This window comes from Lutra lutra, chromosome 10 (genome assembly GCF_902655055.1).
Source record: "Lutra lutra chromosome 10, mLutLut1.2, whole genome shotgun sequence".
NCBI lineage: Eukaryota > Metazoa > Chordata > Mammalia > Carnivora > Mustelidae > Lutra > Lutra lutra.
The window spans coordinates 79,519,135-80,095,850 of NC_062287.1; the positions used below are offsets into that span (position 1 = coordinate 79,519,135).

A 576,716-nucleotide genomic window follows, 5' to 3' on the forward strand; every position below is an offset into this window, starting at 1 on the left:
CCCAAAGAATGTAGCAAGAGGAAATTTTAAACACAAAAGTAGAAACAGGTATAAAACAGATAAATAAAAGAAAAAAGTCAACAGAGTTTATTATTGGCAATTTTAAGAGATCAATAGAATTGATAATGCTCTGAACAGAAGTAATCAAAGGAAAGAAGCTATAAACTAGCAGCAACAAGAATGAGAAGTGAACTTAGCTTTGGATCCTCCATACCTTAAAAAAGATATTTATAGGATTTAAAAAAAATATTTATTTATTTATTTGAGAGAGAGAGAGGACATGTGAGCAGTGGGGTAGAGGGCAAGGAGGTGAGGGGTGGGAGAGAAAAATCTCAAGCAGACTCCCCACTGAGTGCAGAACCTGGCACAGAGCCCAGCTCAAACTCACCAGTCTTGAGATCTTCACCTGAGCTGAAACCAAAAGCTGGAAGCTCAATCAACTGAGCCACCCAGGCACCCTGAAGATATTATAAATAGCATTAAACAAAAGAATTTTAAAGTAGTAGATAGAAAGGGGAAATACCTAGAAAAAGACAACATTCCACAACGGACTTGTGGGGGTAGAGGGGAAACAAAAAAACAAAGACCTAGTTCTTTATCTATTAAAGAGATTAAATCAAGAATTCAGAATTTTTTTTTTTAAGATTTTGTTTGTTTATTTTGAGAGAGAGAGAGGGAGAGAGTGAGCATGAACAGGGGGGAGCAGCAGAGGGAGAGGGAGAAACAGATTCCCTGCCAAACAGGGAGCCTGATGTGAGATTTGATCCCAGGACCCTGAGATCATGACCCAAGCCGAAGGCAAATGCTCAACCGACTGAGCCACCCAGGCACCCCAAGAGTTCAGAATTTTTAGATAAAATGTATAAAACCAGGTGGTTTCCCAGCTAATTATATCAAAAATTTAAGAAAGAAATATTACCAATCTTAAAAAGAGAAAAAAAAAATTCTTCCAGTGAATAAGAAACATAATAGTTTCTAACTATTTTATATGAGGAGAGTACCATTTTCAATACGTCTTTTTTAAAAAATATTTATTTATTTGAAAGAGAGTGAGCAAGAGTGGGGGTGTTGCTAGGAAGGGGCAGAGGAAGAAGGGAGAGAATCTCAAGTAGACTCCCTGCTGAATACAGAGCCCCACATGGGCTCAATCCCACAACTTTGAGATCGTGACCCAAGCTGAAATCAAGAGTTGACACTTAACTGATTGAACTACCCAGGCACTGCTCATTTTCAATACATCTTAGCAGTATTATATGAAAGAAAATTATGTGCTGATTTACCTCATAGATGCAGTATTACCATCTGAATCTAGTAGCACTTAAGAAGACTCATTACATCAAGGCCAAGTTGAAGTTAATAAAGGAATAAAAATTAATTTTAAATCTGACAACCAATTTACAACATTAAAAGAAAGACAGGGTATTAATCAGCTCAATAGAAATTGAAAAAGCATTTGATAAAAGTCAGCTCACATTTATTATTTATAAAAACAATAAATCTGGGGCACCTGGGTGGCTCAGCCAGTCTGCCTTTGGCCCAGGTCATGATCCTGGGGTCCTGGGATGGAGCCCCGTGTTAGGTTCCCTACTCAACAGGGGAGTCTGCTCTTCCTTCTCCCTCTGTCCCTCTCCCTTGCTTGTGCTTGTTCTCACTCTTTCTCTCTCTCTCAAATAAATAAAGATAATCTAAAAAAAACAAAAAAAGCAAAAAAAGATAAATCCTTACCAAATTATGAATAAAAAGGAATGTCCTTAATCTAATAAAAAGCGTATCTACAAAAAATGTAAAACAAACTATATATTTAGTGAAATACTGAAAAATTTCTGCTAAGATTAGGAATGAAATGAAAATATTCACTGTTATCATTTCAATCAACATTGTACTAGATTTACTAGCCAGCATAGAAAGGAGAGAAATAGGAAAACATAATTACTAGAAAGTTTCCATGATGATATCACTGCATCATCCCTTGATCTAAACTGATCTAAAAGTCATACCATTTTTTTTTAAAGATTTTATTTATTTATTTGACAGAGAGAGATCACAAGTAGACAGAAAGGCAGGCAGAGAGAGAGAGAGAGAGGGAAGCAGGCTCCCTGCTGAGCAGAGAGCCCGATGCGGGACTCGATCCCAGGACCCTGAGATCATGACCTGAGCCGAAGGCAGCGGCTTAACCCACTGAGCCACCCAGGTGCCCCAGTCATACCATTTTAAACAACCTCTTGTATATGTCCTTAACTATTAAACACTTTGGAGGAATTTTACCCTTTTTAAAAAAATATGAAACAATTGGGGTGCCTGGGTGGCTCAGTTGGTTAAGGTCCTGATCCTGAAGTCCGGATGGAGCCCCAAGTCGAGCTCCCCACTCAGAAGGGAGTCTGCTTCTCCCTCTGCCCCTCCCCCACTCATGTACACACTATCCCTCTCTCTCAAATGAATAAATAAAATAAAAATATATATATATATGACACAATTTCTCATAACATTTCCAGCTGGAATCCATAATGTAATTTGGAATGTCTCAGGGTTAGGAGAAAGAGGAGAAAAATGGAAATAAAGAAATTCTGAGTCTTAATATGGTCATTAACCCATTTTAATTGATATTTTACTAATTTGTTGCCATTTTTATCTGTTTACCATCATTTGTGCTATTTCCTTTTAGTTAATTAATTTGCCTTATGATTTCTTCCTTAATTTCATCTATTTTTCTTCTTTGATTTTATTTATTTTCTTCCTTAACTTTAAATTCTGTTGAAATAATCTGGATTTTTAAATCATAAAATTCTCTTATTATTTGACTTGTTTCAGAACATAATTTTCAACAATTGTTTAGTCATAAATGCTTTTTTTAAGATTTTATTTATTTATTTGAAATAGAACAAGAATGAGAGACAGAGCACAAGCAGGGGGAGCAGCAGGCAGAGGGAGAAGTGGACTCCCTGCCGAGCGGGGAGCAGGATGCAGGGAACCCGGTGCAGGGAACCCAGTGTGGGGCTCGATCCCAGGACTCTGGGATCATGACCTGCGCCAAAGGCAGATGCTTAACCAACTGAGCCACTCAGGTGACCCCAAAAATGCATTTCTAACTAGATTATTTTTGCTCACCATTTATATATATATATATATATATATATATATATATATATATATGATTTTTTTTCCTGTTTTGACTTCCTTATTCTGATTCTTTTGTTTTTTCCCCCTTTGGCTGGAGTATTTCCTCAAATAATTGTTTTCAGATGTAACACTCATGTTACACAATTTCAGTCTTTCTTGTTTATAATAATTTATTATTGCTTTGCTTTTGAATTACGGAGATATCACTTTTAATCATATTGCTCTAAACTTTGCTTTGTATTCTGTCATTTGATGTTGAAGCTAAGAAGTCCTCCTTTCAAATTTGCACCACATTCTTTCCTTTACTGCCAAGTTCATCTTGAAATTTGTTTGAGATAGTCTTTGGAATTCAGATCATGTCAAGATATGTGTGGTGTTAAGATATGTACCTTCTTTTAGTATTGGTGCATTTGCTTGGCATTAATGTGATCCTTTGAATTTGAAGTATCAGGAGTTTCTTCCATACAGAAGCATATTTGTTTTGTTTTCTTGTATTTTTATCATAAATTCCATTTTTCTTCGAGTTTCTGTTTGTACATATTAAATTTTCTATCCTCTATTATAATTTCCAACTTTTATATTTTTGCTCTATATTCAAAATAATTCTTTGTGTTGATTTTTAGTCAATTATTGTTCTTTTTACCAATGATTTACCTGTGGGGCACCAGGGTGGCTCAGTTGTTAAGTATCTGCCTTCGGACCAATGATTTACTTATTATCCAGTACTTCTGCTAAGTTGACTTTTTTGAAGTGTGCTTCTTACTTACTTTCAACAACTTTTTCTTTTACTCTGCTCCCTTCCCCTAGCAGCTAATTTTTCTATTGTATATATAGAATATTTTCTCAAATCTCACGAAAGTAGGGGGTAAAATTTTCTTCTCTTTTATCGTATTTAGTATGATATGGGGAAGTTCGTTGGATCTGATGGCTCAGTTCAGTTCTTTAAATTGTTTCTCTTCAAATATCTTTTCTTTTCTTTCAAAAGATCATAACTCCACAGTTTAAGCAAAGCAGAATGACTCCTGGGTTGGCAGGCAATGACCTACATTATATTCAGTGCATGATTTGTGCCAGTTGCTGTGCCTGGAGACTCTATAATTGGTATTTTATTGAAATAGACAGACTCCTGTGACATACTCACTGACCTGTCTTCTGCTTTCACCACTGTTGAATGGAACTTGGTGCAACTGTTAATGGGAATTAAAGAAGGAAATTTGGGGAAGGCTAAGTATATACTAAAATTTCTCTAAGAAGACTGGCTTGACTTTCACTTTCCTGGGGCAATCTGCAGTTAGCTGGGGAATGCTTCTTTCTCTGGCCCTGAAAGCCAGTTAAGGAAATGATTGTGAACTGACCTCTTGCTTCCTTAGTATACAGCTGGAATCAAATAGTGCTTAGAACAAAGGAACATATCTTGTATTTGCTTCAATCTCTGGTGCTCCTACAGGGGGAGGGACAGGGTCTCATCTAGTCTTGTATTCAGGTTGTCCTGAGTTACACCTGGGCAACTTCCTCTTTGCCTTCATGGAATTGCTCATTACTCAATCAGTTCAGCCCTCACCTCCACCATATATTCCAGAATTTCCTCAAATTTTCTTATAGTTTACTCTTTTGCTCTTGGTAGATTTTTAAAAATTTCTTCAGTTAGTTCAATAGTATTCTACAGTAATTTTTTCAGTTAGTTCAATGGTTAGATCAGTGGAAGGCATAGTGGATAAATTTGTGGCTTCAAAGAGTCATTCTGAAACCTTTTCTAAGAAACATATATTGTCCGGCATTCCTAACAATTGTTCCTTTTAGCAACTTGTAAATATTTGGATAACTATGTAAAAAGCAAGCCTTACTCTCTTTTAAGAATGTATTTTTATGATGAAGTTAAAATTATAATTACAGTTAAGTTTAACCATTTTCCCAAAATAAGATCAAGTTAGTTTGGCCAGTTAAGAGAACCCAGGACAGATTATACCAAAATTAAGCATACCTGAGAACAAAAAAGGTTTGTAAATACAGCCTGTATTTTGAAATTAATGAAGGACTAGAGATCTGAATTTACTGTAATCGCTAGCAAGTGAGTGGTTACTATAGTAACAGAGATAAACTGATCCAGGTTGAGAGAAAAATATTTGCAGCTGGACCAATCAAAAGAGTGGTGGTTTTTGTGTGGCATTTCCTGCCATCTCCTGTTTATACTCTAAAAAATTGGTGGGGGGAAAGGACATGTTCTGGGTATTAGGAAGATGATATGAGTTAAAGGTTTACATGGATATTTTCTAAGATTTATAGCAAACTGTTCTAAATAAAATTGTTAGCCAAGATGTCATGGAAACCCCTTTACTAAAACCTTGATGTCTATAATAAAATTAAGGTAATACTTCTATCTCACACAATGTTATACGTGAGTTATATCTTAATAAAACTAGGGAGAGGGAATAAAGTACTTACAGACTTAAAAGGAAAAAAAAATACTTGAAGTCTACACAGGCTGGATGGAAGTTAAAAGGGTTTTTTTTTTTTTAAGATTTTATTTATTTATTTGACAGACAGAGATCACAAGTAGGCAGAGAGGCAGGAAGAGAGAAAGAGAAGAGGAAGCAGGCTCCCCGCTGCCCAGAGAGCCCAATGTGGGGCTCGATCCCAGGACCCTGGGATCATGACCCGAGTCGAAGGCAGAGGCTTTAACCCACTGAGCCACCCAGGTGCCCCGGAAGTTAAAAGGTTTTGACTAAAAACTCAGGAACTGAGAACTGCTGAGCTGATACTTGAGTATCCACATTAACTGAAGGTTCTTTACCACCAACATTTCTGGAGACCTCAGGAGATGTTCGTACCTAGGTTACTAGTGGAAAAGGACAATGAAGTGAGTTTCTTGACAGAGTTTGCTTATCTCCATTACGCAAAGCAGTAAAATCTTATTTTTTATATATTGGAGAATAGTAATTCCCAGTTTATGGATATATGAGCCATATCAAATTACTGTATGGGATTTATAAATCTGCCTGCATACTTACAGTTATCTTAGAGCAAATGAATAACATTTCTTACACATATATGAGCATATTTTTAAAGGTATATAAATGTAATTGATAACATATTTAAATGCTCATGAATTTCAAGTAGTTTTATATGATTATGTCAGATATTGATACTCAGAATATAATAGTATGAATACAGATGGTTGGATAACTCTGTGTGTGTGTGTGTGTGTGTGTGTGTGTGTGTGTCTGTGTGTCTGTGTGTGTATGCGTATTCTCTTTTGGTTCCAAGATGTCTTCATGCTCAAAAACTAAGGCCCCACCACTTAAGACAATGAGACTATGCTGTGACATCAGAGATCATCCCCTCAGGGATGGGTCTTACTGAAAATTATTTATGTTGTGATTTAACTGCACCTCTCAGACCAAATCGCATTTCCATGTAACCATACCCTTTAAATCGTTGCTTGAAAGAAGGAACACTTAAGGATTTGCTCAAATTTATGGGCAGTAAAGGGGGTAGAAATTACCTAGTAGTTAAACATCCATGAGCAACTCAAATTAAACCATTGAGACTGTCTCTCAGAAAGTATACCCCACCAAACACCATGACAGATATTTCAATTGAGAATTGTGAAGCCCATCTTTTGTGATTCTAGAAACTACTTTTTTTCTTTAAATTGTATATACACATTTTTTACCCTTTATTCATTTCCTTGTATTTGCTTTTCTTTTCCTACCAACCGTCTTTTCAACTCATTTTCTCAGTACTGACCAACGTGCATCTTTTCCAGAAGCTTTAACACAGAGGCTAAGAATCCATAGGTAGTAGGGAAGCAAGTAGAATCTGTATTACTATGAAAGCATTTTGTCAGGTATTCTGAATATGTACTGATACTTTTATATTTATTTTAAGCAATGATAGTATTTTGCTGAATTATTATTTATAATTTTAATTCTGCTTTTACCTTCTTATATAAGTAAAGTATCATGTAATTAACAGTGAAACTTGGCCATATTTGCCATATTAGTCAGATTTTTTCATGCCGGTTCCAGAATGGTAGTAGACTAGGCTTGAATAGCATTTTGTTTGTTGTCCATGCTGTTGTAATGACAGTCATTCCTGAGCCATGAGCAATAGTTTATAAAAGCATGCAGAGCAGAGAGATAATTTTCTTTCCTTGTTTGTTCAGTTATAATAACTAATGATGAGTAAGACATGCCACTTTTTGTCCAGAATACTTTTTATATTTTAACAACAACAAATTTACAAACCTCTTATATATATTTTACTTTCTCAAAGAATGCTGGACAAAGAAGTCATATTGCTTCAAATACGCCAGTCTTCATGTGTAGCACATCTATTGCCATAACTTGTACTATGGTTATAACTAAAATCTCAGTCAGTCACAGCTCTCTTTCCCACTGAGTCCAGATTTGGCCCACATCTTTTCCATTGAACCTGTCTTAACATTCATCTGTCTAAGTTAACACCTAATACAGGGTCAATAAACACTCACTTGAATGAATAAATAAATTCATTAATATATAATGGATTTTAAAAGACCGTCAAAGAACTAATCTGAACTTCATCTAGTTTGACTGTCTAAACTGAAGGATGGCTTTTGCTAAATTATTTTTTTTATGAATATTTTCTTGTTCAATGGGTACTTCCTTGTGATCATTATGGATTCATGCACTCAAGAACAGAAGATGAGTAAGAATGAGATCCTAAATTAATTTTTCTTTGTTTTTTAGAAGAGAGAGAGAGAGAATGTGTGTGTGTGTGGTGGTGGGGGAAGGAGCAGAGGGGAGAGAGAGAGAGAATCTTAAGCAGGCTCCATGCCCAGTATGAAGTCTAGCATAGGGCTTGATCTCACAATCCAGAGATCCTGACATGAACAGAAATCAAGATTCAAATGCTTAACCAAGTCAGCCACCTAGGTGCCCTTAAATTAAAATTTCTAAGTTGATCAACATAACCTTCTGCCCAGATACTCAGAGGGATCACATCCTTTACCTCTTAACTAGTACAACAGTATCCATTTCCTCAATTGCTGTCTTTTTAGCATTTGCTCCTCCACTGATCACCTGCTCATATTATGAAATCAATCTTTTGTGTTTCTTAAGCTGTATTTTATTTGACCACCATTTTTTAAATATAGCTTTTCTTCTAAACTTCATTGAGATAACGTTTGTAAGTTTAAGATATATAATGTGATCATTTGATATATGCAGATATTTCATAATGATTACCACAACAAGGTCCATTAATACATGCTGCACCTCACAGTTTGCTTGTTGTCCTTGTTGTTGGTTTTGGTGATGAGAACATTGAAGATGTACTCTCTTAGCACTCTCAAGTATGTAATACAGTATTGTTATCTATAGTCACCATGCCATACATTACATTTCTAGGTCTCAGCCATCTTATAACTGAAAGGTTATACCCTTTGACCAGCATCTCCCATTACTTCCAATCCCAGCTCCCGGCAACCGCCAATCTACTATGTTTCCACAAGAATGGCTTTTCTAGATTCCACATATAAGTGAGATCATGCAGCATTTGCTTTTCTTTGGCTTATCTCACTTAGCATTGCAACCTCAAGTTTACTCCATTTTTTCACTAATGGAAAGATTTCTTTCTTTTTTTTTTTTTTTAAGATTGTGTTTATTTATTTGAGAGAGAGAGACACAGAGGGAGGGGGAGAAGCAGACTCTCTGCTGAAGCAGGGAGCCCGATGAGGGGCTCGATCCCAGGACTCTGGGATCATAATCTGAGCAGAAGGCAGCCACTTAACTGACTGAGCCACCCAAGTGCCCCCGATTTCCTTTTTTTTTTTTAAAGATTTTATTTATTTATTTGACAGAGATCACAAGTAGGCAGAGAGGCAGGCAGAGAGAGAGGGGGAAGCAGGCTCCCTGCTGAGCAGAGAGCCCAATGCGGGCCTCGATCCCAGGACCCCGAGATCATGACCCGAGCTGAAGGCAGAGGCTTAACCCACTGAGCCACCCAGGCGCCCCCGATTTCCTTTTTTATGGCTGAAAATATCCCATTGTATATCACATTTTATCATTCATCTGTCAGCAGACACTTAAATAATCCATGCCTTGAGTACTGTAAATAATGTTGCAGTGAACAAAGGGTGCAGATATCTTTTTGAGACAGTGATTTTATTTCCTTTGGATGTGTACCCAGAAATAAGAATGCTGGATCATATAGTAGGTTTTTTTATTGTTTTTTTTGTTTGTTTGTTTTTGTTATAATTCTTTAAAGACCTCCATAGTGTTTTCGACAGTGGCTATACTAATTTACACTCCCATCACCATTGCATAAGTGTGCCCTTTTCTCCACGTCTTTGATTTCCTGTCTTTTTGATGATAGCTATTCTAACAGGTATGAGGTGATACTTCATTTTGGCTTTGATTTGTGTATCCCTGATAATTAGTGATGTTGAGGTCCTTTTCATGTACTTACTGGGCATTTCTATGTCATCTTTGGAAGATGAAAATTTGTTTGCCCATTTTTAAAAATTGAATTACTATTATTATTACTATTACAGCTACTTCTACTACTACTGAATTATATGAGTCCCTTATATTTTTTGGATATTTAAATATCAGATAAATAATTTGAAAATATTTTATTCCATTCTGTAGGTTGCTTGCCTTTTCATTTTGTTGATTGTTTCTTCGTTGTGCAGATTTGTTGCTTAATTTACCTTTTAGTCTCCATAATCATCATCTTTGAATAAGCATGAGGACTATAGTCTTACAACCCTGACCCTGGAAATATCATTTAGGCTTAATTTCCTTCCATATTAAAACATTCCTTGATGAGCTGCCCAGTGGAAAAAAGTTTCATTCTCTTACAGTCCTTAGCCCCACCCAGCTGATCTTTTGTATACAGAAATGTGAATGAGAACTTCCAATACCAAGTTACTAAAAGCATCTCTGCAGCCTTGCCTATGCCTTCACTTAGCCCATTTTACTTTTCACTGCAGCCTCTCTGAGATGGGGTTAGTGCTGCTGTCATTTTAAGGCAGCAAGATATCGTCAAGAAAAACAACTCTAAAATCCATCCATCCTGTTGAAGTCAATTGCCTAGAAAAGGCATGAATACAGAAAATTTAGAGAGTCAGCTCTGCATGTTTTATCTCTTTTGGATTTCCAAGTGAGAATAATCACCGGAAAGCCTGAAGTTACCACTGATTATAATACAGAGATTTTTTTCTTTCTGTCTCCTGTGATTTTTAAAACTTCAGTAGTGTGAACTTTGACTTACATAGCTCTTTAAGAATTTTGCAATGTCAACTGTGAAGTTTGAGCTGGATTATCTTTCTCCTGAAGGCTTCAGACATGAGCATGCTTCCAACCCAGAATTTACTCAAACCTGTTTGACCGAACTCTCTGATGATTCTAGTCAATTGGAACTTCAGCACTCCAATTCTGTCCCCACTGGTAAGCTAAACTTTAGATTGATATTTTTGTGTATCTTACATCTGTATTTTCTTTAATGTCAGATATGTAACAAATAAATCTTGATGTCACCTACTTTGTGGTGGTAAAACTGATGTCAATTTTAGTTTCGTCAGTTGTTTTTCCTCAAAATATATAAATAAGTTTCTACAAAAAAAAAAAAAACAGAACATTCCTCCAATAGAGTGAAATGCCAGAAAACAAATTTAAGGGACACAGAAAAATATTAATAGTGAAGTAGATTTTGTTTTTCTGAACTCACTCAAGTCTATCAAGTCTTAGTTTTGTTTGGGATGATTGATAAAATCAGGGATTATATCCATAAACTGCAGAAAAAGTCCTGCCGTCTTTCATTCATCTCTTCTATTTCAGTTTCCTTTTATATAATTATATGAAGGATAATGTGTTTTCTTTACCTTCTCATTAAGAACAAGAAAATATTCCTTTTTCTTATGTTATTTTATGACCTATTTAAATTCTATATGAGCTGACAATACTGACAGACTTCAATGTGAAAATAGTATTTTTTAATATCTGTGGGTGGTACTTACTTATCCAGCATCCAACAATTTTTTTTTTAGCATTGCAGTTTTGAGGAAACAATGCTATATATTAATAGTCTGCATACATTAAGAAATTCTGTGGGTTTGGATTATAGTGAACAGCTATGAGATGTCAATAATGAATTAGTTGTGCTTTGTAGAAAAAATGTATAATAAATAAATATTTTAAATAAATACTGTTCTAAAGGAAAATGCCTTTATGAATTAGTTGTTTATCTTTCTTCATAAAAAAGACAGTACAATGAGAAAAGGAAAAGTTAAGCAAAGTCTTTATAGCTCTGGATGTTACATACAGGTCATTAATCTTTGTCCAATGAAAAAGAACTTGTAGAAATAACAAATTCTAGTTTGCAACCAGAGGAGTCTTCTAAGAAAACTTGACATATTTATTTATTTTGAGATGTTTGAAAAGAAGTTTTATGTGACTTCCAACCAATTGTTGATTTGTTGTCCGTACACTCTTGTATGATATGACTTGTTTTGTAATATGGGAAGTTCTATAATCAGGAGATATGACAACTTTTTAAAATTTTCTTTCATCCATACCATTATTTCTCTTTCTTAAATTGAAAGCCTTACTGGATATTGAACATACAGTTTCATAAATGGAAAAATCAAGGGTTTTTGTTTGTTTGTTTGTTGTTGTTTTACAAATGAACAGTACAGTACAGTAGACTTTTTTTTTTTTTTAAAGATTTTATTTATTTATTTGTCATAGAGAGAGAAGCGAGAGTGAGCACAGGCAGACAGAGTGGCAGGCAGAGGCAGAGGGAGAAGCAGGCTCGCTGCCAAGCAAGGAGCCTGATGTGGGACTCGATCCCAGGACGCTGGGATCATGACCTGAGCCGAAGGCAGCTGCTTAACCAACTGAGCCACCCAGGCGTCCCCAGTACAGTAGACTTAGACAGGAAAAAGACACATTACTTATTTTATATGTACCAGTTTAGTCATGGTTTAAATACCCATGTTCTTTTCACCATGTTTTTGTCTTCTAGTTGTCTCTGTTCCAGGTACCACATCTAGTCCAATAAATTCAACTGTTGTCTTTATAAAACTGACATTACACATCTATAACTTAAGTTTGAACTCTTCCCCAGTGCCTGGAAGACACTTCCACTTCAATATCCTTGGTGGTGCCTCAAATTCAACACAAATAAGCTAAACTCCCTAAAAATGCCTCCTCCTTCTTACATTCTTATTTTTGTCAATATCCCCTAAGTCACAGACATTCCTTAACATTTGTTGCAATATAAAGTACATGTTTATTTCTAGGCATATTAGTTTAATATAGGTCTTCTTTACTACTTTGTCCATCACTATGGGCCAGTACTAAACAGGGTGCCGGGCAATAAAAGGTTCTTTATATCTTGACTCATTGATTGCCTGGCTGAGAGACTGAAAGATTGGCCTTCTTCATTTCCCTAGTTCATGCACCTGTGTAGTCTTCTATCTCATCTCAACTTCAGGTTTTCCAAAACAAGCTCCTTGCCTATTGATAGCCACACAGTAACTCCTAAGCACATGTCTGACTTATTCCCACCTTTGTTTACAATCTCTGTTAAGTGTACGTGACCTTGTTATAAACCTGGTGCTCTAGGATCTAAATCTTTTTCCCCCCAGAACTTTGCCAGTTTCATGTAACCTACCTGTATCCTACAAGAATGATTTACACTTTCCAATTACTATTTGTGTTATTTTTTCAAAATAATTTCTAATAAATATTTCTCCTTCTTCTGTTTCTTAAGGTCTGACTGAGAAAAAAGATATATCATCTTCTTCCTAAATGCCTGTGGTTGACTTTTTATATAAAGGAATATTTCCTATGTCTAACTTCTACAAAAAGTTTGTCCTATATATGAAAGCATTCATATTCTGGATTTTGTTGTTACAAATACATATGTCCATGGCTTCTCTTCTATTAGATTATTTTTCTTGAAGGTAACTGCCTTTTCACAATTGTTTTTGCCTATAAATCATGCACATGTCATAAATATGATTGAGTGACTAAATTTTAAGTGTAGTTTATCTTTTAATTCATTTCCTGTCATAGGGAATACTTGTTCAAGTCAGGTTATACATGCATTTTACCTGCCAAAATACTATGTGGAAATTACCACATATTTTTTTTGATGATACCATCATACAGGATATTACCAATGTGGAATTTGTTCTTCATTTAAAAATTTTATGGTGCATTGAGCATCTTAAAATCTACTTTGTATGCTAGATCTTTTCACCCTATATTCAAGAGAGTCAAGTTGTATTCACTTAAAATATAAAAATTGAAAAAATTATATATATATATGTATATATATATATATTCATTGAATATTTATGACTGAGAGTTAGTGCTTGGGGTGTCTATATGAAAATGAAAATGAGGTATTAGTAGAAACATCTCAGTTGTGTGGCACTATGTTTTTAACATACATATGCACATATCCCTAGCATGGGAAAATAAAATATAACAGGTGAATGTTAGTCCATAGAGAGTTGAGCAGATATGTCTAAAAAGAAATATGTCCCATTGTCAGCTAAAACAGTATTTATGACTTTTACTTACATAATAACTTGGAGATAATTCATACCTACAGAATCTGACTAGTTCTCATAAGACCTCTATGAGGTAGAATTCATTTATCTTGAACTTTATTAAATAAGAGAATTCAAAGGCCAGAAAAGGTAATGTAATTGGACCTACAACACACATATACATATCTAATGTGTGCCTATGTCAGTGGGGAGTGTGGTGGCAAAGACAGAGATAAGTTGAGTAGCTCTTAATCTGTTTTCTGCCTCTAAGTGTTCTTTTTTTTTTTTCCTCAACATTGCATGGAAATTATGATTAAAAACAGTCCCTTTGGATAAAAATGCTTCTTTATGTTTCAGAAGTGTATTTCATCAGTAATCAGTAATGAGAATATAAATATCATTCCCAGATTCTAGAATGTGCTTTAAATGACTCTTAAGATTATGGACATCTCTCATCATGATCATCATTTTCACCATTGTGATATTAATGATAAGCACATATATATCATTTCCTATATATCAAGCAGTGCTGTGAATGTTCTATATATGTACACATGCAGAGATGTACATACATATGTGTACATATGTTTATATGTACACATATGTAAATATATATATATTTATTTATCCTTGTGAAACAAGTAATAATAACTTCCATCACAACACAGTCTAACATATATTCAAGAATGTAGTGATTCAACTTTTAAAAATTTGTTAATTTCATTTAATCTAGAATTTTGTATATTCTTTAAACCCTAGAACCCTTTTACACAGAACATTTCCTAACATCCTCCAAGACCTGCTTTGGAGATTTGGTGTTAAAGAAATGAATTACGTAATGTTAGTGAAGTAACTGAAGAACTCTAATAAAAAGTCAAGATAAGGTCCTGCTCAGTCACCAACAAGCAGTGTCACTTGGGGCAAAGTTTTAACATCCCTCCTGGGTGATTTTTCTAATCTCTAAAATGTCTAGAGTAGATTAGTTGATTTTAAAGGCCACCAACAGCTATAATAAAGCTTAATGAAAATAATTAGATGTAGAGCATTTCCAATGCACATCATTAAGCTAGATAAAGACCAGAATATAAAGAAGGGTAAAGACAAAGCCTCCGTTTACATATAACTTATAACAATAATAATGAAAGTCAGCTTATGCAAAGAATTTGATAATTTATGGAGTTCTTTTAAATTTGATTTATACAATCATTCTGTAGATGAAATCGTTTTATTACTCCCATTTTGATAAATGAAGAAACTGCATATTAGTGATATTTTACAGTGAAATTTTAGTAAGTGATAAACCAACGTGGACTCAGATTTTCTCCAATTCCAAGTATTATTGCTACTACACTAAGTACAAGTGTGAATACCAGCCTTACTAGTTGCCCTGCTACTGTGACAATAGGGAAGATGACAAAAACAGCATTTACTGTTTTACTGACAATACCATATACTTGAATCCTAGTCTCATTTTACTCTCCTAATGTTTTGAAGCATGAAGAAGTAAAACATTAATGTAATTGTGCATCGAATTTCAAATATAGAGTTATAGATCACTAATTTACACACCAATTTGCTATTTTCAATTCAGAATGGTTGAATTGAAATCTTTATAAGATAAGATATTTACAATAACTTAATAACCTAAGTAAGACTATTTGGTGTATAGAAATGTTAATAAGCTGATTTTAAATACTATGTTAATTTTGAATGTGTCCTATATATTGGGTGAATCATTTTCAAGGTGGCTTAATAGTATGAATCATCATTTCCTATCTATATTAGGAAATATATTGAACTTAAATAGTTCCTAGTAAGCCAACCCTAACTTTTGAGTAGTTATCATTAAATACTAGACGTTGACCTATGGCTGCTGTATTTAAAAATTGCCTTTATTTCCATAAATGACTTGTTTACTTCTCTAAATACTTATTTTTAAAGAAAATCTCAAATCTTAGCAATGTGCTGGTGTATTATAGATTGATAACAATATTTTGAGCCAAATAAGAAACCTTTTTATTGTCTTTTATTTTTAGCTGAAGTTTAACTTGAAATGATTTACCCAGAGTCAACACAGTTACTTGTAACCAAAAATGAAGATAAGAAGTTGGGTCTCATGATGTTTTGTCCATTGCATTTTGCACTAAAATAAGTATCTTTCCTCAGAGATTTCTTGGTATCATGTCTCGCTGATACCAGATGAAAATAAATCTACTCTGCTGAAGTACAGCTTAAGTCATAAGACAATTAACTGTTTCCTAAGAATAGCAGAATTTAAGGTCTTATAGGATCTCAAACAAATACCATATTTTTAAAAATGTGTTATACTATCCACTAGTAGCCAGAGGAATAAATAGAAACATTTATAAACATTACCTATCCCCATTAAACCACATGATCACAACACATACACACATTTAGTATGTAATTAGTATGTATGTAGTAAGTCTCTGAGAATTTGACTATATTCATCTTCCTGGATAGGTCTTGGAACCTAGAAATGACTGACCACTCTGCAGCCATTACAGCTGTGCTAAGGTCAGCATAAAAAAAGAAAATCTTCATCATCCTGGGTGATTTGGGACTTTATGAAGTGGGCTTTGCACTGGTTATTTCTTTGTCTCAGGAAGTGAAGAGCATGATTTCTAAGGACATGCAAGGAGACCCAAAAAATAGATGCTGTTCTGTGACTTTGGAATGGAGGGTGAGCATTCAGCTAGCTGCAGCCCAGAAGACCATCTCTGACCAAAAAGTAAAGGGCCACTGAGTGGCCTTTTTCGCTTAGTTAGAAGGAATTAGAGGTCCTAACTTCTTAAGATGCTTCGAATGATGACCCATTGCCACATCACTAATGAGTTTATAATTCTGCCACCATCAGCTATTTGTATCTGTTAGTCGTCTACTCTGTGCCTAGCTCTCTGCCACTTTCTAAGAAATGTCAAGTATCTGGATGGTCCAGCGCCTGCTCTAACTCACTCTCTAAATCTAGTTATGGGAAAAAAAAAAAAAAAAGTGTATGTGATTGAAATAGGTAACTCTTTCTTCCTGTCAGTCTCATTCAGGGCAGGAATCAGCTGGAAAAATAGTGCTTTAGCAGGGTGGTTTCCAAACCCCAAATATAGTCCACGGAGCATTTGCATTAGAATCACCAGAATACTTGCGATTCATGGGGATTCTAGGGTCCCATCCCAGATAATTTATATGTAAACTCTGTGGATACAATCAAGGAATCTAGATTTTAGAAATACCTCATTATGTTCATACACACTAAAGTTTAAAAATCAGTGCTTTGGTTAAGTGTCATTATAGGAGGACCAGCAAGAGCTTCTACAGTGATCCCGATATTATGGCACTTGTTTCAGATAATTTCTGATCATAGTAATCTACAGCCAACTAAGCTTTTTTGTCAACGAGCTTTTATGCTAAGGTTGTTAATCCATTGACATACTTGACAGAGTGTTTTCCTTTTTCTTATATTTGCATATTACCCTCAGATAAATTCAGATCAAACACTTTCAAAGAGCCCTCCCTCTCATTCTTTATATAAAACATCTAATTTTCCTGTATTGGAAGCCCAGAGTATCCATTTCTGTGACATTGATATCAATGTCAAATGTTTATTTTCTGCATTTAATCTTGCATTTAAATGTTTTACTGTTAAATTTTGGATATAGCTTTCAGCTTTCAGTGCAATTTTATCAAATAGAGCATAAACTCCCACGGGATAAGAGATATCTTGTACTTCTCTTCAGTTCCCTTAAGGAGAGACCACCAGAGAGCTCTATGAACTGAGGAGCTGAATTGCTTATTTCTAATATGACTTTACAAAGATGGGCCAATTGATAGAAACCTTCACTTCCTTTGTGGAATTTTTAATATAACTCTGATCTCTTAATGGCTCTGCCTAGGGGCCTTCAACTCATCCTGTCTTAAGAAGAACAATCTAAGTTCATATAATATGCATACTTTGGCTGCCATGGTAAAATGAAAAGTTAATGCTAATGTGATGTTGTAAAATGAAATAACCCCAACAACCATCTTTTCTTTAAATGCCTGCTGAAGATATTCTACTAGGAATTGGGCACATCTATTATAATTCAAAATGATAAATTAAAAAATGGCCTTTCTGATAACATACAGGGTATGCTAATGGAAGTATTGATAAGTGGCCATTGCATACTATGTAATACCTAGTGGAGTTGACTAAACTGGATGGAGATAGAGATTGATACAAATACATAGATTTATCTCCTCAAGGGTATCCTGGTAACATGTCTTCCTGATAGCAGATGAACAAATGTTACTCTGTTTTTTTTTTGTTTTTTTGTTTTTTTTTAATAAGCCTCAGTACCTTAGCTTATACAGCACTTTGTACAGAAAATCTAGGATTGTGGTGAAATGTTAATGATGAGATTCTCAGGTTGGCATGGTGAATTACAGCCACAACCTTTATTCATAAAGCTCTTTCTGGGAAGCAGTTTACAAAGAGTTCTCTGTAAAATAATGGGTGAGTTATCTTAGGGTATGCTACTGATAATTTATAACCGGTTATCGAAAAGGTACTTAATTTGCAAGTATTATTCTCTTCAAAAGTACAATAGATTCTAGAATCTAGAAATCACTGTAACAGCTTGATAAGATTTTAAGCTAAGTTTTCAGGGGTAAAAAAGTCATAAAACATGCTGGTTATCAGCATGAAAAGAGAAATAGCGGCTGCTGACTCCAGAGTCATGTTGCTTCTGCTGAGACTGCAAAGCTTTCCCTTCTGCTCTGACCCCAGAGTACACTGAAAATCACTGAGTAAACAGGAAGAAGACACAACAATACCCCTCTAGCTCAACCCTGTCCAGTGATTGGTTTCTTCCTGAGTCACAGCTGAACTTCTGCTCTGGAGTGGAAAGAGCTTCACGGGAGAGACACTGGCCAAGGATAGTTGGTGGGTGGGCCCAGCCAGAGAAAGCCACTCCAAACCTGTTTCCTTAGTTGAAAACAGGGGACTTAGAGAGTACATTCTCTGAACCTCTTTCAGAGATTCTCTGATTTAATTTTATAGGCATTTACTTAAAAAAAGGGTGGGGGGCTCTATCGGGAGGGTCCAGCAAATCCTGCAAGTCACCATAATTTCTGATTGCTTTACTGCTTAAAGTAAATTTGCACACTGGGAAAACTCATCAATGCCTTCTGATACCCCAGCTTCCTATGGCTGTGTATGGTCTCATCCATCACTTTGGGGCTTTTTCAAAGCTCATTGTGCTACATGACATGGGGATACTTTTCATGTCCTCAAGAATGTTGGAAAAACCATTGCTTGGTCCCTTGAGTCAGCTGTGGTAGATCCTATTATTCAGAGTGGTGTTTTGTTTATTTTTAGATGACCAATGAACTACCTACATTTCCCATGTTTGTATCTTATTTTCACATTCTTAAGTTTCAGCTTTCATTTGGCTTATCCGTTGCTTTTTCCTGGTCTAAAATTTGAGTTCTCAAAAGCTACATATACTTGTTTGTGTTCTGTGAAAATTCTATATAGAAAATTCCTGCTCCGAGTTATGAGTAGAAAAATATATAAACTACAAATATAATCTTAGATTTAATGTTCCTACATTCTACTTTTTATAAGTTAATCCAAAAGACTGTGGCATTTATTTTTACAGTTTTTTGAGCTGCACATTTTAACTGAACACTGAACTGACTGATTGCTATAGGAGGAGTTGTCTACATAAGAATATACCCTATAAAATAATCCAGTGTCTTCATGTAAATTAAAATTGTTATTCTGTATAAACAACCACAGAGAGGCAATTGCTTAGACCCTAGTCAAGCTAGAATTCAGAGGTTGCTCTGATATGATTTAGTTGTGTGATTTCTGTCAATCAGAAAATTCAGTGAATATCTGTATGTTTCTATTTCCTGATATATAGTAAGGGTATGCAAATCTCTACCTCACAGAGTAGTTAAGAGTATTAAATGAAACAACAACAATGATAAAACATTCAGCAAAATAACTAGTAAATGTCTAGGAAATGCTGTTATTCTAAGTACATAATATAGGATAGCTATATTACAATAGTATTCCAGAATGTGATGATTGACCATGTTCTGGTGATTATAGTCCATATGAGGCAAATTGCAGAATCTATGTAAGGCAGACTGAGTTGCTAAGATTCAAGTACAGTTGTCCACAGGAACACATGACTATGCAGAGAATAAAGGTCACAAACTTCAGGAGCATTTGTTTTATTTGCTAAATTATCCCATTAATGCTTAATATTAAAATAAAGGTGGGTTTGGTAGGATGTAGAATAACTACCTAAATTAATTTTTGTAATAAAATACCAGACTGCAGAGAAAACTGTTCTCCTAGAGATGTGTGTGAGCACTCACTTTTCTCTAACAGGAGAGACATTTCTAGGGGAAAATTTGTGAGGCACTGGAAAGAAAACAGGTGTTGGTTACATGAGAACCCTGGTGTCAGTTGGCTGCTTGGTCAGTGATGTCCCATGATGCCGGAGAGTGCTCAGTGCATTTGGTGAGGCCAGTAGTCTGTCCTGGATCCAGTGAGGCTCTGCTAGTTTTAGCACTGACATCCTGAATCAGTGTTCTCTTCTCAGGGTGTCATTGGTTTTCGAAAGCAGCTGGGAATTTTACTTTACTTCATTGAGAGTTGGGAAAGGGAAACTTTTTTGTGTGTGCTCGAAATTAAACTTCTGTATTTTGTTCCCACTCCAGATAAAAGTAGGCAGAGGTAAAGTCTTCCCTGTGTTCATCTTTAAAAGATTATCTAGCCTTTAGAGGTGAGATGCCTTATCTGAACATTGAATAGTGCACTGAGCAAGGAGGCAGAGATATTAGAGACAATCATGTATTATCTAGATTAACTTGAGTAACCTCATAGATGGGAAAAGATAGATTCACAGGCTTCTCTTATATGAGAATGTGAGAGTGGGGTCAAAAAAGCATGATGAGTAGCTTGCCTAATATTACACAGATGATTTGATATAGAGGTCAGTCTGTAATTTTCTCCATCCCGTATTGTCAGGCCCTCATGTGTCTTCTAACTCCCCCAGGTCATCATGATAAAGGATGGCTGGACTTTGCCATATAGAACACCTCTGGCTATGACTCACATATAGATTTTAGAGCTTGTGAAGGTTACTTAATATTTCTCTGCCTATTCTTAGTGGGATACCCGCTTTATAGAATTGAACATGGGATTGAGAAAATATTTGAAAAAAAAATGGCTTGTGGAGGGACAGGGTTTAGAATATATATTTAATGGATATGAGATGTCTCCTCTTTTCCTGCTTCCAGCATTCTGCCTACTATATTACTCACTTGTGTCTTCTCAACTCAAAAATTGTTGGGCCATTCATATGAGTTGCTCTGAGGACTGGAGGTAATAAATCTAAAGTCAAAGTGTTCTACAAATACACATATCACTGTGACTTTTCTAATTAATTCTTGCAGCCACATGATTTTTAAATCAAACTTTCTTGAAAGTGATTTATGATTAATTTCAAAAAAATAAAGATCTGGGGGTATTGGTCTAAACATCTCTTATAATGTAAGAACTCTGATCTCATCATTCATCAGCTTATTTTTCATTACCACTAAAAAAATTATCATTCCCCTCTATCTGTCCTGCTGATATTTTCTTCAGAATTCTTATCTGATGCCACAGTAGTTAAGTACAATTCAGTGTCTCATAGTTCTTCTTTGCCACTGAATATTTGGCTCTCACCAGTCAGATTTCAGAATTTAGGCTCCATTTCCAAGGCCACAGTGGAGAAAAGTCTCAAAACAAAAGCATGTAAAGAAGTGAGTTCTGTAGCAGATACAAGAACACGGATTTTAGAAATGACCTGATACATTTAAATGCTATATATTTCGTAATTTCTGGCAAAAACATAATAATCACAGAGAGTTTGGTCATTTTTTGTGTTGTTTTGCCTTGGAAGCCAAATGAAACTGTTCTCAGCAATTTGTCTTATAACCTTATCATAGTCACCCTTTAAGTGATGAACTGTTAAAAAATAAAGTTCCATTAGCTCCAACATATGCAGATACTTTTAAATTTGAATTAAAAGGGGCATTTTATGACAGGCAAATGGTGAAGAGAATAAGTGGGATTAATGGAAGTTCAAATGTATACATTATTTATTACCTGTGGGTCAACAATATAACATAAGACCTGCAAAAATGTAAGATATTGTACAGGTTAGGAATTAGGGGCAACTGGGTGTCTCAGTCAGTTAAGTGTCCAACTCTTGATTTTGGCCTAGGTCATGATCTTAGGGTCTTGAGATCAAACCCCACATCAGGCTCTGGGCTCAGCAGTTAGTCTGCTTGAGACTCTCTCTCCCTTTCCTCTTCCCCACATTCTTTCTATCACTCTCTTTCTCTCAAATAAATAAATCTTTAGGAAAAAAAAAAGTTAGGAATTACTTAAAAAAAGACTAAAACATGGAGTCTGCTCCTAGTGTTAGAGAGGACATTCATTCATTACATTAATATTTACTGAGTAACCATATATACAATGTACCATATACACATACATACAAAATAGTTTTGTAGTATATATACAACCTATTTTGGCACACACCATCAATATATTTACTGTGTGAGCACAGCTGATATCAACTCTGTTCTCCCTAATATCCCAGCACTCAGTGGCATCCCTCGTCCCATTCTCATCTGTGAGTGCCCTGTAGTAAGTAGGGTCATTCTTTCAGTCTTAGGTTTGTGTTCTCATCTCATCCTGAATGTCGTCAGTGTTAGAATCTTTAGTGATAGATGCTTGCAAAGAAGGAATAGGCAGCCATGGACAAAAGGAGAGTCTGCATGGAGAATTTTGCAATATATTCTCTATGTAAATATGTCCATGTCAAGTTTAATTTTAGTCTTTAGTTTTCTGAAAGTTAAGCTAGGGAAGAGTCTTCTCCATGGCTATAAGCCGTGTTTCAATGTTTCTGTGTCAGAGTATCTGTTTATTTGTGTTAGCCTTCCCTACTGTTTCTTTCTAATGTACATCCTCATGGGTCTTGACTTGGTCACCATTTTAATCCTCACCCACACGAGACTCCTCATCCCCCACAAATATCACATTATGTTCTGCATCCTCTGTCCCCATGTCATCTCACTCAACCCACCTGGTAGAGCATCTGTGCCTTTTGCGTACCTCCAGCCTTTGTAAAAGAGAATACCCTCATCAAATTATGGGAACCATCACAAATGACTGGTTAATGAGCAATGTTCTTCTAGTATAAGTGGCAAGTATTAGAGAACAATAAGGGATTTAGGATGGTTCTGGAAAGTCAAATTAGAATTTTAATATTGTACCTCAGTCACATGATGAATTAATTAAATCTTGCTAAGCTCTAACACAGGATATTATACTGTTTCTTAGTGTAAGAGTGTTCTGCCTTGCAGTAAACTTTGGAATTTAACTCTTATAGCACACAGAAGTTGCTTGTAAATTGGAACTGATCACTCAGGGGAAAAAAGAGGCAACTATTCATTGTAGCACATGCCAAAGGAAAAATCAATGATAAAGGGTATATGTTTTGAACTTCCAGAAGAAATAGATTAATGTAGCTCAACAAGAATAGAAAAGGAAAGAAATTTTAAGCAAGGACAGACTGTTTGAAAGAAAGGAGGAAGGCATTCCTAGAAAATGAATTGACATAGATTGACCACAGTATACGGTGTCATAAAGTATTTATTTGTGTGTCTGTGCATTCATGTGTTTCTTTATTTTTTGCCACAATTACATCCATACTTCTAGCATGAATACTATGGATTTTTCTTAGAGAATCAACCCCTTTTCTACTCTTTATAGTAGGTCATATCGTTTGTGCCCCTACTATAAGATGTGCCTGAGGCTAGGCTTCCTTCCAATTATTTTGGTTATTTGACTAATGAATTCCTTATGGGATAGTGTTCATTTTTTTTTTAAAGATTTTATTTATTTATTTGACAGAGAGAGATCACAAGTAGGCAGAGAGGCAGGCAGAGAGAGAGGAGGAAGCAGGCTCCCCGCTGAGCAGAGAGCCCGATGTGGGGCTCGATCCCAGGACCCTGAGATCATGATCTGAGCCGAAGGCAGCGGCCTAACCCACTGAGCCACCCAGGCGCCCCAGGGATAGTGTTCATTTGATTTGACTCTTGTATCTATTACAGTAGGAATAGTTCTCATTTCTAGTTTTTGGTAAGGGAGTGACAAGAAAAGTCCTGCTTGGCGAGAGTGAAAGATGCATGTTGCACGATTGGGGAGGGTAAATTAAGTATAGGTAGAATAGTAGGCCTCAATGCTAAATGAATAGCATTGACCTACAGTTGGTAGACACCTTGCTAATTCTAGGAGACCCGTTTTAGCTTTCCCTACTTTTTAAAGTCAAGGCCTTGGTAATATTAGGCTGGGGCCACAGCCAAACCATCATTAAGGAAGTCTGAAAACTGTGGCCTTAACCTCTGCTCTCAAGGTTCCTGGCTCTATACTCTTTTGCAGCTAAAATAGATAAAAACTAAGCCTCATATAGAAGTTTAATGTGTCCCCAAGGCAACATTGAGATTTTCTCTTCCTCCCATTAAGAGAAATTTTTATTTAATTTGTAGGAGGAGGAGGAAGTGGCTAATCTTAGGCTGTTTACAGAAACTCCTCCAGGGGTCTCAGAGTGGCTTAGCCTGTCTGGTTTGTTCTATTTCAGGGTGGAATCCATGTGGGTCCTTCATGTTCCTGTTTTTCATTTCATGCAGGGATCAGACTTAGGCATAAATTTGTACTTGCATAACCACTGAGAGATGTCATGTTTAACCATCTAGTTAGAAAGTGGGCTAAAGATTCTTCTTCTCTGAAAAGCTGTGGCTACAGTAGTTATTGATTTTTTAAAATGATTTTATTTATTTATTTAACAGACAGAGATCACAAGCAGGCAGAGAGGCAGGCAGAAAGAGAGAGAGGGAAGCAGGCTTCCTGCTGAGCAGAGAGCCTGATGATGCAGGGCTTGATCCCAGGACCCCAAGATCATGACCTGAGCCAAAGGCAGAGACTTAGCCCACTGAACCACCCAGGTGCCTCAGAAGTTGTTGACATTTAATGACTTCCTGTGTTTCTATATATTCAGATTACCATAGGGGTTAAAAGTCGATGGATTTTATCTTCCTTAGATGAAGAAACTGATTTTTTTTTTTTTTTTTTTTTTTTTTGATAAATGGTTTTAGGACTAAATATATAAGGCCTGTCTTGGCAGTTATGGTGTATAACAGTTGCAATAGGGCCCATTTTCCCCTTGTTTATGGGAACTGTTAACAAAGTTTCTTCTAAGAAGCCTTACTTTGTCACATTCTAATCATGATGTTAATGGATAAAACCATACTCTCTGAGAGTGCTTGACTTATGACCATAGAGTATCCTACGGATTTAGAAGGGAGACTAAGCCTGTCCAATTATAGTGGAATTTAAGACCTTAGTTAGAAATGCTCAGCTTGGGGAAAGGGTATGAGGCTGATACTGAGCCCTGAGGCAAACATAAGGCGAAAACCTGGTGTCAGCGACTATCTGTGGAGACTAATGATAGAGAAAACCCAGAAGAAGCAGAGCCAAGAGAATGGCATTACTATAAAGTTTGAGTATGAATCAGGTTCTAACTGAAGCTAATCTGAACCTGGAGCTCAGTCAAATTAAGTCCATTATGTTTTCCTAAGCCAGTTTATATCAGGATTTATGTAGCTATTTTAGTCTGGTGCTATAGGAAATATTTTCTCCCTCTGCCTCTTCCCTTTGAAACCTCTTTCTTTTTCCTTAAAATTTCTCTCAAGTATACTTCAAGTATTTCTTCCTCTTTTAAGCTTTTTTTTTTTTTGACACAGCTTGGAAGTTTGTTATTCTGTTACAATCTTTATCATGTAACACAGTGATATGTTTGCTTATCTGTATCTCTCATGGTGAAAATTACTATAATTCATCTCACATTTATTCTATGTTACATTGTGTTAAGCTTTGGGGATATGGGGCTGAACAAGACAAACATTGTGTGTGCACTGTGTAAGGGCTTTTCTTATATACAACAGACACTTGCAAAATACTGAATTAGTATGCAATTCAGAACATTCATTTCTGAATCTTTTTTGACTAACATCACTCCACGAAGATCTTAAATCTTTACTGAATATCCACCATTGCCTTTATTTCTTAACATTTTGAGAGCTGATGCTTCAGTTTCAAAAGCCATATATCTCAGATCTTCAAAGAGTTCCCAAATCAAAACTGCAGAAATATTTACCAAACCCAGATAAAATTCCCTGTGAATCATAATGTCCTTAAAAGTTATATTTATAACACCATGTAGACACAGTCCATGCTTGCCATCCTTTTAATTTTCACTATCATTTTTTGTCTATGTTGTAAAAAAATTTTACAGTGACTAGAGAACTAATTGAAATGGTTTAAAAAAATACTTTTTCTTATTTCCATACACAGCAGACTATAGATTGAGTTAAAGTGATAGATCAACACTGAATTTGACAATTCACTCTTAAGAGCATCTAAAACTATTCTGCCCAGGCCAAGAACCAAGGAGGCATTATATATATATATATATATATGCCTTATTTTTTAATGTAACCTACTATCTTCAGTTGGACTTTTATCCTGCCTTATGCCAGGGTCCATTTTTTTTTCAGAAGAAATGTTTGCATATGTGACTTTTCAAGAGTTGTCATTTACTTAAATGGTGAATGAAGAAAAGATGAGGAGAGAAAAATATCATGCGTTTGTGCTGGCTTTGATCTATACCTAAATGACTCATACTATTCAACTTTGCAAGTTAATAAATCACAAGTGGAATTATATTGTGTATTTTCAGTGTGGTCAAGAATATAGGATCCATGAATATTAAGTTCATAAATACCATTATGGTGGAAGAGTAATATACCCATTCAGTGAAATTCTTAAGTTACTTGAAGGGATAAAGATTTGTATATTCAAACTATGTAAGTAAAATATCAGTAAATATTTATAGTACATATTTTAGTAAAATACTTCATAAATAATTTAGTGAAAAATAAGTAAAATATTACTTTTTATTCTGTGTTTCTCACATATAGAAGTTATATTTTTATTACTGTCCCTCAGAGCTTTGCAGGTCTCAACATACAGCTTATCAAATGAAAGCTTGATCACTCATAAAACCCTATTGGAGTTGTACTAGTAATTTTAGGCAAAACAGTCTCATTTATGCTCATAATCTGTTGCTACCATTGCATTCATTTATAAAAAAGCCATTTAAAAGTTTGGGCTGCAGCTGATGTTGGAACGGAATGAAACAAAATGATCCCCCGGAGATTGGGTTCAAGATACTAGCTTCCTTAGCCTTAACCTACCTACTCATATAATTGGTTGGATCTAAGATAAGACAATCAGCAATTAAAATTTCATAGAAGTATCTTATCCAAAATTTATAACTGTCCTCAAATAATCTCCTAAATTCTACTTGTTTTCAGAATGCCATTTTTTTTTAATTTTAAAAAGTACTCTTTAGAATCTTATATATGGATCTTAACCAATGCTACATACACTGTTTACTGGAAAGACAGCCACTTAAACTGTCTGTTAAAATGCAACACGATTAGTGTTATAGTAAACTTATGAATACTGTGTTAGAGAAACACAGTTATGGGAGTGATGAGTTCTGACAGAAGTAGGAAGAAAGCTACAGAGAAAGTACCTTAATGGAGGAGACACTTGCACAAACTACTCATGAGTATGATTTTTCCATAAATTTGAAGTTTGAGGAGAAGAGGTGGTACAGGTAAAGGAACACCATGGGCAACCACAGAAAGACATGAGAAAGCAACTTAACAGTTGAGAGAGCAAAATCAGTCTTTAAAGCCATCCCCCAATCCACCAGAAATACTAAATAATAATTCCTCTGAATTTTTAGAATGTTTTATATATTTGGTAGAAAAAGTATTTTTTGATTTGTTTTGTTTATGAGTTCCTTAAGACAACCCCCTTCATCAAACTCTGTGTTCTTAAATGCAGGGGCCGGTTTTAATTTATCCAGCAAAACACACAGCCCTTGGTAGCCATTCAACATACTTGTCAACTGAATAGTGATGTAGCTGGAGTGTGGGTTGTGTGAGACAGAGATTGGAAGATAAGGAGGTTAAGTTGGGCCAATTTGCAATGGGATTTGAATGTCAAAACAAGCAGTTTAGCCTTTATTCTTTCAGGGAAGATAAGCCACCAGATGTGTTTAAGCAGGTTAGTGACCTGATCAGAGCTGTGCTGTTGATATTGCCAAAAAAAGGAGAGAAGATATTTTCTCTAGTCTCAGAATGAAGGCTAATTTTCTTGCTCCGATTTTTTAGTATATGTGCTGCTGAAGCGAGCACCAATTGTCTTGATAAAAATATTTTAACTTGGTCACATGCAACTCTTAGCTTTTTTTGTTTCAGTTTTTTTTTTGTTTTGTTTTGTTTTGAATAATTAGGAGGTTCCTGACAGAATAGACACTGATTTATGAGTAAGAAGTCATTATCTGAACAATGGGTATTTTGGTTAGCTTCAACTGGAACAGATACTCCCAGAGGAAGGCTCCTTATTCTAGAAACTTCCTCTGAAAACCTGAAGAATTTAGTGGGATGACTACCACGTAGTTTTGAATATGCTATTTTTAAGTATAAGAGCCAATCATTCCCATAGGCATTAAATTGTACAGTCATATTTTCAAGTAAAACGGCAGTTATATTAAAGCTACCAGTCTATGTGGAAGAAGCCATTGCCTAAGACCCACACTGAAGTTTAAGCTTTGTATTTGTCCTCTGCTAGTAATTTTTAGTCCTTCACATGTTAAAGGAAAATCCAGAAACCTTTTAAGAAAAATGGAGTTACATCATTTTATATAGATAGGGCAAAGAAAGCAAGAGATGTTGATAACCAGTAACAGTATATTGTTGTAGTTTCCAAACTACAATTCAAGTTTTATGGTTTAGTTTTCTATTGAATGTATCATAGAAACTTAATTTTAAGCTATTTCTGATTGAGATGAAAAAAATTACCAAACATAATGTGTACATTGTAAATTTGATTTAATTAGTAATTTGCAACTATTTAAATATATGTTTATATGGTTATAATACTCTTTTAATTTCTAAATTACTGATTTGAACTTTTAGTTTGTATTACTTGAATCTTCCACAGATGGAGACAAATGTCATCTTTCCCTGATTTCCTTACATGATACAAGATTCAATCCATTCTAAATGAAAATAGTATATTATAAATACTACATAGTTAGAATTCTTCTTAAAAAACTAAAAAATCTGGTAAGTCTGTTTCTTCCCCTGCCCTCGCTTGTTCACTCTCTCTCTCTTTCTTTCTCAAATTAACAAATAAAACCTCTTTAAAAAAGGAAAAAAATAAAGCTTATTTTTAAAGATTTTATTTATTTATTTGACAGACCGATCACAAGTAGGCAGAGAAGCAGGCAGAGAGAGAGAGAGGAGGAAGCAGGCTCCCTGCTGAACAGAGAGCCCCATGCGGGGCTCGATCCCAGGACCTTGAGATCATGACCTGAGCTGAAAGCAGAGGCTTTAACCCACTGAGCCACCCAGGTGCCCCAAAAGCTTATTTTTAAAAATATAAATCACTTGCAATAAATCAGATTTTTAAATACATAGATAATATTCTAAGGTATTAGGTTGTTTGTTTTTCCCCTATAACCTTTTGAAGTTGGAAAGAAAAAGCTCAGCAGTGCTTCTCCTGTATCTGTAGGCTGATTGCTTCATTAAGTGTTAAGGTGAGGGTTTAAATCCACATACCTCTCTTTACCAAGCATCTTGCGTGAACCAGTGCCTTCGACTTCTCTGTTCCTTCAAAGTTTCTTCATCTTTAATAATAATAACAACAATAATAATTCATTAAGACTTTACTCAGTGCCAGCCACTGTTCTACATGCTTTTTCTAATTTGCTTTATTTAGTCCTCATAATGGCTCAGGGAGGAAGTTACTGTGATTACAGAGAAAAACAACTGAGGCACAGAGATGTTAGATGGCTTGCCCAAGACCACATAGTTTGTAAGTGGTATAGCGGGGTGGGATAGAGACAATTAATTTGGTGGTAATACCTATACTAGATTACAACAAGCTCTGTCAAATGTGGGACTAGTAGAAGTGACCTTAGGGCACTTTATTTTTATTAATAAATTCGATAATAGGTTGACATTGAAATCTCTATGAGCCAATAATATCAAAAGGTCTCCAAATGGATGCATGGTTAAAGATATATAATACCAAACCTTTTACACTTTATTTGCTGAGCATTGAGGATGGAAGCTCCCCATAGAGAGCCACAACTCCATAGATCATTTAGTTGTAGAGAATTTAGTGATTGTGAAATATTAAAATGTCAAAACTAAAAATATTTCCATAAGTTATAAAAATATTATTAACCTTCCTTGAAGGGGAAAAAGTGGTCTAAGGTATTCAAAACACCTTTTTAAAGACTATTTTGATTAACATTTTAAAAGTTATGTATAAGGGGTGCCTGGGTGGCTCAGTGGGTTAAGGCCGCTGCCTTCAGCTCAGGTCATGGTCCCAGGGTCCTGGGATCGAGCCCCACATCGGGCTCTCTGCTCACCAGGGAGCCTGCTTCCTCCTCTCTCTCTGCCTGCCTCTCTGCCTACTTGTGATCTCTGTCTGTAAAATGAATAAATAAAATCTTTAAAAAAAAAGTTATGTATAAATATTTATTGAGCTTTGTGCATGCACACACACACACACACACACACACACACATACACACATACATATTAAAAAAAAAAGCAGTTAGCGTGTTTTTGCCTTGGATCTGAATGAGGCAGCAGCCTTGGGTAGAGCTGTCTTGAGATAACATGGTCAAAACAAGAAGGACATCAAGGCTGTCTTTTGTCTTATATTTTCAGTTTTCTGATTCATTGTTTGTTTCATTTTATAGCTATCTAAAGAATATAAAAGGGGAGTGCCTTGCTGGCTAAATTGGTAGAGCATGTGGCCCTTGATCCTGGGTTGAGTTTGAGCACCACATTAGGTGTAGACATGACTTAAAAATAAAATCTTGGGAAAAAAAAAAAAAAGGAAAGAATATGTGAGATCCTGAAGTTGTATTCTAATCCTTTGCTTCAATGTAATGGGAATAACTTTGCTCTCACAAGTTTGATATGATCATTAAGTGACCTGATATGAAAATGCAAACTGTAAAAACAATAACTGCATAATAAATCATGAACTGATTTGGTTGGTAGGAGTAATTATACTACTAATAGTAGCAGAAATTTAATGAGAGTCAACACCAGATGCATTTTACTTTGTACAAAGACTTTTGGTGTTGCTTTATCACAACTGGAGAGCAAATTCTATTTTAGTACACAAATGGATTCTTCTCATATTTCATAGAGGAATTATTATATTCTTGACAAGGTCATGAGCTGACCTTAAAGGTCAAGTGTGATATGTCCATGATGCAGAAGACAGAAAAACCATGTTTACAGTGGGTCTTAGGATGAGTGAATTGGACTAAAAATATTCTTTCGAAGTCTAAGGCAAAAAGCTTTATCAACTAGACTAGCCAGTTAACGAGTTTCCCATACCAAGGGCACCTAAAATCCAGCTGACCTTTCTCATTAGTGGTTTTCAAACATTTCTGTATTTGTCCAGATAGAGAACCAATCTCCAGGTCCTGAGATGTTCCTTAAAGGAATGTTTGGTGTTCATACCTCACAGCCACTGAACTCTCAATGATAGCAACACACTATTCTAATAGGATCTTAACTCTGGGGCCACCTTCCTAGGAATAGTTTTCTCTGTTGGAGCAGGGAAAGCAGAAATACGGCTCTGCTGACCAAACCAATGCACATGTGATCAGGAATTATCTAGAAACAAACACTAAAATAAGCATGTATGGCAGAAGCAAAATGTAAGTGGTGTACACAAAGGTTAAGTATATACTCTTTTCTGTTGAGATTGGGAAGAAAGCAATTCTGCATTTTCTGAAGAGATCATTGATTTCTGGAAAGTATTAAGCTTTTAGATTACAGTTACAACTTGAGCTCTCTTTTCCAACACCTAATGTATGAAGAATCATACAAAATTCAAGATTATAAGAATCTCTGTAAGACTATGTATCATAGTTAAAGCAGTACCTTTTTGTGGAGGTAGATTTATTTTCTATGGTATTCGGCAACTGAGAATTGAGGACCCTGTTTGTTAAGCAGCCATCTACCTACTCTCTCATTTGATATGGGCTGATCAAGTCCTACAAACGTTGTAGTGTGAATAATATTAACTTATTCTATGTGAATATGATGACAGCTAATAATTAAATAAATTTAATAAATGAATTCATAAACCATTGCCTCAGCCAATAAATTATAGCTTCCTCCTGACTAGAAAGAGTGAATTTATTGATGTTGGTTTTTTATATTCCTAATCTCTGTTAAATCTCCCTGTGGACAAACATGGTGGTCTGATACACTTCTAGTCTTCTATCATTCCTCCTTGACAGTTTCTCTCTTGGGAAAAAAATATATATCTGCTACATACTCCTGTGATATAATATAAACAAGAATAAAATTTTATCTTAATTCAAATTAAATCTCTCAAATATATGTAGTTGCACAAACTTCCCCAAGTCAATATTTGATGTCATTTCTCCTAGACTCACATCTATCTCCATCCAACCATTTCCTAATACTTCTGAGGTTATCAGAAATATACAGTAAGCACTTTTATATTAATCAACATTAATTTAGTGGTTATTATATGATATATACAATTCCACTTTCTCTTATGCAGCCAAGTTTTTTTGTTTGTTTGTTTGTTTTATTTTTTGATAGAGAGAGAGCACATGAGAGCAGAGGGGTGGGGCAGAGGGAGAGAGAATCCCAATTAGGCTCCATACCCAAGGCAGAGCCTGACGCAGGGCTGGGTCTCGCAGCTCTGACATCAGGACCTGAGCTGAAATCGAGTCAGGTGCTTAAGTGACATCACCCAGATGCCCCTATGCAATCAAGTTTGTTTTTTTTTTTAAGATTTTATCCATCCACCCGACAGACAGAGATCACAAGTAGGCAGAGAGTCAGGCAGAGAGATAGGGGAAAGCAGATTTCCCACTGAGCAGAGAGCTGGATGCGGGATTCAACCCCAGGACCCTGAGATCACGACCCGAGTCAAAGACAGAGGCTCAACCCACTCAGCCACCCAGGCGCCTCTGCAACCAAGCTTTTAAGCTATAATGATTTAAGCAAATTTTCTATAGTTTCAATTAGGAACACTGTTTATAAAAATGCGGTCATTTGAGCAAAATTTTGCATTTTTATTCAAAATATTTCTTACTTCCTCAAATTCTGGATATAATTTGTAAGTTCAGCTTAGCTCTGTGGTTTGAAGAAATATGGGGGAAAATGTGAGAAGAGTTGGATTTTGAATAAAAGTTAATCTTAATAAAAATGAGAAAAGTGGACACAGGCAAATGAGGCACTGGGGAAAGGTATCAGCAAATGCGTATCTTTCTTAGACCTAATCAAGCCTATTTTCATTTAATAAAAGTTTTCCTATAAGATAGGAAGTGGATCCCTGCAGTATCTCAAATCCTAGATTGCTGATTCAGGTTGGATAACTTTATAGAACTATGCTGCTGAATCTCCTTTATGCCTGTTCAATTAGAGCATATTACTCACTTGGTGGTAACTATCCTTTCCTAGATGAGTATGTGGTCATTGAGAACCTGGCTTACAATCTGCAGGAATTGTAAGGAAAAAGACTAATTCTGAGATTGCAAGAGCTAAAAACAGTATCAGCCTGGAAGTTTCGGGTGTGTGGAACACACATTTAAGATTGTGGAACACAGTCTTAAGAGTACTCTTTTAATAATACAGCTAATCTCAAGGTGAACTTTAGAAAAATTCAAGTTTTTTTCTTTTTTATAAACTAAACTAAATAGTATAATTTGATTGATGTACAAGTTAATAAAGAGGTGAAAATGTTTGTATACCTGAAATGTGTAAAAAAAAAAAAAAGTCTATTTCAAAGAATCAGTCCTTATTCATTTAAATTTGCATCTATCTTTCCCTTCAAAGTATGTTACATTTCAATATTCCTTGATTTGATTTCTGTTTGAACTACTGCAAGTTTAATTAGATTTTTTGAATCCAGATTACAATTTAGTTTATTTTTATATGGCTTTTTAAAGGAAACTAATTTTAGGTATTCGTTCTGAACATTTTTAATTTCTAAAGCTTTTTATAATAAAAGAGTTTTGAAAGAGTAATTTTCATGTATATGACCTTCAATGCTATACCAGCACACCAATTTCCAAACAAGTATTTGTCCCATGAAATAAAAATTTCTGTATACCATGGCAGTCTCCTAAATTGGCAAAATAAAGCCAAGTTACAAACACCACTTATGTCTAAACCATATAAATATGTCTGTGTATTTATGAACATAACAAAACTGCATTTTTTTCTGTTTTATATTTGGGGTTAAGGGTTTAAGTGACGGTAGTTGTAAGATAGTCTGGCACGTTTCAGCTTTAATGAATTTACAACTGTCACAGTCCATTATCTACTTCCCAATGGAGAACTGTTCATTCAAGAGTTAGGCTTGGATTTTGGCAAAAGTATTCCATATTATAACAATATCTCGACATAGATTCTATCACTATTAACTGACAGCATTTGGATACGTGCAGCTCAGTCCAGAGCCATAATCTCAGAAGTAGTTTGATTTTTCTTTATATTCCATTTTCTACTCAATATCTTCTTGTCCTTCCCTGTCTCAACATAACATTTTAAAATAAAGTGTCCAGAATAGATTTACATTATACATCCCATGCTCATGGATTAAAAGAACAAATATTGTTAAAATGTCTATACTGCCCAAAGCAATCTACATATTTAATGCAATGTCTATCAAAATACCACCAGCATTTTTCACAGAGCTAGAACAAACAATCTTAAAATTTATATGGACCACAAATAGCCAAAATAATCTTGAAAAAGCAAAGCAAAGCTGGAGGCATCACAATTCTGGGCTTCAAATTCTGTTACAAAGCTGTAGTCATCAAGACAGTACAGTACTGGCACAAAAACAGACACATAGATCAGTGGAACAGAACAGAAAACCCAAAATTGAACCCACAGCTATATGGCCTGCTAATATTCAACAAAGCAGAAAATATGTCCAATGGAAAAAAGACAGTCTCTAACAAATGGTGTTGGGTAAACTGGACAGCAACATGCTAAAGAATGAAACTAGACCACTTTCTTACACCATGCACAGAAATAAATTCAAAATGGATGGAATACTTAAATGTAAGACAGGAATCCATCAAAATCCTAGAGGCAAACACAGGCAGTAATCACTTTAACATCAGCCATAGCAGCTTCTAACTAGATATGTCTCCTGAGACAAGAGAAATAAAAGCAGAAATAAACCACTTGGACTTCATCAAGATAAAAAGCTTCTGCACAGTGAATCCACAAAACTAAAAGGAACCTTCAGAATTGGAGAAGATATTTGCAAATGACATATGCAAAATAAGTAAAGAATTTATCAAACTCACCCCCCCCCAAATTATCCAGTTAAGAGATGGGCAGAAGACATGAATAGACATTTTTCCGAAGAAGACATAGGGTAACCGACACATGAAAGGATGTTCAACATCACTAGTCTTCAGTAAATACAAATCAAAAACTACAATGGGGTATCACATTACACCAGTCAGAATGGTTAAAATTAATAACACAAGAAACAACAGATGTCGGCAAGGATGTGGAGAAAGGGGAACCCTCTTACGTTGTTGGTAGGAATGCAAACTGATGTAGCCATTCTGGAAGACAGTATGGAGTTTCCTCAAAAGGTTAAAAATAGAACAACCCTATGATTCAGCAATTGCACTACTAGATATTTACCCAACGGATGCAAAAATATTGATTCAAAGGGATACATGCATCCCAATGTTGAGAGCAGCATTATCAACAATAGCCAAATGATGGAAAGAGCCCAAATGTTCATAAACTGATGAATGGATAAAGAAGATGGGGAATGGAGATATATATATGTATGTGTATATATACACATATATAGAGATATGTATATATATATCTATATAGAGATATATATGTATGTATGTATATCTATATATACATATATAGATATATATATAATGGGATATATAATGGATATTACTCAGCCATCAAAAAAGAAAGAAATCTTGCCATTTGCAACCATAGGTTGTAGCTAGAGAGTGTAATGCTAAGTAAAATAAGTCAGTCAGAGAAAGAAAAATACCATATGATGCCACTCATATGTGGAATTTAAGAAACAAAACAGTTGAACATAATGGGGGAAAAAAGAGAGGCAAACTAGGAAACAGACTCTCAACTACAGAAAAAAACAAACAAACAACTGATTACTGGAGGGAAAGTGGGCAATGGGATGGGTTAAATGGGTGATGAGTATTAAGGACGACACTTGTGATGAACACTGGCTGTCATGTATAAGTGATGAATCACTAAATTCTACACCTGAAGTGAATATTACACTGTATGTTAACTGGAACTTATTTACTTAATTAAGATTTTATTTATTTATTTGACAGAGATCACAAGTAGGCAGAGAGGCAGGCAGAGAGAGAGGGGGAAGCAGGCTCCCTGCTGAGCAGAGAGCCTAATGTGGAGCTCCATCCCAGGACCCTGAGACCATGACCTGAGCTGAAAGGTAGAGGCTTAACCCACTGAGCCATCCAGTGCCCCAAGTTAACTGGAATTTAAATAAAAACTTGAAAAACAAAAAAACAAAAACACCTTAAAAAAAAGGAAAAAGTATGGTATATTCACAAAATGAATGCAGTATCAAAATAAAAATTAATAAAGTATAAAAAAAGAACCAGTTTGGTTTAGAGAAAAGTTCAGGAAATAATACAGAGAATTCCCTATATACACCACACCTGGTTTTCCCTATTATTAACATCTTGCATTAGTATGGCACATTTGTACAAGGAAGAAACCAGTATTCATTTATTATTATAAACTGAATTCCATACCTTATTCAGATTTCCTTAGTTTTTTACCTGTAGTCCTTTTGTTGTTTCAGTGTCTTATTCATATAATACCACCTACTTTTATGTGTCATGATTCTTTAGGCTCCTCTTGATGGCAACAGTTTTGCAAATTTTCCTTCCTCCAACTTTGAGTACTGGTCAGGTATTGTTGAAAGTCCCTCAGCATGTATTTGTCTTATTCTTATCTCATATTTAGACTGGGATCATGTGTTTGGGGCAAGTAGACCACAGAGGTAAAAAGTCATTTTATCACATCATTTCACAGGTTCATACTTTCCACATGACTTATGACTGTCCTAATTGTCATAATTGAGCTGGCTGGAGTAGTGTTTATCAGGTTCCTCCATTATAAAGTTATTTTTTTTCTCTTTACCATAGTGTACTCTTCAGAAGGAACTCACTGCATACAGCCCACACTTAAGGAGTAGGGACTTATGTTCTACCTCCTTGAGGGAGTAGCATCTGGATAAATTATTTGGAATTCTTCTACATAGGATACTTAATGTTTTCTCCCATTTGTTTAGATTTTCATTTATTTTTATCAATATGGACACATGGATACCCATTTTATACTTTGGGTTTTAACATAATATTACTTTGTTGCTCAAATGTTCCAGCTTTGGCCATTTGGGGTTGTTTTCGTGGTTTCCTTGTTGCTTTGATATCTCACTATCATGCTGACTTATTTTTTTTTTCCATTATGAAACACTCCTTACTTTTGGACAATACAAGATTTTCCAGGATCATCTTGTGTATTTCTTCCCCAGTCCTACAGGAAGCCATTTCTCTAAAAATTCTGGTTTTTTGTGTGTTTGTTTGATTTTTATTCAAGAAAGGTATTCAAAACCAAGATCAGGGCATTAGGTATGGTTATTGGTATTGTGATATCATTGCCTTTGGGCTCTCTCTGCTGAAAAAAACAATGAAATATATGTGTGCATAATGACCTGTATATAAACATATATCTATACATATTTCTATGGGCAACTACCTCTATCTATATTGAACGGAACATGAGTTCAAACTGATGTATGTGACTCCAGTCCATTACCACATGATCATTATTGTCTCCTCTCTTGTTTATAACACCCTACTCCCAACAATGAGAAACTTGACTCCCACCATCTACCTTTTATATTTCAATCGCGGTGTACAGTGTGCACACTGTTACCAGAATTGCTAATCCTCATCAGAAATGACTTTATCAAGTAGAATACAACCTTTATATATAATCACTTGTCTTTATTATTGCCAGATTCCATCCTTATACATAATCTCTTGTTTTTAGTCTTACAGATTCCATCCCTTTCTAAACTTACTTGGTTCACCAATATTTTCTCCCACTCCCTGTAGCTAAATGGTTTCCTACATTTATAATACATCGATATGGCTTTGTCACCTTCTGCCTTCTTTCCTTAAATACCCTGACTACCTAAAGTATTTTTTAATTTGTTTATATTAGGGTTTGCCCTTTGTGTCACAGAAGTCCTAAAAGTTTAAAGAAATGTATAGTGTTATGTATCATGTGTCATGTATCATGGCAGTATCATAATAGTTTCACTGTCTTAAATATCACCATGCTGTACTCATGAACCTCCTCCCTCCCCAACACATGGCAACCACTGATCATTTTTACCATCTCTCTAATTTTTCCACGTAGAGAAATGTCATGTAATATGGAATCATCCTTGCAGCCTTTTCAGACTGGCTTCTTTGATCCACCAACATGCATTAAAGTTTTATCCACATCTTTTTGTGGCTTGATGGCTTATATCATTTTATTGCTGAATGATATGTGGACCACAATGCGTTTAGCCACTCACTCACTGAAGGCCTTCTTGAATGTTTCTAGTCTGGGGTGATTTTGAATAAAGCTACTAAAACTTTGACCTGCAAGTTTCGTATAGACATAAGTTTCCAATCAGTTTGGTAAGTACCTAAGAAAGAGCGTGACTGTTAAATTATACAGTAAGGTTGTGCTTAGCTTTGAATTCAGGGGCCAGACTATCTTCCGAACTGGCTATGTCAGTCTGCATGCATTCCCATCAGTAGAGACTGAGAGAGCTCCTGCTGTTCTGCATACTGGTCAACAATTCTTACTGTTACTTTTTTTTTTTTGGCTACATTAAAGTGTATGGTGGTATTTAATTGCTGTTATTTTATTTACAACTCTCTAATGACCAGATGTTTAACATTGTTCCTATGCCACCTGGACATCTTTGATGAAGTGTCTGTTAGATTTTTTGCTCGGTTTTTAATTGTGGTGGTAGTTTCCCTATTGTACGGTTCTCAAGGATTATTCTAGATTGCATATACAAGTCCGTCTTCAGATACTGGTTTTGCAAATATTTTCTCCCAATCTGTGGCTTTTCTTTTCCTTAACAGTGTCTTTTTCAGGGTAAGAGTCTAATTTTAATTTAATAACATCCAACTTATCAATTCTTTTTTCTTCTTCTGTGTATGGCACTTTTGGTATATCTAAAAACCCTTATTAAAATAATTAAAATTAAAAATCCCTTTCTAGACCCATGATCATATACATATCTTTCTATATTATATACTAGAAGGTTTATAGTTTTTTTGTATTTTACATTTAGTCAATAGTCCATTTAGAGTTAAATGGATTTTTTGGGAACAACATCAAACTCTGTCTAGGTTACAGAGAGGGAGTGAAAACTTTGGAGCGGTGCTTGAATGTAGGAAAGGGAATTTAAAATCAATCAACCTCTCTTTCTTTCTCTCAATCTATCTCTGCCTGAACTTCTACAAGTATGAATGTCTATGTATGTTCCTAACAGACTGAGTTAAAAATGGCCTCTGCCATGTGGTGTGCTTTCAGATGGGCATGCGGGAAACACAAGTAAAGATTAGGGAGTCATAGTGAGAGATCATAGACTCTAGACTCATACATCCTGATTAGAATCCCAGATCTATCTCTTACCAGCTAATTGGCTCTGGGCAAGTTTTATGTGGCCTTTTGTATATGGGTTTCTCTATCTGTGTGAGAATAATAGTAATTAATACTTATTCATAGAGATGAGGTAAGATTAAATTAGTTAGTATTTGTTAATTGCTCAGAACAAAACCCAGAACATATTACATACAATAAAAAGTATTTTTAAAGTGTTTAAGAAGTAAATGCAAAAAATATATATATTTTTAAAGATTTTATTCATTCTTTTGAAAGAGAGAGAGAGGGAACACAAACATGGGCAGCTGCAGAGGGAGAGGGAGAAACAGACTCCCCACTGAGCAGGGAGTCTGATGTGGGGCTCAATCCTAGGACCCTGGGATCATGACCTGAGCCAAAGGCAGATGCTCAACCAGCTGAACCATGCAGGTGTCCCGTATATGCAAATTTAGATTCAAATTACCTCTAGATATTTGTTACTGTTGAGATATTTTTTTAAATTTTTTATTTTAATTCTTAAAAATTAACAGAAATTGTGTGTGTGTGTGTGTGTGTGTGTGTGTGTGTGTGTGTGTTGTGTATATTCTTTCTGAATGACTGGAGTTAGGTGGGGGGATGTCTGTGTTCATGTCTGGATCAGAATGTTAAGTGGACAGTGTCATCTCCATTGTGACCAGTGTGATAATTATAGTTATTGAACTGTGGGCAGGAGAATCTGGGTACAGCCATAAAACCATAGTTCTATGCTTCAAATACTCCCGCTATAAGGGAACTTCTTCAATAACTTTAATATTTCTGAAATTTAATTTATTCATTATTTTCAGTAAGTGAAGTAGGCATAATAATATATTGCAACCAGGTCTGAGTGCTGACCCTGGGAAGAAGAATGACCAGAGACATGGCATTGTAGCTGTGCCTAGTGGTTTAATAATAAGATGACCTTCTCCTAGAGCCATCTTAAACCCTTGCCGATTGCTTTGCCCTCTACATTCTATTTTAAATGTGCAATCTTTTGAATTTTTCCCTTCTATATTTTCCCATGCTAGTTCCTACTTTTATTTGACCAACAACATTTCAACTTAATTCGTTACACTCACTGTCCCAGGGCTCTGGTCTGCTTCCTTACTTCTTTCCTAGATATTATCATTATCCAGTCAAACCTCTGACCCTTTGTCCCAAGCAATGCTTCAAATCAGTGTTCAGCTTACTGCAAATTCGTATTTGTTGAACAGCTTTACTGATTTGAACTCCCTGAAAGGGCAATATTAATAATCTGAATTTTTATATAAATTAATGTGCAAAGCTCTTAAAGAGTAGTAGAGCTCTAGACTATTAAAAACTTTTCATTTTTATTTTCTGAAGATTTTATTTATTTATTTATTTATGTGAGAGAGGGAAAGAGACCACAGCATTAGCGGGGGAGGCAGACTCCCTCCTGGGCAGAGAACTGGACAAAGGGCTCCATCTCAGGACCCTGAGATCATGACCTGAGCTGAAGTCAGATGCTTCTTAAGCGACTGAGCCACCCAAGTGCCCCTAAAATAGATAACTTTTTAAAGAAAAAGGTATGTAAACTTATAACCTCAGAACACAGCACCGACATATTTTTATATGTGAAAGAAAAGGTGGAGAGCTGGTGTCCTGCTAAGTGATGGTTTCAGTCATAATTCCAAGTTGTCACATTAAATTTAAACCCTTGTGCTCAATCTGCTAGATCAAGGTTCCTCAACCTTGGCCAGAAAATTCTTTGAGGTAAGTAGTTGCCTTGCTCATTGTAGACTATGTAATAGCATCTCTGGCCTTGACACACTAAATGTTAGTAGAACCTTCCACCAGCTGTGACAGACAAATCTCTAGGCTTTGCCAGATATCCCATGTGCACAAAATTGCCCCCAGTTGAGAACTAAAGCACTACACATTTAAAACATTCTTTTCCAGAAGATCTTTAAACCCATGGGAAAAAGATATGGTGAGATGGAGAACTTTAAAGTAAATATGAGTTAGAAATTTGGGCAGAACTTCAAAGAATTATATTAAAGTTTTCATGTTATCTGAGCCTGCTTAATCATTCCATTTTGTACTTGGTGTTTGTTTTATTTGAGTAGAAATCTTCAGTAAATAGCAGTGCAAGAGGGATCATATCTTGTTTTTATTATGGTAAAATAAATAAAACTCTTTTCCTTGGGATCTCTTAGTTTTTGTTTTTTTTTTCATGAATCCTTTGTTCAAGATACAATATTGCTAAATATTAAACCAGAAATAAACAAAAGATAATACCTGATTCAAAGCAACTAGCGAGATATTTGGAGCTCAAGAGGAAAACTGCAGTGCTAACATCCATATCTGATTGCTTATACTAAAGCCACTGCTGTTCTTTTGGGTTGTGTTTTTATTGTAAGTATGAAAAAGCATGGCCTCTTTGTAGTAAAATTTAAAACACCCATTTATTAAATGCTTACTACTGAAGTCAGGCCAAGTAAGGATTCTTTACTTAGAAAGACCTCCTAACTCTGCATAATATTTTGCATGTTGTTGGCACTGAACTACAATAGAATGATGCAATTTTATTCAAGAATGAGTAAGTGGGAGGAAAAAAGTCTCAGAGAAAATTCAAATGAGAATTATTTCTGGTTTGAGAATAAGCAATGGTCCAGGATTTGTGGAGCCTGAAGCCTATGTAATTAAAGGGCCCCTTTCAAGAAATAATAATACAAATTTATATATAAAATAGAAAGGGAACATTTAGAGTGAGAAAGTAAATTACTACAATTACACTTTTTCCAATGCTGACAAATTGTACAAAAGCACAAACTTACAAAAAAAATAACATGTTATTTTTATTAACTAACTGCCTGACACCCTCTACCATGTTTTTTTCCCATATAATTTTTGGCTTCATTCTTTTTGATAGCTTCTTCATATGACATTGAGTTTATAGTAACTTTTCCTATAGCAAGAACCAAAAACTATGTATTATTTCCAACATCGTGCTTGGTTGAACTGCCTTATTTTCACATAAAATTTATTTTTAGCTACACAATATTTTTGGTACTGCCATGTAAGCTTTTCGGACTAATACCAAACTTGGAAATACCTTGGAAATACCTCTCTCAAGTTTCTTATTTATGATCTGTAAGATTTAGAACAATTTCTCAGATATGTTTCTGGCTTGGTACGTTCCAAGTATTGTTATTTCTTCCCCAAGCACAAGTTCCAGAGTGAGGCAACATAAGATAGCTCCATTTCCCTATCACAACCACTGTCTTCACACCTTTGTGCCACGGTGCTGGGTGTGTTCACACCAGATGGTAGGAATATGCCTAGAAGCCATCTTTACACTGGGACTGCCAGCCATAGCTTAATTCTAAATACCTGTGGCTGATAAGCCCATACTTATAGCTCAACGATGAAAGATAATGGCATTCCCACTTCAGCTTCCCCTTATGAGGTCACAGAAATATTCATGATCACCTGAAGACCCCATCTGATAAAAATGAAATATGACATAGAAAACTCAGGGTTCACAGAGACAATCATTCTCACACATTATGACTTCTGCAAATGTTACCAAAAGATGATCACAGGAAAATATTAAATGGGAGGCACCCTGAATTTTGGATTTCACTAACTTCATTATCTGCCTGGGGTACATCTTCAATAGAAGAGATGCACCATTTTATTTATCATTCCACACAAGCCATGTCATTGTTTAGTCTACTTCTTTGCATCTTGATTTTGCTTGGAATTGTTTGTAGCATGTAACAGAAGCATAAACATTATCACGAGTGTTTAAGAGATGGTCTGGGCATTGTGTTTGTTCCTGGATTTCATTTTTTTTTTTAACCTGATAAAGCATGAGAATGTCAGGGTTAGGATTATTAGCTATGGGTTTGGCAGTCATGGATTTAAATCCCAGCTGTACATTGACTGTGTGACCTTAGAAATGTCTCACTTCTTATAATCTATACCCTCATCTTCTACTTGAAGAAAAATGCCTCCTGACATAATTTCATAAGACTCTAGATATAAAGCACTTTATATAGTATCTGGAACAAAGTAGTGTTCCATAAGTAGGGGCTGAAGAACACTTATATTGTCAGTATTGTGGGGTCTCTTTGTGGATCATATATAATCCTAGCCTTGGACTTTGAAGACCATTCAGAAGTACTTTCCCCAATATTGGAAGCCAGTATTTATTTAGCTTTCCTACTAACTCAACCTTTACTTCTGCACTTTCTGGATTTCCTAATTCTGTGCCTTCATCCCAGCACACAGAAGATTAATTCACATTAATACCACGCACATTCTGGAGCCAATCCCATTTATAAGCAAAATCCTGAGCCATCTGCCTGAGCCATTCAAAGGTTTTATTCATCAGTAGTTTCCAACTGACTCTTTAAACTTTTGTTTTTATTGTTTACTCCTGGGCTGACATTTACTTCTTAGGCTTGAAAACTGATTTGACTTCACCACTCTGATCTTCAAAACTTTTTCTAAAATAACATAGATTATAATGTGGCATCAATGCTCTGGCTCTTTCTTATTCCCACTCCTGGTCATCTCATTTCATTAGGTCCCAACCTGTGTGGTCATTCTTGGCCATGTCCTCACGCCCACTGGAACCTGCTACATTGGGTTGATATCTTCCGTGGAAATTTCAAGTGACTCCTAGATCTCTAAACTTGTATCTATTCTTTCAGAGGCAACACCATGTGCTCTCATATTTATCATATTATTATATTATATTATATTATATGTAATATAATATATGTAATATATTATTATGTTATATGTAAACCACCATCAACCCAGTAAGCTTGGCAAAGTCACATGAGGTCAGGTTTCTTGAAATATTGACAATAACATCAACCCAGGGTTCTTTTGTCCTTCTCCTAGTAAAGGAAAAACTGTCCTAAAGTTCAGTTAAACAAATTCATGGTTAATGTAGTCTCAAATCATTCTCAGTCCAGAGACACACTTATTTTCATTCATTCATTCATTTATCAATTTATTTATTCACCCATAAAATACTTTTAAAGCCCTGCTGTATATACCAGCCACTCTGAAAATCTATGGAAAAGAGAATGAAGAACCTTCACCAATGTTTATGGCCATGGCATGCAATCAAAAGTCAAACTCTGTCAATTCTACTTTGGAGTGATCTTGTATACTGGCCATTTCTCTCTATTGTCATTGAAATCACTCTGTTTTTCACAGGTCAGAACAATTTCACCCCCAATTGATTATTAAGCCTTCAAGTGGTCTGTTTCCATTTCTTTTCCTGTTTAAGTCATTCCACACAGGGAGCCAAAATGTTCTTTTTAAAAAACAAATCTGATTTTGTCCTTCCCTTGTCACAGCCCTTTCAAAAATTTTCCATTGTCCTTACCATGGAAATTAGAATCTTGAATCTGTTTCTCTGCTTGCTTCTCTGGCCTTATTTCTTGCTGTTTTTCCCCATTTATGTTCTGCATTGTATACCTACTGGACTGGCATTTGGTTTGGTCCTTTTGATTGCCTTTTGCCCTTTTCCATTTTACATACTTTTACATACATACTCGTGAGAGGCCTGGGAGACTTGTCCCACCTCTTCTGTGTCACCATTTTAGTTAGGCACACAGCCATTACTCCATTTACTTGTAAGAGTCACTTTATCAGGGTAGCCTCATTAATTAGGCCACATCCACAAATTGCACTAGCATTTCCTGTGTTTCTAATGTAGTAAAATAATGTCTGGATTATTGGTCTTTCCCATTGGACTGGACTGTAAGTTTCCTAAGGATACAGTCTGTTGCTTGATCACAAATGGACCCCTGGTACCTTAGACTGCATGCAGTGGACACTTTGAAATGCTTGTTGAGTGATAGTGGCAAATGAATGAATAGTACTACTCTCTAAACCCCATAGTCCATGAAGTGATCAGAGAAGTAAAAAAATCAATGAGAATCAGGTGTGATTAAGAACTCAGGACGGACATATACAGAACAGCATGGAAACACAGTACAGGGGTAATTGAACCATCCAGTGGAGAGGTTGGGAAAGATTTTAAAAAAGGTGATGTCTGAGTGGAGACTTGAACATGAGTAGGGATAAGCCTGCAGAGAAGAGGGCTAGGTAGTCTCAATGGAAGGCACAATATATGACAAATAAGGCAAGAGGCACAGAGGAAAACAGTAGGTTTTAGGCACAAAAAATAATGCTCCGTCCTCAGGTGGCTCAGTCAGTTGAGTGCATGACTCCATCTCAGCTCAGGTCTCACAGTTGGGAGTTCAAGCCCCACATTGAATAATAATAATAATAACAATAACAACAATAATAATAATGCTCTACATTTAGGGCTTGAGGTGCACATGGGACAACAGCAGTTAATGAAGCAAGAGAAGTGGACAAGGACCAGATCTCCAGGGACCCTGACTTTGTAATACCAAGTTAATTGTAAATTAATAGGATTCATCAGTTGGTTTTTAACAGAGGAGTGGCAAATCCAGTTTCTTAGGTGCTGTAACCACTTCTTATTTCTTTACTCAAATGCACCAAGGAGGAGCAGTTTTTTCTGGGTTCACCCTAATAAGTACCAGCCTCTTCCAGTTTTTTCATAAAAGGATGCAAAAAATGTTACCCTGCTACACTTTTCTTCTTTGATATCAAACTTCTTGACCAGGTGAAATTTTTTTTAAGTTGCATAGTCAGAGCTTCCAGATTTTATTTCAATAAAGGCAAGATAAATAACATCACTTAGTTTAGTTTAAAAATATATTTTGCCGAACTTAAATATTGATTTATAAAAATTTACGCTAAACTCTGGGAAAAATCATGACAATTTATATTACTGAAAAGTTTGCTATTGCCTCAGCATCGACTGTATTTCATTTTATGGCTCCAATGATTCTCATCAGACACCTGCCTCTATTCAGAAACACGTTCCTTTGAGTAACTGCTTTATAATGCGAAAGCCACGACTGGCTCGTCAGTGCACTACTGCCATCTGCTGGTCACAATTAACAACACGTTTCCATCTTGCTGACTCTTCAGGAAATGATTGATAAATAGTGTGAAATTAAATCCGTTTGTAGAAAACAGAGGTGAAACGATCAATGATTCATCTCTGTAGTCACTGTTAAGAAGTTCCTTCTCGTTGTGTCTTAAAACAAGCTCTCAACATTCATTTATTCATCCTGAGCTATAGGATGAAGACAGATTCTTTATTTGCGTGATTCCACTTGTTTTCTTCTGGCAAACATTGGTCTTCAATCTTGCCACTCTTTCTGAGACCATATACTCCTTCCCAGCAAAGTAGTCCAAACCGCCAGCTCCAGCTGTGTGTGACCAGTGAGTTGACAATGTTTTTGCTATTGGCACATACAATAATGAGCTCTTTTAGCAGAATTTTTATTTCTTCACCTACTGCTTAGACAAATAAAGTTGTGGTCAGCTTTGTTGGTTTAGTCAGACCTAAGAAAAAAAGGAAAACTGGACAAGAGTTTAAAATTGTAAGCCTACCTATAAAATGCCATAGTTTATCTGACTTCAACACAGGTAAGAACTTCCCTGAGGGACACGTAAGTTGACATTCTTGTAATAACACCCTCATCTGTTGAACTCCTAGATGTTTAAACTTGACTATAAGTTTGAGATGTTGTGGCTCATATCTTGACTTAGCAGAGAGGACCAAATATTTTTAAGTTTATGCTTCTGTACAGTTTTAAACTAATTTAGTTCATCGTGGTGAGATGTCAAATGTAATACTCAGTCCTTATGGTCTCTGTGACCTACATACTTTTCAAATTCCTGATCTCTTCACTAGCCAGCTAGTACATTCCCTCCTACCAGTGTGCATCTCAGTTTACCTCTGGTGAAAGCTTTAAAATCAGGCTGCCACATGCTGCTAGAGTGGCTTCGAATATAAGGATATAGTCCTCACTGCCACAGGGTAGCAAGTAGTCTAACACTAAAACCTGATATTATTTTCTGCTTTCTCATCCCATTCCTGGCATCAATTGTCACAAGTTAGGTCTTATAGGAGAGAATCCCTGAGACTGAGATAGGTGTAAGATATTTATTAAGTCTTTTTTAAAGAATGGCTTTGGGATCAATACTCAGGGCACGTAGGTGGAGGAAATAGGATTGAAGAGAGGGAGAATGGTTGGACCTTTACACCCATCCTTCTATTCGTCAGTGGATGCAGACCAAGGGAGGAAGGGCATGCTTTTGGATGAAACAGTTGTTCTCTGAAACTAAAACAATCCTAAAAGGACTAAAAGCGGAAGGGAGATATGGTGGTGAATCTTGTGGCAAAGCAGTAAGTATGTTTTCAAATCGGTTGAGTCTGTGTGTCCAGAAATTGAATTAATAACTTCAAGATTTTGATCAAGAAAAAATAATCAAGAATGGCATCCTATGGCAAAAACTGCCATTTCCAGGCCAAAGCCATGTGGGCTCTCAGATTGTTTGTACTGTGCCACAGCCTACAGCAATCTTTTAAGGCTCTTATATATAAAGAGGCCTTTCTTTATTGCATAGATACAAGCTCCACCTTATTAGCATTAGGTAGAAATCTCTCTGAGGTTCCTGACCTGTTGTTCCAACTGTCATTAACTTCCCTCAGCCTAGAATTCTCAGTGTTGGGGAGATTCAAAAATATAGTGCCTTTGTATGTTTGTAAAACATAATTTACAAGGTAATTATCCAATATGATAATTATTGCCAAAAGCGTATAAAGCTTTGAGTCATAAGCATGATGTGATGCCTAGATCTGCCAGTTACTTTTTCTGTGACCTTGAACAAGCCATTTGGCTTTAAGCCCTTTACTTCAGTATTCCCTATTTTGTTAACTCAGTGTATTAATACCTCCTTCATCCCTCTGTGAATATAAAATCAGAAAATGGGTGTGAAGGGGCTTTGCCAAAGGTGAGGTGTGACATAAAGGCCATGAGTAGCTTCTTAGCTCTGGACCTGCAACCCACCTCTTATCTTGGTGTGTATGTCCTAAGTTGCTTTTCCTTCTTAGAGTGCGCTGGTGTGTGTGTGTGTATTTAAAATGCTAACCTATCCCGTCCTTTTGTTGTTGTTCTTACTTATTCTATCTTAAAATTCCCTATCATCTACATCTTAATGATGGATGACCCTCGTCTCTTCTCAAAACTGACACAGAACCTCTCCTCTTCACCTTTCCTTATGCTAAGTGCTAACCTGAGGACCATTGCTTCTTCATGGGCATATTTTCAGTGTCCACAGCATATGTTTTTATCGTTATTTTAAGCTCAAAACCCTCTACATCTATAAGAGGTTACAAAAGGGGTTAATTTTTTAAAATTCTGTGTATATAGATACAAATATGTATGTGTGTATATATATATGTATATATGTACATATATATGTTTGTGTATATACATGTACATATATACATGTTGTGTGTACATATATGTATGTATATACACACCATTTTGTATACACACACAACTACCTGATATTCAAGTTGTTATGTCAGTATCACATACATCTGAAATATCAGTATACAAATAAAACAATAATTAGAACATGAATAAAAGAAGAACAATTACCAGAAATTTTTAAATTATTTTTTACAATTTTACTTAGCTATAGTAAAACATTGCTGCTTTCTGATCCTTTATTCTTAGCCTCATTCTATTTCAGAATCAGAGCTTTCTTGCTTTCTCCTGGGACCCATGCCATGCAGAGGAAGGTAGGCCATCCTGAGATGAAAATAGACTGGCACAGACAGGGTAGTTGGCTAAAAGACTTCAGCCTCCTGGAAATATGACTCTTTTTAGACAAATATATTTTAAGTGAGTAGAATCATAGAAATGGATAGTTCAACAAAATAGGTTAATTTACTTGTAACCCATTCTCCTTGAGCACAGAGCAGAGGAGGAAATGGACATAAGATAGTCAAGTTTTAACAGTCAGAAGCAGTAGGGAGATAAGCAGGAATAAGAGGACTGGAGGGTAGAGGGTTTCAATGGAGAATACTTGTCAATGAAGACAAGTCAGCATCTCTACAAACAGGCTATAAAATACCTTGACTAGAAAAGGAATAAGTAAAGAACTGATGGATCTAAAGACAGTTTCTATCCCAAATCTAGATGGAGATTCTTTTGATTGCCTACCTCATTGCTTTGTTTCATTTTGAAATAAGGTGATTCTTTAATGTCGTCCTTAGTAAAGATCTATCTTTTCACAAGAATGTTCCTGGTTCTTCTCCAGAGTTTTCTGTTTTTGTTATTGTTTTTCAGTTTTCTTTTTGTATTTCTCAGAGTAGACGACTCTCGTGGACAAGATCATGCGGGGTTAAATCGGTGACTTATCCTAAGGATTTATAGCCTTTGATCAGGGCTTTGGGTTTGGGTCAGGTCCCTCTGGAGGATGTTTCTAGTCTGCTAAGACTGTTCAAGTTTTGTGAGAATCATACTTAAAAGAAGAAAACACAGACAAGCTACCCGGGACCGACCATCACCCTGCATTTGTTATTTACAAGTGTTTTGATAAGAGATTCAGCAGAAGACTCCATAGCCAAGGATCTCTGAGGTGACTTGTCCAACTTTGTTCCTGACTTACTGAACAATAGTAGTGAACTGATCATCTTCAGTTAGTGGCATCAGTGCCCCAAAATAGAAGAGCAATAAGCTATACTTGTCAGCACAAGGGTAAGAAAGTGTTATGAATCAGAATTAAGCCTTTGGGACTTCTTCTCATAACCCATATATCTTTATATATGGGTTATATCTTGAATTCTCTATGCCTCAATTTACTCCTGAATAAAATGAGATTGGTAAGCCCTTTATCATAAACTTATTTTTAACATGGATTGGGGCTATAAATGTAAGCTACTTGGCATAGTTCTTGCCAGATTAGTAGTCAATAAATATTATGTATTATCATTATTGTTATATGATTGTAACTTATTTGGAGTTGAACAGTTCTTAAAGTATTATTCTGCATCTTCTAAGGTGCATGAATTCAGGTTACTTGTAAATCTTTGAGTTGATTTTTATTTAAGGCAGAAACTTGTATGATGTCTGATGCAGAAACTCATATGTAGTGAAACACTTTACACATATTTGCTCCTTTCCATTTGAAGATGGATTTGTCAAGTAAACCTGCTTTGAAGAGGGAACAACTCCCCCACCCCTGGCCTGCCTCATAACAATTAGTCCTTCTGATATATGTGCCTCAAGGGTCCCCTGGGTGGCTCAGTCGGTTAAGTGTCTGACTTTGGCTCAGGTAATGATCCCAGGGCAGGGGTGAGGGTGCGGGGGAGTCCCTGCTCCATGGGGAGCCTGCTTCTTCTCTTTCTCTCTGTTCCCCCTTGCCCCTTCTCTTTCACTCTCTCCTGTCTCTCTCTCTCAAATGAATAAATTAACTCTTTAAAAAAATAAATGTGTGTATATGCATATATGAGATATATATGTGTGTATATCATGTATATATGTGTATATGCATATATTATATATGTATATATATTCCATTTTATGCCCCCCACCACTTTGTTGATTCTTTTTTTAAAAGATTTTATTTATTTATCTGAGAGAGAGAGCATGAGGCAGTGTATGTGAGAGAGAGAGAGAGTACAAGAAGCGGGAGGAGGGAGAGGGAGAAGCAGACTCCTGCCAGGCAGGAAGCCGGATGTGGGGCTCTATTCCAGGACCTTGGGATCATGACCTCAGCTAAAGGCAGAGGCTTAACCAAGTGAGCCATCCACAGGCCCTGTTGATTCTTTTTACTCATTTCCTTATTTGTTTCTAAATGTGAAGCATTACCATGGTTCTGAAGCCAGAGATAAAGGCAATGGTGTACCAAGGGGAATATCACTTCCCTCCATCCCTTCTATCCTTTTCACCCTGACTCCTTGCACCTTCTGAAGACAGCCATTTTCAATATAATGTAGTTTATCCTTCCTGTGTTTCTTTTTGCACAGCAAGCAAGTACATATATATATTCTTATTTCCTCTTCTTTGTAAACACAGGTAAAATGCTATAGATTATATTTCATGTAAACAGAGTATTTGTTTGTAGAGCTCTCATTCTGTTTTTACAGCTACAAACTATTCTGTCTTGAAATGCATCATAGTTTTTAAATTATTTTTCTATTTATAAGCACTCAGGCTGCTTTCAATATTTTGTATTTATAAAAATGATTCAGTAAACAAACTTGTATATATGTATTTTCATATATTTACAGATAAAATTCCCAGAGGAGAAATTGCTAGATCAAAATGCAAATACATATGTAGTTTTGTTGATTGTTGCTAAATTCCCTTCAAAAAGGATTGTTCCAATTTGCATTCTTGTCAACAAGTACTTTAAGCAATCTTTTAATTACCAATAAGTATTAGGTTCATTTACTCTATAATTCTTATTGAGTCAAAAATAGAGATATATACAGTTTCAAGTCTTTTTAATTAGGGAAAAATATATATTTTTGTTCTAAACTCATCATTCATAAATTATAATTATCAAAGATTCTTTATCTTATTCTGACCCCCATCACAATTCCATGCATTGAATGATTAAGATTTTGAAGTCTAGCAAAACTGGGTGTGAATTCCAGAGTTTTCATTTATGTGATATTAGCAGTTTGTCATTTCTAAAAATCTGGGTTTTTCATTCTATGTAATTGGTTCTAATTATATTTCCTATTATGTATATTATTATGATTAAAGAGAATTACCTCTGAAATCTTTACATACAGCATCTGGAATAGGGTGAGCTTCAAATTATATTTTTTTCTTTCCCTAAAACACTTTGGGGAATTGAGATTTGATTAAATTTTGATTTTTAGAAATTTTGCTTGCTTTCTTTTTGTCAATGAGTTTCATATTTTATTTTTATATCTTTTGTCAAAATTTGTTTCCTATTGCAGCACATTTTAGATAATTTTACTTCAAGATTTTGGAAATAAAGCAAAACTGACAAAATCATAATACATAAGTCTTAAAAAATTAGTTTTTTAAAGGATTCTAAAATATATGAAGACATTTTTCTTTTTCTAAAAAGCATGAGTCATAGATGAAGAACAAACAAAATTGTGTTTGTTTCTGTTTTTTTTTTTAATGAGGGTAAAGAGCTTTATTCTGTATATCTTTTAGTGTAGATAAAAGGTTCTATAACAGACATTTATTCTCTTTGTAAACTGAAAATAATTAATAACACAAAAGCTACATATGCCCAAATACATGTATCAAAGTTTAGATGCCAGTTTTTTTTCATTCTAACAGGTTCTGTAATTTATATCTTGGTACATTTCATGTCAGTCTTTAATCTTTACTTAACCATTCTGCTCTGCTTAAATGAAAGTGTTTATGAATGTCATAAGTTAGAGTGAAATTTAAGAGCTGCACTGATTCTAAAATAAGAAGTCTTTCTCTTGTATGAATATGGTAGACAAAAACTGGACTATTTATAGGAAGTGTTAGATAAACTGTGTAGTAATATATTTTTTTAAAGATTTTATTTATTTATTTGACAGACAGAGATCACAAGTAGGCAGAGAGGCAGGCAGAGAGAGAGAGAAGCAGGCTCCCCACTGAGCAGAGAGCCCGACGCAGGGCTCAATCCCAGGACCCTTGGATCATGACCTGAGCCAAAGGCAGAGGCTTTAACCCACTGAGCCACCCAGGCACCCTGAAACTGTGTAGAAATATTTTTAAAACCAAAGTTTAGAAGTTTAAACAGTTTAGTGAATCTCTTTATGACAATATGAATCTCCATCCCTACTACTATCCTTTGTGTGTTGTAGTTAACATTGTGTATGTGTGTGCATGTGTGTGCGTGCATGCTTGTGTATAACACAGGATGTGTATCATATTAAACTTAATTAGTTTGTCCACTTAACTTGTTAGCTTGTGGGAATCACAAAAAGGAAACTTGCACATGTTTTTATTTTGACAGCACAAATTCTATAGGAGCAATTTCTATCAGAATCTCTTACATGTAAATCTAAAAACTGGTTAACTTGTATTTATTTAGTGTGATGTACATTTTTTTCCAATATGTTCGAAACTTCATATTGAATTTAGTGCTTTTAATTTAGCATCATAGATTAGAACTGAAAAGACATAGGAAGTAATCTGGTGTAATATTAATAGTCTCTAAAATTTGCATCCTCAAAATATTTTAAGTTTCAATCATTAAAAACAATTACATATCAATTTATTTACTTATTGCCTATTCATTCAATACTTACTGAGTGCCAGGAGATGTTCAAGGCTTCATATAATTGAACAAAACAGTCAGTGATTCTGCACTGATGTTGATTATATTCTAGAGCAGGAGAAAATCCATAAACTATATGAATATGAAAATTATAAGTATTTTAGAAGGTGATAGATATTGTAAATATAATTTGTAAAATATAATGTAGAACAGAGGAATGCAGGTTGAGGGTCTTTATGTTATTACAAATTATTGCAAACTTCACTTGTTGCCTAGAAATTTATTATGTTTTGGTACTATTTATCTATTACTCTCTTTTTAGACAGTCATTTCAAATATTATCCAAGATTTGGAAAAATCTAAATCCAAAGTTCTACTAACTAGAGATAACTTTTCTAAGCATTTCATGGAATTTTGTGAATTTTTGTACAGAATTTTTTCAATATTTATATTAATTATAATTTGGATTAAAAGTCATTTATGGGCTTGCATTCAGGTTTTTGAATATTAAATATTTTACTTAATAAATGAAAATTGTATTATATATTCATAAGGGCCTCAAGACATTATTAAACTATTTACATGATAATACATTGCTACTTTAATCAGAAAAATAATACCCCAAACACATTGTTATGCATGTGGTGACAGTAAGTGGGTGACCTCCCATTTATGCTAATTAGAGCTCTGTCTTATTGGAGCAAGAAGCAAGGTTAATTTGTAACTCCATTTATATTCAACCCCCTGAAAATGAGTAATGACTTGTGGCTGAGAGTTTTCTACTGCTTGTTGCAAAAGTATAGCAGTCTCTTGTCTTCACAGCTCTCTTCAGTTTTGAAGAGAGCTTCCCCTCTGCCTGGAGCCCTCATTCTGTAGATCAGCAACCTGGTGCCCCTTATCACAACTGAGGTTTCCACTCAAATGTCATCCCATCAAAGAGACTTCCTCCCATGCTGTTAAAAGAGCCTTTCCCTTTGGTCACATTCTCTCATGTTGTCTCTCATGTTTTCTTCAGTACTAAAGTTGATTTGTTTCCTTGTTTATTGTCACCTTGCCCTCCTACCTTAGTTCCCTAAGTGCCCAGCACCTGTCTGACTTGATCTCCACGATTACCTTGGTCTCAGCTGAGTGTCTAGCACATACCAAATGCTCAAGAAATACGTGTTGAGTGAAGAATGAAAAATGATGAGTTTTCATGTTAAAATATTCAAGGCAACTAAGTTTTCTCCTTAGTTTAGCATTTTCATTGTTGTTCTTTTCATGACTAGATGAAGTGTGAAATTAAATGATATTTTATGAAGAAAAAATGCATTTATAACAGAGTAATATATTATAGGGTAGTGTAATATGGCACATTTAGTATAGTGGTTAAGATCATGGGCTGCGGAGCCAGGTTACCAAGCTAATTCTGGCTTAGTTACTTACTTGAACAAATTACTTAATGCCTCTTTTGCCTTTTCATTTGTAAAATCAATGTAATAATAGTGTCTACCTAATACAGTTATTGCGAAGACTGAGTTTATCTCCCTGCAGTGTTTATCATAGCTCATAGTACATTGTAAACATTTGATAATATTGGCTATTATTATTATCCAGTGACTATACTTCTCATTCTTGTGATGATCCCTCTGCATAAAATAAGAAAGCACAGGTGTGATCCCCACATATCCAGTAAAATTGTGCATAAAAATTCAGGTTTGAGTACTATTCACATTTTTAATCATGCCAATACTTCCCCTGATAGTAAAACCATTTTCAGGGACCCATTTTTCTGTGCTGTTATAGAAAAATAAAACACTGGGCTATTTCAAAGATGCCAAGTATATATAAGTGCTGAAAACTACTTGCCAGAAATTACATAAAGTGCCAACATAGCACCTTGTCCCCATGTTCCTCTGCCTTGTGAGAATATTTATTCAAATTCGTCCCCAGAAACATGAAATGTTGGAGTTAAACTTTGCTACAATGCATTCTTTAAATATACTTTCCTTTCTTTATTTCTAATACTTGGGTAAATAGTGTGTTACATTTCTTCTAAACTCAATGTGTGACGACAACTCAATAATTGGCTTGACCCACACTTAAGCTACTGCCACACTGTGAAAAGAGACATCTTATTACACTCGAATATCCTGTGTGAGATTCCTCAGGCTTCAAATATGACCATTAAGTCATGTCTTAAATGCAAAGACCAGATTCAACACCATAATGAGAACTGGAAGACACAGAAAAAAATACTGCAAATCATTGGTGTGTTCTCCCAGAACTGAGATAGCCCAATATTTAACATGGGCAACAGTGATTTTGGCAAGTAATATTCCAATTTATTTTTGTTTTTATTTTATTTTATTTTATATTTTTTAATCATGTAAGACTTCTTAATTTTATTGTTTTTTTTCTAAGTGTTTATTTAAATTCCAGTTAGCTAATACACAGTGTAATATTGGTTTCAAAAGTAAAATTTTGTGATTCATCACTTACATACAATACCCAATGCTCATTGCAAGTGTCCTCCTTAATACCCATCACTCATTTAACCCATCCCCCACCCACCTTCCCTCTGACAACCCTGTGTGTTCTCTATCATTAAGTCTGTTCTATGGTTAGCCTCTCTTTTTTTTACCCTATGTTCATATGTTATGTTTCTTAAATTCCACATATGAGTGAAATCTTATGGTATTTGTTTTTCCCTGACTGATTTATTTCACTTAGCATAACACACTCTAGCTCCATCCATGTGTTGCAGTCTTAGAGGAGAACGAACACAAGCGGTAACTTACCTCTTTGACACTGGCCACAGCAACACTTTACTAAATATGTCTCCTGAGGCAAGGAAAACAAAGGCAAAAATAAACTATTGGGACTTCATCAAGATAAAAAAACTTCTCCCCAGTGAAGGAAACAATCAACAAATCTAAAAGAAAACATTTGGAATGGGAGAAGATATTTACAAATGACATATCTGATAAGGGATTAGTATCTAAAATCTATAAAGAACTTATCAGACTCAACACCCAAAATACAAATAATCCAGTCTCAAAATGGGCCGAAGACATGATTAGATATTTTTCCAAAGAAGACATCGAAATGGCTAACAAACACATGAAATGATGCTCACCATCAGTGATCATCAGGGAAATACCAAGTAAAAGCGCAGTGAGATATCACCTCAACCCTGTCAGAATAGCTAAAATCAATAACACAAGAAACAGTAGGTGTTGTCGAGGATGAGGAGAAAGGGGAACCCTCTTACACTGTTGATAGGCAAACTGGTACAGCCACTCTGGAAAACAGTATGGAGACCTCAAAAGATCAAGTTTGTTTGTTTTTTTTTTGTTTTTTTTTTTTTTTAATTTTCACATATATGTATAAATAAAATTGCTTGCATGAGATAGCTTGTATTACAGTTTGTGCTTCATCCTAATAGTAGACATTTTGAAATATGAGTGTTGACAGTTCTGGATTTAGACAGAAAAATAATCCAAAGTGCCATCCGTCCTAAAAAAGGCTCCTTGCCTCAAAATATAGCCCTTGATTTAGTTTGTGGTCTTAAACTTCTCCATAGGATTCTCACCTTCTTACTCTAATACTCCTAACATACCTACCCAACAAATACATAGCATACTAACTCTACACATTAATAATAAACATCTAGTGTTTTTCTCATTTATGCCCACATATATTTCTGCCTTTAAAGAAATTAGTCTTTAGTAAGGAACATGTAGACCAATAACTTTAGTTCATACAGTAAACACCAGTATATTAGCAAGTAATGTCTAGTATTTCCAAAGCATTTGCTATGCTACAGAAACTAATATAGTACTTTATAAAGCTTACTTAAGTTAATAATTCCTATAATTATGTCAGGTAGTACCAATGATCTCAATTTTATAGATAAGAGAGTTGAGGCACAGGGGGTATGAATCACTTAACTGAGGTTGAATTCAGAAAGCAAGTGGTGGAGCTGGGATTCTAATCCAGGTAGGATCTTCCCTTCAGGGCCCAAACTTTTAATTACTCTGCTAAAATCAAGGTTTGACTATAATTTTACTAGGACAAAGATAAGTAAAATGTAATTAAGCTTTGAGGTGAGATGCAGAATAGAGAGCTTTCAAGGAAAATGAGGGAAGATATGACATATGGAATGAGTTTTGAAGGATACATAATTTTCAAGCAGATGATCAAAGGATAGATGTTTCAGGAAAGGAGCAAAAGCAAAGAAAGAGGGATTGATGATAATTGGAACTGTTGTAAACATCTCTTTGCTTCCTGAATAATGTTCAAATTACTTAAGCTAGGTTTGAAAGGCTAATTTGATCTTCCCTCAACCTAAATATCTAGTCCTGTTTTTTTTTTTATTTTTGTTTTTTGCTATTTACTTTACATTTTGTAATGTGTTGTTTCTTCTTCCATTTTCATGCTTTCCTACCTCTATTTCTCTATCAGTGTTATTCCATCCATATGAATCTACTCTGTATGTCTCCACCTGTTCATCTTTTACTTAACCTTCAAGGCCTCGTTTAGAAATGGCTTTCCCTTCATAAAACATTTCCCTCCATGGCAGAATTTTCCATTTCTCTTCCTATCCTGGTCCTTAGCACTTACTTTCTCTGTTCTTCTCCATGTGGCTCATTACTTCACACACACAGCTTACCTCTTAATGTATTTATGTGTCATTTCCTTCACCCATTAATAATTATCCTAGCTAGGTAGCTATCATCTATCTGTACAAATAATCTACTAAAAAATTTTAAAGGAAAGTTGCAAAATAACAGTTAAGATCTTGGACTTTATAGTCTAAGACAACTAGATGGGATTACTAGCTCTGGGTTTACAGACCACCTATAAAGTTGGCAAAACAATCTGAAGTTCTATTTCCTCATCCTAGAAGTGGACCTACAATACGTCCCTCAGAGCATAGTTGTAAAGATTAAATCTAATGGTAAATGTAAAGTGCTTAGCTCAATATGAGCACTAATGAAGTGATAGCTATGGCTGTTACTATTGTTTCAATACACAAAATATTCCCAGGAGCAAACATTTAAGAATCACAGATGAATAATACAGCAGCATTTCTCAGTTTTTTTTGTGTTTATTCTTATTGTATATAATCATCACCCCAGGCGCTTGTTAAGATGCAGACTCCGTATAGTTTTACTCCCAGATACTCTGATGTTTGAAGTTTTGGTTTGCGGCAAGAATCTCCATTTTTAAGAAGCAAAACCTGAGTGACTGTACTGCAGATGATCTGGAGACTCCTTTGAAAACATGCTAAAGCAGAGACATGGCCAATGAAAATTCTTAGCTAGAAAAACAATATGTGTATTAGCCAGATGTGCCAGCCTTGATGTCATCAATCTCTTATCAATCTCTTTACCATTTTCCTTTCTCTCTCATTTTAGAAGAGGGAAAAAAAAAAAAAACAAATCTCTTTTCTTTATGCACGATCCTTCCAGATTATGCATTCTGGGCAAAAATAGAGGCTTTGGTGCTTACATGTAAGAAATCTCACATATCATATTTCTTTGATTCATAAAGAACAAAGGAAAGCTGTAATAAATCAAAAAAGGAGAAGATTCTATATAATAGCAATGATTTAAAGATAAAACCTGTTGCTTATATAAAAGATTCATTTTTGTTTGATTAACTAAGGTTGACTTTTTCCTGAAAATGCAATTCAGAGTTCTCCATTGTGATTTTAACTATTCTCAGAAACAGAACATTTTGTAATGAATAGCCATCAGAATATTTCCTGGGTATAGGAGAGCACCAATCAGTGAATCTCAAATCAAGATCTCATGAGGAAATGAATTTATTTTGATTCTTTCTGCTTCTTTAGGGTTTTGGGATTTTAATACTTAGCATCATTCCAGAGAATCTGACTTAAAAAAAAAATTTAAAGAGGCCCAAATATATGCAATTTTTAAAAGTCTCTCACTTGATTGTGGTCATCTAGATTTGAAACAGCCATCATCTCAATGTGTGGCTTCTAGCTTCAAATCCACCAGAAGTGCTTGCTAAAAACATAAATACCTGATTCTTATCCTGGCCTATTGAATCAGAAATCTTTGAGGGTGGCTTCAGCATCTACAATGTTAACAAAGTTTTCTGACAATTTTATGCACATTAGACAATGAGAACCCCTACCAACTAAAATGATCCAGTTTCCTCCTCCAGTACGTGGAAAAGAAAAGAATACCAGGAACCCAGGGGCTAAGAGGCCTGAGAACCATTCCAGAAGACATTCTGTTATTCTTTTTATTTTATTTCACTTTTAAAAATTGTAGACCTCAAAAAATGTTCAGTAAATAGCACAATGAACGCGCGCGTGCGCACACACACACACACACACACACACACACATAATCACCAGGCTGCACTGATAATTAACATCATCTACTATATTTTCTTTTTATTTATTTTGTGGAAAATTAAAGTTCAAGTTTCACTAACCATATCAATTCTAGATATTTGAGCTCATATTCCTTATAGACAACATCACTTTTCTATGTGACTTACATACAAATGTTACCCTCAAGAAATTTAACATTATTATCTAATACTTCATATTCATTTTACCCCATTGTTCCAATAATATCTTTCACAGCTTCTTTAAAAAAAAAAATCATACACACCACCAAGGGTCATACATTGCACATAGTTTTAAGGTTTATTTACAAACCCCAAAGCCAGAAGAAGGAAGGAAAAAATAAAAGATTAAAGAAGAAATAAATGAAATAGAGAAGATCAATGAAAGTCCTAGAAATGTAGTCTTCCAAAATCGTATCAAGATGAAAGAAAATTTGAGCAGAACAATTACTAGTAACAAAATTGGAATCAGTAATCAAACAAAACAAAACAAAACAAAAAAACAGAAGAAAACCTCTCAACAAAAGTTCAGGAACAGATGGCTTCATCTGTTCCTGAATTATACTAATCATTTAGAAGAAAAGTTAATGCTTACTCTTCTTAAAATATTCCAAATAAATAGAAGAGGAAGGAAAATGACCAGATTCATTCTACAAAATCAGCATTCCCTATACCTAAACCAGACAAAGACTGCCAAAGCAAACAAACAAAAAGCTATAAGCCAGTATCTCCAATGAATAAATACCCTAAAAAAAATTAGCAAACCAAATTCAACAATACGTTAAAAAAATCATTCACCATGATCTACTAGTATTTATTCCAGGGATACAAGGGTGGTTCAATATTTGCAAATCAATATGATATATCACATTGACAAGATAAACACCATATGATCATTCAATAGAATTTTTAAAAGTATTTGACAAAATACAACATCTTTTTCTAGTTAAAAACTCTTAATAAATGGGCGCCTGGGTGGCTCAGTGGGTTAAGGCCCCTGCCTTCGGCTCAGGTCATGATCCCAGGGTCCTGGGATTGAGCCCTGCATCGGGCTCTCTGCTAAGCAGGGAGCCTGCTTCCCCACCTCTCTCTCTGCCTGCCTCTGTGCCCATTTGTGATCTCTGTCTGTCAAATAAATAAAATCTTAAAAAAAAAAACTCTTAATAAAGTGGGTTTAGAGAGAACATACCTCGACATAATAAAGACCGTATATGAAAAACTTACATCATACAACATCATAGTCAATGATGAAAATTGAGAGTGTTTCAAATCAGAACAAGACAAGGATGTCCACTCTTGCCACTTTTATTCACCATAGTAATGGAAGCCCATGCTACAGCAATCAGACAAGATTTAAAGACATCCAAGTTGGTAAAGAAGTAAAACTGTACTATTTGTAGGTGACATACTATATATAGAAAACTCTAAAGACTCCACCAAAACACCATTAGAACTGATAAATGAATTCAATAAGTCACAAAATGCAAAATTAACATACAGAAATAGGTTGTATTTCTACTGATAATAAAGTAGCAGAAAGCAAAAGTAAAATAACAGTGGGATGCCTGGCTGGTTCAGTCAGCAGAGCATGGGACTCTTGATCTTGGGGTTATGAGTTCGAGCCCCATGTTGGGGGTAGAGTTTACTTAAGAAAAATTTATTTGATTAAATTTAAGAAAAAATGAAGAAAACAATCCTGTTGACAATTGCACAAAAATAATAAAATAGCTAGAAATAAACTTAACCAAGGAGGTGAAAGACCTGAACTCTAAAAACTATAAAACCCTAATGAAAGAAATTGAAGATGACACAAATGGAAAGCTACTTCATGCTCTTGGACTGGAAAAACAAATATTGTAAAAATGTCCATACTACTCCAAGCAATCTACAGATTCAGTGTCATCCCTATCAAAATACTAATAATGTTTTTCACAGAGCTAGAACAAATAATACTAAAATTTGTGTAGAACCTCAAAAGACCCAACACAGCCAAAGCACTCTTGAGAAAGAAGACCAAACCTAGTGGTATCACAATCCTAGATTTCAAGATATACTTCAAAGCTGTAGCGATCAAAACAGTATAGTACTGGCACAAAAACTAGACACATGGATCAATAGTGTTCTTTAAAATAGAAGATTCTCCTGCTGCACATGATTATAGGTAATTTGTCTTGCAGAAAAGTCCTCAAATGGAATTTATTCTATTATTGCCTCTTAATTAGAAAAAGTTAAATATGATTTTCAGAAAGATTTTATTTATTTATTTATTTGACATACAGATCACAAGTAGGCAGGCAGGCAGAGAGAGAGGGGGAAGCAGGCTCCCCGCTGAGCAGAGAGCCTGATTCGGGGCTCAATCCCAGGACCCTGAGATCATGACCTGAGCTAAAGGCAGAGGCTTTAACCCACTGAGCCACCCAGGTGCCCCTAAATATGATTTTCAAAAAAAGCTATAAAGTGTCCTTATTAGGGCATTATATCAGGAGGCATATGCCATACATTGGTCCCACTTTTCATGAATAAATTATAATAATCATTTGAAGGTGGTGTTCATATGATTTCTTCATTGTGAAAGTACCTTTCCCCCTTTGTTAATAAGTAATTAATAAGTAATCTGTGGGATGATTTGTGAAGTTTGTACGAATATTCTCTTCCACAGAAATGCTTTACTCAATAATTTAGCATCTTTTGGTGACTCTTTCCTTAATCAATTATTACAATACTGATTGCAAAAGACTTTTTAATTTTATCATCCTTGTTTCTTTAATGGCATTCTTGTATAAAGTAGACCTTTTTCCTCTCCCTCTTAACACTGCATTTTGTTATTATCACCTAAGACTCATGGATTTTTTCTTTTATTAAAATATGTATACACATATACACTTTAATATACATACTGATAATAATAATGCAACTCAGTGAATGTTCACAAACTGAACACACTGCTGTAATTAGCATCCAGGTTAAGAATAGAGCATTATAGCACATTGTAGCTCCCTACAACAGTTATATGTCAAGGATAACCACTATTCTGAAATCTAGCAACATTTACTAGTTTTTCCTGTGTTTATATTTGAGATAAATAGAATTATATAATATGTAGTGTTGTGTTTTTGTTTTTTATGTCTGACTACTTGGATCACCATAATTTTTTTAAAGTTTCACCCATATTGTTATACAGAATAATAGATAATTCATCTCCTTACTTTCTAGCATGGCATCATGTAAATATATCATAATTTATATATCCAATCCATTATGAATAGACATTTGGGTAGTTTGAAGACCAACATAAAAATAGTCTCATGAACATTCTAGCATATATGTCTTTTGGTGAACTCATACATAACTTTTTGTTGTTCTTGTTCTTGTTCTTTTAAAATTCAATGGGATATAATCCATTGCTGTCATAATTCCATTTGATGCTCAAATTTCCCAAATTTCACCAGTTGCTTCAAGCAGGCTTCTGGGTCCTTTAACAAGTCTGATTAATTTGTCTTTTACTGTCTGACACATAAGATAGTTTAGGCTTGCCTTAAATTTTCCCAGATGTAGACCTAGACTTAGCCATTTTTCCTGAGAGCCCAGGTAATGAGTAATGCTATTTAGAAATGAAGATCTAAGCACTAGATGTGTTGCTTTTGGGAGTCAGTGTTTTTAGGCCTTTTTATTGGACAGTGCTAGGAAAATATATTTTAATATAAATAATGAAATTGCACTGATATTTACAATATCAACCCAATGCCAGATTTTCTTCATTTTTGCCTAGTCTACATATCTCTTGTCTCTAAGTGAAATCTTTGGTACACAAAACTATTTTTGTATTTACTCAATACTACATAGTACACCAAAACTACTTTAAGAACTACAAAACTACTGTACCAAAAAAAAAAAAAAAAACAACTATTATACCAACAACAAGCCAACCATTAATATTCAAGATTTCTTCACTTCTTTGTTGTTCTTTCTTATATTCCACTAACATTGTACAATTCGGGTATTTGGATCAATTATTTATTTCTCCCCCCAACTATATTATGCTTATGCTATCAATTTGATAAGCATTTAATATTAATCATACCTGATTACGTTCAATTTAATGATTTTATGTCCATTTTGTGATTTTCTTTTATCCTTGCTGATCAAATCTTATGCTTTGCATATAGAAAGTATTAACATGATTAAAAATTCAAAATATATTTAGCCAAGTCACATTTCCTCCCTTTGCTATTCTTTTTACCCTATTCCCACCCTGTAGGCATCTACTTTGATTAAATTTTGGAGTATTGTTACTGTGTTTTTATTTTTGCAAAAGTAAGATTATATATATATATATTTTTTCTTCTACATTATTTTATAAAATTTATATGCTCTTGGGCATATTGCTTTTTCTAACTAATAATAATATATCCTGGAAAATCACTCCATATCACTTCATGGATACTATTCTCTTTCTTTTTATAGCTGTTTAGTACTGTGATAATGCATCATAATTTATCAAGTGATTTCTTTACATATGAGAAAAAGGCAAAAGGCAAAAGGATGTTCCCAATGTTTTGTTTTTATAAATAATGGCAAATGAATACTTGTATGTGTTTGGTTGTGTATGTGGTATTTTGGAAGATGACTTTTCATGTTGATTCCTAGCAGTATGGTAGGTCAACCAGTATATGCTATGGAAAGTTTAGTTTGCTTTTTGTTTATTTGTTTGTTAATTTATTTATTTATTAAGAGAAGGAGAGAGGGGAGGTGGGGCAGAGAGGCTACATGCCCAGTGTGGAGCCCCATCTGAGATCATGACCTGAGCCAAAATCAAGAATCTGATGCTTAACCAACTGAGCCATGCAGGTGCCTTGTTGTTGTTTTAGTCTTACTACCAATTTCCACTCCAGTGGGTGGTAACGTGTTGTATTTCTATCAGCAGAGTAAAGAAAGCCTGTTAATTCACAGACTTACAAACAGAATGCGCCAAATGTTTAAAAATTTTCACCAATCTGATAAATGAAAATGGTATCTGAGTGTAGTTTTAGTATTCATTTTTATTTTTAACAAGTGAAAACTGAATGTTTTGTCATGTTTTAGGGCCAGCTTGTGTATTTCTGAAATTGTCCATGTCATTTGCCCGTTTTTCTTTTGAATTTTTCATATTTATTTCCCTGATTTTAACAGTTCTCAACATACTGCCCATTTTTTATGACATAAATTGAAAACATTTTCTCTGAGTTTTTTTCATTACTTTGGTTTTACTTTGATTTTACTTGATATTATTTTCTTTATGTAGCCCAATTTACTAATAATTTCTTCCAATATATCAGAGTATTCGACTCAGCTAAAAAAGTCTTTCTTCAGACTGAGGTAAAAAGGTCAGTGATATTGATATCTAGTATTGCTCTATTTTCTTACTTTTAAATCTTTGATTTAATTGAGGTTTATTTTTACGTGTAGTAGGAGGTAGGGATGTAGTGCTAGCTTCTCTCCACCCCCAGTGGTGAACCAGTTGTTCATCTGTGTGTTTTAATATTTCATTTTTCATTTCATTTTTTGCATGATTTGCATGCCACTTTTATCAGACACTAAATTTTTATATGCACATTCTCTATTTCTACATTTTCTTTAATTTTACTGAGTTGTGAATTCATGTACCGGTGCCAAAAGGGGAATACACTTGTGAGTTATTCAGTGGCAGAATCATAAGCACTTTTGATTTTGTTCATCACTGAAACCAAGAGACAGGCCATTGGGAGTTGAAGGGAATGTCATTTGCAGAAACTATTGTTTCAACTCAGTTAATGCTAGAGCTTTATTTGATTACCATCTTTGTGTTCTTTATTTGTTTTGAAGAGATGAGAGTATTATTGAAAATCCAGATGTTTTATTTAGTTTAGAACTCGTCACTTTTAAGAGGAAGGATTTAAAAGTTACATCTTATGCTCTTCTCTTTCAAGTTAGCCTTCTTTTTTAAATGAAGTTATTATATATGGACTTTGATATTGGCTTTGATTTTTATTTACTTAAATGAATGATAGCAAAATATAGAAACTGAATGAAAATTCTGTAAATGGTACTTATTATAGCAAAAGAGAAAGGCTTTTAGAAAGTCTTTTCAATTTCTTAAAATCAATTAGTGGAGCTAAACTGGATTATGTATGCATATATTAGTCACTCAGACATTATCCTCTGTTGAAATTGAAATAACTTTTTTAAATTATGAGGTTTTTATTTCTTTGTGACATTCTTTATTCCATGGAATGCACCATTCTTTTATATTGCCTTTAGATTTCTGTATTTTTTTCTATATTAGAACTACCACTTAAACAAAGATATAGTATTAACCATAACTTATATTTGTCTAGTGCTTCAAAATATTCTGTAATGGAGACCAATTATCTCATTTTGTCACTGGGACATATGGATACTGGCTGCCACATTTGAGCTGGACCTACTTAATCCAGATATCATTCAATACACTATATACCTGCAGGGTTTTGTTTACAGAGGACTTTGTCAAGACTACAAAGGATTACTTAAAAAAAAAAAAACACTGAATTTATTTTATAGAAGGATAATTGAACACATTTTACTATGTAATTAATATAGGAGATAATACATATATATTTGTCATTGATAAGGATATAGTGATAGTATGATATTCTTTAACATTTTTTAATTTTTGAAAAAGTTTTAAAGATTTTATTAATTTACTTGAGAGAGAGAGAGAGAGAGTACAAGCATGGAGGAGGGGAAATGGGAGAAGGAGAAGTAGACTCCCTGCTGAGCAGGGAGCCTGATGTGGGGCTTGATTCCAAGACCCCAAGATCACACCCTGAGCCAAAGAGATGCTTAACTGACTGAGCCACCCAGGCACCCCCTGATATTAATTCTTAATTGCCGTGCAACGGAAGGACCAAAGGCCTTTGCCAACATTAACATGGGGAATAAACTGTGTGTTCTAGTTTTTGTCACTTCTTGAGCTATGCAGTTCTATGCCTATTCTGGTGGCTCTTGTTGATTGTGCTAAACTAATTCATGCCTTTTTTTTTTTTAAAAGGGCTAATTAGAAAGGAAATAATATTTTGAGCACTGCAATATCTTTACGCTTATTTTTATATCACATCTAATACAGTGAGTATAAGCTGTTTTTGTTGATGAATTTTTACACATTTATATTAAATAATCCTTGTTAACTAAATCTTATAACAATAATTTCCCTCTAATATAGACTGAACTCTGCTTCAGGACAAACTCCCAAATCTTAGTTGCTTAACACAGATGATGTGCCTTTTTTCCCCTGATGCAAAGTCCCCTGTGCTTTTCTTCCTAACAGTGTTTCAGAGTCCTAGATTTATGCATCTGAGGACTTTGTTCTCTCAACATATGACCTCCACTCTCACAGCAAGAGAAAGGAGAAGGAATATGGAGAATAAACATTTGTTGTTCCTTCTGACTGGAAGTGGCCATGTCACTGTCCCTTGTTCTTACACCCCACTGGTCAGAACTATTCACTTGGCCCCAACCTAACTACAATCTAACTATGAGGGAAATGTTGGGAAATGTTGGCTAGCAAATAAAGTATTTGCTGAGTCACTCTCTCTCTGTCACTTGCTTTTGGAAAATCCTTGCTCATAAACCTAGGGAAAGCTTCCTTTTCTGTTTATATGTGTTTGAGGTTTTCTTCCTCCTGCAGTTCTGAGCACGTCATGTTTTCTGCCTGGCTGCCTCTATGTTCCACCCATGTGTGTTGGTGAATATATGGAGAAATAGAGAAAGTGTAGAATCTGCTCTCTCTGGAGGACAAATGGCTTGATTGCATTCAGAGTTAAGAGACCCATGATGGGTGTAGATCTTGATGCCACAACGCTCTCTGTGTGACATGTGTAAGCCACTGCCAGGTCAGAAGACTTCATGTATTCCTGTTTAATCTTTTCATGTCCAGTATACAGACTATAGTTAAGTGGTTAAACTTCCAAGAGATACTATTTTCCAGTTTTTGTACCACCTCAAGCTTAATAGGCTGTCAGCAAGCTAACTTTATGCAAAAATTTCTGCTGGATTTATCAATGCTGTCCTTCATTACTGAAGCAGTTTACCACCTGAAAGATAGGGTTGAGACACAGAATTATAATCAGGAGAACTAAATTATCTTTGTTTTAAAATTCTGTCACTAGCTAGTTGTTTTCCTCTCTGGGGATTTCACTTAACTTCTCGGGACATTAGTTTCTTAATCTGTTAAATGAAGGTGAATCCCTTTCCAAATTTTAAATACACACATGTGCACACAGACTCATCCTGCTTTGTTTTGACTTCATAATAAAATCTGTCTTAGGACCCCTAAATGAGAAAATAAAAATTTTCTCACTGACAAGGAAATACAGGAAGAGAACAGGTCTATTCTTTTTTTTTAAATTTTTTTATTTATTGGACAGACAGAGATCACAAGTAGGCAGAGAGGCAGGCAGAGAAACAGGAGGAAGCAGGCTCGGAGCAGAGAGCCCAATGCGGGGCTCGATCCCAGGACCCCGGGATCATGACCTGAGCCGTAGGCAGAGACTTTAACCCACTGAGCCACCCAGGTACCCTGAGAACAGGTCTATTCTTATACTCTGGATCAAAATCTGAGGTACAGCTATCCAATTCTAGATCTTCAATTTAGATATGCCCCATGTATCCAATTCTAGAAAAGTCTTTGAAATCTACTAAATCAGATGTTTTCAGGAATTTTCCAGCTTCCAGTATCTCTGAATTTATAATCCAAAAGGAAGAATGAGGTTGGTTCTGTTTTTTTCTCTATAGATCTAAGTTAATAATTCATTGCAACTAAGGAAACATTTGAATTGAGTTTCTCATCAATGAGGCAGTTTTTCCCTGCATTTACCTAACATTTAAAATAAAAGGTAGCAAAGAATCATATTTTAAGTCAGTGAGATACTTCCATATAATTCAATGCATAAAATGTTTACAAGTGTTTTTTTGGGTCATGCTTTTTTTCCCTAGAGAAACAGACGTGTCCTAAACTTCTATATCAAAGATATAAAGACACAATTAGAAGTATTCTCTTATGCAAAATACAAGGTGTTTTGTTTTCATAAAACTAAATTTTTTAGCCTGATTCAGAAAAAACTCAGAAAATCACATTATTTAATAAAAATTTTAAGTGATATTTCTTAGTGAGAAATTCAGTCTGATTCTGGGGTAAAAAATACACTAAAAGGATTCTGGGGTAAAAAATACACTATCATGAGAAGTTTTTCTGGAAAATACTCACATCCTAGAAAGACCATGGATTACTAGATCCTTATAAGAAATCTCTTTTACTCTCTAGATAGTTTACCTCTGGTTTCTGAACTAAAAGTTCAGAGTGTCTTGTTCAGTAAGGCCAATGAGGAGCCTGAGGACAAACATGGAATTGTGTTTTCTGGTTTTCTGACATTTAAATTATTTACACAGTTTTGAAACTCTTCCATGGGACACTACTTCCATCACCTCCTTTAGAAAAGAGAGCCACTCCAGTGAATGACATGGCCCACTGGGTGTTACACAGATATTTGAACACTTCTCACACATAAACCGCTACTTACATGTGTCTGACAGATATGCATATGCATTTATACACATTCCATGATGATTTTTATCATTCACCCAGTGAGCCACATTCCATTAAAGATAAAACTTCTTTTGATCTTTTCATGCTATTTCTGAGGTGTGAACAAAATTCATATCTAAGGTAGAATGCTAGGATGCTAGTGCCCTGCTAATGATTTAAATAACCCACCTGAAAGACTCTCATATGTCACTGATCCTAAAAGAAACACTTGAGCAATATGCAAATGAGAGCATCCCTTGTTAAAATTTAGTTCATTGAAAACCAGTTCCACACAGGCCAGTGAGACTTGGGTGTCAGCCATCCTGTCTGACATGGAAATACAGGAAGGACCCGTGCAATGCTTGACCAAAGTATACATATATATTTATTATACACACACACACACACACACACACACACATACACACATATGTATTATAATATGCATATTATATATATTATATATATCTTTGCGGGTATACTTTTGTATATATAGTATATATTATATAAAAAATAAGAGAAAACAAGAAACTTACTGGACACATTTTTGGCAATTTGCAATGAAAGAATGCTTTACTTTCAACTAACCTTGAAAAATCAATTAGTCAAAATTTTCTTTGTAGATGAAGAAACTGACTGTAAGAGGTAATGACAGTCTTATACAATACCCCACAGCCAATCATTAGTAAAGATGGGATATGAGGCCAGATAATCCAATTGCTAATCCACTATGCCACCGCCACTTTTTGTTTGTCAACTTTAGGCAAATCATGTGGTTAGACATGAGTCTGTGCCACTCCCTGACTTACCTGTGTTTCATGGACAAGGCTCTGACACAAATGACTCATTTGTTTGTTCCATCTGTTCTTACTGGATGTTGAGTAGATCATATAGGAACCAGGATGATAGTTTGGGAAAATACAAGAAAGTATGTTCAACGTTAACATGAAATGCTAACCAGGACACCTGCATGCTACAAGTTCATTCTATAAGGATTACCAACACCCAGACTGTGCTTCATATTATGGATTCAGCCTTTGGAAATAAGTTTAACGTGCTAGGCTTTCAAACTTCACAAGGCTGGAGTGCTTTCTTTCAAGGCTATTGACTTATGAGCCCTTCTAGCATTTCCTGGAAAGGTATTATTAAGTTTTATCTTGCACTAAAAGTAAAGGTTGTAGCTTCCCCAATTCAGTGATTTGTTTGGATCAGAGAGCCTAAATATTTTAAGATCTATTATATTGCTGCACTCCCTGTCTAACTAGAATGACTTTAAATGGAGAAAATACAAATGAATGTACAGAAGGATAAAAACAAGGCGGGAGAAATAAACTATGTGGGCTGGACAACCTGTCTTTAAAATAACCTATCTTTAACATTTATCACAAATGAAATTACAGTCTCTTAAGTTTTTCAAATTATTACCAAGATTGCCGTTATTTTAAGAGGTTATTTCTTAGCACATGTAGAGAAAATATGCATTTTCTGAACATTCATTTATTTCTGAGGCTTGGGATTAGTTTTATTGGTGGCTGACAACACTCAAAATTCTATTTACTATTATTATGTTATGCTATTTTGAATGTCTCTCTAACCTTTAAATAACAACTTGAAACTAGATTTGTTTTTTGAATGATTTTTTATAAGGAATACATATCAAGTAAATATTAAGAAGACTTAATAAAAAATCATCAGGATAAATAGCAAGTTTTCTATATCCAATTGAATAAGATGAGGTGAAAAATTACATACAGCTCAGCAGGTGTTACTAAATATTTCAGTGTAAGATGTTGTTATTTTCTAGTCATCCCTGCATAGCCCTCTCAAAGTGTTTTGTCTCATTTAGTTTTCAATACAACCATTTGAGGTTGGCTTCAGTATTCCAGTTTTAAAGATGAAGAAACAAGTTCATCAAAGTTAAAAAGTTACCCAAATTTAGTGATAGATTCAGAATTCAAATTCAAGCCCAGAGGAAAGCCCACACTGTATTCAATGCTTGGATCTATTTCTCTGTAATGATGTGTTTAGCCATGTTGTTTGTTAACCTCCATGAGGTTAATGATATGACAGGTAGGTTAGAGTTTGACATTTCTTCCAAATATCTTAAAGAGATTAATTAGAAAAACTGCTGAACTGTTCATGGGGGACAATTAGAGTAAGGACTTTTTAATCTTATCCTCAGGCAACAAAGGCATTTTGTCCTTTGAATTTTATTTTATATCCCTCTGTCTGACATTATTACCTGGTTAAGTCTATTCCAGAGACAGTGGGTGTGTTACATGCAGGATAGGTTAATGGATTTAGAGAGACTTAAATTCCCATGCCACCATTTTTGGTAGTGGTATTTGATAAGCTACTGTAACTCAGATTTTTTTTGGAGGGGGAGAATCATTGTGAGGATTAAATGTGCACTGTTAATGGAATTTTGCAGGCAACTGTTAATCATGGCCTACTCATTGCTCTATATTAGATATATTATTTATTTATGTTCCTTTAAGTTTCCCATACATTTTCAGACTATCATCTTTAGTTCATTTTGAATCTTATTAGCAGGAATTAGAATGAGACCACACATTTGAGAGGAGGTCAAAGATATAAAAGATAAGAGAGGATTTTGGTGTCTTATGTACATCAAACATTAACATACTATACAAAAATATCTCCTGCAAAAATCAGTCTCCGACCTGATGTTGAACACTTTTATCCTTCAGTACATAAATCTGCTTCTGTATCTTTCTTTTCGAGATTTTTTTTAAAAATTCAGTTGCAGTTTCAAGCACCATCTGAATGTTATGAATATGATGATAAATTATGTTATAAATGGTTTGATCTTTCTAATTTCGTGATTAGACCAGCCATGTTTAGCTGATGGAGTAACACTTCCTCGGTGGCATTGCTAGGAAATGAGCAGTCGGAGGGGTCTCCTAACTGCCACAAACTAAGAAGGTGTTTTTTTTTGTTTTTTTTTTTACTTAGATTTGCTCATGAACCAGAAACCTTAGGAGTTTCAAATCCAGTTCCATTCATGGTGGTAAACCTCAAAATATTAACCAAGTAACCTGCAAGTTGAAGTTATGTTAGTAGTAAAGACTACCACCTTGATGGATAGGTGAGTCAGAAGTAGGACTTTTTTTTTTAAGATTCTCTTTTCTTATTTGAGAGAGTGAGCAGAAGCAGGGGGATGGCAGGGGGAGAGGGAGAAGCAGCCTCCCCACTGAATGGGGAGCCCAGTGTGGGACTTGATCTCAGGACCCTGAGATCATGACCTGAGCCGAAGGCAGACACTTAACCAACAGAGCTACCCAGGTGCCCCAGAGGTAGGATATTTACAGGGCTTTGTGGTCCAAACTCAATTGGTTTAAGTTTGTTTGTTGTTGTTTTGTTTTGTTTTGTTTTGTTTTGTTTTGTTTTAAAGGAGGGTACAGATTGGGAATGGGAAAATATCAGTTGAGGATTGATATAAGTTGTGGATTGGTGGACACAGCAAAACAAGGGCTATGAAGTAAGTTGTGATCAATGAAATGTTGATAATCAAACTATTTGCCCAAGTGAGCAAACTAGTGACTCAGATAAATTGTTGATAGGAAATTCTTAGAGCCAACAGTGAAGGTATTTATTAGTTTGCAATTTGTGTTACCCAGGCTAAGGTTTACTGGTACAAAAACTAAGTCATGATGACGTAGATCCTCTACAGTTGTTTCTAAGTTATAAGAACAAAATTGCTCTCAGTTCTCAACAAAGTCACATCAGATGCTAGAGGAGAGCCCAGCACTCTCAGAACCCTGTTCAGTACCTCAGAGACTTGACTAGAGAAGACCAGTCACTGATGATAGAGTTCAGTAATCTGACACTAGGCTTCTGGAATGATCTTTATGTGAGTGGATGGTAAATTATAAGAGAAGATTTAGAAAGGTACCTAATGGAGGGAGAAGTGATTGAGACTATCACAGAGTAAGGTAAATAGAGGAAAAATCCATTACACCTGAGACAAATGAGTAGGCACCATTCTCTGCACTCTGTAAATTAATAGGGAAAAAACACTATCCTCTTTGAATCCAAGTTACTAGATAATTTTTAAGTAAATGTTTTACTGTTTTAAAATAATACCATATAAAACTGTATCATATAGTGACACTTAGTCTCAAAAACGTCTGGATGGATTTTGGACTAAACCTGAAATTTCCTATTCTTAGTTGTGAATGGATCATTAAAACACCATGGTTTACAAGAGATCCATTCAGGTGCCTTATAATTGCCTTTCTTTAGCTTTTAGAATTCTTCTAAGAGTATAAAGATGATAAATTATAAAAAGTTAAAATTATAAAAACAGTTATAAAGATTATATCTTAGCTTACATTTGTGATCTTATTCGTCTTCCAGACATATCACAGAATGGTGAAGAAAAACTTCAAATTTTTGCTCATTTTAGATGCAGCCTTTGATTTCACCACTTACTATGTGTACAAGTTTGATCAGGTTACCTTACTCTAATAAGCCTTCTTACTTATCACACTATATACTTATTACTTCTGTGAATCTCTTTATAAAATGAAGATGATAAAAACATCTGTAGTTGTTGAAAGAGTCAAAGGAGATAACGTATATTGATTACACCACTGTTCCTTAGGCACTTAGGCTTTTCTTTACTTTTTCCTCTTCCTTTTCTCAGCTACCACAGTTTTGCAGGGTACAGCTAAAATAGGTGTGAATTTTCTGTTTTCATCTCGTGCCAGCTAAATAAGTGATCTCAACTGGGGAGACACTTTTTTTACCCCCTGTGGACATTTAAAAATGTCTACAGTTATGTTTGGTTGTTACAACAGGAGAGGTTGATGCTACCGGTGTCCAGTAGGTAGAGGGCAGAGATACTGCAAAACAACCACCACACACAGGACAGCTTCCTCCAACAAAGAATCATCCACTCAAAATGTCAACAGTACAAATCAAAAATGTCTGATTAGATGCACATTTTATTTAAAACAGGTTTGGAATTGAGAGAATCATCAAAATCAAGATCATAACTAATACCAATAGTATATATTGGCAACCTTATGCTTAGTGTATATGTATAATTATATATGTGTGTATACATATATGTGTATGTATGTATATATATTGCATATATATTTTTACTGTCATTATTTCATTTTGGTTTACATTATTTAATGGAAGCTGGTTTCTTTATGCCCATTTTTATAGGAGATTTGGCAATATAATATAACCTGACCCAAGTACACACAATTTATAATGGATGGAGACCTAAATTTAACCCAGGAGTTTCTATCTCCAAAAGATATGCTTTAACTTTCTAAACGATGCCATGTTCCTGTAATTAAATTCTAGCCTTGCCATGTAGTGATTTGAGTCTTTTGACTAAGAATTTACTTTTCTTAAGTTACAGTTTCTATTCTGTTTAAAAAAAAAAAGAACAAATTTACATTTACATCCATGCTATGGAATCAATGTGAGCACCGAAGTTAGGAAATCAATGAAAGTACTTTAAAATCCCAAAATACCATAAAATGCAAGCTGCTATGCCTCCTGATTAACAGATCCATCTCATCACTGAGAATACTTGGGAATTTCAGCTTTATGTAACTGAAACAATATTCTATCAGTAGTAGCTCCTATAGAAAGAGAGATGAATGAAAATAAAAATTCTGTCCCATTGCAACCTAACTCCTGTTTGGATAAGGGACATTTCTGACAAATCTACAAAGAGTAGAGGGACCAAGAAATACCTATAAAACTCCAGTTTCCGAGTCTAATCTGTTTTATTTACTGGTTGGATTAAGCACGATTGAACTAAAATAGTTGATATTAGAGAAAAAGTTGGATTACCTGTTCACACAGCCTTTTTATAAAAATTTTCCATGAAAAATAAAGCCAAGAAATATCAACAAATACTAAGACTATGAGGGAGACAAACGTGACATGTGTTTTTAGTCATTTCTGTGAAGATTTAAGACTATGTTAATATCACAATGTATTCAAATAGAATTTCCTTATTAATGATACATTTTACGGAGTAAAAATAGATTTATCCTGGTTTTTACAAAAGTATATGATATATTAAGTAAAGTTTTATGAGTTTTTTTTTTTTTAATTCTTTTGACTAATGTCTTAATGGTATAATAGTCTTTGACTGCCTTGTGTGGATCAGGACAGTTAGCTTTCAAAGAGATGTTACACCTAACATTCTTGTTGATAAAAAATGTAACACAATGGTATTCACTAGACATTTGCTAAGCAGTTACATCAGTCAACCATCCAGCACATATTTATGAAATACCAACTCTGTGCTGATCACTGTGTAGCCATGTGCAAGGATACTTGGAAATTAAAAACTTCACTTTCTGAAAATGAGATTGAAATAACTGATTTAATAGCCTTTTAGATTTCTTCCAGGAAGCTCAGAAGCTCAAAGCTGGAAGGCTCTGTAGGTCTTTACAGTCCTCATATTTGAGTTACCTACTTAGTCATAATTGCTTCTTTTCTCTTTAACTCTTTTCATAGTATTTATTCTTTGTTGGATTCATGTGTGTGTGTGTGTGTTTTAAGATTTTATTTATTTATTTGACAGACAGAGATCACAAGTAAGCAGAGAAGCAGGCAGAGAGAGGAGGAAGCAGGTTCCCCGCTGAGCAGAGAGCCTGATGTGGGGCTCGATCCTGGGATCATGACCTGAGCCAAAGACAGAGGCTTTAACCCACTGAGCCACCCAGGTGCCCCGGATTCATGTGTTTTACTTATACTCCATACTCATCCTCATTTCTGATCTCCATTACTGTCAATTCTGAATCTGAATAGTAGTATTAAGATTAAACACTGGATTCAAATTAAACCTATAACCATCAACCTGTAACCAGTGTACATGTATAAAATCAATGTCCAAAGGAAGATCAACAAAAACTTCAAAATCCTCCTTCTAAGATGGCTCAAATTCTTTATAGAATGAGAAATGGTGTTAATAAATTAAATATAAACATACAAAGACATTCTTACAGTGAATACCAACTATGGACATTATAGCTCTCTTGCCAGCATCCATCTCTTTGCTCGTCCACAGTGAGATCTAAATGCAGCTTGAGTTGCACTCACTTTAAAGTGAACTTTGAGGGGCACCTGGGTGGCTCAGTTGGTTAAGCTTCCAACTCTTGATTTCACCTCAGGTCACCATCTCTGGTTGTGAGATCCAGCTCCAGTTTGGGCTCTGCACTCAGTGGGGAGTCTTCTTGTCCCTTTTCCTTCCCCTGCTTGTGCTTGCCCTCACATGCTCTCACTCTCTCTCTCTCTCTCTCTCTCTCTCTCTCTCAAATAAATAAATAAAATCTTTAAAAAAAAAAGTGAACCTTGATTAAGCAAAAATTGGATCTTGATTTTCTATTCTTGTCACAATAAAGACCCAAGTAATGCAGGTCAATATGTGGTTTTCCTCTGTCCACAGGACTTGGTTCTGGGATAGTACAATCTATGCAAAGTTCAAGAATTTTCTATGGCCTTTGGGGGATAAGCATACTCTCCTCTCTCATTGAACACAGAGATAGATTCTTAGTTGTGTGTGTTTGTCTCTTTCATATGTGTGCATATAAATATACACAGTCAGAAAGGGAGATGAATGGAGAGAGCAATAGATTCTACTCAATAATGTTTAGTCATTAATGAAAGAGTACCAGAATCGAAATATTTTCTATTATACCTCTGCAGTTTACAAACCACAAAACATAAGGATAATTGTTATTCTATTTTACAAATGAAGACATTGAGACCCCAAAGAGATTTGGGGATTAACCTTTGCCACAAGTAGATCACTTGCGTAATGCCCACCAGAAGGTAGTATATGAGAACAGACAACAAGTGAACAGAAACTCCAGAAAGAGAGACCCAGCGTACAACACTTCTGGGAGGAGTATGAGATTATCAGGAAATGGAATGACAGTTTAGATGGGAAACAATAAAAACAACCAGAAACCAGAGGGAGAGAAGAGATCCCAGAGCTGAACCAAGATCTACCTGATTCCAGAGTCCCTTCCTTTAATGACTCAGGCATTGCCTTCCCTAACGCCAAGATAAATATTCTCAGTTCCAAGGAAGTATGGATCAGACGCTACCCAAAATTAATCCACAGGCCCATTATGGGCCATTTTTATTTCATGGCTTCAGATCACTGTCATGTACATAATGCACACATTTCCCTTGGTGATTTTTACTTTTATTAAGTCTTTAGCCTCTTCGTAGAGCCTCCCTGTAGTGTGTAGATTTATGATGTTAGGAAGTCTCTCTGAAGTGGCTCAGGAGGAAATAACTAAGGCACAGAAACAGAAGAAGAGGATGTGCCTTTCCAGAAAATTAGCTCTAAATAGAATAATATGTGTCAACACAATAGCTAATTCTAGACAGCATTTATCAATACCTCTCTAAGATTCTCTCCGTGCTAAAAGAGAACATTCCATAGACAACAAACATGAACAAAATAAGAAAATTTAACTTTGTGGCTATCCTAAGGGGCCTGAAATACCCTTTAAAGAACATGTCAAACAAACTATCAGTTTTATTTTTTTATCACTTTGGAACGGCTTTTTACATTTTCCTTGCTTTTCCTTGAAAGAAAAAAAAAATACTTTTTTAAGATTTTATTTGAGTGGAACGCAGAGGGAGAGGGAGAATCAGGCTCCCTGCGGAGCAGAGAGCAGTACATGGGGCTGGAACCTTCCCAAGGCCCCCAGACCTGGGATCATGACCTGAGCTAAAGGCAGAGCTTAACTGACTGAGCTAGCTAGGTGCCTCAGAAAAAAAACGTTTTTAAATGACTTCGTTGCAGATCTGCATACCTATCTGTTGCGCAAGTGTCTAAAGAACAACCTTGATTCCTTTGCCATTGTGTTTTGTTTTCTCTGTCAGGATGTGCTTAGTTTATGTACCTTACAGTTGTAAAATCAACCACACCCTGAAAGACTTTCTGACCATGATAAGAAGCATACTGGGAGAGACTCCAAAATGCTTTGTCTTGGTTTCAAAATCAGCATCTTACCCCTTTGACCAGCACCCCACTTCCTTTCCTGTTCTTGCTCCTTTGATTTATGTAGATTTCCTTCTGATTGTTTTTCTCTCCCACCTTGCACTGCCCACCAGTGGCGGGAGCTTCCTCTGTTGACTTGACTTACGGTTGACCACACTTGACCCTAAGCAGCTCAATTTCATTCCACAACCGATAGCTGTCAGGGCACTGTCAAGACAAAATGTCCCCTTTTAGAGGGCCTGAAGCTTTACTTCATCAGAAACTCAATAGAAACCTTGGTGTATTTAAGGAAGAAGAGTGGATTTATTTCTGGAAAAATTAAGAATGATGCTTTAGCTCCATAAAAGGAGCTGAGAGTGTTTTATCAAGTAAATTTTACGTATAGCTGTATTCTGAAATGTTTAAATTAGGACTCAATAGTGTTTATAGATTTTGGAATTACGTATGCAGTATGCACTTTCTTTCAAGGCTGACCACAAGCATGGGCTGTAAAGGAATGGTCAGTATGAGCTCTTTGAGATTATGTAGCTTTGAACCAGATGTTCATGTCTCAGGACCAGCATCATTGTCCATAATGGCAGGCGCTACAAATCTTTAGAGTGCTCTGGTAAGCAGGTAAGTATTCATGGCTTGCCTGAAATATAAGAATAGAGGAAATTTAGCCCATAAGAACCTTGATGGCATGGCCCACACCGACCTTCATAACATCACCTAAAACTACAAGGATATTTTTCTTTATTAATTCCAAACTTCTTACAAATGTGTGAAAATGCTATGTTTCCTCCCACTGCCATTTTTGCATGTATGCTTTGCTTTGATTGAAGCACTTTCCCACTCTTTCAACAACCTTCTTTAGCCAGTTAAATCTCATTATAAAAAATCAAGTTGTACATTTGACTTCTATTCCTAGCGAGCTGTTCTGCTGAGGCCCAATGATCCATGTGCTTATCTTTATCAGCCTTTAGAAATGTGCATTAAAATTAATGCTGTATATTCAGCTTCTATTAAGCTGAGCACTATGGGGCCACAGGGGTTGATATGTTATTATATTTGCTTTTCTAGAATGACATGGTACTTGAACTATAATAGGCGCTTAATGATTGTCTACTTCATAAGTAAGTGATGGGATGAATGAGGTTTGTGAACTCATCTTTATTTATCATATCTGCAATGTGATTCTCTTCTGTCTTGTTGCCCATGTTCCTCATTCAACACTAAGCTTTCTCTCTGCCAGTCCTTCCTAACCCCCAACTTCCCCCATTATTCCCTTGTCATCTCCCATCCCTGCATTTACTCCCCAATATCCAAAATGTAAATTTGTACACTTAAAAATTATCTGAAATTTAACCTTTTAAAATACTGTTGTATTTGCAGTTACATTCAAATCCATCCTCATTCTGTTCTGAGTCAGATTAAACAAACTGTCTGGCTCTCAGTCTTCCGTAGGCACTGGCCTCACACCAGAGAGCACAAGGGAAGAAATTAGGGCATTTACCCCATCTTTCTCTGCGTGGGCTGCAACCTTTTTTCAGCTCCAGTTCCCACCTACCAAACCTGTCATACTTCCGGGTTCTACCAGGATATCCCATGCCTTGAGTGCTAGTAATCCTGTCTCTTCCTGTTGTCACTCCACTCCAAGAGTCCTGGCTCCTTCCTAATGTCATTTATTTCTGGGTAACTTCACAATCTCTTTCTTGTTTTGCCTCTTTGGTTTCCCGTAGCCTGATTATTTAATTCAGGGACTTAAATTCCTGTATTGTTATTATTTGCAGTACTTAAAATAGTTTCTGTTTTCCTGTTTGGATCTTGACTGATCAATTGGCAGAGAGTGGCTGATTTTTTTCTTGGGAAAAAAAAAATGTGTGTGTGTGTGTGTGTGTGTGTGTGTGTGCGTGTGTGTGTGTGTACACACACACACCAATGATATACTTCAGTGATTATTGGAAGCTCTGTAGAAACTGAAAAAAATAGCAAATGCAAATGAATGTAACAAATGGCCCCGTGATTATCATTTGATATGGACAATGGCTGATACTGCTTCTTATTTGGTCAAAGACCTAAATTCAGCCAGAACAAAGTATTACTTCATGAATTTCAGGCTTATTGCACTAAAACTGAATGAATCACATTTAGTCCTATGTAAAATTAATCACCTTCATTAAAAAGATTGAAATTAAAAGTTCTTGGTTCTTTCTTTGAAATGTTGGATAATATATTTCTTTCAGTTACATAGTGAGGAGGTCATGTGAGCTGAAGTGGTAAAAATGTATTTCCTGGAAGATTCTGCAAGTAACTCAAAGAAAAAAAAATGCAGTCCATTAAATCTTGTAATATTTCTAGAAATACAGCTAGAACATTTGGCTCTTACTTAACTAGCCCAATTTACCCAGTAATTATAATTAAATGAATCAAATTACTATGAAGCTTTATCAACTATCCTTGCATGGCAAAGTTAGCAATAATACTCTCAAACCATGGGCCTAGTTAAAAATTTGGTACCCTATGATCTTTGAAAGAAGTCCAGGAAAACACACAAATATTACAGCAAAGATAATAATACCAAGACCCAGAAGAAGTTAAGGCACCAAATGCTCTAGTTCTGTTTACACAGTACAAAATGAAAAGATCTTGGATACTTTTTATGTGGGAATCTTTACCTTTATACCAGTAGAAGAGGGATATTTGTACTATTGTTCATTATATTAGTCTACTGGGGCTACCATCACAAAGTTAACACAGACTGGGTGGCTTAAATAACAGAAACTTATTTTCTCACAATTCTGGAGGTTAATGTGTCAGCATGGTTGGTTTCTTCTGAGTATTTCTCTCATTGGGGTGTGAATGGCTGACTTCACATGATCTTCCCTCTGTTCCTGGGCCTGAATTTCTCTCCTCATAAGGACAATAGTCATGTAGGATTAGAGCCCACACTATCTCATTTTAGCATAATTACCTCTTTAAAGGGCTTATCCCCTCTGAAATACTGAAGCTAAGGAGTTCAACATATGAATTTCAAAGGACACACATTTCAGCCTGAAAAACATACAGTGATTGAATTTATGTTTTAGAGATAATACATATTGGACTTGGTGGGTTTGGTTTAAGGAGGAAATAAAGCAGAAAAGGGGATAGGAGACACTCTTAAAAAGAAGAAGAAGAAGAAGAAGAAGAAGAGGAGGAGGAGGAGGAGGAGGAGGAGGAGGAGGGGGGGGGAGGAGGAGGAGGAGGAGGAGGAGGAGGAGGAGGAGGAGGAAGAAAGAAAGAAGAAAAAATGAAAAAGAATTGCTTCTCACTATGCTACACTCAAACATGTAACAATGTGACATCCTTTCCCCATTTGTATACGTTGTCTGTCTTTGGTAATAATTTCTCCATTTCTTACATGGCTATTACCTAGACATCCTTCAAGAATTAGCTTTTGCACCATTCCCTATAGGACACTTGATCCCTCCCACTTTTATTGATTGAATTCAGTGGTCTTCCTTTGTGACACTTCAGCATTTAGCACCAGGATGTTTATCAGCACCGGTAGGATCATTATCTTGTATGGTAATTATATACTCCTATTCCTTCCAATAAACTAAGAGCTTCTTGAGGAACAAAGACTAGCTCTTTCATCTCAGTGCTTTCCTTAGCACTTAGTAGGTTCTACTTAAACATAATTTCTTGATCCAGTAGATCAGCATCCTCTCTGTGGCAGACATAAAGGATATAATGATGAGAAAAATCAGATGTGTTTCCTGCTCTACAGAAGAAGTTTAATGAAAAAAATCTGATGAGTAATGCATGCTGCTTACACCCCCACCATTAGCATCACCACTGTCCATCATCACTCCAAAAATATCCTTTATACTTTCTCTTCTAGACAAGTAGACTAGTCTTCTAGACAAGTGGAATTTTTTGAGGAACATTATAGTCTCTGGGCAGGAATTTTCTTCCATTTTGGGTAGTCCTTTCTTTTTTTTTTTTTTTTTTTTTTTTTTTAAAGATTTTATTTGTTTATTTGACAGAGAGAGATCACAAGTAGACAGAGAGGCAGGCAGAGAGAGAGAGAGAGAGAGGGAAGCAGGCTCCCCGCTGAGCAGAGAGCCCGATGTGGGACTCGATCCCAGGACCCCGAGATCATGACCCGAGCTGAAGGCAGTGGCTTAACCCACCGAGCCACCCAGGCACCCTGGGTAGTCCTTTCTTGAACAAGTAGTAGTACCACAAGACTTGAATTGTGTAGTGAGTCAAATACTATAAAATGCAGAGTCATTTCTCAAAGCTTGGGTAGGAAGCAAAAGTTCATATAGGGTAATTTTTATCCTGAGTAAGATTCCTGAAGAGTTATAAATCAGAAAACTTAGAGGTGAATGGTTAGAATTCAAAGGACAGCAAGGATGAATGGAATAAATGTCGAAGTAATCTTTAATTCCCGCTGAGTAGCCTACTTCACAAGCTATACAATGGAAGGGGAAAACCGTCAGTGTCAGCCCATCTTTGCTAAAAGCCTTCTGGGGAATAAGGGAGGTATTTTGAAGAAGACATTCTCTGCCTCTCTTCTCTAGGATGAAATTCATGATTCAATACAATTTTATAACTAGATGTTTACAGTGGGATTCATCAAATCCCTTTATGAATTGTCTAGGAGGAATTTTTTTTAGTCTCCTTTTGTAAAGTTGCTGAACTTTATAAATGAAGTACTTTCAAACTTGCTCATACCCAGAACTCAGTTACTCTGAAATGACTCACTTCTTTTATTTATCACTTCCTCTTTCCCTATGGTTCAGGTTTTAAAGGTTTATTAATTAGAATTTATTCATTAACTAATTTTAACACATTTAGGCACCCATCACATGCCGGATAATGAATGTAACTCCTGCTCTTATAAAGCCTAAATCCAAGCAACTAATAGTTAATTCAAATAACAAATGTAAATATTTCTAAGTACAGAGAATTCAGGGGAAAGTACTTTTAAAAGACTTTCATGTATGAAGTCCAAGTTTAGCATGTATCAGAACAACCTTCTCACTTACTTAACAAATTGTTTAATGGTTCAAAATAAATTTACCTGGGATTCTCCTAAGACTCTACAAAGCCACCAAAACTTTCTTTCAGACCATGTATGAATAGTTGAGATGATGCCCTAAAATCCCAAATGCATAACATTACCTAATATATTATGCTAGAAATTCATCACTAGTAATTTATATTACATGGCAAGTATTTCATTCTAAAGAGAATCCATATTCAGATATACTTTTGTTTTTATATGAATATTAAGGAAACCTATCTTAAAATACTCTATGTCTGGTTTCTCAGTGCTCTTTATTTCATTCTTGGTTCAGCAGGTAAATTTTCAGAAATTCTTTTGTTCATGTTTTTGTAAATGACTTTAAAAACATTACCATCAGCAAAGAGAGTATAAAACATTGACTGGGTACAATTGCATTCATTTCCATAATGTTTTTCTCTTCTTCTGAAAGTAAAGACAAGGACTCTCTTTTCAAATTCAGCAGTAGATAGGTTTGCTGAATTGTGCAGATAGACACCAGTTAAATTTGCAGATTTTCTTGCCCTTCTTTATGGTCTCCAAAATAATCTTATTGGTCTGCTTCACACTCTTTCCTTCTGCTGGGTCTACTGAGCAAAAATTCTGACTTTAAAAGTTTCTGCTTATTCTAATTCAACTACACAATTTTGTAACTTTCTTTTGCCTCACTTTGTTCTTTCTCTTTGTTTTCTTGACATATAAACCTTGAATAGTATACTAAGGTGAAAAACTGGTAAAGAAACTATTTGGAACTCTAAAAAAAAAAATAATAGGTGAATACCTAAGAGCAAAACTAAGCAACACAGCACTAACAGCATAAAAAGGAAAGCAAAGGAGAGACCTAGATTCTATGGTAAATATACTGGTCTGGAAAAGAATATGAGAAAATCAACATTTACAGAATATTTACTGTGTGCAGCATATTGCCCTAAGCACCACCAAATGTAAAAGTATAAATAAATAAGGAGTTGATAATTTCAAATATTAGGTTCAAAATCATAGAACAATGGGAAAATCATAGAGCTAAGACAACCAAGTAGACTGATCCCAAAGAAAGTGTAAGTTTGTTCGTTTGTTTGATTTTGACTTCTGTTCTAATAGTTTTGATAGTATCAATGTTCAGACTCTGGTAATTTCAAAGTCTGCAAAGTGGAGGTGACATTATTTCCCGTGTGATTGTTATCAAGAGTATATGAAATAAAGTACCAAAACCTGCAAGAATGGAGCCAAGCGTATAACCCAAATAATCACTCACACAGTTCTTCCCTCAGAGACCACTGTCTTAACAGGTTCTTCTTAAGCAAAGGCAGAAAAGCTACAGATGAGGATGGCAAAGGCCCCTTTTACCTATAAAATTATTTCTCCTGGAGTGTTAAACCAAAGGGGTCAGCCTTGACATATTTACATCAAACTGGTCTATTGGCTTTTAAAAATATTATCTAGGTTAAGAGGAGATTGCTAGAACTAATAATCTGAGGATCATGTTGGCTGTCTCTGTTGACTGCCAAAGAAGTGACACATCTCCTAGTTCTAGATCAGTACAACCGCCAACACTGAGCTGCTTTAAGTTGAGCAGATTCCTTTCCTAAATGCTTTCACTGACAACATGATTCTCTATGTAGTCCTAGTCACCACAGTAGAATGGACCTGGAAGGGAGTAAGTATCAGTCACTGAGAAAATGTGATGTGGATACAACTGAAATGAAAAAGACTGGTCAAAACATCTCAAAAGAAAAATTACTTCACATGCATAAATCGGACGTTTCCCTAACTCATGAACAGTAAGTAGTTTGGACACTAACCATAAACCTCTGTATGATCTTTCACGCCCAACCATAGGTGATTACAAAGGCTGTACCTGGCAAGGCCTCATTGAGGGAAACTGTCATTTGTGCCAGGGATTTGGCGCACGTCCAATACATTGCAGTCGTGGAAGAGTTTCAGAAAACACTCAGCCTCCCCCCATCCCCTAAGGTGGCCAAGCTCTTACATGTAATCTGTATCCCTAAAACACACTCCACTGGCCGTTGGTGGCCTCCTTTTTTTTCCTTTAATTTGAGAGAGAGTGGGGTTGGGGAAGAGGCAGAAGGAGGAGAGAATGAGAATTGTAAGCAGGCTCCATGCACAGTGCAGAGCCTAATGGGGGCTCAGTCTCAGGACCCTGAGATCATGACCTGGGCCGAAATCAGGAGTCTGATGCTTAACTAACAAAGCCACCCAGATGCTCCTGTCAGGGACTTTTGTCAGAGATCTTCCTCAGGCACTTCTGCCAAGGTCGCATTACTGGGGAGCAGCCGAGGGACATTTTGGACACTTTTCATCCACTCTGGCCTAGTACTCAGTAGCTGTCCACTCCTCACCCTTTCCCCTCCTCCCTGTCTCTAGGGGCTCTCTCCACAGTGCATCAACACTCACATCTGTGCTGATCCAGCTGACCCTAGACCAGCACTCTTCCATGGGAAAAAATGAAACAGTGGGGAGCCAGTGCTTTCTCCAGCTCAGCGTATACTATTGCAGTAAGTGATTGAAGCCTTGACTATTACTTTCATTTTGGCGGGTTGACTTAATTGGCTACTCCAGCGCCTGACAGTTCAGCTCTCTTCAGCTCATCTCTAGCTCCTGGCAGTCATTACTCATTTCCATACTGCATGGGAGCATGAAGTATTGTCCAGAAAATTCACAGAATCTGGAGTCAGACAAGACTGGATTCAAATTTATACTCTGCTACTTTTTAGTGTTTGACAGTTGTTATAGGCTGAGTTGTGTCCCTCGCCCCCTGCCCAATTCATATGTTGAAGTCCTAACCCCCAGTACTTCAGAATGTGCCCATATTAGGGGATATAGACTTTAAAGTGGTATATAAGTTAAAATAAGGTCATTAGACTGGACCCTAATCCAATATGAATATTGTCCTAATAAGAAGAGGAAATTAGGACACACACACAGAAGACCATGTGACAACACAGGGAGAAAATGACCATCTACAAGGCAAGGAGAGAAATGCTCAGAAGAAACCAACCCTGTCACATCTTATCTTGACCTTGAAGCCTCCAGAACTGTGAGAAAATACATTTCTGTTGCATAAGCCACCCGGTCTGTGGTATTCTATTATGGCTGCTCCAGAAATTTAATATAACAGTGATCATGCTACTTTTCTTGGAAATTTTCTCTTATGTAGATTGGGACTAAATTAATAATTGATTCATGACACCATTTAAAAATATAAGAAAATCAAGTAAAGAGTATTATAAATATTCAAGATATATCAGCTTTTATTTTCCTTTGTTTTTAGCTTGAAATATATGGCCTTCATTTCTTCCATGATTAGCCTCTCTATTTTAAGACCTCTCACCCAACGTTCTGCATATACTGGAAGATTCATTTTGATCAGATCACTTACCTATGTCAAATGAATTAACAATTCCTAAAAGTCCTCAGGACATATTTAAACTTATTGGTATGGTCTAAAAACAATCTGTTAAAATGGCCCCATTTTATTTTTCCCATCATATCATCCATTAGCCAGCCCCAGTTTCCCATTTCAGATAGACTCTCTTTTCCCAGAATCTGTGATATCTTAGCATTTTGTCTTTGCACATGCTATTCTGTGTTTGAAATCTTCCCTCTTTTTTTTTTTTTCCTATTCTCAAGCCTTCTTATTTAGAGCTTAATTGAGAAGCATGTTTTTAGCTTCTTCACTCCTCGCAGTCTCAAGCAGGCACGGAATAGGATTTAGGAAATGAGGTTATTTAGAGATCCTAAACTCACTCATTAAGCAATTATTGGGAATTCTCTATTTGATAAAAATTGAGCTAGATTTTGATATAGGAAATGAGAAAAATATAGACCTGTCTGTCCTCCAGGAATTCATAATCTGGCAGATTAGAAGCAACCACACTCCACACTGCTAAATATCTTGTGCGATATCTGAAAAGGATGCTTTGTACTGAGAGAGGGATATATGTAAATAGAAGAAGGGCAGAGCTGACTTTTAGGAGGAGAGAACATTTGAGCTGAATTATGAAAAGTCTGGAAACATAAGCTAGAAGGAAAAAGAGAAGAGATTCTGGAAAAGACAGACATGTTCAGGGAACTTCTAGTAATCGCCACAACTGGAGTGTGTAAAGAGAACAATAGGAGACAGGAGGGAGAAAGGGACAAGAGAAAACCCTGGACGTGTGAGAGACATGTTTGGAAACATAGAAGCCACCTAAGCCAGCCTGAGGCCAACATGTGGCTTTACCCCTACTTCCTCTCTGGTCAGACACAAAAACATGTTATGCACCTGCTTGCAAATGGCTGAGAATTTCAGATAGTCTTGATATAAGGCATATTATTTTCATGTCTAAAAACCCTCTACTGGGGGAAAAAAATCACAACCAAAAGGATATTCATAAAGATTGAAGAATTTCAATTACTCTTGAGAAACTGTGAGTTGGTGAATATTATCCAGGACAAATAACTGCAGTGCTTTAGTATTCTTCCCCCTCCCCCATGCTCTCTCTACTGATTTTTTTATCCTTCATTGTTTGTCATCCTTTCCTTGATTTCTTGTATAATTAATAATTTAAAGGTATGGCATTAGCATTTGAAGAAAGAAATGTAGAAGATCTTTATGAATGCTATAAACTAAAAGATAAGTTTTAAATTCCATTTTTTTATGCTGCTATCTTTTTATTTTATTTTATTTTATTTTTTATAAACATATATTTTTATCCCCAGGGGTACAGGTCTGTGAATCGCCAGGTTTACACACTTCACAGCACTCACCATAGCACATACCCTCCCCAATGTCCATAACCCCACCCCACCTCTCCCAACCCCCCTCCCCCCATCAACCCTCAGTTTGTTTTGTGAGATTAAGAGTCACTTATGGTTTGTCTCCCTCCCAATCCCATCTTGTTACATTTATTCTTCTCCTACCCCCTTAACCCCCCATGTTGCATCTCCTCTCCCTCATATCAGGGAGATCATATGATAGTTGTCTTTCTCCGATTGACTTATTTCGCTAAGCATAATACCCTCTAGTTCCATCCATGTCGTAGCAAATGGCAAGATTTCATTTCTTTTGATGGCTGCATAGTATTCCATTGTGTATATATACCACATCTTCTTTATCCATTCGTCTGTTGATGGACATCTAGGTTCTTTCCATAGTTTGGCTATTGTAGACATTGCTGCCGTAAACATTCGGGTGCACGTGCCCCTTCGGATCACTACGTTTGTATCTTTAGGGTAAATACCCAGTAGTGCAATTGCTGGGTCATAGGGTAGTTCTATTTTCAACATTTTGAGGAACCTCCATGCTGTTTTCCAGAGTGGTTGCACCAGCTTGCACTCCCACCAACAGTGTAGGAGGGTTCCCCTTTCTCCGCATCCTCGCCAGCATCTGTCATTTCCTGACTTGTTAATTTTAGCCATTCTGACTGGTGTGAGGTGATATCTCATTGTGGTTTTGATTTGTATTTCCCTAATGTCGAGTGATATGGAACACTTTTTCATGTGTCTGTTGGCCATCTGGATGTCTTCTTTGAGATTTTGCTATACTTTTGTTTATATTTGTATATATTTGCTCTCCTTCTAAAAATATTTAGGGCAATTATTTTTTTCACCCCAAAACAGTAATTTTTATGTATGACAATTTCTGGATGAACATGTATGTTTTCAAAACTCTGGATAAATTAAGAAAGGGTGAACGACAATATTAAGTACTAAGCCTATACTGTGTTTTGAGTATTTATAACTTTTTTTCACTAAGTCTCATGAAACCCTTAATGGCAGGGATTAACTACATTTTATGAATGAAGAAACTGACCATTAAAGATATTAAGTATTTGACCCTTACTTCATTGTTTTATGTTACAAAACTTGAGTGTTACCTCAAGCATTTCTATTGACAAATTTCATGCTGTTTCCCTTAAACTTAGGCTAATTGAAGAATGATGGTTGGAGAGCCAAGGATGAAAACTTTATAATGGACTAGCTTCTACCTGAATGAATTACATCTACATTCATAAAATCCTTTCCAAGTTTTAATTAAATAGCATTTTTGTGAAACCGATAGTTTTCATTGCTTGGACTTACTCAGACTCATTTGGTTTCAAGTTTGTCTTTTTTGTTTTGCTTTTATTTTTGTTTTTGAAATGGCTCTGGACTGAATCCAGAAGGGTGTAGGACACTGAGGAGGGGAAGAAAAATCATATTCTATGTAGATTCTACCAATTCATGATGATGAGCTTCATAAATAACCACTGATAATATTATTTTCAGATTCACCATGTTACAAATGGCAAAACAAAGGCACAAAATGTTAATTAGTAAATGTAGGTAAATAGTAATTGGCAAATGTATTTATGGGAATAAAATCCAAGTGATATAGGTATTGACTCTTCTTTAAATGTTTGGTAGAATTCATCTGTGAAACCATCTTGTCCTGGGCTTTTCTTTGTGGGGAGTTTGTTTGTTATTACTCAGTTTTATTGCTGGTAACTGGACTGTTCACATTTTTTATTTCTTCTTGATTCAGTTTTCGCAGGTTATATGTTTCTAGGAAATATCCATTTATTCTTGGTTGTCCAATTGGTTGGCATATAATTTTTCATAATATCACTTATAATCATTTGTATTTCTGTGGTGTTTGTCATTATTTCTCCCCTTTCATTTCTGATTTCGCTTATTTGAGTCCTCTCTCTCCCTCTCTCTCTCTCTCTTTTTTTTTTTTTTCCTTTTTTAATGAGTCTGGCTTTAGCTGGAAAAACTCAACTTTCTTGATCTTTGCAAAGAACCAGCTCCTTTTTTCATTAATGTGTTCTGTGTGTTTGGGGTTTTTAATTACTTTGTACCTTGGTATGGACCTCCTTCGGTTGAGTTTGTGGCGGAATCTCTGTGCCTCCTGAGTCTGGATTTCTGTTTCCTTCCTCAAATTTAGGAAGTTTTCAGCTATTATTTCTTCAAATATTTCTTCCCCCTTTTCTCTGTCTTCTCCTTTTGGGATCCCTAGAATATGAATGCTATTATGCTTGATGGTGTCACTGAGTTCCCTAATTCTATTTTCATTTTTATTATAATTTTTTTCTCTCTCCTGTTCAGTTTTTTTTTTAAGATTTTATTTATTTATTCGACAGACAGAGATCACAAGTAGGCAGAGGGCAGGCAGAGAGAGAGAAAGGGAAGCAGGCTCCCTGCTGAGCAGAGAGCCAGATGTGGGGCTTGATCCCAGGACCCTGGGATCATGACCTAAGCCAAAAGCAGGGGCTTTAATCCACTGAGCCCCCAGGTGCCCCTCCTGTTCAGTTTGATTGCATTCCATTACCCTGTCCTCCGGGTTGCTGATCCATTTTTCTGCTTCCTCTAGTCTACTGTTTATTCCATCTAGTGTATTTTTAATTTCAGTTGAGTTCTTCCTTTTTAATTTGTTTAGTATTTTCTATTTCTGTGTTAAAGGTCTCACTGAAGTCCTCCACTCTTTTCTCTAGTCCAATAAGTATCTTTATGACCAGTACTTTAAATTCTCTATCAGGCATGCTACCTGTCTCCATGTCATTTAGCTTGCTTGCTGTGATATTTGACCTGTCATTTCATTTGGGACATATTCCTCTGGCTTCACATATTGTCAAATTCTTTGTTTCTGTGTCTTTGTGTTTAGAAAGTTAGCTAGGTCTCCTGCTCTTGAAAGTATTTGCTTCATGAAGCAGAGGTCCTATGGTGACCTGTAGTGCAATCACCAGTCCTATGGTTACTGGTGATTCAAGGTGTCCTTTGTGCGCTGCGTGTCCCCTACTGTTATGGCTGAGCCACTTTCGTCTTTAGTTCCATCATTTGCAATGTCTCTCTTTGCCTGTTGTGGACAGAGTTTGGTCCCTGTGTTCTTGGTGGGCCAGTCTAGGGCCACCTTGGGCTTGAATTGAGTCAGACCAGGCATTTGCTAGAGATGCAATAGCACAGAAGTGGATGGTGCTTTCCGTGGGTTGTCCCTTAAGAAGCTTTTGTTGGTGGGTAGGATCTGCAGTTAGAGCAGATGCCTGCCCCCAGCCCACTGCTGGGACTTCACTTAGAATGGTAAGGGGCACCTGGGTGGCTCAGTTGGTTGAGCATCTGACTTTTGGTTTCAGTTCAGGTCATAATCTCAGGGTCCTGAGATCAAACCCTACATTAGGCTCCCCACTCAGCCTAATGAGTCTGGAGTCAGCCCTGGAGTCTACCTGGGATTCTTTTCCCCTTCTTCTCCCTCCCCCTCTCTTGTGCTCCCCTTGCTTGTGCTTTCTCTCTCTCTCTAAAAATAAATAAATAAAACTTTAAAAAATCTCTCTCTAAACAGAAATAAATAAAATCTTTTAAAAATGGTGTATGTAAGTATCTTCCTTCTCCCCAGGGCAGGAGTTGTTTCGGAATTGTGCTGACATGTGTCGGGGTGACTTACACAATGCCAAGCTTGTCACACTGCTTTGGACAGGCTCTGGCAAAGGGCATATTGCAGGGTACAGATTGGCTGGAAAGTGCAGGGGCTGGGCACATGGTGTTAGCAAGCTTTGTGTGGGTCCATTCTGAGAGGGGACCTAGGGCCACTTTAGAAAACTCCTGCCTCAGGGTTGAAGGGTTGGGCCCACAGGAGAAAAGCTCCTGCCAAGGCAGGCCTGGTGAAAGGAATGGATGTGCAGAAGTACGTAGGGGTGGGGCACACACTGGAGGGTAAGGGGGAAGTGTTGGTGCTGGGCCAGTTCCTGCAGATGTGTGCATGTATCTAGGCTGGAGGGGTGACAGAGGGAAATGGCCCCCTCCAGCTCCTCTGTTCTTGAGGAAGTCTCCCAATGATCTCTGCTCCTCCAGCACAAGCTCTGAGATTAGTAAACAAATCTCCCACCGTTAGGCCTCTGGCATTTTTTGAAATGCCTGCTTCAATGCTGTAACTCCGCACAACTGTTCATTGTGCTGTCTCTTTAAGGGTGGGGACTTGGTTTCCTCTTACTTTAAAACCCAGCCAGCTGATTTTTTTTTAAGATTTTATTTATTTATTTGACAGAAAGAAAGAAATCACAAGCAGGCAGAGAGGCAGGCAGAGAGAGAGGGGCAAGCAGGCTCCCTGCTGAGCAGAGAGCCCAATGAGGGGCTGGATCCCAGGACCCTGAAATCATGACCTGAGCCAAAGGCAGAGGCTTAACCCACTGAGCCACCCAGGTGCTCCAGCCAGCTGATTTTTAACATTCCAGGTATTATGCCCCATTGATCAAAGAATTGTAAAATTATGCCCCTCTAGTTTTCAAAGCCAAATGTTCTGAGAATTCATCTTCCCCACGCAGGTTCCCCAAGCCTGGAGTGACTGGATGAGGGTTTTTTTTTCTCTCTCCTTTCTGCACCCGTAGAGCCCCTGTGTCCTTTATCTTCTGTATCACCATCCTACCCTTTCAGAAGTGGCCTTGTCTCTACATTTAGCTGTGGAAAGTGCTCTGACAGTCTTTGGGTCATTTTCTGGGTTATTTATACTGATGTGGTATTATCTAGTTATGTCCTTGGGAGGAGGTGAGCTTAGAGTCCTTCTACTCTCCATCTTCCCTGGAAATCCTACTTTTATTCTTGCTGTACGTTATCTTGGTATAAAAATGTTAGTGACATAAGGCTGTGCACTCAGCATGGAGTCTGCTTGTCCCTCTCCCTCCCCAAGTTGTGTTCTTTCTCTCTCTCAAATAAATAAACAAATAAATAAAATATTTTAAAAAAATTAGTGGCAGGGCATCTGGGTGGTTCTGTCAGTTAAGTGTCCAACTCTTGATTTCAGCTCAGATCATAATCTCAAGGTCCTGGGATCAAGCTCCAGTTTGGTGGGTAGTCCGCTTAGGATTCTCTCTCCCTCTCCCACTCACCCAACCTGTGTGCATGCGCTCTCTCTTTCTTTCTAAAAACAAAAGTTAGTGAACAATTTTTTCATACTTCCTTCTATATTTATATTTTTCTGGAAAAGTCTAAGTTTATTTCAAAGTTTGTGAGTATGATTTTTTTTTTTTTTTTTTTTTTTTGGTCCACTCATAAGAATCTTTCTCCTTAAAATACAGCAACTTAATCTGTATGCCTCATGGTTCATCATTTCATATAAGTTTTTTTGGGACACCATTTCCTTTTAAAACTACATAGTTCAGGTTTTGTTTTCTCCAGTTTCCATCTCCACCAAAACAAATTTCCTTTCTCATAAAACTTTTCCATTTTTGTCTATACTTTTTCTAGTTTCTGTCAAGAATGCCGTTCTAGATCATTGGGATGATTTATCTTTTAGTTGTATACTTTTCTCTGTGATCATTTTTCTATTTTATTTGCTCATTCTCTGTGGCATTCCTGTGTTGTTCTTCCTTTTAAGGTAGCTCTTTCTTTGTTGTTTAATTATATTTTCCTGGATTTCTTGGTCATCACTGAATTTATAGCACACAATACAATGTTTGTGGGGTTTTTATAAATATTTGTTGAATAGATTATGAATAAAGAAAAAACAAAAAAAACTTTTTTATTTCTTTATACTCTTCTATTAATGATAAGTGGTTATGGAAGACAAGTTCATTTTCACTGCTTTTATGTTTTCAGTTTGTCAACCAAGCAGAAATGGCAAGGCTATTTTTGCCTCGTAATATATTTACTGATAATATAGTATTCACATGTTTCTAAATGCCATAATGTAGGGTAGCTAAAATCATAGGCTTTGTTGAAAGATCAGTCTCACAGTTTCAGGTCACAGTCTGCCAGGTAATAATCAGAAGAGTGTGGTAACAAGACCATGTTGTTTTGTCTCTCCCATAACTCCAGCACCTATCATGGGGTCTTTCACATACTTAGTTCTCAGGAAATATTTTCGGAATATCTGATTGATGAATAAATTTATAAAATTATGCATGCAGTTTTTTCAGTTGCTCAGAAACATTATAATTAACAAATTTATGTGTCATAAATTACCATAAATGTCTATCAAAACTACAAACAAGACTATGGCTTTAAATAATATGTGACACCAAGTATAACTGTTCATTGATTTGAAACAAACAAACAAAAAGTGACCCACTGATTTTGTTTGTTGAGTAACAAAAGAAAAGAACGGCATGATCTCTTTCAAGTGGGTGAATATCAGATGTGTGTTAGGGCTTTACATGGAAATGGAGAAATTGAAGATACCCCAGAGTTGACCCAAATCTAGCTAATGATATGCAAGTACCCTAAGAGATCATAAAGAATTAATTGCTTATGTAATATAAGTCTATAAGGCGGGGAAAAAAAATGATTAAAGTAGTGTCAGGACAGCAAATCATCCTTCTGAAACTGCTTTCTCTCTCTCTCTCTCTCTCTTTTTTTAAATAAATGATCAGACATAGAAAGGACATCAAATTCTATATTTCTAGCACAGAAATGCATGGTTTAAATCAGTTCCTACTATTAGTACTTGACGTAAGGAGAGGCTGTTTAACCCGGCAAGAATGACTTGTGTTATTTTGTAAAAGAAAAACCACTGTGAGGAAAATGCAGGCATAGAGAGAATTATATGATTTTCATATATAAAACAATTCTATGTCATCTGTATTTATTAAACCTATTCCAAAAGAAATGTGTGCATGAAGATTTATGTCAAAGTATGTTCTGTCCATCGTTATTTGTATTATTGAAAAATCAGCATAAATGTCCACAAATAAATTATGATGCATTCATCTGACAAATATGAAATCATTGAAAAGTATTAGAAGTAGCAGATAGTATTACTATTAAACATGTATATTATAATTTATATATTGTTAAAAATATTTGTTCACCCTCCTCACAAATCCTAGACCCACTGATGCCACGCTTAATCAAAGGACTTAAGTAGGGCACGGAAATGTAAGAGAGGCCTCCCACTTTTGACAAAAACAGCGTTCTCTGTTTTTTCTTACTTCTGCTATGATACAGGCAGTGTCCCAGGGAGTGGCTGTGCCAGCAGTCCAGTCACACAGTGGAGGACTGATGAATTCATGGAACAGACATCTACCACTCTTCCCTGCATCATGTGCTTCCTTTTTATTGTTGTTGGAAAGCACTGGGGTTTCAGAGTCATTCGTCGTTACCACAGCATTAGTTTGTTGGACCTGACACTGAGCGGGTATTATGAATGTTTTATATTCCCAAACTCTAACACACAACAAACTGAGCCATGGTTAGGAAGGAGGGACATAGGGACAGAGGGAGGAGGAAAAATTTTTACTTCATACAAATATTTATTAATTTATTATTTGTAAAAATACTAGGATAGATAGATTTCACCAATATATACTTATCTCCAAACTCATCAGATTATTTATATTAATTATGAATACCTTTTTATGATATCAAAAGAGGAATACATATATTTCAAAATTTAAAAATAAAAAAAGGCTAGCTGAACACACATAATTTATCCTTACCCCTGTAAATATGAAATCACAGATTTCAGAGGGAGTTATTCTAAGTCATTTGATTTTTAAGGGTTATTTTTTTTTAATTTTTAAAGATTTTATTTATTTATTTGGTAGAGAGAGACACAGCGAGAAAGGGAATACAAGCAGAGTGGGAGAGGAAGAAACAGGCTTCCTGCTGAGAAGGGAGCCCCATGCAGGGCTCTATCCCAGGACCCTGGGATCATAAACTGAGCAGAAGGTAGACACATAATGACTGAGCCACCCAGGCTTCCCAAGGGTTAATTTTTAGTGTGTTGCTTTATTCACATTTTTTGTGGGGCTGATGAAGATTATATATTTTAAAAAATGAAAATCTGGATATGCTCTCCAAGCTGACATATTTACATGAGTGCTTCTGAAATGCAATACAATTTACCAAAAAAATGTTTTCTCTATTTAACAGGAATGGTCAGATCGACTAAAAAGAAGAGAAAATAAGACATATTTCAACTTTATGCTACAATATTTCTTGACTAGGCTCTGACTAGACTGAAATAGGATCCTTTAGAGAAGCCTAAAAGAAGCCACACTATTTTTTTTTCAGGATTTTTATTCATTTTATTTTTGGTAGAGATGAAATGTTTGACCTTCTTCTGACTTTAAATGCCAAGACCCATCATTTACAAAGTCCTACAAACAAATCTGTAAACCAAAGAAATCCAATAAAAATACATTTAAAATGGATTTATTTCAAGGGAAAACCATTAGGAACTCTTCCTTACTTCCACTCTCAGGACAGAGGCAGGAGTTAATGTTTTTTCTCTAAAGTCATATTGTAGGTCAGAGGTCAGAGATTGGGTAAAGGTTCTAGAATGGCAGATTGCAATTCGATATGGGGGAGGGGGCTTTCTGACATCTAATCCAAAACCTGAGGATTAAGAAATAATGAGGAAATTCATACGTGGAAACTAATAAACCTTTAAACACTTCCTTCATCCTCTCCTTCTTAGCTTCGTAACTTCAGAATGAAATAAATCTTGCTTTCTAAGTGCATGACTGTGGATCAGTCAGTTAACCTCTCTGAAACTGTGTTCTCTGTGAGTTGTAAATGGGAGCAAAAATAACGTCTTCAGTGGTTTGGGGAAGAGTGAAGTACAATAACGTACACCCAGTGCTTAGCATTGTTTGTGACCAAAGAGAGGTGATCTGCACAAGGAAGGTGTTGCCTGCTTTATTAAAAATGTGTGTGTGTTTGTGAGAGAACAGATCACCCTCACCTAGCTGCATTTAAGAGCCTGACTCAACAAAAGTGCCTCACACAGGTATCCCAAATTATGCCACATTTCTTTGTCCTCAAATATTGCAAATGAAAAGAATTGTCTGAGGCTTTTGCCAACCCTGCAGACACTTGGACGCACCTTAGAAATTCTGATTAGGAAGATTGGGGATGGAACCTGGGAATGAAAATTTTAGCAACTTTCCCCCAAGTGAGTCTGAGAAAGGTGGCCTAGGAAAAAACTCTAGCTTCTTTTTTATAAGTGAATTTGATATTTGCATAATTTTTAGCTCTTTACAAAAATAACCCAAGGTTTTAATCAGAAATGAGGCTGCGTACAGACTGCTTTAGCGTGGTCATGCTTATATTCAAATAAGGATCAGCTTCTGAATGAATAAGATCCCATGAGGTAGCTATCCCTTCAGGGGTCGTATTTTAGTAACAGACTAACGAACCATTATTTTCAGTTAGAACAGCACTTTCCACTCTGTTCTACTTGTTAGGGATACATCAGGTTAGAACACATTTTCAGTAGCCAATTTAATTTGTTTGAAGAATGGCCCATCTCTCTCCTGTAAAGGTAAAATTGGTTAACCTGGCTTTCCACCCCTTTCCTCCTTCTAGAGGTCATCTCCATCAAAATGACACTCTTCGCCTTTCTGGATTTCATTACCGTTGGGCTTTGATGGGTATAATTGGTCACCATGGCTTCAGTCTGACTAAACTGATATTTCATACCTGTCACTTGATAGACCTATCCTTTTGCAGCGATGGGTTCTTCCTAACCTCTGCTGAGGTCACCTTTGTTGGTCAATTTTGCTCTGAATTAAAGCAGCTCTGTGCTAGTCAGTCACAGCACGAAGTAAGTATGCCCTCTAGTGGCCACAGGGCATATTGCACTGCAGAGATTTTGTTTCTGCCTTTACTCATGGGGTGGGGGGCTTCAGGAGAGCAACTTAAGACAGAAATCAATTCATCCGAACAAAGAATAGATATCTTTCCACTTCACCAAATAATAATGTTCTTAGTGTGAGGATTTTTCTTATAGTATTATTTTGGATGAGCTGACATGAATAGCCTTTTAATGAAAAATAAGCTGTTAGGGAAATGCCTTAAGAATGTATTAGGGGCACCTGGGTGGCTCAGTGGGTTAAGCCTGTGCCTTCGGCTCAGGTCATGGTTTCAGGGTCCTGGGATCGAGCCCCGCTTCAGGCTCTCTGCTCAACAGGGAGCCTGCTCCCCCCTATCTGACTGCCTCTCTGCCTACTTGTGATCTCCCTCTCTATCAAATAAATAAAATCTTTTAAAAAATGTGTTTATTAAATGGCTATTTCCCATCATATGAGGGGAGGAACAAGCAATTCACAAGGAGACAGAACTGCCCATACTATGTCTAAGCTTTAGCATAAATATCTATCATAAAATATCTTATTATTGTTGATATTAAGGAATAAATTTTGATTCCCAGGATGTCTAAATTCTCATCATCTCCCCATTGTTAAAAACCCTTCATTGGATCCTTATTGCCAATAAGTGAAAACATAGACTCCTTAGAACAACATAAATAAGGCTTTCACTATTTGGGTCAAAACAATCTTTTTAATCTTTTTTGCTATTCCTTCATTTCAAATCAGAGATTCTAGCCAAATCAAACTACGTGTATATAGACAAATTATATCCATTCATACTTCTATCCTTTTACCCATGTTGTTCCTTCTACTTGAAATGCCTTTCTTCCCTTCTTCCTTCTATCCTCCAGAGACTTGTCTAAAGTTTGACTTAAATAGCATCTTTATAAAAGTTTCCTGATTTTTCCTTTTCCCCATTTGTGCCTTAAACATTCTACCACATCATCACTGAATGTAGTGGACTGAGTTTTTGAGGATCTCCTTAAAGCCTGGAAGTGTGCCTGTGATCTAAAACATAACTCAGGTAAAACACTCTTATAAATAAAAAATCAATTTAACATATAAATAAACTCCATTGTGTTTCTAATTAGAAACTGGTCTATATACTCTGAACTTAATTCTACCTATGGCTTTCCTTCTAAGACATTGTTGGTGGTGTCTTTTTGTCAGGCGTCCATTCCCCATTATTTTAGTTAGGACTCCCAGTCCCATCACTGTAGTAACAACTCTTAGACTCTCGTTCTGTGCTTCCTTCCATGCACTCCTCTGACCTTCCAGTGATGTGACTTCATCCAGTTCTGCTTCCGTTCATGAGCACATGGTTTAGATCTGACTAATAAAAGCAACACATTCTTCTGGCCTTGGTGATTGACTCAAAGATGGAAAACACTGAGATCTTTGTTAATTGTCCTGGAAAAGAAACTCGTACCTTCCCACTAACTGTGAAATGTCTACACTATCTTCCTACCATACGAAGCCAACATTATGATAATAGAGTGCAGAGACAGAAATTGGGGTGTTGGTGATATGGTTAAGAATATAAATTTTCATGACTCAGTAAAGTGTATTTTGGAAGGTGATCCACTTAAGATTGAGTTTTCTCTCTTTATGGAGCCTAAAGAGTCCTAGCTGATCATATATATTTTACTATTTATTCTTACTCAGACCTACTTAGTCTTACTTAACTGGACTCAAGCAGCAAGAAAGCAAGCATCCATTAGTAAATAGTTCTTAATGTTTAGCATAAAAATACCATTGTTGGTTTGGACCTCTGGGAAACTAACTCTTACATACTGGGCTTTGCACCTGTGTTTCAGAATCCCCAGTGCTTTAAACTCCAGTGACCCTAGGTAGTAATTTTCTGGTTATTCTGCACTTTATTATCTACTTTTTCCCTGTACCATTCCTCACTTCTCTGTTAATGTTCTGTGCACCTACCAAGCAAACTACTTGCATTTGAAATTTTGTCTCGGAGTCTTCTTCTTGGGGAACCCAAACTAAGACTAAGCCTCTCTGTCTCTCCCTTCCTCTCTCAGGATATGAATGGCAGATTTCAATTTAATATGGGTAGGGAGCTGCTATTGGCTCATTTGGCTCATTTCCACAATTCTGTAAAAGGGAATTATAACAATGTTGTCCAGTTTTCTTGTTGCTTTTATGAAGGAGGGATTTTTGAGGGGGAAAGGGGGGGGTCCTTACTCCATCCCTAACTTATAGAACTGTATATTCCAACCCTTATAGAACTGTATATATAGTATACTATCAAAATCTGGAAACTTACATTGGTTTACATACTATCTTATGTGTAAAGTTGTGTAACCACTATGGAAACCAAGATAGAGAACTTTTATATCATCACAGAGGCTTCTCTTGTGCTCCCTCTTTATGTTTACATCCACCCCAAACCCGGATCTTCCACCATTTTTAAACCCTGTTAACCATTATTCTGTTCTGGAACTACCTGTTGGAAGAGGTATCCATTCCCCAGGAATAGTGTTTCTCTGCTTCACTCAGTTATTGGCAGGGAGCAGCCAACAGACCTCTTCACAAGCACAATAATAGATTTTAGGGTGTGGCAACTGGGCAGCTAGTCACCATGCTCCCTGGAGGCAGAATGGCTCCTTTTCCTGGCTGCCAAAATCAGTCAGAACATTGGTCATTGTTTTATCCCTAGCACTTGTACATAGTAGTAATAATACTTCACTATGTATCAAATATTGAATACTCTTCATACAGGAACTCACTTAAATCTTATTGTAATCCTGTGAGATAATAAAATTATAGTTTCTATTTTACAGACGAAGAAATGAAGATATAAAAGGCCAAGTAACTTGTCCAAACTCATATAGCCTTATAAATAACAAAGATAATGGCTTCAGAATTTATATGGTATATATAATGCTGTAGTAGGTATTCCATTAGTTTCTGTTAAAGAAATGAATGATTGAGTAGGAAATACTTATTTTCTCCCCCACATTCATCTTCCAGATAGCACTTCTAATCCATCCAAACTCCTGGTGAGAATAGGAAAATTAAGAGATTGAAATGATCAATAAGAGAGGCCTTTCTCCTAAATTGTCATTAGCTGAAGACCATCCAACGTCCATCTCAGATGACTTGAAAGAGATATTTTTCTGCACTTACCTTTAAAAGACTATGGAAAACTTTAGTTTCAGAAACTGAAATTTGGCAAATATGTTCCAGTCTGGAGTAATTATGTATGGAAGTCTCTTATTCCTCTCAGGGAAGCAAATAAGAGCCAGCAAAAATGTTTATAAGGGATTTCATCAAAATGTGTTGTCAGGAGAGCATCAAACATTTTAGTTTATCAAAAGACTGTGCAGAATTATAAAGCCCAAGAACTTGGTTCTGTGCTGGTAGGTTCCTGAAAATACTATTTGAAAGGACATAGCCCTGCCCCGTGTCCCTCTGTGACCCCTGTTACAACTAAAGCCAGGTAGGCTTTACAGTCAGGGGAAGGTCTTCCTTAAGATCATCCTCTCTTTTGGAAGATATGTGACCCAGCACAGGTTATGTGCATCACAAAACACAATGGTAGGACCACCCAGATGAGCCATAATTCGTATCCTCTATGGCAAAAAGAAAACATGAAAGCCCTTTCTCTTCACCTTACACGTGTCTGTTCTCTTTCAGAATTCCTATTAGCAGCAGGGAACTGTGAAACAGGGTTTGGGCTAATATTATTCTGGCTGTCAATGGAACTCTTCCCCTTCCCCCACCCAATTTGACTTTGCTATGATATGATCAGCCCAAACAAAAATTTCTGAAACTCCTTGTGCTCAGTTGAAAATATAGTTGACAATGCTGGTCGTGTGATCATGGAATGAGATCCAGGAGTCAGTCTGAATTGGGCTTTTCCTTAGCAAACAGGTTCCTGGTTTTTTGCTCTCTTTTCTTTAGTAGATTCTCTGATTACGAGGATCTTTTTGTTGATTGTTAGGAACCTCAGGGACAAATTTGTTGCCAACTTCTAATAAAATTAGAGGACTCTGTAGCCCACATTCTGCATATTAATTTCACTTTGAAAAAAAGATTTTATTTATTTATTTGAGAGAGAGAGAAAGAGTCAATAAGCTGGGGAGTGGGGCAGAGAGAGAGGCAGACTCCCCACTGAGCAGGAAGCCCCAACCCTGGGCTCTCTCCCAGAACTCTGGGATCAGGAGCTGAGCCGAAGGCAGATGCCTAACCAACTGACCCGCTCAGGCACTTTTGAATTCATCTTTTCCCAATAATACTTGGCTCTTATTCTATTTCTTCTCCACTTTTAAAATCTTATCATGTGTATTCATTGATTTCTTTAAAAAAGACTTTTTTTTTAAAGATTTTATTTATTTGACAGAGAAAGACACAGCCAGAGAGGGAACACAAGCTGTGGGAGAGGGAGAGAGAGAAATAGACTTCCCACTGAGCAGGGAGCCCGATGTGGGGCTCAATCCCAGGACCCTGGGATCATGGCCTGAGCCGAAGGCAGACGCTTAACCGACTAAACCACCCAGGTGCCCCATAAAAAAGACTACTCTTTTTAAATTAAGAAGTTTAATATGTTATTCCTAGCGTTATGTAGGTAGGTCACTTTGTGGCATTAAAAAAGAAGTTAATTAACATGATTAGATAAAATTGAAAACAGAAGAATATATCTCCAATCTATCCAGTTAAAAATAATACTTACGTGTCACTTCAACCAGGCATCAGGGGAAAATCTGGATTTCATGAAGCCCTGTGGTCTTTAATTTGGGGAGACTTTTCAAAAAGAATACAAAGTTACAAATATAGAACTATAAAGTAAATGAGAAAATAAATCAAAAGCAGATTATAACTTTTTAAAAGGTCACAAAACGTACAAACATCACAAAAACCAGAAAATAACATATATCCTAAGTAACTGCCTGTCACAGCTCTGTAATTACTTTTCGTATATTTTGACTACACACTTTTTGAATATTTTTTTTTAAAGATTTTATTTATTTATTTGACAGAGAGAGATCACAAGTAGATGGAGAGGCAGGCGGAGAGAGAGAGGAGGAAGCAGGCTCCCTGCTGAGCAGAGAGCCCGATGCAGGCCTCGATCCCAGGACCCTGAGATCATGACCTGAGCCGAAGGCAGCGGCTTAACCCACGCCTGAGCCACCCAGGCGCCCTACTTTTTGAATATTTTAATGCATTTTTATAACATTTCTATAACATTTGTAACTTTCTAAAATTTTATAACATTTTCTAGAAAAAAATTTGAAAGACAATCATTGCTTTCTCCATGAAGTTGACCAAATATTTTTAATCGTTTTTTAAAAAATTTGTTTCACAACTTGTTATTAATATTGTAGTGCAAATCTTTAGGATTTTTATCAACTATGTGATGTTCTCTTTCAAATTCCCTTCATATATGAGCAGTGTGATGTCACTGCATTTCACATTTTCTTGTGTAGAAAATGATGTTACTCATGCACTAGTCTGTTGGTATAATTTTATCTTTAAGAAATAAAATACATACTTATGACAATGTAAACATAAATCTGGGGTCCCTTTCTTGGTCTTAAAACTTCTAAGGAGGGGCCCCTGAGTAGCTCAGTTGGTTAGGCGTCCAACTCTTGATTTTGGATCAGGTCCTGGTTCCAGGGGTGTCATGGTTCCAAGGAGGTGAGATCAAGCTTCACAATAGGCTACGTACTGGGTGTGAAGACTGCTTAAGGTTCTCCCTTCCCACTGTGCTTGCTCTCTTGCTCTTTCTCTTGCTCTCTAATAGGAAAAAAAAAATTAATTTAATTTTTAAAAGTTCCAAAGAAAATGAGGGATTTGGGCACTTAAGATTTGTTAGCTTTACTATAAATCTGTCCTGTAAGCAAGTATAGAAGAACCATGTCTTTAGTCAACTACTTAAAACATTTAATAATTAGTTCAATCTAAAAAAAAAAAAAAAGCAGCTCACAATTGTTCCTAGAAATGAAAACTAATAGAGCCCAATGACGCCTTGGAAAGAGAAAGGAATTGGGATTTAGTGAAGGCCTAATTAGTCCAACCTATGCTGAGTAATTCTATAAAAATTGAATTCATCTACAAAACTATTCAATAAATACTTAAAAGCACCAATTCTTGAGCATACTAGGAATCTAATTGGCAACAGGAGAAGACTTGGTATCTTAAATTTTAATGGGGAAGACAGATAATGAACAATTAAACAAATAACTATGGATTGTCACGAGTGTTCTTCCAAAGGAAACAGAGTGCCATGAGAAAGACAGTTGGAAGATGGGAGACCACATTTAGACACAGAAAATTTCCAAAGCAGTATTTAGTCTGAGACCTGCAAGATGGGATGGAACCAGACACAAGAAAAATGAGAAAAATGCTGTCAGGAGGTGGGATCAGTTTGTGCAAAGACCCTGAGACTGAGAATGCCATGGCCAATTTGGGGCAGTGTAGAGAAAAGCTCGGTGCTGCGTTAGTGGGTGGGTGGCCGTTGTGATGTGATGTGGGTGGCTCAGGTCCCAGTTCACTGCGGTCTTGGAGGCCAGGGTACGGAGGGTTCCAAGTGCAGTGGTGAACAATGTGGGGCTGGCTCTCAGGTCCACAAGACACAATTTCTGTTCAGCCTACCGTGTCCATCATGGAGCATATGATGGGAGGGAAGCGGGGAGGGCACTCAGGAAGCTGTTCCAGCAGTAGAGGCCAGAGGGAATGGTGTTTTGTACTAGGAATAGATTGCAGATGGAGGGGGATGACATAAATCAGTGGTAATTGCCGGATGACTATAATGAGGCAAAATACAAGAGAAAGAGGATTCAAATTTGATTCCCTGGGGTCACATAATTTTACGGATGTGGAGAAAGAATGAGGAGAAACAGATCTCATTTAAGCCTTAAAACAACTCTGTGAGGTAACTGTTTTCATACTCACTATATGTATATGAAAATGGATGGTAAGAGAGCTTTAACTTCCCTCCTAGCCTTCAATTCAGAAGTAGAAGAATATAAATCAGTTTCTTCCCAGATTTATTGCCTTAAGAGATGCACATTTTGAATGCTGGTCTTCCTTCCTCCCACTAAGTTTTTGGATTTGGGGCCTAGTCGGTCTGTAAATAAGGTTTGTATTCAAGAGACTATGTATTCAAGCCTGTGAATTCAGAACTACTCTGTTAGAATCGGTTTGTCTTCAGAATTTCCACTAGAGGGAGCTAGCACAATGTGTTTTGTTTTTCTCGTGGCTGTACATTGTTCTTGATAATCGTGGTAAACTTAGTACCTCTTGGTCACCCACAGACTTAATAAAGTCACTTTAAACTTAATAAAGTTCATTTTGTTATCTTTTAGAAATCCATATGCATATTTTGCATAAGATCCTAAAGTTTTCATCAAAAGCTGTTTGGAAGGAGAAAATGTAGGAGATTAAGGAAAATGTAGGAAATGGGGAAAAAAGAAACTCTTATTTACATTATCTGCAACAAAACATCTGATTTAAACTGGTGGTGGAGGAGGGGCACCTGGGTGACTTACTCAGTTAAGCACCTGACTCCGTTTTGGTTCAGGCCATGGTTTCAGGGTCCTGGGATTGAGCACAGTTTTGGGCTTCCTGTTCAGTTTAGCAGGGAGTCAGCTTGAAATTCTCTCCCTCAGCCCCTCCCCCTGCTCACAACGGACTCTCACTCTCTCAGATAAATAAATAAATAAATAAATAAATCTTTAAAAATATAAACTTGGTAAAGAAAATTCTAAAAATATTTTAGTTAAAAAAAGATATGTAAAGTTATATAGAATTTAATAGAGACCATCATTCTTACCTTCACATGTACAAAATTATATGGGTTCTTTTTTAGTCACTGTGCTATCTTTATTTTTAATTTTAGGTGAATATATAATACATATTTATGAATAATTAAAGTTTACTTCTAGCATGGTCCCCAAAACTGTTTTTCCTGTAATGTCATGCCTTACCGAATATAAAATCTTTGTGCTATAGGGAATTTTTGGAGCGCTTGGATCAACCTTTCCAATTAAATGAATAACACAAAATAAGCACAAACATAATAATAATAATAATGGTAACCATTTGGGTGTCAGTTTCATCAGATCGAAAGGGTTGATTTCAGATACAGGGCAAGACAGGACAACCCTGGTGTGTCCCTTCCCTTTGTCATGGGCTCAGTTATGAAATGTTGTATGAGGCCTTTGGCAGCAGCATAGCGGTCGTGCATGGAATGATATGAATGATAAAGGCCTCCTTCAGAATGGACACTCTAAGGTGCTTGTAGATGAGTGCCTGTCCAATGAAGCATGTATTTCTAATTTGGGATTGCCTTCCTCTCAGGGATCTGACACATAAGGTGTTGTGAGTTCTGAGAGGCTTGGATTTCACGTATTGCCTCCAGATACCAGATACAGTGGCAAATACCACCTTTTGAATCCATACTGCTGCATCCTAACAGATGGCCATTAGCTTAGCCTGGCGGGGAGTCAACCTTTTGTTGTCTTTCTGAAAATAAGCAAATCAGCTCTCTACATCCTGAAATTACCATGGAAGGAATAGCCCAGGGAGCTCTGAATCCAGCAAGTGACAATAAAATCTGGGGAATCAACCTTTCTTAACCATGAAAGATGTGCATTTGATGTATCTTAACATTTTTGTATTCAGAACACATGAAAGAAATTATATTTAAAATAAAGGCCTGGGACATCTCAAGATTTAGCTTGGTGCTTCTGAACTCTGGCTCTACACTGAAATCATTTGGGAAAATAATTTCTTAATAAGCTCAGATGTCGGGCCACAGTTCATACCAATTAAATGAGAATTGCTAGGCTTGAAATCCAGACATAAGTCATTTTATAAGTTTTCCAAGTACATCCAATACTGGAAATCACTGGTGTTTCCCAAACCTTTATGTTCAAGGTATCACCTTGGGATTTTGTTAAGATATAGAATGTGATTCAGTGTCTCTGTGTAAAGCCTGAAATTCCCAGAAGATAGTGATATTGTTGTGAACACACCATTCTGCAGAGTAAGGATACCAAACAGTGTAGGCGGGCTTCCCTGACCTTGATAAACAGCTCCTAAGATGCCAGAACTCTTTCTGTTCATTTGGTGATATTTATTGTTGCTTGATCATCTAGAAGCTCTTGGATTGTTGACATACTCTCAGCTTATCCTCCAAGAGTCTTTAGCTTTCTTCCAGAATCTGCTAAGTCTTTCAGCTTAGATTATTTTCCTCTGGGGAAACCTGAACAAAGAGACATGTAGATTTTTAGCAGAAAGGAGTTTATAACAAATGAACTGTACATAAATGAGTGAAAACACAATGCATTTGCTTTTATATTACCCCCCTGATTACTGTGTCATTAACATAGTAGGTAAAATCAGGTCTGTGGGTATTTGAGATGCTTTCCCACCAATTCAAAAATAGAGGCCCAGAGAAGTTAAGCAACTTATCCAAAGTCACAAAGTTAATAATTGGCGAAATCGGGATTTAAACCCAGGCAGTAGATGTTTCTAAGCTTTTGCTCCCAACCACTATTTTATACAGCTTTGCAATAAACCCAGTAGTTAGGAACCAGTTAATAGATGAGCAAATTAGAACCCTGAAAATATAAGTGACTTACTCAAATGTCAAAAAGGGATCAATAGTCAGGCATGGGTTGAGACTCAGATTTATTGTCTTTCAATCATAAGGAAGAAGTCCAAGTTGTTCTCTACTTGGCTACTGAAACCAAGGGAGAAGTTTGTCAAATAGAATATGCTAGTTTCTGAAGAGTCATGTGAACCCTCTGTGGATTCAATTTCCCTTCCATTTTCTTCTCCATATGTATTTTGGGCTGTTCACACCACAGACTGATACTTTCATAAAATTAATCAGATGATTGTGGAAAGCGGAGAGTAGCCCTCTTTCTTGCTGAGAATACTTACGTCTTGGGCCAGGAGGCTAAAAGCCCAGGAGGGAAAGGGGATGAAGGCAGAGGAGGCCCAAGAGAGGGGCACTGGCTATACTCTACCTGTCATAGGGCAGGGGAAACCTTCCTGAGGGGAAACCATCAGCCTGCCTTTTTCCTAATTTGCTTTTAAGATAAAGAAGTGGAGTTTACTTCACAGCTATTCACTACTGCTGACATTTGGAGTGGTTGTTCAGAAAGGCACAAATGGACCTTATGTCAGCAGGCAGGAAAGTAAAATTTTTCACTGTTTTTTAACATTAATTTAACATTAATTAAAAAAAATGTTCTAAGAAAGGGCCTACAGGAGAAAACATAAATTTAGACTCTTAAATTGTCATCTTTTCGTGAGTGGATTCAAAATGATCCCTAATTTGCTTGCTTGCTTTCTTTAATTTTTCTAACAGATCCAGAAGTGCCTGTCATTCTAGCTTGGATAATAATGAGCACAAACTAGAGTGGATGGATGAGTAGACTTTCCCTGGTCTCTGTCTTCCTTCTAAATTTCAGATCAGTTTCACTGGCCATTGTGTGCCTAGAGCAATAAGGAAAGAAAACATGTAAAGCAGACCAGTGTTGCCCTCTTTAATCTGTAGCATGTCTGGAAAGCATCAGGGTAGGAGGAGAGGAGAATGCAGTCTTTCCAACTGGATACACTAAATTAGTCAACATGGGTGTTTCTAAACTGAAGACTGTTTAATTAAATGGTGCAATGTATCTACTTATGCAATATATATTTCCCCACAAATTACCTCCTGGGAAGCCATATCAAGTGGATTATAAGTTAACACAATCTGTTTTTTTTTTTCTGATAGATTTCAATACAGTCAAAGTTTAATAAAATGTTCCTAGGAAATAGATTCTAAATCAGGAGAATATATTGCCCTATTTCACATTACAATCATTCAGCGACTGTGGAGTCTCCAGTATCTATCAGGCAATATGTCAAGACTTAAGAATATGGTGGCAAACTAGATGATTCAGGTCTCTTTTTTATAGACACTGCATTTCAATAAGGAAGAAATAAACAATAAGTAAGTAAACATGTAAACAATTCTAGATAATAATGAAGGCTACAGAAAGCAAAACAGGCTAAAGGCTTAGATCATATTAACTAGGAAGAGGAAATTTGATCTAGTGGTCAGGGAAGTCCTCTCCGTAAGGGGCGGTAGTTGAGAAGACAACTGCATCATGAGAAAAAGCAAATCAGTGAGGAACTGGAGAAGACTATTCCAGGTAAAAGAGACAACCACAACCCAGTGACCCTGGGATATGTATGAGTTTACAACATTCCAGAGATATCAAAAATGGCATATGGGGGAGGGGTGTGCCCAGATGGCTCAGTCAGTTAAGCATCCCACTCTTGATTCTGGCTCAGGTCATGATCTTAGAGTTGTGAGATTGAGGCCCACATTGGACGCCATGCTCATTGTGGAGTCTGCTTGAGATTCTCTCTCTCCCTTTGCCCCTCCCCCCACTCACATGCTTGCTCTCTCTCTCTCTCTCAAATAAATATATACATTTTTAAAAAGGAGGGCACATGGATAGAGCACAGTAACTAAGAAAGAGAGATCAGAGCAGTAAGTGTGAGTCATTGTTGTCAGTCTTTATAATCCATCATAAGCAGTTTTATTCTAATTGCAGTGAGAAGTTAGTGGAGAATTTAAGCAGTGTTATCTGATTTAACTCTTTATTTTATAGCTTCTGTGCAGGGAATAAATGGTAAGGTAAAAGCAGAAAGAATAGTTAAAAGTCTTTTGTGTTAGTCTAGATGAAACATGATTCTGTTTGGAACTAGAAGAGCAAAGGAGGAGATGAAAGATGGGCAGAATCAAGATATATTTTGGAGGCAGAGCTAACAGAACTCATTGGATTGGGTATGGAGACTGCACCCATTATCTGTTTCTGTACAAAAACTACCCTAGAGTGAAACCAGCAGGTTTTGTGGGTCGGGAATTTAGGAAAGGCTTTAGATGGACAATTTGTGTCTGATCCATGTGGCCCCAGTTAAGATGACTGATGCTGGAAGGTCCAGAATGACTTTTGTACCTCTTTCTTTGTACAAAATGCCTCATCCTTTTGAGCCTCTCTGCATGGTTCATGCTTCTCACAGTGTGGTGGCTCCATGGAAATCTCTTCTTTTCATTTTTTTTAAATTTTTTAAGATTTCATTTATTTTTTTGAGGGGAGGATGAGAGAGAGAGAGCAAGAGAGAGCAAGAGAGCATGGAGGGGGTGGTAAGAGGGAGAAGCAGACTCCCTGCCAAGCAGGCAGCCCAATGTGGGACTCGATCCCAGGATTCCAGGATCATGACCTGAGCCAAAGACAGTCGCTCAGCCAACTGAGCCACCCAGATACCCAGAAATCACACTGTTTACATGAGAGTTGGCTTCCATGAATGACTATTACCAGATGAAGGAAGTGTCTGTATCTGCCAGTCTCTCACTGCTTAGGCCAATAGATTATTACATCTGTACTTCATCAAATTAGTCACAGAGAAATCAAGAGAACAAAATGTGTATTTACATTTCTCAATGGGAAAAGGGCCAAAGAATTTGTAGCCTTTTTTTTTAAATGCTACAAGCATGGGTGATAGAGAAGAATTTACCAAGTCTTGTAGATCACTGATTGTATCATTAATAGTTATAGAAAGTTACTTAAGTATGAGCTGTTCTCAGGGGAGAAATTACCTCATTACATCAAACAATAAATTCTGTACAGATTAAGTCTCTGATATATTAGATAATGGAAAGGAAGTAATATCCTAGGCACATACTGGAAATACCATTGACAAAATTTGGAGGACAAAAAAGAAAGAGTCACTGATTTATGGAAGACTGTATTGACTGAGCTGTAGAGATGACATTAGGTATAAGGAATCAGTAGGAGCTGGTTTAAATGCCTAATCCAGGACTTTCACTTTGGACATAATGTATCAATGTGTCAACAGATTAAGTGATTACTAGTCAAGTTTAGAATGAGTAGCCCTGATGTTTCGTGAGTCTCTGATGAGTAGTTATCAGACTCTGGACAAAGAATTAAATACAATTATTGCAATTCTTTTGTGAGGTGATTCCAGGAAGTGAGGATAGGGAAATAGAAAAGTAAGACAGGAAACAGAAAAATCAAATGAAGTAATAAAGTCACTGTTGTGGGTTTCTGTAGCTTAGTCCTGCTCTGAATCCCAGGTGATTTAGGAATGACATAGCACACGTGCCTCACCCACCCCAAGGTCACCCAAAGAGAGAAGAACCTGGGGTATTTACCTACTAAAAACCCATTAATCATTAGTTGAAAGATGTTCCCAAGGATGCTAATTCCCTAGAGCCCCTAGCTTGCCTTTCACACCAACGGAATAGGCACAGATGGTGAGAGAAACCCTCCAAGCAGAGAGACACAGATGCCGGCAGCAAAACTCAGAGAGACATGCACTAAAATAGCAAAGGCTGGGCACTGCTACAGCAGTCTTGAGAGGTTATATGTTCTAGGAATGTCAAAAGCAACTATTAGAACATTATTTGCAAACATGTCTAATACTCAAGTGAAATTGTTTGCTTCTAAACTATGAAAAAGGCACATTTTTGTGTTAAGGCATTAACATCAACTCTTGCTGGCTTGCTGGCTTGGTGATAGTCACTGAAAATAGAACAAGGAAACAACGCACCATGGAGCAGCACAGAATCCAGAGGAGCAATTAATTGCATATGGTTACAGAAAAAGGTCTGTGCTTCTATCATATGCTTTCCACTAGATTTATAACCCTGTGCATTTTGCATGCATTTATGCATATAAATGATACATATTTATGATACTCAAGTTACTGCTAAAGTATTTGTACCTGATGGTTTCCATCTGTATCAGAAATGCCTTCTCCCTCTTCCTCTTCACTGGAAAACCCTCCTAAAGACACAGATTTTTCTCATTCAGCTGGGCTATGTTCTGCTTATTAAAACTGTGTTGTGATAATTTTCCATACTCTTATTAAGTGACTATATTTTGCCTTCTGTCAAATGTATGTATAACCTTTGTTACAGATCAACTGCTTTCTCCCAAAACAAGTTTATTATTTAAATGATTTATCTAGGTCTTTCACTTGTGCTATGAAGTAAAGTGCTAAAAGAAATACAAATTGAAAAAAGATAAGTATATGCTTCGCCTGCAGAATAACAAACATTAGTCATTATTCAGATTTTTTTTAAAGATTTTATTTATGTATTTATTTGACAGAGATCACAAGTAGGCAGAGAGGCAGGCAGAGAGAGAGGGGGAAGCAGGATCCCTGCTGAGCAGAGAGCCCAGGACCCTGGGATCATGACCTGAGCCGAAGGCAGAGGCTTTAACCCATTGAACCACCCAGGTGCCCCCATTATTCAGATTTTTGAACAATAGACTCAGGGATAGAAAATTGGATAAGATGATCAAGAAAAATATAGTGAGATAAAATTTTAGTTGTCAAAGTACTTCTTACAGAAAAATATTCAGTTGATGCATTAATATTGGCCAATATATTTGAGTGGTTAGTGTTTGATATAAAAAACAAAATACCGAATTTTCTTTTTTTTAAGATTTTTGCTTATTTATTTGACAGAGAGAGAGAAAGAGAGAGCACAAGTTGGGGGGAGCAGCAGAGGGAGAGGGAGAAGCAGTCTCCCCACTGAGCAGGGAGCCAGATAGGGGACTCAATCCCACGAGCCCAGAATCATGACCTGAGCCAAAGGCAGATGTGTAATTGACTGAGCCACCCAGGCACCACCCCTACAAAATCTAATTTTCTTAAGAATGTACTTTTTCCCATTAAAGTGATCATTAAATATATAGTTAAATTTTGATGTGATCTTCAAAATTTGAAATTTTGGGTCTTTTTTACATACACATCTACACAAATCAAAAATTACCAAGTAACATTTCTGAGTTTGAAGTATAAGGCATATGATCATTGATACTCTAAAGATCCAAAGCGTTTTACTGACATAAAACATGAGGTAGAGTCATGGATCCTTGGTCTCGAGAATAAGAAATAAGCTATGAAAAATTACTAAACATGGAGTCACATTCCAGTCCTCACTTGACAACTCTAATGAATTTTGCCTTTCTTCAGGGCGAAATATAATATGTCCTATAATAAATCATGCTAATTACAGCTTGAGAATAAACTGATGACCTGCTAGTTCAAGTTGCTTCCCAAACATCCAAATTAGGTTTAGGTTCTACGGTTTGACATTTTGTAACAAGAGTTTGGGAAGCAAGTGTGGAGTGGATCTTCTATCCCGATCTACATTTAAGTCGTATCACGTGCCAAGTTTTATACACAGAGCTGGCCAAAGGTAGAAGGACAGAAGATGAGAAGAGGAGGAAATCTATCTTCCCTGGACTCTCAGTTCGGTCTCTGTCTCACTCCTTCCATTTTGTATCTCTTTTTTTTCTCAACATAAACATAGTATGTGCTCATTGTACAAAATTTTCTAAATGCAAAAATATATCATGAAAAAGCAATCAAAATTAACCATAAGTCAGACACCTCCAGAATCACCATTAATATTTTAGGGTATATCCTCACATTGCTGTGTTTTTTTTTTTTTCACAATTACATGATTTGTGCTCCTAATTATTGCTTTTATTGGATTAATTCCAAAAGATCCTTTCTCAGGAAAACAACTGAAAGATATAAATAAGGAGTGATATTTCAGTGGTAGATTTTGGCTATTGACAAGAAGGTGGCTGCCTCCTTCACCAAAGCAAAGATCTAGTCATATTTATATAAATAGTACATTAAAGCTTCATACCATGAATCCATCCTACTCTCCATTTTATTTTACTCTCTTTATGAGTAATTTGATGACAAATTTTTTCATCATGAATGTATACCCATTTTTTTATTTGTTGACTATTGCATGGGAGTTATGACTCAGGAACTTTAAGTTTAGTTGAAAGAACAAATTTTCAATTAATGTAGTTTAGAATTCATTTACCTTGGTTCTTGATGATAGACAAATTTAATCAGTTAATGACTTACATGTGTTTCTGACATACCCAGAAAGCTAAGGTATAGCTATGAAATGCCAGCAGTGACTCATGATTATCTTCAAAGCTAACTCCAATATTTTTTTCATCTTAGAATCCAAGGCCCTACCCAATATGGTTCCAATTTCCATTTTTAAATTTGTCTGTAGGATTTTTTTTCATGATATAATATATGATATTTCTGAAAGAACACAGATTATAATTAACTTTGATTTCAAATTCTCACCATAATATATTTTCTCTGTCATCTTGTCATTTATTTATTTTTGTTAAAACTCTAATATACCTACTTCACTGAGATATTGTAAAGATGAAATAAAATGAGGTACACTGTGTGAAATACACAGCATGGTGACTAGCACAGAGGAACACACTCAAGAATGTTATTTCCAGGGACACCTGGGTGGCTCAGTTGGTTAAGCAGCTGCCTTCGGCTCAGGTCATGATCCCAGCGTCCTGGGATCGAGTCCCACATCGGGGTACTTGCTTGGCGGGGAGCCTGCTTCTCCCTCTGCCTCTGCCTGCCATTCTGTTTGCCTGTGCTCGCTCGCTCTCCTCTCTCTCTGACAAATAAATAAAAAAATCTTAAAAAAAAAAAAAAGAATGTTATTTCCATTCCCTTTCCTTTGATGAGACTTATATGCCAGCCAAATGAAATTTTATGTTGGCTTCCACGCCTTCCTACCCACCTCCTTCCCCAAAGAATTTGCTCATATAGTCTTCTTTACTTTGGGGGATACCTCGATTATTTTTACAATTGAGAACTTTTTATCTTGGATATATGAGTCAAAACATCTTCTTCACAAAGTATTTGCTCAACCTACCCCTCTAAAAAGTAATGTTCTCTGAAATTTCATCAAAATGCTTTATCTATACTTCTCTTTAGGTCCTTATTACTTCTTTCCATTATAATGATGTTTATACATAGACAAGCAGCAAGTTACTTAAAAGCATGAATTTTAGAGTATAAAGCATTTTTTTTCTTATTCTATCACTAACCTGTTATGTGTTTGTGAAGTATTAAACCTGACTGTACCTCAGTCATCTCTTTTTTTTTTTTTTGATAGTGGTAATTATCATACCCATTTTTAAGGTTAGTATGAGTATAGTGCCTGACAGAAAGGATCTACATAATGATGAGGATGATTATGAGCTTTGAGAGGGCAAGTCCAATTTTATGCAACATGGGAACCTTCAAAGAAGCTGGCACTTAATCATAGCTAATTAAATGAGGAAATGAATAATACGTGTTTTCAAACATAGTCTTGGGAAACAGGTAGCCTGATGCTGTATTCTGTTGCCATAGGTTCCACCATGTTCTGACACTTGCAACACCTTGGGTTATCCCATTGCTTGTCTCTTAGTGTCTTTGACATGTCTTCCTTTGCCAAGATGTCAGGAATTGTTACACAGTTTCTGTAGCTGTTTGAAGGAATAATTACCACAGTGTTCTGTACCATGTATGTATGTTACCTTGAAAACTGAATATCCATTGCACTAAGATGTAATACCCTAGAGCATGCTCTCATTCAGTCACATAAGTAAACATATCTATTGACATTTTTGTTCTTGGTACTTTCTAGTTCTTACTTGCTTCATGACTAGCACGCAGAAACGTAAAGGGTAGATAGATCTTAAATGCTATCTATCTAAGGGAAGTCCCTGGGCAAATACTAAGAAAAAGAGAAAAATGTACACTCTGCACTATTGTGAAGTGTGAGAAAGAAAAGAGAGGAATGCACCAGACAAGGTGTGTTATACTAGGATTCAAACTGTCTTCTTCTCTGGCAGGAACCTGAGTAGGAGGTTAATGTAAATATCTATTAAGTTTGGAGAGTCTGAGAATGTTTGTGCTCTTGGTGCACAAACATAAGAATTGACTGAGGATTCTAGGGACCTCTAGGAAAATCTATGCTTTGATTGTGTGCTGACATATACAATATAGGGATGAAAAGGAGGTGGACAGATAGATAGACCTCCGGAAGTAGTTGGAGAATCCTGTGGTTTGTGAATGGTATGCAGTGTATTTAGAACTTTCTGCATCCCCTTATTGAAGTGACATGGCGATTCTGGAAGTTATACTAAACTGCAAATGCCTAAGAAGCCACAGCACGCCTGATTTTAAAACTCAAGAATGTAAATGTGCTTCCTCCTATTCATTCATTACAAGGAAATAATACTTATTTTATGTGCAAAAAAATGTTTGGAAATCAAAGCATCTTTATATATTGTCTTTGCCTTGATGCTACTCAGTGCTTCTCAAAGTTTGTTGTGCTAAAGAATCATTGTGTAGGTAACGATATAATATGTAGACATCAAAACTATATATAAATACATAGAGATATTTTTAAGATCATTTTGGTCCAGCTATGACTTATTTTACAGTGATCAGAGGAAATGTGTCCATCGACATTTTGTTGATAAGCAATGTAAAGCAGTAGCTTGAAATCATTAGGAGTCCCCCGCCCTTTTGGAAAACCGATGAAAATTATGGGTCAACTCCCAGAAACAAATGCATATATACTCATACACAAAAGTCCTAAATATAATTTAAATGATTAAGAAAATCCCCAAAACCTGATCATGGACTTTAAGTTAAAATAAGTCCTGCTCTAAAATTTATTGTGGGGCTTACCATGGTTTACCTTGGAAGTATGAGCTATGTTTTATTTATTAAATTCCACAACCTTTGGCACCAACATTTGTGAGAAAGAAAAAAATAAGACTTATCTCAAAGAGTAAGAATAAAGTCAATCATATTTACAGCCCTTATATCATCACACAACATTTCTTACTCATGTCAATAAACAAACTTATCCCCAGTAACCCATATTATGAAATGGGGCTTTGGGTTCCAGGAATGAGTTGCTTTTGAATTACTGCATGACTTTTCACCAGATATTCAGTTTAAAATGTTTCTTAAATATTGCAATGACTATAAATTTGGTAGCATATATCTTCCTTTATATAAGGATGACAAAGCAAGTGAAGGTTTGTTCCAAATTTTATCAAAATGGGTCTTCACCAGAGAGGAATTTATTCCATCAAATGTTACACAGTAGATTATTTACCCTTTATCTTAAACAATAAATGCATTTGCAACCAGTTTTTAAATAAATGCCTCCTGTGGTTCAAGTTCATTGGTTAGGGCAGAAATGAGAAATAGTTGGATAAGGCAGAAACTATTAGCTACCCATGCAAGAGCATCCTCTCTTTCGTACTTGCTCTCAAAACGTTTCTTTAGAGATAGGATGAGGCAAAGAGCTCAGGGAAAGTGGGGCTCTGTCCCAGAACCCTGGACATGAATTCATGATAAAACCTACCCTTTAAATAGAAAAATAAAAGTGACTGATGATACTGCTCTGAAACTCATTCTGTCATTCTATCATTGAAATGTCTTTTTTTATTTTTATTTTTTCCCCTACTTCCTGACTCAGTTGTTGTTCCCAGTAAATGGATCCAGGTTTTACATTGCTAGAAAACTGATATCGGTGGCTCTGTAGTTTCTGGTTTTGTTTTTATTTTTTGTTTGTTTGTTTGTTTGTTTGTTTTTCTGGGAGGAGGTGGTTGTTTTGGTAAAACCAGCTTCAGTGTAGAGCAGGTCCAAGGATTCCATTTATTTTTGTTGTTGTTGTTTCTGTTGTTCTTGTTTCTCACTCTTTTACTTCATCATAAAAGAAATCCAGGGTTGGGGGTTAGAGGTTGTGTTATGGAAATATATTCAGATAGAATTTAAAGATTCTTAAATAACCTACTCAAGTAAGAGAGCTGGCATTTTTCACATTATTCACCTAAATATCCTTTTTTTTTTTTTTTCTACCTAAATGTTCTTGCTACCATATGTTGCCAACATTTGTAATTGCATTCCAACAGGAGAGTCTCTGTGTGGTTGTTGGAGGAGGCCCTAGGAAGATGGCGTATTTTGGAGAGTTGGAGGGAGGAGTAGAAATTGAGTAGAAATTGAGAGTTACTTGGGTGGCTCAGTCATTTCAGCAGCTGACTCTTGATTCCAGCTAAGGTCATGTCTCAGTGTCATGGGATTGAGCTTCATGTAGCAGCCCACGTGGGGCGTAAAACCTGCTTGAGATTCTTTCACATCCTCTTTCTTGGCTCCCTGCCCACTGCCGCCCCCCCCCCCCAAGAAAAAGAAGAAAGAAATTGAAAGACTAGGAGTGGAAATTGGGCTCTGTGGAAATAAAATGTTTTTAAAGGGCTGATATCTACTGTTTTAGAAAATATGGTTTATAACATTTTGCGGGTCATCTTGGGGGTCAGAAGCGAACTCATGCTGAAAGTATGGTCATTACTCTGATCACAGTTTCCACAAGGAATATATAAAACTTGTGGAGAGCCATGGAGCTCTTCTGCTCCAAACCATCTACATTGTCAGGATTCATCTGCAACAGCTACTGTGTCAGTGCTTTATATAACATGGCCACACTGAATCCTCAAGAAAGCACTATTCTCATTGTTAATATTGTTGTTATTTTAACGACCATCATTTCTTTCCAAGTGGGGAAACAGAAGGCGCGGTGGTGTAAGCAGCTGTCCCAGGGTCACACAACAAAACTGACAGAACTGAAATCTACTTAATTCTCTATTTTCACCACCTACACAATGCCTTTGCCCCTTCCTGAAAAAGAATGACTATGACTTACTGTTTGATTTCTTTTTTTATTTTTATTTTTATTTATTTGACACAGAGAGAGAAATCACAAGTAGGCAGAGAGGCAGGCAGAGAGAGAGGAGGAAGCAGACTCCCCGCTGAGCAGAGAGCCCGACGTGGGGCTCCATCCCAGGACCCTGAGATCATGACCCGAGCCAAAGGCAGAGGCTTAACCCACTGAGCCACCCAGGCGCCCCACTTACAGTTTGATTTCTAATTCTCCTTTGAAACTTTTAAAAACTGAAAAATAACTCATGCCTTGTTTTTGCATATCTTTAAGAGACAGAAATATGTCTGAGGCAAGGGGTATAGATCTCACCAACTGATAGCCTGCCACTTCTGACATCTCTCCAACACATTTTTTATAACCCCCTTGTGATAAAGCCTTTGTTTTTCCTTTAGCAATAATAAAACTCATTTAAGCCAAGAAATTACGGGAGAATAGTAAGACCAGTCAAAGGCTTTAAAGGTATTTTATCACACATAAAGGCATACAGCAAAAAAGAAAAAAAAGTTACCGGTAGTTCTTTAAAAAGTCATTTAAAAGATATGTAATTCTATAAAGGTATAGATGTGAAATAGATCATCAACTCCTATTTCCATTAGATATCAGATCCAGTTGAAATTTTCAAAGCTACCTTTACCAAATCTCTGGGGTTTGTTCTTGCAGGTGTTAATTGTTTGGAAATGAGTCTGAGAAAATGGTGCCCAGTGGATACTTTGAGCCAAGCTTTTCCCTTTTCCCACCTTTAAGTTCCTTCTACCCTCAGTGTTCTTGGGATTGTTTCTCCTTCTCTCAGTCTACAGAGCTGACTTTCTCTAGATGATTCTCTTTTTATTTATTAGCTTAGAAATTCTCTTGTGATAAGCACTCCAATGTTAAATGATAAAAACAGCTACTTAAATGTGCTTCCGATGCTGTGTCTTGTCTAAATATGTGTGTGTGTTTAGTGAAGAAAAGAAAATAAATCGGTTTCATATCCTCTGTAATAAAGTAATGGTAGATAGCAAGGTTTTTATTTTTTGTTTTTTGGTTTTTGTTTTTTTCTTGTGTTGGTAACCGGTCTTCTGTGCACTGATTTATATGTAAAAATGTTCTTGGTACCTAGGGAAAATAAGCTCTTATTACACGAATGAGTTTATTAGAACTCTCCTGCCTTAGGCAAGTAAGCAGTTTCTTTATGAGTCCCTGAATGTAAACATCTCTAAAATAAGAAATGAGAAAATGTCTCTGTGCGATGCCAGGGCTGGTTCTGGCCCAGGATTAATTGACCCTTGCTTTTAATGCTTTGGGGAGTGACTGATATTAAGCAACACATTTAAATCATTGAAATTCAAATCATGTTTGTTTTTGTTTTTGTTGTTGTTGTTTCTGTTTGTTTTTGGCTAGTCTGAAAGGGAGAGAAAATTGTAATATGCTCTCTGGGTAGAGTCCTACCAGTACTCACACAGATTGCATTCCTCTGTAAGCCTGAGATTAATGTGTCATGAGACGGGAAATATTTACCGGGGTTAGGAGGTAAGAGAAGAAAAAGGATCAGTCATTCTTAATGGTTTCTGTGTTCAGTGACAGGACATCATCCCGTAAATAAAAAGTTGTAGATGCAGCAAGCCTGGCTGGCTCAGGCAGAAGAACATGGGACTCTTCATCTTGGGATTATGAGTTTGAGCCCCACAAAGAATTACTAAATAAATAAATAAAGAGATTGGGTGAAGAGATTACTAAATAAATAAATAAACAAGCAAAATTATAAAAAGTCATAGATGCTTCTATTATATTTCATTGCAGTACATAATTACCACTGATGAAAAATAGCAAAGGCACTGATTTGCAAGCCCTCCAATTTCTGAAACCAGTAGGGCCTTCATGATTAAAACAGGCTTTCATAATTTACATATGAGCAAAGCAGCCAGATTTTACTACAAGAAATATTATTAGCTTACAAGTCATTTAAATGTGGGTTTGCACTGAGTAACGGGACCTGGAAGCTGAAATGCTTTTAAAGATCAAGAATTCCTGTTATTCATGAATCCTCTCTAGGGCTACCACAGTTAAAACTGTTCAAATATGGTTGGGTATCTCTAGAGGCAGGGAACTACAACCAAGGAGGCTCAGTCCATATTGGATAGCTCTTACAATCATGTTGGTCCAAATATTTACAAGTTACACTTACAAAGTTAATTTAGGATATCATTTCCTATCATTTAAAGATAGCAGTCACTGGCTGCTTGTGCCCTCTCTTCTTCTGGCCAAATATCCCCAGTTGCCTTGACTATTCCCTATGTGTGTATATGTGAATTCCTTTGTCATATTCAGTATTTTTAATGATTTCAGTATTCCCTTTTGATACCTGTAGATACCCCTGACTATCTCCTTGTTGGCTTACCTTGTTGACATCTATGAGGTTCGTTTTAAATTTTGCTTTAAAAAGGGATGTTTTTTGGTAGTAAGTACTTCTGTCAATATCAGAAATAACCAGTGAGTGTCACTGTTCTAACACACACCAATACTTGTGAGTTTTGTTGTTCTATAATGATCAACAACACCCTTGCAGAAGCCATAAAAACTTGTAATTATGCAGAACACAGGCAGTGGGCTGGATGAATCAAGGGTCCTCTTGTTCCACCCACATCAGCTACTATAGAAATTTTGGACAGACTTACTGGTGCCTTTTTTTCCTTCGCTAGTCTACTTCAGTTTTGCAAGAAGAAAATATATTTTGCTTTCCATCCAAAATAAAAGACTGGCCATTTTTTTTTTCCCCCAAAATGCTCTTCCTACCACTCAACTTCATAGTCTGTAAATAAATTTCTGCTGACTTCTGATAAATATCATTATTTCTGATTTGATTTCAATTATTTATTTAATGGATAATTGATATAAAGGGAAGACAGTAATTCTGAGTATCCATTTGTACCAGGTTTCCTTTTAAGCAGTCCGCATGTATTATTTCTTTTAACTCCACAACAATGCAATGAAGTCCTTATTCATGCTATTGTATAGATCAGGGAAAATAGTCTGAGATATGTTAAATAACTTGACTCATGGTGACACAGGGATACATCTGACATTAGAAGCCAAGATTGTCTAATCATTCTTTCCACGACACCCTCCTCCCCTCAGACTATACATGCAAAAATGGGATGCTTAGAAACTAGTATATGAATCGTTACAAACATGTTGGGATTTTGATGGACTCTGTTGGTAACCCCTTTCTCCCACTGCCTGAATTCCGAACCAGTGGAGAAATAGAGCTCTGCAGACTGACAGATGGATATCAAAAGGTCAGCTCTATAATTGATGAAAGCTAGGAAAATGGGACTTTGATGTGTGGCCAAATGAGCTTCTGAATTCCCTCTCCTTATGAATCTGAGGCCTACCCATCAAGTAAGTGACTCAGCTGGGAAATCTGATCCCCCATAGTGTCAGACCCCTTATTATTAGCAGAAAAAAAGGGAACAGATTGAAATGGAGAAGAAAGAAGAAAATTTTTCCAAATTTGCAAACCACATAATCCTGATAAGCTAATTTTTCCCCCCCAAAAGAAGAAAGGCCAGGAATGCAGTCTACTACACTGACGTCCCCACTGAAGTCTACAAATCCCTCCACACGGGACTATTTTTCTTAATATGCCATCTTATAATACAGGCTATTAACAAAAACAGAGAACAAATGAAAAGGAGAATTTGGCTCCTTCCTGACATTAATCTAGGAGTTTTTTCTTTAAACAGCTGACATTTATTATTGACAATGATATAAAAATCCTTTAAAGACTATCAGTATTTTATTACCCAAAGAGAAGTAATATGTTTATAAAACATTTATAGAATTAGGTACGCAAATAAATTAGGAAGGGAAGTAAATGAACACAGTACTAACAGAGGGGGGAATAAAAGAAGCATTAGTACTGGAAAAAATGTGAAATGAAAGCAGCATTTTAAAGAGTACAGGGTACTGAGAGATGTGGCACAAACTCATAATCAAATTATATATGCCCTATAGTTTTCTTACAAGGATAATGAGGTGTTTATCCTGTAAGCATTTGTGCAGTGATGAACTCCTAATTTTTTGAGTTCTTAAAGATGCATTTAAGGAAGGATGTGGAGAAGCTGAAATAGATGTGTTTTTATATCTGCAATGGCAAGCAAGGTTATTTCATACCTTTTTGGGCTTGTTGTCAAATAATCGTAAGGACTTGGGGTTTTACTCTTAGTGAAATGCGAGTTTACCAAATGAAGGGCTTTAGGCAGGAAAGTCATACTAGCTGGATTTCATTTTAAATTCTTCTGCCTCATGTCTCCTCACTGTCAGCCTCAAACCTACCTTCACACTGGTCAGTAGAGAGGCCACTTAAGACACTCACAGCAGGGGAGAGTGTGAGAAGCTATGGACAGGTTCTGGATAAACTTTGAAAGTGGATTGAAGTGGGCTTATTAAAGACAGATATTAAGATTTTGGCCTCTAATGTTTTCCCCATCAGATGAGATGGGAAGACTATATGGTTGAGTTAGGTCTGGGAACAAATATTGCAAGGTTCACTTAAGAATGTTGAGTTTGGACATGATTCTTTCAGACCAAGTAGAAATGTAAAGAAGACAGATGTGGGGTGCCTGTGTGGCCCAGTGGGTTGGGCCTCTGCCTTCAGCTCTGGTCATGATCTCAGGGTCCTGGGATTGATCCCCACATCGGCATCTCTGCTCAGGGGGGAGCCTGCTTCCCCCTCTCTCTCTGCCTGCCTCTCTGCCTACTTGTGATCCCTCTCTGTCAAATAAATAAATAAAATCTTTTAAAAAAATAAAAATAAAAAATAAAAATAATTTAAAAAAGAAGACAGATGTGATGTAAATGCCTGGAGTTATGGAGAGATATCTGGATGAGAGATATGCATTTAGGAGGTATGAGTGTATTGATAATATTTAAAACTATGAAATGGGTGAGATCACCAGGGGTAAGGAATAAAGACAAAGAAGAGAAGATGACGAAGAAGAAGAAAAAATAAAGAAGATAAGGGCCCAAAGATTGAGTCACAGACCTTTCCAAAGTTAAAAGTTCAGGACATGAGAGGGAGACATAACAGAGATTAAGAAGGGGCATCTAGTAAGGTTGAATAATCAATCTCTACCGCCCTGGAAACCAAGTGAAAATAGCATATCTAGGAGAAGAGCACAAGCAATTATGTCAAATGTCCCTAATGTAGCAAGTAAGATGAAAACTAAGAATCCACTGTTGATGCTGGCAGTAAAGAGAACATGGATAATTTTAATACAAGACTTTGTGGAGGTATGAAACAAAACAAACAAAACCACAAAATTATGGAAGATTTAAGAAGAGGAATTAGAAATGTTACTATTGACTATACTTTTGTGGAATTTTGGAGCAAAAGGGAACAAAAAATTGAGGAGAAAAAACATCAGGAGAACTGGATCCAAAAGAGGTTGTTTGCTTTTTTTTTTTTTTTCTTTCTTCTTTCCAATTTTTTAGTAGTTAATGCTTGCATGGTGATGGGAGGCTGGACTTGATTCTATAAGGAGAGATGGGAGAATTATCAGGCTGTAGTAGGTGGAAGGAATGGAAATTGTTGTCTAAGCAGAGGAGATGGGCTTAGCTGGGAGTGCAGTTAGTTTAGTAGAGTATCAGACAGGAAGTCAGAATATATGGGTTTGGGATGCCAGTATGTGGGTGGGAGCTGTGGAAGTTTTCTGCAGATTGCTTCAATCTCAGAGAAATAGGAAGCAAAAGTATCAGCTGAGAGTGAAGAATGGGGAGGAGGTGGGTGTTAAAAGACAGAATTTGAAGTGAGGGAATAAAATATAAAGTAGTCTTCTGGGTGAGTAGAAAAATAAGATGACCAGGGAAATACACTGACTGCTGTCAACATTAAGGACTCACTTGAGGTTATTGTTATGAATTTGAGGGAGATAAGTCTACATGTTGGCATGCTTTTTCCCTTTAATTGTGGTTGAACTGTCTAGGTGTACACATGCAATTGATATGATATGTACACACACCCATCTCATATCTAAAAGTAAATTGTTTTGTATATTTCCTATTCTATTCAAAAGTGTCCTTTTAAACAATATCCATGGTCATGTCATAGCTTGTCTGAGATAGTATTTTTTAAAAATAATACAAATGCTTGATAATGTGTCTCTAAGATAGTTGCTCATATTTTTCTTCCTTTTGGCTTTTTCCCTCTTAACATTGAACCTGATTTTAAAAGCAAACAAAAAGTACCACATCCCAACTAACATAACTGAGTATGTAAGCATTGAAAATTATTTTAGAGATCAATCTCATTCCCCTCATTACAGATTAGGAAAACTAAAGCCCAGGGGACAGAGAATGGTACACAGGATTCTATATAATTCTACTCATGTGATTTTCTTTTTCTTTTTCTTTTTCTTTTCTTCTTCTTCTTCTTTTTTTCTTTTTAGAGCCATAGCACAGATCCAGCTTTGCCTTATGTTATGATATGTCCAGGGGGTATTACTTGTTCAGATTTTGGCAGTCACACAGGAGCAAGCTGCTGGAGCTTTCATTATAGATATTCTTCTGCAGAACAGGTGTGTAGAAAAAGGTCTGTCCTATTTCCCAGCAGATGCTCAACCTGTCTTCTCCCATATATGCACCATCTCAGTTGAAGCAGAAGTAACCTATGCCTGCGTAATATCACTCACACTGTTAAGAAAATGGCACTATTGTTGCCTGGTTACCTCTCCATTTTCTTAATTGCTTCTTCATAATGTGAGTTTCATAAGCTATAGCAACTCATGGAAAATTCAGAATTACAGAGAATTGCCACTGTCACTAGCTTTCCAATTTCCATCTGGAATTAAAAATCTAGATCTCTTATCCTATCTCTGCCATAGGCTTATAACCTTGGTGAAGTAACTGAACTTTCTGGGACACTTGTTTCCTAACCTATTAAATGAGTAAAATGGACTTGATCAGTGGTTGAGATATTTTTTTAGGTGGCTGCACCTGGGCTGTATGAAAAATGAAAGTGAAGTAAAATTTTTATTTAAACCAGAGCTACAGTGGCTCAGTTGTCTACTCTCTGAACATCCTCCTGCTTTCCTAGGTTTCCTTGAGAAGCTACACAGAGCCCAAATGCTCCAAGGATCATGATCCTAAAACTGCTGGATGACAGGATCTAATAATCTCTTTTGGCTCTGTCATTGTATCAGCCCGTGATGCCACATTAGAGAGGTGTGTGTGTGTGTGCGTGTGCGTGCATGACAGAGAAATATGAAGGATTTAGGCCAAAGATGTTTATGCATGCAGAGTTGCACAGAGCCTTAAACCCTTAATACCACAGACCGTAGACTGTTTTATTTTTTCCCCAGTGATGTAGTCTCAAAGGAAACGAAGTGAGACTGAGACAGACCTTTGCCTTTTCATCTCATTTTTAAGCCCTATGATAGAAATAAACCTGCATTTGTTAGAAGAATTTGTATGGTTAAAGGTGGTGGAGAATGATTAATATCAAAAATTTCCAAGTGGAGAAGAGACTGGTGATTCAGCCCTGCTAAGCTCGGTACTGGGCAGAGGCTATGGAAACACCTGCCAAGATTCAGCCAAAACGCCAGTCATCATGTGGTATCGTCTCATAATTCCTTATACATAACTGAAGGTCACTGCATCCTTTAGAGAAGTGAGAGAAAGGCCCCTTCATACAGAAGTGGCTAATGCGTAAGATTCACTAAATGAGAGAAGTCAGAATACCTCTGATAATTCTAGTGAATACGCTAAGGTCTTTAAATACTACTTTCAACATCCTTTTATATTTATCTCACTACAGAAGTAATGTAGATAATGAATTCCAACTGCTGGAATGTATTTAAAGTTCAGAGGGGAATAACAAGTCTAAAATATTATTTGGAGATTAACATTTTTAATACTCTAAAATATTTACTTTCAGCTTTTATGTAGCTGTGTGTGTGTGTGTGTATAAATGATATATAACACCATAAGAAAAATTGTTACCATCAGCAATATATAAAAGTGCTTTGTGATCAAACTCTCACAAATATTAACTGTTATGCATTTTAGTTTTGATAGTACAATGCCATATTCTTGATTTCTTTGATTCTTTGATTACTTCTGAGGATTAATATCCTTTAGTATTTACATAATTTTTAATTTTTTTTTATATTTTAAGTTTGCTTTTAGAATAGAGCAAGCTTTCCATTTAGGATTTTTTAAATGACTTAAATTTATCACTTTTAATTTTTTTTAAATTTCATTTTAATTACTTTATTTAATTTATTTTAATTATTTAATTTAATTTAATTATATTGTATTGTATCTTAAGTAGGCTTCACCCCAAATGTGGGGCTTGAACTCAGGACCCTGAGTTTAAGAGTTGCATGCTCCACTGACTGAGCTAGCCAGGTGCCCCGAGCTATTAAATTATTTTTAAATAGTATGCTTAAGTACATGCAGCAATAGCCAATGTAGAGCAATGTCTATATAATGCTTTATTGTGAAGAATTCATATGTAATATAAAAGTCACCAAAGAGTAATAATAACGAAGTGTTAACTTTTTACTCATTAAATTCATGTTAAGCTATTCTATTATTTGAAATTAATTTTCTCAAATTCAGACTACTACAAAATTTTTATAATAATGAAATGTAGGTTCCCCCATTACTTCCCAAAGCCACTTGCCACAGGTAACTACTATTACATCTTAATGTATACAATACTCTATGAGCTTGCTAATTTCTATAGTACAGGTAAGTACATATTATAAAGGTGGGTTACACCTAGGGAGGTCATAGTATAATAGGTTTTGAAACATCATTTTTCACTGAAGAATAATATCTTTCCATATCAGCAAATGTAGATCCACCTCATTCTTTGTTATTTTTAAGATTTTATTTTTTTAAAGATTTTATTTATTTATTTATTTGACAGAGAGAGAGAGAGAGAGATCACAAGTAGGCAGAAAGGCAGGCAGAGAGAGAGAGGGAGAAGCAGGCTCCCCGCTGAGCAGAGAGCCCGATGTGGGGCTCCATCCCAGGACCCTGGGACCATGACCTGAGCCGAAGTTTTTAACTTACTGCCAAACTGCCCCCCTAACTGGGACTTGCCATGTTAAAGTCCTATCAACAGTATGTGGCAGCACCCATTTCTCTACAGTTGCCAACCCTGGCTCTTCTAATACTTTTAGAAATATTGGCAATCTGATGGCATTTTGTTTTAATTTGTATTCCTTTACTGTTCTTAAGTTTTCACGCTCTTCAAGAATAATCTCCTTATATATGTTAAGGAATGTTTGCAATTTAAATTGTGTCTTGATTTCGTCTTTCATTAGATTGTTAATATTTGATTTTTAAGTACTTTTATAATTAATTTCTAATTTTATTGAATGGAAGTCAGAGGATGTGCTCAGAAATACACTTATTGGCCCCATAAAACATAAATCTTATGGCTGTCTCTTCCTAGAAGCCTGGTGATGCACCTTGTGTTATCAATTTTGCGTCAGTCTGATGATTGAATTCAGTGCTTTACCTAGATCATGTTACATTTCCCATGCCTACATCCATATCTAGATAACAACTATGTGAAAAGTCAGGTTGCAGAAGATTTGATAAGAACATATTATCACCCCAGTTCAATAATTTAGAAACTACCTTTTTATAAGACAATAGGGACTTCAGATCATCCACTATCATCCCCTCATTTTACAGAGACAGAAATTAAAAGTGAACGTCCCAAAATTACCCACTTAGTCGGTCATGACTCACTTCATTCTGAACTAATGAACAAATGAGCATTATTTCTCTGAAAAGAAAAAAATAATTCACATTAACAACTTTGATCCTAATCAAGAAAACTAATTGTAGGTTAAGTTGGCTCAGCATTTATAATGTATAATTCATTCTGATTTAGAGATCAGTATTCATTGAATCAGTGAATGGTTTGAAAGCAACACTGATGAGTCTCAACTTTTGCATTTCAACAACTTCTCACACTGGCTTCCCTCCCTTTTTAAGATTATATGTAGCTCCTCTGATGACGTTGGTATCCAGATTTGTCACTGTATTTAGGCTATTTAACCAGATTAGTGTAGGCTTTTCCACTGAGTCAGGCTACAGACTGAATTTTTGCCTTAGTCACAAATCTTTAAAATAGAGGGGTTTCACAGCAATAAAAAGCTTGATTTCTAATATTTACAAGTAGTCTGAACATACTTAAAAACCAAAATTTTAATGAAATATTTTAATATGTTTTGTGTTTCTGAGGATGAATTAGTCTAATGTGGTTTTTCTTCTTTCAACATTCTTCACTGAACTTTCTATAATTTTTCACAAAAGACTGGAACCGTTTGGCCAGATACTGACACAGAAACTAGTCTTTTGAAGTTGATAGACATAGACATAGTGGACACACTTTCCAAGTATCTTTGAAATGAAGAGTTCTTCCAAGATCAACACTATAATATCTTCAGCTCTTTGTTTTGTTTTGTTTTGTTTTGTTTTTTCCAGATACTCCCTCATTGGTTTCCTTTCCTCTGAAACCAGCTGTGATCATTGGTCAGGGGTCTGTCTTGGCCCCCTGTGCCGTTTTCTTTCTATCTTTCTTTCCCAAGAGTTTATTCCTTATATAGGTTCAGCCTATATGAGATGCATAGCATCTCAATCTATGTTTCCTTTTCCTATCTCTCCCTCAGGCTTGGGAACTGACGTACTGAATTATCCCAGAGTCAACCCAAAGTTAGTATGTCTGAAACTAGGCCTACCCTATCTAGTACCTACCTGACCCTGCTCCCTTTTCATCAATGGAAAACATATATCAAGTCTCTGGAACTTAAAATATTAACTTGAACTATTATTTTATTTCTGTCTCTCCTTTTTATCCAATTCTCCAGCCAATTATGATTTCCTGATGTTTCTTTTGCAATGTTTACTCATGTATTTGAATTTCTACTGCTACAATATTGATTGGAGTTTCAGCCCTTTAAGAATTCCCAGATGATCTTTGGGGATCTACACATAATCTTCTACACACAATTGCCAGATATATCTTCCTAAACTTACTTTCAATAATAGGGCTTCTCTTCACTATCCTTCAGATGCAGTTAATGATTTAGTGAAAAAGACAAGATGTTTCCGTTTTGTTAACTATCGCATGATTGAGTTGGATTACATATTTCTTGGCTTCCTTATGTCATTCTTTGCATTTGTTGTCTGAGTTCCACAAACAGGTCTCTAAGAAAGCCTTTGCTATTCTAGTTTCATACTTTGACTCATTATTTCTCACACTTGAATTAACTTTGTAATCTTGGTCTATCCAAATTCTTTAACTTTAAAAATTCAGCTTAAATCCTAAAGGTTTAACTGAAGATATTTAGTTTAACATTATTGTAGCCTTCTGGAAAAAAAAAAAAATCTAGTCTTTGTCTCTCCAAAATCATTTTATCTGGCCCATATTGAACTCAAGTTGGAAGAGGTGAGTCCAGTCTCAAAATAGAGGTAAAACCACCTCCCTGTCACCCACCGTCTGATCCTGCCATTGCTGCTACTGCCGGGAGGAGGGAGCCATGATCCAAAGAAACCAGAGCACTTGAGAAAACTGTTTACTGGTGGTTTGAGCTTTGAAACTACAAATGATAGTTTAAGAGAATATTTTGAAAAATGGGGTTCACTTACAGATAGTGTGGTGATGAGAGACATTCCAAGGCTTTTGGTTTTGTGACTTACTCTTGTGTTGAAGAGGTTGGTGCAGCAAATGTGTGCCTGACCACACAATGTTGGTGGGTATGTAGTAGAACCAAAGAGAGGTGTTTCTAGAGAGGATTCTGTAAAGACTGGTGCCCATCTAATAGCACCAGTGAAGAAATTTCTTGTTGGTGAAGAAATTTCTTGTGAAGAAATTTCTTGTTGGTGGTATTAAAGACACAGAAGAATATAATTTGAGAGACTACTTTGAAAAGTATGGCAAGGTTGAAACCATAGAAATTAGGGAAGACAGGCAGAGTGAAAAAAAGAGAGGATTTGCTTTTGTAACTTTTGATGATCATGATAGAGTTGATAAAATTGTTATTCAGAAATACCACACTATTAATGGGCATAATTGTGAAGTAAAAAAGGCCCTTTCTAAACAAGAAATGCAGTCTCCTGGATCACAAAGAGGTCATGGAAGTGGATCTGGCAACTTCATGGGTCAGGGAGGAAACTTTGGAAGTGGTGGTAACTTTGGCCATGGTGGAAACTTTGGTGGAAGAGGAGGCTATGGTGGTGGAGGATGTAGCAACAGAGGTAGTTAGGGAGGAGGTGATAGAGGATATAATGGATTTGGAGGTAATGTGGCAACAATGGTGGTGGTCCTGCTTATAGCAATAGAGGAGATTATGGTGGTGGTGGACCACGATATGGAGACACGGAGGCAGATATGGTGGTGATGGTGGTGGTAGAGGATATGATGATCACAATGAAGGAGGAAATTTTGGATCTAACCGTGATGGTCGTGGTGGGACTATGATTGTGGAAATTATAGTGGACAACAACAATCAAATTATGGAACCATAAAGGGGGGCAGTTTTGGTGGAAAAAGCTCGGTCAATTCCTATAGTGGTGGTTATGGATCTGGTGGGGAAGTGGTGGATATGGTAGCAGAAGGTTCTAAAAAATTTTCAGGGGAAAGGGGCTAAGTTCTTAGCAGAAGAGAGAGTATGGAGTTAACAGGAAAGCAGCAGGTTACTTTGAGACAGTTGTCCCAAATGCATTAGAAGAACTATAAAAATCTGCCACAGAAGGAACAACAATCCATAGTCAGAAAAGTTACTGCAGCTTCAACAGGAAACACTTCTTGTTCAGGACTGTCATAGCCACAGTTTGCAGAAAGTGCAGATGTTAATTAATGCAATGTAGTGTCAATCAGATGTACATTCCAGAGGTCTTCTATTTGTTGTAGCTTTTTCTTCTTCTTTTTCTTTTCATTATGTCAGATATATTGCCCTGTGAATTGTGGTAGTGGTGCCAGGAATAAAAAAAAATTAAGGAATTTTTAACTTAAAAACAAAAACAAAATTATTTTATCTGTTTTATCATTTTTTAAAGAAAGTTAATTTATTTTTGACAGACAGAGATCACAAGTAGGCAGAGCAGCAGGCAGAGAGAGAGGGGAAGCAGGCTCCCCGCTGAGCAGAGAGCCCGATGTGGGGCTCGATCCCAGGACCCTGAGATCATGACCTGAGCCCAAGGCAGAGACTTAACCCACTGAGCCACCCAGGCACCCCTGTTTTACCATACTAATAGCACATTTATCATATTCATAGCACAACTGGAAAAACCTAAATAGCCTTCTGCATAAGTGCTAGGTAAGAAACCTGGGCATAAGACTCAGCTCTGTGATTTCCAAACATATCTTGGAATATCTCCTCCAAGCCCACATACCAAGCCCATAATACCATACACGAGGTCTCAGTTGGCTCATCTGTGAAATAGGTAGGGTTAGAGTAAATAGTTCTCAAGTCCCTTTCAGTTTATGATCCATAAACTGATATTTAAAGGCATTTTGTACAACATAGTGTCAAATATACTTTACTATTATAAAACAAACTCTATCATTATAAAATAGCCTCTATTACATGTTTATCTGGTGATCATTAAATTTCTCAAGCCCATGACCTTATAAGAATATTCAAACTTCATAATCAAAATAATTTTCTGTTACTATATGAAACCAATTTTATTTAGTTGACATGCTACTAAAGTGTGGGGTTACCTACTAAACAGGTTCTGATACCAGTTCTAGTGTGAGGGGGAATCCCCATACCAAGAAGCAACTCTTGGGATACCATATGAGAGTTTTAAAATTCAACTCAATTGTAACTCTATCTACCTGGAGAGATCCTTGGATTCCACAGGTTATAGGCTCAGTCCAGCCCCATCCCACTCCACCTACCAGTCATAAGTCCAGGTTATCACCTATGATTCTGTGATTCTGATGGGACTAGCTGCAAATTTGACCTTCCAGCAAACCTTGAACCTCAAGCACTAGTAGCAAGTTTAGGTTGTTACCTGTACTTCTTACCAACCGCCTATTAATCACAGATTCCCATAATCCCTTCCTTCCTTGGGTTCACCAGTTGATTAAAAAAAAAAAGACAAACCTCATTTTAGAATCATTTAAAGACCTTTACCAGATTTGCAAAGAATCTGATTATTTGTACATTTATTTATTTATTTATTTATTTATTTATTTATTTATTTATTTTTGGTGGTGGTGACAGGAGGTGGGGGCCCAGTTCAACAGTTGACTGAAATGCCTCTTTTTTTTTTTTTTGTAATTTTAAGAGTTTATTTATTTATTTTGGAGAAAGAGAGCAGGCATGAGTGGGAGAGAGGAGGCAGAGGGAGATGGAGAGGTAGACTTCTCACTGAGCGGGGAGCCTGATGCAGGGCTCAATCCTGGGACCCTGGGATCATGACCTGAGCAGAAGGCAGATGCTTAACAGAGTGCCCAGGTGCCCTGAAATGTGTCTCTTTTTTTATCAAATTTTTCCTCTCTTTTCCATCATGCCTCTTCTTTTTCTTTTTCTTTCTCTCACTTTCAAATCCCTTATGAAACTGTGTTCTTGTTTTTTTATAGCAACTAACAATTTTGTTCTATTCTCTGAGCTCAAGGGTATGAAGTTTGGAATTTGAAATTTCTGATATTAAGTTATCCCTTACATGATCATTTCATTTATTTTGTGTGTGTAGAAAAGCTATTGATTTTCATAGTGTATTACGTTTCCATCCATTATGTAAATCTCTTTCATTAGCTATGTTGTACTTCAATATACTGTCTTGGAATTTTTAGTAATGATAAAATCTACAAATTAAATAAAAAATCTACAAAATAAAATAATGACTGCTTCTTTTAAAAAAAAGAATAAAAAACTTCTATTTTTAAAAAAAAAAAGTTATCTCAGGAATAGACAGGTGGAAGAGGTGCATAGGACAAGGGATGTGAAAAGGAGAACAAAGCTTCCATGTTCTCTCAGGTGGGCCACTCTCACCAAATCTCCAAGTATTCCCCAACCCTGAAGTGCTCTGAACTCCATCTTTTTGGGATTTTATGGCGGCTTCGTTACATAGGCATGATTGATGAAATCACTGGCCGTTAGTGGTTGAATTCTGTCTGTAGCCTCTCTCCTCCCCAGAGGTCAGGGGGTAGGGCTGGAAGTTCCAATTCTAATCACCTGGTTGGCTGTCCTGGCTAGGAGCCCCTCCTCCTTATGTGCCTTCCAAAAGTCGTCTCATTAACATAACAAAAGATATTTCTATGCTCTCATCACTTAGGAAACTCCAAGGGTTTTAGAAGCTCTGTACCAGAAACAGGACAAAGACCAAATATAGATTCTTTATTATAAATTATATCACTCCTACATATTAATTGAATAAGCTTAGGCAATTTTTATTGAAAAAAAAAAAAGCTTACTAATTACAAGGGCCTGTGCCAAACACTAGTTAATTGGGAATGGGGTGAGGGATAGAAATGAATTCAAATGAATTCTACCTCCAAGGAATCAATTGTCTAATGAGGGAGGCATACAGATAAAGATGAAGGAATTACTACAATTAATTAAGAACTTAACATCACAAATGCTACTGTACATACACAAACTTGAATGTTTACAACAATATTCCAAGGTAGTTATTATTAATTCCTATTTCTGAGTATATACTATCCACTATATTCAATAGGTATCTTTTGAGGCTTAGAAGCATTTCTGGAGAAAATTATTTAAAGGGAGACTATTTCTAAATGGACATGTCACTTAGAAGAGAGCAGTGCCTGTCAAAGTACCATTGGAGCTGAGTCTTCTTTCAAAAGCAGAGCAGACTTCCCATTGATCTTGTGGGTAGAGAAGGCATTTTAGGCACAGAGAAAAGGTTGACCAAAATTCCAGAGGCAAAGAAGTAGAGGTTATGGTCAGGGAATTCTGGTGATTTAGTCTGGTTGCACAGAAAAGCAGGGAGTGAACAAAGAGAAAGATACGGCTTTTGAGTTTGGGAGGGCACAATATTAGAAGAGGGCATTACTCACCCAGGGAAAAAGTAATTGGAAAATCTAGCCATTCTAAGCTTTTTCAACATTGACAGCTAAATCAGCTTGCATAACAGTACATAGACCTACCCACCTGCTTAGTTTCTAATGCAATTTACTAAAAAGTTGTATCTTCCTACACACTTCTTTATAACTAATTTGACCTACCAGATAGCAGTTTTACAGCAGAAATAGTCAACATGAAAAGCTCTTTTTTCATGATAATTTCCTATTCTCTTTCTGGTCTACTGAGTTTCTAAGCAAAATTTTTCTTGTTCTTTTGTTCTCTCTTACAGGCTTACAAGAGTTGTGCTCATCTCATTGTGGGCTGGAGAAGAGTGTGTGGGATGCCAAAGGCAAACATAAAGGTGAGTTTTAAGGGTAGATTTTCAGGTGCTCCCGCCAACTTCGCTCTTCAGTATAAAGGAGTAGCAACTGCAGAGTCTTTGTCGGGAGTGAAAATTTAACACTAATTCGTATTATCACATTCATGTTATTAATTATTCATGTGACACTTTAACTTATCATGCAGTTTGCAAAGCACATTCATATCTGTAATTTACTTAGTTTTATCCCAAACTTCTAGTGAAATTACATTTACTTGTAAATGTCTTATGCAAGATTTAACATACAAAAACCTTTGTACCACTTGTTCTTAAGAAATGAATTTAAGAGTCATGTGCCTGGGTGGCTCAGTCAGTGAAGTGTCAGTCTCTTGGTTTCAGCTCAGGTCATGATCTCGTGGGTCTTGAGATCAAGCCCCAAGTCCTGCCCTGCTCTGCACTCAGCAGGGGCCCTGCTTGAAGATTCTCTCCATCTGTTCCCCCCCCACCTCTCTCTTTCTCTCCCAAAAATAAATAAATAAATCTTTGAAAAAAAGTTCACATTATAAATTAGTAGCTTGGCAAGTATTAATAAATTAATCAGCTCAAGGCCACTGCCAAGCCATTTGATATACACTTACTTATAACTTTTTTTTTTTTTAAAGATTTTATTTATTTATTTGTCAGAGAGAGAGAGGGAGAGAGAGCAAGCACAGGCAGACAGAATGGCAAGCAGAGGCAGAGGGAGAAGCAGGCTCCCTGATGAGCAAGGAGCCCGATGCGGGACTCGATCCCAGGACACTGGGATCATGACCTGAGCCGAAGGCAGCCGCTTAACCAACTGAGCCACCCAGGCGTCCCTACTTATAACTTTTGAAGTAAGATATTTAATGTGGATTATATAGAATCTATATTGTATATAATTTATATATATAGGCAATACCTGACTTATGATGGTTTAACTTACAACTGTTCTGCTTCACAATTGTGCAAAAGTGATAAACATTCAAGAGAAACTGTACTTTGAATTTTGATCCTTTCTTGGCTAGTGATATGTATAACATATGCTTATGATTCTGGGCAGTAGCAGCCACAGCTTCCAGCCACACAGTCATGAGGGCAAAGAACCGATATACTTAGAATGATCCTGCACCTATATCATCATTCTGTTTTTCACTTTCAGTAGAGTATTCAGAGTATAAATTATGTGAGATCACCAAAGCTTTATTATAAAATAGGCTTTGTGTTAAATGACTTTGCCCAACTGTAAGTGCTCTGAACACATTTACAAGAAGCTAGGCTAAGCTATGAAGTTTGGTAGGTTAGGTGTACTACATGCATTGTTGACTGATGATATTTTCAAATTAGAAAGTGTTTATTGGGATATAACATCATCATAATTTGAGGAAGACCTGTATGAACATCTATCAACATAAAACAGCAAACTGCCCCAAAACCTTAAAAAGTTAAAAGTTAGCAATAAACTGACACATAATAGATGAAAGAAGATAAATGCAAACCATACTTAGCAATCAACTTCTTCTTGAGATCCAGCCATAAAGAGAAAGAACAAGGTTATTAGTTTAACTAATAATTAGTTTTAAACATTAATAATTTTAATCTAAAAATTAGTTAACTGTATTAGTAATACAGTTAACTAAATTGTTATGGTTAGAGAATAGATCACTCAGAAAGTATATCGTTCAAACATGAAAACAGAGAGGCAAACATTGGCAATGCTTATTAGAGAACTTTTAATGGAAGAATTTACTCTGGCTCAAGATATCCCCCTGCACCATATGTCGATGGGTACATTGAGCTCTCACACTCACTGCTACTAACCTTTCAAACTGTATAACTCACTTACTTTGCCTTGATTCTAGGCTTGACAGAAATCTTTGCATTAGAATCCAATTTCCAGTGGGTGTATTTTGGGAAATGTATATGCTGAATATATGCCATAACTGTCAGTACCCAAAGCAGTATTATTTTCATGGCTTAAGAATAATTTTATTAGTATTGTATTGGTATCATTTATTCCAGGCTTATTGAGATATTGACATATAATTTATGTAATTATGTAATTTATGTATTAAGGTATAATGATTTAAGACATGTGTACACTGTGAAATGATTACCACAATCAGATTAGTTAACACCTCCAGCCCTTTATATAATTACTTCTTTTTGTGTGTTGTGATAATTTTTAAGGTCTACTCTCTTAACTTTCCAAAAAATAATACAGTGTTGTTAAGTATAGGCACCATGCTACACATTAGGTCCCCAGGAACCTCCATATTATTTCATAGTGGCTATGCTCATTTACATTCCCACCAACAGTTCACAAGGGTTCCTTTTCCTCTACAACCTTGCCAACATTTATTAGTTCTTGTCTTTTTGATAATAGCCTTTCTAACAGGTATGAGGTGATATCTCATTGTGGTTTCAACTTGCATGTCCCTAATAATTAGTGATGTTGAACATGCACTCAGCCATTTGTATGTCATCTTTAGAAAATGTCTATTCAGGGGTGCTTGGGTGGCTCAGTGGGTTAAGCCTCTGCCTTCGGCTCAGGTCATGATCTCAGAGTCCAGGGATCGAGCCCGTATCGGGCTATCTGCTCAGTGGGGAACCTGCTTCCTCCTCTCTCTCTGCCTGCCTCTCTGCTTACTTGTGATCTCTGTCTGTCAAATAAATAAATAAAATCTTAAAAAAAAAAAAAGAAAATGTCTATTCAAGTCCTTTATCTGGTTTTTAATCATAAATTTTTTTGCTATTGAGTTTGTAGGAATTCCTTATATATTTTGAATATTAACTCCTTACAGATTGTTTGGAAACATTTTCTTCCATTCTGTAGGTTTCCTTTCTTTTGCTGATTGTTTCTTGGCTCTTGAGAAGCTTTTTAGTTTAATTTAGTCCTCCTTGTTTATTTTTACTATTGTTGCTGGCACTCTTTGTGACTTTTTTTGTCATATCCAAAAAATTGTCATCAAGACCAAAGTCAAGGAACATTTTCCCTGTTTTCTTCTAGTAGTTTTATGCTTGTGAGTCTTCCATTTACATCTTTAATTCACTTTAAACTAATTAAAGTGGATTAAATTAATCCACTTTGAGTTAATTTTTGTGAGTGGTATAAGGAAGGGGTCTAATTTCCCTAATCTATATGTGGTTATCCAGTTTTCCCAGTGCTGTATTGCTATTATTAATATATCCTGAGAACTTGGTTGCCATGACTCCACCTTTGAAAAATGTTCTGCTTCCTTCTGTCAAAGTCAGATTTCTGAGATTATAACTAAAAATCAATCTGTTACCTTAAGATTCCTCTCAGCAATCAGTAGGCCAGCTTTTTTCTAGTATAAAGTTTGCTATTCTTTCTGTAGTACTTAACATCATTCACTATTTTGCCTCTAAACAGCTTTCTTGTACTAAGTAATATGGACAGGAAATTATCAGAAGTTTTTGCACACTTAGAAGATGGTGGAATGGAAACTAGCAAGGATAAATGATGAGTCAATGAAGAATCACATGGCTAAAAACAGGCTTTGGGATAAAATTAAGTGACAATTAGAATATTAGCAGGAACTGATATTTATCAAGTTTTTCCATGTGTCAAGGACTGTGTTAGACACTATGTGAGTTGACTCTTCCCAGCAACACTATGAGGCCAGGGTTACTATCAAATACAGGTTAAGTGAATGAGGATCAGACATGGGAAGTAACTTGTCTGTGGTCTGGCCACTTCTTCCCTAACAGGGGCCTGAACTAGGACTTGAACCAAATCTGTCTCCTAAAAAGAACTCTGGACCATTTACAGACATTGGTGCAATCCTAAAAATTAGGGCACACAAAATCTCCAACTGTGGAAATCAGAACTAGAAGTGGTGTTAGAAAAGGAATATTGTTAGTCTGTCTTCAGACCTGTATAAGAAATAGTATTTTTAATTGATAAGTCACCAAAATCCTATGTGTAGATAAATAAATGACTAACGAGGAGAAGGACAATTTACTAGGCAACTCTAAGTGGATTTTTAAAAAGAATTCTACAATTCCAAGTTCTTATTTTTATCACAAGTGAGTAATTTATCATATTTAGATTCACCTGCAATATTAAATGGTATGTTCTTTCTTCCTAGAATATGCAAATTTTATAGTTTCCATTTTTTTAAGATTTTATTTACTTGAGAGACAGAGCACACAAGATGGGGGAGGGGCAGAGGGAGAAGGAGAAGATGATTCTCTATTAAGCAGGGAACCCAGGACCCTGAGACCATGGTCTGAGCTGAAGGCAGATGCTTAACCAACTAAGCCACCCAGGCCCCCTAAGAGTTCCCATTTCTAATCAAGAAATGGACATCCTGGGGCTAACCTGTTTCCTTGTTAGCAAAGCCTAGGCTTCCAAGGTCTACTGGCTCCAGAACCAGGTGACCACAAACCAGGCCTGTCAGAGAAGACCGCTTGCCTCTTTCTGAAGCCCCATGGAAACAATCCTCTGTACATTGTATCCATTTTTACATATTCCTTAGTGTCAAGTCAGGGTATTAACTAATTTGTTTTTTCTTGGGAGTGAGAGCCATGTTTTGTTGCATTAAGCTTGTTTTGTTTCAAACTACATTATTATGTTATGAATGGCATATAAAAAGCTGCACTTAATGTATATAATTTGATGAATTTGGAGATATGTATACACCTGTGAAGCCATCACCACAATCAATGCCATAAACTCATTCACCACCTACTATTTTTTTTTTTTTTTTTTTTTTTTTGCTTTCATGGCCAGTGGAATGGTTGTGACCACTGACTGGAGGGAGGGGAAAACGAAAAGGTGTTGGTCAAAAGGGTACAAAACTTCAGTTGCAAGTTGACTGAGTTCTGGAGATAGAGTTATGGTATAGTTAACAGCACAGTATTATGTACTTAAAATTTTGTTAACAAGGTAGATTTTATGTTGCATTTGTTTGAATCAAGAGACTTTGTTGCAATTCTGTTGTTCCAGTTACTCTGGACAAACTCCTTAGAGCCTCCTCAACAGTTCTTACTTTGTGTATAGATTAGTTAACTCACCTGTGACTCTGTCTTCAAAATCTATGCATAATGCAACTGCTTCTTACTGCCTTCACTGTTACTACTCTGTCTAAAAGACTGTCAGCTTACCCCTCCCCAGAAAATTGAAATACCTTCTAACTAGTGTCCACTACAGTCTTTCCTCCCTCCTCCCACCCCTCACCTATTCTCTTCTTGACAGGGCAGCTATAATTATTTTACAAGTTAAATCAGATAATACCACAGCTCTGCTCAAGAACCTCCAAGGCTTTTATCTCATACAGACCTTACTTAAAATGCATTGCCACTCCCACTTACCACCCCTCATTTCAGCTCCTACTGATGATCTCACAGGGCACAAGGCCTCCCTGTGGTCCCTCCCACCTCTAGGTGCTTGTACTGTTGTGGCTTCATGGCTTACTGCCATCCCCCCTTCAGGACTTTGTGCAAACGTCACTTCTTCAGTGGGATGCTGAGTGGGCCTTCACTGGCCATCAAACTTAAAATTACATGCCTCTGTCCCACCCCAGAGCTCTTATTTTTCTTCACAGGACATATCTGACATGCTATCTTTTGTTATTTTCAGAGTGTACATACATGGGAGAAAAAATTTTGCTTTGTTTTTCTGTTTTGAGCACTACCCTCAGTGCCTAGAACAGTGCCTGATTAAATGGTAGATTCTCAAAAATATTGTTGATAAAATTAACTACACAATAATCTGTCCTTAAAAAGTGGTACTAATAGAAGTTTGTGTAGTACTCTATTACTTTCTCTGATGTGAATTGTAGCATTAATCTGAGATCCTTAGGTAGCAGTTCCTGCTTTTGTTATATGTGTTCTGAAGAAGCCATTAGCCAAGTCCATGACTACAGTGTATGTGTTTGCGTGTGTGTGTATATATATACATATATATGCATGATTCCCTAGTATGAAGCAGAGCACTAATTGCCTCCCACACTAAAGGTTGATACTCTTCCTCTCTTAAAGCCAGGTGAGTAACTGTGGGGAGATTCACATGATTCTTTTGGGATAAAGGTCCAGATGTTCCCCTTAATGTATTAAAAAAGCTTCCCTCTGCACACAACTCTTATTCTCCTGGACATGGTAGATGATGAAATTTCAAAGGAATATAGTTTACTTTCATTTTCTTAGGAAATTCTGTCTCAAATTAATTTGAAATTATTGATGGAGAATGTAATCTTCATTGTTACAAACCAGAAATTGTTGCTCCTTTTTACCATTTTATTCCTAAATAACATCCTGGGAAAGCCCAATCTTAGCACCTACCCTTTCTATTCTGCAAATAAAAAAAGAAAGCTAGCAGATCTTTAAAATATATATATATATATACGTATATATATACGTATATATATATATACGTATATATATATATATATATGTAAATGTATATGTAAAGGCAGTGGAATGACCTTCCTTTAATAGGTCATGTGCTCATTCATTCATCCATCACAACATTGTGGTGGATCTCCTTTGCAACAGATACTGGTGAGAAAGTACATGAAGAAAATGAAAAAGAACATTAAGTTCAGAATTAGAAGAACCAGATCAGACTGGGGCATATAATAGCAGTGTGACCTTGGCAAGTAGTCATATTTTTTTTAAAGATTTTATTTATTTATTTGACAGACAGAGATTACAAGTAGGCAGAAAGGCAGGCAAAGAGAGAGGAGAAAGCAGGCTCCCCTTGGAGCAGAGAGCCCGATGTGGGGCTCGATCCCAGGACCCTGAGATCATGACCTGAGCCGAAGGCAGAGGCTTTAACCCACTGAGCCACCCAGGCACCCCAGTAGTCATATTTTAATAAAGAAAATGAAGTTGATAATACACATTTCACAAACTTAGATTTTTGTGTGAGTACTGAAAGAATTATTGAGTAGTAAAATCATTTGTAAAATGTGATAGAAATATAAGCTTTCTCATTATTGTTATAATAAAAAGGTATGTTTTTACATAAAATAAAATACCATGTTATTTCATAATATAATAAAAAGGAACTATATAATAAAGAGATTTAGAGAAAGAGAACATGACTGCAAGGGATCTCTTCTTCTTTTTTTTTTTTTTAAGATTTTGTTTATTTGACAGAGAGATCACAAGTAGGCAGAGAGGCAGGCAGAGAGAGAGGGGGGAAGCAGGCACCCTACTGAGCAGAGAGCCCAAATGAGGGGTCAATCCCTGGACCCTGAGACCAAGACCTGAGCTGAAGGCAGAGGCTTAACCCACTGAGCCACCCAGGCGGCTCCAAGGGATCTCTTCTGAACATAAATAATTCAACAGGAGAAGGATATATAAATGCTAATAATAAAAAGCAACATTTGCCTGTCCATAAAGAGATAGAAAAACAATTTGTGGGTCCTCAGTCAAAAGTTTAATTTCAACACAGCAAATTCTGAAAGGGCTAATCAACAGAGGAGTATTTGAGTGATGCCTTGAAATGGAAGTAGCTCTCTAGCAGGTCATTTGTCCCCTCTTAGAAGATGGCTTCAGAGATGGTTATTGCACCAACAGAGCATGGCAGTCAACCACATGACCCTTAGAGTCACTATTACTTTTTTTGTTTTTCAAGTCTTGGTTATGCATTTCCCTAACTGCAGGATTTTGAGTATATTCCTTAATTCCCCTGTTCCTCAATTTCCTCATTTATAAATTTGAGATAATAGTACTGACCTCAAGAGGCTACTATGAGGAATAAGATAAGTGCTTGGCATATTAAGCTGCCATTCAATGTTAGTTGTTGTTATTCTACTTATTATCTATTATTCTACTTATTGTTCTTATTATTCTACTATATTGTTATTCTACTTATTATCTATTATTCTATTCTACTTATTATCTACTATTATTGTAAGTGAGGCAGCATACAAAATTCCTTTTGCCAAAAATGGTTGCCAAAAATGGATTTTCAGGAATACCATCTAGCAAAATGAGGTGACCCCTTAGTATGATATGTGAGAATGGTAAGTTGGCGATCTTTCCCTCTTTCTTTTTGTTTTTTTTTTCTACTTCTCTATGTTAGTGTCTCCACCTTCCAATGGCCTTGCTGCAATCCCACCTCAAAGATTTTGGCTCTTCCTTGCTTTAGGATTCTAGGATTCAGGAATCAGGGAATACAAGAAAGAAGTTAGATAAGTGATAAACCGATTCAAGTCCTATAGGTAATAATTTAATGAGTTTTTTCCTCCATTTTTAACAAAAGGTGTTCAATGAATATAATAAGAAGCAAAAAAATAAACACTTGGTTTGGGTATTCTAATAACCTCCCAAACCAAAACTCATGCTTTATAAATACAGACCCATCATCATTGTCATCACCGTCAAGCTATTTAACACTGTAAAGCTATTTATAAGTCATACCCCCTTATTACTGGTTTAAATCCCAATAATTTTACAAGTTAAATAAGTATTACTTTTCTATTTTATATGTAATCTTTGTACCCCTTTTATAAATTCTAGGCAGGTTTATAAGTATGTTATTAAAAAAAGAAAGAAAGAAAAGGAAAAAAAAAAAACAGCTGTGATGATCATTCCTGCCTGTGGTATAAGCAGTCCATCTAGTTATCAGTCTGTAAAAAAACTGTATTTTACATTATTTCTAATTACAGTATAGTCAGTCCATAAAAATGGCTAGAGTCCACTCTTTTTTAGTCCTTATTCTTTTCCCTCCCAAAACCTGAGTTTTTCTAGCTCTTTGTGTTTCTTTTTTGCTCCCAGAACCACTCTGAAAGAATTGGTTGCAAGTTGCTGGAACAAGGTTCACCTGAAGCTCAGAATGTCTAAAAATCATTTAGGGTCTCAGTAGGACAAGTGGATGAGTTAGGCAGGCAGTCCACAATATCCCAAAGGGAATGGTAAATTGAACTTAAACTTCAACTTCAGGAAAAATGTGATGAGATAGAGAGTTAGAGAGGAGACACTGACTTTTCAGTCCCACTTGACCTTTGACAAGTGATAACCAAGGTTCAGTCTTAATAGATGTCCTCAATTTTTCCAAGTTACAAATCCAAATATTTATATAAATCTCTCAATTCAGAATGTTGACAGTGCCTTCAAATCCTTAAAAAAAAAAAAAAATGTCCTTCATCAAGTGACTGATGAGTTACACCAATATTCTGTCTCTCTATTCTGTTTTACTATGGACCTATCATCTCCACTAGGGGCAGGGTGAGAATAGAAAGGGTGAAAAAAGAATAAAACTATCTCCTGCTACTAACAAATGAGGGACCTATGGCTCAAGCATTTATTCTAGATGAGGTTACTGTAGGTTCTGGTTTGCCAGAGACAGTCCTTATTTTTAACTGTTACCCTATCCAATGTAATCATTAATAATGACTCCTTTCATACACATAAGTATGCCAGTTGGGGTGGCATTAGTACTGGTTACAAGTGTCATAGCTATAGACAGACCAAAATCACATGAATGCAGGGACACAAGTCAATCATTGCTAAGTGCTATCTGAGATAAAAACCATTATAGTGTCCAGATTCAAAGCCAGATTAGCTGACCCTAAACTCGGAACTCTTTCCACAATCCAAGCTGTTTTCAAGTTTTATGTTAAATGTCAGAGACCATAGATACCAGAACTAAAGCTAAAAGAAACAAAATACACTCAGATACATTATTTAGGAAGTAACAGAGCACAGATTGTATCTGAGATCTTCTGAGGTCAAGACTGGATACTTTTCTAACCATCTCCCTGTTTGGAAACCAAATACCAAGCATTATGCTAAACATAACAGTCATTACACTAATGGTACAATTTGGTGATGCATCTGTTAATAGAAATAGAAACCTGAGAATAGGATTAATCATTAGGGACATGACTAACTGGCACAAAAGAATCAGAAAAATTCATGATCCTATATAATTAGGTGCTAAATTATTTAGCAAGGATGAACAAGTTCAGAAGAGACTTCATGTGGGTTGGTATATTCAAGGAAGAGGTGGCACAATAACTCGGCCTGGGAGAACTTGATGAACAGCAGATAACAGCAGATGGAGAGTGTTCCCCAAAGAGGAAACAAAGAGAAGTATTTTGGGCTGTTTTTGTGAAGCAGATCAAGGAATATATTCTGACCCAGAGTTTGTCTCCTAGGAAGTCCAGAGAAATCTGGTGGATTAAATTAGGTTGGGCCAGATTATGAGAATGTCCTTAATGTTTAATTTTGTTTTACCCATACATATACATAACTTTATGCATTCATGTGGATATTCATGTATAAATGCATACATGTGGATATTCACATGCTTTTGAATATATAGTTGTTTTTCTTTTTCCCTTTTTAGGCTTCCTTCTCTCCCTCTCTTCTTCCATCCAGTTGTATTAACCTACCTACCCATGTTAACAGCCCAGTACATAGATTTCTGTATATTTTCTTCCTGTCCAACTAATCAGATAGATGCCTTAGTAGGATAAACCATAATTTACTATATTGCTGGGTATGAGCTTTGTTCTACTATTTTGCTACCAAGACCAATGATGCAACAAGCATGTGGATCATTATTTACAGGCCATTATTTATGGCTGCTTTGTTTGAATGGAATAGACTTCTAAGAGATGGATTATTGGTTAAAATAAGCTGTAATGCTTCACGATTCCAAAGCAATGTATGAAAGAATGCTTTTCCCAACATCCTCTATAAAAATAGATATCATGGCTCCTTTCCATTTTTGCTAATGTGAAGAGCCTAAAAATATACCTTGTTATTTTAACTTATCGTTCCCTGACTACCAGAGAAAATTTTTTTCATTTTATTTATGATTTTTTTAGATTATAATCTTACAATGTGGTCTGTAAATACTCTGCATTATTTTTTTTCCCGTTTTGCTTTACTCTTCCTTCTTTTTGTTCTTTTTATCAATCAGGGTTCAATGAGCAAAGCAGAATGAGATATACTGTAAGTGTTATAGAATTGGGATTTATTATAGGAATGGGAACTTACCCAGTTGTGGGAGTTTTTCGAGAATAGTCCAAAAAGGAATGTTGGGGAATCAGAGAAAAGCCACTAACCAGCTTTCCTGAAGCACTTGGGTGTGGCAAAGAAATCAGAGTTTGTCAGGGAGTCTGGAATGGGACCATCATGGAGCACTGGTGGAGCCCCCTGTGGAAAGACTATGGCCTCTGCACCTGGCAGAAATGGCATGGCATTTCCATAGAGGAAAAAAAAAGCTGGACCTGGTACTGGGGAAAAAAGGGGCTAGCTAGACTCTGTCTATACCTGTGTCATTCTCTCATTGCTTGAAAGCACAGTGACCTTCAGAGTGCACTGGCTACTGCTTTCCTGTAGGTTTACTATCCTTGTACAAATGTCTTTTTGATCAGCTTTAACCTGGAACTATATTGGGAAAGCAATTCTGGAGAACATGGCTGTAGTTTAATGAAGTTGACACAAAAGGAACGTAACAAAGCACATGATTGATTTTTGTGAATGTCTGCAAAGTACAAAGATAATGTATAATGATCTTATAAACTTCTGTTAAATGAAGTTCATTGATTGCAGTAAGTCCATCTAGATCTTTATTTGTTATTTGGTCCATTATACTGTTTAAATTTTTTGAGAAGTATATATTGTCTTCCATTACAATTGTAGTTTTGTTGATTTGATTGTTTGTTTTGCTTTTGTATTAAAGGCTGTACAGTTTGGTGCATAAAATATATGACTTAATCTTATTTATAAATTATACCTTTATCTTTAGGCAATGTACCTCTTTAACATTTTAGTCCTTCTAATGTGAAATTCCATCATGACTGATATCAATATGGCTAGACTTGCTTGCTTTTTTTTTTTTTTAATTTTATTTTTTATAAACATATATTTTTATCCCCAGGGGTACAGGTCTGCGAATCACCAGGTTTACACACTTCACAGCACTCACCATAGCACATACCCTCCCCAATATCCATAACCCCACCCCCCCTTCCAACCCCCCTCCCCCCATCAACCCTCAGTTTGTTTCGTGAGATTAAGAGTCACTTATGGTTTGTCTCCCTCCCAATCCCATCTTGTTTCATTTACTCTTCTCCTACCCCCTTAACCCCCCATGTTGCATCTCCTCTCCCTCATATCAGGGAGATCATATGATAGTTGTCTTTCTCCGATTGACTTATTTCGCTAAGCATGATACCCTCTAGTTCCATCCACGTTGTCGCAAATGGCAAGATTTCATTTCTTTTGATGGCTGCATAGTATTCCATTGTGCTTGCTTTCTTTTTTCATTTACCTAGAATCACTATGACCACCCTTTATTACTTTGCATTAAATATTTATTTCTCATGGAGTACATATCTTGATTTTAATCCAGTTTAAGTCACTGTCTTTTGTGGGGAAAAAGGAGTGCTCAAATATGGGATATTGGCCAATAACTTGATTTTTTTCATTCCATTTTGCTTTGAACCTATAATTTATGTTGATTGTTGAATCCACATTTTCCTTTTCTTTATTTTTCCTGGTTTGATCAAGATGTAATATATTTCATTCGTTTTCTCCTTGGACAATTCATCATTCTTTCCCTATTCATTAAATATAACTTATTCCCCCTTGTTCTCATAATTAAATGAGTTAAACCAAATTATTTTTTCTATTAACATGCATGCTTCTCCTTTGCCTTTTGTTGATCCCTTCCCCAGTAAAAGAAGATCTTAATACTATTTTCATCTTCCACTTTTCTTTTCTAATTCTCCCCTCCTTAGACTTCCGTAACATTCTTACTTCTCCCACTCCCAGCTACCTGGATTTATTGAAATTAATAATTTGGATTTTTTGGTGTTTTCTTTTCGGTAGCTTTTTATAGTTCTTATATTAAGTATCTCTGGAGAGTGTATTATTGTCCATTTGAATTTAATTAAGTAAATCAAGATCTGATACTATTATATTTTACTCATCTTTTATCTTGAGGTCTTTTTTCTAAGGTAATTTTTTTTTATGTAGAACCCGTAAGTGTTTAATCAGATTATGTAAGTTATATATTCCTCAAATTATTGCAAATCTTCAAATTTCTTCCAAGACTTGAGAATAATTATATCTTGTGTAGAGGTATGTGATTCTGGGATGAAGTGATTTATATCATCATCCTGAAGAAGCTATTCTAGCTTCCAGCATTGTATATTAAAGAGTGTGATCAGTCTCTTTTTGGTTTTCCTTAGTCAATATTTTACTGATTCCTAGGTGACAAAACCTAACTTGAAGATTGGAAAATATAGTCACTAGAGTTAATGTCCAAACTTTCCTGCAAGGGACTGTAAGAAAATTAATGTTTTTATTGTATAAAATATGACGCTATAGGTTTTTTTTTAATATTTAACCACAGTTTTATAATAAAACACCACAAACATGGAATACTTAGAGCTTCAAACATTTAGAGGTTATATAACCATTTGCTGTCTATTCTTAAAGAAATTACAAAGATGCACTCTTCTTCTAGTATAAAGCTTGCAAAGACTAAAAATATATATCCTGGCTGAATTTGGCAAATAGATTCCAGTATATATTTCTTAAATGTACTGAAAATATATGTAGCTTTTTCTTATTAATTATAGGAATTATAGAAATTATAGGAAGGGAAGAAGACAAACTTTATTTGATATAAAGTATGATTTACTGTATATTCTTCAAGGTAACATTATGTGATCCTCTACTCAGTGATGCTAACATAAATTACTTAGATTAACTTTAATGAATATAAAGTCTATAAATGGCACATTGATTATTGATTTGTTTTCAAGTTGCCAGTATTTGTTTTTTAAGTAAATTCAGTGGTGTCACATTAAATAATTACTTCAATAATATTTCCATCCTATAGCTTTTATTTTGGCAAACAGTCTATTCATCATATTAGTGTTTAATTTCTGACCCCACTCAAGTTCATATTGCCACAGAGTTTATATTTGTAGATTTTCTGTACCATTTCCACTATTTTCCTTCAGAGAGGAAAGAGGACTAATCCTGGCCAAATCAGCCAAAAGGATTGTATTTCTGAAGTCAGAGCAGAAATTCTCTTCCAATTGACAAGAATCCTAGAAGAGATTCTTCTAGGGCAGAAGAGAAGTTAGGAAGCATCTAATCCATCAGCCTTCTTACAGATAGGAGACCTTGAACCAAGAAGGCAAGGTGATTTGCACACTGCTGGAGAGCATGCTACTTTATACACCAGTCTATAAGCTCTAGACTCCCAAAGTAGTGCCATCTCTTTCACATTTCTCTGCCAGGTTAAAAAGAGGACCTCCATGGCCAAGTGCTGATTTTCCTTTTCAATTTTATATCTGTGCTACTATTGGATTAAAATGGCATAACAACATTTTCTACCCAGATTATTTTTAAATACCTTTTTATCATTTTTTATTTCTTTACACTTATTCTTCTAATGTAAGTAATATGTATTTGGTGGTTAAAGTGACTGTTTGACTTACCGTCCAAAACAGGATACATTTTAAAGTCTGAGATATTAATAATTACACTGAAACAAAAAGCAACCCAGAATATAATGTCACTCTAGGAATAAATGGAAAATAAGGTTAAAATATCAGTAAGCAAAATGAAAGAAAAAATTACTTCACTCGTATTTTCTTTATGTAGAATTTGATATGTTTTAATTTTATTACCATAGATCCATCTATGCATATATATTTTTTTTTGCAAAAATGGATCTCATACTGAAATATTCCTTTGTAATTTGTTATTAATAAGCAACATATCAGGAAATAAATTTTTCATGCACATTTTCTTTTTAAAGGATTTCCCTTTTTTAAAAGATTTTATTTATTTATTTGTCAGTGAGAGAGAGAGAGAGAGAGAGAGAGTACGAGCAGGGTGAGCAGCAGACAGAGTGGGAAGCAGGCTCCCTTCTGAGCAAGGAGCCGATGTGAGACTCAATCCCAGGACCCTGGAATCATGACCTGAGCCGAAGGCAGACACTTAACTGACAGACCCACCCAGGTATCTCTAAAGGATTTCCTAATATTACATTTTTAATGTCTTTGGAAGAATGTCAAGCCAGTAGACACATTCTTTACTCCCCCTGGACTGGTTATATTCAAACAGAGAGCACAGTGTATTCACAACCAGTCAGTCCAGCTTCCCAGGGACCACACACTTATTTTCTCTGAAAAGAAAATAGGTAATTGCAGAAGCTACTTTATTTCCACTCCAACTGGCAAATAACCCCAACAACTGACACAGCACAGACCTATACCAGTCGATAGAAGCATCAAGCTATCAGAGTAGATGCTAGCCATAGACAACATTCACGCCTAGAACTCTAGGAGAGTGTTTATGGAAAAGTTGGCTCAAGAGCATGGAAGTTCACCAAATGTGGTAGAGTAGTCAATATGACCAGAGTATCAGTTTAAGAGCTTATGAAGATGAACAGATGTAGAAAATAAAGCAACAATTATTACAGTCCTAGATTTTCAAAACAGCAGGACGAATCTTTATGAAATTATCTACCTAGAATAAGTAAAATCACAGAACAATATAAAACCACAGTCTTGCATGTAAATTTTGAAAGGTAATTAATACACTGGACTTATCTTTGAATGTCTTATTATTAGACTTTTTTGACAAACAGAAGAAATGTTTGTGCTAACTTTCAAGGGGTGTATATCTAATGCATAATACAAACATGATAAAAAAATGCCATGAAATGATGTTAGTCATATTCCATAGGAATTATAGGAGATTAAATTCACATCTAATTGGCTTCGTAGTGGGTGGATGTGGAAAGAGGAAGTCTTCATTTTAGAATTGGCATTGCTCTGGGGCCTTAAAGAATGAGTAGGGGTTGGGAAAACATGACTAGGACAGGAATTTTAGAAGGAGCATCCCAAGTGCAGAAAACAGCAGCAGCAAAAGCAGAGAGGCTTATGAGGAAGAAAACCATTGTAGGACCAAAACTGAGTATAGAGAGTCTTAGAAACAAGATTAGAAAGTGCTGAGAGCAGATCATGGAGCTTCTTGAATGATAGAACCATAAACATGGACTCCATTCTATAGACAACTTGAAATAATGGTAAAGTTTTCAGGAGAGACGTAAAATATAAAATGTTTATTCTGTCATTACCTCCTTTATTCTACACATCTGCCTTCTCTTAATGCTGTCTTCTTAAACTGTTTTGTGTCCCTGTCTCTTCAGAATACTGTGTAACAAGACCACCTCAGACTAGATTCAGATTAGGTAGAAGCTGATTTTCCTCCAGTGCTTTCTCTTACTCACTTATATCCATTAGGAACGTCACTTCTGAATGCTTCTCTGAGCGTCTAGCCTGGCTGTCAGCAGGACTAACCTGTTGTTACGCTGTCATGTGTGCCCAGGAACCCAAGGCTTTGGGGAAGCAATTGTTAAATTGCATTCCACCCTTCCATTTATCACAGCACTCGGTTTTTTCAAGAGCTCGTTTATACCTTTAATAAACCATGGATATGGTTTATTAGACTAATGGACTAGAACCATGGACTAGAACCAAGAAAGTAGTTAATAGATTAAATATAAATATATATAAAATATATAAGTGGTTTAATATCATTTCTCTTGGTTTTGCATAAGGAAACAACTGCTCAGGTCACTAAAGCAGCATTTTTCTTGAAGTCATCTTAGAATTTTAAATTAATTGCTTTCTTTATTTATTCACTAGTAAGTATTCATTGAGCTTGTGTGACTGGACCTATACTGGTCTCTGAAGAAACAGAAACACTCTATCTGTTCTCAAGGAGATCAGAGTCTCCCTATAAGAATGTCTCTGGGAGAGCTCTCTCTCTCCCCTTCTCCCTTCCTTACTCTTTGCAAATAAACCCATTACCGGTGTGACTTGGCTATTTCATTTTGCCCATTAATACTTTAAATAACTGGATTCTAGAAAGGGAATGACCGCAAAGAGAGTATCTTTATTTCAGTTTCCATTGAGGCAAAGAGAAGCAGAATCGGCAATCCCAGTTTCAATTAAGTCATTTATTCAAGATGCAAAGAGGTAACAGAACTCTCTCAGTTCCTGTGATAGAGCACAAAATGGGGAACCTCACAATTGGCTGAGCTGAATGGTCATATTTCGGAGTTCAAAGGAATAGAAAACTGCTTGATGTAAAAGCAGAGTTTCTTACCTCTCTGGGAGGTAAAAGTTAGCATGGGGCCTGATAGATTAATTACCTAAGAAGGACAGGAGACAGGTGGTGAGCTGTGGGAGAGCAAATGCAGCAGAGACCTGAGCAAGGAAACAGAACAAAGAAAACGAGGGTCCAAGACTGAAAAAAAAAAAAATTAGATTTGTAGAATGATAGATACTGAAGGAGTTTAAAAATATATGTATGTAATCAATATAAATTCAGTGTAGAACATGTCAAAAAAAATATGGAGGTCTAAAAAAAATCAGCCTTAATCCTTACTTGCAAAATTAGTTATTTTGGACATTTTGGTATGTTTCTTTCAAGTCTTTTTTTTTTTTAAATATATTGCAAAACATAGTTAAGATCATTATGTATGATAATCATGTTCCCTCACTGAACATTATATAAAATATTTTCTCATCTTTAAAATTTGAAGAAAGAAATTTGAAACCAAAAATAGTAAAAAAAAAAAAATCAGTTTAGCCTTCTCTAATGAGGCTATTAAATATTTATTCCTAAACTTACTACAATGGAAATGTTAGATTCAAAATATTTCTTATCCGATCATAGGAAGATTTATTTTTTGGGAAGGTCTTTGTTCAAACCCCTCCATCTCCACTTTCAGAATACATACAAATACACATACAGCTTTTCCTTCTCTTTGCATTGCCTTTCCTGTAAAGCAGATGGTGCTTGAAATTGCCTAGGCCCTTCACAAAAGCTGTTCCTCTAGCAACCTTCCTTAAAAGACGATTTTAAAACAAGCAAAGATATTCTTTGAATTCCCTGCTAGCCAATATGTCAGTCCAGCCTAAAATATTACTAATTAAAAGTAATCAACTTTATGAGAATATACTTTAATCATAGTTGCATTACAGAGGCTAGGGTGCCATGGTGTTAGATATACAAAATCGCTTTTTAAAAATAATTTCTAATTAGGTTCAAACTCTTAACTCATTCCTAACCCTATGCCTGAACATCCTTACCTCCTGCTGAGTTGTGGTTGGAGAAAATAAGACATCAGCACAAAGAAGAGGTTCTAGGAAATTGAAGATGTCTTTATGCCTGGAAGTGTAGAGTAAAACCATGAGCCTTTAATTCTTTCAACTGTTCCTCCTGATCATAAATTGAATTAAAGCTCATATTTCAAAAATATTTCTGAATCTAATACTGATTTAAAAGGGTTTGTAAAAGAAGATCAGATCCTCAGGAGTTATAATTATAATAGTATGTGATATTTATTGAGCTTTGCTTTGCTGCCATGAACTAGTCTTTAATTATATGATCCAATGTAATCATGAGGTTGGGTGCTATTAGAATCCAATGAGTTGGACTGTATCAGAATGACCTATAAGTTGAACTATATTTTAACTGAAGATGAAAAAAACATAACCAAGACACCCTCAGATATTCATTTATTGCTTATAAGCCCTCTTCTGTAAAATAGCTGTAAAATGAGGCTCTGTGGAGATCGTCTCTGAGGTTTTTTCTGGATCTTCAGTTGGAGATAAACTCACACTGAGTTAATTTTTCATAACCAAGTATTTCTTCAATGTTTGCATTCTGAGCTTTTACTGAATGTTCAATATCTTCCTTCTGGAAAATCCATTATCCTTCATTAAAGAAGGGGTCTTCAGTTGGAGATAAACTCACACTGAGTTAATTTTTCATTACCAAGTATTTCTTCAATGTTTGCATCCTGGGCTTTTACTGAATGTTCAACATCTTCCTTCTGGAAAAACCATTATCCTTCATTAAAGAAGGCTGCACATTCTATGCTATATGCCTTTCCCTGAGAGTGGAATCAAATTTCTCTCTTCTCAGTGCCTAGCCACAGAAAACTCAAGAAAAATCTAGTCAGAACCACCAGGCTGACTGACCAACCTCTGAAATATCATGAGAGATATTAATAAATTGTAGTTTAAATCTTTTAGTTTCAGAGCAATCATGCAGTCATATTTAACTGGAATGTTTTCATGTTCAAAGCTGTGTTCCTTTACTGCCCTTGTGTTATACACTACAGGTGAAATCAAAGCATGATGGTAACTCAACGTTTTTGGGGTTTTGAAAACCTTGACATCATTCCATCTTTCTCTTTTCCATCTCCCTTTAATTGAATTCTTCAACTGACTGAGTTAGTCTCACAGACCTTCAAAAATCAGGGAAGCATAGTTGCTTGCTGTGTTTGTGCGGTAATGCTACATCTTCCAGGAGGAGCTACAAGGTTTGAATCCGGCATCAGGAAGAAGAAGGTAAGAGGAGGAGAGAGGCCACTAAGGAAGGTGCCGAACTGGCTCCTGTCCCTATTTTGGGGCCACTGTGGTTTGGTCCTCCCCAAATTACTTCACCCCTTTGGGTGTCGGATATCTTCCTCTATCAACATAAAATGTTGGTTTTTATGGTCTTGAGAATTCTTTGTTGTCCCAGGCCTCAGTTTCTTTTAGTATATTAAAATAATATTCTATCTACTTTATAAGGCTTTTGTGAGGATTACATTTAGGATGGTAGATAGTGTCTTCTCAACACCTGTTACTTAGTAGGTAAATAAATGGTCCAGTGTCACTATCGTATGATTCGAGGCCTCAATAGCTCAAATACAAGAGGATAACTCGCATGTAATGTGCTAGACATTTAACATAACTTATCTAATAAAACCATTCTAGTGGCTAAGTGAAAGTTATCCATATTTCTATGCTCGAGTTTGAGAGGGAAAGACAGAAACGTCTCTCCATCTGCTGCTTCATTTCTCTCAGAGGCGAGATCAGCTTTGCCCTTCTGTAAGTGCCAGTATTTACAGACCAACTTTTAGGAAATCAAAACTGTGCCTCAATATAATAACCAGACTCAAAACTTGAAAAAGAGGTAATTACTTAGTGGCTCCAGAGATTTGCTCGGATTTATTTATAGTCGCTAAGAAAAAGTCCTCCCCTCCCTTGCCAGGCAAACCCAACGCAACACCCACCCACACTGCGGCACTGGACGCTCTGGGGATGCGAGGTTAATTCCTCGAGTAGCCGCTAAGGGGAGCTGGACGCTGGACCGCCCTCCGGCGTTGCCATAACAACGGTGGGCGCGCAGCCTTCGGAGCAAAGTGCCGGCTAAAGCAGGTGTTGGATTGCAGCGCGCTCGCGGAGGCTCAGGGATTGTGTGGTTCCCGGGAGCCTCTTAGAGAGTCTGGCTCCTATTCCTCCGCCTCCTCTCGGACAGCTTCCGAACCCAGCGGGGACGCGCAGAGTGAAAATGGTCCACCACTCAGGCTCGATTCAGTCCTTTAAACAGCAAAAAGGTCAGTTGGAATCTTGGTCCCCCCTCCCTAAGGGCGTCACGTCCCCCGCTGCATGCCCTTGCAGTTGTGTAGGAGCATCCTTTCCAGGCTAATGCGACGCAGAGGTGGAGAACTCTGTGAAGTTTAAAAAAAAAAAAAAATGCTTCTTTACTCTGCATCCAAGATGAGTCTGATTTCTGAGCCTCCGCACGGTCCCAGGGAGAAGCGGAATTCGTCATTTCAGGGACTTGATTTAATGTACTCTCTCCTAAGACTGTTTCATTGCATTGCAGTAAACCAGCTGAGTAAGGGTTGTTTTACCAGCCCAGTAGTGCTCTGAGTTGAGGACAGAAATATTGGATCATGTTTGCCCCAGTCTGTCATTCAAATCGCTAAGAAGCTTCACATGAATAAATCTCTTTATTTGAGATGCTTTTACACAGTCCTAGATAAATGAATTTTTGGACAGTTCCAGAAGTTGGCCTGTTGAAAGGGTTCTGAAACTTTCTTGGAAAACTTAATTTTGCCCAAATCCTATGTTTGATTCTGGGTTTCAGGCTTTTGTTATTGTTGGTAGGTTCCTCTTCTGGGGGCTTTGTTTATCTCTCTTAGCTTCTCCTTCATGTTTCTCCCTGGATGCAGTGGTATGAGTACCTATGCTCATAATCAAATCAAGAAATATCCCTAGTTATCTTCATTCTTTGGTCCTTATTCCCTATTTTGTTGAAAAGTATTTTTCTAGAGCATGTTTATGTTTAGGCATATTTCCAATTTTTTGCAGTTGGTCCAAAAACATGTATTAAATAACATAATTACCATTTTATTGAATTAATAATGGTGATGGCAATTATGCCAAGTTGACCACAGGTACCTAAGATACGTGAATTCTAGAATGGTAACTTGGCTCATTCATAGTGAAGTGAATATTTACTTATGTTATTATCTATACTCTTATCTGTCCATCTATCTATCTACAGTCAACAATTGTTTCTGTATAGATCATTGACTATTTTAAAGAAAAATTTGGATGGACATACCAGGGATAATCTAATAGGGATTCCTGCATTAGGCAGAATATGGGACTGATTGAGCTTCAAATTCCATAATTTTGTACTCTGTTACAGTCCAAATTCTCTAGGTTCTTTTAAAAAAAATATGTTGAAATTGGGAGTGGGATGAAATACTGTCTGGTTAGACAAAAATTTCACATAGTGTGCCATTCCAAGTCAAATCTAAGTGTTCCAAACAGAATTAAATTGTTTCAAGAAGTCATGTTCTCTTTAATCATTACTTTAAACACATGTACACTTTAAGAATGAAGACAAAGATGGTAGGAACTTTACCTTAGCTTCATACAATTAATATTCTCTGATGCATGGCTATAGGTGACTCATTCTTGGAACCTGGAACCTTGAAATGGTCCCCACACAACTTATTATTATGTATGGATACATATTTTGCTTTTAGAAGCTAACAACTGCCAATTTAAGGACCACCTGTGATTGCTCAAAGTGAGTCATAAAAATTTGTACAAATCTTTGTTCTTCATACTGTCCAAAAACATTTGGTTTCCTTTATGATGCATTATGAGCATTATTTTCAAGTCTTTTACTTTTTGGCACAAAAAACAACTTTAGCAGAAGGATAAATGTGGAGAGGAGGAGGGATAGGAAAGGAAGCACCAATAAGGTGGTTCTGGTTAATTGCTTCTTAACCATGAATGGGCATTCCAAAAAGATGTAACAAACTGAGGATTAGCTACTTTAATCTTTCAAAGAAGAAGCAAAATAAGATTTTAGATGCTTTCTGATCCAGGAAGCCTGAGACAGAAAGCTTTTAGGGGTGCTTTTCAGCATAACATTAACCTGAAAACTTAACATTAAAATGGAGAATATGCTGGAACTCTATGGGGTTCTAATTACCAAGCTTGCCTTTGTAACTAGCTTAAAAACCTTGAGCAAAGTGTTTAATTTCTTTGGACTCTACTTCTTTGAAAAGAGTCGACTCCTGACCCCTCCAGCCTTTTTGACTTCTCTTTCTCTGTTCCTTGGGGAAGGGCAGGTGGCAATGTGAAGGTGGCCCTTGCTTTCAGTTCACAGGAAATATTTTAGGCATACCTGGGTGGCTCAGTAGCTTAAACACCTGCCTTTGGCTCTGGTCATGATCCCAAGAGTTCTGGGATGGAGCCCCGTTTCTTCTTCCTCAGTCTGGGCTCCCTGTTCAGCAGGGAGTCTGCTTCTCCCTCTGACCCTCCCCCCATCTTCTCCACCTCACCACATTCTCTCAAATAAATAAATAAAATCTAAGAAAGGAAGGAAGGAAGGAAAGAAGGAAGGAGGGAAGGAAGGAAGGAAGGAAGGAAGGAAGGAAGGAAGGAAGGAAGGATGGATGGATGGATTTAGCTGAGTAAACCAGTTTCTGGGGATGACTTTTTGTTTTAATCAAGTGAAATTAAGGTTTGTTTTTTATTTTGATTTCAACTCTATAATACCTAGAAAGAGCATGGAGTATTCAGAAAACACCATTAGTGTAAGACTTTAAAAATGCTCACTATCACTTGAAAAATAGACACACTCTCTATTTAAACTCTCAGCAAGCAGGGCGCCTGGGTGGCTCAGATGGTTGAGTATCTTCCTTCCGCTCAGGTCATGATCCCAGGCTCCTGGAATCAAATCCCACATCGGTCTCCCTGCTTAGTGGGGAGCCTGCTTCTCCCTCTGCCTCTCCTTGTGCTCTCTCTGTCTCTCTCTCTCTGACAAATAAGTAAATAAAATCTTTAAAAAAATAAGTAAAATAAACTCTCAGCAAGCCAGGAGAACTATGTAGTAATGTATGTAGTATGTAGAACTATATAGTAATCTAATCAAACCCTGATCCAAATTCCCTCACTGATAGTAATATCTATCTAATCGAGTAACCAGTGTTTTTCAATAAATCTAAGAGATGCCAGAATTGTTTTCTGTAAAATGAAATACTATCTGAAAATCCAGATTTCTCCATTAATTTAATCTGCAATCTTCATTTTCAGCTTTGCATTTTAATTCTACATATACTACTTACAAGTTTTTTTTCTTTAAGATCTCTAAACTTCAGTTACTACCTCTGTGAAATGAAGATAATATCTACATTGCAAACCCCTAATGTGTTCAGCAGTTTGGCGCACAGATTGGGGCCCATAAGTATAGTGAATAATTAATAATAATAATAAAAAAGTAATAATGGCTATTCTTCTTCCCAGGCCCATCTGCTTTTTTTCTTGACTACTTAGGAGTAAAAACAACAACAACACCCTCAACAGTTCCCTTAGAAGTTGTTTACCTTTATTTTACTTTGTCTCACTTTTGTTATTTTGGGGTATTTTTAAGGAAAATGAGACTTCAGATCATCTAATAATTCCTTGCAATAGTCTTGATTTACAGTCACAAACTACGCAACTCCCATGCCCATTTCTCAGGAAAGCCTCTCAAAAATTCCCATAGAGTAAGTTTGGATGTTCATTTCATAATTTCAAAATTTCACTGCAAATAAATTGTACTTATTCACTCTCCACTCAACCCATATTTACTAAGCTCTTGCCATATGTCAGATATGGTTCTTAGGAATGGCATTGTCAAGAATGCTTTCATTCATGAACCTATTACTGCAAAAGTCTTCTTCAGAAAACTTTGTTTAGTAGGAAGTCTGAGAGGTTTGCTAAACACAACCTTTATGTAAATATAGGAAACTCTGTATTCTTCTAGGAAGATGTTGACATATTGTTTATTGACAATGCCAGTTAAGTTTTGTTTTCTGAAGAGACCTACATATATTTTTAATTTTTTATATTCTAATAATTTTTTATTCTACTTTGATTAAATTTACATTGTTTTATTAAGAGGCTTAATAAATAGGAAGTAAAATGGGAGAACGGGGGAGGGGGGCAGAGTATTCCACAGTTTATTTCTGAAGTCTCAAGATTACACTGGAGTGTATCATGTTTACAGAGAACTGGGACTGTGTTTTTGCCTTTGCCTCCGCACATATTGGAGGAACACATTAGCTGGCAAGTCAGCAGTGATATCTGGTGAAAGTCCAACTGTGCTTCCCAGCCTGGCTTGCTCTGTTCACTTGATTGAGGATGGATTCATGTGTCAAGCAAAAGTGAGCAAGAAAAGGACAATGTGAGCTCTGGCTTGTGGTGGCTGTTATTTACCAATACAGCCAGCAAGACTTTGAGGGAAACCATAGGTCACCTCAAACACAGCCTGTCCTAAAAGGCTTGGGCTTAATGGGATTAGCTGAAGCTGTTAAGTGATTCATCATTATTCTAAGGGACATTTGGTTAAACATGAAAAGAGTGTTTTTAATAATTCCATGGAATCAAACACTTCCTACTCAAAAAGTAGCTTAATCATAATAATAATCTTTGCATGTACTTGGGAATCTGCAAACCACAAAGCACTTGTATTCTCTCTCTCTCTTTTTCTTTTCTCAAAATAGACTACTTGCAATGGCAGGTGCCCACCTGGGAAGCCTCTCAGCAACCATCCTGCTTTGTGTTCAGTTCCTAGTTCCCAACACCCTGAAGGGACATTGTTGAGGGGAATACCTAGTTTCAGAATCTCTGATATCCACTGTTTAAGTCTCGTTTTCCTCTCACTCATATCTTTAGGATCTAGGACTTTCCTATGCTCTGCCCCTGGTAAAATGAGAAAAAAAAAATCTGGAGCCATTTATACATTGACAGAAATGCATTCACACATGTGTACTGACTATCCCTGGTATTTTGCCAGTTGATTCTTTTATTTATGAAAAGAGAAGGCATCACCTCTTTTAAAAAAAAAATTCCTGCCACATAGGAGAAAAAAATTCGGGGGGAGATATTTTGGGATCAGAAACTGTATTTCTCTCAGGCTGGTGCTGACTATCAGCCTGATCACAAAGGATTAGGCACTGAATCTAATGGAGAATTCCTCTGGTCTTTCTACTCTGTCTCTTAATTTTCACCCTTCTCTTTCTTTACCTCCTCTGTAGATTTCCTACATATTTACAACTCTAGTTCCCCAGTGTTAATCTCCCAGTGGGGGAGAGCCCAACTACGAAGGGAATGTAGAGAAATTTCTATCCAAATAGGAAACTCATGTGTCTGGGACCATTTCTTTTCTTTCTTTCTTTCTTTTTTAATTAACATATAATGTTAATTAAATTCACAGGTCTGTGAATCACCAGTCTTACACAATTCACAGCACTCACCATAGCGCATACCCTCCCCAATGTCCATCACCCACCCACCCTATCCTTCCCCCAACCCCAAAAACTCTCATTTTGTTTCCTGAGATTAAGAGTCTCTTACAGTTTGTTTTCCTCCCCGGTCCCATCTTGTTTCATTTTTCCCTTCCTTCCCCCCACGAACCTCCCGCCCTGCCTCTCAAATTCCTCATATCAGAGAGATCATATGATAATTGTCTTTCTTTGATGGACTTACTTCACTCAGCATAATACCCTCTAGTTCCATCTAGGTCCTTGCAAATGGCAAGATGATGTGGTCTATATATTTACAAGGGAATACTATGCAGCCATCTGGGACCATTTCTTTAAAAATGCTGTGTACATCCAATGGCTCAGAAAAATTACTGTGTCACTTCAAAGTAAGAATATTGAGGTTTAAAATGATGACTTTGAATTAGTAAAAACAGTATAAAATATGTGATAAATAGATATCCTCTTAGGAGTGAAGAGAAGTGATAACATTTAAAAGAAATTCCATCCAAAATAATTATTAGATAAAAATATGAGTGTTTCAAAGCTATCTAGAAGTTCAGTTACCCAAAACATCACATTTCTCAAGGATTCTAAGGAGCTAAAGTCTTCATTTGAATCAAGGATTTAACATTCTATTCTGCCCATGGATGTTACTGAAAAAAAAAAAAAAAAATATATATATATATATATTGGGAGTTGATAATTATATAAATCAACTTCTCAAAAGAACCCAAACCTTTAAAAAAAAAAAAGCCTGACCTCTTTCTGTTTATTTTTTCAGTATTTTATAATTATGCAGATGTTTAGAAAATATTAAGGTAAAGTGTGTAGATTAATGTTAAGTAGGTGTACCTTGATGAAAAGAACATGGACTTGAATTCCGTGGGATTGAATTCTGTCACTATATCTGTAACTTGGGAATTTGCCTTTTCTGAGCCATAGGTTCTTTATCCAGATCCGTGGGTGGTCATCCCCACCTCTCAGGATTGTAGAGGAGGATAATGAAAACACCACCACTATACCAGCAGCAGCAACAGCAAATACAGTGTAGATACTACTCACCCCAAAGCTTAAAAGTACACTTCATATTTGATGCTCACTAAACCTTTAGTAGTTAGATGTATCATTTTTCCTATTTTTAAGGTAAGGGAATTGAGGTGTAGCTCTTTGAGGTGAAGCTCATTAGGTCTTAATGAGTGACAGAACTGAGGGGTGAACACAGCCCTCCCTGACTCCGAGGTCTACCTTCTAATTGTTCTGCATTCCATAAGGAAGTAAGGAAGCCTAATTGCTCCAAGTTCTCTGGAGGACGGAACAAAACTAAACAAAGCAAAACAACTGAGGCAACTAAAAGGCTGCTCACTCCCATTTGAACTATCAGAGTTCCAGGCAGATTTCAGTGATTTCTGAGCTACATCATGGATAGCTCACTGTCCATTATGTGGTTTCAGTAAAATGAGAACTTTAGATGGGATAATGTCTATGATACCTTCTGACTCTGTAGTTCATCAGAAGTTATAGAAATGTGAAATCATATTCCAGCAGGTAGTGCTCTGGTACAACAAACCTACCTGTCCCTTCACGTCACTACCTTAACTGTTAAACTAACTGCATTGCAAAGCAGCATTTACTTTAAATTCTGATTTGTTCCAACCCAGCAGGCACATGAGAAATCAGAACCAAATGCAGGATCCAGGGTCCCAAAACACGAGTCCCTCTATTCACATCCTCACTGGCACTGAGACCAAGTTGGCATTGGAGGAGAGGACTTCCCCATGCATAAAACTGGGTGGACATGAAAACTGTTTTTTTAAATGCACTGTATTAGTCTTAGGTGCACTTTTTAGCATTACATTTCTAGAAAGTTAATAGGCTGACCAAAAGACATCTGTCAACTCCTAAAATTGTGTGTGTGTATATATTTATAAAAATGTATTTATGTAAAAGCATATATTTATATCTATATAATATGGATATAAATATATATATTAAACATTTTATTTATTTACTTGAGAGAGACAGTGATAGCAACAGAAATAGTGAGAAAGAGCACAAGTGGGGAGAAGGGAGAAGCAGGATCCCCTCTCAGCAGAGAGCTCAATTGGTTAACCCCAATTGAGTAGGGCTCAATCCCAGGACTCAGGAATCATGACCTGAGCCAATGGCAGATGATTAACCAACTGAGCCACCCAGCACTCCCTAAAATTGTACCTATCTTATATTTGGCTTTCGAGCACATTTAACAGCAATTTAGTCAGGGGGCAAGGGGTCAGGCTTTGCAGATACATGTACAAGGTCCAGTTTAAACTGTGTTTCCATCACTCAGTGGTATCTTGAGCAATTTGTTTCATCTACCTTAGCTCAGGTTTTCCAATTAGAAGATCCAAATTTTCAAGATCTGAAGAATCACCTGGAGTTCTTGTTAAATGCAATTCTTCAGTCCCTCCAGATTTATAATCTCTTCTCCCTCCGTGGGAGGAGACTAGGAATCTGTGTCTTTAGCAAGCATGCATCCATCCTACAGGGTTCGAACAACTGAGCCCATTTGAAAAACTTTTATAAAATAGTAACCGTGTAAGCACTGAATGAGATAATGAATTAAAGTGTGTGGGCTACAGCAGGTTATGAATAGGTATTCTCTATTAGTAGTAGAGGTAAACTTTGTAGATCCTAGACTTAGATGAATACAAGCATTTAGTCCTAAGAAAATATAACTTTTGTGTGTCTCTAGATTAACTACAATCCCCAATCCTTCCTTTTTAAGGTATGAGGAAACTTCTAAATGAGAGTTACTGCCTTGTCTCATTTACTGGACACTTCAGCAAATGAGTTATATGACTTGTAGAGAAGAGCTCTCAGACTTTGCCTTCAGTTCTTCTATATTGACCCTTATAAATACCTCAAATGCTGTCAGTTCCTTATATTTGCTGTAGGTATTTTAGGTCCTATTTTTTTACTGTATAACTTTTTGAAAAATAAGGGGGCTTTAACACATACCCTCCCATAATGAAATAATTCAGAGCAGGGCCTTAAAAGTAAAATACATTGTAAAACTTTATAGTTCTTCTTGATTTACATATAGGGAAGATGTGCATTAGGTTTGTGGTGATTTATTTATTTTTTAAATAATTCATTGCCATAATTTAAAGTCATGGTGAAAACACTATGTGAAATAAGAAGCATAATATGAAATCACATAATTGTGTTCAAATCTTAAGACTGTTCACATAGTGACCATGGGCAAGCTAATTTCAATGTGTTTTAATTTCCTTACTTATGAACTCTGAATAACAAATACTATTATTAAATGTGTGTTCTTTTCCAGACACTGTTTAAAGTATATTGCTTATAGTATCCCACTTAATCTTCATAAAGAGACATATCTGTTACTTTATTTCACAGTTGAGGAAACTGAAGTATAGAAAAGCTAGTGTTCAAGGTCATACAAGTAGGAGTGGCAGAACTAAGGTAGCTATCCAGAGGTGGAAATGTCATGAGAATTAGCAATTCGGTACGGTTAATTCCTTCTACAGTGATTGCTTATATAGTAGGCTCAATACTTGGTGACTAATGTTTTTGTAAAACACTAGTAGCTCCCTATCCTAACTTCAAATCAGTGAGATTAATGGTTGCCCATTACTCAGCACAGGGTTTTTCTCTTTGCCTACATAATCTCTACTGTCCACTTGGTTATATCAACATTTCCCAAAGCATTTTTCAAATAATTCTCCCAAAGTTTAGCTGATTGCAAAAATTCAACTTCTTTTCCCTTTTCGGTAAAGTGACTCTAATTCCCTAACATTAGCTCAACTTGGACTTATTCAAAAGATGTTTAGCCGTGAACCGGTGGATCTTAGCAGACACAGTGGTGTACTTGCAGAGAGTGGTGCATTTATACTGTACTTGCCTAGAATTACCTTGACTACTGACTGAACATAGTAACATAAGATGGCCTCAGACTTATAATGAGAGAGATAAATGGTCAAGAACTTGAGTGGAGATGTCAAGCAGCTTGGATTCAAATGATGCTTCTTGAGGCCCCTGGGTAGCTCAGTTGAGCTTCTGGCTCTTGATTTGGGCTCAGGTTGTGATCTCAGTGTCCTGAGATCGGCCCCACATGGGGTTCCACACCTAGTGGGGAGTCTTCTTGAGGATTTCTCTCCCTCTGTCTCTACCCCTCCTCCTGCCCATGTGCTCTCTTTCTTTCTCAAAAATAAATAATTAAATGTTTAAAAAAATTATGCTTCTTAGGATTTATAATGTATGATTTTTGCCAACATTTTTATTTCTCTAAATTTCCCATTTTTTTCTATGTAAATTGGAACTGGTAGGGATGTTTAGAGGATAACTTGCTATAGTGTGTATTTAAAAAAAAAAGGCATATACCAATCTGACTCTATTTTTTTGCTACTTTTTTTTTTAATTTTATTTTTTATAAACATATATTTTTATCCCCAGGGGTACAGGTCTGTGAATCGCCAGGTTTACACACTTCACAGCACTCACCATAGCACATACCCTCCCCAATGTCCATAACCCCACCCCCCCTCTCCCAACCCGCCTCCCCCCATCAACCCTCAGTTTGTTTTGTGAGATTAAGAGTCACTTATGGTTTGTCTCCCTCCCAATCCCATCTTGTTACATTTATTCTTCTCCTACCCCCTTAACCCCCCATGTTGCATCTCCTCTCCCTCATATCAGGGAGATCATATGATAGTTGTCTTTCTCCGATTGACTTATTTCGCTAAGCATGATACCCTCTAGTTCCATCCACGTTGTCGCAAATGGCAAGATTTCATTTCTTTTGATGGCTGCATAGTATTGCATTGTGTATATATACCACATCTTCTTTATCCATTAGTCTGTTGATGGACATCTAGGTTCTTTCCATAGTTTGGCTATTGTAGACATTGCTGCTATAAACATTCGGGTGCACGTGCCCCTTCGGATCACTACGTTTGTATCTTTAGGGTAAACACCCAGCAGTGCAATTGCTGGGTCATAGGGTAGTTCTATTTTCAACATTTTGAGGAACCTCCATGCTGTTTTCCAGAGTGGTTGCACCAGCTTGCATTCCCACCAACAGTGTAGGAGGGTTCCCCTTTCTCCGCATCCTCGCCAGCATCTGTCATTTCCTGACTTGTTCATTTTAGCCATTCTGACTGGTGTGAGGTGATATCTCATTGTGGTTTTGATTTGTATTTCCCTGATGCCGAGTGATGTTGAGCACTTTTTCATGTGTCTGTTGGCCATCTGGATGTCTTCTTTGCAGAAATGTCTGTTCATGTCCTCTGTCCATTTCTTGATTGGATTATTTGTTCTTTGGGTGTTGAGTTTGCTAAGTTCTTTATAGATTTTGGACACTAGCCCTTTATCTGATATGTCATTTGCAAATATCTTCTCCCATTCTGTCAGTTGTTTTGTTCACTGTTTCCTTTGCTGTGCAAAAGCTTTTGATCTTGATAAAATCCCAATAGTTCATTTTTGCCCTTGCTTCCCTTGCCTTTGGCAATGTTCCTAGGAAGATGTTGCTGCGGCTGAGGTCGAAGAGGTTGCTGCCTGTGTTCTCTTCAAGGATTTTGATGGATTCCTTTCTCACATTGAGATCCTTCATCCATTTTGAGTCTATTTTCATGTGTGGTGTAAGGAAATGATCTGATTTCATTTTTCTGCATGTGGCTGTCCAATTGTCCCAACACCATTTATTGAAGAGGCTCTCTTTTTTCCATTGGACATTCTTTCCTGCTTTGTCGAAGATGAGTTGACCATAGAGTTGAGGGTCTATTTCTGGGCTCTCTATTCTGTTCCATTGATCTATGTGTCTGTTTTTGTGCCAGTACCATGCTGTCTTGATGATGACAGCTTTGTAATAGAGCTTGAAGTCCGGAATTGTGATGCCACCAACTTTGGCTTTCTTTTTCAATATTCCTTTGGCTATTCGAGGTCTTTCCTGGTTCCATATAAATTTTAGGATTATTTGTTCCATTTCTTTGAAAAAAATGGATGGTACTTGGATAGGAATTGCATTAAATGTGTAGATAGCTTTAGGTAGCATAGACATTTTCACAATATTTATTCTTCCAATCCAGGAGCATGGAACATTTTTCCATTTCTTTGTGTCTTCCTCAATTTCTTTCATGAGTACTTTATAGTTTTCTGAGTATAGATTCTTAGTCTCTTTGGTTAGGTTTATTCCTAGGTATCTTATAGTTTTGGGTGCAATTGTAAATGGGATGGACTCCTTAATTGTTCTTTCTTCTGTCTTGTTGTTGGTGTAGAGAAATGCAACTGATTTCTGTGCATTGGTTTTATATCCTGACACTTTACTGAATTCCTGTACAAGTTCTAGCAGTTTTGGAGTGGAGTCTTTTGGGTTTTCCACATATAGTATCATATCATCTGCGAAGAGTGATAGTTTGACTTCTTCTTTGCCGATTGGGATGCCTTTAATTTCCTTTTGTTGTCTGATTGCTGAGGCTAGGACTTCTAGTACTATGTTGAATAGTAGTGGTGATAACGGACATCCCTGCCGTGTTCCTGACCTTAGCGGAAAAACTTTCAGTTTTTCTCCATTGAGAATGATATTTGCGGTGGGTTTTTTATAGATGGCTTTGATAATATTGAGGTATGTGCCGTCTATCCCTACACTTTGAAGAGTTTTGATCAGGAAGGGATGCTGTACTTTGTCAAATGCTTTTTCAGCATCTATTGGGAGTATCATATGGTTCTTGTTCTTTCTTTTATTAATGTGTTGTATCACATTGATTGATTTGTGGATGTTGAACCAACCTTGCAGCCCTGGAATAAATCCCACTTGGTCGTGGTGAATAATCCTTTTAATGTACTGTTGAATCCTATTGGCTAGTATTTTGGCGAGAATTTTTGCATCTGTGTTCATCAAGGATATTGGTCTGTAGTTCTCTTTTTTGATGGGATCCTTGTCTGGTTTTGGGATCAAGGTGATGCTGGCCTCATAAAATGAGTTTGGAAGTTTCCTTCTATTTCTATTTTTTGGAACAGTTTCAGGAGAATAGGAATTAGTTCTTCTTTAAATGTTTGGTAGAATTCCCCCGGGAAGCCATCTGGCCCTGGGCTTTTGTTTGTTTGGAGATTTTTGATGACTGTTTCAATCTCCTTACTGGTTATGGGTCTGTTCAGGCTTTCCATTTCTTCTTGGTTCAGTTGTGGTAGTTTATATGTCTCTAGGAATGCATCCATTTCTTCCAGATTGTCAAATTTGTTGGCATAGAGTTGCTCATAGTACGTTCTTATAATTGTCTGTATTTCTTTGGTGTTCGTTGTGATCTCTCCTCTTTCATTCATGATTTTATTTATTTGGGTCCTTTCTCTTTTCTTTTTGATAAGTCTGGCCAGGGGTTTATCAATCTTATTAATTCTTTCAAAGAACTAGCTCCTAGTTTCGTTGATTTGTTCTATTGTTTTTTTGGTTTCTATTTCATTGATTTCTGCTCTGATCTTTATGATTTCTCTTCTCCTGCTGGGTTTAGGGTTTCTTTCTTGTTCTTTCTCCAGCTCCTTTAGGTGTAGGGTTAGGTTGTGTATCTGAGACCTTTCTTGTTTCTTGAGGAAGGCTTGTATCGCTATATATTTTCTCAGGACTGCCTTTGTTGTGTCCCACAGATTCTGAACCGTTGTGTTTTCATTATCATTTGTTTCCATAAATTTTTTCAATTCTTCTTTAATTTCCTGGTTGACAGATTCATTCTTTAGAAGGATGCTGTTTAGTCTCCATGTATTTGGGTTCTTTCCAAATTTCCTCTTGTGATTGAGTTCTAGCTTCAGAGCATTGTGGTCTGAAAATATGCAGGGAATGATCCCAATCTTTTCATACCGGTTGAGACTTGATTTAGGACCAAGAATGTGATCTATTCTAGAGAATGTTCCATGTGCACTAGAGAAGAATGTGTATTCTGTTGCTTTGGGATGAAATGTTCTGAATATATCTGTGATGTCCATCTGGTCCAGTGTGTCATTTAAGGCCTTGATTTCCTTGTTGATCTTTGTCTTGGATGATCTGTCCATTTCAGTGAGGGGAGTGTTAAAATCCCCTACTATTATTGTATTATTGTCGATGTGTTTCTTTGATTTTGTTATTAATTGGTTTATATAGTTGGCTGCTCCCACATTAGGGGCATAGATATTTAAAATTGTTAGATCTTCTTGTTGGACAGTTCCTTTGAGTATGATATAGTGTCCTTCCTCATCTCTTATTATAGTCTTTGGCTTAAAATCTAATTGATCTGATAGAAGGATTGCCACTCCTGCTTTCTTCTGATGTCCATTAGCATGGTAAATTCTTTTCCACCCCCTCACTTTAAACCTGGAGGTGTCTTCGGGTTTAAGATGAGTTTCTTGTAGGCAACATATAGATGGGTTTTGTTTTTTTATCCATTCTGATACCCTGTGTCTTTTGATTGGGGCATTTAGCCCATTAATATTCAGGGTAACTATTGAGAGATATGAATTTAGTGCCATTGTATTGCCTGTAGGGTGACTGTTATTGTATATTGTCTCTGTTTCTTTCTGATCTACTACTTTGAGGGTCTCTCTTTGTTTAGAGGACCCCTTTCAATATTTCCTGTAGAGCTGGTTTGGTATTTGCAAATTCTTTCAGTTTTTGTTTGTCCTGGAAGCTTTTAATCTCTCCTTCTATTTTCAATGATAGCCTAGCTGGATATAGTATTCTTGGCTGCATGTTTTTCTCATTTAGTACTCTGAATATATCATGCCAGCTCTTTCTGGCCTGCCAGGTCTCTGTGGATAAGTCTGCTGCCAATCTAATATTTTTACCATTGTATGTTACAGACTTCTTTTCCCGGGCTGCTTTCAGGATCTTTTCTTTGTCACTAAGACTTGTCAATTTTACTATTAGGTGACGGGGTGTGGACCTATTCTTATTGATTTTGAGGGGGGTTCTCTGAACCTCCTGGATTTTGATGCTTGTTCCCTTTGCCATATTGGGGAAATTCTCTCCAATAATTCTCTCCAATATACCTTCTGCTCCCCTCTCTGTTTCCTCTTCTTCTGGAATCCCAATTATTCTAATGTTGTTTCGTCTTATGGTGTCACTTATCTCTCGAATTCTCCCCTCGTGGTCCAGTAGCTGTTTGTCCCTCTTTTGCTCAGCTTCTTTATTCTCTGTCATTTGGTCTTCTATATCGCTAATTCTTTCTTCTGCCTCATTTATCCTAGCAGTGAGAGCCTCCATTTTTGATTGCACCTCATTAATAGCTTTTTTGAATTCAACTTGGTTAGATTTTAGTTCTTTTATTTCTCCAGAAAGGGCTTTTATATCTCCCGAGAGGGTTGCTTTAATATCTTCCATGCCTTTTTCAAGCCCGGCTAGAACCTTGAGAATCATTCTGAACTCTATATCTGACATATTACCAATGTCTGTATTGATTAGGTCCCTAGCCTTTGGTACTGCTTCTTGTTCTTTTTTTTGTGGTGAATTTTTCCGCCTTGTCATTTTGTCCAGATAAGAGTATATGAAGGAGCGAGTAAAATACTAAAAGGGTGGCAGGAATATATGCTTTAGCCAAATCAGAAGAGATCCCAAATCGTGAGGGGGGAGAAAGGGGATAAAAAGGGGTTCAGAAAGAAAAAAAAAAAAGGGACTATTAAAAAAAGAAAGCCAATAAAAAATATAAAAAGGAAAAAAAATATATATATATATATTAGATAAACTATTTAAAAAACGTTAAAAAAGAAAACGGTAAAAGTTCAAAAAATTTAGCAGAAGAAGAGAAAAAAATTGAAGAAGAAAAAAAAATTAAATTAACTGCAAGGCTAAAGAATCATGGGGAGAAAGCCATGAGTTCCATGCTTTGCTTTCTTCTCCTCTGGAATTCCGCCGCTCTCCTTGGTATTGAAACTGCACTCCTTGGTAGGTGAACTTGGTCCTGGCTGGGTTTCTTGTTGATCTTCTGGGGGAGGGGCCTGTTGTAGTGATTCTCAAGCGTCTTTGCCCCAGGCGGAGTTGCACTGCCCTTACCCAGGCCGGGCTGAGTAATCCGCTCAGGTTTGCTGGGTTTGCTTTCGGGAGCTTTTGTTCCCTGAGCACTTTCCGTAGAGTTCTGGAAGACGGGAATGAAGATGGCGGCCTTCCGGTCTCCGGCCCGGAGGAGCCGAGAGCCCGGGGCCCCACTCCTCAGTGCGCCCCCAGAGAACAGCGCCCAATGACTCCCATCACCCTGGCCTCTGGCCGCGCTCCGAGCTGACCGAGCCTGCGACCGGTTCAAGGCAACCCTGAGTTTGGAGCTTACTCCTCGGCTCTGTCTCTGTAGCCGGCTTCCCCGCTCTAATACCAGTAAGCTCTGCAACACTCAGACACCCCCGATGTTCTGTGACCCTGTGGGACCTGAGGCCGCACTGTCCCCGCCTGGGCTTCACCCCAGTTAAGCCTCTGGAGCGATGTCCCTCAGCGGAACAGACTTTTAAAAGTCCTGATTTTGCTCCATTGCTCCGCCGCTCGCCGGGAGCCGGCCCCTCCCCCCGCGGTCTATCTTCCAGTCGCTTTGGATTCACTTCTCCGCCAGTCCTACCTTTCAGATAGTGGTTGATTTTCTGTTTCTAGAATTGCTGTTCTTCTTCTCTTCAATCTCCCGTTGGATTTGTAGGTGTTTGCAATCTTTAGATAAGCTATTTAGCTGATCTCCCGCTACCTGAAGTAGTCTCAGCCTGCTACTTCTCCGCCATCTTGACTCCTCCCCTGTTTTGTTTTGTTTTTAAAGCTGACAAATCTCCAGTGACCTCTTAGTCTGCCACTCACAGAGAGGCAAAGTCAACCCATAGCAGTGCTGATCACAATCCCGCTGGCACCAGACTTCACTTCCACCATGGTTACAGCTCCTTTCAGAAAGTGGTTGATTTTCTGTTTCTAGAGTTGCTGTTCTTCTTCTCTTCGATCTCCCGTTGGATTTGTAGGTGTTTGCAATCTTTAGATAATCTATCTAGCTGATCTCCCGCTACCTGAATAGTCTCAGCCTGCTATTTCTCCGCCATCTTGACTCCTCCCTCTATTTTTTTGCTACTTTTTCTGATCTTAAGAAGTTCTAAGACATTCCAGTATAATTTATGTTTGTAGAATAAATGTTCCTACTAAACATAGGTCAGGAAAAGTCAAGTTTAACACTTTTTCTTTATAGTCCAGTACTTAGACTTACTTCTTTTTAATCATGTTAAATCTACAAATTTCAACATAAGGTATAAATTTAAAAAATAGAATTATCAAAAAATGATTCACATGACTTTTAGTCTCTGAATTTATATTTACTTCTGATATAGCATTAACAACTTTTGATTGTTTATGATATTTTGCTCACCAAATGATATTCATGAAATGAAAGTATAGAGTGATAATTACAAAGAATTTTATATAGAAAGGGTTCAAATTACATCTTTCTCTTCACCATATTTTATATATTATAAAATATATCATGGCCTGCTATAATAAAAGAGAAATAGCTTTCAGATGTCAGTCACTGACCATAGACAAGAAAATTGGGGGTAAAGCAGTAAATTCAAATTTCCTTACTGAGGAAAACACTGTCTTTTAAAATACTATCTTTGGTATAATGCCTCCTTTGGAGCATTCATATTTTGAATAATGCTTTTCTATTTCTCACACATTGCTCCAAGACAAGTGAGTTGGTGGTATGTACCACGCTGAACAGCTTGCAGTTAGTCATAACTCTTACCAGATGTGAAGAAATCACCCACTCACAGGCACTTATACCCAGCTAGAAAAGAGTACTCTAGAATTTAAGTCACAAATAAGCAGTTACTTTAGTCCATAGTCCATATAAAATCATGTTTTGCAAAACTTAATTTGTTCTCCCTAAAAACACTGTATAACTGAATAATGAAGTATGCCTGAGAAAATTCTATCTAAATATAATGTTTAAGACCTAATTCTTATAATTTTCTTTATATAATCGGAGTCCTGCAGGGTGCTTGAGTACTGTATGGTCTTTAGGAATGGCATGATTTGATATCAAAAAGTAAAAAAAAAAGGATGGGGAGATTCTGAACTTTTCTCTGCTTCAGACTGAATCTTGAAGAACAACCCTTTGTTTTTTAGCCAACTGGAATTGTGACAATCAAGGCTTCTTTGAAATTATCTAATATTCATTTCTTCAGCCTAATTAAAAATCCTTGATATGAAAGATATTCAATAGATATAAAGCTTAATATATTTGAATTTTATTTCTTCCAAGAATATTTTGTCAGATTTAAATCTTATTTAACTGCTCAGTAAATGAAAAGATGTTATCATGTGTTCATTGAAGGCTTTTAAAGATAGCGGTCTTGAAACACAGAGGGCTTGTAATTGAGCTTACTGAAGATGGCTCATCACTGTGTACTTGATATTCATTAACCCATCTAATTCTCAGAAATCCATCAAAGAAGGTACTACCCACTCCATTTTATAGTAAGGAAATTGAGGCATAGCATGACAGATAGTTTATGTAGTAACATAAGCTGAGCATTTGGTAATGTAAGACAGGTGCTTAACAGAGCTAGAACAAGAGCTAGAACAGAGCAATGTGGGTGCATATCTTTTTCTCTATAGAGGTTTTTACCAAGGTGGCTGAAAGGAGCTGATAATAGTTCAGAGCCCACTGTGTGTCCATCAGTGTGCTAGCCATTGTATATGTGTTCTATCACATAAATCTTATGTTAACACTTTGAGACAAAAGTCTATTTCGCAGATAAGGAAACAGACTGAGAAGTTAAGGAAGTTGCACATGACCACATAGCTAATATGTGGCAAACATGAGATTAACTCCTATGGACTTGCTAGTGTACCATGAGATACACTAGGTGTAGGGAGAGTAGCTTCTTTCTATCATGAGTTACACTGAAGAAATTGGATTAGGAAAAAATAGCACATTGATGAATAGTTACTGTAAACATGTCAGGATATGATCTTTGTACACAGTGCAAAGGGGAAGGATTTTGGTCCTTTGTGAAATTCAGTCAGTTATAAGATACAGCAGAGATATCAACAAAGAGTCTTTCAAAAGTTCTGTTACAGCTTATACCTCACTTTTTATAGGATGGTGACAATCTATGAAGATTTTCTTACCATCTCAGCAAGACTCCCTTCCATTCTCATGCTTCTCTGAACCACCTTCTCCAGCAATACCCATTCCCTTTAGTGAATCGTCTATCCTACCCTCTCAAATCTGGATTTTAACATTCGTTGCTATCTCACTTGGATGTGAATATTGAGTTCTAAGTTTGTTTGTACTGGAACGAGACATGATGGGGGACCAGGAATCATGATGCAGCATATCCTAGGCCCCACAATTATGTGTTTTGGGCAAAAACTTAACAGAAGACCTCCTGTGTTTCAGGCACTATGCTAACCATTGAAAATACAACATTCAGTGAAATTTGACATCTGCTGAGGTATCTCTGCTAGGGTTTATGTTCTTTTCCATTGATACCTCTGTTGAAACACTGTAAGTATCTCAGCCATTTTTATTGAAGAAGTAACTGGCTGTCATCAGTTTGGACACCTGCTTTAATCATAAAAGTACTCCTGTGGTCAAGGAATCACTTAAAATTTTGAAAGGAAGCAAAGAGCTTTAAGAACAGTTACAGTCAGCCTTGTCCTTGGGATAATTCAATGCTGATCCAGCATCGAAATCCAAATATGCTGCCTATATTAATGTTTTGGAAATGTTTTCAGTAAAATTTCCCAGCTTCTAATTTTTATAAGGAGGTAGTATAAGGTGGTAGTTCCATACAGAAACTTCAGATTCTTGCACTGTCAATGCATGCATGCAGTATTGATACTGTAGAACAGAGAAGGCAAATATCTGTATTCTAAATTATCATTCCCCCTCTTTTGTGCAAGTCAAAGCCTGACTTCAGAATGCTTCCTTACATGGCACTCCCAGGACAGAGTTCATGTGGAAATGAAATCTTTTTGTCAGACTTGTTATACAATCTGGAATTCATCTCTACCTATACCCATGGTGAGAACAAGTCAGTATCACTTCTTTTACACTCTGCTGCTGGAATTTGTTCTGTTCTTATCAATCTCTTGGGGTACATTTTTCTTCTTTTCTTTTAAAAAAGATATTTATTTATTTATTTATTTATTTATTTATTTGAGAGAGGGAAAGAATGCACAGGAGCAGAAGTTTCTTTTTTTTTTAATTTTATTTATTTATTTGACAGATCACAAGTAGGCAGAGAAGCAGGCAGAGAGAGAGGAAGGGAAGCAGGCTCCCCGCTGAGCAGAGAGCCCAATGCGGGGCTCGATCCCAGGACCCTGAGATCATGACCTAAGCTGAAGGCAGAGGCTTTAACCCACTGAGCCAGCCAGGAGCCTCAGAAGGCTCTTTTTGATAGTACTTATAAGAGAAAAGATGTACAGACAGTGGGGAAAAAGAAGAATCAGGGTAAAGCAAAAAAAAAAAATTGGGAGTTCATTTTATGATGGAGTTATGCAATAATTCAGGTACTGCTTGCACAGTATCTTGGAAGTCCAAATATCATTTGGTTTATTTAAAAACTAATAAATTGTACAATACCCTGTGCAATACCATGTGTTCCACAGGACCAAGAAATTGATCCTGAGCCAGAAGACTCTGATTATGATCTATCTATAGTCCTCTCTGACCCTGATCACTGAGTATTGTTTGCAGAGATGAATAAAAATGTATAGATGTTCTCCTAGTTCAGTAATATCCCTCAAAAAATACCACTCATTTAATATTTAATCCCATCTCTTCTTCCCATCGTAACGTTAGACTTAGCTTGCAACGTATTTCACTCTTTTCTTTTCTCCTGTTCCTATCCCATTCCTGATTCTGAGACAAATAGTAATCCCAAATCACCACTTAAATACATCCTGCCTTACTTTATGCAGTATGATAGGATAGAAACAAATAATTAAGCATGACTTATAGTAATCATAATATACTGATCTTTGTCAAATAGAAAGTCATTTTCTTAGGTGTACAATTAATATGGGTTCAATGCATTAATCCTCCAAAACCATGAAAGGCATGGGACATTCCTATAAGAATCTCTGAAATATCTCTAATGCCACATTCTTAGAGGCCTAGCTTGAGAATCTAAAATGGTTTATTTTATAAATATTGATCAAACTCTTACTATGTTCTATATTCTGAGGTTTACAATCTATAAACTGAGTTAAATTTAAGGATTGCAGAGATGGCCAAATTCATACCTATTTGTAAGAATGTCACAGTAATGGGAATAATGGACATTAAACTTTTTAAATATATATTTTTATTTTGGGGGAGGCAGAAAGAGAGGGAGAGAATCATCAAACAGATTCCCTGCTGAGCACAAAGCCTGATGCAGGGCTCGACCTCACGACCTGAGATCATGACCTGGGCCGAAATCAAGAGTCGGATGCTTAACTAACTGAGCCACCCAGGTGCCCAGACATTAAACTTTTGACCTAACTTTTATTCATCCTATATTTATGGTTAACTCCTCTGAGTTCCTGAAGACCAGGTTTTGAATGGCTCTGGAATTAAACAAAATCACTCATTCATTCATATTTTAATTGATTTACTCATTCAGTGATTTTACTAGACACTGTGGAAGATACAAGGGATTTAGAGAAAAAAAAAAATCAGAAGAGGCCTTAACTCTCCAAGATCTGGCATCCTAACAAAGAGAGAGCTGGACAAGCAGCTCACAACAGAGTTTGAGAATGCTGATGACAGGCAACCAAAGGACATGGAAATAGGAAAAGGAAGTCTATCCTAAGATGAGGATACAGGGTTTTCAGGAGAAACATGTGGTTGCTCTTATGAAATCAATGGTTTTCTTCTTTCACTTCATTTTAAAACTCCTTACCAAGGAGGGCCTGTGATTGTTAAGCACAGAGAAACGTTTATGAGACCCTTTGAAAGGAAATCATGGGCTTGTTATTAGTAGATTCTTATGTTAAGAGATACTGTTTAGCTGATTAAGTCAGACATATTATTATTTTTTGATGTAGTGTTCCAAAATTCATTGTTTACATATAACACCCAGTGCTCCATATAATACATGCCCTCTTTAATACCCACCACCAGGCTCAACCATTCCCCCACCCACCTCCCCTCTAAAATCCTCAGTTTGTTTCTCGGAGTTCATAGTCTCTCATGGTTCACCTCCCCCTCCAATTTCCCTCCCTCTTCACTTTTCCTTTCCTTCTTCTAATGTTCTTCATGTTATTTCTTATGCTCCACAAGTAAGTGAATTTAGTAAGTGAAAAAGTAAGTGAAAGATAATTTACTTTATCTGCTTGACTTATTTTAACTCAGCATAATCTCCTCCAGTCCTATCCATTTTGATGCAAAAGTTGGGTATTCATCCTTTCTGATGGCTGAGTAATATTCCATTGTATATATGGACCACATCTTCTTTATCCATTCATCTGTTGAAGGGCATCTTGGCTCTTTCCACAGTTTGGAGACCGTGGCCATTGTTGCCATAAACATTGGGGGTACAGATGGCCCTTCTTTTCACTACATCTGTATCTCTGGGGTAAATACCCAGTAGTGCAATTGCAGGGTCATAGGGTAGCTCTATTTTTAATTTTTTGAGGAATCTCCTCACTGTTTTCCAAAGTGGCTGCACCAACTTGCATTCCCACCAACAGTGTAAGAGGGTTCCCCTTTCTCCACATCCTCTTCAACATTTGTTGTTTCTTGCCTTGTGAATTTTTGCTATTCTGACTGGTATAAGGTGGTATCTCAATATGGTTTTGATTTGAATTTCCCTGATGGCTAATGATGATGAACATTTTTTCATGTGTCTGCTAGCCATTTGTATGTCTTCATTGGAGGAGTGCCTGTTCATGTCTTCTGCCCATTTTTTGTTTTGTTTTTTGGATGCTGAGTTTGAGAAGTTTTTTTATAGATCTTGGCTATCAGCCCTTTGTCTGTAGTGTCATTTGTGAATATCTTCTCCCATTCAGTGGGTTGCCTCTTTGTTTTGTTGACTGTTTCCTTGCTGTGCAGAAGCTTTTTATCTTGATGAAGTCCCAAAAGTTCATTTTCACTTTTGTTTCCCTTGCCTTTGGAGACGTGTCTTGAAAGAGATTGCTGTGGCCGATGTCGAAAGGTTACTGCCTATGTTCTGTTCTAGGATTTTTATGGATTCCTGTCTCACATTGAGGTTTTTCATCCATTTTGAGTTTATCTTTGTGTATGGTGTAAGAGAATGGTTGAGTTTCATTTTCTGTACATAGCTGTCCAGTTTTCCCAGCACCATTTATTAAAGAAGTCAGACATATTATTATACTCACTCCCTGCTCAGGGAATTTATTTTGATTCATTACATGCACTTAATTCTAAATCTGTGCATCATTTTAGTACAAGTTACAAAATTACCTTAATATAGCTTAGAGTTTGATCCTTGAAGGCAATCTTAAAACTACATTTATTTTTTTAAACATTTTTTTAAGATTTTATTTATTTATTTGTCAGAGAAAGAGAGCACAGGCAGGCAAAGTGACAGGCAGAAGCAGAGAGAGAAGCAGGCTCCCCACTGAGCAAGGAGCCTGATGCGGGACTCTATCCCAGGAGCCTGGGATCATGACCTGAGCCGAAGGCAGCGGCCCAACCAACTGAGCCACCCAGGCATCCCTTAAAACTCCATTTAATATTAGGGGTGCCTGGCTGACTCAGTTGGTAGAACATGTGACCCTTGATCTCGGGGCTGATCTTGAGTCCCATGGTGGGGATAAGGATTACTTAAAAATAAAATATTTTTTTAAAAACTACACTTAAAATTTTAAATTGAGGTTTAGATATTCCTTCTGTGACCTACTTAAAAATAGTAATATATTAGTTCTAATAATGTCTTACACTTATAAGACTGCTGATAGTATGGAACTCAAATATGTGATAGAAGGATCATGTAATGCACACACCTTACGTACATGGAATTATTGCTATTTTTAACGAGCATTTCCTTGTTTGTCCTAATAACTGGTACTATTCAGTAGGAACCCTTCCTTACTGATATAAGCCATGTGAGGAATGAGAATTTTTTAAAGAAACTAATAAGCCAGTGAAGAAAAAAATCTTCCTTAGTGTTTGGAGGAGCCCTGATAGTAGCAGAAACCAATAGTTGAGAACAATGACTTCCTTTCCTACTGGAGATGAGATATTCTTCCAACAATGCCCGCTTTACCTTAGAATGTCATTAAATGTGAAAGAAAGAGAGGGAAGAGTGGAGGAGAATAGAAACAAGGGAAAGGGTAGAGGGGAGAAAAAAAACAACAAGCAGATGGACCTGAGTGGAGAAACCCCCCAAAGCAACCCAAAATGTTGAGGCCAGTTCACTGCTCATACCAAGGACCCAATTTTCGAACTCTTAGAAGGACTGTGGGTGAGAGTAAAAGCCATGTCCATTCTCCTTTGGGAGGTGTGTGAGTGAGGCTGATCAGCAGGGGATGACCCATCAACATTGGGGGGGTGGGTCCTGCACAAGTGCAGACTGTCACCTGCTGATCTAGGACCTGTTACCAGCTCCAACTGCTCACCAGGTCTGAGCAGGCTGCTTAGCAGGAAGTGGATCTGTGCAGTTTATTTGCACATGGCCTAAATTAAAAATTGTTTTCTAACATTCAAATAACATGATCATTGTAGAAAATTTGGAAAAACATTATTACCTTAAAAAATTGTGCCTGTTAAAATATTCTACACATTTTAAGATAATTAGATTCTGATTTTCTAGTTTATCACTAGATAGGCTTATTTACCATTTTTCTAGATTATCATTACTTAGGTTTAACTTTATGTGTAGGTGCATCCATCTTCAGTGGTTTATTTCAAGTTTCACATTATATATATATATGAAAAATATATTTTATTTTAATATATATCTACAAGAAATGCAGTGATATTAATATTAATATATTAAATTATATCATAATGATATAATATTAATAAATTTATATTTATATAAATACATTTATTATTTTCCCGATTGAAAAGAGTACAACTTTATGATTTCTTTTTTTAGAAGGTTCAGATTTATTCAGTGGGATACATTCTCTTGATACCTTCATATGTGAATGAAAACTTTTTGATTCTAGGATACTTAAGACGGGAATAGTTTTCCCTAAATATTGTAACTTTGAACTACACAGTGCATCTTTTTTCAGCCCAAGGAATTTATTGTAGCAATGCTTTAATTGTCATTTTAGATTCTTTCATTTTTGCCTCTTTATTTAACCATGACAATTTGTTGCATAAACTCAGGTAGATATACATCTTCCAAATCAATTTATCTTCCCTTTCTTTTATTGTCATTTCCCCCGACATTCTGGTAGTGCTCCTTAAGATTCTCTTTTCTACCGATGACTCAGTCTTTCCATAGGTCGATTCTGATCTTTATTTCTTCAAAAAGCATTTTTAATGTCAACAACAAATTGCTAACCCTAAACTATGTCTTTATTTTACCTAGCTCTCTTTTCATTTTGATATGTTGTAACATAATTTTTCTGAGAATTCATTTTTATCTAAGGATAGATCGCTGATTCTGTCTATATTTTTTTTGTTTATTGTAGCATATCTTATTCAAAGGTTTTCTCTTCTGCAACCTTTGAAACATATTTCTTCTTATATTGGGAGGAAAAAAGGAAACATTTCATTAGTCCTATAACTTAATTTCTATTTCTCATCCTCCTCCTTGAGGAAGGAGAGATCTATATAACCAGGTGTTTAACCCAAATTTGTTTGAAAGGATTCTCCCGATCACCCTCCAGTTAGATCTTAAGATTAATGACTGCTCTTGGTTTGTTTCCAAGTCCAGTGACCTAGAAATCTTGAGATGACCTGAAGGCAGACTCTAGAGGTGCTTATTTTTAAAAACATTTATTCAGTCAGCTATACCTCTGGCCATATTTACTAATGAAAATTTCTTTTTGGCCTGATTTCTACTTTAGGCACATTGTGTTTTTGTTTAATTCATTTGTTTTTTGTTTCCTCCAGTATCAAGAAAAAGCCAGTAGGATCAGTGAAAAGCTCCACTTTTTTCTGTTTGGGATGGACACACTTGCCCAGGGCTGTAGCTTTTTATCTGTTAATACCTAGAGATGAAGGGTATCAAACAGTCTCTTAATATGTTCTGTCCACTTGGCTGCTTTTCCAGACAAATAATAGTGAACTCAGACCAAGATCCCTTCAACCTTCTTGCAGCAATACATCACCAAAGATGACTAGACATCTTTATTTAATCTCACTTTGTCTATTCCATAATTCTTTAGTTTCTTGCATTGAGGTGGAAATTAAGCATCATCCATTTACTTTTTCACATTCTCTTCCTCCATCTTTTTGGCCATTGGGATAGAGAGGGTGGTTCAGAGAGGAAATTAATCCTTAACAAGCAATTTCCCCAGAATTCTTTAAGAAATTTAATTGTAAACTTTACCAATATATGTATTATATTTCTCAAAATGGATGTGCCTTGCCCTTTTTCCATTTTCTTTAATGCTCCCTGGATTTTATGTTTAGTATTTCCTTTGCTTTCTGTCTTTGCTATATTAAATTTAGTTTGCTGGTTTTCAACTTAAATGACTTGGAAGGTATATATTCTGTTTTAAATTTTACTAATGGTTTGGCCTGTTCTTGCTGTTTAGTATATATTGGATCATTCACACATTCCCCCCTTCATTATCTTGATTACATTTTTCCATCCAAGAAATTTTTCTATAAATTTGAAACTGTTCCAGTTTTTCAATTTCTCTATAACTAAACTGTCTACTTTCCCTATTTCCTTAAACATAATCACATTGAAATCTAATTTTCTGTGTACTTGCTGCCATTGCCACCCACCAATAAACTATAATCTGTTGAGAACATTTTCTTATTAATTTTTATCACCAAAATTGAAATCGCCTGACACACGGAAGATACTTTTAATTCTATTTTTGAAAGATTGCTATGCAGGGGTGATAAAAATCAAGAACTCTATTAAAAAATTTTAGTTATATTTTTCTTTCGTGAACCTAAAGCATATTTTTCTGAAAATAAATGATTCAACATAATAATAGGGATTCATGCAGAGCTGTACTAATTAGGAGGTATTGCTAAGGCAACCATTGCTGATTTCTTTAATAAGAAAACACTTTTAAAAAATGACTTGAAAAACAGTGGAAGATTGACAAAAGTTAAAAAAAAAAAAAAAAAGGCAATATCCTGCCCACCCCTTTGTACTCCCTAGGCTCTATTCCCAGAAACAAACTCTTTAGCTTTACTACTTACTAATGTTTGTTCTGAGACTTTTAGAATTTCTTAATTGTATACCTATGATGCAGTATTTGTTACATTAAAATATCTGTTGATTTTCCATCAAGTTAGTGGATATTAAACTTCTCATACTACCACTACAACACCTCTGCAATCCCTGCTTCCTTATTTTCCCAGTACTGATCTTGAATAAATCAATAGTTAATGTATATATTATTCTCACATTAAAATTATTTAGTGCTTCATCAAGCAGTTAGTAGTATACAAAATTAATAACCTTTCAAGTAAGATTTCTTATTTTTCTTAAAAAAAACTTGTTTTTACACTTGTTATATTTTCATCATAACTCTTCCATAATTTTTTAATGTTCAAAAATAATTTATCAAATGCCTAGCTGTTATTCTTCCTTACACTGAAACACATGAAATTATAACTTGTTTTCCTTAAGATGCCCCTCCATCTTACCTATCTCTTGCTCCAATGAGAAATTTTTAAATTTCAGGATTGTTGCAGAGCTGGGACTTATCTTTCCAATTGTCTTATATTAGATCTCCTTTTCTTGACTCCATTTCTTTCCTTTTTTTTTTTTTTTTTTAAATTTGCTGCCACATCCTACTAGGACATTCTCTAATAGCTTTTTTAAGAAACTGTGTTTCAGGAGTTAATTTTTTGAGGTTTTGTACATCATAAAATGTCTTCTTTTCCCCTATCGGAAAAGTTGATTGAATCTTTGGCTAGATAAAGAATTCTAAGATGGATATTATTTATTCTTAAAGCTTTTATGTCATTATTCTGCTGCTGACTTCCAACAGATAGATTTGCTTTCAAATAGCCTAATATCCTTCTGGATTGAAATCAAGTCTCTGTTGTGAATTTTTATTTCTTTTCTCCCCTCCCTCCCAAGTGTTCATTCCTGCCCAATACCAACTTTTTCTAAGCTTTAAAATTCTCTTTAACTTAGTATTGTGTGAAATTTCATTATCGTGAATCTTAGCATGGTTCTAATTATTCATTCTTCTGGTCACTTAGTGAGCTTCTTCTTTCAGTCTATAAAGTGATAACCTTTAATTCTGGGATGTTTTCCTCTATTAGCTCTATAACGATTCTCTAATTCTTTATTTTACTCATTTTCTTTTTCTAAAGCTATTTTAAGATAAATGTTGGAGCTCTGAGGTCCTGTTTATCTTTTTGTTTTCATTTCATTTCTATATATACACTCTATATGTGTGTGTATTTACACATATGAGATGGATATATGTTTGCTATATATACATATAGATACATAGATATCTCTATATCTATGTATCTATAAATATATATATATATACCCCCTACACACATATTTTTAATTTTAAAAGTCTTGAGGTGTAATATACATACTATAACCTGCACATAATTAAAGTGTGTGATTTGATAAGTTTTGACTATGTACTTACCCATGAAACCAAAACTACAATCAATATTATGCAAATATAATTCACCTTTAAAAGTTTCTTCATGAGTCTTTGCAACCCTTCCTGCATCTACCTGTCCCTTATGTTCAAACAACCACTTATGTACTTTCTGTCACTTTAGATTACTTTGCATTTTCTAGAATTTTATGAAAGTGACATAATAATGCATATACTCCTTTTTTGTCCTTTTAATTCACTCAGGAATTATTTTCATGTTCAGTTATATTGTTTATATCAATAGTTCACCCCTTTTATTGCTGATTAGCATTACATTATATGGTATATTCATTTACTATTGCTGCTCTATCAAATTATCACAAACTTAGTGAGTTAAACAACACAAATTTATTCTTAACATTTCTTGTGGTTGAAGTCCAAATGAGTTTCATTGTCGTGGAATTAGGTTGTTAATTGCACCACAGCACCTGGGAGATGAACCTCTCTGTAATCATAACATCAGTCTGTTTTAGCTCTAGGAGTCACCTGGCTTTCCACAGCAAATGATGCGTCAGTATGCTGAATGAATCTCTTAGTCAAGGCCTCATGGAGTCTCCTCTGCATGCTTTTACAGGAAGCTTTCTCTACATTGTTTGTTTCCTCCCTCACCTTTTATCCGTGTTCCAAAAGTTTGTTCTAGTGGCTGAGTTAACATTTTCTCATCATGTATTCTTTGATCTATACATTAATAATTATTTGTATTTTTGATTCTTATTTTGGTGGGGTTCTGGGAGTAGGTATCTAAGTGATAAGAGTTTGTGGTAGATCTTTTCTTATTGAATGGATAACCTGATATCTTTGTTCAGTGGCAATCTTGAACAAGTATCAGTTGCATACCCAGAGAAGGTTCTACATTGACATTGGCCTTGGGAATGACCTTTTAAATTTAACACCAAAAGCAAAGGCAACAAAAACAAAAACAAGCAACTAGGACTGCATCAAACTGAAAATCTTCCGCACAGCAAAGGAAATAATCAGCAAAGAAAATGCAGCTTACAGAATCCGAGAAGATATTTGTAAATCATATGTCAGATGATGTTAATATACAAAATATATGAAGAACTTATATACTCAATAGAAAAACTCTAATTAGAAAATAGAGGAACTAAAGAGACAGATTTCTAAGGATGATGTAGAGATGATCAACAGGTACAGGAAAGGTACTCAAAATTATTAATCATAGGGAAATACAAATCAAAACCACAATAAGATATCACCTCACACCTCTTAGAATGCTATTATCAAAAAGATAAGAAATACCCAGTGCTGGCAAGGATATAGAAAAAAAAAGAACCTATGAGCAGTGTTAGTAGACATGTAAATTGATACAGCCACTATGGAAAACAGCGTGGAGGCACCTCAAAAAATTAAAAATAGAACTACCACATGAACCAACATTTCCATTCCCGAGTATTTACTCAAAGAAGAGAAAAACGCTAACTCTAAAATATTTTTGTACCTCTATTTCCATTGCAGTATTATTCACAATAACCAGGACATGGAAGCAACCTAAGTGTCCATCAGTGGTTGAATGGATAGTGTGGAGATACACACATACACACACACACACACACACACACACACACACACACACACGATTATTATGCAGCCACAAAAAAGGAAATGTTAGCAGCAGCATGGATGGACCTTGAAGGCATTATGCTAGGTGAAATAAATCAGACTGAGAAAGACAAATACCATGTCATCTCACTGATATGTGGAACTTTAAACAAGTAGAGCTCATATATATATAGAGAACATATTGTTTATTTCCAGATGCAGGGTTTGGGATAGGTGGGCAAATGGGTGAAGGAAGTCAAAAGATACAGACTTCCAATTATTAAGTAAATCAGTCATAGGGATTTAATGTACAGCATGGTGACTGCAGTTAATACTTTATTGAATATTTGGAAGTTGCTAAGAGAATAGATCTTAAAAGATCCCATCACAAAAAAATTCATAACTACCTATTATGACATGTGTTAACTAGACTTATTGTGATCATTTTGCAATATATACAAATATTGAATTATTATGTTGTACCTCTGAAACTAATGGGTTATATGTCAATTACACTCATTAAAAAGGCAATTTATTGCACTTTATGTGTAAGTGCAATTTCACCCCTAAATTTTATACTATTAAGCTTCACACTTAGAATGTAAACGTATTTTATACTTGTTTGCCAGAAGCCAGAAAGGGCCAGTTAAATTTAATTTAAAGTTTGGTTTAATCATATCAGTGGTCAGTGTTTACACCCTGGTTCATGAAAAGCTGCTGTTTGAAATGAAATGTATTCAGATTTTTAACGAGTGTTTAAGAGTTCCATCATCTTGGGAAGAAAAGCCCATAGGTGCTTTTGCGTGTGCTTTGTAATTGCAGAAGTTTAGGAGTATTAGATTTATTTTTCATTTTGAATACCTGATGACATTTTACTGTTCCACATTTTGTGCTACACATTTTGAAGAGACGTATTTTTTATTGTAATGTTTGTAATAAAACATTATTGAATTTAACACAGAAATGTGACTTGGGTTGGCCATTTGCAATATAACTGTTGGTGTAATTGTAATGATTTATTTGAACTATTATTGTTCATGCTTCTCCCTTATGAGTGCCGGGCAAAAAGAAAAGGGAACATCTCCAATAAACATGTTCTTAAGGGAAAACAAAGAGATGGCAATTAGATTTCCAGTGTCAACTGCCCACTGTGGTGTTTGCTGATGATTTAGAAGGTAATATTTCTGAAAATATTGTTCCAACTACTTTAAGTATGTCCTAGGCAGTACAGTGGGAACCACTTACAAAATAGCCAGTAAACAGTTATCTTCAGCTCTTTGACACTCTGATTTCTTTTTGCAATAATCCCCTATTTCTTGGGGCGCCTGGGTGGCTCAGTGGGTTAAGCCTCTGCCTTCGGCTTAGGTCATGATCTCAGGGTCCTAGGATTAAGTCCCACATTGGGCTCTCTACTCAGAGGGGAGCCTGCTTCTCCCTCTCTCTCTGCCTGCCTCTTTGCCTACTTGTGATCTCTCTCTCTGTCAAATAAATAAAATCTTTAAAAAAATAATAATCCCCTATTTCTTTAATATTTCCATCTCCTCTCCATAACTAGTTGTGTTCTGCTTCTGCCTGTGAGTACTGAGATCACCCTCTGCCAGATTTTTGTAAAACACCTTTTTTTATTCTCTTTTTACTTATCACCATTAGAATTTAGCTGAACAGTTGTCAGTGATTTTCTTTTATGTAGTGCCTGAGTCACAGATTGAGGAGAGTTAGAATTGTATATTACTATCTCAATTGACCCCTTCTCCAATAGGAGATTTTAACATGAGGATGATGATTAAATGTAACTCAGATTGCAGCTTCTCTCACTGATGCTCGTAGATCTTGAGTCAAGTCACAGACTTATATCGTTCTCAAGATGGTGTTCCACAATCAATCATCATCATTTTCCCATATTTGCTTTGAAATAAAATAATAAAACAATAATGATAAACACTTTCAGTGCCTGCTGTATATTAAATAGTCTGCTTGGAGTTTTGTGTATATTGATCTCTGATTTTCACAATAACTGCCTAAGGTAGATTGTGTTTTTTCATCATTCGGTTATATAAAGTAAATCTTTGAAGGTTTAAGTCATTTAAATTCAGGTTGTTCTTTATGAACTCTAAAACATCTACATATACCTGACTTGTTTCCCTCTTGTTTCATTGAGCAAGTCAGTTTGTCTTAAAGGAATGACCAACGTCAAGCAAAGGCTGCAGATTTTTGAACAGGTAGCCTTGTAGCAATTATGAACTCATATTAGCTAGGACAGATCCCTAACCAGAGGGATTTCACCAATGACTTCAACTGTGTGAACAAAATGTGTTTGTATAAGCCTCAGATAATCAGATTATTTCCTAATAATTTGATCTTTGGGAGAAGGAACTATCTTCCTGTGAATTCCAGTATAAAATTACAATGTTTTTCTCCAAATACTAATTAATATTATTTCATTTTTTCCCCATGGCTGTAGTTCTGAATTAACTTACATAATCTTGCTTTTTTAGTCTCCCCCATGAAGGAAACTGGCATATGCGTCCTCTTTATAATTTTATTTTCTTAATTTTTTTAGCACCCGGCTAGCTCAGTCGGTAGAGCATGAGACTCTTAATTTTTTTTCTCATTATAATTTTATTCCCATCAGTGGTGCTTTACCCTTAGGATATGTTCAATAAATATTTCTTAAATGACTAGCTAAACGCATGATCTGGAATCTTCCCTCAAGACTCTCCCAACTCTACAGGTGGGACTGAAATACGCATGTATCAATCAAGAAGAAATGATATCACTTGATGTTTGTCATACATTAGATTATATTACAGTGAGTTTGTCCTACATAGATTGTATTACAGTAAGTAATGTAATCTATTAAATGCATTTATCAAGAGAATGGGAAATTTGGGGGAGTTGGAATAATTAGGAATGTCAACATTCCCATTAAATTTAAATTTTTGAATATCTTAGAGACAGGGTTCTCCCATCATCCAGATGAGGAGTTTATGGTCTATAGAGACTAAACAACCTCCCCTAAATCATCCAGTTAGATAATGGCAGAATACAAACTCATCAGGTCATCCATGGGCAAACCTTAATTGATACCAATTTTAAGGTCTCTATTAATCAAGGTTCTGTTTAGCATTGCCAAAAAATAGTACAGACTGGATGGCTTAAATAATAGAAATTTATTTCTCATAGTTCTAGAGGCTGGAAGTCCAAGATCAAAGTGTTGTAGGTTTGGCCTCTCCTGAGGCCTTTCTCATTGGCTTACCAAGGGCCATCTTCTTGCTTGTACTAACATAGCCTCTTTCTCTGTGTACACTCATCCTTATGTCTCTTTCTCTTCATATAAGGACACTAGTCCTATTAGATAAGTGCCCCATCCAAATGAACTCCTTTAATCTTAATGACCACTCTAAAGATCCTATCTCCATGTATTGTCACATTGGAGGTTAGAACGTCCTTGTGGGGGACACAGTGCAGGTTTTAAGATGGTCCAAGTCTGTGCTTTTTGAGGATGCATGTTAGGGTTGTTTTTATATTCTTGAGGCAACCTATACTTTTTACTCTTTCCTAATGAATTTCTCTTTTCTTCAAGTCTCTGTCAGCTTCAGTTCTTATTGGTAGCTATGGTTTCTTCATGTTCCCTGATATGCATTGCAAAAAAAGAGAGAGGAAACCAATTGGCCTAACTCATCTCTCAAAGAAAGATGATACCATAGGTCTCTAAGGAGAGAAGAGATTGTCTTTTAAAGTTCAAGCGCCTACTTCTGGTCCATTCAGCTGTGACCAGGACACTGCTTTTGTAATAGGGATTAGGGCATATTAATTTGTGGTATTACTTAGATGAAGAGGTAAGCTAGTAGAAACTGGAATTAACATCTGTAGAACAGATATTTTATCCATTTCAGAAGCAAAAGGAGCTCAGTTTCAAGATGGCAGTAAATGTTGTGGCCTTAATGTGAGTCCACATAGCTCTACTGGCTTCCAAATCCAATAAGCTGAAATGAGATTTTAACTTCATTTCTTTTTCCATGCAGAATGGGTCTTTTGGCAAACTCAGTCCCATATCAATAAGTTTGGGACATGTTTGCTTTGAGGATCATCCAAAAGCACACAGCCTGAACCTACTTACTGCTCAGGTTTAATAACCTAACTCATTATGGGACACCTACATGGCTCAGTTGGTTATGTGTCTGCCTTCGGCCCAGGTCAGGATCCCGGGACTTTGGGATGAAGTCCCGCATCGAAGAGCCTGCTTCTCCGTCTGCCTGCTGCTCTCCCTGCTGCTCTCCCTGCTTATGTAATCTCTCTCTGATAAATAAATAAAATCTTAAAAAAAAAAAACTGGTTCAACAGTGTATCCCATGCTAATATAGTCAGTAATTTCCACAGTAATTCTAAAACATCATTGCCATTGGTCCAAAAAGGCTCATCTCTTAGAATCTTCCCAGTTCATGCTGTGAGGCCATCATAGTCTCTGTGTTGATTCTCTCTCTGATTGAAATTCTGAATTCTATAAATGTTAAATTCCACCTGAGTGGGCAACATTCTGGTGACAAAGAACTCTAACCTACAAGTGTTGAGGGAACTCTCCTTCATCACAATGAATACAAATACTAATGACAGATAGCTCTGCATAGCTTATAGAATGAGCCAGAAGAATCTATGAACTGTGACTTTCCTCCAATAATTAACAGTTAGCTCTAATATCAGTCTCTGAATGATCTCTGTATCAAAGTTTATGTCAGCAACCTCGATATGAATGAACCCAGTTTAAAACTCTACATTTCCTGGAAATAAAATTGACAAAATTCCATTTCCTGTATTTTTACCTGGTTTTGTATATGAAATATAGTACCTTTGGGCCATATGTGAAGGACTGGTAGAAAGTGAAAAGAAGAGAGGGGGCAGAGAAGGAGCAGAAGATGGGGAGAGAGAAAAGGAATCTTTTTGAAGAATTTGCTTTTTTAAATGATACTTCAGGTACAAAAAAAGCGCAAAGATCTATGGTCACAGCATAACACCCCCCCCCCCCATTTACAGGGCTGTTTTCATAAAATAAAATAAAGGCTGCTTATTTTCCTATTCTAAATCAATTGTGACTGTAACACATATTTTCAAATGAAATGAATCTGTGTGCATGCACGTGTGTGCTGGAAGTGTGGAGGTGAGCAGTGAGACCGTAAAGGTGGCAAAAGCAGCAGAAACTGAATTGTGAAATCCTTATCCGATTTCGGAAGGGAATCAGGGAAATCTTTCAGAATCTGTGCTGTCTGGAAACATTTGAATGTCAAAGAAACTACACCATTTCTCTTTGATATTTCCAATTTTCAGTTGCCTCCTCCTCTCCCACACCTCCTCCTCCTCTCCTCCTCTAAATTTTTTGTTTCATTTTGAGAGCTCTAAGGTTAACAGGTTAACAAAGCTGATTTTGCCATACTTTGATTTTTTGAACAGACAGCAACAACACACAGTTGGTTACCATTTCTTTTTTTAACTTTTGTTCTAGTGTCCTTGGCAAACTTTAGGGTACACCTTTAATTTTTTTCAAAGATTTTATTTATTTATTTGAGAGAGAGAGAGTGTGAGAGAGAAAACATGAGAGTGGTGAGGGTCAGAGGGAGAAGCAGACTTCCCGCTCAGTGGGGAGCCTGCTGATTTGACAATGGATCCTGGGACTCTGGAATCATGACCTGCGCTGAAGCCAGACACTTAACCAACTGACCCACCCAGGCACCCTGGTACACCTTTAATTTTAGCTGTTATTTTCAATAGCATCTGATTTTATTTCTTAATCCCAAATTATGTACTCAATACTATACCTTTTCTTGACTTCATCCTCATTTTCTCTTCATCCCTGTATAAAGAATACCTTCCACTTCCCCTTAAGCAATATTGACTACTCTTGCTTACTGTTATTTCCTAAATCGCAATCTTCCTAGTTCAATGTATCACTGAACCATCACGTTAAATGTTCATTCTTGGATATTCAGAAGAATTTCAGTTTGATCATCAGTGGTTCCACTTTCTGCATCCTGGTGATTACCCAAAGATAAATGAGATTGGGCAGGTGCACACCTTCTTATCTTTTCTCTCCCTCTATATACTCTTCTCTATATATTCTTCTTCATGATGAACAGTTGTACATGGATAAATTGGACTTAATTTTTTTTAATAAAAGAAGTTACTGCACTTTTATAAAGGGTTGTAAGTAGATAGAATTTCCTTTTAATTCAAGTTTGAATCTTTAAGTAACAGTGCTTTAAATTATATAAGTAATTTTTAACTGAATAGTGATTGATTTTACAGTGCACCAGGCATTGTTCTAAGTCCAGCAGTTAGCAAAACAGATAAAAATTCTTATTCTCAGGGAATTAATATTCTGCTGGTAGAGAGACCGTGTTAAGTAAGGAAAATGCATAATGTATCAAACTCATGGCGACTGGCATCAAAGAGATTAAATTAAAGCAGGAAAAATATCCATAAAATAGTAGAGTGATATTCAAAATTTTAGATAGATTGGGCAGTTAATGAGCATTTTTGTAAACATTTTGTTTTTGAATATATTATTTTATGAAAATAATAGTATATGATTATAGAGTATTTGGAAAATGCAAAAAATATGAAGGATAACAAATCATAAACTACTACTTAGAAATTATAACTTTTATCCAACTGGTTTATTTCCTTCCAGTTATTTTTCAAAGTCTAAGGTTTATACATACAAATGTATGCCTACATTTGTATTTATATACATGTCTATAAACACAGACACTTAAATGTAAAGGTTTGTTGAAAAGCCAATTCAGTTCACTGTTGGTGGCTCTAGAGTGTATCAGGAAAGAACTTGGATTCTAGGACCAAATTTTTCTGGTACAAAACTAAGTTCTCCTACTAACTATTTTTGTGATTTTGGACAAGTTATATATGTGAGCTGATTAACCAAACATGTAAAATGGAACAGTGATGGCATCAGGCTTATGGAGTCATGAGGATTCAAGAAGTTTTAAGGACAAACAGGCATATATGCATATACACAGACTTCTACACCTACCCCAGCAGAGCAAAGCATATGAACTGTGCAAATTCCACTTGGTTTTGAGATTGTTTTTGCTTCCAGGTTCACAGCTGCTTCATCGGAATTTGCTTTTGCCAGATTTTATAGACCTGGGTAAATTAAAGTAACTTTGAATGAGGATCTGTTGTGAAGGTCTAAAGACTCATATACCTTTCAGGCTCTTCTGTTTCTGGAATCAGTAGTTCCTTTTTGTGGGAGGGAGGGGATCCCTCAAACAGTTACTCTTTCTCATTTTTATTCCTATGTGAGTGGCAAGGAAACCATCTAAAGCATCAACCCTTATTTGATGTGATAAATATCACATTAGAAGTTGAAATAGTTAAACATTCATGAGCTGTTTGGCGATGGCAAAACAGGATTCTTCTCAGTCCTGCATAAGAGGTATGACAAATCAAAGGATCCACACTTGGATGTACAGATCACTATTGACCTATTTTCCTTTAATGCTTTTGTCTGTTTCTAGAATCAGTCTTTATAACTGATACCCTAAATATCAAGAAACTTGGTCTTTCAGAAGGAACAAATCGAATTTTAATAGAAACAGAAAAGGTAATAATAATTCCCCCCCATTTTAATTATATAATTTATTCAGGTTGAGTTTTAAAATTAAATATCGTGTTAAAATTAGGATAATAAAAATGATAAGAGTATGAAGAACTCCTTTTATTCATGTATAATATAGTTATACACAAACCTAGAAATTTATCTGTAAGTTATTAATATGTATTTGGTATTTGGTGGAAAAATTAATGTTAAAATATGAATGAGTGAGTGGGTTATTCCTGGCTATAACACTTAAAGTAACAAAACTACAGGAACTTTAGTATTTCTTCCCCATTCTCTATGGGCCCAAGCACTGTGATAAACATTTTGAGGGTACAGAGTAAGACATGTTTTTATGTTCAAGTTGTCTATGGTTTAGTTTTTGAATAGTCAAAGAGGAGACAAGATAGATGTGCATGGAACAATGAGAGAAAAATTCAGCAGCAGAGTTATCATCATAGGCCACAGGCTAGTAGAAACATGGAGTATTTTCAACTAAGGGGGATATTATCTCCAAAACAACCAACAAAACCCCATGTGTATAGGGTCAGATGTTCAAAGTTTACTTTTAAATTTCTCGTACATGGTTGGGGTGAAAAGAAAATGAAGTTTCCAGTGGTGGGGAGGGGAAGAATGCATTATCAGATATATACAATCATGTACCCAAAATGCAAAGGGTAGCATCATATTAAGGATGATAAAGAGTATACATTCTTAGGGCACCTGGACATCTTAATGGGTTAAGCCTCTGCCTTCAGGTCAGGTCATGATCTCAGGGGTTCTGGGATCAAGCCCCGCATTGGGCTCTCTGCTCAGCGGGGAGCCTCCCTCCCCTTCTCTCTTTGCCTACCTCTCTGCCTACATGTGATCTCTCTCTCTCTGTCAAATAAATAAATAAAATCTTAAAAAAAAAAAAAAAGGAGTATACAGCCTGGAAGAAAGACTTTATAGAGGCTGCTTGACTTTGAGGTAATTGGATCCAAACACTACTTTGTATCTAAAGAGCATGTATTTGATTACTAAATGATAACATGTCATTACAGGTACATGAATGGAAGAGTGTGAGATCATTATAACAGACAGATCCATGGGCATCCTGACATTGACCTCCACTCACTCCTTTTGCCACCCTTTATAAAATTGCACTTTAAGTCACAGTCCCCCAAACAGATCCAGCCTCTGTGCTTATTAATAAGAGGTGTATTAAAAATTGAAAAGACAGGGGAGGGGAAAAAGAAGACATGGGGGAAAGTAGTCCCATGACAGATTAGAGGAACTTTAAATTCTACATTAAATATCTGATTATGCCCTTTCAGCATCTCTTACCTAAATGTTTCATGCTTCTCCTGAATAAGCAACATTCTCTTCATAACTGCTGGCCAACTTGACACCCTTACTCTCCAGTTTGCTAGGATTTTAAGAGATTAGAAATTAATTGGCAAGAACATTCTCTAACACATCACACTTGGCTCCTCTACTCTTCTCCCTCGTCTACCCACTGTGATAATCTCTCAGATAAAAATAAGCATGAACTCCTACCTTAAGAATATCTAATAAAAATGGTGTTATTTTTTAAAGCTGGGTACCTAAGGAGAAACAGTTCTAGAAGCAGGTTGGTTGTTTCCCAAATGCTTTTCTACTGTAGAATTAGTCCTCATATCTCAGAAATTACATGAATATTCTCTCAAAGCCCACTTCTGTCTAGCAGCAAGCTTACAGCCGTTTATGTAGCTAGCCTTGTAAACCCTGGTTGTTGCCTCCTTGGGGATCTCAAAGCTATGCAAAAATGGCATTGCTTGCTCAAGCTGCAGACTGTGCTCTTCAGTTATGAGAACACTGACATCATTTTAGAGTTTGAAGATAGGTCCCTTTGCCTATTTTTTATTCCTAATGATTTTCCTACACTGGTCAATCCTTATGAGGAAATCACATGTATCCTAATCTTCTATGTCCTGGACTTCAAGTGAACATATATCTGACCTGAGATATTTGTAAATGTCATAATCACTGTGATCTGTAGTGTTAAATATTTAAAAAATGCACTCACTTGCAGACTGCAGCCCTTTTAGGTGAAGTTTGGCCTACATCCACATTTTCCAAAGTGTGGTCCCTGGAATTCTATTAATTTTAAGAAAATAAACAAGGAGGTTAATGATCAAATGAGGAAGGAATTTATTCTTAGTATTTATTGTCTCATAATCACTCCTGAAGTGAGGTGAATATTAACTAAAATTAGCATATTTAAGGTACAAATAAGTTTTACCAAGCTCTGGCCAAACTGATTTTTTATTTTTTTATTTTTTTAAAGATTTTTTATTTATTTATTTGTCAGAGAGAGAGGGAGAGAGAGCGAGCACAGGCAGACAGAATGGCAGGCAGAGGCAGAGGGAGAAGCAGGCTCCCTGACGAGCAAGGAGCCTGATGCGGGACTCGATCCCAGGACGCTGGGATCATGACCTGAGCCGAAGGCAGCTGCTTAACCAACTGAGCCACCCAGGCGTCCCTGGCCAAACTGATTTTAAACAGACTTGTTTTCCACCAGTGTACACTAACATACTATAAAAGAATTCCACAAAAAATGCTTTGAGAAATTTCAACCAAAGAGTGGGTCATTAAAACTGTGTAATCTATCGTGTTTAACTGTTAGTCTAGCTGTGAGAATCTGGTCTTATTTCCACTTTGGATGATAGAGTAGACTTCCTACAATCACATGTTAGAATGCTCCTGACAGTTAAACTCAAATTAGCATAGTGGGTTGTTTCCGGAAATTACAGAAGTTTATGTAACGGGTTACCCCCAGCCTAAATGACTATTAAATTATGACATTATGACATCTAACATGTTGAACAGTATTTTTACACAATTATTTTAGGTTGCCCTTAAAGAACTACATTGCAAAAAAGAAAAAAAAAAAAAAGAGAAACCTAATGCAAGTGGCAAGATTCAGGCTGAGCTAAGAGAGAGAATTACTCAGACTCCTGATTAAATGTGTACATTGACTAATATTTGCTTGTTTTTAATCCCATCAAAACTAGTAAGGGGGGCACCTGGGTGGCTCAGTGGGTTAAAGCCTCTGCCTTCGGCTCAGGTCATGATCCCAGGGTCCTGGGATCGAGCCCCGAATCAGGCTCTCTGCTCAGCAGGGAGCCTGCTTCCTCCTCTCTCTCTCTGTCTGCCTCTCTGCCTACTTGTGATCTTTGTCTGTCAAATAAATAAATAAAATCTTAAAAAAAAAAAAACTAGTAAGGGTGTGGAAGTAAAGGATTAGAAGAGAATGCAATAGAATAACAAATGACTAATCCTATATCCCACATATTTTGTGCCAGCAATTGTTCTCAGTGTTTTCCACATAATAACATTTGGCAATAGATGCTCTCGCAATTTTGGCATCTGGGAAAAGCAGATAAACAAGTCGTAGCTAACGTTAGACATGAGATCACTGAAAGTTGAGTGCCTGGAGAAACCAACAAGAATGATGCCTCTTAGCTCCTAGAATCCAGAACAGCTCAGACTGTAAATACCAAGAACTTCTGAATGGGCTACAAGGGTAGAGCTTAAACAGGATTAACTGAAAATCTTTTAAGGAAAACCCTCCAAAGCATCCAAAAACTCAGGCACAATTCCCAGTTTTCCTTGATTCTCCCTCCACCCTTTTTTTTCTTAAAACCAGTTTGTTACTTTGTCCCTCACTTCTACCCTCAAAATATGCCAGATCATTTCAGCTCTTCCTGGTTAATCTGATTCCTGATTGGCCTTTCTGTTTCTATTCTTAATCCTTATATTACATCCCTTCTAAGAACTTCAGAGAAGTATCACTGGGTAAACATGATGGGTCTTCTTCTCTGAACTTCTTTGATTTGACCTTTTGCTCCTTCTGTGAGCATCTCCCCTGGCAATTCCACCCTGCCTGACTTTGTTCCCTAGTAATTCTGTCTTGCTTAATCATGTTCTTGCCTCTTTGGTCTCTTTACCCAGGTACAGTTAGTCTCGAAAACATACATTTTCTCAAGCTGCATTTAAAGTATTTTAATGCATTTAAAGTATTTTTTTTATACCTGCCTAAATCCTATTTACCCTACAAAACTTTTCTTATGTAGTACTGATACTTTTAACGTAAAATTATGTAACTTTTGATACACAGGATTTATATGAAAAGAACACTTAAGATGTGATACATATATGAATAATGAACTAACTGACAAATTTTAAAAAGACTGAACAAAAAAGTAAATACAGGGGCGCCTGGGTGGCTCAGTGGGTTAGGCCACTGCCTTCGGCTCAGGTCATGGTCTCGGGGTCCTGGGATCGAGCCCCGCATCGGGCTCTCTGCTCAGCAGGGAGCCTGCTTCCTCCTCTCTCTTTGCCTGCCTCTCTGCCTCCTTGTGATCTCTCTCTGTCAAATAAATAAATAAAATCTTTAAAAAAAAAGTAAATACAATGAAGATATTGGGGAGAAACATAGAAGAAAGCTAAAAATAAGTGAGTTTCTCTGGCAGGTGCATTAGTTTCATATTGCTGCTGGAGCTAATTACCACAAATTAATTTAGTAGCTTAAAATGACACAAAGTTATATTCTTAAAGTTTTAGAAGTCCGGAGTTTAAAATCAGACTCACTGGGTTAAATTTAAGCTATCAGACAGATTCCTTTTCGAGTCTCTTGGGAAGAATTTGTTTTCTTGGCTCTTCTAGCTTCTAATGTCAACCTGGATTACCTTGGCTTGTGGTTCCCTCCTCCATCAAAGCTAGTGGTACAGTACCTTCAGATCTCTTGCTGGTCCTCTGACCTCTGCTTCCCACATCCCTTCTCTTCTTCTAACTCTGAGGCTTCTTGCTCTTTCTCAGAAGAGCCCTGGATAATTATACTCGGCTCACTTAGCTAATCCAGGATACTCCTCTTATCTCAAGATCTTTAACTCAGTCACAAGTTTCAAGGAATAGGGTGTAGACCTCTTTGGGAAGGAAGTGTTATTCTGCCTCTCATAGAGGAGAACTGGAAATGTCAATATGAACATGTCATAGTTCATGCATATATAATCATGTTCTTCCCTGTCTGGTCTCCAAAATTCTGCATCCCCTTTTATACTTCGTCCTGAATACCTAGTTTTGTTCTCAAGTTGTTTAATGCATTTGAAGTTTGCTTTTTTTTTTTTTTAACTTCTCTAAATCCTATTTATTCTTCAAAACTTTCCAAATGTAATATTGTTATTTCTAACTTAAAATTAATTAAAATTATGTATCATCTGATACAGGGAAAGTAATGGAAAGGATATTTAAGCTATGACATATATATGTACTTACATGTGTATGTTCGTGTATATGTGTCATTTCTTCACTTTGTGTGCTGAGAGAATCTAGAAGCAAAGATACCAAGTGGCAGCAAGCAAAAGTCCCCAGTTCTTGGTTTTATTTTATTTTATTTTATTTTTATTTTATTTTTTTTCAATGTCCCAAGACTTATCGTTCATGCACCACACCCAGTGCTCCATGCAATACGTGCCCTCCCCAATACCCACCACCAGGCTTACCCAGCCCCCCTCATCCTCCTCCCCTCCAAAACCCTCAGTTTGTTTCTCAGAGTCCACAGTCTCTCATGGTTTGTCTCCCCTTCCAATTTCCCCCAACTCACTTCTCCTCTCCAACTCCCAATGTCCTCTGTGTTATTCCCTATGCCCCATAAGTAAGTGAAACCATATGAGAATTGACTCTCTCTGCTTGACTTATTTCACTCAGCATAATCTCCTCCAGTCCCGTCCATGTTGACACAAAAGTTGGGTATTCATTCTTTCTGATGGAGGCTTAATATTCCATAGTATATATGGACCACATCTTCTTTATCCATTCATCTGTTGAAGAGCATCTTGGCTCTTTCCACAGTTTGGCAACTGTGGCCATTGCTGCTATGAACATTGGGGTACAGATGGCCCTTCTTTTCACTACATCTGTATCTCTGGGGTAAATACCCAGTAGTGCAATTGCAGGGTCATAGGGTAGCTCTATTTTTAATTTCTTAAGGAATCTCCACACTGTTTTCCAAAATGACTGCACCAACTTGCATTCCCACCAACAGTGTAAGACAGTTCCTGTTTCTCCACATCCTCTCCAACACTTGTGTACTGTCTTGTTAATTTTGGCCATTCTAACTGTTGTAAGGTGGTATCACAATGTGGTTTTGATTTGAATTTCCCTGATGGCTAATGATGATGAACATTTTTTCATGTGTGTGTTAGCCATCTGTATGTCTTCTTAACTAGAAGTCCTAGCAACAGAAATCCAACAACAAAAAGAAATAAAAGGTATTCAAATTGGCAAAGAAGAAGTCAAACTCTCTCTCTTTGCGGAAGATGTGATACTTTATATGGAAAACCTAAATGACTCTTTCCCAAACTACTAGAACTCATACAGCAATTCAGTAATGTGGCAGGATACAAAATCAATGTACAGAAATCAGTTTCTTTCTTATACACTAACAATGAAAATATAGAAAGGGAAATTAGAGAATCTATTCCATTTACTATAGCACCAAGAACCTTAAGATACCTAGGGATAAACCTAACCACAGAAGTAAAGAATCTATACTCAAGGAACTACAGAACACTCATGAAAGAAATTGAAGAAGACACAAAAAGATGGAAGAGCATTCCATGCTCATGGATTGGAAGAATAAACATTGTCAGAATGTATATAATGCCTAGAGCAATCTGTACATTCAATGCCATCCCGATCAAAATTCCACCGGCATTTTTCAAAGAGCTGGAACAAACAATCCTAAAATTTGTGTGGAACCAGAAGAGACCCCGAATTGCTAAGGAAATGTTAAAAAAGAAAAACAAAGCTGGGGGCATCACTTTGCTTGATTTCAAGCTTTACTACAAAGTTGTCATCATCAAGACAGCATGGTACTGGCACAAAAACAGACACATAGACCAGTGGAACAGAGTAGAGAGCCCAGATATGGACCCGCAACTCTATGGTCAACTAATTTTCGACAAAGCAGGAAAAAATGTACAGTGGAAAAAAGATAGTCTCTTCAATAAATGGTGCTGGGAAAATTGGACAGCTATGTATAGAAGAATGAAACTTGACAGTTCTTGGTTTTAATTACCACCCTTCAGTGAAAGAAACAGAGCTCCTTTAGAAATGATTAGACTAGAGCAGGGAAAACACATGCTAAACCTTGAACAATTTACTGTGCTAGAAAGTAAGAATGTACTCCAAAGAATATTTGAAAAGATGTAAAAATGACACAGACCAAATCTGGGATCATTTTAGCATTAAAATAAATAATGATAATAATATATTTAACCTACTGAATAAAATAGGAATCTGTGACTCCAGATTTACTTGAGTATGAATAAATATATATACATAAATTGGGGGTAAGACAAGGCTCTTTCTTACATTATAATGCAAAATTATTTCTGCAGAAGGGATGAAGGAGACAGGTCGATTTTAGCAAATCATCATATTGCTGGTTAATTCAAGTGGAATTTTCAATAAAGGCTAAGGTTGGTGGGAGAAAATTTGATAAAGAACATAATTTGTCATAATTTGATGTTATTTTTGCACAGAACACTAATCAATTACAAAGGAAAGGTGGTGGCTTGATTGTACAGAGAAGCCTGGCAGATCCCAACATGACCAAGCCATCTCCGGTCGCGCCACAGTGGTTCAACAAGTTGACATCCCGAGCCTGTTGACTCAATGTGCTGGGAAGAATGCATTTTTGTGGTAATTTTGCCAGGAATTTCTTATAAGAAAGCACCAGACAGATTCAGGTTGAAGTTCATATAATAGAATGTAAGGGCTATAATATTTCAAACTCAAAGATTTGAGAGATATTCCAGATTGGAAGGTTTCAACAGGACAAATAAGTATGTATTCTTGGAAACTATCCTTGGCCTAAAATGGAAGAGAAACATAGTTGAGGTAATTAGTAAAACTGTAAACAGATCTGTGGATTGTGTATGAGTATTGTATCAATGCTGATTTCCTGAGTTAGAATATTGTTTGAGCTTATGTAGAAATGTGTCTGATATGTTTTGGAGAGGAGGTGATGCACTTAAATATTTAGGGATGATGAGGAACCATGACAGTAGTTCTCAGAAAGTTTTTTTAAATTCTTATAATAATTAGTGTTGGGGACAAATAAGAGATAGAAAGAAGATGGAAAATGGTGAATTGGTCCAAAGTGGTAATGATGAAGGTGATCAAAGTCAAATCTGAGACCTTCTAGTTCTTTTTTTCCATGTCTCTTAACCTTTCTTTTATTATATTTCCTTTCCTTTTTGTCCTACATTCTATGTAATTTGTTTAAATCCAATAATTTAACTCTCTCTTTAACTGTATACAATCTACTGTATAACTTCACTGAGTTTTATATTTTAAGAATTATATATTTTATCTCTACAATTTCTTAATGAATTTCTTAAATCTATGACTATTCTTTGCTTGTTCATCTTTTTGAGTCTACATTTTATTTTTGAAATATTTTGTTCTTAATTACTTTATGTTTTTTATGTTATTCCAGTATCCAAAATCCTTAAGGATCTAAACCTGTTTTTATGTGTCCTGATTTTCATTAGAGGTTTATTTCCTTGTCTTTGGGTGATCTTTATTGTGTCTTGTATTTGTGAGATCTTAATTTGTGGAGCACCGTGGGTGCTTAAACCAGGGATGCATCTGTGTTTTCTTTTACTGGGATCCATGGGCTATATTTTCCTGGAATCACTTTTCCCTGCTTTAACTTCCCAAGCTTACTGTGGAAATTGTAATATCAGCTCCTCCCTTTGAAGTGGCCAAAGTCTAATCTCCTGGACAACACAGGCTTTCACATTCTGACCACTCACTTTCTCTGTACTGGTTCCAGAACATGATTATTTCTTTGTTTAGTTGTTGTTCGTTTTTTTGTTTTTGTTTTTGTTTTGTTTTGTTTTGCTATTTTTTGACCCTTAGAAAGTTTTATTACTTCCTATGAAGTGAGAGATATATTCAAATATGTTTAACCAGAATCACATTAGTACTCTAGCAGAAGAACGCTCAAAGTGTTGTCTTTCATTATGCAAAAAGTAGAATATTTTATGTATTTTGTTACTCTTCCTGAAATGGCTATAAATCTCTTATAGATAACACCAATGTTATATATGCTCTTGTCTTAAAGTTAACACACTTCCCCACACAAAACAGTTGAAATGAACTGAACTACAAATGAATTAATGAAGGTCTATTTGAAATCTCTTCACAATAGCCTTTAACATATCTAATAGTAGCTAATATTTACTAAGTATTTAAATGTGACAAACAATGTTCCAGATAGATGGCATGTAATATCTCAGTTAAGCCTTTGTAATATGTGTATGGCTAGGTACTAACCATTTTCCCATTTTACAGATGAGGAAACACTGAGAGAGCTAAATAAATCGCTTAACACTAACTAAACCTTGTAAGTGGTCCCAGTATGGCTAATTTTTCGGTCTCTTGGTCCTGGAGCCACTTGAAGGCACTGCTGATTACCCGCATTGAGAGAATGCCAGCATCTACACAAAGATGTATTATATAAACATAAATAAATAGATAACTACATAAATATGAACATGAACACACATACCCAGTACACACACCTTTCTATGTAGCCTTCCTTCTTAACTTATTCTAGTAGGATTCTGTCATGCGGATTTCACTCAAATGGAGTAGTATTGAGCATTCTGTACCCTGTTAGCACTTGCAGGAAATATTGGGGGAACACTGTGTACTTGAGAAACGCTATCACCTTTGAGGCAAACCTAGAGGTGTTCCTGTCTTCTGATGGCAGAATTCAGTGCTTAGAGGGAAGGCCCCCCAAATTTCTTCCTAGGCAATGAATCCTTGGGACAACTTTGTTTGATATGTTAAAATAATTTATAAACTGGATTTTTTTTTCTATCTCCATAACAATACGATCAGGTCAATTTCAGAACAATATTAGCAGCTACTCCATATAACATTTTTTCTCGCCCTTTATTTTTATTTATTTATTTATTTGACAGACAAAGATCACAAGTAGGCAGAGAGGCAGGCAGAGAGAGGAGGCTCCTCGCCGAGCAGAGAGCTCAGTGCGGGGGGCTTGATCCCAGGACCCCGGGATCATGACCTGAGCCTAAGGCAGAGGCTTTAACCTACGGAGCCACTCAGGTGCCCCTCTCTCTCTTTATTAGGGAAAAAAAAGAAGTTTAGAACCAAATGGTACAACACTGACTAAGAACATGTGTTGAGACTGCCAGGGCTTAAAATCTTAGCTCTACCACTTCTGTTTTTGAGCTAACTTACACTCTTGGTGCCTCAGTTTCCTCATGAATATGATAAGATTCTTAGAAGAATCTCATGAGGACTTTGTGAATTTTAAAGGTGAGTAAATATAACTGAAGGAAGGAAGGAAAGAAGGGAGGGAGGAAAGGAGGGAGGGAAGGACTCCAGGATCTGATACATAATTATCACATTGTATGTAGTTTTTATTTTATTTTTCTATCTTTAGCCAACCTGACCTGTTCGTTTTCAAATGGGTACTCTTTGCAAATTGATAGCTATAAATACCCTTCTTTAGAGACCTTATAAACTTTGATTAACATTTGAAAAGAGTTTTCTGATTCCTATGAAAAGTCTTACTTTACGATTATGAATATGTATTAGGTACCACATGTTTGCTAATTTTGTCTAAAAGTTGAATATCTCAAGTTATATTTTATAGTCCTTTATCTTCTCATTATGCATACTGAAAAGGTATTATTTTCTTCTTGAATAAAAGGCTCTGAGGAATATTGAAATTCTAATTTTGTATGTATACTGCAAAATCCTAGAATTTAAAAGAGGTTTATAATAAACTTAATGTATTTTTGAAATATTATAATTAAAAGGTACTGTACACCTCTGCTGCCTAACTCAAGAAGTATGTACTGAGCTGTCTTAGGAAGTTCAGTATATGTATAATAGGCTGAATCGAGAAGTAACACTTGAAAGCAGATATAAAAGTTAAGAAGGGAAAAAAGAGGACAATCAATAAGAAACCACTCACTGTTTTCTACTTGAAGATAATTTTGTCTTTTATAAGTGTCTTCAAAGTGTTAGAAACCATAGCATATAATTTTGCGGTTGGCAGACAATAGTGTACCAAACTCTTGGAATATCACTAGGAGTGTCTGTCAAGTGTTTTCATTGAAACTTTACAGAAATATGGACTCAAATTAGACCTCAAGCATTTCTTTTATATTGGATGAATGATATGGTCTCAGTAATTTAATAAAGGATTACTTTTGTACAATGTTGTGTACAGTATAAATTATAGTGGGAGAGATTAGACCCAGAGAGGTAAGAGACACATTTAGGATGATTACCATGAGATAAAAGAAGCACTGATGAGAAAAGATGGAGACCCAAAGCCTACTGCAAAACCCCTTTTATCTTGAATTTTGTAGGAATTGACATTATGTTGTTAGAGAAAAAGAGTGAAAGAGAGAGAGAGAGAAACTGAAATAATTGAAAAGATCATAGTGACTTATAATTATTCCTTAAGCTTCAAAATTATTTGATTTGGGGGGTATTTGGGCCTGAGCTCAAGCTTGGTGTGTGTGACTCATTAGCTGAGTAACAATGGATAATGACGTTCCCTCAAACATAAAATGGGAATAATGATACTCATCCAAATGGATGCTTATACAGTTCTAAGCGTGTGAAAGTGCTTTGTGAATTCTTAAACTACACAGGTGAAATGAAGGAACCCAGTATCCATAACTACCTCTTATGAATCGTGAAAATTTGCCTCAGAAGGATGCTGAAAGTACATGAATCTTGTTTTCTTGACCACTTTCTCCCTTTAGTTATTTCATTAGGATTAATTCCTGGGACCGAAATCATCTGTTAAGGATAAACATCATCATGTTCTTACTATATCTTGCTGTTTCATTTCCACAGTGATTAAGCCAGTTGTTGAAGCTAGAAGTGGCTTATAATTTTACCAGTTTCTCAGCTACCTCATCAAACCTGGGCTTTAGTGTTTATGTTTTTCTGATTTTTATGACTATCAGAGTCACCAGTGTCTTTTTAATTTATATGCTTTTGGTGATAATATTTACAATTATTTAAAACTATGCATTTTCTTCTCTTTGAATTATCTGTCCGATTAATATTCATTTTTTATTTACTAATATCTTGATCTTATTCATAGACACTAATAAAACATCTACTAAGTGAATTATTTGCATTAATGTTTTATTAATTATTAAAATCTCTCATATTTGATAATTAACATTTTCTCCATTAACAAAAGAAGACTTACATTGATAAGATAATTAATAAAAATAAATATTTTCCCAATCACATTTAATATTTTCCTACTCCATTTTCTTTTTAATTTGTTTTGTTACTTTTATGTATATTTAATCTAACTATATATATAGTTTTATATATTGTATATATAATTTTCCTTTGTAATTTTTTGTCTTCTGTTTCAAAGTTGAATACAATTCTTCACAGAGCTAGTACATATCCATTTCTCCTTTCACCTGAGTTATTTTTTTTTGGAAGGTTATATTTTATCAATATTTGTCTTTTTAAATCATCTGGAGTTTATTTTGAAATGTGGTAGGAAAAGTATGGTTCTGGACTGCCTGAGCACCCCTCATTGATCTCTTACCTTCCTGAGCTTCCATGACTTGCTCTTTCCTGGTTCTGTTTCTCCTAATCTGACTCCCTTCCTTCTTCCCTTTTTCCCTCGCTCTCCCCATCCTTCCTTCCTTCCTTGTCTCCTCTTCCTGCATAAATAAATATGAGTCATTACCTTGAATCATTTTTCAACTTCTCTCCCCATGTTATGTTCCTGAAGGACTCATCTCCTCACACTTCAGGGCACCTTTTTCAATTTTTTTTTTTAAATCATTGAAATGCAAGTACAAGACATGGTCCTGAATGTTCCATGTATATTATTAGGTGTAGTCTTTAAAACAACTTGGTAGGTTGTTCATGGCTGTGCTTTTACACATAAAATGGTAACTCTAGAATCTAAGTGATTTGTCCTGTAACATAAGGCTAGTAGATGGTGATGCCTAGAACGATTGCCAGTGTTTGTTAAGCTTTAAAGCCTTATCTTAATTTTGATGCTGTATTGCCTCAGTCACCTAGTCTCTCCATTACTCTCAAACTCTGGTCATTCTCTACCGCCTCTCTCTATCTCTACTCTTCTTTTTCTTTTTTTTTTTAAATCTATTTCTCTTTTTCTCAGCAGTGTCTCTCAATCCATCCCTTCCCTCTCATTTCTCACTACATAAATTCCACTGACAGTTCACTGTATCTTTAACTAATGCATAGACTACTCTTTACCAACCACCATCCTTCATGTGTGTATATATATATATATATATATCGAGAGAGAGAAAGTGGGGGTGAGGGAGAGGGAGATAGAGAAAGAAAGAGAGAATATAGAATATTCAAATATTCTTGGTATGATATTTGACTATTACTTACTAATAGCCAAATTTTCCAGTACCTCAACATTCATTCCCTTCAGTAATATCTTGTGCCTTTGTTAAATTAACTTCTTACCCTTTGTTCCTGCTGCAAAATTCTCCATCTGTACCAATTGCTAATAATATATAACTAGCTCTAGCTTGGTGGATCATATATTTCTGAGAATGTACTTTTATCCTCCCAGCCTGTCTGCCTGCCTGCCTGCCTTCCTTCCTTCCTTCTTCCTTTTTGATGCTATTAAACATCACTGTTTCAGGTCTTCTGTTGTGGAGGCTAATCTGACTTTGTCAACAGTGGCATGAGAGTGGACAACAGAGAACTCTAGTTTGTTTGGTCCCTATTTAGTCGAATTCTAGATTGTTTTATAGTCCATAGGGGTCAAATTTAGCCATTTCTGGTAGTCTGTTTTTGCCATGAGTTTCCTCTTCTTATTTTTAAGACTTTGAATTCAGGGAAGCTTCTGGATGGAAAGACCCATGAATATACCCAGTCCCACATTTTTCCTCCTTCTGAATTATTTATCTGCTTTTGTAATTATAAGCCTAATGCCTCTGCATGGACTTTGTAATAACCTGAGCTTTTTAGTCAAGAAAATTATAATACTTAAACTGTAGTTAAGCACATGGAAGTGCTAAAAAAAAAAAAAAATGATATTGAGCAGGGATCTGGCTGGGTCTTCATGACACGCTAGCTGTGAGGCCCGTAGGAATTCTAAGGCTTGATCACACAGAACTTCTGTGTCCTCAGCCATATGGTACAACATTACATTTGCTCACCTGTGAACTTCACACAGTGTGATTCCAAGCAAGAAAAACATTCATTATGTGTACCATGTTGTTCAACTGAGGAGAAAAAAAGTTCTTTGTGATATGACTGTGTTCGTTACAAAGAATGGGAAGTTTCCCTTTGATGGTTTCAGAGGTAAAACTAGACAGAGGGAAATAGTAGGTTTAGAAAGAGATTCCTTGGTCATATAGAGGTAATAGACCCTCTACATTTATTGTCGGGGCTGATAAAAATCCAGTCAGACTTCCATTTCACAGGTTCTAAAGCAGAATTTTGAGAAGTAGGTACAGAGAATATTCCTATTAACTGCCTTTTTCCCTGTCCCTAACACACACACACACACACACACACAATACACACACTCATAGGCAATCATATTTGCACATGCTGCAGTTTAAGAACGAATGATAGAGGCAAAAAAAGTAGAAAATTAAAGGATGAATTTTGGAAATATCTACATTTATAGGAGAGGAAAAATGAAGAGTAGGTGGAAAATATAAAATCAAATAAAAACAAAATTAAGACATAATAAAAAAGTGTCATTTTAAACAGAGGAGAAAAATTTCAACTAAAGAAGACACATACCACATTGCTGTGTTATGCTCTAATAATCAGGTCTCTCTAGAACAACAACAACAACAAAATGATATAGATAGAGATCTATAGATCTATAGATCTAGATATATATTTTAATACTTTATGCACTTGGCACATTTTTTGTTTTTGCACTTGGCACATTTGATTTTATTTTTAAATTTTCTTCAATTCTACATTACATTTGTGCCTACCAAGAATTGGATAATCACCCCCCCAAATGCATATTAATTAAGGCATCCTGGTTATTTATGAGTTAACTGTTTTCATCCATCTTGTTATATTAAAAAGTTATGCTCAACATTTCTTTTATAAAAAGGTAATTTAGCTGGCTTTTCTTACAGTTGCCACCCATGCTAAGGTATTGGTGTATATTGGCTGATGGAGTTATGGAGGCTGAGAAGTCCTATGACCTGTCATATACAAGCTGGAGACCCTGGAAGGTAGTATAGGTCAAAGGCATGAAGGCCAAATAAGGGGACAGGAGGTGAAGATTCCCCCTGAGAACTAAGAGCAGAGTACAGGGGAAGACTGATGTCTCTGCTAAGCAGTCAGGTGGAGAACCAGCAAACCCTTCCTTCTTCCATCTTTTTGTTTGTTTGTTTGTTTCTATTCAGGCCTTCAGTACATTGGATATTGCTCATCCATATAGACAAAGACAATCCACTCTACTCGTCTAGTGATTCAAATGCTAATGTCTTCCAGAAACAAGCTCACAGAAGTAATATTTAACCAAATATCTGGGCATGCTGTGATCCAGCCAAGCTGACACATAAAATTAACTCTCCTAATTGGTAAATAAATAACAAAAACAACAAAAGACATCAAGAAGATAATAGGTTTAGAAATTAGGAGATTAGGGGGGATGTCCAGAAGAAAACTCTAGTCTTATTTGCAAAACAAGTCAGGTTAGAGTTATAGGGAACAAGTGTGAAGGGGCAGAGGTCTGGAAGTTGAAGACTAAAACAAGATGTTTAAAAATGTGAAGTGAAGAAATAATGATAGAGATTTTAGTTCTGTTGTTAATATGCAGAAAGGTCCTTGGCAAGATTTGGACTGCATGTTTTCAAATGTACCTTCTAATTCTAAAAAGCAATGGATGATGGGGCAACTGGGTACATATGACCTTCTAAGATTCATCCAGACTTCCTTGTTCCTACCTCTTTCTGGCACTGATCACATACACCTCATTTCATGCCTGTGTGAGTCCATGCTTTTTCTTGCTTAGATCCTACACAATCTTCATCTTGACCATCCCTCAGGCATCTACCACAGCACCAAACACAGCCCTGTGTACATTGTAGCACTCAGCGAAGACAGATTAAATCCTTTCCCTGGTATTTCCATCCCTAAAGAATCATAAACCCAACTGCCCTGCAGCATTCTCTCTTTAGGGAAGGAAGAGAGGGAGGGAGACAAAAAGAAGAAATCAGTATCTAAAGGCAGAGGAGAGAGGTCAAGAACTCAATGTAAAAGGTTATCTGGCATTATACAATGAAGAGTCCCATGTTCCACCCCACAGTGGATGGGGACCCTTGACCTTGTCTAGATTTCATCTTTTTAACAGTTTTAATGGATACATATCAATTGAAATTAAATTCTGTCAATTCAGTTGACATTTGTTGCCTTAATGATCAGAAGGCCTTCAATATTAAAAAGCAATTGTAAGACTGAATGTTTTTGATATGCTAGCAAATATTTCAGTCTCATTTTTTTCTTTTCATATCAATATTTCAGAATTGCTATTGCCATAAAAAGATCTTTTTAAAAGCTCAAACAAAATAAGTGGTTAAAGTTTATACTGCTAACTTTTTAATGCTTTGGTAAAAATATGAGATTATTTTTACATTTAGATAAAATCTTTTGACCTGAAAATATAGTGAATTTACCTGTAAAGTAATCTACTAACAATATCCTCTTCATCTATAAAAGCATTTTAACATTTATTTAAGTGACCTTTCTAAATAATGGAATGTTTTGACCAACTTGATAAAGATGGCTGATTCAGCTTTTAGAATACCAAAGAACCAAAGATTAATTTTAACTGTCAAAATTTCACAATTTCATTGATAAAGGATCTTTTGTAAGTCACCTGCCTTTTTTTTTTTTTTTTTTTTTTTTTTTTGCCAAGCCACTTGATCAGTCTACTGTCTTTAATACTTAGGTAAAATTTTAATACTATATAATTTGAGATAAAATGTTTTCTTTAAATATTTATTTTATGGGTATTGTAGAGGGCACGGATTGCATGGAGCACTGGGTGTGGTGCAAAAATAATGAATACTGTTATGCTGAAAAAATAAAAAAATTAAAAAATATATTTATTTTATTTATTTATTTGACAGACAAAGATCACAAGTCGACGAGAGGCAGGCAGAGAGAGAGGAGGAAGCAGGCTCCCCACAGAGCAGAGAGCCCGATGCAGGGCTTGATCCCAGGACCCTTGAATCATGACCAGAGCTGAAGGCAGTGGCCTAATCCACTGAGCCACCCAGGCACCCCAAGATAAAATATTTTCTACAGCACTTGCTATTTCTCTTCACACACGGCTTGAAAAAACTTAGCTGAATAAGAATTGAAACAGTTATAAAATCAGGGAACTTTTGAGATTATCTGCTTTTGACATTACTATAATTAAGGGGAAATGGACTCAAGGAAATTATAGTGCTTGTTTAGATCATAACAGAGACTAGAACTCAGGCCTTCTGACTCACAATTGCTTTTTTGGTGGGGGGGGAGGTCATGTAGTATCCATAAAGTCCATTCTGTAGACATTTTATCATATATTATGTATCTTTACATATTATGCTACTTCCTAAAAGCTGCATTTATGTGGAGTAAGTTATCTTTCTAGCTGATTTAGAATAGTAAACATTTTGTGTATTATAAGTAGGTTTAGAAATCAAAAAATCCATGAAAATTTTATGGAGTTAGAATGTTAATCAGTGATACTTTTGGCCAAATAACAAAACTGGTCAAAACTCTAAGTCTTTCCTAAAAAACAGTACTGATTAATGTCTTCAATAATAAAGGCTGAAGAAAATTTTTAAATTAATTTCTGTAGATTTTCAATGTTTTCTACAATTGTTGATCTCATACATAGTCATCAATAAATAAGCAAGCTTACAGCAAATATTACTTCTCCAGAGCACTTTTCATAGCCTCCTAAGGCTCCTGGGAACAACATCATATTATAGGAAAACTTGTGTGTAATTTGGGGCCAAATCTGCAAACTTAGATAAACTCAACATTAAAATTTAGTGTTTAGCCAGAGAAACAGAGAGAGAGACAGAGTGTGTGTGTGTGTGTGTGTGTGTGTTCCTCACAGCAAGGAGAGAGAGAGAGTGAGGGAGAGGGAGGGGCAGAGAGAGAATCTTAAGCAGGCTCCACACCCAGCGAGGAGCCCAACATGGGCCTCAATCTCACAACCTCAATGATCACAACCCTGAAATCAAGGGTTGGTTGCTTAACTCACAGTGATACCCACACACCTCTGTGTTACCCTTTTTTGCAGGTGGGAAACCTAAGGTTTGGGGGTCGTTTTATTCATCCGTAGTCCCACAATGGCAGAAGCAGGAGCATCATCAATCCCTTTTTATAATGATGCTTCCCTCAAATCCTTAGAGAATTCTTTTTCAGCCTCAAATTCCCTTAGTCCTTACCTGTGCCTATCAGCACACTTCTCACACTCCATTGTAATTATGTGAAACTGTGCATTTCCCCCCTTAGACTGTGTAATTCTCAACTATAAGAACCAAATCTTATTGCATGGGTGTCCTCCTTCACCTGACATGGTATCCTCAACTGTGGACCAGGTATCAGTACATGGTTGTGAAGGGGATGATTCGTTTTCCTTTAGCTCTTCTATGTGGACTCTGGATAGTGCAGAGTTAAGATTTATTTCCATAATAATATTAATAACATAATAGTATACTATGTCCATGTATTGTGCTTTTATTATGTATCAACACTTGACTGAGCACCTAAAATGGATTATCTTTAAAATGGATTTTCTTGGGTGCCTGGGTAACTCAGTTGGTAAAGCAACTGCCTTTGGCTCAGGTCATGATCCCAGAGTACTGGGATCCACCGGGAGCCTGATTCTCTCTCTGACCTTCTCCTCTCTCATGCTCACTCTCAAATAAATAAATAAAATCTTTTTAAAAAATGGATTTTTTATTGATTTCTCACAATGACCCATACAATAGGCATTATTTTAGTATATTTGTTTTGTTAGTTGTCTTTTCTCCCTCCCCTGGGGCTAGAAAATTCCTATTATAGAACTTCAAGTTTCTCAATTCTCCTTAGTTCATAAGACATTTAGATGCAGCTGTTACCATCATTTTACTTACATATAAAAAAACTTGCTTTATGCTGCCTCAAGCTCATCACAAGGACTAAGGAAGTTTCCAATCCATGCACAAATTGGATTGTTCAGTTCAATCAATTAACTCAGAGGAAAATACCAAAGAAGATCAGAAACAAAGGGATGTGGGCATCTGTCAGACAGACTTGCATCCCAGTCTTGAATATCTATGACCTCACACAAGATTTGTACTTACTTTGAACCTCAATTTCTTCAGTGGTAAAAATGTTAAATTTTTTTTCCTAAGAGGTGTGATAAATTAGATCTAGCATCACAGTGTAGGATTTAGAAATTTGCATCCAGTATCATTAAATGTCATTTTTAAAATCTGTTTCCCTTTTGTACAAAAAAAAAAGGTACTTGAAATTTTTAAAAAAATCAATACTCTAGGTTCCCAAGATTTCTTAACACAGTTTTCTTTTTCCATAAAAATGGAGCTGAAGTTCTCTGATACAGAAAGAAAAGATCATGAAAGAATGCTACTATGTTTTATTTAACTTTTGAGAAAAGATGAAGACATAGTTGAAAGAGGTTAAGATTTTTTTTCTCCACTACTTTATGATCTGTGAACCTTTCAGCCTCTCTTACGTTCTCTAGCTCATGGTTTCATTCAGCTAGAAAGTGGTGAAGAAAACGTGTTCTCTTTAATTTTTCTCAATCATTATGAGGATGGGTGAAAAAAGCCCTTGAAAATAAAAGGTGCCATACAACAGTATTGTGTTATGTAAGAGACATGTGATTAAAATCTGCAAAGCTCAATAAATGTTTAGGAAAAGAGTCCTCTAAAAATATCTGGTCCAATCCCAAGTGGCAGCTCTGGCCTTAATCCACTAAGGAAGAGCGCACCTAGAATTGATGAAGTTCTAGAACATAGGTGAGGTTCGGTGGGGGAGGTCCAGAGCAGATGACCAAGAAAGAATTCTTGAGACATCTTTGGTGCAAAATGGTGGTTTACTAAAGCACGGGGACAGGACCCATGGGCAGAAAGAGCGCTGCCCCGGGGATGTGAGGAGTGGTCTATTATATACTTGTAAATTGGGGAGGAGATTAGGGATGATGTAAGTCTCTAAAGAATTTTGGAAGCAAGGTTTCTAGGACCTTGAGGAGCTAGCTATTGTCTGGGGAAAAGGTTATTCATTGGCAGTAATAAAATCTTTTTGTGAGACTCTTTAGATGTCTATCAGTGGGCCATATGCATGGGAATGATTGTCAGCACTATCTTGGAGGTTTAGAGATAAAAGTTTCCAAAGGAATTGTTATAGGATCCTGGCTGGGGGTAGGGGGTTGGTCAGTAAGATTGTCCTTTGCCCTTAGCAAAGCCTTAAGGTGGGGGTAGTTGAGACCCTAGAGGAGAGTCACTCTGCCTGGTTTAAGGGCTTGTCAGTAGGTAAAGAAATTTAATAATTTTTCTTCTGCCTCTGTTTCCCACATCAGAATCACACTCCATTCAAGGTTCTGGACACACTAAATTTGGGGAAAGCCAAATAGCATAAGTGAAATTTTACAGCACTCTAGAGGGAGCTTTTGCAGGAAATAAGGAACTCTCAACTAGCATATAATCAAGGAGAGAGGGCTTTATGAATTTTCAAAAGACTTCTGTGAGTATAGTGTTACATTTTGGAAGGAAGGTTGGGAACAGCTGCGAAGAAGTAAAAAGTATATTTCATATGTATGAACAATGTAAAGCATGACCCAAATCAAGTTTAACAAAAAGTTAATATTTGTCAAATATGGTATTTTACTACATATATATTCACTTTGTACTATATATACTCTGTTTGTTTTGTGTATCTGAGATATTTGTTATACCCGAGTTTTTGCGTCCGAGAGACCACCAAGGAGCCAAGCACCGATACAATCACATGAGGGTTTATTTGACAAGCTTAAGCTTGGGCCCAAATATACCCAACACAGAGGAGTAGGGACTTGGATCCCGAGCTTAGTTAAAGCAGGGGCATTTAGGGGTTCCTGTTACTAAAGCAGGGTGGGGAAAGTTCAGCCTTTGGGCACAGGGGTCTGAGATGGCTATACTTATGCTAAGGCTAAACCTGAGGTGGGATGGCCTTATTTTTTCTCGGCCTCCACATATTTAATCATTTTAAATTGATTTTCCATCAGATCATGTGGCATACTACAGCATGGATGAAGATGATTAGGGCTCCCTATGTGTTATGCCCCAATAATGGGTCCGTGATTAAAGGAGCGAGACTGATACAAAGCGAAGGTCAAGCAAAGCTTTATTTCGCGCCAAGCATCAAGAATCTAACCGAACGTTCAGGGCTGCACCTCTTACAAGAGAGGGTGACCCTTCTCTGTTTCACAGTCTAGCTTTTAAGGGCAAATGCCATGCGGTCGGGCCTGGTCACGCACAGATGGCCAATGAGATTGTAACACACAGGAAACTCCACAGTGATGCTACGTGACCAATTGAGTTACACTTTACCCTAGTAGACATTTGAACCAGCCTATTACACCTTGATTGGGATTGGAGCCCAAAAGGCTCCCAAAGGGCGGGGCCCATACTCCTTGGTAACCAGGGAGACAGTACGCATCCCCCCCACCTTGGGATGTCTCCACCTTGCCTGATCCACCTTTGTATCTGGGCTTTGTTACCTGAACCTGGTTTCCAGGACTTGTCTCCAAGTAAATCCCCTGGGGGAAGGGGAGCAGGGACAGTTTCTAAATAGGTCCTTACATATGCGAAAGGAACTATATAAGGCGAGAGTGAAACATAAGCAATGCTCTCACTGTCTGGTAGAGAAAGGCCTTCTTCATGGAGCCATGCAGGGTATGCTCTGCAGAAATCAAGGGATACTATTCATGTAGATTATCATGGGACTTGTTTCCCCGGTATTGTTCCATTCATCAGCCTTAGAAGGAAAGACGAAGTAGAGGAACACGAATAACCAAAGTGTCATTTAGAAATTGGGGTGAACTAAGTGGGCAGGACCAGTTTCATGAATGTGACTTCTGAACTCAGGCTAGAGAGAGAACTAGAATTTGGGTAGGCAGATGACTAGAATTTGGGGTACAGAAAAGAGACAGACTTTCCAGGCAGATGTAATTATAAAGGCAAAGTCATAGAGTTGAGAATAGCGATTTATGCATCCCTCCACTTCTGAATTTGTCCAGTACACTGTTACCTGAAATAACTCCAAATCTCAGGAGATAAAAATTGTGCCCAGACTCACTTTTCGCTCCCTTCACAGCCCTGTTTTCCCTTCTTCTGTCCACCAGTCTTTTTCTATGAGTTTCATTGAGCACTTTTGCACTAAAGTCTTAAGAACTTAAGGTCTTATTTCTGTCAGTCATTTGCCTTCCAAAACAGGACTATGCAGAAGAATGGTGCTTTCAGGGATAGAGCACCCGCACCAGAAAAACCTTTCTAAAACTCCCCTTTATGTAAGTGGTTTCAGTTTCTTCCCATCAAATACACAAAGTCTATAAAATGCAAACTCCATAGCATGACTTTCAGGCTCCTAATGATCTGTCCCATTTCATCAAATTCTGTCCTTCTCACCATATGCTACAGTCACTTTACTGCCTGCACTTTCTTCCCCTCCTGGACTGACCCATCCAGCTAGGGGTGGGCCAAGAGCCCACACTTTATATGCAAATAGGGCTTAATTATAGGCTTCACCATTTACCACAGCTATAATTTGGTTAAATTATTTCCTTAAAAAAAATTATTTCCTTAGGGAGTTTTGGCTCTTTCTTTGTACATGAGATAAGGTATTTAAGATTAAGGATGTTTGGTATATTGACAGAAATCAATGCAAAATGCTTAGAGGATTTTCTAGAGATAATCAGACTCTCAATAGAGTTAGTTCCTTCTTTTTCTCATTCACCTTTGAAGAAGTCCTTTGCTTTTGTTGATTATTGAATGGATTGTCTTTCCTTCCTCCTAACCCCCAGGGCCCCAGCTACACTAGTTTTAAAATGTTTAACCCAGACCTTGTGTCCAGCCCTTTTCACATTAGAAAGTAAGGCTTTTTCCCCCTCTGTTTCTCTCACATTTCTTCTCTTTACAGTTATTAACTGCCTTCCTCAAATTCAAAATACATTATATTGGCTTCTGGATCTAAACTGTTCATTTTGCAGTCTGCAAACTCACGATAAAACACACAGTATTTAGGAAAGTTTTAAATAAAATGCATACACAGATTGAATAAATTAGGTAAAGGAAATGATTCCTTCATTTGTATCTTTATTGCCGCAATAACACCATTGTGTTAAGTCCTCTGTACCTACAAGTTGTGATTCTGCAAAGCTGAGATTGTTACGCCTTTATATGCCTATATGGTCCCAGACTGGGACATGAACCCAAACATTTGAGGAAACTTAATATGTGAGGTCATTAAGAGAAGTGGTTTCCACTATTACTGGTTATGAGCATACAGTGGATTGCTGGGGCATTTTCATAATCAGATCTTAATGCTGAGGAAACACTCAACTGATCATGGATGGCTACATAGGCATAAGGCAGCTCCCATGTGTGGGGGGCTGAAAAAAATCATAGCATATGAAAAGAAAGACGTCATCTTGAACATCTTTCAAATTTTATTTATTTTTTCATCTATGGAAAATGTAACATAAGACAATATTGAAAACCATTTTGTAATAAAAATCACTTGTGCGTTTGGTTTGCATATCACCTTCTGGTCCTTGACCATAGATATACATATTTTGTAGTTTCAAACATAAACATAGTACATCTGTCATTTGGCATATTGCTTTTTATTCCATAATTTTGTTTTAGTATTTTCCTTTTCTTTTTTTCATACATTTGCTTTCTGTCAGTGAATATTCTAGGTGTTGTTAGAGATACAATGGTGAAGAAAGCATTCATGGTAAATACAACTTAAACATATCTATATGCACATAGTATATAGGTATGCATATATTAAACAATTAAAGAAAATAGAGTTTCTATTAGTATGGAGGAAATGGGGAGTGTCTTTCAACAGGTATTTAATAGTACCTCTCATGGCCTTTCTTCTTGCCACAAAAGTGAATACCTTTTTTACTTTGCACACGTATCAATAACGCTTTCCCCTCATAGCTTAAAAAGAGAGAAAATACCAAGTTGCCTCCATGAACGGTTTTCACCCAAAAGTCAAGGCAACTCTGGAGAGTGTTACTATTCTCTTTAGAAAGTTATCTGTTTCTCTGGCTAGAAATTAAGTCATCCACCTTTAGATGCCCAGTATAAGTGGCACAGAAGAAGCACGACATCTGCCAAAAAGAAGAAAGCCTGTTCCCAAAAGGCAGATTGGAAAATGAAAAACACAGTAGTCACTGGGATTTGACATGTACCATAACCTTGTGAATAGGGAAAGTCTGGATTCTTGGTCATGGAAGGAGAGTGAGTTCTCAGCTCAGCCAATCATGGAGCAGCCCCTGATTCTGTTCTCTAAAATGATTCACTTGGTTTATTGTCCTCCATTGTCCTGGTTCTACCTTCCAAGTATCTCCCCTATTATTCTCTTTCATGGCCTTATCTGAGGTGGATGATTTCTAGAAGAAGCACAGGCTTAGGAATCCACTTCTTGGTGTCTAAATTCAGGAATACGTGGATTACCTTAATAGGTAAACAATTAGAGGTTTTTGTGAAACAGATTTTAGGTTTCTTTAGCATTTGAGTTTCATTGTAATTTAGTGTGCTCCTGGTCATGTGTTTCCTGCCAATCTCATGCAACAGCAGCAGCCGATATTTTATGATCTTGTATTAACATGAGATTTCCTCCTTTTAGCCTTATTTCCTTACAGTTTGTGAACTTTATTGCTAAATGTTCTGCTTCTCTGGCAGAAATGGAAAATTAAGGGGTGCCTGGGTGGCTCAGTCATTAACCATCTGCCTTTGGCTCCCGTCATGATCCCAGGGTCCTGGGATCCAGCCCCAGCATCAGGCTTCCTACTAGGCAAGGAGCCTGCTTCTCCCTCTCCCACTCCCTCTGCTTGTACTCCCTTTCTCACTGTCTCTCTCTCTGACAAATAAATAAGTACAATCTTAAAAAAAAAAAAAAAAGGAAAATAAAGTTTTCCAGCTCTGTAAGACTCCAAAGCATCCATTTTTATTGTATATCACAAAACACTTCCCTAGAAAAGCTATATATTACTTCCTTCTTGATTTTTTTTTTTTTTTTTTTTTTTTTTTTTTTTTGGTGAGTCAACTTTATCTAAAATTTATCTTTTCTTGGAGGACTACTAAAAAAAAAAAAAAGAATCAGTCCTCATATGGAAGCACTCTGATTCCTTTTTTAGCAAACTTTTTCCTGATATTACACACCTAAGGAATAGGTAACAAGTAACTTTTTTACAAGCTCATAAGGATTGTCATCTCCCAGGCCTGAAATTGGGTTATCAGTGCCCTGTGTGCCATACTGGAGTTTGGCACACTTTTTTTCTGTGAAAGACCCAATAGTAAATACTTTGGGTTTTGCTGACCATATGGTCTTTGTTGGAGCAATTCTGACTTGTAGCATGAAAGACCTGTAGTCAAAATGTAAACAGGTGCACATGACTATAGAGCAATAAACTTTATTCACAAAAACAAGTGGCAAGTCAGATTTGACTTGCAGACCATAATTTATTGACCACCCTGCCCACTCCAGCTCCTTCACTCATTTATTTGTTTTTTTTTTTTTTTGAGATTTTATTTATTTATTTGACAGAGAGAGAGATCAAAAGTAGGCAGAGAGGCAGGCAGAGAGAGAGGAAGAAGCAGGCTCCCCGCTGAGCAGAGAGCCTGATCCGGGGCTCAATCCCAGGACCCTGAGATCATGACTTGAGCCAAAGGCAGAGGCTTAACCCCCTGAGCCACTCAGGCACTCTCCTTCACTCATTTAATTCCACATTTTAGTCTGTTACCATCAACCCCCTGCTATTCCTAAATAAATTCTGATTTGACAATAACAGGAAACCTAATTCAAAACAGTTTCAACAATGAGGAACAATTAGTTTCTCACATAACCAGCAATTCCAAATTAGGGCTCCTTTAGGATTGTTTAGTGCACCCATTTACCATCACCATCTCAGTGTTGTCAGCAAAGATCCAGGTTCTATACTTCTGTTTGCTATTCCATTTCCAGAGTCCTGTTCTCATCCTTAGGCTAGTGTACCTCATAATCACAAGATAGCTACAGCAAGCCCTGCAGTTATACACACACACAACATCCCACTGTAAAAAGTCTTCTTTATATCTCCTTTTCACAGTGAGAAAATTTCCACTTAATGCTCACTAGCATATTTCCTTTCATTCTCCACTGAAATAAATGGCATCACATGCTCACTTATAAGAAATCTAGGTCCTTTTTTTTTTTTTTTTAAGATTTTATTTATTTATTTGACAGAGAGAGATCACAAGTAGACGGAGAGGCAGGCAGAGAGAGAGAGAGAGGGAAGCAGGCTTCTTGCTGAGCAGAGAGTCCGATGTGGGACTCGATCCCAGGACCCTGAGATCATGACCCGAGCCGAAGGCAGCGGCTTAACCCACTGAGCCACCCAGGCGCCCAGAAATCTAGGTCCTGATTACGTGATACAGGAAATGGATTTTGGGGCAAAGGACCAATAATGTAAAAATATACTGAGAGATGTTTGTGAATTATTTCCTTTGTAAAATCTAGCCATAGGGAAGTTAACTAATCAAATATTGTGTGTATTTTTATCGTCCATGTTTACATTTTTCCCCAAAAAGTTCAAAGAATGCACTTGATAAGAAGAGTAGATTAGTTAAACAACAATCCTTCCAATATTTCTACTCAGTTATTCTAATTTTTTAGTTTTATAAACTTTTATTATGGAAAATTCCAAATAATATAAAAGTAGACAGAATCATATAATGAATACCTATGTATACATACTCAGCTTCGACATTATCAACTCCATCAAACATGTCCTATCTGTATCCCTATTCAATTCTACCATCCATTGGATTAGTTTTTGTCAATATATCATGTTTTATTTAGTAAATATTTCAGTATGTACCTCTAAACTTTAAGAAATTTTTAGGGGCACCCGGGTGGCTCAGCCAGTTAAGCATCTACCTTCTGCTCAGGTCATGATCCTAGGGTCCTGAAATGGAGCCTGCTTCTCCCCCTCCCTTGGCTGCTCCCCTGCTTGTGCACTCTTTCTCTCTCAAATAAATAAAAAAAATAGTAAAAAAATTTTTTTGAACCAAACCCAACATATTATTACAATATCTTTAAAATTAGCATGCTTAATGTCAGGATACGAATATCCAGTTCTTGTTTAGATTTCATGAATTGTCTCATAAATTGATTTTGGTAGTTGTTCAAGTCAGAATCTAAAAAGACTCATACACCGTAATTGTCTGATGTGTTTCTCAGATTTCTTTTAATGCTTTGAGTCTTCACATTCTCATTTTGTCTCTTGCTGTTTATTTGATGGACAATTAGATTTTTCATATAGATTTATCCATATTTTAGATTTTGCTGGTTATATTCCCTTGGTGTGAACATGTGCCTTGGCTTCCTGTAGTTTGTGTAAGATTTAGAAACATGATCAGATTCAGATTCAATTTTTGTCTAGAGTATCTCATAATTGACATTGTACATTTCCATCAGGAAGCACATAATACATGGTTTTCACTCTATCTCTGTAATAATAGCAGTCATTAGTGATCATTGTCTTGATTTATTATTTCACTAAGACGATATTTTATGCTAAAGATGTAGAAATGGAGGTTCAATTAAGTTCAGTTACTTATACAAGAGGAAGTATGGCAGTTCATCAGCAAATATTTTTGGCTCTAACTTCAAAATTTAGCTTGAATGGGACCTTTCTACACCTCTGCCTCACCAGCATATTAGTGCAACATCTGTTTTCTGTCACGGGGACTGCCTTTCTGTAGCATCTTGACTGTCCAGTTTCAAGACTTATTTCTTCTCACATATTTTCCACACAGTAGAAAGCAATCCTTCAAAACAACCATTAGACCAAGTCACTGTCCCTAACCTTCTACTGATTTCCAGTCTTACTTAGTTTCAAATCTTTACTTAAATTCTAGTTAGTATAACATATAGTGTTATGCTGGCTCCAGGAGTAGGTTTTAGTGATTCTCCAATCTCACTTAGAATAAAAGGCAAACTCCTTTTATTTTAGATTTACAGGCTCCTACATTATATGGCTTCTGGTTTTGCCCCTACTTTTGTTCTGTCACTCTTCTGTTCCCTGTTCCGCAGCCCCAGAGACCTCTTTGCTCTTCCTCGAATGTTTCAAGTACTTTCAAACTCAAGACCTGCACTGATTTTGCATTTGGCCTAGGATGCTCTTATCCCAGATGTTTGCATCCTTCATCCCCACCGCATTCTGATTTTTGCTCATCCTTTACCTCCTCGGATTCAGTTTTTGTGGTGGCCCCATCTAAACCTGTATTACCCACCATTCTCTGTTCTCATATCCTGTCTTTGGTTTCTTTGCTGAGCACTTCTAAATACCTGACATCACACACTTGTATTGGCAGTCTTTCCCACTTATGAACAACGTGAAGGAGGGATTTTGTCTGTGTTGTTCATTCTTTTAATGTGGTAGGACTAAAACAGTACCTGTCATATAGTGGGTGCTCTGTAATGTAAATGTTTGAATAAAAGGATGAATGAATGAATCTGAAAAAGAAGCTACACTGAGTAACTCCCAGTCCTTATCAGTCCTTGTCCAGGTGACCCTACGTGATGAGCTTGAGCTTCGTTTTGTTAAACTCTATATGCAAGAACACTGGGCTTACATACCTTGTGAGGCCAACTTTGTGTCAGTGCCTAAACACTTTGGAAACTATGGTTTCCCAAGACAAATTTATGCCCTGTCTGATTTGTAAAGAGTAAAGTAAGAGCAGCAATTACTCTTACTGACTAAACCTTTCCCTGAATATGATTTTGTTTAAAGAAAAAATAGGGGTGCCTGGGTGGCTCAGTCGGTTAAGCATCTGCCTTCAGCTCAGGTGATGATCTCAGGGTCCTAGGATCCAGCCCTGCATCTCCTCTGCCTGCTCAGCCAGAAGCCTGCTTCTCCTCCCTCTGCCTCCTCCCCTCCCTGCTCAAGCTCTGTCCCTGGTCTCAAAATATGTTGCATAGAATTAATGGAAACAAAGTTCCTAGACTGTTATGGAAAAATCTGGCAGTGTAGTGGCAGTCATAACTGGAGCACTTGTTACCGTTACTCAGTTAAAACTTTGTTTTTGGCTTGCTCTTCCTGATGACACTTCCAATTTAGTAAGGGGTTGGAGGGAGACTCATTTATGTAAGGCAATAATTATAATAGCATAACCATTATCAGTGTTGTGATGAGATAGCTACATGGGGAAACAGTGATTTTATAGAAATACCACAGAAGTTGAGATACTTAAAAGTAAACCATAATATTCCTTGGCTTGTACAGTAGAATTAAGTTTTAAAATCACATTGCTAATTCTTGGTAGATTTGCTAATAGCCAGTGGCTAATTTGACTAATAAGTACTTAGTGTATGTGTGTGGGAAGAGGGCAAAATCTAAAGTTACTAGGGGCAGTTCCCAATGTAAGTGTTTACCTCGTATTGGGTATTCAAAAAATGTTAGTTTTTCCTTCCCCTCATAGACGCTGTATAGGTTTTTACTCTTCCTGTGGGGAAAAATAATCTACAAAGTGAAAAAAAGATGAGAAGAATTTAATTGTAAAAATGTTATTTGCTTTATGTTATCACCTGCATCATCAACAAAGTTCTGATGCTTGAAATAATCCATTTGTGGAATTCTCCTTCATCACATTTGGATGATGTCACAATACTGCCTAGATCTTTTCTGAATTTGTCACCAGTTCTGTTCTTGGGATTATTTTCTTGAAGGTTCTGTTAAGGAAAATAGAAAGGAAGTATGTCTTCTTATCGATAAAGATATTATAAATGTATGTGTGTTCATTCATTAGTTCTTTACCTTTACATGTTACTATATTTGCTGACAAAACCCAATAACCAAACATGAATGAAAAACCATTGGGAAGACACTGACTCTCAGGATATTGGCGGCCAAGTCTGCACATATTCTTTATAGGTCAGTCTATCAGATGATGAAGGGAGAGTGTGATCACCCTCTGTTCATGCCATACATCTGCGCTAATGATTGAGACCAAATGATTTTGGCACAAAAGTTTTTTTTAAGTTTTTATTTGAATTCCAGTTAGCATCCAGTTTAATATTAGTTTCAAGTATATAAGTTAGTGATTCAACACTTCTATGCAACACTCGGAATTCATCTCAAGGGCACTCCTTTATCCCCATCACCTGTTCTACTCATCTCCCCACCCACCTCCCTTCTGGTAACCATTTTGCTCTCTGTAGTTAAGAGTCTGTTTTTGGTTTGCCTTTTTCTCTCTCTCCACCCGCCCCATTCCCACTTGTTTTGTTTCTTAAATTCCGCATATGAGTGAAATTCTATGGTGTTTGTCTTTCTTGAGTTTTGAGACAAGTCCTAGCATGGGTAAGTACTACTTCTGCAACTTCAAGCAAATCATTTACCGTCTCTGATGATCAGTTTGTCAATTAAATGTGCAGTTACATTATATCGGTACTTTTCAAATTTAGGAACACGAATGTGTGTATTAAAAATTCAGATTCTATATTCCTTTCTGAGATACTTGGAGAAAAGCTGACGAACCTGCATTTAAATATACTTTAGTAGACCTCACACTAAATTACATCAGCTATCTAAAGGGTTTCCTCAAACAGCAATTTCTAAAGGTGTTCTTTTTTTCATTTTCTTCTAAGTGCTGTATTTGAAAGTGGCATTTTTGCATTCTAAGCCTCAATGGCATATTTAATAAGTAGGATCAAACATGGACTCCTCCTGGTGACTATGTTTCATCTCTCATGGCCTTTGCTGATAAACCTTTGAATGCAACTTTTAATACAGAATTCTTGTAAGAATTCCACAGGAGTCCCATTTTATCTTTTTTGATAGAATTTTCACAGAAAATCACAAGATTCTTAGAAAACTTTGTTGGTGTAGTTAGTGTTTTACATGAATTAGACAGAGAAAGAAAGATTTGGGGGTCTATGTGGCCCTATTGATCATACTGGCAAAGATTAGGTATATGACCAATTGTTAACTTTTAGGTGGTACTTTTTTGCAGGAGATGAAACATTAAGCCAGCCCATAGTAAAATGCCTGTGTTCGCGTGTGTTTGTGTGTGTGTGTGTGTGTGTGTGTGAGAGAGAGAGAGAGAGAGAGATTGTGTATTGGGGTAGGGAATTAGTATTGGTGGATTGGTGGCAGGCGTGTGTGTGGCTGACATATGTCAATGTCTTGAGTTGTTACATTCATACAAAATATACTTACTCTTTCCCTTCAAGTTTATGATTGAATACAAAAATGACTTATGTATGTTTTATAGAAATCAAAACTTGGCTTAATTTTCTTATATATTAGAAAATAGAAGATTAACTCACTTCTTTTATTAAACTGATTCATTTCCATAGAACTATACATACACTATATATATATATCCACATATAATTCATATATATATATATGAATTAGAAAAAAGCTTATATGAACTTATATGAGTCCAACATCTAACACTGTACGTTGATCAGGAAAAACAAAGCAGACATTTCTCTAATTGAGTGTTCCAAGTTGTTCTCTGAATATATAACAAACTTGTCTACCCCTATGCCTTGGTTAATTTGTTCTATTTTATACACCCGGCTTTGCCCTCTGAAAATCACATTCTTTAAGACCTAATTCAAATGACACCTTTTTTTCTTCTACTACTGTTGCTGTCCCCACTTGGAGCTAATGTCTGTTATCCTTCTGCATCTATGCTATTGGAATATACTCTATTGATGACAGAATGTTCCTTCATATTTAGTATCAAATGAATATTTTCACTCAAACTCCATGACCTGTGAATGCTAACTTCCTAAGCTTCTCTTGACTCTGTCTACTTTTCTCTTGTCCCACAGCTACAGTCATAGCTGAAGGCCACCATATGTTCTCCCGTGGCTAACTGAAGCAGCCTATTCTTTTGTTGCCATGACTTTCCTTGTATCCAACTCACATACATTCTGCATGCTGTGAAGACAAATTAGCCTGTGTCACTCTGCAGCTTGAAAGCTTTCAGTGGCTCCCTATCCCCTTAAAATGAAGAATAAACTCCTCAACAAGCCATGCCAGGCCATGCAAGAGCTGATACCTGCTTTCCTCCCCATCCCTCCCCATTCTGTATCACTTTTTGCTCTGTTCACCAGTAATACCAAACTTTTCCCTCACGTCCCGATGTTTTTACATGATATTATTGCTCTCTAGAAAGTTCTGTGCTCCCATTTTATCTAATTCATATTTATTCTTCAAGTACAGCTTAGAAATCTCTTCCTCTGGAAGGTCTTACTTGCTCCCCACTCCCACTCCAAGTTTTGGTAAGAAGCCCCTCCTACATGCGGCAGGGGCTTTGGGCACTTCCCCTACCACGGCATGTCTCACATCCTAGCAAGTATAAGTTCTTGTACACATCGTGGCTCCCGTTTGCCTAACTCAGCATTTCTTCCTAGATCTGACACTATATATGGCACATAGTTCAACAAACGTGGAAATGCTGAAATGGCATGTACTTGGTAATGGAATGTTTTCTTGGAAAATAAAAGAAAGGAGATGCTTTTGGCCTGGAGTCAGCTAACAAAGCATTGAAGAATGCATGTGTAATTATTTATTCACCCACAGTTTGTAACACTGGACCTCAACTCCCCATATCAACCGTCTATTGTTTAATGACCTGACATTTGAGGGACAACAATTATATGAGTTCATACCAGTACATGCCGTTTGCCTTGTATGTATATTGTGAATTTAAGTACTGAGATATTTGTAATGAAATAACATGATATCTCTTATTTTCATCGAGATAGAAATTACCATGAAAGCAATGAATATCATCTATTTTTCCCACAGCAGATTATTCCCCTTTAATTGTCTTGTCTCTGTTTGTGCCTTTGCAGGAGTACTAAATTGTGTGAGAAGGATAGCAATTTAAGTGATGTGTTGTTCTCCTTTTGCTTCTAGCAAAATGATGTAGTAAAAGGGATGATCTGATACCCTTAGAGACAAGGCAGCCATATGGCTGATGGTTAATGTGGTTGAGTAATTAAATGACTGTGTCTCAGTGATAGGGATCAATACCATAGTAATTTTCTTTATGGCTGTAAACCTTCTGATGCAGGTTCTTTTTCTTGATCCTGTTACTCAATATTATGATTATACGAGGAATATATCATTGATTCCTCCAATGAACTGTAAAGAAAAAAATGCTTTTGACATTTATAAATGTACATGAAGGTAAGCGTTAATATTGAGTATTCAGGTAACTGCTCTATCTTCTGTGTATTCCATACTTAGAGGGCATACTTATTGAGTGCCTATTATGTGCCGTGCATTGTGGTGGCCTCAGTGGTAGTCTCACAGTGTAGCTGTGAAAAGCCATATGTCCTGCTTTCTGGGGACTCACCGTATCACAGCTATTTAGATAAGAATCAAATGATTACAGGGAGATTTATTTAATTACAATGGAGTTACATGCCTATATGTGAGAAGGTCATAAGCAAGGAAACCTCATATAACTGAGAAAATATGTCTTAAGTAGCTGTAGATAATGTCCTTCTTTTATAATATCAAGAGCTGATGAAATGGGCCGACAAGAACACAGTGGAACTGAGCTCAGGTCAAGAGGTTATTCTGAATTGAATCCAGAGTCATCACCTTTGTGAGAATTGAAGGGAGATGATGTGGTTTGGCAATATCCCACAAGCCAGTTGTAGAAACCGGATCTTTAGTTGAGAGAAGAAAGGACTTAAAGGGGAAGTAAGAGATGTGTGCAAATATTTGAAGAGCTGACATATGGAAGAAAGACTGCATTTAATTTTCAGTTTTCTGAAAGGCAGAACAAGGACCAATGTTGGGAACCATAGGAAGGCAAATTTCTGCTCTACAAAAAGAAGGTCTTAACAGCTGGAACTGTCTGAATGTGGAGCAGGCTGCCCAGGGGGAGCCACCAACAGTTTTAAAGCCCTGAATGACAATCTGAGCAGAACTGCTGAGTTTGGTGTTAGAGCAGAAGCAGTAGAAATTTCCATTGTTTGGAGGATCAATGCTCCATGTATTAAGGATCCTGCTGGTTGTCAGAGAAGCTTTGTCTCTCTGTCCTGGGATCTGAGATTCCTGAATCTCCGACAGAGGGTTTGTCCAGTACTGGGATTAATCTATTGGCTTAAATTACAGTAATTTTCTAGAGTGGAAGAAGTAGAAAAGTCTTTTATCTTTAATGGAAATAGAGACATCCATTTGTAAAACTTGACACATGGAAAACAAGCTCAGCTTGATCTGAGGGCTGAAATGTTTCATTCTTTCATTCAGTCATCTGCTCGCTCTGCAAAATATGCAGAGGATGGTGTCCTGTGGCTTGGAAGATGTAAAGATAAATTAGTTGCTGATCTTGACTGCAAGTAGTTTATAGTCTAACAGAGAACAGTGATGTAACTAAATACCTGTAATCCAGAGAAGGAGACGTTATTTTATTTATTTTTTTTTTAAGATTTTATTTATTCATTTGACAGAGAGAAATCACAAGTAAGCAGAGAGGCAGGCAGAGAGAGAGGAGGAAGCAGGCTCCCTGCTGAACAGAAAGCCCGATGTGGGGCTCGAACCCAGGACCTGGGATCATGACCTGAGCCGAAGGCAGTGGCCTAACCCACTGAGCCACCCAGGCGCCCCAGGAGACGTTATTTTAATAAAATGTTTAAACTAGATTAGGGGCATCTGGGTGGCTCAATCGGTTAAGTGTTAGCTCTGGTCATGGTCCCGGAGTCTCAGGATCAAGCCTCAAATCAGGCTTCTAGCTCAGTGAGGCGTCTGCTTCTCTCTCTTCCCCTCGCTCTGCTCATGCTCTCTCACTCTCTCTCTCTAATAAATAAATAAAATCTTAATTAAAAAAATTTTTTGAAAAGACTAATTAGATTACCTAGAGTTGAGCATTTTGCTGGTGTGAGAAAAGCGTTTATCATTTACACTGTTCGCGATAATTACCGTAAGTTAAACCTATATTCCTTTTAGAGATATGCCAATCTGAGTGAATATTAGGTTGGATAGTAGTACACCTTATTTTAAAAAAAAAGTTATCACGGAGTTTCAAAAATAAATTGATCATGCTAATGCATTTTTGCATTTCACCAAGTACTGTCTTTTAATGATTCAAGTCAAAACACTCAGGGATATGTTCACAAACGTTAGCCAGTACGATCTCCGAATGACGTGCTAGCATGTTTGTATGCACTTAATGAATACTTCTCTACTCATCTCACTTCCTTCTTAGTGTCTTTGTTCATTTGCTCAAACCAAGAAAGCAACATCTGTTTTTTGCCTTTCTCATGTTCTTCATTATTTGTAACCTTACAAATTCTGTATTATGGGTACAATTAGTTTTATGAGTTTTAACACATTTGCATTTAAAGATTGAGTTTAGACTTGTCCTTCTTACTTCATAGAGTCTAAGATTAAATATTATAACCCTACATCTTCCATTATCCTTGTAACTTTTCAGGGTAGGACCACTGATGTGGACACTTAATGTGTGAGGTTGATCCTAAAAATTAAAGGAGTATTAATTGAAAAATTAATGGCATAAAATTGGAGTTATGTTCGTTAATTTTAATGTGACCTCCAACAACAAATACATACAGTTACATACTGATCATTCCTTAAATTAAGCACATTATAATTTTAAAATGTTAAATATTTATAGAGAGATAAGAAAGCTGTTGTGAAAATATCATAGGATTTGGAAAAGTACAAATCTGGATTTGAATACCAGTTCAGCTCTTTATATGACCTCAAGCAATTTAATAGGCCATCTGAGCCTATATTTTCAGCCACATGTTAGATGAGGATAGGAAACATTTTATTGGATCAGAAATACTGTACATAAATGTTTTAGCACCATGTCTGGCCTACAAAAAGCCCTTAACAAATGTAATCACTATAATAATAATGACTAAATTTAAACAAGAAAGTCAAATAAAATATTTGTTTGATAAATAACACATCAAAATCATAAAAATAATACATGAATATTAATCTCTATGCATATACGTTTTTAAGAAGTAAAATACTTAAACCCTTAAACTGGAGTATAGTGAAGGAATATTGCTCTTGATTTAATACTCTGAAAGTTGTTTTAGGATTTTTAGTCTGTGAAGGTATATTTTAAGGATCATGGCTGGCCTCTGCTGTAGTGCAAGCTAACATGGTGCTTCCAATGGTCCCATGAGCAAGCTCCTGTGGAGGAAATGAGCAAGAATCTTGATCCCTGACCTCAAAGGACTGAGTCCAATGGTAAAGATATAGCTTACTGACAAAAATTGTAATGTAAATAAAAACTACCATTATTAGTTAAGCAGAATAGCTGCTATTAAAATTCAAAAGAAAGACATTTTAAGGGCAGAATAAAGAAAGATTTGTGAGGGTATGGATATTTGTGGATGCATTATTGAGTATATTAAACTATAGGAATGTGACACAGCCACATTCCTCTTAGTCCCCTTTACTTTGAATTAAATACCTGCTCCCACTTAATTCCTTATTAATCTTTAAAGTCATAAATGGAGTCAGAAAAAGATCTCCATGTACTTCCGGGAATGAGTGTTCTAGACAATCACCATTTTTTTCCCCCAGAAGCCAGAGATCCTTTCTAAAAGGATTCACAAGGCACAGAATATTTTACATATGTGCCTTTCAGTGGGAATGGCGAGAATGCTCTTACTTCATCCTACAATCCCATAGCAGCCATGAGCTATATTTACTCAACAGTCCTGAGCCCTTCCTTGGCACTGAGTTGCCATGCTGCTCATTAAAGCAGAAGGAGGAAATGAAGGGAGCTTTGCCTGGCTTAATGACACACATTTTCAAATTGTCATCCTGGTATCTCTGAATGCCTTTCCCATAGGTACTTAAGAAATTACTTCATTTTTTTTTTTAACCAAAGATAATCATTAGATTGTCTGTATGATGAATTTTTTAAATCCCTAAATAAAAATATTTGGAGGCAAATATGCCATGCAGTTTTCGGAAAACTAAGTTCTGAATATGGCTTAAATACATTTCCCTGTAATTGTCTAATTTCTCTATTTCAGTATAATAACTCTCTCATGCTTGTTAGAAAAATCTTACTATTCTAACCTATATATAAAAATATCATAAATTTCAGTCTGATTTAATATGCCAGAGAACCAGTTTAATTTTTTATTTGGAATACATTTAATTATGAAACAAACTCCTTACTTTAGGAGGGGTGTTGTACTTAACCCCCAAAGCACTAATGTCATAAACTATACTTATGAACTGTTTTCATTGATTTTATTTTATTTTTTTTAAAGATTTTTATTTATTTGACAGACATTTCACAAGTAGGCAGAGAGGCAGGCAGAGAGAGAGGAGGAGGAGGCAGGCTCCCCGCTGAGCAGAGAGCCAGATGCGAGGCTCGATCCCAGGACCCCGGGATCATGACCTGAGCCGAAGGCAGAGGCCTTAACCACTGAGCCACTCAGGCGCCCCTCATTGATTTTATTTTTGAGTTGTCTTTTTTTTTTTCCCCAAAAACAGAACAAAGGGATTGGATTGGTGGAGAGAATTTACACACAAGGGATCCTGCCCAAGTCTATAAAAATATGCCACTGAGTTTATAGTCTTCTTGCATCTATTGGCAGCTCCACAGTGACAGATTTAAGAAATTGAAAAGAGGTTAAATAAAGTACAGATGAGAATAAGTAGAATAAAATTTGAACTAAATAAAGGCCTTGAGATTTCTCTTAGAAACAGAACGCAAAATTTAACTACTGAAAACCATAGCATGTTATAATTTTGGAATTGGAATTGTCCAGATTGTAGAAGTTAATCCAAATACAATATAGGAACAAAACAGTGATTTGGGGTTTTTGTTTTGTTTAATAACATGCAGTATTCTTCCTCAGAATTGTCTTTGGTTTGGTCAATTTATTTGTCTGGATTAGGAGAAAATTGCTTAGGATTTAGGAGTGACTATGTTTTCTTTATCTATCCTAAAACCACATCTCCATCTCCAGTACACAGGATTGGCTTTTGAAGAAGTGGCCATAGGTACTCAGGCAGAGCCAGACTGTTGTGTGTGCGTCAGTTTGAGAGTGCATGTGAGAAACTTTAAGTCCTGTATAACCTTAGGCCTACCTAGAATTTCTTTAGAAGCTCCTGAATATTCCTAGATCTGCTCTACCACCATTGTACCAATTGGCATATGGAAAGAATGCCGTGTGGCAGACCTGATTAGGAATTTCAGAGGACGGTATTCCCTTTGAATCAGAGTCCCATCTAAACTTATTCATTTAAATAACAGTGTGTACACAGAAATTCTTGTCAAGCCTAGCAGAAGATGCTACATTCAGTTTCAGTGCTATACCCTCAACTGTGCTTGGAACCTATACTAATTCCCATGCCATCTGTTTGCCCACTGCTGCCTCTTTGACTGCAAAGGACTTGTAATCCAGTCCGTAAACTAAAAAGAATGTAACCACGGAAAATGGATATCTCAATGAGAAACTGTGCCTACAGTGTCTGCTAACAGATACAAAATAGCTGGTGGGCTCCTATCTTTCCCATCTGACTTTGCATTTCTTTCCCATGGTTTTCATTGCAAAATGTAGCACTTCTTCGTTCACCAGTCCGTCTTTCTTTTTTAAGGATTAGAAAAGTCCTAATCATTTTGTTGCTTTTCTGTGTGTCACTGTGGAGAGAAAAAACCTATCAAGGACCAGTGATTTCTTGAAAAACCAGTAAAATAAATCCAGGCACATGTTTTCTTTTATCTTTGAACTGGGCGCTAAATCTCTCCACAATGTCAATGACTTCGAAATTCTTTTCTATAATGTCAGTCTGTCAATTTAAATACGTCTGTATTATGCGGTGACAAGATCAGAACATTTATATTCAGAGAGCTTTGAAAGAGAATTAGAAGGCAATGAAGCTCCTTTGAAGTTTTTGACATTAGACTTTGACAGAACTAAGAGGTTTCTTCTTCTTTTTTTAACTGTTTTCAGCTTAGATGGAATGATTAAAGTGCTCAGCATCAATTTTCTATATATTTACAATGTTTTTTCTTATTAACATCCACTTTACCTAGCAAGTGGTGTTGCTCTAAATACTTTAGTTATATTCTTGATATATATGATAAAATCATTCAAACTCTATTCTCCTTCTCTGCCCTAAATAACATTTATTAAAACAGGTTTTTGTTTTCTCTTAGACTGTATTTGAATGTTGATATTTCTATTCAGTAGATGTGTTCCAATGCTGTGTAACTAGACTATCTATATCTATATCTATCTCTCTATCTATCTATCTATCTATAAGCACAGTATTTCTGGGGATTTGTAAGTATTTGCTGTGTTAAGGCAGAGATTTAGTGAAACCCAGGATGATTATTTTCAAATCTTAAAATAGATTCATGAGAAAGATATGCGGAAAAGACACAAACACATTCAGGAAAAACCAGTTGTTTTTATTTTTCTGACTAGGGCCTTGGCTCAGAATTCATAAAATTACTGGCTTTGCTAAACCTGGCTCTGTTTTAAGAGAGAAAATAACAGCAGACATAGTGGCATCCTAGGTGTCTTTCTTCTTCACCTATATCTAATTTGAAACTTAATGTTACATTCTTTCAAAGCCTTCATAAACACAAGGAAATCTTGAAGGAAAATGAAAATATTCCTAAAACGTAATCTCAACTGGTTAAACCACCATGCAAAAGCTTAGCTGCATAGGCCCTACCTATCCTGTTTTTGTTTCACTTTTACAAGTCCCAACACATGAGAGAGAGAAATGGACAAGACCAGGAGAGATTATACATTGCAGTACAATATAATCTTTTCTGTCAGTATACCCACTGTTTTGTTGTTGAGAGCAACAACAAAAGTGTCCATTTCCTAAAACCCTACCAAGACCTCTTTACCTTGGAAGTGGAGTATAGAAAGGGAGATGCTTCATGGCCCTGGAGCCCATCAATAATATTTCTTCTTGCACATATGAAAGATATTATGCTACAGTAAAAAGAACAGAGCTTGGGGATCCCATGGACTTGAATTCAATTCATAGATTTGGCAGTTATGGAGCTGAATATCTTTTATAAGTGTCTTTAATTAATCTTAGTTGTCTTATCTTAAATATGTATAATTAAAGCTTTCTTTCAGGATTATTTGAAAATTAAATATAATAACTGTCACATAGGAATGCAAGGCTGGTTCAACAATCAAAAATTCATCAGTATAATTTGCCAAACAGACTTGGCAGGAAAGCTACCTGATATATCAACAAGCACAGAAAATATAATTCGACATCTATGTTGTTAAAAACTTCAGCAACCTAGGAATAGAAAGAAATGTCCTCCATTTGATAGAGGGCATTTATAGAACACTTAATACATCTAACATTGTGCTTAACCATGAAAGACTACTTTCACTCTAAAATTGAGAATAAGCAAGATTGTCTACTTCACCTCTCCTACTTGATATTTGCATTGGAAGTACTAGAAAGTAAAATGAGAATAGAAAAAGAAAAATTATTCAGTTGGAAAATAAGAAATTAAACTACTCTTATTTGCAGACAATGTGCTTGTCTATGTAGAAAATTCCAAATAATCTGTAAAATTTTCCCTGGAACTACTAAGCAAGTTTGCAAGTTCACAGAATACAGTATCAATAAACAAAAATCAATTGCACTTCTATACATTAGCAATGCACAGTTGAAAACTGGAAAACTGAAGTTTAAAAAGATATTACCTTTTAAAAAAAGCTCCAACAAAATGACATCGTTAGCTTTAAGTCTAATAAAATATGTGCAGGATTTTTATGGAGAAAGTTATAAAAATATGATGAACTCAAAGAAAAAATCTCAAGAAGTCATCATACTGGCTTCATGGATTGGAAAACTTGTTATAGTTAGGATGTTGATACTTCCCAAAGTGATACAGAGATTTAATTCAATCTCAATTGTAATGTCACAATTATAGATAAGTCAATTATCATTTATAAATAAGCTGATTCCAAAGTGTATAAGGTAAGGTAAAATAACTCAAATAACCAAGGCAATTTAAAAAAAGAACAAAGTGGGAAGACTAGCACTGCCTGTTTTTAAGATACACTATGAGGCTAGAGTAGTTAAGACAAAATGGTGTGGGTGAAGGAATAGACACATACTTAAGAACAGAATAGAAAATCTAGAGAGCAACCTAATAAGTATGGACAACTGATTTTTGATTAAAGTGCAAAGACAATTGAATGGAGAATAGACAGTCCTTTAAGGAATAGTTGACTATTAGAGAGCCATATGCCAAAAATGATTATTGTTTTATACCTCATACTGTATATAAAAAATTAACTTAAAATATATAATGGACCTACATGTCAAATATGAAAGTATAAAAGCCTATAGTAAAATGTTCATAACCTGGAGTTAGGCAATGATTTTTTAGACATCGCACCAAAAACAGGGTTCATAAAATTTAACTTCATTGCAAATAAAAACTTTCCAAAGGACACTATTAAGGAAACAAAACAAGACAAAACAAAACCACAGACAGATATAAAATACTTGCATATCACATATCAAATGAAGGATTTATATCCAGAACGTAGAAAAGATTCTCAAAACTTAATAATAAGACAAAAATGCAGTTAAAAAAAAAAAAAGGACACTATCTGAACAGGCTTCACCAAAAATATATATATGGATGGCAAGAGCACAGGTAGGAATGCTCAATAACTTTAGTCATTAGGGAAGTGCAAACTAAATCTGCAGTGAGTTATCAACACAAACCTATTAGAATGTTTAATAACAACCCAAATCCTGTTGATGAACATACAGTGCAATAGGAACTCTCTCATACACTGTTTATGGTACAGCTACTTTGAAAAAATTTAACAGTTTCTGTTACTATTAATATACACTCATCATTTGACCCAAAAAGCATACTTCTATGTAATTATGAGAACTCAAAACCTTCATATGAATGTTGATAGTAGCATTATTCATAATCACAAACACTGAACACAACCCAAATATTCTTCTACAGATGAATAGAAAACAAATTGTAGGACATCCTCACATTTTCAGGGATAACCCATGTGCTTATTTTCTTTCTTTTCTTTATCTACTTTTTTAAAAATTTCCCTGGATAAAGTCAGCATTTCTAGTGTTAAGTTTTTTGAGTTTTGACACAAACAGGGATTCTTATAACAATTTCACTGACAGGATGCAGAAAAATTACAACACTTTAATCAATTCTCTAGTCCCACCCATTTGTGCTTAGTGTCCTCCATTACCCAACTACCCAAATATCCTTCTACAGATGAATAGATAACAAATTGTAGGACATCCTCACAATGAAGTTACTACTTAGTATTTAAAGGAACAAATTTTTGATGCTTATAAAAATGGATGATTCTCACATGCATTTTGTTAAGTGAAAGAACCTAATCTTAGAAGTTATACACAGTGTAGGGGTGCCTGGGTGGCTCAGTGGGTTAAAGCCTCTGCCTTCGGCTCAGGTCATGATCCCAGGGTCCTGGGATCGAGCCCCGCATCGGGTTCTCTTCTCCTCGGGGAGCCTGCTTCCCCCTCTTTCTGCCTGCTTCTCTGCCTACTTGTGATCTTTGTCTGTCAAATAAAATCTTTAAAAAAGAAAAAAAAAGAAGAAGTTATACAGTGTATGATTCTATTCATATGGCTCTCTGGAAATGGTGAAAAATAGAGGTAAAAAGAACAGATCATTGATTGTTGAAGCTGGGTAATGGAGGACACTAAGCACAAATGGGTGGGACTAGAGAATTGATTAAAGTGTTGTAATTTTCCTGTATCCTGTCAATGAAATTGTTGTAAGAATCCCTGTTTGTGTCAAAACTCAAAAAACTTAACACTAGAAATGTTGACTTTATCTATGGAAATTTTTTAAAAAGCAGATGAAGAAAAGAAAGAAAATAAGCACTTGGGTTATCCCTAAAAATACATATAGTTTTTATAATGAAAATAGAAAGTATTTGGAAAAAAGCAGCTTAGGTTTTATTGAACTCAAAACTCTGCAAAAGTAGTATAATCTTCCTGATGAATAAAAACCATGATTTTTAAAATATGATTTTTAAAAAATTGAAAGTCAAATGCTATTAAATTACAACTTAAATTCTGACTTTCTGTAAAATGAATATTACTGAGAAGAGTAGGTTTTAAATAATAGGTGAGAAATTAATTATTAGCCAACATAATAATTAAACATGATAATTAATACTAATAGTAATACTTACTGCTGTTATTATTTATCCCTTATCTTTTAAAAGGGACTTAAAAAAAAAACACCATAATACTAGTAGCTAAGATTTTCTCATCCTAAAGTCACTGAAAAAAATATCCAGAACCAATACTATTTTTCTGAGTTTTTTTCTAGTATAACTACATTTTCCCATTCTTAAGCTTTTAAAATGGCTTTCAATTATAAATTATCAAACTATGTTCAAAAGATGTGGGAATTGCCAGCCTTTGGCACAGTATGGTGAAACCCATCAGTAAAACAAAACAAAACAAAAAAACCAGCATCAGGTTTCAAGCAGTGGGAAGTTCTGTGGTTACAAATGTTTGTGGCAGGCTAAAAATATAGAACAGGTTGTGCCCTGATGCCGTGCTGGTTAGACTAGTCATGCTTGTGTTTGGGTTCAGAGACTACACATCAGTTGCTTCTAGTTGAGTTACTGGTTTCACCAATGACAATGTGTGGTTGGAACAGATTGGGTCAGATGTTTAGTCTTTCAAAATGCCATCATGGACCTGTGAGGTGTAGCGGGAGTCTTCAGATCTTCCCCTCTTCAAGGATAAGGTATAATCCAGGTCTTCTTACTGACTCCATGCACTTGTGGGGAAACCCAGATCCCATCTCTGAGCTCTTCAGAGAGAAACAGGCGGTATTGTTGCTGGCAGTAGTGTAAACATTGTAACCTTTGCAGCTTGTCGGAAGTAATAGAAAACCTCAAATTTTATATCCTAATCCAAACCCAAGATTTGTTTTCATTTGGAATTGCCTTCCATGAGGCAAGCAAGGAAGATCAGGAGTTTGGTTTTAACCCTGTACACACACACAAAATAATGGGGAAAATCTCAGCTACAGATATATCTTGTATTTCTGCTTTTGCTTGCCCCCCCCGTGCATTCTAAACAAAGGCCTTTTCATCACAGCACATTTCATAAATACCAGGAATCTCTATTACTCTCAGCTTCAATTGCTGTGAAAATCTATTTGAATCCTAAAAGAGAAGCAAGGAAATGAATAGCCATTGGGGGGGAGGAGTGGGACTTGGAATAGCTCCACTAATATGTGGATCATTATGCACAAAATGATAATGTCCATATTTATGACACGACCATATAAGCATTTAATTTAGAGAAAAATCTTACTTGTATTTCACACAACATTATAGGTTATAGGTTGTATGAATATTGAAGTTTCAGAACACTGTTTCATGAAGCATAGATGTCTCTTGACGCCCCCTTGACATTTTAATCTTTACTGGAGCAGCGAGTTTTATCTCTTTGTTCACTGCTGTGTCCCATTTTCTAGAAGGAATATCTAACATCTATGAGAATGGATAATTGTCACATGAAGATATTCATTGGTAAACTCATTAATGAATGGACCCTTCGGTCTTTCTTTTTGTAAATGTCTAATTTGCAGACACGGTGCCACATGCTGAAGGTGTGTCCATGAACAAGGCAAGCATGGTCTTTGCCCTCATGGAGTTCACTGTGCAGCTAGAGAGACTCTCTGTTAAATAGCAACCTCATAAATACATAAATGCAAATGTGAAATTCTATTAAAGCAAAGTATGTTTTGTCATTCTTTTTCTTGTTTTAGAGAGAGAGAGCGTGTGTGTGAGAGCATAAGTGGGGTGGAGTGCAGAGGGAAGGGGGAGGGAGAACCCCAAGCAGGCTCCCTGTCCAGTGTGGAGCCCTATGCAGGGCTCAATCTTACAACCCTGAGATCATGACCTGAGCCAAAATCAAGAGTCGAACCCTCAACCAACTGAGCCATCCAAGCGTCCCAAAGTATAAGTTTATAAGAGGACTTACAGTGAAGAAAATGAACCTGTTTGGGTGGGCTGATAGACTTGGAAATTAGACTCTAGACAAGATTACACACAGATAAAGATTAAAAATGAGGGCTCTCGGGGCGCCTGGGTGGCTAAGTGGGTTAAAGGCTCTGCCTTCGGCTCAGGCCATGATCCCAGGGTCCTGGGATCAAGCCCCGCATTGGGCTCTCTGTTCAGCAGAGGGCCTGCTTCCTCCTCTCTCTCTGCCTGCCTCTCTGCCTACTTGTGATCTGTCAAATAAATAAATAAAAATATAAAAAAAAGTACAGTCAAGTCAGTAGTTACCTTTTCCATGATTCCTTATAAACATTTTAGAATACTTATAATTTATGACCAAAAAAAAAATGCTTAAATTTTTTCTCTAATGGTAAAAGTTCATAATATTGCTCTCTGTCCCCAAAAGTTATGCTGAAAGCTCCCCCTACACCTGTATGTGGGTAGTGGATACTCTTCGTTCATCCCTCCAGACCACCCTGCACCATTTTTCACCTTGTCCTTGTGCCCAGGAAGCAGACACCTATGGACTACAACCACAACCAAGAGCTTGCAAGACCTCTAGCTACTATTTAGATTTGACCAGTTGGGAAGTATCAGCAGCAGATTAGAAACTGACAAAGTTTCTCATCCAAGAGAAGAGAGTAACCTCACCCAAGAGAGGTTGGGGTGTTTAATTTTCCTGGCTCCCTCCATGCCCTTCTGTGGTTTTACAGTGGCTGCATTCTGCTAGGTCAGCATAGACGTTCTGTCGGATTCCCTTTCCTCCAGCTATAATTATCTCCAGGTTCTTACGTCTGCTTCCTGTTCCTGCTCAGCAGGCCTGTGGGTGATAAAGGCTTCTGGCCCTTGTTCGTTGTAAGGAATTTCATCAACATTTATTGGTTTCTCTTAGTTCTGCTCACCCCTTTGTAAATTTATATATATATATATATATATATATATATATATATATATATATATATTACTGTGAGTTAGCCATCCCTATTCTATGAGGACTCTGATACAAGAGACCTACATTTACTTCCCTGTTCCAAGTGAGAGTAAAACTGAAAAATGAGTGAAGAACAAACTATTATAAATAAAGATGTTTCTGAGTAAACAAAGAAGTTATATTTTATAGCAAAGAGTGGAGGCCTTGATGTCAGATGGACCTGGTCTGTTCCAGGCTCCAGAACTTCCTACTTGTGCAACTAGAGACAAGTTACTGTTGTCCTTTGCATCTCAGGATTCTCACGTGTAAAGTGGAGATGAAAATTCATAACAGGACTAGTATGAGAAGTACTGATAACATATAGTATGCTCCTGGCACTTTGTAGGCAATCAGTAAATGGTGTTTTTTATTACTAGCAATAACCTCCACCAAAAAGGGCACACTCATGCAACAAATCAGAAATGTTCCTTTGAAGACAACAAAGCTACAGTGGTTTTGATAAGGAAGAGAAGAAGAAAATTCTGAGTGTGTTTATGTTTTTTTTTTTTCCCCAATGCTTACTATTTAGATAAATATGCTTTGGTTTTATCTACTATTAGAGGAAAGTGTATTTGGATTTTATAAAATAAAATGACATCCTGAGACCATTACCCATTCTCGGGCCATCGATTCTAAAATATTTCTGAGAACGGTGTAAGTTTTACTAAACTACAGAATTCATCTTGAGATTATAGTAAGAGTCAATTACATTTGTTATGGACAAAACTTACTATGGACATAATGTAAAATCCATTAGGTCATAATATCATATTATTTTGCTACAGATCTTCCAAAAATTCTTCTAACAATTTACTTGATAGAATTTTCTGAGTTAATTCTATAAAAAATATTTTTTTTCATATGAGACTTTAAGATGAGTTAGTTTTTCTTGAAGAGAAATTTTACTGAAAGAGTAGATCTTTTGAAAATCTGTGTTTTGTGCTAAGAAAACCAACCATTTTGGTGCAATTTGTTGGCTCTGTAGGTTGAGTGTTCGTTCAACCCTTGGTTTTGGCTCAGATTGTGATCTCATGGGTTGTGATATGAAGCCCTGCATTGGGCTTTACGCTCAGAGGGGAGTCTGCTTGAAGATTCTCTTCCTCTGCCCCTCTCCCTAGACCACCCCCCACTCTCCCTCTCTACAATAAATAAATATATCTTTAAAAAGAAAGAAAATCATCTTTTTTTCTCTCTCTCTCCAATTGTCTCTTTGAAGTTTCCTAAGGATTGTTTTTCCAACTAAAATTCTACAACAACTCAAAGCCCATTGAGTTTAAATGGTATCTGAATGGGGCACCTGGGTGGCTCAGTGGGTTAAAGCCTCTGCCTTCGGCTCAGGTCATGATTGCAGGGTTCTGGTATCGAGCCCCGCATCCGGATCTCTGCTAAGCAGGGAGCCTGCTTCCTCCTCTCTCTTTCTGCCTGCTTCTCTGCCTACTTGTGATCTCTGTCTGTCAAATAAATAAATAAAATCTTTAAAAAAATGGTATCTGAATGGCAACTTTTCCTCTTTTGGTGTCAGATGTCTTATGTGAATGCATTTCTAGAAGATATCTTATTTGCAGTTGTGACTCTGGGACCTTTGTTTATACACAAGTGAAATTGTCATTTCTTTTGATCCCTTTAAATATGTCTGCATTTATGAAGTGCTCTTAGAACAATTGGAAGTAATTGTCACTTGAGAAAAATCTATTCTAAATATAGGAAATGACACATATTCTGCAGGTTATAGATTTATCCTTGAACTAATGATCTGCATATGCCTACCAAAATTGACATGTTACTATGATCTCTTTTTTAGTTATTGGCTTTAAAGGAGTAGTTATCAAGTATTATTCAAGGGTATCAGGTAAGCCAACAAGGAAAAAAATGCAACTTTAGAATGTTAAAGAAATAAGCTCTTATACTATGGAGGTAGCTGGTGTTAATCATCCCGTGCACAGGACAGATACCGTTAGTTATGCCCAGCAGAATGGGAGAGAATTTTATGTGAAACTTTGAAAAGAAATTTTGTACTCTTTATTTTTTTTAAGATTTTATTTATTTATTTGAGAGACAGAGAGCTAGAGAGGGAGTGCACGAGCAGGGGGAGTAGCAGGCAAAGGGAGAAGCAGGCTCCTCACTGAGCAAGGAGCCCGATACAGGACTCTATCTGGGATTTAATCTGGGACCCAATCTGGGACTCGATCCCAGGATCCTGGGACCGTGACCCGAGCTGAAGGCAGATGCTTATCCAACTGAGCTACCCAGGTGCCCACTTTGTACTCTTTAGAACGTTAGGACATCAGACTTTCTGTTTAGATTGTGTAAGTTTCTAGCAAAGACGACCTGTATAAGAGCTTTGGAGACGGTTCAGCAAATGAGAGAGAACTGCTTTGAAGATGTATAGGAACAAAATGCAGAGCTTTGGGAAGGACATTTGTTTCATCGTCAACATTTCTTCCCCAATTTTCTCTAAGTGTTGCTTTGACAAATATTTTCAGCAGTTATGTTTTTCATGGAGAATTTTCTACCTTATGTGCATAATCCTTTGAAGAAAATGTGTTGAACCCAAGAATTATAAATAAAGACAGAGAAGTAGGAGTAGGAATATGCCAAAAAGAATCCACTCATACTACCTTCATAGACAGGACTTCACTGGCATTGCCACCTGGATTAGGAGTGTTTCTTGGGTGGTTTTATAATGTGCTGTGTGTATTTCATATTGTTTTTTTTAGAATAAAATCTGTTTTTATGTATCTCCTTCCCCTGTGAGTGAGCACCATGTTATGCTCAACACTGAGTCAAGGCCTGGCCCAGAGAAAGAACTCAAAAATTGTTTGAAATTATTACGTAAATGATTAAAAAAATAATGAATAAAAATCAGTCTTAAAAATAAAAATTGATACCTATGTTTTATAACTCAGTTACATACATTGTTAACTCACAGCAGATTAAATATTATTCATATCTATTCTTTTATAGATGCATATAAGAAATACAGTTTTATAGATAGTGTGGGTAGATATTTCCTATTAATATGTGCCAAGCAGCTCTTGTTCATTTTCCACCAAATTATATTCCACAGTTTGTTAAGATCATGGATATAGAATTACAGGTTCTGAGGTTTGCTTTAGCTCTGTGGTTTCTACATTCAGAGCTCTCTGCTGAAAATGTGTGTGGTATTTATACCAAGTGAAACCATGGCAATGAACCATGTAGGATTGGGGCTCATGGGGAGCCATAGAGCATTCTGAAAAGATCATGGGCTTTGGAATCCTATAGCTTATAACTTTAACATTCAGTTCTGCCAGTTGCTAGATATATGAACTTGAGGAAATAAATATCTAAACCTCTCCCAGTTTCCTTCCCATGTAGGGTAGGCATTGTTTAAAAATATTTTATGAATTTTGGCAAACACAATTATTCAAGGAAATAAAATAAGATATAAATCTGTGAGAAATAAAGGGCAAATAAATGCATATATAAATAAAACAATGCCTCAAAGAACAGTAGCTAATTTTTTCCCAACCTAGACTGCAGCAGTAATTCCTTTATGCCTCTTTGTCTTACTAGGCCACAGTTTTGGGGTTTTGTTTCAGCTCTGTAAATACATTGCAGTCTTCCTACCTCATGACTTTCATACATGTTGTATCTTTCCTTAAAAGCACTTCCCACAAACACACATGCACACACATTACCATAACACAAACATATGTAAGCATCTTTCTATAGAGTAGGTTCTTCATGGTTTGGTTTTTTTTTTTTTTTTTTTTTTTTTTTTCCGGCCTAATATGTCACTTCCTCAGAGAAAATGCCCCAACCACTTCTTAAAGGAAGTCTCATTATATAGAAGTACTTGTATTTTCACAGTATTTCAGACAATTTACATGTTTATACTTATTCTTTTTGTTTGTTTGTTTGTTTGGTCACTGTCTGAGTCTCAACTAAAATACAAATCCCTTGAGGCCAGGAATTACTGTCTTCCTTACTTACTACAGTGTCAGGAGAGTGCCTTCAGAGAGGACAGGCCGAGTGAATGTCTGTTGACTGACTAGGTGAATACTGGAATGAATCAAATGACAGAAAACATTGACAGCATTGGTGAGCATAATTAAGTGAGTCTCACCCCACACTGGTTTGTAAATTAGTATCTACCAATTCAGTAGTCATCTTTCACCCAAAGAAAAGTTGAAACTTTCACTTCTGTTTGAATATTGTAAGAAAGGGAAATTTAGAAGTTGCTCCTTTTTGAAGCTACATGTTGGTGTCAGTGGATTAAGGTGAATACAGTATTATTATAAAGTTCCCATCTAGCCATTTCTCTGGAGCCAAGGGTCATTTCTCTTTCAGTCAACATCTTTGTCATCAACGATCACTGTCTTCTATCTATGCAACTTCCCTGTCCTCCACTCCACCCCCAAATATTTATTCTGAGTAAAAGGCTTCTCTCCACCAGGGTCCAGAAACAGAAAACTGACCATTAAATATCCTACATAGATATTTCTTAAAAGAATGTATCAATCATATTAAGAAAGATTAATAGGCATAGAAATGTACTAGGACAGATTTGCCCTGTGTTATTTCTTGGATGTAGTGTAGAAAAAACTAGTTGGTCTTTAAGGGGAATTGTCTGGTATATTTGTGGTTTTCAGTATGCTTTCTGTGGACCTTGGGAAATTCCTCTTCAAGGAAGTATTTTCTTGTCAATACAAGGTCCCAGAAAGCTAAGCGACTGGGTATTATACTTCTAGTCAATTCACAGTTCTTCCTTGCGTCTATGTATACAGTGAGACTTAATATGAAAATACATAGGTTTATAAAACCAAAAGATAGAAGCCCCATTCCTATGTTTATCTGAATTTCTTCTTTTCTTTTTTTTTTAAAGATTTTATTTATTTATTTGACAGACAGAGATCACAGGTAAGCAAAGAGGCAGGCAAAGAGAGAGAGGAAGGGAAGCAGGCTCCCTCCTGAGCAGAGAGCCCAATGCAGGACTCGATCCCAGGACCCTGAGATCATGACCTGAGCCGAAGGCAGAGGCTTTACCCACTGAGCCACCCAGGTGCCCTGAATGTCTTCTTTTCAACCATATCTTGTTTCTATAGAACCTCTTTCAAAAATTATTTTGTTATTTCTTTTTTTAGTATTCCCATTTGTTCCAATGGGCAGTACACATTTGTACCTCTGCTTGTCTTTACTTGAATCTGTTCATTTGAAGAGCTATTTAGAAACTTTGAGTTAATTTATAAACTGACTATAAAATTGAGTAGTTAAAAAATTACTAATATGAGCAATCTGAGTGGATTTTGGTTAAATGTTTATATTCTAAATATAATAATTACTGAAAATGTACCTTTTCTCTGTCTTTACCCCTTGTCCATATCTATTATGACCCAGATTCTACTCTGTCTCAAAATTGAAATTAAAATGAGTAACTGCAAAGCAAAAGCTTCCTTAATTGAATGTTCTATGTACTAATGTGTTGGTACTATCCCTTTCACTTTTCAATCACTCCCTTAGAAATTTACCTTAATACAGAGAATCAGCATGTGGGCAGGTGAATAGGGCGGCTAGTGGAAACTTTGTCTATCTGCCATCTTTGAGTTTGGCCATCTCTATGCTCTTTCTGTATTTTAGTTTCTATTGGTATGGACTTTGCTAAATGTTCTTTACATTTCAGTGTCTGTGAGTTTGGGGGCAAAGAGATGGGGTTCAGGAGTTTTGAACTAATTTATAGATGCACCCTGATGTGGTGGTTTTAGCTTGGGATAGAAAATCTTATCTGCTTATTTATCTGTGTGATATAAATCATGTTACTTTTCCTCTCCAAGTCTCAGCTCCCCACAGCTAATAGAAATAACATGCCTGCTCTATAAGATTGTTGGAAAGTCAAATGTAATATGTATGTGTTCAAGGAAGAATAGAGTACAAAGAAGGGCTCTATTTAGTAAACAGCAATTTGAACATTTATGTATTAAGTTTCATTTATTTTGCCACTTCGAGAATTAAATGGTTAGATGTATCCAAAGACAATCAAATGATTGTTCTCATAACTTCCTAAATGAATTTCACCACTTGTTGTTGTTGTTGTTTTTTTTTTTTATACAAACTCTTAAAAATTATGAAAGCACAGGAAAAAAGATGGCAGGATAAGTCAAATAGGAAAAAATGCAGAAGTTCAACTTATATCACAAGAAAGTATTCAATTTTATATCTTACCATGATATGAATCTTGAATCATTATATTAAACATTTTTCTTGTGAGAAAAAAAAATGATGGAAGGTCAACTGGAAAACAAGCTATTTATTCCTCTGGACTATTTGACAAAATTCTCACTTTCCCTTACAAAATATGAACAAAGCTAACTCAATTAGTTCAGGTCTCTCGGTGGTACTTTTTTTTTTTTTTAAGATTTTTATTTATTTATTTGACAGACAGATCACAAGTAGGCAGAGAGGCAGGCGGAGAGAGAGAGGAGGAAGCAGGCTTTCCACTGAGCATAGAGCCCGATGCAGGACTCGATCCCAGGACCCCGGGATCATGACCTGAGCCAAAGGCAGAGGCTTTAACCCACTGAGCCACCCAGACGCCTCTAGGTGGTGCTTTTCAAAAGTACTTTCCTGAAACAGCCACCACAAGAATTAAAATTATTTGTTGACTTTTGCCGAGTATATACTTCTTAACTCGCCATTTTGATTTTGCAGGTATGAATGTAAGCAAGAGTGAGATAACAAAGGAAACTTCGTTGAAACCATCCAGGAGATCCCTGCCTTGCCTCGCCCAGAGCTACGCCTACTCAAAGAGTTTGAGCCAATCTACCTCACTCTTTCAGTCCACCGAGAGTGAGTCTCAGGCTCCCACTTCTGTAACCTTCATCTCCTCGGACAAAGCAGAGCCAGGTGAGCAGCTATTCCTGCTTTTTTGGTTCAACTTGCAAAAAATAAGTGTTTTCAAACCCTTCCTTCCTTCCTTCCTTCCTTCCTTCATCTATTTTATTAGTACTTACAGCACTCATTAGCAGGAAGGCTGGCATAGAAAGGAGAACATTTCACCAGTCAGACAGGAGACATTTGTTGGCTAGCTGTGTTTTCACATCTTTCTTGCCTTGAAAGAAGCCAGCCTTGTGGGAACCTGGAGCTTGTATTTCCTGTTTGCAGGAGAAGACAGACCAGCTACCTGAATTTCTGTCTCATCACTTCTGGAGAGAGCCTGTAACCAGTAACTGAAGAGAGTATTTCAGCAGTACTAAACTCAGTTTCTTAAAAAGAAACACCAAAGATTTTAAGTAATGTTGACAATAAAGCAGTGAAGATTTGACTGTAGAAAGATGTGGTTGGACAATTATTAGCAATCAAATGTTGGCACGAAAGCCTTAGAACGAAAGGGCTGGAATAAAGGGAAGTTCCAGCTGGATGCCACATTAAAGACACTTTGTGGCTGCCCTGGGCACTTTCTGCACACATCTGCCCATCTGAGACATCATTATGCTTTTAGACAATTCCTTTTCACAAAGCCAGGAGTCAAAATACAACCCAGCCCCCTGTTATTCAGTAGATGAGGTGTGTTTCTATTTCCCCATCCGTCTGTAAGTTGCTTTTTTTTTGTCTGAAGAGAATGCATTCCTTTATGATTCCTTGAGGTTGTTTCTTCCTCTGGTTAACATGAAAATACCAAGATTCTCTTTTCAGTAACACTGTGAAATCACTACTAATTATAAATAAGAGCTTACATCCATGTCCAATAAGAAAAGTGGCTAATTATTCAAGAGGATGAAGGTATTGAAATATAATAGAGATGTATCTTGCACTTATTGAGTGAAATTTTAAATAACTAATTTCAACTCATTAACGTAAAAAATTCCTTTATGCTTGGCCATCAGTCACAGTCATTTTTCTAAATGTTAATGTTTTTATTTCCAAAAACTATGAATGTCGATGTCTTTTTTTTTTTCCCCTCCAGTTAATGCTGAGGAGGATAAAAAAGACTCTGTGCTCAAATGCTCTTTTGCTGACCTCAGTGACTTTTGCTTAGGTAAGTAGGTTTCGAGTATTTCCTTATTCCTTTACCCCCTCTCCAAAGGTAAGCTGTCTTCTTCAAATCTAGAATATTATTTTTTAAGAAAATAATACCTGTTTGGTCTTTAATATTTGATGGATGAGGGATGCCTGGGTAGCTCAGTTGGTTAATATTTGATGGATGAGTATAATATTCTCAGGTTAAAAAATGATTAAGGTATTTCATGTACAGTTTGAAATTCAAGTGATACAAAATTTATAATGAACAACAATCTCATAACCAAAAACGTTTAACACTTTCTGCTGTTGAGCTTTTGGAAATATCTTTCAATTCCCTATGAATAAGCACATTAATTCTGCTATTTCTAGATTTATTAAATGTCAACAATGTCTGTTGACCCCCCTGTGGTGTTAGATGAAGATTTAGCTTATTTACATAACCCTTCAATTTTTCATAGTTACACTATCATTTAAATTTTTAAACCTCTCTGCTGATTAAATTTGTTGCTTCAAATAGCATATTTACACCTTTATATCATATTCTATCACATTTTAAGAGTATTTTTTACTCTCCACTTGCAAATGTAGTATTACTATGAAAATAATGCTTTTGGCAGTTACAGGATCACTTTCTTTTCTACAGTTAAAGTTGTTATGACCTCTCTGCTGCTCTTACATAGTCCTAGAGTCAAGATCAAATTGATTCCGCTTTCCAGCCCTCCGTCAATCACTCAAAATCATGCCACACTAAACTTACTTTCTTGTTTATACCACTAACTTTTGTTAGTTTTGTTTTCCTAGATTATCTCTATTTTTTTTTCCCTTGGGAGGAGAAAATATCTCACCTTCTGAATATTCCCATCTGTTCCAGATTCTAATTTTTATATACTTTAATTCATTCTTCTTCTTTGAGAAATTCTTGGTATTCACTGACTTTTCATTAGATATCTAGATACCTGGATTAATGCCAGTTTCTACTGTACCACATATTCCTCTTTCTTAGTTTTCAACCTCATTTTTTTTTTTTCGCCAGAGTGTATCCTTAAGAAACTACCTCTGAGGGGCACCTAGGTGGCTCAATGGGTTAAAGCCTCTGCCTTCAGCTCAGGTCATGATCCCAGGGTCCTGGGATGGAGCCCCGCATTGCATAGGGCTTTATTCTCAGCCAGAGAGGCTTTCTGCCTCTCTGCCTACTTGTGATCTGTCTGTCAAATAAATAAATAAAATCTTTTTAAAAAATAGAAAGTAAGAAAGAAACTACCTCTGAAGGCTCATGTGAGATGCAAACTTTCTAAGTTATTGTATGTCTGAGATGACTTCAGTTCATTCTTACATTTCATTGTATTTTATAAAGTCCTAAGTTGAAAATCATTTTCCTTGAAATCTGGAGACTGGATTCACTGTCACCTAGCATCCATTGTTACTGCTAAAAGCCCAATTGCTATCTGATTCTTGTTCTGTTGCCATTGATTTTTTTTCTTCTCTCTGTGAATTTTTATTATCTTTATTTTTTGTGTTACAGAATTATACAGCATTATGATTAGGTGTGTGTGCATGTGTGTGCATTTTCTTTTATTTCATGATTTTGGTTTCTGCCTCAGTTCTGGAAGATTTCCTGCACTTTTCTTCCAAATGACTTTTCATTTCTGTGTGTGTGTGTGTGTGTGTGTGTGTTGGGAGGAGGGTAAGATCATATATGTATATTTGCTTTCCAAGTCTTTTTTGTTTTCAGAATGTAACGTTTTCAGAGCATCTGTTGTATTTCATGAACATAACATCTCTAATCTCTCTAATTACACTTGTAATTTCTTGAGTTTTTCTTTCTTTCTTTTTTTTTTTTTTTTAAGTTTTAGTCTGTTGTTCTAGTGATCCATTTTTCTGCCTGCTTCCATTAGTCATTCTCTTTTAGGCTGTAGGATTTCCAACAATTTCTGGTGATCTTTGGTCATCTGCTTACATTTAAGAAAAAAACAACAGGAAGGCTGAGTCAGAGTTCTGGGTACTTGGAGAAGTCTCAGGGAAGGAAAGCTCTCACTACAGAGTGAATGGCTAAGGAGACATTATGTAGGTGATCTACCCAATCTCAGATTGAAGACTATACTCCAGAGTTCTGATTCTCACATTACTGCTTTTGCTCTTTGTATTTCTTTTGATAAAAAGTTTGTGCTTGCATATTTTATTGTCAGACCTTCAGTTTTCTTCAGGTTTTCACTTCTGAATCTCACTCATATCTTTGTCTACCTGCCATCTTTGAGTTTGGTCATCTCTAGGGTGATTCACTCTCTTCCTGCCTCTGCACAAAATCAAGGCTAAACTACATGATCAGGGCACCTGGGCGGCTCAGTGGGTTGGGCCTCTGCCTTTGGCTCAGGTCGTGATCTCGGGGTCCTGAGATCGAGTCCCGCATCAGGCTCTCTGCTCTGCAGGGAGCCTGCTTCCTCCTCTTTCTCTCTGCCTGCCTCTCTGCCTACTTGTGATTTCTCTCTGTCAAATAAATAAATAAAATCTTTAAAAAAAAAGATTAAACTACATGATCAGTTAACACTCTTACATCAGAATTTTGGCTTCTAGAAAACTACTGTAGGCCTGTATCTTTAGAAAGTATTTATTATCATGTTAAGTCTCCAGAGCAAGGGACAACAAATGTACTTGAAAGCTCATTCAGCCATCTTGAACTTTGTTTCTTTATTCTACCAACAAGTTGATGATACACAGCTCTTCAGTGTGATACTTTGTTGTATAAGCCTGTATAGCACTTTGTTGTATAAGCCTATACAACAGGATGAAACCTGTACTACATTTATTTTAGAGACCTGGCATAGAATTTTATATCTAAAAACCTATTCCAAAAAATAGTATCAGAAATGAAAAATAATTTTCCTCACAGCTGCCTTAACTTAGGAATAGAGGAAAATTCAACATTCTAGTAATTGTACTATAGTACATTTTGTGGCATATTTCTGGGTGGGGAAAAATAGCTTAAATATAAATGTAGACCTCCCCTCATTTTAGTTAAAAACGTATTGGAAAAGAGGTAGAAAGAAAGGAACAAACATGTTAGCTAAGAGTGTTGTATCTTCATGTGGTACAATTATTTGTGGTTTCTTCTTGTCTGTGTTTTCTTTTTTTTTTCCCCTCTAAACAATATATACAAATATCATATAATAAGAATATGTAAAGAATAAATTTACATCAGAATTTTATGTAAGTAAGGAAAATTGTTCATATTTCTGTCAAAATAGCATACATTCAATGGAGAGTTTTCAGAATTGAAACTTGAAAGTGGTTGATAGTCACCCAGTATTTGGAATAACAGTAATATTGAAAGATTCTATCCTGACCCTTGGTTTGTAGTCAGTATAATTTTTATTTATTTTTCCTATAAATGGAGTTAAGTTTACTCAACCTTCTCTCTTCCCTTTTGCTATTATCATGCAAGATTTACTTCATTTGAGTGAGATTTTCATTAAGATCTGTAGCTTGCCAGACTTGGTCATGAGCAATGCCTTTGAAATTTTTTTTTTTTTTTTTTTTTTGGTAATTCATAAACTGAATAGAAAGAAAAGAAAGCCAGAATTTATCAAAGAGTAATATCAATCTGTTACAACACTTATTTTACAAGCTGAGAGTGAATTTATTTATAACCTTCAGAGGGTTAGCGCTGAGTTTTCAGCAGTGAACATTTTGGTGGCCTGGCTGCACCGCCTGCATCAGTGGTTGTCACCTCTGGCTATGCATTCAAGTCACCTAGGAGCTTTTAAACCTCGGAGTCTCAGCTCCCAGGAATCAGTTTTACTTGGTCTGAGGAATGAATTCAGGATGCATACTTTTAACTGTATCCCAGGCAAATATTAAATGTAGCTAGAATTAAGAATTTCTAGCCTAGGGGCGCCTGGGTGGCTCAGAAGCTAAGTGTCTGCCTTCAGCTCAGGTCATGATCCCAGGGTCCTAGGATTGAGCCCCACATCGGGCTCCCTGCTCATTGTGGAGCCTGCTTCTTTCATTGCATGCTCTGCAAGTTGCTCCCCCTGTTTGTGCTCTGTCTCTGTCTCTCTTTCTCTGACAAATAAATAAATAAAATCTTAGGGGGAAAAAAAAAAAGAATTTCTAGCCTAAAACATGTATCTTGATTTCTCTCTGAGGACATTATTCAGATACTTTTTCATAATTTTTTAAACAATGAGCTGTGTTATTTATCATAGCACTCTGAATTACTGCAAATTAGTCATGTTTCTTACAATACTCACTTTTGTGTGTGTGACATAAAGACAGTGCTGGCTTATTAAGTTTCCTAATTAAAAGAAGACAGCCACCAGCAGTTTCATTTCATATAGAACATTAGTATTAAAGAGAGCATTTCATTAGAACAAATACACTCAATCAGAGTACAAAGGTCTTTCCCATGGTAATTAATTCTGAAAGAGGTTACTATTGTTATTTTTCTGATAAGACAAAAATAAGAACAAAAACCTTGTCCAAAATATCCATACGGTTGATGTAGTTTACATAGCCCTTTTCATAATAATTTTCCCAAACTAGTACTAGTTAATAACCTAACAATAACTCTAGCCATGCAAGCCTTTCCATTCAATTTTATGCATCTTATTTTTGATAGTGAAATAATCATGATAGTGTCATTACAAATGTTAACATTTTCTCTAAATGCTTAATGTAATTGGATATGCTAACTCCATGAATGTTTCTCTCCTTATTCTAGTGTGTCCCAATCATCTGACACACTTGACCTGTGTTCCTGTCTCTTCAGGCATTGTACCTCACAGTTAATACTTTAGCACACCCAGCATCGATCTACCATTCATTCAACTTAGGGAATTGTCACAGCTTCTGAAGGGGTAAATATGCACACACGAGGTATTTCCCTTTACAGTGAATGTGAGAATGCAGCTCTCGCTGACGGTACCATCACCAAGCATTCCAAGAATCCATCCTGGTGTAACATCTGGCTGGAAAGTACTCCTTCTGAAACAGCCGCATATCTAAAATGTATATGATTTTATCCCTTTTGAGAAGACATCAAGCAAAATGATGTCAAATATACCAAGAGTGTAATTAAATGAAGCATGAGTGTTTTAGCAATACATCCTTCCTTTTAAAGTCAATGAAGTTACATTTTCTAATTTTGCTTTTAGAGTGCAGACTGCCAGCTTCTAGCATTGGTTTGGTTAACAACCCAGTGTTGATTGTTGGTACTTGTTTTTAAGTACCAACAGGCCCTAATACAATTTTTGGAACCTGATGGATACATCTAATTAATGGCTTTTTTTTTTCTTTCCAAGAGAAAGGGAGAGCACATGCACATGAGTGTGGGGGGAGGGGTAGAAAGAGAGGGAGAGAGAGAGTTTTAAGCACATTCCACACACAGTACTGAGTCCAATGTGGGGCTTGGTCACAACGACCCTGAAATCATGGGTCCTGATCCATGATTTGGATCCTGATCCATCCACCCTGATCCAAAATCAAGCATCAGACACTCAACCACCTGGGCCACCCAGGATCCCCCCGTACTTTTTTTCCACAGTGTACTACTTTGAACTGCCCCATGAGACTATCAGTGCTGTGGCACAGTTAACTGCATGTAGTCAGTGTTTCATTGAGGATAAGTATACCTCACAATGATAGCTATGGAGGAAGGAACATTTGTGGTCCTGTTGATTCAGAGCTGGACATTTCCATTAAGACTGCCTAACAGGATATAACTGTAATATATTATGGATGAAATGTTGTTTTCCCAGCCAGACATTGGTCAAATTCCCATTCTTATATCTATGAGCTGTGTGACTGTGGCATATTATTTACCACTCTGAACCTCAGTAATCTTATAAATTGGAATTAATGATCCATACTTTGCAAGACTATTGAGTTAAATGAAGAGCCATAACTCCATCACTCTCCTAGCACATCATAGAGATTCAACAAATATCTGCTCATCGCTTTATTCACTCACTCATTAAGCTTATCTTTTACCCCAAATTTTGCTAGGCTCAGAGATATCTTCACTAACCATTATCACCAAAATGTGATTTTTATGGCAGAGTGGAATAACAATAATTTACTGAACACTTATTACACAACTCTGTATCTGCCTTACCTCACTTAATTCCCTTAACAATTCTTTGGATTAGGTACTCTTATTAGCCTCTTTTTATACCTGAGGAACCTGATTGGCCAAGAGATAAAATAACTTGCCAAATGCCGTACATCTCCCCAAGGGAGAGTTGAGATTTTTAACCCAGGAAGTCTTCATCTTTCATCTTCTCCCTTAATCATCATAGTAGGAATCACAGTCTATGGAGATGAAAGGTGGTTAGTGATGTCCGTAGAATACCAGCTCTGCAATGCTAATAAGTATGAGGCTGCGAGCAGTAAAAGATGGGGTTAACATTGCATGATATAGTATATTTGGGAGATGACTGATTGAAGAAGGCTAATCAGGTTGGGAGTTTAGCATTCTGTTCTTCCATTTTCTTCCGTCATTCCTTATATTGCTGTCTGTGAGCCTTTAAGTCTTCTTTTCTTTTCTTTTTTTAAGATTTATTTATTTTAGAGAGAGGTCGGGGGGAATAGCAGGAGAGGGAGAAATCCTCAAGCAGACTGCCCGCTGAGTGGGGAGCCCAACATGGGGCTGGTTCCTGTAATCTTCAGATCATGACCTGAGCTAAAATCAAGAGTCAGACACTCAACTGACTGAGCCACCCAGGTGCTCTGAATTCTACTTTTCATTGAACAGCTCACAGAGCCAAAACACCATTCTGCCTTGTGCCCTCAGCCACACAGACAGACAGTCTCTCTCTCTCTCTCTGTCTCTCTCACACACACACACATACACACACACTGTTATTCTGGAAAGTGCCAATCCATGTAATGGATTTGAAATCCTGATGTGACGATACTCTTGTCTATCAGTCCTGGACGCCCTGCTATAATCATCCATCCTTTCTCTTGCTAGTATTCTATAAAATGACAAGGACAGAGACATCCATATTAACAAGTGACTGATGGTTGAGTCTGCTCACACTCATGCTGCAGTAAAAACAGATAACTTTGAAGTAAAATAATCAGGGCTTACTAAAACCAACATAATTTGAGTCCAACCAACTAAAATATACATCTCTCTAATCTTGTGAAATCATTTCCTTAATGCTATGAAGCGACTCCCTTAGGAAGTGATTTATATTAGAGTGGTAAGATAATTTGCTTTCTGTGAGCTTAATCATTCAGCTTGCTGCAGTGTTCATTTTATTTCTTAAAACAATTACGGTCAAATGAGTACACGGTGATTTTGATTTCATTCTATGATACTTGATAATCTCCAATAATTTTTCATAGCTTTTTCAAATAGCATTTCATATTAAGATGGCATTAAAAAAACTTCATAGTAATATTACCAGCCTATTTCAGAATCACAAAAATAAGGGAATTACACTGAAAGAACAGATTGTTTTCCAGGAGCGACAGCCTCACAGTCACTGTACATCTTTTTAGTTGTTAGTTAAACCCATTATGTAAGTCCTCTGGGCTCAATTTTCCAATTATTTTCGGAACCTGACACTGTTGAGCAGTTGCTGCCACAAGCTTTGTCCAATGTTTCAGTCTCTGGGTAGATCAGCATCATGACTTCCTTCCTCGTTGTCTCTGCTCTGATGCTTGCCTCCTTATGGCCTGTTTTCCATACAGCGGCTACATGAAGCTTTCATAAGAGGAGAATGAAATATCATCATTTCTCTACTCAGTCCCCTCCCAGTTTTCCACTTCATGTAAAAAGTAAACTCTTTACTGGAGCCTTCAGAGGCCTTATGAGGTCTGGGCCTGCTCCAGCTCTAGACCATTTGCTAATGCTTCCTTTGACTTACAGAGCTGCAGCCATGCCAGTCCTCTTTTGTTCTTTGTTCATGATAAATTTGCTCTTATCCCAAGACCCGCCACTGAGAGAAACCAGAGTCATACAAGCTTCACTTTGTGTCTCCTAATCTTGACTTAAGAGGTATTACTGGAAATTATAAGATTTATTTTTTTTCCCTCTTTCCATTTCCAGAGGACAGAGATTTAGTCTTGTTGGTGCATACTGGCCAGAATCAAGAATAGTACTCAGCATGTAGTAGGTGTGTAGAGAGTATTTTTAGGGTCACTGAAAGGAGAGATGAATGGATGAAATGATACTGACAGACATATCTTTGGAGAATCTACTCTCCATTACTCCTTTGCTTTCCATGATGTCATTTATTAATGTGATTTTCCCCACCAGTTAGGAATCAGTGTTCTGTTATTTTTCTTAGTGAAGACCTAATCTAATTGTGTTACACTTTTTCATGTAAGCCATATTGACAAACCTTTTGTAGAGCATTTAAAGACTTAATAGCTATGACTCTTCTTAAGTAGCAGGAGAATCCCTTTATAACAATATTCGTACGGGAAGTCCTCCGGAATATCCATTTAGATGCTTCCTACTTCCTATTATTATTATTGCACTTTGGTTATAATACTGTTATACTCAGTTCACTAGATGATAATAATGGCTATTTATATCTTTTTCATATTACCTAATATATACTGTCTACTTGATGATGGATGGATGATTGACGATTGGGTGAATGTATGAAACAATAGATGTGGATAGAATAAACACTGGCATGCTGACACAGTGGAAAGCATTTATCTTCAAGATCTGCTTAGTCATGGGGTTGACTGAATACAGCTCTGGCCATACCCTCAGTGTGACTGGCTAGCGTCAGGACTTTTGAACAATGCGAGTGTTGGGAGAAATAGGCAGTATAGGAACTGCGAAGAATGATTAAGTCTGGATCTTCATTATCACCACATTCTAACCACTGAGTAAACCGTATATGGACCATTAGATTTGTTCTTCATAGGAAACTTTGGTGGAATAATAATTTTAAAATAATGGAATTTATTAGCAGTCAGATCAGGTACTAACTCCATCAGTCAGTAGAAAGGTACACCATCTGTGCCTCACGTTCCTGATTTATGAAATGGAGATATCAATATTATGGTTTGATTCTTTATAATATAAATGAGGATTGTTTGAATTAAGAGCTTTTGTGAGATGCAAATAAGACAATGTATGTTGGAAATATTCATATATTAATTCACATTAATTAATACAAAAAAATTAATTTGGGTTTGCTGAAATCATCATTAGTTCTCTTTTCACTATATCAGGCTCCCTGCTTCAACATATTAAATGATTTTTTTCAGCTTTGAGAATCTTGGGTTTTTTTAATATAACAACTTTATTGAGATATAATTCACATACCATACAATTCACCAATTTTAAATGTACAGCTCAGTGGTTTTTAGTGTATGTAAATTATAAAGAATAAAAATAACCTTAAGCCATTACTATTATTATTTAGTCATCAGCCCCAACTACTTTGGCAATCCTGGAACACAATATCATTAGCAATGTATGGGATGGTCACACTGTTGGAAGTCAGTAGAGGCCAACTAATAAGATCACTCACACATATTTAAAATTGCCTTAACAGTTACCTCATCAATTTCCAGATGCTCCAGCATTTATATTAAAATGTAGCAAAGTAATGAAATGGCATTAAAATAAAGAAGAATTGAGCTGGAATAATTTGTCTATGAAAATTCCATTCTGAGAGCTGCTCTGAGGTTTATGTTACAATCATAGGAGCCTGCTACCTTGATTGGTCCCCTTGAGTTTTGAACTGATACTGGTTTGCAAACAAAATTTGCAAGAGTTAATGGATTCCCACTCATCTCAACAAGTTTTCATCATAAATTATATTACTGATGCTTGGAAGAGGGTGTAAATTAAATTTTTAAATTGTTTATTGGCATACTCTCGTTAATTACATTATTTCCTATCTACCTAAGCTTTGAAGTGGAAGATATGACCTAGTTGTAGGTACAAATTATATGATTAGTTTTGTAGATTCCTAATTACTAGAATTGTGAATTTAAAGAAAGATTAAAGAAAAAAATGTATATTTCTTCAATACCTTATATGTACAAATCACATAGATTATTTCATTTAATCCTTGAAACAGATTTTATTATTCCAGATTTTCATATCCACAGCCAGAGTGGCCCCTTTAAAACTTAAATTAAATTACATGAAACTTCTACTCAAAACACTTCAGTATTTTTGTAGGTCCAAATAAAAGTCATAATCTGCATTATGGCACACTGTGTAAGCATCATCTGGCCCCTTACGACCACTTCTTGTCCCTCCCCTCTAACCCTACCCTCACCCTCCAATCCAGCAGCACTTGTTCCTTGATGTTAAGTATGCTCTCACCACAGAGCCTTTGCACTTGTTCCCTTCTATGCCAGTAAATAAATGAAGATAAATAAAGATAACATCTTACATGTTAGAAACGGGTATGTGCTAAAGAGTAAAGCAAAGCAGAAAAATGATATTTTATGCTCACTCAGCAGAATTTAATTAAGGATCAGACATAAGGTAAAAGAGAAAATGAGGAGTCAGGATGTTGGCCTCTTAGCTGGAAGAATGGAGTTGCTATTTATTAAAGTGGTAATTGTTTCTGTATTTTATTATCCATTGGCTTGGGGAAACATTCTTGTGAATACAGATTTTTTTTTTCTTTTTGATGACTTTCGGATCCCTCTCCAGTTGTGCCCGTAACACATACTGACACACTTTGTTCCAAAAATTTTACTAATTTATATTGGTACAGAAAGCAAATGACTATTATCAGTTTCCCTAGTGTCCTATCAGCAATGGATATTTTTAATTAAAAATGAAAGATGCAAAAAACTATGTACTAGCATAAAATAGTACTTTTTTAATTTTAAATTCTTGGGCATGGAGGCCATTAAACCACATAAAAATAAGTAAGTTTTTACTAAATTTATCTCATCTTTATTTCTTTTTTGTTGACAATTTATATCCTTATCTATTAGGATACTAATATTTGTCTCCATCATCATTAACTGAAGGAGGCTAGAAAGCTATATTTATAATTAGAGATTACCCTTTTTTTATTCAACAAATATGTTACAATTTTTATGTAACCCAGATTTTTTTTTTTAACTTGTGAATATTTTATGTCTTCAAAGTTTCCTAAATCATCGTCTTTCCAATACTACAAGAGGCAGTATTACATAGTGGCTAGGAATGTAAGATTTAGGGCCAGATTTCCTAGGCTCTTCTTCTGCCACATACCAAATGTGAGACCCTAGGTAACTGCCTACATTTCCTCACTGGTACCAAAAGCTAGTAACAATACTTGTAAAGGATTTAGTCAAATGATATGTGGAAATAATATGGCACCCTTCCCAGCACTTAGACCAGAAACATTGAAATTATTATTGATTTTTCTCTTTTAGATGCCATAGCAAATAGAATTCTGTTAGTTTTCCTTTAAAAAAAAAAATCCTCAGTTTGACCATTTCTTAGTCTTAATACCACCCTGACCCAAAGCACATCCTCTCTACCTGATTATTGCAATAAATCTTACCTGGCTTCTTTGCCTCTGGCCTTGGCCCCTTCAGCCTATTTTCATGTCGGCTGACAGAGTGACTTTGTTAAAATCTGCTCAAATTTACTCTGCTCAGATTCATCCAATGGCATTCTTTAACTCAGAATGAAAACCAAAATCATTCTGATGGTCCCAAGCCCTCCCTCATATGTTCTTACTTGCTCCATTACCACTTTAACTTGATACCTTGTCACCTTCACTTTTGTTCATTCCTTACCTGTCACACTAATCTGTTTGTCTGTGAACAGATAAGAAAGGCATGCTCCCACCTCAGGGCCTTTGCACTTGCTGTACCCTTTGCCGGTGATGCTCTCCTACAGAGGTTCACTTAACATTTTGACATCTTTGCTCCAGGTTACCTCAGGAAGGCCATCCTTAGCCACCTCATTTAAAATTGCAAATTGCTGTCCTCCCTGTTATCTCCTTGCCCTCTTTTTTTTTTAATTGACCATATCATCATTTAATAGATAGGGGTTATATTTGTTCTTTTCTTAACTTTATTACTTTCAACTTCATGAGGGTAAGGATTTTTGTTCATTGTGATTCCTACTCCCTTCAAAGTAGAATAGTCTCTGGTACACTGTGGATCTAGCTCAATATATCGATTTAATGAATGAAGAATACCTAATACATCTAGCAATTAAATAATTAGCAATCCATGTGAAAAAGAAAACAAATCATTAGTTACAGGAATATTGTGTATAAAGTTAGTGTGAGAAAAAATCCAGTATTTAACAAAAGAATACAAACTAAGTTAAGACATTTTTATATTCAAGAATAGTGTATGTTAACTCAGTAAGAGTAGAGGTTTCTTGTTTCTAACATAGGAACACCATAGGGACATTTTGTAAAAGACAAGATAGGAAAGGAAAATTTACATTACAATGACAGGAGTTTGCAATCTTGCTAATAGTAAAAGGAAAAAAGAGAACTATTATTATATATGGAAGAATCCTTCCCTATACTTTCAAGAAAAACAAGAAGAAAGGGAAACATACTTACATTCCTAACAATAAAAGGAAATTTAAAAAATTATGTCACTATGATCCAGATTTTTTGAAATAAAAGTCCATCTTTTTTCTTTTCCTTTTTAAGTTAACTCCTATGATTTACTAATGACCAAGTTGTTATAGATTCTGTAGTAAATTGAACACACATGAAAAAGAGATTGAACATAGTCCTGGAATAATTTTGTCTAAATTCAGAAAAGTAAAAAGAATCACAAAAAGAAAGGAAGGAAGGAAAGAAAGAAGAGAAAGAGAAAGAAAAGGAGGGGAAAACCAAATGTGATGGAATTCAGGAGAGAAAATGGTCCATTTTATTTGGAGCTTTGGGGCAGGAAGGAGGAGAGGATCTGAGAAGCTTTCATGAAGTTGGTAGCATTTGGCAAGACTTTCAAAACTGAGCTTTCTTCCAACAAGATGATGATGTAAGGATGTTCCTGTTCCAGGAATATTTGTATTATAGGAATTAAAGAAAAAGAAGAGAAAACTAAATTGAATTAAAATTAAGCAAAACAAAATATAAAAATTTCTGCCCAGAAAATGTAACTGTGAATGGAATAAGGTTTAAATGAGTGGAAAACTTCTATACATTGTATTTCTTGTATTCCGTGGTAAATGAGATGTATTAACATAGATTGCATTATCTCTTGTAAACATTAAGTAAGTAATCACACAGTTGTTAGAGCATAGAGGAAGACCCTTTGAGACCGTCTTCAAAAACCTCTTTACAGATGAGAAGAGAGACTGCCAGGGAGAGAACTGGGCAAATTTAGGCTGAACCGCAGTACTGTGACCTGCAGGGTGGTTTGTGCTCCCAGCTTTCGCTGCCCATTTACCTACTGCCATTTAATCACAAAGGTCTCTTCCTGTGTCTCCAATATCAAAAGAAAGAAAAGGATGGGGAGAGAGAGAGAAGGAGGGAAAGATAAGGAGACAAGGAGAAAGGTAAGGAAAGAGACAGAAGATAAAAGGAAAAAACCTACTGGCCTCAAAAAAGAGCGAAACTCTTGTGCCTTACAAACCAGCAAGCTGAACATGATGGGGTTTAGGTAACTGATCCAAAAAATTAACTCCAAAATTTCCGGGTTTTTTTCACTCATCTGACACCCATTCAGAACAAGTCCAGGTTTTACACTTTTTTTCCTTCCGTCTATACCATTCTTCCCCCAGTTACCTGTGTGACTTACTGCTTCATTTTCCTGCATCTTTGCTCAAATGTTACTAAGATTCTCTGTACTAAAAGAGCACCCTCGTTCACACCTGTGACACCTCTGTCCTTCTTTTCTGCCCTCTACTTTCTAGTGCACTGACCACAAAACATACTATTTCCTTAATTTGTGTCATTTATTGTTTTTCTCCTTGGACTGAACGTTCTCTGAAGGCAGGATTCTGTTCGCTGTTACATTTCCAACTCTTAAAACTATGTCTGGCATATCATGGGTGTTTAATAAATAATTGTTAAATGAATAAAATGCAATCTTCTTAAATCTAGGGAAAACATAATAGTATATTTACAAATGTCAGCTTTGGAGTCAGATCTGGATGTGTTTGAGTTCTAGATGCACTCTTTACTAAATTAGTGACTTTGGCATGATACTTAATCTCCATCTGCTTTAATTTATTTACTGTTTAATGTAGGTAAAAACCATACCCACATTTGTACAGATGTTATGGGGAATAAAGGAAATAATACCTGTAAAGTTTCTGGCTCTTAGAATATACTCAACAACTGTTAACCATCAATCAGTGTTAGCTATTTTTAGTAGTTCTGGTTTTAATCCTAAGTGCTTAGAGCATTTAAACATAATTGGCAATTAATAACATACTACGACATAATATTACCTGTCCAGTCTTAATTCATATCACTACTCAGATTCTGATAGTCTAGCTGTACATGGCATAATATATGCTATAGCAGATTTTAAGATTCCTAATAAAAGACATTAGTGCATATATTATAAACAATTTTCTATTCTAATACTACATCAAATGATTGAAGTCTTTAAAGCATTATACATAGTTGTCTATGTCAGAATTTATGTTTGATAGGTGTTAACAGATGGAATAAAATAGCTCTCCAAAACATTTTCATTTATTTGAAAAGGCTAAATATATTCGATTTTGTCTGTGTTTGAACTCGAAGAGGTACTTCTATCACACGGAATACAAATTGCGTGAAGCATGTCAGCAATCTTTGGTTGGACTGACAGACCCATAGAGGTTTCTTGTTTTATACTATTGCATTGATTATAGCTTGTTTATTGTTCATATATATTCTTACAAGGGCCTACCCTTTTTATAATTCTAGTGGTAATTAGTTTTCAGTATTCTCTTCTTATTTGCAGCTGTAGTTTCATTTCAATCTTATATTTTTAAAAAGTTTTTTCTTGTAACGTTTTTGAGAATTGCTTCTATGATTCCTCAGACTTCTGTCACATTTCAGTTAAATTCACATTTAGAAAACTTTCCAACTTTTAAGAAAACAAATTCTCAAAATACATACAGTTTTTAATTAAGCAAATAAATGCTTGGGAATCTATTGAGTTTTTAGAAATACCTTTATCTGGGGCACCTGGGTGGTTCAGTAGGGTGGGCTTGTCTGCCTTTGGCTCAAGTCATGATCTCAGGGTCCTGGAATAGGGCTCCAGGTAGGGCTCCGTGCTAGGCAGGGAGCCTGCTTCTCCTTTTCCCTCTGCAGATCCCCCTGTTTGTGCTCTCTCACTCACTCACTCCTCCTCTCGCTCTGAAATAAGCAAATACAATCTTTAAAAAAATATCTTTATCTTCATGTTCAAAAGAGATGATAAGTTTGCATGGTTCTAATTTTATTTTCAAAAAGTTTAAGTCCACTAAACAGCAGAGATGCATTTATTTTTTATGAAAGTTACTGTAGTTTCATTATTAATCCACTACAGGGAAGCTTTCATGTTACTCTACTGCCCTTTTTTTCTTTTATTTATTTATTTTTTTGCTTACTTTTTGGATAGATGGGTCATAAGAAAGTTATACTTGCTAAACCTTGGAAAAGCTTGAATAAAAGAGAGATTAGTACATTTAAAGAGAGAGAAAAAGAAGAAGGATAAAAGTGGATATAATTTTCTCTTTCTCTTTTCTAGCTCTAGGGAAAGATAAGGATTACATGGATGAATCAGAACATGCTAATTATGACCGATCTCGGCTAATCAAAGACTCTGTTCCCAAAGATAACTCTGAATCCAAGGCAAAATTGTCTAAGGTAATACAAACTAAACTATCAATAAGTCACTTGAAAGTAACATTTCTAAAACCTTTCAATTCTTTTCAATATTAATATATATTGTGCTGGAGAGAAGAGGGCACACAGGTTAATATGTATTTTTAAGGACTTAAAGGTGGAAAGTTGTATGTAGACATCATATTGCTTTATGTTATCAACTTTTTTTTAAATTCTGAAACATAAAATTAACCTTTAGAGGGTTATTAACTTATTTTTTCATACTTTTTGAAAGACAGCTTGATTTCACGAGAGCATGGAAAGGACCCAGATTTGAATTCTAGTTCCATGCCTTACTATTTGTGATCATTTGAGCAGGTTAATTAAAGTTGCTGAGCATTGTTTTTCTCATCTGTAAAGTTGTATTATGTTGTCTGCTTGACAGAATTCTTTGATGAGTGCCTGAGAAAACCGTGTGAAAGTATTTAGAGCATAGGAAAGACTAACTATATAGCAGGTTTTTATAACAACCTGGAAGCTGAGAATACCTCATTGAAACTCTAGTCCATCAGCAGATGGGTAACTGGGCTAGAGTTCAGATTTTAAAAACCCTGGCTGCAGCAATGCCTTCATCCCACAAACAAAATGATTTTGTGGACTCTTCAAAGCATCTGAGTTTGGTCATTCAATACCAAATACTATCCCTTTTTGGTATTTTCAAGGAAATATCTGGCTCAGTCTAAGCCCACTTTTTCTTCTTCCCCATTATTTTCTATTGATTAAAGTGGGAATGCCTTTGTAAAAGAAATTTGCAGTTTAACGCAGGGAATGACTTAGCTTTCACTGTCACTGCATGGCAAATAGTCTCATCTTTGAAAAAGTATTTCTCTAATACTTGATTGGTTTGGCCTGGATTAATTTTGCAAATCCCTTCATTAGTCACCACTAAAACATCAGAGAAAAAAACATGACAAAATTTAAATATTACTCTCATAAATTAGACCAACATTAATAAATAGATGTAGAAATAAATGCTGATGTCAAATTTCTTCATTCCTCTTTTGTTTATGTTAAGTGGGGTCAGTATTTTGTGCCAATAATTCTTAGATTATCTTTACAAATCAGGGGTTCATCTACCCTCTGTTTACTTCATCTGCTTTCCTGTGTCTGTCAGATCAACATGGTGTTTAGAATGTTTCTGCTATCTGTAAACCATTATTCCAAGTCACCTGAGAGAAGGAGGAGTTATCAGAAATACTGAGAAAAAAACCCAGATGTTGTTCCTCAAGATCTCCATAGCACCAATAAGAAGACAAACATAGTATGATTTAAATAATTAGAAAAGGAACTAAGATTAAATAAACTCTGTCTTATCTGCTTCCCTAGAATTTACCACATTCACCAAAGATACCTGCCATGTCATTTCTATTCAAGAGTAGCCATTTCTCAGTCTCACTTTGACTAGACTTGAACTGTAGAATATGAAAGTTAAGAAGAAATAGTTAAGGGGTATCTGGGTGGCATAGTTAGTTAAGCAGCCTCCTCTTGATTTCAGCTCAGGTCATGATCTCAGGGTCGTGGGACCAAGCCCCAGATTAGGCTCTGCACTCACAGGGAGACTGAGTCTCTCTGCCCCCGCCCCTTCTCTTGCTTTTTCTCTCTCTGCTTCTCAACTAAATAAATAAATCTTATAAAAAAAAAAAGAATAGTTAAACCTGCATGCATATTTTATTTTTAATGTTAAAATAAGAGAATGGTGTGTGATGATAACAGACCACAGTTGTTCAATCCAAGAAATGCTAGTGTAATGTCTTAATGAATCTGCCCAAATACATACTTTCCTGCTATTGCACTTCTACTCAAAATGTGAAAAGAAAAAAAAAAAAAGTAATGCATCTCCTGAATGTTTTTAGACTCATTCTTTTAGCTTCTATTAAAATATGTCTACTTTTGTCCTTTCATAGGTTAGAGCACAGCATAAATTCCATTTGAACAAGTGGTCTTGTGACAAAAAGAATAAAGTGTTTGAAAGCCATTAACTGTTTACTTGCTTATGTACAAATGAAGGGCAAAATAATCTCCTTAGAATATGTTATTTGTGTACATTTGTCACAGGGAAGCTCAAAGAGCAGTAACCTATATTTGTACCATTTGGACTATACCATTTGGTATTTAGATATACTTCCCCTTATAAATTTGTCAACCTTCCTCTTACTCCATCCCACCACTAAATGATATGGGTATTTATACACATATTAGTGTGTATATATTAGATTATATACATTTTAAGATAGACCTTATGAAATTAACAAGATTTCCTCATTTTTGTGCTATAGACAGCAACTTTCATATTGTTTAATTAGCATATATTAACATACGTATAAATTTCGTGGCTGAAGATCTTACCTCACACGTTATTTGGTTGGGATAATTGTACTGGTTGCAACAGGTCTTATGCATAAGATGCAATGCATTTGATATTTTATATCTTTACAAAAGTTACTCATTTGCAACGGAATTATTTTAGACATGACAGAACAAGGTTATAGAGTCAACAGGAAGGGAGCACAAATCCCAGGGGAAAGTGACTGCTAATATAAACTACTATATTGTGAGTAATGATATGCCATATTCTGTTTGGGATTACAGAAAAACAAATGGAGCTTTCCAACAAAATTTGCCATGAGCTATAAACTAGGTTCATAGGAAATAATTCCAAATCCTCCAAGGTGGTATCTTACATTGAATTTATGAGGAAGTCTGTTGAGCTCATCTCATTGTCCGTAAAAACAGACAAGCAAGTCTAGAAATGTCTGGAGTGTTTGATTCATCAACTATTGTCCAAATGCTTCCTGAATGATCTTGGGTCAGTGTGGTGAGTTTAAATTTTGATCCCATGTCCACTGCTTATGATAATTTAGTAAGCTAAGTGCATTTGTAAGGCACTATAGCTTGTTCTAAAATTAAGTTTCAGAACAATTAGTTGTATCCTTATGATACTTTACTTTAGGTCGTGAACTACCTGAATGGCTCAGTGAGTTAAATATGTAACTCTTTTTTTTTTAACATTTTATTCATTTATTTGACAGTCAGAAATCACAAGTAGGCAGAGAGGCAGGCAGAGAGAGAGGAGGAAGCAGGCTCCCCGCTGAGCAGAGAGCCCGATGCGGGGCTCGATCCCAGGACCCTGGGATCATGACCTAAGCTAAAGGCAGAGGCTTAACCCACTGAGCCACCCAGGCACCCCTAAACATGTAACTCTTGATTTCAGCTCAGGTCATGATCTCAGCATCAGGCTCCATGCTAGGCATGGAGCCTACTTAAGATTCTCCCTCTCCTTCGGCCTTCCCCCACTCACTTTCACTCTCTTTCTCTCTAAAACAAAACAAAACAGAACAGAACAAATTTTGAACACTTGGTATGTCATTTATACCAAAATACTTCAATATTTTAGAAAATAAAAACAGCTATGATATTGATATATCAACTATGATGAAGTGGTATTGATAAAGTAATAGTAAATAGTAGTTAATATTTATTTTATTTATTTAGAAGCTAGTATGTGCAAAATCTGGCCATTTGTAGAAAAGAGAAATATGGCACACATAGACAGGTTTTGCTCTCCAGATATTAGGGTGCACTACAGGATGTGTGCCTATAAATGGAGAAAGCTAAGAGGCTCTAGAAATGAGAGATGACACTAACTATGGGATAAGTCCTGATTTAGCTAGATTCAGGCTTTTTGGTAGGAGCCATATTTAAATAACTCAAAGACACTGTAGTAGATGGAAAATAGGCCGCAGTCTTTCTTCCTCATATCCACTCTATTTTCAATGAGACATTACAGCATCTTTCATCGAGAGATATAATCATTAGGATGGCCTTGGGCTTTGATTTGGCTAGGAGAATGCTGCAGAAGTGACAATGTGCCAACGCTGAACCTTAGACTCAAAAGATTTTGCACTTGCATTCTTTGTCTTGGGACTCTGCCTCTAGCATGAACTAGCCTGTCTAAGGATGAGTCATGTGGATCAGGGCCCCGTGAGCACAGTTGCCCCAACTGAAGCAGAGGTGTGAGAGAATTCAGTGACAAAGACCAAGAAACTCAGACCTGTAAAAGCCCTGCTGAGATCAGAACTACCCAGCTGGGCCCAGCCTACCCACAGAATCACTGTCTAAATGAAAACTGTTGCTGATGATTTGTTTCTCGGCAGTAGGTAATGGATGCAGCCATAAATGTTAAAGGATAACCTGTTGGCTGATACCAGTTGATTGTTAACATAAAGTGAATTCTTCCTCAATTACTGAGATTTGAAAAATTGTCCCTGGGTTTTCCTGAAGCATACTCATATTACCAATTTCACTCTACAGAGCCCCAGTATGTTTTAAATGTCATAACCTAAATAACATAGTATCAAGCCAGACTATCTAAAACATTTTGATATTGTTATCTTAGAAAAACAAAACAAAACAAAACAAAACCTCTGTTTACAAAAGGATTTTCTTTGTGATAGCATTAAATCAGGGTAGAATTCCAAGATTACCTTCAGTTGGAACTATGGGTATATAATTAGCAATCACAAATACCCACTAAAATTGGTGAAGAGCTATTTTTTAAAAGGCAAATTTGTTTCTTTTTTTACATTTTGACAAAAAGTCTCTGTCACACCTACGTGGACAAGAAATTTCAGGAAGCAAATTGTAATGTAAAAAAAGGAAAAGTTCTATAAATCCATAGACTGAAGCACCTGCTAACTGCAGGCAAAGTTCTAGAATAGAGAGGGATTGTTTTTAAAACAGTTTTGGTAAGTATTGCCTTTTTCCGTCTCATTAATATCGAGAGCCTTGTGAATTATAATTAAAGATAAGATCCTATAGCCAGCTGGATGATCCTTGGAAGCAAAATCCCTCTCTGTCAAAGAGCCATGTCCTACACAGTAGCTGAGGTCTCTAGATGTGGGTAATTTGCAGGGAACATCTATAGTTAGTTTAGGTGAGAAGGAACAAATCTGTGAAGCAGAACCGTGGTTTCTGCAGTGGACATTAATGAGGAATTTCTTGCTGCTCCTGTCCCTCAGGATGCTGAAAATCATTGCAGGTGTTACCAATAATGAATGAGTCTGGGAATATGAATCTATATTCCAAATTACAGTGACTTCTCCTCTTAAAGGATGCCGGGTATCAAAATAGACAGGAAAAGGTATGGATCAGGAAAATCTTGACATGAATATTTTAGTAGTTCATTAAATTTAGATTTCAAAGCCATTCAGTTAGACTATGTTAACTGGCATTGGCAGATGATGTTTATCTTTAATTCAACTAGTAACAGAAATAATTTTCTGTCAAAGCTGGAGACACATCATGTGTTGGAGAAGGTGAGAGTGACCTCTGCAGTCTCCTGCATTATGTACCTTTCACATGGACATCAGCAACTATTTCATGTACTTCAGTAGCTCTTTGCCTCCAGATAATCCACAGGGATCATTAGCATTCTGAACTTGTGTATTTTTTTCCTAGCAATTGTGAGATAATGATGACTTCAACTGTTAGATAAATGATTAAACTCAGCCCTATGGGACTGCCTTAATTGACAAGATTATATATGAAGTTAAATACTAATTATTTGCATTTATTGGGATAGTCAGTTTCTAAGGAAAATCCCAATAGTTACATAACTTTAGGACCTGAAGTAATATTTTTATTTAATAATACCATTATGGGAAATGGTGTCCTAAATATTTAATTTTTATATATATTATGGAACATACAGCAAGTTATCTTGGCTTGTTCATCTTTTTTGGCCAGCATCTTAAGTTTATTTATTTATTTATTTTTTTGCCTTGTATAAGAAGACTTCTTTCCAGGCTGCTTGGTCTTGTCTGCAGAGTCTTCCTCTGATACAGAGGAAAGCATTATCCTCCCTGCAACCATACAAGGCATCTTCTTTCCTTGTGCCTTTTAAGTACTTACTTTGACTGTCAGAAGCCTTCCCTAGTGAGTGCTGGGGACTTGTGCTACACTAGCTGATTGCTAGTATAGATTTTACAGAAGATTTAGTAGAAGATTTTCTAGAAGCCTTACAGAAGGCTTCTGTAACTGACTTAAACCTAAACTTGGGGTGTGTGTGTGTGTGTGTGTGTGTGTGTGTGTGTGGTGTGCGTTATGATAAAGGCAGCATTTCATATCAGTGATGATATATTGGTCTTTCAAAAAATGTGCAAATGTTCTCACACTACTAGGTCATTAAGGGGTTAAACTATTTTTAATGCCTGCTGCATATCTTATACCAAGATAAATTATTGAAGAGCTAAATAGTTAGTAAACTCACAATGAGTACCTAAATATAAAATAAGCATTTTTCCCCCTAATCACAGAATAGTAAAATGACCTTTCCAAATGGTCTTTTTAAACCCACAATGAAATCGATCATGGAAGCCTTGATAGATTTGATTATTTACATACTAATCAGTGTCAAAGTTACAAAAAAGTTAGAGTGGGATAAACTTAAGATATGATAATGAGCTGACAGAGTAGAAAATACACAGGCCAAGGAATAGTTCATATTTTTAATTTACAAAGATATAATTATATAATTGATAAATTCAAGAGTGAAAAAAATTGAAAAGCAGTATATTTTAACACAAAACTATTAGCAGTACTAGCAATTGCAGAAAGACAAATATCCACAATGTTTTTGTGAATCAAATTAAAAAAGAGTTTTGAAAAAGTAGTATTGGGGCGCCTGAGTGGCTCAGTGGTTGAGCCTCTGCCTTCAGCTCAGGTCATGATCTCAGGGTCCTGGGATCGAGCCCCGCGTTGGGCTCTCTGCTCAGTGGAGAGCCTGCTTCCTCCTCTCTCTCTCTCTCTCTCTCTCTGCCTACTTGTGATCTCTGTCAAATAAATAAATAAAATCTTCAAAAAAAAATCATTTGAAAAAGTAGTATTGACACTGTAAACTATTACTTCTTATTGCCTGTTGGTAGATGTGTATTTTAATCCTCATTTTCTGGAAAACAGTTTATCAATAAGGATTAAAAAACTTAAAATAATCTTACCTTTTGACCCACTTCTAATAATTTATCTGGAAGTATAATTAGATGTTAGCCCATATAATTATGTTTAAGAATGTTTCTCACATGGCAGTTTGTGAGGGGTTGAGGGGGACTAAACACTTAAATGTTTGAGAGTAAAAGGTAAAATTAAAAAAAAATAAGAAAATTGAATAATAAACTTTCAGAGTAGTTAAGAATGATGGGAAATGGTCATAACGTGATTATATAAGAAGGTTGTTATAAAAAGCAACATGTACGGTTTGATATCAATTATATCAAAATATCTCTTATTGAGAAAGTATTCAGAATTATACACAACAAATTTTTATAGTCTTTTCACTGGGTGGTAGATTTCAAATGGCCTAATTCTTATTTCATATATTCTTAAATTTAAGCCATAGGTATTATCGTATTATCCCCATTTAAAAATTTTACATAGTTGATGAATGACTAAGGCAAGATTTGAAAAATAAGATGATTTTGTTTCCTGAAACTATGCTTCTGCTTGCTACACTAGCGAGAGAAGAACAGTTCAGGACTTCATCTCTGTGGTCTGGTAACCATCATAATTAGCCTTTCAGTTTGTCCCCCATTATGCATTGGTCACTTATACCAGAAGCTGTGGTAAACACTTTGTATGCGTTATCTCATAACTTCCCATAGCTCAGTGAGAGTAGTAGTCTCATTTTACTAATGAAGAAAATAAAAGTTAAAGATGTAAAGTTTTCTTGTCTAGTCTCTGAGCTAGACAGGAATACAGTGGGATTATATCGTGTCTCTTTGATTCCTGAACCCTGTGCCTTTCGGACTGTAGTTTCACTGACTTACAGTGAACTGTAAGATGTATACCTGCATATTAATCACACCTTTGTAAACCCTTAAAACATTGCTCTGAAGTAGGTAGCTCTGCTTTATTTTTTTAAAGATTTATTTATTTATTTTAGAGAGAAAGAGTGAGCAAGCAGGGAGAGGGAGAGAGAATCTTGAAGCAGACTCCCTGCTGAGCGTGGGGCCTGATGAGGGGCTCGATCCCACGACCCTGAGCTCATGACCTGAGCCAAAATCAAGAGGCTGCCCAACTGACTGAGACACCCAGACACCTCTCTGCTTTTTACTCCCTGTATGGCTAACTCACGAGATCCTAGGAATTGATTGACCTGCTTGTAATTTACTTTTGCATCAATAATTAACTAAGTAAAAAGGCAAGGAGTTTGTTTCAACTGAATATTACTAAACTTCAGGAAAGTAGCCACAAGAGAGAAGGTGTGTATATTCCTTGGTGGTTACAGAATAATCAGTGGATGAAATATTTTCAAATGCATCTCCTATATAGAATGGGAACTCCCCTTGTCTATCAGAAAAAAAAAGAAAGAAAGAAAGAAAGAAAGAAAGAAAAGAAAGACAGACAGACAAATAGCTCAACAGCTATGTCTAGAACAGTGGAACAGAGGGGTAAAAAATCAGGACATGGAGACATTTTAGTTATGAGAGTAGATTTAGGTGAAGGATGAATTTGATGAGGTTGATGTCTTTAGTTTCTTTCGAAGCTATATAGGAAAAGATATGCCTACTTAGGAAGTCTTATTTCATAGCCAGTACAAGTAAACAAAAAAGATGCACAGATATTTTCTTTCTCCTGACACTAATGTTTAGGTAATAAGACCTATAGGAGGCTTCCTGAATCATCAACTTACTGGTTTTCTCCATGAGAACTTAAGAGCTCATCTTGGGAGATCTTTTGCCTAAGCCTCCCTGGAGTACTTAGCTCTAAAATAAGAGCTGCAATAACTTGTCTGCAGACTTTGTGCATGCGTTTATGGGATGTGAAAGTAAACTCAGTAAATTAGTGTGTCAGCATACCGGTTAAATTGTTTAGATAATTGTTCTACTTGACATTTATACATTTGATCAATGATAGGCTCACATCAAACCACTTCTCTGCTTAGACATGAAGGCTGGCAGAGAAGCCACATCAAAACTAATGTTATTTGAACACATTTAAAGTCAAATTTGCCTCCTTACTATCCCACCTCCAGGCCCTCCAGGTTATGTATGCAGTGGAAGGAGCACAGGATTGGGAGTTGGAACATTAATAATAATAATGCTAATATTAGGAGCACCTGGGTGGCTCAGTGGGTTAAAGCCTCTGCCTTCGGTTCAGGTCATGATCTCAGGGTCCTGGGATGGAGCCCCGTATCAGGCTGTCTGCTCAGCAGGGAACCTGCTTCCCCTTCTCTCTCTGTCTGACTCTCTGCCTACTTGTGATCTCTGTCTGTCAAATAAATAAATTTAAAATAATAATAATAATAATGCTAATATTAAATAACTACAATGGCTAATCTTTATTAAGGACTATTCAGGGATTTTGTTGATGACCTGTATTGTTTTAGCGTCACAACCATTCTAAAAAGGTAGAGTCTGTTTTTATTCCCATCTCATAGGTGTGGAAATGGAGGCTCGGAATGACCAAGTGATTTCCCCGTTCGTATATGGCTGGGAATTGTATAGAGTCCAGCACACTGTAAAGCATTGGCTATGTTATACTGAATGGAGGTATGCTCAAGGGCTGTAGAAGCCATGAGACAAGTGCATTAGGTAGTTAGAGAACAGGTTCACATTACTGGGGGAATGAATGATCTTATGCACTAGAGACCATGAATTTTGTGTTTTCCTCAATATTTTATGCTTAAGAAAAAATATAATAAAACTGAGACACCTGTGCTCAGATCCTTTAAACTATAAAATACTCGTCCCTTCTGTGCCGTTTCTCGCCCTTGGTCTTCCCTTGTCCTTTTCCTCCGTTCCCACCAACATGCAGACTTCTTAATCTCACCCAATGAGCCCATCAAAATACGAATATTTCAAGCAGCTGTCACTCTTTAAAGAAAAGAAAACATCAACAAAAATAAAGCACTGCTCTATGTATTAAATGATTTCTGATGCTTGTGGACTTTTTTTTAATTGAGTCATTGCTGTTGAATTCCTTATAAGATACAAATGAAGAGCTCAGATAGGGTCTCTGTCATGGATACCTGGGCAATTTGATTAATCCCTTGACGCCACAGGCAGTTTAAATACAGAGATTATAGTAATCTACCCTTTGTGGTTTAAAGGTTTCAAACTATTGTGTGAGGTTAAACTTTCCTATTTTGTGGCTTACCAGAAAATCAATTTTTAAGTACGTTGATTAATCCAAGACCATATCCAGTAGTTGGCTGTTTCTTCGGTGTCTTGTCAGTCCCAATTACAAGCTGTCCTGTGGAGGCTTTCTTGACAGAAATAAATGTAATCTTCTGTTGCATCTCATCATGTGAATATTAACCAGAGAGGGACGAAAATGTTCAATTTTATTTATTTGTTTATTTATTTTTAGGTAAAAGTTACTTCTATTGCTTCCAGATTATAATCACTTCACTGTATGCAGCCCAGAGCCAGTATGATGCATATTGCCAAGTTTAATGGATGCAGGAGTTTTCAGAAACCACGAAGGTTTCTATTGTACCTTTCCACCATGAATAAGAAAATAAGGCAAATTTCCTTGAAAAGCTGGGGGTAAAAAAAAAAAAAGAAAGAAAGAAAGAAAAGGAAATCCTAGTGAACACCATTCGGCTATCAAAAACATCTACTGGCTCACCAATAAAAACGTTAGTTCTCTTTGCCAGACCACTATTATTCAAACTGAAACATACCTCCCACCTTTTATGTTAATCTCCCAACTCATTCAAATAACATAAGAAGGTGCAATAGATTATTAAAAATTGACAGTAAAATTATCAAAATGTCACTGACATTATATGACTAAATGTCACTTAGGTGAATCATCCATAGAAGCTATTAACCAGTGACACAGGAACCTCTAACCCCACCCTCAAGCCAACCCTCTTAAATCAATTAAAAAAAAAAAGAAAGAAAGAAAGAAAAAAACAATGAGAAGTTCTTATAAAGAGATGAGGGTTTTTTTTTTTTTTAAATCATTATTCAGACTCAGGCATTTAAAGAGTTGTCTAAAAACCCTCCAGTCAAATGCTTCATGCAGCATTCAGTATGTAACACTCTAGCTAATGGAAAAAAAGCAGGCAGTGGAAGGGAGAACTTTCTGTTGTCATGCTGAAGAGTGCTTTAAAGAAGATTGTCATTTGCAACTCTGTTGTCAGCAATGAAGGATTCCAAATGCAGCTGAACCCAGAATTCTGACTGTGGTATGTTTCAAAGTACATCCATCTAGGAATTCTATATTACTTTTCTGTTTTCTTAAAACTGTGTAGAGAGGCCAATTAAGAATAATTGATATTGGTTTCAGAATTGGGGGTGAGTGTGTCTCTTATTTCAAAATATTAGAAATGCATTTAAAAAAATAAGAAATATATGATCTAAATTGTTACCTTGTGAGCATCTGTGTTTATCTTGCATGTAAAACAAATGGCACCTCCCTGAAGTTTTGACTGTTTTTAAATGCATTTGATTATTGGTTTCATTGAAATCATTACTCACAAGTTCTACTGTAAAATTAATTCTTGATTCAGGAATATATAAAATACAATTATTTGTAAAAGTATGTATTTTTAAAATGTTCTTACGAAATTATTTTTATACAAGATATTTTAGTAAATAATTTCTGTCAAAATAGAAAATCTGAGAAAAACATCTGAACTTAAAGAAGCATAACTCATAGCTTAACATGTTAAAGTAAACAAATGACACGCTGTGAGAGTCACTGTATTTAAGCAATGGAACAAAATGTTTCAACCTGCTAGCTTTCCTTTTTCACAGTTTTAAAGGTGGTAAAATTATTATTGTTTCCATTCTACAGGCTTCATTTTAATTTCTTTGTTTAAAAATATTAACTGCTTCCCTTTGGAGATCAGAGTTTCAGTTTCTAAATCTGCATTTATGGTTCCAGCACTTAAAATGGATATGGAAATAAGTGTCCTTTTCTTAAAGAAAAGTAAGCACTTAAAAGAGTCCTTATATAGTATTTAAAATCAGTGAGCAGGAAAGGTATACTCAAATATATTCTCTTAGTGGAAGTAAATTACTAAGATCATATTTAAAGCCCATATATTTTAAAGATGTTTATTTCTTTGAGAACCCACCCGAAAACCATAATGTATGCTCCATCACAGACTGTTCTACTTAGAAAGGCTTGGCTTTTGGTTTTCTTTAGCTGAACCAGAAAACCTTTGATTTTGAGTAAATAAAAATAGGTGGAGAGAATATAATAGAAGATAGCCCAAAAAGCAGAACTTAGTGCAATGCCTGTCACATTATAGAAATTCAATCAGTATTTTGCTTCTCGTCTGTCTCTCTTTTTAGTTCCTTAACTTTTTTAAAAGAATATTTACACCTGCTTCATAATTTTGACTCCTTTAGTGGATATTTCTATCTTATCATATGGTATTCAAAGCCACAATTTATCCACTTCTGCAGGTCAGGTAACTCAGGTGTTTGGGATTCAGTCTGAAGTCTTGTCTTCAATGATGAATTTTCTATCTTCTTTGTGACCCCATTGATACTGTGTTGCTCAATGAGCCAGCTCTGTTTTATAGGACATTTGAAATGTGAAAACCTAATGATTCCCCTTAAATAAGAAAACTAAAATCACCATGGAGAATTTCAAATCAAAGGCAAAGTGTCAAATAAATCATCCAGATCAATTCATTGTTTGAACCATCTTGAGAGAAGTAGGAAGTGCAAATGTTCCATAATTATACCTGAATTTAACTGAATTAATACTCAGCCATCAGTATGAAAGTAGCTGTGTATTTGAAGACTCCTTTCAGGAAAGAGTGTGTGCTACATAATTATACTTCATATTTATAAGAAATATGCATGCTTTACTATCTTAAAAATAAACTTACAAGCAGGACTATCACTAATTATTAGATTAAAATATATAAAAATTTATTTTGGGGACTTTTTTTCTTCAATAAAATGAGAGACTATATTTAGTAATTTGCAAGTGATATACTGTATATCACTGTATCTCACATTCTAAGAAATTTTGGCTGCAGCAACTTCTAAACAAAGTAGGTTTTTTTTTGTTTTGTTTTGTTTTGTTTTTATTCTAGCAAGATACCTTACAGCAGTTGTTCTCAGACTGGGAATAGCAGGATCACCTGTAGCTCTTGTTAAAAAAACAAACAGATGACCAGGGTCTACCCCCAGAGTTTCCAATAACAATAATTCCAGTTGAAGCCTGATAATTTGCATTTCTAACAAGTTCTCAGATGATGTTGATGCTCCCGATGCTAGCACTACATTTGAGAATGACTGCTTCAAAATTTCTCTTAGCATCTCCAGTGGACTCCACATTTTGGGAGCCTACCATGTGCCAGTGTCTGTACTAAGGCTGGATATGCATTCATATTCACGCAAAATCTCTACCCTTGCAAAGTTTGTAGTCTAGTAGGGGAGTCAAAAAATAGGTAAAACAACCCACATACCTGTTTACAAGTTGTCATTAAAGTGGGTCCTTGGTAGTGGAAAGGGTGCTATTTGGGGCAATCTCTCAGAAGAGATTAAAGACAAGAAATGGAAGATGAGAGGTCAGCTGAGGAGGGAAGTGTGAAAGAAAGGCATTCCAGGCAGAGTGCCCTCGAGGAGGGCCTTGGGGTGGGAAAGAGCTTGGTGTGTTTGAGAAACTGATATGTGGCCTGTGTGGCAGGAACACAGAGACTGAACACCAGGATGGCCGAAATGAGAGGAGAGAGAGAGGTAAGCAAGCGCAATGCTGTAAGGGCTTATGATGGGGAGTTTGGATTTCATTCTCACTTTTAAGGGTTTTAAACAGATTTCAGTTTTCATGAAATCATTCTGTTCCTGAGGGTGGGGGAACGATGGTGGAAAGTGGGGATGATATTACAGCCTTCCAACCGAAAGAGGACTATGCTCTAGCTAGCTATAGTTGTAGTTGGGGTGGATGCCCGAGTTTCTAATATCAAAATGTGGAAACCATTAGATATATAACTACAGAGATGACAATTATTCAAAAAATCACCTTAAGGCTGATTATAATGACATGGAAACATGTCAAGGAAATAAAAAGACAGCAGCTTTGAAAGCAAAATTATAATTGTGTATGTGTGAGAGACCAATTACAATAGTAAGATTACAGGTGATTTTTATTCCTTTTATTTTTTATGCAATATGAAAAGAGACCCATTAGCATAAAATTCCAAATTAAAATACTTAATGAGAAAGAAAAAGCTGACTTTGAGAAGACAATCATAATTTGAATGATTAATTCAGTCAGGTGTGTGTGTGTGTACATGCACACATAGAATTCCAGACACGATGCAAAGTACAGTGGATAAAAAATGAATAAAATCTAGTTCTTTTTTTTTTAAAGATTTTATTTATTTATTTGACAGAGAGAGATCACAAGCAGGCAGAGAGGCAGGCAGAGAGAGAGGAGGAAGCAGGCTCCCTGCTGAGGCTCGATCCTAGGACCCTGAGATCATGACCTGAGCCGAAGGCAGCGGCTTAACCCACTGAGCCACCCAGGCGCCCTAAAATCTAGTTCTTGTCTTCAAAAAGTTTGCAGTTTATTGAGAAGAATAGGGAAATAAGAGCAATAGGTCTCAAATGTTTCAGTAAGAATTATCCTTTATGCTGCTTAACAGCCCTTCCAGGTACCAATTGCTTCTACCACAACAAACACCCTAATAAATCTTGAATATACTCTCCTTTTTCCATGCCTTTTGTCTTTGCATATAGAGTTTTCTTCCCCTCTTCCTATTTATTTTTCAGGAAATGAATCACATATTATTTTTAAAGACATTTTTAAAGAGGAATTTTAGGTTTACAACAGAATTGAGCAGGAGATACAGAGATTTCCTGTATCCCCCTATGCCCCCACATGTACAGCCTCTCCCATTGTCAATGTTACTCACCAAAATGTGCATTTTTTTTTTTACCAAGGATGAACCTATATTGACACATCATGATCATTAGGTCCATAGTTTATCTTACAGTTCACTCTTGGTGGTGTACATTCTATGGATGTGGACAAATATTTAATGGCCATATAGCCATCATTATAATATCATACAGAGAATTCTCACTGCCCTAAAAATCCTTTTTGCTCTGCCTGTTGTTCATCTTTCCGCACTTCCAAGCCTTTCCCCCAATCTCTATAGCAACCACTGATCTTTTTATTCGTGTTTTTATTGTTTGCATAGTTTTGTCTCTTCCACAATGTCATATAGTGGGATTATGGGAGAGCAATTTCTGGATCACACAGTAAGAGTATGTTTAGTTTTGTATGGAACTCCGAAATTGCCTTCCAAAGTGGCTGTACTTCCAGAGTGAGTGAGAGCTCCTGTTGCTCCACATCCTTGCCAGCATTTGCTGTTTTCAGTGTTTCGGATTTTGGCCATTCTAATAAGATGTATAGTGGTAACTCATTGTCATTTAAATTTTCATTTCTGTGATGACATATGATGTGGAACATCTTTTCATATGTGTCATCATTTTGCATCTTCCTTGGTGAAGTGTCTGTTAAGGGATCACATAATGTTTTTTTAATTTTTTTTTAATTGTTGAATTTTAAGAGTTTTTTGTTTATTTTGGATAACTCCTTTATCAGCTGTGTCACTTGAGAATACTTTTTCCCAGTCTGTGGCCTGTCTTTTTCTTCTCTTGATATATCGTATTTCCCAGAGCAGAAATTTAATGAAGTTCTGCTTATGAATTACTTCTTTCATGGATCGTGTCCTTAGTATTATATCTAAAAAGGTATCACCATATTCAGGGTCATCTGAGGTTTCTCGTGTGTTACCTTCTAGGAGTGTTATGTTTTATGTGCTACTTTTAGGTCTATAATCAATTCTGAATTATTTTTTTGTGAAGCGTGTAAGTCTATGTCTGGCTGCTTCTTCTTCTTCTTCTTCTTCTTTTTTTTTTTTTCCTTGCATTTGGGTGTTTAGTTGTTCCAGCAATATTTGTTGAAGAGAACATATCCCCTCTGAATGAAGATGTGTTCTCTTTGTCTGGATAGTCCCTTTATCTTTGCTCTCATGGCACTTGTACTCACCCCTCTTTTTGTAATTATTTGTTCCTGCTATTTGTCTACCTGACTAAATTACTCTCTCTTGAAGGATGAGGATCATGGATTATTTTTCTTTGTAATTACATTACACCTTGCACAGAGCCTGACTCATAACAGGAACTCACGATAAACTTGTCAAATGAGTGAACGTGAAAGAGAATATTAGAACCGTAGGTGGAATAAAGTTATTAGTGGCTTTCAAGAGTTAAGATAAAGCTTATAGAGAAAAGGAAATCAAGCTTGTTTTCAGATTAAAATTTTTGAGTAATTTTACTTCTAGGAATGTGTATTAATAAAATACTTAGAGACATTAACAGAGTTACAAGAACAAGATATTTATTACATCATTATGAATCATAGCAAAGGATAATTTAGCAAAACAAGCCAAAATATCCTTCAGTCAGATGTAAATAAATAATGATCCAACCATAAAACTGAAAATAGTGTTCAGCTATTTAACACTGTTTGGCTGTTTCCCAGTGCAGTTCTATTAAGCCAGCCTGAATCACTCATCCTCAAGTGGGCTGATGGCACAACAATAAATAAAACATCGAAATACAAAATTGAGGTATTTTCCACCCTTGGTTCTGGGATTCCCTGACTCAGCAGATCTAGTCCACACAAGCTACTGAGACAACAAAGCCATGGACACTCTTCCCTGAAGAGCTAGGAAAATTTCAGGGAACCCCAATATCATGTACCCTTAATCTCATCTGTATTCTTTGCACTAAAGCAAGATGAAAATAACCCATTTTTTACCTGGAACTTACCTGGAGCAGACTTTGTTTTTGGCCTAACTCAAATGAAATTAGATAAAATTTCATTTATTGAAATAAAGATGTCCAGTGGACTTCTCCTATTGTTTGCTGAAACATCACTTCCTTTGTGGTTCAGGTGGAACAGACCCTCTTTCCTTACCCTAAGACTGTCAATCAGAATTCTCCATCCTCTTGATTGCAATCAAAGGGATGTATAAAGACAAAATCCTCAAGCCGAATTCCTCTCTGGGATGTTCTGCAAGAACGGTAAAGAATGATATCCCCTCCCCAACTGTAGAAAGGAAGTCATTTCTAAAGGGAAGGGATGAGAAAAGCAAAACAAAACAAAACAAAAAAGACAAATAAAAACAAGAGGCAGAGATAAGGAAACTATGCAATGGTAGAGAGAGTGAAAATTTTGACAACTGCATTTGAATCTCCTGAACTAGATGTTTTTGAAGCAACTAGCTCTACTCCTGGACTTTTTAGGGGGAGAGAGCTGAATAATTTTTCCCCTGTGGGCAGAAAAAGCCTTTTGTGGCTAGAGGCAGTTATAGTTGTCTGATTTGTGCTGGATTTCTGTCATTTGGAACCGGAAAAGTCCTGATTGATAGAGATATTTATGATATCCTGTTGAGTAAGAACAGATTTTATAACAATATGTATAAAATTCTGTGTGCATCCCTGTGTTATATATTGCATTGCATATGTCATATAAATATATGTGCACACACACATGCTGTTACATCTGTATTTGTGGGGAGAAAGAGGAAAGAATGGGAAATGGAACTCTGAGCTTGTACTGGCAATTATCCTTCAGCTGTTACCTCTAGCAATACTCGCTCTCTCCATTTTGTACTGATCATACATATTATTGGAAAAACAAAGGCAGAGTCAGGGGGAAAAAAAAGAGAGTTGGAAAGAGCAATTGTTAAGAGCAGAGAGGGGATTGAAACCATTGGAAGAGCAGCATGAGCCAAAGTTTGGAGTCTGGACTGGATCATGTGTGTGTAGCAGCCAAGGCAAGAGACACACCTGGCTGCGTAGCAATTGTGTGGGGCCATGGAAAGACTGTGCATGTGGGGACAATATGGGTTCATGTAACATGTCTTATTCAGGAGCATGCAGTGCCTCACACCCTTGAACTCAAACCTTTGTGACGTCCTGCTGTCTTACACTGCCCTTGCGCACACACTGCTGGATTGCAGTCAGTCGACGGAGCAGCAGTCGACAGAGCAGCTGCTGGGTGGACTCAGACATCGTTAAAACAAATTGGGGCTACGTTACTACTTAATGAACTTTTCGGATTATGGAATAGACCCCTGTTTGATTCTGAAGGGCGAATATGGCATTTGAGGATCTTTTGTTGATGATATCAGGATGTTGGTCTTTCATATGCCTGAGAGGAATAGTTGGTAAAAAATAAGAATTAAAATAATAACAGAAATTATAGAAGCAATTGACAAATAATATGCACCAAAGAGTACATAGAGCTTTCCATAATAAACATCTGTGAAATAGATAACAATTCTTAGCACATTTTATAGTTACATGCCTTTCTGTATAAGAAGAGTTAAGAACTTGGCTCCTGGACTTAGGACACATGAGTTTGGATCTTGGTGTTGCCTCTTAAAAGCTGCATTGGAAAAAGTGTTAAATTCACTGTTCCTCAGATTTCCTCTATCTGAGGTAAAATGGGGGAATGGAGGCAGTTAGTATACCTACCTCTTAGGGTATTTGTGAGAAATGAATAAATATTCATTTAAAAAGTTAGAATTGTGTTGGCACATAGTAATTGCTCAATTTCTTAATAAGAAAAAAGGATTCATGTTATTATGAATAGGAAAATTGAAGATTTGAGAGATTAAATAACTGGTCTAAGGACACACAGTCATAATGGGTGGCAAGACTGGCCTTATCCCTTTGGTGGTCTGATTCCAGGCTGAGAATGAGAGGGAGATTGGGATTAGGAAAAGAAGAAAGGAGGAGGCAAGTGTTTAGAACTTTTAGGCCTATAAGAGACAAAGAGAAAAGAAAAGGAAAAAAAAATGATCTTGGAGAAGAGATTTGTCTGAAGAAGTGTGTTGTGCTGTGAAGCATCTCATTTTTCTCTACACTACAGGTGATGAGTTATGCTTCATTTACTAATGCTCTCCATGGATGGGATTTTGTGAGGAGGGGTGGGGAGGGAAGTAAAGAGGGCGAGGGAAGCTCATAAATGCTATACGTTGTATGTATATAACCTAAGAAAAGAGATCTAACCTGTTGAATACCGGAATGCTAGTTTCTCCCTGTACCACCAAACACATGGTTATAAGCTTTTGAAGGGCCTTGATAATGTCTAGGTCGGGCCCTGTCGATAAGATTTATCTTCAAGTATTTGATGGAAATGGAAGATAGAGAACAAAATAAGCCACCTGAGAAAATGGAGGATGTGAAATTGAGAAGGCAAAGAAGGGGAAGAAGTCCTATAAAGAAAACAGGAATCTGTTGTTGCTCTGAGAAATTTAGAAAAGGCAAACACAACCTAAGAAATATATTTAAAAGATTAAAATACATATATAAAAGATTAAACAGTGTTCAGTTCTCTCCTCCTGCTAAGTTTCTCTTGGATCATGGGAGCTTCTGGGGATTATATGGTCGTCACTTGGGATTGATTTTGTAGAATACTTACAAATCTGATCTTTTATTTTTCATTTTCTCACTAAGAAGGAAGTTGAATACAGCTGTTTTATAGATGTGTCTGGAAAAACATCCTACTCAGAAATTATCTGACTTCAGATGTTTTCATAGCTGTGTGTAAGGAAAATTCATGTATACCTTTAATTGGGTTCCATGTGTATGTTATATTGTCTAAAATTTATTTAATATTGCCTTTTTAAATTAAAAATGTGCGCATCAGTAAGTCTAATACTCTTTAGGAAGTTTTTAATTTAAAAAAAAAGGAGTGGGAGATTAAATGGTTAAAAGAGAATGCTTTTAGGATTCCTAAATTGAAGTCTCTGGACTAGCCATTATTTGTAACTGCGTTTATGCTTTTCCTTTATGGGCCTCTGCCTTGGAAAGCAGTATTTTCAAAAACTTCAAATGCAAAACAAACAAACAAACAAACAAAAACAAACTTCAAATGCTTGACAGAGCATTTCAAATGTCAAACATTTCAAAATGTTTACGTGTTAATACATGTGAGTTCTCGTTTTTGTCCTTCTTAGGTAAGCAGTTCTTCCTCTGGTAACAAGGAGAAACACAGGAGACTGCCTCCAAGGAATTTCTTATCCTGACATGATTCTTAGAGTTTTGCTGATACAACTGGCATTTTTGACATTGGACTAAAGTGTTTTTTATTAATGGATTTAAGGCAGCCATCTGTAAAAAGAAAGAGATCCTGGGGCAGGGCAGAGGTTAGAGAAACTACTATACTTGGGGAACCTGGCCCTTGGAATCTGTCATCTTTGTTTGACAGGGTCATAAAGTGGTACTGGGTCAAAACAGGCAGACAAGAGGGGAGGCTTTAAGTGGAAAAAGTTGCCTGGACTGACATTTGTTGAACACTGTTATTAAGAATCACCTCTAATGCTACGTGCTTCTCGGTCACCGTTCCTTAATGTGGTTGCCACTGCCCTGCAGACCCCAGCCTGATTTGCAAGGATTCTTTGGTGATGTACAATTATTGGGCTTCCAAAGGCTCCAAGAAGTGGATCACAATAATCTTTTAGCCTGAACCCCTTTGTATTCTCTATTCCTATACCATGGTGGTTTTGAATAGCAGGAAGCTGAAAAGCAACTTCAGAACTTAGCTCACCAAAACTCTGCTCAGAAAGCAGATTATTTAAACTAGTGTGCTGTGAGCAGCTCTTCCCCCCAGCTGGGAGATGTCCTGGCTTGACGTGGACTGAGTTCCCAGAGACTGTTATAAAAGTCATGTTTTACTCTGCCTTCCCTCATATGTAAATAACTTATCCCTGTGCATCTCCTCCTTATCATAAAGGAATTATGGAAATAGTAAGATAGAGACACCACCCACTTGGGGATTTTTACAAGGCTCAGTAGTTATGATTTTAAGGGTCATACATAGATTTTGAAAGGAATTATTCCATGTATTTGCTAACTCTCCTGTCTGATTTATCTGGCTTGTATACACTCGCTTTAGGGCAGATACTAGACTAAGCACCACATAAACAGTTGTAAGCAACAAAGGCCTGTTCTTTGTCTTCATACATTAAGATAAATAAACAATGGTGGTAAAGGGTCTCAAAAAAAAAAAAAAAAAAAGCATCTGCTGCTCCCCATATTGGTCTATTTAAGATACTAGTGTGCTAGTTCTCAAAAGTCCTGAAGATTTCAGAATCGGCTCCTATGAGCAGGTGCTGAAAACAGAAAGATCTCAATGTAAAGATGGGTAATTCAGAGAGTAGAAACAGGGAATTACAGGGCTTCATTACCAGGAGTCCCTGAGAAGCCCCAGACAATAAGGACACATAACTGTCCTGTTCTTCCTTCACCTTTTCTGTTGGCTATGGAAACCAGAAGAAATTTCTACTTTTTGATGTAGTTCATCTGTATCCGCTCCACACCTGGGTGGAAAACAGGTGAATCTTAACCTACCCTTCACATGTAGCTCCCACCTCCATTTCTACTTCCTCCTTCTACCAAACAGCACTTGGACATAGAGCAGCCCTGCTTTAAAATTTATAATTTTATGAAGTTTTCTTAAAAAGAAGCAAAAATATAAAAATTCAAAGCCAAAGTATTTAACTACTTATACATTATCTATTAAGTGATGAGTTACACAAAGGATATTTAATTTTTTCCTAAGTACAGCTTAATATCTTTTTAAATTATTGTTTGTAAATTCTAAAGCCAAACAATGTCACCTTTCAATCAGTCATTAAAAGAACAGGGGCCCCTCTGTTTGCTATTTCTTTTTCCAGTCTGGATGAACAAGTATATGTTGATTTTGGGCTGTAGCATAGGAGTAGCTTGGGCATCTAGAATTAAAATGGTGTTTGATAAAATTGGGTTCTACTTGAGGCATTAGAATGAGGCTAAGCTTTGGTGGCTTGTTAACGAGGTAGGGAACTGGGGTATGCAGACCTCCCAACTCTATCTCCCCTCTTCTTTATTGCTTCTAGTGTGAATGTTCATAGATGCTTTTGCCTAAGTAGTTATGACACCATATGATCTAGATTTTTTCTCTTCATTTATATAGTTTAATTAGTTTCTTTTTAACTTTTTTCTTTCTGCATGCATAGGAGTCACTTTACTTGTAATATGGTACCTGATTAGGAGAACCCATTTGTTCAGTAAGGCTACCTTTCTTCATCCCCGGCTGGCATGATAACTTCCTGCATTGAACTTCTACAGCAACACTTGGTTATATCTTTGTAAAAGTGTAATTAAAATTGCTTATCATTTTGCCAGATAGCTACTTGGTCATTTAATCCCTGCCACTTGTTTTATGGAACTACTTGTTTTCACACACATGCATTCCTCATCCTGGTGCCTGTTCGGAGTTTCATCATTTAGTAATTACAGTAGTCAGTTCACTGCGTTAACTGCTCACTAAACACTCTCCCGTAAACCCACTCACTGATCCCACATAGTTGGACTGCAGGGTGTGTCTGTCTTGTTCACTGTTTCTCACACATGCCTAAAATAGTAACCAGGACGGAACACTAAATCGTACTTGTTAGAGAGCACATAATTCTATAGTGTAGGGAATATTTGTCTCCTCCTTTATGAATGAGGAAATCAGTGAACACAAAAGTTAGTAAAATCCGGGGCGCTTGGGTGGCTCAGTGGGTTAAAGCCTCTGCCTTCAGCTCGGATCATGATCCCAGGGTCCTGGGATCGAGCCCCATATCGGACTCTTTGCTCCACAGGGAATGTGCTTCTTTCTCTCTCTCTCTCTGCCTGCCTCTCTGCCTATTTGTGATCTCTGTCTGTCAAATGGATAAATAAAATCTTAAAATAAATAAATAAATAAAAATAAAATAAAATAAAATTTAAAAAGTTAGTAAAATCCAAGTCCACCTAGCTAGTTAAGAGGCAGAGTCAGAATTCAAATCCATATCTGTCCGCCTCCATGTGATGGAAAGAAATAGCTAAGGTAAAGAAAAGGGCACAATTTGCATCACATTATAGGTGATTAATAAACTTCTTTTGTTCAAACTGGAATATATAGGGCATGACTTTAATACGCATTTCATTCTTCTGATTGCTGTTCACCTCTGTATCCAATCACTTGAACAAGTGTCTGGGATTGAGTTGGAGCTAAAAAGAGATTTGTTGAATGATACATGCCTTTTTTTTTTCTATAGCATGTGACTAAGTACAGTAGATATGTGTGTGTGCGCATGTGTGTGCACTTTTTAGGTTCATGAAAGTTGCACCTCTTGAGTTTAAGTAATCTAACTTTCATGGCATGTCATTTGTTTTCATCCTTGTTTATTGACATATTTGTTTAATGTCTATATAGGAACATGCTGGAAAAGGACTGCTGTGGGTAGTTCCAGGGGCATTATTGGATAAAAGATAAGCTCTGATGTAATGGCTTTCCACATCCTTCAAAGAATTACAATCCTGCGTTTAGCTTCTAAACAGGGGTGTGTTATAAAAGATTTGCATCAGTAAATCAGCAGAATACTGTCAACTTTTCTGCCTTCCAAAATGTCTTGACCATTCTTACCTTATGTTCTTATTTCTGTTTTTTAAGTGATGAGCTATCTATTACTTTTTGTCAGTTTTCGGACACTGCAGCCATTGACTAGAGATGAAGCTCTTGCGTGGTGGGAAGGACACAAGTTAACCCAGTTCTGGATTTGAGATCAGTTTTTTAAATCAGATTTTAAAATTTATGAATGTCTGTCCTGGCCTCTTGTCTTCCTACTCCATGCTCTCAGCCCTCAGGGACTAGAAATCCCTGGCTAAATGTCAGATGCAAAAGGCACTAGCCCTTAGCCTCCTCGGGGCATTTCCTTCTTCTCTCTCCACCACCAAAACTCCAACCACAGTGTCTCAAATCTTGCTTTTTCCAATGAAAATTATAAACCCAGATTACGTCTGATTTAAGCAAAGCATTAGCAGCTTGTTACAATCAGGTGTTTGCCAAAGCACGGTTTTCAAAATAATTTTTGACCACAATGACCTAAACATTTTTAAGATAGGACTTTATTTTAATGTGTGTTGAGAAAAAAAAAAAATAACCAGCACATTAAGCTTATTATTTTTTAGGTTAATATTATTTTGGCAAAGGCTTTTTTTTTTTTTTTATGAAAGAGTACAAGCTAAAGAAAACATTTTAAATAAGTGGTCTATGACTATGGCCAAAAATAGAGATGTATGATTAAAGGTTGATAAACAATGCCATGTTGTATCTTGTCTAATCACTTCTCAGATGACAGTCATCATTCATCGAGAACCTAGGCAGTCTGGTATTCTTGCTAGTTCTTATACACACTTCAGCCACCATCTTCACAGTTTCCAGAGAATAAATAGGCCTTATTATTACCATTTCATAAATGCAGATGCTGCATCCTTAATTAAGTTTTTGGGCATAGTGACATGAGATAAAAGCAGAACTGAGTCTTCATCTCTGGTGCTCCAACTATAAATCATGCTGTCTTCATAGAATTAAGGAAATACGAATGTCTTCACTGACCTCAGTTTCAAACACGGGCCATTATTGTGTGTTAGTTTTTCCTAGTCTCTGAAAAGGAAAGATTAGTAGGGGAAAAGGAAATGTTGTATACCCTCCCTAATGTCCATTTTTAAAATAAATTCAAATGACTGCCCTGTTAATTTAACTATGGGGTTTCCAACATGCTTAGAGGCTTTGCTTTAAGAGATTCAACTTTTTTCTGACAAGGCCGGCTAAGGGAGATTAGCGGACAAAGGCACCTGACCCATTTCTTTGCCTGGTGTCCAGAGAGCTCTAAGGGAGCCCACACATGAGCCCAGGGCATCTGTGAACTCTCTGAAATTATTATATGCATGGTTGTACAAATATGTAAGTATGTGTATTTTTCTTGGGATACTGCCTATTACCAAAGAAGGATTAAAAAACCATTGGTTTTATCTTGACCTGTCCTTCTAGAGCTTAAGAAGCTAACCTACCAACACTGGAGAAGCCTGTACAAGTACAAGTACAAACAGCCAGGACCATAATTTTAAATGAAACTCATGAGGACCATAGAATTCGTCTTTCTGTCTCTTTAAATATCCAGCAAGAGTAGCTCTGGAGCTGGAAAGAACTAAGCTCATGGCAAAATAGGCATTAATATTCTATGATATGTTTTCAATGCCAACTTTCCAAAGTTTCCAACATGACCTGATTTATTTTTGCTCAATAGATTTGTAGCCAACGTGAAAAGGTCATCTGCTTTATGATGTTAGCAAAATCAGTTGTTTGATAATCTGTTTTCTGCTTGCTTGGTCTCAAGAGATTCTTGTCTTATTGATAGAGCTTTTAAGGAGAAGGAAAGACGAACAGTGGACTGCTGGGTCATGAGAAATAATTTTCTGCAAATGTAAGGAACACAAGTCTCATCTCTTCTGCAGAAGCCAATGCACTTCTCATCAGATCAAATCCACCTTGGTGTGAAGGTTATGGGAGATTTTATCCAACGCCTTCTTAGCGAATGTAATTCAGTTAACACTGAATAGTAAGATAGTTTGCTTTGGAGCATTACATGAGTTTTCCTAATTTCCACATATGGTCAAGGACACCAATGATGATACTAACCATTTATTCAGTGCCAAAAAAATCTGATACCCTGATCAGTAGGTCTGCCATTTCAAGTTAAATTTTCAAGTGAAACAGGAGGCTTTGACCAGGATAACGTTCTGGGCCACTACCGTGGTTCAGAGATATTTTTTACCCTGTTCTATATTTGGACTTGACATTTTTTTTTTCGCATTTCAAAACTGCAAGTAAATTCAACCTGCCCAGTTAAAATTGGGCTTTTCTGTATTGAGCTTCCCATTCCTTTTAGGTATCTGTTATACCTTTCATCTATTATGAATCCAGAGCCAAAAGGAGAGAATATCTTAATATTTTAGGTACATTTACTCTGACATGTCCTAAAAATATCTTGGAAAAACTAGGCTGATTGGTTTATTCACCTGTGTACCCCTGGCAACCATACACAGGAAAGTGCTAATACAAAAGCCTACATTTGCAGGATCTACAAATGTCCTTGAGGGTAGAAGTGACCTATGTGCTCAGGTATGCAGTTTACCTCACCATTTCTGATTTCTACCCTGTTCTGAATTGACCTAGCAACTCCTCACTATCTTCTGAATTCCTTGATAATTTTTAAGGCTCTGCTTTACATAATGTTTGTTTGTTTTCATAGGAAGGACTAATCCCAATAATTAGAAGTAGTTCAGCATTTTTAAAAAATATTTCCGCTGGGTTTGTGAGATTACCAATCTTTTAAATCACTTTCCTAAACTCATGTTGGAAATCAAGTTATCCTTCATTATGAACACCCTTTTTTTGTTTTGTTTTAAGAGCTCTGGGGCTCCTGGCTGGCTCAGGATCACTCTTGATCTTGGGGTTGTGAGTTCAAGCACCATATTGGGTGTAGAGATTACAAAATATTAATAATTTTTTTAAAAAATTTAAAATAAAGAGCTGTGTAAGGGAGAATATAGAATTCAGGATAGCAAGAAATGTGTTGATGTTACTGATTTTTTTCAAACTCTCTACAAAGTTAATTTCCTCAAACTCTTTTATTATAAAATGGTATTTGATTTTTTTTTTAAAGATTTTATTTATTTATTTGACAGACAGAGATTACAAGTAGTCAGAGAGGCAGGCAGAGAGAGAGAGGGAGAAGCAGGCTCCCCGCTGAGCAGAGAGCCCGATGCGGGGCTCGATCCCAGGACCCTGGGATCATGACCTGAGCCGAAGGCAGAGGCTTTAACCCACGGAGCCACCCAGGTGCCCCTGGTATTTGATTTTATTTTGCATTTAAAATTTGATCTTTTATTCTAAAAATCTTCATTCTCACGCTTTCAGTAAATTCTTAAGTGGTTTTGCATTTGGTTTTTTTGTTTTTTTTTTTTAATTTCCAAATGATCACTGCCAGGAGTACAGAATAACTTCAGGCTGGATTTAAACAGAGTTTATGTGTTAAGTTGTTGTAGGTGGCTGACAGGAGACTTGACAGTGCTCGCATCTCTTCAGCATATGAACTCTGAGGTGATCATCTGTTCCTAATGATGCCCCTGAGACCTGTTATATAACAAAAAACCAACTACGTTCTGAAGTTCTTAATTGGCTTTATTAATTTGTTTAGGAATCAGGTAGCATCCCCTCTAGCAAGTAGAGGACAGCTTCAGAGGACTACAGAAAAGAAAGGTTTTTAAAGGTAGAGAAAGAACAGAACAGAAGGAAATCATTAGCAAAGAATCCATTGTTTTAGGCAAGGTCACCTTCCTAAGGGGAATGAAAGGGGTCTATTAGTAAATTACCTAGTACTGACCAGGAAATTCCCATGTTGACTAGTAAAGGGTTAATTCTTGGGGAGGAGGGATGTGTGTGCAATGTTGGGTTAAACAGCAGTTAAGTTAGGTAATAAGTCTTTGTTTACTGACTTGGGACCTTAACCTAAGTGATGCCATCTCGGGCCTGTGGTTTTCTTTTTAACAGACCTCATGGAATTCCTTCTGAACGATTCCTTCTGAACGATCAAATACATTCAGTTTAATATCTCTGATAAGCTTGTTTTACCATATTTCATTTAAAAAAATGATAATGTAGGCACAAGTATAGTTGACTGAAGGGGGTGTGCGGTTTAGCTACCATGATTAAAATTGAAGTTTTATTGTTTAAAGGTCTTTGATTATAATAACTATAGTGTGTGTCATTTTAAGTGTCATAGAGTGTTTCATGCATTTAATTCTTGAAATAGGCATGCAAGATTGTCATTGTTCCCATTAGACAGGTGAGGAAACTGAGGGTCAAGTTATAAGTAAGATTTTAACTGCTAAACAAATATATAATCCCAAGCTGTTGATTACAAGGGTCAACAGCAATGCCGATCTTTTGAATTATTATCGTTAGGAATATTTCACTATTAGCATTAGGAATATTTCAATATTTCAATATTGAAAACTATATTATTAGACCATATTTAGCTATAACAAGCTATATTGAACACTGAGCTTTACTGGATCTGAATTATTTGCCGGAACTGTTTCCAAGTAATTATCACAGACAAAATTGAAGACTTCCACGTAATACTTCCTGATACTTTTCCTCAATTTGTCTCAGTGTAACCATTCTTATGATTTTGGTGATTAGCTTTCTTATGAATATTTTTGTACTTTTATCACCTATGATATCTATCTATCTGTCTATCCTGGGACAATAATGAGTATTGCTTTTCAGGTTTTTAAACTCTGAAGAAATATATAATGTATTTCATACTGCTTTTTTGAAAGTTCAAGAGCTCCTCTTTAAGAGCTATTTGAGCAGATACATCATATCCCATCCTGTGCCTACGCAAAGAATGGCATTAATGTATCACCACAGTTTGTTTATTCAATCCTGGTTGATGAGACGTTTTATGTTTCCAATCTTCTGTTCCAGATAATGCAATAATGTTTCTTCTTTTGTTGAATACCTATTAATAGCATCACTGGTTTTCTGTTGGATTATTTATCTTTTCTTACTGATTTAAAGAAGTTATTTATATATCCTGGAGACTATTCCTTTATTGGTTGTAGTCATGAAAAATATCTTCTAATGAAAGCTTACCTTATCACATTCTTTATGATCTTTTAATGTACAAAGGTTTTATTTGAAGGTAGGCTTACTAATCATAGCTTTATCTTATATAAGGACCTAGAGGCTTTTTTTTTTTTTTTTAGATTTTATTTATTTATTTGAGAGAGAGACAGTGAGAGAGAGCATGAGCGAGGAGAAGGTCAGAGGGAGAAGCAGACTCCCCATGGAGCTGGGAGCCCGATGTGGGACTCGATCCTAGAACCCCGGGATCATGACCTGAGCCGAAGACAGTCGTCCAACCAACTGAGCCACCCAGGTGTCCCCCTAGAGGCTTTTTTTAATGCAAAAAACAAACACATAAAACTACTTGTCTACTAAAGTCATCAAAATAGTCTATAGTTTATTGTGAAAGTTTTAAAATTTTGCTTTTCACATTTGTCTTTTAACTTTTTTTTTTTTTTGTATGTATATAAAAAAAAGACTTTTTTAGTGCCACTAAATGGCTCATCTACCTATCCAGGAAAAGTACATGTATTTGTAATTCCATCTCAGTTCTCTGTATGTAGGTCTTTTTGTAGGATCTGTATTTTATTTCTTAGATTGTCTCTTCCAGCATGAATACCCTGCTGCCTTAATTACTATAGAATTGTAACAAATATTAGCATTTTAAAAGACATGCCCACTTACCTAGTTCTTTTTCAAGATTTTCCTATCAAATACACTTTGATCTTCCATATAATATAAAGATTAGCTCATTAAGTGCATACGTGTATACAAAACCATATTTAGACTTTCATTTAGAGACCAACTTTATAGTGAGTGTGAGATAGTGAGCATTTTCACAATACCAGTCTTGCTGTGATGAACGAACACTTTAACATGTAGTATAGGCAAATTTATGTATCTTTTGTTTTTGAGTCCTGTTTAAGAAACATTCACCTACTGTGAGTTCTTATGTATATTCTTGTGCATTTTAAAATCAATAATCCATCTGTAATTGATTTTTAGAGCTTTATTGAGATAAAATTCACATACCATACATTCATTGCCCATTTAAAGTGTACAATTCAATGATTTTAGTGTACTTACAGGCTTGTGCAACCATCACTGTAATATCCATTTTAAAATATTTTTTAAAGAAAACCTGTACCTCCCAAAAAAACCCCTCTACCCATTAGCAGTTACTTTCCATTCCACTCACTCCTCCAACCCTAGGAAATGATTAACATATATTCTGTATTTATTTGTCTGCTATAGAATTTCATATAAGTGGAATCCTATAATAATGGTCTTTTGTGACTAGCTTCCTCAACTTTGTATATTATCAAGGTTCATCTGTGTTGTAACATGTGTCAATATTTAATTCATTTTTAATGCCAAATAATATTCCGTTATATGGATATTACACATTATCACATTTTATTTACATGTTTATCATATAGACATTGCATTGCTTTTTCTGTTTTACTATTATGAATAATGTTGCTATGAATATATATATATATATATACACATATATATATACATATACATATATGTATATATATACACACACACACACACACAAGTTTTTGTGTGGATTTATTCTCCTGGGTATATACCTGGGAGTAAAACTGATGATTTGGTAACTCTATGTTTAACATTGTAAGTAATTGCTGAACTGTTTTCCAAAGCTTATTAACTATTTTACATCCCCACCAGTGATAGACAAGGGTTCCCATTTCTGGTTTAATGTTTGTCATTTTAATTATAACCATCATAATAGGTGAGAAGTGGTGTTTCACTGTGGTTTGATTTGCATTTCCCTAATATTTTCATTTAGGGAATAGGACTGTTGGCCATTTGTATATCTTCTTTGGAGAAATCTATATTCAGATCCTTTATCCATTTTTAGCCGGGTTATTTATGTTTCTATTGTTTTTTATATATTGTGAATATAAGTCCCTTATCAGACATATTTTAAGAATATTATTCCCATTCTGTGGTTTGCATTTTCACTTTCTTTGTTTTTTAAGATTTATTTATTTATTTGAGAGAGAAAGAGAGCAAGAGAGAGAGAGAGAGAGAATGAGCGCACAAGCGGGGGAGGGGCATGGGGCGAGAGAGAGGGAGAAAAGCAAAACCCTGCTAAGCATGGAACCCCACACGGTGCTCCATCTCATGATCCAGAGATCAAGACCTGAGACCAAATCAAGAGTGGACTGCTCAACTGACTGAGCCACCCAGGCACCAACCCCCCAACCTTTTTAATTTCTTAATGGCATATTTTTTGGAGCACAAAGTATTTAATTTTGATATACTCCTATTTATGCTGATGTTGTACTTAAGAAATCATTACCTAACTCAAGGCCCCACATATTTATTCATATGGTTTAGACTAATAATTGTATACTTTTCTTCATTACATTAAGATCTATGGTCAATTTTGAGTTAATTTTTGTGTATGGTTTAAGACAGGGATCCCACCTCTTTTGCAAATGGATATACAGTTGCCCTAAGCACCATTTGTTGAAAAGAACATTTTTCCCATTGACTTGCCTTGGTACTGTTGAAGGTCAATTGATCATAACTTTATGGGTTTATTTCTGAAATAAAAAAAAATTAAAAAAAATTGATGTTTGAATATAGTATAAAGTATGAATAACTTTTTTACACCGATATCTGATTTATCTGAATCAGCATTATTTACCAAAGCAACTATATCTTCACTTCCTTTACTAGCTTTACTGAATTTTCCTTAGCTTATTAGTTATTTAGAAGTTTTATTTTAAAATTTATCAGTGTTTGTTTCCATTATTTTTGTTATTTTTTTAAATTGATTTCTACATCTTCATCCAGAACAGCCACACTATTAACTTGTCAGCATGTGTTACGGTTTTCTACATATTTTTTTTTCTACTTGGAAACTAAAGTTATACATACATTCCTGCTGATTCCTCTAGAATTTGAATAGATGCATGTTTTATTTTATCTATCATTTCTAGATATTATATGATATCAGGGTTTTGAAATTATGTTGTTTGCCATAATACTGGGATCACAACCCTGATTTTCTATTTTTATGCCCTACTTCTGAAACTTGGAGCCAGATTTTTACTGGGAGTACTTTACATCTCTGCGTTTTCCCCTTTATGCTTTATTTCGTGGTCAAAAAGAGTGCCACGTCCCAAAGTATGTGCTTTGTATTCCAGTCAACTTAGGAAATTTGATAACATTGAGCTAGATCAGACTGCTTTTCATTTTGGAATAAGAGAACCCCTGTCTCCCTGTCTCCTATTTTCTCCTTCATGATATCAAAGGTTCTTACTCAGTTGAAGTCAAACAGATCTCAATTGTCATTTATAATTTTTTTCTGAAAAGAACTTTGAAGTACTTTAAGAAATGAATTCAACTGCCCAATATTTATGTATCATTTTGTACAGAAAAAAAAATCCCTACCTAGAGTTAGTTGAAAAACCCTTAGAGGACTTAGAAAACAAGTCAGAGCTACAAAGGGCCTTTATTTGTCATAGCACCCACGCTTTTATTCATGGTAGAGATTGAAAGAGGAAACGCCAATTGTCTACAGCCATGAAAGTAGGGAATAGAACTATGAGTAAACCCAGATTCTTTTACTTCCTTCCGTTTTCTTTTTTTTATATCCTCTGTTGTGGCTGTTTCCAAACTGATAGGTTATCCCCTAGTTATCCTATGGGGAAGTTTGGTAAGTGAGACTGTAGCCTTCTTTCCCTAGTACAGTATTTCATGATTTCTTTTTAAAGTCAACTTTTAATCTTTTAAATAAGTCCTTTTTAAAAAGATTTTTATTTATTTATTTGACAGAGAAAGACACAATGAGAGAGGGAACACAAGCAGGAGGAGTGGGAGAGGGAGAAGCAGGCTTCCCGGAGAGCAGGGAGCCCCATGTGGGGCTTTATCCCAGGACCCTGGGATCATGACCTGAACTGAAGGCAGACGCTTAACAGCTGAGCCACCCAGGCGCCCCTTAAATAAGTTCTTTAATTTTGACCTAATTTATTAATCTTACTTTGATGGCCAGACTCTAGGATGGCCTAAATGATCTCTCCCTCCAGGGATTCATACTCTTGCATCAACCTCTTCTCTGTGACTTGCTTCCAAACACCGGAGTAAAGCAAAGGGGATGAGATATCACTTCCCTGACCCTGTTACATTGTATAAAGCTGTCTTGCTGTCAGATTCACTCTGGAGACTCTTCTTTTTGATTTAAGTCTCAGCCCTATTGGGAAAGCCCACATGTCAAGAACTGTAGGAAGCTTCTGGGAGCAGCGGTTGGCCTCCAGCTAACAGCCAGCAAGAAGTCAGACGCTCATTCCTTGGCCACAAGAAAATGACTTCTGCCAAGAATCTGAGTTATGTTGGAAGTGGATTCTCCCTAGTCAGGCCTTAAGATAAGAGTAAAGCTCCACACTGACTCCTTCCTTGGTTGCAGCTTTGTGTCCTCTAAGCAAAAGACCCAGCTAAGCTACGCCTGAACTCCTGACTTACAGAAATGGAAGTGATGTATCTGCATCGGTTTAAGCTCCTAAATTTGTGGAACGCTTCTTATGCAACAATAGATAACTAATACCGTAAAATATGCTAATCTGATACATTAAAATGCAACCTCATCAGTGAATGTTTGGTGTACCATTAATGAAGCAAACCAACAATTCTCTAACTAGATCCACCAGCAGGAGCTTGCCAGCAGGCCAGGCAAATATAACCAACAAGATGCTCTTTCTGACTGACAGAAACAGATTTGAAGTTTTGAGTAAATGATTTTTGCCCAACTTGTAAACATTAATTGAATTAATTCAATAAAAATTAAGTTGACAAGATGCTCTATGGGCACAATACCAAGTATTTAGTCTAACAAAAATTACAATGACCTAATCTCATTAATCACTTTACTTTAATAAGCTATCTTTCTAAAACCTCCCCCTCCTTTTTTTTTTTTTTTGTGCACAGAGGGCTTCCTCTTTAGAATTTCCTCTCTCTCCTCTATATCCCTACTTAATAACATCACATAATAATAAGAGTAATAAGAAGCATGTCTGTAATATTTTACATTTTTTTACTTCTGTCATTTATGCATCATGTCATTAAGCATGTATTTAGAGTGTCCTATGTATACAATCAATGATAGGATTTTTAAAACGATATTAATTTTTAAAATATTTTATTTATTTGTTGGACGCAGAGGGAGAGAGAGAGTACAAGTAGGCAGAGCAGCAGGCAGAGGGAGAAGCAGGCTCCCCACTGAGCAAAGAACCCAACACAGGGCTCCATCTCAGGACCCTGGGATCACAATCTGAGCCCAAGGCAGACATTTAACTGACTGAGCCACCCAGGTGTCCCTCAATGATTGGATGTTAAAATGGACAAGAGACCATCTTTCTTCTGCACATTGCCATACTTAATTTTCACTTCACTACACCTGTGTGAACTGTTGATATTATTAGGAAGAGACTCTCTCTGTAACTTGAATGCTCTAACTGCAAATCCAATTTTTACTTTTATCCACTAAAAGAAAACAGCTTGCTTTTCTTTTTAATAATCTAAAATGACCTTTATTGATGTTTCTACAATGCACCAAACCTATTTTTGCATTTTACTTGTTATCATCGGAATTACGTCTTGTATTCATTTTTTTTTTTTTTACCATATCGGACCTTACAGGGTACAATCTCACTTTACTTCATTTATTACTATATTCTCAGAGCTACAAGAGTTCTTAGCACATAGTAGATATGTAATAAATGCTTTATACAAATAAATATGAGTACATTGTTTTATTAGAGAAAAAGGATCACAGTGCTAAATGAAAAGAAATAGAGCCCTCTGGCCTTATTATAAGAATGGACTTTGACTTCAAGACATCTTTCTGCTCTTCAACATGTGTATTTAACTAGTATTGCTAGGAACGTGACAATAAGAGATACAAGGTAGCTGGTAAGATATATGACATAACTTAGTCTTTAAAAAAAGTTTTAAAAATACTTTATTAAAAATACTTTTATTTTCTGGAGCTCCTGGGTGGCTCAGTGGGTTAAAGCCTCTGCCTTCAGCTTGGGTCATGATTCCAGGGTCCTGGGATGGAGCCCCACGATTGGGTTCTCTGCTCAGCAGGGAGCCTGCTCCCTCCTCTTTCTCTGCCTGTCTCTCTGCCTACTTGTGATCTCTGTCTAACAAATAAATAAATTAAAAAAAAACTCTTTAAAAATACTTTTATTTTTTAGAACAGTTTAAGGTTCACAGAAAAATTGAGCAGAAGGAAAAGATTTCCCGTATACTCCCACCCCCACATATGCACAGCCTCTCCCATTATCAACATCCCACACCAGAATGGGAGATTTATTACAGTTGCTGAACCTGCATTAACACGTGATAATCACCCAGAGTCCATAGTTTACATTACGGTTCACACTTGGTGTGGTACATTCTATGCCTTAGAACAAGTGTATAATAACATGTATCCAACATTATAGTATCACTTAGAGTAGTTTCATTGCCCTGAAAATCCTCTGTGCTCTGCCTCTTCAGCCCTCCCTCTCTCCTGTCCTTGGCAACCACTGATCTTTTTACTGTCTCCACAGTCTTGCCTTTTCCAGAATGTCATATTGTATTGTACAGTATGTAGAGTTCCCAGACCTGGCTTCTTTCACTTGGCAACATGGTCATTTATGAAGCTGGAAAAAACAAAAAACAACAACAACAACAACAAAAAACCTTAATATGATTTGAAAACAAACCACAAAACTTTGGCTGCTATGAAGATAACCAAGCAAGAAGAAGAATGGACATGTTTACTCCTACCCCTTCCCAAGTGTGTTTCTTCCCCTGTAAGTCTACCCGGGAGAGTAAAACTCAAGAAGCAGATCTACATCAAGATTGGAGTAAGGTCTGAAATGTCTGGAATATGCTTGGTTACTGTTTTGTTTCTGTGATTAGATATAGATATGCCATTTGGAAGCTGCCATTTGGGAGCTACCAATTGGAGCAAACAGCTTTGGCCCACCTGTTACATATCCTGTGAGCAGATGAGGCTGCAGAATCCTTCTGCACCTGCCTCTAGGCCAGGGGGGTTTGCTTCTTCCCTGTATACCCAAGAAGCATAAGTGAGAGAGAAGAGGCTCTGCCCTGCTTCTCCAAAACCTCATCTCTTAATCTGGGAGCTGCTCAGAATGACACAGCTTGCACACCCACTTGGTGTCAAGTAAAAGGAAGATGAAAGGAATTGCTATGGAAATCCCAGATGGGATAAACTTGCTCTTTGGCTAACATAAGACCTTTCCGTCTATTTCAAAGTCTGCCTCAATTTCAGCATCTATGAAATGGGGGGGAAAAAAGCACTTATCTCTCAGTTTTTATGAGCATGAAATGTGTGAATATATGCAAGGTGTGTAGAAGAGTGCTTGGTTTCTGCTTATCTTATGTTAGTATTTATTATTTCTTTAGATATTACTTTGTTAGTTATTGTTTTCTTAAATAGTTTTCTCTACCAGATGTAATAGGAGCTAGAATACAATCTACCATCTGATAAAAGTATCAGAGTTTCAGATTTCTAAAGACCATGGGGACGAGAATTAGGGTTGACTTTCTGTTAAGGAAGCAATCAGCCTGGCCAGGGTCTTCTCCACAGTGAAGGCCACGCCTGTATAGCAATGAAGTGTGCTTTTTTGGGATTCCTAAGACTCATGATTAAAGATGATTTGCATAGGAAAATTTGCATAGTAATTACATTTCTGAAACATTTTTAGTTAAGCTAGGTGTGTTAAAAGATATATATGTATTAATACGCTTTGTGTCCCTGAGGACACTTAGAAAATTAAAACATTTTTCTCCCGTAAGTACCATTTTAAAATAAAAAATTTCTATGACAGAAAAACCAGGATTTTTATTAATTCAGCAGCACTTAGTAAATTTCTACTCTTGTGCAGGATTTCTCTTGAACTACAGTGCATGTGTATTTTCTGTTAGTTTATTTGAACAGGGGTTGCTTTTATTGTTGTAAATATGTGAACTTTTTGACAAAACCGTTTCTCATTTGTCTGAAATGAAAAAAAAATATTAAAACCTTTTTTTCCCTGCATAATGGGTAAGGTTAACAATAAGCGCTATTGTAAGGAATGGTTTTAACTCCAAAATAAATTATAGTTACATACTAAGGATGTTTGGATTTTTCTCTGATTAAGGAGCAGAAAGCTAGAACTTCTGAGTAAAACATGGCATCAGACTATAAACATCAATACAGTCATTTCTGAATTTCTCATTAATGATTGCCAAAAAACGATACAGAAACACAAAAACAAACACCACTGCTAAAAAGTAATGAAAAAGATTTTCATTATTTGAAGTTTTGGAAAAGATTAAGAAACACAAGCATGAAATACAAACACTTGGCCTTAAGAACTGAAACCAGCCTGATGGCTACTCAAATCACAGTGGAGAGTTGGGCTAGCCTGGCCCATCATTGGTCTGAAATGTTGGACTGCAAGGGCCACACAGCGAAGGAAACTAAGCATCCACTGCCCTTAAAAACACCAATTTTCTGAGCCAGAGTCATGCCTTGCCCACATGTGCCTCTACCTCTCTCTCTCTCTCTAAATCCAAACAGAAACAGAAATACCCAGGAAGAGGGCATGACAATAACTGATTGCATTCTGAATAGCAAAATTTGGATAAAAGGACTATAGGAGGTGGGAGTAGATATTGACAGCACTTGAAACCTATGCATACTATAGGTTTTCATGCCACATAGTATGGCAAGACAAGTCCATTTTTAAGCAAAAGTAACTTAGTAGAGACCAGTAACTTACTAAGTTATTTAGTAACTTACTAAGACCAGGACTCAATAATCAAGAAGATTCAAAACCATCATGTTCCATAAAATCTTAAAAGACATCAGAAATTGCATTAGACTCTGTCACACCTGAGCTCCATTCTGAGTTGTGTGGCATACTGAGGAGTTGAAAGCAAACTTTTCTTGTGAATCAACGATTTTTCTCCTAGGTACATACTGATAGAAATGTATGCACATGTGTATTGCAAGATATACACATGAATGTTTATTATAGCTTTATTTTTAATAGCGGAGACTGGAAACAGCCTGAATAGCAGTTGTTAAGAGAAAGCATAAATAAGTTTTTTTTGTATTTATACAATAATATAACAGTGAAAAAAGACGAACTACAAATGCAAGAAAATTAGAGATGTATTGCACACCCATAATGTAACAGGAAAGAAGCCAGACAAAAAAGTTTATTCATTTTATATTTGCATTTACACAAAGTTCGAAAAGAGACAGAACTAAAATATAGTGTTTAAGGATATGCCCCTTGATAATAAAACTAAGGAAAGGCAAGAAATTAGTTTCATAAACAATAGGATTATGACTACCTTCTAGGGAGGGGCATGAAGAGGGAAGACATCACAACTAAGAAAGATGATGTAAGGGGGCTTCTGAAGGAGATGGGGGGTTCTGTTTCTTGACTTAGGTAGTAATTATACAGGTATTTTTCTTGTAATAATTCACTGTTATGCATTTGTTTATTGCACTTTTTGTTTTATAAATGCTGTTCCACAAGTATATGCAAAGGATACCTGCTTTCCTTTGCTCTGATTCTATATCCTTTGGATTACTTATCTATGTTTCTGTTTTTGTCCTGAAGAAGATAATTTTCCAAAAAATTAGAAGGATTCATTAGGATAATCAGAAAACAAGACAGATCCCAAAACAAATTAATACATTGCATACATATTTTACCTTATTTTTTGTGATAATAGCTGACTTTTTTTTAATCTCAAAAGGTCCGACAACATTGAGAGTAGCCTGTGTGCATTACCTCATTTAGTCATAACAATAATCGTACAATGTTGATAATACTGTTATCTTCCCTGAAAAGCTGTGTGAATTGAAGCTGAGAGGTGAGATTAAGTTACCTAAGAACACAATTAATTAAAACCCCAATCTGTCTGATACAGATACCAGTACCGAAACCAGCATATCATACTGAATTATACTAACTCAAAAATATGGTAACCATGTAATCGGTCAACAATCACTAGCAGATTAATGACCTGACCTAATTTCATATCTGCCTGACAGAGGACCGTGATAAATTCACCAAGACAACATGACCCTTACTGGCTCCTGGCACGTGTTAATCCATCTTCCTCTCATACACCCTGACGTTCTTCAACTCCATAGCTCAGGCCTCTACCCCTGCACATGTTAGATAGCATTGTAACTAAACATCTACATGCCTACCACTCCAGATGTATGCTAAATTTCCTGAAAGTCTTCTGTGTCCTCTTACATTTATCCCCCAGGTTTAACACGATACCTAGCATATATTAGGTGTTCAATAAGTTCTTGTTAGCTTGAAAAGAACAAATAGTGAAAAATATATGCATCTCACAGACAGGCAGTTACTACCATAATTTTATTTGAAAAATACCCTAAAATGTGTTTTAATGCAAATAGACAGACTTCTGTTGCTACTTGAAAATGTGCTAAAATCTTTGCAAAGGATTCTTTCTCAGCATGAGCCATAACATGCATATTGTCAAGATATTCTTTAGAGAGGCCAGCTTTAAGGAAAGTACCTGAGCTTTGTGGTTTGTAATGCATTAATTAGGTTGTTTTCAGAGCTGTTAAAAGATAAGGTACCTGATGGATGATCAGCATCCCAGCTATTCTGAGCAAAACTAGTTTTATTCTGTCTTCTGGGATTCATAAACATGAAAATTGTTTCTAAATTAAGTGCATCTATATTGTAATTGAAAGACATTTCACTATTCCACATAATTTAAGAGATGAGTCTTGATTTCATGTTCGAACGAACATTATTATATCAAACAATTAAAGAAGTTGTTCTTTTGGTGTCTAGATACAATGATATATGGAATGAATTTCCTGCCAGTTCTGCTTTTTAAGGTTTGAACATGGTTAATCAATATATTGGTTAATGTTTGCCATATATCTATTAAAATAAAATATAATGCCTATAGCCTTAGAATTATATAGAACCTATACAATTTTTTAAAAGATTTATTTTTTATTTATTTTTTATTTTTTAGATGGATTGAGAGAGAGAGCACAGGGCGGCAGGGGCAGGAGAGGAAAAGAGAGAATAAGCAGACACCATGCTGAGCCTGCAGCCTAATGCAAGGCTTGATCTCAAGACCTTGAAAGCATGACCTGAGTCGAAATAAAGAGCCAGAGTCTTAACCGACAGAACCACCCAGGCACCCCTATACAACATTTTTTAAACAAGATTCAGAAGAGATTTCCAAATTTCTCCATGCTTATCTATTAGCATTCTGATCACTATTTTTCATTTGGCCTGGTAAACTCATCATTAATAATTTAGAAGTCATAGAATAATTAGATAATAAATTAGAATTCTAGTTAATATAGTTTGAGAACACATTCACTCAGAAACAAAAGCTGTGAATAATGTCTAACGTCACTTATTGTAAAAACAACACAAAAATATTGATTTTATTTGAGAGTAAGGCAGCTGTTTCTCTGAGAGAGTTGAACATTTGTTTCGCTTAGACTTAGAACAATGGGTAACAGTATCTGACAGGGTTCCACTTTCAGTCCATGCTGCTTTTAAAATATGAAAAGCACGGTGACGCCTGGGTGGCCTGATCATTTGGGCATCTGCCTCCTGTTGGGTTATGATCTCAGGTCCTGGGATCCAGCCCCGCATCAGGATCTCTGCTCAGCGGCGAGTCTGCTTCTCCTTCTGCCTCTGTGATCCCTCTCCCTTGCAATTGTTTCATTCTCTCTAAAATAAATAAAATCTTAAAAAAATTAAAAATATGGAAAGCACGTAAAATGAAATAAAAAACTATCTTATTTTCTTTTATTTTTCCTACCAAACATTCATTTACTTCTAGGTCTTCTCACTGAAGGACTTTTGCCTTCACCTGGGATTAAATATGTTATTAGTACCATAAGACTCAGATGACCCTTAATAATGGACTGGAGTGGATGGTATACTTCAAGCAAAGGAAAATGTAGAAGAAAACTTGTATATGATTTTGTTTTAACCCAGTCCTTGTTTAAATTAATCCAAAGATGTCTGGAGACAGTGGGTCATAAACGAAGTGGGTATAAAGCAAAGGGCACACCATGCCTATTGCAGTTGCGCTGTAATTTTGCGATTATCTTAACCTGTAATAATTTTATTTGTTTTAAAGTATTGGAAGGGAGAGGATGAGAAATGAAAACACGATTTCTTCTTGGCCTTATATCCTTGAGGTCAGCCTTACCTGGATACACAGGATTATGGATATTTCCTGCCTTCCTTTGTTCCTCCCACAAATACTTATTGAAGCCTACTATGTATCTGATTCTAGATTAGATGTCTGGAATACTCTGAGGCAAAATGATGAAAAAAAAAAAAAAAACCCTTACCTTGATACAGTTTTTACTCTAGTAGGACAAGGCAGACAGCAAACAAAAGATAATATATTGTTTAGTGTTATATAACATGGTAGAAGTTAGTAAGTGCCAAGAAAAATAGACTGGGGAAAGTGGGCTAAGGGTCTCGGGGAGAGATATTATGTGATGTCATTTGTAATGTGGCGGATCACTCAGGCGCCTCAGCTGTCAGGTCAGGTAAGTCTTGCAAGGCAAGAATTTGGTGGAAAATTGGCCAGTCTATAAAAAAATAGTGTGGGTGGATGGGTGCAGCAAGGGGAGGGCCTTAAAGCAATTTTGATGAGCAAGTGATTAGTCTTGGTAAGTAAGCTCTCTCAGTTGGCTCACGGATTTATATCCTGTGAACAAGTATTTGGGGAACAAGCCGCTCAGGAATTATTGTTTGGTTTAGTGTTGTTGAACACAGCTTTAGAAAATAGTATCTATTCTGAATATTATTCAATATTAGAAGCTATGTTGGCTTCAGTACTTACGTTAAGACTTCGTGCCTTTATTTTTGAAATGGGAGTTGTAAATATTAAGTAAGATCAAACATGTAAGGCACTTATGTCTGAGACTGATGTTGAATAAATATGCAACATATGCTAGCTGATATTATTTTTATAGGACCTTATTGAATAAAACATACACGTTTTGATGCCAACATCAGAGAACCAGTTTCTGGTATGAGACTGTGTAATTTCAAATTCTGGAACATCACTTGTTAGCTTGTCTCCTATTATAGATTGCAACTTTCTTTAATCATCTCTCCATGTCTTATAACTGAAATGTAAAACAACACATTTTTTTCTTTGCTTTTGGATTGCCCGTATCCAAACCAAAGTGACTGAAACCAAACTGTGCGTGCTTGTCTAACCTACACTATTAACAAGCATTGTTTTATTTGCAGAATGACATGAATTACATAGCATCCAGTGGACTTCTATTTAAAGATGGCAAAAAACGGATTGATTACATCCTGGTTTACAGGAAGTCAAATATACAATATGACAAAAGAAACACATTTGAAAAGAACCTCCGAGCAGAAGGCCTGATGTTGGAAAAGGAAGTAGGTGCTTTAATAACACTTGTTTTGTGACATAATGGGCTAGAAGGGATATAATCTCTTATATTTTAGCATGGGAAGTGTATAGCGCATGTTTCTATAAAATGCATAGTTATTTTCTCCCAAATGTAAAAGAAATACATATGTACGGTCCCATTTAAATGTGTATTCCTTTTTTACTTACACATTTTCGTAAATTTAAATATTTTTCAAAGGGCATAACTATTTTTACAATTTCACAAATTGAAAAAGAAATCATTATACCTATATAAAGTATAAAACCGACGAAAAGAAAAATGCTGAAATAGTGCCAAGCCGTTAATGTCTGGGTTTCAATATTGGAACTGTAAATGAGTTCCTCCTCAATCTTTTTTTTTTTTTTTTTTCCTAATGCTTTTATTTTTATTTCAGACCTTATTTTTTTTAGGGCCATTTTAGGATGGCAAAACTGAGAAGAAGGTACAGAGATTACCCATAGAGCTCCTGCTCCCACAGATTCTCTCCCATCATCAAGATCCCTGTACCAGAGTGATACCTTTGTTAGGATTAATGAACCTATATGGGCTCATTATTATCACCCATAGTCCAATAGTGTTCACTCTTGGCGTTGTACATGATATGGGTTTGGGCAAATGTACAATAACATGAATAGCATGTATGTACCCTATGGTATAGTGCAAAGTATTTTCACTGTCCTAAAAATCCTGTGTGTTCTGCCTGTGCCCCTCTCTGCCACCCTCAGCTCCTGGCAACCACTGATCTTCTTACTGTCTCCATAGTTTTACCTTTTCCAGAATGTCTTATAGTGGGATCATACAATTTGTAGCCTTTTCAGGCTTGATGTCTTCCACTGAGTCATATGTAGTTAAGGTTGCTCCATGTCTTTTCATGGCTTTATAGATATTTTCATTTTAGTGCTGAATACTTTTCCATAATATAGATGTACCACAGTGTGTTTCTTCATTCACCTACTGAAGGACCTCTTGGTGGCTTCTAGGCTTTGACAGTTATGAAAAAAGCTTCTTTAAACATCCTTGTGCAGGTTTTTGTGTGGACATAAGTTTTCAACTTTGGGTAAATACCGAGGAGTGGATTGCTGGATCATATGGTAAAAGCATGTTCATTTTTGTGAGAAACCCTCACACCGTCTTCCCAAATGGCTGTGCCATTTTACATTCATTCCCACCAGCAATGAATGAGAGTTCCCATTGCTCCAAGTCCGCACCAGCACTTGCTGCTGCCAGTATTCTGAATAATGGCCATTCTAGTAGGATAGTAGATAGTGGTTGCTCATTTTTTTTATTTGCATTTTCCTGACGTATGATGTATAGCATCTTTTCATGTGCTTATTTGTCATCTATATATCTTGTTTAGTGAGGTATCTGTTAAGGCCTTTCAGCTGTTTGTTTTCTTATTGTTAAGTTTTAAGAATTCTTTATATATTTTCGAATAACAGTTCTTTATCAGATGTGTCTGTTGCAAACATTTTTTTCAGTCTGTTGCTTGTTTTCGCCTTTCTTTTTTTAAAAAGTATTTTTATTTTTTTATAAACACATAATGTATTATTAGCCCTAGTGGTACAGGTATGTGAATCGCCAGGTTTACACACTTCACAGCACTCACCATAGCACACACCCTCCCCAATATCCATAACTCTCATTTCTTTTGACATTGTCTTTCACAGAGCAGAAGTTTTTAATTTTAAGCAAGTTCAACTTATCAATTTTTTTCATGGACTGTATTCTTGGTGTTTTATTTTATTTTTTTTTAATTTTAATCTTTTTTTATTGTCTTGTTAGTCACCATAAAATACATCATTCGTTTTTGATGCAGTGTTCCAAGATTCAGTGTTTATGTGCAACACCCAGTGCTCCTTGCAATACATGCCCTCCTTAATACCCACCACCAGGCTCAGCCTGGTATTATATTTTAAAAAGCATCCTCATACCCAAGGTCATATAAATTTTCTCTTATTTTATCTTTTAAGAGTTACATAGTTTTTCATTTTACATTTAGGTCTTGATCTATTTTTAGCTAATTTTCATGAAGGGTGTAAGGACTGTGTCTAGATTTATTTAGATAGCTTTTGCATGTGGATGTCCAGTTGTTCCAGCATCATGTGTTTAAAAAACGGTTTTTGCTCCATTGTTTGACCTTTGATTCTCTGCAAAAGATTACCTGGCTTTCATAAGTCAAGTAGATATTTATGTGGGTCTATTTCTAGGCTCACCATACTGTTCCATTTTTCTACTTGCGTACTTATTCACTAATTCCACTACTGTAGTTATTTAGTAAGTCTTGAAGTCAGGTAGCATCAGTCCTCCAAATATGTTATCCTCCTTCAAAATCGTGTTCACTATTCTGTGTCTTTTTCTTCTCCATAATCTTTGTCAGTATCCACAAAATAACTTGCTGAAATTTTGATTGGCATGGCACAAATCTATAGATCAAGTTGAGAAGAACTGACATCTTGACAATATCGTCTTCCTATCCATGAACATGAAATCTCTCTCCACTTATTTAGTTCTTTGACCTCATTAAATAGAATTTTATAGTTGTCCTCATATAGATATTGTACATGTTTTCTTTAGATTTATACCTAAGTAATTAGATCTTTGTGGTACTAAGGTAAATGGTATTGTGTTTTTACTTTCAAATTCCATTGTTCATTGCTGAAAGAAAGCAATAACTTGTATATATTAACCTTCCATCTTCAAAAATCCTGTTGTAATTATTTATTGGTTCCAGGATTTGTTTTTGTTGTTATTGTTGATTTGTTTGAAATTTTTACATGTCCCTGTCATCTAACTATGTCATCTGAGAACAAAAGAGTTTTCTTTATTCCTCCTGAGTCTATGTACCATTTTTGTTCTTTTTATACCACACTGTATTCACTAGTACTTCCAGTATAATGTTGAAAAGGAGTAAACAGGTGCCTTTTTCCTGATCTTAGTAGGAAAGCTTCTAGTTTCTTACCATTAAGTATGTTAACTGTAGGTGTTTTATAACTATTCTTTATCAAGTTGAGTAAGTTCAACTTTATTGCTAGTTTACTTAGTTTTTATCATGAATGGATATTGAATTTTGTCAAATGCTTTTTATGCATCTATTAATATGATCATATGATTTTTCCTTTTCAGCCTGTTGATATGATGGATCACATTAGTTGATTTTCAAATATTGAAACGGCCTTGCATACTTAAGATAGATCCCAATTGGTTGTGGTATATAATCCTTTTTAGACATTGTTAGATTCTATTTCCTAATATTTTGTTAAAAATTTTTGTGTGTATGTTCATGACAGATATCGGTCTGTAGTTTTTTGTTTTTTGTTTTCTTGGCGTGCCTTTGTATGATTTTAATAATAGTGCAGTGCTGGCCTCATAGAATGAGTTAGGTGTTTCCCCTCCACTTCTGTACTCTGAAAGACATTATAGGAAAGTGGCACAATTTCTCTGCTTGGTAGAAACCATCAGTGTACCTATCTGGGCCTGGTGCTTTTTTCTTTTGGAAAGTTATTAATTAATGATTCCGTTTCTTCTTTAATAGATACAGACCCATTCAGATTGTGTACTTTTCGTATGTGAATTTTGGCAGATTGTGTCTTTAAAGAAACTGGCCCATTTCATCTAGGTTATCATATGTGAGCATAGAGTGAACCATAATATTCCTTTATTAACCTTTTAATTTCCATGGGCTCTGTAGTCAAGTCCCCTCTTTCTGATACTGATAATTTGTGTCTTCTCTATTTTTCTTAGTAAGCTGTCTAGAGGCTTAATGATTTATTGATCTGTTCAGAGAACAAATATTTCACCAATTTTTCTGTTGTTTTTTTTTCTGTTTCAAATTTTACTGGTTTATCCACTAATTCTTTTTTATTGAAGTATTATTGACATAATGTTATGATATGATATGCTCTAAATTCTTGTTCTTTTTTTCTACTTATTTTGATTTTAATTTCCTCTTTTTTTTTAGTTTCTTAAGGTAGAAACTGAGATTATTGGCTTTAAATCTTCCTTCTTTTTTTTTTTACATGCAGTCAATGCTATAAATTTACCCCCCAGCACAACTTTCACTGTATTTAAATTTTAGATAGTTTAAATACTGATAAATTGTGTTTACACTTGCACATAGCAGGAAAATATTTTTTCCTCTGGAGATTTCATCTTTGCCCTATGTGTCATTTGGAAGTGTGTTATTTAATCTACATATATTTTGAGATTTTCCAGTTATCTTTTTGTTATTGATTTCTAGTTTAATTCCATTGTGGTCTGAAAGCAGACATTGTAACATGATCTCTACTCTTTTAAATTTGTTAAGATACGTTCTATGGCCTAGAATATAATTTATCTTCTTGAATGGTCCATGTGAGTTTGAGAAAAATGTGTATTCTGCTGTAAATGAAGTAATTTATAGATGTCAATTGTATCTACTTGATCAATGGTGTTTGTGAGTTCAACGATTTTGTTTTTTTAAAGATTTTATTTATTTATTTGAGACAGGAGGTGGGGGAAGCAGGCTCCCTGCAGAGCAGAGAGCCAGATATGGGGCTCGATCCCAGGACCCTGCGATCATGACCTGAGCTGAAGGCAGAGGCTTTAACCCACTGAGCCACCCAGGCACCCCATGTTCAACGATTTTCTTACTGGTTTTCTGCCTGTTGGGTTTGTCTAATTCTGATAGAGGATTGTTGAAGTCTCCATCTGTGACAGTGGATTCATTTGTTTCTCCTTGCAGTTCTGTCAGTTTTGCCTCACACAGTTTGACATTCTTATGAGGTGCATACACATTAAAGGTTGTTATGTCTTCTTGGAGAATTGGCTCCTTTATCATTATGAGATGGCCTTCTTTATCTCTGACAACTTTTTTTCCTTGAATGATTGTTTTAAAGCGTTCTTTAAGAATGTCATTTTTTTCTACTGAAATAATAAAACTATCAATGTCCATTAAAAAAATAGTAGATAAAGAGAAAGGAGATAGAAACATATCTTTCATACTCCTTTTATCAAAAACATATCTTTCATACTCCTTTTTATCAAAAATCTCTTGCCATTTTAGTTAAGCCCCTAAAGTCCTAAAAAAAATCCATTAAACACATAATTATCATATTACAAAAGAAAAAAATCTTAATGTGAAAAACTTAAAGTATAAAAATGTACAAAGTAAGAAGTCAAAGTTTACATCTACTATCTCCCAAATCATGTCCTTTTCTTTATTAATAGCCCTATTAATACCTTGATTTTATTCTGCTAGGAGTCTCTCAAGATATTTTCTATGTATATATAAAATGTATACATTTTTTAGAAAAAAAAATAGTCATTTTATACATACTAGTCTACTACTCCAATCTGTCATTTAACAATGTACTATGAATATCTTAAATTGCCATTATATTTTGATCCAGCTCATCTTTTTTGTAAGGTGTATAGTGTTACAACTTGGGGATTTAATTAGCCATTCCCTTATTCAAAGACAATTTTTAAATTAAGTTTTTGAGGGGCCTGTAAATTACTACGTGTGATTCAACTACTTTTCTAAAAAATGGGACAGACAAGGTGAAAATTGTTGATGATTTCTTTGATTAAATATCTAAGTAATTTGCTAATCAATATCAGTTAAATAGAGTGCTCACAGGTACTTACATATGATATGGGAGCCTCCTCCCCTTTTTTCTCACGGGACAGCTCCTGTTGTTAGTTTTCTAAGAAACACATAGGATATACTGAATTATAATTTGAGGATGCCCTAGAAAACTGAAGTATTTATATTTATTAACACTTTTAAAATATATATAAAATAACATGACAATGGCTTGACTCTTTACAAGGTAAGGATTTATTCACACACTGTCTAGTGCTATAGAATTGATCAAGTTGAGTTCTGGTCTCAATTTCTATTGACTCCTTTAACTGTGTTTCCCTTTTTTGTTTTTTTTCTGGGAATTTTAACCCAGAATATCCATATCACTAGAGTAATTCAATCAACAAGTATTTATTACAAAAGTCTTATGAACTCAGTCTTGTGATAAGATTTTATTTTCCCATGATTTCTCCTCCATGTAATCAACCATTTCCTCATCTGTTCCCAGTGCAATTTATACATACATCCAATTATAATATTGTTAGTTATTTTGCTTACATATCTCCAATTATTTATTAATTCAGCAAATAATCTTATCACATACTATTCAAGCTACTGGGGATCCAATCAGTAAGTAGACTTTCATTAAATTTACACTACATAGGAGTCAGTCTTTCATAATTTCAATCTGTGATAAGTGAGCCCTCTCCCCCCCCAAAAAAAGTAATCCTAGAAAGATTTATTTCAAGGGCGGTGATCTAGTCTGGAGGGTGAGGGAACACAAGAGGAAGGGAAGAAGTGAAATTAAAAAAATAATCTTTGAAGTTTAAAAATGGATAATACCTAAAATAAGTCAAATAAAAGGGCAAGACATGGTTTTCAGTACTGACTACACATTCTAATCACCTGGGTATCTCTTAATCTATTAATGCCAAACCCCATCATCATAGGAATCAATTGATTATCATGATGGCAGTGGGAGGAAGGACTCTGGCATATTTTAATACCAGAATAAAAGGGTACTAGATGAGTATGGAAAGAATGGTGAGGGCTAAATAATTACACCTAGTAGTATAAGACTTTTGATGACTTTCTTAAGAAAAATGGGGAACTATTGAAAAAATTTAAGCAGGGCAGGATCATGACCATATTTGTTTTCTAAGAAGATACCTTGGAATCCTGAAAAGAGGATTGATTTGAAGAGTAGGACTAAATGCACAGATATCATGGATGGCATTAGAGAGGGAGGAGAAAGATAGAGATCTGATAAATATCTAAGTTAAAATGTAGATACTTGGTTTGGTTATGATAGGAAAAGAAAGGAAGATCTCAAGGATAATTTAGGATTGTGGCTTGAGTGATTTCTTTATTCATTCAAGGAGCATTAATGAAGTACCTATTATATACTATATTCTGGAGATAAATGGGAATCAAGATAGATAAAAATGGGTAACGTTTTCATAGGAGGAGAGAAACCATAAATCAACAAGAAAAACTGCATAATGAGAAATGTAGTGCAATTATTAAAACAGAATAATTTATTAAAGTTTTTTTTTAAGTTTTATTTATTTTAGAGAAAGAGAACTAGCAGGAGTTTGCATGTGTTGGGGGAAGGTCAGATGAAGAGGAAGGGAGAGAATCTCAAGCAAAATCCCCACTGAGCATGCAGTCTAACAAGGGGCTTGATCTTATACCCATGGTGATCATGGTCTGAGCTGAAATCAGGAGTCAGATGCTTAACTGACTGAGCCACCCAGGTGCCCCTAAAACAGAATAACTTATATAGGGAATGTGGCTAGGTGGTTATGTATGCATGTGTGATCCGAAAGAGTTATAAATGAAAAGGAGTCCATCATGGGAAGATTAGGGGACAGAATACTACTGGCAGAAAGAATAGCAAGTAGAAAACTACTTTTGACAAGAAGAGAGCTAATTTGGGGGAGAAAGTGGAGTGGGATTATGGGAACAAAGATCATAAGCTAGTAATTAAGGGACCTTTGAGAAATATAAGTAGAAAATGTTTGAAGTTTGTGTGAGAGCCCACTGAGGAGTGTGAACTGAAAGTTAATGCTTTTGTCTTTAGAACATAGATGGTAATATAAGCCACATATTAGGATGAAGCCACTAGAGAGAAGAAAAGAAAATGAATCTAGGGGTGAGCCTGTAAAATATAGGAGAGGAGAGTAGACATTTGAAGGAGTTGGAGGTAGATGGAAGAGGCAGAGAAGAGGAGTCACAAGGAAAAGGGACTAGCAGGGTAACGTACCGCTGAGCAGTTTAGTAAGATAAGAAGGAGGCTCGTTCCATTGGAGGTTGTGAAAATCTTTGGTGAAAGCAAGGAGAATCATCTCTCTGAGGAGACAGATGTGCTTGCAAGATGGACATGGTTTGAAGAGTGGAAAAGCAGAGACAGCAGCAAATGTTACCCTGTAGGTGGGAGGATGAAAAGCAGTAGCCAGAGATGGGCAAGAGCTCTTAGGAGGTTTCATTCTCTCTTTCTTTCTTTTTCCTTATATGAGATGCTTAAATGGTGATGGGAAAGAAAGGGTGAGGAGAGGGTGAGAAGAGGGAGGGGAGGGAAAAGAAAGGGCTTGTGATACGAGGACAGAGAAAAGGAAATTATGAACATGTCAGCAAGTATCAGACTTGTTAGCTGAAAAATAGGAATATCCCTCAGGCACCAAGTTCCCAGTTTTTAAATTTACATTCACCAGAGCTAAGCCTTGAGTCTGGCAGAGAACAGGTTTCAAATCCTCATTGTATCACACGTTCATATGGACAATTTCTAGATGATCACATCACCTGTAGATAGGGATTCATATTGGAAGGCCATATAAATGAATAGGTAGATGATCTGTAACTGTGCTTGTGTTCCAAGTACATTTTCAGGTTGTATGAGCAATTTGTCTTCTTAGACCTACTCTTATCAACTACCACATTCTGTTTTCTTTCAGCTCTCTGCCACCAGCTCGCAGAGAGTGACTTTGTAAAAACTCAATTTTTAAATTCCTTCTCTCAAAAGTGAATATTCTACTTCTTGGGAATTTTGGATGGAATAATTAAATAATAATGTGAAGTGTGAAGGCAGTGGGTGTTTTGTTCCCTCCGAAAAGGCTGCCTTCATCAGAACTAACAGAATAGCAGCAGATTGGGAGCTTTTGATTCCAAGGGGGAAAGTGATCTTTCTCCCTGGCAACACCGTCCCTTCACCAACCCCCTGCTCAGTAGCTGCGAGAACATGAAACTACTTTTGTTTTGTTTTAAGTAGAGGTATAACAAAAGAGAAATTAAGTTGAGGAAGTTATAAAAGAAGACAATTCATGCTGCTTGAAAAAGATCTATATATATTTAAAGTTAAGACATACAAAATTAGAAATGTTCTAGCTGTATGTGCACTTAGCTTGACATTTCACTCCTTGATGGTAGAATTAATGTAGAAACATCTTTCTAAAGCATCTCTTTTATTTAAGTGTATTAGATATTTTCACATCTTAAAGGTTGACAGGAATGAATTAATAATCAGTGCTATGCCAGCTATTCATGATGCTAATTTGAATTTTGACATAATGCCTTTTCCAGAATAATTCTGGTTTATTTGCATTCTTGTCTCCATCATCTCTTGGTGAGGTACAAGTTACATAGGACGTGTACTTAAAATAAGTTAACTCACTCATTCATCCATTCAACGAATGTTTAGTGAGTGACTACTCTGTGCCCTGCATGGAACTCAGTGCTTAGTAAACATAAATGAATAGAATGAAGATCCCTTCTTCCATGGCACTAACATAAATAAATAGATTCACGTATTAGAAGATAATAAATACAACAGGGAAAAGAATAGAGAAGGTTAGAAAGAAAGATGGGGCAAGGACAAGGAAGTTGTAACAAGTGACCGAAAGATAAAAAGTAGAATGAGTGAGGGGTAAGGTAGTAGGAGAGAGTGATTAGCAAGATATAGAGCATGAGATTATAAAAGGCTGTGTAGGTCACTGAAAACACTTTGGCTTTCACTCTGAATGCCAAAGGGTTCTGAGAAGTTATATGATCTGAGTTCTATTTTAAAGAGTTACTCTGGCTCTTATGCTATGAATACATTATTGGGGGCAAGAATGTGAGCAGAGGCTCTGTTGGACAGCACTGTAGGAATCTAAGCCAGAGATGATGATGGTTTAGACCAGGGTGGGAGCTGTGGGGAAGAGGAGAGTGATCGACTCTGGTTGTACATACTGTAAGGTCAGACAAATCAGGACACACCTGGTAGAATAGAACCCAAGCTCTCCTGCTGTGGGAGTTAAACCTTCTAATAGCTCTCCTAAAACATGTGTCATTCACACCTTCTTCATGCCACAACTGTACTCTGGCAACCAACATGCCTAGGCTTCAGGAACCATGATGCTCTGAATGAGAATGAGATCTCCATTCACACTAGAATAAGGTCCAGCTCCTGAAAGACCATTTTTTGTCCCAGGAGCTGTGTGTTCCACAATAGAGATCCCTCCTTTCAAACTCACATGGTACCATTGGAGGGAATGCAATGTTCAAACATCAATGCATTTCTCAAAGGCTTGTTACTCAGTCTTAAATCATTCCATGCATAGAATGTGTCAGTCTGGTATAGATTGGTTTTTGTCTGTGTCTAGACTCATTCATTTCACAGAGGCCTCTCTTCCAGAATCTGAGGAAAATTAATACTTGATATGTTTTCTGTAATCTTGAGGGTGTCATTTTCTCTCTCTTTATAGCTGCTAAAAAAGAGCCCACTTCTCCCTAGGAACTAGCTATAACATACAAGTATAGGATAATTTAAATACACGTAAAGGAAGAGACATCTTCCAAAGAGACCCTAGTCCACAGAAATACAGTTATATTACAATTTATATCCAGTTTATATTACCAGAAAAATATTTATGTCTTTAATCACTTGATTCTAGTTACTCTAGAATTTTCCCCAAATATAGGTTGTTACTGGGTTTATAATTGTATAACTCAAGAGACCTATTATTGAAGGCTTACACAACCAAAGCATAAAGAATTACAGAGAAAAAAGAGAAAGAGAGTGTGAGAGAGAAAGATTCTAGTGAAGTTTTGAAATTAGCTATTATTTTGGCTCACGTCTAATTAAAGAAGCATGCTCTTGACAGAGAATGAACAATTCTGGATATCCTGTTATACTTGAGTAGTTTCTGTGTCTGGCCTCTCATAACACTCCTAACAGCTCTGTGAGTCAAGATCATTGTCTCCAGTTCTCAGGAGAGAAAGCAGGATCAGAGAGAGAAGGTAATTTCCCCAAGCTCACAGAGCTAAGTAAATGGTAAAGATGGAATTTGTGCTTAAGTCTTTGTGATTCCAAACCCTTTGTTCTGTCTACCATACCCTGTGATTTTTTTTTTTTTTTCTAAGTAGACAGTTAGGATTGAAGAACTTTAAGTTGTGCCTGGTAAGTGAAAAGGCAAGTTGGTGTAACACCAGCCAGCACCACAATTTCAAAAGAAATACCTTTGTTATCAGTTTGAATATAAGAACTTTTGTATGACTAAAGCAGGAAAAACTATAATAAAACATGAAATTCTTCTTTCACTTGCCTCAGTGAAGGAGTCATTTAAATGCTTATGCTTTGTATGTTTTAGAAAGATTTTCTTGATCTATCACTCCTACACAGAAACCTTTCCCTTTTTTTTTTTTATTGAATTTAATTTAGTTAACATGTAGTGCAGTATTAGTTTCAGGGGTAGAATTTAGTGATTCATTAGTTGCATGTAACATCCAGGGCTCATTACATTAAGTGCCCTCCTTACTACCCATCACCCAATTACCCATCCCTCCACCAACAACCTTCAATTCATTCCCTGTAGTTAAGAGTCTCTTCTGGTTTGCCTCTCTCTCTGTTTTTATCTTATTGTATTTTTTCCTTCTCTTCCCCGATGTTATCTGTTTTGTTTCTTCAGTTCCACATGAGTGAAAACATATGGTATTTGTCCTTCCCTGACTGACTTATTTCTCTTAGTATAATACCCTCCAGTTCCATCCACATTGTTGCAAATTGCAAGATTTCATTGTTCTTAATGGGTGGGTAATATCCCATTATATATGTATACCACATCTTCTTTATCCATTCATCTATCAGTGGACATTGGGGCTCGTCCCATAGTATGGCTGTTGTGGACGTTGCTGCTATAAACATTGGGGTGCATGTGGTCTAAATTCAAAGGCCTGTTAATAGTTAACATATACCGTGTCTTCTTCTGTCATTGTTAATTTAATTCCCACATTTTTTACCTGTAATTTAAAACAAGCATATTCAAAGTAGGAAAGTTCTTTGGAAATTATACTTATATGAAAGCATGTTTTGCTATTTTTCCCATTATGATTTGCAAAATACAAGTACCTCAATAAACTCTCAAGAAAAAAATAATCCATGGCCCAAAATTTTGGAAATTTAGTTTACTTTATCGCCTTCTTGGATATTTTTAGCAAGTACACACATATTAAAGTGACTCACAAGTCCTCTAGTGAGAAACCCAAAATTTTATTGACCATGGAATATCTTGCCTCTTTTTTCATAGTACTCTGGGAAATAAACTTTAGCAAATGCTGTTCAATGAAAGTCCCTGTCCTATGGCAATGATGCCCCCTATATCTGAGTATCAGTCAGATGATTGCCCCATGGTTTTCTAAGAATACTCTTTAAATATTGGTGATACATACTTAAAATATTGTTCTGCAAACTTATGAAATCAGCCACACCTAAAATATAAGCTATATATATATATACATATATATATATTAAGATTTTATTTATTTGACACAGAGAGAGAGATCACAAGTAGGCAGAGAGGCAAGCAGAGAAAGATCTCTGTTGAGCAGAGATCCTGATGTGGGGCTTGATCCCAGGACTCTGAGATCATGACCTGGGCCAAAGGCAAAGGCTTAACCCACTGAGCCACCCAGGCACCCCCAGGGCTATATTTTGGATATAATGTATTGATTATAAATTTATGAATATATTAATGTGTGGACATAAAACTGTGCAGTTTAATTATAAAATATATGTGATTTTAAATTAAAATGATAAATTTCTTCCATACTTCTGAGCTTTTAAGATGATTATGTTTCTTGAGAAGTTCCATCTATCTGAAATTTAAATGAACAGTGCTGATCAAATAGAGTCCAGCTGTGTCTAACCTGGCACCCTTGATAAGTGAAAGCAAAACACAATTGTTCCTTTATATATTAGCATCAATAACCATCTGAAGGGTAAACTCTGTGGAATTCACTCCTAGAATAGTCACATTCATCCTCCTTGCTATGTGGGCCTCAGATAGTACAGGACCTTGAGAAAATAACTGTCTAGGCTCTAGGGGCACCTGGGTGGTTCAGTGGGTTAAGCCTCTGCCTTCGGCTCAGGTCATGATCCAAGGGTCCTGGGATCGAGCCCCGCATTGGGCTCTCTGCTCAGCAGGGAGCCTGCTTCCTCCTCTCTCTCTCTCTCTGCCTACTTGTGATCTCTGTCTGTCAAATGGATAAATAAAATCTTAAAAAAAAAAAGTAACTGTCTAAGCTTAAAAAAAAAAAAAAAAAGAATATGACCATGAATGATATGTAAGGCCAAACTAGTCAATTATATAGTTACCTATTTTAGCCTAGTGGGACACATCTAAGAATCCTGATAATTATCTGGTTCAAAATGCAGCTGCAGGGGTGCCTGGGTGGCTCAGTGGGTTAAGCCTCTGCCTTCTGCTCAGGTGGTGATCTCTGCTCAGCCGGGAGCCTGCTTCCCCAACCCCCCACCCCCGCCTACTTGTGATCTCTCTCTCTGTCAGATAAATAAATAAAATCTTTTTTTTAAAAAATGCAGCTGATTCTCTATTAGTAATATGAACAAAATATTCAGAACAATGGAATCCAATTCTGGGAATTCTTAAGAATTAGAATTTTGTTGGGGCGCCTGGGTGGCTCAGTGGGTTAAGCCGCTGCCTTCGGCTCAGGTCATGATCTCAGAGTCCTGGGATCGAGCCCCGCATCGGGCTCTCTGCTCAGCAGGGAGCCTGCTTCCTCCTCTCTCTCTGCCTGCCTCTCTCCTGCTTGTGATCTCTCTGTCAAATAAATAAATAAAATCTTTAAAAAAAAAAAAAAGAATTAGAATTTTGTTAAAAGCCCCATTAATAATTTCGATGCACACTTGATTCTGCTTAAAAACCTTTTGTGTGGATCAAAAACACTTCAATTCTTCTGGACTAAAAGGTTAAAGTAAGTGTGCAAATTTGACAGCTCTGTAGGGTCATGGACTTGTATGATTTATACTCCATTTTTTCTCCCAGGATTTTCATAGGACCTAGCCGGTAGTAGTTACTCAATAAAATCTGCTAGAAGAGTAAGTGAATGAATCAATGAATGATTAGTGGCAGCTGTGAGTGTTTTCTCTTCCCTCTGAGCAGAATGATGATAAAGTTTCCAACAAGAATAACTTCAGATTCCTAACTGGCTCATGATTTTTCTGGTTGGGTATTCCGGATCTTGATAACAGTCAATATAAGAAAAATTATTCTTATATGCAATGGTATTATTACATTTTTATGAAGGTTTTTCTGCATTACAAATTTTTATTCATATAAATCCTGATTAAATCAGTGACAATGATTTATGTGGTGACAAGGTGACAGTGTTTTTTCTTTTCAAATCAAATTGTGGCAAAATATCATCAACTTTGATTCTAGATAATGATAACTGCCTTTCTATCCTTTGCAGCCAGCTGTTGCAAACCCTGATATCATGTTTATTAAAATTCATATTCCATGGGATACGCTGTGCAAGTATGCAGAAAGGCTCAATATCAGGATGCCCTTCAGGTACTTCCAAATTTTACTTCACTCTATCTCAATGTATCTCAAAGATTATTCTGTTCTTTGCAAAACTTTAGAGAAACAAATGTTCATTAACTCTTTCTACAGAGCTTTTTCTTCCAAATGTTAGAATATCTTGGACACTTTTTTTTTCCCCTCCTAATATGTTTGCCAAATGTGATAAAAAAAATTATGGTTCCTTGGATGTTTTATAACATTTCTAGGTGGACTGGCCTAGAGGGAGGGAAAAATGGTTGTTTTCAGAATTTGACTTATTGTTTCCAAAGTCAGTCTCAGTTCTTATTTCATATGGGTAGGTATAAACTCTCACTGTTTTTGTGGAAGGCAGGATGTATATGTAGCATCTGTTTGTAAGCAAAGAGAGTGTTTCTCTTGGTATAGCAGTTAGCAAGAATCATTCCTTGCAGTTCACCACATAATCTCTTAGATCTGTCCTCAATCTCAGAGGATACATGGGAATGAGTCAGACATTTAACTGACTGCACCACTCACGTGCCTCCCTCTAACATGTTTTTTAAAATAATGTTTACAATTGCCATATTACTAAAACTTATGGAAAATGACATTGCAATTCTCATGATATAATAATATAAATATTAGAACTAATATGCAACATTTTCAAAAAGGTATCAAAGGAATACTAGTTCCACAGGTTCTTAAGAGAAAAATATCCTGGGAGCAAATATGTTTCTGAATTTCTGAGTTGAACAGTAAATTTATTTAATGTAGGAATTTTTAGAGAAGTGGCTCTCATTCTGCCTGTAGAGTGCATTACCATTACCTGAGACACTTAGTAAACATGAGGTTCCTGGAGCCCTCCCCCCCAGGGATTATGGCATACGAATTCTAGAACAGAAGGCATATACATTTTTAACAAGCATCCCACAGGATTCTGATGCAGATGGCAAAAAAAGTATTAGCAATTTTAATAATTCTGACCATTTTTATAAATTTCAAGAGTTGGTTTTACAAAGCACCCTTTCCATTTGATTATAGGATTTTTAAAAATCTTAATATGTAGGTGTTCTTGGGAAAACAATTTGACAAATACTGGAACACAGAGTTTTCTTGGAACATTTTCCAGATCAGTTTAAATAATAGGTGTAACATTAACTCCTTAATAACTAATTTCTCGTTTATTTATTAGGTGCACATGAATGTGCATAGCATAGCCATTGCTTCATAAAAAGAGAATGCTATACAAGCATAAACTAAGTGGCAAAGTGTTTTTATGATGGCTGATTCAGTTTCCAATTGTCAACTGTTATCAAATTTAAGAACATACATCCTGCCTTAAAATTAAAATATACAATAACAAAGAACTTAAATAGGAAAAAACAGATATCTCTTTTTAGGACAAGAATTTTTAAAAGATTTATGCATTAAAAAGCTTATACATGCTTGGCTATCCCACATATGTATTCAGTATTAAAACCTACATATTAGGGGCGCCTGGGTGGCTCAGTGGGTTAAGCCTTTTCCTTCAGCTCGGGTCATGATCTCAGGAGCCTGGGATCGAGCCCCGCATCGGGCTCTCTGCTCAGCAGGGAGCCTGCTTCCCCTTCTCTCTCTGCCTGCCTCTCTGCCTACTTGTGATCTCTCTCTCTGTCAAATAAATGAATAAAATCTTTAAAAAAAAAAACAAAAACAAAACCTACATATTATATTTCACAAAGAAAACCTGCAAATGTATACAGAAAAGATTATTAGCGTTATAACCTACCATACAATAAGGAGAAATAATTGTTTGAACAGAAATCTTAAGCATTTTATTTAAATTCTCTACTTAAATATATGTATAGAACTTTATACTTAAATCTTCTAGCTCTTTCCTTTTCTGATTATTTTTCCAAAGTAAATATGGTCTATGTATTAGACTTGGTGTTTCAGAACTACCCAAGAAAATTTCAGAGGATGAAAATAGCTCAAATTTTCTTATTTTTCTTTTATCAGCGAGGACTTAGCTTGTATCTTCCACATTCCAGAAATATTAAGTACTGCTTTCGTTATTTTTCTTTTGCTTCAAAGGTGGCTCCTATTCCTTCTTACCCCTTTCATAATAAAAGAGTCAAACATATTTTAAGATGATTCAGACATCCCCTCCCTTCTCAGTTTGAGTTCCTTAATAGGATTCTTAATCTTCTCCCACAAATATTTTAAACATAGCAGATTGGGGTGGATATTTTTAAACCATTAAGAATAATTTTTCATCACAATTGGTATTAAATTTAGATCACTTTTTTATGCAAAGAACACCTCACTCAAAAATAAAATAACATAGAAACAGCTAGGGAGCCCAACATATGAAATACGTAAAACTGGAGCTATTCTCCCTGACAAGGTGAGGACCCAGGGTTCCACCCGGGTGACTGCCCATCCCCCTTGGCCCTGCAGGAATCTCCACTCATGACCACAGGGATGAGTGGAACACTGGTTTGGAAAACAGTGCTTCCCATCATTATTTACTTACAGTTTTGAGTGGATGTTCTAAATAGGTGGGTAGGTAGATAGGGAGATAGATGCTGCCTGGATGCAAGGTATAAAATCATAGAATCGTTCAAATGAAAAATTAGGGGAAAAATAAAGAAAGCTCTGTCTGTGAACAATATGTAGTTAATAAAGTACAGGGTGGAGGATTATGGGTAGAAAATGATTTGGTCCTGCTAGTTCACTTATGAAGAAGAATTAAGGAAAAGAGCAAGTTATTATTGATGTCATGGATTAAAAATACACTTAGGGGGAAAAAACAAAATCTCCCCCAACCCAGAAAACTTCACAAAAGTAGAAGAGAAAGAAAACGCTTGTATTATTGCCTAAGCGTTAAATCAAAATGTGACGTACATCACAGGCAGTTTGCTTAGTGATTGCAAAGACAGAAAGAAATCTCACCCTTTAATATAGCCAAACAGATAAACCATAACCAGTCCTCAAGCAAGAGGACCCAACAACACTAATTGTCACACATAGTTCATCGTGAATTTAACTGATAAAGGGTGTTAGTTAGGAAAAGTGAGTCTCTTCATTTTTATTTGCTTTTATAATTTTACTTTGAAAAGTGTATATATTCATCCTTTGTGGCTTTCTTCCTTTGTTTTTTCCTTTTATTGTCCCCAAAACACTTCAAAGATTAAAAAAAAAAGTTTATGAGACATTTCAAACTGGCAGCAATAAAGATAAATGGAGACTAGTATTAAATCTAAGTGTCCCCTTGCAATATTCTTTACTGTATCTGTGGTTGATAATAAAAATTTTTATCTCCTCTATATAACATTTCTATGTTTTTTGGTGCAAAAAACTATTTTAAACTAATTTCTACATTTGTAGCTTTAAAAAAAAATAATTCCTCATTTAGCAAATGTTAATATTAAGTGCAAAGTGATGTCAGGCACTGAAGGAAATAAATGCAACTGTAAATTAAACAAAGACTCAGTCATTTACTGATCAGCTATCTGAGCACCTGCTATTTATCAAACAGTGTGCCAAATATACAGCACGCAATAAAGTCAAATGAAATAAAACCACTACTTTCAAGAGGCTCAATATCCTGTAGAAGATAGTCTATTATCATTATATAATGATGATGAAATAGTGCGAGACAATCTGTGTAGAGGCAGTTCAGAGAGAAGATGGTTTGTATTCCAATGGGGATGGAATTATGTATGCACATGAATTTTCTGTATATTTGAAAAAGTGAAGGGGAAGGTATTTAAATGAGTTTAGGATAGACATGGCAAGACTTGAAATTTCATATTTGAATTTAGTATTGAGGTATGTCAGGGACAACTGAAAAAAATATATCTTTTTTAACAGTAAAACTAGTGTTTGCCATGAAATATGGTAGTTCAGGTTTTCAAGTTTTCTAAGCAGTTAATAACACAGTTAGGACCAAATATCGATTGTCCTGACTCAGCTCTGCTTTCTAGATGCCACAGAGGGAGGAATTTAGTGATCCTCTGAAATGGGTTTTGTTGGGTGGGGAAAAAATGCATTTTAGAAGGCGTTGACTATGAGATTTCTGAGCTCCAAAATGAGGACCTGGTAAGAATCTTTAAGGAGATGAATTATCCTCTGTCACAAACTTCTGGATTCTCTAAAATCAGACATGCTACACACCTACTTAAAACACTCAATGTTTTTCATCCATTGTTTTTTATCCAAAAACCTTAGAGTCAGTGGTAAGATGCCTCATTATCTATGCCTTCTTCATCATCCCTGCCAGCTCTCTTATCACTGTGCTCAACTTGCAATTTTATACTCCAGAGACCACCAAAGTAGCTGAAGTTTCCTGAATCTGAAAATACTTGGTGTTGCTCCTACAACCCCATTTCACATGCTGCTGCCTCTGTCAAGAATACCGTGTCCTACGTACTTTATTCAGAGGACGACTCCCACTCATACCTCAAGATTCAACACAGATAATACATGCTCTGAGAAGGTTTTTCTGACTCCTTTCTCCTTCATCTACAAAACCTAATTGAGATCCCGTCCTAGGTCCTTCCTTAGCACTCTCTCTTTTCCTGCATTATCACAATTTATTATAACTATCACTTGTCTCCTCAACTGTAAAGGAGGCTCTTTGAGGGAGACACCCTCATTTTTTCCTCTACATTTTTAATGGTTATACCTTAACATAGCTCGCAGAATAGCTACGTACTGCGTATGTGTTTAGATAGAAATATAAATAAATGGATGGATGGATGGATGGATGGAAGAATGGATGACTTCATATAAGCAAATGATCCAGTTAATATGCATTGGGTAGCAGAAGACAGACTCAAAAAATGGAATTAAAAGTCAAATATTCAAAAGTGATCTATTAATTTATCAAAGTTTTTTAAAATTTTATTTTATTTTTTCAGTGTTCCAAGATTCATTGTTTATGCACCACACCCAGTATCAAAGTTTTTTGTTATTAGAAACTTAAAGTCTGAAATTAAGACAATATACATTCAGAAGTCTTACTATCATATTGGCTTATTTCTTGTCTTAGGTATGTGGAAGTTGGAGAGTTAATATACTCAGTATGATTGAATGTTGTCACTCACTGGTTTCTCTTTTTTCACATGACTGTTTTCACCTGTTTCTATTATTTTTCAGGAAAAAATGCTACTACACTGACCGGAGGAACAAATCAATGGGCAGGTCAGTGGGTGATGCGTAATTTGTTTACAACAATTTATCATTTGGGAAAAAGCAAGAAAAATAAAATATTCAATTGCCCATATCAGCAGTTGTAAATTTTAGGAATAAAAACTTTGTTGATTTGTTCAAATATTTCCAAAATGGCTTATGCCAAATTTAACAATGTTTAAAATCAGATCATCTCTTTTTTTTTTTTTTCTATTTACCATTGCCATTCCTGCCATCCTCTTTTTGTTTTTTTTTAAGATTTTATTTATTTATTTGTCAGGGAGAGAGCACACAAGGCAGGGGGAGCAGCAGGCTGAGAGAGGCTGAGCAAGGAGCCCATAGTGGGGCTTAATCCCAGGACGCAGGGATCATGACCTGAGCTGAAGGCAGATGCTTAGCCTTCGGAGCCACTCAGATGTCCCAGCAATCATCTTTTGATATAATGTCGTGAGAAGGGGATTTTAACTGCAAGTTGGCGTCTCAGGAGATTTTAATTTAAAAAACAATTATAAAATCAGGATTGATGGGCAAATGATGACCCACTGGAGTCCTAGAAGAGCAGACATGGCAGTCCAGATCTCTTGTTTAACAGAGGTGGTCAAAGGCAGACCAGCCTCCAGAGTGATGAAGTGGTCTGCCAAGGCCACACAGCATCTCTTGGATCGCAGGCCAGCTCTGATTTCACCAGCTGAGCTGCCTGTCTTATCTGAATATCAAAAACATACTTTTTCAAGCGCCTCATCTCAAAATTTCTCTCTACCCACCACAGTAACAGTAGCTATGACAAGGAATTTACCAAACCACAACCCTGAGACAGGAGAAGCTCTCCCACCGGAATCACCTTGGCCTGTTTCACTGAGGAAAATGAGCTTCCATTTAATGGATGCTAAAAACAAAAGGCTTCTTATACTCAGGTGTTTTTTTTCTGTTCATTGCAAAAGAATCATTTAATGAAAACAAAATGTGATAGAGTACACTCTATGGAATAACGCTGCAGGATGTTACATGCAGAATGACACAAAACTGGAATCCTATAGAGTGAACATCAGAGCACTTTAGGAAAGGAGTCCGTAAGTCTAGTTCTTTACCAGAGAAAGTGGCCGAATATAATTAGAGCTTTAGGAAAATTTTTTATTTTAGGAGAGGAACATTGTTCTCTCTTAAACATTAAGTTTAGATGAGGTAGGAACAGGCAACAAGAAAAGTAAATAATCGGCGGGGGGTTGGGGACTTGAAGTTAGAATGAATAATAAAGGAATTAGTACTTAAAAATTTCTTTAAAAGGGGGTGGCTCAGTCAATTAAGCATCTGCCTTCCGGCTCAGGTCATGATCCCAGGGGTCTGGGATCAAGTCCCACATCGGGCTCCCTGCTCAGCGGGGAACCTGCTTCTCCCCCTCCCTCTGCCCCTGCTCCCGCGCATTCTCTCTAAAAAAAAAAAAAAAAATTCTTTAAAATACTAAAATTATTAATGATGTTCCTCTGCCAGGTCAGATTCTTCCGCTTGTTGGGTTAACATGCTCAGATTTAAAATGAACTTTTATCATGCCCCTTGGGCATATTTGGTCCTAGTCTGTATAGCAGATTCCCAAAATTATTTTTATATAATAAAGTAAAAGTCATTGGAAATCAAATATATGAATTTACAACTGCCGAGGGTTTTGTTTGTTCTTCTCTGCATGTGCCTGCATTGTATTTGATGTGCTGATAAAATGCCTTTGGATTAGGTTCAGTGAGCTCTATAGACTTAGTGAGATTTTGCTACTTTATAATTAGTGGGTTTTCTGATAAACAAGCATCTTTCTTTCAGAGACCAACAGAGGGTAAAATCCTGTATATTAAAATAGCAACAAATTTCTACATTATATAATTTAGTTTTAGAATGCACTTGTGTTTAGAATGCATGATAAACTTGTCTATTAAATTCTAAAGAAAACATTTTTAATAGTGGAAAAAATGTGAGATTTTTTTCTATTTTGGTCAAGCTTTAAAGTAGGCTGGAAAAATAAATACTGTATTACGCATCATATGTCTTATTATCTGTTGTGTTTATTATTATTTTCTGTTTAATTCCATGTAATGAAAATTCAGTTATGTGTTCCAAATAATTATTAAAATACTTTAAACATTATTACAGCCTACCTTTTTATAATTTACGTATTACAAATAGTTTCTTTGTTCCTTGACTTTCTGGATGCATATGGAAAGGATACCAAATACCTGGGAAGGGCATTTACAGAAGTATATGACATATTAAACTGAGAAAAAGGATGTCATGTTATTTGCTTGAGTTTAGACTTTCACTTAGGGAAATAACTGATTTTGATTCCGGATTCCTGATTCCACTGATTTTTTAAACTTTAACTTTGGAGAAAGTTTAAGTGTCCCCCTTCGCACCACCCCCCGTGTGTGTATGTGTGTGTGGTGACCATCGTTGTTATAAAATTTTAAAAACCTAATTTGTAGACAATTGGCAAGAGAGAAATGAAAATCAATTATATGCACTTAGATTCCACTTGTGCTTTTCCTTTCCTGAAGTGGGAAAGATGTTTTGTGCGTAGGTATCTTGAGCAGTAAATGTTAGGTGATGAATAATGTACGGGCAATTATCCAGCATTTGAAGACTGTCATTTCTTCTGTCAGGTTGATAGGAAATGGCTATGGTTTTGTTGTTGCTGCTGTTTATCACTTGTTTACAAAGCACTTTCATATTCGGTTATCAAAACATCTTCAAAATGACCCTTTGGGGAGGCAGACCAAAGAGTAACTAGTTTTGCAGATCTGAGAGAAAAAGTGACCATTATTACCACTCTCTACTAACCCCATGCCTCCTCCCCCAGATTTCACAGCTGTTTGGGTAGAGCTGATGCTCTGACCAAAAATCCAGATTTTTTTTCTATTTCTGTAGAATTCTCTGCTTTCCATTGATTTTAACCAAGGAACTTAAAACTCCCTTAGAAGTCATTTTCACAATATGCCATGAAATCTTGAGTCTGCAAGATGGCCAAGGTGAGAAAGATTTGGTAGAGTGTAGATACTGCATTAGATCATGTTGGTGACATGTTGGTGAGACTGGTAGTAGTAGACAGAGTAGTAATACTCTCCTTATTATTACCATAAGCATTGAGTGCTTACTGAGTTCTTAGCACTATGGATGTAGGCATTACGTATTTAATTCTCAAAATATCTCTTCCCTTAAGAGGTTAGAAGATTGGATAAGAATCAAGGAAGTTGAGTAATAATCTAGAACTTTACATCCCATTATTTCAGTCCAGGCCTGACCTGGACTGACCAGGCCTGACCACATTACACCATCAGAAGCATTTACTTCTTCATAGAAAGAGTATATGAAAAGTCTATATTATAATATTATTTATGTCTATAAAAAATGAGAGTGGTATGAAGGCCCTTCTGTTTCATTAATGTCTTTAAAATTCACCTCCCCTTCTTCTATGTTTGTATGTTGTCAGAGATAGGCCCTCAGGAACTGTGGTTCATCAACATTTCCTAAGTGCAGTCAGAAGGTATCCTTTTATTTGATTCTTCCGACACCTAGTAAGGTAGGACGGATAGAGTCACAGATAAAATCACTTCCCCTCTCTCCAGATAAAGAACCTAAAAGAACCTAAAGCTCAAAGTTTGAAAATGTTTGCTTCAGTTACAATAACCGGCAAATTCAGTCCCGGAAGACTCTTCCTCCACCTCCTCCCTCCCCTGTGTTCCTCACTGTGCCAACTTTAAAAAGCTGGAGTAATGGCTCTATAATCCATTAAATGATTTATAAATATCTGTGCACTAGTTGCTGAAATACATAGATACTCTGTGATTTCAGAGGCTTTCGTTATGTGAGAAGAAGCAAAATGAACACCTCAGATATTGCCCATTTATTATTTTAGGCTAGAAAGAAATGCTTTAGTCCCTGTAAAACCAAAAGTGACTTGAGGTTTAAAGGTCCAGACTCTGCATGCTGAACTTTATGTCAGGAATTCATTGTTATTTCAAATTATGCATCGTAATTTTACCATAATAGACTTGAGTGGAATAATTCTTAAGATACACTGTTAGCTGCCTCCACATTGCTATACTAAATTTTTTAAAAATTTACACAGCATTGGACAAACAGATATTAAGATGCATTGTACTTGTCTAAGAAACTGTCCTATTCTGCTACTTTGATTCTTACTATTGTGGAAGGGGCCAAAAATTGACAAAGATAGAACCTCATAAATAGTGTATAAATATTGCAGTTCTTTTAAGTAAACACAATTGTTATTATAGTCACTTGGAATTAGGTTTTCAGAATCAATCTCTGGATTCAATATCTCTTTCTTTTACTTGCTTTACTTTGTAAAGTAAATACGATTCCAATCAGTATATATACATAAGAACTGGGTGATGACTGTAATCTAAAGTTGAGACCAAAGACTCCTGATTGTAAGATCTCCTGAAACAGTATCTTAATGCCATGTATCTGGTGTCTGTACTAAACCCGTTACCCAAATGCGCCCAATGGACATCCCTTAGGAGCTGGGTACAAATGCAGAATATTAGCTGGTTAGGAATGCAGTAGGCCCACCCTGGGTCAAGTTTAAAATAAGACACCCGGGGTGCCTGGGTGGCTCAGTCAGTTAAGTGTCCAACTCTTGATTTCAGTTTAGGTCGTGATCCCGGGGTTGTGAGATAGAGCTCAGTGTGGAGCCTGCTTGGGATTCTGTCCCTCCCTTTCCTTCTGCTTCTCCCCTTTTTTAAAAAATAAATAAATAAATAAATCTTTTAAAAAATGAAATAAGACACCAACTTAGAAATCTCTAACAGAGTTACTTTTTTTAAATAGTGAGGAAATGGAGGCAAGAAGTTAAATAACATCTGTCAGTTCACACAGTCACTGTGGTGCCAAGTTGCCTTTGAACTGGGTTTTTTGTTTCTGGGTTTTTGTTGTTGTTGTTGTTATTATTGTTTTTAAGATTTTATTTATTTATTTGACAGAGAGAGAGACAGCGAGAGAAGGAACACAAGCAGGGGAAGCGGGAGAGGGAGAAGCAGACCTCCTGCTGAGAAGGGAGCCCAATGTGGGGCTTGATCCCAGGACCCTGGGATCATGACCTGAGCAGAAGGCAGATGCCCAACTGACTGAGCCATCCAGGAGCCCCTGAACTGGGTTTTGTTTGATACCAAGACCCCTGCTGCTTCCCCCAAACCCCTGCTGTTTCCATCACGGCTCACACAACAAAGTGTGTTGTAGACATTTACTTCCTCTCAGTCTCCACTTTAGAGCCACATGGCTGTAGAGGTTTCAGAGAATCCAGGAATGATCTACGGCTACATATACCAGTGTACATACATGCATCTATGCACTTACAACTTCGATAAGTGTGTCATACCCCTTTTATAGTTATGTTCTTTCCTACCACCATCTTTATGTATGATGATTCTTTAAAAACATTTTCCAGGGGCACCTGGGTGGCTTAGTGGGTTAAGCCTCTGCCTTCGGCTCAGGTCATGATCTCAGGGTCCTGGGATTGAGCCCGACATCGGGCTCTTTGCTCAGCAGGGAGCCTGCTTCCCCCCTCTCTCTCTGCCTGCCTCTCTGCCTACTTGTGATCTCTCTCTCTGTGCCAAATTAATAAATAAAATCTTAAAAAAATAAAAACATTTTCCTCAAATTTTTCTTATAAGGATAATCTAGTTGCACAGAAAGAGTTTAAACAACTGCAAGATTTTATTTGTTTTGGAATTTATTTCTTTTGTGAGGGAGCAGGAGAAATGCTTGTGAGTGGGTGTGAGTGTGGGTGTGTGTATGTCTTTTTGGAACTCTTTTATCAGAATGGTATAGAAGGTAGCATGGCTCTGGAATGCAACCTAATCTAGTTCATGTGACTTTGTTCCAGTGTACAAAATTATTTTAGGAGAATAAAAAAATGGATGTCGCAAAACCCAATGGTTCTCGATAAGTCAGCTTTTCCAAACCTGCAGGAGTCAGACTGCTATACGGGCCCCTTCAGCCGCGCACGGATTCACCAGTAAGTTCATGTTTCTTTTTCTCCCACCACCTAGTTTGTTACCTTTCATTATCTAGGAGTTATTGATAGAATAAAAATACCTTGGAGCAGTTCCACTGTTTGCCAAGTAAGTCAGAGAGTGCATCATTTTATTAAAATGTTTTTTGCACTTAATTTGTGAACAGTACTCAGCTAGCACTATTAATTCCTTATCAGCTGATTTAGAGAAATTCAAGAAATGAATAATTAATGGTAAACTTATGGGCTGATAGTCTAGGTCCCAGTTCTTTCAAAATAATTACAATGGTGGTAAGCTACCCAGTTAAAGTAACATTGTTATTAAATAACATGAATGAATAATGGATTGTTCCAATTAATAAATGATTATATATACTTGTACTTAATTAATATGTATTTATTAGTTTAATAGACTTTAGTCTAATTGTATTAAACTAAGATAAATGGGACATTTTTAAGGGATTTTTTGCATATCTATCCATCTACATACCAGCACATCTGTCTCTATTCCTTTGTTCATTCAACCAGCATTTATTGAGTTTCTGCATAATACAGGTTGAGGCTGTGACACAGTCCCTGTCTTTATGGATGTTGAAAGGCAGGATGAAATTAATGAATTAAATCAAATATGTGGGAGGAGAGAGTTCCCCATTGATTATTGCCCTTGTAGCATGTTTGGTGCTCCGGCTATCTGTTTCATCCTGCCTCTCAATGTCCCACATCCCACACTGTGCATGTCCCTATCTTTATGTTTATCCTATTCTATTTAATTATTAGTTTACATTTTCATCTGCTCCACTACACTGTGAATACTGTGAAGAAAGCAACTGCAATTTGTTTATTTATATGCCATCTGCTTCCTCCCCCCATAATGTAACTCCATGAAAAAAGGACACTTAATCGTCTAGAGAAATACTTGTTCAGGGAATTCTGCATCAATCTGATGGTGAAAGAAGTGTGTGGACATTGCTTCAGATACTGAGAATTAACAGGACACCGATCATCTATGTAAACTTGTTGCCTCCAAGTACAAAACTAAAAAGCACAGTATCAGAATGCTGGAAGCTACTAAAATGGACATGCTTACAGATACCATGAAAAAAAAAGCAGAGCAAAATCAACCTGCTAGGAAAGGCACAAATACAATGCACATTTTTTTTTTTTATAAGAGAGGGAGAAGCTACAGCCAGAGGAAAGGATCTAGGAAGCCTTTCTGAAGGAGATAGTACTCTCCATCAGTAAAAATGTGGAGGGAGGTGGGAAGAGGTGGGGAAAGATATCAGAGACAGAGCAAATCCCAAGGAAAAGAAATGTAACATTTCGAGGTGTGATAAATTGCACAATTTGACTATCAGATGCAAAAAGCCAGAGCTATAGGAAATCAGAGGATAAAATACAAAAATAGAGAGCCAGAGAGGAAAATAAATTTAATTATGTGTGTAATGTTGACACATTAGTAGTAGGAGTGCTCTAAGAACCAGAGCTGTGCTTGAAAAGTCAGGTGGGAAATTGGGCGGCCGATTAAGAGGACGTTCCTCGTGATCTAGGCAATGAGACCCAGAACAATAGGGTAGCTCAAAGCCAGATAGACACAGTTCAGTCAGAAAAGTTGACTGGTTCTGTAATATGGATGGTAAAAAGAAAACAAGAATCAAAGAAGACCTAATACTTCAGTACTAAGTGCCTGGGGGAAAAAAATGGCTGATTATTATTCACAGAGATAAAGCAACCGGAACCAGGAACTGTCAGAAATTGAGTAAGGTCCAGGATGCTTCCATTTTTTTTTTGAGGATCCCATCATATTACAAAATAAAGACTGAAACAGACCCCCCTTTCCTGTCAGGATCACCCTTTTGCTCTTCACTCATTGGCTCTCATTACTGTTTCTCTTTGCAGCTTTTACTGTGTGGGGACAGTACAGGACATGAAGGGAAAGGAGAACTGCTGCTTATTACTGAGGTTCTGAAAGCAAGACATGTTAGCTTGGAAGGTGTGATATGGGGAAATGACATCAATTTTTAATGTGTTCTATTTGGAATTGCATTGCTTAAGGTAGTACAGAATTTATGGGAGGCAACGGACAATTTAATGCTGCTGTCCCTATTTCATGCTAAACAAGAAATAAGAAGACATCTAGGCTCCCCTATAAACTGAAAGATTTTTAAATGAATATTTGATAATGCCTGTATTATTTATAAATGTATTTTGTCTCTGCCAGTTGATTTATTTTTAAGAGGATGGTTTGTCTTTTGACGTACTGTATTTCTCATGCATTAGTTTTAATGGAGAAAACAGATGGATGACTACCTAGAAACTTGTAACTGTTGCTGGACTCTGGGCTCTGCTTTGAATATTAAAACCAATCCCCTTATCTTAACAGCTTCATAATAAACAATAAGGACACATTCTTCAGCAATGCTACTCGAAGCAGGATAGTCTATCATATGTTACAGCACACGAAATATGAAAATGGAATATCAAAAGTGGGTAAGAACACTAATTAAAAATATAGAGAAGGTAATATTTGCTGTTACTAATTATATCCAGAAATACTTATTTTCACATTTGAAGCTTTGCCTTCATTCATTAAATATGAGGATATAACGCATTGAACACATATTCTAAACATTCTATTTTTCAGCCTTCCAATAAAACACTTAGTTTCCTAAATAAGACATAAAAATAAACCCAGAATGTAAAATAAAAATGTGTGTGATAGTGTTATGTGCTTACATAGTCTTTAAAAATAAAAATATGACATTTCAAATGACTGTAAAGATATCATGCCCTTTTTAGAGTATACAATAAACAAAAAAAGTATAAAAATAAAATTTAGGGGCACCTCGGTCACTCAGTGGGTTAAGCCTCTGCCTTCAGCTCAGGTCAAGATCTTAGGCTGCTAGGATCAAGCCCCAAATCGGGCTTTCTGCTCCGTGGGTAGCCTGCTTCCCCCTCTCTCAATGCCTGCCTCTCTTCCTACTTGTGATCTCTCTCCCTCTTTCTGTCAAATAAATAAATAAAATCTTTAAAAAAATAATAAATAAAAAAAATAAAATAAAAGCAATTTAAAAAATCCACGAACTCAGTTGTCACTCTCACACATTAATACTGAATGTATATATAGTAAACCTGCATGATTCTAATAATGATGTGTTGAATATGATGTATATACACATCATTATTAGAATCACGAAGTGTTTACAATTTTGTCTTTTTTAAAAAGTATTTATGAGAGGGGCGCCTGGGTGGCTCAGTGGGTTAAGCCGCTGCCTTCGGCTCAGGTCATGATCTCAGGGTCCTGGGATCGAGTCCCACATCGGGCTCTCTGCTCAGCAAGAAACCTGCTTCCCTCTCTCTCTCTCTCTGCCTGCCTCTCCGTCTACTTGTGATCTCTCTCTGTCAAATAAATAAATAAAATCTTTAAAAAAAAAAAGTATTTATGAGTGTTTTCTCAACCCTTTGGTATGTCTGTAAACATTATAAATAGCTGTACAAGATTCTATTATAAGCATTCATCAAATTGCAGTTATCTACCAAGTACCTAGTATAATTGATTGTACCATGATAATTAAATGATTCCCCATTTTTGGATATACAATTATTTCTTATTCTTTACTAACATAAATAAAACTGTAACAAAAATTATTCTCCAGAAGTTTCCCAGTCTTGCTGGGACAATATGAGAATGTCCATTTCACTACACTCCGGCTGAGCTGGAGGAGATTTTAAGAAGTGTCACATATTGATACTTATGTCTCCTTGGCTCAGTATTAATTAAAGACTTCTCAAAACCAATATCATTTAGAGACATTTTGTGGGTGGAGAGTTCCTCTATTTTCTTGACCAAATATTGTTGTTGTTGTTTTTTTTTAAGATTTTATTTATTTGACAGAGAGAGAGAGAAATCACAAGTAGGCAAAGAGGCAGGCAGAGAGAGAGAGATGGGGAAGCAGGCTCCCCACTGAGCAGAGAGCCCGCTGCAGGGCCCAATCTCAGGACCCTGAGATCATGACCTGAGCTGAAGGCAGAGGCTTAACCCACTGGGCCACCCAGGCGCCCCAAATGTTGTTGTTTTGAGGCAGAAAAAAATATTTGCTCCAGGTTCATGTGATCCCAAATAAATGGGTATTAAAATGCCTCATATTCCATGATACGGCAAAGTGCCGTGTGTTGGCACCTTCCAAATCTCCATTGATTCATGTTGTAAGAATACAAATAGACTCTTTTAGTACCAATCTGTTTCATAGCCCTTGGCCTTCAGAGGTGATGTGGCTATGGGTGTCATTTGGGTTATTTTAAGTTCTTAAAATTAATTTGTTCTCCTAAATTTATATATGTTGCTACAGACGGAAGTCTTCATTTGAACTGACTCAAAAAGTGTTCTTTTGTTTCTCTTTCCAGGTATCTGTAAACTTATAAACAATGGCTCATATATAGCAGCTTTTCCCCCTCACGAGGTAATTTTGAAATACAATTTCCATTGGGGGAAAGAAGTTTCTCATGCTCATTGTTGATCCTTCTTTTGTTTTATTTATTTATTTTTAAAATCTAACCGCCCTCTCTCAGGAGGATTCAGTCAGTCAGTGGCTCTGGGCCTTTCTCAGACCCCATTATGATCTCTGGTTACACACTGTGCCCAGTGCTCTCCAGAACAATTCCCTAGTGCAGTTTTTCCCTTGTAACGAGTCCCAGCCTTAGAGGGAACTTGGGGACATGCTTCAATCACTCTGACCACCGTCCTCTGCTTCAAAACAGAGTTCCAGGTTTAACCCACCTTGGGATCTACACCACTCCCAAACAGTGCAAGTTCTGGTTTGTGCCTACTACTTTGAGATGTCTGAAAATCTAAGACAAACCCACAACACAAACCTATACCCCATTATTTACTTAATTCTCAGCCAAGTTATTACCTGTCTACCAATTTTAAATTAGAAACACCTGCTCCAGACTGTGGTGAGTTCTGCCTACTGAGTCATGAATGACATTTGAATTAGTTTTGAACATCTTCTCCCAACACACACACACACACACACACACACACACACACGCACACACAGTATATTCTGTTTAAGGCAAGTTCACATTTTAAAATAAGAAGGGGGTCTTTAGAGGTTTGAGGTCAGCAATCTCAGAACCCATCACTTCTGTTTATAAAGGCTGAGGACTCACAAGGTATAATCCCTATACCTGAAGAATCCCATTCTAGTAAAATTTTTAAATGATAAAATACATTGTGTACTTCCTATTTAGCACTGAGCTAAGTATTTTATATGGATAATCTCATTTAATCCTTAGGGCAAACCTTTGAGAGAGACAATAATAATAGCCCTGTTTCATAGCTAGATCATTGAGGCACAGAAAAATTAAGTGTCAAAGGCACAGGTTTGAGCCCAGGAAGCCAGACCCCAATGCATCTATTCCTTGTGCTATGAATATCTTACTTACTGTAGGAATGGGAATAATAATAATGAGGAATATGTTGGGTTATTTCATGCAACAGGCCTTGTGCATGTGTTTTTCCATTAATCTGAAAATAATCCTGGAGGGGTAGATATTATTTTCTCATTGTAGAGATGCAGAAATAAAGCTCAGAGAAATTAACCACGATGTCAGATTTGACATAGTTGGTAAGTGGTACAGTGTTCAGACTAGCAAATCTAAGGCCCTGGGAGCGCTTTTACAGTTTGTTCTTATTGTGAGTAATTTCGTCTACATAACTAGTCTGTGTTCGTTTGACATTTTCTTGTGTGAAATTTAGAACCTATTTGGAATAGGTTGTAAATAATAGTCCTGTTTATTCTTCTCTGTTGGTTGGAGTAGGGGACTGATCATGAGGATGTGGAGGTGTGGTCACTGAGTGCACATGGTCCTCTGAACAGGACTGGAAACACGTGGGCCAACAGGGGTCATCACTGCAATTTTCTCTTAAAGCCACCAGGTGTCACTGTCAACCCAGAACAGTACAGTTGAGGTTCTTGAGCAGAATTAGAACAATGGTCTACTAGGGTTTCTAAGCTTAGACCCTAAGACCGAGGATGTGCCTGTGTCTGCCCACTGAGACTGGGAAGCAAAGTCAGGTATTTTAGAAAGATTATCATTAGTGACTGAAAGAAAGCTGAGATTTTGGTTCACCTTCCCTTACTTACCCAATCTCAGGCAGTCTACCCTAACAGATCAGTCCAGCTGGACGAGCAAACACACATTTCCCAGGTAGGCATGCCCATGCTTGAAATCTTGATCTTCACTTTTATCTCCTTAACTTCTAATCTTTAGGCTTTAAAAGCCTTGATCTCTTAAGGAGGAAAACTTGGACTTAAAAACTTGGAGAGGAAAACTTTTCTCTTCTTCCCTTTAGGGTTCTTTGACCGACCTCATAAATTGACATAAAGCAGGTTAATAGAAGAAAAACAAATGTAATTACACATATACAGATCCCCACAAAGACATGAGAGGCTTCCAGCAATCAGGAATTGAGGTTTATATGCTGTCCTGAGCTAAGAAGAAGGCAGGGGTCTAGGAGGGAGATAATACACGGGACATTGGAAGAGCAAATGTTGGGTGAACAAATGCTTGCTTGCAGTGTCATGCAGATAAGTACTTCTTATGTAAAAAAGTTATCTTTAGTAATAGTTCTCCTTACTCTTATAGACTTCCTATCTAAATTATTTTGAGCAGTTAAGAGGTTAGGTAAAAAACTCTTTTTGAGTTTATTGGTCATTAATTGTGTTCAACTTATAAATAATCTACATGCCAAAGTAACACATTCTGGGGCAGCCTACCCTGAACCCATCAGCACTTTAACTGTACTTCCATCTTTACCTTATTAATTTATCTATTTCATTAGGAAGCCACAGAGTGAAATCCACATATGTGTCTCCTTTCAGCCTGGTGCACTGTGATTCAGGGTGTTCTTTCTTCATAAGAACTCACATCCCTGGTTGTCTGGGATCACTCAAATGACAGTTTTCTGCTTTTCAATGGCCACACTATATCAGAAACGAAATTAACTAACACTGACTTATATGTAACCAGCACTTTATAGTGCAGGTGGGCCCTCACAAAACCTCCCTATGGTGGAAATCATTAAATTGTTTCTTACTCTCATCATCTTCATAAGGAAACTAAGGCATAACTCCACTTGTTTTAAATTTCATTAAACTGTTTATAAAAGTAGAATCACACATTGGAATAAGAGGGAGTTTGTCAAATTCTGTCCTAAGTTTTGGTTTAGAAAATAGTAATCATATTTGTTCCCCTCCTTTTTGATTATAAAATCAAAGCCGTTCCTCTATCAGGCATATATATTCTGTGTGTCTAAGATTGCAACCTGTATGACAATTTTTGAGGGGAGATATAAAGAATTTGAAAATGTTTCCATTTTTGGAAAATATTATCCAAAGTAAGGCCTAAGGATTCTAGAATTTAAAAACTTGATTAGCACTTGTGACTTAGGCTTCTTACACTTTTTGATTGAACATTTACTTTCTTCTTTAGCTTCTGTAAGTAAAAGAAATATTTCCCGGGGCTGAGTCACTTCTTTAAAGTAGAATAATACTCTTAATTTCTGAAATAAGGATTACAACTATTTCCCTCAGTGATGGTGACAAGATAGTGTTTATTAAAAGATCTTAGGTTACAAACAGTAAAACCTAAATTCTAGTTTACTTTAAGTGAAAGGGATTTCATTAGTTTAAAAAGGGACTTTAAGAAAGGACTTTTAAGGAATTATCAGTACATTTTCAATGAAGAGGAGATATATAAAGGCATTTACTACATCATTCCAGTGATGGGCTTAAGCTTACAAATCTGCAGCTTTCAATACACTACTAAATTGTTCTGTAAGGAAAAAGTAGTAAAAGCAATTCCTATTTAGTTCAAATTTACTAAGGGAACTTATCTTTGGTTATGTGTTTCAGGGAGCCTACAAAAGTAACCAACCCATCAAAACGCATGGACCTCAGAATAACCGACATCTATTATATGAGCGCTGGGCACGCTGGGGAATGTGGTATAAGCATCAGCCCCTGGATTTAATCAGGTAATGTGGGTGGAGTGATAATGAAAGATATAGTATGCTGTGCTGTTGTCATTTTCCTAGATTTGGAATTACCTCATTCGCCCACCAAATCGTCTGTATTACTCAGGATGTAGTCAGGGAAAAAGAAGCCACTGTAGGTCTTTTCAATAAAAGAAACTTAATTTAGGGCTTTGGTTATACAGTAGATGACAAAGCTGAGAAATCAGAGAGGAATAGTGAGGCAACCAGAGATTAATAACAGCAGAAGATTGCTAACAGTCCTGAGGTTGGAAGGAGAATGGGATGAAGTATATTCCAGAGACCCCCCTACCTGGGCCATTGGCCAGGAGCTATACCATCCATGACTAGGACTGTCCACAGAGAAGTAAAGTGTTGGAGAAGGTATGACCACTTTTCCCTGAGGATGACCAAGTGGGAAGGAATGATCCCTCCCTCCCTCTATCTTTGAGTCTTCCAGCACCTCCTTATCCAACTTAACCAGGAGCAATTTACAATGGAACCTGTGTAATCTACTTCCCAGTGAAACAAACCAAAATAGGGAAAGGCAGAACATGGATCTGAGAGCAAAAAGGAAAATGACCAACACAGCATCTATACATATATTTGTATTTCAACCAAGAATTTAGTGAGTATCTATTCTATTCCAGGAAGCACATTTCTAGTGAGTAACTGCTCTCAATTTCAGTTAATCTCCAGATACTGTTATATTCATGATTTAATTTTGATGGAGGATAATTTGTTCTTTTAAAAAAATACCAGGAAATACATATGAAAAATGACCTAATCAAGTTTCTAGCTAACTATAAATATTCTTACAATGAATGAAAAAAAGAGCATCCATGAGTTTATCTATATTGGTACTTTGAACTGTTTATAAAATGTAAATATCAAGAGTAACTTATAACTGTCAGCATTGTCCCAGCAGGAAACTGATAGAACTGATAGAATAGAAAGGCTGTCAGAAGAAAATCTAATAAAAGAAGTATATGCAGAAGTGTAAGTAGTATCAAGGGAGCAAATGGATAATGATGATAAAGCTTCCAGGGACAAGTAAAAATTAGAAGCTCTTTATCAAACCTTGGCCTGGAGGAACAGGGGGAGGGAACAGTTGGTAGAACCTGTCAAAAACAAAAATGGGGGATGCCTGACAGTAGTTACAGTCTTGGAAGGAAAGCAGCTATGGGCAGATCATTCTCCAAGAAGGAGAAAGTCAGGATAATCAATACATCGATATCTCTTAGATCTCACTCTGTGATCTCCTGCTAGTACCTTCAGTTATCCAAAAAGCCCCTCAGGAAGGCAGAAGAAAGAAAGAGCATGAGAGATACAGTTCATGAAGGTGAGCCTCCTGGGGCATAGGGCAGAAAGGAAAAGGATAGGACATGATCTGGATATACAAATCATAATATCCAGCACCAAACCATTTCAGACATTAAGTACTTGGGCATATCCAAAATCAAGATGCTTTGATTCTAATTCTGTTAATCACAACAAATTATCAGATTCTTATTTGTGCAGGTGAAAAAATTATTTTGTTTTGTTTTAAGGGAGAGAGAGTGAGCAGTGGTGAGGGGCAGAGGAAGAGAGAGAGAGAATCTTAGGCAGGCTCCTCACTCAACTCAGCCCAAAGTGGGGTTCAGTCTCACAACCCTGAGGTCATGACTTGAGCTGAACTCAAGAGTTGGACACTTAACTAACTGAGCCACCCAGGCACCCCATTATTATTATTATTATTATTATTATTTAGAGAGAAAGAGAGGGGAAAGAATTGTTATTTTAGAGATATGTGAACACAGTGAGATGTGCTAACTCACAGAATCACATTTATTATTAGGAACTAAAATTAAATTGCTGTTTTCAAGCAAACATTTCAGTGTCAGTAATTCTCTTATCTATTGGACGCATTGCTATTACGGCTTCAGATAATTTCAGCAAGCAACCTTTATTTTCAATAATTGGGGTTCTGTGGCTACTATTACCAATTATTTGGCTATTGACATAGAAGGGAAGCTTTGCCTACGGAAATTATATATTTTGTGTTCAAGTGGCTAAAAAGAGAGGGAGCTGATGAAGGGCCTACCCAAGATGAAAGCCATAAAAGAATATAGATGACACTCCAGCATGTTCCTACTCTCCAGGAACTTGCTCATTACCAAAATATAAAACAGATAAAAAGCGAATGGCTATGGGTGTAGTGAAGAGTGACCCCAGTAGCAACCTAGCAATTCCTCCCTGCCTTGGCGTGGTTTTTGAGATTCCTCTAGAGATCCTAGAATATTATGAATACCAGCGCTATAGGTCAAGGGGGTTTCCCTCAGCTTCCTTGGCCTGGAACTAGCTTCTCTGTCTTCCTGAATCAGATCTAAATCTCCTGAAACTTAGGTGATTAAACTACTGTCAAATAATATTGTTGTTCCCCTTAACCTTCAACAGTATATGATTTAAAATCTCAGTATAATGCTGCCTATTTAAAGGGGGTTGTCTGTGCTGCCCTCTGTAGTCATTATTATAAAGACATTTCCTTATATTAGTAATATATGCAAAAACCTATTCTACTTCACAGAGGAACACTTGTTTAAAAGGAACAAATGGCTTTATTGAAATACCTGTTACTATGATAAGCTTTTGTCTCAACTAGAACGTTATTGTTGTATGAGATGTGAATGGTCTACTGATCTATGTCTCCAAGGAGAAATCAATGAAAAAAACAAAAACTTGGATAAATGAAAGATGACTCTATTTCTATACCTGGTAGAATATGCAAAATTTTAATCGGCACAATACAGAGAGTGATGTAGAAAAAGAATTATTTTCAGGAAGAAAAAATACCAAGAGAATTGTCTTGTCCCAGAAAAAAATACCAAGAGAATTTTCTTCCTAGGAAGAATCACTGCCCAGTGCAATATTCTTAAATGAACTGTAAAACACCAATTTTTAAAATATCTCTTGGACAAAACTGTGTTAAGTAACCATTTTTAGAAGATGGAGACCAAACAGTCATAGAGAATTCAAGAAATTATTATTTCTTACCAGAGCTTTATAAACTGCGTAGCAGTTGATATGATCAGTAGACTGGGTGAAGAAAGAGCAATTGGGTAGTCGTTACAATGGTCTTATTCATCTGCCATTTCCATAGAAATTATGTTTATCAGCTCAAGGGAAATAAAATATATCCATTTCCTTAGCTTCATTCACTACTCCCTGTGGTGGGTGCTGGTGAAGAAGACACAAGTCTACTTTCAGGCACTTGAAGTCTTATGGGGAGAGAGAGGAATGGAATAGTGACAGGTTAATTGTCATAAAGGTTTATAAGTTTAGGACACTGAAATATGGGTGAGGGCAGTATGGGAGCAAGATCAGGGGCATCTAAGCAAGGGTAGCCAGTGGAAGTCAGGAAAGGCTTCCTGTAAGAAGTGATGTAAAGTGAAGGATGCATACAAGCCAGACGAGGGACGAGGATGAAATGTAATTTTCCAAAGTAAGGGAGCAGCATTGACCAGGGAAAGAATCATGTGCTCCAGGAACTGCAGTTAACTTTGTTGAGGAAGGTGTGACATGACTGTGTCTAGCATAAGGGCATCTGGCCAAGGGGGCAGATGGAAACTAAAATCGAATCTACTCTCAACATCTACCTACAGGGAAGACTTTTTTCTAATTTACACAAAAGCAGTATGGTGTAGCATGGTTCTGTGTGTGGAAAACAAAAAGACATTTTACTGGGAGGATGGAGAAAGGCAAGAATTGGCTTATAAAAAGTTTATGAACCTTGTTAAGAAGTTTGACTCAGAAGGAGTACACTTTATAAAATTGCCCCCGTTAATGACAATGTTTAAAGATGAACAGCATCACCATTGTTGGATTCATTAACAAGTGGGAATGTCAAGATACCCCGGATGAAACTGACGAAGAACTGAGCTGGTATGTCCTTCTGAAACTCTGACTAGGTGTGACAGCAACATTTGCAGTGTTGCTTATGTTGCCTTAAACGAAGGGTTTGCTTTCTTGTGCAGGCTGTACTTTGGTGAGAAGATCGGGCTATACTTTGCTTGGCTGGGATGGTACACTGGAATGCTAATTCCTGCAGCACTTGTTGGCTTGTGTGTGTTTTTCTATGGAATATTTACAATGAATGGAAGTCAAGTAAGGTAAGCTATTAACAGCTAATAATAATACTTTTTAAAACGTATTGGCCTTTATTCTGATTGGCAAAGCTTTATGATAATGCTGACTATGAAAAACAACTCATGGTTCTATAATTTATTTGCTGGGATTTTTTGAGGAGAAGAGATAAGCACTATTTTTAAAAGGCCATTTCCATATTTTTATATGCAGATTTTCTTGGATATGTTCTAAGACTGTTTCTCTGTATGCAAAATTTCTCTTTCCACTATATCTCACTTAATAATTCAACAATGCAATGGTAGTTTTATATAATTTACATTTCCACAGTATTTGGTAGTCTAGAATGCCCTCTCACTATAGTAGTTTAGATAATCAAAATAACTACAATTCTTGAGGGCGCCTGGGTGGCTCAGTGGGTTAAAGCCTCTGCCTTCAGCTCAGGTCATGATCCCAGGGTCCTGGGATGGAGCCCCACATCGGGCTCTCTGCTCTGTGGGGAGCCTGCTTCCTCCTGTCTGTCTCTGCCTGCCTCTCTGCCTACTTGTGACTTCTGTCAAATAAATAAATAAAATTAAAAAAAAAAAAACTACAATTCTTTAAGCACTTAAAATATACAAAGAGCTTCCCAATAATGTTCTTGTTTTTTCATTTGATAGGAACTTTACCACCCTTGGAGACGAGTATTCCTCTTTGCAGATGAGGGAACCTTATGTAGTTAGAGATGTCTGAACAAAATATCTGTAGGACATAAATCTTGCTCTAAGCAATCTTCTCTCCTGAAAACATAAAATCACTTTTTACTTTCTTCTTTTTCTCTATAAGAACAAATAAGTATTTTAGTATCAACTTACGGTATCAAGATGGTAGTAAAATAAGGTTTGACGAAAATCAAGCATTTATGAGAATGGTGATTCTACTGTTAAAGTTGAAATGACTCAAGATTTGGGTGGAGGAACGATACATTATTATTCAGCAGATCCAAGTCTCACCCCCTGGCATTAATGAATCCTCATAATAAATGTCTTATTTAATCTATACAAGGATAGCACCAAGTTCAGGCTTGTATGATGTAATTCAAAACATGAAAAACACTTCTCCCCTCCTTTAAAGCTCAGCACTTTTTTCTCCTGTGGTCTATCTTTTAACCATGACCTTACTACTGGGTAGTAATCATGGCAGTTAACAGGATCATAAAAGTAATTTCCTTGAGTTTTCTCTAAATTAATATATATACCTATATATACCTATGTGTACAGTTAATATATATAATATATATATAATATATATATATATATATAATATATATACCTAATATACCTATGTGTACAGTTAACAATTTGCCTGAAAATGAAATACTTCCATTGTCCTAGAGTTAAATCCAGTTCCATAACCAGCAACCTTGATTGGTATCTTAGTATCCCCTTGCTCTCCATGAACGCCAAATGATAATTAGTTTGAAAACAAAGAAGCACCTACTGTTCAAACACATTTCATCTAGTCTTAGGTTTATTTCAGAGTTTTGCAAACTTACTACCACTTTGGAAGGCAGCATCTTCCTAAACAAACTTGTACCCAGTGGAAACACCCATCCCTCTTTGGGCATTTCACTGTAGGCTGTTAAATCAGTAACTTCTGAGGCTAAGAAAACAGGTTGTGATTTGAAGTTATAGTGTGTCTTGAAAAGAAAGACACTTTTTTTGACTACTTTTTAATTCTCTGTTTCCATGAATTCAGCTTTTTTTTTTTTTTTAAGATTTTGTTTATTTATTTGACGGACAGAAATCACAAGTAGGTAGAGAGGCAGGCAGAGAGAGAGGAGGAAGCAGGCTCCCTGTGTAGCAGAGAGCCTGATGTGGGGCTCAATCCCAGGACCCTGGGGTCATGACCTGAGCCAAAGGCAGAGGCTTTAACCCACTGAGCCACCCAGGTGCCGTAAATTTGGCTTTTTAAAAGATTCACTTTAAAGGAATATCATATAATATTTTTTCTTTGGCTTATCTCACTTAGTTTAATAGCCTCAGGGTCCATCCATGTTGTCACAAATGGGAGGATTTCCTTCTTTCCATGGCTGAATATCCTGTTTTATTTGTGTGTATATACACACACATACCACATCTTCATCCATTCATCCTTCAGTGGGCACTTAAGTTGTTTACATAGCTTGGCTATTGTTAAGTAATGCTACAATGAACATAGGAATGCCAATACCACTTCAAGATCCTGTTTTCATTTCCTTTGGATATACACTTAGAACTGGGATTGTTGGATCATATGGTAATCCTATTTTTTAATGTTTTGAGGAACCTCCATACTGATTTTCATAGTGGCTGCACCAATTTACATTCCCATCAGCAGGGCTTTGATTATAGGTATCCTAACAGGTATGAGGTGATACCTCACTCTGACTTTGTTTTGCATTATGCTGATGATTAATGATGTTGGTCATCTTTTTATGTACCTGTTGACTTATAGATCTTTGAAAAAAAAAAAAGATCTATTCAGTTTCTCTGCCTATTTTTAAAGTCAGATTGCTTATTTTTCTGTTACTGAATTGTATGAGTTCTTTATATATTTTGGATATTAACCCCTTATCAGATATATGTTTTATAAGTATTTGGTCCCATTCTGTAGGTTGTCTTTTTGTTTTGTTGGTGGGTTTCTTTGCTCTGTTTGATGCAGTCCATCTCACTTGTTTATTTTTGCTTTGGTTGCCTTTGCTTTTGGTGTCAAATACTAAAAATCATTGGAAAGGCCAATTTCAAAGAGTTTATCCCCTCTATGTTTTCTTCTAGGTTTTTTATGGTTTCGGTCTTAAATTTAAGTCTTTAATCCCTTCTGAGTTAATTTTTTACATATAGTATAAGAAAGGAATTTAGTTTCGTTCTTTTACATGTGGATATCCAATTTTCCCAATACCATTTATTGAAGGGATTATCCTTTTTCCATTGTATATTTTGGCCTCTTTGTCAAAAATTGACCACATATACATGGGTTTGTTTCTGGGTTCTGTATTCTGTTCCATTGATCTATGGGTCTATTTTTATGCCAATACCATACTGTTTTGATTACTATTGCTTTATAATATTATTTGAAACCAGGAGGTATCATGCCTCCCATTTTGTTCTTCTTTCTCAAGATAGCTTTGGCTATTTAGGATTTGTTACGTTCTGTACAAATTTTAGGATTGCTTTTTCTTTTCTTTTTTTTTTTTTTTTAAGATTTTATTTATTTATTTGACAGACAGAGATCACAAGTAGACAGAGAGGCAGGCAGAGAGAGAGAGGGAAGCAGGCTCCCTGCCGAGCAGAGAGCCCGATGCGGGACTCGATCCCAGGACCCTGAGATCATGACCTGAGCCGAAGGCAGCGGCTTAACCCACTGAGCCACCCAGGCGCCCCTAGGATTGCTTTTTCTATTTCTCTGAAAATACCATTGAAATTTTGATAGAGATTGCATTGAATTTGTAGATGTCTTTTAGTAACATAGACATTTCAACAGTATTATTCCTTCCAATCCATGAGCACAAAATACCTTCCCATTTATTTGTGTCTTTTTCAATTTCTTTCATCAATGTCTTAGTTTTCAATACATAGATCTTTTACCTTGTCAGTTGAATTTAGCCCTAATTATTTTATTCTTTTTAGTGCAATTGTAAATGGAACTGTTTTCTTTTTCTCTTTTGGATAGTTTATTGTTAGTGTATAGAGATGCTACTGATATTTGTATATTGATTTTATATTCTGCAACTTTATTGAATTCATTTATTAGTTCTAACAGTGTTTTTGGTAATCTTCAAGGTCTTAGAAAACCACACTTATTTTTTAAATTTTTATTTATTTATTTTTTAAATTTAAATTCAATTAGCCAACGTATAGTACATCAGTTTCATATGTAGAATTCAGTAATTCGTCAATCGCGTATCACAGTGCACATCACATCACATGCCCTATCTAATGCCCTTTCCCACCCACACACCTCCACTCCAGCAACCCTCAGTTTCTTTCCCATAGTTAAGAGTCTCTCATGGTTTGTCTACCACTCTGATTTCTTCTATAGGGGAAGGGAGGGAAAACAGAATGTGAAGAAATCTGGGGAAAACACTGTTTTAAAATGAATTGACGGAGACATAAAATGATTCTTAGATGGGTAGCTACTGTTCAAGTTGGTTCTGTGGAGAACATATTCTCAAAGTTTTACTATGTGATGTAGACTCCTTCCTCTACCTCTACAAAGTCGAAAATGAACAAAAGGCAATGAAAGGAATAGGTTTGCCATTCCTATTGATTTATGTACCAACGAAGTAAATTAGGCTCTTTGCATATAAGTACCTTTAGTACAAGGAGTGTTTTAAAAGGTATTAGCAAACTCTTTTCTTCAGTGCTTTATGGTATTATATTACTGCTACTCTGTCATACTATAATTAACATCTTGTCAGACATTCTATTCTAAACCAAGATAAGCATCACTGAATATCTTGACTTTCTAAATTTCATGGGATTGTAATTTTCTATTCAAGGTGTCAGACACAGTTAAGTCATGGCTAAGTTGTAGGTGTTGTCATGGCAGGTCAGGGGAGGACACAAGGCTTTTATTTAGCATTGCTTTGTTTTAGAATTATTTTATTAACCTCTTTTTTTATTACAAGGTAACAATATGCTTAAAAGCTGAAGATTAGGTTGTGCTTATTATGTTTCTATCAACTATGTTCATGTAAACTAAGGTCATATTTCTTAATTGTCCTGTAGTTAATTGTAGAACTATGCAGCAATCAAGTTGTAGATTATTACTCTATGAATATGTTCATATGTGTATTTACATGTGTTCATTGGTCTTACCTAACCAAATGTGGTCAGATGTTCACCTGGCACATATCATAGGAATATGAAAATGAACAAGCAGGCAGATCAAATGGTTTTCCAGGTCTACGGTAAAGAACAGAAGCCCCAGCTTCTGTCTGTCCATTCTTTCTTCTTTGCCATTAGAACTCCCTGAGAAATTTAAGTTATCATCAGCATCAGATCTGCTTTTCACCAAAATCTGTTGAGTCATAAAGGGCTTCTCTAACCCTCTCCTGACAACATCCTTAGCAATGAAGTCTGTCTAGTGCCTATGATGTTCCAGGCACAGTATCAATATCCCTTATGTAATACCCCAGTTAGATATTATCTCCATCTAGAGATGAAGAAATTGATCCTCAGAGAGGTAAGTGACTTGGTCAGGGGAATGTATGTAGTAAGTGGTCTTTATTGGATTTTTTTAAATTGTGGAGAGAACACTTGACATTAGATTTACCCTCCACACATTTTTAAGTGCACACTACAGTGTTGTTAACTCCAGGCACAATGTCACACAACAGATTTCTAAAGTTTATTCATATTGTATAACTGGAACTTTATACCTATTGAATAGCAACTCCCAATTCCCCCCTCCCTTACCCTCTGGCAACCATGATTCTATAGTGTTTCTATGAATTTGACTATTTTAAACACTTAACATATGTAAAATCATGCATCGTTTGTCTTGTGCCTGTTTATTTCACTCAGCATAGTGTCCTCCAGGTTCATTCAATACAATGAACATGGGAGTGTGGGTATCTCTTCTAGATCCTAGTTTCTGTCCTTTTAGTTATATACCCAGAAGTGGGATTGCTGGATTATATGGTCGTTCTATTTTTTAATTTTTTGAGGGACCTCCATATTGCTTTCCATAGTGGCTGCACCATTTCATAGTCCCACCAACAATGTGCAAATCTCCCAAAATCTCCACATCTTTGCCAACACATGTTATGTTTGTTTTGATTTGTTTAGTAATAGCAATCCTAACAGATATAGAGTAATATCTTGTGATTTGATTTACTTTTCCCTGACAACTATATCTGATTCTAAAATCATGTTTTACTCGTGCTTTCATACTGCCTTCCCTTAAGCCCACTTTCACAGTTTCACATTTCCTCAAAATAGGCATCACCAAGCATCCTCTTCTGTGCTTTGTCATGTTAACAGAATCACAGGAAACATCAAGATCTAGGAGCAGGTCCTGCCATCTACTCCCAAAAGGACAAATCACTCCCTACTCCCATTATCTTAAGTTGGTGGTAATTATTATTTCCTTAGAATCAGCCCTTGATGTGTATATCTACTAATAGACATAAAAGGAAAGAAAGCCACAACTGAAGTAGCAGTTTGTATTATCAGGCTGTGCAAAGGAAATGAAGAAACACTCAGACTGTACACTCCCCCTCCCTCTAGTGGTTAACTTAAGTCAAAGAAATTTGTGATAGTATTCACTTCCTTTTTTAGACTACAAAATATGTTGTTAAAAGTTGTTTTGTTTTTTTTTTTTTTGTTACATATCAAGTTGAACTTTGAACAACTTATAGAAAATGAGCTTAATAATTCTGGAATCAAAAAATAGGACTCAGTCTAATGGCGTGGGATCCTAGACATGGTGCTTTGATAGGTTTGTACTTTCGTTTGACCGTGAGGGAGATGGAAAAAATGATGTGGTATAAAGTGACTCTAACACTTTGTAGTATGAGATTTCAATGTAGGACACATTATGTCATTCTTGAAACAGAGTGAATTATGAAATTTTAATCAAAATTTCCTTCAAGGGCCCTGTTAATTTTTGTTCCTACAAATTAATGGTAAAACTAAGAGGAGGTATAATCTTTTTTTCTTTTTTGATCTTTTAATATGAGTGTTTTACTTGCTTTTCTCCTACTTCATATAAATGTCCTGATTACTAGCAGGATGATGTCTGTGAGAATTGGAGAATTACAGTATTAGACCTTTAAGATTATCATCACCATTAATAAACTAATTTTATAGGAAAGTTCCTTTATTTTTTTTGTTTTTTATTTGCCAGGTTTTTTTTTTTTCCCAAGTACAATTAACAGACAGTGTAATATAGTTTCAAGTGTACAATAAAAAGATTCATCAGTTCTATACATTACTCAGGGCTTTTTATGAGAAGTGTACTCTTAATTCCCTTCATTGGAAAGTTGCTTTTAATATGAAATAAATCTTTCTCTTTTAGATATGTTACAGTTGATGGGGAACTACACCTAGAATCACAAAAACCTAAACTTGGGTCCCTAAGGTACTTCTTGTTAGCTGTATGACCTTGAGCAAATTACTTAAACTAATCATCAGTTTCGTCTTAGTTTTGGAGACAAGTACCATTGCAGGAGATCGCAGTGTGGACCAAACTTAACAGACATGAAATCACCTTTGCCCATTTTAAAGTGCTGTATTACTATATGGTATTATTACTTACTATTTATTCCTGCTTTGGAGTGAGATTTGAAATTCATATACATTGTTTGTTGCTTCATTTGAGTATATGTATTTTTGAAAACAGTAAATCATGCTGTAAACACTGACAATTAAACTTGTATTATTTATTGAGCAGCTGTATTTCCAGATATATTTTCAAAAGCCTTTAAATTACTTTCAACATTTCCAAAGCAGATTTAATTAAAGAGCATTTTTTAGAGGTTACTAAGTGGGAAAGGGACACTTATGACAGAAAAAGGCACAGAACATTTTAAAAATATGTTGCTGTGAACTCTCAGGCTGGGAAGCTTTTGAGAAATTGTTATTGGTGTCGAACTCATATAGCAAAGTCATCTGAAGAGACAAATATTAGACAATTTAATTCTCATAGAGAATATAATACATATTAAGTAAATAAGAACTGTTTTATCATCATGACTGTGTGTCAAGACCCTGCAAAAAAATCAACCCCTCAAATTTCCAGTGAACGTAATGTCTCCTCCATTGACTCTAGTGGGAGCTATGAAATTGTGTGAATTATAGATGCTGTTCATTTTAGTTATTTGAAAGCTGTGAGATTCAGGAGAAAGGTCAATAGACTTGAGAAATCAGAATATTCAGATTTGGTTCAGCTCAGCCATTTCCAAGCTGTGAGTTTTGTTAAAACTCCCTTGGGTGTTCCTCACAAGATTATCCTGAGTGCCATGAAATCCTGTGTTAACTGTCTTTGCAGCAAAGTCCCACAAGTGTCTCGTAAGTACAAAGTGTGGCCTATTATCATTACAATATCCTGGCAGAGACTTCTAAAAACAAAGAAGCAAACGAAAATCTCTGTTACCACAAATATCCTAAAAATTTGAGTTGGAGCCACACAAATCCTTCCTTACCTGTTCATCACTCCCACTGTGTCCATTTCTTCTTTCCCTATCTGCCTTGCGACTTCCCACAGGATTAGCCAGAGGGGCTAAGCACCTCTTCTATGTGGAGGTTCATGCCTTCTTTTTCTTCTTTGGTTTCTCAAGCCAAGAAATTTGCAAGGCCACCGAAGTCTTCATGTGCCCTCTCTGTGACAAGAACTGTTCGCTGCAGAGACTCAACGAAAGTTGTATCTACGCCAAGGTAAGTGTGGACCCTCACATTCTCCTTCCTGAACTCTACTTTTTCTCAGAAGCAGATAGTAAAAAGTCCTCCAAACAAACTTAAGGGTTCCCAAGAGTTTCAACAATCAGTAACATTGACAACTGACTAGTCCGTCACTCTGCCGCCATTACAAAATGAGTGCATTTTAATTTGAATATTTTATTCTTCCAGTGCTTTTATAACTGATCACTGTCATAAGAGATCTAAACTTCCACTTGGAATGACAGCTAGATTCTATTAAGGAGAAGACGATGGTTTCCATTACTAATGATTACATTTGTAACTTCCACGGACACTCATTACAATACTTTTAATTTTACAGAGAAAAAGAAACAACATACTAAAATTCTCAGGTTGCTGCCCATTAGAATCCCCTGAAGCGTTTTTTTTTAAAACTTCTGAAACCCAAGCCACACACTTAAGCAAATAATTAAATCAGTACCTTTGGGTTTAGAGCCTAGACATCAGTCTGTTTTAAATTTTCCCAAGTGATTCCAATGTGCATACAAGTTTGAGAAACTGAATTTTACAGTGATTACTGTTCATCTTTAAAACAGCTTTATTGAAGTATAATTAACAAATATAATATACACACACTTAAAATTTATTAATTGATACACTTTGACATTATATATGCATCTGTGAAACCATCACTACAATCAAGGTAATGAATATGGAATAACTTCCAAAACTGTCCTCATGGCCTCTTGTAATCCTAGCCTCCCACCCCTCCCCAGTTCCACACCTGTGCCCAGACAACCAACTCCTTTCTGAATAGATAAGTTGGTATTTTCTAGGCTTTTATGTAAATGGGATCATACAGTGTATGGTGTGTGTGTGTGTGTGTGTGTGTGTGTTTTCTGGCTCCTTTCACAGCACAATTATTTTGAGATTCATCCATGCTATAACACTTACCAGTAGATCATTTCTCCTTATTGCTGAGTAGTACTGCATTACACAGCTATACCAGAATTTTTCTATCCATTCCTCTGCTAATGGACCCATGGGCTGTTTTGAGTTACGTTTTACATAAAGCTGCTCTGAAGATTCGTCTATAAATCTCCATATAGACGGGCACTGTTATTTCTCTTGGGTAACAATCCAAGAGTAAAATGACAAGATTATATGACAGGTGGGTGTTTAATCTTCTGAGAAACTGCCAGAATGTTTTCCAAAGTATTTATGCCACTTGACAGTCCCATCCTCAGTATGTGAGAGTTCCAGCCTTCCGTACAGTCACTAATCCTCAGGATGGCCAGTCTTTTTAATTCTAACTATTCTCATAAATGTATAGAGATGTTGTGATTTAGTTACTTGGAAATAATATGGACATTTTGGATCTTGCTTTTAAGGTTTGTGAGCTGGGTTCATAGCAATACTGTAACCAGCACAAATTTTTCCCCACAATGAAAGCAAGATCTGTCTGTGTACAGTACCTGATGCAGCGTAAATGAAGGATTTCCAGTCTGGCTGGTGGGAATGGGCGTACTGGTACTCATTCAAGGTGATTCTTTCCTTGTAGGTCTCCTCACAGACATGCTCACTGGGCACTGTTTGGGGTGCCCCTATCTGCATTCTGTGAGCTCTTTTAGTGTGATAACCTGAGGCAATCCTAATGCTCACCTCATTTATTTCCCACTTCTCAGGGATCATTGCCCTTCTTGCCCAGTATCTACTGTCTTGAAATCTGTTGCTTATGTATTTCATTTATTCTTTGGTTGTTTCCAGAATGGGGTAAAATCAATCTTTGTTAGCCCATCGTGTTCAGAAGTAGAGGTCTCTATACAATTAATTTTGACAAAACAGGGTATAAAATCAGAAATCACTCGATATCCTACTATGAAGCCAAAACTTACGAAAATTAGCTTCTGACTTATTTATTGTGAATGTAAACCATGAGGAAAATCTGTTTTATTTTCAGTTTAATTTCTAAAAGTATGCTTAGTTTTGAATTATTTTGAATGTTTCCATAAAGATGTCTTGTTTGGGGAAGCATTTTCTCAATACTTTTTGAAAAAGCCAAGCATATTAAAGTCATTAGGTGTATACATACACATACATACATACATACATGTCCTTCTCCTAACCTGTGCATTTCAAGGATATATGACAGCCTTAGGGATACCAGCAAATCCATATATGTTATTTCTACTTTTACTTGTACACATTTAATAAAACACCCTAGCAGTATCTGAATTCTAAAAATAAGAAACATTCCCAGTGGCAGAGTGATAAAGAAATTGTCCAAGGAAACACTAAGTATAGAGGGTTTTTGTCATTATGTAATATCTACATCCCTCCTTTTCTTGGTTAAAAAAAAGAGTATGTATAGAGACATGTATGACTAAGAAAGAATTCACTTAATAACTATTATAAGGAAGGTGGAAAGTTACCTGGCAGAGAAGATTATTACCTTCTGGAACAACGCAAGAAAAAAATCCCACCAGGATGAAATATTTAATATCTATTGTATTTTTTCTTCTGACTAAGATAAAATGCAGCTACTTGTTTTACACCTTAAAATCAGAATTACTCTTCCATTATTGATGGAAATAACATTTTTTTGGAATATCAGTTTGTATATTTAAACATCTAGAAGTTACTTGATGGACAGTGTTAGAAATAAAGGAATAGATTATTACCAAAGAAACAGGCAAACTAATCTAAGATCACCTAGCCACATCATCTAGAAACTTGTTAATTCCTTATGGAATCCATCACCACTTTGGATAAGAAACAGAAAATTAAGTGTCATGTTATTGAAAAGTATGTGTGTCTACACATAATTATTTTCTTAATAATTTAAGGAATGTGTTCCATAGAATAAAATTGGTCCCATTATGTGATAAAATTCATATTTAAGTAATTAACATATTTTAACATTAGTTTAACATTTAAGCATATTAACATCATTTTTAATATTTACAACTATGATAATTAAAAGTTTTTTCCAACTAAGTAATTCAGTGATATTTGCACATTCACTTAAAAGCATCTGACACCAATAATGTCAATTTGCGTTATGCTAAGCTTTCTCATTTTAGGTGAGATCATTAGAAAGGTTTTGCTTTGTTTTTTCATATAATTTTAAAAGTGATTCTGACCTTGAGGTTAGCTTTATTTATAACAGTTATTAGTTTCTGGGTTTTTTTTTTTTTATTTGCTCAGTAAACATTTACTCAATACCGAGTATGAGCCTCAGACCATACACTGATATTGATACTACAACAGAAATAAGACAGGCTATTTTTTTCTTTTAAGAAACTTCATGAAAAAGTTCATGTAGGAATCACATAGGACATGTGTTAAGAAGTAGATTCCTGGGCGCCACGTCCTACAATTCAGAATCGATTGGTCAAGGGTAAGGCTTAGAATCCTGCATGTTAACAAGATCCTTAGGTGATTCCTCCAGCCACATTTTAAAAAGATATTGCTCTAAATAATAATTGGTCAGGAACAGGGGGGAGGTTGGGCATGGACTACTGATGCTGCCATGTTTGATGCAGCTTGTGTTGAGGTCCAGTGGACATGGGTGGTTACACAGAGTTTGCCCTGTCCAAGGATTAAGGACTAAGGAAGTGAGAGAGGCCTGAACTCTAGCCTAAATTCCAACTCCTTGCTCCCCTTCCTCCCCTTCCCACAGAGTAGCCTGGCCTGCAGGGTTGAATCTGCCCAAGAAGTGCTTTGTTCTCCTTGGCCTAGAACAGCTTTAATGGAATGTAAATGACAGTTTCCAGAGGCTAATGTGATCCTGAACCCATCATACAATTTTAGAGACAGACCTAGCAACTACAATAGAAGAGATCAAGACTGTAATCTTCCAACCTAATAAGAAATTTACCCTTTAAACAATATCCACATTTATTGATTTCTAGCCACACTCAGCTCCCCAAGAGAAATCAGATGTCAAACATAATGGAGAATTTGTACTTAAACATAGTTTTGTTTGAGGCTTAGTTTGCTTCTGTCTTTATATATTATTCCTATTCCACATCAACAGTGTTGAATAAAATGCTTGTCCGTAGGTCCCCCTATGCATAAAGACAAGCTATCTTTCTAGTAAAATAATTCATTGCAAATACACACCTGTAGATAGGACACACTTCCTTTTGCTTTTGGAAAAACCTGTTATGTTGCTTTGGGAATTTTCCTGAGATTTCATCTGGAGCTTTATTTTATAGGCAAGAGTCTCTTTCCTAATAGTCAGAAGGTCTTTTCCCCTTTGTTCTCCTGCCAGTTACCCACAGTCGAAGTTGAGCCATTCATGCTATGCTTGACTCTTCCTTCTCCCTGTCGCCCATTTTCATACAACAGCTCAGGTATCAGCACCCTAAATGCGACCCTCAGCACCTTCAGCTATAACTGCAGACTTCAAATTATCCTTAAGTCCATGGCCTCCCACATATCATAGCACATCCCACCTGTCATATCTTAGTGGCTCTAACACAACAATTTTATATTCCTCCTTAGGGTGAGTTCTGAAGTTTTTTGTAACTCCTACTTTAGCTGTATCTCTCATTAGGTATATGTAATCTCTCATTATATTAGTATTACACGTATACCTCCCTGTATCTCATGGATGTGCTTCTTTAAAAATTAATGTTTAATTTATTGAATAAAAAATAAATTCCTGAAAGATTTATGAAAAAACTTAGAAGAAAAAAAATGAAAAGCTTTTTTAAGGAAAATATGACTTAAACTATGACAGATCATAGGCAACACAATTATTGGTAAGCATGGCTTTGTATTTGCCCCTTTTCTAAAAGCACTGTTGTTCTTGAAGCAGGGGGAGAGCCATGTTTTCATGGTGACCTTTAAGTCCCCATGTGTAAGGTCTCTGTTCTAACACTCTAAGAGGCTGTTTCCTGCACTGGGTCTGTTCTGAAGGAAACCAGACAGCTGCTCACCAGCGTGGCAGCAGCAGGTGCCTTTGGAAACAAAAACGCTGGATTCCCCAGTGGGTGTAATTTTATGAGCTCTGTAGAGAATTTCTTTATGGCCATTTTCTCACCTGTGCATAATATATAGTGATGACTGTGGTGAAAACCAATTCTTATAACATTTTTAGAAATCCCAAGCCTTAAGAACCACAGAAGTTAGAACCAACTAGGACTTCCTGCACCTAACCACAAACCTTCGAAAGGAGCACGTTTTGCATAATGATATTTTCAGTAATGTCTTATTTTACAGGAAAACACACTCTACCTTTATCCGTTTTAGCGATTGTTTTGCAGTATGTCCCAGATATTACAATTAAAATACACATTGGTATTGTTTTAATGCCCTCAATGACTGTAGACTGTGCAAAGAGGACACCATTGTATTCCCATTTTCCTTTAAATAATGTTCTTTAGCCCCTAATTGGCCTTTCTCTTCTATGAGGATAGTGTACCTGTTTTCCCTATAGTCTCTATGGCACATACATATATGGCCACAAAACATATATTACCTTGGCTGTATTGGCTTAATATCCCTCACTATAAATATAAAATATATAGAGAATGAGGGCATTATGCAAATGAAAGGAAGCAAAAGTAAGTTGAGTTTATAATTTATTAAAATCAAACAATCCTTGCAACCCTGAATGTTGTATTCAGTAACATCATATAACTGTACACTGATCTTTATAAAAATTCAGATAATGTCTGATTCAAAAAAACACTTGGGTGATATCCTAAATGTTTAATGATATATGAAACTTCTTGAAAAAAGTTGTAGCCACTATTGGACCCATGACACATTCTGATAGATGTCCAAAAGTAGGGCAAGCACTATGATACCTTTCCATTGAAAGTGCCAGTGTCAGCTCACTGGTGGAATTCTGCATGTTGTAGTTACAACTTCCCCAGTCCTGGAAATTTTGCTGACAGGAAGTGCAACTAGGTATGCCTCAATTGAAAAGCTAAACTGAGTCTGACGATCAGTGGCCCACAGTACTTCTTCAGGGTTCTAGAGCCCCTTTTCAGCAGAAATGAAGGTGAAGTCCGAAGAAGAAAATAGGGAAAATGTTGACTCCTCACTTCTTCCCATGAAAAAATCATAAGAAACAGTTGCAGGACTCATGAAAGGATCACACATCTTATATTTACAGGCCATAAAATAATGTGATTCATTTGAAAAAAAAATCATAGAACTTAAATGTACACTGTAATCACTAGATTACTATAATCAATATGTGATTAATATTTTTGCTTCATTTTCCATTAAGGTGACATATTTGTTTGATAATGGAGGGACCGTCTTCTTTGCTATTTTTATGGCAATATGGGGTAAGTATGTTCTTCTGTTACTTAATTGCTTGTCCTTGTTTTCTGAGGCTGTTGTGTTTCTTCACATACATACATACACACACACATACACATACACAAACACACCCTGTGTATCAATTCAACAATGAAATCTCTTGCTTTGTTTGTTTGCTTCATATATTCATGGCTTCTTTGAGAATTTAACTCTTCTGCTAATACTCTAGTCCCTAAAGCTTTGACCTTCCTATACTGAGGAGTGTGTTTTTCCTGCTGAAAGCTGGTGGTAATTATAAAAAAAAAACTGGAGCATGCTAGAATCCAAATTTATAACACTTGTACTTCTGCGTGTAGAAGTGATGCTCAGAAAATGCGTTATCTGCATAATATTTCTATATGTCTATTTTTTAACATTACACTTTACACACTTAGAGAGACAGTATCTATTCCATGTATGATTAAGCAATAATATCTAATACATAATAAGTCTTATTCTTATTTAACATCTTAAAACTGTAAAAATTATGTACAAATATATGCTTTGGCTGAGTTTTATCACCATGTTTCTCATTGACTCTTTAAAGCACCCAATTAATTGAGTCCTAAAAGAAATCAGATATGTTAAGATTCCTCACCCTTTGAAGAGAACTGATGCCATTCCTGGTTAAGAGTCAGCTTCCCTACCATTGCCCTATTGAATCCAAAGCATTGTCAGGTTGGCCATTCAAGGGGCTGACCATGTATGTGCTGAGACGGGAAAGTAAAACGTTCTATAATACAAGTCTCTCACTCCCATTATCTTAATTTCCCCAGGAGCAGAAACTCCGTATACTCTCTAAGTCAAAATTTTTAAAAATTTTCCTTCAAGAAAGTGTCCTAATTTGCCTTCAAGAAAATGCCAATATTGATGCATGCTATTAGGACAACAGGGTTAGTTAAATTATCAGGCAGGGCAAGCATCGTGAACCCTTTTAGTTTTACCTGATTCCCACAGACGTTTCGCACTAAGAGTAAAATAGACCAAAATACGAATTAAGGTTACTCAATAGATGATTCTGTAGAGCCAAAAATGATAAGAAAGGAAACCTTTTAGATGATTTATCCTCTAAGTTTCTGCTCCTAGTCTCATACTTTTATAGTTCTCCTTGGCACAGCCACATGACAGTGATCTTGCTTCAGCTTTTGGAAGATGGGCTTGTGAAAAGACTGGGGTGTAGGCGATCATTTGCCGTCAGAAGCCTTCTTCCCTTTCCTTTTATATTGAGGTACGAAGTTGAGGTATGTCATCCATAGGGATGCCGTCGCGTGCATTTTCTTGGCCTGCTGGCACAGATGAATCATTCACAGTGGAGTTGTAATAACTAGAATTCCCAAAACTCGCATCATAAGGTTCTGGTGCATTGTCTAATCGCAGAACTAAAAAAGTAACAAAAAAAATTATTTTATGGTGACAGTCTGGAAGATGCATGCTTGGGCATCTGCCAGACTATAGGAATTGTTCTAGATTTCATATGGGCTTTGCAGATACTGGTTTTGAAGTTTTAAATAAGTATATACTTTTCATGACACATTTCTTTCTAAGACTAAGAGAACAGTTTAGCTTCTGAAATAATTGTACTACTAGCAAACCAAAAATAAAGGAACTAAGGGAGAAATCATAATGAAAGTAGAGTGGTACTTTGTATGAAGAAGCACAGACAGACATATGTCTCATTGAATTTTGAGTTCAGGGCCTTGAATTTTTACTTCTGGTGTAAAAAAATAATTTTTAAATACTGGAGAGCATTAATTTTAAATCAGTGTCATTATTTTACTAAGTGTCTCAATATCTTTATGGTTGAGCCAGGGAAGATAAAGATGGAAGAAAACTCTTTGTAAAACCTTATATTTCTTTGTGATAGATCCTGGTTATCATGCACTTGGCATTCTCTGATTAATGATATGAGATTATTTTTTACTTTTTCAATGAACAGCCAATTTTTACATCCTTAATGATCTTGAATTTATTTTCAAAGAAAACTTGGTATGTGCTAGGTAAAAATAAGTACTAGACAGTGACTAATTACTAATCAGATTAGTGATTTAACTTTAATTATTAATTAATTTAATTTATTATTTAATTTAATTTAATTTATTATTATTTTATTTAATTTTAATTATTCAGTTAGGTATTCCTATGTCCTAAGTATTCTTTACCCCTTCGGTTTACAGACTGGGTGCCCAGTAATCTTACAGACTTGGGGGAGGTTTCTCAAAGCTGTCTTGAGGGAGGAAAGTAGGTGTTGTGATTGAGTTATTCCATTATGCCTTGATCACAACATCTTAGACTGCATCAGTTTGACAGACTGAGCTTTTGCATGTGATTACAGGTAAATCTGGAGTTAAAAAAAAGGTTTGGAAACCCCTGTTGTTTGAAATCTTATCCTTTAATTTTGAAAAGTACCACTTTTTATTTTATATGGATTCCTAGAAACCCCCAAAATAGAATTCAGTTAAATTTACAGTTAATGGATTTGGTTTTGAAGATGAACAATATGTCAGTCATGCTCTGAACTTAGTAAAATCAACAAGACTTTATTGACAGGATGTACCAGGGCATTTAACTATTTTTTATGGTGGCAAGAGTCCTTTGTAGAACAGAAAACATTTTTCCCCCTGAAGTATAAAAAAAAAAAAAAGACAAATCAATTATGTGCAATTATTTCATTTCTGTTCTAATCAGTATTACATTAAGAAGAAATCCAGTTCTTTATTCTTAGCAGACACATTTCTCATTTTAGATCTTACAGTTGGTCTTTTCTATCCCATGAGTGAAAAATTCCTCGTTATTGTGATTTTATGTACCCAAATATACAACTCTATAGATTCTGTTCTAGAGACTCATTAAGACAATTGATTGAGGACTCCTGCATCTGTGTAAACTTTAGAAGAACTGCAGATTGGAATAAGTCATTGTTCAAATTACTGCTGCCATGAGATCCAACAATGGCAGAAAATGTGGCTGTGCAGTTACTTGCTAACAGCACTGACCCTTTTTCCCTCAATGGCATACCATTCTCTTCCAATTCCATAGACATGTTTTAGGTTCTGGGATTTGGTTTACTTAAAACTAATTGTGATGCAATGATCCACAGCTCCATATAATTTTAAAATTCCACCCACAGGCCCATAATTATTTTGGTTATGTTCTTTGAGAAACAGAGAGTAGATCAGAATAAATCTTGCGCCTGTTTCTGCCATACAAATCTCCAGATCCCTTCTAGATAAGGTAGTGAACATTAGCATCCTCATTTCATTAAATCCACAGTGTGCGGGTGAGGTTTTGAAAGTTGTTTTTACCTGGTTCGTTTCTGTCATCGTAAAGTCGCCGATGGGAAAATGAATCCATTTTCCTTTTTCCACACAGCAAGTAGCCAACAAGACTAAGCAGTGAAGCACCCAGAATAGCACCTAAAATGGCCCCAAATACTACTCCTGTATTTTTATTTTCTAGAGGAGAAAGAAAAAATAATTAACGGATGAAGAAATAGAAAATAATTTTTCAAAGAAGAGAAATATGTACATTGGACTTTATAACAAAAAATGTTTAAACAATATTGGGTTTTTAAAAATTAGATAATAGTGATATGTTTGTGTATTTTGTGAAGTACTGAGTATTTGGGATATATTGGCAAATATACCTCCTTATAAAACCATACTTCAAATTTTTAATTATGTTTAAACACTTCTTATTTTTATAACTGTCTCTCATTCCTTTTTTAAAAACAATAGTACTGAAGTGCCATGTGTATGCTCCATTAAGATCTAATTTGTGTTGAGTGCTATATTGCTTTTAATCAACTCTGAATTTCTAATGAACGTTAATGATGAAATGAACTTTGGGCTTGTTTCTATAATAACTGAAAAGTTAAAAGCTAATGGGAGTAAGAGGGTAATAGGAAATGAATCCATAAAACCCCAACTGAAAAGGCACTATAAGGGAAGAGCAGTATATCCTAATACAGGACATTTCCCGATGCAATAAATAGACCAAAGCAAGATGTTTGCAATGTCTTCCACATTGAGAACAGATGTGTAGGTCTGAGTTTAAGGGACCCCAAAATTTTACTCTATTTCCCTTTTTACTAAGTACCTTATTTGAAGCCTGAGTTTGTTATTAACAAACTATGCAATTCTCCCTGAACTCATATTTAGTGTATTGTATTTTCAGAGTTTTTTAAAAAAAAATTCATGAGAATGTTATTAAGTGGGCAAGGAGTCTTATAAAGTGTATAATTCTAAAAAAAAAAAAAATAAAGTGTATAATTCTATATTAAAATCCATTTATAAAAACATTAACCTACACACTAGAAACCTACAGCAAAATTACTACTAAAATAAAAGCGAAACAAGGTTAACCAATTTTCTTTTGATTAAAGAACACTGGTGGACATAAGTACTCAGTATTCTTAGTATGTATATTGAATTTAGAGAGACAAAAGAAAGAGAATATTTATTAAAAATATTCCCAATGTAGGGGCGCCTGGGTGGTTTAGTCAGTTAAGCGTCTAACTCTTGGTTACAGCTCAGGTCACGTTCTCACTTTCATGAGATTGAGCCCCATGTGGGGCTCCATGCTGGGTGTGGTGCTGCTTAAGATTCTCTTTCCTTCTTCCCTGCCACGCCCTGCCGCCCTGTTCCCTCTATCTCAAAAAACAAAAACAAAACTTCTTGATGTAGTATCAGAGTATGTATGAATGAAAAGATGCATTAAAATTATAGCTAAAATGAAAATATATGTACATAAATCTATTAGCTGCAGTGCTATTATAAAGCCTAGATTTCAGAATTTAAAACTTCTATACACTACAACTTTCAAGTAGGAATTTGTATGTATGATTTAGTGTTTACATCACTAATATAATCTGGAAGTAAGTTGTATTTGGAATCATTGAATTCATGGGAGGAAAAGGAGTATTTTTTTAAAATTTCAGGGAAAGGGAAATACCATATAATTTCACTCATATGTGGAATTTAAGAAACAATTTTTTATGGTATTCATTAGGTACTAAACTAAGAATTTAGGAGGATTTATTTTGTTGAGTTTACTTACATTTTTTTAAAAAATATCAGTGTTCTGTTTTCCTATGATTGCTATGTGATATCAGATAATTTATAAATTCATTTATTTCATTCTGTTTTCACATACATATATTTCTAAAGTTCAGTTGCGTATTGTTCCTAAAAGCATGGGGCATCTCAGGCAGTTTTCTCAGATTCAGTGAAAATCATTGCCCAGTATCTTCAAAATTGTACTGCTACCTCAACCTAATAACCTACCTCTAATTTTGTCGCGCTGTCTCATCGTGTTCCCATACGTAATGACTACTGTATGCTTACTAAAGCCTGAAAACCCCTTTATTATTTCCACTGAATATCATAGTTGCCCCTCAGAAGTGTGAACCACCTGTGCTGCTGTAGTATTTTTTTTTTCAATATGGTACATTCTTTAGATGTAATCTGTATGACTTAGTTCGAGATTCAGTTTCACACAAAAGGAAAGTTAAATCCATTTATATTTACCTTCTTGGGGGTCTGATGTATTGGAGAAGATTTTTGAATTATTGGTAAACTTTAAGGTGGGCTGTAGAGTTGTTGTTTCTCGGTAGGAGGTAAACCCTATGAAGCTGTCATTGGATGTGGTGAGCCATTCATCTGGTTTTGTTACCATGGGAGTCACAGATGTGATGTTTGGTGCCGTAGGGAGGATGCTAACTGAAATGGAACTGTTGTCAGGACTTTTTATGGTATCACTGGCTGAAGACCAAGTGAACTTTTCTGAAGACATAGCAGATGTAGCTTTGGGAGGTGCTGAGACTGGAAGAGAATTTTCATTTGCTATGGATGAGTTCCAAGACAATTTAGAAACAGAGCTATGGATCAGAGGATGGCTTATGGGAGACGTGGGCATGGGTCTTGGATTCCTAGAAAAGTTGTTCGTTGATGAATTGCTGAAGACGTCTGTTGTTCCATGGTGTTTATTTAATGGGTCCCAAAGAGAGGAATTACTTGCCTCAGGATTGGAGGTTTCTCTATTTTCTTTATCTGAGCTTAAATTTCTATCACTTTCCAAAGGAACAGATTCATTTTCCATTGTTTTTGAGCCTGCTGCAATGCTTTGTGTTGTGTTTCTCTCTAGACTTTCTTTCCCATGGCTTCCAATTAATAGTAAACTAAACAAATTAGAAATCAGTAGAATTTTGGCTGAGGTCAACATTGTAGCCTTTTTTGGTATTTGTGTTATTAAGGAGAATCTGAAAAAAAGCAAATAATAAGCATCTGAATTATTAAATGATATAGTGTTTTTTTAAAGGATCTACATCTTTAAAGTAAACATCTAGAGATATAATACTGAATTGATAATGCCATACTCTTTATTCCAAAAGTTAGTTTTCTTTGGATTATATACTAAACCTAGAGTGAGTTCTATTTTCTATATAATATTTATTTCTTCTTTTTTCTAAGGAAATGCCATGCAAAAACTTTGTCAAGCCACATACCACTATTCCACTATTTCAAAGATCATTTATCTTGGGACAAGTTGAAATATTTATATGTATTTGAAATATTATATATGGATTGCTAAGTAAAATATTGTAAATATAGAGCATGTATACCTGTCTGATTCAACATATTTAAGAAAATACGGTTTTTATAAAGATACGATTTGGAATGTTTATTATGAAAATGAAGTTACTGATTATACTCTAAACATACCACTTTAAAATGAATCAGTTGGGACTTCCACTTAAAAACATTTTATTAGTACCTCATTTGAGTTATTTGAATTTTAAATTAATATCCCTTTTTTCACAATACTTTTCATGATGCCCTTCTTCCTACTAATCAAAACTGGGGAAAATCAGGAAGACTCTCAGATTTCAGGATAATCTTCCCTTATGTGCCCTTATTATATAAATGAAACATCTGTCTGGGAACATGTGTAGAAAAAATGACATAGTTAGATAGTAGCAGAGTTGAGGTTGAAACCCTGGTCCAGACCTTCAATCCAAGCATTATCATTCTGCCTCTGATATGGTACTTCTCTGTGGAAGTACCATAATTCATTGATAGGAGGATACGGGGAAAAGATCTTAAAATTAGATTTATATTAAAATTCTGACTTCTATTATGAATAACCTGTGAAAAATAATCAACATAATAAGCAGTTACTTTATTCGTCATTATAATCATACTGAAATCGCAGTGTTCTGAAGACTAAATGAAATTATATAGCTAGAAGTACTTGAACTAATACAGCCTGAAGTGTGCAGCTAGTAGACATTAACCTCCATTTTTTATTATGAAAATATAATGTTCCTGTAAGTGCCTTACATCTCAGAAAGTTTGCAACATCATCTCACTTGATCCTCACAATGATCCCTTGGGACCAAAAAAATAGATAAATAAATAACTTGCATATTCCTATTTTGCAAAGGAAGAAACAGGTTCAGAGTGGCTAGGAGACAGCTAATGAAAGGAAGAGAATGACTGAAATCCAACTCTACTGACTTCAACCTAGTTGGATGCTAAAACTTGAAAGGCTAATTGAATTTAAATTAAAAAAATAAAAATAAAATTTGAAATATCTTTAAGATAAAAAATATTCTTTTTAAAATGTTAGACTATTCCTCCCCAAACAATACAGTCTGATAACTGATTTCCTATTCTTTGAATTGGATCTTAGAGCTTATTTTTCACTAAAAGCCTCCAGGATGACCAAGATAAGAAAAGGAAGGATATGCACCGGATATTTTTAAGGTCCAGTATTACGTAGCATTTCTTAAAAGCTCTCCCAAAAATGTTTACAGTGATGGTCAACCTTAATTTTTCATTAGAGTCTGAGAAGCCTCTAAATACATCCTCTGATTTTCCTTTGGATTTAAGTGCCTCTTTCCTGCTAAATGATATCTTACATAGTGGTACAACTTAAATATATTTATAATACATCCTGATACATATTTTTCTTTCAGTTATTAGTCCATACCTGTGGATTCCTAAGGCTTTCAAAATGTAAAATCTTCCATGCCCTATGCTTATCACTTAAATAAATTCTACTTAAAAGGCAAGGCAGGGGTGCCTTGGTGGCTCAATGGTTAGATGTCTGACCCTTGGTTTTGGCTCAGGTCATGGTCATGAAATGGAAGTCTGTGCCCGGCTCCACTCTAAGTGAAAGTCTCCTTGAAGGTTCTCTCCCTCTGCCCCTCCCCACCCCCTAAAATAAATAAATCTACTGGAAGCGGACTCTGCATACTCCTGATACTCTGTTTCTTGATCTGGTAGGAATTACACAGGTATTTGTATTTGTGATATTGTCTGTTTATATTTCATTCACTTTTCTGTGATAGCCAAGCATATGGATTTAGATCCTAAAAATTGTTAACATCATTGGAAAACATATTACTACTCTGCTTTTATTAAATCAGATGTTTCACACGTTTTCTCATTTAGTTCTTACCAAAAACAAACCAACAATGAGGAAGGAATTATCAATCCTGTTTCACACATAATTAAATGGGGCATTAAAAATGTAAACAATGGGGGGAGTCTGCGTGGCCCAGTTGGTTAAGCCTTCTACTCTTGTTTTCGGCTCAGCTCATGGTATCAGTGTCGAGAGGTGGAGCCCCATGTGGGGCTCTGCACTCAGTGTAGGTTCTGCTTCAGATGCTCTCTCCCTCTCCCTTTGCCCCTCCCCCACCTCTCTCTAAAATAAATAAATTAATTGAAAAGAAAAGTGTCAAGGACACAGAGTAGTGACAGAGATCAGGTTAGGATTCAAACCTCAGCATTAAAGCTAGTCATCACCATCTGTGTAACAGAAGTTACAAAGGAATATAGAAATTGGTTACAAAGAAATATAGAATTCAGCTGCTTTTTAGAACTTCTCCCCACCAACATTTTTTTAAGCACAGCTTCTCCAAGTTTTATTATTTTACTCAAAATAGTTTATAATACCATTATTTTAAACACTGGAAAACTAGGGCCTTCTACCTTAAGTACCCCTCAAACACACTAAATACATTTTTATCCTAATTTAAGAAAACCCCAGCTATTATCTCTATGATTCTAGGTAGACCCCTTTGGCATGTAGTTTACAAATTAACAAAAGTTATCCCCAGGATCTCCAGTTCACCAACACATTATTAAACTGATACCTCACCCAGCACATTTAAAATACAATTCAATTTAGTTTGAAAATACTTCCATGCATCTTTTCAGAAAAATCTTTCTCCTGTGAACTCTGTCAAGTTCATAGCAAACATTATAGCCCTTTTCATTATTTAATTCCAGTGGTCTCATTAAATTTATGAATTGTCCTTAGCCACCCATTTTTTCATTATTATACATTTTGATTTACTTTCCCTTTGTGGTTATTTTCTCTTCCTAATGAAGTGGTCACCAGAAGGGGAAAAAATAGGCCTTAGCTGTTCTAGTTTTCTGTTACATGAGAAATGTGGTATTGAGCTTTCACTCCCTTCCCGTAATGAGAATCCACATATCAAGAGTCAGCAAAGTGAGTTTTGTTGTTCCTGATTCACTTTGTAACATTGAACCACCAATGGGATCTCTCTACCCTTCACCCAGCTTTTGATTTTAACTTGAAAACCTAAGGTATTAATACCCCAAATGAGCCAAGTGTTCTGTTACTATCTATAATTTATCTCCAGGGAAAAGAGAAAGATGGGAGAGAGGGATGATGTGTATTGTGAATAACATTTGCAGTTTATTCCAAAAACAATATAGTTATATGTACAGCTCTTGTGGAAATTGGTTTATTCCTGCTATCCTGGCCTGACAGTGGAGGATAACTTTGCTTCTGCTCCTTAGCTTCCAAGAGAAACAGGTTACACCTCTCCGCTCAGGTCCCTTCATCTTAAAGGGATAGAAGCAAAGGGAAATTGAAACCATCAGTTATTCAGAACCCCAGCCCTGGACTTTTGCTGGACAAGGACTAGGAAATTTGGGTTAAATTCAATCCTATTCTGAATTGAACACAGTATAAGCCCCAAAGGCTAATGGAGTTAGTACAGAAGCGCTGAAGGGCAATAAAAAAAATCTGTGCTCTTTCTCTTTGTACTTTCCTCTCAGCCTCTCTCCATCTCCAGAGTTTAAGTATTTAAAGTGTGTTGTATACTCATTGTGTAAATTTATGCTGGATGATGGTTGGCAAGCTTGTGTATGCCCGAGTTCATCTGTCAGCCAGGTGCACTGTGGAGGCAGACAGAAGTGGAACCAAAGAAAAAATGCAATTGTAGAAAGAGAGTATATCAAGAGAACCTGGTAGCATCGTTTCCCCTCCTGTTCTTTTTGCCCTTTTTGTCCCCTAGGTGGAAATTTGAGAGAGGAAATTTGAGGGTGTAGAGCATAGGAACAGAGCTAAGATCATTACAAACTTGAAAAACTTCTAAGATAAGAATTATTATAAAGGGAACAGAGAAAAAGGATTTCCACTCATTTTATGATATTTTAAACACAGATTCTAAGCCTTTCTGTATACATTGAACTATTTTTATTATTTGTGGTATTTAACACATTTTAAAATATACTTTCAAAGGGTGTGAGTTGCACTTTTTTTTTTTTTAAGATAATTGCTCTATGCAGAGAAAATGAACACAGTTTTCTCCTCTGTTTTTGGTGTTGACACTAAAAAGTGGTTTCACATTATGACTTTTGTAGGGAGGACTGTAGAAAGTGGTAAGAGAAACACAACAACCCCGGCCATTAAAGGAAGCAAGTCCAGACTCTCCACATAATTTTGCTTGCCCTTAAATGCATAGAGTCATTATTCTGCCCAGCCTTCTTGTTATAACTGAGTCATACCCATTTTATATCAAGCTTTAAAAATAAGGAGGTACCCTGGTTTGTATCAGGTAATCAACCTATGCAGGGGAAGAGAAATGCTAGTTATTGGCAAGTCAAACAAAATCCAAGCTTTTAAATTATAACATTAGTTCAGTGCACTGAGGGGTACTATAAAAACATGTTTCTGCAGCAAAATAACTAAAAAGAACATAGAATGTGCTAGTTCTCTTTCAGTTGCTTTTGCTTGTTTTTTTTTTTTATTATAGATCTCAGGCTACAGGTTAACACAGATGGGTTTTATTTTTCTTCATCATAGGAAATTCAGTCTGTCATTAGCCTATATCCCAGGCAGACCGTGGGTGTTACTCTTGAGTGGCCTTCACAATCTTGAACAGGATATTGCTTTTCCTAAATGAAAGAACTGTAATAAGTGAGGACATAATGAACTATGCTTCTAGAAATGCCTCTTTTAATAAGAGGGTTTTGAAAGGATGAGAACACTTAGAAGCCAGAAAGGAGGATTGTACCTGAGGAATGCAGGCATATCATTTCACTTTTATTTGACTTAAAAAGAAAGGAAAGACAAGGCTTTCTTTCAGGGGGGAAAAAAACTTCTAGTTGCAAACATAATTCTCATTAAAAGACTCTGGGGTATGCAGGAATTCAGGAAAAATATAGAATGTCATATTCCCTGCTAATTTGAGCATTGTTAGTCATAATCTTCATACTGAAATAATTAGGTGGAAGAGCATCAAACTTAGAAAGAAAAACTGTCTGCAGAATATTCTAGACCTAGACTCCCAAGCATGGAGTTTTCAGCCTTCTATTATATTTTACTGTCTGTAGAAAATGCCTCAATGGATAAAATAGAAAGTGCCAAACAGTAAATCAACATCCATTTAATTAAAGAAGCTTTACCTCACCACAAACTGAAAATAATTTTAAGAAACATGATCCACACCTTCATTCCATAAGATGTGTTTCATAGCAACTGACTTGGCCATTAAGATTTCCAGTGAGCATCAGATGTACACACATACCACACTAAGTGAAATAGTTACATACACAACATTTTGTCAATTTTTTGATTAATAAAATCTTTGGAAGAGATGTACAGAAGCTGGTAATTCATTGTATTCAAAGATTGTTTTCCAAAAACTGTCATATTCTAATACTTTTGCAAAATTCTTAAAGCCTAAAAGCATAATTTAAATCTAAATAATCAATTCATATTAATGTCATTTCCACTTTAAATATCGTGAAACTTAGATACTAAGATCTGACTTAAGGCAACTCTCTCTTGTAGTCATGTACATTTTAAGTAAGGTTTTTATTTAACTCTCCAGCTGGTTTCATCATTGAGCAAATCTGGCAGTAATTCCTAAGCTAAGCTAAGTCACTTAGTGCAAATGCTCATTTTGTAGGTAATTACTTAATGAAACAACTACCTGTTTTTATAAGGGTCTCCGTAGCTACTTGCCAGGCAGTCCTGTCAAAGAGTTGATCCTACTTTGATTCTTTTTGGCAAATAAAAGAGAGCCAGAGACAGAGAGGGAAGGAGAAAGGGAAAGAGAGGGGAAAAAAAAAAAAAAAGAAAGGGGAGAGAGAGAAAGAGAAAGAGAGAGAAGGGAGGGAGAGAGAGGGCGAGCGGGAGGGAGAGAGCGAGCGAGCGAGAGAGAGCTGGGATCCTAGGTAACCCAGTCCACACTCACCTTCAGGTTCTGGATGTATTTACAAACAGGAACTGAAATACCACAGACAGCTGTCCTGGCTGGAATGAGTCTGCCGAGCATTAGAGAAAGCAGATGGGTTAAGTATGACAATGTCCCACTGAGCAGGAGGGTGTCAGAGAAACAAAATTAGGTGGAGCTGGCCAAATCTTGCTTGTGTAATAGAGCACCCAAGAACCTGACTGACCTGCTTCTCAGCTGTCAGCGTGAAGATATCACCTCATTCAGACCTTAAAAAAAAAGAAAAAAAGAAAGAAAAGTCCAACCCTCCAGGTTTCATAGGTTGATCGTTTTGACTTTGGGGCAGGCTAGTTCTCTTGAGCAGTGGAAGAACAAGGGGCATCCATTTCCTGCCCTAAATGAAGAAAAAAAAAAAAAAAAGGACAAAGACTTTGGTAATGTTCCTTGGCGTATCCAGAATTTCTGGCACATGCTGGATTCGCCCTTTGCAGGTGAGGAAACCAAAATGACTCACGCCCTGCACCTGTTACTCCGTGTGAGCCCCATGTCATTCTCCTACATCATCAACAAACCTGCCTTTCCCATAGTAGGATGCCCTTTGTATACCAAAAACTGAATGGAGAAAACGCACTGGTGAGGGGTCTTATCTGCAGTCCACTGAAATCAATTTTATAGAAAGTCACACTTCACACAAAGTGAATTAATGTGTATTGGCCTCCTTGAGAAAGCTGTGAAGCGTTCAGTTAGAAATAATCACCAGGATTGAGAGGGGCTTTCTTGCTGATTTTCAGGAGTTTGGGGAGTTACTAGGACCTGTGTGAGAATGGCCACATGATCCAGAGTAATTCTGAGAGCCTTCTCAATTAAGTAGTTTCCATCCCATGTTCTCTTTGCTTTTACTCTCAGTTTAGAAGCTGGAGAGTTTCACAAGTGCCCAGGTAATGCCTGATTAAATACTGGAGTTGAATAACAACCTGGCAGGCTTCCTTCACTTCCTTCCATGGCTTATGAAAGGGAGCAGAGTGAAACTGCACTTTCTGGGATATTCTGCACACCAGTATTTGGGGACTGGCGCCAAGGCCCGTTGAGCTCAGTACATCTGAGGTACACACTTAGTTTCTGTTGTGCAAGGAGATAGCTTTCCAGCTGCTGGGAGTGAAAATGAAACTTTAGCTAATGTACAGGACCTTCAAACTGAATGTAAAGAATCTGCCCAGTTAATTGGCTTCAGGAAAGAACAAGGTAATGTGTGGTTTTAAATGTTCTGAGGTCCTAAGGGCCTTTTCAGAGTATGATTAGAAATTAAGCCAACCCCTAAAAAAGTGTTTACTCAAAGGATATGTCATCTGTATCTGTACTGGTATGAAGAAAAGCAAGTTGAATTTAATCAAACAACTGGTTACTGAGCAATGGCTTCATAGAATTCAATTGGTTATTTTCAGGTTAGTCAGTTATTAGGAAAAATTCCAGCTGACAAAATATTTTTTTCTACTTAGAGATCTGAACATGACTTGGCCAGGTAAGGTGTGCCATGCCCTTAGGGATTTTCCTAGATATGTGTATGAATATCATTACCACTTTCTGACTTGACTATGGTAATTAGGGCCTCTGCCAGGCATGGAAATTACAAGGTACTGTCGCTACAATTCTCTTCTTTCACTGTGTAGGAGACGAATCTTATCTCCCATGAACCCCTTTTCTGGAGACTCTACCTGTGGCCTCAGACTCCCCTTCATCACTGCCCTCCTGATAACCATAACCAATTGGTTAGAAATGACCCTAGAGATAAACCTTTTTTATCCTCCCTGTCATGAGCACATCTGGAAATAAAGTCATAAAATAAGAAGTATTCATGCATTTAATGCCTCAGTGTTTACTTAGCCCACTTACTTGTGATCACAAGTCTTTGTGAAATCACCTGAGTTGGAGTTAAAAAGTAATTTCTTGGGGCACCTGGGTGGCTCAGTGGGTTAAACATCTGCCTTCAGCTCAGGTCATGATTCCAGGGTCCTGGGATCAAGCCCCATGTCAGGGTCTCTGCTCAGTGGAGAACCTGCTTCTCCCTCTCCCTCTGCCTGCTGCCCCCACTGCTTGTGCTCCCTCTCTCCTCAAATACATAAATAAAATCTTTAAAAAAAAAGAAGTAATTTCTTGCCAAACAAAGAAACCTCAGTGAGATACATTCCCAAGTATATACCATGTTCTAGGTAAGATCAATTCCGTGTTGGCCCTTTATTCCTCCAAAGTCACTCAACAATAAGGGACAACTAGCTGGCAGTTTAGTCAGCCAGGCTAGCTGAAATGACATGTGGTACATGCCTGCCTAACTATTTTGTACTTACCTACGATGGTACCTTTCATCGGGCCCTCTCCAATTGCTTTACACCTAGCAAGTCTCATAATACTTATTGGAAGAAGCAATAATTTCTCTTTGTCTGAAAGGTGGAACTGACAACAAGTAGAGTTACCAGAACATGAAGTTACATTATTGTCACTGATGGATTTGAAAATACAACCAGAATGTAACTTGGGACCGTGCCTCAAGTAAAATTAAAACATTGTTCTGGATCCAAAATGGTATCCCTTGTATACAAATCCTATAGCGTCACATGCCTGATGCTGATGCTATATATCGGGAATTTGTTTGCCATAGATCAAATCCATTAATAGCTGGTTTCATGTTTTATCTCCCCACAGGAGCATGGGCACTTTAAGAAACAAATATTTGATTAATAATAAAGCAAATAACATGGTTGTATTATTTGAGGATAATTTAATGGTATTCTTCAGGAATACAGTAAAATTGATAGCTGGAAAAATTCCTTATGGCTGATAACATTTGTTTCAGTATTCTGTGAGAAGAGAAATAGATTATTCTCATGAGTGCCAACCATTGTTTAACATAGCTTATCTTTTTTCCTAAGTCACGTGGTATTATAATATGGTCATCTTTAACAAAATGGTCGTCATTTAACAATAACATTATGAAAAGATTAAGTGCTCCATTTTGTTGCTAAGGACATTCTACAACAATGCCCTTTGTTAGGTACAAGTTGTGACATAGCATTTACATGTATGCAGGTGTGCATGCTTGGATGCACACCTACATAAAATGGGGAGCTAAGGAAGGTTGTAAAAACCTGATTTAATAAAACATGATAAATCACATACAAACTTTAATTCAGCTGTAGTTCAGAGAAGCAAACAACATAACTATAACAAAACATGTTGCATTCTTATCTACACGTTATGTGAAGATGTTTGCTTTGTAAATATCCTCATAAAGACAAAGGATTAACATAGAGTTGTTGCTGAAACCTCTCACTATAGCAAGAAGTAACACGTATCCATGGATACGTGAACCAACTGAAAAATAGTCAAAAAGCCCATTGATATCCTTAAGAGAGGTGTTTTTAATAAAAATATTAGGCTTCACGTTTAATATCTGTTAAATTTTGGTATAAATTTTCTTGTTTTGTTAATAATAATGACAACTCAATCCAGATGTTTAAAAAGAGCCTCATGGTCAAAGAAATTTTAAAAATTATTTTAATTTCTTATGACTAGTTTTATTTTCTAATTTTTTTGTTAGCAGTAGGAGAAGATAAATACTTTCAGACAAAAGGATATTATTCTGAGGTAGAAACAATAGAAGCAACAATAAAAGAAACAATAGAAGTAGATTTAAAGATAAAATGAAACAACTTAAATTTTACAATAGTAAGATCTTATAGCAAGTGTATTTTAAAGGGATATGAGTTAAGTATAAAAGACTAATATGAAAGTTTTATTTTAAAATGTCAGTTTTTTGTAATGTGCTGGAAATCACATCTTTGGCAAATATTTACATATATGATAAAAAAATTTGGATGTTCTTATAAAATTATACAAAAGGATAAACAATTTTACAAAGGGATTTTAAAGCTTATACTAAAATTTTGAAGACCACTGATTCTAGTATATGTGCTGCCGAAGCGAGCACAAGACCACTGATTCTAAATGATGCTTAAGCTTCAAGTTGTTCATAGATACAGAATATTTTATTGGGCATTTTTCTGTGCTAATTAGGTCCTGACACTATAGGAGTTCCCTATGCCTTTTTATCTCCCCTTCCAGTTCCATCAAGGAGGGGGAAAAGAAAAGAGCCAGAGAGTGGGAATATTGCTAAAAGGTGATGGAGACATTTTGAAAGCAAACACTATATTTTCCTCAGAGCATTACCAATTGCAGGCCTGGTCACACTCTGCATATGTTACCAGAATAACTTTGTTAGCATAGGATAGCCCCATCAAATTTTTATTCAATGTCAGAACTCGGGGCTCTTCTTCTGGCTGGTACTACAGGCTCATTATCCCCTAGAGAACAGCAGGAATGGAGGAAAGGCTCAGGCTATCAACTCACAATTTTCTTGTTGAATCCTAGCTTTGCCACTTACTGGTTTCATAACCTTGTCTAATCACTATCCCATTTCCAGTGTGTTCTCATTTGTAAAATAGCAAAAGTGACACCTACCTTCTAGTCACCTGTGGGGAGTCAATGAGATAAGGTAGATAAACACATGGTAGGGCTCAATAACTATAATTGTATGATAACTACAGTAATTTTTGTTTAGAGATGGTAGAAATTAAAGTTTCAGCATGAATGTGAACAGAAGTTGAGATGAGTCCAATCATGCATGGAAACACTTATGTTAAATTACTTTGAGTTTGTGTCTATACCTTGGCACATAGTAGTTGCTCAATAAATAATAACTGAGTGAAAAATGAAATAATTCAGGGCACCTGGTTGGCTCAGTCAGTTGGCCTTTGGCTCAAGTTATGATCCCAGGGTCCTGGGATCCAGTCCCGTGTCAGGCGCCCTGCTAAGCAGGAAACCTGCTTCTCCCTCTCCCATTCCCCCTACTTATGCTTTTCTCTCTGTCAAATAAATAAATAAAAATCTTTGAAAAAAAAGAAAAAGAAAAATTAAATTGTTCTTCTCCAATTTTATTTTTTTTTTTGACAGAGAGGCTTTCCCTAGTCATCTTTATAAAAACTACAACCCTGCTTTCTTGACCTGTTTTAATTTACTTCCTCCACATTATTTTATTGGCAGCATTTATAGTCACTTAATGTACTTTTGCATTATTTTTATTGTTTATTATCTGTTCCTGTATGAGAGAGCTCATGAAAGCAAACATTTTTGGTCTTCTTTCTTAATTGCTTTATCCAAAGAACTAGACTAATTCCTTGCACAGACTAAATGCTCACTAAGTGTATAAATGGGTGAATTAGTGAGTAGGTACATAAACAAATAAATATAATTAACAATAACCCCCCCCCCAAAGTGAGAATACTAAGTGTAGGACATCTGCAAGCTCACATTTCTTCTACCTAGAATATTGTTCTAATTGTTGGCTCTTCCAGGTACGAGATCAACCTTTTTTCCCACATAAAGATATCTCTTAAGCAACTTCGTATGATTGTACATGTACATCACTGAGCAATTTCCTATAGCTGGTAATAAGGGAGGGGGCTAGTTTACTAGAAGAGTTGATTTAACTATGAATTCATAAATCTTCTGTTATAGCAAGTGAGAGTGTAGACACTACTGCACACAAGTGTTGGTAAGTGGGTAGGTGTGGCTTTGGGGGATAATTTCCCCTGAACACTTTGTTTTTAATGGTGAGGTAGAGAGCAAAATTGCACGTAAGAGTGGTAAGAGTGTATGTGCTGGTTGTTAAACAAGAAAAGAGAAGGTATTACAGCATGCCACAAGTCTTCTCAAATCATTATTTAAAACAAATCAACTCACCCAGTATACTTGTCTTTTTCTTCAGTAATGTTGGTGTGCATGGGGAGGATAAAGTGAAAGTATCTCAAAGTGTTGAGAAAGAGTGGGAGATGGTCACAAAGGTCGTCTGTTTCCCTGAAACTAGAGAATCAGACTTTGAGGGTTAAGGGATGATCTGGAAATCTTGGTCTTCTTGAGATAACTGATATGAACAGAATTAAGGAGCACAGTGAGTGAGTTATGATGGACCCAGTTGTGAGGGATAACAGGAAGAAAAGTTATGTGTGTAGGATATAGACATGGAGGCATCTTGCTAAGATGGAGAATGCTGGGCTCCCTCTAGACTCCTGCTCAGAGAAGAATTCTGAAGTAAAGCCTCTTATTCCTAACACCCAAAACAACTGCCCAGCCTCGCAAATGGCAACCTGCTGGAAAATGATACTGTTATCTTTAACAAGTACATGATACTCTCTTGTGCAGAAATGCCTACAAGATGCCTCCATGTCTGTATGATGGAATATACCATTATGCAAGTTTCCTTCTTTTAGAGCCTCGATTTTGTTACAAAGTGTAATCTCTCTAGATGACTACTGCTCAGTTTATCAACTATGCAATTTATTTTTATAGGGACTCAATGAAATTACAATGAGACATAAATATAACAAAATGGCAAAACTAGTACATGGAAAATAGAACTTATTTTGCCACCTTGAGGAAAAGGTTGATTTACTAATGCTTTCTAAAAAATATATTAAAGAAGATAATCGGAAAATTCAGGCATCTCTAATTTGTTTTTTTCTGTCGGAAAGTGAGAAGAGCTAAATAATAATAAATAATAACCATGGCAGCAGCAACACACAGAGTGTATTTGCTGAGTGTCCTCAGCACTGAGCCGTGACCTTGTAAGGGGCAGAATGAGGAGAGAATAAGATGCCAAGACTAGGTCTATACACTCTGAAGAAGGTCCTTGAATTGTTTCTTGGCTCAGAACCCAGGGAAGAAGGAAAGGAAACTTATCCATGACCTGAAATGGATTTTGAAATCAAGTTCACAGACAGCAAATAGCAATGACAAGTGGCTTTCTCATCCATTTAGACTCTAAGCACCTTAAACACTTTGGAGAGAACAATGAAAACATGCTATGTTTAACTAAGCTGACAGTTAGTTCCTAGAAGCTCTTAGCTGTAATATAACAAGAAAGAAATTTTTGTACAGAATCAGGACAGAATCCTTAAAGGACACTTAGGATTATTGGAAACCGTCCCTTTGCATGAGTATTTGAAGCCATTAACCCTGCCTTAGGACTCGGAGTGACCTGGAGTACACAGTCAAGTTTATTTGGGGCAGGAATACTTTATTTCTGAACTGTGGTATCATTACCTGTGAAATGGCAATAAAAAAAATCGTTTCTTGTACATGGAGCTGTTGTGAGGCTTTAATGAGTAATGTGTGAAATATTTAGCAGGATGGCTGGCATATATGTGAGTGATACATTACAACTCTTTAAGGGAAGGAGATGCACAGTTTTGGAAGCTACAAAAATATGAACAGAAAATGAAGCATGAAAATAACTAAACTGGGAAAAAATCACAAGTTTACAAATTTTAAAAATCTCCAAATAAATAAAGTCAAAATCCGAAAAGAACAATATTTTAATTAGCTGACTACCATGTTTCTGTAATGCTTTTTGTCCTATATTTCAGTCTGTGTTTTATCAAATTGCCTTTTAATATAACATATAAAAATATTACAGAGAATGTATAGAAAAGCAATTCAGTCTTTCCTCTTCCTCTAACATGGTTAATTGAAAGTCTTCTTTATTGATAATTTTGAAAAGTTTATTTCAGCTTTATAATTCATTTTTGGTAGTGTGCATTTTTAATGTAAATTTGAGATCATCTCTGGTGCATTTCACATACCAGTTGAAATTTAATTTTTTAAAAGATTTTGTTTATTATTTGAGTGAGGTGGAGGAGGGTCGGAGGGAGAGACATCAAGCAGACTCTTCACTGAGAGTGAAGCCCAACGTGGGGCTTGATCACATGACCCTTAGATCATGACCTGAGCCAAAATCAAGAGATGGATACTAAACTGACTGAGCCACCCAGATGCCCCAAGTGTTGAAATTTTAAAAATTTTCCATAGAGTAGTTTCTGGCTCTGTACTTCAGATCGTATTTCTCTTGCTTCATCAGTGCTGGACACCCTAGAACCTGCCATCTCTCTATACAATCCCTGGCCTGGCTCCTGAGTCTACATATGAAGTAAAAGGAGTTTCCTCAGAATTCATTGCTATATTAAGATAGTTAATAATCACTGAACAACTTGTAGAAGTGTTTGCAGACCACATAAATATATCTTCCTCAATGCAAACTAAATGTATCCCTGACTCAATGTTCAATTAGTCCTTTTTCAAAAACACTCATGGCCAGTCTACTGCACAATGTTTGAGGAAGTCAGAGATACTGGCTGTGTGTACAAGGAGCTTTTAGACACATCAACATTATGAATATACACAATTCAACCCTTCTTTGACTAAGTAAATATTTGCTTGAACTGTGGACCAAGAAGCATTAAGTTTGCTTCTGCCTGTCTGTCTCTGCAAACTCAGATATAGTGGTCCAGTAAAAAAAAAAAAAGTAATCTTTTTAGAAAATTAAGTTATAAGCATGTATCAAAATTTTATTAGAGTTTATCTGCAAAGGAAGTCCTCTAAGAGATCAATGCAAAGATTTCTGTCTTGGTAGAGTCAGTTATAAGAAAAGAGAGTGGTTGATAATCATTTTTAGACTTCAAACAACAATGACAACAAAAATGGAAAAGATTTATTTATGGTCAAAGAGCATTCGACTGTTGATTGATGGAGCACTGAGTGGATGAGCAGCCAACCTCCCAGAAGTTCTCAATCTCATTTAGGTCTTTTAGAAATTTGCTTAAAAAATAAAAAGAAAGAAAGAAAGAAAGAAAGAAAGAAAGAAAGAAAGAAAGAAAGAAAGAAAGAAAGAAAGAAAGGGGGGGAAGAAAGGAGAGGAGAGGAGAGGGGAGGGGTGGGGAGGGGAAGGGAGGGAAAAGAAAGAGAAGAAAGAAAGATTGATTGTTAAACATTTCATCTGTGGTGCTAATTTCTTCCCAGAAAGATGTTGCAAATTATATAGCTTGAAAACTTCTATCCCAAACCATGTTTGGAGTGATTTTTCCTTTGGCACAGAAAAAGGTCAGCATTTGGATCTAGATTTGAATTTCAGCCAAATATCTTTCTCAAGTAACTTAACCTCTAAGAGCTCCAATTTACTTATCAACTGAATGACATTAATAACCTTGTATTTACCTGGGTTGGTTGTGGAAAAGACACTGGTTGTTTTAAAAATAGCTAGCGCAAAGTCTGGGACATTGTAAGTGTTCAATCAATGCTGGTTCTCTTCTTCCTCTTTGGGAATATGAGGCAACTCATTTTCACTTTTTTGTATGCTCTTTATAGGAATAGACAAATATGCTCTCAAAAACAACAAGTTTTGAATTGAATTATTTACCCTAGCAGTAATTTTACAGTCTTAAATACAAAAGAAGAAAAAGGACAATATAAATCATTTGCTAGGTTATGGACAAAAGAAAGTATGTGGAAACTGACCAAGACTGAATTTGTGAATCAACTGACATATAAATAAATGACAATAGCTTTATTTTTCCTGCAGGAAGATATACAATATGTTTAAACTTTATCAAGTATATTTTGTATTGTATATCCCTTGTGCAGTAGAAACCCAGCACTTTGTCTATATAAAGTTTCCTATGTATAACTAACAGAATGTTGAAAAAATTGGTTATTGTAGTTTATTTTACTATTAAAATGAATTAAGCATAATTAGACCACTTACAAACTGTATCTCACTGAATTCATTCAATGTCCCTGTGAGGATGATTTTACTGTTGTCATTGTTCTCATTATGTAGACATTCATACAGGGCATTTGTCACATAGTTAGCAAAGTGTATAGGCAGCTTTCAAACCCAGAGCATTCCTACCCCAAACCATGTTCTTTCTCTAGCACCACATTGCCGTTCCTAGGAGTTTTTTTGAGGATCACTGTAATTTGCTCAAGAAGATAAATTTTAGGGGTGCCTGCGTGGCTCGGTGGGTCAAGCCTCTGCCTTCAGCTCAGGTCATGATCTCGGGGTCCTGGGATCGAGCCCCACATCGGGCTCCCTGCTCAGCAGGGAGTCTGCTTCCTCCTCTCTCTCCGCCTGCCTCTCTGCCTACTTGTGATCTCTCTGTCATATAAAAAAATAAAATCTTAAAAAAAAAAAAAGAAGATAAATTTTACGATATTGATGATAAAAGCAAAGCTAGTCCTTTCTTTTATGGTGACTGTCATTCACCTGTGGTGCCAAGTACCATTCTAATTAAACCGTACCCAATTCCAGAGGGGTGCTTATAAGGAAAAAGGCAAATATTTAACAATGTTTAGGGCTCTGGCCCTGGCTGGTCAGAATGAAAGCAGACCTTAGTTCTGGAGCCCTTAGTTCTGGAGCACTTTGTTGGAGGCCATGATCTGTTTCAGGGGTAAACTGGAAGGTATCCTGTCCTGGTGAAAGTAGCCTGTCCTGGTGTAGCTTTCCTGGGAAGGTCAGACCAGTGCATGAGGGATATGAGGCAAGTCAGGGACTCATTTATGAGTTTGCTTTTCCTTTTTTCAGTCATAACTTCACAACCAGTATGACCATACCTTGAGTATCAGCAACTAATCAGCCATAAATAGACTGTCAAAGAGAAATACTTTGGATGGAATTATCAAAATTATAGTTATAGTTCCTTATCAATGGTGAGATTGTACATAACTTTTAGTTTCTTCTTTGCAGTTGTGATTCATTCATTCAACGTATATTTATTGAAAACTTCCTATAGAGCAGGCACTCCTGGACCCCTGTATTTCAAAAGTGAATCAGACAAGGTGCCATTCTAGTTATTTTTGCTGCTGTTTCTACATTTGTCATCAGAAAATGTTCAACAGAATTAAGGGATGTTAAGTGTATCAAATAGTTGAGTGGTAAGATGAAGAGAGGACCTGAGAAAAATTAATCCTGCGTCTAAAAGGTTACATTATATTTTATAAAACTATATGGCAAAAGCTGACAAGTTTTTATTTGCATGGACTCTGATACCACTTCAAGTGACAGACAAGTTAGCTTTAGAGGGACTCTTAATACCAAAGAGTCTGCTGTGGTTGAGATTGTCATGAGAATTCTCACTGGATTTTAATATAATATCAAGCTGTTCCTATGTTGCTTCTTATTTCTAGATGAATTTTCCGAGGGGGAAAAAATCAAGTCTGATTTTAGGAATCGGTGAAGAATTTCAGTACTGAGGGTCCAAATGTTAGCCTTCCCGGGTTCTTAGAGCCTAGTTATTTGTTGTTTCCTTTTTTTATTTAATATTGTTAGCAGGGAAGAAGGAGGGGAGGAAATTGGAAGTCAGAGAGGGACTACATGTGCTTGGACTAAGAGGAAATTTCACAAGACAAGCGAGTCTTGACAAACCAGTTACACGTGAGCTTGGGTCTCCTACTGTTCAGCCCAAATATTCAGACTCTGTCTCTTCACACTTATTTAAGCCTTTTATAGTGATTAGCCTGCTTTATACTGACAGAAGGAACTCCATTAATTACATTTTTTGTAAGGTACTAACCAGAAAAAGAAAGAAAGCAAGGAGATAGCTTTCTCTAGGCATGGAAATGTAAAGTGTTCCACATTCGTGGCCCTCCTGCTAATTGTAGAACCTGTTTTGTGAGGTTTCTATTTCTACCTCATGTATAGTGATGTTGCAATACTGTGTGGGAAAGGCACATTATGCTCAAGGATGTTGCTGAAAATAAATCTGGGGAATGGAAGAAAGTCTTTAGTGGTACTCGGGTGTTATCTACATTGGCAGTCTCAGAAATATTGCTCTGATAAACTTTGGTTTCAGCCAGGTCTTCTTTTGAGAAGGTTTTCAATCTTTATCTTTTCTGATGAAAACAATACTTGGAATTCTTTGTGTTGTCCGTATTCCGACGTGTTAACTTCATTTGTGCTCAGAACTGACCTCTTTCCTCAGCTCCATCTTCAAGAGCCCCCACCTGCTGAAGTACAGTGAAGTCATTTTTTAAACTTATTAAGTAATGACAATTTTTCCACATAAAATTGAACTTGAATTCTCAAATTATAAAACAGTTATAGAATGGACTTCTCTGGTAAGGGACTGTCTTTCCACTATCTCCATTGTGCATAATTTGAAAACCTCTGGAATAATGAAAAGAGCACGTGACCAAGAGTTAGAGTTAAAATCACTCTATTCCACTCAATAATTCAGCTCAATGTAACAGTTATTGAACATGTCAGTGTGCCAAGCACTGCAAATGCTAAGGCACTCTAGAAACTTCAAGTGTAGGAAAAAGCAGATGTAAGAAAAATTGTAGTAAAGCACTGTAGATGCTTTGACAGATTTCTAGACAAGGCCAGTGTTACTTGCCAACCACTCTGGGCCTTTATTTCTATAAATTTGAAGTAAATAACTTGGAAAAAACTACGTATAGAATCTAACCTCTTTGAGGGACACCTGTGTGTCTCCGTGTGTTAGGTGACTCTTGATCTCAGCTCAAGCTGCAATGTCAGGGTCATGAGTTCAAGCCTGCCATTGGGCTCCACACTGGGCATGGAGCCTACTTGAAGAAGAAGGAGCAGGAGAAGGAGGGGGGAGGAAGAGGAGAAGAAGAAGAAGAAGAAGAAGAAGAAGAAGAAGAAGAAGAAGAAGAAGAAGAAGAAGAAGAAGAAGAAGAAGAAGAAGAAGAATGTAACTGGTTTGATATGCATAACTTTATGATTCTGTCACTCTGTGCCATTGACTTTGGATCACAAGGAAAAGCCATTGGAAATGAGCATGAGGAAATAAATGAAAGTTCAAGATGCAGCACATGTATCTTTGAAGTTTAAAGTAGAGAAAAGTATGTCATTATAGTCAGAGAGGCAGGAGTAAAAAAATAAATACATTGTATGGTTGCTAAGGAACAGAAGTATGTGGTATCACCTTCAGCTTTTCCATAATATTCCTCCTACCTCCATGACTCATGTGAAAGCTGGCTTTCCCTTGATCACAAAATGTCCTTCTCCAATGGCAGCCTCTTCTCCTACCCCAACCCCAACCCAGTTTCACAGGACCAAGGGGAAGAGTTGATAAACTGTACACAGGAAGCCTTTTTGTATTTCTTATACTTTGTAGGAAATAAAAGTGCTCCAGAATCCATTTCCACAAACAATTAGTGGTAACACTTTGGTAAATATTCTTTTGGGCTTTATGTATATATAACTATCATATATTAGATTCATCCAGTTACTTATCGTACATACACAATATATAAACATCTATACTGTATATACAATATATGCTATAAATTTCTATAAATTCATCTACATCTATATTTATAGTGACACATCCTTCTAAGTGAAATGGCTTTATACATGTTCATTTTTAAGGCATTTTCACTTTTCATTAAGGCAATTCAATATGCTCCCTGTCCTCTTCATCATCTCATGGTCTCTGTCACCCTGCTCATTCTGAGTGATCGTTTCTAAGTCCTTCCACATAGTTCATGCCAAACGTTTCACCACCAATTACAATAAAATGACTTTCACAGCTTATAATATACTTTTTTTAAAGTCACTGATTCATGGAGTCCTTCAAAAATGCCTGTTTCTTCTTGAAATTCCTATTGCCATTCTTCAATCCTGAACTGGATGCCAGCTCAACCCCTTTCCTCATCCTTTTCTATCAGGAAAGGGCTCAGGTTCAGAGAATGCTTCTGGAAGAACAAAATCACCAAACTGAGGCATTAAAGCATTTAGCCTCTCCAGCTCACATTTCTGTCATTTGGAGCCTACTCTTCAGTCTAGGGGGCAAAATGTGAGCCAGTGGGACAAATCTTGCTGATGACTCAGGGCAGTGTGGTGGTTTATTTGATTATGTTTTATTGGAGTTTGAATGTGTTTAAATGGACAGAGCACTTAGTAGTCTAGAGTTAAGGCTCAGCCTTTCTTACTGTATTTATATTGGGCCACACATCTATCTACCTACCTGAGATGACCCTGAGGCCACTTCCACTGGGTGCTTCCGCTTTGCCCTTTTTCTCAGGTCTTGGCATAGGTCAAACGCTTTCTTCTTTCCAGGGCTACTTGATATATTTGTGTCAGGGTACTGTGCAAGCCTCCTTCTTCTTTTTTTTTTTTTTTAAGATTTTATTTATTTATTTGACAGGCAGAGATCACAAGTAGGCAAAGAGGAAGGTGGAGAGGGTGGGGAAGCAGGCTCCCCACTGTGCAGAGAGCCTGATGCCGGACTCAATCCCAGGACCCTGGGATCGTGACCTGAGCCGAAGGCAGAGGTTTTAACCCACTGAGCCACCCAGGCACCCCAAGCCACCCAGGCACGCCCTGTGCAAGCCTCCTTCATGCTCAGCCGACACTTCAAAGTCTAGTCTAATCGCCCGAATTCATACTTTGGGTTTGCAACTCCCCAGAAACTGGTGGTGTAGTGAGATATGGTCTTCCCAGCCTCCCACTTCCTTTTCAGGCCCTCACTGCAAGCTCAGAGCCTCCTGCTGTAAACCTGGGGGAAACGACTGGCTTGTCGTAATGATCAAACCCCTGATATTGTTAATCACTTGGTATTTTAAAAATTACTTACTTTCTAAAATCTGGCCTTTGAGGAATAATTTACATACGGTGAAATCTACAGATTCTAGGTGTCTTTTGATCACCTTTGAAAATGAAAGGGACGCTTGCGTGGCTTACTCGGTTCAATTCTGCCTTCAGCTCAGGTCATGATCTCAGGGTCCTGATAGAGTTTTGCATCTGGCTCCTTGCTCAGTGAGGAGCCTGCTTCTCCCTCTCCCTCTGCCTGCTGCTCCCTCTGTTTGCTCTCTCTCTCTTTCTCTCTGTCAAATAAATAAATTAAATCTTTGGGGAAAAAAAAGAAAATGACATAAATTTATATAGTCACTTCTCCTGTTAAAATATGGAATATTTTCATCATCTCTGTTGGTTTCCTCATTCCACCTGCCAGTCATCAAAGCCCAGAAGCAATGACTATTTTAATTTTCAAAGTTAACTACTTTTATTATTAATTCTGTTTTTATTAAATTTACTAGGGTTTAGTTAATTGGTACTTTCCGTCCTTTGGTGTTTGGCATACTGATAAATCAATTTTTTTTTCTTTTTAGAGGGGAAGAGTGGTGGATAGGGGCAGAGGGAGAGGGAGACAGAGAATTCCAAGCATGCTCCAAGCTCAGCACAAAACCCAACACAAGGCTGTATCTCACAGCCCTGAGATCATGACCTGATCTGAAATCAAGAGTCAGTCACCTAACTGACTAAGCCACCCAGGCACCCCAGCATACTGATAAATTACTCTACATGCCCTCTTTCTAATTAAAACTTCCTTAGAGGGGCGCCTGGGTGGCTCAGTGGGTTAAGCCGCTGCCTTCGGCTCAGGTCATGATCTCAGGGTCCTGGAATCGAGCCCCGCATCGGGCTTTCTGCTCAGCAGGGAGTCTGCTTCCCTCTCTCTCTCTGCCTGCTTCTCTGTCTACTTGTGATCTCTCTCTGTCAAATAAGTAAATAAAATCTTAAAAAAAAAAAAACTTCCTTAGAGAATATTGATTCACTTGAGAGTTTAAATGATCTGTGAATAAAGTAAATATATCTTAAACTGAGAATGGATTTTTAACCCAAGGCATAGTTTATTATTGATATTCAAAGTAAAAACATTTGTGGAAGTTAAAATTATACCAAAGCTAGTTTTCAGGCTCACACAAGCAAGATTACCTTTATTTCTTAGATTTTCTAGGAGCCGCTTCTAGACAAAGTTTATGCCGGAAAGATAAATTAAGAAATGACTATGTGACACATTTCAACTTTAAACCTTGACTGAGATCAATGATAATTAGAATTTTGTTGCATATTCTGTGTCATGTACTGAATGAAAGACTTTAAGTCCCAGGCTTATAATTACTGCATGTTATAGTTGCTTATATGACACAATGCTTTTTTTTTCCTTCAGTTTTCTTTTCATAATAAATTATTTCTCTGTGTCTCTCCCATATACTTCCTCTATATCCCACTTAATTTTTAAGTTCTAGATCTCCCTCTTGGTAACAATGATTATGATCAACTATTTTTATAGCAGATCCAGTATTTGGAAAACCTCATTTGTCTTCCTTTCATGGAGCTTGGCTATTTTGATTCTTCTAGCCTTATCTACTCTCTTTAAACTTTATATAAAATCAGTAGATAGCATGTAGAGTAGGCCTGAGGAAAAAATAATCTTAAAAATATGAAGACTGTATGGATAATAACTAGCAAGAGTTTCAGTCCTGACTCTGCCATTTATTGACTATATGATCTTGGACACAATAATTTTATACCTTTGTTTCAAAAATCTGATGATAGTAATACCTGCCGTATTTACTTGTGTTATGAAAGTAACAAAATTAAACCATGTGTAAGAAAGCACTTGTACATTTTGAAGTGTGACAACAATGTAAGATAATGTGATTATGAACATTATATTTTCTAACCAATATCAGGGCTGATTTCTAATTATAAAGAAAAAAAAAAAAAAAACACAACCTTAGAATCCTCTTCCCCTGGCATTCTTTTACTTGGAAGGCTAGAGGAGCATAAACACAAACTGGGAAGAACACCTCACTCCTTTACACTGTATTGTTTGTGATGGTGGTGTTTTTCCAAAAGCATGTGTTTCTATGTTTGCACTATAATTCTGTCTTCATTATAACTTTCACTGCAACGTAAGTTAACTTTATTTAGATGACTGTGTCTGTCTACTAAATTAGGAAATCCCGGAGGTTGGAGTGCCTTACCCAAAATAAGAGAACAGCAAATGGATGGATGGATGGATAGATGGTTACATGGATGAATGATATCACAGTTTTTAAGAATGCACCTATGAGGTCTTAATGATGTTTGCAAAGTCTTGAATGCTGAGGTGAAGCCCACTTACTAGAAAGCAAGCAATCTTTCTCTCAGCTGTTTACACAGAAAATCCAGTTAATGATTCAGCCCTTTCTTTACTTTTTCCACTGAGTCCTCTAGTCTATGCTAAATTCATCTAGAATATTCATCCAAGAGTATCTTCTCTGGTCTTTTTCTCTTCTTCTCCTTCCACCATGGTAATCTTGTGCTTTTCCCCTCTCTCTCCCACCCCATTGCTCTCTGGATCCTGGAGGAGTAGCATCTAGTCCTTATTGTCATTCCTGGCTGGAGAAGCCACTTTTTTTTTTTTTAAGGTCTTTTATGTGATTCTGAAGTAGCATATACAAAACAAAAGGGATGATGTATATTTAGCTCACTAATATTGACCTTCTATTATAACATCACTTTCATGGGCCAGGCTAGCAAAGGCCTATGCTTATTTAATCCACTGAAAAAATTACTCTCTAGGGTTCATGCAGATAGCAGTACTCAGAGACAGGGAAGATAGGATGAGGGAAAAACAAAAGTCCAATTGTATAAATTTAATACAAATTTAATTTAATAATTTAATAATATGGCAGAAATGCATTAATCCCAGAAAGAAAAGTAATGATGAAAGAATGCAATGTGGTTGGGCAATGAATAATGATGATGATGATAATGATGATGATGATGATATTATTATCTATAGCTACAGTCTTCTTGGAGTTTTGGAAAAGGAGAAGAAGTACACTGACCTATACTTGGGACCTTATTGAATGGGAAGAAGAGGAGGTAAGATGTTAGGAAACCAGGAGACAGGGAAACTGGAATAACATGTGGTGCAGGAAATTATTCACTGTCCTTAACATCCAAGCTGAAAGGAACTAAACACCATTAGGTTTTCCTTTGATGTTTTTTACTCCCAAGATTTCTTATTTCATGAAGTTAAGAAAGATCATTGATGAGGTAATGTCATTTTTTTCAAAGCACTTTCACAATGTTTCCCTAAAATTACAGTAGTGGAAAATTGTGTTAATAAACTATAGTTTAGGGTTTATTTGGAAAATAATTTGCATTTTATTTTTTAAAAGTTACTTCTTTTCCAATACTTACTATAAAAGTAGGTCAAAATGCAGGAGTTTTGTTCCAGCTATTGGATATATGCATTTTTTTAATTTATGACTTTGATAGGTAGTAACTTTGGTTTCTCTTATAGGAAACACTTCGTCCCCAATTTGAAGCCAAGTATTACAAGATGGAGAGAGTGAATCCCATCAGTGGAAAACCTGAGCCACATCAGCCTTCCTCAGACAAAATCAGTCGTCTTCTTGTCTCTATCTCAGGAATATTCTTCATGGTAAAGTACAACCATCAATATCAGAATGTTGGGGGATCCCACATTTAGAAGGAAATTCTAAGATACCAACTCATTTTGTGAGCCTCAGGGTCAAACCATATCCAGTTCAGTACGTTTAATACATACCATTAAACAAAATTAAAATCACAGCAAGTCAAGGAGTGATTACAAAGAGAGTTTGGGCATATCTTTAAATAAAACACTCTTTGAAAGAAACAAAGACCATCTAAAATAAAATGGAAATTATATGAGTTGTCCTGATTAATTAAAACTAAGAATTCCACTTGAAAGTGGAAATTTGAACAGTATCTTACAACATGTATTTTGACTGTAATGTAACTGAAGGAAAAAAACTTAAAGGAAAAAATTGAATTTTTGTATCCTTTCTTGGAAAAGCAAATTCCTTTAGCTCTTCGGGCAGCGGGGAGGCAGGGGCAGTATCTTGGTCTGTGGTATTGCTTCTGCTTTGTCAATTATGCAAAATACGGATGTCTTCTCCCATCTCCCATATTGTAGATTTCTTTGGTGATCACCGCAGTGTTTGCTGTTGTGGTGTATCGCCTGGTTGTCATGGAACAGTTTGCATCATTCAAGTGGAATTTCATCAAACAACACTGGCAGTTTGCAACATCGGCTGCTGCTGTCTGTATCAATTTTGTAATCATTATGGCCCTGAATCTTGTAAGTGTTTACAGTTTTCAAAAGGTTAAAAGGCATGGGTAGGGGAGAGGTCTATGTTTCCTTCATGCTTCAATTGTATTTTACAGGAAGCCAAAATGAGTCCCACCCACGTTTCCATCAATGGCAACTCAGTTTAGCAGAAAAAAATTAATCTATGTGGTTTGGATGATGGTTTTTTTTTTTTTAATTAAAATCAATAACAGTTGTATTGTCTTCCTTGTCCTTTGAGTTTATAATCTTGATGAGCAAACCTTTCCATTCATTGAGTATCTAGTGTGTGCTGGAAAAAGTGCTATGCTCTTTTCATTCAAATAAAGCATCTTTTGGTTCAAAAAACTGAACCTCAGTGGAGAATCTGTTACAAAAGTATAGGAAAATCTGTTTGAAATTGAAGGCTCGTTACTTCCAAGGCCTCACTTGAAACAGAAAATAGCTACTCCATGTTTCTTTCTCTGGGTCTAAACGATTTTCACGTTCCTCTCTCCTTTCCTTCCTTCCTTCCTTCCTTCCTACCTACCTTCCTTCCTTCCTTCCTTCCTCAGTATTTTCCGTTTGCATATCTGCTCTGTTCTATTAGGAAATGTCTATCTTTGCTTAACCATGACCTGTCTTCTTTCATGCTGTGGTATTAGCAAAGATTTTGTTATCTCCTTTGGTTCTAACTATGTGACCATGTTGGTTTTTATAGCCTATTTAACTGAGATCATCCAGTATTTCAATGTACTAATTTTTCAGAGCCAACATCTGATTGGTTCAACATCACCTACACTGATTGACTTATGAACTCTATGGCTGAGAGAGCATTATTGTATCTACCTTGGCCCACATCTTCAGCAAGGTCTATGGGTAGGGTCCTATTCTCTGAAGACAGGAGGCATTGATTGGCACACTTAGGGTAATAATCTCTTTAATTAATTTAATTAATCTCTTTAATTCTTCCAACAAGGCCAGCATGCTCTCTATTATGTAAATAAGGAAATGAATCTGGAGAGCTTAAATAACTTTCCCTAGATGAGACATATACTAAGTGTTAGTGCAGGCATATTTACATCATGAGATAATGTCTGAAGATAGATGAGCAATAGACAAATAATGATGTTTATATTATGTAAAGTAGTGTGCATTGAGTCTATATGTGGGTGAACACTGATGTTACATGTTTAGCCTCGAGAGGGCTAGGACCATCTAAAATAATCAGAAAAGTGAAAAGTCACTGTGATAAATAAGTTTTGATGCAAGGATGGCAGTTAATATCTCCTACTGGAGTCTGCTTTCTTCAGATCCCTTTTTGCTTTGTGGAAGGAAATTACTGCTTACAGTATCTCCAAATAAACCACACAATATCTTGAATTTATGTCCTTGACTCATAGATTAAAGTAAATGATAAACATTGAAAGAATACAATACGGGATAGAACAGCATGGCTGGTCGTGTGTGAAAGGTACTATAGGTTGCAAATTACATAAAGTCACCACATTGTGGTGTCTTACACATACCACATTTTACACACACCACATTGATAGGGGAGCCATTCACAGAGCAGACATTGTAGATTTTTATATTTATGGTTATACTCTTATGGTAGATAGTGAAAGATATTGTTTCTAACAAAATCAATTTTTTTTATTTAATTTTTTTCAGTGTTCCAAGATTCATTGTTTATGCACCACACCCAGCACTCTATGCAATACGTGCCCTCCTTATTGTTTTTGACAATTTTTCTGTAAACAGAGATTATTGGGGTTGGCTTCATTTTCTGAGGAAAAGAGCCTAAATACTTGATGTGTTTATTTCTAGGTAACACTAGCAATCAACTGGTCTGATCTTAAATTGACTCCATTTCTTATCTATAGTAGGCTGGTTGACATAAAAATGACTGGTCATAGTCCTGCTATCTAGGATCTTACAGTCTAGTGGGAACATAGGACACAATGAAGAATGAATGCATCATAGTTGAAGCACAAAAGGCTCTGAGTAAAATGGGGGGAAACAAATACTGCTCAGGCTCTCATCACTTTGTGGTGCCTGTTGCTCAAATTGGCGTCCTGATAAAAAGCAGTAGACATTAGACACAGGCAAACCAAAGATTTGCACATGATCTGTGGGATCCTGGCCAGACCCTATAACATCCTTGAGTTTTGATTTTTTGATCTTTCATGTGAAGGTGATAAAAATAATGCATAGGGGTGTTGAAAGATTAAATGAGATCCTCTAGCAAATAAATGGTGCCCAATAAATGTTAACCTTTTTCTATTTGGTTCTCTTTAATATTTTAAAATTTTATTTCTCTTTAAAAGTCTCTATACCCTCCTATTCTCTTTCTTGCAAAATACTAATATTTTGTTTACTTTTTCCCTTTCTCTTCATCTTTAAATCATAGAGTTTATTTATTAATCTTCATTCCAAGTTATAGAAATGCCAGTGATCTTTTTTTGGTCTTTCTGAATTTATTTATAATTTTTTCATTCTTTTTTAAAATTGTTACCTATTGCCCATTCATAAATTTTTAAATACTCAAGAGTTGTCTGTAGAAAAAGAATCACATCTAAGGTGTTGTATTATGTCTTTTGATCAAATTTATGTCTAAAATATAAGAAGATTTAAAATATTTAATTAGTTCATGTGAAAATTATACCACTGTGCTAATTTTCAGTAGTCTTACCTTTTTTTTTAATTTTTAATGGCATTTCTTTATTTTTAAAAAGTGGATGTTTTGTATTTCGTTGTTACTTAGGTTTTTTTTTTTTTTTAATTTCTTTTCAGTGTAACAGTATTCATTGTTTTTGCACCACACCCAGTGCTCCATGCAATCCGTGCCCTCTCCAATACCCACCACCTGGTTCCCCCAACCTCCCACCCCCCGCCCCTTCAAAATCCTCAGATTGTTTTTCAGAGTCCATAGTCTCTCATTGTTCATCTCCCCTTCCAATTTCCCCCAACTCCCTTCTCCTAACTTCCCATGTCCTCCATGCTATTTGTTATGCTCCACAAATAAGTGAAACCATATGATAATTGACTCTCTCTGCTTGACTTATTTCACTCAGCATAATCTCTTCCAGTCCTGTCCATGTTGCTACAAAAAGTTGGGTATTCATCCTTTCTGATGGAGGCATAATACTCCATAGTGTATATGGACCACATCTTCCTTATCCACTCGTCTGTTGAAGGGCATCTTGGTTCTCTCCACAGTTTGGCGACCATGGCCATTGCTGCTATAAACATTGGAGTACAGATGGCCTTTCTTTTCACTACATCTGTATCTTTGGGGTAAATACCCAGTAGTGCAATTGCAGGGTCATAGGGAAGCTCTATTTTTAATTTCTTGAGGAATCTCCACACTGTTTTCCCAAAGTGGCTGCACCAACTTGCATTCCCACCAACAATGTAAGAGGGTTCCCCTTTCTCCACATCCTCTCCAACACATGTTGTTTCCTGTCTTGCTAATTTTGGCCATTCTAACTGGTGTAAGGTGGTAACTCAACGTGGTTTTAATTTGAATCTCCCTGATGGCTAGTGATGATGAACATTTTTTCATGTGTCTCTTACTTGTTTTTTTAAATGTATTTTTTCTTTCTGAAATACACTATTGTTGTCTTTTTTAGTTTTGCATTATAAAATCAATACATTTTTATTATATAAAGTACTGACAATATGAAGACATTAAAAATATTAAGAAAAGTCACTGTTTTCTACCCAAAATGCCACTTATGTCCCTTCCTATCATAAACTAATTGTACCCATTGGAGGTAATCAATGTTAATGGTTTCATGTCTATTTATTCCCCTCACCATCAATTATTAGTGTCTTCAAAAGAGTACCCTGTGTTCCTGGTTTTGACAATTTGTTCCAAAGACCTTCTGATCTTCAAAAACATCTTAAGTGAGTTAGGAACAGACCTAATATTTTTGAAGATGGAAAGTATTTCATAGGGGAAATGAAGAAGCCAAATGTGTTTCAATTAACTTTTTCTTGGGAAGGCAAGCATGACAACTCTGGGAACAGAACCTCCAGCTCCAGGAGTCAATCCTTGGTTCCTACCCAGGGAAATAGCTATCTTTTTTTCACGTAAGCTGAAGAATTTGTCATGATCAGAACCTGTAATTAAATAAAATAGGAGCTTTCACCTTCATACATTTTCCTTATCAAAAGTTTCTTTTTATTTTCACTGATAGTTCAAAAAATTGAAATTTGGCTGAAGTCTCCCTTGGTGTACCAGACTCCAATTTCATATTATTCCAATTGTTTCTTTATCACCAGTCCCTTAAACTCACTCTGCCTCATTTCCAACCCCTGCCCTCAGTTACTACCCCTTTCCTAGAATCACAGTAAACCCATATTCACGCAGTCTTCTCTCTCATAAGCTTCCTCTCACTAAGTCTGTATAATTAGAGGCTCAATATATTCCTTCTTCCAAAGTACTGCTTTTTACAGATAACAAAGGCTGAACTAGATGGAGAGAATCTCCTAATTGTAGAAATAAGACCTCTGGAGGCAGATGAGGATAGTATTTTTTGTCATAAAAACAATCTTTTGAGGTCCTCAAAATCCAACTAGCTCTACTTAATTCAATACAAGAGCCCATGTAACTGCCTAGTCCTATAATTCATCCGTTGTTCCTTATAAAACATAAGGCTGACTATCTTTTCTCTAATTATTTATTTATTTATACTTGTTGGGAATTTTGACATAAAGATTTAGAGATTGTTGGAATTAGAATCAACCACAAAACCTCTCCTTTGCTCCTGCAACTAATTTAGGAAAAGATTTTTAAATGGATTTTAGTATAAAGGAAGTGAACTACACAGCCAACTCAACAAATGTGAAAAGAATGTTCTATTCCTCAGATTTTATCAGTGTAAAACCTTAATGCCCTTCTGAATTTATGTATTCCCCTCCTATCCAGGATGTTAACACATGTCACAGATTATCAAACAGCCCACCTGATTTACCTGAACCCACAGGATTAATTTAAGGTCATAATCAGATAAACATAGATTAAAACCATTAATATCAAAATGCTAACTCTTTAAAAAAATTATACCACCAAAATGATTGACCTGGAATACCAAATGCTACCTCTTGTTATTTTCAGACCAACACTAAATATGCAGCACATAAAAATGTGCTTTTTGTTTCTTAATAGCTAGACTTTGTGATCTCTGTGCTACCATATTCTCTAAATGAGGGTTTGGCCTCAGTCAAAATAGTCTATTAATCTAATATGCTTTTCAGCTGTAATCCATATAGGCATGGCAAAATAGTTTCAATTAGTCAAACACTTTTTTTTATCAGGAACTTTAAATATTTAAAGTACACAGCCAGAAATTTAAAGTCATTCATTCATTTCTTTTGTCTCTTTCATCACATCAGTGATTGTTGTGAATTTTGCTTCTGTAACATCTCTCTTAGCTATTCCCTACTCATCATTCTCACTTCTCCTTCCTTAGTTCAGCTACTTGTCATTTCTAGCTCGCACCATTTCAGTAGCCTTCTAACTGGTGAGTCTTCCTGTCTTTTTCAACTCTTCTCACCTCCCTTGTACACTGCTCTTAGAAGGATCTCTCTGGGGCACCTAGGTGGCTCCGTGGATTAAGCATCCAACTCTTGATTTAGGCTCAGGTCATGATTTCAGGGTCCTGAGATCAAGCCTCTAGTTGAACCCCACACTCAGGGGGAGTCTGCTTGAGAGTCTCTCCCTCTCCCTTCACCTCTCCCACTCATGCTCGCTCGCTCTCGCTCTCTCTGTCTAATAAATAAATAAATCTTTTATAAAAAAAAAAAAGAAGAAGAAAGATCTTTCTAAATCACAGATTTGATCATTTTATTTTGTACTTGAAAGTGCTTAGTGGGTTCCCATTGCCTCTGGTACAAATTCTAAATTCATTAACAAGGCATGGAGGCCTCCCATTATTTAAAGCCAGTTTTCCTTTCTTGTATTGTTTAAGTTGGATGCCCTCCCTCCCTCTCACACTCTGCACTCCAGCCTACAAGGTCCCTCTCGCCTGCTGCCCAGCATTCTGCTTTTTCATGGCCCTGTCTCCGTTCACAGTGCTCTCTCTATTTGCCTTCTTTCCTTTTATCTCCTTGGAGGCTGTTTCTTTATCTTCGGAAATTCCAGTAAAGGATCACTTGCTCCATGAAGTTTTTTCTCGATCCCATATGTAGAATTGAATAATCTCCTCTTTGTGTTTATTCTTCTCACAAGGTGCTTGGACATGCCTAGTCTCCCTCCTTATCGGACGCCCTAATGGAATTAAACACTCCTTCTTGTGAATGCTCTTCTGTTTACTGTGCTTAGGCATGCCTTGTCTCCCACTCTTAGGGTGTAAGCCCCTGACAGTGGGGCCTCCTCACTTTTATGTAGCCAGGTCTTTGCCTAGGCCTAAAAGACATTTAGAATATATTTTTCAAATAAATTTTAAATATTTCATTCCCCAAATTTCGTAGCATCTTGAACATTATTCACATTGGAAAGAGCTTACTTAGCCTCTTGAATAATTGTTCAAAATTATTTTTATAGCTGGAATTCTATTTTCAGTGTCTTTCACATTTTCAGCACTTGTGATTTCCAAACTAATAATTAAAGAACATGCATCCTCTAAGCTTTCAAAACAAATGGATCATGGCATCCCTCAATAAATGTTCAATGTGGGATAAAAATAAGGGTAAAAATAATGAAAATTGGATTATAAGTCCATCTTACAGATCATGAAAGTAACTTAAATTGTTTCCTGTTCTTGCTATGCTTCAAATCACCTGGAATACTTGAAAAACTAGAGAGCCCTGAGTCCCATTCAGAATTTCCTCTGTGGAGCTGGGAAATCTGTATATAAAACAAAACATTCAAAAATATTCTCCCAGTGATTCTGATCCTGTCAGCCCCTAACATAGCACTAGGAAATCATTGATTTAAGAGATGTGAGGTAATTTTGATACATAGCCAAGATCAGAAACTGCATTTTCTTTTTTTTTTTTAATAGATTTTATTTATTTATTTGACAGAGAGAGATCACAAGTAGACAGAGAGGCAGGCAGAGAGACAGAGAGAGAGAGAGAGAGAGGGAAGCAGGCTCCCTGCTGAGCAGAGAGCCCGATGCGGGACTCATGCGGGACTCGATCCCAGGACCCTGAGATCATGACCTGAGCCGAAGGCAGCGGCTTAACCCACTGAGCCACCCAGGCGCCCAGAAACTGCATTTTCAAAGATAAATTGCAAGTAATTTAACAAGATTAAAACCTCAATTTATTTTTTAACACCTCTTATCAGACATATAACTAAAAATCTACAGAATTTGAAAAGCCAGAATTTGAAACCAGAAATTACTCTTCACTAATCCCATCCTTTTTTTCCTTAATGTTGCTGCCCATGAAAATGCTATTATACTACTTAAAGGTGCCATAAGCAGCTTGGTTAATGTCAGATATTTCCAAGAAGATTTTTTTTTTTTTTTTTAGATTTTTTAAATTTATTTAACACAGAGAGAGAGAGAGATCACAAGTAGGCAGAGCAGCAGGCGGGGTCATGGGGGGGAGCAGGCTCCCTGCTGAGCAGAGAGCCCGATACGGGGCTCTATCCCAGGACCTTGAGATCATGACCTGAGGTGAAGGCAGAGGCTTAAGCCACTCAGCCATTTAGGTGCCTCTCCAAGATTTTAATAAAATTTAAAAATATACGATTATTCCAAAATGTATATTTTTGTTTCTTGACAATCAAATGTTAATTAATTAACGAATAGGTTACAGCAGCTTGATAGCTGTCTGGTGTCATGATTATTGTGTAATTTTAAAGAAAAAACTGAAACATCACAGAAGGACTCTTGTAGGTTGAAATATCTGGAATTAAGCCAATTAAACCACTTCAACATTGTCAACAAAAGAATGAACTCGTGGGACACCTGGTAGGCTCAGTCCATTAAGCGTCTGACTCTTGGTTTCAACTCAGGTCTTGATCTCATGGGCCATGAGCTTGAGCTGGCAACTGGACTCTACGCTCAGCTGGGAGTTTGCTTGAAAATTCTCTCCCTCTTCCTCTTCCCTACGACTAAAATGAATTTTTAAATAAGGAATGAACTCTTTTTAGTATTCTTCTTCTCATTTTAAAATCCATGTACCATCTGTACACTATAACCTAAAACAAAACAAAACAAAACAAAAAAACAAAAAAAGAAGGAGAAGAATAAAAGGACAGCTCTAACTACATTTACCTAAAGTATTCCATGTTGGTTCTGAACTTTTCACTTTAGTGATTTATTTCCATCTCTAGATTCGAGAACATATATTCCTGTGTTTCTTTCATGGGCCTAACCACTTAAGACCTCAAATGTACCTAACTTCCTTAATACTGGGTTACCAATTCCAATGAAAATAGGTCATTGTGGAATAGGGTGATCACAGGGTTTGACAACACATTTTAACATGGAAAAGAGGTAATGCCAAATGACTCATTTAATAAGAGGACTCGCTTTCTAGAAAAGTATTTGTTTGGTTTGTTCATGTTTATATCCATGGTTTCTAGAAATTCAGAAAAGTAGATTACCGGGAAAGAACAGTCTATCTTTGATTCTGCAAAATTCTGTTTTGAGCTCACTTTTACAGCACAAGTTGGACCTCTGACTCAGAGATGATGAGCACTAAATTGAGCGTGCCCCTTCACAACAACCTTGCCCTTTCACTGCCTTTGTCATTCTCATTTTTCCCCAGTGGATTTCTGTGTAGCACCCCAAAACGAAGCAATAGTGGGAAGATGATGACTTCTTAGCTCAGAATGAATTCTAATGACCTTACCATGGACTACCAGCTCTGAAAACCTGCTCCCCTCTGAGATTTCTCTCACTCATCTCGTAACTATCTTACTCTTTTACTGCCTCCACTCCCGAACCTCCAACTGCCTTGCCCTTCATGAAACGCACCAAGCCCAACCAGTCTCATGGCATTTGACTTACTGTCAAGCATTTCCAAGGTGCTTGGCTCAGATCTCTTCCTGGCTCTCTCCCTCACTTCATGCATGAGCTCTATGCTCAAATGCTACCCTCTCAGAGAGGCTTTTCTGACCACACTATAAAATAAATACTTGTGCCCACCACTCTTCTCTAGGCACACAGCCTGCTGTATTTTCCCTTTCCTGACTAGTTACATAATTGTTTGTCTCCAATTGTTTTCTCTCCATTTGTCTCCAAGCCTTGGGATTTAAGTTCGGTTAAAGGAGAAACTATCTGTTCTCTCTCTATGTGGCCCATTTGAAAGTCCAAATAAATATTTTTATATAATTAATATATATGACTAAGAATTTCAGCTTACTGAATACACTAGTGAATGATATTTAAAAGTATAGGTTCCCCAACATGAGATCTATATATACAATGTACATACATAGTGTAGTGACCACAACTGTCCCTGAACCCCTCCTTACATCTCCTCCTCCCGCAATGCATATCCATTTCCTCCCTTTTACACACACACAACCCATGATTTCTGTCATACACCATACAGTGGATATATCTAAATTATGGTTTCTTGCTGCATTCTGTGGTTTCGGAGTTAACAAGACAGTTCTGCATGGGTTGACTTTGTAGCTCATCATGGTGGTGGCAGTTAGCTAGCTTCTGGGCCTTAGATGATGCAGATTCTCAAGTCCCCCAGAATGTTTCCCAAGAGTGGTATTTCCAGGGGTGATACAGCATTTGTGTGTGTGTGTGTGATTTAAAACATTCTTCCAAAGGATACTGTAATCCATTGGTGCATCAGCTATAGATATTTCCATCCCAGAGTTGCAGACAGGTTCTATGTGCTAAGAATTAAGACAGAAATCTTAAATGTTTCTGTGACAAAGCATAGCATAAATTGTACAAGAGACCCACATAGCAAATCACAACTTTGCTACACATTTAGTAGCATTAATTTAGGCAAGTTCTGATGCTCTAAGCAAGGATTTCCTGTTCTGTAAAATGGGGATCACTATACCTATGTGAAAATTGTTGTAAGGACTAAATTAAATAATAGTATATATAAAGCACCGCTTACTACCGGCCAAATACTTGAAATGGCAGTTATTTAAGTAAAACTTTTTTTTTTCATTCTCCATGAGGGCACTCAGTTTGGTGCTGGAATTATAGTATTATTCAAGTACTATTTGTTGATTTTTTAAATCTACCCTATCATACTCCTTGGACACCCTTCTGTAATCATCTTACTTAATAAATAGGGCATGGAAAAGAACATGTTACAGTCAAGACAATTTTGGTGCTCATGAATTCAAAGTAATCTTGTTCTGAAATTTGAAAAGGACAGTTTCTGCATATAGTTAAAAATAAAAACAATAGCAACAACAGAACTGCATAAGAGGTGGAATGAAATATTTATCCTCAACATAACCTTTCTGTCTCAAGGTAACTCTTTAGAGGAAGAGGTAGGGTTAAATCATGGCTAAGATGAATAATCATGATAGTTCTATTGAAAGAAGATGAACAACTTTTAGAGTGTCCAGACACCTACCTTTGAATTTTGCATGCCAACAGGCAGAGTTACTGGAATTTATAATTATAAAGAATAATTTGTTGAATTGTGGGGTTAGTTATATTTACATGCACACACATATACCCACAAACACATACTATCCTTCTGTCTATAATAAATTTGTTTTCCCATCTAGGTATACCTTGAATTTTGTGAAATATGTTTCCTTTCCTTAAGTCTGTATGAGTGGTGGATTGAGTAGTAGGGGAGAGGAAAATGTGGCAGAATGTGAAAAATATCACCCTAGGGGCGCCTGGGTGGGTCAGTCATTAAGCATCTACCTTCGGCTCAGGTTATGATCCCAGGGTCCTGGGATCGAGCCCCTCATCGGGCTCCCTGCTCAGTGGGAAGCCTGCTTCTCCCCCTGCTTGTGTTCCCTCTCTCTCTGTATTTCTCTCTGTCAAGTAAATAAATAAAATCTTTAAAAATTAAATCACCATAAAACTATCTTGCCTGTGACTGACTTACGGATTCGACAGATTTGACTTAACCAGTCTTGTTTTAAATAACCATCAAACCACTGTTGTTCTCTCGGAATTCAAGCTATCACACTATGTTCCTCTTAGTTTGGAAATTTTTTTTTTCAATAATAAAGAATTCAGACTTTTATTCAGCCTTTCAGCATAGTAAAAAGTACATATAATTTAGTGATCAAACACCATGTCAGCCATTGTTAGTTGACTGACTTGTTTTTGCAAAAAGTTTTAAGTTTTTTAAAGTCCCATTTCCTTGACCTGTAGAATGGAAATAAAGACAGCTACCGCAAAAGACTTATTCTTACAGAAATCAAGTGTGTCTGTGTATCTACACATATTTATAACATGTTTATATTATGTACATTTAGTTTGTGTATATATGTAAAGCACCACATAGTAAGTTTTAAAACATGCTCCGCTTAATTAAAAATATAGCCACTTTATAGAATACACTTTAAATGTTTCCTTGAATAGTGTCAATAGCAGCGTTTTCTAAAGGGAAAGAATAACATTTACTGTTTTCTTATTACAGGCTTATGAAAAAATTGCTTACCTTCTCACCAACTTAGGTAAGTCTCTTGTTTTTACTTAGCTCCTTAGTAAAGGAATAACATATGGGTATATCAGTCTGTAGTTTTTTATGTACTCTAGCATTTTTTTTTTTTGACAGAGAGAGAGAGAGAGAGAGAGAGATCACAAGTAGCAGAGAGACAGGCAGAGAGAGAGGGGAGGCAGGCTCCCCGCCAAACAGACAGCCTGATGTGGGACTCGATCCCAGGACCCTGAGATCATGACCTGAGCTGAAGGCAGAGGCTTAACCACTGAGCCACCCAGGTGCCCAACTCTAGCATTTTTAATGTCAACTTCAGTTATGTACATTGTCAATCAGAGTGAAAGACATACATGGGAAGTTGGAGCAAATTGCTTAACTATAGAGAGGCAGTGTATGTAGCTACAAAATCTCCTTGGAATTATTAGCAAACCGAACTCTCCCTAGGTGAGTGCTTTTCTCTCTCTAACTTTTCAGTTCATTGGGGTTTTCCCTAAATTCTTACTTTTATCCAAATATTATACTACATAAATGAAATTTAAAAGGCAAAATAGTATTGAGAAATTTATAATTAAGGGGTGCCTGAGTGGCGCAGTCAGTTATGCGTCCCACTCTTAGTTTCAGCTCAGGTCAGGGCTGTGGGGTCAAGCCCGTCTCGCGCTCCATGTTCAGCTCGGAGTCTGCTTGAAATCTTCACCCTCCCCTTTTGCCCCTTCCACTTGTGCACTCTCTCTCTCTCTCTCAAATAAATAAATAAAATATTTTTTAAAAAATTTATAATTAAAACCAGTACTCTGCCACATTACCTATTCTAATTTTCCATTTCCTGAGAGACTACTTTTTCTTTTATTTTAGGAATTTCTTTTGTTATTTCCAACCCTATTTCTAAATAACATATTTCTCTGACATTCTTGGATTTTTCAGGTTTGGGAAGCTATTGCCTTTCCCTTATAAATGACAAGAACTTAGGTCTTAACAGTTCCTACAGTGTTCTGTCCCTGTACACTTCCCCATCTATCACCTGTTATACACACACTATCTCTCCTCCTTCCAAAGTAGTTATATTCAACAGATTTGAATTTTTAGCCAAGTTAATAATTAGTGTTTACATCATTGTTTCTGTATAACTATTTTTATATGTAAGGTGTGGTATATGCTATGATTGTTTCCTTTCTTATACCATCTTTATATTTTCATGAAGCTAATAATAGCACTTTTTTCTTTAATTTTCTGCATACTTTCTTAATTTATCTCAAACTTTCTGCTTCAACTCTGAATGGTCTCTAAATACATACAAAACCATCAGGTATGCTACTCATTTTATTTTCTTCTTAGAGTTCCCCTTCCCGAACCCACTGTTTCCTCCACTCTCGAGGGCCCACCCTCACTGTGGTCAGTGGCGTCTATGCTTCCTCTCTCCCGTCCTCTAGGAAATCCTTTTACCTTTATTTCTCAGTTGGGTACCACTCTTTGGATCTATCGGTCTTCTTTTGTCTTGGCTTAATTCCTTACTTTGCTGCCTGGAAAGTAAATTTCTTGAGACCTTATGTGTCTGAAAATGTCTTTTCTCCATCCTCAAACTTGATTTTTGGTCTCTTGGTTTGAGGAACAAAATTTTGATTACAGAGCTATTTGAGCAGTGATCTTTTATTGTTTGAAAACTCACCAGATCCCAGGCACTATCCTGGACACTCCTCATTGATTTTGTTTTATTGACTTCCCAATTTTATGACAGTAGGATCCCTATTGTATGAATTAGAAAATCAAGATAATTAAGTTGAATAAGTAGAATTTAAACCCAGATGTGGCAGAGTTCACTTAATTATGTTGGAATAACTATATCACTCCACTATTGCTTCTCCTATAATGCATTTTTAAGTACAAGTAATAATAAAAGGAACATTTTGTAGAGGGAAGACTGGGCCCAAAGTCGGGCTCTGGAAATAAGTGGTCATATCCCTTGGAAATTTTGTGACTGTGAGCAAGTGTTCTCTCTCCATTCTTTGTTTCCTTCCTCCTGTTCCTTCCACTGTTTCTCTTCCTTTGGTTCTCCCTCTGTTTTTGTTTTTTTGAGTCTCATTTTGTTATTGATAAAATGAGAATGATAGAATTTCCTGTTTCACCATTGCTGAGGATTGGCTGTCTGACATATGACAAGTGTTCAGTAAGTGGAAATGATCTGTTGCATTGTTCTTAAACCCTCTGAGCTACAGTTTCTTCCGCTGGATAATGAAGCACTTTAGATTGTCTGAAAGCTTTCTTCTAGCTCTGATTCTCTATATTCATTTGCTTTTAAAGTATTTTATGCCGAGGATGGAAGCAAATCTGAGGAAAATATTTGGAGGATCATAATAATGGAAAATGGAAGGTTTTTGTTGTTTTTTTTTTTAAAGATTTATTTATTATTTATTTATTTATTTATTTATTTATTTATTTGACAGACAAAGATCACAAGAAGGCAGAGAGACAAGGCAGGGTGGGGGGGGAAGCAGGCTCTCTGCAGAGCAGAGAGCCTCTGTCACTGAGCAGAGAGCCTGATGTGGGACTCGATCGCAGGACCCTGAGATCATGACCTGAGCTGAAGGCAGAGGCTTTAACCCACTGAGCCACCCAGGCACCCCTAGAAGTTATTTGAGTTAAGTACCAGGAGAACCAAAGTTTGCATTTGGTATTTGATATTTCCATCTATAACTCATGACATAATGCCTGTGGATTCATAACTATCAATTAATAGTGAATGGTCTATACTAATTTAAATTAACAAAAATATTAATATTTTGTTTAAAATAATGTGTATATAGACATAAATATATGTTTACTATTTGAATATTTATAAATACATACATAATAAATATTCAGTATGAATAGATACAAACAATAAATATATAAATACATACATACATATATACATAAATCCATATATATAATAATTTGTATGGCATTGTATTCTGTGTAATTTTAGACTGTGCAAATTTGTGCTTCAAATTACAAATTAGGTTTTACTTCCTGGTAGAGGTTACACATTTTTTTATTTAAAGGAGCTTTTAAACGTTATGTTTCTTGACTTATTTTTAGCCAAATATTTTATTTTTGAAAAGTCACCAAAAAAATTAAATTTTAATTCTACCACATTTTTTATGTGAGAAAAAATATATAATATTTGACCCAAAGTGATGTTCTTTTCAGTTTGGTTTTATGGTCCAAATAACAAATTATTTATAATAAAGAACTATCTATAATATGAATTATCTATAAAAAATGAACACGGATTCCAAGAAGTAAATTAAGCCAAACAATCAAGTTTCAGTTTTGTCAAATAGAGGTCAATTCAGGAACAAGAGCACATATATCAAGAAAATAGTAACGATAAAGTCAGATGTCACCATATTAATATTAGGCAAATCAGAATTTTATATCTGTTTGAATGGGAAAGAGAGATACATTATACTGATAAACAGTCTGCCAGGTCAGTGTAACATGATTTCTATACATCTTTTTATAAACCTTCAAAATATAGAAAGGAAAACATAATAGAAATGCCAAAAGAAAAGACTGACAAATCCACCCTCAAATATAAGCCAGGATATAAAATATTTGTATGTCATAACTAACAATCTTCTCTTTAAATATATATAAACTGTATGCTTACCAAAGAATATATATTCTTTCCAAATACTTAATACATAGACAAAACATATCCTAGTAATCTGACCATAAATTAAAACAACTTTTTTGCTCCAAAGCAGAAATCACACAGGAACATTTGTGGATCATGATGCAATAAAATCAGAAATGGAGATCCAAAAACAAATTACACAACAGGGATTTTTAAAAAATCCATATTCTCATTTCCAGATAAGTTTTGTACTAAATTCACAAACTGTTTAGAATGAAAACAATAGTGAAAATACAACCCACTAAAACCCTGAGGGTATGTGGGTTCTCCTGGCTGCTCTCATGAGTCCCCACCCACCAGTCAGCCTTGGGGATGCCCCATACACCCCTGTCACTTCTGTCACATATTGTAGTTGGGCTTGGAATCCTCCAGGACCTGTTCCTATTCTGTTACTGGATCATGCACCCATTTTGGGCAACATTTTCCTTAAATCAAATCCCATCTGTTTTCTATCTTCCTTGAATTCTTTAATTATATGAAAATGTATATTAGCTGTGCATAGAGATCTTCTATCATCATTTGGATACTGGGCGGGAGCAGAGGCTGCAGTCTACACTGCCATCTTAATTCAGTCCCTTGCATCATTTTGTTTTAAGAGTCATAGAAACAGGAACACCGGGTGGCTCAGTGGGTTAAAGTCTCTGCCTTCGGCTCAGGTCATGATTCCAGGGTCCTGGGATTGAGCCCCGCATTGGCTCTCTGGCTTGGCGGGGAGCCTGCTTCCCCTTCTTTCTCTCTCCCTGCTTGCCTCTCTGCCTACTTGTGATCTCTGTCTGTCAAATAAATACAATCTTTAAAAAAAAAAAAAAAAGGGTCATAGAAACATGAGATGTGAGAGTAGACAAGTTCTTGAAATCACCTTGTCTAAACTCCTTGTTTCATAAATGTTAAAACTGCTCGCAAAAAAATGTAGAGAGATCTACTTGAGATTACCAGAAAATTAGGTATAAAGTTGAGATAGGAGCCCAGCTTCTATGACTAAGGTAGCCCTCTTTCCTCTTTAGCATTCTACTTCAGTCTGTGCAAAATATCCATTCTTCAAAATACTCTGTGGACAATTTAGGTCCTTATTGAAGCATAGGCAGTTTGAGTGCAGGACTGATCCAATGTACATGGTTACTTCCAAATGACAACAGCAGACAGAATCCTGAAAATCTTTAGATATTATTAATAACAAGCTTCCTATTTTTGTAGTTGTGGGGGAAGTCTGAAGATTGTATCATTGGATCCTTTTATCAACTATGTGTGTACAGCATACACTCTCATTCACGTTTTGCAGATGCAAACCCTAGAATTCAGAGACACTGAGTGCCTCATAGAACTGGTAAATGGCTGAATCAGAACAGAAATGTGGGGCTTCTGATTCTATCTCCATATTTCTTGTTATTCACCTCCTTTATGTAAACACACCCTGTTTTCCTTTTAGAATATCCTCGAACAGAATCTGAGTGGGAAAACAGCTTTGCTTTGAAGATGTTCCTCTTCCAGTTTGTTAATTTAAATAGTTCTATCTTCTATATTGCTTTCTTTCTGGGGAGGTAAGTCAACTTTATGTACATCATATTTGCAGAGTGAAAAAGACTGCCAACAGTTCCATCACCAATTTGTTAATAGAGGTGGTGAATCCTTGTCCCTGGCCTTGGAAAACTGCTACTCAGCCTTCCCATGTGTTTTCCATCAAAAGACTTCTAAGTACAGGGCTCCAAGGTGCCACGACCAATTAAAGTAGGCATAAAGAAACAAAGCGTGTGTGCCCTGCTTCGGTTGGATTATGATTATCTGATCATGAGTAATGATTTTGTTAAATAGGAAAATGATTTTTGTACAACCCTAGGATACAGTTCCTTAGTGTGGAAACTTCTCCTACCTATCACGTCAACATTTTTTCCTACGTTTCCTGCATAATGGAAGCATATTAAATAAACTATGCTTAACGCTCCAGCCAATGCCATGGAAACATACTAAAGCTAGAACCATTTTAAACTAAACAACTCAGTACATTACATTAATATTCATTAGCTAGGTCAGCAAAACATTAAAGATCTACTGGTGAAAGTGGAAAATTTCCTTCGGTTGTTTTGTCTGGACTTTCTCACCCCATTGGGGGTGAGAATTGAATTCATACACCACTTTTTCCTTTTTAAGTCAGGTACTTTGATGTGTCAACATGGCCAAAGTCTACAGTCTGGGGACAAGATGCACCAGTGAACACTTATGTCTAGCAACCCATGCATTAGTAGATGTTCTTCAGTCAACCCCACAAAAATGCTAATGAATTAAAATGGCTTTTTACAGATTTGTAGGCCACCCAGGAAATTACAATAAACTCTTTAACCGGTGGAGACTGGAGGAAGTAAGTAACCTTGTAAGGGTGGATGTGGGCCTGGGCGTGGATATGGGCCAATGACCATGGGTGGGAAGTGGGGGGAAGGAAAGAGAGAGAAGGTGGGTTTATGAAATTTCAGGCATGCTGAAGACACATTTTTTTGTAGACAGTTCGTATGGGTTCAGAAAGGAAGGAACTACATCTTTCAAAAAAAAAAAAAAAAAAAAAGTTGTGATCTTAAAGGTTAAACCCCCAAATCCTGACCTCAGCTCTTTAATTTTCTATCAAACCCATTTCCTCATTTCATAAAGCTCAGAAATTTAGATCCAAGGACTTCTCACTTTGGAGGAATTATTATAATCTATTCCATGGGTTTTTAAACTTTTAAATATGTTAGGTTTCCTTTTAAGCTGGGAAACTTCATCAAAAGACATCTTATTTGAAACACCAATCTATAAATATGCAGATCTATATCTTCCAAATCCTATAGGTTTTTTAATTAATTTTTTAATATATATGTCATGGAAACAAAATGTCTAGTATTGCTAGAACACAGAGTTAAAAAGATTGTATATTGTCACTAAGACGGACATACGGTACTCCAAAATGCAAGCCCCTACCTGTGGTCTATGAGCCTATTTCCTCAGACTTTTGCCAACTGGAACATTTTAATTTTCACCAATATAACATCTAAAAGACACCTCCTTTTGATTTCAGATCCTTTCATTTTGAGTGAGATGAAGAGTATTTTTCATATGTTTGTTGGATATTTTCTCTTTCTGTGTGTATGTGCTATCCTTGCTCATTTCTATTAGACTGTTTTTCTCGGTCCTAAAAATTATAAAAATTATAAAAATTTCTCTGTCCTAAAAATTGTAAACTAGTAACATTAGGTTCTAACCTTACAAATTTGCTGCAGATAATATTTCTCGTTTTCTTGTTTGTCTTAATTTTGTTTTGTTAACTTTAAAAAACTCTATAGCATTTTTCATTTAAAATATCACTACTATTAATGACTTCAAGCATTTATATCATGCAAAAAATGTGTTTTTCATTCCAGAAATTAAAAAAAAACCCTCACGCTTGTACTTTTCACCAATTTAAAAAAAAATATTGACATCTTTGGTGCATTGGAAGTTCATTTTTGTGTAAAGAGTAATCAAGATCCTCCCCCCACCTCAGCTGGCAGTCACATATTTAACTAATAATACATTTTTTTATCATTTGGCAAAATAAGATTTCAAGATTTATCATTGATTGATTATTTATCGTTGATTTATCATTCTACATCTTGAAATTATGTCTACTTCTGGACTCTGTTCAATCTCATTGGTCAGATCGTTTATTGCTCCTGTAGTTCAAAATCTTTTTGATTATTCTAACGTAAAATCCAATTTAATATGTGGTAATATTAGTAAGAGGTCATAATTTAGAAAGAAGCTAAGAGAAGTTTCCCTGAGAAAAGAGGTATTTCCAGTCTCTATCTAAAAATTTCCCCCAAACCCAGGAGAGCCCTCGTTGATATTGTCTCCTTAGAGCCTTCCAGTTGATTGAAATACATGGAGAAAGCCTAAAACTTCCCAGTAACATGCTTTACATCATAGAAACCTGAGCTCACCTGCTAACCTTGCTGCTTATTAATTCTTTGCCCTTAAGTTAATCCCTCTGAATATCTGTCCTCATCTGTAAACTAGCAGTAGTAATACTTAGGTTGTAAGTTATTTATAGATAGGAGATAATTTGTGTAACACAATTAGCACAACCCCTGGACTTTGGAAGGCACTGTATAGATTGTAACTGTCTATCTGTCTAACTGCTCTGTCTCCACAACCACCTAAGTATTATCCTCTTGGACAAGAACAGATGAGGGCCTTCAATAATTTGGCCTTCAGAAAGTCCCCAATCAAACTTGCAGTTTTCACTCATAGCTCACAAGTATGACTGTATCTGCTAAAAGGCTTTCATGTACTTGGTTTGGGACCCAAAGCTTACCTTTTATCAGGAATGTTTGATTGGAATTAGCAAGGGTAGTGTGGCAAACAGGCGGGTGAATATGCGTATTGGTGCCATTTTAGAAACTGCTGTCACCAATACTTTTGTTTAATTGGATATTTTTACTGTTAAGGGTAAGATTATTGGAAGTCATGTTTCTTCTTTGGAAGTCCCAGGGAAATTGTTACAATACTGGTGTCAGGAAAAATGTTTCATAACCATCCTAGACATTTTCCACAATATATATGGCATACACAATGGCCATATTTTCCCAAAAGTTTTTTTTTTTAAATCAGTGAAATGAAACATGTGGGTTTTTGATAGACCCTAGAAATTCTAGAATTGTAGACATAAATATGCATAATGGAAGATAAGAATTGATCCTCAGAATTCAATCATGCAACAAGCATTTTTGACACATACTCCATTCTAGGCCTCTGCTGGGTAATACGGGGTATACAAATGAAAAAGTCCCTTTCCTTTCTTGATGATGTTGATAGTCCCAAAGAGAAGAACATAACCATGTTATGTAATAAGTATTGTGTCTTGGAGTCTGACAGTCTGCATTCTAATTCTGCCCCACCCAAATCTTTATATCTCTAGGTCTTTTGTAAACTGTGATAGGAGTAACTATCTCCTATCACCAGTAGACTGGTGAGTGGTGGATAGAATTGGGATCATGCACTTAAAATCCCTGGCACTGGGGCGCCTGGGTGGCTCAGTCAGTTAAGCATCTGCCTTCAGCTCAGGTCATGACCTCAGGATCCTGGGATTGAGCCCCACATCAGGCTGCCTGCTCAGCAGGGAGCCTGTTTCTCTTTCTTCCTCTGCCATCCCCCAGTCCCTACCACCCACTCCCCAGCGCCATGCTCTCTAGCTCTCTCTATCTCCGTCAAATAAATAAATAAAATCTTTAAAAAAATAAAATAAAATCCCTGGCACAAATAATGATAGTCATTATAAAGAAAGCAAAATGAACCTCAATTTAATTTAAAACATTTATGAACTAGCTATACTGACTTTTCCTCATACTATACTGTATAATATCTAACATAAATATTTTATATAAATCTATATAAACATGTTAATAATGATTAATATTTAATGAGTGCTTACTATATGCCAGCACCTTTCAGCAATTTTTCCTAACTGCTCTACATATGTTAATGCAAAAATTCTACTATTATACTCATCTTGCGGATGAGGAAACAGAAATTTAGACAAGTTATATAATTTGCTACAATTGTAGAAACATACTTATAAATTGATGAAGTCATCAGTTAGATTCAGCCAACCCAGCATCAGAGGCTGCACTTTGAACACCGTGCTTTCCAGTCACCATTGGGATAGCATAGAGGTAAAACTGAGAACATAAAGGAAATTGATTTTGAAAAGAGATTGCTGCATGGTTGCTGACTTGCACATGTAAATCGAATTTAGAGTAAACATAGTTCCTGTGAAAAGAACATCCGTGTCAGAATCTGATCCATATCTGCTACTTGGCTTCATCATCTCCAAAATGGAGATACCAACACCCATCTTAGGAGGTTCTCAGGAAGAGCCAATGAGAAAAATATGTGAAGGCACTCAGCTGTGGATTGTCCACAGTCGTATGATTTTGAGTGTGCAATAGGAATGGAAGCCTGGGTGTCCCACACACCCATCCATGCCCTTTTACTTATTCTAAGTATAGGCTCTCTTACCAAATGAATTTTAGAGTATTGAAGGACTGGATTTTGCTCAAGAGAACCATTATTTGAGGAGGGCAGATCCATAAAAACTATTGGATCCCTTTCTCTGCCCTATAAATCACCAAGCCATGAAGTCTCAATTTCAACAGAATTATAAATTGTCATCGGCCTCCCCACTTTGGCCTACGATTGTGGAGAATGAGCCAATCACATGGTTCAATAATGGTCTTTTTTTTTTTTCTCTTTCTACACAATAATATGCTTTGCTAAACCAGCCCTTTAAGGCAATATTGGGTAAATAGAATTCATCTTTAGCATTATGTACAAGAGCAGAGGATTAGGGTGCAGGAGACCAAGGCTTTCAATTCCATGTCAGCAGTCAACATTGTATGACCTTATACATGTTAATTTACATCTTTCAGTCTCTCTATAAAAATGAAGAGTTTCATCTTGCAGCTGTGATGTATGCCTCTGTAGCTTAGTAATTATTCTGTCTCAGACATTCTATGGAACCCATTTATCATATATATGTGGCAGAACTCAGGGGGTCCTAAATTCATCCTAGAAGGAAGAGGCGTGCTTCAATGGGAGAACTGTGACTTCTCTACACAATAAAAATTACCACTGGCAAGCTTCTCTCTCTCTCTCTCTGACTCAGTTTAGGGAGTTTTAAATTACTGGGCTGGAACCGGAAAACCAGGCTCTTCATGTCCTAATTATCTGTTCCCTTTGAAGTCCCACTGGTACCAATATGATAGAAATAGAAACTGTGAATCAAAGCTCTAACGACTATTGTTCTTATGAGGAGGACATGAACCCATTTGTAAAGAAATAGACCCACGCTTTATCTTCTACAGTACAAAGTTTTCAAGCAAAACATGTCATTTGCAATTTTCATTGTAATCACATTTTTGTTTTGGGGGGGTTTCTAATTCTAACAATTTTTGGACATCTGAAAAAGCAGAGGAGCACAAGGAAGGCAAAATTGAGATCATACTGACGAGGCATTCTGTGGCATGTTTTTATCACTTAAAAATACGTTCTAGTATAGGTAGATATTCCCTCTCCAGGATATAGATCTTAACATGTGCCTACTATCTTTAGAATAGGCTAGATTTAATTCACTTCAGAAAATAATAGGGAAAGGGAAAAATGAGTAACTTTACAGTAGAAATACCTGGCAAACAGTGTACCAAGCACTGATGAAGATTATGTCACTAGTGATGTCTGTGGCTATCATATAACTTCTGAAGGGATGTGGTGAAATTTACGTCTGTGATCTCCCTCCATTCTCAAAACACATAGACACAGTCTAAACACACGAAAACATCAGATAATGTTGGTTTCTCAGCTTTGACAAATACACCTCGATAATATAAGAGGCAGTGGAGGGAATTGGCTGAAGTGTGTATGGGCATTCTCTGTACTTTCCTTGCAGATTTTCTACACATTTAAAATTATTCTGTGTCAAAAAGGTTATTTTAGAAGAACATATTATAAACAAACATTTTTCTGTCTCCTGGTTGTTAATAGATACACAGTATTCCAGAGCACTCATTAAATGGGACCATGCCTAATACACAGCTTGGCAGATAGTAAGTGCTCATTAAAAGATAGATTTGTTATATGTGGAATATGAGAAACAACACAGAGGGTTATAGGTGAAAGGAGGGAAAACAATGGGAAGTAATAAAGAGGGAGGCAAACCATGACTCTGAACTCTAGGAAACAAACTGAGGGTTGCTAGAGGGGAGGTGGGTGGGGGCATGGGGTAACTGCATGATGGGCATTAAGGAGGGCATGTGATATGATGAGCACTGGGTGTTATAGGCAACTGATGAATTATTGAACACTGCATCTGAAACTGAGGATGTATTATATGTTGGCTAAATGAATTTAAATAATAAAAAGATTTGTTTTTATTGCTGTTATAATTCCAATCAATATTCCACTCTAATTACTGGAAACTTCCCTATCAAGTGTCCTTCAACATGTTATTTCTTCCTTGTTTTTATTTTCTTGATGCACTGAGATTGTGTAGCTAGCTTTAGAATTGGATGTACAGTGTGAAGGTGGGGACATGTAACCAACCGAGAAGAGCAAGACCATTGTTGTTGCTGTGTTTCAGTGTCATCCCAGTGGCTGTTTGATAGACCTCTGCCTCCAGATGGGCGTTATCATGTTTTTGAAGCAAATATGGAACAACTTCATGGAACTGGGATATCCGTGAGCACTTGATTTTTAAACTTACCTTATATATAGTTCCAAAAAAAAAACAAGTAGTGGGAATAGTTTTTAAGAATTGGGGCCTAGGGGCGCCTGGGTGGCTCAGTGGGTTAAGCCTCTGCCTTCAGCTCAGGTCATGGTCTCAGGGTCCTGGGATCGAGCCCCACATCGGGTTCTCTGCTCATCGGGGAGCCTACTTCCTCCTCTCTCTCTGCCTGCTTCTCTGCCTACTTGTGATTTCTCTCTCTATCAAATAAATAAAAAGGAAAAAAATTAAAAAAAAAAAAAAAAGAAAAAAAGAATTGGGGCCTATTAGACAGACAGGAGTGGATTCAGTTCCTGCTCTTCTGCTCACTAAATGAGTGACCATGTGTGAGTTAGTTGACCTTTCTGAGCCTCAGTCTTCACATCTCTAAGAGGATCAATGGCTATATGTGCCTTGAGCAAACACTTGTGAGGATTAAACGAAATAGCGGGTGTCGAGCACCTGGTACTCTGTTCAACACATTAAGATGTTTGTTGCTATTCTTAAATCACTATTGACAGTATAGATTCTTGAGGAGAAGAATAACTTTCTGGGTTCTTCCGGCCATCAAAAGACCAAGGTTGTCATTGTTTAACAAAGACAACCTCCATTTATGCTTCCCCTCTTAAAAAAGAATAAAACAAAGATAAATTTCTGGATAAGGAGGTCTTGTACTCTTTATTACATGAAAAAAAATGTCATTAGAACAGGATTGATTTCACAAAACAGTAGCATTCTGTTTTGTCCCTTTCGATGGGATTTAATGGTCTGTGGAATGCTGACATGAAGAGTGTTGAATGCCTACTTCTAACATCTAATAACATAGATTACTCTTCCAAATACGCTGGAATACAGTTTGTGTAAAACAATGTCTGATGGAAGCTTTGAGGCCTAACCAAGGTTAAAAGCAAGACTATTTTGAGGAATTTCTAATTGATGATATAAATAGCTTAGGCTTAGTCATCTCATTATGCCGTGATTCTTTCTCCTTGTTGGCCGACAAATGGTCTCAGGACATTCCAGAGCAGAGACCTTAGGGCTGGAGAAGTGATATTTACCCTGAAATCTGCCATAAACTATTGTGGTAAGTTACAGGCAGTCTTAGAGCTTAGACTATGAAATCACAGAGACCTGGTTCACATTCCTTCTCTGCCTCTTGCCAAATGAAGATGCTTATAATTTCCTTGACCTATCTGTGAGATTATTTTTTTTATTTATAAAATAAAGGAGGAGATTACAAGAAATGCCCAGTGATCTTTAAACCTCATCAATAAATGACAGAACACTTTTTTGAAGAGACTTTTATCAGATCCTCAATATTCAAAACAGAAAAAATAAATATCTCTTGTAAATGAAGAGAGCATTAGGGATTGGGGAGCCCAGTTCATTGTTTGTATCCCTTCCTATCCCTGGCTTATCTGTTTGAGACACAGGATTTGGAAACATCACTTGAAAATAGCTGAGGAGATTAGGTAGCAAGTGCCCACCACAGGATCTGATGTGCTGTGAATGAAATAGCTTCATAAGCACCATCAAGATGGCGTAGTCGTCATTATAGTATTGAGAATTATTTTTGTTGTTGCCGTTGTCTGTGTGCCTCTGTACATAGCATGCACCTTGGATAGCACATTTTCAGCATGACCTTGCCCATGTGGTCAGCCTGGATTGTGTATATGAGATCCCTAATGTACCATGGTAAGGGACATCCTGTTGGTGTTTTTCTGAATCCAACAGGAGTGGACCAGTCAGTAAAGCAATAATTTTGAAACATTTATAACTCAGTTCTCTCTTTTTTTTTTAAAGATTTTATTTATTTATTTGACAGAGAGATCACAAGTAGATGGAGAGGCAGGCAGAGAGAGAGAGAGAGAGAGGGAAGCAGGCTCCCTGCTGAGCAGAGAGCCCAATGTGGGACTCGATCCCAGGACCCTGAGATCATGACCTGAGCCAAAGGCAGCGGCTTAACCCACTGAGCCACCCAGGCGCCCCTCAGTTCTCTTTTTTAAAGTAAAATCTTAAGCAGGCTGAAGTAATTAAAATTAAGCCAAGCAGGCCTGCCTCAATCTCAGCACCCAGCCCCTTTTGCATCTTCATGAGACCTCAGAGGCAACCTCCATGGGACATACGTGGGGAACTGACTACCTGACATTTTGGTCTATGATTGGTCTTCCAACACCCCGTGAGTTCTAGGTCCATGATTAATTAATATTGAGAGTTGGGATTCATTTTAGAATTCACTTCATTCTAGAGGTAATGTTCATCTAACTCTTAAAATAAATAATTGTCCAGAAGCTAAGCTAGGGAAATAGTGTTGTTAATTCCGTTCTAAGTCTTTTAAATCGACCCAGGCACAGATCCATTGCGATAACTTATTGTTCACTATAGTAGCAAAATGTAATTATTAATACTCAAAGCCTTCATCTTCATAAACCACAGAGGTAAATAGACTTACTAAAAGTCACACAGCTAGTGCATTGTAGGGTGGGGACTAGAACCTATATCTCTTTGAAACCTTATCTAGGGCTCAGTTATTTGGTATGGAACATGATTTTACTCATGTTCAGAGAGCACAATCCAGAAGATTTTGGGTTATGAATAATGAAGGGCTCAGATGTAATCATAACAGGCAACATAGAAGTTTAAGTGCATATAGAGGTTGAGGGGGGTAGAGGGAAAGAATCCTACAAATGGGTGTTTGTCTATTAAGTATCAGGAAGCACGTAAGTGTGTGGGGGAATTAATTCCCAGATACAAAGGTAGATGTGTGCAAGGTCGAAGAAGGCTGAAGCCTATTCCTGCCTCCTAAACTTGGAAGTTGAGACCATGCAAATACCCCCAGTTCCCAGAAATGCCTAGTGTGCTCCCAGGGTAGTGCTTATCTCTTTCTTATTACACTATAAATTGCTCACCATATGCTTTTAAGAGCTCAAAAGCTCCTTGTCTGCTTTGTGATGTAGGTTGATCCAGAACTGGTGGTCACGACACAAAATCAAGCGGGGAATACAAGATGCATCGATTCCTCAGTGGGAAAATGATTGGAACCTGCAGCCCATGAATATTCATGGACTGATGGATGAGTATTTAGAAATGGGTAAGGAGAGAAACTTCTACGCAGCTATTTGGCCTTTTTGGTACGGTTTTGTTTTTTTCCTTCACACAGGCTTTGGTTCAAGAGAGAAAACCATCTCTCTCCTTTCCAACCCCAAGCGTTCTAAAATACCTCTGTATCTTTATCTCAATATAACTAGAAAAGATAGTAAAACAATGTCCTTGAAAGGCTCACAAATTCTGTCCTTTGTCAACTGTCCCATTTGACCAGGATGGGGGGTTTTCTCATAGTAGAACACCTACCTTTAGTGCAGATATTTTTAAAGGAACAAAATAAATCAGAACCCATTCCTATATCAAAAATACACCACCCTGCTCAAATAAGGTGATGATTATTTCTTGCAATAAACCTTTGCACAGACATGGTATGTTTAGCTTCTTCGAGAAGCCCGATTCTCACTCCAACTGTTAAAATCTTTGTGTGTTGTCTTCACATTTGCTCTTTCTCTGGCCTTTAAAGTCGTCTCCTCTATAAAAAGAAAGGACAAGATTAGGTGTCTTGGGTCCCCTAGAGGTTTTCTTCAAGGCCGCCTCTTTGACTTTTTTATTCGCTCTTCCTTCGAGCCGCCTGGTAGAGTGATGGAAAGCACAGAGACTTTCAGTCCATTGAGATCAAAGTTTAAATGCAGGTTTTAACATTTTTTGCTATCCACACTTTGGCAAGCTTACTTCACACATATGAGCTATAGTTATCTCAACGCAAAATATGATGAGCATATCTACCTTGTAGGGATATTGAGAAAGGACTAAAAATGATTTATGGGAAGCCCTTCAGAGGGCACAAAGAAAGCATTCAAGAAACTATATGGTTTATGTTACTAATTTTGCAACACTCTCCCTTTACAGTTTTGCAGTTTGGTTTTACCACCATCTTTGTTGCGGCTTTTCCTCTGGCCCCTCTTTTGGCGTTGTTGAACAATATCATTGAGATCAGGCTGGACGCATATAAATTTGTCACCCAGTGGCGGAGGCCTCTGCCAGCTCGAGCAACTGACATAGGTAAGATGCAGAAATCACATGGCTTTTGCATTGCTGAGGCCAAGAAGAGCCTTGATCTCAGCACTGTGTGGGTTTCCATTCTTGGGGCTCCCTTCCAACTATAACAAAACTGAGCAGTTTTGATTAACAAAATCATGAAATGAACACTAACTTAGTTGAGAGTATTTTACTAAACATGCTATTTCATGAACGTATCACTAAAAATGATCTCATATATGTTTTTCCATGTTAATAAGCATAGCTCTACCTCCTTCTTTATAGTTACTCCACAAATTTCTAGGCACATTTTATGACATTTCTAAAAAATCATTCCCTTAACTAGAGATGCTTACATTGCTCCAGTTTTTTTCTATTATAAGCAACACTGAGGTGAACATACATCTTCTTACATACTTAGATTATTTCCTCAAGATAATCTCCTCGAGATTAGGTCATTTACTTAGCTTTCCCACTGTAAGCAGGAATAAGCATACATAAGTCTAGCAATAGACAAATATAGGTATAAATATAGACACAGACTTCGATATTATATGTATTGTGTATCACATATCCATAAATGTGTGTGTACGGGTACAGATCCCAAAAAGAAGGCCTGCTAGATTAAAATGTACTCATATTTTAATTTTAAAAGATATCAGATTAACCACCACAAATATTATAACAAGTCATACGTCAAACAACCATGTTTGTTTCTGTTCACTGGTTTCCACAATCCCTAAGCAGCAGTGGATGGTCTAAGACTTTCAAATCTTCTACAATCTGGTAGATTTTTTTTAAAAAATCTTATTTTTTGGAGGACCTTTTTCCAAATACTAGTAACTGAAAAAATTTTAATATATTTATCAATTATTTGCATTTCCGTAGCAAATTACTCATTTGTATTCTTTGCCCATTTTTCTCTTGCCTTATTAAAATTTAGGATATTTTGTACATTTTGTATCATAACACTTGGTCCATTTTTTGTGAAGCAAATATTTTTTCCCTGGTGATTGCTTTCTTTTCACCAAATATTGTTACTTTTATAAAAATAAATGTTAAATTTTGATGAATTCGAATATTTTTATGAATTCTGATTTCTTGTTTCATGACATTTTATATCTTATGTCTTCTGTATTTTTATTTTGTTCATTATGACTCAATATAATGAAACATAATAAAGATTTTGAAAGATGAAGAAAGGGGTTGGCAGAGAGGAAGTTGCCATGCTATCCCATCAGCTTTAGCACTTGTGAATATCTCTTTCCAGGACTTTTTTTTTTTTTTCATATCAATATATTTAAAGCTAAGTTTAATCCTATTTGAAACATCAGTTTTGATGTTTAACCAATAAGTATGTGGATACTGTATATAATTTCAAAAGCTTTTTTGTACATCTGTATACCAAATTGGAAAAGTCAGCTAGTGATTTCCAGATCTTGACACATTTTTATATTTTTACTTTAAAAGGTACTTGAAACAATTCCTGATGATATTTTCATTTTCAGATCTCTCTAGATGGGGTCAACTTTCCCTCAGTGGAAAAGTATTCAGTAGATGTTGGATCTGTAGTGAGATATTGTACTAAGAAAGTAAATAATGGACAAAGCCATGGCCCAAGTAGAAGTAAAAACATTCTTTCCAAAGAAGAGTCATGAAAGGGTTTTCATTTTTTTTTTTTCCATTTCATTCCCTATCTCTACTCTTTCTCCCCCTAGGAATCTGGTATGGCATTCTCGAAGGAATTGGTATACTGGCCGTGATCACGAATGCATTTGTAATCGCTATTACATCTGATTACATCCCACGTTTTGTCTATGAATACAAATATGGCCCCTGTGCAAGTCGTTTTGAATATGGTGAAAAGTAAGGTTGAAATTCATACTTTTTTCTGATATGTTTTATGTTTGTGATTGAAATGGGAACTCATTGGGAAGTTCTGTTCTGTAACCATTAAGGACAATGTTTTTGATCATTGTACTTACAATGTGCTTATTGGATGAAATCAAGCGGGATAAAAAGGGCAACAGTGTTTTCTTATGCAAATAACTTTAAAGCGTCTCTCTGTTATATGTGTAAATGCATCACTGGTATCCAAATGTTAAAAACATTATAATGTATTTAGAAGTAAAATTCAGAACTGGAACAGATGTTAGAAATCATCCAATGCAATCTTCTGACTATATAGTTGGGACCACACTGGTTAATCAAATTGCTTCAGGGAATAAAGCTAGTTTGCAGGGAAATACAAAATATGAAGGAAATGTCAGCTACATGACAGGAGAGTTTTCTTTCTTTCTTTTTGTTAAAAATTTTACTTATTTGAGAGAGAGAGAGATAGTGACAGAGAGCACAAGCCAGGAGGCAGAGGGAGCAGACTCCCCATTGAGCAGGGAGCCCGATGTGGGACTTAATCCCAGGACCCTGAGATCATGACCTGAGCTGAAGGCAGACCTTTAATGGACTGAGCCACCCAGGAGCCCCTTTTTTCAAAAGGGATTTTTAACTAGGGATTTTAAGGTGCAGAAATGCTGCCCTGGACTTTTGTCTTTTGTTTGTTAATAAAATTTGAGTCCATACTTTAGAACAGCATTTTGTTTTATTTTCAAATTATTTATTTATTTTATTTTATTTTACTTTTTAAAATTTTATTTTATTTTATTGTCAGTGTTCCAAAATTCATTGTTTATGCACCACACCCAGTGCTCCATGCAATAGGTGCCCTCCTTAATTCCCATCACCAGGCCCACCCAACCCCCTTCCCTCCAAAACCTTCCGTAGAACAGCATTTCTCGACCTCTGTGCTATGGACGTTTTAGATGAGATCATTCTATTCTGGGGAAAGGTAGGGGCTATTCTATGCATTGTAGGATATTCAGTAGCATCCTTGGCCTCCTACCCAGTAGATACAAGTAGCAACCTCCCTAATCCCCATATTGCCCTCAGACATTGCAAAATATTGCCTGGGGGACAAAAGCACCCAGTTTACAAGCACTGTTTAAGGGGAAATGGATTTTTCACATCTTTCCTTCTTCAAAGCAAGTATTAAGAAAGAGTGCAAGAGAACACTGGACTTGGGGAACAGAAATCAGAGTTTCAGCTGGAGATTAGCCTTAGGTGTGGAAGTAGTGATGGGAGAAGCCACTTGCCCTCCTGCCTCAGGAGCAGCTTTGGGCATGCGTCTTATTTAGATGTAAGGCATGTGCCCCAAGAGCCTGAGCTGTGGCTTAAGATGAAATCAACCCTTTGCCCCACTGATGAACTGATGTTTTTCTCAGAACACTAAAATAAATGCCTTTCTGGTCATAAATATCTCAGTTTTTCAAAGAGAAGTAATAAGGGCATAAAATATATTTTGGAGTCTTGTGTTTGGACCTGTAATAAAGAAACGGTGTCTAGGGACACCTGGGTGGCTCAGTCAGATAAGCATCTGCCTTTGGCTGAAGTCATGATCTTGGAGTCCTGGAATTAAGTCCCACGCCAGGCTCCTTGCTCATCAGGGAGCCTGCTTCTCCCTTTGCTTGCTGCTTCCCCTGCTTGTGCTTTCTCTCTCACTCTCTCTCTCTCTATCTCTCTGATAAATTAATTAATTAACTTTAAAAAAAAGAAATGGTGCCTAAAGTAACATTTTATAAACTATAAAAGACCATATAAGTAAATTGGTTTTAGTACTAACAGTGAAAAACCAAAAAAGGTCCCTTTTTTCTTAATTCAAAATAGTCTAGAAGCAGATTTCAAGGGTTTATAATATGTAGGCAGGTTTGGGCAGCCCTCTTCCTTAGAAGCATTATTTGCTACTGTCTTTGCTTCCACCTAGTGGCAGGTAGAAATGATACTGGTTGGTTATCTCTCTGTTTACTTTTCAAGTCCTGCCTTTCATGGAGATAGTACCCCATGCCTTCTCCATACTCAGTGACCAGATGTAGAATAACTTCAAGAAGATATGTGGAGGGCTTGGATGAGGTTGGAACCACACATTCATAGGGCCATCCTGTTATTTAATTTTTTCCAGTTATCCTTAGCAGCTAAACTGGAGTAAATTCATTCAGATCAGAAATTTCCCAAACAAAATAGCAAAAGGACAAAATGGCAGTGAAGAGGAGGGTATTGGCAAGAGAGCAATTGGGATGATAAATCATGGGGTCTGAGGTGGATGGGGAGGGGAGTGAAACCAGTGTGGTGCTGCACTTTAGAATTCAGGGGATAGAATGAGATAGATGCACATTCAAATCCAGGTTTTAACAGCTTTTTATCCTGGGGAGTGATTCTCAGCATAGGACAGGTCTCTTTTAGATTATTTTCTTAATAATACTAAGATATTATTTGTATGTTTTGCCATATGGACATTTGTACAGATGGTAAAAAAGTGATAGTGGATAAAATGATCCCGTGGCTTCATGTAACTGAAGGCAGTGGTACCAAAAAGTACTAACAATGATTGTGTTCCTCACCATTGTAGAACTATCATTTAAAAAGTGCCAGTAATAAAATTCAGGATGCCCTTGATGAAGCAATAACGAATGTTAATTTTATCAGATCTCCACCCTTGAATAAATGTCTTTTCAGTATTCTATTTGATAAAATGCAAAGTGTGACAAAGGTCTTCTGCTACATGTTTAAGTATGGTGATGGTCATCTCGGAGAAAACATTTGAATGATTGTTGGATTTGCAAACTAAACAAAATTTTTTAACATGAAATAATGATTGCCATATAAATTATTATTACTCAGACTTGGGTATTTAGGAGGCACTCTTCTAGAAATGGACAAAACTAGCTTGTCATTTTAGGGGAAATAATTGACAGTATTTGTTGCCATTAAGAAAGTTCAAGTTTTGAAGTGAAAATCAGAATTTTGGATAATTTTATCTACCACTGAACTTGAAAGATTCCCAGTACTTACAGATTTTTTCCTGATAAAAATCAGTGGTGATTTTCATAGTCCATTATTATTTTCATAGTCCATAGTAGAAATATAACAACATTTGGAAGATCTGCATAATTTAGGAAACTATTTCCCAAGGGACCCATATTTAATGTCACAATATCATGCATGGATAAAATATGAATTTGAAATACAAGATAGACCTGTGGATTTTAATGTAAAATCCTTATGAAAAGTTTATTAATACTTTAAGGCTCTACATTGCAATAAACTTTAAGAAATGACCACGGGTAGAACTTTGATGTAATGTCAATGAAAAATATCAGTAATTAGCAAGACAGGAAACAACCTGTGTTGGAGAGGATGTGGAGAAAGGGGAATCCTCTGACACTGTTGTGGGAATGCAAGTTGGTGCAGTCACTTTGGAGAACAGTGTGGAGATTCCCTAAGAAATTAAAAATAGAGCTTCCCTATGACCCTACAATTGCACTACTGGGTATTTACCCCAGAGATACAGATGTAGTGAAAAGAAGGGCCATCTGTACCCCAATGTTTATAGCAGCAATGGCCACGGTCGCCAGACTGTGGAGAGAACCAAGATGCCCTTCAACGGACGAATGGATAAGGAAGATGTGGTCCATATATACTATGGAGTATTATGCCTCCATCAGAAAGGATGAATACCCAACTTTTGTAGCAACATGGACGGGACTGGAAGAGATTATGCTGAGTGAAATAAGTGAAGCAGAGAGAGTCAATTACCATATGGTTTCCCGTATTTGTGGAGCTTAACATGGAGGACATAGGGAGATGGAGAGGAGAAGGGAGTTGAGAGAAATTAGAAGGGGAGATGAACCATGAGAGACTATGGACTATGGACTCTGAAAAACAATCTGAGGGTTTTGAAGGGGCAGTGGGTAGGAGGTTAGGGGAGCCAGGTGGTGGGTATTATAGAGGGCACGTATTGCATGTAGCACTGGGTGTGGTGCATAAACAATGAATTCTGTTATGCTGAAAAGAAATTTAAAAAAAAATTATTTAAATCAATAATTACTTGAAATACTATTAAAATACCTTTTTTTAAAGTACTTATCTATGTAATTATCTACTTATTCTTCAACCAAAACAACATATTGCAACTAGATTTAATGCAGAAATAGATATGAGAATCTAGCTATCTTCTATTAAGGAAGACATCAAAGGATGTCATTCTTCTCACTTCATCTTTTGGAACATATGAACTATTTTTCTTTAAAAATGTGCTATTTATATCAACTTTTAATGTATGTGATATATTATTTTAAATGAATTAATAGATAAATATTTTCTAATTTCTATTTTAATTTCTAATGTGCTGAATACCAATACATATACCCCTCTGTAAAAAGCTCCTTGAGATTCTCAGTAATTTTTAAAAATGTAAAGATTAGTCAAGATCAAAAATTTTGAGGAATACAGTCTTAGGAGGAAGTTATTCTCTGTAAAACTTAGTTCTTTAATCTATATGATGAAGATAATAATATATATGTTTTAAGGTTATGGTAAAAGTTGATTCTGACCACGATTTAATACTTCACCACCAGGACAGGGATTTTTTTTTTTTTTTATAAACATATATTTTTATCCCCAAGGGTACAGGTCTGTGAATTGCCAGGTTTACACACTTCACAGCACTCACCATAGCACATACCCTCCCCAATGTCCATAACCCCACCCCCCCAAACCCCCTCTCCCCAGCAACCCTCAGTTTGTTTTGTGAGATTAAGAGTCACTTATGGTTTGCAGGACAGGGATTTTAACCTGTTTTGTTCCTTGTCAAATAACAACTGTCTAGGAATTTTCTAACAAAGGTTCTCAATAAATATGTATTGAATAAGTTAATAAATCACAAAGACACATGTTGATCAATTGGCTGCTTAATTACAATTAGCCAGATAGGGTGATATGCATATATCTATATGCATAAACTTATATTTATAGAGTTTTAACACATGGGAAATAATTAACACAATGCCAAGTACATAGTAAACACTTAATAAATGGAGGTAAATGAAGTGGGGGGAAATGGCAGACAAGATCCTGTCTCATTGAGATAAAATTATAGATTAATGGAAGTTAGGAGGTAAAATCAGAGAGCTGAGTCGTTAGGAATTTATAATTAAAATGGAAGGAATAATAGCACTTACCAAATCCTGTCATGTGTAATGAAGAAATTGGACTAGAAATTTATGACTCTGAATTACATGATGCTTTTCTTTTCTCCCAGTTGTTTAAAGGGATATGTCAACAATAGCCTATCCTTCTTTGACCTGAGCGAGCTTGGTATGGGAAAATCTGGTTATTGCAGGTATTTCATTATAAATTATAGCTATCTCTTCTTCTTGCTTTCATCTCCCATCTCCTCTCTCTACACGCTGATGAGCCCATTTCAACGGACATTTTGGGGTTTTGGCAAATTAAAAACATGTGGGGCCTTCGCACTTTAATCTCTATGCCTCAGATCTTTGTCTTGTGGATTTTAGGTACCGAGACTACAGAGGTCCCCCTTGGAGTTCCAAACCCTATGAGTTCACCTTACAATACTGGCATATCCTTGCTGCTCGACTGGCCTTCATTATCGTGTTTGAGGTTAGTCACAGGCTGATAAAATCACTATGGGTAAATGCTTTTCTGACTGATACATTAGTTGACTCTTCAATATAGTAGTTCCTCACTGAGTTCCAAAAAAGAACTTGTTGATATACAGTACAGGGTTTAGGTATGGTGAACCTGCTATATACAATGTACAAAAAAGAAAGAGCTGAAAAATGTTTAAGAAGGTAGATCAGTGGGTATTAATACCAGAAAATGAGGATAAAAGAAGCTATTAACAGTTGAACTGAAAACTTAACTTTGAACCTCCTAGTAACCACATTAAAGGAAAGGATGGTTTTCATCATTTGATGAGAGAATCTCTACTTACTCATCAAGGTGGAGAAACTTATTTGCTAATCAACTTAATTACAGCTGACCACATGTGTATTTGTATAAGGGACAGTGCATAATTGAATAAACAATGCCTGAGAACCTTAGCATATAAGAAGCTTAATACAGTGATGAATTTAGTGATGGGATATATTGGATACTCTTTAAGGTACCACCAAATTCTGTGAAAAAGCACTTTGAATGCATCTGTTTCTTAGGGAGAGAGAAAAAGTAGCCATACCGAAGACTTTTAGAAAAAGTCTTTTTTTTTTTTTTTTTTTAAGATTTTATTTATTTATTTGACAGAGAGATCACAAGTAGATGGAGAGGCAGGCAGAGAGAGAGAGAGGGAAGCAGGCTCCCTGCCAAGCAGAGAGCCCGATGTGGGACTCGATCCCAGGACCATGAGATCATGACCTGAGCCGAAGGCAGTGGCTTAACCCACTGAGCCACCCAGGCGCCCTAGAAAAAGTCTTTTTAAAGGCGGGTATATCTCTCCACTGATCTCCAAAAAATATGTCAAATTTTGTTGTGAAACATCCTTCATCTGTAATACAAAATGCTTACCTCTAAGGTTTAATCCAGGATGAAATTCTATTAATTAATGACTCTATGAGCCTATAAAAAAGTCTCCTGATAAAGTGTGACTTTTCATTTTATTACAGGTAGCAAAGAGGTTAAGGCATATTTCTAATGCAATGATTCTGGAAAGTCTTTTTTTACTGTGTTTTTAATGTACACTTTTTTCTTCTTCATCTTTTAGAACTCAGGTGAACAGACTTCGTCAAATGTCTCGATTCACAGCAAACTTTCATTGTAGATACATATGATTCCCTTTTTATCTTTTCTTCAATATTTCTCATTACTAATTCCATTACCCACCTACTCCAAAAGCACCCACTCTCTTTCTTTCAGAAGTTTTTACACATGTTTATTTGGAAAAAAAAAATGTGTATATATATATATATATATATATATATATATATATAAAATATTGTTTTAAATGTTCTTTTTTTCAAAATTACTTCAATGGTATTATGTGATAACTCATTTTTATCTCTTACCCATTTTACTTTTTTTAGATATAGAAAGAGATCTATCCATGAAGTCTATCCACATTTAGATAATTTCTTCTGTCTGCTTAGTATGATAGTTCATTGAATTTAAGTGCCATAGTCCCCATGGGTGGATATTTAGGCCTACAATAATTCTTTCCATCTGTATAAATCTCTTATTAGAAATCTTGGACGTGTCACCTTCTGAACATATTTAAGGGTTTCTCGAGAGTATTTTACTCAGGTGTGGAATTATTTATATGCATACTTGATTTCACATAAAACTGACAGGTCCCTCTCCAAAATTCCCTTAGATTTTCACCAGATTTTCAAATTGTCTGAATTTCTCGTATTTTGCAGATGGATAGGAGTAAGGTAATATTTTGGGGTTTTTTTTGTTTGTTTTAATCTATTTATTCATGACATTGACTATTACTTTTATTACTAGAAAGCCATTTTGGTTTCCTTTTTTGTGAATTTCTAACTTTGACCTATTTTGGCTGAGTTTCCAGTTTATTTGTTACCAAATTTCAAGATTTTCTTATGTGTTTGCCAGTTATAAATCAGTCTTTACCAGGTATCTCTTTCTTGTCTATAACCTATTAATTTTATCTATTAATAAATAGTGTCTAATTTTGATGTTATCAGGCCCATCATTGTTTTCCTATTAAGGTTTTGGCTTTTTTGGTCTAGCTTCTTTAGGAAATTTTCTTATCTCCAGGTCAAAAGAATATTCTACCATATTTTTTACTTTTAATTTTATAGTCTTATCTATCACACATCTTAAAGATATCAGGACTTTTCATAGAGTCTGAAGGAAAGGCTTGTTTTTCTTATTCTTTATATAGTGAAATAACTTTTTGTACTGCTATTTACTAATATGTTATTTATCCACTGATTTGTAAATCCACCTCTGTAATATTCCAAATCCCTACAGTAAGCACGTGCCTGGCCTCAGTGTTCTGATTTCATTACTTCATTTGTCTATTCCTGTTCACTGTCACACTATTTAAATGCCGTGGTTTTGGAATATATCTTCATATCTGATAAAGCCATCTATTTCCCACCCCTGCCAAGCCTGCTCTTATTTTTAAAAATTGCCTTGGCTATTTAGAGTTATGAATCATTCATATACATTGCAGAAGCCATCAGACTCCCCCAAATAGCATGCAAGGATTATTAGAATTACTTGAGTTGGGGGAAATCAGAGGGGGAGACAAACCATGGGGGACTGTGGACTCTGAGAAACAGACTGAGGGTTTTGGAAGGGAGGAGATGGGGGGATGGGTGAGCCTAGTGGTGGGTATTAAGGAGGGCACGTATTGCATGGAACTCTGGGTGTGGTGCATAAACAATGAATCTTGGAACACTGAAAATAAAATTAAATTAAATTTAAAAAAAGAATTACATTTGTAGAAAGCACATGTTGACTTATTTACATACTCTGTGCTGATTCATTAATAAATATGAAATTTATTCAAATTGTTCTTATAGCCTATAATAGAGTTTTAAAATATTCTTTTGCTTGTTCATTCCTTCTTACATCCAAAAATTTTGTAGATATTTTTATTGCTGTTATAAATACTATGTTAACCTCCATTATGATTTGATTGATTTTTGCTGGAGTTGTCTAATTGTTTCTAAAATGTGTGTGGCTCCTTGTTTAAATCTTTCATTTTCTAATCTTCTGTCTGTTAAATCTGCTAGATTGTCTTTCCAAAGGATAATTCAAGTTGCCCATAACAATAGCTTTGTTGCTTCGCTTCGCTTGTGAGGTTTATGCCTCATTTCTCTTGCTTGCCTTACTGTGTTTGGAAATTTCCACATGGTGTGGAAAAGCAGCGGTGTGAGCAATTGTGTCTTGTTTCCAAACTTAATACAAATTTTTTTTGAAGTATGATACTTGCTCTAGTTTTTTATTTAACATAAATTCTGTCAGTTTAAGAAATTTGTCGTCTATAACTAGTTATAAGCTTGCCTTCATAGATGATAAACCAGCTTTTTAAAAAAAACAGTCTTTTAAAAATACTGAATCATTTTTGCATACCAGTCTCTCTAAGTGAATCAGTTTATAGGGTCATTTATTGCCATTGTAAAGGATTTGGTGCAGATTCTTCACTAATTTAAATTATACAAATGTTTTTTTATTTTTATTTCTACACTTTTGAGACACACTGCCGGATAGTTCTGTGAATACCAAATATTTGATCAGGAAAGAAATTTCTGATCTACTTTTCTATGGGAAGTAGGACCTGCTTTACCACAGTGCAGTTTACTGAGATACTCATACTAAACCCAGTTGAAAGTGCCTCGAGTTCTTCCTTTCCACATGGAGAGATGATTGTCACAAAGTCCTGTAGGTAAATGGGGTTTTTTCCACATATCATCCTAACTCTATCAGTATCAGATTTTCTTCTCTTTTCTGTCCTCTACAGAAAAGAGAAAGGATGCATTTATTATAATAAGACATATTTAAGTGGTGCTTATACTGCACCAAACCCTTCTCCACACCCATCACATATATTTGCTCATTTAATCCTTGTAACAACCTTTAAGAGATACTATTACTGTTACCATGGTAGAGATGAGACACAGAAAACATAGGTGATTTGCGTAAGGTTACACAGCTAACGTGTCAGGGGATGGTTCAAACAGGTGGTCTCATTCAGCCTCTGAACTTGAGACCACAGGTTTTACCTTTTGGTTTTTAATCCTGTCTTTTTTATACACAATACTTTCATTAGTCTCTTTAAAAAAATACATTTTCATCATAAAAGAATTATGTAATCGAAACAAAAATTTTAATATTCTAGATAGAGCATCCTGTGTTTTGATGCTGGACTGTAAGGTAAATGCAACGTTGTTTATGATCTGTTTTATAATTGGCCTTTCAGAATCTTTGAAAATTATACTTTCCCCTCTTAAATTTGCAGCACCTTGTTTTTGGGATCAAGTCATTCATCGCATACCTGATTCCAGATGTACCAAAGAACCTGTATGACCGAATACGACGGGAGAAGTACTTAGTCCAAGAGATGATGTACGAGGCTGAACTGGAACATTTGCAACAACAACGGAGAAAAAGTGGTCATCCCGTTCACCATGAATGGCCTTAGTTGATTCCTGTTGCCCAGTGGGGGCAATAGCATTAGTGGGAATGACAGCAACTTTAAATTCTAGGTGGGATCCAGGAGGAAGGCACGCCTGGCAAACCATATGTATGATACGTTACTTGGAAATGTAGCACAACCATCTCTGGGATTTGGAATGTCCAGGCTTCTAGGGAAGAGAAAGATGACTCATGACCTTAAAGAATGGTTAGATTGACAGTGCAGGAAGCCAGGATCTAATTCTCAGAACCAGCCTCAGGGAGTTGTGTGTTGGGAGACCTCCACCCTCCATCAGCTGCAGTGTAACGGGAAGGGTGATGGTGAGGATTCTAGCAACAGATTTCCATGTAAACGTTCATAAGCCAGGCATGCTGAAAGTCTCATGTGGTCTTCAATCACATACTCTGGAACATTACTTAGGTTGAGTTGAGATACTTATAGGAAATGACTTAGAAGGAATGACTTAAATCAGTTATTGCCTTTGCTACCAGAATTCCATGTCCCTTTAGCTTCTAGGTTTGGGGAATTTTTCTTGTTCCTTGATGAGATTATGGATCTGTGCCACAAGGAATTCATGCTGCTTTACATTGACTATGCAGTGGAATTGTTGCACACCTCCTCTAGTAGTCAAGCCAAAAACTAAGATTCTAAAAAGAATACTATTCATTGAAATATATCCTATTGCATTGGCTACATTCAAACGTGTTGTTTCACTGGCAGAATAAGTCGCACTGCCTTTTTTAAAAAAACAAGCAAAAAACCCGTGAATTCCAATAGAGCCACATACTCTAAAAATATGGGCATTTATTCTCATATCATATAGAATACCACTCATCCATATTTTACCATGGAGGGCTGTTTTATAGTATTTTTAATTTTTTCCTCCCTGGTTTATTATAATAACTCTCGCAGAATAACAGAATAACTTGAAATGCTGTACATATGTTGGTTTTCCTTGTACCTTTGCACCTTGGCAATGTGTAATGCAAGTTACATTTCGTGCAGCTCTGAGACCAGATACATAGTATGCCCTTGTGACTTGTTTATTCAGGAAATCAGAAGCCAAATGCTTTGCAACACTTTAAGCTTTTCTAACAATGTGCACTTTTGTTCATGAGCTAATGAAAAAAATGCATGGATATAAATTTGTATTATTTGTAAAAAAAAAAAAAAAAACCCACACATTTTTTTTGTTTTATTTTCTTTTCATCGATGAGGGGAGTTTTCTGTTATTTTCTTTGATAGACCAACTTGGTCGATTTTTGAAAACTCTCTAAAACCAACATCAAGTCAATTCTGAAAGACATCATTTTGCTTTGTTGTGGAGTTGCTGCTTCTGTGTCAACTCTATCTGTGGTATTGCTCACAGATGGATGAAGTAGGAATGATGAGGGATTCAAGGAAAGAAAGTCTGGTGGAGGTATAAGCAATGGGAGCGGGAGAGGAGGAAAGAGGAGAGTTGAAACAAGGGAATGAATGGGAGAAGTAAAGACACCTTTCCTTGGCAAAGCGATCAAAATGAATCTCACATTTCCTCCCCTGGGAATGGGGGTTGGCAAATCACATAGACTCACGCATTCAGATATATACTATATATATATATGATTCATAATTTTTGTCCAGTTTGTTTTTTGCTCAGTTAAACAAAGCACAGTTATTTCCACAATGCATAAAGACCAGACTAAAGACAATGGAAATAAAGCTACTTTGTATATATGCTAGGGTGTCTCTAGTAAGAAAATTATAAAGTTTCTTTTACTAGAAAACTACTTTTTATCATCCTAACACTGAAAATGGCCTTTCGGCTTTTTCTTCTTTTGCTCCAGGGAAAAGCTGTGATAGATCATCGTTGTTCCTTGGTTTGCTTTTGTAAAAAAAAATCTGCCCTCTGATTCTGAATCTGACTGAACCAGAGGTAGGACCTCTAAACTTCCTCCCATGCCCTTGTCACGTGGTACCCTTCCATTCACATTCCTCAGAGATTCTGTTTCTGCTCCCTGCATATTCATAGCAACTAATTCCACTAACTACACAAAGGAGTTTAAGCTCCTCCGTTTTTGTAGCATCTGCAGCATTTCCTTTTCTTTGTTAGTTAAATGTATATACCATGCCTGAGCATAAATACTCTGTATGCCTATTGAAGACACCAATGAACCTAACATTTAGGTCTCTCCCAAATTAGGGATAGAAGACAAAGACAATTGTTTTACAGAAGAGCAAAGAATAATGATAGCCATGTTCTTGAGAATTCTGTTCTTTCTGAGTTATTTTTATACTACCACAATTAGGGTTTAAAATTGTATTGATTGCCCAGAGAGAAAAACATGAAAAGAGAATGGTATTTTTAATTAAAAAAATTATATTAAATTGATGTAGATGTTACCTTCTCTGGTAATTTCTCAGACCAATCAAAAAATAGAGGAACAATGAAAAAGTTATCTGTAAATGTCTTTTTGTGAAACAGTGCAGTAGAACCTAGCTCTGCCTTCATCATTGTTGACAGCAAAATATTGTCAGCCCCCTCACAGTATGTGAGTTTTAAATCACTCTGCTTTCATTGAGAGAAATGTTTTATATCATGGTTTTCATACGAATACAAATTATTTCTCAAAGATTTATATAGCACACACTATTCTCAGGAATTCTGTATTACATGAATGCTGCTTATATATTTTCATATTCTAAATTGTTGTCTTTTCAAGCAAATAACTAACATATAGGTGCATGCAGTCTGCCTTGATAAGTTGTTCAGAGCTGAAGCACTTTTCCAGTACAGTGTGTCAAAAATTGCTCTAGGTAGTAGCCGAAATAGTTTGCAATTGTCTGAGTCTATGCACGCCCTTTTCAATAAAATGCTGCTGAGTGACTGCATGATGAGATGCAACTCCTGAATGATGCACTTTCTTTCAAAATGACTTTTAGCCCAATCTATTGTAGAATGGAATGAAAAGGAACTTTTTCACTCAATAAATCATGTGATATGATGTTTCTTCCTACAGTTTTCATGTTCAAGTTGATCCTGCCTGTTTTTCAAAATAGAAGTTGGAGTATGGGGAGAGGGGATTGTTCACTCTTTAGCTCCAAAGGCAATGGTTTCCAAGTCTTGCAAGCCCTTGTTCCACTCTTCAAAAGTTTTGGCTGTTTGTCTTCTGATAAACTCATTGTCATCATCAGGGCATTTGCACATGAAAGATGAAACCTACAAATGGAGGCTCTTACTGATTCTAATAATGCTTTTTTCTAGAAAAAGATGGAAGAGGAAGCTTGGTTAGTTCTTAAGAAGGTAATGAAGCTCCTGTCGTACAGAAGCATTTTCTTTTTTTCACACTTAGGCAGGCTCTACCAATCGCTGTCAAAATCTCCTTAAGATAAAAATTTTAGCACTGATAAAGTTCCTGCCAAGGAAGGAAGACATTTAGGGGCACTGTAACCAACTGCCAACAAGAAGCCACCAAATGGCCTGATTTTTCTCAACTTGATCAAAACTGAAAATCCAGGTAGCCTGAAGAGTTGTGTTACTGATATGGCTGAACTGATTTGTCTGTTAATTGGAGGCAGGTAGACAGAGGCCCTGGGTGTGTGTGCAGGTGTGTGTGTGTGTGCGCGCGCGCACATGCACTTACTGACTGTGAGATATGCCCAACTCAGACCTACTATGGTCATAGATATTTCCATTCCATTTTCCCCCAAATCACAATATTATAACAGACTTTAGGAATAGTTATGGATTTTATCCAACGAATCAATTAACATCTTATTCTTTCTGGTATTCTCAGTAACTTAGGAGCGAGAACCTTTTAGGAATGGCTTAAACTACCTAGCTTCTGATAGAAAAGTCTGACTTTTCCTATAGGCATTTCTATCCTAAATAAAATGTGCCAACCACATGTAGTCCAAGAAGAAGACTGATTTAGCTTTAGCCAGAATCATTGATCAGACTAGGTTCCTGCTACCTAGGATTTGTGTATTTGTAACGGTGATGTTACCTTCAGTTGAACATGCCATCTGGTTTCATCTGAAGAACCATACCCACCACCACATTTGATGGTTTTCTTTCTAGAAAACACAAGTATTATAGCTGCTGTGTTCTAGCCACATTCACACTGAGGCATCTTTTCCAGGGAAGTAAGATGAAAACAAGTTGATAGAAAAAAAAAACTCATATTTATGATCTCCTCCAATTTCCTGTGTAATCAGTCTACTCTCCAGAAGAAGAAGTCTATCCATCAAAACTCACTGTTCTTTTTTTTTTTTTTTTTTTTTTTTTTTTTGAAAAAGAGAGAACAAGCAGTAGGGAGGAGCAGAGGGAGACAGAGAAGCAAACTTCCCGCTGAGCAGATAGCCTGATGCAGGGCTCCATCCCAGGATCTGGAGATCATGGCCTGAGATGAAGGCAGACATTTAACAGACTGAGCCACCCAGGCACCCAAGCTTTACTTGTATATGAGGGTGTCATCATGTGCCCCAGCACCATTCTCCCTCATTCCACACCCAGCTGGCCCCAAGCACTTGGGGTACTCTCTGGAGCACACCAGAGAGTAAACTGTGTGGTTGTGTTGCATCTTTCTCTAAATCGGAAGGGAGTAAAATTTCCAGACATATGCCCAAAATTGACTTCCTCAGAATATTTATTTCCATCTTAATTCTCTCTGTGTGGGGGGAAAACAGTTTCTCTGGTGCTTCTCAGAAAACAAAAATTTCCTAAATTATTACTTGAAAGGCAAAATTTAATGAGATTTCTTTAGATATCCCCCACAAAATATAATTGTCATATGGATGGTTAGCCCCATCTGATTTTCAAACTGATTCAAATCCTTTATAATTATTTCATCAGTGCCCATGCCACTCAACATTACCAGGTGAACACAATAGGCTGTTAGGGTTTTGTTTTGTTTTGTTTTTAAAGATTATTTTTTTAATCTCCACACCCAGCCTGAGGCTCAAACTCACAACCCTGAGATCAAGAGCTACACAACCTACTGACTAAGGCAGCCAAGGGCCCCCACATTTGGCTATATTTAATATCTTTCTATCAACTAGTATGAGCCGGCTTTTCCCACTTTTCATTTAGTGAGAAGAAAAGAACTGAGTGGCCAGAAAAATCTGGTGGCATAGATAATTGTGGAACCAATGTTTGGGAGATGGTGAAGGGACTTAGGACTCTCCTACCTGAGCAAAAATGTCTGCTTTGCAAAGCCTATTTTAGACTCTGCTGTGCACACACCTAGCCTTTTTGCTGACTGAAAAACAATTGCAATTTTGTTCATCCTCTAACGTTCAGAGAAACGAAGTTTTTTCCCCTTTTTTCTTTCTTATTTTAAGATTACAAAGCTAAATGTGGTAAGCTTAGATTTCAGTGACAACTCCAGCCAAAGAATAAACAACAATGCTGAAGATGAAAATGCCCTTAAAAATAGGTATAATTTTACATTCCTAGGATGTGTGACTTTCGGCTTCTATACTGTATTTTTCAACTAGGAAAGATCTAGGGAGTCCTGTAATTGAAGAGGAAGTTTGGGGGAAAGGCGGAGTATATTTCTCCAACCATTTTTATTCTCCATAGGAGAAATTATGTTGCAACCGTATATTTAACCAGATGAACTTAAATGTTGATTTTTTTTTCTTTCTACGGTCTGCAATTCTTCTGCAAATCAAATTATATACAGTAGATTGTTGATCATTAATCATTTTAATCATTAAACTTTCATAAGAAGTCTTAAAGCTAATCTAATGAAGATTTGCTCTGTTGAAATAGATTGAATAAAATTTTAAGGTCGGCGTTCTTGAAAACAGTAAACAATAATGGTACATAAACCTTTATGATGTAGATTCCAAATCAATCAATTAGATTGCCTCTACGAATTCTGCTGACCATCTTGTGCTGATAAAATAAGCAATTTGTGGATTGCTCATTTATTTTCTTAGGTGGTAATTACATTAGGACATTGAATCAACATACTACATAAAATTATTTTTAACTTTTTAAATATGTCAAAGCAGATTCTGTAATGGGGAACTGGATGTTCAAAACACCTGTGTACATAATTGCTTTAACATTTTTTAAAAACAGATGAATGGTTGTTTCTGGAAATTCCTGAGGGCAAATAGGCCAAGGCCCATAAAAGACATCACCATTATATATTGTTTTTCTTGATTTAGAGTAATCTATTGTATTAAGTCATAAAATCCTCCTCCTGGTTACTTCTGAGTGTATGTGGGTCTGTGTGTGTGTATGTGTGCCCTAAGCCCCTGAGCAGCCCAAATATAAGCATAATCCAGAATACATAGAAGTCATATTATATCATATGTCAAACCTTATTTTGACATATGCTTCCTTGGTGATTTGGTAGACCTGCTTTAATCTATTAGGCTTATATAAAAGCTTTTAAGGTGGGTAATTATTTTGCATACTGCTCCTAACCTGTAGAAAATAGTCACATTGATCATTTAAATATGCTTTGGTCTGAAATTATTTTTAAAAGAAATAATTAAAATTGTTATATATCTTAATTATATATCTATGTTCATTCTACAGATATTTCTTAAAATTGAGTAGTTGTATAACTATAGCATTAAATTTAGTACTTCATGGCTCTATGAAAAAGACATAAAATTTGGAAATAGAAAAAATCATCTTAAATTTCACACTAATTGTGTGATATATTGGTAATATACAGAAATATTAACAATTAACATTTTCATGATAGAATAGAATTATTTTTCTAATTCATCATGAGAGTATAACAAGAGAGCCACTGACACACCTATACCCCAAGTGAAGGCCATGTTGATTAAGCAGCCAAATATTTATATGTTTAACTCTGTCTTCTAAACAGCTGTTATTTTCAAATTCCACAAGTGCAGTGTTAGAAAAGTGAGTTTATGTGTGTGTGTTATTCAGATAGGTGCTTGCAAATCTAGATTGATATGGTCAGGAGACTGGAATACAGGAAGAAATAGTAACATTAACTTTCTCCAAAAATTACAAATAAAAATAATCCATTAGATGATTATTAATTATGAGTTACACTTGATTAAAATTTTATATCATTTTAATATCATTGGTAACATCAATTAAATTTCAGTTGTTTGGAAACAGATTATACTTCAAGGTTATTAAAGTTGGATAAAATAGTTAACTTTGCAGTAAACCCAGCCACCTTGGAATACTGAGATTGTGCACATGAGATTTCTAAATACACAAATGTATACATAGAGAGCTTAAATTTTGGTACTGTTTTAAAACAATTTGTTTCTAAGAGAACAAGTAAAAGGAAACTGTTCTATTTTTTTTCTATTTACTGATCTGATCTTTGTAATAATGTTTAAGTAAGATTGTAATATCATAAAGATATTTCAATAATATTCTCTTTGAAACATTGTTTGCAAGCCCCCTGGTGTGTGGTTTCTTTCTTTTTTTTCTTTTTTCCTCTTTAAAGTGAAATGCTAGAACCCTGTAAAATCAAAAAAGAATGAGATTTATATTCAAGAAATATTATTTGAATTAGACAAGGGAAAAGGCCTCACCCCTTCTGTTGTCTGGAGAATCACAATCTCTGGTAAGTGTGCACTGAGTCGTACACAAGGCTTAAGATCCCGTTTACATGTACAAACACAATACTTAACAATCATAAAAATGAAAATTGCATTTTTCCATTAATAAACCTGTCTATGTAACAGTGGGTTTTTTTCTTTTTTTCAAGAATTTCAGACTAGAAAATTTGCTCCCTGAAAAATCATATTTTATTTGAATTCGCCATTAAAAGGCTACCGTTTGGAAATTAATGGTATGGCTTTTAGTTTATAGTTTATGGTTCCCTTGTTCTTGTTAGTTCTTAAACTGCTTCAGTAATTCATATGCTAAGCCAGTATCTTGGAAATTTAAAAGAAACAGTGAACCAATTTAACCAAAAATGAATACTGTAACGAGTATCACTTTCTTCATATATTGCCGACTAACAAGTATTGAACGTTTCATGGGGCCAGTCACCACGCTAACTAGCTGATATGATTTCCCTCTATAATTCCTCGCAACAACCCTACTAAGTAGGGACAACTTCTGCTCCTTTTAATTTGTAATAAACAAAATTTTAGAAAGACTTGCCCAAGAATTCCTGAGATAATTTGTATCAGAACTTCCATCTGAACCTAGGCTGTCTGCCTCCAATCTGTATCCTCCATCCAGAAGCAGTACTTCTTCCTCCAAATGGTAACAAAGAAAGTTGCCGTTCTCAAAACGAATTCCTCAGAATGGATGAAAGAGACAACTGAGGTCATTCCTTTTCATTTTAACCAATATTTGTGATTGAATTTGAAAGATGGAGATAAGCAATAAGCTTGGCACATTTTAGGCCATCCTAGAACACATCATTCATAGCCCCATTTACTGAGAATCTCCCTGGTCGTTTCATGGCAAAAAACAACCACAGGTTTAAGCCATTTCCGTGGCTTGGATTGGACGTGGCACTGGACAGATTTTATATTGCACGGGCAACCTAACTAAGGCTCCTAGGGAATAGTGAGGGCAGGAGAGAGGCATCATGGCCAAGAAGACGAGCCTATGACTGCACTGTACATTTCCTTTCTGTTCAGCCACACAACAAATGTGGTACCTAGACACTGTGGAAGATGGTTTTCCTCTGGGACTCGGCACTCTACCTGAAGCCTTCGATTTTTGTATATTTGTTCAATTAGGAAGGATGAGGAGGGATCCCTATATTGACATCTATACGCACCTCAAAATGTTAACTCATAAGGCCACAGGTTCCACTATGTGAGAGAAGACAGAGCCATTTTTATAATAATAATAATGACAATAATAATGGTATTTTCCATTTGTAAGTTCACTGATGCTTTGATAACACTCCAGGTAAGAGAATTAGCAACTAAAAAAGAAGAGAAAAAAGGGTCCTAAAAAACACTCTGGGCAAAGTGCTGTCCTAGTGAAATATTGATGGGATTATTTATGAGTAAAATGAAGAACATTATGGTATATTTTGTTTTCATACAATTCCAAGAACAAGTTCAAAACCTTGAAATGTATTCCATCCATCTATACCCCAGCAGTGTGCCTCTCATCCTGGGCCCCTTGTGTCTGGTGTGTCTAGAGGGGCAGCTCTGTGCTGGTTCTCCACATCGGAGACCAGGTCTGCGTGCAGGCCACTGTGGACCTGCTGGGGGCAGAGTTCTCAGCTCAAAATCAGACTGTGATGTGTTCTCAGATGCCTGAGTGGCCACTGCTCAGTTCAGACAACCTTCAGGGACTGCTGTCCATGTTTTTGCCATGGAAAGAACACCACTCCGAGTTCTTTCTCCAGCATTAGAATCTCTACAGGGTGTGCTGAGAAGGCAGGATGCAGGGGTAGTAACTGATTTATCTTCTCCTTAAAGTGAATGAATAATGGATAATTTGTCAGTAAAGCATCCTCTGGGAGGCAGGGGGCAGGCAGGAAACCACATATATAATTGCTACTGTTTATCAGGTTTCATCCTCAGAATTGTTGCTTCCCTTCCCAGTCATAAGATATGAACTAAACCAATGAGGTTTGGCCCAGATGTCAACATTCACCTAATACATTCTCGAGTTCTAAGTCATAGGAATGTCCTAACTACTAAATCATTTGGAAAATAATCACACCTTCCAATTTGCAGATCCTTATATCAACATCTTTGTTAACTTGGTGGACCTCATTCTCATTTTCATGATTTTTTTCCTTCTCATTTTCAGATATTTTTCCAAGTGTATTTTTACTTTACTTCTTTCCTCCTTTTTCAAAATGTGTTTTTCTCATCTCTCTTATAAACCACAACCCAGTTCTCTCTTTTTCTAACTCTATTCTCCTCTCCCACTGAGAATGGAGGGAGAGAAGGCAAGCATTTGGTTGTGGCTTGTGAACCCCAGTTTTTTTTTAAATTTCTTCATTGGTTTTTTTCCCCCATCTTTCTATCTTCCCTCCTTAGTAACAAATACTGGTTACATAATTTTTTCTCTATCTCACTGCTTCTTTTAAGGTTTTCTCCTGGATTACATCTAAACAACATAGCCTTTGGGGCTTCTCATCCTTCCCCATTTGGACCATTTCATTTTATTTTGCTGACATATTATTTCTAGGCCTTTTAATCTTACCTGGTCACCAAAAGAAATCCCTGGCACTGCTCTAATGTACCTGACACTGAGACACTGGTGTATTTCCTACAATGTTCCCTCTGATCTAGCCTCTGTGGCACTGGTTCTTTTTTACTTTCTATAAATTATTTCTGAGAGTACAACCATATAAATCTTTCCTGATCTCACCTTAGCCTGATGGAACACTTTGAGCTTGCACGACAGAGCTGAGTTCTCAAAGATCATTTTTTAAGTTCTGGAGTAAAAGAAAATACAGAACAGAAGTTGTTATTTAAAAAAAAAAAAAATGGAGAGGCAGTGAAAGGTTTTTAGAAGAAGCAAAGAAATGAAGTCCTCAAAAAGTGAAAAGTATAAATCCTGTGGACGAGATATTTTGCACCAAAGAAGACCCCATGACGAGTGAAATCTGTGGGTTGGTAAGCTATTTGCAAAGTTCTTTTCCTCAATCCTAGCCTAATAGCCTCCTCTAGGACATTCCTTGTTCCTGTTCACCTGGCCCTGGAGAGAGACTCTAGACTTCTGTTGAACAGAATCAATTTTTCTTTGTAAGGTGATAGAAAGAACTACTATGCCAAGAGCCCAAAGGGTGGAGCGTATTTAGTTATGATTGTTGCACTAACTAGATATACCAGACCCTCTCCTGTGCTAAGCAAAATTATTTCTAAGGCTTGGTCAGGACAGCTGTAGGAATGGGGATGAAAGAAGAGGAGGACTTCAGGTATGGGCGCCTGGCGTGGGATGAGGGGGTTAAAGGCAATTAAGTGTTCCAACTGCAACTGCAGTGTGAGGTGTGAAATGTGTCTCCACCTATGTGAGGTATGGGGGTCGGGGTGGACGGCATTCCTTCATTTTACCAGCAGTGATGGAGAAGCATTTAATATGCATAACCCCTTCTACATTCTGCCTGTGAATTCCAAGATACACGATGGCTCAAGAACTACCAAAAAACAAAACAAAACAAAATACCCTGGAGTTTCATATGACATAAAGCAAAGGGGACTGACTCTTTGCACTGCAGTGACATCCAGTCCTAATTTAATCCAGGAAGAAGTTGCCAGGCACTTAAGACTAGGCTGTTTCTTCTCACCTGAAAGTTGGGGTCTTCCAAAGAGTATCCTGGGAATATCCAGGGGAACAGTCATTTTATTTGTAGTTATAAATAAGTGTAAATAGACATTAGACGTCCTTGTCTTTTAGCAGTGACAACTACACAATCTACTAGCCAATAGGCCAGCAGGATACGTACTGTGTGTATTTGTATGTGTGCTTTTGCTTGTGTGTGTGTGTGTGTGTTGTACTCGCATGCATGTGTTAGAAATGGGTAGTCTTCTCAAACGCCAAATTGTTGTAGCTGTTGTCCATCAGATCATGGCCTGGAATATGGACCAGGTTTTCCTGCTTGAGTCCATTCTGTAAGACAGATTCAGCCCCTTGTTTCCAGGAACTGCCATTCTCAAGGTTTTCCTGAGGAAAATGAAAAGACACATATTAGACAGTTAAGTCTTGATATATTCCAAATCACATGGAATCTTCCTGAGCATCTCCTCCTCAAATTATATGGCATGATCAAACAATATAATATCGAATCATGTAATCATGTAAATATGAAAGCAATGCATTTCTTGACAGCTAAGATGACTCAATCCATCTGGGTAAGATTTCTAATGATAATAAAAATGGAACAATTTAGTGAGCATTCACATTTCATCGTGTTGTGTGAAAAATGTGTATCTCTCAGTATCGGAGTCTTGTTAGTAGTCTCATCTCCTGAGGAGAGACCAACCCATGTCTCAGATGGTGGTGGTGCCCTTCCTTCCTGGGGGAAGAGAAGAACCTCATGATCATAAGAGAGGGACAGGCAAGCAGACTCCCGCAGAGGCTGCCCAATGTCATTCTTCAGGGAAGGAGCCCAAGAATGACATACTAAGTGTTCCCTCCCCCTCTCAGCTCAGCCTTGAGAACAGAAGCTGCCATTATCAACAGGGTTGATCATTCATCCCAGGAAATTCTTGACCAGAAACCTAAGTCTGTAAATCAGTAAATATCTTGATTATTTCCTTCTAGAACGTTCTCAAAAATCCATTTATCCAAACAACACAATGCTCAATCAGCTGCTTTTCAGCAAAATAGATTGCCTTCACATTCTGAATGCCTGTCGAAATGGTGTGCTCCTGACTTCAGTAAAGTAACTGTTACACTCAGCTTTACTTCATATACATGTTACTGTGGCATTTTGGGGAAGGAGAACAATTAACAACCTAGGTGATGTGACATGGGTGAAGAGTCTGTCTTCTAGAATACTAGCAGAATAAAATGTCTGCAACTGAAAGAATGTGAATAAACCATAACTAAGAAAACAAAACAAAACAAAAAAGATACTCCTGCACTTAATGAGTCTGAGAGGACAGACATAGGTAAGACCATCTACAAACTTGACAAGAAACATTGTATCTCCCAGGGTCCTGCTGTGGTCAAACGCCATAATGGGGCGAGGGATTATTGCTCTCTTACCAAATGGGCCCCAGAGAACTTTGTTTTTGTTTGCAGCTTCCCTCAGAGTCCTCTCAGAATCCTTCAGTGGGAACCCAAAACTTGCAAAAGTCATGTCCAGCATCCCTCTTGTTAAGAGCAGCATTGCCTGCTTCCCTGGAGTGTCCCCACCCCCGGGAGCTGCATCAAGTCAACAAGGTCAATTTGGTTTGACCGTAGGCTGTTCCTGATGGTCTTTGGCAGCTATGATTCTAATGATACTTGGATAGTGTCTCTAGCCCTGCCTGCTCTAAACACAGCTCTCAGTGGGGTAGGAAAGGTATACATACTGCTGTTTCTCTATTTAAGAAGTTCCCCCCGACAATCTGACTCTCTATTTACACCTCATGGAGCTAGAAATGTCTGTGTCCAGATGGTACCGGATGAGCTCCTCCCGGTTCCCAGGTAAAAGCTGAAGTTCAAAGAGATTAAACAATTTACCCAAGGCAAGTAAGACACAGAACTGGGATTCTCTCCAGGGTTGACTCTCAAGGCTATGTTTTTCACCATGATACTAGACATCTGTCCCCTGTTTTATTCCTTTTCTACAGGGAATTCCTAGAATTCCCCCTCAGAAGGGTTAAAAGGAGTTTTGGAAATTGATCACTTGCAAAACTAGCAACTCACCCCAAAGATACATGTACAGAGCTACATATTTACAGGCTCAGAAGCTAATTAGCTGGGCTAACAGACGTCGAAACTAGATTTGGGTTGTAACATTCACTGCCTTCCCTTCTCACAGCCACCTGTGCAGGTGGTTCAAATGGGCAAAAAGGGAATCCGTTTGTGCTCGTGTTTTTCAGAAGTTCAAACATCGGCTCACCTGCTCCGTTCCACCGTCATGCTGGACGCCACACCAGCATAGTCGTTTGTATTTCTCAGACCAAAAGCAAACTAAATTGCAAACTGGTCTAATTAGCAGTGGTTGAATATCCTTGCCACTCTCTTGACCTATTAACAGAAGGACAGATGGATGAGGTGATCGCATGCTTCCAAGGCTTCGTTAAGGGTTTAAGTATTGTCTACTTGCTAAGTAGGTCATTTCTTAGTGTAAGGGCGAAAATAAGCCTGCCTGGTTAATAGACAGAAATTGGTAACTGCTCAAAGTGAGTGGGGGGATAGTTTTTAAATATCCTCTAACTGTGAGGTCAGGCAAACTCACAGGTACAGAGTTAAGCAGAGACACCATATATATTTTTAAATATGGATTATGGAAAACTCTACTCTTCCCCTTTGGTAGGCCACCAGGAGGAATAACAGGAATCATATTTCTTCCTCTAGGAAAACTCTTTGTTTTTCAGCCGCATCAGGTATATTAGAGGTCATCAGAGTCATTACTTGTAAAATTAAAAATGTTATTTTTAATGTTTCTTCTTCCTTCTACCCCAGGACCCTGAATCAGCAACACCCTCACATTCCCTCCAGCTAGCCTAGGCCTTCCTCACATCTCCTTTCTAACTGCTTTCTATTGTCCCTTTCCTTCAAACCCTGCTGTGGTTTAAGAGTCAGTCACACTGATAGTCAAACCAAAATTTAAAAACTGACAGTATTCCCTGACTAGAACCTTTCTAAATTTTGGTATAATGATAACCATTTGCAAATACAGTGGTTTCTTTGTTTGTTTTGGGGGATGTTTTTCCACAAATACGCCCCATCTCATTCAATGGCTGTCTTTAATTCAATAACCAATTTCGTCTAAATGTCCCTAGCTGGGGTAGTGGAGTAGAGATTACAACCTTGATCGCATTCCTCCTATGTACCAAACATTGTGCCTGTCCACAAGCCTTTTCCAAATTCAAATTTCTTTCTAGAGATTAAAAATAAAAGTAGATTTATAAAGCTCCAAATTGAACTTTAAATGATATATTCCCTGGTATTATGTCACTCTGTCAAAAGACATTCAACTGAATAGAATTTTACTACTCTTAATCCCTTAATAATATTTATTGGTGAGTGCCTTTTATGTACTAGGCACATTTTTATGTAGATTACAAAACATATCTAATCTTTATGAAATTAATATTGTGGGGCACAATTGGTTCAGTCAGTTATACATCTGACTTTTTTTTTTTTTTTTACATCTGACTTTTGATTTTGGCTCAGGTCATGATCCCAGAGTCCTAGAATCGAGCCCCACATCAGGCTCCCTGTTCAGCAGGGAGTTTACTTCTCCCTCCCTTTCTGACCCACTCCCTCTCTCTGCTCGTGCTCTTTCTCTCTCTCTCTCACTCCTTCTATCTAACAAATAAATAAAATCTTTAAATTTTTTTAAATAAAAAATTAAAATATATGTCATATGGGTTAGCAATAATATTATATGATAATCAGGAGGATGTTTTTGCCTATCAGCTTGGAGAGAGTAGACATCTGTGTCTGGGAAGAAGGGCTTCTTGCAGGCATCCAAAATCACACCAGTAAGTCATCCACCTAGTGGATGCGCCAATGCGTGAGGCTAGTCCATGTCTTCCTTGGCCCCAAAGAGAGGACTCTAAGGACCCCACCTGTTACGAAGCTAATGATTATTCCAGCAGCAATGCATCCGAGGCAGCCCACGGCACTGTAGTAAAGGTAGGAGAGCGAATACCAGGTGTCGGCGATGGCAGGTCTGTAGATGACAACAGCACGTGTCAGCAGTTCCATGAGTCCTCACATCATGATCCACAGTGATGTAGAGGACCACTGACTGTTCCTTGTACGGCCTGGCATTTCTCAAAATGTCAACATTTTAATTTTTTGCCATTTGGTTATTCTTTTTTTTTTAAAGAATCAATTGTAGACTAGTTGTGCTTGGTCTTACACTCCATCCAACCCATCCTTGCGTTGTAAATATTGCCATGTAGTTACTAAATTATAAGAAGTACAAGGAGGATTGTGCCTCCCATTTCTTTTGTATTATTCATTCTTCAGATATCTATTCAGCCTAGATTTAGTGCCAAAAATCGTGACAGATATTGGAGATAAAATGATGAGTAAGCTACAACGCCTACATAAGGGGAGCTAATGGGCAACAATAAAGGAAATGTAGCACCTCGGTAGAATAGGAGCAAAGGATTCTGGGAATGTTTAAAAAGAGTATCAAACCCAGGCTTATGTGTGAGATAATACCTGAGCTTATTTTTAAAGACTAGTGAATAGCTAATAAGCAAGGAAGGTAGTTAGGGCCACGATTTAGCACTCTAAGGAAAGAGGATGGAAAAAGCACAGGCAGGAGGGAAGAAACATGGGGAACTTGGGAAGTATAATAGGTTGGTGTTATTTGTAAGATTTATGGAAAGGAATGGTTCTAAATTGAATAACACTCAGAGGCATGAGGAAGCAACATAATGGAGTGCTCATAGACTAGCGAGCCAGGACAGTTCTAGGATGTAGCTCTACCCACTTCATCCTTCAGAAAAGCCCATAACAACTTTTCCACCTGATAGGCAGAGTTAAGGAGCTATCCCACATTTCTTAGATTTGTTTCTACAAATAATGAGAGCATGAGAATGTGCATTTATTAAAGCCAGGGACAGTGCCACAGGCTCTAGGTATCTTCTCTCATTTAATCCTCTCAAGCAGCAGCAAAATAAAGATGATTGCCCTCATTTTTCTTCCAAAGACTTAAGAATTCAAGAAGTGGCAAGTTACTAACTTACGCAGATATAGAGTGGATAAGTGGTAAAACCCACAACCAAACCCAGGCATTTCTGATTTCAAAGGCCATGGTCTTCTCCCTACACCATATTATCTCCTGTGTTTTGGCATCTTAAATGACCTATTCCAGCCAGAAAAAGAAGGAAAATCATTTGTTAAACCCAGTGGAGCTTAATCAAGAAGTTGCTAGTTCACAGCAGTGCCCCCAGCTAAGTAGGTCCACTATGGTTTTCTTCATTGTTCACAAATCTATTCCACTCAGGTCCTTTACTCTTTCAAGGGGACCATCTGTGATCCTCATAATCACGCACCTAGTTTCAAACCCTCCACTACTTCTCCTGTTTTGCACTTAGACTTCTGATCAATGCTTTTGCTGAATTCACTCTTGTGAATCCTGGGATGTAGGGTAACAGATATCTGGGGAACGGTCAACAGCCCTGCATATGCTCTTCAATGCTGGGCACTGCCTGGTGGGATTCTCACAGGAAAAGCAAATTCTGGCTCATCAGCCTTATCTCTGGAGAATGCATCTTCCTCTATCCCAGTGACCCACTCTCTGGGACCGAACACCATCTTTAAGGTCCACATACCTGCTAGGTAACACTGTAGGCACTGACGTTGTCACATTTGACGGGATACAATGCTCTGTGGATAAAGGCAGGGGCCATGTCTTGGAGTCTGGTGCAGGGTAGACGAAGGCCCCAATGGCCACCCAAAATGACAAGGTGATTCCAGTCAGAAGGCCACCTAATGCACCCTTGATGGAGGGAAAGCAAAAGTTAAGGAGAGGTTTGATAAAGCTGTTGAAAAAAAAAGACATGAGGAACCCATGCCTCAGAGAGTCTTACTCTCCACTCCAAATCTTGGCCACGTGAGCTGGAAACAGCCCACCAAACTGCCTTTTTTCCAGTTTTATTTAGAAATCACTTGTTCCCTCAATGAAAACATTGGAGGATGTCATAATGGTCACTATTTTTAGAATTCTAGAAGGAAATCTTTCCCCTCCTTTTAGCTTCTTCTTACCATTTAATCTGTTGAGAGATATACAACATGATGGCTATAGTTAACACTACTGTATAATATATATGAAAGCTAAGAGGGACATCCTAAAAGTTCTTCTCCAAAGGAAAAAATTTTCTTTTTCTTTTTTTATCTGTGTGAGATGATGGTAAATTTAATGTGGTAATTATTTCACTATATATAAATCAATTCATTATTCTGTACTTCTTAAACTTATACAGTGCCATCTGCCAATTGTATTTCAAAACTGAAGGGAAAAACACCCGCTGAGACCTCGGTTCCTGGTAGAAGAAGGTCGGCAGCCTGGGAGGAAAACTTCAGAAACTGGAGACAAAGGAGTCTTTTTCATTGACAGCGATAACTTGTTATATAGGAATTCTTTCTCCCATATCTGGCAGAAATTCTGGCAGAGACCCTAACTCACAAGCTTGGAGCTTTTTCTTTGGGTCTAAATACTAGCAAGCATATTTATTAGTCTTGTTGTTTAAGGGTTATATTCCGTGATAAACAGTGGAAAGTCAGTGAGTGATCGAGTCATTTCTCCTCTATAGGAGACAGAGTGGTCTAGCGGTGACCACAACAGGAAAATAAAATCTGGATGCTCCCAGCCTCTGCTGACAGTTGAGCCTTCTCTGTGAGAGAAAACAACTTGTTAGTTCCTCTATTTATTCGGGAAAAGACTTTTTTTTTTTTAAGATTTTTTATTTATTTATTTGACAGACAGAGATCACAAGTAGGCAGAGAGGCAGGTGGGGGGGAGTGGGGGAGGGAAGCAGGCTCCCCGCTGAGCAGAAAGCCTGATGCGACTTGATTCCAGGACCCTGGGATCATGACCTGAGCTGAAGGCAGAGGCTTTAACCCACTGAACCACCCAGGTGCCCCAGGAAAAGCCTTTTTGATAAGAGGACTAGAATGTTTTGTTCATTATTGTTTGGGGAAACTGAAGCAATGTATGTAATTCAAATACATGTGTCTTGGTCTAGACCAGGGGTCCACAAACTTCTATTACAAACAGCCAGCTAGGAAATACTTTAGGGTTTGTGGGCCATCCAGAGTCTGTCACAACTACTCAGTTCTGCCCTATAGCGCAAAAACAGCCATACACAATGCGTAAACAAAGGAGAATGATTATGACCAGTCAAGCTATTTATGGACACTGAAAATAAATTTCATATATTTCTGGGTCATGAAAGACCCATGTTCTTCTTTTAATTTTTTCCAACCCTTTAAAAATGTCAAAACCATTTTAAGCTTGCTGTCCATACCAAAAAAAGGATGCTTAAGGGGTGTTGTTTGCTGTCCCCTGGCCTACCAGTACAGGGTGAATGGATTTCAGCAGGAGGTTCACCCTCCGTGAGTGATAGTGGCTGCCTAGAAAGCCAAGCTGGGAAGGATTCTGGGTTTGTACCCACATTCTGTGCAAAGAGAGCTGTGATTCATTACTCAGATGAGCCATGGCCAGTGATAAGGGGGGGAGGTGACCCAAATTTGTAATGTTTCCTTTCCTCTACCTGGAACAAGATGGTTTTCTGAACTAAATAGAAGGACCACAATTCACTAACATAGATAATAAGTTAACGTGTAGAAGGACATAGGTGTTAGTTCATTATTAGTTTTTTCATGGCCAGGATATTGCCTTCTCTCATAAAATCTCCCTAAAACATAGTTATCCTTGTCAACCTCAATATCAGAAAAGTTAATTAAAACAAAAATGATTCTCAGGGAAACACTACAAATTACCAAATGTTCCCTACATATTCATGCTCTTTACCTAGCTCTGAAAGATTTACCTAGAATAGAGGTCAGCAAGGGTCAGACAGCCACAGAGACCTAATTAGATAGATCATGTGACTCAGGCTTCATCGTGCATCGTGCACCCTAAAGTATATTTAAAAATATGCATTCAGGTTTTTTGTAGTCCAAAGAATTTCTTTTTTTTATTTTCTGTAGTCTAAAGACTATTTATTTCTAAAAATATATGCATGTAAGTGTATGGATGGCAATAGTAAAAAAATAAAAGATAATTTTGCTAGATTGAGAAAATTATGAGTTTAAAGCTATTTTAAAGAGTTATTATTTTTCCAAATAAATGTTCTCTTTGATTTATATTTACATAAAGTCATCCAACTAACATTTACTTAACAATATATTACTAGCTTGTAAGATCAGAATATACCAGGATTGTTTACTGTGTCCTTCTTAAATAAGTTAATTAATTAAATTTGCTATAATTTTAGGTAAAATATGGAAAAAATGAAATTCAGATATTTTGTTAGGTTTTCAAAATTCTCTTTAATCTAAATTATTCCTGAATTCAGTATATTTTTTAAATTTCATTTGGTGGGGCCTGAATTTAAGGAGGACAATTTAAACCCTAGAGAGTCAAGTTTGATGCCATGACATCTGGTACTTCATGTTCTTCTCTTACTTTCCTTGTTTCCTGCATCTAAGAAGGCTTCACTAAAGTCAGAGATTCCAGCTCTACTCTGGAAAATAGCCACCATTTTTTTTTTCTTGGTACGGAGAGATGGCCTTTCCAAGGAGGAGTGGGAAGAGAGAGAAAATGGCTGGGCTTCAGTTTTATTTATTTAGTTTTTATTTTTCAAATAATTAGAAAGGTAGATCCACGACCTTTTGTTTTACTTAATTTTTTTTTTAAATTTAAATTCAAGTTAGTTAACATACAGTGTAGTATTGGTCTCAGGGATAGAATTTAGTGATTCACCCAGGGGTCATCCCAACAGGTCGGACTTCAGTTTGAGCTAGGAATCGTGGAGGATCCTTACCTTCCAGTTCACAAAAGGGAACACAATTCCCAGAGAGAACAAGCCCAGCATTGGTCCCCCGCACATGCCATGGATGCTGAGAGCAGCCTGCGGAACAAGACAGATCAGATCAATGTGCCCACTCCCCCGAATCCATAGTCACCTGACATCACTTTCTCTCAGACACGGGATAAAATTTAGTCCTAATCCTGATGGTGGCACTCATTAATCATGTGGTTTCTGGAAGTCATTTTTCCCTCATGGGGAGATAAGTACTATGTAATAATAAAAATACATACAAACATACATTTGTGTGTTTGTGTGGGTGGGTGTGGGTGTGTGGGTGTACGTACACACAAGTAATTTGGATTTGGTAGTAGTTTTCCCTTAAGGTGGAACTCATTGATTTGCTTACATTTTCTGTCTTACCAAAAAACTTCTTTTTGTAATGTATCAAATAAATATATCAATAATTTACGTTTCATATCTTACATGACTGACCACCTATTCTAGTTTAGTTTGAACAATTCTGTCATTTTGATCATAATAGGTTACCCCACTCCCACCATCCCACCCAGAATACCTCAGAGATGTTGAAACATGAAGTTGGGACATGATGGGGAGGCCACTGGACAGTCCCTATCTCATCTATCCTTTTTCATGGCTCTATTCTCATTGGAAATTGAGGGGGTTTCACAAATGCATTTCCATATCTCTTAGCCTCTGTTATTGAATTGGTAAGGAGCTGAATTGGTAAGGAGCTTTCATTAAACTAATTTGCTGTTGACCTGCAGCCTTTTCCATGGCCTTCCAAGAGTCTTTGACATGCACATGCACTGATATGCGTGCAAGTGTACAAGTGTGTACAAATGCCAAACATGTGTGTACAAACACACATAGCTAGCTATCCTGCATTACAGCCCCTATCTTGCTGTCACAATGGAACTGTAGGGCTCTTAGATCAACAACTGAGAAGAGGATGCTCTAATCCTATATGTACCTTATGTTTGTCAGGCACCCCAATGTGCCAGATTGTTAAGAGGAACTACCAGGCACTCCAGATACATGACTTCATTTCATCCTCACAATTTTAGTAGGTATCATTAACTGAATTTTATAGATGAGAAAACTGTACTGATGGAAAACATATTAAAGGCATAATTCCATTTAGAAAATGAGAAAAGTCAGATTTAAGAGATGTAAGCTAAGTTTCTATGGTTGTAAAACCCACATTTTTCTCTCCTAAGGGCAGTCTACAGAGAAAAAAAAAAAAAAGAAGAAGAAGTGAAAAACACAAGCCCTCATAATGGCCTCCTTCTCTTGTTTAAAGGAAAAAAGTTCTTGAAAGATCCCATCACTAGTAGTCAGAATATTTGGATTCTAACAAGTTCTCAAATTTGGATTCTAACCCTGCTGCTCATTACTATGATTTAGTGAGCCTTCTGTTATTAATTCAGATACATTCTATTTCCGAGTCTTCTTTATGAAAAATAGCCAGGACCGAGAGGCTGTCGAGTGCCCTCCAGTTGTAACGTAAGTTCTTTTCTCTGGAAAGATGAGCTGCGATACATTATTAGGTTTGTTTTCCGGGTTAATTTTTTATGAAGTCAGTGCCACAGATGGATCTTCAACAGGATGCAGGCAGATAAGGTTGAAGTTGATATTCTTCCCCAAACTCAATACTTAATTTAATATTGTTGACATTTTCTCTGTTGATTGATAACATGAATTACAGTTGCCATTGTTGCTGAATTTAGAAGCTAATTTACTAGCTATTATATGGGAGAATCAATAAGTTTAGGAAAGGCATTCATGTTCCCCAGAGGAGGAAAAAAACATTAATGATCTCTTATAAAGTCATCAACCAATATGTTTCTGCAAGAAACAGTCTTCATATGATAGAAAGAAAAAAAAATCCAACAGTTTCTGGCTTTTGAAAATATATATTTCTGTAATTTACACACCTAAATTAATTTTAATTTGTTTATCTTTCTTTTTGTTACTGTTCTTAAGCAGTTTCAGTTGGAGGAAGGCTTAAAGTTCATCCAACAGCTTTCTTTTCAGTGGGCAAAGCTCACATAAGTCACTCCAGTAAGCAGGGGTTGATGGCTAAGAACATACACTTTAGGGCGGTTGCCTTGTTGTGCCTTAGCCTTCTCATATATCAAGTGGGGATCATAACTTAGCCTGCTTCCTGGGTTTTTTTGTGAGTATTCAATGTGGAATCTGAGAAAGGCCAGAATAGTGACTAAACACTCCAGAGTACATGTTATCTACTATTATTCTTTTTTTCTTTTTCTTTAGTTGTAATTTTAGTTTCCAGTTAATTAGCATATAGTGTTGCATTTGTTTCAGGTGTTATCCACTATTATTATTATTACCTTCTTAAGTTTTTTATTACCTACCCCATCAGTGAGCTCTCTGATTCCTGGGACATGTCATTTGGTTGTTGGACTATCTGGGGACCCAGAAAGCACTTTCTTAAGTCAAGATAAGAACATGCATGGAAGTCATCATGGCCTTTGATAGAACTAGATGATAATCATTAAGATAGAAGAATAATGGATAGAATGACCTTTCCCAAAAGGAGCTCTGCAAATCACCAGTTAAAGGGTGAACTTTGCTGCTATCTCCCCCTCCCCCTATTTCTGCCACCAACACCACTGCCCTCTGTTGTCCCCAACATATGGTCTATGGTCACATATTTAAAATGAAAAAGGGGATGCCTGGCTCATTTGGAAAAACATGCAACTCCTGAGCTCAGGATCATGAGTTCAAGCCCCACATTGGATATAGAGATTACATAAATAAGTAAAACTTTAAAAAATAAAAATAAAAAATAAAGTGAAACAAGTTTCTTTGTTTTGGGACTTCCAAGGGCTTTCAATGTGCTAATATGGCTGTGGATTTCTGAGAGGAGAATGCAGTGTATAGCATTTCCCAAATGTCTTTGACATTGGAAACTTGCTTTCTTAGAGTATTTCACAGGTTGAAAGTCTCCAGAACATACTTTATAAAGCCCTAAACTAAAACAGTAAAAAGACCTTTGTTTAAGAAGATTGAAGCTGCCTGCCCCTAACACCACCCCAAACACCCACCATGAATATAGGATCGCTTTGTGAACATGAAATAAAACCTAGCTCTATCCCTCACATCCATGAGATTAAGTCTTCATCCTTCCCATGTGTAAAACCTGAACATGAATGTCCCATTATATTCAAAATAGCAAAACTGTTTGCAAAATTAAATAGGGGAATTATTAGTGCCTTTCTGTACCAGTTAAATTAGACATATTCAAAGAAAGGAGACAGTTATCCTATAGACAATATCTCTTCTAGGAAACAAGAACTCAGAATTGTCATCTCTTGCCAGTCAGCATCTCCTAAATTGTGTGAAATGTGAGGTAAACATTTTACTTTATTTTATTTATTTTTTAAAGAGTTTTTTTTTTTTTATTTCTTTGACAGAGAGAGAGAGAGATCACAAGTAGGCAGAGCAGTAGGGACAGAGAGAGGGGGAAGCAGACTCCCTGCTGAGCAGAGAGCCCGATGAGGGGCTCAGTCCCAAGACCCTGAGATCATGACCTGAGCTGAAGACAGAGGCTTAACCCACTGAGCCACCCAGGCACCCCTAGGCAGCAAACATTTTAAACAATCCAGAAAGTGGACCCAGCAGATGAGGCAAGTGGGACAAGCAGATGAGAACTTTCACAATCTTTCCCACTTCACAGTAAGCCTTTTTGTACTGCTCTTGGAGAGATCCTTGCCTATGCTAAAGCCCTTCCTATCTCAATTGGAAGTAAGATTAAAATGCAAACACTTCTTCGAGACAACAATATAGTGATTCAAATTCTCACTAATTTCAACACGATGATACTTTCTTAATAGTAAATGTTGGGATAAGGGGAGGAAGCAATGGGGCCCAAGGCCTCAGAGTCAACTCAGAAATTTGGTCCCTATGAATGCGTGGGTGGAAAGCTAGCTGCTGAGGTCACTCAACTGCCAGTTCTGTTGTGTGCACGAGCAAATAGCAAAGGACTGCAAAAATTGGGAAAAGATTATAACGCATCTGTGATGAAACAGTAAGTTCTGAGCTTACTGGAGAGGGCACCGGGTTTCCGGGCCCACAGTTTTTTATGTAGACAGCTGGATTATCGTGTCCCCGGTCTCCCAGAACTATGCCCTGAAGCTCAAAAGGGAAAGAACGGAATCTACATAGGTAGTCCTTGGAAGGATCAAGAAAGATGCACAGCTCTGCAAACTAAAATACACTCTATAAAAATCAGTGGTTTCTCCTCACACACCCTTCTTCACTTCGTTGAAGCAACATTTATTGAAAACATGTGCCATGCCAAGATAATACAAAAGATGTTGAAATGATGCAAAGATACAAGGGGGATGGAGAGGGCTGAAGTAGAATGTGAAAATGGGCTTATCTACTGTTGCTTTGAGAGGTGGGCGATTTGCAGAGGGAAGAGAGGAGGCTCGGGAGTCGAGAGCCATAAACTAAGCCACTGACTGGTGGGGAGATTCTGAGCAGGATATTTTCACTGTTCTCTATAATCATCTCCAAAAGGAAGATGCTGGAACCCATGATCCTTGAGGCTCCTTCTAGCATGATCCTTTTATGGAAGGGGGAGTTGGACAGATGGGAGGCAGTTAGAGATGGGCTCATATGCCATCTCCCCTGCTCCTTAACTGTGCAACTCTGGGACAACCCTCTCACCTCCCTACTTCTTAGTTTCTTCATCTGTAATGTCAGTACATTAACTGTACTACCCTGAGAGAAGTGATTAAATGAAATAATACATCTGGGACTGTCCCTAGAACACAGTTAACTGTTTAATTAATAGAAATTATTCTTATTTTTTTGCTATTATAATTATCACTTCTACTTTTATTTCAGTCATATGGTCTCAGATCTGGATTTTTAAAAGGGTTTCTAATTTAATTATGGTGTACCATGTCACTGACTTCCAGTAGTGGTTTTTTAATAGTTTCCCCTTCTGAAAGTAATTTTGGTTAAAATTTTATATGTATGTTTCATTTGGACCTGGTTATCAGGGAGTCTCAGCAATTGGTGCTTGGAGGAACAGGCAAAGTTTCAGCAAAGAAAGTGGTAAGAGCTGCTCTGAAATCAAAAGCGTCTTTTTTCTCTTTCATTACCTGCACAACGCCCCCCATGAGCGACGCAGCGACAGCCATGGAGGTGCACATCACGCCAAACAAGAGACCTGAAAAAAAGAAAACTCATGACCATCATCCAAGCTGGCTTTGAGGGATTTCTTGAGCTCCTGCCCATGACAGCCTCTGAGGCAAGCCCTCTTGGAAGGGATCTCAGTGAGAACTATCCTGGCCACTCAACCATCACCAGCCCTGAGAGGGACATGTGGGAGACTTCGTTCCCAGTCAGGTAAAAGGAGCTAGAAGCCAACCTCCAAAGTTTTTCTCTCCGGGATTCAAGAGGAGAGCCATCATGTGGATGCAACATGAAAATGTGGAAAAGGCACCAGCCTAGACTAATCCAGACCCAGTTAGTGGGAGGTACTTCCAGTTTGACCACTCATCAAAACGTAGCTGAGGAAGTTACTAACCTTTCTGGGACTCAGATAGTTCTTCATCTTTAAGATAGTTGAATATCAATATGCTTTACCTCACGCCATTTGAAACTCTGGAAAGTTTTTCTAATTTTTTCCTTTAGTGCTTTATTCTTACCACCCTTCTGGCCCTGAGTATATTGTGAAACAATTTATTTGTTTCCATATTTACATGGAAGAGCCCCAAGAGCCATCAGAGTACCGACCCTGAAGCATCTCACGCAGGGCCCCGAGGACCAAGGGAGCTCGCTGAGTGAAGAAGCAGACGTATCTTAGTCGTCTTTTTAAGAAGATGAGTTCTTTTAAACCATCTTTTAAAAAAAAAAAATTGGTTTTGTACATCTTTATTTAAAAATCATCTTAAAGCCTCATTCATTTCCCATTATAACCCCTAAACTAAATAAGAGAGGGAGAAAGAGACAAGGAGTTGGAGATATAGACAGAGATACAGTGACAGAAATGGAGAGAAAATGATTTTGTTTATTCTGTTTGAAATGATCTCCCAGCTAAATATCTCGCTCAGTTCCCAACATGACCTGTTGTAGTGCGGAGTACTGACCATATGTTAGGCACTTTGCCAGTGCCAGAGTTTCCAAGTTAGCACGTGATTCCTTTCCTAAGGATCTCACATTCTAGGAATGGATTACATGTAAATAGTATATCCAGCAGTATCTGGTACCTAGAAAGTACTGTGTGTTTGCTGCTGCTGCTGCTGCTGCTGTTGTTGTTATTATTATTATTATTACTGTATTTCAGGTTTGAATCATGATATTCATGATATTTATTATCAGGAACCCACTCTTAAAATGAAATTGTGCTGCCAATTTCCAATGCGATACTTTCCAACTTCTCAATGATCCAGAAAAATAAGGAAGCTCACAACACCCTAAAAACCAAGTTTGATCAATCAAAACATTTTGGGATTCTAAAATTGTTCTCATTATCCTTAAAGAGAGTAGATTGCATTGGAAAACAACAATGTTTGCCCTGACTCTGAACTGCTTCATGAATAAGGAGAACTCTGTGTACCTGAAAAAAATAACAAAAGACATGTTTTCTGTCTACTACTGACTTCCCTTCTGTTGGGCCAACAGTTATCTGTTCAAATGAAACTCTAGGCAGTCATCCCTCAATCCAGAGGTTCTAATTTTTTTGTGCTGACTAGAGAATGATTCATTCCCCTTCTCCCCCAAATATTACACTTCCACCAGATTCCAATTAATAGCAACTGGTGAGGCAGGAAATTTAGGGGAAATTGGTGGGGGGGTTCCATAGATATCTGGAGAGTATGGCACCTCAAACAAAGCGGTAAATGTGGGAGGGATAGAAAGTTCAATGCTATGGATTTTCTAAATGTCACAATAGCTCAGAGGATCAGACAATAAACCATGGGCATAAACCAGCATATTTCTGAATATCTTAGAAATTGGGACTTGTACTGGGAATAATGCCCATCCACCTGCTATTAGCATTAATCCATTGGGCAAGATAGTGAATAGAATTAAGGCAATTCACCTACCTAGTTAACAGCCATGGTCAGCATTGATCTCTCCTTGTTCAAGCACAAGTAGAAAGAAAAAAGAAATGTGGGATCCATAGCAGAATATTGCCAAACAAAGGAATGAATATATTAACCTAAAAGCTCAATGCACAGTATGCTTTCTAGAAATAATTTACCTTGGGAAGCAGAAAAAAAAAAGTATTTAGAAACTGTTTGGCAATTTTAATATGATGCAAAAACACACAGACTCAATGAAGCAAACAAATTCAGGTCAAGAGAAAGTAAGTGAGGTGAAAAATGACAAGATAGGGTGTGACACCAATAAATTTAGATGAAAATGGGTCCAAGTGGGCTAAGGAAGAACTATAAAAAAATTAAAAATGAAAATTGATGAAGCACTTCCACTCCTAAGTATTTACCAAATAGAAATGAAAATATATTCACAGAAAGACTTGTACAAGAGAGCTCATAGCTCCTTTATCCATTATAAACTCAAACCGAAACACCCCAGGTCTATCAACAGAATTAGAAGTTTAAAAAACTGTGGTATATCCATACACTGTCATACTACTCGGAAATAAAAAGGGATGAACGACGGATATACAAACAACACGGATAAATCTCATAAACCAAAACATGCTGAGTGAAAGGAGTCTTACCAAAAACAGCACGTACTGCGTGATTTCTTGTATATGACATCCTAGAACAGGTAAAACTAATCTATGATGGAAAATATCAGAATATTGCTTGTCCCGGGGCGGGGAGGGGGGACGATGTTGGTGGGGGGGATTGACTGTAATAAGCAAGAGAGAACTTGCCAAGGCAATGATAATGCTCATCTGTAGTGGTTGAGTTACACAGTTATGTGCACTTGTCAAAACTCAGCAAATGTGTACTTAATGTTTGTCTATTTTATTATAGGTAGATAAGAATTTTTAAGCAACTATTTAATTCTAGTTAATAATGTGTATGCTAAAAATAATTAGGGGGAAGTGTACTGATGTCTGCAATTTACTTTTAAATGTATGAAATATAGGGGCTCCTGGGTGGCTCAGTGGGTTAAAGCTTCTGCCTTTGGCTCAAGTCACAATCCCAGGGTTCTGGGATCAAGCCCCGCATTGGCCTCTCTGCTCAGCGGGGAGCCTGCCTCCCCCTCCCTCTGCCTGCCTCTCTGCCTATTTGTGACCTCTGTAGGTCAAATAAATAAATAAAATCTTTTAAAAAATAAATAAACGTATGAAATATATTATTTATTAATGGATGGATAAGGAGCTGGATGGATATATCAAAAAGCAAAATTAGGACAATATTAGTGGAGAATCTAGGGGATATATATGTATATATATATATATACATATATATGTATATATATATTTATGGTAAACGTCTTTAAATTTTGCTGTAAGATTGAATTTATATAATAAAATGTAAGGAACAAAATATAATCCCAGAATTAAAATCATTATTGTTAAGAAATTTACTTTGTGGAGAACTCAAAGTGACATGGAGAGAAAACTTGAGTTCTTCAAGTGTGCAGAGAAAAAGAACAAAGTTGTATTGTTAAGAAATTTTCTTTGTGGAGAACTCAAAGTAACATGGAGAGAAAACTTGGGTTCTTCAAGTGTGCAGAGAAAAAGAACAAAGTTGTGAAAATAAGAGAGTAAATAAAGCATATGGAGAACTAACAACCCAAATTGGAAGAACATTTAAGAATAAGAAGATAATAAAACTCAGTATTTTCAGACACTTACTAGAAAACCAGTTAGAATTCTGAGAACCAACAAGGGTTGGGTAAATGGCCAGATCTGTGCTCTCTACAAAACAAAGGAGAAACTATAGGATTTCCACTTTGATGATTAATGGTTTGGAAGATACTATGGAGAAAGCATCCCATTCATAATGTCAAAGAAAGAAGAAAGAAAAAGGAAAAGTAGAAGAAGGGCGAGGAGGAAAAGCTGAAGGAGGAAGATGTGGGTGTAATTAACATCTAGGATAGAAAACACGGAACTACTAAGTAGAAAAATGCCATTGCTAGATTAGAAAGCTTATGAAGATGTTAACTCTTCCTGCAAAACATTTTTAGATTTAATGCAGTCCCATTGGGATGGAAGTACGACTAGATGACATACAGTAAAGTATTTTAAAGTCAATCTAAAGCATAAATAAACATGTATAAACCAAAGTTTGATTTTGCAGGAAAAAAAGTAAAGAAAAGCAACAATAGAAAAAAATTAATTTTAAACTAAAAGAAAAGTGATAAGATTTCCTCTAGCAGATATATTAAATAAAACACTATAAAACTATAATATAGGGGCACCTGGGTGGCTCAGTGGGTTAAAGCCTCTGCCTTTGGCTCAGGTCATGATCCCAGGGTCCTGGGATCGAGCCCTGAGTCGGACTCTCTGCTCCGCAGGGAGCCTGCTTCCTCCCCTCTCTCTCTCTGCCTGCCTCTCTGCCTACTTGTGATCTCTCTCTCTCTCAAATAAATAAAATCTTTAAAAAAAAAAACAACTATAATGTACAAGATGGTATTCATCCTACAATTGATAATTTAATTAAATGAAAATAATCTATATGATCCTTAAACAAATCCTTACAGATGTAATAATCTTATATTGTATATTATCATTACTGAAATATTAACAACTAGTGGAGATTATTGGATTAATGATACTTAGAAAATTGGCCATATAATTGAAAAATAAATTTAGGTCCTCATCATAAATCATAGATCAAATAATTTGAATACATTTAATATTAAATGTGAAATATAAAATTATTTACAATCCAGAAAAAAATAAGGAAATTTATAAGTGGGTTTTGAATGGGAAGAAATATGTAAGCATAAAAAAATGGATAAAATAGTAAAAGAAATGATACATATATTTGACCAAATATGTATTTATGATTTCTGTACATCAAAAATGTATTTTAAAAAATCTAGGGGATATTCTACAACATACGAAGGTCACATTTCCTTTATACATGAAGAGGTTTCACAGACAAAATTTCTGATATCTCATCAACAAATGGCATAGATTCTTTCCAAAAAATATAAATGTTATTCATCATCCGAAAAATGTTCAAATTCACTATAAATAAAAAAATGTAAATTAAAGCAAAAATGTGATGTCATTGTGTCCATGAATTTGACCAATTTTTAAAAATACTAAGGTAAAGGGCACAGAGAAATATGTCACTACTCACTGCTGCCACACATAAATATTATTAATTGGGCCATGTTAGAAATATTTTTCAAAATATAAATCCAGAATTGTCAATGAATTTGTGTTATTTGACCTGGTAATTGTTTTGGGGGTTTTTTACTTAGGAAAAAAGTTACAGATCCAACAAAGATTAATGTATATGGGTATCATCATGATGTTACAAAAAATTGAAAAAAGATTCTAAAAAGTAACAACATAAAAATAAAAAAGTAAGCCATTTCGTAGACTATCAAGCACACATTCAAAAACCATGTGTTCAAATACTGTATAAATGACACAGGAAAATGCTTGGTATACTATCCTAGGAGGTACATATATTTTCTCCAATTACCTATATTTTTTGTAATAAGTGAATGAGCATATAATCTGTTTATACTTAAAAAGAAGTAAACTTTGTAAAACTACAGTTCAATATGATAAGTGCATCAACATAATATGCAACTGTGTGATTAAGCAAGAAGAAATTATTCCTTGAAGTGAGGTCACCAGAAGTTGGGTAATAAAAAAAAATTCTCTAGAAAAGAGTTTGACATCATGTATAAACTTGTCAAACCACCACGATACTTGAAGCTAATATAACCCTGTGTGTCAACTGTACTAAACATAAGTACGTAAGTAAGTAAATAAATAAAAATTATAAATAATAAAAAGAAAGAAAAGGAAATAATCTGATTTTATTAGACAAAGTGACTGACCCACAGAGAGCAGAACATCTCTCCATGTAGAGGGATGAAAATACGGTCAGAAGAAGGCATAAGCAGGAGATGTTGAAGTGACAAATCTAGAGTGTGAGGTAAGGACAGAAGAGTGTCAAATGGAAGGTTGGTGAAAGGTAAGCTAGCTGGTAATTCTTTCCTGTTACCCTCCTGACAGGTTTGGAAGTGTGAATCCTTCTGTACAATTCCTCACATGCTCAGGGTGCATTTGGGCCCAGAGTCCTGAAAAGCATGTACCACATGCACATTTCATGACATGGAGCAGAAGGTGCCCCGGCTGTACCTACATAAGCCTTTACTGATCCAGGTGCTCAGCTTGTCGGAGAGATGGGGGAAACAGCTCTTGACAAAATCCTCAAAGGTCACTGTTGCTAAGGCATTGATGCTGGCAGCCACGGTGCTACAGGGAGAGAAAAGCAAGAACATAGTCCAAGCTAAATAAAGCTGACCAGCCTGCTCTTTCATTCAGGGCAAACAGGCAAGGCAGGACTCAAGAAACAAAAACTAGGTGCAGACATATTGTCCTTATTCTGGGACTTCAGGAGAGTTATGTGGCCTGCCTACTCACTCCTCAAAGCTGCCTCTGTGCTTTGTGCTCTTTGATTTCTTCAGACTCTAGTGAAGAAGCTTGACGTTCATGCTCTAATACCTACTAGTGCCCCTGAACAAGACATTAAATGAATTGGCTGGCAGTAATGGGTTGTGTGTGTATGTGTGTGTGTTTAGGTTGAACTTGAGGCTGGAGGCAGTGACTGTTCTAATCCAGGAATCAGTAGAGTTTGCCACTCACCATTCACTCATTCATTCATTCATTCATTCATTCATTCATACCATGAATGCATGTCTGCATTCTAGGTACCAGACATACAATGGTGAACAAGAAACACGTAGACCTTACACTTGGCAACACAGACATTCAACAACCACTTACACAATTGATCACAGTTGTTCGGAAGGAAAATAACAAGGTGCTACAAAAGTATGCCTTGCAGAGTCCTAAACTAATAGGAAGTTAGGGGATTCTTTTTTTTTTTTTTTTTTTAAAGACTTTATTTGAGAGAGAGGCAGTGAGAGAGAACATGAGCGAGGAGAAGGTCAGAGGGAGAAGCAGACTCCCCATGGAGCTGGGAGCCCGATGCGGGATCGATCCCGGGACTCCGGGATCATGACCTGAGCCGAAGGCAGTCGTCCAACCAACTGAGCCACCCAGGCGTCCCATAGGGGATTCTTCCCTTAGGAAATGATGATTAAGATAGGCACTGAAAGAACCCATGCAAATTGGGGGAAAAAAGATGTTCTAGAGCAAAACAACAATTACTTTTAAATGCCTCTAACTGGAAAGGTTATTGCATTCAGCAATCTTAAACCACCCCAGGCTTAGAATGCAGTCAGTAAAGGAGAACAGAGCAAAAGATAGGATGGAAGATGGACAAAGAAAAAAACTACATAAAAGATTTGATATTCTCTCTGACTTTTCAACCACAGTCCAGTCTTATGGCCCTAAAACTCACTTTGATGACAGAGGACCTGAAAGTTGGGTTTTCTTTTCAGAATAGAATGAAAGCTTATTTAATTCCTCATATAGACCAGGAACATTTTAGTTAGTAGAATAGATAACAGTATTAAATTCGTGTGAAGCAAAATCGCAACCACAAAGAAAAGTTCTGGAAAAGAAACAAGCTGATGAACAAAACCTGGCCAGTTGTTTGTAAATTTCCCACTGATAGTCAGTGGCTAATTGTTTTATTATCCTCCAGGGGTCATCTGAAGACAGACTAGCTGTTGGCAACAGCATGGAAGAAAATCCAAACTTTTTCTTTTTCTGTAATGCAGCATAATTTCAGCTGTAGTTTATTTTAGTTGGAATAGTTTCAGGTCCTTTGTATGCAAAATTAAAAGTTCCTTCCTTAAGTGTCAGTTACAGCAAGTAGAAATTTCCCAAGACCCAGTTCTAGGGAATTGAAACTGTAAGTACTTTGAGATACCATTCTCTTTTTCCTGAGAATCAGTGCATGGTGTGTGTTTCCTGCCAGACTCCCTTTCTACCTACGGCTCCATGAAAGTCAAATAAGGAAAGGTGTCCAAGTAAAAAGAGTCCATATTCCCAACAGCTTTGTCTCAAAATATATCATCTAGAAGTCTCACATGTTCAGGTTGACCCTTAAATCCTTTGAAAGAATGGAAGGAAAACACTGAATTTGGCTCATATAGAAACTCTACTGGGTTGCCTTTTTTGTCAGGTTTATTAGCCATATGCCGATTTCTCAGATTCTAAAACTTCTGTAAGATGGTGGAGATCTGGGGCGCCTGGGTGGCTCAGTGGGTTAAAGCCTCTGCCTTCGGCTCAGGTCATGATCCCAGGGTCCTGGGATCGAGCCCCGCATCGGGCTCTCTGCTCAGCGGGGAGCCTGCTTCCTGCTCTCTCTCTGCCTGCTTCTCTGCCTGCTTGTGATCTCTCTCTCTGTCAAATAAATAAATAAAATCTTAAAAAAAAAAAAAAGATGGTAGAGATCTCTCTTTAATTTTTCCTATCTCTTTACCACTCTCTCTTTATTGTATCCCCATTCCTGTCTTTTCCTTTCTAAACTCAACATCTGACGAAAAGTTGTAGCAGAAGGAATGTCCCAAAGCATGTACTGTCCACTGTCCCTTTCTTAGAAGTTTTGGACTTGAGACCAAAAGATCCATCCATTCGCTTATGGGGAGATTATCTGTTGACAACTGCATGCTCTGTATCTAGAGAGACTTAGCCTTAGGGAAAAAAAAAAAGTAGATAAATAAGTAAAGCTCTATAGAGAGGGGCAAAATAAAAGCTAGAATGCCACCACTCCTTGAGGTTAATCCTCTGGTGCTCATTTTTTTTGTCCTGAGTTTCCCTGAGATCTTAATCTCAACACCACAGAATAATACCACTTTGTGTTAGTGAAGCAAAATCCTAAAAAGAATGTTAGCAAAAATAATTCAGTAGTACACTAAGCTAGAATTACAGCAGAAGCAAGTTAAAGTCATTATACAAGTTCAAGGATATTGCTAATTTGAAAATCTGGCAACATATTAATATGCCAAAAGTTTACAAAATAGCCACTTCAAAAATGCCAAAAATTTAATGAAAGTCAATATCTCTGACAAAATCTTTCCTAAAAGTAGAATAAGCATATGTGTTTTGTTCTTTTTTAAAATTTGTTAACTTAAATGCATACTTTTTTAAAAAGAAAAAGATTTAGTTATTTACTTTAGAGAGAGAGAGAGTGAGAGCATAAGCAGGAGGGGCAGGGAAGAGAGAGAGAATCTCATGCTGACTCTTGCTAAGTGCACACCCCAAGACAAGGCTCCATCTCAGGACTCTGAGATCACAACCTGAGCCAAAACCAACAGTGGGACACTTAACCAAGTGAGCCACCCAGGTTCCCCTTAAATAAGTATTCTTAGATGTAAATAATATCTTTCAAATTAAAACTTGATATCACAGTTAATGGTAAAATCCAAGAGTCATTTACTCCTTTTCTCCTCACAAAAGCATGCCCTACCACTTATAGTCTACTGCAAACCCATCAGGAAGAGAGGGACTTGACCTTGCACAGGCTTGACCTTGCACTTGGATACTACTCTATCCCAGCCAGAGGGGAAGTGTCTCTTTCCCCTCAGCAACCACTCAGCCAATGAAAAGCCACCATGCTTCGAACACCCGGTTTTCTCTAACTGGTCTTTCAGTCCATACCAGCCTTCCGGACTTACTCCTTTCCTCCTCAAAAAAAGCAGACCTTTCCTTTGTTCCCCACACTTGCTTACGGTTTTGCCTCAGCTTACTTGTCCCATATTTCCATTCTCTCTTATTCCCCAATAAACCCATCTTTTGCTGGTAAGATAGTTAGGGGCGGGGTATTTTTAAGGTTAACTCTTCTAATGCTTTCCCATTGATCTTCAAATCCAAAGCACTTCATAAAGTTTCACAAGTACAGTTGCCATCTCATACAACGAAGGAGAACATGCAAATGAAGTGTTCAGCAGGGCAGCAGACACACAACATGCAGTAAGTGGTGATTACAACTGCCATCACCCTTGTCACCTCACTGTGCTTGCCATCACCACCATCATCATCCTCTGCATCGTCAGAGCGGAGGTTGTCTAAATACTAACCTCAGAGTTCCACTGAAGGCACAAGCCACGAAGAGTCCAGGCAGTCCTGGCATCGTGGAAAATATCTCCATGACAAAGTATGGCATCAGCTGAAGGGAAGGTAAGACAAGACAGGATCAGTGGTCTTAGCAGCAGAGTCTCAAATGTGAACACATCACTTTTTAGCGAAAGGAGTTGGGAAAAAAGACAAAAAAAAAATACTAGAGGAGTTTGTGGGGACTCAGGGTGTCACCCAATGGCAGTTGAGATTACAATTAATCCAACTTTGTGGAGCTAAGGTCCAGCTCCAACTAGAGGTGAGGTGAAGGGTGGGAAGGGAAAGCTAATATTAGGGAAAAGGGTTGGATGAACTTCAGAAGGTTCAGGAACTTGTTTTATTTTTCCCATGTTTGTAATACACGCCAATCCCTTGCCTGTCTACCCTTAATGTTAGCAGTTAAATCCTAACAACAAATGCTTAAAACACATATTCAGGGAATCTAGGAATTTTGGTTCTACTCTGTAGTCAGATTTGTGAGAGAGGAACCCCCTCCCCCCCGGGAAATAGAGGACAGTGGAATATGCAGAAGGGAGAGAGGTGATGGTTCTTCTTCTCCATAAATGGAATTTTTGAAAACACTTTTAATGTAGTACTTTGGGGTGATGGTGTTTAAGTTTTGATGAGAAGGCATGAGTAGAAGCTCTATAGAAATAAGGGCCATTCTTCAATTTGAGAAGAAAGCATCTTTAATCAACCTTGAGACATACAGAAAAAAAGAATGGAAATGTCACATCAGCAACCAAAGCCATGGGTTCAAGCCTAACTTCTACTCTCCTCAGCCTTGCCCTGGCCCCTGGCCTTTCCTTCATGGACAAGGTGAGACATCTTTTTATGTGTCACTCCTCCATTTAGAGCCTGGTGTGTGGTGATGTCACTCAAGAGGAGAGGAAAGAATTCAACTCTCTAGGGGTTAGAAACTGGCTTGAGATTCAGGTGGGATAAAAGGGAAGAACCCATATTACTCACTCATGGCCAGAAGCACACTCATCTCAGCCATTCCCCACTGGTTCCAAGGGAACACATACCTGGTCTGGTGCTGAGATAATGCCAGAAGTCCAAGGGTCACAATCTCTGAAGTGGGAGTACATGATTAAGCCAGAGAAGACAGCACACACCAGAATGATCCAGAGACCCAACAAGTTAAAATACAAGGCTCTAGAAAAGAACAAAAAGCTCTGTTGGTAGCCTCTATGCCATATTACAGTATGATGAAGACATTACCAAAAATTCAAGGAAAAAATTTGAGGGGATTTTTGATATAAAATAAAATCCCACAGTCTTCAAGAATCATTACATTTTATACATTTGCAAATTTTTGTTTGATTGGGAATATTATACTTTAGACTGATTAATAAATTTCAATGAGGTAAATTTTTGATGGCTTTCCTTTTGAAATCAGGAGTTTTTCTGCAAAATCTCAACATGTGGTGTAAGATCTATTCTCTTGGATGAAATTTCACATACCGATCACTCATATTATATAACTTACAGTGATTTTCCCCCCACTCAATTCATAAAACTGTCAAAAAGCAAACTTACATTTTAACATCTTTTCTTCCAGAGGGATAATGAGATAAATGTAGAAATGGACACATTTTGGAAATAATCACTTTGGAGATTGATTTAGATGAAATTTAAAGTTGAACTTTTTTTTTTTAAGAGGATAGAAAATATGCAAAACCTAAGGTCATTTTACCACATTCTGGGGAGCAATTCTTTTTATTTGTACAATAAAGATATGCTTCATTCCAGTTTGAGTGCTTTGGCAGCATCCTATGGTTATTTTGTATTCATTGTTGTGTTTGAAAGTCAAAAATATTACTAGTTTTTGGGTTTTTTTTGTAAGGGCCTCTCTAGCCAGAGTGATTCCATCTTGGTTAAACAGTGATTTTGTTGGTTATGCAGTAAAACTTAAACTGACCCTGCCCCCCCAACACCCTCCACCCCCCCCCCCCCCCCCCCGCCAGGGGAATGTACTTAAAAGCAAGTCTGGGAGACAAGGACAAGTAAGGCCAGGTGGAGACATCCAATCAGTAAAGTGCACACACTATCTCCCTAACTACCAAAGAATGTGGGCCCTGCATTTTGGGCGCCAATTCTGATCAAGGTGATAGGCTAGTTCAAATAGCTACTATAGGGTGAATTGTAATTCAATTGGCCACCCGTGGGTGACCTAGCATGACTATGCAACTTTCTCTGTGTGTTACAATCGCATTGGCCACCTGTGTGTGGCTCAACCACATGGCCTTTGCTCTATAAAAGTTAGTCTGTGAGGCTGGGGGTGGTTCAGCTCTCTGTAAGAGGCGGCCCCGAACGGTCGGTTTGATTCTCGATGCTTGGTGAGAAATAAAGCTTTGCTTGACCTTTGCTTTGTATCAGTCTTCCTCCTTTGATCACAGACCCTAATATTTTGAAAGATTTTATTTATCTACTTAGAGAAAGAGAGAGCACCAGTGGGAGGCAGAGGAAGAAGAAGAGAGAAAATCCCAAGCAGGCTCCATGCCCAGAGCAGAGCTCAACGAGGGGCTCCATCTTACAACCTTGAGACCATGACCTGAGCTGAAATCAAAAGCCAGACACTTAACCGACTAAGCCACCCAGCTGCCCCATTAGTTTTCTTAATCTCAAGGAAGACTTGAAAGTGGGCTGGATTTATATAAACCACTTTATTCTGGAGAAAGTTTCAAAGGGCCAGAAGAGGAACAGTGGGAATTTTCTTGGATCAAGTCATTATTTGAAGGGAATCAGATACATCCACACTTAAATGTAAGGACACAAATTAGTTTCAAAGCCTCTGAAAGCCCATACTGTACGGGTGTACCTAGTTTTCAGAAAACCCTGGAGTCAAACTACCCATTTATGAAGCAAATCTGTTTAAATGAGTCTCTCCTTTGGAAGTTTATATTTCATACTATTTACTTTAGAAAAGGGATTTATCCTAGAAGTTACTTCCTTAATATTCTAACAATGTTTCTTGCAGAGTTGTATTGATTTATTTGTTTTTATTTAGAGGGGTTGATTTAGAGATAGCCTTTTAGGGATACAATTAATACGTGAGGAGGTCAATACCTATTAACTGCATTGTTTGTACTCTTGCTGTCCTCCTTTCTGGGTAACTTTATTCAAACCTTTACTCAGGTCACGTCTGAGAGAGCACTCCCTGACCATCTTTTATTCAAAACAGTCCATCTCTGCTCTCTTAATCAGTTTCTATTTCTTATATTATTTTACACCTTGACAACACTTAGCATTATCTGAAATTGTAAAATATATACATTTGCTTTTTATTAGTTTCCCCCACTCCAACAAACACAGTGTTATAGAATTGTTCTGGCACATAGAAGACATGGAATTATTTATTTTTGGTAATAAATAATTGAATGACTGAATTAATTAGTAGTAGAAATTCAGTACAATATGATTGTAACTCTTCATATCACTTTTTCTTTAAAAGAATGTTGGACCGTGAGTCAAGACTTTATCCTTAACAACCATCTGATGTTAAATAGGTCATGTGACACTCTGAGAGTGTTAACACACCTGCTCTCCTTCTATTATGGGACTAATGTGAAGAATGAATGAGTTACATTCTGTAGAGACATAGGTTATATGGCCATACATGCATACATTATCCAAAATAATTTCAAGTTATTGAAATGGGAAATGAGAAACCAATGGCAAAATTGTATTGAATGTTAAAATCCTTGTGCTGTGAATTTTTCCTTAGAAATGGACTTTGAGGGGCACCTGGGTGGCTCAGTTGTTAAGCGTCTGCCTTCGGCTCAGGTCACGATCCCAGAGTCCTGGGATCTAGCCCCACATCGGGCTCCCTGCTCAGCGGGAAGCCTGCTTCTCCCTCTCCCATCCCCCCTGCTCGTGTTCCTTCTCTCACTATCTCTCTCTCTCTCTGTCAAATAACTAAATAAATAAAATCTTTAAAAAAAAAAAAAAAGGAATGGACTTTGATTCTTTCCAGAGCTAATTCTCCTACTTGTAAGTTAAATTACTTCATTGATTCATTCAAAAACTATTTATCAGGCATCTCTTTATACCAGGCTTTTCTAGGTCCTGGGGTAGAGCTGTGAGCAACACAGAACCCCTCCTCATGGAGCTTAAATTCTGGGATTGGAAGCAGATCATCACTGAAATGAAATTAACGAATACAATGATTTTAGATGTGAATGAGGAAAATAAACTGAGGCAGTAGGAATAGAACAAAAGTGACTGGTGTGGGTGTGCTAATCTTAGCCAGAAGATGGGCTAGAGATGGGAAAGGACAGAAAAATCTGTATCAGCCCCTTCTACCTTCCTTGCACCACTTATGATCAGCAATTTTGAAAGATAAACTTGGATCTAGAAACAAGAGGAGATGAAGTCAGGTTCCAAGGAGCACATCTAAAATGACATGGTGGGTGATATCATTTCTGGGTGTGAGGAAGGTCGATAGGGCTTAACATCAATCCGTGATGTGAGTAATGAGTGAGTAAGTAATCAGCATTCCTGGCCAGGAAATTATATGCATATATAACGAGTTGCTTCTGGTTTTAACCCATGGACTCGTTCAGTATGAACGTTATGGATCTATTTTCACCTACATATGTTTCCGGTTGTATTTTCCCCAAGTAGCATAGCTTTTCCTAAACTCTGATGGAATGTTTTAATGACACCAGGCTCTCAGATAATTGAACGGAAGCAGAGCAATTAATCAACATTCTACAGAGCCTCCTAGGTGAGAGCAGATTGGCAGCTGGCTCCCGAGTGGCCTCCAGCTGCCCCAGTAGTGACCTTGAGACTTCAGCTGTGTGACAAATGACACATCCCCACTGCAGGCTTCCTTCCAGCTGCATGCAGTTCAACCGGACTGATCATTTTGACTGATTTCTATTGTAGTAACCAAATCTATTTGGATTCTCTCAGAGAAGTCTGTTCTAAAGAGAATTTTTATTTTTCCATCTTTCCTTATTCTCACAAAATTCCTGTCATAGCTCTGGTCCTTCCACAGAAGTGGAGATGGGTGATACCAGGAGCTGCAATCCTTAATGCTTAGGAAATTGTGTACATTTTTTCTCCGTGAATATCTTTCCTTTTCCAACAGGTTTCATAGCCAGTAAAATCTCATGCAATAAATTCCAAACTCCAGGCAAACATTATGAATGTGATTGTATCAACTTTTTCTTGATTTAAATGGACTCACTCAATGATGCTTAAAGATACACAAACACAAGCACACACTCGAGAGTACACACTACTACTTATTGGAGTTATAGGGAGAAATTAGGCATGTTCACGAGAAAAAATAATATAACACAATACATAAGATTAAAAACAATCTAGATATAGTAGAGAATTATTGGTTATTTCAAAAAAATATCCTTCCTTTTGGAGATACAGTCAACTTCATTTTAAGGTAGAATTTTATTTTATTTTTTTAAAGATTTTATTTAGTTATTTGACAGAGAGAGAGATCACAAGTAGGCAGAGAGGCAGGCAGAGAGAGAGAGAGAGGGGAAGCAGGCTCCCCGCCGAGCAGAGAGCCCAATGCGGGACTTGATCCCAGGACCCTGAGATCATGACCTGAGCCAAAGGCAGAGGCTTTAATCCAGTGAGCCACCCAGGTGCCCCTTAAGGCAGAATTTTAAATGAATTTTCGTTTTACCTATTTATTTTTTTTAAAGTAGGCTCTACACCCAATGTGAGGCTTGAACTTACAACCCCAAGATCAAGAGTCCCTGCTCTACCAACTGAGCCAGCCAAGAGCCTCTAAATGAACTTTTATTTTAAATGAATTGTGAGATCCAAATCACACTTGATATTAATTACATTTTCAACAATTTAGCTATTTGATACAAAGTGATAATCTTCTATGGAGGGTATGTTAACATTATTTAATGTAATAGGATATAAATATGTTATCAGCAAATTAATGGAATACTAGATAATGCCTTCAATTCTTCCTTCTGTGAGTGTATGAAATACATAAGTAATATAGTCTCTTGGAATTCAGGTTATAAAACGGTGAACCATGTCCCAGCAAAGTTATCTTCTATTCAGTCTAAATAAAAAAACTATGCATTGAAAGTATTTTAAAATCAGTTGGGGAAATATTCACAGTGACTGTTTCTCACTTGAAGAAAAGTTGAGAACATCCTGACAAATCTGGGGATGCTGGAAATTTGGACAGAACAATGGGGATAAGATGTCCATTTTAGACGCAAGTCTAGCTTATTTCTGTCATGTCTGCAGAATAATGCATGACTTCCTCCAATCCCCACTCTAGGGCACGGGATGCATTGCATGACTTGGAAGAGGCTTCCCAAGCTGTGTCCTTGCTGGAGTCTTTCAGTGTGAGCACACCTGGCAAGACTGGTGACTGCTAGATCTGCAAGAGCTGGATTGGCAAAAGCCCCATTATGACTTGTCTTCTTACCTTGGCTTTCCTTCTTTTAAACCTCTTCTTGGAAAATTTAAGGATATATCCATCAAAAGAAAAACAGTAGCTCAAGAGACCACAGGCTGAATCAAGTCAGTCATAAGGACCATCTCATCACAGAAACTCTAAGGAGGCAAAATATGCTATTTACCTCTGCATTGCCACCCAGGGCACCTAATTTCACCTAGTAAGTTCTCAGTAAGTGCAGGCGGCAAATGATGGAGAGCAAAGGCAGGCAGAACTGTAAGTTCAAACACACTTCCTTGCTGAGATGGGATTAGTAATGCCTGCCTCAAAAAACTGTTTAGAAGATTAAATAAAACTTTCCATTTCTCTTTCTCTCTCTGTCTCTTTCTCTCTCTCTCTCACACACACACACACAGAAGCATATAATAAGTACCCACTAGGGCAAAGAAAACTGAAATGTTTATTTATAACTTACAGTTTTGCATGTTTTTCTGTTTTGCAAGAGATGCATCGCTGTATGGTGGACTGATTAACTCCATAGATCCCGAGCCAGGTGAAAGTTCCTCCCACTGAGATTGTCCAAAAAGTGTGCCGCCTGAGAGGATCTACATCAAAGCTAGGAGGCAGAGAGACGTGAGTGAACAAAAATGTTCTTTTGATGCCCAAATATTATTTTAGTCACTGAGGTCATACAGCTAAATCTTTATAAAATATGGGAAAGTAGTATTGGACATACTCAAATATATTTAGTCGAGATCCATTTGTGGAGTGCTCTATGACATTGTGCAATCCACCAGCATGAGCTGATCCTTGAATGAGAACTGTTAAGAAGCCCACAATCATGACAACCATCTGAAATGCATCTGTCCACACCACTGCTTTTAATCCTCCCTGAAATGGAGAGAATGGATGTGAATTCTCAGAAAGGAAGGCTGTAAATCTTCCAATTTTTTACAACTTTTCTGCTAACACAATATTTCTTTTCCTTTTGTTCCTCCCTTCCTTCCTCCCTCGTCTTCCTTCCTCCCTTCCTTCCTTCCTCTCACCCACCCTCCCTCCCTCCTTCCCTATCTCCCTCCCTTTCTTTCTTCTTTCTCTAGCCATGTTATGAAGAATGAGGGGGAATTTACCAGGTATGGAGGACAAGAGGAGAGGGGAACAACATGTGTGAAAGATGAAGATGTACGGCTCCCCGGAGAAATGAAAGAATGCTAGAATATGTAGATTGAGGTATTTACAGAATGCCCAAAGGGAGGTTGCTGAATTTGCTAGAGGCCAGAACACCCAGATTTTGACAAGGCTATTTAAATGATTTCTCAAGAGCAATGAGAGAGCATTAAAGAGATTTTCATGATGAGAGATTTTTACGTTTGCTTCTCAGGGGTTTCAGGGGTGTTTGTGTGGATAACAGATGGGTAGACCAAGGAAAAAAAGGAGTGATAGAGACACTTGGAGTTGATTTCAGTAGTCTGTGCCCAAGAAGACAGAGGTTTGAAGAAGGTTTGCAGCAAGATAGAGATGGAAAGACATGGATGGACTTGAAAGAAAACTGGAAGGTCAAATCCACACAACTTGTGAATAATTGAATACAGATGATGAGGAAGTGGGGGAATTAAGGATAATCATCTGGGTCCAGCTTATACAAACATGAGGATTTTTTTTGTAAATTTAGTGATAATAAATTTGGGAGGACTGAGATGGTAGAATGCTGAGAAAGAAGAAAAGAACTAGAAAAGAATGACATTCCAGACACTGATGTAGAAAGGAGTTTTAAGAGCTGGAGGATGGTCGAAGAGTGAAGTGAGCAAGGCAGACTTTGCGGAGGATAAATCTCACAGCAGAACTCAGGACAGAGCATGAGGCAAGAGGTTAGCGTGCTGGTTATCAAAACTGGATCCTCTGTAGAATCCCTTGGGGAATTTGAAAACAAACAAACAAAACACAGATGCCAGTGTCCTAGCACCAACCCCAAGGATTTCTGAATAAATTGAGATCTGGGTTGGGACTCAGTCATATATATTTTCTGAAAGCTCTCACAAGGATTCTAATGCACAATTCTAGTTGAGAGCACGTGGGCAAGAGGAGAGGAAGCAAGAAAGTCTGCAAGAGTAATCCAGGTATAGAATCCCTCAGGAGTACAGTGAGGTGGAATGAGCAAATTGGGAAAGATGAAACAAAGAGATATTAAAAAAAGGGGGGACTTTGAAAATGAATAAGCACTATGAGAATGGAATGATGTGGTATTTTTAACACTGAAAAACAGAATTATCATCTCCAGTTACTCCTCCAGAGTGTCAAGAACTTCTGTGAAAAGATGACAGCCTTCATCTTTATCTTGAGAAGAAAGAAGACATTGAGGTTGTCCCATCATTTCTTTTGAATTACAATGCAATTTCATAAATAGATATTAAAGTTCTTGCCAGAGGCATTGTATTTGTATATTGTGTTCACATCCTGACTTGAAAAATAATCAGTGTTTACCTCCTGCCTCCCAAGTAATAGTATTATGATTTTCTCTAAAGATATTAAGCCTTCCAAATCCAAATCACAACCTCAGATTTTAGTGATACAAAGACCAAATGTCACGGACCTCAGTTTTTGGCGGCGACTTGTGACTGGTTATGTAAAACTGTGCTTAAAGCTGAACTTCAGCTAGACATGAGGCAAGACAACAAATCGCTTTATCAAACGTATATCAAAAGACAGATTATAGCCACCATGAAAATTTCTCTGTAACTCCTTCATGCAGTGAGATACACACACACACACACACACACACACACACACACACCCCACTGACCTATAACCCTGATCCAGCGGTGCCACTGATGTATTTAATCAGTCTGTGTTGTTTGAAATCTAATGTTTACTTTACTAAATGGCAAGCCCCTCGGTGGCAGGGGCTATTGTTTTAACCTCTTCTACTGCTTATCGTAGATATGCAACCATCCGCAGGATCATAAAGAGACTGCAACATGAGCAACACATGTTAGACAAATAAGCCACCATTGCAGTGAGATCTGGAAGCCTGTAACCTGCCTAGAGACAGGAGAGATGGGACAGAGGTGTGGGAAGGGATTAGATGGGCGGATGGACTCACATCAGGAGAGATTTTCAGCACTAGGCTAAGAGGCTTATACTTTATCCTGGGAACAATGGGAAGTGAGACGGGAATTGGGTCAGTTAAGTGGCATGAAGAAATAGGTGATTAAGAGTAATCTTCCGGAAGCATGCAGGCTGCAAGGAAACACTGAAACCAATTAAGAGGTAGCAAATTCAGTTCATTTTAGCTTATTGCGATTATTAAAATATCCAGACTTGTGTCTGACATTACTTTTTTGTTTCTATTTGTGCTTTCTCTATGCTTTTATCCTCTTCTCTTGCTTAACCCACTTGAGATTTTGTTTTGTCTTGTTTTAATTCCCTTTTTCCACTTTGATCATTTTGCCATAAATTTTTAAGTTAGAGTCTAAATTTAAAGAATGTCCTAATCCCTAACAATTCAAAGATGATAAAATTGTCAGATCAGATTACTGTCTTCCTGATTTACATGCTATTGTTGTCCAAATGAGGGTTATTGTTTTTCTTAATCCCAAAATTACATATATTAATAATAATTAGTAGTAGTATATTTTATATTATAAATTATAATATATAACTAGACATGCATGTTATACTATACTATACAGTTATTTTTTTTTCTTTTTTAAAGATTTTATTTATTTATTTGACAGAGAGAGATCACAAGTAGGCAGAGAGGCAGGCAGAGAGAGAGGAGGAAGCAGGCTGACTGCTGAGCAAAGAGCCCGATGTGGGGCTCAATCCCAGGACCCTGGGATCATGACCTGAGCCAAAGGCAGAGGCTTTGAGCCACTGAGGTACCCCCCCTAAAGTTATTGAGGTACCCACTGAGCCACCCAGGTACCCCTAAAGTTATTTTTTAATCATTAAGCACCAAAAATTGTTTGAGCCACTGAGGTACCCCTAAAGTTATTGAGGTACCCACTGAGCCACCCAGGTACCCCTAAAGTTATTTTTTAATCATCAAGCACGAAAAATTGTTTGACTAGACTTACTAAATGTTCACTATTTTTATTTTCTTATCATTACTTCTTCTATCCAAAACTGGATCATTTTCCTTCTTCCCACAGTACTCCTCTGGATTTTTCTCAGAAAAAAATAGATTAGTGGTAAATTCTCTTGGTTCTTAACCATTCCTAAAAGTTAGTATTGCTGAATACACAATTTTAGGTTGACAATTGTTTTCCATCAATGCTTTGAAGATATTACTTCATTGTTTCTGCCTTCCATTATTGTTGCTAAGAAGCCTGGCAATGTCCCTGGCAATGTGTCTAGTCATCCTGTCAGATATGGCCAGACATATAAGGAGCAGGAGCTTATTTTTAACCTACGTAAGAGATGTGTGTCTGGAATAAAGCTATGGTAGTGAGAATGGAACGGAGGAAAAAAAAAATAGAAAACATTCTGTAGTGCAAAAGAGATGGTGGGAATTGCGTGTGCGAAAAAGAGAGATAAGGACATTTTTTTTTTTAAAAGATTTTATTTATTTATTTGACAGAGAGAAATCACAAGTAAGCAGAGAGGCAGGCAGAGAGAGAGGAGGAAGCAGGCTCCCCGCTGAGCAGAAAGCCCGATGCGGGGCTTGAACCCAAGACCTGGGATCATGACCTGAGCCGAAGGCAGCGGCTTAACCCACTGAGCCACCCAGGCGCCCCAGATAAGGACATTTTTAAGTTGTATATTTCATGATCTAGTTCAAAGAGTCTCTGATATGCACACAATGCCAAAATATCTAGATGGTCTGCTCTATGATAATATAGGATTACTTTGTTATTCTCTATAGAGAAGGAAAGATAACCCAGCTTTCTGAAAACCAGTGTTATATTTTTAACTGGTTATTTACAGCCTCTGTATATGGGTGCCAATGATTCAGAAGAATAAAGCTTCCCATTGCAAAGCATGATAAATAATATATGCTCAATGAATGTTTGCTGAACTAAACTGATATTAACAATTATATAAATATGTTGCCAATGGCACTCAGATTCCTTGATGAAAAACTGAGCATTTGTTAAACCAAATGTTACTGTAATCCAAGCTTATGCATAAATAAGAAAAAACAAGCTGTGGAATCCTCAAGTTTATAAAATACCAGCCATCCTTTATCATTCATACATGCATCGTGCATTTCTCAATCACTAGACAGCTATAAGTGTATGCTACTTATGGTTCATAATTACCGTTAACAAGAACATGGTTTTCTTGGCAGTCGCATATGGTCCCTTATCCTCTGAGCAAGGAGGGATTTCTTTCATGAAATCTTTTCTTTGCCATGGCCTTCTCAAAGGACACCAGAACCCAATTCTGCTAATGGCTGTGAAAGAATTTTAAATAAAAGAACAGCGCCTTCCTCAGGAAACTGTGACAGAGAAGCTAGCAAATTTCTATTTAATTTTGGAAGAGCAATTTCTGTTATAATTAGATGCCCTGGTTGCCAGAGATTTGCCCTTATCCCATTTTAGGGAGACGGTGTTAAATACTTCTTCACAGTTGGATACATACCAGGGTACAGTAGAATGTGCAAACAATTCCTGTTGCAAACACAGAGCCCCAGAGATCAAACCCAGTCACTAGAAAAGAAGAAAAAACATTAAAAGAAGTTTCTCTGAGAAAAGTAGAAGAGCAAGGTTTATGAGAAAGAAGTCACAATATTTTTGTCAGTGGGGTCAACGGAAATCAAATTAGAATTTTCCCTTATTATATTCACCTCTGTTAAAAATTATTTTATTACAGTGTTATACTTAACTCAGTCTATAATTTTTAGGTAATGTTAAAAGCCAAACCTTTCCTCCTAAAACTCTGTAGCTTCTGGTCTTTGCACCAACTGTTTGTTTGCTTTTTCTTAACAAAGTTAGTCTGAGGACTTTGAAACCACCTAAACATCAGCCATGAATAAATATGTCTCGATAAAGCACACAACATGATTAAGTTGAATACTGAAGACTTCTAATATTATAGGTATTATTATGAAGTTTATTTTAATCTTTTTAAAATTCTTGTTTCTAGGATTCTATTCCCTAAAAAAAGGTCAAGCATAAGTTTTAAAAAAATTACTATGAGTATCTTTTACTCTTGTGCTTAGATTATTGACTTCATAAAATCCCTGAGATGGGATCATACATTATAAACGTCTTTAGTGGTTGTGTGTATGCAATACCAAACTGCTGTCACTTCAGTGATTAAAAAACAGGACAAACAAACAAACAAATGACAATCACACTGGGTGTTCGAAAACTTGTGGGCAAATCAAGTAACTAATGATTTGCCTTTTTTTCTCTCTCTTCTTTTTTTAGATTTTATTTAAATTCAAGTTAGTTAACCTATAACATATTATTAGTTTCAGGAGCAGAATTTAGTGATTAATCAGTTACATATAACACCCAGTGCTATTTTCAATGTTTGATTTTTGGAGTTTTCTATTGTAATGACTACAGTAATCAGAGCCCCCCTAACCATGGGAATGTCTCCCCAGCAGGATGGAGGTATATTTCTCAAGGTGAGAACGTAAGCATACAAAAGATGGAAAGTATCCAGGGGAGTATCAGTAACTCACCTTGATTGAGCGCCAGTGCAGGTGCGTACACCACCACTCCTGTGTAGAGAATCTGGTGGGGAAGCAATAGTGAGGTGAACAGTGTGAAAAGGGACATGGAATGGAAAGCTGCCTCAAAGCTTCCTTATTGACCTTAGAGAGGAATTTCCCTTATCATGGTCCTTAAACCTGTCATTGGCAACCACTCTAATCTTGAAATCATTGATTACTGTCATTAGTGTGCAAAGGGGATCATCAGCATTTTATGGGGGAAGAGCATTGGACTTTTAAGACTGCTGTGAATTTTGAGACTTGATGGCTAGATATGATGCATTTCTGAAGGAAACAAAGATACGGTTCAAGTCAAGGTAAGGGTTTTGGTTCAGCCTTTCTCTACCCACCCCTGCTCCCATGCCTGTGTCACAATGACTCACCCTCATTTCAGCACGCTGCCGAAACAGATTTTAGAATGGAGAGAGTACAGCACAGCAAAGACTGACATGGGTGATCTAATTCCTGCGTACATCTTGGGACTCCCAGGGTTGCAGCCACTATGCTAAAGGAAGTAGGTGTAGTCCCATTTTTATTTTAAATGGGAATTCATCATTTAGAGGTCACATGAGGGTTTTAGGAGGCAAAATTATAGGAGCTGTTCAGGGAGCACTGCTCTCCTCCTTTTCTCTCTCTTAAATCCCTCAGTCAGTGAGTGGGAGTTTTAAGAAAGGGAAGAAGGTCATTTTCCAGCAGAGAGTACTTCATGAGTTGTAGGAAGCATACCAACCCTGTGGGACAGCATGAAGACACCAAGAGCCTAGGAAGCAGAAGAGGAGTCCAGAAGGGGAGAATGGGAGTATTGTCTTAAAATGATTTTCAGCAAGACGAGCATTTCTGGTTCAACACAGTTAACTGGTGAAAAACTAATTACTGGACCATTTCATAGCCAAAGTAACTTGTACAAGAGAAATAAAAGTTTTTAATGCTATTTTTTCCTTTGTGGTTTATGATATACATTTGTTTTTTATTTATTATTTGGATGAATATACAGGGTCTGTGCAATGTGGATAACTTTCACTGTAATCACGTATCTCGAAGGTGCTATCCTCGGAAGAAAGTAGTTTCTTCTTAGTGCTAGGTTTGTCCTTTAGTTGCATTCATTGCCCCCCCTGGAGTAAACAAACCCATATCTTGTCACCCCACACTTTCCACATCTGTAGCAGACCTTCCCCCTTACCGTCTGCACAATGTAGATGACAGTGGCCGCGAAGCGTACTGGTTTATTGAATCGTAGTTGTAAGTACTAGGAAGAACAGAGAGAAGGACAAGCAAAGAGTCAGTAAATTATTTACATAAGAGCTGCTAAGAAGGTTCTTTTTTCTTGTATTCTTTTATATTTAGTGCTTGGGATGCATAATGTGATTTATGCCATATATACTCAAGAGAACCGGAAAAATACAGATTGTTTGAAGTCCAAGAAATGGCAGAGCTCTATTAAAGATCAATTTTTGCTTAAGCTTCTCATGATAGAGAAGATAAATGCTTTTTATTTTTAAATTTTTATGGTTTGAATAAAAATCCAGATCCTCTGACTTTCTACTCAGGGGTCTTCCTACGGACTACACTGAAGCCACTGTTGCCTTTTCTATCCCATTCCCCCAGAATTAGCCCAGACCCGTATTTCCTCTTCCCTAGGTGACTGCAGCAGCCTAGGGAATAATTCTTATTGGAATTAGAGGGATCAGCTGGTCCCTAATTCCAATCCTCGCCCATCCTTCCATCAATGGATGTTTCTCCTAGACCAAGGCTCTAATCATGTTGCTTTTTTTCTTAAGATCTTCAATGACTGTCTATCATTGAAAACAAAGTGTACGTCCCACACTTTGTACTCTCTACTGTCTGATCTGCACCTTCCTATCTTAAGTCACACCACTGTCCCTCCGATTATTTATTCTCCATATAAAATCACTGTGTGCTTTTCAATCCACATGCTTTGCACTTCTCAGACTTTTCTTTTCTTACCCTGCTTTACCCCTACCCTGAGTAAATAACCATCTTATTTGTAGACCCTCTTTCCTCAGATGATAGATTCAGTACACTGAGTCCAGAGCTAGTCCAGCGAGAGGGTGACTGAGGGCACCAGATATAAGGAAAACATTCGTAAAGAGGTAAGGAGGTCAGTGAGGAGACAAATCTCAGATGTCACGGGATGGAAAATGATGCAACACTTTTGTGGTGTTGACAACTTAGACACCTTTGGAAAGATTCATTTACTACGGTCAGGGATGGCTTTCTTTTCTAAAATTGGTGCTTCTAAGATTCGAGTGGCAAAGTCAATGATAATGCAAAGTACAAGCACAAGAATGTAGTGGGATCTTAGTGACCACAGTAGTCACCATGAGTGCAATGCCAGCTTACTGGCACTCATGATTCTAATACACTCTGACGGCTTTTAAATGCACCTGTGAGCGTCTGCTCAAGGACTTTGTTTCAGCCCTGGCAAGGCAGGCTAGAAATGCCTGGGGGTGTTATCTTTGGCTGAAATTCAGAGAGTTACACAAAAAAATATTCTGGCTTCTTTGCTGGTCGGGAAAGACCCCCTGGGACATGATCTGTATGTCTTCCTGAAGTCCCCAGTAAGATTGAACCTCAATTGCTCACAGTAGCAACCTGCTCCAAAACACACATTTTATTGGCTTCATTTCCTTCCATATTTATTTTAACTGCCATTTGCCTACCAATGTTAAATGAAATTGCTTCCTGCAAAATGACTTGCATTCAGGGTTTCCTTTAGGGGGAACATAAACCAAATAGAATGCAAATGGTGACTTTAAAAATGCTTGTGTAAAAAGGTGTGTCCTGCTGATGGGGACTTTTTGTTCCCCGTGACATAAGAGAACTCAAGATAGCCTGCTGGAGTATGCAACCACGTGTGATAGAGACAGGCTGTCTCATCTCAGTTCCTTTGGACCTATGAGCCACTAGCTAACACCTTAGTTGATGGCAGTCCTATGCAAAGTCTCAGTGAGATCAAGAGAAGAACCTCACTGTTTTACTGGACTCCTAGTGAGCCCAGACCAAACTGCGGACCCACAGAACTGTAAGCAAATAAAATTGTTGTTCTAAGACATTTATTTTGGGGTGATATGTTACATAGCAGTATATAAGTGATATAAAAATTGTACTAAGAGTGGAGAAATGTTGTAACCAATCCCCAAAATAATGCAGTATTGGCTTTGGGGCTGGGAGGCACCTGAAGTTTGGGGAAGCAAGGGGGAAATTATTCCTGAAAAATGGAAAGACATTAAGGGGACTGCTATTGGAATCTGCACACAGTTAAGTAAGAGTTTTAACATTGCCATTTAGTTCCACTAAATTCAGCCAATTCAGTCCAACTGGGAAGGCAGTGGAGAAAAAGGTATGTTGGAAAAAGAAGAAGAAGAAGAAGAAGAAGAAGAAGAAGAAGAAGAAGAAGAAGAAGAAGAAGAAGGAGAAGGAGAAGGAGAAGGAGAAGGAGAAGGAGAAGGAGAAGGAGAAGGAGAAGGAGAAGGAGAAGGAGAAGGAGAAGGAGAAGAAGAAGAAGAAGAAGAAGAAGAAGTGGCTCAGAAGTAAGACTCCCTGAATTCTAGTTTGAGCTTTGCCACTATCTTACTGTGACCTAAGCCTTTGGTTTCTCATCCATGAAACGAGAGATAATTTCAACGGCATTATAATCCGTCTGAAAGAACATGTTTACCCAGCCTTTCAATTACTCCCTCCCTCATTTAATGGTCCTTTTTGATGTGTATTTATCTATCGCTACAGTCGAAAGTAAAAGTGGAAGTTCAGCTGAAGAGTCGCATGCTTCATGCCTGCTTTTGAAAAATTGCAGAGGTAATGCTTCCCATCTTTGTATTTGATTATTTTCAAAACTGCAGACCTGGATAGAGCCACATTCTTTTCCATCTTAGTGAATAATTAAATGGTTCTGACTTCTCATATTGGTTCAAACCCAAATAAATGGATCCCTTCTTTATTCCTCTCTTTCTCTCACTCCCCACATCTACTTCATACAAGAATCCTGGTGCCCACTTTCAAAATAAGCCACTTACATTATCTCTTCTGTTGTCCCTGCAACACCATCAGCTCTTGCCTGAACTACAGCAAGAGCCTCCTAACTAGACCCCCTGCTAGAGCAGAAAAACCCCAGACTCACTGCCAACATCCAGCTAGAGCAACACTCCAGATCCAAATCACGTCATCTGCCCAAACGCTGTCATGACCCATCTCACAGAGAGTACACATCAATCCTTTGCCATGACCTCAAAGGCTTCATAACATTGGTTCAAACCCTCTCAGACCCTGATACCCATCTTGGAGTAAAACATTTTGTAGCATCATTTACTATGCTGAAATAACATTCAATAGTGACATCTTATACACATCTGATTTCTGAAAGCTTGAATATAATTACTACAACACCATAAATGTAATTTAAAGGAGAATTAAAAGGAAAGAAACTAACCTTCCACAGTATGTCATCTATAAAGCTTAGAAACCATGATAAAAGATGATACTTAAAAATGTAGTAGCCTGTGCATTATTGCAATGAAAAAGCTTGGAATAGAGAGATGTACGTAATTCAGAAGATGTTTAGTTTAAGAAGTCCAAGAAAAATGAGAAGGCAGGCAGATATCAGTCTATAAATGAGTGCTATGGATGAATAAAAACAGACTAGATTTATTAGCGTGTGCTCAGAGAAAGAAGGCAATAACTAATGACAAATCATCCAAGTGGAGATCATGAAACTATATGACACTGCAAATGAGCTGAGCCTAATCTATGACGTGATGGTGAGAACAATCCTTCATGCTTTGACATGGGGCCAACTAGTGATAAAATCACACGGATGGCACAGCTTGGTGTTGAAATCCCACTATATATCAAAGCATTTTAATCATTTGGCTATTACTGTAAAACACTTATCCCAAAACTCACTGGCTTAAAAACAAAGGACTTAATCAACTATACCCTAATTTAAACAATAAAATAAAATAAAATAAAATTCAAAAATAAATAAATACAATCTTTTAAATAAAAATATATTAACAATAGAAAAATGTAAAAAAGAATTTCATATATTTCATAATTTTGCAGATTGGCTGGGTTATTTCTCGACTTGTTTCCTTAGGGCCCTCATGAGACCGCGATCTGCTGGAAGGTCAGCATGGTGAGAAGGTCCACGTGGCCTCATTCACCCATCTGCTGGTTGAGTTGGCTATTGGCTGGGGTGCCTCTCCTCTCCTCTGTGTGTCCACTCCTCCTCCAGAAGATGGACCCGGTAGCCCAGCTTCCTGACACAGCAGTAGCAGGACAGCATTCCATAGGGCAAAGGCCTATGGAATATATACCTATATACCTCATGAGGCCTAGGCTCCAAATTTACAAATCCCTTCTGCCACATTCTGTCACAAGGTCATCCCAGATTCAAGGACTAGAGAAATAGACACAACCTCTTCCAGTCCTTGGTACTTCAAAAGATTCTGGAAAGGATATCTGTGAATGGGTAACAGGGAATAGAGAATGAAAAAAGAAACAATACATTCAAGCTTCTATAAAGAGCTCGAGTGGTATAAACTTGGGGACCGTAACCACGGAACAACAATAATAATAAAGAAAAATACAAAACCCTTATGTGGCATTTACCATTTGTCAGATTCGGTTAAAAGTATTTGCACGTAACACCCCAATTGCTCTTCACAGACATCTGGGGAGAGAGGTGCTTTTATTATCACTACTCCACATATGTGGAAATCAGGCATGGTGAAGTTAAGCAATTTTCCCAGTCATGCCACTGGTGGGTGGCAGTGCTAGCATAGCAAGCCAGATACTCAAGAGGCCATGCTTTTAATCCTTGTGCCATTTGCCAATTCTCATAAAGCAAAAGGCAGTCCCCAAATCTCCCCTTATGTACTTTACACGATCTGAAGTTCTTACCATTAGGGTACTAAAAATTAAAAATATGTAGAGGGCAACAAAATTTAAAAATTAAATTCAATGAAACCCTAACATTTCTTATAACTGTATTAACTTAATAATTAAAAGGCAATCTTACATCTCCTCAGCTACATATTTGCAATGGGTTGGATGCAGTAACTGAACCACTTTACTAAAACCAGTTACAATGACCTGGGTATTGAGTAACACATCTGGAAGAGATTGCTCAGTGACTAAAGTTTCAGTAACCTCAAGACAATGTTTTTATTCCATTTTAATTTGGGGGAAATAGACTAATTTATAGTGCGTGTGTATAGCTTCTTTTTTAAAAAGTTAACATTATTGGGCGCCTGGGTGGCTCAGTGGGTTAAGCCTCTGCCTTCAGCTCAGGTCATGATCTCAGGGTCCTGGGATCCAGCCCCACATTGGGCTCTCTGCTCAGCAGGGAGTCTGCTCCCCGCTTCCCCATCTCTGCTTGCCCCTCTGCCTACTTGTGGTCTCTCTCTCTGTGTCAGATAAATAAATAAAATCTTTTTTAAAAAGTAAACATTATTATGTAGCAAAGTACTACTAATTTCTATTTGCTGTAGGTTTTGAACATGAGGGCATTTAAAAATCACTAAGCATATGGTGGTACAATTACCCATCATATATATATATGTCTTATATACTGTAAGACAACTGGTGCCCCTGCTCATGCCCCTTAAACTCCAGTAGTGTCCCCCACTCATTGTGACAACCAAATTACCTCATGAATATTCAAGGTCCCCTGTGTCTGACCCCCATATATATGAGAACTGCTACTCCATGGAGTGAGGCTCCCCTACCTCTTTGTTTTTGTTTTTGTCCTCCCTCCCCCACCTCTTTGATCTCAACTCTCCCCGTTCTCCCCTTGGCTCACTCTTCTCCAAGCATAATGATTTCTTTGCTGTCCTTCACACATGCTAATCACTCTCCCCTTTTAGGGCCTTTGCATCTGTGGTTACTTTAGCTTGGGATGTTCTTCCCTCCCATGGTGCAATTGCTTGCTTTCTCTGGGTCCCCAATTCAATGTCAATTCAATTCTCACTGAAGTCTCACTTAACCACCCCATATGAATTGTCGACATTCTCCACCCAAAGCAGAGCTCCTGCATTCTATGTTATCCTATTTACTTAGTCCCTACTGTACTTAGTAGGGCAGGATAGCACTGTGATTCAGCATGCCATCTCTAAAATTAGATGGTCCATGTTTGAAACATGGCCACTTGCTAGCAAGTTACCGAACTCTATGTGCCTCATGCTTCTCGTCTGTTAAATGGAAATGATAATAACAGAATCTATCGAAAAAGGTTATTTGAAGGCCAAATGATTTGATCATGTAAAAGAGCTAGAGAGGTGCTCAGCACACAAATAGCAAACACTTTTCTATTATGACTGTGTTACATAGTATGTTTATTGATCATCACTGCTATCAAGTAAGCTCTGTGAGAGCAGAGGTTTTGTTCAATGCTTCATCTCCAGGGTCTGGAGTGTGCCCGGAACATAGTAGTGTTTAATGAGTATTAAATGGGATATTGAATTAGTTAGTTGTAAAGATGATTTTCCACATTTAGGTGAGTTTTTTTTGTTTTTGTTTTTTAGTAATTTTTTTTTTAAGATTTTATTTATTTATTTGACAGAGAGAGATCACAAGTAGGCAGAGAGGCAGGCAGAGAGAGAGGAGGAAGCAGGCTCCCTGCTGAGCAGAGAGCCCGATGCGGGGCTCGATCCCAGGACTCTGAGATCATGACCTGAGCCGAAGGCAGCGGCTTAACCCACTGAGCCACCCAGGCGCCCCTTTTTTTAGTAATTTAAAAAGCTTTTTCATACTTAACTAACTCTTTATGAAAGAAGGGAGGGATTATTTTCTGCGTGGAAACCAGAGCTGATAAACATTAGGTAACTTGCACAAAGACAACCTATTATTAAGCAATGGGCTTTGAAATCAAACTTCCATTTTCTGTCTCCTCTCCTTCTCTCTCTGTCGCCCCTCTCTAGCAGTCACTGAGGCAATTCTTTCTTAAAATGTTAGCAGTGGTGGTGGGTATTAAGGAGGGCATGTATTGCATGGAGCACTGGGTGTGGTGCATAAACAATGAATTTTGGAACACTGAAAATAAAATAAAATTAAATTAAATTTTAAAAAAAGTTTGCAAAGTCTGTGGGAGTCACACCTTATTAGCTGAATGGAAAAACCTGGGATATATTTATGTTTTCAGAAGTACACTAATGAGCCTCAAGGATATGTGCATATATATATTTTAGGACTAATCATAAATTGACTCGTTTCCTCTTGAACTACATCCCAGAGAGTAGCTGTTGCATGACCTAATTCCGATTGCCTACTTTTGGTGGGGAGAGGAGCTTGAGGTTGGATGTTTGATTATGATTACCTGCAGAATCACAAGTTTTAAAACCTGCTGTAAAGTATTCATTTGCCAAAGTGGCTTTTAAGGTCCAGAGTAATCCTTTATAATCATTTAGTTAACAGAATTAAAAAAAAAAAAAAAGAGGTATGTTAAGAGTCCTCTGCTGTGACTTGGTAGGGATGGTGTTGGATTAGGAAAATACACACATTTCTCATAGAAACTGATATATGATCATGCTTAAACACTGGACATGCGAACTCAATTTTTAACATGTTATTTTTCTTGAGAACTATTGCAAAATCAAAAGACCACTGCCTCATTTTGTTTTCCTCAATATAATCCCCGTATTTGTATCATTTAGCAACTCCTCCCCCCATTAAAACTTTAATCTCTTAAAAACTTTACCATTTCTCCACTGATAGAAATAACCTATATTAAAATACTCAGCTCTACTATGTGACGGAAAGGGATAAAGATGAAATGGGTTCTCATTAGACCTTATCTAGTATACAATCTTGATGAAGCCATTTATGTCAATTTCAGTTTTCTTATCTGGAACATGATGATATTTACAGTGTATGTTCTGCATGCTTTTCAGAAGACTGACACGCATAATACAAATAACAACTTCAGCTCTCTTTCATTGAGACTCTCCTACAAGTCAGACAATGCATTAGGTGTTTGTAGATAGGTTCTCATTTAATCAGTGAGATAGCCTTGTGGGATTGGCTCCATATTTTCATTCTACAAGTGGAAAAACAGTTCTGCGTGTGCAAAGATAAGCTTTTCCAATAAGAATGAAATGTGTTTTTACCATGATGCATAATCATCCTGAAAATAAATGCATTCTTCAACTACCATGTGTTATTAAGACAATGTATACTATTATGGGGGGGGGTGTCCAAGTGTAGAGAAAATAGCAACTCTTTCCAAAATGAAGAAGAAGAGTTGTCTTACCTCGTAAGTGCTGGTGATGCCAGATCTGTAGAACACGGGGAGATAGAGCTCTGACGTGAGGATGATGACAAATGCATATGCAATGAAGAAGAGTACAAAAGATGCCCCAAAGCGGTACACCTCAGAGGGAGCCCCCAGGACAGTGACAGCTGACATGAAGCTGGCTGTCAGGGACAACGCTACAGGACCAAAGCTCATTTGCCTTCCCCCAACAAGGAACTCCCTTGAAGTTGCCTTTTTCCTCTCCTTAATAGCAAAGAACACCCCAATTCCAGAGGAAATGACAAAGAGGGCTGCAAATACAACATAATCCCAAACTGCGAAGCTCTTTTCCTCCATGCTGGGAAGTAAGATCCTGGGGAGAAGTTGTTTCCAAAAGCAAAGCTCAGGGCAGTAGATGTTTTGCCAAGAGAGGAGACTGTGATTTTGTGAAGAGACTGATGACCACAGACACTTGACTGGATCTTCAGACACCAAGTTGTGCTCAGGGAAGACTTCAGAGGTTGACTACAAAGAAGATTCTGGTAGTGGCATTGGTAGAAACAGATGAGAACCTGAAATCTGACCCGGCCAGGAGCTGTCTGTTCCCCAGAGAAGGAATTCAGATGTGTTCTGAAATTAATAACCATGGGGGTGGAATGGACTTGCCAGATAACATGCTCTTTTATCTTCTAGAATTTTTTTTTTTTTGATTTAAGGTTAAACATTACTGGGGGAAAAAATGAAAGTGATTCAAGTCGACCATCTCAGCATTTTTAATTAGTGAAATGCAATCTGCAATATGCAACATCACCCTCAGGGGTGTCTTCTCCTGAGTAAGGTGGGGGGGGGGGGATACCTGTAATTTTCCGAGGCTGTGGGTATGGAAGGAAAGGAGCAAAGGACTGGCAATCAGGAGACCTTTGCTCAAGTTGGCTCAGTTGTAAGCAAGCTGTGGAATTGTTGGCAAATCATTTAACCTTTCTGAGCTTCAGCTGGAACATGGAGGTAATAAGACCTTAACAGGTTATTAAAGTTTTTAAGTGTTTCTAACTTTCTACCCTCTTTTTCCCTGATCTATAAAATGATAGTTACTAATATCTACCTCTTTGGCTGTTACTGGTGTTTAGAGCAGAGCACTTCTGAACATAATAGCTGATTCTCTCTCAACTCAGGAAATGGATTCACCAATAATTAATAAACCATTTGTAGTCCTCTGTTTTAACTCTCTGTCTTTCCCTTGTTTCGACATTCATAACACTTGCACTCAGAGGCTAAGTCAGAGTGAGTACTAGGACAAACGAGAAAAGAAAGGTGAAAATCCAGTTACAGATTCCTGTTTCTGCTCTTGTTAGACTGTCCATTGTCCTGAAGTACCACACTGAGCCTTTGAGGGACAATTTCTCAATTGTTCTCTATTGCTCATACTTCTCTTTCTTGGTCTTCCCTGAGACCTAGCTCTACAAAACCTGATTATTCCACAAGATCTAGTTCCTGTCTCTTTTGCTCTGTGGAGCCTTCCCTGACTCATACCTGCTCTCTGTACCCCAGATCCTGTGGGAATTAGCATCCCATGGTGCTCAATATGACCTCTGAGAGTATCCTCAAGTATTTTAAAGGAACTATATGTGTGTCCGTATGAGTCAGTCAGCTGTTGTACATGACCAGCCTCTGGAAGATAGAGGCTCAAGACTTGGTCCATAGTGATCAAGAAATAGTAGCCATTGTAGAAGATAAGGAAATTGGGTGCCCAAGTGGCTCAGTTGATTAAAAGTCTGCCTTCAGCTCAGGTCATGATTTCAGGGTCCTAGGATGGAATTGAGCCCTGCATCGGGCTCCATACTGAGTGAGGAGCCTGCTTCTCCCTCTGCCTCTGCACCCCATCCTATGCTCTCTCTCTCTCTCTCAAATAAATAAATAAAAAATCTTAAAAAAAAAAGAAAATACGGAAATAATCAACAAAGCTAAAGAAGAAAATATAAATTATTCAATATTTACAAAACCAGAAACATTTTTATCAAAAGAAATTCTAATTTTCCTTTTGACATCTGGTTAACTGAACATATCTTTGATTATTTGTTTCCTCTGGATACTGTCTTCACACCCTACTTTGGTCCATGGATTTGAATTAGGCCACAGAAAGCTCTGATGGCCAAAATATACTTCTAGTTATGAATAAATATGCAAAGACTCTGCCAGGGGCTGTGTCCTGTTGTTAAAATTTCTCCTCTAAATTTGCAGACTTGGTATGATCTGTGTTAATAGGAAACTAGGCCCTTAATATTTTTATTTTAACCTAAGCTTTCAATTATTTTTGTCATGTGGTATTCTAATTATATAATGGGGTTTTGTTTGTAATGGTCTTAACAGGAAATCAGAACTCTGACTTTCAGAGACTTGACTACCTTATACTTTAATATTAACACCAACTAAATGTTAATATTCAATCCACAAGGCATGTGAACAACTTGTTCTGGTCAGGTCATTATTTGTTCAAAACATTATCATTATATCTATGAGGTCCCAGGGTTAAATACCAGAAGCTTGCTGCTGATTAGTCCATGAGTACTGCTGGTTTTAATGAACCACTGTCAAGAAAAAGTATTATCTACATAACTTCCATTCCTCTTAAATTTCAAAATTGTGGGGAAGCAGAGTGGCTAATGGTTTGGTATGTGAAGGAAACTTCATACCTCTCATAATAAAATATTCCTTGCTTTCATCATTTTGATGACTATAAGGCACTGCATCAATTTCTTAATTTAGTTCTCAGTTATTTTCCATTAAAAAAATTTTTGTTCCTTTTGTAGCATTCAATATCTTCAACTTTTTCCTTCTTTCTAGTGAAACCCACTCTATGCAAGATTCATGATGATTACAAGACATAGAATCAACTTATTCATAACTTTACAGGGAAAATAATAGAACCAGCACATTTGATGGCTATATCAATTATCTTTTCCAAGATTGATTGATTGATTGATTGATGAGAGAGAGAGAGAACAGGGGAAGGGGCAGAGGGAGAGAGAGATAACCAGACCACCTGCTGAATGGGGAGCCTGATGAGGGGCTTTATCCCAGGTCCCTGGGATCATGACCTGAGCCAAAGTCAAGAGTTGGACGCTTAACTGACTAAGCTAGCCAGGTGCCCCAATGGCTATATCAATTAGAAGGTACATTCCTATATCATAAATATTAACGTGGAAGAGAGGGGAAATGTACTTCTTTGATCTGAAGAAATCCCAGCGTCTCCTGAATCCTTTTGCAGGTGCTCCAAATGCAAATATTTGCACCTTATTCTTCAATGTCAGGTAGGAATCCTTGTTAGAAGGTAAGATGTAATCACCTGTCCCCCCAACACACACACACACACACACACACACACACATTCTGCCCTAATGAGGATCCATTATCCAATTACCTGCTGCCTAATAGGTTAGAGTTGTTATCAGTAATAGTCTCCTTAGTATAATAAAATAGTTCTGCGCTTTGTTTGGAGTAAGTTCTAATGGGAGAAAGGAAGAGAGTCTGAGAATGTTGCTACCAAAGGGAGGAAAGCGTAAAGAACTGGCAAGATTAGACATCTGGGGGAATAGTGTTGGAGACTTGCCATAGATATGAAGACAAGAAAACAGTACAAGAATCTGTCTGGTGGCAGAGACATTTCTCAAAACTAGCAAGAATTTCTCAAAACAAGTGTAAGGAGAACCAAAGGGCTCTAACTATGAAAATAATTAATATTAAATGTTAAAACTGTTGAAATGTTTTCAACTTTCTTGAGATGTAAGTGACCTATAACATTGTGTAAGATTAAGATATACAATGTGATGATTTGATACACTTATATATTGCAAAATGATTACAATGAAAGGGTTAGTTGACTGCATCATTTCCCATAATTACCATTTTGGGGGAGTCGGGGGTGAGAACATTTAATATCTATTCTCTTGGTATCTTTTAGGTGCATAATGCCATATTGCTAACTATAGTCACCATGTTGTACATTACGTCCCCAGATAAATGTTATGTTTTTGTCATGTTGTACTGGAGTTCCCTTCTGTACCCCAACCTTTACGGAGAAGCTGCTACATCACTGGTATTATACCGGTGTATATTCATCATTACAGTAAAGGAAAAAGAGGCTGTGATGACCTTTGGGTTCAAAATGCAGAAGGAGAAAGGAAAACTATTGAAGGAGGTATGACAAATAGCAGAAATTGAGAACCCAGAAAAAATAAAAATTGGAGAAAGGCCTCCTGACAGTATGACCTTTGAAATTGAGGTGGGGAAGAACATTTGATATCCTATTCTATCAAAGTCAGGAGATTGAGCTTTCTTTTCTTTCTTTCTTTCTTTCTTTCTTTCTTTCTTTCTTTCTTTCTTTCTTTTCTTCCTTCTTTCTTTCTTCCTTTCAGTCTTGTATTTTCTTTCTTCCTTTCTCCTTCCTTCCTCCCTCCTTCCTTCTTTCCTTCCTAATATAAAAAGAAGGGTAATCTGAGAAGGCTGGAGGATTTAGGGCACTGAGGAATTGACACTTGAATTTCATTTACATACTATCACTAGAAAAAAAGACTGTTCCCAAGCCCTGGTGTAATAGAACAGAAAACAACCTTTATTTTCAGCAAGAGACCAAGTTTCTTTCTCTACCCTGTCACTAAGTTGTTTTGTAATTTTGTTACTATGTTCTCTGATTCTTAGTTACCACAGTTGTAAAAATGATGGACTATCCTATTAAGAATTAGATACTTAGATTAGTAAGATTTAGTGTAAGTAACTAAATCACTTTTCAAATCTACTCAGCTGTTACCTTCTTTGATAAACCTATTTAAATTGCAAACAACTACTTCTGAATCTCCTCTTCTTCCTCCACTTTATTTTTCTTCAATAATGTATCTTCTACTAATATATTGTATAATATTTTATTTTTTTAAAGATTTTATTTATCTATCTGAGAGAGAGGGAGCACAAGCAAGGGGAGGAACAGAGGCAGAGGGACAGACTCTGTACTGAGTGCAGAGCTCCATCCCTCAACCCAGAGATCATGACCAGAGCTGAAATCAAGAGTCAGATGTTTACCCGACTGAGTTACCCAGGTACCCCATTATATAATATTTTCAATATTAACATCCCTCCACTAAAATGAAAACTTCTAAAGGAATTTGTCTATTTTGTTCTCAGAGTTACTCTCAGTATCTAGAAATTTCTGTCCCACAACAGACATGCCATAAATTAAACTAAATTATATACATTCTAAGGGTCCATTCCATCTTTATAATCTACATTTAATTCCTATTTTCCTGAGGTGGTGGGGGGGAAGAAAAACTAAGAGAAAACTTTTCAAGATTTGTTTTAAAGCTGGAATAGTCATCTACCTCCAAGCACATTTTCCATGTAAAATGGAAATTTACATTCCACCCTATCAAGTTCCTAAATTCGTTGTAGCTAAATGTGACTGTGGTTAAAACTTTATTCACTCATTCTATATATACTTAATAAATGGGAAGGGATGGGGTGACTCAAACCTTTAAGAGGCAAATGTCAGGGGCGCCTGGGTGGCTCAGTGGGTTAAAGCCTCTGCCTTCGGCTCAGGTCATGATCCCAGGGTCCTGGGATCGAGCCCCGCATCGGGCTCTCTCCTCAGCGGGAAGCCTGCTTCTCCCTCTCTCTCTCTCTGCCTGCCTCTCTGCCTACTTGTGATTTCTGTCTGTCAAATAAATAAATAAAATCTTTAAAAAAAAAAAAAAGAAAAAGAGGCAAATGTCAAAGTCCAGCAGATAAAGTTATTTAAAACAGACTGATGGCATCACACCTCTACAGTAAACAAGTAGAACATTTGGAAGGAACATCCCGTTGGGAGGGCAGCTGAGCATGAGGATCAAGGTCCTTCCGTAATTGCCCTTAACACCAAGCCACCCCTTCGTTATAGAACAGCAACTCTTCGTGCTACATAAGCATAAAGAAAAAACATTTCTTGTTTAGTTCAGGTTTCTAGGCATTGAAATAGAACTTTTGAATAAGTATGAAAAGGGGACAGAATCTGCTATGTGTCTGACACATTCAGTATCATTTTGGTCCTTATATGACTATAAAAATCTAAATTTTTTAAATTAAAAAGTATGAATCTTTAAAAAATTAGTGTCAGCCATCCCATTTTACAAATGGGAAAAAAGAGTACGTACAAGTGCTTTGTCCAAGGTCAAGAGCAAGTTCATAAAGCTTCTAAGAAGTGGTTTTAGACTAAGTAAAACCTGGATAACTCCAAAATCTGTGCTGTTTGTACTGATGTACAAAGACATTTTTTTGTTTTAAATTTTTATTTAAATTCTAGTTAGTTAGCATATAGTGTAATATTGGTTTCAGAAGTAGAATTTAGTGATTCATCACTTGCATGCAACACCCAGTGCTTATCACAAGTGACCTCCTTGATACCCATCACCCATTTAGCCCATCCCTCAGCCACCTCCCCTCCACTGACTCTCAGTTTGTTCTCTATATTTAAGAGTCTCTTATGGTTTGCCTCCCCCTCTCTTTTTTTTCCCCTTTCCCCTATGTTCATCTGTTTTGTTCCTTAAATTCCACATATGAGTGAAATCATATGGTATTTGTCTTTGACTGACTTACTTTGCTTAGCATAATACACTCTAGATCTATCCATGTTCCTGCAAATGGCAAGATTTCATTCTTTTTTATGGTTGAGTGACATTCCATTGTATATATTACAAAAACATTTTCAGCTTACTGACTCTCCAGCTTTAATGGAGAGAATTTCTGAAAGTATTGAAGAGGGTGCCTGAATGGCTCAGTTGGTTGGGCATCTGACTCTTGATTTTGGCTCAGGTCATGATCTCAGGGTTTTGAGATCAAGTGCAATGTTAGGCTCCCAGCTGGGCATGGAACCTGTTTAAGATTCTCTTTCTTCTTCTCCCCTCCCCCCATTCTCACATACTCATCCACAAATGCGCTCGCTCTCTCTCAAAAAGAAAAAAAAATTAGTGAAGAAAAATCTAGTTTTCTCTATCCTGTTGACCTGAGCAGTGGCAATCAACACATCAGTGAAATAGAGCAGTGATAACCAAGGCCCCTTGTGTCCTATAATACTGTCAGCTTCTCAAGTACCTTATCAATCAATCAATAAGTAAAATATCAACTGAATTCAAGCAAATTGTAATACTAAGTGATTTTTATTTATTCAGATTCTTTGGAAATACACTGGAACAATACAATATAGTTGTCAATTTCTGATGTAATTTTATCAGTTACTATGGAAACTCCTTTGTTCCTAACTTCCTATCCATTCCAGGGTTCTTCATGCCACCCCTACACCACTATGATTGAAGGGCTTTTGTGTATTTCCTGGACATTTGTCATCACTGGGAATATACAAACAAATGTGTCCTAGCCTCAAAGGCAACATCAAGAAAACAGTGCCAAAATGTGCAATGGTAACAACAACATAGAGTTTCCCCAACAGTGACATGTTTAAGGCCATGATGTGGGTGACTGTGTTCTCACTTATTTAGTGATAAATCAAAGACATCATTGTCTTCCTTTATAAGAGACTAAGATGGTCACATGGAGGTCCATCCACACCGGTCAGAGGGCATTCACTCTGCAAGTGCTGCGTCTCTTCGTAATATTGTGCATGTCATTTAGAATTCTAGTCTAAGAAATAATTCTTAGAAACTCTATTCTAATTCTACACTTTCTAATGATGTCCTAAGACTTGATTTCCTCACCGGGTTAAGTTGCCAGGCCTTGGATTATATTTTATTTTGGTTCATGGTAGACAAAAAAACTTCCTCTTAGAAAGAATTCTCATCAGGATTTAGGTTTTTCAGGTACCTGTTTCAATATTGTTTATATTGATGAGAAATGCTTCATGTTACCTTGAAAGGAGAAAGGTGAATTCAAATCTCATCACAGTCAATTACCAAATTTTTTGACCTTTATCAAGGTCAAAAAGTGATGTAAAGCACTCTATGTCTTTCTTCATCATGAAACTCAGGATAGTGGCTAAGTTATACAAGGGCATGATGGATAATGGGGCGGGAGGAAGTGAGAATAAGTTGGTGTAATATGCCAGGGTAGCTTTCTGCACACATTCTAGAGGCATATCCATACAAGTGCCATTTAAAGATTTTTAGTGGGACCTACTTTGCTGGGAGCCTTGAATTTATTTTATTTCATTTGTGTCTCCTTTTTATTGAGGCTTGCTCTTAGTGGCTCTGCTTATGGTTTTCAGATAATTCAATGAACTTAAATGTAATAGTCAATTAATAGATACATACATAAGTATCAATAAGTTGAGGGTCTAGGGACGCCTGGGTGGCTCAGTTGGTTAAGCAGCTGCCTTCGGCTCAGGTCATGATCCCAGCGTCCTGGGATCGAGTCCCACATCGGGCTCCTTGCTCATCAGGGAGCCTGCTTCTCCCTCTGCCTCTGCCTGCCATTCTGTCTGCCTGTGCTTGCTCTCTCTCCCTCTCTCTCTCTGACAAATAAATAAATAAAATCTTTAAAAAAAATAAAAAATAACTGGAGGGTCTTATTACTAATAATGAAGACCAGAGGATTTGAGCCAGAGCCAGGCTTACATTTTGCTCAGCCATTTATAATTTTATCACCTCAAACAAGTTATTTAATTTCTTTGACACTCAATCTCTCATCTTTGAAATAGAAATAAGAGCCTTTTCAGCAGACTGCTGTGAATGTTAGAGACATGCGTAGTACAAAATTCGCACATCATAGGAACTTCAAAACCGATGTCTGTCACATCTCTATTAGTGATCGCTGTCATGCTTCAACACATGCACCAGACACTTTAACCCCTATTCTGGAGAAAACAAAGACAACAGGGAAACAATAAAGGAAAAAACATCGTTTCACTTGTAAATATTTATTTTCTAATCCAGGGGACAAAAGTCAGATTTCTGACTGGGAATTTTCTTGGGTTTTGCTCTATTCTGTATTCACAATGTCTAGATTATGGAAATACTCCTGGTTTCATTGCACTGATGTAATTTATCACGTTGAACACTTTATATCACGTTTTTCTTCTTTTTAAGTGGTCTCTTTCATTTTAGGGTAGGAATGTTCTTATAAATGTGGTAAAAATTCTAGCTCAGCTGAAATCTGTCAGCTACAGCTAACTTTGTTTTGTGATTCTGTAGGTATTTTCAGCCATTATAGTTTCAAGTTACTTCTTGTCACTTTCGCATCCTAGATAAGCAAGTGTATGGCCCATTTTAAAAAATGTTTTGAGCTTTCCCAAATCAGCATTATTTCAGTTACCCCATGAAACAAAAATGTTATGGAATATCACTACAACTAGGACTTGGGGAAGAATGTGTAAGAAAGCACATTTACAAACAATCTTGCTGTGCACCATGTTTTAAAATTCTAGAGGATTAGAAAGAAGGGTTTATGGAAAAATGCTTATAATATCAGTGCCCTTGCAGAGAAAACATGGGTTCAAGAAGCGGTCTCATACAACCCAAGACAAATGGTTATGCTCTCTACAGGGGATAATCACTTGGGCACTGAAAAATGAGAATAAATTCAGCTGATTTCCTGCGACTGCCTCTGGCCATATTTTAGGCCAGTCATTGGTATTTGGTTCTGATCACAGGAGGTTCCAGAATGTTCTGGTTTCCAGCCCCCACTCTCTGGCAGTGTCTCCACTGGAGAAATGCTTGAGATGGAGAAGGGGCCCATCCTCCAACATCTTGTGAAAAACACCCTCCCACACAGCATTCCCACCCAGGTGGAGGAAAACCTATACACTGCAACTGATATGCTTTGATGCTCTGTTAAACCTGACTTCTTAATGCCTTTATTTTTAGTCACCAAAGAGTGAAAATGCCCCAATCGCTAGGGCAATTAAAATCAACCTCATTGTCAAAGGGAGAAAGATAGAAGAACAAGTACATCTCAGGGTACCTAATAATAGAAACATTTGGTTTGATTTTGTCTATGTTTTAAATTTAGGAGCTTTTAGATGACGTATTCATGAGAATCAACAAGCTCTGTTACTACTCAATAGGGAAAATTCAATTTTTTTTTTTAAGATTTTATTTACTTGACAGAGATCACAAGCAGGCAAAGAAGCAGGCAGAGAGAGAGGAGGAAGGGAGGAAGCAGGCTTCCCGCTGAGCAGAGAGCCTGATGTGGGGGCCGATCCCAGGACCCTGGGATCACGACCTGAGCAGAAGGCAGAGGCTTCAATCCACTGAGCCACCCAGGTGCCTCGGAAAATTCAATTTTTAAGAAGCACAGCTGTCCGTCCATTTATTGTATGCCTGACATTTTCTTTTTCTAAGAAAGAGAGGCCTTATACTTGACTAAATGGTTCTGGTCTGGAGTTACCACTGAACTTGGAAATCTGGTGTGAAATCAAGAAAAAATAAGTGAAAGGAAGGAGGGGGCTTTTAAAAATCAACCTGTATGACCTTGTAATGCAGAAGTAAATATTAATGTTTATGAAGACCAAGTATCATGGTAAACAGATCATGGCTTTGGTCCAATCTGGATTCCTTTCCAAGCTCTGCTCCACACTACAAGTTTGAAGAAAGTTATGAAAATTGAGATTTGGTTCCCTTAGCTATAAAAGAGGAGCCACACTTTGAAGTATAATTGTGAGGATTAAGTAAGGCAATGCCTATAAAGTAGTTAAGATAATTAATAGGAGGAATAGTATTATGGTAATATGGGTGAGATAATTAGTACCAGGCATACAGGTGAAGTTCAGTAAATGATAACTCAATACTACTGAGTTATACAAAGTTACTACTTTGTATAACTACTTACTACTGAGGAGACAAAGTTATTATACAACAACTTGCAAAAAACTTACAAGAGAAACTTAACTTCATTAAAATTTTTAAATTTTACTGATCAATTTTTTGCTAAGAGAATAGGGGGCTATTTTTCCTTTGAGTAAAGATCTATTTTTGGACTTTGGTTTTTGTTAATCATTGTTTATTCTAGCAATAAGATACTGCTGCCTATCTATGCCAAAGTTCACAGGTCCACAAGCATAAACATAAATTTAGCTGAAGTTCTGTGAGTTCATGACACGTAAAGTTCTGTAACAGAGAACAGTCACTGAGTGTGAAAGAAAAATAGTACTACTTCTTATAATAAAAATGGCATTTTCAATAATTTTTAGGATCTGAATCATCTTGAATGAAACCTTTCTGTAAGTTGATTTCACAACCCATCATTCCCAGGAATTAAAGGTAAATGGAAGGAGCCTATTGTGTAAGCTTGTTTCCAAGTCCATCCCATTGGAAAGAATCTACAGAATGGACAAGAGAAGAAATGAAAAGCAACTTTGTGGACCACCTATTTACTATACTCCAGTCAGAGGGCTATGCCACTACACGATGAACCCAAATACAGGCATATCTCATTTGGCACTTTGCTTTATCGTGCTTCATAGATATTATATTTCTTTACAAATTGAAGGTTTTTGGCAACCTTACATCAAACAAGTCCATAGACACCATTTTCCAACAACATTTGCTTTATGTCTCTGTGTCCTATTTAGTTATTTCTTGAAGTATTTCAAATGTTTTTCATTATTTTCATATTTATTATGATGATCTGTGATCAGTGACCTTTGACGTTGCTATTGTAATAGTTTTGGGGCACATGGCCCATATAAGGCACATGGGGCATATGGCCCATATAAGGCAAGCTTAACTGATAAGTGTCTATGTTCTGACTGCTCTACTGGCTGGCCATTCCTCCATCTCTCCCCCTCTCCTCAGGCCTCCCTATTCCATGAGACACAACAATATTGAAAAGAGGCCAATTAACCCTACAATGGCCTTCAAGTGTTCAAGTGAAAGGAAAAGCCACACTTTCAATCAAATGGTAGAAATGATAAAACTTAGTGAAGAAGGCATGTAGAAAGTCAGGGCAGCCCAAAAGCTAGGCCTCTTGCACAAGTTAGCCAAGGTGTGAATGCAAAAGATAAATTCTTAAAAGAAATTAAAAGTCTTACTCCAGTGAGTGCATGAATGATAGAAAAGCAAAACAGCCTTACTGTTGACATGAGAAAGTTTTAGTGGTATAGATAGAAGATCAAATAACATTCGCTTAAGCCAAAGCCTAATCCAGAGCAGGGCCCCAACTCTGTTTAGTTCTGCAAAGGCCGAGAGTGGAAGCTGCAGAAGAAAAATTTGAAGCCAACAGAGGTTGGCTCATGAGATTTAAGGAAGAAGCCATCTCCATGACATAAAAGTGCCAGATGAAGCAACAAGTGCTGTTGTGGAAGCTGCGGCAAGTCATCCAGAAGATCTAGCTCAGATAATCATGAAAATGGCTATGCTAAACAACAGATTTTCAATGTAGACAGAACAGCCTCATATTGGAAGAAGATGCCATCCAGGACTTTCATAGCTAGAGAGGAGAAGTCAATGCCTCACTTCAAAGCTTCAGAGGACAGGCTGACTCTCTTATTAGGGGCTGGTGATGTGATATTGAAGCCAATCCTCATTTACCATTCCAAAAACCTAGGCCTTTTAAGGATAATGCTGAATCTCCTCTGCCTGTGCTCTGTAAATGGAACAAAAAAAACCTAGATGACAGCACATGTTTATGACATGGTTTACTGAATATTTTTTAATTAACTATTTTTATTAACATATAATATTTTATATATTTTATTAACATATAATGTATTATTTGCCCCAGGGGTACAGGTCTGCAAATCATCAGACTTAAACATTTCACAGCACTCACCATATCACATACCCTCCCCAATGTCCATAACCCAAGCACCCTGTCCACACCAGCCCCCCTAGCTACCCTCCATTTGCTTTGTGAGATTGAGTCTCTTATGGTTTTTCTCCCTCCTGATCCCATCTTGTTTCATTTGTTTCCTTCCCTACCCCTCAAACCTCCCATTCTGCCTCTCAAATTCCTCATATCAGGGAGATCATGGTTTACTGAATATTTTGTTCACTATTAAGATGTGCTGCTCGGGAAAAAACATTCCATTCACAATAGTACTGTTCATTGACAATGCACCTGGTCACCTGAGAGCTCTGATGGAGATATACAGCAAGATTATAGTTGTTTTCTTGCCTGCTAACACAACACCCATTCTGTAATCCACAGATCAAGCAGTAATTTAAACTTTTGAGTCTTGTTATTTATTTGTTTGTTTGTTTGTTTTTAAAGGTTTTATTTATTTGTTTGACAGAGAGAAACACAGCCAGAGAGGGAACACAAGCAGAGGGAGTGGGAGAGGAAGAAACAGGTTCCCTGCTCAGATGTGGGGCTTGATCCCAAGACCCTAGGATCATGACCTGAGCCAAAGGCAGACACTTAAAGACTAAGTCACCCAGATGTCCCTTGAGTCTTGTTTTTAAGGAATAGATTTCATGAGGTTATAGTTGCCATAGAAATTGATCCCTGTGTTGGATCTGGGTAAAGTAAATTGAAAACCTTCTCGGAAGGATTCACCATTCTCGATGTCATTATGAATATTTATGATTTTTTTTTTTTTTTTAAGATTTTTTATTTATTTATTTGACAGAGAGATCACAAGCAGACAGAGAGGCAGGCAGAGAGAGAGGAGGAAGCAGGCTCCCTGCTGAGCAGAGAGCCCGACGCGGGGCTCGATCCCAGGACTCTGAGATCATGACCTGAGCCAAAGGCAGCGGCTTAACCCACTGAGCCACCCAGGCGCCCCGAATATTTATGATTTTTGAGAAGAACTGAAAATATCTACATTGACAGTTGATTCCAATGCTTATGGTTGACTTAGGGGTTTCAAGACTTCAGAGGATATGTGAATATGTGAATATGGTGGAAATAGCAAAAGAACTAGAATTGGGTGTGGAGCCTGAAAAGGCAGCTGAATTGCTGCATCTCATGATCAGATTTGAATGGATGAAGAGTTGCTTCTAATGGATGAGTAAAGAAAGTGGTTTTCTGAGATGGAATTTATTCCTAGTGAAGATGCTGTAAAGATTGTTGAGATGACGAGATTTAGAATATTACATAAACTTAGTTGATAAAGCAGTGGGAGGGTTTGAGAAGATTGACTCCAATTTTGAAAGAATTCTAGTGTGGTTCAAAGTCTCTCAAACAGCATCTCATGCTACAGAGAAATTGTTAATGAAAGGAGGAATCAGTCAATGTGGCAAACTTCACTGCTTTATTTTTTAATATGTCCACAGCCACTTCAACCTTTGGCAACCACCACCCTGATCAGTCAGCAGCCATCAATATTGAGGCAAGACTCTGTTCCAGGAGAAAAAAAAAATAGGACTTACTGAAAGCTCAGATGATGGTTAGCATTTTTTAACAATAAAGCATTTTAATTAAGGTATGTATACTGCTTTTTTAGACACAATGCTATTTCACACTTAGTAGACTAAAGTTTTACGTAAATATAACTTTTACATGCATAGAGAAAACCAAAACATTTGTTTGACTTGCTTCGATGAAATATTTGCTCTTATTGCGGTGGTCTGGAACCGATCTTAGCTCACTGATAGCAATGGGGATGGTGGGGCTCTAAAACAATAGAAACCAGGAGACAGACTTAATTGCCAGAAGCTAAGGTGTTATAATTGTTATAACAAATGGCAAGTTCAGGGTGACAGTCAGGGAGTCTTAAACCAATGAGAGTCATGGAGTTAGTAAGTAGAACAGAGTGTCCCTAAGGGTACTGATACCTGGAGATTTGAGGTATCAGCATGTTCCTCAAAGTCTGAATTACAGAGTTCACCATGTTTATGAACTCACCTGGTGGCCATGTTTTCAACCCATGAATGTATACTTGTGAGTGACATCCTTGGCAATTGGAGTAACCCCCACACTGGGTCCTTTGCCTCTGGGGTAATTGCTGGCACAGAGGAGAAATCAAGTGGAAAACCTCTGAAACTGCCTCCGATGCCTGGCCAAGATAACAATTCAAAAACACTATCACAGCCCAGAGGAGATGGTAGAGAGATTAAGATATAAGATTTAAAGAATCAGGAGGGAGAGTCCTCATAGTTCTGCTCCATCTTCTAGACTAGGCTCCTGTAAAATACATGTGAATCCTGGACAACGGTGTAGACTATGGCACACTCAACCAAGGAGTAGCCACAAACACACGTCAAACAAAATATATTTTTTTCTACTATAGATTGATCTAGTATGGTTTTCAATATATGGCATGTGACCATTAATTTGGTAACATTCCTTTCAACTAAAACAGGATTAAAGATCAGAAACAGTTGACATTCACAATAAGTGGATGATAATATACTCAACAATTTTAGCCCAGGGTTATGTTACCTTTCCTTCTTTCTGTCATAATATGATAAAGAAATCTGAGCTATCCAGACCTTCAGAATATCATACTACTCTAGTACATCTTTGGGATCAGGCTGTTTGGCCAGAATAAGCTAGAGGGGACTGACATGTAAAAATCTTTAAGACATAAGCACTGAAGAGGCGAGTAAATACATCTTACAAATATTAAGAGATCTGCCACTTCAGTGTTTTAGTGAAACATTTTAAGAGGCCAGAAATCAGGGAAGTATCATGATATTTCCTTAAAGTAGAAGGGTATTTCCTTAAAGTAGAAGACAAACAATGCATCGTGCATCCCCTTTCACAAAGAAATCCAATTTCTGGAAGTCTCTCTTTTTCTGAAGACAACTCATTTTACACTCAGGAATACTGGTCTGGACTCTATTGGGTCTCATGGAAGGATGTCATCTTTGATTGAGACCAAGAGAAAGGAAGAGTTCTGCCACAGATCAGGCTACAGTGCAAGTTGACCAGCCATTTGGATCCCATAATCTGGCATAATCTGTGGTTTTGGAGATGATGTGGAAAAAGACGCACTGATGAATTTATGTCAGATCCCAGTGGGAGAATCAGTGAGTAAATTGCTGGGTCTGGACTCTGATAGAGAAACAAAGCTTGGCCTCGGAGTCCAAGTGACCATATATTTTTTTTAAAAAACGTCCATACCATCCAAAGCAATCTACAGTTTTAATGAAATTCCTATCAAGCACCAAAAACATTTTTCACAGAACTAGGAAAAATAATACTAAAATGTGTATGGAACCACCAAAGACCCTGAAAAACCAAAGCAAACTTGAGAAAGAACAAAGCTGGAGGTATCACAGTCTCAAATTTCAAGATGTACTTGCAAAGCTGTAGTAATTGAAAGAAAAATAGACAAATAGGTCAACGGAATAGAATAGAGAGCCCAGAAATAATCCCATGATTTTACGGTCAGTTAATCTATGAAAAAAGAGGCAAGAACATAGAATGGGGAGATGACAGTCTCTTCAATAAATGGTGCTAGGAAAACTAGACAGCTACATGTATAAGAATGACACTGGACCACTTTCTTGCACCATTCATAAAAATAAGCTCAAAATGGATAAGATCTCAGTGTGAGGCCTGAAACCATAAAACTCCTATAAGAGAGCATAGGCAGTAATTTTTTTGACATCAGCAGTAGAAACATTTTTCTAAATGCATCTCCTGAGGCAAAGGAAACAAAATAAAAAATAAGTATTGGGAGTATACTGAAATAAAAAGCTTCTGCAGAGCAAAGGAAACCATCAACAGAACTTCCCATCATGAACTGGCTCCTGTCAGACTGACCAAATCATAAAACCATCCAGTAGTTTCAGCAGAAATCCATTATATGGTAGGGATTTTTAATTCAGGATGGAGCATAAGCAGGACCAAGCTCAGTTTAAAGATGAGTCAAGCTGGTATATGAGTGGAAAACCAACTTGGACCTTGGCTACAATACAGCTTCACCCAGAGTGGCCTCTGGAAGAGCACTGTTGCTCAAGTAGATCAATATACTACTGGGTGGCAAGTTGATTACTGAGGGTCCCTTCCAACTTGGAAAGCCCAGTGATTTGTTCTCAGAGAATGGACATTTAATCCAAGTGTGGGTTTTTCTTTCCTGTCCACAGACAGCACCACCCCAGAGAGGAAAACTGCCTTCTTTCCTTGACTTAAATACACACAAACTTGCATTAGAGCCTGTAATGTGGAGCAGACTTTACTAAAGCTTTGGGGAAGATAGAAGTGGAGGAACTGTTTACATCGCCACAATGAAAACAACTTGAAACTGAATGCCAGCCATTCCTGTTTTTTTTTTTTTTAACGATTTTATTTATTTATTTGACAGACAGATCACAAGTAGGCAGAGAGTCAGGCAGAGAGAGAGAGGAGGAAGCAGGCTCCCTGCTGAGCAGAGCACTACGTAGGGCTTGATCCCAGGCCCCTGGGATCATGACCTGAGCCGAAGGCAGAGGCTTTAACCCATTGAGCCACCCAGGCGCCCCATCCCTGTTCTTAAAGTAGTTGTTTTTGTTTTGTTTTGTTGCAATTTTATACTTTGGTTATTCATCCCCTCTTCTTCTCCTCCTCCTTTCTCTCCTCCTCTCCCCTCGCCTCTCTCTTTTTCTCTGCTGGAGCCAAATCTATCAGCCAACTAATCAGATACAAATTCTCCTGGGGCCCATGGGTGGCTCAGTTCATTAAGCGTCCAGAGTCTTGATTTTGGCTCAGCTCATTATCTCAGGGTCATGAAATTGAGCCCCACGTAGGGCTCAGCACTGCACACGGAGCCTGCTTAAGATTCTCTCCCTCCCCCTCCCCCCACACCCCAATTTATCTCTTAAAAAAAATCCTCCCATTTTCTTCTTCAGAGAAATGCAGCTCTTTTTTTAGTTCCTACCCCCTAACCCAGTTTTGGGCCTCCCATTGACCAATACAAAATACAAAGAAAGCTTAGAATTAATGCCCTAAGAGCCCAGTGCTTGTCTGGTATGGGAGCCAGGCTGTTTGATCTTCCAGATACAGATATAATAAAGTCCATATTGATGATGAGGTAAACAAAATCTTTGACCTCCATTTGTTAGGAAGTACAAACTAATATAAAATTTAATTATATGCTACTCAGATTCCTGATTTAGGTGCACAAGGTATCCATTTTTCCTAAAATGTAACATTATATAATCTTGGCATAAACTTATTTGAATGAGGTCATTATTTGCTACAATTGATATATTCCAAATCATTCAGAGAAGAAAGACCCACCGTTGGGTTTTGGAAGACCTGGTTCAAATTCTACCAATTAGCTAGTGCCTTAGTTTCATGTTCTACAAATGAAAGCACATGAATAATAATGCCAGCCCTTCCTGTCTCATGACACTGATATGACATCTAAACAAAAGAATTAACCTTAAAGTGAGAAAGAGTTTAGAAGAATTTCAATTCACTAATTTTTTTAAGATTTTAATAAGACTTCCATCTTCAGAGACATTATTAAAACCATACACACTTATACATACGGACATGTTCTATGTATATGTATTCCCTATATTCTAAATTATTGGTGGTGAAGGTTTTTTGGAGCCAATAGTTCTAAATCAGGGATTAGTCAAATTTAACCCTCCAGCCAAATTTAACCCTCGTTTGATTTGCCAGCTTTATAAATACAAGGTTACTGGAACACAGCCCTGGCCACTCATTCACTATTGTCTTAGACGCTTTCCTGCTACAATGACAGAGTTAATTAGGGCAACAAAGACTTATGGCCCACAGAGCCCAAAATATTTACTGTCTGTTCATTTTCAGGACAAGTTTGCCAATCTCTGCTCTAGGTACTAGAAAGGCAGGGCGTATGCTATAAAAAATATTTACACACTGTGGTCTAATCTGCACTGTGGAGTACTCATGCAATTTCCCTAATCAGTCCAGCTAAAAACAAGTTATTTCATTACATTACTATTTTGGATGGAGGAGTTTTAAGGCTTGAATGAAGCAACCAATTTTTCACTTTACTTCTGCTGCTCATGAAACATGCAACGGGAATTTTCAAAATGTTTACAGGTCTCTCTCAGAAATTACAGAAAATATAAGGAAGTATTCTTCCCTTTTGTGCTTCACATTTAACAGGAAATCGTTACTGTGAAATCACAGCAAAATAAATGTGTCTGTCTGCACCCACCATCACATTTATTTGTAAGACAATGGCTTCTTTTTTGCAGTAAGCCTATTAACAAAGGTGTAGAAGAGGTGTGTGTATTTGCCTGCACTTAGAAATGAATGATGACGGTATTAGTTCCTCGAGGAAGTGTAGTAAACCCATCCCTTTGCTTATGCTTTAGAAAAAGGAGCTGGTTGTCAGTTGCTTCTTTAACAACATGTTATAACTTGATGAAAGGTAAAGGCCATGGACAGAAGAAAGGCAATTTACATTTCACAAGTAACTTGAAGTCATGTAATTCTTAGAATTTAGACTTCATTAAATAATAAGTTCTGGGGGCGCCTGGGTGGCTCAGTTGTTAAGCGTCTGCCTTCTGATCAGGACATGATCCCAGGGTCCTGGGATGGAGCCCCACTTTGGACTCCCTGTTCAGCTGGAAGCCTGCTTCTCCCTCTCCCCCTCACCCTGCTTGTGTTCCCTCTCTTGCTGTGTCTCTGTCAAATAGATAAATAAAATCTTAAAAAAAAAAAAAAAGAAGTAAATTCTGATCAGAAACAAAAGGTAGGACAGATACACATTGACATTTGGAATTCGAGTATAAGCCTTGGACAAATCCATCAAATTGCTGACCTTTCAACTCTGCCGGATTTCAGGTTTTCCCTGAGATCAACGTTATCTATTAGAAAAAATATTACACAAAGAACCTGCAGACCAGTGATCTGGTGGGCCCTTGCTTTCGACACATCAACTTCTATGATATGGTGCTGTCTATAAAAAGAGCTAATTATAACTCAAAGGTTTACTGTGAGGCTCACATATAAGATCTGTAAACAGATTTAAAAAAAATTGGATTTGGTCAAGTATGTTAGATAATTACAAGAACCAGACTGTTGTTGTTATAGTACCTGGAATGATTAAACATGTGAGTACAAACTCTGATTTAATATTCACTACTTTTGTAACTCTGTGCAAGTTACTTTGGCTCATTAGGACTTTTTTCCTCATCTGTACAGTACAAATTTTAGTAGTAACCACAGGTATTTATGCAGTTTAAATGAAGTTAATGTATGCAAAGTGCTTACCCAATGTCTGACACATGATAAGCACTTACTATATATTAGCTGTTAGAGTAATTATTATTACACAAGCCTTTCATCTTAGAGACCTATTATGCTTAACTGATAGTTCCTGCTAGGATTCTCCTGTACCAGATATCAACTTCCATTCTTCCTACAGTGTGGCTAGAAGTTGGCAAATTAGTATCTTGTAGCAAATTGTATATTACTGTGCCAAGAAAGTTGTAAATTGACTTATAAACTTTTTTTTTTCATTTCATTCCCTATCAATAAAAATCTACATCACTAAAAATCTACATCACACTTCTGGGATGCTTGGGTGGCTCAGTCAGTTAAGTGTCTGACTCTTGATTTTGGCTCTGGTCATGATCTTAGGGTTGTGTGATCGAGCCCAGCACTGGGCCCTTCGCTGGGCGGGGATTGTGCTTAAGGTTCTCTCTTTCCCTTTCTCTCTGCCCTTCCCCTTCTACGACACCTGCTCATGTGCTCTCTCGTTCTCTCTTAAAAAAATAAAATAAAATAAAAATTTTAAAAATCTCCATCACACTTCTAATATAGGCATACTTTCTCTACTTATAAATTATTTACATGTATTAATATATGATTCCATTTAAAGTATATTTAAATATATATATTTAAGAGAAACTATAAGATATAGATTTATAAATTAAGATATATATTTATACAATATATTTTAGGATATTATATGTATTAGATTAAGAAGAAATAAGGTATATAGATTAGATATATAATATATGAATATAGGCATACACATGTATATATATATATATATGTTCATATGTATATAATAGGTATATGTATAATTCCTTATAATTTTTCCTGTATCCCAGTAAAATTCACTGGTGAAAAAACTCCCCTTTGCAGACTACTGTATGAGACATTCAGGAGTAGGTTGGGAAAGGAAGCCTTGGGTACACCTGATGGTGAGTTTTTCGGGGTTTGACAGGGTTTGAACTAATATTTATTTCATCAGCAATAATAATTAACAAACATTGAATATTAAGTATTTTCAAGCATAGTGCTAAGCCAATTATATATCTTCTACTGTAATCCATATAACCACTCTCTGAGGTAGATACTAATTTTATGAATGAGGAATATAAGAATAAGGAGGTTAATTAACCAGTACGAAGTTCCTATCTAAGTAAGCAACAGAATGATGCTTACATCATTCTAAGCAATAGAATGATGCTTTACAATACTTTATACAACTTTATAACTGAAACTTATTGAACAAATATGATATGCCATGTTAATATATGTATATTGTCTTAATCGACATTATGAACACTTTTCAAGAAAGTAGTAATTTTTCCGTTTTATTGTCAGGGAGTTGAGCTTCAGAAGGATGTAATAATTTGGTCAAAGTCACGTGGCTGGAATCAAAAGTTAAGCCCAAATTCAGGTCTGTTGGACCTCCTCACACCTGTCTATAAAGCAATGATTTATGTTTACTTACAGTAAATAATCCCATTCAGTAGATAACAATTTGGGTTTATTCTGCCTCTTTAATCTTGGAGGGAATGCTCTATGTATAAGAAGTGTGTAGCTGTCGTCTGTGTACCTTCTCAGGCCTTGAGCATGGGGTCTGACTGTCCAAAGGTATCACAAAGACCTCCTCTGTGGTACAGAACGTTAGAGGATCCTCCACAACAAAGACCATACCAGTGTGCCTGGGATCAGACTCTCCATATTTCCTCCTTTAAAGGGGAGGTGGAGAATTTAGAATGTTTCAAGAGAAAATTGTAAAATAGTAAGTGAAATTTTATGGTCATATTAAAGTAAATCCTTATTTCCACTCATCTAAAATAGCTTTGGAAAAGTTTAGTAACGACTTACTCACTTCCTAAGAACTAAATCAAATTGACTTTTCTGAGGGAATTTTACATAATTAGCCTCAAATGCACTCATGAAACTCACGCTTTCTTTGGTGTCTGAGACTACTTTTCCCTAGTTTTCCCCTTCCTTCAAACCTTCTTTCTCATTTTCATTTTAATGACATGGCTTCTTTAGCCCATCCCTAAAATATGATGCCTTCTCAGAATTCCATCTTTTATCCCCTTTCTTAGTTACTCTGCTTAGTGAATATTGCTGTTTGTCTGCCCAGCATCTCCCTTCTCTTCCCCAAAGAACTCAACTCTTCCCAGTTCTAAAATTTGAATAGAATTGGTGCCCAGATCAAGGTGGCAAGAACAAGTCTTTCTAAGCCTTCATCAGTAACAGAATCTCATCCTCTTTCCTGGCTACAGTGGCTGTTTCACAAGGATGCACGTGAAATCAGGTGTAGTGAGCGAGTACACCATGTTCCTCCCAGATTAACTGGGGACAGAGCAAGCATATGATTTAAATCATCAATCAGAGCAAATCTGTGGAAGGCAGAGCAAGAACTGATGGAAGCTGGTTTTTATAAGACAGGGTTGAGTTTTGGGCTAAATTTCAACTGGACATATTCTATTTTTGGACATTTCAATTACGTGAAACAATAAATTACAGAGTTTGAGTTTAGCTTCCTGTTACCCACAGTTATAAGCTTTTCAACTGACTCTATATACTTTCCCTCTAAGTAATGAAATCCACTTTCTTTATGTATAATTATTTAGCTTCTCTGAGATTCCCCAGTTTAAAAAAGAAGATACCGACAGAGTTAAGTAAAACAACATACTAAACCTTCCAGCATTGTGACTGGCATGTAATCCATGTTCTTCCCATAGCAGCTGTTGTTATGATTTATATTCTTTTATCTTTTATCTTCATTTGACTCTTGAGCTTCAGACCAAAATGTACAACAATTCATTGCACAATCTCCACTTGAACGTGCCGAGAAGTCACCCAATGTTCTTTCTACTGTATAAGCTGTAATTTCTTTTTTTTTTCTTTCTTTCTTTTTTTTTTTTTTTCTAGAGAGACAGAGTTCTTTGGAACCAGTGGCTAGGATGTAGCAAGAATGAGAACATCCTAAGACTTTGTAGTGGCTTTGCCTATAAAAGCAAGAATCCACCAGGGTCTGTTGTGAAGTCCTTGATTATCATTGTGACAGAAATACAGCACAGGAAGGGTATACTTTAATGAGCTCTTTCTCATTTGGGGAACTCACTTGGCATGGGTTTGCACATAAATGCTTCACTTTTCCAAGACCACAGTACCTAATTAAGCAGTCCACAGTATTTTACTACAAACAACATTGCATTCTCATTTCTAAATGTTATTTCAACTGGTACTTGATCTTCACATTTGACTTGCGTGATTTTCTAATCTTTCCTAAGGTATGCAACATTATCTGCCTGCCAAATTTAGATAACTTCTTGGAACAGATTCAGTTAAGCTTCATGGTGGAACCCTATTATGATCAATGTCAAATACCAGCTTTTGATAAATTTTCAGATCATAGAAAAGGTATTTTTAAAAAATCCCATTTTCTTTTTCTCTCTCTTTTTTCCTACCTACTCTGCTACTTACAAATCCTTAATTTTATCAAGCCCAACACAAGATGTAAGTTTACAATAATTATGTATTTGTATCTTAAGGGAACATTTTCTGGTGTGTGTGTGTGTGTGTGTGTGTGAAGAAGAGAAGTAGTGAATTATCCATTAAAACTCACCACCAATGAGTGCTTGGGTGACTCAGTTGGTTAAGCGACTGCCTTCAGCTCAGGTCATGATCCTGGAGTCCAGTGATCAAGTCCCGCATGAGGCTCCCTACTCAGTAGGGAGTCTGCTTCTCCCTCTGACCCTCCCCCTTCACATTCTCTCTCTCTCTCTCTATCTTTCTTGAAAATAAATAAATAAAATGTTAAAAAAAAACACACCTCACCAATATAGCCAAAGTTAGACATCAGCTATTCTTTAATTACTGTTGGTTTTAGTACTTTTCTCTGTGTAGCTGTGCATACAGTGTATGTGAGGTGGTAGGGAGGGAGGAGAGAAAAAGAGAGAGAAAGATAAAGGAAGTCTTGTGGCACAGAAAAATAGCTCTCACCTGAAATACCTACAATGGGAGGTTAACTTGCTAACTTTAGAAACAAGATTACTTAGAATTCCATCTGGCAACCCATATGGTTTTATCTGATGACACTGGTTTGTCTAAATGCCAAGTTCTTCCCTTTTGACATGAGTTGCCAGAAAGTTTAAAGCCAAATGGCTGGCTCGAACCCATATTAAATGCATGACTCATTACAGTTTGAATGATTAACCTCATTTATGGTTCCATCTTGTAGCCAGTCTTTATGATTTTTTTTTGCATTTTTTTTTTTTTGCTTACTCTTAACCCAGGCTAATTTATTATTATCTATTGTGCTTTGCAAGTCATTGCTAAGCTTCCTGAAATAATAAATAGGTAGTCAATATGAAGGTCTTTAAATTGTAAATTAACTGAATCATTATTTCAAATACTTCTTTCTTTCATTTTTTTTTTTCTTTTTTGTAGACATGCCAAGTTATTGTGCATGCTCACTCTCTGCTAGCAGCCAGAACTAGACTGGACATGGAGTTTAGCTGTTAGTCTGAAAGGCCCCTCTAACCTACATTGATTCTTCTTCTCAAATCTGTTAAACTCATTCTGCCTTCTATATTCCAGAGGAGTTTATTCTGTTTCTGGTTCTCCTTCACATTTGTAAGATTTTGCGTCATGTATTTGAGTTTACCAAGATTTCACAATGCCTGTTAAGCAATATCCCTACTTCATGTCTCTGTCCATTCTAATCCATCCTGTGAATCCACACGATATAATTTTCTTAAAGTACTATTTTTATCTTTCTTAAGAACCACAATCTGTCTTACGAAAGTGAAACATCTTTGCCTAGACTCCAAGAGCTCTCACAAGCTGGCCCCATCTCTCTCCTACAAATCATTCCTCTCTGCTCCCCAACCTTCCTCCTCATTGTTCTCATTTTTCCACAGCAGCGTCACCTTTGTTCCTGCTTCCCACATGTGTATGCAGTTTCCATTACTGGAAAACCCTTCCTGCTCTTCTCCAATTCAAATCTAATCCAATTTTTTAAGACTCAAGCTGTGGTTCCTTCACAAAGGTCTTAAATCTTGAAGGTTGTTCTCCATCAGATGTGTAACTTCTCCAACTGAATTATGTATTCCTTGATGGCAAGCATACTATTGTATCATTTTCTTAGTTCATGTCACTAAGCACAGCATTGAGAGTTAGTATAAAACTAGTAAAAAACTTACTAAGCCAGGATCACACAGTAATCTAGTACTCAGCCAGAGCTATATATTTGAGAATCTGTGAAATCGAAGACCTAGACCTCAAGGACTCTTTAATGGCCTGATTTGCCCAACCAAGCATTTTATATGATAATACTGAATCAAATTTGCAGTATAATCAGAGTCTCCAATACAACATAGATGAAAATGTCTGTAGCCTGTGTTTGGTTACTACAAACCATGATTGAATGTGATCATGGGGAAATAGCTCTGTAAAGAACTGTCAAAAAATGAATCTGAGTTTTCTTTTTATGTAGAAGAAATTCATATTCCTTCTTAGGAGTTTGAAAAGTTAGGAGTTTGAAAAGGAGTCTGAGCTTTCCAAGATTCATACTCCCTAAATGCCTTATTTCCAGGGAAGTTGGTATACAGCATGTGTACTACTGTTTTCCCTTCCCCACCCTTAGCATAGCTTTTGGCCTCACTCATATAACCATGAACAAGACGGTCAGCTTAGTAAAAGATCACATTAATCCTCTCCTCTTTAAAGACCCTTCTTCCCATCACATAGACCAAGGTGCAATTCGTATAAACAGAAATATTGACATGTCAGCTAGAGTCTCTTTAGTGATGACTTGCATCAAGTGGAAAATTACATCCTTATGGCCCTGAAGTCCCACATTGTTTTTGTTACTTTGGTTAGGAGTTTGTTCTGCTGGCCATGACTAGGCATTGGAGATTTGGAAGATGGGTATAAATTTATAATAAAATGCCAACTCATAAGCATAGAAACAATGATAAAGTTTTCAACAAATCCCCATTTTATAGTCATTTTTACTAATAATTGATTCAAGCATGGATCATTGGTAGATGCTAAAAACTTCGGGTGAATGTTTGTTGGGATGGAGATTAGCATATCTATAGTCTTAAACTCTGTCCCAAAGTCTATTAATCACTTATGAAGGGGAAAATGGCAAGTGTGTATTAAAGAAAACTAGCAAACACCGCAATTCAAGTCATCAAAATTAACACCACCAATAACAGAACAATCTGATAGAATGTGCCTCTCTATGTGGTGTATTGAGATGCTCTGTCATCATGTTTCTGTAGTATCATAGCTTATGCTGTCACTCATGCTTATGTAGTGCTGAGCCAAAATGTATCACTAGAGTCTAACTGTGAGGAAAATTTTGAAAAACCAAGACTGAAGTACATTCTGTAAAATAACTGTCCCATACAGACTTTTCAAAAATATCAGCAGTGAATGATCATGGGTTGGAAAGATTGGAATTTTTTTTTTTTTTCTTGCAGAGGACCTTTTTAGAGCAACTAGTAAAATGTGAATATTAGATAATAGTAATGCATAATTGTTAATTTATTATGCATTTTACTAATTTCACTGTGGTTATAAACAAATGTCCTTGTTCTTAAGAGTTTCTGAAATATAAAGGGTCAAAATGTCTGTCACTTACTTTCAAATATTTCATAATATATTTCATAATATAATACACACATATGTGTAGATTTAATATACATATATCTCTATATATTATATTACATATAATATGCATGTGTTTATATCAACACATATAATATGTAGATACGTGGAGAGAAAAGTCATGGTGGTGAAGACTTTTCTCTCCATGTATCTACATATTATATGACTTCTAGTGAATCTTCTCCAACTCCATGTTGGCAGAATATGACCCCCTAAAAATAACCACATTCTAATCACCAGAATTTATAAACAGGTTAGGTTACACGGCAAAGAGCCATTATATTGTTGATGGAATTAGTTGTCAATTAGCTGAATCTGAGATGGGGAGATTATTCCGGATTATCTCAGTGGGTTAATCACAAGGGTTCTGGTAAGTGGATGAGTATAGAAAAGGGAGAAATAGCAGCATGAGAAAGACTGGGCTTGAAGTTTCTGGCTTTGAAGATGAAAGAAGGGTCCACTGGCCAAGGAATTCCGATGTTTTCTAGAAGCTGGAAAAGGCAGATTCTCTCTAAGGCCTCCAGAGAAATATGGCCCTGCTGACATGTTGATTTTATCTAAGTGAGAGCCATTTCAGATTTCTGATTTCCAGAACTCTAATATAATAAGCTTCTGTTGTTTAAGCCAGTAAGTATGTGGTATTTACTACAGCAGCAACAGAAAACTAATACTTTTTTTTTTTTTTTCCAAAATAAAAGAGTAATGGGGCATCTCAGTGGCTCAGTCAGTTAAGCATCAGAGTCTTGATTTCAAGTCCTGATGTTGGGGGTGTGAAATCAAGTCTTGCAAAGGGCTTTGTGCTGGACATGGATCCTGCTTAAGATTTTCTCCCTCTCTCTGCCCCTCTTTTGCACATGTGTATGTGTGCATGTACACACTCTTTCTCTCAAAAAAAAAAAAAAAAGATTAAGAAGACAAGGTTATCATGAGAATGATTTTAAAAAATTCAATCTCTAGAGGCAGAGGGTTGAATTGGGAAGCTAAGATATTGTCTACAGGATTTGTAATCTTTTGGAAACTCTATTTGTAACATAGAACCAAATCAGTGCACCTGGGAATCAACACATTGCAGAAGTATGATAAGATCAAGAACGAGTAAGACAGGAAGAGAGAAGAATGTTTTCATCCTGAGAGTCCTTGGGCACTTATCAAGACAGAGACAGAGGAAAGGAGATAGCTTTAAATACTTTTTAAAAAATATGACATAGAAAAATATGTCTTATAAAAATATATGACCCATTTTTATATAACATGTTACATATACACATATGTATATATTTATGAAGTATCATTTGGGGCATGTGATCTATTACAAAGAGGGCTGAAATTCCCATCTCTATCACTTCATTTTTCAAAACTGGGAAATAATATAAATCTCTTGAGCCTCAGACTCTTCAACAGCAGAGGAGAAATTCTATCTACCTCAATGACTTCTGTGAGAATTAAATTAAAAGAATGCAAATACCTAAGAAAGGGGATAGTATAAAATGGGTGTCAACATACTTACTGTTGTTGGTTATTTTGACCATTGGTCCTATGACTATTGTTGGTGCCAATGATGCTGAACTCTCTTGGTTTTTTGTCCTTTAACCCTTCCCCATCAATCATGTTCACTTTGATGACATAAAATATTGCCTCAGTATTGGAGACATCTTAATATCTGTATCCGGTTGAGTTCTCATGTCTGAGTCCCATCATCAAAGTCACAGAAAGGCAGAAATGTAAATGATGTCTTTGAAATGTTTGGAGGGGAAAGAAGGCTGGGGACTCTGACTTAAGAGAAATACAGGATTGAGAAAACTAGGTTTATTATCTTGTTTTGTTTCACTGTATTTTGGGGGATCAGGGAGTTTTAGTTAATTTATACACCAAGGGGAAGTTGATGAAGGAAATAATACAAATAAAAATAAAAGATAGTTGAAGGGGCAAGGTATCAGGGGAGAGTTAGAAACATGGGATCAAGAGAGATTTGGAGGGAGAACTTAGTATGATGTGTGAGTATGATGGGAAGGTCAGAACATAGATTCTCCAGAACTGAATTAGAAGGAGGAGTAGATGAGTCAGTTATAGAGGGTTTGAAAGAGTCATTCATTCCTTGAAAGTTTTTTGTTTCCAGAAGTTCCAACTCCTGGCCAGTGGTTAATAGTTGGTATGTATAGTGCTTCTTAGGTCTGAGGAGCCTATATTGGAATAAATTTGAAGTCTTTTTAGTAATTTCAATGCTGATTATTTGACCAAAGAGCCATCTTCACATCTGACAAAATGATGCAAGGCAATTTGAAGCCCGCCATGCCTTTTCCTCAAACACTGGAAAATCAAATGAATAGGTGAATTGTGTGTTTGGGTGCATGTGTGTTTGAGCAGAGCTTCCAGATAAAATTTTTTGCACACTATGAAATTCTAAGACATCTTTATAATATTTTCTCTGTTTGGCTAATATACAGAGAGCCTTTGTGTATAGCCGTCCTTTCTCTGGTTGTCAGGGAAAAGTCCTTAGAATGCAGCAAACACACACAGTAAGGTGCACTGTGAATTTCTGAAGGCATCCCATGACTGAAGACAGTAGGTCATTCAGAATAATGTTAATGGAAAAACTGCCGGAAATAAGCCACACGCCCTAACTCAAATGACCCTTTCTTTTTAAAAGTCATAAAAAATGACTGCGTAAGACCCCAATCCTACTTTAACACATGAATAGGATTTGTATTCCGAGTCCACACTCTGAAACAAGACTAATAGGAACCAGCTGTGTTGTGTAACCGTACAAGTGGACATGGAAAAAACTTCCAAGGGGCCACAAGATGGCAGCCTCTTCATGTTTAACTCTTGCAGGTTTCCCCTGCATCTGTGGGCTTTTGATTATAGGGGCGAGAACTTCAGTGTAGAGAGAGGACTGGGGAGTAGGGATTCAATTCAAGGCCACAAATAAATGAAAACCAATTTATTTTCCTTTTAAAATTTATATTATATGTATGCAATACATATTTTAAAATTTATTTTGTTCATTTTGTCCTCAGGAAGGTACTAAAAGCACAAGTGTTATTTGCAGGGCTTTGCTCCAAGGTCCCACACGGGCCAATTTGAGTCGTGAAGGCGTGGGGTGAGTCTCTTTCTGATAGTAGCAGCCACCTAAATGCCAAGCTCCAGTTTGCTGTTGCCCAGAAGAGTTCTTCTGCTTTTTCTCCTTAGCCTTCTAAATGGCTGAAAGGTCAGCTAATTTTTATTGATGTTCAGTTCTAATTTTAACTTAGTTGTCTCCTTTTATGACGCACTTTTGATTGCACAATATATCTTACCAAAATTTTAGAAAAGACAAAATACTTTCATTCAATAAAGGCAGTAAATATGTCTGAAATTCCTTTAAAGTAAAAACATTTTGAGGGGCTCCTGGGTGGCTCAGTGGGTTTAGTGTCTGACTCTTGAGTTCAACTCAGATCCTGATCTCAGGGTCATGAGTGTGAGCCCTGTGTTGGGCTCCACGTTGGGCATGGAGCCTACTTTAAAAAAAAAAAAAAAGGCATTTTGATGTGCTGTGTATACGACACAAGAGAATAACTTAAGGTATAGAAAACTCAAAAAGAGTGGCATGAAACAATATAACCTTATTACCACCAAAAGATATACTCTGTTAAACGTTTTATAACATCCGACATCCATATAAACTAAATTATTTTCCAAAATGAGATTTTACCATATAAAAAGTGTTTTGTAGATTTTTTAAAAATTTAACTGTGTATTATATACATTTTTCTATGTTAAGCATGTATTTCCACACTGTAAAACTTAATGGTCATATTATCCCATTGTGTCAATATGCTATAGTATGTTTAATTAAGTCTTTACTATAAATGTGATTTTAAAAATGCTATAGTTTTATAAAAAGAACAGTTAAAGAGGAGAGTAAGAAAGAATAGGAAAGAAGAGTGTGAGCAAAGGGAGAAAAGATGTAGATCGAAGAGAAGGAAAACACAGAGGAAAGAGACAAACAAGAAGGAAAGACACAAACATGAAAAAAAGAATACGTGAAAGACAGAAAGAAGTAGAGGAAGAAAGGGGAAAGAAAATCGGAGGTGATCTGCCATTAACCATTAACCAGTGGTTGGCTTTTCATTTGATTTAGAGGTTTCAGGTTTTCAAGCTTTATCTTTTCCCTTTGAGATACTCAGCTGCCGACAGACCAGGGCTGTACAGTTGTTCTTCATCTTAAAGTCTGGCAAATTCTCACAGAAAAACATGGTAAGGAATGATAAAACAGATACGAATACTGAAATTATTCTCTGATTGCAGCTATGGAACAGTGGATCGTAAACTATGATTTGGAATCAAGCAGAAGGCCAAATAAATCTCTAGGGAAAAAAAAAAAGACACAAAAACATATTTCTACTTCCAGTGCATTTCAACAATAAAATTGTAAAAAGAACACTCATCCCTGATGTGATAATTTATATGAAATGATGTAAAAAAAAAAATGTAGATAAAAAACACACATGCATACACCTTTCAGCGCATGCAGACAAAAAGATGTGTGAGGATATGCCCTGAATTGGGACTAGCAGTAAAATGAGAGGTGTAAAGGGATGGTAAAAGAATAATTTGGTTTTTTACTTGATATTTTGATAGCAAGCCATGTGTTATTTTTATAAATAAAAATAAAAGAATAAAAAGAGAAAAGGTCAGCAAGCTGAGCACAAACTATTCATGACAAGGAGGGAAGGAAACAGAATTCTGCAAAATTCCCAAGCCATGGCTGACAGGAACAGCCCCTCCGGTCTCACACCACAGAATGCTTTCTCCAGAAGATTCCGAAGGCCTGTTCTCCAGTGGTGTCATGTGACTGTCATGTCATACCGTGCATTTTTATCTTCCCTTGAAGAAAATTCTTTGTGAGGCTTGGATCTGGAGCTCTTTATCTTCAAATAGTTGCAGATGGCAGCACTAGCTTTCCTGAAGGAATAAGGTAGATTAGGAGACTGGAGTCATCAACGTACAAGTGGCCTCAGAGGGAACAGAGGATTTTAAAATGAAGACCTTCACTTCTGCATGTAGAGCCATAGGACGACAAAGTAAACCTAAGGGAAATACTAAGTTCCTCATGTTCCAGAAATAAAGCCGAAAGAATTGGGATTGACCTTCTCTAATAATTCCCCCAAATCTTAGATTGTGAGCTCTTAGAAATCTACAAAAATTATAACAGGAGTCTGCAAGCCATTTTCAATAGTTATTAAAATCTAATGGCCATTATGTATTTTACCACAGTAAGGCTGCATAATGGAGCTAAATATCAAGATTTTTCCCTTGTCTGGTTCTTTTTCAGCCATTTTGATACATTGGTGCTAAGTTCTAACACAGACATTCTTAGGTTTTTAATAACAATGGGAAAGTAATTAACAATAGCTTAAGAAATGCAGTCTTTGCCCTACCTTTGACTTTGAGTCTCATCTATTTCTCAAACTCCCCCTCTGTTTAATCTTACAACTTGTCCCACATGGTAATTGACCACATTGTCTTTCCTCAGGAACCTCATCTGTATCTGAAACCTCTGGGCAGCTTTGGTAAGACATTCCCAGAATTCCAGGTCTCTCTTCCTTAACTCCTGCAGAAGTAGAATGAAATGGACTTTTTCTTGAGTGGGAATATGCTTTTTCTTGCAATAGGCGCCATCTTTGCTCAGGACCCCTGGGAAGTATCTGGGATGGGATGGTTTTCTAGTGGCAGCATCAGACACCCAGGCTCCTGACATAACAAAACAAAACAAAACAAAACAAAACAAACATATTATTGGTTATACCACTTGGGAAGTTGGAAAAGCTAGGGTGGCTCAGGGAAACATTTAATAAAGATTGTAGGGGCTTATTTTAAACATGAACATCAAAATATTCATTCTTACCTTTTAATAATGAAGTCATAGGAAGATAGCCTTTCTTACATTGTCGCTGTATCTCTTCAGGAGAATTTTTAGAGGATGATTTATTAATTGATTAGTTTGGGGACAACCGAACTATTCTAGAGACTCCATTAAGGCCTTGTGGCGATTCAAAACGAAAGAACTTAATTCTTAATCTATAGAAGTTCACAAAAGTGCCACACCAGTCTGTGTAACAAAAGGTAAGGCTGACTAAAACTCATGCAAAGTTCTATGGATGGAGGCAGAACTGCTGGAAAGATTCTGTGTTTCTTAGAGAAACATTTGAGCTGGTAGCCCGAGATTTAATAATTTCTTTTTATTAATATGGGTGAGGGTGGTCAATAATAAAAACACAAAAAGCAACTTCAAAAAGATTTTTAAGACATTTTAAAGACACTATGACCCAGCAATTGCACTACTAGGTATTTGCCCCAAAGATACAAATGTATTGACTTGCACCCCAATGTCTATAGCAGCAATGTCAACAATAGCCAAACTGTGAAAGGACTCCATACATCCTTCAACAGATAAAAGGATAAAGAAGATGTGGTCCATATATACAATGCTATATTACTCTGTCATCAGAAACGATGAATACTACCATTTACATCAGCATGGTTGGAATTGGGCAGTATTATGCTGAGTGAAATGAGTCAGTCAGAGAAAGACAATTATCATATGGTTTCACTCACATGTGGAATGTAAGAAACGGTGCAGAGAATCATAGAGGAAGGGAGGGAAAACTGAATGGGAAGTCATCAGAGAGGGAGACAAACCATGAGAAATATGGGAAACAGACCGGGTTGCTGGAGGAGAGGTGGGTGAGGGGATGAGGTAACTGGGTGATGGGCATTAAGGAGGGCATGTGATGTAATGAGCACTGGGTGTTCTATGCAACTGATGAATTATTGAACTCTACATCTGAAACACTAATGATATACTATATGTTGGCTAATTGAATTTAAATAAAACAAAATGTTTTAAAGAAAGAACATCTTAGCCATAAGGAACAGCATGAGCAATGGTTTGGAGGCATGAGAAATGCATGGTAAAATGGAGGACAGTAAGCACACTATCATTGCTTGAGTTAAAAGTAAAGGAGACTATAATGGAAAGACAGTCTGAAAAAGAATTTCAAGGCCAGAATATACATTGCCCTGAATCCCAAACTAAAAAGATTTCACTTCTTTTTATATTCAACAAGGAGCCATTGAAAGAGTTTGAACAAAAAATATTTTCAGAATTATGCCTTAGAAAGATTTATCTGGCAGCAACAATAAGATAGTAAGATCAGAAGCCAGGAAACCAATTATTAAAATAATACCAATGGCAGATGTTGAAGACCTAAAATAGTACATTTTGAAAAGAGAAGCCATACACTTGGCCACAAACACATCTGTACTTTGAGAAGGTGGGTGCTGAGAGTTTTCCTGTAGTTGTCAGCTCCATTACTGTCACCGCCCACAAAGAAGATCTAAAGTAATTATTTCTATTTAAAAAGAGCTTTTTAAAAACAAGCATGAAGGAAAAGTTGCTTGGTGTTCCTAAGGACATCAGCAGAGCCCCCAAAGAGAGAAAGCCCTGGCAAAGTAAAGGCCTGATACTCACATTTCCAAATGCTGTTTTAGCCTTTAAATTGTACCTCCAGTGCAAAGGAGGGAAATTATAAAACTTAATCCTTTTATAGAGAAAAATGTCATCCATTTGGCCCTTCATGGAAGCAAATCCATTTATAAGTTTATCCTGGAAAATTAGTTTTGAGTAAACAATTTAAAATATGATCACGACAGATTTAGGCCACAGAAATTAGAAACGTTGAATTAAAGAGTGTGAGGACTTGAGGGACAATTTGGACTTTCTTACATATTTCATCTTTTCTTTAGGTATTTATTGTTTTTCTCTTAATTGAAAGCTTCATTATTTGGTCATGACCCAGGTGTTGTTACTAATGTCTGGTCCACTGGTCACTTCCCAGAAAGTCCTTCAAGTTATTAATAGCCAGGTGGTATTCTTTTAATCGCCTTTAAAACCCCGAGGGGCACCTGGGTGGCTCAGTCAGTTAGGCATCTGCCTTTGGCTCAGGTCATGATCCCAGTGTCCTGGGATCCAGCCCCATACGGCTTCCTGCTCAGCAGGGAGCCTGCTTCTCCCTCTCCAGCTCCCTTGTGCTTGTGTTCCCTCTTTCACTATCTCTCTGTCATAAATAAATAAAAATCTTTAAAAAAAAATAAAACACCAATATGATCTGAGTGCATTGATAAATTCCAAACAGAATCAAACTCAATAATCATCACTTTTATGGCCTAATGATTTCTATTAAACTCGGAGACACTGAAAATAATCCACTGATTTTCATCACTACCGTGTATATTCCTAAATCCTTGAGGATAGCGAACCTTAGGTGAGAAACAGTAGTCCTAACCTTATTTCAGATGAAAATGAGGCATGGAAAAGGAGAGTGACTTCCAGGGACAATTAAGTGTCCTCAGCATCCTATAATTTAATCCTAAGTAGCTTCTGAAGACAAGGAAAAGAGGTCAATCTTGCAATCTGCTTCAGTGGTTCCTTGTGTCCCTAGATTGTGAGGCTGATTTACATGCTGTTTGACTTCTGATGAATAGATCGAAGGTCAATGGCTGCCCCTTGAGACTTACTCTTGTCTGTAGGTTTTTCCCTGAACACGTTTAATTATACCAAAAATCAGCTGTCTTTGATCCCACAATGTGCTTAGCTAATTTCCCCAGATTGCTTTAACTCTGCCATCTGGACATATTACCACTCTGTTTGGATCACTTTTAAATAACCATGACAAGGAAAATAAAAAAATAAATAAAATAAAAAGAGCTGAAAGACAAAACAAAACAAAACAAAAAAACAAAAAAACTCCACCAAAACAAAAAAACAAAAAACAAACAAAACAAAACAAAAACCCCAGAAATAGAAAACAATGGAAAGAACTAAGACAGGGTTGATTTTCCTGGAGGGAAAACATAGTTGCCTGGTAATTTCATCTTAGCTCTGGGAAAAGAGCCCTGGCTATGTCACATCCCCCTTCTCTGCTTTTCCTCTGCTTTCTTTCTTTCTCCTTTATTCCACCCCTGCTCTTTTCCTCCATTCCAGGCATTTCAGGTACCCATTTCCTATTGAAGAACTCCTGTCAGTGCAAAGGGAGAATATGATCAGATTGTTTGATTCCTCACCTATGCCTTTGATTCCAGAGATGCTATGAATTAATGATCAGAAATATTTGCAATGACTGGGAATGATGTCCATGTGCAGACTGTAGGTGGCTAAGTAGGTAGATGGAGGTTGTAGAATTTATATCAGTAGTGTTTTCAAATATTCAGTATTATGTGCTTGCATAAATAAGTCTCAGAAACTCCTGATCCAATCATATGATCAAACATCTTTTATAACTTCCATGCCAAATGTTTATCCAATGCATTTCTTGGTCTTCCATGACTTTTAGAAAGGTTTTCTTGTAATAAGCAGAAATTGGTCTCCCTGTAGGATACCCTTTCCTTCCTAATCCTACTCCTTTTAATCATATAGAATAAGTGAAATTCCTTTCTCCTCTGATGGATCTTTCTGAAATTTCAAAGATGTTGTCACAGCTCCTCTGAGTTTTCTCTTCTCCAGGAAAATTTTTCCCTGCTTCCTGAAATTGTTTCTCATAAGAATTATCCCTAAATGCATTCCATGTGTTGATTTTCCTATTTTTCATATCCCCTAGAACTAGACACAATCCTTTACTAAAATAGCACAAGTAATAAATATTCACTGAAAAAGAATTAGAAAACACAAGTAGGCAAAATTGTTTTAAAATTGCCTATGAAGAATTTCTATGCAAAAAAGTCTGCTTTTCATATCTTGTCATATAACCCTCCAAAATTATTCATGATACACCCTTCAATGTTAGCAGGTTGGTTGGGTGCGACTAAACTTAAATGGTCTATTTCTGAAAATGGACACAAACGATTATATTGGAATAGAACTTTTTCCAGGAAATGTCACTTAACTGATTCCTCATTTATATAAGTTTAAGTTAGTACTAGCCCAATTCTCTAAAGCAAAGGTCAGTAATCATGTACTGTAAAGTGCCAAGGAGTAAATAAAGTAAATGGTTAAGGCTTTGTTGGGCCTCTAAGTTTTCTGTTGCTGCCACTTCTCCTCTTCTTTTTTTCTCATTCATTTACAAACCTAAAGAAATGTTAAAACCATTCTCAGTTTCCAGGCTCTATAAAAATGGGGCACTGACCAGATTTTGTCAGCAGGCTACAGTTTGCCCTGCCCTACTGGAAGGGAAGTATTTAATACAACTTCTCATTTATTGGCAAACCCTGTCCCATTAATACTCCTGGTATATAGAATGGATCCTTGGGGAGGATTTGAGTAAATTTGAAGTCTCTTAGGAAGGAAGGAATAGAGACCTCAAATACCACCTTTTTGAGATCAAATTTTGATGGGGTCTCTCTGGTGGGTTTATTCCCAGATGAGGTAAGATAGCTGGAAAGTGTACCAAAGGCTCCAAAGTTGAACTAGCTCTGAAAGAAATAGACATCTAGATTGTTGGCCTGGACCCTTTAATGGTTGGAGAAGAAAACTGACTGTAACATGGTCCATGACTAACTAAGCTAGTTTAGTAGAAAGACGATGCTTTGGAATTAATGACTAAGAGTATGAGTATATTCTTGGAGAATTATTGTCCTCAAAGGAACTCAAATGGTGAGCTTTCTGTTTTAGTCATAGACTTTGCTGTAATAAAAATTACCCGAAAGCTCTACAGTTTAACAAGATAAAGGCTTTGAGTTTGATGGACAGCTCCCCCAGACAGCTCTCTTATACAGTTCTCCTCCTCAGTATTGGTCAGGAATCCAGGCTTCTTGTACCTTGAGATGTCACTATCTTCAACACATAACCACGTCTGCCATGGAGGGAGAAGAAATAGCATGGGCAATCATTCAGGAGTTATGCTCAGGTCCAAGACTGCCATATAGAACTTCCTTTTCATGTGCATTGGTTAGATTCTATTCATAGAGGCCCAACCTATCTTAAAAAGAAGCTAGGAAATATAAATGTCTGATGCACCCAAGAAAAAGAAAAATATTGTTTAATATCTAGCCTATCTCAGTCATAGTCCTTTATCAGCATGGTACCAACACTCCTTAAATAGGAACAACAGAAGTGATGGCATATGAAGATTAACCTAGAAACCCTTTCTCTTTATTTCTTTCTTTGCCTGATGTTTGGCACCTGCATGTAATTGGGCCCTTTGAACTGAATGAGTTCTGGAGGTTTTCAGAAACAAGAAGGCAGAGAGCAAGAGAAATAAAATATCCTGCCAAGTTAGACACATGAAGTCCTGAGCAATTTATTCAAATACTGTAGCTAATGACTTTATATATGACCCGAGTTGGTGAAGTGGATCCTACCCACTACAAATGTGTATATGCAGGGGTACCTGGATGGCTCAGTCAGCTGAGCATCCAGCTCTTGATTTTGTCTCAGGGCATGGTCTCAGGGTTGTGGGATCGAGTCCCACATAGAGTTCCACTCTCAGCACAGTCTGCTTGAGTTTCTCTCCCTCTGCCACTTCCCCACTCATGCATTCTCTTTCTCTCTCTCTCTCTCTCTCTCTCTAATAAATAAATACATCTTTAAAAAATAATGGCTTGTTTTTATGTATTTACAAACACACTGGAATCATCTATTTTGGACTCAACAATATGTATGTTAAGGCCAATTTTTCCAGCATTGTCTGACCAATACATATTAGAATATAGCTATCATTTTTCTTATTTTGGAAACCTTGACTCTCATTCAGTATAGCCTAAGATTGGATGAGCTTTTAGTGGCTACATTATACTATTTGAACCTAATGGTGTCAAAAATCCTGAATTTCTTTTCATGTGTGTTTTATATCTCTGCTATTTTGTGCTTGGATGATTTGCCTTTGGTGGTTAACATTTGCTGTTTCACAGCCCTCAGAATCTATTCTAGCTTCTTATCAGTAAACACAATGACTTAAGTTGCATTTGAAAAATTATATCTTGGAATGAATCAGGGTAAGCGGAAAGATTACAGTCAAAATGCTAGTCCCTTCCTTAGCCAAGATACAGGTGGTTAAGTGAGTATTTAGACTCTGTTTGCTCACGATTCTTAGTCTTATACAAAATGAAGTGTGATTGAGAATAGAAATGGTCACACATTTTCATTTCAGAAGCAGTACTTCTCAAGAAGTAAAGATGTTCATATTATCTAGATTATTAAACTGGACTTCTTGTTATCTTTTTTGAGGTATGTTCTCCAGATTTCTCATAATTTCCTAGGAGCTACCTGTTATCTTTCCAATTAAGTATTATTTTTACTAAAAATAGTCAGAGTTGGGACCCTGGGTGCTACAGTCCTATGAGCACCCGATTTTTAAAAAATTTTTTTATTATTTTTTTATAAACATATAATGTATTTTTATCCCCAGGGGTACAGGTCTGTGAATCGCCAGGTTTACACACTTTACAGCACTCACCATAGCACATACCCTCCCCAATGTCCATAACCCCACCCCCTCTCCCCCCCCCCTCCCCCCAGCAACCCTCAGTTTGTTTTGTAAGATTGAGAGTCACTTATGGTTTGTCTCCCTCCCGATCCCATCTTGTTTCATTTATTCTTCTCCTACCCCCTTAACCCCCCATGTTGCATCTCCACTTCCTCATATCAGGGAGATCATGTGATAGTTGTCTTTCTCTGATTGACTTATTTCACTAAGCATGATACCCTCTAGTTCCATCCACATCGTCGCAAATGGCAAGATTTCATTTCTTTTGATGGCTGCATAGTATTCCATTGTGTATATATACCACATCTTCTTTATTCATTCGTCTGTTGATGGACATCTAGGTTCTTTCCATAGCTTGGCTATTGTGGACGTTGCTGCTATAAACATTCATGAGCACCAGATTCTTGATTTTGGCTCAGGTTATGACCTCAGGGTCCTGCGATCAAGCCCCACATTGGGGGGGGGGTCTCTGCTCAGTTGGGAGTCTGCTTCTTCCTCTCACCCTCCCTCTATGCTCTCTCTCTCTCAAATAAATAAATATAATATTTTTAAAAAAACAATCAACTTAAAAAAAATCCATCCTTTAGTGTCCTTTTTTTTTTTTTTTTTTTTAAGCCCTCTTTAGTGGGTCTCTAAAAATTTAGAATGTCTATGTGGTTCAATATGGGAAAGAAAGTGTGCAATTGATACAAAGTGATCATAGTGAAATTCAGGTGAGTTACTCTTAGTTATTATTAGTTATCTACTTCTGCATAACAAATTATCTGAAAACATAGCGACTTAATGTAACACTAAATATTTACTATTCATCACATAGTCTATGAGTCACGAATTTGGGAGTGGATTGGCTGAGCAGTCTGCCTCACAGTCCATCCTAAAGTTGTAATCATCCATTGGCTGGAGTTATAGTCACCTGAAGACTTGACTGTGGCAGGCAGAGCCACTTCTATTGGTGACTCATTCATGTGGCTTGCAAGTTAGCATTGGTTGGTGGTGGGGGCCATCAGCTTCTCTCCACATTGGCCTCTCCAGAGGGGTACTTGAGTGAGCTCATGGCATGGCAGGCAGCTTATTCCACAGCAGTTGATCCAAGAAAGCTAAGAAGACTTCAATGCTTTGTATGATCTAGCCTTGTAGGTCACACTATTACTTCTGTCATACTTTATTGGTCACAAAGACCAGCTCTGATTCATTGTTGAGGGAGACCATACAAGGGCACAAATACCCAAGATCATGGGGGTTATTTTTGAATTAGTGACTGAATCCTGAAGTTAGTAACTGAATTTGGTCAGTGCTCAGTGGGGTAGTGCCTTTTACTACACAGCCAGCCAATTAGCCAGGAAGGGTACACACTATAATAAAGTGTGGCTCTGTGTGGGAGAAAAGTAGACATTCAAAGATTTTTTTTTTCAAACTACATGTAACATCCCTCTTAACTCCATTTGCCAAGATTCTGATGTGCCTTCTGTGAGTGTGCTCCAAAATGTTAGAATTATTGTCTTACTGAAACATTATTAATTAAAAGATAAAAGTGGTTATATTAGCATAGGAAAACTGCCCCTAAAAGTAAGCCTTCAGATCACCTGCTTTTCATAGACTTAGACCTGAGCCATTTACCCTGATTCATTCCATAAAACCCATCTCAAGCTATTTCCAATCTCACTATACCTTAAAGTGATCTTTTGGTGTTGTTTTCTTAACTACGGCCTTGTCCTTGTCCCCGACTAGACATCAGTTTATCCCTCCACTTCCACCGTCCACACATACTCAAGGACCCACGGGTGAATCCTTTAGAGAAGGGATTTCTTGGTCAAAAAGCAAAGAACTGTCTCCACAGTTGGCCTGGGAGGTATAGTGGTCAAGCAGTGCTACTTCTGTGTGTGGGTGAAATCATGCATTACTGAGTGAGGAAAATGTGTCCCTTCCCCTTCTTCTGGGCAGAACACATAGAAATGGAGGGTTGGGGAGGGGCAGAATTTCAGGAGTGCTGCTAAACTATGAAGAAAGCAGGGATTTTACAGAAACAGATGTTAGAAACACAAGTAGTCTCCTTCACAGACCTATATGGACAAGGGTGTGGATAAAGAGATTCATTGCAAGGGAGAAAAAAAAAATAGAAGAAATTACTTACTGACTATAAATGTATTTGCTCATAAGTACATATGAAAAATCCCCTGTGGACTTCTTGAAATAATTGGGAGACAATTTGAAGGAATCTGCAGGTCCTGTGTGAGCAGGTCAAAACAAGTCATTAAACTTTATTAATATTAGAACCTCATTTGTCACCACAAGACAACAAGGTCTGGAAAATCTTAGAATTAGTGGTGCAGTATGTCAGTTTTGATGAAGAGATCATCTGTTAGCAGGTAACTGGCTGTAATTCCTGAATGGATGTCTGACAAGAAAAGCAATAAATGCATCATTTCCTTTTGGGATATCACTGTACAAATTGCAAACTACTTTCACATCCATTATGTCAGCGAAGCTGCACAGAAATCTGTGAACAAAGTGCTAAGTGATATGCTTATTTTAGAGATGTCAAAAATAAAAATACTAGATGTTAAAAGATTTGTTCAAGGACGTGTAGTTGGTTATTAATGGGTTTGTAATTGTAACTCAGAATTTGTGACCCTAAGTCCTATATTCTCTCTGTTATAACAGTGATTGTTAAGCTGTGTTCTGTGAAGCCCTTAAATTCTACAAATCTGCCTAAAGAGAAATTTTGGGGACAAGAGAGCCAGTGAGTTCTCTACCAAACTTAACCAGAGAAGTTATAACTTTATCACTTATGCATTGGAGGGTTCCCTACCATATTTATTTGGGGTGAAAGTTTTATAGCTAACATAGAAATTAAAAGCTCCTGCACTAAAACACACTATCTTGTGATACAGTGGATGGGATTTTAAGTGACTATGGTCTGTCCAAAAGCACAGTAGAGGTTTAGTTGCCAGAAGTGGAATTTGAGCTTGATTAGAAGAAAAAGCAATTTGATAAAAGACAAGAGTTAGATCTGGCAGATGATTTTCTCTTAAAATATATTTTTGGGTCCTACTGTGTTCTAAGTGTTGTGTCTATGCTTATATTCCTGATAAATATTAGTCCTAAATTTATGGTAGGTACAAATATAGCTGGAAGTCAAGCAGTTCTAAATGTGATAGGAGGAAAACTATAGAGCCTGGGTGTCCGATGGAACATTCCACAATGATGGAAATGTTCTATGCCTGCATTATCTAATACGATGGTCACTCATTGTATGTGGCTGAGCCCTTGAATGTGGCTAGTATAACTAAGGACTTGAATTCTTAATTTCATTTCCTTTAAGTTTACCACACATTTCTGTTTTGTTTTGTTTCTCTTTTTAGTCTCCAAGCCTGTGTAACCTTTCCTTTGTTTTGTTTTGTTTTATTTTTTCTTCCTAGGAGATTTTCATCCCTCTTATTTTCTGGTTAAATTTGAGCCATCCTGGAAGTTTCAGTTTAAGGGGAGGTGAACCATGAGAGACTATGGACTCTGAAAAACGATCTGAGAATTTTGAAGTGGTGGGGGGTGGGAGGTTGGGGGCACCAGGTGGTGGGTATTGTAGAGGGCACGGATTGCATGGAGCACTGGGTGTGGTAAAAAAATAATGAATACTGTTATGCTGAAAAAATTAAAAAATTAAAAAAAAAAAAAAGGGTACATCTGCCACAAAGCCTCACTTTGGGCTAAATGAGTGAGGTATTCAAGCTCCATGTTTCTGGGGTTCCTGGACTTCATTTATTATAAAAATCACTGAGATTTATACAACTACTTGTTCAGTATCGGTCACCCTCCCCAGACTGTGAGTTTCACAAAAGCCCAGAATTTGCCTCTTTTTCAACCAGGATTCTTCCAGACACAAAAGGGAATTTTATAAATTCTGTCTTAATAGATCAGTGAAGGCTGAATGAGTGAATGTCTTGCCCACTGAGGACCAGTCCCAATGTACCCACCACCATGGCTACCTTCTGCTTTCTCTAGAATATCACAGACTCTAATACTGTCCTCCCTCCCGTGTCTTTCAAAATTTTTTAACTTCTAGGTTAGTCCAGTTAATGAATTCATGCTGTTATTGACTACTAATAGCCATAAATTACTACTGTTAGGATGGTTAGGTACATGCAAACTGGATCATAGTGGAGATTCATTGATTAATGTCAGTAACTGTGCTAAATAGAAATTTCTTTTGATTGGTAGGTAGGTGGTTGGTAAAGAAAGCTCAGGGCAGGAGGGCCTCTAATTTTCATTTTTAAGTCATTGTCTGCTCTGCTTATACTTAAGTCTGGCCTTAGATTTTTGTCTTCCTGAATGATGTTGAAAGAGGGGATTTTCTGGGTAGACTTCAAGGACACTTAGAACTGGAAACACCGATTTCACTGGAAGAGAGTTATGGTTCAGCATGATGAAACAGTTGAGAATTGCAAATGAGAGAAACATCTGGAGAGGGAAGCAGAGAGTTGGGGAAGAGAACTACCTGCTACTGAACACAGACTATAAACAAGGCTCTATTTTTGGATTTTTACAGTAACTCATCGAATACTCATAGACACTAATATTTTCCCCATTTTTCAGCTAAAAAAACCTGATGCATACAGAGGTTGAATTGTAAATAGTAAATAAATGAGTCAAATTTGACTCTGTGCATGTACCAATGCTCATGCCAATACACTATGTCTCCTTTTATCAGAATAACAAAATCAAATCAAATTAGAGGAATGGCCATCTGAATAAGGAAATCTGGAGAGTATTCTTTGAGGTGGATGAAAGTGAAAAAATGAGGAACAGAAGGAAACAAAATGAAAGACCAAATTTGACCAGGGGAAGGTATGCCTTCTGCATAGATGGAGCATGTGGCCACTCATAATGGGATTTGAAGTTAAGCAAAGCCAAACCACTCTCTTTAAACCACTCTCCTCAACTTGCCTGCCTCATCCCCCTAGGACCTTTTTCATCAGAATCACTCCTTGGGTAAGAAATAATACTGTTAAAATATAGGACTTTCATTATATATAATCCATCAATAAGAATAAGGATAACATGCCAACATTTATCTGATATTACCCTTAGTAAACACCTGTTACTTTTGCCTGCCATGATCTTCTCCCTTCTTTTGGTAAGAGTGTATCAAATTTCCTTCAAGAAACTGACCCCAAACTTCCATTTTCAATCTACATAGTTAAAGTAGGTGTGAACCTTCTTCTACTTCTAGAGTTATGCCTTTGATTCAAATCTGTCAATGATTATTAGAGCACCTAACCCTCTGAGTGGTATAGGGACCCCAAACTGGGTCAATGAGAGTCCTACCCAGGACCTTACAAGATCAATTGAGAAATAAATGGTTGATTCACCATAGTTTCTAAGTTGGTGTGTTGTAAACTTAAAGCCGTTGGTGATTAATTTTGTCACTACATCCTGAGAGAACAACCTGAGAAATGATGCAACACCAGGGAAAGCAAAGCTAAAAAGTGGAGAAAGACGTATGATTGATGACAAAATATGAGACTCTGATTTTAGTGGTGCCCGAAACTGTACGTTAGGAAATGCGAGTTGATAATCTATTTGACTGGCTCTTTTTTCCTTACATAGTTTCAGCTGGCTTTTGATCACTTGTAACCAAGAGTTCTCATTCACCTGCTATTCATATAAATTAATCCGAAATTGTCACTGATAATTAAACATAGAACTTACTCAAACTTTGATTTGCATTGCCCTTCACAGATACTTTTCTGGATCAGAACTATACATATTCTATAAGTTTTACATTAGGCATAGATCGTACATAGTGAAACTCTGACATGTTTGCTCTTAACCCATCATGGACATGTCAAATTAGCTAGTCAGAGTCAAGCCTGATGAGGAGACACAAGATGGAGAATTCTGCATGAGTGTTTAGAGTCTGGGAAAGGTCAGAGGGTACAAAAAGATAAATGGAAGTCCATAAGGGAAATCTTCCATTATTTGCATTAAGTAACACTTCTAGAACACCTGAAACTTAGAGGGCCTATCTGCATACATGTTTCTCTTTAACTCTAATAGTAAGTGAATAAAGTAGTGAACTTTGCTCATGCTTTAAAAAAAAAAATAGACTCCAAAGAGGGGAAACTGGGTGGCTCAGTCAGTTAGGCATCCAACTCTTGATTTCAGCTCAGTTCATGATCTCAGGCTCATGAGACTGAGCCCCGTGGCAGGCTCCCCACTGGGCGTGCAATCTGCTTAAGATTCTTCTCCCTCTGGCTCCTTCCCCAACAACTCATGCTCTCTCAAAAAAAAAATTTTTTTTTAATGAAAAACAATTAGGTTCTAAGAACCCAGAACTAGTATGTGATGGGACTTGGTTTAATCATTTTTATTTTGACAAATATTTATGGAATACCAGCTCCATACCAGATGCCCTCTAAGTGCCTGGGCAACAATGAAGAACAATGAAAGGTGATAACATTCTGTTGTCCTTACTCTGTGCCAGACACTGTTCTAAACGCTTCCCCCATCTTCATCTACGTAACCTTCACAACAACGTTATGAAGTAGACAGTATTATTAGTGATCTACCCCTTTTTAAGTTAAAAAGACATTTTAGAGCAGTTTTAGGTTCATAGAAAAATTAAGAGGAAGTACAGAGATTTCCCATATACATCCTTGCCCCCACACATGTATAGCCTTTCCTATTACCAAAACCCCTACCACAGTGATACATTTGCTACAAATGATGAATCTACACTGACACATCATAATCACTCAAGTTTGCATTGGGGTTCACTCCCAGGTTGTATAAATGCATAATGACAGGTATCCATCATCAGCATACCCTTTTTAGAGACCGAGAAAATGGAAGGAAGATGAGAAAAACCTGCTTGTGAATATAATGGTAAGGAGAAAAGCCCAGAGATGAATAGCCATACAGCTATCTTCTTAGCCACTGCTCCAGTGGTCCTCAAAGTGCCAGACCCCTTGGGGGTTTTGAGAAGCCTCTGTGAGATCCATGAAGTCAGTGTCATTTTCATAGTACCACTAAGACATTATTTGCCTTTTTTTCACTGTGTTGGCAGCTGTATTCATGGTGCAAAACGATGGTGGGCATACAAATGATGTCATTGCAGGGTCACCAAACCACATACTAGTCATTGTGTTCACACACAGAAGGAAAGAAAACATTATGAATATCAAGGACTTTAAGAAGGTCCTTGACAAAGCAGTAAGATTATTAGTTGTATTAACCCTCAACCCCTGAGTGCACATCTTTTTGAAATTCTATGTAACAAAATGAGAAGTGACGTAAAGGGCTAATAACGCTTACAAAGTATGACAGTTGTGTTGAGGAAAAGTACGTACATGACTGAACTGGGAGAAATAGCCACTTTTTTCTTGGAACATCATTTCTAATGAAAAGAATGAGTCAAATTAGGCTTATTCACTCTTGAAATTTTGTAAATAATTTCTCAAAAATGTTTGGAGTCAACTATCAAAATTTATGGGGTGCAGTGAAAATAATGCTTAGAAAGAAACGTATAGCATTAAATGAATGTATTAGAAAGAAGAAAGATCCAAAATCAATCATCTGTGTCCACCTTAGGAAACTAGAAAAAGAGAAACAAATTAAATCCAAAGAACACAGAAGAAAATAAGATTAGAGCAGAAATAAATGAAATTAAAAACAGAAACCTAAAATAGAATAAAAGAAACCAAAAGCCAAGTCTCTGAAAAGATCAGTAAAATTGGTAAGCCTCTAGCCAGGCTAAATAAGATGAAAAGATAGAGGACATAAATTACTAATATCCGAAATGAAGGAGAGAACCTTACTGTATATTCCAAAGACATTAACAAGTTAATAAGGTTAAAAGCAATGCTACGACTATACATTTGGTGACCTAAGTGAAATGAACCAGTTCTCTCAAAGACACAATTTGCCAAAACTCACACAAGAAGAAATAGACAATTTGAATATTTGTCAAAGAAACTGAATCAATAACTAATAACCTTTCAAAACAGAAAGCACCAGGCCCAAATGTGTCACTGGCAAATTCTATGAAGCATTTAACAGAAGAAATTGTATCAATTCTCTATAGCTTTTTTCAGAGGGTAGAAGCAGAGGGAGTACTTGCTAACTCATTCAGTGAGGCCAGCTTTTCCTAATCCCCAAACGAGGCAAAGACATTAAAAAAAGGAAAAGTACAGATAAATATCTCTCATGAACATAGATTCAAAAATCCTCAAAAGAATATCAAATCAGTGCTTGCCACGGGTTGGTAGGAAAAGGATAAATAGGCCAAAAATAATTTTTAAGGCAATTAAAATACTCTGTATGATACCATAATGATGGATAACTGCCATTATACCTTTGTCCAAACCCATAGAATATACAACACCAAGAGTGAACCACAATGTATAATATGAACTTTGGGTACCACTCTGGTAGGGGATGTTGATAATGAGATGCCGTGTGTGTGTGTGTGTGTGTGTGTTTACAGGAAGTATATGGGAAATCTTCCCCTCAATTTTACTGTGGTTCTAAATCTACTGTGAAAAAACAAAATCTTAATTAAAAAAAAAACTACATAATGAAATGTCATTGTAAGACAAACAGCTGATGTTATTTTTTCCATCCACAAAATTTAAGCTTTTAAGTGAAAACTAGGATTTTGAAAAAATCACTATGTCATTATGATCTTAATAGCTCCTAATAAAGTAAACATTTTTCTCATGAGATTAATGATGATATTAGCAAGTGAAAATTTTTGATATCCTGTCATAAACTATATCAGCATTTGAGAGACAAGCATAAAAACAGCTAACTAATAATTATCTAGGTGATCAATGCATGATAGTACAAAACCATTCATAGGTAAAAGAGTCTTTCAAAGTACAAGTCTGTGAACTATAATGTAACAGATCATGAGAAGTTCATTGATATGGTTTCAGATTTCATTTTGCAAGTAAACTTAAAGGAATTACTCCTTGTCAATTCTTGGTATAATATCAAAGAAGGCCTTGTGCAATATTTTTATTCTTTTCATGTCCTTCAACCAAAATGATGTATCACAACAAATTAAATGCAGAAGCCCATGTGACAATGTAGTTTTATTTTGCTGAGCCAGATATTAAATAAAGAGATTTGCATAAATATAAAACAATGACACTCACTCCACTAACTGTATATTTTGGAAAATATGGTTTTTTTCAAATAAAAAATATTATTTATGTTAACATGAAATGGATTTTCCTATTCCTATTTTTGAGTGACTTAATAGACATTTAAAAAACTTCTCAGCTTTAATTTTTAATACAGTAGATAGATATAACTCCCATAAATACTATAAAAGCTCTTTGGGATCCTCAATAACTTTTAAGGGTTTAAAGGGATCTGAGACCAAAAAGTTTGAGAGCCATGACACTACCCGTCCTGGTTCTCAAAAATAAAACAGATGTGCTTATGGTTCTGCCTTAGGTAACTTGTCTCTTAGAGGAAAAGAATAGCTAAAAAAAAAAAAAAAAAAAAAGATAAACATATAAATAAGAAAATAATTATGGTTGGGGAAAAATGCTTTGGAGTAAAGAGCCCAGGGTTGTGATGATAACTAAATGGACACGAGGGAGGGTGTAACTCTAACTGGACTGGTCGGAGGAGACCTCTTTGGAAAAGTGACAGGCGGGATGTGGAGAAGGAGAAGACATCAGCTAGGCAACAAGCTAAGCTAAGAGAATAGCGATTCGGGCATGGGGAATAGCAATGCAAAGACCCTGAGGCAGGACAAAGTTTGGAACAGTTTCCAGAATTGTGTCATTCCAAAGCCCATGCTTTGCTTTCCTTCTCATAAACCACAACTGACTTCTCTTAAGCCAGTGAGGCTTCGGCTCTTGGAACAAACCCTCTGGAAAATGAAGTGGAGATTGTTTTGATTCTCCCTAAAGGACCGCCTCATATTCAGTTCTCTGGCAGGTTAATCGGCTTGCAGACAGTCTTCTATTTCTCTAAAGAGTAGAACTCTCCAGTGCAACACTTCTCCGTGGTGCCAGGAAACTGCTGTCGCAAAAAGTAGGAAAAGAGGGGAATTTAATTTTACAGGGAGAAGACTTAAATGCGACCTATAAATTATATAGCTATTTTTCTATACTTTGGCCCCAGTCTGGAATTTTTCCCTCAAAATAAATTGTTTGAACCAGCTTCACTGTGGTTGCAAATATTACATCGTGTACTGTGGTCTCCCAAGCATGTGTCTTTTGCTGACCTGGCATTTCGAAAAACTGCTGTGACCTACTGAAGAAAGTGGCTCCCAGGGAAAGTGTGCCCTCGTTTCCCACTCCCCGAGACACTCACAGAGGACTCAGAGGTGGAAAGCTAGATGACATATATGGAGTAAGTCAGGGAAACTATAAGCATTATTTCACTAAATGGTGGGATTTCCTTCTATTTCCAAAAGTCAGAAGGGAATATAACCCCTCTCCTCCTGGAGCAAACCCTCAGAAAGCAGTAATTGGGCAAACATTAAAGGAAAACATGAGTCAATATCACAGTGCAGATTTCCCAGTGAAAACATCGGATCAGACACAGTGGGAGACCACGAAGGAGAAGGTACATTCTGAGCAACATGACATTAAACAGTTGGGTGACCAGGACACTCCAGGCAACCAGAGTTCTGATTCAGAAATGACAGCTTTGAGACAGCCCAGTGGTCAAAAGAGCCTGTGTTCATGGCCGAATGTTGTGCCCTGGAACTACAGGTCCTTACTCCCCTATGATAGGTGATGAGGCAATTTACCTCAGGCTGGCCTTCTCTTCCTCTCTACACTACCTTTTCCTTCAGAGAAAGGTGTTTATTTTCAAAGTTTCAGTTGTTACCCTTAAGCCAGTGACACACATATTTATCTCCAGGCCTGACTGGATAGTTCACCACAGAGCCACATCACCAAAATCAAACGTCTTATCTGAAATCAATACCATCACTTTGCCTTCAGAGTTGATGTCATCTTCTGCTTCCCATTTTTGCACATGGGTGCTTTTATTTTCTGGCTTTTGTGAGTCAAAACTGAGATGCTGCTCATTTTAGCGCTGACATCAAACCTTCTGGTGACACACTGTAAATAACCAGTGAAACTAACATTTAAGCTTTGACCCAGGAGAACCGAGGGCTTCTGAACTTAAATCAAGGCATCTTCATATGATCCTGTGGAAGTCACCAGAATCCAGCTGGGTGTGAGTCTCTGTCCAACGACAGGGAAGTTGTAAGACGGCAACTTTGAGATGAGATGCCTCAGAGTGAAAATCACCTGAGAAGGAGTACCCTAAAGAGGAGATTCATGAGTTTGTTGAGCTCACTAAAATGGACCTGGAATATTTATTTTTAAATTTTTTATTTTTTTCCTGAAGAGTTAGCAATGTCAGTTATTCCTTTAAAATGTCTTTCATCCTCCTTCCTATGCCTATTTGCTGTCCCTACCACCAACTTCGAATCTAAATTTGTATCATCTCACACATAAGTTTTATTCATATATTTCCAGCTGTGCTCTCTGTTTACAAATTTTACCCATTCCCAGCCATCCTGCAAACAGGACTGTCTGTGGCTATCAATTGCTCAGAAGCTATAATGGCTCCCTTCTTCCACTGCCTCAACTCCACTGCCCTGCATGAATCGACTAACTGTTAGTTGAGGCAGCTCTGGTTTGATGACTCCCAAAATGCATCCTTCAATGCAAGAAGCCTCAGAATTTTATAGTGTGGACACAGTTATTCTTACTGTTCTGTCTTTAATCAAGCTTTTTCATCTTTAGAAAATATCCTCTTCATTTCTTCGTATTTTTATGAGGAGCCAAGGATTATTACCAAAAACTCAGTCTGGAGGAGAGAGATAAGGAACCCAGACTATTATAAAGATGGATACCCAGTTATGGAGGGGAAGAATTTGTTCTAGTGCAATAGTGGTTGAATTACTCATATTATGCACATAGTGTTTTTCTCTAGGAAGTGTGCCAAAGTCTTGGGTAGAAACGGTTAAAAATAAAAGTGAATCTGCTAACATTTCAGTTGTGACCTTGAATGCAATGCTTCATAGTCTGTAGAAGATGAGGGAGAATCAAGAACAAACTTAAGAAAGGATGATTGAAATATCATGAATGTACACGATAGGGAGCATAAAGCCGATGGGCTCACAGCAGGAATGGAGGAGAAGCCAAGAAATATTGGGGTGACCACCAGAGACATCAGAACTCAAAATGTCTGAGGAAAGTGAAAATGGCCCGTACCATCCTGTGGTAGTGGAAACTGCTACATTCTATACATTTACTGCACTTGCCTAAGGAAATGACGAAAAAATCCAGTGTTAGCTAAGAACAATGTATTCACAAGCACAGGAGTTACTCTCTGGGGACTCCATAAACTAGGTAGGAAAGAGCCAAATCCAGAAAGGATTAGAGTTCCCATGATTCTCATAATCGTACTAATGAGAATAGAATGAAGGAAATTGTACTTTGCTATTGTTTGTGAGTTGATTTAACTCATCATCTAACGAAGCTTGGAAAACATGACTGTGAGTTTTACGTACAATCATGATACATCCCAATTGCTAGAAATAGCCCTAAAGTGTGCACAACTGTAAACTGATAGAAGTATCCCATATGAAGGAAAAATTACAATTTTTCACCCAGTTCTTCCTTCCATGCCCTAATACTCACCTTTTGAGATGATTGATTCTCAGACTGATCTAGCTGCTTACCCCAAACCTACAGGGTTTGGAAGTGAGCTTCAGCTTCAGAGCTTTTATCTGACCAAATCGTAATGCTGGAAAGAAACTGCTGGAGACTGATGCTAAATTTTTCCTGGGCTGATATAACATTTCTCCTCAACTTCTGATGGAAGGCAGAATTCTCCAGAATCTCCTCTGCTCTTGCTGTACTTTCCAAGTTATTTTCTTCCACTCTGACCTTTTGTTTTCTTTTTCACGGTCACAGCCAGGAGGTGACCTGGTTAGGGAAGGTTACACAACCACAATTGCTACTGGTTTCCCTTACACAGTAACAGCTGAAATTTGCTAAGCTCCTTCACATTCGCTATGCGATAGGATGACAAGTAAGAACTATGTATGCACTACATGACAGATAGAAGTAATTAGGCTCAGGAATAGTATGAGATTTCTCAAGTAGTTAGAAGGAAGCAGCAAGTCCTTGAAGTTTTGGTCCAGATTTCTTTCCACTGTATACAGTTCTCTTGAAAATTTCCCCACAGTTTCCAGCATCTCAAGAACTTGGAGAGGGGACTTCTGTAAATCTAGCACATGTTTTATCTTGTAATACAGAACTCTAAACTTAATTCTCTGGAACAGCAGGCTTTGCGTGGGCTTATTGGAGAAATTACTTCTCTGTTCTATATTTCAGCTGTCTTTTAAATTACTTAGCATATTCATGTTTATACGTAGACTACTATGAATTGTTCTGCATCTGCTCCACACACCTTCAAGGTTCAGAACACACACACACACACACACACACACACACACACAAGTACACCATGTATATTCATAAAGAACTAGTACACTAGTGCTAGTATACTAATCTTTATTGGTGTCTACCAAGTAGCCTTCTACGGATATCCTGCACTTCATACGAGCCAGAGTTTTTGAGCCACATGAATAAATAAACATCTCTGGAAGGGCAACATTTGGGAAGAAATGATACATTTCATGTGATGATGGGTTTTGTCAGTATTTCACTAGACATTTATTGAGTTTGCTCAAGTATATCCTCAACTTCTATTAATATTAATGGATGTTCCACATGTCTTAGGGAAAAAAAAAGTCTTATTCTTTGGCATAAGAGAAATGTAAGTCTGAGTTCTTGCAGAGACTGATGGCAATTCTGATGGCAAAGAATAAAAATGGAGCACAGTTTCACAATTAAATTATTCTGGGTAAAATGTCGTAGGAGGTTTCTCAGACAATTTAATTTCTTGGACAGCAGGTACCGAGAAATGCATAACACAGGCCCTTCACTCATGGCACATGATACTCAATTATCCCAGTAAGACTTCTTAAATTTTTATTTAATTGTATTCATTTTATTATTATGCTTTACTTTATCCCACCCCACTGTCATTTCCCTACCTCCCCTGCCTTCAGGTTGAACCCATTCTAAAATGATCAATGTGGTCTTTGGTATGTATATACCCTTGAAAGAAAGATAGCATTATTTTATATGTGTTTATGTTTTAATTTGTATAAAAACTATTAGCTTCCAGATCTTGTTTCAGTTCTTCTTCTTTTTTTTTTTTTTTATTTTTAGACTCAGGACATTTCACCATAAATTTGACCTTGTGGTTATCAGTCTAGCTCATTATTTCTAAAGGCAAAGTAGGCCGGTATTATGTAAGTATCCACTGCATTTTCCTTATCCATACTCACAGTAATGGACATCCAGGTCACAAAGCCCTATTTCCCTGAACAAGGCTCTGTTGAATTCCCTCATACCTGTCCTCCTTTGAAGCTGGAGCAGAATTTCTCTAACATATACATAGCTGTTATTTGTTTTGTGAGAGACACCGTAACTTATTTTACTAAACCATGCGAAGTTAATATCCGGAAAGGCGACAAGTGATGAATCATTCACTAGCAGTGCATGATGATTCCTCACAATTACAAAAACATTTGGCCCAATCTAATTTTATATTTTTTGTTAAATGTGGATGATTACTATGAATTTGTACACCTCATCATAAACTTAGATTGAGTTTGCTTTCTCCTCTTTGCTTATTTGCTATTTGCTTAAATAATTTACTTTCTTTGTGATTTTTACCTTTTTCTACTTGATTTTGTACTATAAATATTATTTTCTTTTCAGTATACCATTCATCTCCTAACTTTGTAAGGACCTTTGTTAAAGAGAAGTTAAATTTTGATTGGAGTGTTTAGTAATACTTTCCCACCTGAACTTTAAAAATATATTTTCCTACATATATTTCCTACATATTCTTCTATTGGTTACTGGTTTTGTAGATTTATTTTTAATGTTTAGTTTTTATTTACTTATAGTCTATATTGTACCATGTGTGAAGTGGGGATCCACCTTCAGTTTTCTTTACATAGTAAGTCTTTTTCCCCAAAAATATAGAAATAAAAATGTATAATTTACCAGTGATTTTTTATGCCTCCTATATCACACAAAAATATATATGCATGTATTATCTCTCTGTGTGTATATTTGTTTTTATTTCACTAATCCATTTACTTATAAACATATTAGCACACTTTTTATTTTTGCATTTTTATAGTTCATGTTAATAATTGGTTAGTCTTCAACTTCTTATTTACTGTTTTAGTAGTCATTGTTATTCATGAAACTTTATCTTTCCTATACATTTTTAAAGATTTATTTATTTTAGAGAGAAAGAGAGAGTGGGGGAAGGGGCTGAGGGAGAGGGAGAAAGAATCTCTCAAGTAGACTCCAGACTGAGCACAGAACCCTATGCCAGGCTCGATCCCACAACCCTGAGATCACAACCTGAGCTGAAATCAGGAGCCTGCTGCTCAACCAACTGAGCCACCCAAGAGCCCCTTTCCTATATAGTTTAGGATCAGTTTTTAAGTACGCCTTCAGAAGACCTGCTGTAAATTTGACCAGAATTGCACTGAATTTATTTATTTAATTGGGAGAATTAGTATCTCTATAATGTTGTATTATTTGGTTGACAAAGACAGTATTTCTCTCCCTTTATTTAGATATTTCCCTTTTATAATATTTAAATTTTAAAACCATCTTTAAAAAGCTATTTTTCCCTCTTACTAATGTAAATTCTAGATATATCATAGAATTTTATACTGTTTTATTAGCATTTTATTTTCCCCTTGTCCTTAGTAAAGAAACCCTATTGATTTCCTCAGATTATTTACTCTTTGGCAGCCTTGTTAAAATTTTTTATTAAGTCTAATAATTTGTCAATTAATTTTTTGAGTTTACATGCAAATGGTCACATTATCTACAAATAATCTTCATGTGTATATCTGTTCCAAAACATTTACCATTTAATTATTTTTTTTTCTTGTCTTATTTCTAGATGTCTCCTTTGGTCTCCTTTGGCAAGGGACCAAAAAAACTCCCAGGAGTACATCAAAATAAAAAGCTTTGACACAATGAAGGAAACAAGCAACAAAACAAAAAGACAACCAACTGAATAGGAGAAGATATTTGCAAATGACATATCTGATAAGGGGTTAATATCCAAAATACAAAAAGAACTTATATAACTCAACACCAAAAAAAATAAATAATCCAGTTAAAAATGGGCAGAAAACATGAACAGACATTTTGTCAAAGAAAACATCCAGATGTTCAATAGACAGATGAAAAGATGCTCAACACCACTGACCACTGGAGAAATGGAAATCAAAACCACAATGACATATCACTTCACACCTGTCAGAATGGTTAAAATCAAAAACACAAGAAAGAACAAATGATGAGGTTGTGGAGATAATGGAACCCTTGTGCACTATAGGCGGGAATACAAGCTTGTATAGTCACTGTGGAAAACAGTATGGATGCTTTACAAAAAATTAAATATAGGGGCACCTCGGTGGCTCGGTTGGTCAAGCATCTGAATCTTGATTTTGGCTCAAGTCATGATCTCTGGCTCATGAGGTTAAGCCCAGCATCTTGTTCCATACTGAGCATGGAGCCTGCTTGAGTCTCTCTCTCCCTCTCTTTCTGCCCACTCTCTCTCTCCAAAACAAAAGATTAAATATAGAAATATAGAACTACCATATGATCCAGTAATTCCACTACTTGGTATTTAAAACCCAAAGGAGATGAAAATACGAATTTGAAAAAATATATACACCCTTATGTTTATTATAGCATTATTTACAATAGCCGATGAATGGATAAAGAAGTGATTATATAAATGTGTGTGTGTGTGTGTGTGTGTGTGTGTATGTTACTCAGACAAAAAGGAATGAAATCTTGTCATTTGTAACAACATGGATGTAGCTAGAGCATATAATGTTAAGTGAAATAAGTCAGAGAAAGACAAATACCATATGATTTCACTCATACGTGGAAAAAACAGATGAACAAGGAAACAAACAAAAATACAGGTTCTTAACTATAGAGGACAAACATAGTTGCCAGAGGGAAGATGGGTGCTGGAATGGGTGAAATAGATAAAGGGGATTAAGAGAGTACATTTATTGTGATGAGCACAGAGTATCATATAGAATGTATAGAATGGTGGAATCATTATATTGCACACCTGAAACTAATATAACACTATGTTAATTGTAATTGAATAAAAAGTATTTTTAAAAAATTGTGGTTGTTATGATCTTTTTTGTTTATAATTAAATGTTCTCAAGTTCCTATTTTTGAGAGGTTTTTAATTGGTAATATTTATGTAACTGGTCTTCCTAGTTTCTATAAATTTTAAAAATCATAAATAAGAGTTAAATTTTACTACAATTTTTAAATTTTCATGTGATTCTTTCCCCCTTTTGAACTACGAAGATGATTAATCATATTTACTAGTTTATCTGATATTTAACTATCTTCACATTCCTGGAATAAACTGGACCTTAATCATAGTGCCCTGGTTTTCAATCCACTATTGAATTAGGCTAGCCTAGATTTTAATCTGGATATATCCACAATGTGTTTATTAGTGAGATAAGACTACAATACTATTTAACTACTTTACCAAGTTTTGGAGTCAATTTTCTACTATCATTATAAAATGACTTAAGCAACTCTTTTTTTTTTTCCCTCTTTTCTCCAACAATATATAACTCTTAACTCTAAACAGACTGTCGGTTACCAGAAGGGAGGTGTGTGGGGAGTGGATTAAATAAGTGATGGGGATAAAGGAGTGTACTTGTGATAAGTACCAGATATATAGAAGTGTTGAATCACTGTATTGTTCACCTGAAACTAATATTACACTGTATGTTAACTAACTGGGGTTTAAATAAAAACTTTAAAACAAAAGAACTCATTTTTAAAAGCTCTTGTTCCCATACCTTTTGGGAAGGGTGATAAATGGTGGTTTGGGATCATTATTTCTATTTATTTAATTAATTGTTAATATATCCACATTTTTTGTTACTGTTCCATTTTTGGCATTTTATGTTTTTCCAGATATCTTCCCATTTTACCAAAGTTTTTGATAGGCTACTTGTCTCTACTTTATGAACCAGCAGTTCAGTTTCCCTTAAAGGGACACACCTGCTTCCATCTTCTGTTTTACTTTTCACCCTGAAATTCTGGGTAAGAGAAGACAAATGTCATATAAATTTCTTTTATAAATTTAATTCTGGAGTCTATTAAAAAATTTACAAATCCTGTCCCTTATTTGGACAACTTCATATCTTAAAACCTCTTTAACTATGAGCGGTATTGAAGAAGTTCAAAACCTAATCTGACTAATAATATTCAATTGACTTGACTCCTCATGATATCCAGGCATGGCAGGGATTGAGGCTGTGTCCATTTGTTCAATAAAATAATGTATTATGTGCATTATATTAACCCCTTTTTATGCATATCTTAAGAGCTAGTATATTTTGTGGACATAACTTATTTAAGATACACGTATCTATATTGCATGGCATTGTTAGGGAAGACTTTGAGCTTTCTGTTAGTCTTTATTAGGAATGATAGAGAATATTTTTGAAAATAAACCAAACAACTTGCCAGCTGAGAATTAAACATTTACATAAGCCACAAATCTTAAGAAACATTTCTGTTTGGAAAATATTCCATGTTTAATTTGAAAATAAGCATACTAGTTGATAAGATCATAAATATGAATTGACATGTAGGGTGAAGGTCATTTGGATTCAGCTAGACCATTGTCCTGTAACTTTGAATGAGTCACTGAATATAAGGCTCAGAAATTTATTTCTCCTAAAAATAATGCTAATTGCCCTAAGACTGAGGTCCTGGTGAACTGATCTGTTTGAGGAGCATAATTATTCATTTATACAACAAATATTGAATTAGCACCTTCTATATCAAGGAGTATTCCTGGGGGATGTAGCAGTGAACAAAACAGACCAACCCCTTGGCACTGTGAAATTTAGACTAGTGGGTAAGAAAAGACAAACGTACAAACATCAATATGCAATACAATGCAAGGTAACGATAAGTGCTATAAAGCAATTCAGGGGTAAAGTACAAATAGTGAAGGAGTGTGATATTTTAGCAAAGGTGTATGAGAAAGATCTTTCTTAGGAGGTTATATGTGAGAGAAATGCCATAAAATTGGGATAAAAAATATGGAGCTATTTAAGGACAGAATTCAGTGCCATAGGAAATGGCAGATACAGAGGATAGAAGCTAAAAATAAATTTAGCACTCTCAAAAAGTAGCAAGAAGGCCTATGTGGCTGAGCATGAGTGTGGCAGAAAGTGGAAGAGGTTGTGGTTGGAGAAGCAGAGGGAAAGGGAATTAGCCATGCTAGGGCATTTGCACTGGTGCTGAGAACTTTGGATTTTGTGTGTGGGGGTGGGAGTGTGATGAGAAGCTACTGGAAGATTTGAGAAGAGTGAAGTTATCTGATTTACATTTTTAAAAGATCCCTTTAGCTACTTGATGAGAGAAGACCTAGTAGAGATAAGAGAAGTTAGGAAACTCTATAGGTGGTGATTGTCAATGTCCAGAAAACAGAAGATGGCACCTTGAATCAAAGAGTTTGTGATGGAGGCAGGGAAGAATGTTAATATTCAAGGTATAGTCAGACTATAAAGTTATAAGAATTACTAATGAATTGGGAGTTGAGTGTGAGACAAAAATTATAATAAAGATAACTCTTGTGTTTCTAACTTGTGCTGTAGATAGTGCCATCTAATGAGGAAGGAACAATTAAGGGAGAGTGAAGGAGGTAAAAATCAAGACCTTAGTTTTTATTTCTATTGTTTCATTCTTACCTGAATTTTTTCCTAAAATAAATATACTTTCACAAAGAAAACATATTTTAATGAGTACCTACTACACACCAGATGTCTTGGTGGACATTTTACCTACTATGTAATAATTCAATTCTGGATGCCTTAAGTTTGTGATACCTGTTATCCATCCAAGTGGAGATGTTGAGAAGGTTAGATGCAGGAGTCTAGAGCTCAGGGGAATGTTGGGAGCTGGAGGAATGAGTTTAGGAGTTGTCAGGACACAGATGGTTTTAAAAATCATGAGATTGGACAAGATCACCCAAAGAGTGAATATAATTGAAGTAATCTCAGCACTGCAGGATTTAATGGTAAGAACTAGTAGAGCAGTCAGCAAAGGAGAGGGAGAAGGAATGGTTTATGACAATGGAGGGAAGCCAGGAGACAGTGATATTCAGAAACTGAAGGAGACAAATATTTCAAGAAAAAGGAGACAGGGGCACCTGGGTGGCTCAGTGGGTTAAGCCTCTGCCTTCAGCTTAGGTCATGATCTCAGGGTCTTGGGACTGAGCCCCACATAGGGCCCTCTGCTCAGCAGGGAGACTGCTTCCCTCTCTGACTCTGCCTGCCTCTCTGCCTACTTGTGATTTTTCTCTCTCTCTCAGTCAAATAAATAAATAAAATCTTTATTAAAAAAAAAAAAGAAAAAGAGACAATCGACTGCCTCACAGATTGTGATAAGAGAATCAGTAGACAAGAATGGAACTTTTGTCACTGTGAGAAACTGCCTTTGTGGCCATAGAGGTCCTTGATAACAATGACCAGTGGAATTTAAGTAGAACGGTGGGGAGAAATCCTGTTAGAATAAATGGTGAAGAAGGTGGAAACAGCATGGACAGCTCTTGGAAGGAATTCTGCTACAAAGTAAGGAGGATAAAAGGGAAAGAAGGGGGGCACCTGGGTGGCATGGGTTAAAGCCTCTGCTTTCGGCTCAGGTCACGATCCCAGGCTCCTGGGATCGAGCCCCACATCAGGTTCTCTCTGTTTAGCGGGGAGCTTGCTTCCTCCTCTCTCTCTCTGCCTGCCTCTCTGCCTACTTGTGATCGCTGTCAAATAAATAAATTTTTTTTAAAAAAGGGAAAGAAGGTTCATGGGAATATACAAAATGTTATGTTTAGGAAGGTCATTGCTTGTTTGCTGGTTTTGTTTTGTTCTGTTTTTTAAATGTGACATGCCGTAGCATGTTTGAATCTTGATGGGAATGACCCAAGGGAGAAGGAAAAATTAATGATGTAGAAAATAGAAGGAATAATTGGAGGACAGAAGTCTTTCAGCAACATGACTTGTATCCAGGTCACTTGTGGCATGGTTGGGGTTTTGTAAGAACAGAAACCATCCATTCTTAGTAGCAGAAGGAAGAGCATATGCACACCAATGCAGGTAAGCTAACAAATTAGGTGCTAGGAAAATGGGGAAGGGAGAAGAGGGATTTTGGAGTTTTGAAAAGAGAGATAATGGTATAAAATAGGAGGAAGTTGCAATCTAATTGTAAAGTAGAATAAGTTTTTAAACAGTCATCCTCATAAATTAAAATGCAAAAGAATCACCAGGGAGCTTAATATTCAAATTCCTATGGTCTATGCCCAGATAATTACATAACGGTTGTGGATCACTCCTGGAGAAGCTTTGAGTTAATAAGAATAAAATGGGGCAATACAAGATGGCTTCCTCCAAGCTGGGCATCTCTGGGTTTATTCTAGAATCAGAGACCTAAGATAAGTGAAGAGATCTCTGCCATTATTTGAAGGGATGGCTAAGAGTACCCTTCCTTCTTTTTATAGACCACATCTAAAATCTATTTTATAAAAAGTGAATTTTATTAGTAACAAAAGAGTGCTGGCCTGTTTTCTAAGTGATTTGTGTAAATCTTATTTAAAACTCACAATAAACTTATGATGTTGATACAAGGATTACTCTATAGGAAACTGAGATATAGACTAAGTAGATACATAAAGAAATAAACTAAAATTATGTTGTTTTTGTTTCTATGACATATGGTCTGCTAGAGAAATATGAATTCAACTTAAACCTGAGTGAGAGGAGGAATATAGCAAAACGCAGACTGTTGAATAATGATATACTTTAGGAAATCTATAAAATAAATAGGAGGGAAAACATTAAGAACTCTTTTCTTTATAGAAATCCTCTACAGTTGTCCAGAGTCCTGAATGTAGTCCTGTTGTTTTCAAAAGGACTTGTGGACCATTTCAATGTTGTTTCTAGTGGCCTGACTTGTCACAAATCATTTCATTCCCGGGGAACCTGTGGTGGCAATTAGAAGTCAGGAAATTGGAAAAGGAAAAATGAAACCTAATTAAAATTCCTGTAGAACGTGTCAGGAAAGAATAAACAAACTTGGAGCCAAGTTTGCTCCATGCTGATACTTTTCCAGTTTGCTTATGCAGAACCTCTTCATCTCTCCCTTGTCCGCCTTTGCTGAGATGGACACAAGCGACCCAGCCAGTACTGTTTCATGGAGCACGTATTTAGCTAGGCCAATACCGTCTGCAAATATGCTGGTTGCTCATCTTGGTGTGATGGTAATTGTGATAAGCTCTGAATTTTGAAATCACACAGAAACGGAAAAAATATCTTTAGATGAGCGAGTGTCGTTAGTTCAAGGATAGCTTGAGAGACTGGATCGAAAAGGAATCTCTTTGGTGTTAAAAACAAATCCCGCTCAAACTTAGCAAATGACAGCTTGTAAGGAGCTCTCAAGAGTTCTGGGTCACTGCCTGTGTTGCTGTTTGCTCATTGCCTATGCTGGATGTCAAATTTACTAGGTCTTTCCTTATCAGAGTCTTTCCAACCAGGGATCTCAAACAATGACGGGGCAAGATTTTTATGGGGAAGACTATTACTGTTTTTGGTTTTGATTAGAGAGGCAAATGTGATGTGATGAGAAGGCTCTGGATGAAAAGTGAGTTCTGAGTTCAAGTTCTGGCTCCATTGCTAAGAGCTGTGTAAGTCTAAGTTTTTTCAACTATCAACGAAAGCTGTTGAATTTTATTATCCTGAGGTTGGAATAGTATGTATGATAGCATTGAAGAATCAAGGCCATTGAATCAGACTTGCCTCTTGATCTAAGGAAGTCCTCACTTGCCAAGAAAATGAATACTACTCATTTTAAAACTCACTGTTGAATTAAAGCACTGGAGTATCTGGGATTGGAAGCCAAACCAATAACCAGGATGAAAGGCACATACCTCCAGGGCTGACCTTCGGTTGGCATGCTACTACATGGTTGTACCAGAGCTAAAATACTGGAATATTTCCTGTGGGCTGGAAGAGTCTCTGCCCCAAGCCATCCCACAGATCTCCCCACAAGCTAGCAACTAAAGGACACGACCTTCACATAGCAGGAGCCTTCAGGATCTTAATTTGGGGATAGCCACAGTGTCCATTCTGATTGCTTGTCCTCCATACTAAATCAATTACTAAATATTTTTATTAGTACCCCTGCATCCACCCCAGTGAATAGCGTGTCCTCTGCCTCTTTTACTAACCAAATGAGGCTCAGTCATAAGAAACAAAGGAAAGAATGATGGATTTGCATTTTCTAGATCATTTCCACGCAACCCTTCCCACCCTACCCCCAGTTTCTCATAGGGAAAGGAAGGAGGTGTAATGAACCTAAACTTGGGTTTCCCACAGCAAGGAACTGTGAAGCCTATGTCAGAGTATGTGATGAGATGTTTCCGTTTAAAAGAACATGGTGACATGGTGCTAAAGAGATCTGGATCCAAACCCTATTTCTAACTTTTTACCGGCTATCGCTCTCAGGCAACTTATTTAGACTTCCTATGGTTCAGTTCCTTCATCTATAAAAATTTTAATAATAATCAAAACAAGTAACACATATTTATGTTTTAACATAGGTAACTTGGTGCTGAATGGTTTATATGAATCATCTTATTTCTCACAGTAACTTTATAATGTAGTTACACTTTCATTCCCATTTTACAGTGAGGGAAGCAAAATTCAGAGAAATTTAGTGACTTGTCCTTGTTCTAGCTCACACAGCTGTAAATAGGAGTTCCACAAAATGGACCCAGTTAGTTAGATTCTTAGCTCATGCTCTTAAACATTGCCCCCAAACAATGGAAAATATTCTCGAGGATAGCTACTATTATTATAATGATAGTTAGGTCTCTAAGGACAAGGATCTTATTTTCTAATAAATACTAATCATAGTCACAACAGAACTAGCCCTTTGAAAACTACCCTAGAAAGTATAGGTTGTATGTTTATCTCATCTGTAGAGTATCTTCCAGCAGGATCACTCCACAACACCCCAAGGTCAACCATTGGGGCTTCAGAAGCTTTGTGCGCATAGTTGGTTTTAGTACTTGTGGAACTGATTGCCATACTCATGTTCAAAGTCTAACCCTTTCAGATTATGAAATTCCGGATGTTCAAGGCTAACAGAAGGTTTTGATCCAGAGGGAATAAAAACAAAAAGTAAACTTCAGATGTCAGTATGTAACAAAAAGCAGCTGCCACAAGAGTCTGTTTTGTCAAACTATGGAGTTCACAGATGCGCTGAGTTTCTTAGGTCATGGTAGTCAGCTTTTCAGGCAGGCATGCCTGATCTATAACCCGAGTTATTTAGCTGAGACCCAAGATAGTCTTTCTCTGAGTGCAAATATTATTTATTCATGTCCTCTTTAATTAGAAGAGAAACTGAAAATGTGAAAAAGGAACATTTCTCATAGATCCTCAGGGCTCCCAGAGCCCAAGGAGGGGTATGGTTCTGAGAAAGAGAACCGTTCTGAGAATAGGTGTGTAGCCTTGGTGTGCATGAAAGGTGACAGAAATCTGACCCAAAGACAGATTTTTACCATATTGATTCTACAGAACAAGCATGTGTATTGCTGTGTATTGGATCGGTTACTTTGCAAAAAGTCTGCATCTGTGTCATGATCTTACTCAGAATCACCACTGCATAAACCATATTGACCTTTTCTCACCAGGCCAATGTTAGATTCAGAATTTGAGTCATTCATCTCTTAATAAACATTGCCTACCAAGGTCATATCCTATTCCCAAGGAACAGACAGTTTGATAACTGAGATAAGTACACAGACGCCTACAACACAAACTGGTAGGGTGTGGAAGGGAATGGTAGAGAAAGAATGGCAGAATAGACAGGACTGAGGACAAAGGACTCTACAGGACGTGCGGGGGCATTGAAAGTGAAGGGAAGCCATTGAACGCCCCTTTCTGTGTTCCATCACTCTTTTAGCAAGGTAGAACAGGATCGGAGAGCCGAGGAAACTGGAAGAGAGTTTAAGGAACAATTCAACCAACAAATAAGGGGAACGTCAACTGAAACTGGAAGTTTGTAGATAGGATAGTAGCTAGGGAAGGAGATGGGGGTGGAACAGGAAGATCATTTTTGCAAGATGAAAGCCAGTGGAGCAGCCACAGTAAATGCTGAAGGTAAAGAACTGCACAAAAACCAATGAACCAAACAAAAAGTGTTGAGGATCCAGGGAAGGAAAAGTTAAGTGGTAGATCAAGACAGCTGAATATATGGGAAGTTCTAGAAACCAGGTCCTGGGCAAAAGGATACTTTTTGGAAAAAAATAGGGGAACTTCTCCTGAAACCAGAGGGATGAAAGCAAGAATGTTTACATATGTATCTGTTTCAAATCTTTCTGTCTTGACCATTTAATTTCTTTGCTTTCCCTCAGCACATAGAACCTTTAACCCTCCCTCCCACCAAAACCCCCCCAAAACACCTTTAGAGTCTCTGTGAGATCCACAATGTGGGTGCCCTAGGAGAAACCCAGGATCAGAAGAGCTGTTCAAATAGCATTCCCAAGGAACGAACTTCTTCTTATATATTTTTTAAATATAAAAGAGTTATGAATCCTATGTCCGAATGAATTGATTCACAAATTATAGATATTCTTTCATTTCATAGCTATAAAACATTAAATATATTCATCCTATATATAATTTCATATAGAGATTACATAATCAAAATTGGTGTCTTTAAAAACTAGAGAGAAGTGTTTCTGCTTTTCCCAAAGCTCATAAATAGTAGACTTTTCACACAGTGTAGCTTATAAAACACTTTTGAGGCAGACTTTAAAATGTTTGAGGCCATATCATAAGATGAAATGAAGAAATATAATTAATAACTCATAAATCAAGTTATAAAAAGGTATCTCCCTTCCTATTTAAAAATTCAAGCTAGTTTTCCTTGACTCAAAACAAACAAACAAACAAACAAACAAAAACACCTCATTGTGAATTCAAGTCAATGATTAAGAAAATCACTCTGGTAAAGTAAACTCTCTTTTATCCAGCAGGTTATTCACTGGAATTATGTGAGCCATCATTTGCACGTATGAATAGGTAAAATGCAAATTGACATTCAGGGCTTGTATTAGGTTTCTAATGCTGTGTAACAAATGACCACAAAGTCGGTTAATTTAAAAGAACACACATTTGGGGCACCTGGGTGGCTCAGTGGGTTAAGCCTCTGCTTTCTGCTCAGGTCATGATATCAGGGTCCTGGGATTGAGTCCTGCATCGGGCTCTCTGCTTGGCAGGAAGCCTGAGTCTTCCTCTCTCTCTGCCTGCCTCTCTGCCTACTTGTAATCTTTCTCTGTCAAATAAATAAATAAAATCTTTAAAAAATAAAATAAAAGAACACACATTTATTATCCCCAGTTCCATGGGTCAGTCAGGAGTCCAGGCAGGGCTTAATTGGGTGCTCTGCTCAGGTTTTCACAAGGCAGCAGTCAAGGTATCTGCCAGGCTAGGGTCTCATCAGAGCATTAATGAGAAAAGATCGTCTTCCAAACTCCCTCAGGTTGTTGGCAGAATTCATCTCTTTGTAACTAAAGGGCTGAGCTTCCTGGTTTTTCCTTGCTATTGGCTGAAAACTGCCCTCAACTCCTGGAGTTGCGTTTTCTCAACACCTCTCTGTAGGCACTTCACAGGATGGTAGTTACTTCTTCAAACCAAGAAGGCAAAAAAGTTAAAAAGTCTCCCTTATGTGAGGTAGGAAGACAGATACACATGGATGCACATGCACACACTCATAGTGACAATCACAAACCCCAGAAGTGACATCATTCCATCCCTTTCACCAACTTTGCCTCATTTTATTTGTGAGAAGCAAGTGATAGGTCTCAGCAACATGGGGTGTGAACACAGGGCCATCCTAAGTTCCATACACCCCAGGAAACAAACAGCACTTTCACATGTGAACGGAAAAGATATTTATTTGAATGTAATTTTAAAATCAAGCACATATTTTGACATTATTTTTATCATTCCAAATTGCACACATAAAATCTGTCTCATTTCTTATAGTTAACTTTTACAGATATAAATTCACTATTATCTGTTAAAGGAAAGGACTGAAGAAAGTATGGCAAAGACGAGAAAAAAAGAAGACAGCATAACATAATTTCTACACTAAGAAAAAGAGAAGAAAATGATTAGAAGGTATTATCTCTTATTACTGAATTATGTGGGACCATAACCTGATGAAGGACAAACATAAACAGTGTCAGTGAAGCTAACACTGGCAAAAAGTATTAGAAATAATGTCTCAGGGGTGCCTGGGTTGCTCAGTCAGCTAAGCATCTGACTATTGATTTAGGCTCATGTCATGATCTCAGGCTCCTGAAATCAAGCCCAGCATCAGGCTCCACGCTGAGCATGGAGTCTCTTAAGATTCTCTCTCTTCCTCTCCCTCTGCCCCTCCTCCCTCTTTCTTTCTTCTCTCTCTCAAAAGGAATGAAGGAAGGAAGGATGGAAGGGAGGAAGGAAGGAAAGAAGGATGGAAGAAAGAAAGGAAGGAAGGAAGAACTTTGCAAAGAAAAAAACCTCATGTATCTACTTATAACACAAAATTCTGCATAAATATCTGGGGCTTCTTAGGGCTCTGATACCCCTTCAAGGGGCTCAAATAAAAATATCTTGCTGAAGCTTGAAAAATATATTATATATATGCAGAAAAGAAAGTTAACCAATTCATGCCCAAGTACACAATATTTTTCCAATTAAACAAAAACTTGTGTATGTATATTGAGTACTTGTAATTGTGTGTATGTGTGTTTTTTTTTTGTTAACTTCTCCTAATAGACTGTGGGCAGAGGTAAAACCAAGCATGTTTGAGAATGGTATACCCTGAGGGAAGACCTAAGGTATAAAGTACCAAGCTTGTAGGCAGAAGCTCTATAGTACCCAGGCATCATTTTCATTTATTTCAAGGTTGGTGTTTTATGTATTTAGTGCACCTGTCACCGTTTGTGTTATTTTTCTCTACTCCTCATATGTGCAGGTATATAAGGATTCATGAGACTTCTTGAAGAACACCTAGAAGAAAATGGGACTGTAGAACCAAGAATACACTGGGTGGCACAAAAAGGTATTTTTCATTTACTTTATATTTTTGTTTAAAAGAAATGTATCTTCTCTATTCCAGAATGCATTGGCAAAGACAAGAGGATCATACCATGATTATATCAGGATTAGACAAACATGGGCTTGATTTCCATCTCTACTAATTATTGCCTACACGTTTTTTATTAGGAAGTGTCCTTATCTATAAAATGGAAATAATTATAGTACAGTTGCTGTTTCCTCTAAGTAAGTATTTAATAAATATAACAATTTTTTAGTGGTGTCACTATCCAAAGGAAAATTCCTAATAAAAAAACAGAAAATTGGGCTGCCTGGGTGGCTCAGTGGGTTAAGCCTCTGCCTTCGGCTCAGGTCATGATCTCAGGGTCCTAGGATCGAGTTCTGCATCGGGATCTCTGCTGGGCGGGGAGCCTGCTTCCTCCTCCCTCTCTCTCTCTCTCTCTGTTTGCCTCTCTGTCTACTTGTGATCTCTCTGTCAAATAAATAAAATCTTAAAAGAAAACCAAACAGAAAATTGTCTGTCAGCAAAGAAATAGAGAAGAGACATGATGGAAATATTAAAAAGGCAGTTACCACTTAATTAATAGTATAAAGAAATGTAAAGATGTTTTCTTAATAGCAACTAGATCTCTACCATTATTTGTTTGTATGATGTGTGTTCACATTACATGCCAACAATTGGTAGCTTCTAGCACATCTATCTTGAAACTGAACGGCTTATGTTGCCTCTGTATCCTGTTTCTAAAATGAATTAAACAGGCTCCCTCTTTCCTCTTGGGCTAATTAGAGAATTTGAAAGAGGAAGAAAACCCTGACACCTATGATAAATAATCTGGCCTCATAAACAACACATCTGGAAAATGTATCTGGCACTCAATGGGAAATAGATCTGGCATTCTAAACTGTAAATCATGGGTGTTTTGAACACTGACGTTCTAAAACAAAGTAAATTATTTATAAAACATGAAGGTTTTAAAAATTGTCTTTTTCCCTTGGTAAAGTTTTCATGAACTAATAATTCATGGTGTTTTGTTTTTTTAGACACCAGAAAATTACGAAGAGAAATAAAAATAGGACAACATAATCTGGAGTCTAGTATTATTTCTGTGCAATGCTGGGCAGCTGTGTTTTTCTAATTACACAGAGGGAGGCCTTTAAATGACTACTTCCAAGTATTTAGTTAATACCATTGGAAACTACAGATTGTGTGTGTGTTTTCAAAGCCATTTGGTCATTGGGCAATATTTTCCACTTTTCATATAATGACATGGTCCAATTATAAATGTACTACAAATTTATTCTAGATAACAAGGTCTTATACATAAAGAGAAGATAAAAATCACTTAAGAAGATAAAATCACCCGACATAACCTTTATGTACCTTTCCAAGCTTCTACATGAACTCCCTCCTTCTACCCAACACTTAGATTTTTTATTAATATTTGATCATTTATTATGATATTTATGACCATATTTATTATATTTTAAAACAGTTTACATATTTTATAATACATCCTGTTCATCTATATATCAATGAACACAGAACTTAATGGTTTTTTTTTAAAGATTTTATTTATTTATTTGACAGAGAGCGAGATCACAAGTAGGCAGAGAGACAGACAGAGAGAGATGAGGAGAAGCAGGTTCCCCGCTGAGCAGAGAGCCCGATGCGGGACTCGATCCCAGGCCCCTGGGATCATGACCTGAGCGGAAGGCAGAGGCTTAACCCACTGAGCCACCCAGGCGCCCCAACTTAATGGTTTTTCATGGCTTATAACCAACAAATATATGGGTATTCTAGAATTTATTCTAAAGTTGCTTATGGATAACAATTTCATAAGTAAGATTGCTGTACTGTAGTCTTTGTATATTCATGTTTTCACACAAATCTGATTATTTCCTTACTATAAGTTCTAGAAGTGGAAGAGATGCCTCAATGTGAATTAACATTTTTGTAAATTTTTGTTAGATAAACTATTGTCGAATTACTCTCCAAAAATGTGTGTCAATTCACATCCCCATTTATAATTTATGGAAGATGTATTTGGCAATATTCATGCCAAAGATGGATTTTACTCTTTTTTTAACAAAAAAACCAAGATCCTCAATTAGATTCTTTTCAATAGACATCTTAATAGGGATAAATTTTATATATTTGATTACCCTTTTGATTAAATGTCTTTATTAATGATTAATATCTATTCTTTAAAGAACTATCTAGTTATATCATTTGTTGATTTCATTTACATGAGCTTATCTTTTTAAAATTTATTTTAAATAATTTATTGTGAGTCAAGGTTATTAATGTTCATTTTATTGTATTTATTGCAAATATTTTTTCTAGCTCACATATTTAATACAGTGTTTAATCTTTGCAGTATTTCTGGTGTATAGAAATTATATGTGTTATTCTTTCAATTTTAATTTCAAATATAGTTCTGCCTTTGTTGTAAACTTAGAAAAATTTTTTCCCAAGCTCCTAATAATATATTTACATACATTTTGTTTTTCAGTAAAAACAATGCAATCTTAAATTCATATGAGACTTATTTTACTGTAACTTGTGATGTGAGAAAATGTTCAACGTTTTTTCCAAAATGGGAATCCAGTTTTCTTAACACCATTTATTGAAAAAAAATCCTTTCTTCTTTTGTATATTATTTCTTTCCTAAATTGATCTGTCTACTTGGACATCATCTAGTTTGATTTCTTATTAGTAAAATGTGCTTCAGTAGTAGGGCAAATCTCCCGACTAAAAACTTACTAAAAAATTACTCCCTAGGTAATTTTTTCTCAATTTTCCTCTGTATTTTTTCTTTACATTTATTTTTTTTAAAGATTTTATTTATTTATTTGACAGAGATCACAAGTAGATAGAGAGGCAGGCAGAGAGAGAGAGAGAGGCAAGCAGGCTCCCCGCCGAGCAGAGAACCTGATGCAGGACTCCACCCCAGGACCCCGAGATCATGACCTGAGGCAAAGGCAGCGGCTTAACCCACTGAGCCACCCAGACACCCCTACATTTATTATACTCTAAATTCCTAGCAGGTTCAAAGGATAATCTTCAATATTCAATGCAAAGTAGCATTTTCACCAAAGTTGAGAATGAAAGGTAAAGCAAATAAGAACAATTCAATAGATGGTGGTAAGATACAGAATCTAGAAGTAGCATAAATGGAGAGACTTCTGATAAAGAAGAGAGGCAGGGAGATCAGAGGGCTGGACAGAAGAACATGACATCTGGGTGGATTTTGAGGAAACAATGGAGTAGACAGGCAGAGAAAAGGTGAAGGAAGTGTATTCAACAGGAGAAAATCTTTTCTTGTCTGTTTTAGGAAGAAAAAAAAATATTCCCTCTTTTGTGTATCCAAAGCATTTTGATAATATTCCTATTACAACCACTGTTAGCATTTATTGAGGTTTTATAATGGGCCAGAACTTGCTTAAATAATGTATAAGGATAACATAATTAGTTTAATTCTTCCCACCACCTGTCAGGTAGGTACTATTATTAGCTCTGTTTCATAGGCAAGGAAGCTGAAGCACAATGATCCCACGTAAATTGGCCAAGCTTATAAGCCTCAGTCAGGATGTTCACTCATCAGTTTGGCTTTAGATTTACACTGACAAGTATTATTATGCCATACTCCTTCTTAGCACACACCAAATTTAAGATTTTTTAAAAGAAAAATCATAGGGATGCCTGGGTGGCTCAGTTGGTTTAGTGTCTACCTTTGGCTCAGGTCATGATCCCAGGGTCCTGGGATTGAGTCCCACATTGGGCTACTTGCTCAGCAGGAAGCCTGCTTCTCCCTCTGCCTGCCACTCCCCTGCTTGTACTCTCTTTCTCTCTCTCTCTCAGACAAATAAATAAAACCTTTATAAAAAATAAAGAAAACTCATATATTTATTGTGTAAAATAAGTGTAAAATTTATGTGTTATCTTTTTAAACTTATTTTTACCTGTAGTAATATATATTTTTCTTGCAGAATTTTTAAATTAGATTTATATCAAATTATTTATTGTCTGTGCAAACTGTAGCAGCCAGACAACTCTTGGCTGCAAATTTGGCCCTGTGAATTGTATGAATCCATGCCATGGTGCATTGAATGATACTCATTCACATTCAGTCTCCAGACTGGAGAAGTCTTGGTTAATTCCCGGCTCTACTGCTTACGAGTTGTGTGAGCACAGGCATATCACTCATTCTTAACTATGTTTGATAAGTAGTTGAAAGATATGACATAGCAGATGTGAAAATGCCCAAGATAACAACAAAGAATCAAGTGGCAATGACCCAACAGTTGTTGAAACGTCCTTTTTTCGCCTCACTCTGCATACACCTTATTGAACCATGATTTTCTGGAAGCCATATATAATAATAACTATGATGATAGCAATGCTTTGGTAAACGTTTGCTATATTCCAAGGCATGGGGTTTAGAACATAATTTTTTTAAAAAGATTTCTAATTATTTGAAAGAGAGCCTTGGATAGCAAGAGAGAGCACACAAGTGGGGAGGAGAGGGAGAAGCAGGCTCCCTGGTGAGCAGGGAGACCAATGTGGGGCTCGATCCCAGAACCCTGGGATCATGACCCAAGCTGAGGCAGACACCTAACTAACTGAGCCCCCCAGGCACACCGGAACATCTTTATTTTAATCTTACAACATCCTGGTAAGGAATGCAGCACTGTCAACACACGAATGAGACAGTAAGTCAGCACAGAGAGTGGGAGGACCAAGACTTGGACATGTTCTATCTGGCTTTGAAATACATGTTTTTTATCCTACACCTTGCTTGTTTAAAAACTTTACAAAGGAAATGTAGCAAAACAGTAAAGTAAATGGAAGTCACACATAGTCTATAAAAGCTCGCCACGTATGTCTTATTCTGAAAAAATTCTAACACAGGTGAAAAGACACCTACTCCCCTGCCCAGGTCCTAAGCATAAAAGAGAGAAGAAAAATATGTATGTAACTTGAACTCTTGGAGACGAGCCTAAGTGGTTCAGTTGCAGAGCCAGAGGCATGCCATTCATTGCTCATTACTCTTTCCTTCTATGGGAAGGCTCGCTTTCCCAATGTCTACTTTAGTTTTCTCAACTACCAGATAATTTTAGGATAAATGATCCCAAGCTTCTTGGGGAATAGAGCCAGTTAGTTTCCAGAATCTAATGAAAAAATGCCTTCTCGTGCTGTAAAGGGAAGACCACATTTAATTCTGAGGTTAGCAACAATCATAAATATTTGAGTTCATACAAGATTCCAAAAATGTCCTATAAATGTGGAACCAATTTTGAAACCAGAAGTAAGGACTAGTTTATAAACCTACTCGCCCAGCATCTGTGATCTATAATAAAAAGAGAGCAAGACTTGGGTGGGACAGAAAATACCATATGTAAGAATAGAAATATAGTGGAAGATAAGTGGAAGGGAAAAAATTGAAAAAAAAAAACAAAACTAAACCAAAAACCTGTAGTAATTGATTTAAACTATTAAAGATGAGAATATTGGGAAGTGGACAGAATTGAGACCTGTTTGGGTGATATATAATCAAGAGGACTTGCTTATTGCTTGGATGTAGGAAGTGAAAAAGGTGAAGGTGTCACAGAAGGTGTCCTTGTTTGGGACTTGAGCATCTGGTTATTTGGTGTCCTGGCTGAGAGACTGGCTGAGAAACAAATTTCTGTGAAGAGGTAGAAAGTGGATAGAAAGTAAGAGTTTAGAGATCAATGTTTGACCCATTAAACTTGCACTGTCATGTAGAGATATAAGAATGGTTGTTGTATATCAACTCAGAAGAACATTACAGAAATAAAATATTCATGAGTTGGTGTAGAGACAGAATTTTAAATCCATTTGAATGGATGAAGCCATTTAAACAGTGTGAGGTGATGTGGGAAGACAGGTCATGCCTGAACTCTAAGGAATTCCAATATTTAATAGTTAAACATGGGATGATGATTGGCAAAGATACAGCGAAGGTAATACCCAATTAAAAAGAAGAAAGAAGGGGTGTCTGGGTGGCTCAGTTGTTAAATGTTTGCCTTCAGCTACAGTCAGGATCTTGGGGTCCTGGGATCAAGCCCCACATCAGGCTCCCTACTCGGCAGGAAGCCTGCTTCTCCCTCTCCCACTCCCCTGCTTGTGTTCCCTCTCTCCCTGTGTCTCTGTCAAATAAATAAAATATTTTTAAAAAAGAAGAAGAAAGAATAAGGCATTACATTGTTATGAAAACCAAGAGAATATAGCCATTTTAGCTTCATACTTTTAATATTGTTTTACATATTGTAAGCTTAAAAGTTCAAAGAAAGACATGTCTTTGAGACCTTTACCTGTCATGAACTAGATGCAACTCATTAAAACTTTCTTATCGTTAAAATGGGAGTAATAATCTCCTCTCATATATTAGATCATGATGAATATCAGTTGGGGGGCATAGGCAAGAGAAATTTTGTACACTGTTATATATACATTATATATACAATAATATATACATTATATATATACAATGTATATACATTATAAGGTTTTCCATAAGGAAGACCATTATTACTGACTTGCTACTGATTTCTACTAATTTTAAGTTGTTATTAAGATACATAAATTGGGACAGGTTTGGAAGACCACATGACTCTTGAGCTCAGGGCTGTGAGTTCAAGCCCCATGTTGGGTGTAGAGATTACTAAAAAATAAATAAATAAGCTTTAAAGATACCTAAGGTTATTAAGATAGACCAATTATATGAATATAAATTACATTATCAAGATTTATTTATTAGGGGTGGGGGAATGGGAAAAATGGATGAAGGGGTGTGGTAAATACAGGCTTTTAATTATGGAATAAATAAATCACAGGAATCAATGGCACCGTATAAGAAATACAGTCAATGATATCGTAGGAGTGGTGTACTGGGAGAGATGGGAGCTACACTTGTGATGAATACAGCATGAAGTATGGACTTGCTGAATAACTATGCTATACACCTGAAACTAATGTAACATTGTGTGTCAGCTATACTGAAAAATATATTTATTAGATTATCACTCTTTGTGGGTACATATGGTAGACTTAAGTGGCCAGTAAATATAGTATTTAATTCCATCAGAAGAATGTCTCCATGTTGTGTACCCCAAGGTGAATATAGGAAAAAAGAAGCAAGGTAAATGGAAAAATTCCTGTAGAAAGGGGGGATGATCAACCATGACTATGGACAGTTGTTAGAGGTCTCCAATAAAAATAAAAAATAATTATTAATATGCTCTCTCCAAACTTGGTCCTCTCTTCAGTGGATAGCTAAGTCACATTGAAAATAGTCTTGGGGCACCTGGGTGTCTCAGTCAGTTAAGCATCCAACTCTTGGATTTGGCTCAGGTCCTGATCTCATGGCTCATGGGATTGTGTCTGGTGTTGTCAGGTTTGCGATGAGTTAGAGTCTGCTTGGATATTCTCTACTCCTGCCCCTTTCCTCACTTGCATGCCTGTCTCTCAAATAAATAAATAAATCTCAAAAAAAAAAAAAAAAAAGGAAAATGGTCTTTACTCTGTTATAGTTTCAACTAGTCCTCCTCCTTCAATCTGAGGTCTTCTTTAATCCTTGGAATGTTTTCTTCACCTTCCCCTTGTCCACAATGGGGAATTTCTGAGGACTCTAGCCACTTTGAATAACAGCTGAAGTTTGTTATTCAAGTGTGCAGTCTTATCTCCTGGAGGGACAAGAGAAAGCGTTGCATTTATTATAGCAGGAGAGAAGTCTAGAAACCCTGGTGGTTGTTGGGCACTGAGGATGGAAGAATGAGAAAGTAGACAGTCCCAGATTTGAGTCAGATTTGATCTGAAGTAAGAGACTAATTTGCTGACAGTCACAGTTTAGGAAAACTCTATTTAGGGAGATCAATGTTAGGCTTACAGGCCAATAAAGATTAATTTTATTAGGTCTTGAAAGTTGTTAAATTCTGTGAGTTCCCTATAAAAAGGGCTGGACATCTTTGAAGTTTTGAAGAAGTTATTAAAGGTAATCACATTATTGGGTGGGGCCCAGCAGGAGAATGAGTAGAGCCTTGGAATATGTTGTTAAGTAGAGCAAATGACATTGAAAGAAGTACTGAGAGACACCAGAGAAACTCAGAAGCCAGTATGATGGAGCTTGAGGTCCTGAGTAGTAGTTTGAACTTTGCCTACATGACCTGCAAAAATGCTTCAAGGCCTCCTGAGTGCATGACAGCTGATTATTCTACACAGTACATGCTAAGCTAGGTCTGCATCTCTTGACTGATCCTTTCTCCAGCTAGCTGACATTATCCTAATACTACATTGCATGAACATAAATTGCACTGATCTGGAGAATATACTTGCTTCAAATAGAGAACCAGAAATTGATCGTTTATGCCTAGGGTTCTGATTTTTTTATGCCAGGAGTTTTTAATGATGTAATCTGAAATGTAACTCTTTTTGGAAATCATTCTTCAAAGATGGAAGAAAAAAAAAAAGACTGTAAAAAAGAGAAAGTAACTTAGTGAAGAGACAGAAGCCTGTGAAATCTTACCTTGTGGAAGTGGAAATTGTCAGATGACATTAAAAGGCAGCCAAGAGAAGATAAAATATCCTTTCGAATACTGCTGCCTTTGTTGTCATATAAATTCTCAAGAAAATTATCCTAAGTGATTTCCTCGCTCTTAATGAAAATAAACCTTTGCACTTAGCAGTGGTTTTAAAACCTTTGGAGCTTCTGATGGCATGTCCAATTGCTTTGTTTACTTTGAAAATGACCAAATGAAACACTTCGGCCTAAATAGCAGCTTAGAATAGAGGTTGGCATTTCAAAATGGTTAAAAATCTGCTTGGCTGTATCCTCACTGCAGCCTTTCCTATTGGTACCTGAGGTTATCGGAGAGGAAGAGTCATGGATGCTGAAGAAATAGTTGGACTCGCTGGTTTGAAAAGCAACAGCCTGAAAATTAGTTACTTGACAAGATCTTCCAAAATGGAAGTTCCTAAGGTTTGATCCCTGGACCAGCAGCATCAAGCTCACCAGGGAACTTGGTAGAAAAGTTAATTCTCCAGAACTAGCACCCTAAACCTCTTGAATTGGCACCTCTGGGGATGGAGTTTGAAAATGATTTAGAGGAATAAATTTTCCTCCTAGCTGGAATGAAATTCCTCATTTTTGTTGTGAGGGGATAGCATTCTGTTCCTGCTCATCTTCATGTCTCTGTACTTTGGCTGTTGAAACTTTTGGATTTTTTTTTTTTTTTTGATCATCAAGTTAGTATCTGGCATGGCCAGTCCTTGTACCCAGGCTATCTGAGTCCATGTCCCAAGTTCCCATTTCATCCCTCACTCCCATGGGGTGACATCAGTTCCAAATTGCACATTGGAGGGATGCTTCCTGAATTCTCACTCATTACACAGGAAAAAAGAGTGGGTTAGTGGCTTACCCAAAAACCATAAAGAAGGCAGTGGTGCCAGGAACATCTTGACAGCATGAAGGACCCAAGCAATTGATTAACTTATGAAATTCCACCACTGGAAGGGATTTTGAGAAGCCACACAACTCCTAGTTGGCACTTGTTTATTACTCTGAAATACTTCTGCTCCTCACCTCCTGGTTAATATTTGTCCTTTAGGTCTTAGTGTAGGTAGCACTTTCTTTGGGAAGAACACCCTGAGTAAAACTAGATGAGATTAGATATTCCCTCAGCACCCCACTTGTTTCCCTACATCCTTCATTATCACTGCTTATCTAATTGCCTGATAGGAGAACCAGGGCCCAATCTGTCATGCTCAAGAGTCTATCTCCAGATCTACTGAGCACAGCAGGTGGCATATCATTTTTTAAATTAATATTTGCTGAAGGAATATCCATGTATTTCATATAATCAAGAATGAATATCCTTATATTTGATATAATCATATGTATATATACATGTATAAAATAGCTTCTCTTGTTCTGAAGAAAGATTATATGCAAAGTAATTCCTTTAAAAGAATAAAAAGAGCTCACAACACCTCTTAATTATTCATTCTGGCATTTTGCAGGCCTAACTGCTAGCAAATCTAGCCTTCTATTAGACACCAGTATCTTAAGTTAAGGCTTAGTTACTTTCCCTTTTCTGACCTCAGCAAAAACGGAGAACATCTGAGCATTACTTTCTGCATGTACATGTACTGTTGTATTTGTTTGTTGAACTTTTTACATGGTTCCTCCAACTCCACTATGTTCTGGATCTTTTCAGATCTTCTGTTTCCTGCATCATTTAAGAATTACTTGTTGTAGACCTCAGGCTAGTCACTTAACTCTTGATCCTCATTTTCTCATTAGTAAAGTAAGAATAGTAATGATTTTATATATGTATTGAAACTAAATTAGATGATGTATATGAAAGTGATTTGTATGGTGACAGTCACATAGCAATTTTTTCAGAATTATTCATTGTAACTTTTTCTCTTATTTTTATTTCTTGTGATTGTATTAGATAGAGGCTACATAAAGTCACTTAGTCTTCAAGGTAATGTCCAAAAATTGCTTTCTATATCATGGCTGTATATAAATAAAATTTGCTAATCCAATGTCTTTAAATTACCCTAAATTGATCTTTTCTGGGTTTCAAAGGATACCCTTTAATCCTATATCTTAGAATTTTGAAACTAAATCTTTGACCTTTATCATTGAGGATAACATTGGGGGATGGTGAGGAATCCAGAGGTTCTAAAGAGTCAGTCCAGGCAATCCAGCAAGATCTTTGGTCCTTATTCTGAGATTAAAATCTTATGTCAATAGTAAAACCCAAAACAGGAAATGACTCTAGGAAATGTCAAGATTCATGTTCTGTGACAGAGGTTGAGTATCAGGAACCAGAAAGATAAGACATTGCAGTAGAAAACAAGGATATGAGAACAACAGTAAAGGAAATTTGACTAGTATACCTTTTTTTATTTATGATGTTCCCTACTATAGTAGTTAATGCCCCACAGTTCAGTATCTGATCCTATCCTATCAAATTCAATATTACTTCATAATCTTAGCCATTTTCCTTTTAGTTTAGGTTGTTCCAAACTAGAAGCAATCTAATTATTTTAGCCTAAAGTTATAAGCTTGATTTTCCAGCATTTTTATCCAACAATGTTATCTGATTTATTTTTTTTTTAATAAGCATAAGTAAAGAACTAGGAGATTTGGGTCTTACTTTCCAATCTATTATTTACTTATTGTGTGATTTTGGTTCAACCTATTAATCTCTGGGTCTACTTTTCCTTTTCTTCCAATAATTATCAACATATATTTTAGAATAAGCCTTTCTTTAGAATTTATTCATTCTCCTCCCAAAAGAAGTCATTTATTTCTCAATATCCTAAAGATGTCATCAGTTAGTCTACATACTTTGTCTTTATTACTGTCCTAAGAAAATTCAGAATTTCATTGTCATTTTGATTACAAAATGCTGTTAGTCTTGCATCCATGGTAATTTAGAAAGACTTGAATGAGAACAAAATGTTCATGTAAGTGTGTGTGTATCATCCATAATTGTAATCAGACCAAATTTAAATATCATTTAATTATCACCATTAATCTTCAATGTATACATCAGTATTAAAGCCAAATGGTCTTTTTTTAGACCCACAGTTATGCTTTTATATAGCATACATTAGTATAGTAATATTTTTTTAAACTAATGGTTCTAATCTTTGTCAGATCCGTATATGTAAGTGTCCATCACACAACTTCATCTGCTTGTTCTCTAGGCACCTTAAACTCATTATATCCAAAATGGAACCTGTTAATCAGCCATCTCAGATACCAATATGCTCTTATTATTATTATTATTATTTTCATAGTGGTTAATAATATCTTCCGCCCAATCACCCAGCAAGTCACCTGAGAGTCATCCTAATCTCTTCATTACCTTACCACATTTCCATATCTAATTAGTCAAAGGCCAATTGATTCTACTTATTATGCCCCACTCCAGCTAGAGTCCACCTCTTTGTCACCACAGCTACTGCCCTAAACCTAGCCTTCATATTTCTTGCCTGGAATAATACAATGATTTCATGACTCCTATCTTTCTGGTCCAAGTTACTATTACTTTTATTATTGGGCTCTTAACTTGTCTCTCTGTTTCCACCGTGTTCCCTTTACCTTGCTGCCATATTATCTATTTTACATGCAGTGACCAAATTGATCTTTTAAGAGTTAAAATAAGATGATGTCATCTTCCTGCTTTAAATTCTCTAGTGGCTTTCCATTTCACTTATAATAATCCACATTGCTCACCATGTCTATAAGACATATGTGGTCTTGTCACTGGTTCCATTTTGAGCCTCATGTCCCAAACCCACCCTTCACTATATCCTAGTCATATGAAATCTTTCCTGTTCTTAGAGGGTACCTGATTGAATGCTACTTCAAGCCTTTGAACTATTTGTTTTGTTTGCCTGAAACAGAACTTATCCCAAATCTTCACCTAGTTGGCTCCTTTTTTTATTCAGCTCCTTGTCAAATGTCATCTGAAAGAGACCCTACTTGGCCATTCTATTAAATGCTTCTCTCCTGGCCCCACATATTACTCTTCTCACTGCCATTTTCTCTGAATCTTTTCTATGATCTGAAATTATCTTATATATATATCAATTTGTTTACTGTTAATTTTCTGTTTCCAAGCAGAGATAGATTGCCCTGCTTACCGTGGATTGAACAGATTTACAAAACCATGCAAGTTAGATATTCAATAGGAAATTAAAAAATTGTTTATAGTGTGATTTCATGGGAAATTAAACTAAATTCCTGAGGGACTAGAAATCTTACTTTACTTTCCACAACATTTGAATTTATTTTTACCATGTAGCATACTGTTTTTATAATAATAATTAAATATAAAAAATAAAATATACCAGATGATATAAAATCTGTTTTCTATTCTTCATATGAAAAGAAGACTGTGTTCAACTTGATTATTTGCTATGCATATTAATTATGAAATGACTTCCATAAATAAGTTAATTAATACGCCTATCACCTCACATTATTTTTTTTTAAGGGAATACTTAAGGCCTACTCTTTTAGCAAATTTCAAGTATATAATACTTGTAATTGTAGACACCATGCTATACATTAGATCATCAGAACTTATTCATCCTATAACTGAAAGGTTGTATTCTTTTACCAACATCTCCCCATTTCCTCCACCCCACACACCATCCTATTCTCCATGGCTGTGAGTTTGTTAATTGTACCTCAATAAAGCTGGAAAAATAACTCTCTGAATCCAGAGACATAGAACTAAATGTGAAAAACAAAACAATAAAGCTCTAAGTATTAGGAAAAAAGGAATATGTTTTAGGTGGGGTTAAGGAAATTAGCATAAGCATTATAGAAAAGAAAATTTTTATAATAGAATGGTTTCAGATCTTTTCATTTAAAAATAATTATATTTATTTTTATTTTTTAAATTTTATTATGCTATGTTAGTCACCATACAGTTTTTGATGTAGTTTTGATGATTCACTGTTTGCATATAACAACCAGTGTTCACCACAGCACATGCCCTGTCAATACCCAACATCCTGTTACCCGCTCCCCGCAACCCCTTTCCCTCTGAAACCCTCAGTTTGTTTCCCATAGTCCATAGTCTCTAATAGTTCATCTCTCCCTCTGAATTCCCCCATTCATTTTTCCCTTCCTTCTACTAATGTCCTCCATGCTATTCCCTATGCCCATATAAGTGAAACTATATGATAATGTCTTTCTCTCCTTGACTTATTTCACTTAACATAATTCTCCCCAGTTCCGTCCATGTCAGTGCAAATGGTGGGTATTCAATTCATACTTTCTGATGGCTGAGGAATATTCCATTGTATATATGGACCACATCTTCTTTATCCATTCATCCGTTGAAAGGCATTTCGTTTCCTTCCACAGTTTGGCTATTGTGAACATTGCTGCTATGAACATTGGGGTGCATGTGGCCCTTCTTTTCACTAAATCTGTATCTTTGGGGTAAATACCCAATAGTGCAATTGCAGGGTTATAGGGCAGCACTAGTTTTAACTTTTTGAGGAAGCTCCACACTGTTTTCCAAAGTGGCTGCTCCAACTTGCATTCCCACCAATAGTGTAATAGTGTTCCCCTTTCTCCACATCCTCTCCAGCATTTGTTGTTTCTTGTTTTGTCAATTTTTACCATTCTAACTGGCATAAGGTATTATCTCAATGCAGTCTTGATTTGAATTTCCTTGATAGCTAACGATGTTGAGCATTTTTTCATGTGTCTGTTAGCCATTCATATGTCTTCTCTGAAGAAGTGTTTGGTTCAAGTCTTATGCCAATTTTTTGAATTGAGTATTGTTTTTTGAGAGTTGACTTTGAGAAGTTCTTTATACATCTTGCATACCAGCCCTTATAGTGTCATTTGCAAATATCTTCTTCCCATTCTATGGGTTGCCTTTTTGTTTTGTTGACTGATTCCTTTGCTGTGCAGAAGGTTTTATCTTGATGAAGTATCTTGATGAAGTCCCAAAAGTTCATTTTCACTTTTGTTTCCCTTGCCTTTAGGGACGTTTCTTCAAAGAAAGTGCTGTAGCTGGTGTCAAAGAGGTTACTGGCTATGTTCTCCTCTAGGATTTTGATGGATTCCTATCGCACATTTAGATCTTCCATCCATTTAGAGTTTATCTTTTTTTTTTTGTTTTTTTTTTTTAAAGATTTTATTTATTTATTTGACAGAGAGAGATCACAAGTAGGCAGAGAGGCAGGCAGAGAGAGAGAGAGGGAAGCAGACTCCCTGCTGAGCAGAGAGCCCGATGTGGGGCTCGATCCCAGGACCCTGAGATCATGACCTGAGCTGAAGGCAGCGGCTTAACCCACTGAGCCACCCAGGCGCCCCTTTTTTTGTTTTTGTATGGTGTAAGAGAATGGTTGAGTTTCATTCTTCTGTATATAGCTGTCCAATTTTCCAAGCACCATTTATTGAAGAGACTGTCTTTTTTCCATTGGATATTTTTCCTGCTTTGTTGAAGATTGATTGACCATAGAGTTGAAGGTCCATATCTGGGCACTCTATTCTGTTCTATTGATTGTGTGTCTGTTTTTGTGCTAGTACCACGCTCTTGGTGATCACAGCTTTGTAATATATCTTGAAATTAAGCAACATGATGCCCCCCAGCTTTTTAAAAATAATTATAAATCCACAGGAGGGTGAAAAGACATGTATGCAAAGTCCCATGCACACTTAAGGCAATCTCATGCAATATTAACATCTCACACAAGTATAGTACACATGAGAACCAAGAAATTAGCATTGCTGCAATCCATAGAGTTTATTCAGATTTCAGTAGTTTTACATGAACTTTTGTGTGGGTGTAATCTTATGTAATTTTAATACATGTGTAGCCTTGTGTAACCACATAGCCATCAACCTACTCAACTGTACCATTGCCACAATACTCTCCTGTGTTATCTTTTATGCCCATAGCCATCCCCTCCTTCCATTCCTAATGCCTGGTTATCACTAATCTATCTATTCTCCATCTTTATAAATATGTTATTTCACACATATAACATAAATAGAATTATGCAGTGTATGTTTTTGATATTGGCTTTTTCTATCAGTGTAATTTCATTGAAGTCCAAGTTGTTTTACATATCAATAATTTGTTCCTTTTTATTGCTGAGTTGTATTCTGTGATATGGATATACCACAGTTTGTTTATGAGTACTTTCTAGTTTATATCTATCACAAATAAAGCTATTATAAATACTTGTGTATAAATTCCTGTGTGAAAATAAGTCTTCAGTCCTAGTGGGTAAATGCCCAAGAGTGCAATTGATGGGTCATATGGTAAGTTCATTTTTAGTTTTGAAAGGAACTGCAAAGCAATTTCCTAAGGTAGCTATACAGTTTTGCATTCCAATCAGCAATTCCAGTTTCTCTTCATCCTCAACAGCATTGTGTGTTATCATTATCTTTCACTTTAGTTATATCATTGTTAACAGATTAAAAGTACATTGATGTTGCTTATCCATTTCAAGTTGCTTTTTCAATGTCATACTTCCTAAACAAGATATTTATTAAATAATTCTCTCATGAAAAAGACAAATACTCCCTGGGATCTTTCAAATCTAAAATAGGATTTTCAAAATTATGTCACATGTGAGATATAAAGAATTATGAAGCTATGACAAAATTATGTCACATGTGAGAAGAAAAGAAAGAAAAACAAGAATGTTAATGTAAAACAATTACAAACCTTAAAAAAAGAGCACAGTGTGGACAAATAATTTTCCTTAAGGCTTTTTGGTAAATTCCCCAATGGTTAAAAACCTGATTTTTCTTTGAAATTATGATATTGTTGCACAAAATCCCAGACTCATTAAGAAGAGGTGTGCATGTTTACTATTATGATGAAAAAATTAATTGAGCAAGTTCCTCAAATAGTAGAAATAAATGTTGCAACCAGTGAAAATGTTGGAGAAAAATTTCATCATAACAAAAAAGCTATAAGAAAACAAGAGCAACTAATTTTCTAGTGACAAGAAATAGAAAAAATAAGGGTATAAAGGAAGTGTGAATGTCTTCCTGTGGCTTGACTGAGTCATGTAAGTCATACACAATTGGAAATATGAGTTATAACCTTGTATTTTCTGGGAATTGATTCAGTGTTAAATAAGGTTATTAAACTAGTAAATAATCTCTGTGGCTGGTCACATGACTTGGCTGAAACTAATCAGTAATTATTGCTGAATTCTTAATCCATAGCATGATTCATACTAAAAACCACTAGCACAATGGGAATATTTCATACCAGGCTACACAGAATCAAAGTGACTACTGAATGAAAATGGGACATGAAGGTGTGCCTGGATGGCTCAGTTGATTGAGTGATAGACTCTTGGTTTTGGTTCAGGTCCCAATCTCAGGATCATGGGATTGAGCCCCACATCAGGCTCCACTCTCACCATGGAGTCTGCTTAAGATTAGCTCTCTCCCTCTGCCCCTTCCCTTGCTCTCTTTTTCTCTCTCTCAAATAAATAAATCTAAAAAAAAGAAAATGGGATATTCAACATCCTTACTTTTTCTGATTGTTTCCTTCAATTTGGTTGAACTCCAGCTATCAAGAGAAGGCTTATCAACAGATTTATCATCCTGAGTGACAAATTCTGGGATTCATGCTTTATTCCATCTTATGGTATTGCAGATCACAGAAGGCCTAACACAAACTGGGTAGAACTAAGCCTCATAAGAAGACACCCTTGATACACTGGGGCAAGATCCAGAGTTGTAGCATTCCATATGGTAGCTGCTAGTCACGTGTAGCTATTTAATATAAATATAAATTAATTAAAGTAAAAAAAATAGTTCCTCAGGTACAGTGGCCGCATTTTGAGTGCCTCATTGTCACTTTTAGCTAATGTCTAATATTTGGACAGAAGACAAAACATTTCCATCACACATCATGACCAAAAACTCTTTGGACAACAATGTTCTAGAGAGATGTGTAAATAGGTAATAATCCAAGGAAGAATTTAATCCAGGTGCTTTGAGGATAATGTGTAAGTTTGCTAGTGCTGTCATAACAAAGTACCACAAGCTGAGTGACTTAAACAATAGAAATTCATTTTACAGTTCTGGAAGCTGGAAGTTTGTGAAGTTTGTGGTCACCAGGGCCATGTTCCCTCTGAAGGCACTAGAGAAGGATTTCTCCCAGGCCTATCTTCTAGCTTCTTGTAGTTGTTTGGTTTATGATAACATTACTCAAATCCTCACATGTCATTCTCTCTGTGCACATATCTCTATGTTCAAATTTCCCCCTTTTATAAGAACATTAGTCAAATTGAGTTAGGGGCCCCTGATACTCCAGCATGGCCTCTTCTTAACTAATTGCATCTGCAACAATCTTATCTCCAAATAAAGTCACAGGCTGAGATAATGGGATTGAGGACTTCGACATACAAATTTGGGACAGAATATAAGTTAACCCATAACATATAGTATCTAGGTGTATTATGACATTAATGAAATGTTAATAAGGCAACAGTACCCATCATGGCCCATGAAGCCCAGAAAGAAAACAGTGAAGAGCCACACAAAAACTTTAAAGTAATATGCAAGGATCCTGGCAACAATGCCTCTGATAAACTCACAGGGAAAAACTTTTCTCTTGCCTTTTTTTAAATCAGTTTTTATTATTTCTTATACATTCAAAACCATAGGTTTGAGGCTCAAGGATAGAACTCTTGTCTTTTCCAACAGAAGTTCAGGCCGATTTTCTAAAGAACCTGAGATGCTTACTAGATTAGTTTATTAAGAATGGTGCTAAACGGTAACAGAACAAGTCAATGCCCCAATTACCAAGACACACAGTAAAGATACAGTCCCATGAACAAAGTAACAATCTAATTATCATGACTGAAACATAGGCCAACCCCAGAATGGTAGAAAAGTGTAATTAATCACCTATGAATTAAGGTTAGAGGTCCTTAAATCTCCTTTCCCATTTTCTGTTCCATAAAACTACTCCTTCTGGTCAAGCCCCGGTATCCCATGCTAGCAACCTTCTTTTGGGCATAATTTCATCTACTTCCTAAATGCTTGACTTGATGTACTCCATAAAGTGCTTCTGATACTCCTGGCTTCTGTTATGCTAGTTTCTTTTTCATTTAAAGTCTTGCCTTGCCTTTCAAATGTAATGTTCAATTCTCCCTTTTGGTGACCTCCCTGGCTACTAAGGCCATTTTCCCTCTCATTCTCCCATCCTGACCCACAAGATCTCTAAAATAATCATCTCCTCCCAATTCAGCCAAATCCTAGGAACTCCTAATATCAGCAATACCTTCCTACAACTAGTTGTTGTTTTGTTCATGACTATATTTTTTGTACTTGTTTTCCCATCTAGGTATGGCACTCCACTATCAACTCTGAAGTTGAAATGGGATTTCTGTCATTATCTCTCTCATATAGTTTCTTCAGATCCCCCACTACTCTCCTCTCTACTTTCGTCTGCATAGAGTTTCAGGACTTACCTTTCTGAAGACCCATCAGAAGCACTCTTAATGGTTCTAAGCTTCTGGTGAGTATAGGAGCTGCCTGTGACAGGAATCTTCTTTGAATGTTCTAAATGAAAAAGTGAAGATTTTATTACTATAATGATAGTAATATAGCTATAGATAATAATACAGACAATAATCCCATTTTTCAAAAGAGATATAAATCTGCCTTTCTGAATTTAAAAAAAAAAAAAAGATTGTTGGTACCAAACACTGGAAAGGAAATGTTAATTTTCTGGCCTAAAAGGCCATTGGGTACAAGTGTGTGTGTGTGTGTGTGTTGCATGAAAATTGAGAGAATAGGAAGGAAACGCAATGATCCACACTTTAAAATGCAATTCGTTTATGTATACACACACATATTTTTTTTTTAAGATTTTATTTATTTATTTGACAGAGAGAAATCACAAGTAGGCAGAGAGGCAGGCAGAGAGAGAGGAGGAAGCAGGCTCTCTGCTGAGCAGAAAGCCCAGTGTGGGGCTTGAACCCAGGACCTGGGATCATGACCTGAGCCGAAGGCAGCGGCTTAACCCACTGAGCCACCCAGGCGCCCAATACACACACATATTATACAAACTTATTTTAACATATAAGGCGCACTATGTAAGTACTGTTTTATCTCCTACTTTTTACTTTTAATAACACATTGGTCATTAAACTGACAATTCAATTCAATTACAAACTATATTTTGATGAACACCCTATGAATGCATTGGAGGGAACATGTCCTATTAAATTAATACAAGTTGTAAAACATATAATTCCTTGATCAATTCAAAAGTAGTTTTACCCATAAACATACATAAATTCAGTGTATGAAAATGTCCAATCTGTTATAAAAGGGAAATTTTAAAGCCTTGAGGCCTTTGAAGTTGTGGTTGATAGATCTTTCACTAGATTTTGGAATAATTCAAAGCAGGGGTAGGGCTCTGGGAAAGACACACCTGGCCATCAAGATGGGAGTGGCTGCACCAGAGCACAGTCTCTTCCTGTCTCTTCCTCCTGTAAGCTACCATAGACTTTAAGTGAGCTGTTTCCAATCTTTTTAAATGGTGAAACTCCTTTTTAAACTTTTGTGTTCAAGTAATTATGCCTTGTTATCAATTTGTTTTGAAAATACATTTTTATAGATCACTACTACTTGGATAATGCTTTTTAATTTTTTTTATTTGGTATTACAGAAAATTTCAAATATATTCAAAACTAGAGAAAAGAATGTGAGTCTATCCCTCAGCTTCAACACTTACAAACTCTTAGTCAATCTTGTTTCATCTCTACCTCCATTTTTTTCTTCAACTTGCCCCCTTCCCAAAATCAGATTATGATGAAGTTAGTCTTTGATATCATATTACTTAACTTGTAAACATTTCAAAGTATATCTCTGAAAGACAAGAACTTTAAAAAATCCAAAATAACAATAGTTGTTGTAAAAATCAATTCTTTATTATCTGGTCAATGTTCAAATGCCCCTGGATATGTTTAAATTATTTTTTTGGCTTGCATCAAGATCCAAATAAAGTCAATATATTACAGTTGCTTCATATGTCTTCAATTTCTTTGAATCCATAGATTTCCTCCATCATTTCTTTCTTCTTTATAATTTATTTGTGGAAGAAACCAGATTATTATACCTTAGAAATTTTTATAGTCTAGTCTAGTTTTTTTATAAATTTATAAATTTTTATAGTATAGTCTAATGATTGATTTTTTTTTTAGAGAATAGCTCCACAAACTTTATCAACCCTGTACTTCCTGAAATTTGTAGTTAGATTAAAATACCTTATCAGATCCAGGTTCTACATTTTTTTGGCTACAATAGTCCATAAGAGACATACAATGTCTGGCTATCTCTCTGGTGATTGTTTTCTAGACGAATAATGCATTTTTTAAAAAGTGTGTGTTTTATTTGCCACAAAGAATTTGAAAAATCAAGGAATGCTTCAGAGAGTGAGTGGATATAGAACTGAGCCTTAAAGGAAAGGTTGAAGTCAGATGGGTGGACATGACAGAGGAGAAAATTCTAAGTCCAAAAGGCACAACCGCTGAGGTGAAAATATTGTATACAAGGCATATATAACTGTATTAATCTGACTGGGATGAAAGTTCCCTTGGTTTAGAGGAAGAAGAAAGTTTACTAGACAAACCTAGATTAGAAATTCCAGGACAGGAAGAAAGGAAGAAAGGAAGAAAGAAAGAAGAAATTAACTAATTAACCAGGATTGCTAGTTTGTACTTGATCCAATAGACAGAGGTGGTCTAAGTTTTAAGATTAAATTGAGAGGTGCCTGATTGGCTCAGTTGGTTAAGCATCTGTCTCTGGCTTGGGTCATGATTCCAGGGTCCTGGGATAGAGCCCCACATCAGTGTTAGTCTCCCTGCTTGGCCAGGAGTCTGCATCTCCCTCTGTGTCCCACTCTCCCCTCCTCTCCAGCATGCCCCCTCACTCATGTACTAATATGTGAGCACTCTCTCTCTCAAACAAATAAATGAAATATTTAAAATAAAAATTAAAAAAAAGAAGATTAAATTGAAGAATGGATTGAGGGTGGAGACAGGCCAGAAATCTGGAAATCCATTAAGAGATTAATGATTAATCGTCTAGGCCAATCTAGAGTGACTGGCAACTGTGGGAATAAAAAGGGAAGATAGATACTTAAAATGACATTATTTTGAAATAAGAAATATAATATTTTCAAAGTAAATGAAAAAAACCTTCAAATACATTATATAAAACATAAAGTTTGATGATTTTTTAATTTTAAAACTCCTAAGATAGTGTATATCTGTGGCCTAATACATATGGCATAAAAGACTGAATCACTGAATCATTCCACAGAGGTTTAGAAAAATCTCGGAATGTCTATATTTTTCATTTGATTTTTCTTTGTGTATAAAAGAAGACCACAGTAAAGTGATCTGCTTCTCACATGGAAGAATATTGTTCTGCTTATTAAAGAAAAAAAATTCATCTTAAAATGTAAGCCAGATATGTAATTTGGAATTGGCAAAATTTCTTTTTTTTTTCTCTTGTTTGATTTGTTTATAAGTGATTCTTAATCTGTGTTACCTAAAGTCCCATATGTTTGCCCAAGGTTATACAACAAGATAATGGAAGAAATGGGATTAGAATATGAGTCTATTGGATTTTGGTTTGATGTTCTTTCCACTATGTGCTCACATCAGAAAGGATGCCAATTTATCCCTTGGCTGAAATGGGCTGGGGAAAAAATGTGAAGTTCAATTGAGGGTTCCTTTGGAAAATCCTTCACTTGATGGCTGAGTTTTCTAATGTAACGACATGACAGATAAATACAGCAACATCAACCCAATGTGGACTCTCTTGGGATCTAAAATGATGGTCTCAGCTGCATGATCAATTTCCATGTTGATGTAGGGTGTAAATTTGGTCCAAGGGTATTTGAAAAAGTAAGAATAGAAAGAGTGCAAAGTACTGGAGAAGTGCTGAAATGTATGTGAAAAGAACACCTGCCTTATTGTCAGGGGTGGAGGCTGAGATGGTATGAGCAGGATTCCACTGCAATAAAAAAGGTCTCAATAATCCAGAGACTATCAATAACCCTGGGTCTTATGTAATATATTAATTCTTCTTTTAAAATTCAAAAGATGGGGCGCCCGGGTGGCTCAGTGGGTTAAGCCACTGCCTTCGGCTCAGGTCATGATCTCAGGGTCCTGGAATCGAGTCCCGCATCGGGCTCTCTGCTCGGCAGGGAGCCTGCTTCCCTTCCTCTCTCTCTGCCTGCCTCTCTGCCTACTTGTGATCTCTGTCTGTCAAATAAATAAATAAAATCTTTAAAAAAAAATAAAATAAAAAATAAAAAAATAAAATTCAAAAGATGGAGTGCCTGGGTGCTCAATGGGTTAAGCCGCTGCCTTCGGCTTAGGTCATGATCTCAGGGTTCTAGGATCAAGACCCACATCGGGCTCTCTGCTCAGCTCATGACTTGTTATATTAACTTCCCTCTCTCTCTGCCTACTTGTGATCTCTCTCTGTCAAATAAATAAGTAAAATCTTTAAAAAAAATTTTGAAAGAGGGGCACCTGGGAGGTGCAGTCCGTTAAGCTTCCAACTGTTGGTTTTGGCTCAAGTTGTGAGCTCAGTGT

General features: G+C 36.7%; 3 protein-coding genes, 1 long non-coding RNA gene and 1 pseudogene across 10 annotated transcripts; 2 read left to right on the plus strand and 3 right to left on the minus strand.

Annotated features, from left to right (window-relative positions):
* Nucleotides 1–10,041: 10,041 nt before the first annotated feature.
* Nucleotides 10,042–429,217, plus strand: ANO3 (anoctamin 3). Of its 6 annotated transcripts, XM_047690759.1 has the most exons (28): nt 10,042–10,550; nt 135,374–135,445; nt 246,018–246,212; nt 247,273–247,344; nt 262,959–263,077; nt 304,978–305,136; nt 319,459–319,559; nt 324,672–324,716; nt 330,592–330,723; nt 333,101–333,207; nt 335,122–335,177; nt 338,637–338,758; nt 342,769–342,903; nt 351,180–351,276; nt 357,506–357,566; nt 387,556–387,638; nt 388,063–388,203; nt 388,720–388,884; nt 400,405–400,441; nt 405,525–405,636; nt 406,394–406,451; nt 412,236–412,333; nt 415,316–415,449; nt 416,313–416,465; nt 418,160–418,307; nt 423,592–423,672; nt 423,848–423,953; nt 428,278–429,217. In XM_047690759.1, exons 1-28 carry the CDS (start codon nt 10,397–10,399, stop codon nt 428,458–428,460), a joined length of 3,126 nt encoding a protein of 1,041 aa, XP_047546715.1. In that variant the 5' UTR covers nt 10,042–10,396; the 3' UTR covers nt 428,461–429,217. The 6 variants fall into 6 exon arrangements, with proteins under 6 accessions (XP_047546715.1, XP_047546716.1, XP_047546721.1 ...); XM_047690760.1 differs by lacking the exons at nt 10,042–10,550; nt 135,374–135,445 and adding an exon at nt 155,632–155,837; XM_047690765.1 differs by lacking the exons at nt 10,042–10,550; nt 135,374–135,445; nt 246,018–246,212; nt 247,273–247,344; nt 262,959–263,077 and adding an exon at nt 274,243–274,286.
* LOC125078551 (heterogeneous nuclear ribonucleoprotein A3-like) lies at nt 118,719–131,725 on the plus strand (annotated as a pseudogene).
* MUC15 (mucin 15, cell surface associated) lies at nt 356,096–370,330 on the minus strand. The gene is made up of 4 exons (XM_047690768.1): nt 370,097–370,330; nt 363,105–363,835; nt 360,882–361,031; nt 356,096–358,958 (listed from the first exon to the last, which is right to left on the minus strand). The coding sequence occupies exons 2-4, from the start codon at nt 363,796–363,798 to the stop codon at nt 358,798–358,800; spliced, it is 1,005 nt and encodes a 334-aa protein (XP_047546724.1). The 5' UTR covers nt 363,799–363,835; nt 370,097–370,330; the 3' UTR covers nt 356,096–358,797.
* LOC125078324 (uncharacterized) lies at nt 402,628–424,542 on the minus strand. The gene is made up of 3 exons (XR_007120862.1): nt 424,393–424,542; nt 410,198–410,207; nt 402,628–402,638 (listed from the first exon to the last, which is right to left on the minus strand). It is a non-coding gene; the product is annotated as an uncharacterized LOC125078324 (long non-coding RNA).
* A 27-nt stretch (nt 429,218–429,244) lies between the features above and the next one.
* On the minus strand, nt 429,245–486,709 carry SLC5A12 (solute carrier family 5 member 12). 2 transcript variants are annotated; one of them, XM_047690767.1, is made up of 16 exons: nt 486,071–486,709; nt 477,986–478,051; nt 476,776–476,827; nt 475,725–475,792; nt 470,878–471,032; nt 470,617–470,757; nt 464,770–464,899; nt 463,705–463,793; nt 459,855–459,967; nt 453,693–453,760; nt 448,549–448,635; nt 445,333–445,499; nt 443,611–443,714; nt 441,933–442,060; nt 439,883–440,044; nt 429,245–431,694 (listed from the first exon to the last, which is right to left on the minus strand). In XM_047690767.1, exons 1-15 carry the CDS (start codon nt 486,407–486,409, stop codon nt 439,892–439,894), a joined length of 1,860 nt encoding a protein of 619 aa, XP_047546723.1. In that variant the 5' UTR covers nt 486,410–486,709; the 3' UTR covers nt 429,245–431,694; nt 439,883–439,891. The 2 variants fall into 2 exon arrangements, with proteins under 2 accessions (XP_047546723.1, XP_047546722.1); XM_047690766.1 differs by lacking the exon at nt 429,245–431,694 and having other exon boundaries at nt 438,280–440,044.
* Nucleotides 486,710–576,716: the final 90,007 nt, after the last annotated feature.

Coding starts and splice junctions, on each gene's coding strand:
- ANO3 (XM_047690759.1), top strand. CDS start 10,397: ATGTCAACTGTGAAGTTTGAGCTGGATTATCTTTCTCCTGAAGGCTTC. Junction 10,551..135,373: donor CTCCAATTCTGTCCCCACTG/GTAAGCTAAACT, acceptor TCTCTCTTACAG/GCTTACAAGAGTTGTGCTCA. Junction 388,204..388,719: donor TCTCAGGAATATTCTTCATG/GTAAAGTACAAC, acceptor CCCATATTGTAG/ATTTCTTTGGTGATCACCGC.
- MUC15 (XM_047690768.1), bottom strand. CDS start 363,798: ATGTTGACCTCAGCCAAAATTCTACTGATTTCTAATTTGTTTAGTTTA. Junction 361,032..363,104: donor TACATCAGACCCCCAAGAAG/GTAAATATAAAT, acceptor TTTCTCCTCTAG/AAAATAAAAATACAGGAGTA. Junction 358,959..360,881: donor CGATGACAGAAACGAACCAG/GTAAAAACAACT, acceptor TTACTTTTTTAG/TTCTGCGATTAGACAATGCA.
- SLC5A12 (XM_047690767.1), bottom strand. CDS start 486,409: ATGGAGGAAAAGAGCTTCGCAGTTTGGGATTATGTTGTATTTGCAGCC. Junction 463,794..464,769: donor TTATCTCAGCACCAGACCAG/GTATGTGTTCCC, acceptor CCTTCCCTTCAG/CTGATGCCATACTTTGTCAT. Junction 442,061..443,610: donor AATCATTAGCTTCGTAACAG/GTGGGGTCCTTA, acceptor TTCTGTTAATAG/GTCAAGAGAGTGGCAAGGAT.